General features: G+C 42.0%; 3 protein-coding genes across 7 annotated transcripts; 1 reads left to right on the forward strand and 2 right to left on the reverse strand.

The window, feature by feature from the left end:
- Positions 1-457: 457 nt before the first annotated feature.
- On the forward strand, positions 458-66610 carry LOC145353631 (GMP reductase 1). The gene is made up of 9 exons (XM_080204403.1): positions 458-714; positions 7831-7950; positions 22948-23031; positions 23631-23804; positions 30881-30962; positions 35094-35200; positions 43049-43091; positions 51864-52023; positions 65947-66610. Exons 1-9 carry the CDS (start codon positions 628-630, stop codon positions 66125-66127), a joined length of 1038 nt encoding a protein of 345 aa, XP_080060529.1. The 5' UTR covers positions 458-627; the 3' UTR covers positions 66128-66610.
- Positions 66611-74489: 7879 nt separating this feature from the next.
- On the reverse strand, positions 74490-413012 carry atxn1a (ataxin 1a). Of its 5 annotated transcripts, none has more exons than XM_080204413.1 (6): positions 412767-413012; positions 303362-303501; positions 250682-250755; positions 236117-236226; positions 110245-112194; positions 74490-76401 (listed from the first exon to the last, which is right to left on the reverse strand). In XM_080204413.1, exons 5-6 carry the CDS (start codon positions 112039-112041, stop codon positions 75871-75873), a joined length of 2328 nt encoding a protein of 775 aa, XP_080060539.1. In that variant the 5' UTR covers positions 112042-112194; positions 236117-236226; positions 250682-250755; positions 303362-303501; positions 412767-413012; the 3' UTR covers positions 74490-75870. The 5 variants fall into 5 exon arrangements, with proteins under 5 accessions (XP_080060539.1, XP_080060546.1, XP_080060552.1 ...); XM_080204420.1 differs by lacking the exon at positions 412767-413012 and adding an exon at positions 407099-407147; XM_080204426.1 differs by lacking the exon at positions 412767-413012 and adding an exon at positions 391832-391900.
- Positions 413013-546755: 133743 nt separating this feature from the next.
- Positions 546756-575900, reverse strand: LOC145353687 (uncharacterized). The gene is made up of 6 exons (XM_080204460.1): positions 575614-575900; positions 575343-575467; positions 569574-569802; positions 568515-568649; positions 554793-554890; positions 546756-552621 (listed from the first exon to the last, which is right to left on the reverse strand). Exons 1-6 carry the CDS (start codon positions 575669-575671, stop codon positions 552517-552519), a joined length of 750 nt encoding a protein of 249 aa, XP_080060586.1. The 5' UTR covers positions 575672-575900; the 3' UTR covers positions 546756-552516.
- Between the last annotated feature and the right edge of the window lie 816 nt (positions 575901-576716).

Genomic DNA, 576716 nt, shown 5'->3' on the forward strand with positions numbered 1-576716 from the left:
AATGGGAATTCCCATTGATGGCGGTGGGAACAGAGAATCCCACTGCTAGCAAACAACTCGTCATCTTTCACCGGCGGGAAACACACGGCTGGGAGGCCAGAGAATCTTGGTCCATGGCTCTGATATTCAGCAGAAGGTGGGGAGGATGTCTGGGGTGGGGGGGGGGGGGGGGGGGAATCTGCAACTGTGAGAAGAAAAAGCCAGCAAGAATGTGGATTCCCTGGTCACTTGGACTTCTCATTGATCCCTCTGTGCAGGCCAGCTCCATGTGGGAGCCACAGTCTTTCCCATTTCAGTCTGAAATGCAGATTTGTGCGCCATCCATTAGTGACTTATTGCAATAAGGCAGAGGCATGAGCAGTGGGAGTGTTGCTTTAAATGGCAATGCTGCTCTGTGGTACTGCAATGTCCCAGGATGCACGGAGAGGGTTTCCTCTGCAGTTATTTTTTTCTCTTGTGTGTGTGGAGGGAGAGCGGGCCAAAGGATTTGAGCTATGCAGCAGCTCGGAGAGTGATCTTCCCCGATGGAGTGAGTGGAGCGGGAGGGGCGGGCTATAAGTGCAGCGCGGAGGCAGGCAGCGGGCTTTTGGCTGGAGCTGAGCGGAGGGGGCGGTAGCGGCGCTCAGGATGCCTCGGGTGGACGCCGATCTCAAACTCGACTTCAAGGATGTTCTGGTCCGACCCAAAAGGAGCAGCTTGAAGAGCAGATCCGAGGTGATTAGAGATTAGAAACATGCGCAGTGGAATTCCTGACAAACATTCCCAGAAAAAGGACATTCGTCCACTTCGACACTATTATCTCGAATCTAAATCCAAAATGTTTGAAACACTCAAGAGGGGGGGGAAAAGTTTAACGCGGCGAGTTTATTTCTCCCCCCCCCCCCCGGGCTGAGGAAACTTTTAGCTTGGGGAGGAAACTAGAGGACTTTAGCAGAAGGTCAAGTGGACGAATTGTAACAAAATAACCCTTCATGTCTGACTGGAAACTAAATACCGCGCCTGTGACAGAGTTTGCTGCGTGTGTTTGAGGTGAACCTTTATTTAACACGCTGTGTATCAGTGTTGGGGAGATAGCCCGGCCTCAGAGAGTAGTTTTTGGGAACTGACTGCAGTCCGCACTCACTATCGATCAGTGACCAAATGCGGCTGTTCCCATGGGAACGTGCGGAGGGCGAACCCAACATTGCCAGCAAAATGCGGCATTTTTACCCTCTGCTGGAATCCTGCACCGTCCCGGGAGCTTCTCTCCTCCAGTTTGTTCACCTAAAGGATCCCAATACCTTTATCGTAGTGAAAATGATTTAAATAGAAACACTTCCTTGGAGGAAGCGACAGAATGGGGAAAATTCGCTTCTCTACAGTCTGCCGCTGCTGTGGCAATAAATACATGAGCACAAATCTCTGATGTGTTCAAACTCAACACAGGGCATGTAATTGGACACGTAAGACATTTAATGCCGTAATTGGCAATATAACTGGTTCCTTATAACCAGCCTTTAACTGATCATCTAACTATTTCTATAACTGAGCCTTCAATTGGTCATGCAACAGTTCGACTACTTTCTCTAACTGGTTACATAAGTACGCCTATGCATTTACGTAACAACTTACATGATGGTCTTATAAACTCCGGTAATTGATTTAAGCAAGAAAACAGTGTTACAGCAAGTAATGGCACTAAAAAGAAACTGCCAAATCCCCAGGACCTGTTCGTTTCTAGCCCAAGGCCTTAAAGGAAGTCAGTAACAAAATTGCAGGTGCTTTAGACAGAAGCCTCCAAAGCTCTGTTGACTCAGGAATTGTCTTTTTAGACTGAAAATTGCAAATCTAACTCCATTATTTAAGAAAGGTCAGAGGAAGAACGGAATAGGAATGTGTAGACCTGCAGTGATAACACCTGTTGTAGGGGAAGTTATGGGCGGCACGGTAGCACTGTTTAGAACATAAGAAATAGGAGCAGGAGTAGGCCATCTAGCCCTTCGAGCCTGTTTACATAACAGTTTTTCGAATTGTAAGTATACAGGTCACATAATCAATCTCGTCAGTCAAATAATGATCATATATCAGTTAGAAGTTCTGATAACTGATGACAAGTTCAACTGTTCCCATAACTGGTTCTGTTGCAGAATCTGATTTCATGTTTTAACCAATATATTGTACATTGTCTTCCAAAACCTTAATACCTTTGGTCTACCAATCTCCATTCTAAATTTTAAAATTTGATCTAGCATGTGTTGCCTTTTGCAGAAGACATTCCAAACTTCTGCCACCTTTACATGTTTCCTAATTTCACTCTGAAATACCTAGATCTAAATTTTAGTCTGTGCTCCATATTCTTAGACTTTCTACCTACCCTATATGTTTCCCCTTAATATCTTGAAAACTTTGATCAGATAGCTCCTTAACCTTCTAAATTAATGGGAAACAGTTCAGAGTTATGTAATCCCCCCCTTGCAATTTAATCCTTGAAGTTCATATATCAGTTGTAAATTCTGATGACTAATTAGAATTAGTCATTCAACTCAATTCTATAAATCTAGCTGCATTCTCTCCAGGATCAATATATCCTTCCTAATGTGTGTCAGAATTACTGACTGTATCCCAGGTGTGGTCTAACTAGGGCTTTGTGCAGTGGCAGCGTAAGTTCTACTTGTATTCCCATCTTTTAGGTGATCAAGTCAGTATTCCATTATTGATTATTTTGTGCGCAGTTGTATCAATCACTAGAACAAAGGGCCTTAATAAAACAACATAGATCGTAAAAAAAACTTTGAGAAATATAACCTGCAAACCACTAACTTGATGAGGTAATATTGCAGTTATTTTAGCAAATGATGATGCAATAAAATGACTTGCAGTACTGGAGAAAATACCTAATTTTTGTCAAAAACCCCAAATCTTATGGAGTAACTGGAGAATATATTGAATCCATACTGTGACAGAAATTCAGATAAAAATACAATTAAATTTTAACAGAAATTTATGATTGAATCCAGTTTTGTATCAGTTAAGGATTAATGTTATTTCATTCGTCATGATCTACCAGTCAACTATCTAGACTATAAATCCTCTTAAGTCAGTGGGAAGCAGAACATCCGGATCTGTGACTAGTAGAAATTACAGTTGATTATTGATTCACTGATGGTATTATTTACTCACTCAAAAACTGAACAAAAATCTATTTTTGCAATAATTTTCAGGATGTGCATATTGCATTCAGTGTCCCTCCCTAGTTGCCCTTGCAAAACAGATCATTAGCCATCTCCTTGAATCACTATACTCTGTGTTGAAGGTGACCTACAATGCTATGAGGTGGCGAGTTCCAGAATTTGACTCCGGGACAAAATAGTACCAAGAGCAAATGCATTTTTATATGTAGTGTTTTATTATTGGAATCAGTTTACTGGGACAGTTGTACCAATGAACGGGAAAGCGATACACCAGTCAATGAAAATTATACAGCTAGAATTTTCAGCCCTTAATACCTCTAGATACAAGATGATTCTTCATAAAAGTTGGCATTGTTTTCTTTCATAGAACCTCTGCCTTCGTACTTAAATGTACCATGCTGCAAAGGATCTATTCGTGATCAGAATGCTGATCATGTTAACATGCACCCTATGTACATCTGCAGCATGATCCTACCTCTGTGACTTGATACTGCACATAGTATCAGGTCACCATGTATGATAAATATCAGTGCTCTCTGTGAATGATACTGGCATGCTGTTTGTGCTGGAAGATTTGGTAAATTGATGGAAGAGCTGGCAATTTAAATCATGACTTCATCAGTCATGATAGGGAACTGTCTTGTGATTGGAACGAATCTCGATTGCTATCATCATCAGAAACTGATATGTTACAAATTCTGTAACGAATTTTCAATTTCTGAACTCCATTTGTAGTTCACTGTTCTGCCTGATTTACTATATTTGGAAATTTAAGCACGGCCTTCACACTTCAGAAACTTTTAAAATTTCTTTTCAAATTCAGTGAACAATTGTTAAAGAGAATGCGAAGTATTATTATTGTTGCTTTAATGCTCTATGCTGGACCTGTACTCTCTTTAGCTTTTATCTCTTTGTCCTTTCAATTATACTCATGAACTTAGTGTCAAAATGATTCACTAGTCCCCAGCTGCCTCACTTTCCTCTAGTCTCAGTTTAGTATCAACATCCATCGAACATCCTATTCCTGAACACCATCACCGGCAAGTGTATGGGTACAAGTGAGGACAGTATTCAGTATCCAGGTTTGCATAGAAGGCAACCTGTAGAACCTTAGTGTGATGAGGAGGAGAGGAGTGAAAACTGGAGGAAAAGAAGCTTTCAAATTGGAGGTTTTATATTGTGGTATTTCTGCTAGTTTGTCAGTCAGACTCTCTCTTTTCTGAATCAGCTCAAGATCCACTACTACTGAGTACACTTGGAAGCATGTACAATATCAGATATTGGGCACTGCAGGGACTGGAGTGCCTTATCGATCCCTTTTAATTACATTTTGGTTTAATGTTTTAAATTTCATTTCTGCTTCATTTTTGTTTTGGGTATTCCCTTTTGAAAGACTGCCCTCCTTACTTTCCCTCAGTTTGTTTAATTTAGTAAATTAGTTTGTCAAAGAGAATATTGTTGGGTGAGATTAACCCCTTTCCTATTGATTGCAATGCCTGCAGCACATCAATGTTGTGCTGCCTGCTCATTTTGGTGATATCAGTGCCAGCTGTGCTGTTGATTGGCTGGATGCAACATCAGGGGATTAATATTATGAGTGGCTTGCACCATTTGAAGATAGTTTGTACAGCATAAATGTACTTCACCTCTTGAAAGGGAGGTACATTGTGGTTAGAGTAGTTACTGATAGTCATACAGGAAGTGACTTTGACCAAGAAAATATTGAAGATTGGCACAAAGTAGGGGAGCGTGGGCTCCAGGGTTGCACAGGAGACCTTCTTGGAAGAGAAAGATGACAAGGTGCCCTGTGGCCAGAGGGAGTCAGAAAGCTGTATAGACACATGCTCAGAAGATGGTAGGGGTAGATAGTTATGGAAATTAGTGCCACGATGACCTGAATGTAGTGCCACAGCAAGACTAGTGAACTCATGCAAATGGTCAAGGTCAGTGACAACATGTTGAAATGCCATATCCTACTAAAAGCACCAATAGTCTCAGACACTAGTAAGTTCGCCACGTCACTTAACAATAGTCCCTGTCAATTAGAACTCCTATGTGACATTCATATGCTTCACCAGACCTTCACTCACTTGACATTGCTATAAATCTCAAACCCACATCCTACAGCTTATATACATTGTCATTTGAGCCATATAACCCAAGCAGATTGCACAGCATTCACTGACATACTTCCCTCTCTGTGTGATGCAGTCAGTGGGGGCAGGCATACCTCGATATGTACAGGCATGGAGGAGATGGTGGTGGTCATTGCTGGGTTTGTGGCCTCGTGTGCGTTGGGTGCCATTTTGGAGTTCAAAGGTCATCTGTGGACAAATTCGCCTTCCCAATTTCACATCCATACACTCTCCACTGTAACAATCCTCACTTCCTCACATTCAGGTCTTGAATTTACGTGAGCTTCTTTGAATGACACAAAAGTAATTCAATCATCAGGACATCCAGTATCCTCTATACATTTGTCTGCACCACTACTTTGTGTGGCAGATTTAAGTGTCTGAGACTATTGGTGCTTTTAGTAAGATATGGCATTCCAACATGCTGTCACTGGCCTTGACCACTTGTGTGAGTTCACTAAATTTGTTGTGGCACTACATTCAGATCCTTGTGGCACTGATTTCCACAACTATCTACCCCTACCACCTCTGGCTAATTTAATTGTAGGCACACTTTGGAAAAGAATGATAGCTAAATTTGAATGAACATAGTCCTTCAAAAGCAATCCATTTTTGTTTCTTTTATAGACGCAGCTCTGAGCACCAGACTTGAGGAAGGATGTGAAAGCATTGGAGAGAGTACAGAGAAAATTCACAAGAATGATTCCAGGGATAGCTATGAGAATAGAATGGAGAGATTGGGACTGTTTTCCTTGGAGAAAAGAAGGCTGACAGGAGACTTGGAGACTTGATAGAGGTATTCAAGATCCTGAGGGGTATGGACAGGGAGAAACTGTCTCTTCTTCAGGCAGCATCAAAATAATGGACAGAAGGAGTAGAAGTGATGTGAGGAAATGTTTTTCACCCAGAGGGTGGTTGGAATCTGGAATTAACTTTCTGATAGGGTGGTGGAAGCAGGTTTGAACAAGGTTTCAACAGGGAATTGGGTTGCTATCTGAAAAGAGAATATGCAAGGTTATGGAGATAAAGAAAGGGAATGGGATTAGGTAGGATGCTTTTTCGGAGAGTCAATGCAGACCCACAGCACCAAATACCCTCCTCCTGCATTGCAAAGGCCCTAAAGATGATAGAATGACCTTGATTTCCAGTTCATTCAGCCAAATTAGCAAAGATCTGTTTCTTTTCAATTAATTAAAATGCTTTACAACCAGGTGAGTTCATTTTAACTCCTAATGCCGTGTCTTGAACTGGCAATGATACATTCTATATATGTTCTGATTGTTTTCCTCCATCTGAAATGACTTTTACATATCATTCTGCAAAGTTAAATTTGGGTTACAGCCAAAACAACAAAAGGATGAATGCTTTTTGCCTGATGTTATTTCAGGAACAGATATTATCCTTCTCCTCTGCAACCACGGTGCTTAAATTCATTCCTACATTCCTTGCTGTTAAAGAGGAGGCAACGTCCCTGAACAGAGTAATTGTCATTGATGCCTACTGCAAATGATTCCACCCATCTAAAGAAATTTCCTGAGAATGCATGGGTTTTCTGTGAAACAGACAGACGGCATGTTAGTAAACTGTTGATGAGGGAGGCAGTATTACAAATGGCACAAGAGTAAACATTTGTTTGTTATTACCACCCCAGTGGGATTGGGGGGGGTTTGCGATGGGGGTGAAGCACAGCAGAAACTGTAGACTCTACAATTGCTAAATATTTTTATTTGTTCGCGGGATATGGGTATAACTCACAAGGCCATCATTCCTTGCTCATTCCTTGAGAATAATCACATTGCTGTGGATCTGGAGTTACATTTGGACCAGACCAGGTAAGGATGGCAGATTTCCTTCCCTAGAGAAGATTAGTGCACCAGATGAGTTTTGTGACAGTCAATGACAGTTTCATGGTCACCATTACTGAGGCTGGCTTTTAATTCTATTTTTTTAACTGAATATAAATTCTGCCAGCTATAATGCTGGGATTTGAACCCATGGCCCTAGAACCTAAGCCGCCTGGGTTACTTGTCTGGTGACCTTGCCACTATGCCATTACCATCTCCCAATTTCTTTCTTATCACCCTTGATGGCGGATAAACTGGATAATCATTGCAAATGACAGCAAATGTGACTGTTCAGCTCCTTTAACCAACACAGGTTTAAGGAGTTAGGTTGGGGAGAAAGAAGGAGATGAGAGGAATGGGGAAATTGTACACATCAGGAAAAGGATGAAAGCATTAATAAGTGGGTAAATATTTATTGTGAACAGGACCTCAGGAACAATGAAAAAATACAAGTTTAATTGAGTGGAATGGGCTGACTGCTTCATGGTATAAAAGCAAAATACTGTGGTTGCTGGGCTCTTAGCAAGAGTCAAACAGGTTTATTTGCTAGCAAATGCTCTAAAGAAGAGCCATACAGACTTGAAATGTTAACTCTGTTTCTCTCTCCACAGAGCTGCCAGACCTGAGTATTTCCAGCATTTTCTGTTTATTGTTATGACTGTTTCATTTTCACCTCTCTAGGTGGATCTCAAAAGAACCTTTACGTTCCGAAACTCCAAACACACTTACACTGGAATCCCATTGATAGCAGCCAATATGGATACAGTTGGCACGTTTGAAATGGCTGAAGTTTTAAGTAAGGTGGGTAACTTATTGTTTTGGGATACAATTTTATGAATGAGCATGTGGCTGTGCGACTGGGCACACAAAAGAGCAATGTTGTTTTGACAACCTTCATATCCAGTGATGGTTAAATAATCCATCTGATGATGAATTCTGGCCCCGGGACTTAGAATAAAGCAGCACCTGTTATTTTACTTGTGACCTTTACAGTCTACTCAGAAAGGCTTTGAATTATACTTCCCTTGGTTGCAAAAGGCCAGTCTATTTACTTACTGCAATGTTCCAATGGACCGCACCACCCAGCTCTCTATTAGTTGAGTTGAATTTGAATTCAACTGTTTACATTTACAGGAGAAACCATTAAGTAGAATTTACCATAGCTTTGTTGCTGTACAGAAGTTATTGGTCCATCTTAATGAATGTAAATCCACTTAGATCAATGTTACATGATTACCGGTGTTGTGGAGAGTGTTGTTAGAGAAGAAAACAAAAGCTTGTTCCCTATTGTCACCAATTTGAGTCTCATTTTTACAATAGTATTCTTTTAAATCGTAAAGGATGGCACAAAGAATGGCTGACTGATTAACAGTGAAGTTGAGTGTCTTGGGCTACAAGATAGAATGGTCAAATGAGCAGTTAAATGCCAGATGGAATTTAACCCTGAAAAGTGTGAGGTGATGCATCTTGGAAGGAATAATGCGACAAAGTAGTATTCAAAGAAAGGCATGACACAAGGAAGTTCTGAGGAACAAAGAGATCTTGGCATGTTTGTCCATAGGTCTCTGAATACAGAAGGGTGTGTTAGTAGGGTGGTGAAAAAGGCACATAGGATAATTGCCTTTATCAATCAAGAGATGTGTTACAAAAACAGGGAGGTAATGTTAGAGTTGTATAGAACTTTGGTGAGGCCATAGCTGGGCTACTGTGTGCAGTTCTGGTCACCACATTATAGGAAGGATGTGATTGCATTGGAGAGGGTGCAGAGGAAATTCACCAGTTTGATGGGCTTCGGTTGGAGCATAGAAGACTGAGGGGTGACCTCATCAAGGTGCTCAAGATTGAGGGCATGTACAAGATGGATAGGGAGCCTTTAATTAAAGGGTCAGTCACAAGGGGACACAAGTTCAAGGTGAGGCGCAGGAGGTTTTTGGGGGGATGTGAGCAAAAACATTCTTAACCAGAGGGTGGTGATGGTCTGGAATGTGCTGTCTGGGAGGGTGGTTAAGGTGGATTGCCTCACATCCTTTAAAAAGTACTTGGATGAGCATTCAAGGCCATGGGCCATGTGTTGGTAAATGGGATTAGGTACGTATGGGCTAGAATTCTTCCAAAAAAATTCTAAATGTTGAATTTGTGGGAAAGCTAGATAATTCAGACTTTTTTTCAGAATCTCCCATACTCTGTGCAATGGAGAGGCCACCAGCATGTATATTATTAAATTTCAGTGGGTGGGGCTTTTTCGTGTCCATGAGGCTGAAACCAGCATGTCTCTGCGGCTCTCAGCCTCCCGTTTGCTGGCAAGCTCAATCGCTGGCCAGCCTGGAACCTACGTAGTGTTGCACCACCCACCCACCCACCCACCCACACACACACACACACACACACACACACACACACACACACACACAAACCCCATGGCCCGATCACAGCCCCCTTGACCAATCCCAGGCCAGCTTCGATCAAACCACCCCCCCTCCACCATGTTCCAGACCACCCTGACCTCCAGAACCCCAGACCATTCCTGGGCCAACCTCAACCCACCCCTTCCCCTCCTGCATTCCAGACCGCCCTCATCTCCAGAACACCCCTCCTCCCCCTGCAGTGCCAATCAGCATCCCCCCCGCACTCTGATGCCTGCTGGGCTGCACCAAGGTGCTCCCCTGGGCACGGGCACTTTGTCGCTTGGATAGAGCCAGGGGGCAAAGGCTGGCAACGTCAGGGTGCCCAAGCCTGGGGGCATCACTCTCACATCACCCTACCCCTGGGACGGCCCCGATTGCCCCCCCCTTCACTCCAGCAGGGTCAGGCTGCTAGCTTACCGTTAGCGGGGAGCTACTGTAATCCCTGCTGGAGTGAAATATTCTGGTGGAGTGGGAGATGCTAGCAGGCCTGGAGAATTCAGTCCTGGGCCCACTAATAGCATTTAAGTAGTACGTTTAAAAACTACTGTTTAAATGCTGACTCTGCCTCCCAGCCAGTTTCTGGCACAGCGCAGACGCTGCTGGAAATATGGCCCTGGGAGACGCAAGCCTGGCTCGCAGGAACCCTGCAAATTGGCCAACGTGCCCACTGAGGTAATTTTTTATGGTGTTTGTCATAATTTTTTAGTGGTGTTTCTTATGTATCAGTGCAGATTTGATGGGCCTCTTCTGCACTGTATGATTCCATAAGGAAAAAATTGAATCTGGTCACACTTGTGGTATTCACAAGTGGTGCAAAGCAGGTTTATGATTGGTAAACACACCAACTGTTTATACAAGTGGAGTAGACCTTCTCCAATGAATCTAACATATGCTTCCAAAACCTAAAATCAAAATGGGGAAGAGAAAAAAATAAACATTGCAGTTAAATAGAGCATTCAACTCTCAACTGTTCCTGGTTCAAGGGCAGATCATGCGTATGTTTAGTACATAAGCAAATGCATGATATTATTAGGCAGTGCTGAAAGGTGGACTTGCTTAACATTGCAGAGAGTGCAATACTGAGTGTGTGATTATCACTTTACACGGGAGCAATTTACTCTGTGGCAGGGAGGTTAGTAGCACTGACATTGAAACAAACATTGAACTAAAAGAAGTTGGCAACAGAGATAGTGATACATTGGTTCGGATCTTCTGGATTTCCCAGTTCTAGAATGGTCCTTGTGGATAGGAAAGTAGCAAATGTGACCTCACCATTCAAGAAAGGAGGAAGAGAAAAGAAAGGCTGTAGGGGAAATGCAAAAATCTAATTGTAAAGATGAGATGACACTGTACTTAGAAAGTCATGATGTGACTGAGCAAAGTCAAGACGGATTTATGAAAGTAAAATTCCATTTGACAGATCTGTTCAAGTTCTTTGAAGATGTAATTAACCAGGTTCATAGGGTGGAATTAATGGATGCAGTGTGTTTGGATTTTCAAAAAGCATCCCATAACGTATCACACAAGAGGTTTTTACCTAAAATTAGGGCTTTGGGGATTGGGGCAAGACATTAATGTGAATTGCTTGGTTAATGGACATAAAACATCAGGACTACTCAGGTTGCTTTTTCTGGGTTGGGAAGCTGTAACTATTGGGATACCATAAGGGTCATTGTCTAGGCCTCTGTTATTAACAATCTATACCAGTGATTTGGATGACAGAGGACCGAGTGTAATATATCCAAATTTGCAGCTGATAGAAACATGGGTGGAATTTTAGCTGTGAGGAAATGGTAAAGAGGTTGCAAAAGGTTCTAGACAGGTCAGAGTGATTGGGCAAGGTTATTGCAGATGGAATATAATTGGAGATGTGTGACATTTTCACATTGGTAGTAAAAGTAGGATTTTTTTTATATGAGGAGAGATTGGGAAATGTTGGTCTTTTGAGGGATCTGGATGCATTGTAAATATATCACAGAAGTTAATATGTAGGTACCGCAAGCAATTAAGAAAGCCTTAATGTCATGTTAATCCTTATTAAAAAGGGATAAGATTAATTATAGAGCTTTGGTGAAACTAAGAAAGGACATACTTGCCTTGGAGGGACTGCAACCTAAGTTTACTAAACTAATTCCTGGGATAAGGTGATTATTTTATGAAGAGAAATTGAGTAGACTCGGCCTATTTTATCGGGAGTTCAGAAGAATGATGGGTGATCTATTTGAAACATATCAAAGGTCAAAATCATTGTTTTTATGGAGGCCCTATTTGAGTTTCCCTCAAGTAGAGCCTTTTGTTTTACTTACTTATTAGTCACAAGTAGGCTTAAATTAACATTGCAGTGAAGTTACTGTGAAAATTCCCTTGTCACTGCACTCCAGCGCCTGTTCGGGTACACTGAGGGAGAATATAGCATGGCCGACGCACCTAACTAACACATCTTTCAGACTGGGAGGAAATTGGAACACTTGGAGGAAACCCATGCAAACACAGGGAGAATGTGCTGACTCCACACAGACAAGTGATTTTCAGGGTTTACTTTTTCATTTTCATTATCAGGCAAATAGTCACATAGTAATGTTACTTTCTGAACTTGGGTTGAATTTTTTTCAGAGTTTCCTTCCAATAGATAAGATAATAGAAAACCAAACAGAAAGACTCTCTGGCAGCTCAATGAACTTATCCAAAACGAGGATTAATCAGATCAAAATACTGTGCTAACCATGTGTCAGTGCTAGATTAAAAAGTTATTTTACAAAATAATGCCTTAATTTGGCAACACAGAAGACATGGTTTGTGCAATAGAGCTCCAAACAAAATTGTAACAAAGAAGATAGTTGGTAAATGATTGAAATGAAAGTTTCCATTATAACTGAAAGTAATAAATATTTATAGCATTTCTCTGGTAAATCAGACATTTCATTGCGCTCTGGAAGATGCTTGGGTGTCTTGGTCTAGAATGATGTGAATAAGGTGAAGAAGCTATCGATCTGTCGGGTGAGTACCTGCCTCTATACATCTTTGATGGCAAATTCTAATTGTTGTGCAGTTCTGTATTCCAGTTAGCCATGGCATTTCAGCAGCCAGCTTTTCAAAGCTCTCTGCTCTCCAGTCAATTATGTGGGGTTATAGGGATAGGATGGGATTGTCATCGGTGCAGGCTGGATGGGCCGAATGGCTGCCTCCTGTACTGTAGGGATTCTGCGATTTTCATTTGATGCTGTCTGAATCCGCACCAGAGCTTTTCAGGTTTCTTTTCCACACTGGAATGCCCTACTTTATGGACATTTAAGTTGATGCAGTCCAAGATTCCATTGTTTTTGCATTCTCAACCCCATTTGTGGAAAACCATTGCCTACATAGTTGATGAACAGCAAGGGGCCAATTCTCCCAGCCTGCTGCACTTCTCGAGTAGTGGGCCGAGAGACATCAGTGACTGCCGTTTCACAGGATTCACGCTGGGCATCACGGCCCTTGTATGTCTCCCAAGGTAAAGTTCTTTTGGCGTCATCAGGTCCATGCTGGAAATCGTATGGAAATGTCAATTTGAATGACATTTTCATATGATTAGCAGGCCTGGGATGGGATTTTCCAGGCCCACTAGTGATGTCTCCATACCATTCCCTCCAGCACCCTGTCACTGCTCAAGGGGCAAACTGGCACTGTCTACAGGGTACCTTGGGATGGGGGATACCTAGGGCCTGGCCCGGAGAGGTTCAGGAGGCCAGCCATCGAGGAGTGGGGAGCGGGGCAGCTTAATGAACTTAAGGCCAGCGATCATGGGGGTTGCGGGGCTGGCCAGTGATGGGGAAGGCCAGAGATCAGGAGGTCGGTAATGGTGGTGGGGGCACTGCACATGCGCCCATTTCCGTGCTGACAGATGAGCGTTATGCTGTAGCTTCTCGGGTGGGAATAGAGCCCGCCCCTTACATTACAGTGAATCATGTTGAGGCACTCTGCAATGCTCAGAGTGTCAGAGATTCACGCTGGTAAGTACACTCAAAAACCGGTGGGATTTACTGCCATTTCCCGTGTGTTGGGGACTTCGAATTTTTTTGGGAGAATCCTGGCCCAGCTCTTTACTACTTGTGTCAATGCTGTCATAGAATACAGTTTGCATCTGAGTGTGGCAATACTGACTAATATCTTCAGCTAATAAGCGAATGAAGGTAAGCACTTGTTTCGATTTCTTGTATATCTTTCCAAGATCTACAAGATTGTTTCGCAAGATGCACAAGAGATGGCAAGTAGGTAAATCGGAGCTAACCCTTCACCAGATGGTAAACTATGTCAAAGGCCTTAGCCGTTTTGCCATACATCTTGCCATCTTCCCTTGGAGTATCAGTTCCTTTTGAATGGTTTAATTTATCCATGAATTATGCCTTATGACTTAGGCTCTGGTTGTGTCATAATGCCGAAGATTTCTTTATGTTGGTTGTGCCAGAGATGTAAGGTTCAGAACTGACTGTTCCCTGGACACTCTTCAAGTTAACATATGCTGCTGCATGATGGCGGGCCTTGCAGTGTATTTGCGCCTTGTGTCTTTGGTTCATTGCCTTCCAATCCAGTCCAGCTTGTGGGCATTTACAGTTCTTTCTTTGGAAGTGGATTTCTTCTTCTTGGTACCAGAGATGGTCGAAGGAAATGTCTTCATTTCAGAAGATGAGCTTGAAGACACTTGATATTTTTGTAGTGTCGATTTTTTTTATTCATTCATGGGACATGGACGTCACAGGCTGGCTAGCATTTATTGTCCATCCCTAGTTGCTCTTGTTCAGAGGACAGTTGAAAGTCAACCACATTGCTGTGACTTTGGAGTCACATGTAGGCCAGACCAGGTAAGGATGGCAGATTTCATTCCCTGAAGGACAGATGGATTTTTCCGACAATCGACAATTATTTTGTGGTCATCAGTAGATTCTTAATTCCAGGTATTTTTTATTGATTTTAAATTCCACTGTCTGCTGGGATTCGAAATCAGGTCCCCAGAATATTGATTGAGTTTCTGGATTAATAGTCGAGTGATTATACCAGCAGGCCACTGCCTGGTTTTGGTTGAATCAGAGAGTTCTCTATACCGATTCCAGCATAATTTAAAGTTTGTGTTGCTTTTCACTTTTCCCTTGTTTACCTTCTATTACCACCATGACTCTGGTGGATTAGTGCATTTGCATAAAATCATCAAAGTGTCATCAGAATTTTAACATTTCAGCTTTTCATGCAGTTGATATAGGATAAGTCCATCTTAATACCAAAACCTGACCATGCTTGATCATTTACATAATGTTTTAGTAAAAGGAGTAAGAAGTCTCACAGCAACAAGTTAAAATCCAACAGATGTATTTGGTAGAACAAGCCACTAGCTTTCAGAGCACTGCCCTTTCATCAAGTAAGTGGGAATTCTGTTCACAAATAGGGCATATAAAGACACAAATTTAATTTACAAAATAATGGTTGGAATGCGAGTCTTTACAGGTAATCAAGTCTTAAAGGCACAGACAATGTGAGTGGACAGAGGCTTAAGCACAGGTTAAAGAGATGTGTATTGTCTCCAGCATCAAGTTTCTACAAAGATGCAAGAAAGCAACAAGATACCGAAAGGACTACAGATCACAAACCCACTCAAGTCAACCTATAAAACAGATGACACTGAGAGACTTTGCTGTTGCACCTATCTCACACTCCTCAACCACCTCATGCACCAGCTCTACAGCAAACGCTGCATCCTGGAAACCAGGATAGAGTCCATATTCTCAACTTGCGCTCAGGACGCAGACCAGCTGCGAAACTCTGCCAAGCTGACAAGACAAAGGAACAATGCCACTTACATGCACACCAAGAACAGGAAACTTGAGAAACATGGCATCACCACAACTGCCAATCTCCAGATGCAATTTTACAACTCATCTGCTTCATCCTGAACCACAATGTCTTCACCTTCAACAACCAGTTCTTCATCCAAATACACAGAACAGCCATGGGGACCAAATTTGCATCTCAATATGCCAACATCTTCATCCACAGGTTCGAACAAGATCTCTCCACCGCACAGGACCTTCAACCGATGCTATACACTAGATACTTCAATGACGTTTTCTTCCTTTGGTGAAGGGGCAGTGCTCCGAAAGCTAGTGGCTTTTGCTACCAAATAAACCTGTTGAACTTTAACCTGGTGTTGTGTGACTTCTTTCTGTGTTTACCCCAGTCCAACGCTGACATTTCCACATCATTAGTAAAAGGAGGCAGGGTGCCCCCATCCATGAACCAGATTTCCCACTCTGCCACTTGTTCATCACCTACATAAAATCTCCAATTTGCAATAAACTAAAATCAGCTTGACACAAAAGGTTAGATAAGTTTGTAAGAACATTTTACTAAAACAGCAAACAAATTTGCATGGTTCCCTTTTTTTTTCACTTCTCCATGCCTCTCAGTCCCACTATGAAATTAAAATGAGACTAACTTTCTCTTGGTTTTTTTCCCTGTTCTCAATCCCTGGGGGTCATTTTGGCTTTGGTTTCTGGCCACCTTGACCCTTTCCCTTTCTTTGTTTCTCTCTTGGGGTTTGACTGGGTATGGGAGGGTGTGGAAAGTTTGACTGGAACTGATGGTCCCAGTCCTGGAGAATGTGGAATGTTAAAAAGTCAAACAGGTTATCTAGGATAATTGCAGCAAGTCCTCCAGTGACTGGTTCTCGAGTTTGTGACTTCTCTACTACTCCAATCATAGCTTCTGTTTGCAAAATGGCATGAGTGGGAGGGAGAGAGAGAGAGACTACCATAGAAAGAGCTGGAACAGCAACACTAGAGACAAGATCAGTGGTTGGAGCAGCACCTCTTCACAGAGTCTGCCTCTGAGGCTGGCTCGCTCGCTGCTGCTCCTTCATTTAAACTGAACGTTGTTTGCCCGCTCTCTGGGACTGCTTTACCTTCGGTTTATGCTGGAGGCACCATATTGCATTTGGGGCAGGGGAGACATTCAAGAAAGATAGTCCTTGTATTTACATTTTCCAGCATGACTGCAGGTGTTTCAGGGGTGAATCTGATAGATTTCTGGGTGCTAATGGAATCAGTGAATACTGGGAGAGTGGGGGAAGTTGACATTGAGGTGGAAAATCAACCCTGATTAAGTAGTGGAGCAGGCTCAGAGGGTTTGTGGAATATTGGCACTCCTATTTCTTATTTGTTTTTGTTTAATCAAGTACGGTCAGTGCTGTGGAAAGGCTTAATTCAAGTAGTCAGGCATTGCAAAATATAGGCAATATTTTAGTGCAGTTGGAAGTAATGCATGCTTGACAGTGATCGTAAACATCTGAAGTATAAACCCAAAATTAGGGCTCAAGTTAATATCCTTGGGCAGTGAATGGATTAAAGCTGCATTTACCCTACAGCTCTATTGAATCATGGAAACCTTACAGTACCGTACAGTCCACACTGACCACAATCCTGCCCAGGCCCTACCCCCATATCCCTCTAACCTATGCATCTCAGGACACTAAGGGGCAATTTTAGCATGGCCATAACCTAACCCGCATATCTTTGGGAGGAAACCGGAGCACCTGGGGGAAATCCACGCAGATGTGAGGAGAATGTGCAAACTCCACACAGACAGTGACCCAAGCTGGGAATTGAACCCAGGTCCCTGGAGCTGTGAAGCAGCAGTGCTAACCATTGTGCTACCATGCCAGCCACTGTTAATGGATACATAGCTATGGAGCTATCTGACGTGTGCCTAAATTCCTCATATGTGCATCGTGAGTTTCCATCAGAACTTCAAAGATGTGTAGGTTAGGTAGATTGGCCATGCTAAGTTACCCCTTATGTCCCAGGAAGTGTAGGTTAGGGGGATTAGCAGAGTAAAAACTTGGGATTATGGGGAACATATCTGGGTAGGATTGCCCCTTTGTGTCAGGAGGATTATGTGGGGTTACAAGGATAGGGCCTGAGTGGGATTGTTGTGGGTGCAGACTCGATAGGCCGAATGCTCTCCTTCTTCACTGTAGGGATTCTACAATTCTATGAATTGTGCAGCTGCAAACTCATTGCATCTTGATCTGATCATAGGCTCAAGAACTGATACCAAAGAGGTAAAAGCAGCTGCCCTCAATGTAATTTAGGGCTAAAGAAATAGTGCAAGAACATTACAAATCATTGATTAGGTCTTAGCTAGAGTATTGTGGGCAATTTTGCCACCACACTTCAGGCAAGATGTAAAGCTCTTAATGAGGGAGTTTTACTAGATTTAAACAAGAATGATGGATTTTAAAGTTTATTTATTAGTGTCACAAGTAGGCTTACATTAACACTACAATGACATTATTGTAAAAATCTCCTAATTGCCACATTCTGGCACCTGTTTGGTACACAGAGAGAGAATTTAGCAGGGTCAATGCACCTAACCAGCACATCTTTCAGATTACGGGAGGAAACTGGAACACCCAGAGGAAACCCATGCAGGCACAGGGAGAATGTGCAGACCCCGCACAGACAGTGACCCAAGCAGGCAATCGAACTCATGTCCCTAGCATGGGTAGCAGTGCTAACCTGAAAGGTTGGAAATATTGGGCCTGTCATGAGGAGAGGTTGGAAAGGTTAGGACTGTTGTCCTTTGAACAGAGGAGGTCCAAAGATGATCTAACAATGGTATTTCATATGATGAGAGATTTTGATAGAGTTGACAGGAAAAAAAAATCCATTTGGTCAGTGGCTCAATAATTAGAAATCATTGATTTTAAAATCATTAGCAAAAGATCTAGACCGAAGAGGAGGAAAGTTGTTGAGACCTGAATGTTCTATCTGAAAAGGTGGTGGATATTGAATCTATAAATAAGTTTGAAAGGAAGTTGAACAGATATTTGAAAATGAGAAACTTACAGGATTACAGTCAAAAAGCAGGAGTGGGAGACTAAGTATAATTTCTCCTTCAAAGAGCTGGCACAGGCATGGTGGACTGAATGACCACCACCTGTGCTGTTGAGTTTCTATCATTCAGACATCAAGGTATTTAGCAATGCAGTGGCACTGTGGAACCCCTAGTAAAGCTAAGGCTGGAGGGGAGCAAGGAGAAAACTCCAATAGCTGAACCTGTACCTAGCACACAGGAAAACGTTGGTGGTTGTCAGAGGTCGATAATTGCAATCTCATCATATCCTCATCCCAGCTCTCATAATGATGTATGCACTGCCATAAGGGCAGGATGTATGTTGATGATTCCACAGTATAGAGTTCCATTCACAACAACTCTAATGAAATCACTCATCCCGGGTCACTGCAGGGCTTGGACAATATCTATGCTTGAGCTGCAACATAACAGATTACATTCATGCCACATGAATGCTAGCTAACTTACAAAGAGATACCAGAAATCTGTGGGTATACATATCAAGAAAAGACAGTCTGAATTGTTTTTCTCTTGAAAAATGAAAGCTGAGGGGTGACTGAATAGAGGTCTTCAAAATTTATAACAAGTTTTGATGGAGTCAGTTCAGAGAGAATGTTCCCCCTTGTAGGGAAGAGCATAACATAGTCACCAAGAAATTCATTTGGGAATTCGGAGAAACTTCTTCACCCAAAATAGCGATGAGAATGTGGAACTTGGTATCATGGAGAGTGGTTGATGTGAATAGTATAATTGCATGAGGGGAAGATAGATAATTAATTGAAGTAGAAGGGAATAGAGGATAATAATACTAGTTTAGATGAGGAAAGATAGGAAGAGGCTGAAGTGGAATATATACACTGGTATGGACTGGTTCGGTCAAGTGATTTGTTTCTGTGCTGCATCGCTTATGTAATCCTATATAACTCCTCTTCCTAATGACCTTTGCTTGCACCACCATTGTTAAGTCCTGTACCATCAGAATTGCAGATCCATAATTTAGCATAAGGTACTTACTTGCTCCTCTCACACACCATTAGTTGATTAAGAAATAGTTGTAGTAATCACCACCACATAGACACAAAACCCATCCTCACTAGAATACCAATGACTTGGTTTATCATGACAATCAATAGTGTATAGAGTTTGCTACATTTCAATGGTTATTGCCAGAGTCCCAGCTTATTTGCAACTTTTAGGTGCTGAATATTGTGAATTAATTTTGGAGAATATATGAAAGCGTAGAATGTTTCATAATTCAGTGTATTGCAGCGTGGACCAGTACCTGGGACTTTGATGTTGTGGCCATTTCAGAGACGTGGATAGAGCAGGGTCAGGAATGGATGTTGCAGGTGCCGGGGTACAAGTGCTTTAGTCGGAGTAGAGAAGGAGGTAGAAGGGGGGGTGGAGTAGCATTATTGGTCAAGGACTATATCACAGTGTCAGAGAGGAAGTTTAATGAGGACTTGTCTGTTGAGGTAGTATGGGCAGAAATTAGAAATAGGAGAGGGGAGGTCACCCTGTTGGGAGTCTTTTATAGACCTCCAAAAAGTTCTAGAGAGGTTGAGGAAAGGATTGCAGAGACGATCCTGGTTAGGAGTGAAAGTAATAGGGTAATTGTTATGGGGGATTTTAACTTTACTAACATTGATTGGAATTGCTATAGCTCTAGCTCGTTAGGGGGGTCAGTTTTTGTTCAAAGTGTGCAGGAAGGTTTTTTGACTCAATATGTAGATAGGCCAACTAGAGGTGAGGCTATATTGGACTTGGTGCTGGGAAATGAGCCAGACCAGGTGCTAGACTTGGAAGTTGGTGTGCTTTTTGGTGATAGTGACCACAATTCGGTTACGTTCACCTTAGTGATGGAAAGGGATAGGCATGAACCTCGGGTCAGTAGTTTTAGCTGGGGGAAGGGTAATTATGAGGCCATTAGGAGAGAATTAGGAAGCATTGGTTGGACTAGGAGATTACAGGGACTAGGAACGTCTGAAATGTGGAGTTTTTTCAAGGAGCAGCTACTGTGGGTCTGTGATAGGTATGTCCCTGTCAGGCAAGGAGGAATTGGTAGGGCTAGGGAACCGTGGTGCACAAAAAAAGTTGATGTGTTGGTTAGGAAGAAGAAGGAGGCTTATGTTCGGATGAGGCTTGAGGGCTCGGGTAGTGCAGTAGAAAGCTTTAGATTGGCTAGGAGGGAGTTAAGAAGGGCTAGAAGAGGGCATGAGATGACTTTGGCTGATAGGATTAAGGAGAATCCTAAGGCGTTCTATAGGTATGTCAAGAACAGAAGGTTGGTTAGGGCAAGATTAGGGCCAGTTACAGACAGTAGGGGGAAGTTGTGTGTGGAACCGGAAGAGATTGGAGAGGCATTGAACCATTATTTCTCTTCGGTGTTCACGCAGGACGATATGAATGTAGCTGAGGAGGTCACTGGGGTGAAGGGGTGTAAAATAGAAAGTATTGTAGTTGATACAGAGGATGTGTTGGATATTCTAGATGGGTTGAAAATAGATAAGTCCCCTGGTCCAGACGGGATTTACCCTAGGATTCTATGGGAGGCAAGAGAGGTGATTGCAGAGCCACTGGCTCTGATCTTCAGGTCGTCGTTGGTCTCTGGTATAGTACCGGAAGATTGGAGGACAGCGAATGTTGTCCCATTGTTTAAGAAGGGGAGCAGAGACTTCCCTGGGAATTACAGACCAGTGAGTCTTACTTCTGTAGTGGGCAAGGTTTTAGAAAGAATTATTAGGGATAGGATTTATAGTTATTTGGAGAGTAATGAATTGATTAGAGATAGTCAGCATGGTTTTGTAGCGGGAAGGTCGTGCCTTACTAACCTTATTGAGTTCTTTGAGAAGGTGACCAAAGAGGTGGATAGGGGTAAGGCAGTAGATGTGGTATATATGGATTTTAGTAAGGCGTTTGATAAGGTTCACCATGGTATGCTTCTGCAGAAAATGCAGATGTATGGGATTGGTGGTAATTTAGGTACTTGGATCAGGAATTGGTTAGCAGATAGGAGACAGAGGGTGGTGGTTGATGGTAATTATTCATCATGGAGTTCGGTTACGAGTGGTGTGCCTCAGGGATCTGTTTTGGGGCCACTGCTGTTTGTAATCTTTATTAATGATCTGGATGAGGGTATAGTTGGGTGGATTAGTAAGTTTGCTGATGACACCAAAGTCGGAGGTGTGGTAGATTGTGAGGAAGGGTGTCGAAGTTTGCAGGGTGACTTGGACAGGTTGCAGAGCTGGGCCGCGAGGTGGCGGATGGAGTTTAATGCGGAGAAGTGTGAGGTAATCCATTTCGGTAGGAATAACAGATGTGTTGAGTATAGGGCTAACGGGAGGACTTTGAATAGAGTGGAGGAGCAGAGGGATCTAGGTGTATGTGTACATAGATCCCTGAAAGTTGGGAATCAAGTAGATAAGGTTGTTAAGAAGGCGTACGGTGTCTTGGCGTTTATTGGTAGGGGGATTGAATTTAGGAGTCGCAGCGTCATGTTGCAACTGTACACAACTCTGGTGCGGCCGCACTTGGAGTACTGTGTGCAGTTCTGGTCCCCACATTACAGGAAGGATGTGGAGGCTTTGGAGAGGGTGCAGAGGAGGTTTACCAGGATGTTGCCTGGTATGCAGGGGAGGTCCTATGAGGAGAGACTGAGGGATTTGGGGTTGTTTTCACTGGAAAGAAGGCGGCTAAGAGGGGATCTTATAGAAACATATAAGATGATTAGGGGTTTAGATAGGGTGGATGGTGATAGCCTGTTTCCTCGGATGGAGAAATCTAGCACGAGGGGGCATGGCTTTAAATTAAGGGGGGGTAGTTATAGGACGGATGTCAGGGGCAGGTTCTTTACCCAGAGGGTGGTGAGGGACTGGAATGCCCTGCCTGCTGCAGTTGTAAATGCGCCTAGTTTGGGGGCGTTTAAGAGATTGGTGGATAGGTTTATGGACGAAAAGGGATTGGTTTAGATTAGTGGGTCAATGTTTTTTTTAAAAAATAAGACTGGTCGGCGCAACATTGTGGGCCGAAGGGCCTGTTCCGCGCTGTAATGTTCTATGTTCTATGTTCTATTATTTCAACAACATTTAAAAATGCATATGTTTTTCAACTGAAATCCTTCACTTGAATGCTTTACTTGTCTGACTTGAGGAATGAGCTGTAATAACTGGCTTGAGCCTCCTTCCACTGTCATGAAGCTATAGCAATTTCAGTCAGATACAGGTCAGGATCCATCTGACCTTTACAGGCAAGAGGCTATCTTATTAAACTGAAAGTATTGGTTTACTAATTATTTGGTGATATGCCCTGGCTTGGGTGTAGATTGCAAAAAACCTGTTTGGTTTTGAACAAGATTGAAAAGCATTGTAATTAAAAGTGACTCTATAATGCTTTTCAGTGTGTATGTTGGAGACACTTTGAGTGTTTTCCCAGATTTGGGTACACAAATTGCAATGATTGCTCTTTATCTGTCTGCAGTCCACTTCCTGAAATTCTGCTCTGGTTTCTTTTGCAGTTTGTGATGTTTACTGCCATTCATAAACACTACTCTCTGGAAGATTGGAAGAAGTTTGCAGCATCTCATCCTGAATGTCTTGAGGTATTATTTGAGAATGATGTGGTTTATTATAGGATGAAATTGAGCTCCTAGGTTATCTGTACTGTGGTAAAACACTACCACAACTACTAATCTCATTTACAGTAGGCAATAGTGCCGTGCCTTCTATATTTTGCTTACACTGGTGCTGTCCACCTTTGTTGGGATGGACAGCGCCAGAAAGTTATTTTTTTCCATCAGTGTGGATAGAATGGAAGTCCTGGTTTCCTCATGAGCGGAAGCTTTCTGTTGGAATCCATCCCTAATTGTAATTGGACCTTACACTGCATGACCATAAATTTAAGGAATGTGACTCTTGACACAAATTGTTCCCATTAGTTGGAATTGCAGTTAAAATTTGGGCATAGTGAATTTTTATCAAATAATGTTGAAGGGCTGAAAAAAAAATGAGGCCTTTGGACTCTACACCTAAATTTCTGATCTACGTTTCCAGTGGCAGAGCTAGAGGCTGAGTGAGTGAATTTGTAAAATTACTCATCATACCTCTTAAAGTTTTTGAATATAGTAGAGTTTTGAGAAGTATTCTGAATGATCGTTCTCTAATTATTTCTTTCTGTCCCTTGTTCTCTTTTTGTCTTCAGCATATAGCTGTTAGCTCAGGCACTGGCCAGGCAGATTTGGACAAGCTTTACATGATTCTAGAAACAATCCCAGCCATCAAATACATCTGTCTGGATGTTGCAAATGGCTACTCCGAATACTTTGTGGAATCGGTTAAAACTGTCCGGGCTAAGTTTCCAAAACACACAATTATGGTGAGTATCATACATTTATAAAACAATTGGTGAAACATCTTCTAAAGTATTAAAGTATAATGGTGGGCAGTTACTGGGCAATCCAAGGTGGAGTGCAAATATATGGCCTGTTCTACTTCTGGCGCATGCACGCACGCACACACACACACTCTCCCATCCCGCCATATTACGATGTAGCAAATTACTTGTAGGCCACAGTGGTTCCACAAGAAAGGACTGTAAGCTGTAAGAAAATTTTGATGGAAAGACAAACCTCTAACCTGGTATATGTCATATATGGAAATGTTGAACTGAATAACATTACATCATATATTCCCATCATGGGCAGCAACTGAGGATTAAATAAAGACATTTAACATTAGAATCAGCAGTGGAATGTGTGGAACAGTAAGGAAAGCTAACCAGTTCTTGCTATGTGTGGCCAGACAAGTAGGGCACAAGTTCTTGGAGGTGTTGGCTGTGGCTAAGTGGTAGCATACTCACCTCCTGAGTCAGAAAAATGTGGGTTAAAGTCCCTCACAATATTAACATTGACATTCCACTGCGGTGCTGAGAGAGACAATATTCCACTGTCAGAATCTTTTAGTTGAGATTTTAAACTGAGGTCCTCTTTGCCCTTGCAAAACCATGGGTGCAATTCTCCCAAAAAGATTTTAAGTGTCAAATTTGCATTAAACAGGAATAAATCCTGATTTTGTTTTTCAGCGAGACTTTTAAAATGAATCCCCCAAACTCTGCATCACTGAGTGCACTAGCATGAATCACACTGAAAAGCTGGGGCAGGGCCTATTCCTACTGGTGAGGCTGGCAGCATTGCACTGAGCAGGCCATTGCAACTCAGCAACACTGACCTGTGACTCCACTTTCTTCTCCACCCCCAGATTGCTGACTCCCTGGCATGCCTTGACCCTCTTTCCCCCAACCCCCCTGTCCAGCTCGATTTCCCTGCCCCCGTTTCCCCACCCACCACCCCACCCCCACCCCACCACAACCCCCAGGCTCGATCACTGGCCTCCCTCCCTCTGTCACTGCCTAGCATCCCCCTCTCTATCACCGCCAAGTGTGGAGTGGGAGTATGATCTCCCACTCCCATCAATCTCCTCCCACCAGAGGCCTGACCCCATGGCACTGCCCGATGCCTGGTGAACAGTGCCAAGGTGTCCCTTGGGCATTGCCATTTTGACTCTTGGCAGTGCCAGGGAGGCAGCCCTGATCTCCTGTGGGGGGGGCCTTCATAGTACTCCCTTCACACCAGCAGGGTCGAACCACCAGCTCCCAGCAAGTGGACAGCTGTTGTGGGAGGGGAGACTCTAGGAGGCCTACAGACTCAGTCCTGGGCCCACCAATAAGATGCTGATGATCATTTGCATAAATTATTCCGCTCTGTGCTGATTTCTGGCCCGGAGCTGATAGCGCCGGAAATCTGGCAGCCAGAGACTCGCAGTGGACTGGGAAAATCATTCCCTATATTATTCTCAGCCACCTAATCATTATTTATCCATCAATGAACGTCGCACTTAAAAAAGACTATCTGGTCATCATCATCACATTGCTGTTTGTGGGAGCTTGCTGTGCATAAGGTGGCTGCTCCATTTCCTACAACAGTGACTACACTTAAAAGTACTTTCCTGGTTGCAAAACATTTTTGACATTGAGGATCTGAAAGACATTATATAAATTGAAGTTTTCATTTTATGATAATGGGTTGTATCGTTCGCAGCTCAGATACTGAAGCTGTCCATATGCAGTAAGACCTGGGCAACATTCAGGCTTGGGCTGAAATATGGAAAGTGACTTTTGTGCCACTCAGGTGACAGGCAATAACTATCTCCAACAAACCAAAATCTAAAGTTTAGCCTATTCATTAGTGTCACAAGTAGGCTTACATTAACACTGCAATGAAGTTACTGTGGAAATCCCCTAGTTGCCACTGGTGCTTGTTTGGGTACACTGAGGGAGAATTTAGCATGGCCAATGCACCTTACTGCATGTCTTTCGGACTGTCGGAGGAAACTGGAGCACCTGGATAAAACCCATGCAGACGGGGAGAATGTGTAGATTCCGCACAGCCAGTGACCCAAGCCGGGAATCGAACCAGGGTCCAATCTAACCATATCCCATGATATCCAATGGCATTACCATTGCTGAATCCCACATTTAACTTCCTGAGGGTTACCATTGACCAGAAACTGAACTGGACCAGCCATAGCATAGCTACACAAACAGGCTGGGAATTCCTCAGCAAATAACTAACCTCCTGATTCCCAAAACTATCTACAAGGCACAAGTCCACAGTTTGACGGAATACTGTCCAGCTACTTGCATGAATGCAGCTCCAACAAAACTCAAGACATTCAACACCATCCAGGACATAGCAGCCAAGTGATTGGCACCCCATCCACCACCTTAAACATTCATGCCCACCTCTATCAGCACACAGTGGTAGCAACTATAAGATGCACTGCAACAACTCACCAAGGTTCTTTTAACAGCATCTTTGAAACCCGTGATTTCTACCACCTAGAAAGACAAGGCAGCAGATGCATGGGAACACCATCGCCCGCATGTCATTCACTATCCTGACTTGGAGTTTTATTGCTGTTCCTTCACCATGACTGAGTCAGAATCCTGGAAATGTATACCAACACCACATGGACTACAGCGACTCAAGAAGATGGCTCACCTCTATCTTCCCAAGCATAATTAGGGATGGGCAAGAAACACTGGCTATGCCAGCAATATTCACACTTTCATGACTAGATAAATGGATTTGGCTGGAGCATTGTTTGCAGTTTTGGTTGCTGTACTGCAGCAAAGACATCCAGGCTGATACCAAGCTAAAGACATGGAAACTGTAAGAAGAGATTGAGGGGTTGCTATTTTTGTTCGGGAGAGGTGAAGGACCAGGCAAAACTTTATTTAGTGGGGAAGATGATGGGGGATGGAAAACAAGAATTTAGTCAGGAGTGACAGGAGGTGGGTGAGCTGGTGGTGCAAGGGGATGGGGGGGTGGTGTTTGAGGTGGTGGGGTTGCTGCACGAGGGGTGGGTGTTGTGTTTTTTTCTCCCTTTGCTTACTTAGTAGATCAAGGCACCAACAATAGGCAAGGGGTTAGGTTAACTCAAAAATACACAGATTAGTTTATTAAGGATTTAAGAAGTTGGTAGCATACACAGTTGGAAAACTTGTACACATGTCTGAGTCAGTAGCTTCCTCAGAACAAACTGTGATCAAGTTTGAATCACATGAAACATTGCATAATTTCCCTCTTATAATGTATACAGAACACCGCACCCACTTAAAGGTGTACCACAACATCTACCTATTTTTTTCAAATAAATAACTTCCAGATAAAATAACTTGCAATACATGAAAATGTTCATTGATGCATTTCAGAGTTAAAAGTTAAGAAACTCATAAACTTAAGTCCCAGAAGCAGTCTGCTAATATGCCCTGATTTGGCAACTGGAATGATAAATTGAGGTTGTTGAATTGTCAAGTTTGGATTTTGCCTTGATCTTATATTGGAGACATTGGAATTGTATGGTGGTTAGGGATTTGCTATTTCCCTGATTTTTCTGTTTGGTCTCTCAGTTGTACCATTGGGTGTGATGACCTTGTATGACCTTGGCTTTGGACAAAACCTTATCACTTTGGCTGGTTACCATGGGATGCTGAATTTGAATCTGTTTTCCAATCTTTAGACTTGGCAAGTCTTTGCTGCATTCTTGTCATGCACGTCTTTCATCCTCCCCCATTCACAGAATCTTTACAGTGCAGAAGTAGACCATTTGGCCCATTGAGTCTGCAGTCTCTGTAAAGGAGCATTCTACCTAGTCCCACTTCCCTGCCTTATTCCTGTAACGTTGCACATAGCAATGTTTCTTTTCACGTAGCAAACCAATTCTCTTTTGAACACCTCAATTGAACCTGCCTCCACCACCATCTTCTCAGGAAGTTCATTCCTTTCATCACATCACTTTTACTCCTTTTACAGATTATTTTGAATCTGTACCCTCTAGTTCTTGATTCTTATTATTTTTCCTGTCCATATCCTCAGGATTTTGACTGCCTGAATCAAGTCTCTTTTCAGCCTCCTTTTCTCCAAGGAAAGCTCTTCAGTCTTCATAATTACAGTTGTTTATCCCTTGAATCATTCTTGTGAATCCCCTCTGTACTCTCTTCAATGCCTTCACATTCTTTACTGAACTGGTCTTCAAACATCATTGTATTAGTCTTCTATGTGCCTGGATGCGTTGAGCCTATGTAAACCTTTATTTTTAATGTCTAAACTATTTTTAATCGCTTGCTGTCTAGTTTGCACTGGCCTAAGTTGACAAATCCATGCGTTGTTTAAATAGTTTAAACTCAACCATCTTTCCATTTAAGAAAACTTTGTGGACATTTTTGCAATATTCTTAAGACCTTCCTGCATCTCTTGTGTAAAGAAAAATACCCTTGCTGTTTTACTGATCAGGAGTTGAATACTGTGAAAACTTTAAACTCACTACAGTGTGTCAGTTGCTTGTAGTCCTTCTGTTCCATGTTCTGTTCACGTTCCACTGCTGCTGCTGCACTTGGGATGAATGGTACGGTTGCCACATGTGCGCACGTTTCTGAAGCTCCGCATACAAAGCTGAGTGTGGCAGGAATGCACCACAATGCCCCACAAAATGAATACTGGCACCAGAGACTTTTATGCCTTGCATCAACTTTCACAACCTTACACTGCCTGATTACCGCAATGTCTCTTGGTTCTCCCACATCCACGAAGGATCTCCATAGATTCCATAGGATCTAGCCCGCTCCCATTCTTTTCCGACTGTGCATTGCCTGGCATTAAGCCACTCACCATGCTGTTGAATTCTCAGACTGTGTTCAAACTCCAGTTAGAGATCCCACAATTTGCATTGATTGAATGATTTTAAACTTCAGCTTTTTTTCTACTTACCAGCTTCTTCCAAATGCTACCACCACATGGCATATGTTGCATTTAAAAATGAAAAATTTTCCACTGCTGTTATGTTTCTCATCTTTGTGTTCATGTCAGTAGGTAAACATCAAGGTAGCAATCACATATAATGGATTGATTAACACAATTTAGTAACAATGCGAGAGGTCAGTAGGAGTATTACACAGTTGCAGAAATTGTACACATGTCCGTAGAATTCCTACAGTTTAGAAGGAGGCCATTCAGTCCATTGAGCCTGCACTGATAACATTCCACGCAGGCTCCATAATCCCACATAGGTACCCTGTTAATCCCCCTGACACTAAGGGGTAATTTAACATAGCCACCTAACCCGCTTGTCTTTGGACTATGGGAGGAAACTGGAGCACCCAGAGGAAACCCATGCAAACATGGGGAGAATGTACAAACTCCATGCAGAGTCACCCAAAGCTAGAATTGAACCTAGGTCCCTGGTGCTGTGAGCAGCAATGCTAACCGTTGTGCCACTGTGCCACCCATTGTGCCGTCCAGGGGTAAAACCTTCATCGCCTCCAATAGTTGGTAATTTCCTTGGAAGAAAAACTGCGACTAAGCCTGAATCACATGATATATTGCATCATTTCCCCTCTAGTAATGTATACAGAGAACACCCACTTCAGTATGTACCAAAGCAGATGTGACATGGATGCAGGTGGGGGTGGGTGAGGGTGTGTTGGTGCTAGACTGGGGCTGAGACATGGATGTTAGAGGAGGGTAGATGAAGTGAGAGTACAAGAAGGTGTGCCATGTGCAGTAGGTTGTGTGAGCATGGGTACGGGAGGTTGAGCAGGGTGTGCAGGAAGCTGGATTTAACAGTATTAGGGAACTTGTATGATGGCACTACTGATGTAAAGGGCTGATGGAGCAGACTCTTCATCTATTGTAATAGCTCTAAATAAATCAAGGTAGGAAACTAGGTAAATCCCAGGCAAGCAGCCCATGTATGCCTATTGGTGGGTCTCAGTGGGATCATCAGAGAGCGCTCTCATGGAGGCATTACTGGCGAATCAGAAGTTCAGTGTTTCAGTGTAAGTTGGCACCCTTGAACCTTTGATTCTGATGTGGCTCTGCGTAGTGCCACAACTACTTAGCTAGCTCAGTTGGTAGAGCATGAGAATCTTAATCTCAGGGTTGTGGGATTAAGCCCCACACTGGATGTCATTATTTTTCTGTAGATGGCATGGTGACACAGTGGTTAGCACTACTGTCTCACAGCACCAGGGACCTGGGTTTGATTCCCAGCTTGGGTCACTCTGTGCACTGTCTGCACATTCTCCCTGTGTCTGCATGGGTTTCCTCCCACAGTCCGTAAGACGTGCTGGTTAGGTGCATTGGCCATGCTAAATTCTCTCTGTGTACCCCAACAGGCTCCAGAGTGTGGCGACTAGGGAATTTTCACAGTAACGTCATTGCAATGTTAATGTAAGCCTACTTGGGACCATAAGATCTGGACAGATTAAGTTGTTTCCCATGTTCAATTTTGGAAGTATCATCTGATCCTTCCGAACACTGTAGAGTGTTTCAGTGCTTTCCTCTATTAAATGTTGTGGAAGTCGAAATCCTGAAGCCAATCATCACAAATGCAAAATGGGTTTGGTGAACACAATGTTGTCAGATGTTTCCTGAGCAGTGAAAAGTTTGGATATCGAGGGCCAGATTCAGGTAGATTCATGATATCACCCATTGATAATCATCTGTTTGCTCTCTGGGTTTGCTGATAATAATAACAGATGATGATAAAGCTGTTTTTGCTCATAGTCATAGAGGTTCCCAGCATGAAAATAGGCCTTTTGGCCCAACCTATCCATGCTGCACTTTTTTTAACCACTAAGCTAGCCCCAATTGCCCACATTTGACCCATATCCCTCTATATCCATCTGATCCATTTAACTCTATCTCGGGCTGGATATAGCTTACCATTTTCTGATAGCATTCTCCTGGTGTTAAGTTTTTGCCCAATAGCTCCATTCCTGAATTATTGTTCTTGACACACAATGCTGTGCTTTCTTAAGACCATGTTGCTGCTTTTCCGCTATGAAGTATTTTATTTTGTTTTTTCGGTCACTTTTGTCTTTTCAATCCAAAGGCTGGTAACGTGGTGACAGGGGAGATGGTTGAAGAGCTTATTCTGTCAGGAGCTGATATCATCAAAGTAGGCATTGGACCAGGTAAGTGAATAAGATAGCTGGCAACAAGGAAACAAAATGCTCTAAGTATAACTTGGGCTGGCAGATTTCTGTTTGTTCACTTTCATTGATAAATACATGTACTTCCTTGTTTTCATTTTTGGAAGTTATTAGCATTCTTCAATCAGTACAGTATTTGTCCAGTTATCTTGGTGTCAGCAACATGGACAAACAATTTTGAAACTGATACAATAGCTTCTAAAAAAGCTCAAGTGCTTTTGTGTGCATTTTGGATCAATTTTTTGAACAGTGTCATACTGAGCCATACGTTCCATGATTGCCCAGAGTTTGTAACTAACCTCAACTCCCCAGGCCAAATGTAACCCCTGAGCCCTGACCATCTACCTGCTATTCGATCCTATTTGAGCAGATATTCCTTATTGTTGTTCTTGGTGCTGTTGCATCATTAGTTGGATAGTCCTAAATCAGAACCTCTGGACCCATTAGCAACAGCACTTGAGATGTACATAAATTAATGGGAACATGGCGCTAACAGTTTGATTTGTTCCTATAAGATATAGGGTGAAAAGCTATTTAGGGATGTGCTTAGCTTACCTTCCCTCTCTTTTTCAGGAGTGGGGGACATCTAGCTAGAGTACATGCATTTGTTGCAGCTGTGGGAAATGTAGCCTGCCTTGATTTTTCCATATTTTCCCAATTGGAACCTGGGTGCAAGTTAGATCTCAGGGTTAGTGGAGGAGCTTTAGGGTATCAGGACAAGAAGAAACTCAGCGAATATTGACTGAATGCAGCCATGAGATATCATCAGAAGTCTTTGACCCCAGACTGGTATGTTTTTTCCAGTAGAAGCCAGAAATGCCATATACTGCATGTGACTCCATGGTTACTGCTCATATCTTATGACCAATGGCAGGGGAGACCATCTTCAGGATAGGTAGAAGTTCGACTTCTACCACAGTTGGAAAGTCTAGATCAATGTTTACACTCGAAGGCACCATGATATGCATCAGTGTGGCTCATGAAGATAAAATATTGGATACTGCTGCAGTAATTTACCAGTCGTGTACTAGTTAAAGAATCTCGCTGGGACTGGTACAACTGGACATAGTGCCTGGAGAGGAAAACAACAACCTGATCATTATCCAGCAACGATGGCATGGTGGCATAAAGGTTAGTGCTGCTGCCTCTCAGTGCCAGGGATCCGGGTTCAACTTCAGCCTCAAGTGACTGTCTGTGTGGAGTTTGCACATTCTCCCCTTGTCTGCGTCTCTAGGTGCTCCAGTTTCCTCCCACAGTCCAATGATGTGCAGGTTAGGTGGATTTGCCATGCTAAATTGCCTCTTAGCATCAGGAGATTAGAAGGATAAATACGTAGATTTGCGGGGATAGGGCTTTGGTGGGATTGTGGTCAGTGCAGACTTCATGGCCCGAATGGCCCCCTTCTGCACTGTAGGGGTTCTATGAACCTTCGCTAAAGTGCTCTGTTTGGATGTTGGATGATAGGGATCAGTTGTGAAATGTTCAGTGCATATGGCCCTCTCTCAGAAGTTGCTAGTATATCATTGAGGTAGGATTTTAACTTGTACTTGAATTCTGGACTCACTCCAAAAACTAAAGGCAAACTACAAACAATGAAAAAAACTTGTTGCCAATGTATAAAGTGCAAGCTTTTCAGGTGCCTTGGCAACACAGTACATTAATCTAATTGTAACACATACTGTGGCAGCTGAAAAAATATCCTGGGCCTGTTTTCTCATGAGATCATAGGCATTGTCAGTAGGAGAGAAACCCAAGTGTGTGGGTGTGGGCTGACTGCTTCCCCAGAGGGAATAAAAGAAGGAAAACCGGCTGCTGAATGATTGAAGTCTTTTCTGCCCTCGAGCAGCCTGTCTACTTAAAGCCAGAACCAAGTGGGGATGGAAAGAGCAGAATTTTATTGTCAAATAAAGACATTTTTTCACTTGACTCATTATCTTACTGGATCACATTCTTTGTTGTTACATTAACAGAAAAACAAATTGAACTTTATCTATGTTTTGCTGTGTTGTCTACCCGTGTTTAGACCACATCATCAAATCTTGGGTAATGTGGAGGTTGTGTATTTCTAAAGACAATGAAGTCATTGGTGTCAACATCACTGGCTCAGTGCAGATATTACTCCAAGCATGCTTCATCATGCCCTTTATGTGCACCAATCAACTGTTATCCACCACGTACACACAAGAACGCACACGCAATGACACACATAAGCAAACAAATTTGCATAATAAATGACAATCCTAGAAAGAAAAAATGTGTCTTCGACTTTGCAAGTTAATAACCTATCTCAGCCCATTCATTTTCATGGTGCGACCCCCATTTCAATGCCTCAGACTCTGTGTAATCCTGAGTGAAAAATTGGGAGGTTGTTGAGTGGTGTGGGCAGGGAGAGTTTGTGGCTGAGCAGGGGAGGGAGGAACTTTCATTCTTGATCAGGTGGGGATGGGACAACAGGAATTGACAACAGATTGGAGGGATGGGGCGGGGTATGGTTGGATCATAACCAGAATTATAAAGTTACAGGGCTGTTATGCTGTAACCTTGGATCCTGGTTATTAATGTCATAGAACTCTGATATAACATGATCCACATTATTAATGCAATAGGCCATTGATTCGTGAAGAAGTGTCTGGATTATTAATGTATGTGGAATCTGATTAATGTAATAATATCCTGTTTATTAATCTTATGGAATCATAATTATTTATGCAAATTGCATTAATGTAATAGAATTCTAATTATTGAAACAGTAAGATCGATGATTAAAATAAAGGTGTCCTGATTATTCACTAATAATTCCTTGATTTTTTCAATCAATAGGCTGCTGATTATTAATGCATTAGGAACCTGGTAATTAATGCAATTAGAGGTAAATTAGAAGGAAAGATTGTCAGGCAAAATTGTAATGGAACAATGGGCTCCTTTTTTAAAGATTAAGTTGTTTGTGTACAGTCAAGGAACACACCCACGAGGGGACAACTGAAGGCAAAACTCTGGAAGATGAAAGAGAGAGAAAGTAATATGAAGTGAAGGGAGGGTATAGATGCCAAGATGATACAAGTGAAGACCAGATTGGAGAAAGTTGAGAAGCCATAAGAAAGGAAATAAGCGAGGGTATGAGAAGAGGCTAACAGAAAATGGAATCCAAAATACTTCCGCAGACATATGAATCGTAAAAGGGTGGTAATAGAAGGTGTGGGGCTGATAATATGCTTCAGAGAGGATACAGAAAAGAAGTTTGTGTGGTTCCAGGATTGAGGGACTCCAGTTATGTGGATAGAGTGGAGAAGCTAGGGTTGTTGTCCTGAGAAGGGAGAGGTTGAGAGGAGATTTGATAGCCTACAAAATCAGGAGAGTTCAGATGGAGTAGATCAAAGAAACTGTTGCCATGGGAGAAGGGTCAGGAATTAGAGGGACCTTGATTTATGGTGATTGACAAAAGGACCAATGACAACAGGAGGAAAATAGGTTTTGGATAAGCAGCTGAAGTGAAAACATTTTCAGGGCTATTGGGAAAGGATGGAGAACTGGGACTAGCTGAGTGGTTATTATAGAAAGCCTTTTTGGACACTGGGGGAAAAAATGTGTGCTGTAGCCATTCTCTTATTCTACAGTTTATGCCTGAGCAATAACTGGTGGCCTAATACATCATGCTTCACCTGCTTCTGTCAAATATTGGCTCATTAAGGAGTACTTTCTCCACAAAGTCAGAAGGTTGTATGTTCAAACCCAATTCCAGGCCTAGAAAATACAATCTTCATTGACATTTCTGTGTAGTCATATTGCATCGTTGAAGATATATTTTGTTTAAAATCAGAATCCTTCTACTGAATGATAATGGATGCTAATGATGCCATGGTATTACTATATAAGCATAAGTGATGAATTCTCAGGGTCTTAGCCAACATTCCCATCTCAAGCAAAACCACAAAAACAGATTAAGTGACTTGATATTTATTTGCTATATATGTATCCTTATGTGCAATGGCCTTCTACCTTTGCCCACTTAAGGACAATGACAACACTGGTTGTATTGTACATTGCGATGTTCTGGAAATGTCAGAAGGCAATATATTCTTCCTTGGTTTAAACTATTTTTTTAAACCTCCCTAGGTTCCGTATGCACAACTCGGATTAAAACAGGAGTTGGCTACCCTCAGCTGAGTGCAGTGATTGAATGTGCTGACTCGGCCCATGGCCTTAAAGGACACATCATTTCTGTAAGTGATTCGCTTAATCATTAGTTGCAGCCAATTAATGTGAGGGAAGTAACTTATTCTCTTAATGAACAGAACATTATTCAAATGAATATATGGCATTAATGTTAATGGTATTTTTACATACATTTAAAGCTATTCCCTGTTTGATTCACTTATGAACATTAGTATTTAGAACCTAGATTACATAACTACTCTATCATCTAGAGAGACTGTGATGATTGAACTAAAGACTAGAATGCATTATATTAGCAATAAGATAACTAATAATTACTGTTGATTACACAGAGAGAATATGTGATATGAATTACAAGACCTAATGTAGTGAAGATTATATTATAGACTGCAAGAGGGAAAGATGCGCAGTTTGTCATTATCTAAATCTCTTGATCATATTCCAGGAAAGACAGTAAAAACAGTAGTGTGTCACAAGGAAACATATATGTTGGTGTGATAAGATAATTACATAAATCCCATAGATAAAGCTCCTTTGATGTTTGAGCTGTGTCACTGCCTTGAAGCACATCACCACACATTTGTTATAGCCTTAAAGTATTGTATTATATAGAATACAAACTGGGGAGAACTGGGTGGTGCACTGGCTACTTTTGGACCTGATACGATGATGGTCTCTTCTGTTTGCTGGCTTAAGGATCCGATGTGAAATGGGTTTTGTTTTGACCTTAATTGGCAATGTTGCTCAGAGGGTGCAGATGGATATGGAGAATGGAGAAAGTTGTATTCATTGTAAGATGCACCAAAGATCATGGAGTGGTCAACTAATCGATCTGTGCAATTGTGGATGAAAGGTTGTCTGCTGTCAGCTGTGATGCCGCATGTGGCATCTTTTGAGTTATTGTTAGGCATTAACAAAGGAAAGCTCATGATGCTATTGAGGCCCTGAGTTCCAATCTTATAAATGTCATCTAGGTCAGCTTCAATATACTGGGATATTGTACATAGACAATAATGAGGCACCAAGTTTGTGAATGTACTCTAAAAATGACCAGAATCAGAGCATACGTCTAGTAATTAATCACATGGCTGTGTCTCAAAGTAAGACCATAGACATGGTGGCCCAGAGGTTAGCACTGCTGCCTCACAGCATCAACGACCTGGGTTCAATTCTGGCCTTGGGTGACTGATTGTGTGGAGTTTGCACAGTCTCCCCATGTCTGGTGGGTTTCCTCTGAGTGTTTTGGTTTCCTCCCACGTTCCAAAGACATGCGTGTTAGCCTCTTATTGTGTCAGGCAGGGTACATACGTGGGGTCACAAGGATAGGGCCTGGGTGGGATTGTTGTTGGTGCAGGCATGATGGGCCAAATAGCCTCCTTCTGCACTACAGGAATTCTATGATTCATGCCTAATCCATCACACATCCTTGCACAAGTTGCACCAAAAAGTGAACTGAATCTCACAGCCACAGTAGGATTGGATGTGGTTGCCTTAAGTACGGGGCTATCACAGTGCATGTCAGGAGATAATCTAGAACTAGCTGAATCACTTAGAAGTAGATTGAATGCCATACATTTCAAAGAAAGCACCAGCACAATGGAGACATTCCATGGCAAAGAACACTGACAATAATCACACACAACACAATACATAAAATAACTGTAATTCAGTGCAGTGCATTTATTTAATTGTACAGAATAATGACGATCGTAACAAAAGAACATTGATGATAGTGTCATGGAGTATGCGGAAGGTGGTTTGGGACAGTTTAGTTTGTAGAGAACAACATGATGAGTTTCAGAAATGAAACAGCCAAGACATTAAAATCTTTTCTCAGTGCCTGATAGATTATCCTTCCATACTGTTGCTTTTCATTCTTGCTGTTAGGAATATAGGATTGTTCAGCCCCACCAGCAAGTTTTACCATTCATTGAGATCATGTTGATCTGTATCATAAGCCTATCTACTCGCCTTTGCTCCATGTCCATTAGTACCCTTAACTAGCAAAAATTTTTTTATTCTTTCATGGAATGTGGGCTTCATGGCTAGGCCACTATTTACTGCCCATCCCTAATTGTCCTTGCAAAAGTGGTGGTGAGCTGCCTTCTTCAGCTGTTCCAGTTCATGTGGTGTAGGTACATCCACAGTGCTATTATGGAGGGAGTTCCAGAATTCTGACTCACTGACAGTAAAGGAAATTTGACATAGTTTTAAGTCAGAACGTTGAGTGATTTGGAAGGGAATTTGCAGGTGGTGGTGTTCCTTTGGACCTGCTGCCCTCGTCATTCTTGGGGGAAGGTGCTCTTGAAGGAAGCTTTCTTAGTTGCTACAGTGTAGCCTGTAGATGGCACACAGTGCTGCCACTCTGTGTCAGTGGTGGAGGGAGTTAATGTTGAAGGTGACGGATGGGCTGCCAATCAAGTAAGCTGCTTTGTCCTGGACGGCATCGCGCTTCTTGAGTATTGTTGGAGCTGCGATCATCCAGGCAAATGGAGAGTATTCCATAATACTCCTGACTTGTACCTTGTAGATGGTGGACAGGCAGTGGGAAGTCACAGATGTGTGCAGTTTTCTCCACCTGCTCTGGTAGCTACAGTATGTATATGGCTTGTCCAGTTCAGTTTCTAGTCAATGGTAACCCCTAGGATGTTGGGGATTCAGCACTGATAATGACAGCGAATGTCAAGGGGAGGTGGTTAGATTTTTTTCTTACTGGAGATGGTATTTTCCTGGCACTTGTGTGGTGGGAATGCTACTTACCGCTTATCAGCCCAGGCTTGAATGTTGTCCAGGTCTTGCTGCATATGCACACAGCCTGCTGCAGTACCAGAGGAGTTGTAAATGATGCTGAATATTGTGCAATTATCAAATAACACCCCCACTTCTGAGTTTACAATAGAGGGAAGATCATTGATGAAGCAGTTGAAGGTGGATGGACTTGGGCCCTGGTGATCTTGGGTTAAAAATTATTAATTAAGCTAGCATCCAGTGATTTTTGTGGGAGAGAATTCCACGTTCCTTTGCATGAACAAGTATTATAACTTCCCTCTTGAATGATCTGGCTTTGACTTTATGATTATGTTCCTTTGTCCTAAACTCTGACTAGCAGAAAAAATATTAACATCTGTTCTATCATAGAAATGTATAAAATAGGAAGAGGAGGAGGCCATTCAGTACTTCGAGCCTGCTCCACCATTCATTATAAACATGGTTGATCATCTAACTCAAGAGCTTGATCCTGCTTCCCCCTTATCTCCTTTGATCCACTTCACCTCAAGTGCCATATCTAACTGCTTCTCGAAAACACATAATGTTTTAACCTCAACTACTTTCTGTAGTAGCGAATTCCACAGGCTGACAGCTCTCTGGGTGAAGAAATTTCTCCTCATCTCAGTCCTAAACAGTCTACTCTGTATCCCCAGGCTATGACCCCTGGTTCTGGACATCCCCACCATCGGGAACTTCCTTCTTGCATCCACTCTGTCTTTTTAGAATTTTACAGGTTTCAATGAGATCCCCCCCTCATCATTCTGAACTTCGGCAAATGCAATTCTGACCGACTCAACCTTTTCTCATATGTCGGTTCTGCCATTCCAGGCATCAGTCTGATAAACCTTCTTTGCACCCTCTAAAGCAAGAAACTCCTTCCTGAGATAAGGAGACCATCACTGCACACAATACTCCAGGTGTGGTTTTACCAAGGCGTTACATAATTGCATCAAGACATCCCTGCTCCTATACATGAATCTTCTCACCTTGGAGGCCAGTATGCCATTTGCCTCTTTTACTGTCTGCTACAAATGTATGTTTATCTTAAGGACACCCAGGTATTGTTTCACATTTCCTTCTCCTAAATAATGGCCATTCTGATAGTTATCTGCCTTCCCATTTTTGCTACCGAAGTGGATAACTTCACATTTATCCAAATTAATGTACCTGCCATTCATTTGCCCACTCACTCAGCTTGTCAAAATCACACTGAAGAATCTCTGTATCCTCCTCACAGCTCACCCTCCTACCCAGTTTTGTGTCATCTGCGAATTTGGAGCTATTATGTTTAGTTCCCTCATCTAAATTATTAATATAGATAGTGAATAGCTGGAGTCCCACCACTCCTCCTTGCAGTACCCTACTAGTTTCTGCCTGCATTTGGAAAAAAACTTGTTTATTTCTACTCTTTGTTTGGCCTGCCAACCAGTTTTCTATCCATCTCAATACACTACCCCAATCCCATGTGCTTTAATTTTACATGCTAATTTCTTATATGAGACTTTGTCAAAAACCTTCTGAAAGTCCAGATAAACCACATCCACTGGTTCCCCCTCATCAACTCTATTGGTTACATCCTCAAAGAATTCCAGTAGATTTGTCAAGATTTGTCAATTTCAGTAGATTTATTCCTTTCAAAATCCTAAAATCTCAATCAAATCATCTCTTAACATCCTACGTTCTGGGGATTAGATGCCTAGTTTATGTAATTCTATATCATGACTTAACCTTTGGAACCCTGCTAACATTCTCCACTGCACTCATTGCAAGATCAGTATATTCTTTTGAAGTTCTAGTGCCCAGAACTGTTCAAAGTACTATAAATGTGGTCAACCAGGAATTTGTACAGCAGTAACAAATATCCTTCCATTTACTTTCTCACCCTCTAGTTATAGTGTCTCTTTGATTTTTATTTTGCATCTGTCATTTTAGCGATCTGTATACATGGAACCCTAAAATTCTCTGTGGACCTCCGTTATTCCTAACCTTTCACAATTTAAATAATACTCAAGTTCAATCCCTTTGACTCAAAATAGATTACTTCACGTTTAGCTCTGTTGAATTCTCTCAATGTCTTTTTGTAATTTTATACTCCCATCCACACTAGTTATTGTACCACAACTGCGATTAGAGAGTTAAGGAATTATTTTGGGACTGTTGAGTAACACATGTTTCCCTACTGTTTGCTGTTTGCGCCAAGATGCCACTGAGTGATAGTAGCTTCTGTGCTGTTCATCACTGAAGGTCTGTATAATCCAGTTGGAATTTGCTTTTGCCACAATTAAAACTTCTGGGATGAAAGAAATTTTATTTCACACTTTTCATCAGCACTGGACATTTCTGTGCACAGCAAACCCCCCCCCCCCCCCCCCCCCAAACAGAATGGAATAATCTTTTTCTGTGATGATATTGAGTCATAAATATCGACCAGGGTACTGGGGAGAACTCGTCTCCAAAATAGTAACGTGGAATCTTTTATGCACACCTGAGAGCCTTGGCTTAATGTTTTACCTGAAAGGCAGCTCATCAAAACGTGTAGCATGCCCTCAGTACTGTACTGGAGTCTCAGACTTGACTTGTGTACTCCAAATCCTGGAGTAGGATTTGAAATGATCTCACAATGCATTGTATTCCTAAGACCCCATGTGTTTTTAAAATAGTTACAGGCATTGTTTCAGCACGGGATGCCACTATCTAACCATCCTTTCAGCACATTTTTAATTTCAATCTGTATCTATCCTGTAAGATGGTAACAATAGTGCAGAAATTCCATGGGGGGTGCCACAGATCTCCTGCTGGAGTGCTGGCAGCGAAACTACTGAAACTATCATTTCTGCAGGTTCTCTGAAAGTTCGGGAGAAGACCAGTGGAATTCTTGTAATATTTTAGTCCCAATATCTCACTGTTTACAGCATTGTAACTCTTTCTAACCTTGAAGATCTCCTTGGGGAGATCACTCTAGTGAAAATAACCATAACTTCTCAAAATCTTCTTCATAAATGTAACCACTCATCTCTGGCAACATCCTAGTGAATCTGCACTTTATCTTTCTCATTGCTTTTAAATCCTGATTATACCAGGAACTCAAAAACAATGCACTATACTCCAACTGTGGTCTGTGTTCATGTGCAAGTTCAGCTTTATTTCGGTATTTGTTCTAGTTGTCATTGTTGGGACTTTGTTTACTTTCATTATCACCTTTAGTGATTTTTGTATCCGCACACTCAAGATATCTTGTGGGGCTCCCCTATTCTATTTCAAATCCTACCATTGAAGATGTATTTAAGATTATAAGATGTATATAGTAAACAAGAGCGGATTTGACATTAAATATCGCTCAAAATGTCTTTCCACTCTGAGAAGTTTCCCTTTACCGTACCTTTTGATTTACTGTTTTTCCATCACCCCTTTATCCATATGGTCAGATTTTTCTGAGTTCTATGTGCATTAACTTGGTCATAAACTCTATCTCATCCGAATTCTTCCTCAGCTGAAGATCTGTTGGGCAACACCTCAGTCTCATCAGCCTGAATTTAATGTGCGCATTTTGAAAAGCGATATAAACCACTTGCACTAAATTTCCTGAACCTAACTGTAAACTTGGTCTAGCATGACCTGCCTTTTAGAAATGCATGTCAACTGACTGCATGATTCTCTCATTACATTTCAGTGATCCATAATTTCATCCTGTGTCATCAACTGTGCTAATTACCAACAATTGACCTTACGTTTCCTGACTCATCTGTTACTGCTAAAGAGGAGGAAATGTCATGTTAGCCACTTTTAAATCATCTGGCAAATCTTCCCCTCCTAGAGAAATTTGGAAAATTATTGTCCGAGTGTCCAGTATTTCTTCCTTCAGGATCTGTGCTGAGGAGCTCCCAATCAGGGAATAAAAGAATTATGTGCAAGAAATAAATAGATTGATTGAGTTAAAATCCATTAAAATGAATGGGTGGAAAATGATTTTTGTCTCCAAATCAAGCAAATTTGCCTCTTTCTTGAGGCAATTAGGAAAACAACAAATATTGGCCTAGCCAGTGAGGCCCACATCCTGCAAAGAACTAAAAAATGGCTCCCACTGTGCATTCCCATGTGAGGGAAAGGTAGGACAAGTAAAGCTAGAGCTATCTGCATAACCAGAGATAGAGAGAAAGATAAAGCAGAAAACGAGTGTATATCACAAATGTCAAGGTGATGGGACAAGTGAGGACAAGTATATCACAAATGTCAAGGTTCAGCTTCTCTCCCTCGGTCTTCCCTCTACCCTCCATTGTTTGTCTTCTTCATCCATCTTCTTGCCCTTTTCCCTGCTATCGTGAGCTCCCACCTCCACCTTGCACAGCCCTCCTTCAGTATTGCCTCTATCCTTGTTTTTGACAGGCCTCCCCCACCCTCAGTCCTCATGTTGCTTTCCAACCCCAAAGTTCACATCTTTGTTGTGGTGACTGCTTGATTCCCATAGCACAGTGCTGTCCAGACTTTAGTGTGTGTCAGCAGAGGGGAAAAGAGATTTTTGTACTCCCCAATCCCAGGCACTGAGCTGATTCTATCTCGGTGACACAGGAGGGTCCATGAAGATCAGCTTGGAATGGAGATGGAGGCAGGAACTGGTCAGAGTGGTGACCATCAGGAGCAGTTTAGCAATGTGGCCAAAAGGCTTTGTTGCAATCAGCTTGAAGTCTCTGGCAAACTGAGGACCATCTTGTGCACTACACTCGTTAGCATTTGGGTTTGACACTGACGTGCTTTCCCACTGGTGTGATACAAGATTGGAAGTCCTGACAAGATAATGGCGGACATTCAAATGAATGCGCCACCTGCCAGCAGAATGTTCAACCCTCCAGTAACCTGACATTGGGAGAATTGCAAAGCGATTCTACTCTGACGGGTGTCTGACTTTTTGGCTCCTGTCAGATTTACAGCGCCTGCGGGTGGGCTGGGAGCATTCTGTCCAAGAAGTCTGAACTGAAAGTTCTGGAAAAATATAGTGTGCATTTACACTTATAACAAAAAGCTTCTTTCAGACTTTCCTGTGAGGAGCTAATTATTCTACAAGTTCAGTGATGTTCAGATATTATTGCTCATTCTGACCTGCCTGTTAATGTGCTTCTCCCTCTCTGAAGGATGGTGGCTGCAGTTGTCCAGGTGATGTTGCCAAAGCCTTTGGTAAGTTTTCAAATAAACTTCTCTCATCTTCACAGAGTATTAAGAATTGTTTTGTTTGTTGTATTTTTTTTAAACAGTAAGTGAATAATCAGGAATAACAGGGATCTACTATGCACATTGACATTTTGGCAGGGAGCAATTATCAGTTAATTAGTACCAATAATGGGAAAATAAGACAAGAGTGTTATATAGAATAACAATGTTACAGCAAAAAAAAGTTGAACTGCTCTGTTATTTACCCTTCACACGAGGTACCTCGCATCATGCTTCATTTAACACCATCAGTAGAACTCTATTCCTTCTCCCCTTCACATTATTCTCCTTATTTCTCCTTAAATGTCTATTAAAATGTTTGCTTAGTAGTAGTACAGGGCTTGAATATTGTAGAAAAATGGAAGTTGTTGTTGAATCATTTTGCACTCAGCAGGTCAGATGTAGGCATGCCAAATTTCAAAGGGAGCAACAACTTATACTGCATAAGAAAAGGCTGCTGATTAATCAGTTAAGGCATTGCCATGAGATTACAAAGGGAACTATTGTTCTCTAGACTTTTGTTTAATATTTAGAAAAAGCCTGGATGTGTTCCTCTTGCCTGCAGAGGTGTAAGAATCTATAAAGCTTCTAGTGAGCATTAATGAGCTATATTGCTAGCCCAGCTGATAATTTTAAAATCGGTTGTTAGTGTAATTCTCAGCACACTCAGGATTGTTTAGCAACTGCTGTCCAATCGCTGAATCATCTCTAACCTTAGACATTGTGATCTGAATTTTGTGAGCATGTTTAGTTGTTATTGCAACAGCCAAAGGGATGTGTTCCTTCATACTAGCAGTCATACATTGAGGTGCATTGGCACCAAAATTCATATACCACATTGCACATTTTTTAGCTGGATGACAGCATCCTGTAGCAGCATGAAATGGCTACCTTCGCCTGTAGCTCAAACTTTTGAGATACCTTACCCTTCCAGGGTAATCTGAGGCAGACTGGGCACTTTACTAGCTAAAAGGTACCCTAAACCCATTCAAGTGTTTGCACAATATACAGCGATCAAATGATCTGATCTGATTCATTATCCCACTGAATAGATTTGATGCACCCAGTTTCAGCATCAAACTTGCATGGTGAGCAAATGGCTCTGGCCTTATTTACGAGATAACTGATATTATTGCCCCCGAAACTGTAGGAATCCCAATACATATATTGGCTAATTAATGTAGGCTTGAAGTAGATTGTAATCGAAGACCCATTGGTAAATTTCTCAACCAGCACATTGAGGAAAGGGAGAAAATGTGACTGCTCCATTTCAAAGATGAACTTGAGCATGGAGTGTATTAAGGTGTGTAAGGAAATTCAAATATAGCAAATGTATCATTTAAGTATTGGAAATATGCAAGAAGTAGAAACTTAGGAGTCGTTCTATCATAGACATGTTTCTCGTGTAAACAAAAAAAAGTTAGCAAGAGCTGGGTCTAGAGGGCGTACCATGGTAGCAACGTCTATTTGGGCATACATGGTGTCTTTGAAATTAAAGTCAACTGTAGGAGTTGCTAAGTTCAATTAATACAAATTCAGAGAATGGTGGTTCATCTAGTTTGCCATGATGTGTCACAAATGTCTGTGGCTTCCTTGAGTGGCACGTTAGTGAATAGGCTCACAATGTCAAAGAGCATGTGGAAATGAGATTATCATCAATATGCTGGTAGTGTGTAGTCTTTGCAAAGGAGAAGGAAACCTTCACTATTTATATGCAAAACCTACTCATAACTAATTTTAACAATTCACTGAACCATTTGGCCAATTCATGTTGTGCAGGACCAGTCATTGATAAAATAGGATTTAAAGGGACTTCATTTATGTGTCTTAGGCAGCCTATACATACATGGATGTACTGAACCACGAGGATGAATCCTATTATATATGCCGTAAATGAGCTTATTGTATATGTCTAACAAATGTTTTCTAATTTGCCTTCAAGTCAAAAAAGATATCGTGCCACACAAGTGAATAATGTGGCATATGAAATTCAGTTCCAGTGTGACGTCAGGTATCTAAGCTGTGTTTCCCAATTGCTGGCGGTTGGATCATATCAAATGGCACACCCCTTTGGTTGTTCACAACAGGCAGATTACTGACAGTAGTCACCCAGCTTGTGCTTACAAAACTCAGAATATAATGTCTAACAGTAAGTGTGATTCAGTGATTGTTTAGCAAGTGCTTTCCGATCACAAACGTGCTAAGAAATACACTGACAACCAATATAAGATTATCAGTTAGGCTTGTAATGTGATTCACTTGTGCTTGCTAGAAGTTAAATATATTCATGCGCGGGACCTCCTGTCTTCTGCAGATAAAGGATTATGTCCAGGCATTGTGCTTTTTTTCAAAAAATTAAAAAAAGTGAGGATCAATTGTACCCTGACATATTCTTCATGCCAACACCTCAAGCAATTAGATTGACAAAGTCAATCAATTGCACCCTTTTCTCATGCAGTATAAAATTCAGTATTCTTTCATCTGTCCGGATGAGTGCTTCGATAGTATTAGAAGGCTGTGGTAGTGAGTTTCATATTTCAACTCCATTCTGGATAGATTAGTGCAGTAAAGTCTCACAACACAAGAAGTCCAACAGGTTTATTTGGTTGCAAAAGCCACAACGTTTCAGAGTGCTGCTCCTTCATCAGGTGAGTGGGACTGCTATTCACAAACAGGGCGTATAAAGACACAAACAAAATAATGGGTTGGAATGCAAGTCTTTACAGGTAATCAAGTCATAAAGGTACAGACAGTGAGTGGAGAGAGTGTTAAGCACAGGTTAAAGAGATGTGTATTGTCTCCAGCCAGGACAGTCTGAGATTTTGGAAGCCCAGGCAAGTCGTGGGAGTTACATATACTGTGACACGAACCCAAGTTCCCGGTTGAGGCCGTCCTTATGTGCAGAACTTGGCTATCAGTTCCTCTCAGCGATTCTGCATTGTCGTGTGTCGTGAAGGCCACCTTAGAGAATGCTTACCCGAAGATCAGAGATTGAATGCCCACAACTGCTGAAGTGTTCCGCAACTGAAAGAGAACACTCTTGCCTAATGATTGTCGAGCGGTGTTCATTCATCCGTTATCATAGCATGTATGGTCTCCCCACTGTACCATGCCTCAGGACATCCTTTCCTGCACCATATCAGGTAGACAACGTTGGCTGAGTCACAAGTGTATGTACCATGTACCTGGTAGATGGTGTTCTCATGTGAGATGATGATATCCGTGTTGATGATCTGGCACATCTTGCAGAGGTTACTGTGGCAGGGTTGTGTAGTGTTATGGCCATGTGATCACGTGACCTACACAACAATGTAGAATCGCTGAGCAGAAACTGATAGCCAAGTTCTGCATACATGAGGACGGCCTCAACTGGGATCTTGGGTTCATGTCACAGTATATGTAACCCCCACAATTTACCTGGGCTTGCAAATCTCACAAACTGTCCTGGCTGGATAGTTGTCTGTACTTTTAAGACTTGATTGCCTGTAAAGACTCGCATGCCAACCATTATTTTGTAAATTGAGTTTGTGTCTTTACGTGCCTTGTTTGTGAACAGAACTCCCACGCACCTCATGAAGGAGCAGTGCTCTGAAAGCCTGCGGCTTGTGCTATCAAGTAAACCTGTTGGACTTTAACCTGGTGTTGAGACTTCTTACTGTGCTTACCCCAGTCCAACACTGGCATCTCTACATCATAGACCAGTACAGTCAGGCACTGCTTCCAGCACACAAGGAATCTTTGCCTACATCTACCTTTGTGTGTGCATATTCCAGATAACCAGCTCTTGAATTCCTGACAGCTTATATGTGCAAGTAAGGCTGCTAGCCACAGAACAACATTTTATGTTCAGTACAAGACATAGTGAAAATATTTTCCAGAGTACTTATTTGTCAATCTCCAAGTTCAGAGTCAGGCCTCACTCCCCACAAAAAAAATTAAATGGCGTCTGCCTCATAACCAGGGGAGCACTACCAACCTCTCACCAAAAAGGGCATCCTCTCACCATCATACAGGCACGAGGATCACCCAACCTCCCCCACTCAGCTCCCCTTCCCACTCAGCTCTCCTTTTTCTCCCTCCCATGAAGGCCCCCTTCTCTCTCAGACACCACACTTAGAAACACTACAGTGGAAAAGGAGGCCATTGGGCCCATCAAGGAGGCCATTTGGCCCCACCGGTTCTCTGACAGAGCATCTTACTCAGGCCCCATCCCCGCCCCATGCATTTAGCATAGCTAATCCACCTAACCTGCACATCTTTGTACCATGGGAGGAAACCCATGCAAATACTGGGAGAACATGCAAACCATACACCCAAGGCCGGAATTGAACCCGAGTCCTTGACGCTGAGAGACAGCAGTATGAACCACAGTGCCACCTTACTGCACTTAGACCCCCTTCTCCCCCAGACTTCCAAGAGGCCCTCCTTCCTCCTCAGACACCACAATGACACCTCCCTATACCTCAGACCCTTGAGTCAGGCTCCCCTTTCTCTCTCACTCAGGCTGTGTGCCTTGGCAGTGCCAACAGTGCACTGCCTCCTGGCACTGAAATCCTGGCCTGGTATCTTGAGCCCTGAGCAGGGAAGGGGGGGTATGTCAGGGTAGGTAGGTCCAGTGGCCAATTTGCCTCCTTATCGCAGGCAGGCTGCAGAGAAAGGGTCTCAAGGATCCTGGAGGTTGCTTGGGCTGAGGCTGGGGACAATGGGTTAAACTCACCACTCTCCCCAATGGGATGGGGGTCTAGTGGCCCCTACAGACCAGAAGATTATTCCTGATGTGGTGATTTCAGGCAGCCTGGTGATCAACAACTTGATCAACACCTGCATTCAAAAGAACAAAAACAGCACAGGAAACAGGCCCTTCGGCCCAACAAGCCCATACCACCATTTTAACATTACCAGTCCCTCCCCCTTCACCCATGCCCCTTATCTATTGTTTTTATGGCAATCCACATTGAGGGAAACTAATTTAGGGACAATTTATTACTTCCAATCAGCCTAATAGTACATCTTTGGGGTGTGGGAGGAAACTGGAGCACCTGGAGAAAACCCACGCAAGCATGGGGAGAATGCGCAAACTGCCACAGACACTGGCCCAAATCCATGTTTCTGCACAGCAAACAGTGATAGTCACTGAGCTGTCGTGTTGCCCAGCATCTGGTCCAGTTTAGCGCACACTAACGACATGAAGCACTAGGCTACTCTCGAACATTCAAGAGTAGCCCAAGTACGACCCATCACGTGTATGCCCCTCATTGGACAACAAGGCGGACTGACTTAAAACCTGTGAATGAAAAGAGAAAAAACATTATCATATCACATCCTTTTACATTACCAGGGACATTCCAATGCTAATGAACCTTATTTAAAACAATCTCCTATATCCTCCCATCTCCAACCCACTCATGTGCCTGTCTAAGTTACTCTTAAACAACTCCAGTGTGCCTGCCTCCACCACCTTACTTGGCAGAGCATTCCATACCCCCAATACCCTCTGTGTGAAAAATTTCCCTCTAATATCCATGTTATACCTCTCCCCCCTCACCTTTAAGCCTGTGGCCCCTCATACTGTGTGTCTAACGTAGGAAATAGCTTACCTCTGTTTACTCTATCTATATCCTTCGTAAGCTTATATACCTCTGTTAGATCCCCCCTCAGTCGCCATCTTTCAAGGGAAAACAGCCCCAATTTGTTCACTCTTTCCTCATAACCCAGTTCTTCCATACCAGGCAACATGCTGGTAAACCTCCTCTACACTCTCTCCAGAGTCTCCACGTCCTTCCGGTAGTAAGGCAACCAGAACTGGACGCAGTACTCTAAATGTGGCCTAACCAACGTTCTATACAAGTCCTGTCTATCAGCTGTGCAAGTTCTGAAGTGGCCAGGTCACCTTAATGCCCCTGTCCCCTGGTAGGCTTTTAAAATCACTGCAACACTCTATTCAGCAGCAGATGGAGTTGCGAACTCAATCAATGGTATTGAATACTGGGAGCATCAGAACCAGTTCAGCAACCAGCACAAAACCTGTTTTTTCAGCTGATGCCCAACTCTCTGGGCCATCGCAATGCTTGCTGGGAACTTTCAGGCTCTTAAAATCCCTCAAGTGAAAACTGGCAAGGATGAGCTTGAAATATAGGGTCCATTAATATCTGAAGACTGACAGAACATAAACAGAGGCACAAAGAACAGGGAAAACATTTATATTTTAAAATAAAAAACTGATAATATGGCATATATAAAAGCTTAAGGGTCATGGTGTTAAAGGTAAAATGAGCTTCTGACTACATGTCCAGTCCATCAAAACTGCATACTTATACCTCTGTAACGTTGCCCAACTCGGATCATGGCTCAGCTCATCTACTGCTGACATTGTTATCTCCAGACTTGACTACCAGCTTCAGTTTTGGTCTACTGTGCATAGTTTTGGCTTCCTTATTTAGGGAAGGAAATGCTGTGTTGATGGCTGTACAGTGGAGGTTCACTCAGTTGATCCCTGAGATGAAGGTGCTGCCTATAATGAGATGCTGAGTGCATTGGGCTGTATTCTCTCGAGTTTAGTTGAATGAAAGGTGACCTCCTTGAATCATACAAGATTATGGCATGGTAAACAATGAGATTGTTACTGGTGGCTGGGGAATCGAAAACACAGACATATATTCTCAGGATAATAAACCATTCTTTAGGGCTGAGATGAGAAATTTAGAGTTACAGATTTTAGACTCATAAATGCCTTCTCTAAAAGGATGTGAATGTTTGAAATTTTCTACTTCAGAGGGTTGTGGATGCTCTATCACTGAATACATTTAAAGCTGAGATAGACTTTTGGTCTCTCAAGGAATCAAGGGATGCTATTGAATGATGGAGCAGGCTCAGTGATCTGTATAGTCTACCTCTGCTCCAATACTTTCCTGACTAGCCATTTTCCACCCTATGTAAACATGTGCTTATTCAAAATGCTGCTGCCTGTATCTTAATTGCTCCAAGTCTTGTTCAACAATCACCATTCTATTGACTTACAACAGTTCCCGTCCAATAACAATTCATTTTAACTTTAATCCATCCAGCGTTTCACCCTTCCCTATCTCATGTAGCTTTCTCCAGCCCTACACTTCTCCATGATCTCTGTACTACTCCAAATCTCTTTGCATCTTTGATTTTAATCACTCCACCATTGGTGAATGCGCTTTCAGGTGCTTAGGCCCTAAGCTCTGGAATTCCCTTCCTTAAACCTCGCTCTTCTCCTTAAATCTTTCTCTTTGACTTGCCAAAGCCTGTCCATCATTTACAAGGCACGAGACAGCAGTATGATAGAATACTCGCCATTTGCAGCTCTAATGAAACTCAACACCATCCAGAACAGGACAGCCTGCTTTTTCAGTACTCCATCCTCTTCCCTCCAACACTGACAGAGTGGCCATATTGTGTACCATCTGCAAGATGCACTGTAGCAACTTACCAAGGCTCCTTCGATAGCTTCCAAACTGTAACCTCTACTGCCTCAAAGGGCAGCAGGTGGATGGAAACACCACCATCTGCAAGTTTCTTTCCAACCCATTAAGATACAGCCAGCAGAGTTTTGACACTTCCTTGCCGTTCCTTTACCATTGCTGGATCACAATCCTGGAACTCCCTTCCCCACGTCGCAAAGGGTGTACCTACAACTTATGCTCTGCGGTAGTTCAGGAAGATGGCTCACTACCTTCTAGAGGCAGTTAGGAATGGGTGACAAATGCTGGCTTTGCTAGCGATGCTGACATCCTATATACAAATAGGAAAAAAGACCAAGCTTATGATCATCTGTGCTGATATGTCTTCGGTGTCAATGTTGTAATTGATTTTGCTCTTGTTAAGGGCCTTGGAAGGTTTTGCTTGTTAAAGGAGCTATACATGTTGAAAATCGTAACAGAGACAATGTAAAATGCTGCATTTCAAAAGTCATGTGGGATAAGAATATTGATGTCCAAAACTGATTGGTACAGAGAATTGTAAATATCAAATTTATAGATATTCCATAGAAAGCAAAATTCTTGAATTTGACATTTGAAGGTTGCCACTAGAGTGTGCTGCTGTAAAAAGAAAGAGCATTCAATGTAGCAGCATCATCCACTTTTACAGTAGACCTTGCAAATAAAACAAATCATTCAATTTATAGTATGACTAAGAGCAAGTTGCAAAACAAAACGAGTTAATTGCTTTAAAAAAGTATCCTTAAGCTTAGCAGGCTCACTCACTTCTTTTACATAGAGTGGAAGCGCACAATTTCTGGAGATATACCTGGCTCTGTGAAAGCCAGTGTATCGGTTTGGTGGGGGCAGATGCTGAGGAAACAGAAGTGGGAGGGAAGAAAGACATATGGGATATCAACGTATCTTGAATTATGTCCAGAGACTAAGAAAAATTAATAGATGATTTTTTTTTAGAAAGAACATTTGTTAGGTTTATGAAATGATTGCTGTGGGGATTCAGTTAACAGCCAGGATCCCAGGACACAGACATGTTTAGTTTTGTATACTTTTAACAACACAAGGTTAACAATTTGACTGCTTGGAATCTGCAGAGCCACTTATTTCAATTTACTTTGCTCTCAGTGTGTGGACAGCACTGGCGAAGCCACATTTATTAAATTCTCCTGAGACGTGCAGTCATTATGGTGATGGTGCTTCTACAGTGCTATCAGGTGGAAATTCCAGGGTCTGAACTGGCATTAAAAGCTACAGACTCTCCTGCATTTCATTTCAGGGGCCGGAGCTGACTTTGTGATGCTAGGAGGGATGTTTGCAGGACACGATCAGTGTGCTGGAGAAATCATAGAGAAGAATGGTAAAAAGGTGAAACTCTTCTATGGAATGAGTTCTGATACAGCCATGAAGAAGCATGTTGGAGGTGTGGCAGAATACAGGTAATGGGACTAAGAATATAATTGCAGTGTTTGTAAATCAGTGATGTTCCCTATGATTATTTTAAGTTGTATTTTGTGCAGCACCAGCTCTGTAATTCAGTACAGAATGACTTTGCAGAGAGCCGAGTTCTGAATTACAAAGAAACTATTGGCTTTGTCCTTAACCCTTGACAAATACTGGCCACCTTCGTCTCAGCCAGCACTGTATGAATCATCATCTCTTTTAACATCCCCACTTGCTGGTCACTGAGTTTATAACGATTTGTACTTTTAAAATGCTATTCCTTCTTTCCTTCAAAAGTCTCATTATATTTCATTTTAAAACTTAACTGTCAAACGAGGAGAGTAGACCAGTTTTTACTACATTGCAAATCCAGCTCATTAACGAGATACACGCATGTGCATTTAACACTAATTTTATTGAATAAACTTCCTCAGGGTGGCAATCAGCATTGGACTGGCACTCCACTCTCAGTTTCTTATCTGAAATCTTGTCTTGCCCAACATTCAGACTCGGAGCGTGTGAGATCTAGGTAGTGCAGCGTGTCTCTCACATTGAGTGCAATTCTGTCAAAGGGAGGGAAGCCGCACCTCTTCTTTTTAAATGGTACTAGCTGCTGTAAAGTAGGTAAGTTAAAGCAGATTAGTTAAAGCTCCAGTGGAGTTTAAAGGTCCTTGATCAGGACAAGATAAGTGTTATAAAGGGGAGGTTGATCCCCTCTCTGAGAGCTAACACCTAAACCACACAAAGAGGAATACCTTGCCTCTATAATCTGTTAAAAGTGTGAGAGAAATAGTACAATCTACTCTTCAGCAACTTTTTGCAGTTAAAATAACTACCCGAGACACTCTATAAAATCAACAAGTAACATTTTAATTACCTAACTAATAGTAAACAGGTTAATTAAACTATTAACAAACCAAATAAAACACTATTCTAATAGAACACTGTTTAGATAAATACAATTCCCACTTAATAACAAAAAAATTTAATCAGTCAAAATACAACCAAGTTTTATCTTCTGGAACCTTCTATCTTTCTGGAATGTCTGGCTTCTTTTGGTATCTTTTCTGTTCAGGTGAGGCTTTGAACTAAAAGCCAATAGCTATGACAAAAGAGCAGTTACTGGCTCTCTGTCTGGAACTGAGAGCTGGCTCTTATACCCCTGATAACATACCAACATCTCCACAATAGGATTGCTTCTCAGGTTACCAAAACATCAGATTTACATCTAATAAGCTGCTGTTAGCTAAGTGCCTAGTTTAAACTGATTGGGCAAAATTCAAAAACAGCCTGTTGTCTTGGCAGCACCACTGCCTGGCTCTCGATAAAAACACGTCAGTTTGTGCACTGCATGCATCTGCACCTCTTTTTTTAAGACACTAGAAAAAAAACTAATTTTTAAAGGGACCATGCAATTTCATAACTCTCAGCATTTTACATTTTTTTTGTTTTAATTTACAAACACCAACTTTGCAACAATAAGATAAGTGGGCAAGATTTTGTGATGTGGAGGGGTGGGGAGATCAGAAGGGACGGGTGAGTGCACTGGGGGGAGGTGGGTTAGGGCGCAGGAGGCGGGGGGGGGATGTGCTGGGAGTTAAGTCTCAGGAGAGTGAGGGGTCAGAGGGGATTGATTCTTGGGAGTGTGGGGTGTTAGGTTGGTTAGTGATCTTGTATTTGGGAGGGTGTTAGGGATCAGATATCATGATGGGGGCAATCAAGCCTCTAAAGTTCTGTTAGGGTCAGGGGTTTGTGCCTGAGGTGGGAATGCATTGAGAGCCTTGTTAGGAAAATGATGGAAATAGTCAAGTCTAAAGATATAAAGGGACAGATGAGGGTTTCACCAGCAAATGAGCAGGGGGGAGGATTATAAATGTTTCACAGCCAGTTAAATACTTGTTGAAATGCAGGTCAGTGTTGCAAAATAGGAAACACAGCAGCAATTTGCTGAAAGCAAGATCCTACAAACAGCGATGAGGCAATGACAAGATGCTCTGCTTTTTGGCATTAGTTGAGTGATAAATATTGGTCAGGAAAAACAAACTTGAAATGCTAATACTGGACTTTCTACTAACATCGGAAAAGATATGACACAAGCAGTGTCACTGGTACAAGAGGCAGCCACATTGGGCATTGGGCAAGGTAAAACCCCTTTTAGGTCACTTTGCCTGGTGACAGCAGTTGTTCCAAATAATGTTTCTGTGGAATTTTATCAGCTGGCCAGTAATTACATTGGGAACCTCTGGCATTGAGTTAAACTCTCCGAAGGTGCTAGTTGAAAATCAAAAGTTCCAGGCCTACAACTTTCTCAGTGTTTCATTATCAGAAGCAGTCAAAGGGGGAGCCTGTTTATGATCTTTGCTCTGTTAGAAATCCTGATTTCTATTATTCTTTGTTTCCTGCTTTGTGTTTGTTCAGAAATGTAAAGCAGCTCATTTATTTCTCTTAGTCATAAGGAAACAAGCAGGGAAGAGAGAAATAATTCCTGGAGTAAAGCTGGCACAGCTTTGGAGAACTGAGTGCTGTAACATTCTGATCCAGTTCAATTTCGGGTTTACAGGCAGCAATCACAGGGGAATAGGGTGAACTTGGTGGCACTTTCAAAGAGCTGGCATGGTCACAATTGGTTAAATGGTTCCTGATGTGCTGTGATTTGGACTAAGGATGCACACCATCTGTCTGCTCTCTCCAGATGCTGATTGGGCAACAAGAAAAACCAACAGGTCAAATAACTCTCTAGCATTTAGCCTACATAGAGTGACACTGAATTCAATCATGAAATGCTCACAGCCACAGAACAAATCTTTAAATTTACACACTTGGAAGTGGGTTTTCTATCCTCAAGGGCAGTAAGATTCTCTCGCAACAGAAACATGCTGAGAATGCTGTAAATCTGAAATAAAGAGAAAATGCTGTGATAATTCAGCAGCTCTGACACATCTGTGAAGAGAGAAACTGAGTTAACATTTCAGGTCAGACCTTTCATCAGAACTGGGAAACTTTAGAGATGTAATAGGTTTTCAGCAAGTGAAAGTTTGGGGAAGCAGGAGGCGGTGGTGGTGGCAGGAAAGAGTAAAATGACAAGGAGCCAATTATCAAAGGGAGTGGTAATTGGATGCATAAGGAAACAAAACATATGTCTAGTGGAGGTGTGAATGGCAGGATCATGAATAACTGCTGTCAAAAGGTAAAGAGAAAGAGAGAAACAAGAGGGAATTAAATGAACAAGCAAACCAAAAGGAAGCAAAAGTGAGGCAGAGGTGATGATCTAAAAGTGTTAAACTCTGTTACATTCAGAAGACTGTGAAGTTCCTGATTGAAAGATATGAGGCTGTTTCTGAGGTTTGTGTAAAGCTTTGTAGGAACACTGCAGGAGGCTGAGAACAGAAAAGCCAGCATGGGAGCAAAGTGGAGAATTAAAATAATGGGTGACTGCACTGAGGTGTTCTGCAAAGGATTCACCTGGTCTGTGTTTGGTCTCCCCACTGCATTATCAGCAGTGAAACTGGTATACTAAATTGAAAAGTGTACATGTGAGTCCCTGTTTCCCTTGGAATGACTGAGATTTTGAATGATGAGGAGGAAGGAGGTAAAAGGGAAGATGTTGCATCTCCTGGGTTTTCTTGGATAGGTGCTGTAGGAAAGTGGGGGTGGTGTTAGACCAGTAGGAGTGGTCCCTTCGGAATGTTGAAAGGGGAGGGGAAGATGTGTTTCATGGTGGCATCACATTGCAGGGGATGATATGGCAGAGGATTATCCATTGAATACAAAGGCTGTTGGGTTAAAGATGAGGCTAAGGGGAATTCTACCATGGTTCTTAGAATAGTACCATGCAATTTATGTTCAATAGTGAGAGAAAATTAACATCTCATCCAAAGAGAGGATAACATTTACTCAATCTAGGGAGGAAAAACCAGAATCGAGATAGGAAGAAATAAATTCAGTGAGACAGTAGGCAGGATTTTACAGCCTCACTAGAGCTGAGACTTGAAAATCCCTCCTGAAGTCAATGGACATTTCTGTTGTCCATCCCTCATTCACTCTGATTCTGTGGCAGGTAGGGCAGTAGAGTTCTGGTGAATAGGTTGACCAAGAATCTACTGTCAATCATGGAAATGAGGTGGAAATGAGAGATTGAAGGTCAAGGGATTATGAGGTTGGAGGCCATGAAGAGAAGGTCTCTAAAGGAGGAGATTGATCAATGATGGTGCTGGAAATAATGACCTGATGTTTAATGGTGGGTTCTTGATCTAGAGGAAGTGTAAGAGAGTTGGTGTAGAGCCTCTTGCAGGTAGAGGTCAGATACGTCTTTTGTTTCTTGTCCAATGACCGTTTCCTTTCACATCTGCCCTTTTGCCATTTAATTTCTCCTGCCCTTCATCTTATTACAGACCTTTCCTCCAGTTTCTATCTCTCTCCCAACCTTTCATTCAGTTAACATTTCTCAGACATGATCAAACCTGAAAAACTGTCTCACCATACATGTTGCCTGGCCTCCAGATTATCTCCATCATTGTGTTTTTCTTACGAATTTGTTTTTGGAATTCTGTAAACAATCAGATTCCCAGCATTATTACAGTGCAGAAGGAGGCCATTCAGCCCCATGTGTCTGTGCCAGCCCTCCAAAAGAGCAATTTACTTTGTGCCATTCCCTTGCCTTTCCCATAACTCTGTGCATTCCTCCCTTTTGGATTATAATTCAATTGCCACGTGAATGCTTTGATTGAATCTGCCTCCTCCACATTCTCAGGCAGTGCATTCCAGACCCTAATCACTGGCTGCGTGAAAGGCTTTTCCTCATGTTGCTTTTGCTTCCTGTGCCAGTAATTTCAAATCTGTGCCCTCTCCTCCTTGATCCTTTCACCAATGGGAACAGTTTCTCCCCATTTATTCTGTCCGGATCCCTCGTGATTTTGAATACTTCTATCAAATCTCCACTCCATCTTTTCTCCAAGGAAAATAGACTAACTTCTCCAATCTGTCTTCATAATTGCAGACATCCCTGGAACCATTCTCACGAATCTTATCTCTATTCTTTCTCCAAAATAAAGTCTATTTAATCCTTTTTTTTGATGTGGTGGTTACACATGTGGTAGTGTTCTAACACCCCGACTACCAGAGCCTGTTGGTGCTACAAGAAACTGGCCAACATAGGCAGTGTGGTTGGCTCACATCACAGCCTGTAAAACCCAAACCTGGCATTGCCCAAACACGGCAACCCGATTTCCACTTGTCAACCATGGCACGGCCCCACATCATGGGCTTGATTCTCATTATTAAAGGAAAGTGATGAATCCTGGAAACGTTCAGCAGCATCATCTGTGGAGAAACAAACCACGTTAGTTGGTATTTCAGGCTAGGACCCTCAGTCCCTGAGGTGTGGGCCAACTGACTTTGGTTTCCCACAAATGCTGCCTGCCATGTTGACCTTCAAACGTACAGAATGTTCCAAAAAGCAATGTCCAAAAAACTGGAATCAGCAAAAGGCAAAATACTGCTGATGAAGGGAATCACAAACAAAAACAGACAATGGTGGGAATTTAACAATATCCTGTTTCAGGTAGCTCAGGAGAACCTTCTACACTAAGCATTAGACACCCATCATAATGGCATCTTCAACATAAATGCCCTTTGATGCTAAATTAGTAACAATATTGTGCTCTGTGTTGATAACACTGGCAGCTAGACTGAAGCTGACCGAATTACTTGCTGCTTAAGAGGACGCCTAGGATTTTACCAGCCTCAGCTGATTGTAAACACAGCTTTGACATGTGATTTTTAACCTACTGCACAACTGGCACATTTGGATGTAATGACACTAATAGATGTAAATGGATTTGATTACATGGACAGGATTGCAAGGTGGCCAACGTTGGCAAAGAAATATTTATAGTATAAAACATAACTTGCCTAGCAGGAATAAAGGGTAGCTAATGAGGCTAGTAAGAATAAGAAATATAAAATATTTAGTCTCAGTAGATAAAAAGTGTTAGACAAATTTAAAGGGTTGAAAGCTGACAAGTCCCCAGGCGTTTGATGATCTACATCCTAGGAATCTAAACAAGGTAGCTGCAGAAATTGTGACTATGGCTTTCCAAAATGCTCTAGAATGTTCTGAACAGATTGGAACATAGCAAATGTTATCGTGGCAACTTAAGAAAGGAGGAAGAGAGAAATCAGTAAACCATGGGATAGTTTTCGTTGGAAAAATGTTGTAGTTTATCAGGAAGGTAGTTTTAACAATGCAGTTGGAAAATCATGGTATGATCAGAATGAACATAGTTTTATGAAAGGCAAATTGTGTTTGATAAATTTAATAAAGGTTTGAGGATGTAACTGGAAAGGTAAATAAAGGGGAGTGTGTGGATGTAGTATACTTAATTTCCAAAAGGCACTCAATATGGTATCACACAAGGTTAATATTATAACATATGGGCTTAAGAGGTTGGGAGTTAATATAATAATTTGGATAGACAATTGGTTAACAAACAGGATATTTTCAAGTTTAAAACAAATGAAGTACCTCAAGGATCAGTGTTGGGATTTCAGATACTTTTGATCTTAAGTATTTACAATTTTATACTGATGACTTAGAAGAAACCAAGGTTAATGTAGCCAAAATAAGAACAGAAAACACTGGAAAATTTCAGCAGGTCTGGCAACATCTGTGGAGAGAGGAACAGAGTTAATGTCTCGACGAGAAATGGGATGGATTTCATACTGTTTAAGAGGGGGTGGAGGTGGACAAAAAAAGTCAGGAAAAGATTGCCAGATCTGCTGAGTTTTTCCAGCATTTTCTATTTTTATTTCACTTTTCTAGCAGCTGCAGTATTTTGCTTTTATAGTAATACATCTATGCTTGCTGACAATAAAGAGTTAGTTTGAAAGGTAAGCTTATGAAGGGGACATAGAAAAGCTGCAAAGAGATATAGACAGATTTAAGTCGTGGAAAACTAGTAAAATGTGGGCAAGTGTGAAGCTATTCACTTTGGTTATAAGAATAGAAAAGCAGAATATTTTTGAAATATGTGAAATTTGAAAATATTGATGTTCAGGGGGCTTTGGGTATATTCATACAAGGGACAGAAAGTTAACGTGCAATTAGGAAGGCAAATTGCACGCTGGCCTTTGCAATTGAATTGGAGAATAAGGATAAAGAAGTCTTGCTACAATATACTGGAGTGCAACGGACAGTTTTGGTCATCTTATATACTTGCCCTGGAGGCATTACAGCAAAGATTCACTAGATTTGCTTCCAAGCATGAGAGGGTTATCCTATGATGAGAAGCTGAGTAAATTGGGCCTATGGTCCGAGCTGTCACTGGAACATACAGTATTATGAAAGGGCTTGGCAAGGCTGACTCAGACTGTTTTCTCTGATTGAAAATGCAGAACACAGGGGAAACAGTCTCAGGTAGACGAAAAGGAGAAATTACTTCACTCAGAGGGTTATGAATCTTTAGAGTTCCTATTCTGAGAATTGTGGGTGCTTCATCATTGAGTACATTCAGGGCTAAAATTGATTGATTTAGGGGTCTCAGAATTCAGGAAAATGGAATTGAAGCTCAAAATCAGTCATGATCATATTGAATGGCAGAGCAGGCTTGATGGGCTGTATGGTCTATTTTTGCTCCTAAATGGCATCAGTCTTTTATTTGTGAGCTTTTATATATATTGGTGTCATGTTACGTTAGTGAAATTAGCCAAACTAATGCAAAAAGATCACCAAATTTAAAATATGGGTTACATGCTAAACCACTTTAGCTCATGTTATCAGTGATCTTTTATACGAGTTCAAAAAATAATTTATGATGTTGGCAGACCCCATCCTTACAACTGGCCACAAGCTAACTCAAAATAACCGGAGTTGATGTTCTGCTACCAATATGTCTCTGCTCAGAAGGGATCATAAGTTGTGCTCTGTTGCACCGAAACCAACAGTGCAGTGCATTTAACATTATTCACACATCAGTGCAACAATAGTTAAATCTATTTGCACACTATTCCTCACTCACTACATTAAAACATGCATGAATGAATTAAAACTAGCCCAAATAAATCAGATCACTGTCATTAAACCAACAAATATTGGGCACATGGAGTTAAGAAGTTTGGAGAAAGAGAGAGAAATATGTATTCTTACATTTAAATCTTCAGTGTTTGTAGGGAAAACAAAAGTCATTGGCTTTAACCAGCATCAGTTCAGATACCCTGTTTCTGATCATCACTCTGATTGTCATTAACTCTGCTCTACTCATTCCTAGGAAATATAACACTTGGGACCATGCTCATTATTTTGGGTGGAAAATGGAAGTGCAACTTCAAGAAAGAAAGGAGCAAAATTTCAAGTGTATTTTGCTTCAATTTCCTGATTGTGCCCAAAGCGGAAATGGGACTCCTTTTGTTCCTCACTTCTGCAGGGCCACTGAAATTTTTGCAGAATTCTGCAGTCTCTGGAATATTTTTGAGGGTACCACCCTTCATCTGAGAGATACTTTGAGTTTCTCTCAGCCTCGCCACGAATCGTCACAGAATTGTTTGCTCATTCGTTCAATTTGATACTATCTTGAACTTTAGTTAGCCACAGGTAGTGTGCCCTAACCTGAAGAGATTTTTCTTCTTTCATTGAAGTGCATCTTTGTTGAGTGTTATATTACTCTCCTTAAACATCTACCACTGCATTTTTACTGATCTATCCTTTAACCTAATTTCCTAGTTCACTTTAGTCAGACATAGCTATGTCTTCATACCCTTATAATTGCTCTTACTAAAGTTCAAAACATTAGTCTAAGACTCAGTTTTCTCTCCCTCAAAATTCAATCATGTTAGTAAAGACATTCCTGAGTAGCAATGATCTTATGAGATGATTAATTAATTCTGCCTCTGTACAATACGAGATCTAAAATAGCCTGCTTGTTGGCTTTGGAACATGTTGCTGTAAGAAATTGCCCTGAAAACGCTGAACTCACCTTCCACGTTACTTTTGCCACTTATATATTGATTAAAATTAGCCACGATTACCATACCTTTCTCACAAGCGCAGATTTTTTACTTCTGTCTATCCCATCCTACCGTGTGGTTACTATTAGGGGACCTATAAACTTCTCCCACAACTGACTTCCTACCTTTACAGTTTATCTTTACCCAAATTGATTCTATAGCTTGATCTCCAGAACTCAGGTCATTTCTCTCATCACCCATGAATAATGTAATTATGTGTGTCTCATGTATATTTCCTTACCTAGGAAGAGAGAAGTTCAATTTTAAACAGCCCCATAGTGAAGTCTTTTTACTTTTTAAAAAAAGGATTGGTTTATTTCATATTTTTGTGGCAGTTACTTAAAAGATAAAGATACTAACACATATGCAGAGTTCAGTTACAAATTAGGATAAAATACTTCAAAACAAATCAAGTTTAGTGCAGTTTTGGTGTAGGCCTCATGTTTTGAAGTTGAGGTGTGCTGTTGTCTAAAGTGAAGATCTTGAGGTGTGGTGTTGCCTCTGCAGCTGCAAAGGCTGCCACAATCAAATTACCAAATGTTGCTTGAACAGATGAGTTTAGTAGATGGAATCAGGGTTTACAGTGAGAAGAGAAGGTTTCTTCTAGTTCTGCAGGTGTGACATTTTCAAATTGCCTAGTTACTTACAGCAGAAACTGTGGCTGTTTCTAGATGTCTTTCTCTGTCTCTCCTTGGATTGAATCTTCTTCAAGATGGTTGTGTGTGGTAAAAGTAGGGAACATTCCAAGACGTCCTATAAGTATATCGATGGGAAGAGGATAACGAGGGAAAGAATAGGGACCAAGGGGACAATCACTGGATGGAGCCAGAGGACATTGGTAGAGTGTTGAATGAATACTTCACAAGTGTCTTCATCTAAGAGAACGGTGACATTGAATGGAATTCAGGGCGAGAGATTGAGGTTCATGAGCAAATTGACATTGGGAAGGACAAAGTATTGGAGGTGTTGGCAGCCTTCAAAATGAATAAATCTCCAGGTCCAGATGAATTGTGCCCTACACTGCTGTGGGAGGCAAGGGAGGAGATTGTAGGGGTTCTAACCCAAATTTTCAATTTCTCTCTGGCCAAAGGGGAGGTGTGAGATGACTGGAGAACAGCTAATGTGATTCTGCTATTTAAGCAGGGTTGTAGAAATAAACCAGGAAACTATAGACCAGTGAATCTCATGTCAGTGGTAAGGAAACTATTAGAGAAACTTCTGAAAGAGCATCTATCTCCAGTTCAAGGGGTAAAGCTTGATCAGGGATAGTCAGCATGCTTCATCAGAGGGAGGTCATATCTAACAAACGTGATTGAATTTTTTGAGGTGACCAGGCTTGTAGACAAGGGTAGTGCAGTCAATGTAGATTATGTGTATTTCAGCAAAGCCGTTGCCAAGGTCCCACATGGGAGACTTATAAAGAAGGTAAATTCACGTGGGATGCAGGGTGATTTGATAAAGTGGATTCAAAATTGGCTTAATTGTAGGAGACAGAGGGTGATGACAAAAAGCTGCTTTAGTGACTAGAAGCTAGTGTCCAGTGGTGTACCACAGGGATCTGTGTAGGATCCCCTATTAGTCATTTATATAAATTACATTGATGACTATGTAGGGGGTAGGATTAGCAAGTTTGCAGATGACAAACTTTTTTCAGGATTAAATTCCATCTGCCACTTATCTGTCCATTTGACCATTCGTCTATATCTTGTAGCCCAAGACCCTCTGCCTCACTGGTTAACGGTGGGGCAGAGGGTCTTGGGCTACAAGATATAGCTGAATGGTCAAATGGACAGATAAGTGGCAGATGGAATTTAATCCTGAAAAAACTTTGAGGTGACGCACATTGGAAGGAGTATCTGAAAAGAAAATACTCCATGAATGGTAGGACACTAAGAAATCCTGTGGAACAAAGGGATCTTGGTGTGTTTGTCCACAGATCTCTGAAAGCTGAAGGACATGTTGGTAGGGCGATAATAAAGGCATGTGGAACACTTGCCTTTATCAATTGAGGTATAGATTACAAAAGCAGGGAAGTCATGTTGGAGTTGTATAGAACTTTGGTGAGGCCACAGTGAGCACTTCATGTAGTTCTGGTTTCCACATTATCATAAGGATGTGATTGCATTGGAAGGGGTGCAGAGGAGATTCACCAGGATGGTGCCTGGGATGGAACATTTAAGTTATGCAGAGAGGTTGCATAGGCTTGAGTTGTTTTCGTTGGAGCAGGGAAGACTGCGGGGCGACCTGATCGAGGTGTGCAAGATTATGAGAGACATGGACAAGAGTGGATAAGGAACAGCTGTTCCCCTTAGTTGAAGAGTCAGTCATGAGGGGACATAGGTTCAAGGTTTAGGGGGAATGTGAGAAAAAACTTTTTTAACCAGAGGTTGGTGACTGTCTGGAATGCACTGGCTGGAGGCTAGGAGAGGCAGCCTGCTTCACACATCCTTCAAAAGATATCTGGATGAGTACTTGGCACCTCATGGCATTCAGGGCTATGGGGCAAGTGCTGGCAGATGGGATTAAATGGGAGTTCAGGTCAGTGTGGATTCGATGGGCAGAAGGGCCTTTTCTGCACTGTGATTCTATATAGTAGGTCATTGCCTGTCTTTTTCAATGCTTTTTGTAGGTAAGCTAAGATGGCTGTTTTTATAATGCACTTATTCAAAATGTCATCTCCCAAATAAGAGACCAATACTTCAAACAACTCTTCTCCTACCTGTGGTTCTTAGCTTTTATCTTGACCAGGGCACAATTTACATCCTTACAATGAGGTGTCAATAAAAGGCCTATTTACTGAACAAGACCACAGTGAATCATAATTAAAGAATAGTCTTTTGTTCTCTCAGAATCCACAATTCTGTCCAGTAGCTGGGAGCTATTTTTAAAACACGCTTCAAACTTAGTCCAAGTTTTTTTAAGAACATGTAACCTTTTAAACAGTTTTCTAAAAATGTACATCATAACTGCACACCATAACAATACTAAAGCCACTCAAACAATAGAACATTCAGTTTCCTTCTCCCCTTCTGTTTCCTTCCCTCTGAGGCACTCTGAAGCTACCCCTGAGATGAGTTAACTCATTCATAATTGGCAATCAATCCAGGAATTTCTGGTTTGTATGGGAGAGCTTTATCTACTGGGCTCTTTACATAAATAGTTAACTTGATGAACTTGGATACATTAACTGGTGAGGGAAATGGAGTAAATGGGTGGAATTTAATCTGGCCCATCACAGTGGAAATCATGTCAGCTGGGCCCACTGAATTGTGTGGGAGGTGGCTCATGAGTCTGCCAGTGACAGAAAAACCTCCTTCAACTAAACCGGAGAACAGAATGCACTTAACTTGCCTGTTCATGGTGAAATATCAATTAGACTCATTGATGAGCCATTTACAAGTTATCCCTGAACCCATCAGAATTTAGTAGCGGCGCAGGGATTAAATGTGAGTTGCACAGCTCTCCTGAAGGCCACCAAGTTCTCTTGGAAATTGCTTGATTGCATCTGCAGTGAGGGAAGAGCTTTATGCAATTTTCATGAGACTGATTGCAGATTCTGTTCTATTGCGTTCCCCCACATTAACATTATTAATGGTTGAAAGGGGTAGTGCAGGTAGTTACATTATCTGGTAGATGTGGCAAGGAATTACAGGTCAGACCATTTATCCTCTCCCTTCCTTTCACATGTTGAGAGGTCACACGACACCAGATTATAGTACAACAGCTTTATCTGAAATCACAAGCTTTCAGAGTGCTGCTCCTTCGTCAGGTGAAGTGAGCATGAATTGACAAAGGAGCAATGCTCCAAAGCTTGTGATTTCAAAATAAAGCTGTTGGACTATAACATGATGTCTACCGGAAGGACGTGGAGCCTCTTGGAGAGAGTGCAGAGGAGGTTTACCAGGATGTTGCCTGGTATGGAAGGACTGGGTTATGAGGAAAGATTGAACAAATTGGGGCTGTTTTCCCTTGAAAGACGCCAACTGAGGGGGGATCTAATAGAGGTATACAAGATTATGAAGGGTTATAGATAAACAGAGGTAAGCTATTTCCTATGGTAGAGACACATAGTACGAGGGGGCCATGGGCTTAAGGTGAGGGGGCGAGAGGTATAACAGATATTAGAGGGAGGTTTTTCACACAGAAGGTAGTGGGGGAATGGAATGCTGTGCCAAGTAAGTTGGTGGAGGCCAGCATGCTAGAGTTGTTTAAGAGTAACTTAGACAGGCACATGAGTGGGTTGGAGATGGGTGGATGTAGGAGATTGTTTTAAACAAGGTTCATTAGCATTGGGACGTCCCTGGTAAGATAAATGGATATGGTATGATAATAATGTTTTTTCTCTTTTCATTCACAGGTTTTAAGTCGGTCCGCCTTGTTACCCAACGAGGGGCATACACGCGATGTGTTGTACTTGGTCTGCTCCGGTTGTTCGAGATTGGCCTAGTGCTTCATGTCGTTAGTGTGTGCTTAAACTGGACCCGATGCTGGGCAAGATGACAGCTCAGTGACTGTCAGTTTGCTGTGCAGACACATGGATTTGGGCCAGTGTCTGTGGGAGTTTGCGCATTCTCCCTGTGCTTGTGTGGTTTTTCTCCGGGTGCCATCCCAAAGATGTGCTATTAGGCTGATTGGCAGTAATAAATTGTCCCTAAATTAATTTCCTTCAATGTGGATTGCCATAAAACAATAGATGCGGGTCATAGGTGGAGGCGGGGGGTGGGGGGGTGGAAACTGGTGGTGTTAAAATGGCAGCATGGGCTTGTTGGGGCAAAGGGCCTGTTTCCCAGGCTGTTTTGTTCTTTGTTCTGTTTCTTATGTCATGTGACCTCTCATCTTGCCCCAGTCCAGCACCGACATCTCCGCTTCCTTTCACATGTAAGCTCTTACCTAACAATGTTCATTTGTTTTCCATTCAGGGCTTCGGAAGGTAGAACAGTGGAGGTTCCATACAGAGGAGATGTGGAGAATACAATCCTTGACATTTTAGGGGGATTACGCTCTACTTGCACCTATGTGGGAGCTGCTAAACTAAAGGAACTCAGCAGGAGGACAACATTTATCCGAGTAACACAGCAGTTTAACCAAATGTTTTCTTAGCTTGGGCTCTCATGGCAAATTAAACTGCAGAGTTCCATTTCTGCAGTGATGGCTCATGCAAAAACTTGAGTGTACTTGAATGTAATTTTCATTTTTGCATCATGCAATAATATTTTGCTGATTTTTTTTGAAGCTTTTAAAAAAAATTGGACCCATTGTCTGTAGGATCTTGTGAGGTTTGCAATGTTTTCTTTCTGTACAGTGAAAAATATTCTTTTGCTATGAAGCACTGAAGATAACACCTCAAAATGAAAAACCAATAATTGCTTCAACCAAATTCTTTTCAGGTATTAAAAATATGGGGCATGTCTGCCTAGCATAAAAACCCCTCAATCACTGCTCAGGAGTATACAATTATGAATGTTATAAAACTTTTAATGTAAGTTATTTGAAGTATTTTTAATTATGCAATACTGCTTAAAAAACTGTATATTGTCTGAGGACGTGGAATGAAAAATTAAATACTTAAAACAAATGGTTCATTTGAGCCCCTTCATGTAATAGTGATATAGGAATGGAATTGACCAGATCTATGTGCCAATTTTAATCTTTTTTGAATTGATACTATTTCTTTTTGTATTTCAAGATACATAACATTGCTTAATTTTGTTTTGAAATACGTTTTTAAGCAGTAAATTATGAAAGTAGAAACCAACCATAGTTCATTTCAATTCTTACTATTAACCTTTGGTGATATGGCGAATTCTTTCGCTGAAATTGAGCAAGTAAAACTGACTGGTTTTACCATGCAAGAAATGGGTTAGCCACCTGATTTCCATTTGTAATAGCTAAATTTTGATCTGTTTTTAGCATTATTAATCTGGATTAAGCAGCTAAATATTCAAATCATACAGTGACTACTTAATAAGGTTTGATTATATTTAGCGTTGCAAGCAAATCAACTTGCATAACAAGTGAAAAGTTGTTTTAAAAAATTCCGGAGACTTTGATCATAGACAACTTATAGAAATAGGTGACAAAAATGCTTAAACTTTATGCATTGTTGTATCTCTTTTTAAAAACAGCTTTGAGTCAGCAGGCTCCAGATAATGGCCTAAGTGACCAAAGGAATATAGAAATGTACAGGACAAAAATGATCACTTCCATCTTGTTAACTTGCATGTTGAGCAAATAGATCATTCATACACCACCATTAAATTTTGAACCAAATACTTACCTGTTGTGAATTTTTCAGTACAATCAGGCCCCACATTTTTTTCGACAGTCATTATCTGCATTCACAACTTTCTACTTAGAAATAGAAAATAGATTCATAGAAACCCTACAGTGCAGAAGGAAGCGATTCGGCCCATCGAGTCTGCACTGACCACAATCCCACCCAGGCCTTACCCCCCATATCCCTACATATTTACCTGCTAATCCCTCTAACCTATGCATCTCACGACTCTAAGGGGCAATTTTTTTTTAAGCATGGCCAATCAACCTAACCCGCACATCTTTGGACTGTGGGAGAAAACCGGAGCACCCGGAGGAAACCTACGCAGACACAAGGATAATGTGCAAACTCCACACAGACAGTGACCCATGCTGGGAATCGAACCCAGGTCCCTGGAGCTGTGAAGCAGCAGTGCTAACCATTGTGCTACCATGCCACCCCAAAGCAGATACTTTTCATCCATCTTCATCTAGAATTGTTGACTTTTAAACATGCTGACATTTAGTTGTCTGATAAGTTAACAGTAACCCATACCTAAGTACAGTCAATCCTGAACCTACACTTTGCTTGTGTCAACATTCTCAGCATCTGCAACCTCGTCTCCTAATCTGGGTGCCTGGGCACAATTGGTTGGTATTAAGCCCAGTCATAAATGATCCAGACCAGGTAAATGTATAGAGTAGTTTAAACAATTAACCAGTGTAAACACTGTAGCAACAGTTCCCAAAGTTACACTCAGGTGAGAATTATGGCTCAATTGGTAGCAGTCACATTTAATGAGGCATCGACTGTGGGCTCAAATCACACTTCAGCAGAAACTTTAGTCTTCAGTTCTGAGGAAGCATTGCAATGTAATTTTTTATATTTGCTCTTGGGATGCGAGTGTCATAGATCTTATTGTTTATTGATCTTACCTACTTAGACCCATAGAATCCATACAGTGCAGAAAGAGGTCATTCAGCCCATCGAGTCTACATTGACTGTAAAAGAACATCCCACCATCCCCTCCCCATAACCTTGCACATTGTAGGACTGAGAGAAGAAACTCATGCAAACACAGGGAAAATGTGCAAATTCCACACAGTCATCCAAGGCCTGAATTGAACCCGGCTCCCTGGCACTGTGAGGCAGCAGTGCTAACTACCATGTTGTATTTGAGAAGGTGGTCGTAAATCTTCCTGGATCACAGCTGTCCATGTAGTTTAAGTACATTCACAATGCTTTAATTCTGTGGTAGTTTGATGCAGCTGAATGACTTGCAATGCTGTTTCATAAAACAGAAGTCATATATAAGCCAATAGGGGTCCCTCCCCTCAGGGAAATGGGTTTTTACAACAAATCTAGATTCATAATTATTAATAAGACTAGCATGCTATTCTGATTGCATTAGTTGATTTTAAATTCCACCAACTGCTGTAATGAGATTTGAACATGTTTCTGAAGCATTAGTTCAGAGCTCTGGCTAACTAGTAACCTTACCTTACAATACTATTGTACCAGAAGGTATTATCAGAGATTTCAGATGTGACCTTAAACTAAAGTTTATCTGCCCTCTAGTGGACATAGATCCAAATAGAGCAGAAGAGGTAACAGTCTTTTGGCCAATATTTATCTATCAGTCAATCTGAGAACCTTACATGGTTATCATCATACTGCTGTTTTTGGAACCTCACCATGTGCTCATTGCTGTGTTTCCTTAATTAGTGACCGCACTTCAGAATTTTTAAAAATTATCTGGAAAGCTCTTTGGGATATCCTGAGGTTGTGAAAGGAAATGTGAAGTTGTGAAAAAAATGTTTTTTTTGCTGAGATCACTGCAGAATCAGAATTTTGCCCTTTAAATGCTAAGTTCCCCCATTCATTTCAGTAACATTAGTGCATAAAGCACACCCACATTAACTTTTTCTGTGAACTCCCAAACTGAAACAATTACAGACAGCAACTGCCTATCATGATTCATAATTTCTTGAAGCATTAGCAAGTTGCAGAACATGAAACACATCACATGAATGTCACAGGATTTCTAGGAAGATAGAAACTACAGTAGGAAATAATAGGACATTATTAAAATATATAATAAATTCTGAAGCCAATTCATCATCTTTTTCCTACCGAATTTTAGCATTGGCAAAAGTGGACAACTTTCAGGTCTATAAAGTGCACATCTCTACAGTTTCAGGTCCTCCCTCCACTCTAGTGATCATATTTATTTCCAACACAACAGTTTTTGTGTGGTGGGGACCACACTGAAAATGTGGAAAGTACCACAGTCAGCACTGTCTTAAAATGGTAGTCACTGGAGTAACCTACAAAGTACAAATTTTGTTTTATGGCAATAAGTTGTGGACAAAATGGTTCTTCAGAGAATACAAAGGCATGATTTTACTACCATCAGTGTGTCATAGGGTCATGTGTTTGTAGGAAGAAGCGTGGTCAAAGTGAATTATATTAACATATAGTATCCTATATGCTACAAAACTACTGTATTACAGAATTATCTGCTTGCTGAAAAATAGAATATTAATTGCAAAACTTGTCTTTTTATATACAGCCACTTTTAGCATATAAAACTTGCTCTTAGCTTGCGATTTCTCCACATTTGAGAGTGCAGTCCAAGGGCAATCCTCTTGAGTAACATCTCTTCATTTTAGACAGCCCACGAATTAGATAATTAGCAATGACCTGAGAAGCGCAACAATAGAACTGCAGTGCTTTGCATTCTCATGTCAGCATTCTTCCAAATGCCAGTCAAAACGTTTGTCAATAGAAAAATGAGTCAACACAAAAAAATTTCATATTTTTCATTCATAATAGAAGTTAATCTAACTCCACAAAATGAAATGCCGTTTCAAAGTGAAGCTGATCTATTTCAGTCAATTGCCATTAATTTGGACAGACTGCATTAGTTTTGGCTTTAGTTGAAGCTGAGAATCTACAATGGAGAAAAAGTTCACTTTTGTCTGAGCAAGTTGCAGGATGACATTTCCCCTTCTCCGAATTGTTGCTTAATCACAAGAGTACTAATCTTTCAAATTCTCCACCCCATATGGTTGTGAATGCTTCATCATTGACTATACTTAAGGCTGAAGTAAGAGATCTTTGGACTCACATGGAATCAAGAGAAATGAGGAATGGCGGAAAGTAAGATTGAAGCCCAAGATCAGCCGTAATCATTTTGAATAGTAGAGGCTCAAGTTTGAATTATTTTCTTCACCTGCTTCTATTGCTTATGTTCACACTTTGCGCTAAAGGCTATAAAGTCTCTAACTGATAGCTGGTTTTGACCTTCACTGGAACATCTCAGGAGGCCAAGGACAAAAATGTGAGACCAAAAGAGAAAATGCTGGAAAATCTCAGCGGGTCTGGTAACTCAGCTGGAGTCAAAATATCAGCGCTTTTCTCTCCTTATAGATGCTGTCAGACCTGCTGAGATTCCTCAGCATTTTCTCTTTTGGTTTCAGATTCCAGCATCCGCAGTCATTGGCTTTTATTTTGACAAAACGTGAGCAAGGTGGAGAATTAAAATGGCAAGAAATTAAAACCTCAAAAGCATTTTGCAGACTAAGCAGAGATGTTTCACAGTCACCTAATCTGTGTTTGGTCCCCTCCACTGTAGAGAAGACTACATTACGAGCAGCAAATACAGTAAAATACAGTGACAGAAGTATATTGCTGCTTCACATGGAATGGTTTGGGCAGCAGAGGAGAGACAAGGTAGAAAGGGTAGGTGTTACACCTTCAATAGCATGAGAAGGTGCCAAAGGAAGTGGTAAAGGTGTTGGGGCTAATTGAGTGGATGATGGTGTTGCAGAAGGAATGATTCCTGCGGAATGCTGACAGGAAAAGGGAAGGAAAGATGTGTTTGGTGGTGGCATAAATGGCAGAGGATGATCCTTTGAATGTGGAGGCTGATGGGTGGGAAGTGGGATGACAAAGGGAACCCTATTGGATCACTGGATGGGAAGGAAAAAAGGAAGAGCAGATGTGCAGAAAATGGATTCAATACAGTTGACAGGCTTTCAACAAGTGTGTGTGTGTGTGTGTGTGTGGGTGGGGGGGCGGCGACGGATGAAAGCTTGAGGTACAGCACCTCACCTTCTGATAAACACTTTATAGACTTATAGATTCTGTAATAACCTTGAATTCTGTCCCCCATTTTATTGTCTTTTTGCCATGTGCCAATGTGAATCCTATTTTCCACGGTTTTGCTTTCCTGTTCATTGTTCTGCCATTCACATTCATATCTCGACAAATGCGTTATTACCACTGTTACCACTTGCCTTTTGTGCCGACACTTCTGTCATTTAATTTCTCCTGCCGTCCACCCTACCCCAAATCTTCCTTTCTATTCTCCCCCCCACCCCTGCAATGTCATAAACCCATCAAATTTCTTCTTCCTAATTCAACTCTATTAACCCTCCATACATTCTGCCAAATCTGCCAAGTATTTGCAGCACTTTGAGAGAAGCTTTTTGAAATACAATTTCTGTTACAAGAAACGCAGCAATCAATTTATGCGCAAAGATAATGACCAGTTCTTCTTTAGTGATTTTGGTTGAGGGATCCATATTAGGAAAATTAACTCTTTGATTTGCAAATTTTGTTATACAGACATTGCAATATTAAAAGCACTGTCTACTTTTTAAAACCGGTTTCTTATACAATTCAATTTTTACGCTGTTATTTTGTGACTTGCAGTTTGCAGTTCTTCATTTTATCCATTCCCTCTAAGGATGTGCACATATTACAGAAATTGGATCACAACAAATTGGTATTACCTTCTCCAGTAACACATCAACAATAATGGACCCATTGTGTGCTCCCCAACTAAACCACTTAGCGGTGTGATGGAGGCTATGAAGTTAAGTGACTGATACAAAGTACAGCAAAAAAAAAACAGAACTGGAAGCAAGCAACTAGAGGAAACAGTTGCGGTTGGCACTGTTATTTTATTAGTACGAGTATACTGAAACAATAAACTTGTACTGGTATACAGACAATTTCTTTAAAACAAAATTTGTTCAAAGTCTGGATCAAATATTATCATAATAATGAAATAACTTCTAACTAGAAAACCTGCAAGCACCATCAAAGAAAGGGACCATAAAATTCAACAGACCCGAGTGTATCCTACAAATAGACACACCACGATTAGAAAATAGAATATGAATTCTTCCATTTGTATAATTGTTTAAAAAAAGCTAGTGCAAGTACAATATTGTACACTGGAATTACATAGAATACGCACGTGTACGGAAAACGTCCCCCTTTCACAATGAAAGCTCTTAACTATGTATTTATGCACTGAAAAAACTCTCTCATCATCAGTAAGGTGCAAAACATTTTTCCCGCCCCCATTTTCCTGCATCTACTGGCCATTGCCATTAGGTGACCACAGCTTAGTCAGTCCATGAAGAAAACAAAAAAGACAATTGCCGCCTCTAATTGATTCTCAATGGAAGACTTAAAACTTTCAATAGATACTAACAACCAAAAACATAGCAAACTCAGGAGCAGCAGTTCATATTTAGGAACTATTCACAAACTGGCTGCACGTCTAAAGCCTCTTTGTACAGTACTTCATCCTCGCCACAGCCTGAACAGATCAATCTCCTGGACATTACAAATTAAAATGTACAACTAAATTGAACCTTCAACTTCTTTAATGGTTTTCCCCCCTCAAATATATTACAATTACAAGGTATGAAAGTCAAAGCTAGTTTAAACAGTATGTGAGTCTTTCAAAAACTGAGTAACCTTCCACCAACATTCAAATCTCCATGTGCAATAGGTTCATGTTACCTGTACTAATCGATATGAGTGAGCCTTCACTGTTAAACCTTTCGAAAGCAGTTTGTTTGCAAGGTCCCAACCAGATGCAGTGCTATGATGATCCGATCAGTAAGGTAACAATATTTGAGGCTAGGTCTGTTAAAAAGAAATTAGGCTTCAGAGTTAGTGAAAGTGCTGCTTCCGGTTACATCAGTGTTCCACATGCACACCAGCCCCATCCCTGAGTAAGAGGTGTGAAAGGGTTCTACAGGTCTCTCCAATCATCCTGTCCAGACAAATTAAAAAGGTGTTGTAGTTGGAAATCTCTATTATAGGAACAGTCAGTAAATATGTGTAACTGTCTACATACAGGTGGGAATACCCTGACTACCTTTGTGTGAGTTCTTATTTTGTTTTTGTCCACTACAAACTTTTAAAAAATAGCCTGCTGTCAGTTAACTATTGCAAATCAGACTTTGTAGAGGCACATGGCTGATCTGGCTATACTGTAAATGAAAAAAGCTTTCCTTGCATTCTGATCCAGCTTTGTTTCTTTCTAAAAAAGAGGAGGCCAGGGACTCAGTTTAAAAAAAGGCAGCAGTACAATGATTAGCGAGAAATGCAAATAATATTTCATTTCAAATGTAAGCTAAAAGATGTGAACTATCTGACTAAACTTGGCACTTTTAACAAAAGGTTACTGCACAAGCAAACAAATTCAGAGTAATAGGCGGTTGGATCAAATGATGTGATCAAGCATTTTAATAGAACTGGAATTCTTATTTGTAAATCAATACAAACTAACTGAATTGTTTGCATTGTGCCTGACTATTTCCTGTAGTGTTTCTTAAGCAGAACCAGTCAGTTAAATGAGTCCCTGCTTCCATGCTGGGGAAAAAAAAAATCACCTATGTATAGTGGTACTGATTATTTTACCTAAAATCTTAGAAGTATCTCTAACTCCATTGTTCCACCATTTCAATTACCTCTTACCATCTACCATTAAGAAAAATAAAAGAATGTGACTGCCCTGAGCAAGTTAATGAGAGGGCTGATGTATTTACTGAGCAGAAACTCCATTTTCTCATTACCAAGCAATGTGAATGTGCAATATACTGAAAACCTGCCCAGCTATTTTGGTGCATCGCTGAGAGGTTTAATTACAACAAACTTCTGCGATACTCTAGCTTTTGTTTCATCAACCCCCTGCCGCCCTACCTCCCCATTAAGATCTTGAAACAGCTTTGGAATACAATCTTAAAGATGCAAGTGCCAGCTAAAAGCCAAGAAATTAGAGTTTCCAATGCTAGCTAAACTTCAAGTTACTTGCACAAATTAAAAAAGTCATCACCCCCTGTTCACTTCCAACAGTTTTCAGTTTTGTTTGAGAACCTGTTACGAAACAAAGAAAAGTCATCAAAGGAGGCTTTGTTCATTTTAAATACTGCATGTTCGATGAATGACATTTTAAGTGTTTTTGTGTCGTGCTTCAGAAAAGCACTGTGCATCTCAAACTAAAACATTCTAATTTAAGCTCTACTTGAAGATGACTGAGAACAAAGATTTGAATGAGTAAAATCCTGTACATTTTTTTTTTAAATCATAAGATATCACTGGTGTACACTGACATTCATGTGTAATATATAAGTAGATAAGAAACCTTTTATTACACGATTTGAAACCATCTTCAATTTTGAAAGATCTGCTATTGAGGAGCTTGATATTTTTAAAATGGCAAGTTACTGGAACCAAAGTCCTTTCGAGCTGTCCTAAGAGAGATTAATTTCATTAGATATGACAGACTTTTGAGTCAACCACTCAACTCAATATCCCATGAAACAACACTGTGGGAAGGTCCCAATGCTAAGGCAGGCCAAACAATGATCGCTACATCTTTTTTTAAGTTTCCCCTTTTTCAAAAAAAAAGGGGAGAAAAAAAAACAACAACTGACAGATTCACTGCATGATTGTTGACTCTCGAGGTGTGCAAATTGCCAAATGCTTTAAAAGTACAACAGTTAAACACTGGATAACCCTAGATTTCTCTTCCAGCTTTTGTTTCAACTCTCTAGGATCTTTTCCCCTGTTTTTGAAGCATTACATTTAAAAAGTGCTTTCTGATCAAGCAGTCTTCAATGGACTACTGCTACCATACATAATCATTCACACAAGATTCAAGATAAATGATTCTCATTCGTCCAAACAACTTGAATCGACAACTCGTTCTAGACTCACATCTTCTAGACATCATTCTTCAGTTTCCATTTCCTTTAAAGTTCAGTATCTAGCTCTATATGGATGACAGCGTTTACAAGATAATACTAAACTTGTCATTTTGGTATGACTTTGAGCATTCAGACCAGTTACCCAGTAAATCAATATTACTGAATTGCAAGTGCTTAAAGACCATTCTGCCACTTTGTTGTGTTGCACAACATTCAAGTGAGCATGGGGAAAAAGAAAGTGGCACCAATCATCACTAAATATGAACTGAATTAAAAAAACAGTACCAGAGAAGACAGTAATGGATTCTAATCATGATAGGAATAATCCTGGTGAGAATTTTCATAAGAGCATTCAACAAACAGTGAACAGTCAGAGCTATGTGGAAAGAACATAGTTACCAGTCTCCTCCTTAACACCATTTGAAATTATTACAACATGTTATTAACAAAAAACTAAAATAACAAGCAGATAACATGTAAATACTGGGGTTTTTTTCTAGCTTTAAGTCTACAGTACAGTATTATAGATTGAATTTTTTTTTGAGCTTCCGCCACTTCCCATAGTGCCTTCACTTGCCTACGTTGGACCGTCCTTCAATGCAAATCTTAACCTCCTGAGGAATGAAGGAAGGCTTGGGAAGATTCAACGGCTGCTCGTCATCTGTCTTCTCTACTTTTCGTGTTTCGGGAGCAGACCACCTCCTTTTCCTCTTTGGAGGCCTCCCGACCTCTGTTTTGTTGAGCCATGACCTTGCAGACTGTATTGTAATGGTTTCAGAAAACTTCAGTTTGCCATTTTCTGAGACAACTGGTGCACTTCCCTGAACAATCCCATTCTCTCGCTCCAAGTGCCGGGGCCTGTTCTCAGATATACTATAATTCTTTGGGTGCTTCAATAAGCCACCTGTTGAGTCAATAGCTTGTCCTTTCTTTATAGAGCCATTTTTCAGATTTTTCAGTGTAAGAGATATGCAAACATCACCAACAGAAAGTTTGGAACATGGCAAACCAAAGAGTTGAGAGGTTCTCTCCGGACAACACGATGACCAGCCTTTTCCAAAAACAAAAAAAGGATGTTCCACCAGAACTTCAACACTGACCTGCAAATCAAATTCAACACTGTTAAGTCTTCATCTGTTTAAATGCAACACGCAAAACACGAGCTTTGTTAATTATACAATATTAGTTAAAAAAAAACAAAAATGACAATCACTGGTTACAATTTTAAATTTCAAAATGAAAGTGACGATTTGGAATAAAATGACATCTCACTCAATAAGAATTAAATGAAGCGTGCACTTGGGTTTGGAGCTGTGAGAGGGAATGTCTTCTGAATGGCATTGTAAGGATTTTTAATAATTAACCCATGTTAATCCCACCCTCAATAGCCTTTGTAAGCTTCATGACTGCAAAGCAAGCACAGAGCTTTTAAAAAAGTAAAATCAATTCTGATTAATGGGACAAGAGTACACTAGAAATACACGATCCAAGGGTTCACTTACTTCTTTAAAAGCTGCAGCATTCATTGAAATGATAGTACTAACTTAAAGAAATAAAAACCTTTTTTACCGGGTGAAGAAAAATTTGTACTAAATACATCTGCACATGGCTACGCCAAAATTGATTTACTCTGAAAAGAAATTGACTCAATTAGAGTGTTGTTTGCTTGTAATATTGAAGGGATAATCCACAAATGCTCCAGGTGATTGTAAATTAAGGCACTTTTTAGCACAATTTTAAAAAACTGCCTGAAACATCTTGATCACTCCATCCCTGGTACGACCATGTTCAAAACTTCTACGTCATGTTTATTGTTAGACATTGTTCAACTGCAAGTTTGAACTTTACACCTACAAAGTTTTTGTTCTGCAAGTATCAAAAACACCAATTATGTTTAAATCCAGAGTCCTTATGCTGTTTTCAAGAACTATCAGCAATGAATTTGTTTGACATAACCTACAAACTCAAATATCTTGGTGTTGTTGGCATGCAATCATGATGCACTTAATTCCAACAACTTGTACTTATTTACCAGCTTTAATATGGAAAATATCAGGAGGCACTTTATAGAGAGGTGGAACATATGGGGGCACAGATTTGATAGCATAAGACTAAGACAGGCTAAAAATTCAGTTGGATTAGTTTGGTAAAGATCTTAGAAGTAAGCTGCAAACGGTGAGGGAAGATAGTAAAGCAAGCAGGACTGAAGGAAAGTTCTTTCAATTATGGGTGAAGGATGGAAGTTTGTGATATTCAAGTTGATATTAAAATTCTGTTTTTTAGTCACAAATTTAACATGGCCAATCAACTTAACCCATACATTTTTGAAATGGAGAAGGGGTGGGGGGGGAAGAACTGAAGCACCTAAAGGAAACCCACACAGACATGGGGAGAACGTGCAAACTCCACACACATAGTGACCCGAGGCTGGAATTTGGTATTCCACTTGTATTCATGCCTGCTTTGTGTTGGTGCAAGTCAAGGTCTGCAGTCCTGGTAACTTTACTGGGACCTGGTGTATCCACAGTGAGACAGGTACAGTCCCAGCATTGTGCTGGTCAGCTCCAATTAAAAAGTCTTCACTTCAAGTCAGACTTGGTGACACTGGTCTGAGATCAGTGCATTGTTTGACCTGTTGCTATGTCGGTGGAATGACTGGTTTTAAAAAAAAACTGAAATGTCCAATTTGGAGTTCGTAAATATGTACGGTTAATAAAATTCAGTATGACAAAGTCAGGACCCTGGCACTGAGAGGCTATAGTGTTAACAACTGTACCACTGTGGTAGTGTTACTTGCGACACTACTTTAAAAAAAGCTTCATCTTGTTACAGATAGAATTAATGTGGTCCCTTTAGTCTGTAATCAGGATGTTTACATGCATGTCCTTAACTTCAGAGTGATTTTTCTTAATTTTAAATAAACTAAATAAAGGTTATTTATTATCACTAATTTGCCCCGGATGTTTGAAACTCAACATCTCAATTATCACACTCAGACTATCACTCATGTAATCATTAGATATAAGTGAAATTAAAGCTGAACTGTAAAAATTAAATTTATTGCTTAGCCTTTATTTGATGCAGGCTTTCTGAATTGATACTTCAGTTGATTTGATTTGTCACACGTATTAATATAGTGAAAAGTATTGTTTCTCGCGTGCTATACAAACAAAGCATACCATTCATATAGAAGGAAACAAGAGAGCACAGAATGTAATGTTACAGTCATAGCTAGGGTGTAGAGAAAGATCAACTTAATGCAAGGTAAGTCCATTCAAAAGTCTGACAGCAGCACGGAAGAAGCTGTTCTCGAGTTGGTTGGTACGCGACCTCAGACTTTTGTATCTTTTTCCTGACGGAAGAAGATGGAAGAGAGAATGTCCGAGATGCGTGGGGTATTTAATTATGCTGGCTGCTTTGCCAAGGCAGCGGGAAATGTAGACCAAGTCAATGGGTGGGAGGTTGGTTTGCGTGATAGACTGGGCTACATTCATGACCTTTTGTAGTTCCTTGCAGTCTTGTGCAGAGCAGGAGCCGTACCAAGCTGTGAAACAACCAGAAAGAATACTTTCTGTGGTGCATCTGTAAAAGTTGGAGAGAGTTGTAGCTGACATGCCAAATTTCCTTAGTCTTCTGAGAAAGTAGAGGTGTTGGTGGGCTTTCTTAACTATATTGTCGGCATGGGGGTGCAAGACAGGATCTGGACACCTAAAAACTTGAAGCTCTCTCGACCCTTTCTACTTCATGCCCGTTAATGTAGACAGGGCCATGTTCTCCTTTACACTTCCTGAAGTCGATGACAATCTCCTTCATTTTGTTCACATAGAGGGAGAGATTGTTAGTACACCGGTTCACTGGGTTCCCTCCCTCATTCTTGTACTCTGTCTCGTCATTGTTTAAGATCTGACCCACGACGGTGGTGTCATCAGCAAACTTGAAAATCAAAGTGGAGGGGAATTTGGCCACACAGTCATTGGTCTATTGAGGATAATAGGGGACTGAGAACACAGCTTTGTGGGGCACCAGTGTTGAGGATGATGGTGGAGGAGGTGTTGTTGCCTATCCTTACTAATTGTGGTCTCTGAGTTCGGAAGTTCAGGATCCAGTCACAGAGTGAGGTGCTGAGGGCCAGGCCATGCAGTTTGGATATGAGTTTTGTGGGAATAATGGTGTTGAAGGCTGAGCTGTAGTCAATAAATAGGAATCTGACATAAGTGTCAGACTCCTTCAATCAGTTGGATTGAAGATCTTCTAAACATAAATAGATTCTCATACAGCTACACAGCATTTTTTAGATAAATAGCCAGATTTGTTCTCAGGTGGACTGGAATCTGCAGTTTCAGATGGTTCTTGGGATTTCAGATGTTTCTCTGCTGGATTTTGCTTTGTCCAGAGTATTTTAAACTGCAGTTCCTGAAAGTATGTTTCAGTCACATGACTGCAGGGTCCAATGATAGTCACTCATTTTCATCTCTGTCCCAACCTGAGCTTGTTCAACAAAGACCAACAATCTAATTCCACAAACACTAGCTCATCCTTAAAACAATGAGATCTCTCAACTTTGCAGATGGATTTGAAGGACCTTCATTCAAATCCACATTTAACTAAACACTGTCCAACAGTTTATTGCAACAAAGTTTCCCACCCTGGGATGGTAGGATTGTCCTATTGGGAGAGGTTGAGGAGACTGCACCTGTGGTCCAGAGTTTTGAAGAATGAGGGGTGATTTCATTGAAGCAAAAAATTCTTGGGGGGGGGGGGGGGGAGCGTAAGATTGGGGCAGGTGATGGTGATCTCAAACTAGGGGGTCAATCTTTAGAATTCTTTATCCCAAAGGGCTGTGGAGTTTATCATGTGGTATGTTCATAGATTTCTAGATAGTACAGTCTTCAAGGGATATGGGTAAAATGGCACTGAGATAAATCATAAGCTATGATATAACTGAATGGCAAAGCAAGTTCCAGGGGCCTAATGGCCTACTCTTGCTCCAGTTTTAATATGCAACTATGGGCAATTTAACATGTTACCATGTTTAATTGCCCATAGTCACGTATTAAGTCGCAGTCACCTTAACAGATTATGTGGCCACTTTCACAAAGTATGATCTTATAGTCCGTGATGACTAATATCTTAAGTTCATCCTGAATATGACAATGGAGTAGCAAAAACTGTAACAAGGCTTAGCCTGAAAAATCACTCTCAGTAATGACCTATGTTGAAAATAAATTAAGAAACTAAAAAGTACAACAGACATCTGTTAGGTGCAAGAAAACATCTAAACATCAAAAATAAATCATTGGACGCAAGTTCAACAAATGTTACTTGCATGCATTAGCAGATGTAAATAAATTTGACAGTTTTTTCAGTTCATCACTGAAACCTGCAGTCTTTGCAGTTGGATGAACAGAGGAAAAAGTTTGAACTATTTGTTATCAAAAGGAGACCCATCGTTCATCTTTCACAAGATAGTCTGTGGGTCACCATTCATTAGAATCACAAGCTTTTGTATGACTAAACATTGAGAACAGTAAAAAGTGGCCAGTTCAAGGCATGAGCATGTGAGAAGGAGATGATTAATTTATGAAGATATTTATAACCCACTAGTATAGTAAGCAACATTTTATATGTTGAATTAGACCGTAAAACAGTAGTTCAACTCCTTTCAAATCAACACATCTCCTGTTGAAACATGAGCAAGACTACTCATTGCGTCACCTTTAAATTTATACAGACTGCATTACTCTCAACTTCTTGAATTGTCATTTTCTTTCAAACATCTGGCTTGTAAGGAACTTAAATTAATTTTAAAAGTTCCATGCACAGCACTGAGATATTAGAATGTGTCTTGGTTGATATCCATGACATTCCATATAAAAATCTGTGTCTTTGCTGGGAGAGTAGAGGGAGGTGAATGATGAAAGGGTAAGAAAGGGGGTTTAGAACATTCTGGAATTATGTGGATGCACTCTTTATTAATCACTTTAAACTACAATGACAGGGTTTTACAAGTTGGTTCCTTGCTGGCTCATTTCATCTGAGCATGAGACTCAAGCAAAGGAGATACAGATATGATCCAGCACTGCAGACATGTTGTACAGAGCCACTAGCTTGCACCCCCTGACTGGCTACAAGGCAAGTTCCCAGCACTGGGCATTCCTTTGAGAGACAGAATGAGCAATGACCAAACCTTAAATTAGATCAAAATAAATCTGAGCTTCATTTGTATACCTCAGAGTAATTTACAGAACGTGGGGGCATGATACATCCCTGACCTCTCATATGCAGTACAGCTACCAAGTGCAGACATGATATTTATGGCATGACTTATGAGATAAGTGAAATAGTGCTGAGCACTCTTTTGCACAATTATTTTTAAACATAACTTTTAAAGATACTTTCATGGGCTTGACAAATTTATCAAGTATACGAACCATAATACTTGGAAAGTCTCATTTCTGATGGACAACTGATGCTGAGTGGCAACAATACAATTAGCCCCTCAGCATCTCAGTTATGCTAGAGAAAATAATTTCCTCCCCAAATGTTTTTTTCTGCAATTCTTGCTGGACATGTGCATTTATATTTTGGGGGGGGGGGGGGGGGGGGGGCGGCGTAGGGGGTGGAAGAAACACAATCACTTCTGACACTCCATTATCAAGAATAAGCATGAATAATGGTCACTTGGATGAGAAACGGAATGGTAACTGTCATCTGTGGAACCATATCCTAACTCAGGAGCTGATGGAAGAAAATTGCACAGAAAAAGATGATAAAACAGCAAAAAAGTTATAGTGGCATGCAGCTTACTTTGAAGATCATAAAAACATTCATCGCCTCCCATCTGTATCACTTTGTATTTATCAGCTTATGTGAAGTAACACCCTGAACATTAGAACAGTTGCACAATCTGTGGGCATCACCAAAACTACAATACAATTCATATTTCTCAAACCAGATCAGCCAATGTTTTGCTTGTGAAATTCCAGAAAAAAGTGTATATTTAAACACAGACTCTGTTTGGAGTTTCAAACTACAAACGGAAAATAACAGAAATATAGAAAAACTACAGCACAGTACAGGCCCTTTGGCCCACAAAGTTGTGCTGAACATGTCCCTACCTTAGAAATTACTAGGCTTACCTATAGCTCTCTATCTTGCTAAGTTCCATGTACTTATCTAAAAGTCTCTTGAAGGACCCTATCGCATACACCTCCACCACTGTTGCTGGCAACCCATTCCACGCACCCACCATTCTGGGTGAAAAACTTACCCCTGACATTTTCTCTGTACCTTCTCCCCAGCACCATAAACCTGTGTCCTCTTGTGGCAACCATTTCAGCCCTGGGAAAAAGCCTCTGACCATCCACTTGATCAATACTTCTCGACATCTTATACACCTCTATCAGGTCACCTCTCATCCTTCATCTCTCCAAGGAGAAAAGGCCGAGCTCCCTCAACCTATCCTCATAAGGCATGCTCCCCAATCCAAGCAACATCCTTGTAAATCTCCTCTACACCCTTTCTATGGCTTCCATATCCTTCCTGTATTGAGGCGCCCAGAACTGAGTACAGTACTCCAAGTGGGGTCTGACCAGGGTCCTATATAGCTGCAACATTATCTCCCAACTCCTAAGCTCGATTCCTCGATTGATGAAGGCCATACGCCTTCTTAACCACAGCTTCAACCTGCACAGCTGCTTTGAGCATCCCATGAACTTGGACTCCAAGATTCTTCTGATCTTCCACACTGCCAAGAGTCCTACCACTGATATTATATTCTGCCATCCTATTTGGCTTGCCGAAATGAACCACTTCACACTTATCTGGGTTGAACTCCATCTGCCACTTCTCCACCCAGTCTTACATCCTATCAATGTCTCACTGCAACTTCTGACATCCCTCCACACTATCCACAACACCTCCAATCTTTGTGCCATCAGCAAGTTTGCCAACCCATCCCTCTACTTCCTCATCCAGGTCATTTATAAAAATGACAGAACAGATCCCTGGGGTGCTCCACTGATAACCGACCTCCATGCAGAAAAAGACCCATCTAGAACCTTCTGTGGGCAAGTCGCTTCTGGATCTACAGAGCAACGTCCCTTTGGATCCCTTGCCCCCTCACTTTCTCAATAAGCCTTGCATGGAGCACCTTATCAAGCGTCTTGCTGAAGTCCATATAAACCACATCTACTGCTCTTCCTTCGTCAACATGTTTAGGCACATCCTCAAAAAATTCAGTCAGGCTCGTCAGGCATGATCTGCCCTTGACAAAGCGGTGCTGACTATTCTTGATCATACTATACCTCTCCAAATGTTCATAAATCCTGTCTCTCAGGACCTTCTCCATCAACTTACCAACCACTGAGGTTAGACTCACCGGTCTATAATTTCCTGGGCTATCTCCTCTCTTTCTTGAATAAGGCAACAACATCCGCAATCCTCCGGAACCACTCCTGTCTCCATCGATGACGCAAAGATCACTGACAAAGGCTCAGCAATCCGTTCCCTTGCCTCCCACAGTAACCTGGGGTACATCCCATCAGGTTCCAGCGACTTATCTAACTTGATGCTTTTTAAAAGCTCCAACACATTCTCTTTCTTAATGTCTACATGCCCAAGCTTTTCAGTCAGCTGCAAGTCTGACTGAAAAGCTACAACCACCGAGATCCTTTTCCACTATGAATACTGAAGTAAAGTATTCATTGAGCATCTCTGCAATTTCTACCAGTTCTATACAAACCTTCCCACCGTCACACTTGAAAGGTCCTATTCCTTCACGTCTTATCCTCTTGCTCTTCACAAACTTGTAGAATGCCTTGGGGGTTTTTCTTAATCCTTCCTGCCAAGGCCTTCTCATGACTCCTTCTGGCTCGCCTAATTTCCTTCCTATTAGCCGTATTCTCTTCTAGATCCCTAGCACCACCGAGCTCCCTGAACCTTTTGTAAGCTTTTCTTTTCTTCTTCACAAAATTCATTACAGCTTTCATGCACCACGGTTCCTTTAGCCTATCATAACTTCCCTGTCTCATTGGAACGTTGTTGTACAGAACTCCAGACAAATATTCCTCGAAAAGTTTCCACATTTCTTCCGTACATTTCCCTGAGAAAAGCTCTTTCCAATTTATGCCTCTAATTTCCTGCCTGATAGCCTCATAATTCCCCTTACTCCAATTAGACACTTTCCTAGCTTGACTGATCCTATCCCTCTCCAAAGCCAATGAAAAGGAGATAGAGTTATGATCACTATCCCCAAAATGCTCTCCCACTGAGAGATCAGACACCTGTCCAGTTCATTTCCCAATACCAAATCAAGTACAACCTCTCCTCTTGTAGGCTTATCCACAGCATAACTTGTCTGCATTTAGAAACTTAAAAGCTGAGACAAGAACTTATCCAGCTCTATATTCCGGTGAAGATCAGATAGTGAAAATATATAGACATCTACTGGGATCAGTGGCCTGTCTTTGCACAAGGAAGTCTAGATCTACTGCATTAAAACCCTTATACTTTATTTTATAAAGCCTATTCGCTGCCCTGGTTTTCATGTGCTTGTGCACGTCTTTTTAAAAAGATTATATACTTATGCTTTCAGATATGATTTTGCGTACCTATTTTTGCAAATTGATCTATTATACAACAAAACTTTTTTTTGAACAGTCTAAGTTAATTGAAAGAAACTTGGTGAAAGTCTCTTTTATTCCGAGTCCAACAGTAGCAAAAGTAAATAATTGGCCATTTTGACAAGTGAATTAATCTTTTAACCATACAACTCGAGTAGTAGTGGGACGACATAGTCTGTGTTTTCCTCCCATCCTGGTCACAACACATTTACCCTGAACTGTAACCTCACCATAACCTCTTCTGACCTCTCCACTTTCTCTGGCACTGCTGGTGGTCAAACATCCAGTACTGGGTGAGCAGAATTTTCTTCCAACTGAATAGAGGGAAAGCAGAAGCAGTACACTAACTACATTCCATGCTCCACTTCAGCAACTATCCTGGGCTGAACAATTTGCAACCTTGGTGACCCAGTGATGAGCTTCCTCCCACTTTATTGTGCATCACTAAGATCATCCATGTCCACCTCATTAAAATGATCAACATTGCCCCAGGATCAGCTTATCTGCTGCCGAAACACTCATCCTTGCCTTTGCTACTTTGAAGCTTCACTATTCCAAAGCACAGCTGACCACCTTCCCATCTTCAACCTTCCATGAATTTAACATTAGTAACAACTCACACCAAGTGTCATTTACTTATCACTCCTCCGCACAGTGACCTAGAATGGCTCCTGGTTAAACATTATTTTAAAATCATTGTTCCCATTCCTCCCTATCTCTATACCCTCATCCAGTCTTACAGCCTACTGAGATCTCTTCAATTCTGGCCCTTGAACTTCCCTGATTTTAATCACTGGTGACTATGCATTCAGCTCCAAAATCTGGAAATATCACCCTCATAGAAATCCTACAGTGCAGAAAGAGGCTACTTGTCCCATCGAGTCTGTACCAACCACAATCCCACCTAGGCCATATTCCTACATATTTACCCGCAAATCCCTCTAACCTGTGCATCACTAAGGGGCAATTTTAGCACAGCCAATCAACTAACCCACACATCTGTGGACTCCCTAAACGCCTCCAACTCGGTACCTCTCTTTCCTCCTCTAAGGTACTCCTTAAATCTAACTTTTATCAAGCTTTTAGTCATCTGCCTTGATATCAGCTACATGGCCGACTGAATATTTCTTTGAAAACACTACGAGGTTTAGTTACATTAAAACTGATAGATAAATGCAAAAAATAGTAGTTCGTTCAAAAGTCAATTCTCCTGAAGCAGCCCTGCTCATTAAGCTGGTTATGCTCCCAGGACGACATGAGGATTTTGCTCCTTTGTGTTCTCATCAAATTGCACTCAGAATTTCAGGCACATGGCAACCATGGTCACGTTTAATCATCATTAATGACCTGCAGCTACATAGCCAGCAGTCCACTGAAGCCTCATTCAGGTCTACTTTCTTACTCATGTCACAATTACTTTAAATTCAGTCAATTGACCATAAGACCGATGATCAACAATCAGCTTATCACCGATTACTGAAATTGAAGCAATAACCAATTATTTAAACAAATTTCTAGTTTAAATTAGCTTAAAATTCAGCAATCTTGAATTAGTCCCTAGAAAATTGTCCAGTCAATAATAGATGACAATTGATAATACTGATTGACTGCACTGATTCATGAGATTTCATACATTTGAGTTTAAGGGATGAGTGAAAATAAGAGTGGGCATAATTTCACCTTGACAAAACTTGGTCAATTTCTAGATTGCGCTGTTTGGGGAAGTCCAAGTTCAAGCGTCAATTTTATGTTCCCAGTGGAACAACAAAGATTTATGGTGGATAATAAGAACTTTGAGCACAGCTGGATTATGGACTTTAAAAAAAAACTTTTAGACTTTGCGTTTCATTTCTCCTCTAAAATTTTCATGTGAATTTGCTGTGGTGCCTCTTATATTTGGGCAAACTCTCTTTGGGAGTTTGGATTTATGGGACATGTATGGGGCATCAAACAATTTTAGGAAGGTACAACTGTCCCCTTTGCTATGCAACCAATTCCCAAATAGTGTGGCTCAGCATAAAGTCTGAATATATCCCCCAAATGTTACTACTCCATGATATAGTGCCCTAATTCCATGTCCCATTTCATAAGTACTGCATTCTTCACAGTCTCAATCAACTAGATTTTCTACACAGCTAAACTAAACCAGAGGAACAGTACAACCTGGGAAAAACTTTATACTGATAGGCTGAAGAATTGTTCACTTCAAAAAGAACAACTCTTCAAATTAAGGTGATAATATCTCAATGATTTAGGCTTCAACGTAGGAGGCATGGTTAAGAAGTTTGCAAGCGAGACAGAAATGGCTGTGATTGATAGCAAATAGAGAATTATAAACCGTTGGAAGATACCAATGGACTGATGATGCTGAGCAGAAAAGTGATAACTAGAATTCAAAGTAGAGAAGTATAGGGTAATATATTTGGGGAAGACAAATCATGCAAGGAACACACAATAAATACTAGGATACTAAGAAGTGTATGGACAGAGTGACCTTGAAGTGCGAATTCAGATCCATTGGAAAAGCTAAGCAGCATACAGGTTGCTTTCCCAGGTCACAACACTACAATAAGGCTTTGATTGAATTAGTGAGAATGCAGAGGAGATTTAAGAGGATGTTCCCAGGAATGGGGAATTTTAGCTACGAGGATACAGCAGATGGGCTGTGGCTGTTTTCTTTGGGACAGAAGGTTAAAATTTAATTCAGGTCCATAAAATTGTGAAGCCAAGATGGAGTGGAAACAAAGTATCTATTTTCATCAAAACAGATAGGTCAATAAACAGGTGGCATAAATTTAAAGTAATTGGCAAAAAGATTACAGGGGAGGAAAATGTTTTACACTCAGAGGGTGGTGGGATTCTGAAATTGCCTAAAAAGGTGGTAGAAGCAAAAACCCTTGTCATATTTTTAAAGAATAATGTAGTCTTTAAAATAATGTAGGGCTACAAACCCTTGGCTGGGAAGTGGGATTTGGCTGGGTGGTTCTTTGGTACCACAGATACAGTGAGCCTCATTTCTTGTGCTGTATGTTTTTGTTATAAGCCTCATACTCGTGAGTGCTTGATGATACATATTCTGGTCCAATCAGCTTTTTGAATTGAATTTTAAATATGTACAGAATGATTAGTCTATATATCCAAAACTTGTAAATATAGGCATAGGAATTAATAATTGGAAGATGACGACATAAAATGTCACACCTAGAGGACAGGTCCTGCAGACAGGAAATTCACAGATGTGGATATTTAATAAGATTTAAAAATGCACCACATATTCACTCATTGTGTGCAATGCAATGAGAGCTCCAAAGTAATATACACACTATTAAGAAAGAGATTATTCTTCTACCCCACACATTTCCTGTCAGCATTTTCCATTATGAATTCCAAATTCACCCCTTATAATAGAAACTGCCTACTCAAATGTGTCACATTCTCCCTCCAGAGGGAGCGTGTGAGAGACTGGGAGAAGTCAAGACCAAGTGCAATCAGGTGAAGCAAGATTAGCAGGTAGGAGATACTTGAACCAGTGCATGCAGGCATAATTCATTCTCCATTTTCCACACTCCATACACTCTGTCCAAATATATAATGGTGACTGTATATGTAAACTTTTAAAATACCTTCAACTTCTAATGCATCTTATGTTTTCATAGACAGTTTATAAATATGGACAGAAAGATTTAGAAATTTTTTCTTCATTTACAGAATGTAGGTCATAGAGTCATAGAGGTTTACAGCATGGAAACAGGCCCTTTGGCCCAATTTGTCCATGCCGCCCTTTTTTTTTTAAAAAAACCCCTAAACTAATCCCAATTGCCCACATTTGGCCCAAATCCCTCTATATCCATCGTACCCATGTAACTACCTAAATGTTTTTTTTTGAAAAGTTAAATTGTACCCGCCTCTACTACCACCTCTGGCATCTCGTTCCAGACATTCACCACCCTCTGTGTGAAAGAATTGCCCCTCTGGACACTTTTCTATCTCTTCCCTCTCATCTTAAACCTATGCCCTCTAGTTTTAGACCCCCCCTACCTTTGGGAAAAGATTTGACTATCTACCTTTATTTTATAGACCTCTATATGGTCACCTCTCAGCCTCCTATGCTCCAGAGAAAAAAGTCCCAGTTTACTCAGCCTCTCCTTATAACTCAATCCATCAAATCCCAGTAGCATCCTAATAAATCTTTTCTGCACTCTTTCCAGTTTAATAATATCCTTTCTATAATAGGATGACCAGAATTGCTCACAGTATTCCAAAGTGTGGCCTTACCAATGTCTTGGTAATGTCTTACCAACTTCAACAACTCCTGTATTCAATGTTCTGACCAACGTAACCAAGCACGCCAAATGCCTTCTTCACCGCTTTGTCCACCTATTACTCCGCTTTCAAGGCACTATGAACATGTACCCCTAGATCTCTTTGTTCTGTAACTCTCCCCAATGCCCTACTGTTAACTGAGTAAGTCCTGCCCTGGTTCAATCTACCAAAATGCATCACCTCACATTTGTCTAAATTAAACTCCATCTGTCATTCATTAACCCACTGGCCCAACTGATCAAGATCCCACTGCAATTGGAGATAACTTTCTTCACTGTCCACTATGCCAACACTCCTAGTGTCATCTACAAACTTACTAACCATGCCGCCTATATTCTCATTCAAATCATTAACATAAATGACAAATAACAGTGAGCCTAGCACTGATCCCTGAGGCACACTGCTGGTCATAGGGCCTCCAGTTTGAAAAACAACTCTCTACAACCACCTTTTGGCTTCTATCATGAAGCCAATTTTGTATCCATTTAGATACCCCATCCTGGATCCCGTAAGATTTAACTTTAGGCAACAATCTACCATGCGGAACCTTGTCACAGGCCTTGTCAAAGGGAGTGAGAGTGTGACTAGGAGAAGTCAAGGCCAAGTGCAATCAGGTGAAGCAAGATTAGCAGGTAGGAGATATTTGAACTGGTGCATGCCAGCATAATTCATTATCCATTTTCTTCAGTCCATACTGTCCAATTGCTATGTCCAAATATATAATGGAAACTATATATGTAAACAGTTTGCATGTGGGTGATGCTGTATAGGCCAGTATTTATTACCCATGCCTAGTTGCCCTTCAGAAGGTGGCGAGTTGCCTTCTTTAACCTAAAGAGGGAATCCCAGGATTTTCAGTGACAGTGAAGGAATTGTGATATATTTCCAAGTCAAGATGTGAGTGACTTGGAGGAGAACTTGCAGGTGGTGTTTCCAGGTATGTTCTGCTCGTCCTTCTGGGTGATACAGATTATAGGTTTAGAAGATGCTGTTGAAGGAGCCTTGGTGAGTGGCTGCAGTGCAACTTGTTGATGGTACACAGAGCTGCCAGTGTTTGTCAATGGTGGAGGGATTGAATGTTTGTGGAACAGGAATCAAGTGGGCTGCTTTGTCCTGGATGGTGTCAAGCTTCTTGAATGTTGTTGGGGCTGCATTCATCCAGGCAAGTGGAGAGTATTCCATCATACTCATGACTTGTACCTTGTAGATGGCATTTAGGAGATGAGTTACTCGCCACAAGATTCATAGGCTTTGATCTGCTCTGGCAGTCAAAGTATTTATATGGCTAGTGCAGTTCAATTTCTGACCAATGGTAATACCCAGGGTGTCGATATTGGGGCAAGTCAGTTATAGTAATACCACTGAACATCAAGGGGCGATGGTTAGGTCCTCTCTTGTTAGAGATCGTCATTACCTGGCAGTTGTGTAGTGTGAATGTTACTTGCCTCTTATCAGCCCAAGCCTGGAAATTGTCCAGAACTTGCTGCACTTGAACATGGACTGCTTTATTGCCTGTGGAGTCACAAATCATGCAGTCATCAGCAAACATCCTCACTTCTGACCTTATGATAGATGGAAGGTCATTGGTGATGCAGCTCAAGATGTTTGGACCCAGGACCCTATCCTGAGGAACCCCTGGAATACTATGCCAGAGCTGAGAAGATTGACTTCCAAATCATCGCAACCATTTTCCTTTATGCCAGGTATGGCTCCAACCAATGGAGGGTTTTCCCCAATTTTCATGGACTCCAATGTTGCTAGGTCTCCTTGATGCCATATTTGGTGAAATGCTGCTTTGAACCAAGGCTGTAATGAAGTCAGGAGCTGAGTGACCGTGGCTGAACACAAACTGAGCATCCATGAGCAGCTTATTGCTGACTAAGTGCCATTTGATAGCACTGTTGACAAGTCTTCCATCACTTTATTGATTATCGAATGTAGAATGATAGGATAAATATAACCCAGCCAATTACCGCCCTATCTATTGTGTACAGGACATTCCTAGACAATTTTCCATGTTGCTGGGTAGACGCCAATATTGTAGCTTGGCTAGGGGTGCATTAGGTTCTGGAGCACAAATCTTCAGTACTATTAAGGAAATGTTGTCAGGGCCCATTGTCCTTCAGTCATTTCTTAATATCACATGGAGTGAATTGAATTGGCTGAAAACGGCCATCTGTAATCCTTGCGGCTTCCAGAGGAGGCCGAGACAGATTATACATGCAGAATTTCTAGCTGAAGACTGTTGTGAATGCTTCAGCCTTATCTTCTGCATTAATGTGCAGGATTCCTCCAGCATTGAGGATGGGGATATTCATGGAGCCTTCTCCTCCTCCAGTGAGTTGCTTAATTGTCCATCACCATTGTCATAGGATTGCAGACCTTAGATCTGATCCAATGTTGTGGAATTGCTTAGCACTATTACTTGCTGCTTATGCTTTTTGTTCCACAAGTAATTCTGTGCGTTAGCTTCACCAGGTTGGCACCTCATTTTTGGATAATCCTGATGTAGCTCCTGGCACGCCCTCCTTTACTCCTTGTGGAGCCAGGGTTGAACATCTAGCTTGTGGCAATGGTAGAGTGGGGGCTATGTCAGGCCATGAGGTTATATGTTGTGGTTGAGTGCAATTCCATTGCTACTGATGGCCAACAGCGCCTTATGGATGCCCAATCTTGAGTTGATAAGATGTTAGAAGTCTGTTCCATTTAGCACAGTGGTAGCGTCAGACATGATGGAATATCCCTAAAACAAAGACGGGATTTTGCCTCCACAAAAAAGTCTGTAGTGGTTACTCCTACCGATGCTGTCAGGAACTGATGCATCTGTGGCAGGCAAGTTGATGAGGCTGAGGTCAAGTATGTTCTTCCCTTGTTGGTTCTCTCACCACCTACCACAGTCCCAGTCTAAAAAAAAATGTCCTTTAGGATGGCCAATTCAATCTGTAGTGATATAGTGGTACTGCTGAGCCACTCTTAATGATAGACATTCTGTACCTTTATTACCCTCAGCACTTCCTCCAAGTTCTGTTCAACATGGAGTAGATTCATTAATTGAGGATGGGTAGCATGTGATACTCAGCAGGAATTTTACTTTCCCATGTTTTACCTGGTGCCATAAGACTTCACGGGGTCCAGAGTCAATGTTGAGGACTTCTAAGGCAAATGTCCTCACACAGTGCCACTGTCTCTGCTGGGTTTGTCCTGCCAGTGAGAAGATGACATACCCAAGAATGGTGACGGTGTCTGGGATATTATCTGTAAGGTATGATTCAGTGAGTTTAGGTATGTCAAGCTGTTGCTGTGAAACAGCTATCCTCTCCCAATGTTGGCACAAGGCCCCAGACGTCAATGAGGACGTCTTTGGGTTTGCTGTCGTTGTTTCCAGTGCCTAGGCCAACATCGGGCGGTCCATTTGGTTTCATTCCTTTTAGTTTCCTTTGTAACGGTTAAATACAACTGAGTGACTTGCTAGGCCGTTTAAAAGTCAAATCACATTGCTGTGGGTCTGGAGTCACATGCAAGACATTAGTCAAACGGTTGCGCTTTTTTTTGACAATGGTTTCATGGTCATCATTCAACTTCAATTTGAGTTTAAAGTCCACCATCTGCCATATGACATTCAAACCTGGGTCCCCAGAGCACCACCCTGGGTCTCCAGATAATTAATCCTGTGACAATACCATTGAATCACTGCCTCCCCTACAATGGGGAAGCTTAACTGTTGCACATTACAAGATTTTTGATAGATATAAAACATAAAATGTGTGGTTTTATGTTTCTACTCTACATTTTGCAGGGAAACTTTATGATACAGAGTACAAAGGATTTGTGACTAAGAAATATATCAACATGTACACATACTTGCTCCAAAATTAATTCAAGTGCTGTGCAGCAGAGAGGATCAGAGACGTATGTCTACTTGTTCTACAGCTATTTACATTCATACAAGGCAAAAAAAAATGTGGTAGTTGATTTGCAACAAAGATGAAAGCATATTTATTGCAAATACACACATTTTTACTGACTGAAGGATAACGTGGCAGAAGGAATAAACAACATCTCTAACTACTCCTGCAGTAAGCCGGCTATCACCAGTTACATATTTTAAAACAACTTTCCATCATTCATTCTTGCTATACTTCACTTCAGTTCTGGTATAAAGTAACCCTTTCAACCGTGTGTCCAGTGATTTCTGCCAAAGAAATAAATGACTAAAGTGTCTAGCCTACTGCGGCAGATAAGTGAGTTTGATTTTTCTGCTGACCTCAACTGTGCTGCTTTGGAAAAGGGGATCTGGAAAAGAAAGTCAAATCTTTTGTCCTGGGCACCAAGAACACGTGAGAAGCTAGAGAACACTTTCTCATTGGCAGTAGGTACATGGCCGAGTAGACAGGGTTGAGGAAGAAAAGGTATGCAAAGCCACAATTTTTTCTGATGGGGGCTGACAGGGGAGGAAGAGAGAGAAAGGGAAGAATCCATGACATAACCCAATGTACTGAAGACTACAGTGAAGTTGTGGGTGGTAGGTTGGGAAGTCTGAGAGAGAGCAAGATGAATTATAATGGGCATATTTTAAGGATAATAAAAAAGAGGATACATAAAAGTGTGCACAGAAGTATTTTGTTAAGTTTATCCTCAATTTTTTAAAAAATTATTAAACTGAAAGATATTAATGCTGAGGACACATTTTTCTGTTTTGGGAATCTTGAATGATCAGTTATCCTCTGGTTAGGCAGCACGGGCTGGTTGTAGAGTGAAGCTTTGTCTAGTCTGCACATACTGCTTGAATTCTATGCTGATATGTTAACTAAATTTCTTGCTATCCTGATGGCATTCAAGTGAGTCTGACAAATGAATGCCAGTTTTGAGAAATACTATGGCAATTCAGTTGAGTCTGCTTAACTAGTTTTATCAAAAACCCTTAAAGAGGAACCAAAAAAAATAAACATTGGACTTAATTCAATCCCAATTCATGTACTAGACTTAGATTGTCGGCCCTTAAGGAGCAGCATGGTTTCCTCCCACATTCTGAAAGATGTGCTGGTTAGATGCATTGAACTGAAACAGGCACTGGACTATGGCGACTATAGGAGTTTCAGAGTAACTTCATCGAGTGTTAATATAAGCCTTACTTGTGACTAATAAATAAACTTCAAAAACTTAGTATGCAAGAACAGTGGCAGTCAAAATTGATTCAGTAGAATCATAGAAACACTACAGTACAGAAAGAGGCCATTCGACCCATCAAGTCTGCACCAACCACAATCTCACCCAGGCCCTACCCCCATATCCCCACATATTTACCCACTAATCCCTCTAACATACACATCTCAGGACACTAAGGGCAATTTTCAGCATGGCCAATCAACCTAACCCGCACATCTTTGGAACATGGGAGGAAACCGGAGCACCCGGAGGAAACCCATACAGACATGAGAAGAACGTGCAAACTCCACACAGACAGTGACCTAGGCCAGAATTGAACCCAGGTCCTTGGCATTATGAGGCAGCAGTGCTAACCACTGTGCACCCTGACATATGAATTGCCTTGCTAACAAATCTAATAGAAACACAACCCCAGTTTTGTATGTCAGAAAAACTTGTATTATAAAAACCAGAATTTACCACTGATGGAAATGTATCAGTGAAAAAATATTTCCAGTGATCTATGCTACCAGAATAATAATGTGCCGTTTCAGATAGTTTCCACAGATTTTACTGGGATGGAAAAAAACAACTTTCAGTGAGAGAGTACTGTAAGAATCATAAACAGCATCATAGACAATCTTGGAATGTGACAACTTAGGCGGCTGAAAACCACCTACATGTCACATCGCAGGTTTTCCCACTCCAACAACCCTGTAATAGATAAAATATTGTAATTCTTCCAATGGATTTGTAATAGCTTATCAGACTACTGATCAACAACAAGTCATCCAGAGTTATTTGTATAGTTTCCCTTGTACTTCAGGGTGAGCAGGGAGCCTCTTCTGCTGGAGCAGTCATCATATCAGAGTCTCTGGATAACATTTTGTTGCTCATTAGATAATATTCTAGCAATTAATACTTCCTTCATGCAAGCAATTATTTCTTGAATCATTTGCTTTATACATGAGCAGACTCAAGTTGAATGATTCTAATATCAAACTGCCAGTGAATCATGTATAATGACAAAAGCCAAGAGACCAAGTTCCTGCCTACAACCAAACATTTGCTTTTTTCACAAAGAGCTCAATGCCATTGCGTGTGGTGAGTCAGAGTAAACACTGGAAGTTTCAGAGTGATGGAGGCGGGGTGAGATAGTAAGAAATGCATAGTGGTAGGAGTAGTGATAGTGTTTCTTTCGGTTTAAATTTTGAGCCACCACTGGTAGTGAGAAAGTGCCTTTTGATTGTTCCCTAGGATTCAAGTCATATCAAGATTTTATTTGGCTTGCAAAGTATATGAATTAACAATAAAAAGACTCAAAACATTCATATGCATTATAAAAGGAAGCTTTTTGGTCTATTGTACATATAGGCCCTAATTCCTCAATTCAGGGGGTTGCTACAGCTCAGAGTCAGAAAGTGATTGCAAGAACAGAAAATGCTGGAAAATCTTAGCAGGTCTGGCATCACCTGTGGAGACTATAGCCAATGTTTGGAGTCTGGGTGATCCTTTTTGTCAGAGCTGAAGACAAAGAAAATAGAATGAAATTTATACTGTAAGCATAGGGGAGGAGTGGCAATTGACAAAATATCAGACAAAAAGACAAAGGGAATGGAAATAATGGATCATGGCTGAGAAAATACATTAATAGATTAGAATGTATTAATAGCAGAACAAAGATAAGCAGAGTATCAAAGGACAACCGTGTAACAGATAGCCCTAGTGGGGTGAACAAGATCTAAAGCAAGATTTAAAAGAAAACACTGGAAGAAATGAAGATTAAATGAAAAAATAAACAAGATAAAATGAAAATAAAAGAAGGAAATTGGATAAAGGTGGAAGAAAATGTCCAGAAGGCTGCAAAGTGCCTAATCAGAAGATCAGGTGCTGTTCCTCCAGTCTGCGTTGGGCATCACTGGAACACTGCAACAAGCCAAGGATGGATACGTGGACGAGGCCAAGGTGTTGAAATGGTAAGTGAAAGGAATGGCGGTCTCTGCCATTTCTGCCAACTCCAGCATGATGCCACCACCAAACACATCTTCCCCTCACTCCCATCAGCTGTAGGGAGCTTTCCCTCCAGGAAACCCTAGCCCATTATTCCATCACATCGAACACATCACCTTCCCATATAATCATGGAAGGTACAACACCTGCCCCTTTACCTCCTCCTTGCTTACTATCCAAGGGCCCAAAAACACTTCAAATGAAGCTACGCTTCATGTACACATCCTTTAATCTGGTATATTGCATTCATAGCTCCCAATGCAATTTACTCTACATCAGAGAGACTATGGACAGAGTGACTACTTTGTATAACACCTTTGGTCTTGCTCATGTCCATCCTGGCCTGTTGCAATGTTCCAGTGAAGACACAATTGTGTCGAGCAACCGGTCCTCCGATTCGGCACTTTACAGCCTTCCGGACTTAACATTGAATTCAACAACTTCAAAGCATGAACTCTCTCCTCCACCTTCATTCCATTATCTTATTAAATTTTTATTTTTTTATTATACTTTAAATTTTCATTTCTAAAATCATTTTTAAAAATCAGGCTTCCCATCAGGCTCCCCCTCCCTCCCCGCAAGGGCTATGTGTTACGTGCCTCAGGCTGTCCTTTGACACTCTGCTTAGCCTTGTATGCCATTTACACATTCTGATCTCTTACTGGGCCACGATCATCATCCTTCTGAGCCAATATCATTTACATTCCCATAGTCTTTTTGTCTATATTTTGTCAATTAAACCACTCATTGTATAAGTCTCATCCTATTTTCTTTGTCTTCAGCTCTGACAAAGGGTCATCCAGATTTGAAAAGTTAGCTATATTCTCTCTCCACAGATGCTGTCAGACCAGTTGAGATTTTATAGTATTTTCTTTTTTTTTCCGTTTCAGATTCCAGCATTCACAGTAATTTGCTTTATCAGAAAGTTATTGGTCCAACTCTCTGACCAAAGTCTTGGGTAGAAAACCTTGGCTGATCCAGTGTTGATGTGGAGATGCCAGCGTTGGACTGGGGTAAAAACAGAAAGTCGTCTCACAACACCAGCTTAAAGGTACTCTCACCCACCTGACGAAGGAACAGTGTGTTCCGAAAGCTTGTGGCATTTGCTACAAATAAACCTGTTGGACTTTAAGCTGGTGTTGTGAGTTTTCTTTCTAGTCCTGTGTTAACAGGGGGGCACGTTGGCACAGTGGTGAGCACTGCTGCCTCACAATGTCAGAGACCCAAGTTCGATTCCCAATTTGGATCACTGTCTGTGTGGAGTCTGCACTGTCTCTCCCAGTGTCTGCTTCAGTTTCCTCCCACAGTCCAACAGACATGCTGGTTAGGTGCACTGGCCATGCTAAATTCTCCCTCAATGTATCTGAGCAGGTGCCAGAGACTGATGACTAGGGGACTTGCATCGTAATTTCATTGCAGTGTTAATGTGAGCCTACTTGTGACAATAAGTAAACTTTAAAAAAAAAGTCTTGAGGGAGAGAAAGTGCTGTAATCTTTCATGAAAAAAAAACTTTAAAACTGAGGCCCATCTGCCTTCACAGATAATGCAAGAGATCCCTAGACATGATCTTGCATGGCCGAGATGCTTTCCTGGTCAGAGCCTAGGAGAGAAATCATGGGCTTTAGTGCTTCTTCTGTTTCCAAACACTTCATTCTGCTCCCGCATGACCCACCATCATCTGCAATTCTAATAAAATGAGTCAAATGTGCTTCAAATAATAATAATGGCAAGAAAAATAAGGTAGCTTATTTTTCCACACAAATCTCTACACCAATACTTTATGCTCAGAAAAGGTTGTTACTTTCTCCAACATTCAGGCATTTAATGTAATCAGACAAACTCTGAAATGCTGCCTTTCTTTTATAATAGAGATTAGAAAAAAGCTAGTCTGTTTTAAAGGTGACAGCCTCTCTGCATTTGGTCCAGGTGCTACCAACACATTAATTAAAGCATGGATGGCATAGGGACAGATCCAGTCACTGCAGCCCACCTCCACAGGCACATATGCTGGGAGATGGGGGTGATTTTAGGATTGGACTAGCAGCAAGCAGCAAGTTTAGCAATGAAGGCTAGCACTACAGCCTGAGAGATCATAGCAGCCTATGGAGGGAAGGCAGAGAATCGTTTGGTTCCCCCATCTGAGCATCCTCCACCCTGAACATTTCCATTAAATCCCGCTTAGCTGGCTCTCTTAGTGTGAAGTTTTTCCAAGACTTTCTTCATAACAATAACCTTTAACTTCTTACAACATTCTAATAACTCCTCAGATTACCCTTTCCACAGCTAAGATCCTTCCTATAAAGCGATGCTCAAAACTGAACGTAATAATCCAACTATATAAAAAATATTTAATTGCAGCAATGGAAAAAATATTTCACAAGTTACTTGTGGTTGTGGTGAGTAGATGTTATTACGTTCTCATTACATGAATTATTGACTCGTCAAAAATTAATCACTTGAATATCAATCAAGGAAAATGAATCCAAAAAACTAATCCTTAGTAAAGACAAGGAGTGTGTGGGTGGGGCAGTGAAGAAATGCAGGAGATTTGACAGACCTAAAATAAATAATGGAGAATCTGAGGTGGAAAAGCATGGACTTGGATGTTTCAACCTTGTTGGTTGTTTTAATTTTCAAGTCAAATACAATTGTAAAGGAGTTGTTTTGTAACCAGAGCTCTGCAACTCTGGGTCGTATTTTAAAAAGGTTAGCATTTCAACGGAAATGATGATTCCCTGCATGGGAAAATATGGAATTTTCATCTGTCTTAGTGCCTCAAGAGGTGAAGGAGGGAGTTCAAACAAAAAAAAAGTAAAATAAAGGAAAAATAATTGAACACACAAGCAATACAAAGGTAAAATCACTTCAGAGACTATGACTCTATTGGAGTTACCTTAATAGATGTTACCTGATCGTTTGCATTTTGTTTGCCAAATTATCATGGATAAAAAATAGCAACAAAAATATCAGTAGGTAAAGCCATGGTGACAATGGTAAAGATGACAATGGCCCAAATTCTGAAGCTGTTATGCAAACATTCAGGAGGATGCACATTTCCAAAAATCATGCATTGGGTGTCCTTGAGAACTGCTCTCTGCTGAGAATTTCAGGTAGTGGAATTACCGCAATGGAGTTGTGGAACTGGAGTCAAAGACCAAAGCATAATGAAAGAGTAAAAGTAAATAAAACACATTATGGCTATCAACTTCTTTATTTAACAGCGCCTTCATATTGTATAAACACTGGGCTACCTGCTTATCAGAAATTAGAACATAGAACACTACAGCACAAACAGGCTCTTTGGCCCACGAGTTGCGCCGATCACATCAACACCTACCAATCTATAGACCTATCTATAACCCCCAATCCCATTAAATTCCATATACTCATCCAGAAGTCTTTTAAAAGACCCCAGCGAGTTCGCCTCCACCACCACTGACAGCAGACGATTCCATTCACTCACCACCCTCTGAGTGAAAAACTTACCCCTAACATCACTTCTGTACTTGCCTCCCTGCACCTTCAATCCGTGTCCTCTCGTAGTGACCATTTCAACCTGGGGAAATAGCCTCTGAGAATCCACCCTATCTATTCCTCTCAACATTTTATAAACTTCTATCAGGTCGCCTCTCAACCTTCGTCTCTCCAGGGAAAAGAGTCCCAGCTCCCTCAACCTAACTTCTTAAGGCATGCCTCCCAGTCCAGGCAACATCCTTGTAAATCTCCTCTGTACCCTTTCAATAGCTTCTACATCCTTCCTATAGTGAGGCGACCAGAACTGCGCACAGTACTCCAAATGAGGCCTGACAAGGGTCCTATAAAGTTGCAGCATTACCTCCCGATTCCTAAACTCAATCCCTCGATTAATGAAGGCCAGTACACCAAATGCCTTCTTGACCACATCCTCCACCTGCGAGGCCGAATTAAGAGTCCTGTGGACCCGGACCCCAAGATCCTTCTGCTCTTCAACACTACTAAGACTCCTGCCCTTGATAGCGTACTCGTTCATCCCATTGGTTCTGCCAAAATGGATGACTACAGTTATCTGTGTTGAAGTCCATCTGCCACTTCTCCGCCCAGTCCTGCATCCTATTTATGTCCTGCTGCAACTTTTGACATCCTTCCAGACCATCCACAACACCACCGAATAAATTTTTATTGAATTCTCTTTTGTAAAGAGGAGAGCAATTTCTGTCGTATGATTTATTGCTTGTGTTGGAAGATTTTTAAATCTTCCATTCCATTACCTAGAAGCTAGTGCAATTTTATAAAAATATCACAAAGTCAAAAGGTGTTCCACTAAAAGCGAATGCAATGGGTGCATACGAGAAATGGTGCATTTTTATTTTGTAGCTATGAAAGCAAAGTATTAAATTGTAGGCCTTCAGTTAAAAAGCAACATTTTAAAAAATTACCTTAGAAGGTGAAAATTAGTATATATAATCTGCTTTTGAAATAAAATATTTCTCCACAAAATAATTCTTCTAATTTCTGTATCCCACTGCATCGGGTTCTACTTTAAGCTGGAAGAATTTCGCAACGTCCTTATGTGGGTCTGCAAATTTCAAGTATTTATAACAAATTTCTGCAGATATTCTGAAAGGGAGTGCTATGAAAAATACTTGCATAAACATTACCTTGTATTACTGACTATACCATTAAGAACTCAAAGACAGGTAGAAGTGAAGTACAGGTACTCCATATAGCCTAGGAATGGAGCATGAAAATTTCAGCAGTTACTAGAATATGATAAGACATACACGAAAGCATACAGAGAGTCAGGAACTACTAATGCAAGTAGATCCAGTTTGCATTTTTGTGTTATCTAGTGCTGCATTGGAATTGATTTTGTCTAAACAATATAGTAATATTAATGTGCAAACCTGTCATCAATTTTTAGCAAGGCAAAGAAATGCAGTGAACATTGGAACATAAGAGATAGGAGCAGGAAGGCAAGTAGGCCACGTGGCCCCTGAACTTGCTGAGTCATTCAATAAAATCATGGCTGTTCTGACTCTGGCCAACAAAATGCTTGACTCCCTTATCGTTCAAGAATCTGAATATGATCAAGACTGCTCTCCCTCCGCTAGAGAATGCCAAAGTTTCAGGGCCTCCTGAGAGAAGTAATTCCTCCTTATCTCAGATTTAAATAGGCAAACACTTACTCAAACTATTGTTATGATGGATATAGATCTCTTTATTTTTAAAGGGAACGTTTAAAATTTCAGCTTTATGCTATAGACAAATGGTATGTTTGGAGGGAATGCAGTTCAGATTTTCGGGATGCAAGACAATTGCTCATTTCAGCCTTGCAAGTGCTTATTTTAAGTAGAGCTAATGGACTTGTGTTTAATTAAGTTATTCTGGGATTTCTGATCAAAATGATTGACAGGGTCATGTGATGATATGGTTTATGTGCAGCACTGGGTCTGTAGCAGAGAGAAAAAGCATTTGCAGAAAGCACTTTAGTTTGCAGCTGAAGCCTGGTTGAAATTAGAAGGATTTGACACGGTCGTGGAATTCTCTCTCCGACAGTTACAAGACTGTTAACAAATGTTAAAGTATACCTGGCTTGTTAACTGTATTTATTTGGAAAATGGGATTTGATTTAAGCATGATTTATTTGGAACTGGAAGAGTCATGAACTAGAAAGTAAAGTTGTTTCCTTTCATTTTAAATATTGTTCAACTGTTAACGGTTAAGCTGCTTCATTTGTTAGAGTTATATTTAAACTTTATAAAACAAAGTTCGTTTCACTGTTCAAAAATCCTTCTGTCAATGGAATCATTCCTGGAGGGAATGCCAAATTATACCAAAATAGAAAAATTGTTGGAGTCTAGTCTGGCTTCACAATATACCTTGGGGTTTTGGTCCAGGACCCTAACATTATACACTCTAGTTCTAGATTCCCTAATGAAGGAAAACATGTCAGCAACTATCCTTTCAAGTCTCCCTCTGAATCTTATATGTATCAAATAAGATCCATTTGCCTTCCCAATTACTTGCTGTAGTCGAGTGCTAATTTGTATTTCATGAAAGATCCCTTCATACTATAGCATTCTGTTGTCTCACTCACTTCATTTGAATAATAGCCCATAACTTCCTTTCACTCTGGAACCCATTTGGAACCAGGGGAGGGGGATTGTAAGAGTACAGACCTGGAACTGAGGGGGTTTGGGGTTGGGGGGTATTTGACCAGGAACCTGAAAACTGGACCCAGACCAGGTATTCAAAATCAGACCGTTGGAATGGGGGTGACATGGGGGGTGGGGAAACCAGCCAGGTTTTAAATGGTTAACTATGAGGGCAAAACTGGCTTATTATCCGAAGTTAGTGATTTAAATCACTTTGTTGGATAGTTCCAAGCCCAGCACAAATTGTCCAGGGGACATTAGCCCTTCTGGACAGTTGTCAAGTAAACCCTTATGAAGGAACCTTCTAGAGGGATTCCCAAAACATCATTGGGGTACCCACCAAATCTGACACTGGGAGCCAGGAAATTATGGGCCAACGTTTTGTTAATGTATTCTTCCTACCAAACTGTTAGTAACCTCATTTTCCCACACTTCAATCCATCTGCCAAATCTTTGCACCGCCACTTAACCTATCCATTGCCCTTTACCGACTCCTCAACTTCCTTTCCACCTATCAAATATGACTACAATGCTCTTGATCCCTTCCTCCAAGTCATGCACACAGATCCCTATGGTACTCCACAAGTTACAGTCTGTCAACCTGATCCTTTATCCCAGCTCTGTTTTCTGATTAATAGCTCAATGATGTTCCCATCATGTGCAGTAATCTCCATATGGCACTGTATTTAAGGTTGAGGAACTTCAATTATCTGGAGAAGCTGAGGCTGTCCACATTGGAGAAAGTTGAGAGGAGATCAGATAGAAGTTTTAAAAATCATTAGGAGTTTGGATGGAGCAGAGAGCAAAAAGCGGATGGAGAATCACAGGACATAGATTTAAGGTAAAAGTAGTAACAGAGACAGAATGAAAACCTTTGCACACAGCAAGTGGTTAAGATTTGAAATGCACCATGTGAGATGGAGGTAGATTCAGTCGTGGTCGAAAGGGAATTAGGTAATAAAAATACTTTGCATGGTTATGGGGAAAAGGCAGGGTAATGGGACTAGGAACATCACTCTTCAACTCTGATCCTATTGCCTGGTGCAACTGTTTGTAAGTTTTGTCCCTTCCTATAACACTATGATTATCATGACCTAAATCACTACTCTGCACTACTATTGCTTTGTCCTGTCTCCTTAACTCTCTAAATTTCCCCCCCTCATAAATCTTCTAGCCCACTTTTTAGTTTAAAGCCCTAACTACTCAATTTACTACTCAGTTTCTCAATTTACTAGGACACTGGTTTCAGCATGGTTCAAATGAAACCTGTCCCAAAGATGCAGCTCCCTTTTTCCACTACCAGTGCCCCAGGAATTCTTACTGATTCCTCCCATACCAATCTTTCAGTCACACATTCAACTCTCTGATCTTACTGACGCTATGCCTATTTGCTCATAGTTTTAGTAATCCGGGAATGGTTCTGACTTTTCATTTCGTCTCTAGCTGCTCATACAAAAGCAGAACCTCCTTCTTAGTCCTGCCACTGAAATTGGCCTCTATAGATTACAAAAACTGGATCTTGCCCCTACTTCAAGCTCCTCTCCAGCCCCAAGTAGATGCCCTCAACCCTGCTACTGGTAGGCAACACAGGCTTTGTTATTCTCAATCGCAGCTGTAGAGAATAGTACCTATCCTCTAGCAGTGCTACATTCCATTTGCTCTCTAACTTGAATGCTCCCTTGTATTTGTGATGTGATCAGTTTGCTCATCCTCCCTGCAGCCCTGCTCTCATCTAGACAAGCTGAAAAAAGTCATACCTGTCCAGTAAATGCAATGGCTGAGCCTCCTGCAATGCAAAATTCTGGGTTCCCATACCTGCCTCACTCAGGCATATTTTTCCTTCCCTGACCACAGACCAAATCTGAAGTACCGAACCTAAGGGGGTGTGACTGGAACTAAGTGTCCCAGTAACTTTCTCCATTCCAGACTCATTAGTGGCTGAAGCTCAGACTCCAGCTCATCAACATAGGTATTGAGAGCAGAACTAGGCAAATTCAGCCCTTTGGGCCTGCTCCCCCAACTCAGCCAAGTTCCTAGAGCTATAGATACTAATTGCAGATGTGGGTGTTGTGGATCACATTGGTGTCTATGAGCTATACTTGCTACAGCAGTTACACTTTATATGCCCTGACATCTGTTATATTTCAGTTATCTAAATGGGTTGCCAAATTTAAATATCACAATTGTCTATTTATAGCTTGTACTCCAGATAACAACTTTATTTATTACATTTAGCTTATAGTTTGCATCTTTACTGTAACTCAGCCCACAGTTCCAATTTAACTTTTCAAAATATATATAAATGAAGTATCACTCCTTACATCTCGAATTCCCATACTCACCAAATTTACTTTCACTGGTTAAATTTCCACTCAGGTGAAGCTGCTCTTTGCTAATACTTCTACTATTAATTCACTTAGCGTCTTGCTTGCTCTGGTTGATTTTTAAAAAAATTTCCTGGCTCTTATTTAAGCCAATTCTCTAAAGCAGAGACAGAAAAAGAGAAAACAAAAGAAAAATACCTACCTAAATACCTGTGACGTCATACTGATTATTTTCCCCCATTTCTCAAACTATGTTAAAGCAATCCATCCTCGCCTGTTGCTGTTTCAAATTGCTCAGGCTTGATCTCGAGCCTTCAGGAATTGCAATTTTCCAAATCTCAATTCAACAGTGGTCCATCCACTCCCATTGCTGCTCCAACTTGCTCGGAATGGGCCTTGAGCCTTCAGGAATTGTGATTCACCATTTACTGGTTTGTTGGCCTCATAAAAATGGCATATTGCTCTCAACTTCATATGACTTTTCATGACATTTCTGCATTTGCAACTTAATTGCCTAGTAAATTTGTCAAGACTAATAATTAATAGTCTAAATATCCTTTAATGGTGAGATAACTTTTAGAGTCTTAATCAATTCCTTTCACCCAGAACGTAAACAGCAAGTTTGGAATCTCGTTACTTCAGATTGAGAGATTTTTAAAATGTCAAAATTTTAGATATACTTCTCCTGCTTTTCCTATTTCTCACTCTTTCAATCCTCTGTGAAAAAAGTGCCCCTCCGGACACTTATGTATCTCTTCCCTCTTACCTCGACCTATGCCCTCTAGTTTTAGACTCCCCTACCTTTGGGAAAAGATATTGACAATCTACCTTGTCTCTGCCCCTCATCATTTTATAGACCTCTATAATGTCACTCCGCAGCCTCCTACGATCCAGAGAAAAAAATCCCAGTTTATTCAGCCTTTTCTTATAACTCAACCCATCAAGTCCCGGTAGCACCCTAGTAAATCTTTTCTGCACTCTTTCTAGTTTAATAATATCGTTTCTATAATAGGGTGACCAGAATTGCACACAGTATTCCAAGTGTGGCCTTACCAATGTCTTGTACAACTTCAACAAGATGCCCTAACTCCTATATTCAATGTTCTGAGCGATGAAACCAGGCATGCCAAATGCCTTCTTCACCACTCTGTCCATCTGAGAATCCATTTTCAAAGGAGCTATGAACATGTACCCCTAGATCTCATTGTTCTGTAACTCTCCCCAACGCCCTACCATTAACTGAGTAAGTCCTGCCCTGGTTCAATCTACCAATCTACCTTGCATTTGTCTAAATTAAACTCCATCTGCCATTCATCACCCCACTGGCCCAACTGATCAAGATCCTGTTGCACTTGGAGATAACTTTCTTCACTGTCCACTATGCCACTAATCTTGGTGTCATCTGCAAACTTACTAACCATACTCCCTATATTCTCATCCAAATCATTAATATAAATGACAAATAACAGTGGGCCCAATACTGATCCCTGAGGCACACCGCTGGTCACAGGCCTCCAGTTTGAAAAACACTTTCTACAACCAACCTCTGGCTTCTGTCAAGAAGCCAATTTTGTATCCATTTAGATACACCCTAAATCCTGTGAGATTTAACTTTCTGCAACAACCTATCATGCGGTACCTTGACAAAGGCCTTGTTAAAGTCCATGTAGACAACATCAACTGCACTGCCCTCATCTCCTGTTTTGGTTACCCCTTCAAAAAACTCAATCAAATTTGAGAGACATGATTTTCCATTCACAAAGCCATGATGACTGTACCCAGTCCTTGCAGCTCTAAATGTCTACTGATCCTGTCTCTCAAAATATCTTCCAACAATTTACCCACCACAGATGTGAGGCTCACTGGCCTGTAGTTCCCAGGCTTTTCCCTGCAGCCCTTCTTAAACAAAGGTACAACATATGCCACTCCATCCGTTACTACTGATGATGCAAATATCTCAGCTAGGGAACCCGCAATTTCTTCCCTAGTGTCCCACAAGGTCCTGGGGTATACTTCATCAGTTCGCAGGGATTTATCTACCTTGATGCGCTTTATGACTTCCAGCACCACCTCCTCTGTAATATGCACACTCCTCAAGATGTCACTATTTATTTCCCCATGTTCCCTAACATTCATGCTTTTTGCAACAGTAAATACTGACCAGAAATATTCATTTAGGATCTCACCCATCTTTTGTGGATCTGCACAGACGACCTTGTTGATCCTTAAGAGGCCCAACTCTTTCCCTTGTTACTCTTTTGCCCTTTATTTGTAGGGGTGCTTTGAATTCTCTTTGCCTTACCTGCCAAAACAATCTCATGTCCCCTTTTTGCCCTCCTGATTTCTCTCTTAACTCTACTCCTACATTCTCTATACTCTTCAAGGGATTCACTTGATCCCAGCTGCCTATGCATGTCATATGCCTCTTTCTTCTTCTTGACCAGGGCCTCAATATCTCAAGTCATTCAGGGTTCCCGACTTGTGCCAGCTTTGCCCTTCACTCTCAGAGGACTGTTTACCCCGAACCCTGGCTAACACTTTTGAAAGCATGCCACTTACTAGACATCCCTTTGCCTTCCCACAGACTCCCCAAATTAACTTTTGAAAGTTCCTGCCTTATACCATCAAAATTGGTCTTAAGGGAGCAGAGATATGTGCCAAATCAGGGTCACAATCTGGATGGGAAATGGTAATAAACTTTGGGCAAAAGTGAAAGTGAGCATGGGATTGATAATGATCAATGTAATGGAAACCGAATGGTGCTAAATTTCACAGCTAAGAACACTGATGTCTGAAATGTCAGCACACTTTAACATATCAACAGTATCTATTGTTAAGGAACCAGAGAACCAAACCTTCTTAACTTATGATAATAACAGCCAAACAAAAGGCTGAAACTACTGACTAAATTCAAGTGCTTCATCTTGCACCATTCCCCCATCCACCAAATTGTAATCTCACGGATCCATAACTGCTTTGTGATCCTCTGGACTGCAAACATTCTGAAATCTTCCTGATCTGTAACTAACTTATAATCTTACATGATTTATTATATGTACAGTTCTACCTTCATGATCTTTAAGTTCATCATTTCACACAACCTACAGTCCCCACCCCTTATAGGGTGACCACAGCCTTACAGACGCAGCTATTTGGAACCACAGGTGATAGTTGTGCAGAAAAGAATTGAAAACCATCTGAGGAACATGGCACAGCTGTAACACTGAAAATCAAGATCTTCAATTTAAGAACATAAGAAAGAGGAGCAGGAGTAGGCCATCTAGCCCCTCGAGCCTGCCCCACCATTCAATAAGATCATGGCTGATCTGTCGTGGCTCAGCTCCACATTCCCGCCCTCTCCCCATAACCCTTAATCCCCTTGCCTATCAAAAATCTATCAACCCGCGTCTTAAAAATACTTAGCGAGGCAGCCTCCACCACTTCAACGGGCAGAGAATTCCAGAGATTCACCACCCTTTGAGTGAAGAAGTTCCTCCTCAACTCCGTTCTAAACCGCCCCCCCTTTATCTTGAGACTGTGCCCTCTAGTCCTACTGTCCTTTCTGAGCGGGAAGAGCCTCTCCATCTCTATCCTATCCATCCCATTCATCATCTTATATGTCTCAATGAGATCTCCCCTCATTCTTCTAAACTCTAACGAGTACAAGCCTAGTTTAATTTGGTACTGGGATCCACTGTTCAATCTGTAGAAGCTCATTCTGAGCAACAGGTTTCACAGAATCTACAGAGCAGAAGCACGCCATGTGGCCCATGAGCCTGCACCAACAACAATCCCACCCAGGTTTTATCTCTGTATCCCTACATATTTACCCTCTTAATTTACCCTCCGGCCTCCATGACACTAAGGTACAATTTACCATGGCCAAACATAACCCGCTCATCTTTGGAGTGTGGGAGGAAACCGGAGCAAACCCTCACAGACATGGGGGGAACATGCAAACTCGACACAGACAGACAATGACCCAAGACCAGAATCAAACTCGGGTCCCTGGTGTTGTGAGGCAGCAGTGCTACCCACTGTGCCACCCAAATTACCAGAGTTATGTTATCAGAGTTATCAAAGAACTCATTGCAAAAATAAGCATGATGACAGCCTGTTCTTTTTCCTTCGTATCAAAGGGTCATTGATAGTAGTGAGGTTACACATTATTGAAAACCTGAAATAGCTTTTTATACCAAGCCTACATTTCACATCCAGCATGTTTTCAAAATTGCTTTTCCACTCATGAATCACTTGAACTTTAGTGTTTAGTGTTCAGAATCTTTGAATAATGATGCTGACCAACCTTATTTACTTTCAAATGTATTTACCATTTTTCTCTTCAACATCCCATCACTGCTCCATTTAAAGGCTCAGCAAATAGCCGTGAAACTGTATACGAGTCAAAGAAGCCCAAACTCCAACTCCTACAGATGGATGCCTTCTGCCAGCTCATTTCAATGGCATTAGTAGATGCACTCGCCAAACTTATGGATCAGTTGTTATTGATAACTTAAAAGGCCTGGGTTTTATGTTGCCCAGGGTCTCCCCTGTGCACCTGCACCCCCCACTCCAACTTCCCCCACAAGAGGAAGAAAGGTAGTAGGGAAAACTGAGCTTCAAAAATCCAGGCAAGTCGAGTGAAAAATTTGTTAAAAAATACTGACCATTTCAAAAGCTTGAAAGAAAAATTAACACAACTAAACAACTTGTATTTACACAGTACTCAGACAATGCTCTCAAAAGGGCTCACCATAAGGTGTACATTTAATCCTGAGATTGTACTATTTAGTTTAAAGAAAACTTACTTTTTACTTTGGCCACTGGCCCTTACCTGCCACTGATATTGAACAGTTGGAAATTATATCAGTGGGGAACATTTAAGATCTTATTTCATATAAACAGTGCTATGGTATGTAATTTGTACCAGCCTTTAATTTACAAGCTGCCTTCATGGGATCACTAGTGTAGCAACTGCATTAGCCAACCACTGCTTCTACTCTGTACCCCACTAAGAATGAAAGACTTGACATTTGCATGATAGAAGTACCTAATGATCCAAATTCCCTCAAGAAAAATTCAGGCTTTCCTTCTGAAAATCAAGTTCTGATATGTGCAGTCATCAGATCAATGATGTTAAAAAGGCAAGCATTACAGCAATGTGCAATAACATCACCATGACTATGTACATGCATCTCTGGGCTTGATTTTTGGTAAGAAATGAATGGGAAATTACAAATTTGGATGGCAATTGCTTTTGCCAATTCACCACCCAAAAACATAACTGTGAACCTATCAGTAGAAGAATGACACAATCCTGATATTCAATCTTAATTTTTTGCAAAGAAACATAAAACGCTCCAATTGACCTGGTCAATCATACCTGTGCTCTGTGTTCTCCAACTGCAAACTGCAGGAGAGCAAAGCTGGAGGTGTGACTGCCTTCAACGCGCTCCACAGTACTAGAGTCAATCTTCAGGTCACTACTGATTTCAGCGCTCTGTATGAAGTCCTCCGTTTTTAAATCTTCAACTCTCTTAAGCTCTCCATTAGCTAGCTGTATGATTGATCCTTTCATGAAGTAGGGAGGCAGTTGATTAGAAGCTGCAACAGGAGAGTTCACCGACTGCACTACTGGCAGGTGTACTTGGGCCTGTACGACGGTCGTGTGATAAGTTGGTTGAGTAACAAGCGATTCAGGATGATAGTTCTCGTTCTTGGGACTAGCCGTGCTGACAAATGGATGAGCAAACTGAGGAGATGTTGTAACTATTGTAGACGTTACCCCTGATGCTTCAACTGCTGTACTGCATACAGGAATGAGGAGAGGTTGGGTGGGGATTACTAGATGTTGTTGCAAGTTCCCGGGGTAACTAAGTGCTTGCTGTTGACTTATGTAACCAATAAGTGGCTGCTGAGCACCAGGGTACACAGCGCTAGCAGGTAGTCCTATAGAGAGGTGCTCAGTGGGATTATGGGTAGTTTGGATGACAGAATGTGGAGAAAATGCAGCCTTCCCATGATTTAAGTTAGTCTTATCATATAGTGCCAAAGGAGAGCTGTCCCTGTCTATGGCCTGTTGGACCTCCAGATCTGTAGTAGGCGTGTGACTGTTGGGTATAATCATTACTGAGGCTCTAGGGCCTAAAGTTTCTTGTGCATTATAGTCAGCAGGATTTGAGTGAACAACCTCATGGGTCCCATGCCTTATTTCATAGTGCCGAGAAACGGGTTTGTTTGCTGTTTTTTCCATGTTCATTTCTGTGCTGGGTGAGATGGCGTATCTCCTACTTTTTTCAATTTCACCATTTGATACTTCCCTTCTTGGAACTAAATGTGGCCTGATGTCTTCAACCTTTCTTATGGATTCCCTTGATGCAACATGGTATCCGGCATCTGCATACTGGAGAACCACCTGTGATGGTGTACTGGCTGAGAGGGTATGTGGAATCAGGGATGGGTGAGAGTGCAAATGGAGGGGAACTGTCGCAGGGGAGAGGGGCCTGGTCACATTTGGAGACGAACTTGAAATTTGCACATACTGGTTTTGCACTGTTGGTAGAGGTGACCCAGTTATCATTCTGTGTGGCCTGACCACCTGCTGCTCAACTTTATGCTGGGATGGGCTACCCATACTGGCAAAGATTGTAGAGTAGGGTTCTAGATGGGAATACTGAGATGGAGTGGCAGAGGCATTAGAGGCTGTCGGGGAGATTAATGGGGAAGGAACGAATGCAGCTGGGCTGGAGTATGGTCCGCTGTAAGGTGGCCCAACAAACTGAAAAGTAGCAGGTTGTAGGGGGGCATACTCTACTGGCGATGCAGAAGGTCCTGACTGAGCTAATGCTGAAGATGAATAAACAGCACGAAGATGTGTTACCCCTGGAGCTGCTCTAACATTCCCAGGCGATGAATAGTCCACTGCAGTTGCTAATGGTTTATATATCGGTAAGCCAGTTTCCACTGGGGTTTCTCCTGCTGCTTTGACATGTCCATATCTCATGCCCACATTGCTTTGGCTGCTAGCTACATTGGCGAGCCATGCCAAGTTTTCACTGCGACTGCTCTCACTCACAGTAGCTGCTACCACTGCCTTCTCTGCCAAGGGCAGGGTGCTAACAGGAAACTCCCGCTTTTTGGGTGGTAAACATTCATTGCTGCGTTCCTGGTTCGATTTCATTTTTAAAAACTTGTTTAGTGTCTTTTAGGCTTTGTTTCTAGTTTGATAACCTGGATGTCGCATTTGCTTTCTGGCAGTTCGTCCCAAAATGATCCAAGAACTGCATGAGGCATCATTTCCTCCAGCCAGAATTCTTCACAACTGCTCTGGAATCTGAAATGTAAAGAAAGGTTAAAACCTCACATTTAGCAAACAGGACAACTCAACTTATAGCAAATATAGAAATTAAAAATCATTGCAACATGAACTATTCAAATATCCTCACTATATTTCCACCCCAATCAGATTAGTTTTTTAGATTTAAAGTTGTCTGTGATAAACCAGTTTCTTTCTATTTATTATCTTTCTTTTCCTTCATCCCCTTCCCTCCCTCTCCCAGAAGTGCCACAAACTGTTTTAAAGCAGGTGAATACAACAGACCTGCAGCCAAAGCATCACATCAAATTATGTTTAATCCCCAAGGGAAAGATAGTCCTTACCACTTTTCACAAAAACAAATGCAATCCATATGAATATTAGGTGCTTTGATAACAGACTTAATTCCTTACAAACCAACTCCAAGCAGCTTAGTATGAAGACTGAGCATGCCCAAAAACATTTTGCTATTTTAAATCTCAGTACTATTTCTCTTTCTAAATCACAGCTTGGAAATGGTTGTGCAGTTATGCAAATAATCACTCCTATAAAAAAACTCAATATTTTCATCTTATTTCTAATTAATTTAAATGCAAAGTTTCATTCACAATATTTTCAAAAATCCACAATGTGCATTTGCTCAATACTAAGCAGTAATGTGAGGAACTTATATACTAAACCAATGCAAATTAAAGAAAATATTTTTTGACAATAAATGCTTTTAACTGATGTTGTACAGTTAATAAAGTATTCAGTCATTAATTCAGGCTGGTACTTAAGACATTTTCTTGAGCTATATTTAGCTTTTTAGCTGAGACCAGTGATAGCATAAAAATAAATGCAGGCTGTAAGTATCTGTTGTAAGTATTTATAAAGCCCAGTCCAAGCAGAAGCTAAATTTATCTTTTCAAAGAATAGAGATGCTTTGCTTGCTGGATAGCTCATCAAAATGGAATGTCTTACACTCATTTACAAAGTCCATCTTTTGCAAACATAAATTAGATTTTAAAAAGGAGGTAGAATACTCTGCGAGTGTGGTTTAAGCTACACAGAGAGGAACTAAAAGCCTTCTACAAAGAAGAAGTTGCACTGAAATGTGCATAAACAAAAATTAAAAATACATGGCTAATAGCAGCTTAAACATGCTATTAAAATGAATGCGTGCCAGTTTGGAATGATGCTGATTTCAGAAGGTTGCAGGATAGCAGCATAAACGTCTTCCTGATTTTAAAGATGCAACCTGAAAGATTTCAACTTGAATAATCATGATAAACCACTGAAAATGGCAGCACTGGCCTAACGCAGTTCATGGATAATGCATACACGCAGGTTCCTGTTTGATGCAGCTGAATTTTGTCTTTACGTACTAACGAGCAGCATCAGGATAATTTTCCAACGTTCGTGCTGCCTACTCATGTGTCTTGGAAAAAAAAAACAGGTCCACGTGTTTTCCCAGTCATTTTTTAAATTGCATTATTAGTGGCAAGGCTTTCTGCCAACTGCACAATGACAAAGTGGCCCCTGGAGTGCTCTGTATCAGATACCGATGGTCTAAAGTTGTTCCATGGAGCAGGAGGTGCTGAGGAAACAGCTAATGATGCCCAGAGTCTTTCTTTGATCATTAAATATCGTGGAAGGTATTGAATAGTACCATTTAATTTATTCATTTCAAAATTATTTTGCTGATTAAATACAAGCTCTGGTTATAAAGATTTAATTGCATTTAGAAGTTCAAAATGTGTGCATTTGCTGGGGGGGGCAGTGGGGGAGAGAATAAAGCTCTCAAATTAGGAGGTTTAAAGATAAACAAAGAATACACAAATATGTAGAAATTTAATAACTTGGCATACACAGCACAGCATAAAGAAAGGAGTTAAACCGGTGACACAAAACTTCCTTTGCTGCTCGTCATATTGCCGTTGGGAAAATGCACTGGAGTAAACACATTCCAGGCCAGAAACACTGCACTCTGCATGTAATATCACAGATGCACAATTACATGCTTATGGGATTCATTACTGGGCTGCTAATGCTCAACAGCGCCTTGGGCAGTGCCAACCATCGCTCGTGAAATAATTCTGTTCATATCTAACAAAAATGATTCAAGAGGTAAAAGCTAACACAGCCTGTCTGCCCCACACTAATGTCCTGACTCTTTTATTGTATAGGTTTTTTAACACTCTTTGAATTCTTTCCCCAAAAGCAGCAAACAAGATTTTTAAAAAAATTCTTCCCCGTGTTTTTTTTTTATTTACTCATAGATTGTGGGTGTCATTAGCTAGGCCAGCATTTTCCTCCATCCTCAACTGCTTGAGGTGGTGCTGGGGGAGCCGCCACCTTCACTGACACAATGTGTTACAGGAAAACCCACAGGTTCGGTTAGGACTTGCAGGTGGTGATAGTCCCACATATCTGCTGCCCTTGTTCTTTTAGGTGGTGGAGATAATAGGTGGAATTTTACCAGCACGTCTGCCTGAGGTTCATACGAGATCCTGCCCAAGGCCAACACAGAATGCTGTTCTCCGAGTCTCGCCTGCCCCCCTCCCCAAATTGGGGCAGATGTGCTAGTAAAATTCCAGCCCGTGAGTCTGAAGGGGGCTATCAAAGGAGCCTTAGTGAGTTGCTGTAGTGCATCTTGTAGCTGGTACACAAAACACTGGAGCTGGTACACAAAAGTGGTGGAGGCGATGAGGTTTTATCCTGTGGATGGCATGTCAATCAAGCAGGCTGCTCTGTTTTGGATGGTGTCAAGGTTCTTTAGTGTTGTTGGAGCTGTACACATCAAGGCAAGTGGAGAGTATTTCATCACATTCCTGACTTGTGCCTTGTAAATGGTGAACAGTCTCTCGTGAGTCAGGAGTTGAGTTACTCTCCAAAGGATTCCCAGTCATTGACCTGCTCTGAAAGCCACAGTATTTATATTGCTAGCCCAGTTAAGTTTCTGGTCAATGGTAACCTTTAGGATATTGATGGTAGGGGTTTCAGCAATGGTAATGCCACTGAAATGTCAGGGGAAAATGGTTAAATTATCTTTTGCTGGAGATGGTATGTGTGTAGCATGACTGCTACTTGCCACTTATCAGCCCAAGCCTGAATATTGTCCAGGTCTTGCTGCACTTGGATACAGACTGTTTCAGGACCTGAGTCATAAATGCTGCTGAACATTGCACAATCATCCACGAACATCCCCACTTCTGACTTTATTAGGGAAGGAAGGTCGTTGATGAAAGGTGATGGTTGGGCTACAGCGTGATCCTGACAAACTCCTGCAGTGACATCCAGATTGAGATGATCGACCTCCAACAAACACAGCTATTTTCCTTTGTGCCCAATACGACTCCAATCAGATTCCCATTGATGTGTTTTGCTAGGGCTTCTTAATGCCACACACAATCAAATGCTACTTTGATGTCAAAGACAGTCCCTCTCACCTCATTTTGAGTTCAGCTCTTACTTCAATGTTTGGATCAAGGCTGTAATGAGACCAGAAGCTCGGTACCCTGGTGAAATCCAAACCGAGGAGCCCAAAGGAAAATTCTTAAACTTAAAAGTTCCTTTGAGGAAAGATCATTTTCCTTGAAATTTTACTCTCTGGAAAAGAGAGTGAGGAGAACTTGATAAGAGATATGCAAGATTTCAAAGGAATAGAAACATTAAATGTTATTTTGTTGCCAATAGATTTCAGGAGTATAGTGTTGGGGGGGGCGGGTACAAGGAAGTATGAAATTTATGTAACATTCTTTTCAATAAGAGGCTGCAGGAAGGAATCTGATGGAAGATTTGGAAAGGTCATTAGGTGGACCAGTTGTCTTCTCTTCCTCAAACACAATTACTTCACCATGTCATTTTGATTCTTTAAGTGTAATGTATATAAATCACAAATAAGAACTGATTCACTATTTTGCTTAGGATACTTTGCCAGAATGAGGAAGGAGTATGGAACTTTGAAGTGCACGGTTGTTTCACATTGCACTATGCTAGTACAAACTGATGACAATCTTGAATACACTGAAGACCTGCATTTCTCGATATGCTTTAATAGGAATATGTGAGCTAGGTCAGCATTTATTGCCCATCCCTACTTGCTCTAGAGAAGATGGTTCTTCTTGAACCACTGCAGTCTGTGTGGAGTAGGCACACCCAATGTTGCTGAGTAGGGAGTTCCAGGATTTTGAGCCAGCGATAGTGAAGAAACAGTGATACAGTTCCAAGTCAGGATGGTGTGGGGCTTGAAGAGAAACGTGTAGGTTTCTTTACATCTCCTGCCTTAGTACCCTTAAATGGTTGGCGTTGAGGATTTGGAAGGTATCCAAGATGTTTTGGTGATTTGCTTGTATGTGGTGAACACTGTATTACTGTGCGAGAATGGTAGAGGGCATGATGGTTGATAAAGTGCTGCTAAAGCGATCTTTGTTCTGGATGGTGTTGAGCTTCAGGTGTTGTTGGAGCTGTACTCATCCGGGCAAATGGAGTGTATTCCATCAGATTCCTGTACCATCACGTGCCTTGTTGATGGTGGACTGGCTTTGGGGAGTCAATTTGTGGGTTACTCACTCAGACTTCTCAGCCTTTGAACTGCTCATGTCATGATTATTTGTCTAACTGGCCCAAATTAATTTCTAGTCAATGGTAACCCCAGGGCCTTTATAATAGGGGATTTAAGAACATAAGAAATAGGAGCAGGAGTAGGCCATCTAGCCCTTCAAGCCTGCCCTGCCATTCAACAAGATCATGGCTGATCTGAAGTGGATCAGTTCCACTTTCCCGCTTTCTCCCCATAACCCTCAATTCCCTGTCTATCAGAAATCTATCTACCCATGACTTAAATATATTCAGCGAGGTAGCCCCCACCACTTCAACGGGCAGAAAATTCCAGAGACTCATCACCCTTTGAGTGAAGAAGTTCCTCCTCAACTCCGATCTAAACTGCCCCCGCCCCCCCCCCCCCCACCCCCTTATTTTGAGGCTGTGCTCTCTAGTTCTGCTATCCTTTCTAAGCGGAAAGAATTTCTCTACCTCCTTCATTATCTTGTAAGTGTCTCTAAGATGCCCCCTCAGCCTTCTAAACTCTTACCAGTACAGACCCAGTCTATTCATAGTCCAACCCCCTCATCTCCGGTATCAGCCTGATGAACCTTCTCTGCACTCCTCCAAGGCCAATATATCCTTTCCCAAATGCGGTGACCAAAACTGCATACAGTACTCCAGTTGCGGCCTCACCAGTGTCCTGTACAGTTGCAGCAAGACCTCCCTGTGGAACTGAGCCACAACAGATCAGCCATGATCTTATTGAATGGCGGGGCAGGCTCGAAGGGCTAGATGGCCTACTCCTGCTCCTATTTCTTATGTTCTTATATTCTATCCCCCTCACTATAAAGGCCAACATTCCATTCGCCTCCTTGATCACCTCCAGACTGAGTTTTTGCGATTTGTGCACAAGGACCCCCAGGTCCCTCTGCACTGCAGCATGCTGCAGCTTTTCACCCTTTAAATAATAATCCCTCCTACTATTACTTCTACCAAAGTGGACAACCTCACATTTGCTAACGTCATACTCCATCTGCCAGGTCCTCGTCCACTCACTCAGCCTATCCAGATTTCTCTGCATACTTTCCGTGCCTTCCACACAATTCGATTTTCCACTCATTTTCGTGTCATCAGCAAATTTCGTTACCCTACACTCAGCCCCCTCCTCCAGATCGTTTATGTAAATGGCAAACAGTTGAGGCCCCAGCACCGATCCCTGTGGCACTCCACTAGTCACCAAATGCCAACCAGAGTAGCACCCATTGATACCAACTCTCTGCTTCCTGTTAGATGACCAATCCTCAATCCACGCTAACACCTTACCCCCAACTCCATGCACCCTAACCTTTTGCAGCAACTTTTTGTGAGGCACCTTATCAAGGATTTGGTGATAACATTGTAATTGAATGTCACAGGGAGATGGTTAGATTTTCTTATGCAATTAATTATGCAATTGTCCAATCAGCAAATTGCCCCATGTTATGCTGGAAGGGATTGCATTGATTTGGGGTGGCATGGTGGTGCAGTAGTTAGCACTGCTGCATCACAGCATCAGGGACCGGGTTCAATTCCGGCCTTGGTGACTATTTGCATATTCTCCCTATGTCTGCATGGATTTCAATTTGGGTGTTCCTGCTTTCGACCATAATAAAAAATTCCCCTTTGTGTCTCAAGATGTATAGGTTAGATAAATTAGCCATGGTAAATGTGTGGGGTTGTGGGAATAGGGAGTAATGGGGGTCTGGGTAAGATACTCTGTCAGGAAGTTGATAGGGCAGTCACTCTCACCTCCTCTTGAGCTCAGCTCTTTGTCCATGTTTGGACTTGAGTTGTAATGAAAACCAAAGTCATGGCCCAGGGTGAATCCACATTGAACACAATGTTCATAATGTGATAATGACCAGAGAATCTGCTTTTTGTGATGTTGATTGAAGGATAAGTCAGTAAACTGGAGGTATTTCTCCTGATCTTCTTTGAAATAGCGCTAAAGGATCTTGCATCCACCAGAGCAGGCAGACAGGGTCTTGGTTTCTCATCCAAAAAACAGCACCTCCAATAGTGTAGTACTTCCTCAGTACTAAGTTGGTGTGTGAGGGTTGATTTTGCACTCAGAATCATAGAATCCCTACAGTATAGGAGGTGGCCACTTGACCGTGCACCAACAACAGTCCTCCCAGGCCATATCCCTGTAACCCCACATATGTACCCCTGACACTAAAGGGGCAATTTAGCATCAGCAATTCATCTAACCTGCACATCTTTGGAATGTGGGAGGAAACCAAAGCACCTTGAGGAAACCCATGCAGACATGGAGAAAATGTGCAAACTTCACAGAGTCACCCAAGGCCGCAACTGAACCCAGACCCTTGGTGCTGTGAAGCAACAGTGCTAACCACTGTACCACTCAAGCCATGCCATGGGGCTTGAATACAATGCAATGGCCAATCCAATAACATACATTTTGGAATCAGTTCAAGTTGTTTTTCTTTCCACTAGGGCAAACAAGAGCAGTTCTAATATTTCACTTAGTGAGGTGCAAAGGCTACTGGCTTTAGACAATCCCACAGCTAGCTGCAATTTGACTGTGCACTTGCTAGATCACTGGAGGAAGACATGGTTTAACAGCAATAAGAGCCTAATAGAACATAGAACATTACAGCGCAGTATAGGCCCTTCGGCTCTTGATGTTGCGCTGACCAGCAGAACCAATCTAATGGCCCTCTAACCTAAACTATTCCAATGTTATCCATATGCCTATCCACTGACCATTTGAACGCCCTTAAAGTTGGCAGGCAGGGCATTCCAGGACCTTACTACCCTTTGAGTAAAGAACCTAACTCTGACATCTGTCCTATAATTACCACCCCTTAATTTAAAGCCATGTCCCCTCATGTTAGCCGTCACCATCCAAGGAAAAAGGCTCTCACTATCCACCCTATCTAACCCTCGGATCATTTTGTATGCCTCAATTAGGTTGCCTCGTAACCTTCTTCTCTCTAATGAGAATAACCTCAAGTCCCTCAGCCTTTCCTCATAAGGCCTTCCCACCATACCAGACAACATTCTGGTAAACCTCCTCTGCACCCTTTCCAATGCCTCCACATCTTTCTTATAATGCGGCGACCAGAACTGTACGCAATACTCCAAGCACGGCCGCACCAGAGTTTCGTACAGTTGTAACATGACCTCATGGCTCCGAAATTCAATCCCTCTACCAATAAAAGCTAACACACCGTACGCCTTCTTAACAACCTGGGTGCCAACTTTCAGGGAGCTATGCACATGTACCCGAGATCTCTCTGCTCGTCAACACTACTAAGAGTCCTTCCATTAGCCCTATATTCTGAACTCCTGTTACTCTTACCACAGTGAATCACCTCACACTTTTCCATATTAAACTCCATTTGCCGCCTCTCGGCCCAGCTCTACAGCTTATCTACGTCCCTCTGAAAACTGTAACATCCATCCTCACTGTCTACAACTCCTCCAACTTTGGTGTCGTCAGCAAATTTACTAATCCATCCTTCTACACCCTCATCTAGGTCATTTATAAAAATGACAAACAGCAGTGGCCCCAAAACAGATCCTTGAGGTACACCACTTGTAACTGAACTCCAGGTTGAATATTTCACATCAACTACCACCCTCTGTCTTCTATCAGCTAGCCAATTCCTGATCCAAACTGCTAAATCACCCTCAATCCCATGCATCTGCATTTTCTGCAATAGCCTACCATGGGGAATCTTATCAAACGCTTTGCTAAAATCCATATACACCACGTCAACTGCCTTACCCTTATCCACCTCTTTGATCACCTTTTCAAAAAACTCGATAAGGTTTGTGAGGCATAAGCTACCCTTCACAAAACTGTGTTGACCACCCCTAATCAATTTATTTCCCTCTAGATGACTATAAATCCTATCCCTTATAATTCTTTCCAAAACTTTGCCCACAACAGAAGTAAGGCTCACCGGTCTATAATTCCCAGGGTGGTCTCTACTCCCTTTCTTGAGCAAGGGGACAACATTTGCTAACCTCCAGTCTTCCGGCACTATATCTTAGCCAGTCCAGTAACTGGAACACAAACACATGTGGGCCTCAAAAGTGAAATGTGTAGAACTAAAACCTGGGGGTGGTTCCCAGACAGCCGGATGAGGGACGGCAGGGAAGACATTTGGGCTGGCCTAGAGGGATCCAGGACAGCAGTGATGCAGGGTCATGGGACTGACCAGAAAATGAGCTGGCCAGCAACTGGGAGGCTGAGGCTACTATGCATTCCCTGATCTTGGGCACCGACAGATTAACAGATGCACAGTGGCTGGCTCAGCATTATGCTATGGCCCCTTCAGTAGGAACAGGCCCAATCCCCTAATTTTCAGTGCAAATCTCCGAGGCATTCTGCAGTGCTCAGAGTGTGGGAGATCCATTGTGAAAATTCTGCTAAAATAAAACTGTGGGAGTTACTCCAGTTTTCACATGTATTCAGCACTTAATCTTTTTGGCAGCATCGCCTTCCAGTATGTTAATAAAGTCCACAAATTAGAATCACAAAATGGGGTAATTTGGTCTGACATGGATTGGTCCTTTAGAAAGAGAAATCTAACTAGTCCCATTCGCTTCTTCTTTTCCCAGATACCTGCAAACCTTCCTCCTGCCCGAGTATTCTCTTTGGAAAGTTATTACAGAAGTTGCCTCTTTCATCACCCTCAGGCAGTTCATTCCAAATGATGGTAACTCGCTGAATAAATAGATTTTTCTTATCATTTTTGCCCTTTTCTTAATTACCATGAGACTGTTTTCTTATTACAGAATCTTCAGCTGCTGGAAAACAGCTTTTCTTAATTTATTCTGTTAAAACCTTTTAAAATTTCAAACACCTTTATCAAATCTCCCTTAACCTTTTCCATTCTAAGAGGAGAACAACTCCAGTTTCTCTAGTGTCTCAACATAACAGAAGTCTTTCAGCCTTGGTACCACTCAAATTAACCTCTGGAACCCTATCCAACGGATTGACATTTTCCTTGTGTGTGGTACCCATAATTGAAAACTATACTCCACCTGAAGTCTAGCCAGGATTTCTTTAAGATTTAATAAGCCGTGGATAACGAAGGAGATGAAGGAAAGTGTTAAATTAAAAGCGGAGGAATTTAGAGTAGCTAAGAGCAGTGGGCGAGAAGAGGATTGGGAGAGGTTTAAATGTCAACAAAGATTGACAAAGAAGTTGATAAAGGAGGGTAGGAGAAGCTTTGAAGCTGGGCTAGCACTTAATATAAAAAAGGATAGCAAGAGTTTTTATAAATATATAAAAAGGAAGAGGCTGGCTAGGGTGAACGTTGGTCCTTTAGAGGATGAGAAAGGGGAGCTAGTGGTAGGGGATGGGGATATGGCTAAGGTCTTGAATAACTTTTTTGTTTCTGTCTTCATGGAGGAGGACGTGAATAATTTGCCGGGTGTTAGCAATGGAAAGGTGGTAGGACTGGAGGGTCTTAATGACATTACTGTTACTAGAGAGGTGGTGCTCGACAGACTGGAGGGGCTGATTGTGGACAAGTCGCCAGGACCGGATGGAATGCATCCGAGGGTTCTGAAAGAAATGGCGGAGGTTATAGTGGATGCCTTGGTGGTTATTTTCCAAACGTCGCTGGATTCCGGGGAAGTGCCGGAAGATTGGAAAACGGCTAATGTTACGCCGTTGTTTAAGAAGGGTGCCAGGCAAAAGGCGGGGAATTATAGGCCGGTTAGTTTAACGTCTGTGGTAGGTAAAATGTTGGAATCCGTCATTAAGGAGGAAATTGCGAGGCATCTTGAAGGGAATTGCTTGATAGGGCAGATGCAACACGGTTTCATTAAAGGGAAGTCGTGTCTGACAAATTTACTGGAGTTCTATGAGGATGTGTCTAGGGCAGTGGATAGAGGAGAGCCAGTGGATGTGGTCTTTCTGGATTTTCAGAAGGCGTTTGACAAGGTACCTCACAAGAGGTTATTGCAGAAGGTCAGGGGACATGGAGTTGGGGGTAGGGTGTTAGCGTGGATAGAGGATTGGTTGTCAAATAGGAGGCAGAGAGTGGGGGTCAATGGGTGCTATTCGGATTGGCGGTTGGTGACTAGTGGGGTGCCCCAGGGGTCGGTGCTGGGGCCTCAGCTATTTACCATTTATATAGATGATCTGGAGGAGGGAACCGAGTGTATGGTGTCGAAATTTGCTGATGACACCAAGATTGGGGGAACGGCAAATTGTGCGGAGGGTGTGGAGAGTCTGCAGAAGGATCTAGATAGGCTGGGCGAATGGGCCAGGAAATGGCAAATGGAATTTAATGTTGGCAAGTGTGAGGTGGTCCACTTTGGTAGGAAGAATGGTAGGAAGGACTATTACTTACGTGGCGAAAAACTGCAGCAGGCGACGGTGCAGAGGGACCTCGGGGTCCTTGTGCATGAGTCGCAAAAACCCAGCTTGCTGGTGCAGCAGGTGGTCAGGAAGGCAAATGGGATGCTGGCCTTCATAGCGAGGGGGATTGAATATAAAAGTAGGGAGGTCTTGCTGCAGCTGTATAGGGCATTGGTGAGGCCGCAGCTGGAGTACTGTGTGCAGTTTTGGGCGCCGCACCTGCGCAAGGATATTTTGGCCCTGGAGGGAGTGCAGAGGAGGTTTACTAGGCTGACACCGGAGTTGAGGGGATTGAGCTATGAGGAGAGGCTGAATAAACTAGGCTTGTACTCGTTAGAGTTTAGAAGAATGAGGGGAGATCTCATTGAGACGTATAAGATGATGAATGGGATGGATAGGATAGAGGTGGAGAGACTCTTCCCACTCAAAGAAGACAGTAGGACTAGGGGGCACAGCCTCAAGATAAAGGGGAGGCGGTTTAGAACGGAGTTGAGGAGGAACTTCTTCACTCAAAGGGTGGTGAATCTCTGGAATTCTCTGCCCGTTGAAGTGGTGGAGGCTGCCTCGCTAAATATTTTTAAGAAGCGGGTTGATGGGTTCTTGATAAGAGAGGGGATTAAGGGTTGTGGGGAGAGGGCGGGAAAGTGGAACTGAGCCACGACAGATCAGCCATGATCTTATTGAATGGCGGGGCAGGCTCGAAGGGCTAGATGGCCTACTCCTGCTCATATTTCTTATGTTCTTATGTTCTTAAGATTTAGCATAATTTCATTGCTTTTGTACTCCATGCTGCTACTTACATAACTGCTTTAGAACTCTCTCCACTGTGCATTTAGCCCATAAAATTATATCTAGATTTTTGTTGCCTCTCTTTGCTCTTCCTAGCAAATGAACAACTTCACACTTATCTGCATTAAATATAATCTTTTATGAGCTGAAGCACAGAATACAAGAGAAGGCACATTGTGCTACAAACATATAAACACGAGTTAGACCACAGCTAGAGTACAGGTTTAGTTCGAGTTAACACATCAGAGGGAACGATGCAATTGCATTAGAATTCAGATATGGAGGAGAATGTCATTAGGAATGGAGAATTTTAGCTATGAAGATTAAATTAGATTAGATATTGGAACACAGGAAGTTGAAGGGATATTTAATTGCTGCTGCTTTTGTAGCTACACCTACCAGAAGATATATGTCATGGTACGTTATACACGTCTGTCTTGCGCCATCCTCACACGTCCATTGCAACTTGCCTGCAACTGCTCTGTAATGTCCGTCATCCCAGTACATCTATGCTGACCCATCTTCGTGTTATCCTCCACACTGCCCACTCGAAGAGATCTCTGTAGTTTTTCAGCTCTGATCAAATGGCCAAAATACTGACATTTTCTTTTCCGATGTCACTTTTTTTAAAAAGAGTTATTTTTGCTCTTGCAATTTCAAGCACCTCTTCATTGGTCCTATGGCATGTATGTGGCATTTTAAGCATACAGCTTAGCATCCACATTTTAAAGACTTCTATGTTCTTCCACAGATTTTTATTGGTTTAATTGAAATGTCCAAAATTATGGACAGAATAAAGTGGATAGAAAAGGCATATTTCCATTAGCATAAAGGTCATTAACTAGGGGGCATAGTTTTAAAGTAATCAACATAAGCATTAGAGGGAGCTGATGATAACTTCTTTCACTTAAAAAGGAGGTAGGGTCTGGAACTCACTGCCCATATCCATTTTGGTATCGGGGTGGACGATCCAGCTACCCCAAGCATTCTCGCAATGCCCAGAAGATTATGGTGCAAAGCAGTATTTACATAAACGAAGCCTTCAAAACCGAAGAGGGCACACACTCGCTCCTGAAGATCGAGGGCGTTTATTGTTGTGATGAAATGGAATTTTACTTGGACAAGAAATGTGCTTATGTCCACAAAGCAAAGAACAACACTTTCACTCTTGGCAGTAAGCCAAATATGACTCATATAATTTTGGGTAAAGGGACCCATGTTTGTTGAAACAGTAGCATGACATGCCAAATTCAGTAGTGACCTGCCCGCTCAGATGGGTGCAGGATTTGTGATGCCATACCCATGAAGGAGTTAAAGCTCAACTGTACATAAATTGACAACAAATAGTAAAATGATCTAATAAAAACATAGGGTGACAGAGGCAGAAATCCTCATCACATTAAATCTTGTAAATGCACCTGAAGGACTGCAACCTACAAGTCTAATGATCAAAAGCTGCAAAATGAGGATTACGCTTGAGAGCTCTTTGTAGGTAGTACAGACAGGACAAACCAAATGGTCTCCTCTGTGGCGCAATTACTCTATATGCATATGTTTATAAAATTTTGATTAATTTTGATTCAATTCCAATCAATTGAATATTGCTGATAAAGACTTCTACTCAATCCCTGGACATTTTAACATGCATGGTGCACTGCAGTCAGCCACTCACTGTTAGTCCAGTCGTGACTAAATTGTACTAGGAACAAATACTGAACCCTCATTGCAAACATGGTGCCAAAAGAAAAACAAGAAGAAATCCAGAATCTCAATTAACAGAAAACTGAAACCCGAATGACAAAAGCTGCTGGTGGAATATGCAAAGGAAACCAGTAAGTCATTCAACAGTTACCACGGGAACATCTCATCGTGTTGTATATATAGATTTCTGAAAAACATTTGATTGCTGGTGAATGCCACTAGCTGTAACACAATCTTGGGGTGGGATCTGGTGACTATGTACATAGCCAAAGCTTTGCTTGTAGGATGCAAGATGTCATTAAAAAGCACACCCACCACCACCACCACCACCACCCCCCTTCCCCCCCCAATTCCTAACTGTTGGGAGTGTTGTAATTCACTTCAAACCAGTTGCTGTGCTATAGATAGAATGTTACATATTGTGAGGATACATTAATTACTGAATGGAGGTCATGCGACTGATGGGCATTCACTAATCTACAGCAGTAGAACTCATGACTCATTCACCAACACAGGAATTCTATCGTGTGACTAACACCAGATAAATCAAAGTGGAACTTTATTACTGTGAACTATTGTCAACTTCTCCAACACAAAATGGCCTATGGGAATTGTAGTGCACTACATAATCAGTAATAGTGTGCAAGGCTTTGAGGTGAACCCTTGTTGAGCTACTATATACAAATTTTAAAATATGATTTTCAATAGCAATGTAGGTGGGTTTGTATAAACTTTTACTAAATTTATCAGCATCAAACAAAAAGATGAAAAATGATGACGTCAACAATGATAATTCTATCTTTTCCACTCCTCTGCTGCACAGATATCTTAAAGGCCGCAATCCTCTGGCATCTTACTTCACATACGAGTAGACTTTACAACTGGAGCAATTATCACAGCCAAACTGGATTCTGTCTGTACGCAACAGGTATTTTCCAGTGGGAACGTGGAATTGCATCTCAAGCTGCATTAGGATTTTCTCCTTTCTTAGTCCAAGGGCACTGAGGACAACTGTGGTCCCTTGCACAAGTTTCCCAACTGAGATCAGCTAACATGACGCTGGACGTGAGACCATGTCCTGAAAAACTCCATTATGCCTGGCAGTGAAGTTAACTGAGCAAACAAAAAGAAATAAGGATTAGGAGCTGATTAGGTGAGGGAAGATGATGAAATAGTGATTATGCTCAGTGACTGAATTGGTAAAGTCATCATTGTTAGCCTTCATAAAAGGTAAGAAGGTGTAGCATCAGTTCTGTACTATAGCACATCTCAGCATTCCTTAGTTATGTAAATGACAATCAGGCAGGGTCCCACTCCCGACTGTTATCTTCTAGCAATTACAGAAAAGTACAAGTAGAATGGATATCTGGTGAGGACACAATTAGGCTCGGCAATGATATCTCTTGTGCAAATCATTGCCAACAAGCTTTCAGACAAAGTTTGCAGATGTAGAACAGCCATCAATCTGGGAAAAGATCCAAAAGATTGAGCAAGAGCCAATTGAAAAAATTAAGAGTCAAAATCATTGCAGCACAAGGAGACCATTTAAACTATTAAGTTCATGCAAGCATGTACTAAGACAATCTCCAAATACTGTAAAATTGATCAGAATATTTTCACTGCTTTTTTGCAACCCTATTATCATCGTCACAAAGGATTTCTTCAAGAATCAGATGGTTTCACATGTACTCTTGAGATTGCATATTCCATGGGTATTTAACAAGTTGAAATGTTATGTCTATTGTACAGGTGAGAGGGTTTCTGTTTTTTGCTCTTTAGCATGCATTCTACTTTCAGCCGACTCTGCTGGCTAGGTACCTAAGAACATAAGAAATAGAAGCAGGAGTAGGCCATCTAGCCCTTCGAGCCTGCCCCGCCATTCAATAAGATCATGGCTGATCTGTCGTGGCTCAGTTCCACATTCCTGCCCTCTCCCCATAACCCTTAATCCCCTCTCTTATCAAAAACCCATCAACCCGCGTCTTAAAAATATTTAGCGAGGTAGCCTCCACCACTTCAACGGGCAGAGAATTCCAGAGATTCACCACCCTTTGAGTGAAGAAGTTCTTCCTCAACTCCGTTCTAAACCGCTCCCCCTTTATCTTGAGGCTGTGCCCCCTAGTCCTACTGTCCTTTCTGAGCGGGAAGAGTCTCTCCACCTCTATCCTATCCATCCCATTCATCATCTTATATGTCTCAATTTACAATGCAAGTTGGAACACCAAATTCACAACATATTGTGATACATGGAAACTGGATCCCCCATGACCTCTGGATAAAGCTTCTGAGGAATCCGTAGGCTTCTAGCTGTGTGGATATATCCTAGTGCCCATGAACCAAACTCCCATCTCTAAGCAAATAATTCTATTATCTTGCAGATAACATGTCACAGTTGAAAGGTGACTGGACTTGCTGATAGTGATGAACAGTGTTGGACAATACAGCTGGATATAGATAGGCTGGTAAATTGGGCGGAGAAATGGCAGATGGAATTTAATCCAGATAAATGCAAGGCGATGTATTTTGGAAGAAATAATGTAGGGGGGAGTTATACAATAAATGGTAGGACTATTAAGAGTATAGAAATGCAGAGGGACCTAGGTGTGCAAGTTCACAAGTCCTTGAAGGTGGCAGTACAGGTGGAGAAGGTGGTGAAGAAGGCATATGGTATGCTTGCCTTTATAGGAAGGGGTATAGAGTATAAAAGCTGGCGTCTAATGTTGCAGTTGTATAGAACATTGGTTAGACCACATTTGGAGTACTGCGCCCAGTTCTGGTCACCGCACTACCGGAAGGACGAGGAAACCCTGGAGAGAGTGCAGAGGAGGCTTACCAGGATGCTGCCTGGTATGGAAGGTCTTAGCTATGAGGATAGATTGGGCAAATTGGGGTTGTTCTCCATGGAAAGACAGAGAATGAGGGGAGACCTAATAGAGGTGTATCAGATTATGAAGGGTATAGATAGAGTGAACAGTGGGAAGCTTTTTCCCAGACTGGATACGAAAATCACGAGGGGCCACGGGTTTAACGTTAGAGGGGCAAGGTATAATTCAGATGTTATAGAGGGAGGTTTTTCATAGAACGTAAGAAATAGGAGCAGGAGTAGGCCATCTGGCCCTTCGAGCCTGCCCCGCCATTCAATAAGATCATGGCTGATCTGTCGTGGCTCAGTTCCACATTCCCGCCCTCTCCCCATAACCCTTAATCCCCTCTCTTATCAGAAACCCATCAACCCGCGTCTTAAAAATATTTAGCAAGGCAGCCTCCACCACTTCAACGGGCAGAGAATTCCAGAGATTCACCACCCTTTGAATGAAGAAGTTCTTCCTCAACTCTGTTCTAAACCGCCCCCCCTAGTCCTACTATCCTTTCTGAGCGGGAAGAGTCTCTCCACCTCTATCCTATCCATCCCATTCATCATCTTATACATCTCAATGAGATCTCCCCTCATTCTTCTAAACTCTAACGAGTACAAGCCTAGTTTATTCAGCCTCTCCTCATAGCTCAACCCCCTCAACTCCGGCATCAGCCTAGTAAACCTCCTCTGCACTCCCTCCAAGGCCAAAATATCCTTGCGTAAGTACGGCGCCCAAAACTGCACACAGTACTCCAGCTGCGGCCTCACCAATGCCCTATACAGCTGCAGCAAGACCTCCCTACTTTTATATTCAATCCCCCTCGCTATGAAGGCCAGCATCCCATTCGCCTTCCTGACCACCTGCTGCACCTGCAAGCTGGGTTTTTGCAACTCATGCACAAGGACCCCGAGGTCCCTCTGCACCGTCGCCTGCTGCAGTTTTTCTCCACGTAAGTAATAATCCTTCCAACCATTATTCCTACCAAAGTGGACCACCTCGCACTTGCCAACATTAAATTCCATTTGCCAGTTCCTGGCCCATTCGCCCAGCCTATCTAGATCCTTCTGCAGACTCTCCACACCCTCCGCACAATTTGCCGTTCCTCCAATCTTGGTGTCATCAGCAAATTTCGACACCATACACTCGGTTCCCTCCTCCAGATCATCTATATAAATGGTAAATAGCTGAGGCCCCAGCACCGACCCCTGAGGCACTCCACTAGTCACCATAGAGGGTTGTGGGGGCCTGGAATGCACCTCCAAGTAGGGTGGTGGAGGCAGGCACGCTAGAGTTGTTTAAGGCTTACTTAGATAGGCACACGAGCAGACTAGAGATAGAGGGATACAAACGAATGTTTGGTTAAGAATCAAGAGCCTCAGGACGTTCCTGGGAATCAACAGACTCCTTTGGGCCATCCAACATATTTTATGGCTCATCTGTCTCTTACGTTTGAGCTTCTGGGGATCTTCCGTGAATGTCTGTATAGGCTGCGTATGTTTATTGATGTCTCTTTTTTTTACATCCACAGGTGATTCAGTTTGCCTTGCTGGCCAACAAGGGGCATACACACAGTGGGTTGTGCAAGGGCTGCTCTTGGATATTGCTTCGAGAGTTGCCTAGTGCTTCACGTTGTTAGTGTATGCTTAAACTGGGCCAACTAACAGGCAACACGACAGCTCAGTGACTATCACTGTTTGCTGTTAAGATACAGGGACCCAGGTCAGATCTCCGACTTGGGTCGGTGTCTGTGGGAGTTTGCACATTCTCCCCGTGTTTGCGTGGGTTTTGACCAGGTGCTCTGGTTTCCTCCCACACCCCTTTTAAGCTGATTGGTGTTAACAAATTGTCCCTAAATTAGACCTCCCTTAATCTGGCGTGCATATAATTCTCTAAATTTGCACCCCTTTATTGTGGAGTCCAAGAGGCGTAGACAAAAGTCGTGGGTAGGAGGAGGATTGGAATAAGGCACTCAGTGTTAAAATAGGCGGTGCGGGCTTGTAGGGCCGAAGGGCCTGTTTCCTGTGCTGTGTTGTTCTTTGTTCTTTATAAGAAAGCATTGCTAAAAAATTGGAGTGGAGCCCAAGACAGACTGATACCTATTTCTGTCATCTCTCTGGCAACTCCTCAGCCAAGCCAGCGCCATTCCTATGAAATTCCTCCATATCGCTTTAAATGGGAGACCTCTTATTTTTAAACTGTGCCTCCTAGTTCTAGATTCTCCCACAAAAGGAAACATCCTTCCAATATCCACCTTATCAAGTCCCCTCAGAATCTTGTGCTTCACCTCTCATTTTTTTCAAATTCCGAGTATAGGCTTACCTTTTCCTCAAAAGGCAACCCCTTCATTAGAAGAATCTGTCTAATGAACCTTCTCTGAACTGTTTCCAATTTAAATATATCCCTCCGTAAGGAGAACAAAACTATACATTTAATGCACAGTTATAATAAGACTCCATTATTTTTATCCTCCTTGCCATAATGATCAATATTCAGTCCGCCTTCCTAACTACTTGTGCTAATTTTTTGTGATTCATATTCACTCATCTCTGTGGGATACGAGGCCAGGTATCTAGATGGGTTGAGAACTGGCTTGCTAAGAGGAGACAGAGAGACAGGACTAGAGGGCACAGCCTCAAGATGGGGGTGGGGGGGGTGGAAGGAGAGAGGCGGCGGCAGTTTAGAACAGAGTTGAGGAGGAACGTCTTCACTGAAAGGGTGGTGAATCTCTGGAATTCTCTGCCCGTTGATATGGTAGAGGCTACCTTGCCAAATATATTTAAGACACGGGTGGATAGGTTTTTGGTAGGCAAGGGAATTAAGGGTTATGGGGAGAAAGCGGGAAAGTGGAACTGAGCCACTTCGGATCAGCCATGATCTTATTGAATGGCGGGGCAGGCTCGAAGGGCTAGATGGCCTACTCCTGCTTCTATTTCTTATGTTCTTAGAGAGTAGTAGTGGAGGGGTCCTTTTCTGGCTGGAGGTCTGTCACTAGTGGTGTGCCACAGGGCTCAGTACTGGGACCTCATCTCTTTGTAGTATATATAAATGACTTGGAAGAGGGAGTAAGTGGTGTAATCAGCAAATTTGCTGATGACACCAAGATGGCTGGATTGGCGGGCAGTGAGGAGCAGTGTTTGGCAATACAATGGGATATTGATAGGCTGGTATATTGGGCAGATATATGGCAAATGGAGTTTAATCCGGATAAATGTGAGGTGATGCATTTTGGCCGGGATAATGTAGGGGGGAATTAAATGATAAAGGGTAAGCCCATAAAGAGTATAGAAACGCAGCGAGACCTGGGGGTGCAAGTGCACAAGTCTTTGAAGGTGGCAGTACAAGTGGAGAAGGTTGTGAAGAAAGCCTATGGTATGTTAGCCTTTATAGGAAGGGGTATAGAATATAACAGCTGAAGTCTAATGTTGCCGTTGTATAGACCGTTGGTTAGGCCGCATTTAGAGTACTGAGTCTGGTCGCCTTAGTACCGGAAGGACGTGGAGACTCTGGAGAGAGTGCAGAGGAGGTTTACCAGGATGTTGCCTGGTATGGAAGGACTGGGTTATGAGGAAAGGTTGAAGAAATTGGGGCTCTTTTCCCTTGAAAGACACTGACTGAGGGGGGATCTAATATAGGTATATAAGATTATGAAGGGTATAGATAAACAGAGATAAGCTATTTCCTATGTTAGAGACACACAGTACGAGGGGCTACGGGCTTAAGGTGAGGGGGGAAAGGTATAACACAGATATTAGAGGGAGGTTTTTCACACAGAGGGTAGTGGGGATATGGAATGCTCTGCCAAGTAAGGTGGTGGAGGCAAGCACGCTGGAGTTGTTTAAGAGTAACTTAGACAGGCACATGAGTGGGTTGGAGATGGGAGGATATAGGAGATTGTTTTAAATAAGGTTCATTAGCATTGGAACGTCCCTGGTAATGTAAAAGGATGTGATATGATAATAATTTTTTTTCTCTTTTAATTCGGTCCGCCTTGTTGTCCAAGGGGCATACACACGATGGGTCGTACTTGGGCTGCTCTTGAATGTTCGAGATTGGCCTAGTGCTTCATGTCGTTAGTGTGCGCTTAAACTGGGCCAGATGCTGGGCAACACGATAGCTCAGTGACTATGACTGTTTGCTGTGCAGACACATGGATTTGGGCCAATGTCTGTGGGAGTTTGCGCATTCTCCCCGTGCTTGTGTGGGTTTCCTCCGGGTGCTCCGGTTTCCTCCCACACCCCAAAGATGTGCTATTAGGCTGACTGGAAGTAATAAATTGCCCCTAAATTAGTTTCCCTCAATGTGGATTGCCATAAAACAGTAGATAAGGGTCATGGGTGGAGGGGGGGGGACTGGTAATGTTAAAATGGCAGCACGGGATCGTTGGACCGAAGGGCCTGTTTCCCGGGCTGTTCTTGTTCTTTTGTCCTTTGTACTGCAGTATTCTGCAGTGTGTGTAAATAATCCTCTGCTTTTCTTGTTGTTCCTGCCAAAATGGACAACCTCACATTCTCCCACATAACACTGTCAATTCTTTGCACACATTTAACCCATTTATATCTCTTTGTAACCGCCTCACAACTTGCTTTCCTATTTATCTTTGCATTATCTGCAAATTTGACTACAATACAGTCTGTCCCTTCATCCAAGGAGTAATACAGCAGTAGTAATAGGTTGGATGTTGCTAAAAATAGTCATAATTCACATATTAACATGGTGAAATTAACCTTTGCCTGTAGTGCAAAATAACCTCAGTGATTCAGCAGCTGGTTTTACATTCTGCCCAATTATCTTTTCTTCAGGCTTTAAAAGGAAGAGAATATTGAGCAGTTTCAACAGACAGCTGATCTGCTGTAAGCTTGCTACTGGTGAAAACCAATTTCACATCCAACGTCTCTAAGCAGACACAAAAAATAGTAGCGACGAAAGTTCATATTAAATCCCAAGAGTCTTCAGCATTCACTACTACTGTGAAGATGCTTATGGGCAGCACCACTAAGATGCTTATGGGCAGCTCCTACTGACTTTATCAATGTACAGATACTTGCTTCATGCACTCTTCATACAAATATGAGATTGTTTAATCATTGCATGGAGACATTTTAAATGCTAATCAATCTAAATTTAAAGGTACAGGCTAAATAATCTCTCAGCTGAATTCTACCTATAAAGTGCAAACAGACCTTTGGTGCTTTGATACCAATGTCATAAAAGATTATGCAGTTGATTTAAAAAAACTATTGTTACAAAGGAACATTTGAGGAAGACTATCACAAACATCAGTATCAAAAGGTTCCTCAAATTCAGATTTAAAAGCAAATTGATACGAGGGGCTGTTAGTAGAGAAATTAAAACTGGCAATGTTACATAAATCTGCAGTATTAATAAGTTGTAAGAAATTTCAACAGAACAAAAAAAATTAAACTGCCAGATAGACAGACGAGAGTTAATAGAAACTACCCCTTTGAGATAATAGGATGACAGCTCATTGCCAAAATTATATTGTAGGTAGATTATTGGGGCGAGAGAAGAAAAGCCTTTCTTGCCTGCATGACTAAATTTAGCCTCGTTGGTTTCCATTGTTTGTGTCCATGTTACTTTTGCAGCAATACAATTTAGGAAAAACATGCATATTTTGGAGAAGTTTTTTTTGTTCCACTGAGACACTATGAACTGGAAAATTTCACTACAAACTTAAAATCACAACAAAGCAACAATCAAATCTATTCCCTCTGCACTGGTGCTTTTGAATAGTAAAACGTCTGACAACACCAGGTTTTAGTCCAACCTATTTATTTGATAATATTCTCACAAGCTTTCGAGGGGTTACCCTCTTCGTCAGGTGAATGGAGAGTTCTGGCCTCAGACAGAGCATATAAAGCACAGACAGTTTAGAGATTACTGATTAAAATGCGAATCCTTACACCTAACCTGCTGTTCAAGACCTGAAGTGGCTGACAATGTGAGTGGTAGGAGCACTGATCACAGTTTAAAGAGATGTGTATTGTCTCCAGACAGTACAGTAAGTGAGGTTTTGCAAACCCAGGCAAGTCACGGGGGTTACAGATAGTGTGACATGAACCCAAGATCCCTGTTGAGACCGTCCTCATGTGTGCGGAACTTGGCTATCAGTCTCTGCTCAGCGACTCTGCGCTGTCGTGTGTTGTGAAGGCCGCCTTGGAGAATGCTTACCCGAAGGTCAGAGGCTGAATGCCCGTGACCACTGAAGTGTTCGCCAACAGGAAGGGAACAGTCTTGCCTGGTGACTGTCGAGCGATGTTCATTCATCCGTTGTCGTAGCGTCTGCATGGTCTCCCCAATGTACCATGCTTCGGGACATCCTTTCTTGCAACGTATCAGGTAGACAATGTTGGCCGAGTTGCAAGAGTATTTACCATGTACCTGGTGGATGGTATTCTCACGTGTGATGATGGTATCCATGTCGATGATCCGGCATGTCTTGCAGAGGTTGCTGTGACAGGGTTGTGTGGTATTGTGGTCATAGATCGGCAGTTTCGATGCGCCACAGCGAAAAACCGCACCGATCTCCTCAGAAGACAAACACGGGACACAGTGGACAGAGTTCCCTTCGTCGTCCAGTACTTCCCCGGAGCGGAGAAGCTACGACATCTTCTCCGGAGTCTTCAACATATCATTGATGAAGACGAACATCTCGCCAGGGCCATCCCCACACCCCCACTTCTTGCTTTCAGACAACCACACAACCTCAAACAGACCATTGTTCGCAGCAAACTACCCAGCCTTCAGGAGAACAGTGACCACAATACCACACAACCCTGTCACAGCAACCTCTGCAAGACATGCCGGATCATCGACATGGATACCATCATCACACGTGAGAATACCATCCACCAGGTACATGGTAAATACTCTTGCAACTCGGCCAACATTGTCTACCTGATACGTTGCAAGAAAGGATGTCCCGAAGCATGGTACATTGGGGAGACCATGCAGACGCTACGACAACGGATGAATGAACATCGCTCGACAGTCACCAGGCAAGACTGTTCCCTTCCTGTTGGCGAACACTTCAGTGGTCACGGGCATTCAGCCTCTGACCTTCGGGTAAGCATTCTCCAAGGCGGCCTTCACAACACACGACAGCGCAGAGTCGCTGAGCAGAGACTGATAGCCAAGTTCCGCACACATGAGGACGGTCTCAACAGGGATCTTGGGTTCATGTCGCACTATCTGTAACCCCCGTGACTTGCCTGGGTTTGCAAAACCTCACTTACTGTACTGTCTGGAGACAATACACATCTCTTTAAACTGTGATCAGTGCTCCTACCACTCACATTGTCAGCCACTTCAGGTCTTGAACAGCAGGTTAGGTGTAAGGATTCGCATTTTAATCAGTAATCTCTAAACTGTCTGTGCTTTATATGCTCTGTCTGAGGCCAGAACTCTCCATTCACCTGACGAAGAGGGTAACCCCTCGAAAGCTTGTGAGAATATTATCAAATAAATAGGCTGGACTAAAACCTGGTGTTGTCAGACTTTTTACTGTGTTTACGCCAGTCCAACGCCGGCATACCCACATCATGACTGCTTTTGAATAGAGCAAACTGCACTAATGAAGATAACTCAATAGCTTTCCCCTCCCCTATTCAAATGGCTACTTCAATTTACAGCCAGTGCTTTCACGGAATATTTATCATGGGTTGTTGCTCACCTGAAAAATTATTTTCTTATATTAATTACAAACACACATGCACCGTTATTTTAGCCAGGTTTGTTTTTTTCTTGCCAGTTTTCCCTTCTGTCCTTTGCATAACCTTAGCACAAACCTGAACAAACATAGATGAGGGGGCAGCCCAGCTACCTTAGCTGATACAAAGAAAACGTATAACTTGAAAAGATTTTACATTACAGACCATATGTTAAGTTCAACCTAAATTCTTAAGATTTTCCCTTGCTTGCCATTGTTTTAAGAAATTAGCTGAAACTTTCTGGTTTGACCAAGGTCACTTATCCTTACAGGTCAGTGTCAAGCTCAGTCTGATAAAAATAAAATCTGACCCTGTGAAATGTCATACTAGTAGAAAAACATATATAAATACAAGTAGCTGTTCTTGAAGGTTAGGCAAGTCTTCATACTAAGATTTGGGGGAAAATTGGTGATCCCAGGAATGATGCTGGGACAATTTCCTGTTTGCTAAATAGATCAATAATTTGCGATTCAGAAATTCATCACAAACTAATAATTTTTTTGTGGTGTATTTCCCATGTAGCAAATTCTGAGAGTCAAACTTTACTAGTTTATTTACAACTCCAACAATCTGATGCTCTGATCTAAATCTTGGCAAAAAACAAAATTTAAGATTAATAGCTGGAGCAAATTCAAGTCAGCATATGAGCTGTGCTTTGAAAAACTTGCATCTGTCAAATTAAAAGGCAGAACATCTAAAGTTAATATACAATATCAATATTAATCACAAAATCCAGTCAATCTATCTCTGCTGCTTTATGGGCTCTCTCCTTCTCCGAAATCCCACTACCCTGTTTGAAATCACACTCTATAGATCACCTGATTATTAAGCATCAGGGGGCAGCATGGTAGCACAGCAGTTAGCACTGCTGCCTCACAGCGCCCCGGACCCGGGTTCGATTCCCAGCTTGGTCACTGTGGAGTTTGCATGTTCTTCCCGTGTCTACATGGGTTGCCTTTGGATGCTAGTTTCCTCCCACAGTTCAAAGATGTGCAAGTTAGGTGGATTGGCCATGCTGAATTGCCTTTAGCGTCAGGGGGACTAGCTAGGTTAAATGCTAGAACAGAACAGAACTAGAGGGCACAGCCTCAAAATGGGGGGTGGGGGACAGTTTAGAACAGAGTCGAGCAGGAACTCCTTCACTCAAAGGGTGGTGAATCTCTGGAATTCTCTGCCCATTGAAGTGGTGGAGGCTACCTCTTTGAATATATTTAAGTCATGGGTAGATAGACAAGGGAATTAAGGGTTATGGGGAGAAAGTAGAACTGATCCACTTCAGATCATCCATGATCTTATTGAATGGCGGGGCAGGCTCGAAGGGCTAGATGGCCTACTCCTGCTCCTATTTCTTATGTTCTTATGCATGGGATTACGTGGTTTTGGGGATAGGGCCCCGAGTGGGATTATGGTTGGTGCAGACTCAATGGGCCAAATAGTCTCCTTCTGCACTGTAGTATTCTATCAGTAAGTCCATTTCATGAGCATATATTTAAAATGCACCAGATTTGCTGTTTGCTTCAATCATAGCAACAGCTTCAGGCAACCTTGGGTCAATTCTTGGAAATGAGGCACGTTTGCTCCTGTTTTAAAAAACTGTGAATAAATAGGTGTTTGTTTCTTTGGTGTCAATGAGCAATGAACTGCCCTGATGGCAACAGCACAGCTGATGACATAAAAGCCTGCACACATGCCGTGGCTATCAAACCATGATCGTCAGTCTGTTCATATGTATTAGAGACCAGAGGGGCAGTCGATTTACAGTAGGGCCAGTGGTGCCATCCAGTGGCAAACAAGGCAGTGCAGAGCAGTTGGTGCTCCCCCAAACCTGGGCTACAATAAAAACACATTCTAAATACTAAAAGTCAACGTGTAAACAGCAACTGTAAGACTATCTCAGCAAGTGAGGAAAGGAGGAATGATAAAAACAATTATATTAGAAATAGGCCAGTACCCACAGTCACTGAAGTTCTTTTGAATCATGCAAAATTGTTATCATTTCTTAAATTCAATTTTCATGTAGTCAGTTCTAACCTGAATGTAAAATACACTAAAACCATTCTGTCCAAAAATCCACCAATAGCTCTATCACTTTACTTTCATCTTATAGCAAAACCAAATTTAAAAATTCCACATATATAAATTGATAAATTGTAATTATGTCAGCTAAAGTAGATAACTACAATACAACACATCCCACTCTATAATCACGAGTTCTAAATTTAATTTGTAAAGACATCCAAAACATGTAGTCATCTTTAAAAATTATTTGTCCTTGGAATCTAATCAACGCTTGCTGGTTCCAAAGATTGTGTCATATTTTGAATTTGGAGCTAGTTGTACATAAAAGCCCTAACATAGCAGACAGTAAAGACAAATACTAAACCAGCAGCCAATTTAAAGTTGATTCATACAAGTGAATAAATCGTTATCACTTGCCCGCTTACATTGTAACTAAGCTGATGCTATTAAAGTGAACTTCAGTGATCTGAATTATCATAGAACCATAGAACCCTACAGTGCAGAAGGAGACCCTTTGGCCCATCGAGTCTGCACTGACCACAATCCCACCCAGGCCGTACCCCCATATTATACCCACTAATCCCTCTAACCTACACATCCTGGGACACTAAGGGGCAATTTCTTAGCATGGCCAATCAACCTAACCTGCACATCTTTGGACTGTGGGAGGAAACCGGAGCACCTGGAGGAAACCCATGCAGACACGAGGAGAATGTGAAAACACCACACAGACAGCGACCCAAGCCAGAAATCGAACCCAGGACCCTGGAGCTGTGAAGCAGCAGTGCTAACCACTGTGCTACCGTGCCACCCCACAGTCACAGTTATACCCACAGTCACACAAAATAGAAAAATCGGTTTTTACTCACTGTGCCACCTGCTATCAATGTGGATCTACCACCATTTGTGAAGCAAGTTTTCTATCGAGAATTGTGGGCAAACGGTGTACATTTACTAAGTAAATGATGCACTGCGAATCTACAGTTCATCAACAGAACATTCATGAAAAAACCTCATTGAATTTAATTATGGTGCAATAATACACCAGGGCATAAGCACAGTCCTGTAGTCCCATCTGTGACAATTATAAAAAAACTTCACAAATAATACTCGAATGGGTCAGAATCATTTGGTCAACATTCCCAACATCTCCTTCTTTAGTTCTATGTATAAATGTCTCCTTACACACCCATGAAGTACCCAGAAAGGTTTTGTACATTCAAGGTTCAATATAAATGCCAGTTTCTCTTTGATTTACCTGCAATTGTCTGAACTACATTCCACTTACCACCCCCTCCCCACAGTGAATAACCACCACTATTGTATTCCTTGGCAGCCATTATAGATGCTGGCACTGATTCATCGGAAATTGTAAAGATACCTTTCAATGATCTTCATCTACCGTCAACGTTTCCCTTTAACCTGGAGCCTTTTGTTTACTAAATGAAAAATGTCATTCAGCAATTCACCTGGCATAAAATGCTGACAACGTACAAACTAAGGAAATACAGCAATCATCATGGGGTGATGGGCAGAAGCACTAATTAAGCAGTAACTGTGGATTTTTTCTGTTCCACATGATAAAATGTAACTCAAATCTTGCAGCACATTCACAGGCAACACAGTTGTCATTTTGCACCAATGTCCTTGTGTCACCCCCCCTTACTATAAATTGCTCTCTGACAACAACAGTACTAGAGGCCCCCGCATGGTATAAACAACTTGATTCTGCTTCTATTGAAAGTTGCCAGAAATGGGGTTTCACTCACTACCTCAACTAAATCTAGTACTGGCAAAGCTGAAGAGCTGCAGCCAATGTTTGCCCTCAGATGTCATTATGGGACAGAAAACATCCACAAAATTGCTATTTTGAAATAAAGTCTCTTTGAATCATATATGAACCTCTTAATAAATTGCACTGCCTGTAACCAAATTCAGTCTGGATTCAAGTACCTCTACTGGAACATGTGCAATTATATAAAAGCGCATTCAAGAAACTATCCTGTATAGCAGCCATAGTGACAATGACAGTAAATGGTTAATTACAAGTAAAACACAACTGGGTAAGATTTGTTACTGACACATTCTTATTGTGTTTACCCAATCCAACACCGGCATCTCTGCATTAAGAATTGTTGGTCAGACATAATATCTATTTTGGTGTCCATTTTTCATCTTGTGCTTCTGTGAAGTACTTGGGCCCTTCTAAGGCAAATACCACTAGAAAGATGATGATCTCACTAGTATGATGGTTCAACAGCTATTGGATATGACTGGGTAACAATGGATTTTGAGTATCTGAATTACATGTTTTTGTGTAATGTTAACATGGCTTAGGAATAGCATAATAAACAAGCTACTTTTACAGTGATTGAAATCCGCATTGTGACTCATTTCCAAAAGTATGAATCCAACACAGCAGATAGATGCAGTGTGATAGTTACACAGGGCAATAGCTTTGAGTGTGTAAAACATTAGGACTCAGTAAAACAGTTTTCTGGACCGTCAGACTTGGCAAGTTCCAGCAGTTTTGCACTCTGCTATAGCTGGCAGCTTGAGACATTAACATTGGCACAGCATTGTAAATCTCAGCAGTTTCAATGCATTTAACTTAATTACTTATTTAGAGTAGAGTGCTATATCATATAGGAACATTGCAGTAAAATCAGATTAACCTGGTTTGCGATACATCCTGACCTAATTGCACCAAACAAATTCCGGTTTCTTGCTTATTAAATTATGTTCCTGTCTCTGTGACCACTGCCAGCACTTCAAGACACCAAAAACTCATGCTCCTCTGGCCATTTCTACATCACCAATTTCCTTTGCTCAATGTATTGACAGCTTTGCCTTTAACTGTCTTGCTGCAATTCTGAAATTCTCTCCACAAATCTCTCTGCTTCTTAAAGGTACTCTTTAAAACCTAAGATTTTGACAAAAGTTTTTGATTACCAGTCTTAACTGTCTCAAGTGGTTTGGTGTTATACTTTATCTTTAATGACCCCTACAAAGCATCTTGAGAGTTTATGTTCCACTTTCCTTTACAAATTTTAGGAAAGAAAAGATAGAATGACAATTCCTGTGCTAAATGGAGCTCAACATTCTGGCTTCTGAAAGATCAACAAACTTTAAATTGAGATATACATCAGCTGAAACTATTAATAGTTCTGACCAAATACCAGCATATAGAAAGACATGCATTTATTTATAAGGCGCTTTCCATGGCCACCAGATGTCTCAAAGTACTTTATAGCCAACGTGAAGTACTTCTGAAGTGTAGTCACTGTTCTAATGTAGGAAACCTGGCAGACAATTTGCACACAGTTAATTCCCATAAACAGCAATGTGTTAATGATTAGACACAATCTGTTTTTAAGATGTTGATTGAAAAATAAATATTGGCCAGGATATTGGGGATAAATTTCCCTGCTCCTTGACATAGTAAGAAGTGTCACAACACCAGGTTAGAGTCCAGCAGGTTTATTTGGTAGCAACAGCCACTAGCTTTCAGAACGCTTGCTGCCCCTTCGTCAGATGAGTGGGAGTTCTATTCACAAACAGGATATATAAAGACACAAACTCAATTTACAAAATGATTGGAATGCACGTCTTTACAGGTAATCAAGTCTTAAAAGGTACAGAAAATCTAAGTGGAGAGAGTGTTAAGCACAGGTTAAAGAGATATGTATTGTCTTCAGACAAGACAGTTAGTGAGATTTTGCAAGTCCAGGAAAGTCATGGGGGTTACAGATAGTGTGACATGAACTCAAGATCCTGGTTGAGGCTGTCCTCATGTGTGCAGAACTTGGTTATCAGTCTCTGTTCAGTGACTCTGCACTGTGTGTTGTGAAGGCTGCCTTGGAGAATGCTTACCTGAAGATCAGAGGCCAAATGCCCGTGACCGCTGAAGAGTTCCCCAACAGAAAGAGCACACTCTTGCCTGGCGATTGTCAAGCGGTGTTCATTCATCTGTTGCTGTAGTGTCTGCATGGTACACTGGGGAGATAAAGCAGATGCTACGACAACGCATGAATGAACACCGCTCGACAATCACCAGGCAAAACTGCTCTCTTCCTGTTGGGGAACACTTCAGCAGTCATGGGCATTCGGCCTCTGATCTTCAGGTAAGTGTTCTCCAAGGCGGCCTTCACGACACACGACAGCGCAGAGTTGCTGAGCGGAGACTGATAGCCAAGTTCCACACACGAGGACAGCCTCATCCGGGATCTTGGGTTCATGTCACACTATCTGTAACACCCACAATTTGCCTGGACTTGCAAAATCTCACTAACTGTCCTACCTGGATACAATACACATCTCTTTAACCCATGCTTAACGCTCTCTCTGCGCATATTGTTTGCATGTTTAAGACTTGATTAGTTGTAAAGACTTGCATTCCAATCATTATTTTGTAAATTGAGTTTGTGTCTTTATATATCCTGTTTGTGAATAGAACTCCCACTCACCTGAAGGGGCAGCAAGCGCTCCGAAAGCTAGTGGCTTTTGCTGCCAAATAAACCTATTGGACTTTAACCTGGTGTTGTGAGACTTCTGACTGTGTTTACCCCCTTCCAACGCTGGCATCTCCACACCTTGAAGTAGTGCATGGATCTTTTGCATCTGGCTAAGTAGACAGATGGGACCTTGGTTTAGCACCTCGTCTGAAAAACAACTCCCTCAGTACAGCACTGCCTGCCTTCATTTTTGTACTCAAGCCTGGGAATAGGATTCGAATCCAGTATTCAGTGACACAAAGGTGAGAGTGCTACCAACTGAGCCACAAGTGACTCCTCTAAATAACATGAAGCATATCATACTGGTCTACAGGTTGTAGAAAGTTACAGTTGTTAAAACATGAAAAAGATTATTCTTAGTTCATGTCTAATTGGGTGCAGTCAGAAACACAGATTATCCTGCCACAAAACTACAGTAAAGGACTCCAAGAATTACCCAATCATAATAAAGAAGAAATCTGTAGGCAGATTGCATAATTTATAAAAAAGTTATGTCATGGTATCAACAACATCATGTCTCTGTAAGTAAAATCTTTGACAGTAAGAAACAGCTACAGTTGTTCAAAAATGTAATTCAAATTTCTGAATAGAAGCTCCTTATGTGAATTTGAAAGAGGTGGTGACAAGATGTAGTGCCAATACAGAAACATCATGAACGGTAACACTGGGGCACATGGGAAAACTGGACATTGTCTCTATTGTCTTTAAGGGACTTATCCTTGGAAGGTTCTTCCAGTCATCCCAACAGCAGTTAGGTCAATGCTATTAGAAAGCATTTTTATGTTCTGGGTCTGCCTCATTGTATCATGGAATGATATAGCACCGGAGAGAGCATTTCCTTTTCACTCTTTTATTGGATTTGAGCATTGCTGGTAAGGCCAGCATTTATTGCCCACCCCTAATTGCTGTTAAACTGATTGACTTACTTGGCCATTTCAGAGGGCAGTTAAGAGGCAACCACATTGCTGTGGGTCTGGAGTGCAGACCAAGAAAGAACAGCAGATTTCCTTCCCTGAAGGACATTAGAAAGCCAGATGGGTTTTTTCAACAATTGACGACATAGTTTATGACCAACATTATTGAGACAAGATTGCAACTCCAGGTATGTTAATTAATTGAATGTAAATTCCTCCAGTTGCCACAGTGGAATTTGAACCCATATGCCCTAAATCATTACAGGCAAATTACATTACCATTGCGTCACCATTTCCCCAGCTGTTCCACTGGACTTGCCCATGTTGTAATTTCAAGAGAACAACCCAATTATTCCCCCTCTCCTGCTCTTTCCCATGGCTCTGTAAATGTTTTCCTTTCAAATAATTTATCCAAATCACTTTGGAATGTTACTACTGAAACTACTTCCGTCACTCTTTTTACATAATTGATTCCCAGATGATCTCGCTGAATAAAAAAAGTTTCCTCCTGTTCTTTTTGGCCTGGTTCTTTTGCTAATCATCTCAAATCTGTGACCTCAAGTTGCCAACCATTCTTCACTGGTAATAATTTCATCTTATTTACTCTTCATGGGAGAAGCGTCCATAACGGGATTCAATGGGCTGATAGCTCAGGAAAGAACAGAACCACAGAATTCCTACAGTACAGGAAGTGGTCATTTGGCCTATTGGGTCTGCACCGACTCACTGAGAGCTTATCTTCATTCTTAATATGGCATGATGGCACAGTGGTTAGCACTGCTGCCTCACGGTGCCAAAAACCTGGGTTGAATTCCAGCCTTGAGTCACTGTCTGTATGCAGTTTATACATTCTCCCTATGTCTGCATAAATTTCCTCCGGGCGCTCCAGTTTCTTCCCATACTTCAAAGATATGCAGGTGAAGTTAATTGGCTATGCTAAATTGCCTCAGCATCAGGGGGACTAGCAGGGTAAATAGTGGGGTTAAGGGATCAGGGCCAAGGTGGGATTTTTGTTGGTGCAGGCTCAATGGGCCAAATGGCCTCTTCTGCACTGGAGGAACTCTATAGTTCTATGAATATCAAAATGTGTAATTTCACACATCTGTTCAATTTCACCTGCCATGTGTCTGCTCGTTTCACTAGTCTTTATATCCTCTTGCAGTCTGTTCTATCCTGCTCATTATTTATTTCATTTTCAAGTTTCATTGTCGGCAGTAAACTTTAAATTATACCCTGCATATTGATTTCCAGCCAAATCTTTCTATCTCCCAAAAATGTTTTTTTTTGGTCCCTTCCTTTGGCTATTTATATTTTTATAAAAATACTCTACGGTTCTCTTTTACGTTAGTCAATAATCCATTCTCACATTCTCTTTTTGCCCTTTTTAGATCTGAGAGTGCCGCTATAGACAAAATAAAATGAAAACTTCCAGGCTATTGTTGGAGACAAGGGAAGAGATATCAGGGCACTGGCAGTGATTTTCAAATCCTCTCTGGCCACCTGCAAGATGCCAGGGGACTGCTGACGCAATTCCATTATTAAAAAAGGAGGAAAGTATGGGTCAACTTAGTCTAACCTCAGTGGTGGATAAGTTATAAAGAATTCTCGGACAGAACATATCAGCATTTGGATAGACATGGCCTCCTTCTGTGCTGTAAATGTCTATGAATCTAAAAGATGATGTACTCGAGATATAATGGCCTTTGGGATTTACGCACGTTTCTCATACCACACTGCAGTAACATGAACAATTCCTGTGTTACACCAAATATGTCCATTACAGAAAGCTGTACTCAATTACTAGTAATCAACATCCCTCATAAGCAGTATTAATTTAGGATCTCCGGGACCACAAAAATGCACCATTAACGCGACAGCTTATCTCAAAGTGAAATTCTTTACATCATCTTCTTTGGCACATGATTAAGATTGAAAATAATTTTCAAAACTTAGTCAACACACAATACTTGAATATGAATGTACACATCCATTTGCTGTAACAGACTAACATGGTGTAGTAGGTGGGTAGTTGTGAATAGAGTGCAGGGTGTTTAGCTGGGTGGCACAGCAGCACACAGTGTTTAGCACAGCTGCCTCTCAGCGCCAGGAACCTGGGTTCAATTCCAGACCGTGTTGGAGGTTGCACACTCTCCCCATGTCTGCTTGGGCTCCCTCCAGGTGCTCAGTTTCCTCCCACACTTCAAAGGTGTCTGTGTTAGGTGGATTGGCCATGCTAAATTGACCTTTGGTGCCAGGAGAATTAGCAGGGTAAATATAGGGATTATGGGGATATGACCTGGATGAGGAATGTTGTTGGATAAGCCGAATGGCTTCCTTCTGAACAGTAGGGATTCTATGATTCTAACAGAGCATAAGCAGGAACAAGTTATTTCACACATTTTAAAATATATACTCTTGCAAACAGTATCTAAAATAAATTATAAAACACTCACGTGTTGAGACCTTAACAAGGGAGGATTTTCTCCAGGTTGTGGCCATTTCAGTATAATTACCAGAATTGGCCAAACTTGTGCAAGAGATTGAAGAATTTCAAATGCAGATTACCAGTGTAAACTGAGTTTCTATAATGTTTTAAACTAGTTCAAAAAGCAGTGTTAAAAATCGGCTCCACCCACAAAAATGGTCACATTCCATTAATCACCACTGAATTTCTGCTAATTGTGCCCATTTGTGGGCCTTTGAGAAGATTCTTATAATTTTAAAATTAAGCTCTTTTCTTTAAAGCTCAAGAAAACAGATTTAAAAAAAACGTTCTAAATGTTACTTAAGAAACTGACTACCATTTGTCAATGTAACTCGTAAACGTTTTTGCCATTTTCAGTTATGTTTGATGCTAATGCAGTGTGTTCACAGTTGAGCCGATTTACTCCGTGACTCATTGACAGGGATGGAAACCAAAAGGAAGTCGAACTGACTTTGCAAAGTAAAAAAAAATGCACACATTCAACATACATAAATTTTGAAAGAAAAAACTGACAATAAAAGTTAAATGTGAGCCAGAAACTCAGTTGAATACAACAGGCTTGTCATAGCATTTATGTACACAACCTGCATCAGTCAGAGTTTTTAAAAAAAAGTCTTGTAATTGGGAACGATCAAATTGTTTTACTATCTCTCCTCCCCCTAGATCTCAGAATTTATTTTCAAAGACAAGTTTTGCTATAGTCTCCGGTCAATAATGTAATTAGTTGCTGCACATGTACAGATAGGTGTCAGTGGTCACCTTGCGAAGGTAGAAGACAGCACATTTAAAATAGGATTACTGAGAGGTGATGGATGAGACATTTGGTTAAAAATACTATTTGATGAGACAAATCATTTTCAGCTGTATTAATAAAGCTGCAACAGGTTCCAATCTTCCTTTCTGCTGTTGTGCATTAGTCACAAAAAATTAGTATGCTAGTACAGCATGTATTCAAGACTAATGGAATGCTATCCTTTGTTACAAGAGGAATGGAACATAAAGTACGGATGATCAGTTTTGCAGCGTATTGTTGAAATCACAAATATTGTGTGTAGTTTTGGTCTCCATACTTAAGAAGGGTGTGAATGCATGGAAGTGATTTATTAGGTTGATATCTGGAATGAGGAGGTTGTCTTATGAAGATAGGTTGGACAGTGGGGCTTGTTTCCACCCGAGTTTCAAAGAGTGAGGGTGACTTGGTTGATGTATGTACAAGTTGGACATTTCCTCTTGTGACCAAGTCCAAAACCTACTGGGGAGGGGGGGTACTGTTTTAAAATTAGGCAATTAGGTGTCACCATTATAGGACTGAGATAAGGAGAACTTTTTCTGAGGATTATGCAAGTTTGCAACATTCTGCCTCAGAAATCAGTGGACGTGGGGGTCACTGGATGTTTTTAAGACAGAGATAGATAGATTTTTGTTAGGCAAGGGGACGAGTATTAGATGGGAATTTGGAACTCAAACACAAACAACTCAACCATGAAGTACTGAATGGAAGAGCAGGCTTGTGGGGCCAAATGGCCTACTTCGTATATACGATGTTTAAATACATCAAGGAATCTGTTTTAATACAAAATTACTTTTATTTGAAGTTTTTTTCCGAAACCGTGCCCAATTGCACTGATTCCTGGCTGATTGTTTGGCAATAGGCAAATTTATCAAATTTATCAGCAGAAACCAAGAGTAAAAAAACACTTTTCAAAATTACTACAACTGAATGCATGTATCTAGATTGCCAATTTTGCCCAAAGTAGAAACTCCAGGCTAATATCTATCCTCCTCTAGATTTGTGCAAATAATCTTACTTGATAATCTGCTATAATTTTGGAAATTCTGCACTGTTTGAGAACCATTGCTCAGATAAGACATTAAACCCAAGGATCATCTTGTCTGTTGAGGTGGATGCAAATGATCCATGCCACTGTTTGGACAAAAAAAAAGTATTAACCAGAGTTATTCCCATGTCCTCACCAACATACATCCCTCAATAGTTGCTGTCTGAATTGTGCTGTGAGAAAAATGGCTGCTGTGTTTGCCTACGTAACAACTACTCGAACAGTGATTCATTGGCAGTAAATTGCTTAGGGAAATCTTGACTGAGGCATGCAGTCATGTGGTGGAACAGAAATAAACATAATTTCTCCTACCTAAGTTTCCTTCCTATGACAGAAGAATTAATAACTTATTTTCCACTTTAAACCTCCATTTCAAAAAAAGTTATAACCATTCATGTTCCTCTTTAACTGGAATAACACAGGTTTGTTTCTGGGTTTGTACAGTATCTAATTTGGCTAGGCCTCTGATAATTCAGTTTTACCTGAAAAATATTTATAGGATCAATGTTGCTGCACTATCAAATTCACATCAGAAACAGAATAACAACTTCAACATTAACAATTTAATATTACAAAGCCTAATTCAGGATTACTCCAGCCTCAACTGGATTCAGCTTAACGTACCACATCATTAACTAACTTTTAAGATTTTATCTGCTTAGTCAAAAGTTATTCGTTTACATGCAATAGGTAGCAATCTCAATCTATTTAACGTTATAACATTTCTGTTTAAGTTACTTACAGACACAGTAGTTCAACTGTTTGATTAAAACATTTAGTTCAGGCTTTTGCAGTACATCTCTGATTCATTTGGAGTCCTTTTTGATGGCCACTAGTTTGTCATTGGAAGGCTGCCTCTATCTTTAAGACAGTCTTTGGTCTCTGTGGGAAGATCTTATGTGGTCTGGAAAATTCCAGACGGTGTGTGGAGAGCTTCTTTTATTTGGTTTAACTGACCATCTACTGATGGCAAGGGGATAACCATCACCACCCATCCACCTTGAAGCAGCCTCCTTCCAAACAGGCTGAGGCAGGAACACGCCAACAGACCAACTTTCCAGCCAGAAACTGCCAGTATGTCTACTTCTAGCCCTCACCTCTACGCCTCTATGGAAACTCAGCCCACAAGTGGTCAACTCTTACTGAGATCAGTCCAACTAGGAATGAATAATATTGCAATGGACAATTAAAACAAAAAGCTAAATTTCTTTGCACCAAAGATGAGTACTGATGGGTCAATAAATTCATAAATAACTCCTTTCACTGATTCAGATTGTGCAAAATCAGCCTCTTGTTGGGCCTTTTCGACTGATGAACTTTCACATATTTGTAGTGATTAAATACATTTAAATTTATATTACACATCCTCAGAATGCTCCCAACTAGTAAATTACCCTTTGAAATGTAGTCAGTTACCGTTATGTAGGCAACATTTTTTTTGGCGCACAGCAAATCCCACGCATTGAAAGTGACAGAACTGCCAGTTAACCTGTAAACTCTGGTGTTAACTGAACCATTATCTATGTCTATAAAAACAAAATCACAACATACTAATTAGGAGTAGGCCTCGAGTCTGCTCCACCATTCAGTAACATGACTGCTGTAATTTAACCTCAATTTCACATTCCTGCCTGCCACAATAATCTTTTCACTGCCTTACTTGCCAAGGATTTATCCATCCTGCCTAAAAGATATTCAAAGACTCTGCCTCAACCCCATTTGCAAGAAGACAATTTCAGTCTTTCAACCCTCAGGTTTTTACTCTTCATCTCTGTATTAAATGAGTGACCCATAGTTTTGGATTATGTTTCCATATCTACTACTGAATTGCAAGCTCAAAGAGCTTGTGTTAAGGATTCATCTGTTAAATACTTCTAATATTACATCCAGATTATGTGCTCAAACCATGGACTGCATTTGAACCCTCAACTGCCTGACTCAAAGCAAGATGCTTCCATCTAAACTTAGCTAACACCTGTTACCTTACAATGATATGTCTAAAGAGCTTCTACTAAGGTCTCCCCAGTATTATAAATGCACATTTCAGTAAATCAGCAACTTTCCTTCAACTGTGAGGAAGCAAAATTCAATGTGGGAATTTCTCCTCCCAATTCCCCAACTCCTGGCATAGCAAGCAAACTAAGTCGGAGGACAACCTATGTAGGATGATAGAGAGAAAAGAAAAATGCTGAAAATCCAAAATAAAGACAAAAATGGCTGAAAAAACTCAGCAGGTTCACCAGCACTTAAAGGAAAACAAGACTTAAAATCCCAGGTGGACACTTTAAAGCAGGATCAAGCCAGAACAAGCTGTCTTGTTTCCTGCTCTCACTTGCGTGGTTTCAATTTTGATTGGTAAGTAAGCACCTTCTTTTGCTACAACTTAGTTCTGCATTAGACCAGTAGCCAAATGAAAGTAACCTCTGACAAACACACAATCTATGTTCTTCATCCTATCCTACAATTTCAGCAATTCAGAATACCTTTGTTGACAAGAGCTAGGTCACTGACTTCAAAATCAGAGATTTTCACAATGACTTCAGTGCTTTCATTGAACGTTTGAGTTTCAAAAAGGTACAAACAGATGGACCATCAGGCAGACAATGGAAACCACTTGTAATATATCCTTGGCATAGCCAGATGAGCCTGGTCTAATTACAGAAACAATTTAATTTTTGTTAACGTAAAATGTCCATCTTTTTAATACCAGGATGAAAAAAATCAATTCCTATCTCATTTTCTCCTGATTATACTCAAGGGTATAATGGATCAAGCCTCATTGCTCCCTCTGCCTATGTTCATCAGCTCATCACAAGCTAGCCAATACAACACTCCACTTTAACTCAACTATAGCAAGGGGAAAACAGCTACTTTGGCAAGCCTACAATCTACTAGTGGATTTAATATAGGAAAATAACCTTTTTTTTGACCTATAGAAACTTGGATTAACTTCTGTGCTTTATTTATTGCATTGTTAATTTTGATTGATATAGATTATCCTGTTAAAAGAAGTCATTTTGCAGTACAGGTTGGTCCAGGCTACCAATTTTCATTGCTTCCCTTGTTTTAAATTGCTGTTCTATTATGGAAAAAATGTGCGGCCATTATCACGCTGTGAAGGTTTCTGACCAGTAGCATGCCAAAAGGAAGCTTCACTTTTAATCAGCATTCAACCACATACAACATCAAACTCTCAAAACATGCCTGATCCAACTCTTAAATGTTACTTGCATCAAAGATTTCTACTAATTTTTGCCATAATACAAAGATTCATTGAGTAAAGGAAATTGTGATTAATTCAGCAAAATAAAAAACCACTGGTGTAACCGAAAAGGAAAATTATTTAATCAACGGCCCATAAAGGAATATTTAACTAAGCTCAAAACACAGAACTCCAAAACAGAGGCAGGTAATAAATTAGGATTCATGTCAGTTTTATAAGGGGTGGGTATATTCCTTGTTAGAAGCCAACGCATTATCTCTGTATTTTTCTTCATTGGAAAACAATTGTACTTTGCATCCCATTAAAGTTATTATTTGGGAGTCATTTTCCAGATTCAGGAAAGCCAGAAGACTTCCCAGAGGAAAAATTCTGTCAGTAGGAAATCTCTCAACTGTCAAGTCTGAAGAACTGGAAGACCATAATTTTAATGGAAATTTCATCATGGAGAATTCCCTTTGTTATCATACAAGCTTTAAAAAAAACCACAGCAAACTGGCCAGTAAACTGAAAAGTTACTAAATAGTGCGACAAATCTATGATCAGATGCCATTAAAGTAAGATATTTTAAAGTATTTAGAACAACTTTAGTAATTGCTATTGGTGGCTGAGATGTGTTCCACTAAGTATTGCTTACTAAATACAAAAGTTGCTACATATCTAGAGCTAGTTGCTCTAGATCTAGGTGAAAAATACAGGCTTACGGCTGACTCTAAGTGTAAGGTGAAGGGGAAATAGCAGATTTCTCATGAATGAATTGCTACTCCTGCCTGCTTAGTTCCTGCAGCCTTAGCAAAGCATAATCAAGGACCCCACACATACTCTCTTCCATTGAGAAAAAGATATAGAAGTCTGCAATCACATACCAACTGACCCAAGAACAGCTTCTTCCTTGCTGCCAGACTTCTGAATGGACCTATCTCATACTAAGCTGATCTTTCTCTATACCCTAGATATGAATGTAACACAACATTCTGCATCCTCTCCTTTCCCCTTATGTACTTTGAGCGGTATGCTGTGTCTGTATAGCGTGCAAGAAACAATACGCTGTATACCAATTCATGCAACAATATAAACCAATTCAAATCAAATAGTGCTGTTATATTGTTGCCACAAAAAGACAGGCCATTCTGTTAAACATGCTCCATTCCTCCTGCCCTACTTGATTCAACTCTATCTAAATACCCTATTCTTTTTCTCCCTCATGTTTATCTAGCTTCCCTATGCTACTTGCCTCTACTGCTTCTTGTTATTGCTAATTCCACATTCTTACTATTCTTTGGGGTGAAAGCTTTCTCAAATTTTTAACTGGATGTATTGGAGACTATCATGTTTATGAACTTTAATTTTTAACACCCCCACAAATAGAAACGGTTATATATTTAAATGCTGCAGACTGTTTTGAAAGCTGATCACAATTTGCTAGTGACGTCATAGGGTAGTGCACATGCTGCTGTTTTAGCTTCAGTTCGTACTCCGTACTCCATATAGGCCAGAACTCCAAGAATAAAGCAGTTTGTTCTTAGTTTGAATCTACTGTTGCAAATCATCTTTTGTTTTTGTTTAAAACCCACAACACTTAACATAGTTAAGACATTACAAAGCGAAAATTGGCGACAAGTCATGATTTTGTTTCGTACCTAAGTAGAGGAAAAGAAAATATTGTGGGTCTCCACACTTTGAATATTTGAAGGCTGGGGAAAAGCAGCAACAGGATTCAAAATTAGAGTGCCAGGAAGGCAAAGACCTTAGAAGCTCTCTGTGTGGTTTTAAAAGAGTGTTTGTTTTCTTGATCACAGAAGGGTAAGATTCCAGGCAGTACGAGGCATATTTTTTTAAAAGGGGGTGTCTTTGCTGTATGGTTGGAGCCGTTGGAAAAAAAATAAAGTAAGTCTTCAGGGTAAAAAAGGGGAATACTGGGAAGGCAGCAAAGTGAAAAATATACACGGAGCAGTTTCAACTCAATAGTGCCTGCAAGTGAAATGGTGGGTCAATTAGAATTCATGGGTCCTCTCAATGTCGAAAATGAATTATGGAGTTCTGAATTGTGGAGTTCCTATGCTGAGTGTTTTCAATACTTTATACAAGCAAATAAAATTGCAAACAAGTTGCTCATACCAGCTTTCCTCAATATAAAAAGTAAACCTTCAATTAGCTCTGGAGCTCGATTCATCCAGCAAGCCAGGAAACAAAATTTATGATTTGACAAAGATACTTAAAGACCATTACTCTCCAAAGCGACTAATCATCACGGAATAGTTCAGGTTCCACCAAAGGAATCAAGTGGAAGACGAAGACATTGCTCATATTTGCGGCAATCTCAAAAAGGCTGGCACAACATTAAGAACTTGGTAGTCATTAGAAGATACTCTTCAAAATCGACTCATTTGTGGTCTCCATAATGTGGCTATCCAAAGAACACTGCTTGGCTTTAAAGACAGCAGTAGATCACAGTATCGATGGAACTGGCTGCCGATGAGACTTCACAATTTGGTACAAGAATGAGGATTCACAAGTTGGGGAATGCCTGTAAGAAGTCAAAACAGCAACAAGCATGTCAAGGATGTGTCAAAGGGGCAATTCAGCAAGTGAATGTGGGAACAAGTATAGTCAATGCAAGAATTGTGGCAAATTGATCACAATGCAAAAGCCGAGTTGGACTAGACCAGCTTTGCCTGAGAAGAATATTCAGGAGCACAAGAAAAATCTGGGTAACTTCAAGAAAATGAACAAGTTGCATTCTCCAAAAATACTTCACAACAGGGAATAAAAGAATGGCTATGCAGAAGGGAATGTCCAGAAATATGAAGAAGATTTCCAACTGAATGCCTTATCCATACAGGTTGAATTACATTGATTCTGGGTCATTCTGAAGTTAAGTGAACAACATATTAGGATGAAAGTTGATACTGGTACTGCTGCACATTTAATTCCTGAGGCTGCGTATCAGGGAACTCTGAAGCACCTTTCTTTAAAACCAATTGATGTGATTTTAAGGATATTCACAGAAGAGACTGTGCAATTAAAATGGTTACATCATGGTCAACATAGAGTTGAGTGGACAAACAGCATGTTTCCATGTGGTCTGTGATAATTTCCCAACTCTATTTGGGAGATCATGGTTGGAGAAGATAAAGCATAATTGGAGTGCTCTTAACAGATTGATCGATGCCAAAATAGACCTATTGGATAAATACAAGAATGCATTTGAAGACACAATTGATGCAATGAAGGGAGTTGAAGTGAAACTCAAGATAAAGCCTAATACTCAACCAAAAGTCTCAAAGCAAAAGCAGGGCCAAATGCAGTTCATCCCAAAGTCAAAGAATTAGTACAATTTGTTACATTGAGTGACTGGGTTACCCCCAACAGACTGGTCATGAAACTAGATTTGCGGCGATTTTAAAACAACCATAAATCCAGTGTTGTGTGCTGATCAATATCTGCTTACTTTAATTAAAAATTATTTTGCTGGGTTATCAGGTGGACAGGAATTTAGCAAGATTGATCTTTCACAGGCATACTATAGAAGAATGTAGCCATGGAATTGCAACCATTGCTTACCAATATTACTCAAAGCTCTTTGTTATAAAATATTATCTTTCGGAATAACATCTGCATCAGCCCTATTCCAAACATTCATGGGTCACATTTTTAAATAGTCTCTCTGGTACATATTGCCTGGATGACATTCTAATTACAGGGCTCAACAGACAAGAGCACTTGAATAATTTAGAAACAATAGTCGAACATCTTCAAGCACATGGTCTGTGAATCAAGAAAGGTGTGACTTTGTCAGTCCAGTATTTGGGCCACATTATTGATAATAAAGGCCCATGTAAAGCACCTAAAAAGATGGACACTCTTTTAGAAGTACCAGATCTGACAAATATGACAGAACTGTGGTTCTTCCTTGGATTCGTAAATCATGCCAAATTTGTTCCTAAATTAGCTATAGTAAATTATGCAACAGCTTCAACATGTGTGGAAAAAGTCATGAAACTGGGCAACAAAATGCAAGAACACACATAAGGATGTCAAAGATGTTTTGCAGAAGTCTGAAGTATTGGTTCATTTTAAGCTGAAGCTCCCATTATTAATTGCTTGCGACGCTTTACCTTATGGAGTAAGAGCAGTTGTTTCACATATTTATGCCTTCAGGAGAACAGCCAATAACTTTATGTATTCTGACTCATGCTGAATCTAACTATGCTGAGCTAGAAGCAGCAACATTGGATATAATTTTTAGCGTATAAAGGTTTCATTATTTATAGGGTTGTCATTTACATTATTGACTGATCAACCTTTAACTACTATTTTTAGTCTGTATAAAGGGATACTGTCATTAGCTGCTAGCCAATTGCGATCATCTCTGTACACATCTATGATATAAAAGTATTGTCAATCGGAGGGCCATGCTAATGCATTATCACACTTACCTTTATCTACTGAGCAGTAATCACTAACTAGTTTTGCTAACACTCTTTGTTTTTCACTCGGTCATTTGCCTGTGGCAGCTTCCCAGTTTCGGAGACATATCAGAATTGATCCTATGATGGGGAAGGTGGTAGATATGGTATTGAATGGAACAATAGCTGAATTTATCGTCCAAATCCTGATTTAAAATCATGTGCATCAAGAAAGCTTGGAGTTGACCATCCAAGGTACCTATTGTGGGGAATCCAGGTGAACGTTCCTCCTATTCTGCGTGGGCGTGGAAGAGTTCTTGAACAACTATATGAAAGACATCCTGACATAGTGTGGATGAAGGAGTTAGCACATACTTATTTTTGGTGGCCAGATCGAGAAGCTCAGATTAAAGAAAAAAAATGGGACAGTGTCAATTCTGTGTTCAAATAAAAAATACACCTGTTATTTCCTTTACATCCTTGGGAGTGGCCTAAAATGCCGTGGCACCAATTGCATGTAGATTTTGCTGTTATATTTGAGGGTTATGTTCTTAGTTATGACTGATGCATATAAAGTGGCCGGAAGTAATGAGATCTACTACAAATAAACAAACCCTTGAAAAACTTGAATGAAGTTTTTGCAAGATTGTTAGAAATAATGGTTCATTGTTTATTTCACAAGAACTTGCAGATTATCTCAAGGTAAATGGTTTTCAACAAATGAAATTTACATCCTATCATTCCATCAACCAATGGATTAGCTGAAAGATTCATACAATCCTTGAAACATTTTTTAAAACTTCAAAAGAGCAACCTTTGTTGTCATGTCACAGGAATAGCTTTTTGTCATCTTGTAGAAACATTATTCATGCGACTACCCAAAGTTCACCTGCATTACTGTGGTGGCACAGTGGTTAGTACTGCTGTCTCACAGCGCCAGGGACCCCTGTTCAATTCCCAGCTTGGGTCACTGTCTGCACAGAGTTCGCACATTTGCTCTGTGTCTGTGTGAATTGCCTCCGGGTGCTCCAGTTTTATCCCACAGTCCAAAAGGCATGCTGGCTGTGTGCATTGGCCATACTAAATTCTCCCTTGGTGTACCCAAACTGGAGCCACAGTGTGGCAATTAGGGGAATTTCACAGTAACTTCATTTCAGTGTGAATGTAAGCCTACTTGCGACATTAACAAACTAAACTAAACCTAGAGGTCGAGAACTATGGTTTGTTATTTCCTCCAGAAACTTCAGAGATTGTAAAGCATCAACAACAATCTCAAGTTGCTGGATGGGAAGGGAGGGCAAAACAACGCTCATTTCAACAAGGCTCATTATGTAACAAGTTTCAGCAAAAACAGGTCCAATTTCTGATAGTTCAAATTGAAGATGAACTAGCTTGGTGACACCATGCTGACCAATGGTTGTTGTCTAGATATCATCTCAAGATTATTAACTTCTTGAGCCCCTGGTGTTGTGAATACAACTATGCCCCTGGGTGTTGTGGATATTTTGTTGAATCTGAGTTACATGATTGTGGCTTAGCTGCTATTCCACGTGGGAATGATGCAGAATTATTTGCAAGATAAGTAGTGTCTAATGAAATTTGAAATCATATCAATGGTCAAGGACAGCAAAATTCCAGAATGTCCAAAAAGGATTTAATGTCCTCCTGACTGACTATATGGTGTCTAGAGTATTACTGATCCAAAAATAACAGTAATTTAGGCAGCACGATGGTTAGCACTGCTGCCTCACAGCTCCAGGGACCTGGGTTCGATTCCCAGCTTGGGTTACTGTGTGTTGGAGTTTGCACATTCTCCCCATGTGTGCATGGGTTTCCTCCAGGTGCTCTGGTTTCCTCCCACGCCCAAAGATGTGTGCGTTAGGTGCATTACTATTCCGGAATGCATAGGTTCAAGGGATTAGCGGGGTAAATATGTGGGGTTACGGGTTAAGGCCTGGGTGGAATTGTCGGTGCAGACTCAATGGGCCAAATGGCCTCCATCTGCACTGTAGGATTTCTATGATTTGTCATAATCACAGAAGTAAAGGGCTGTTATATATTCAAGTGGTTGCAGATTGCTTTAACACCTGATCACGTGATTTGCTGGTGATGTCATTTGTGTATTATACAGGTTGCAGTTTGTACTCTTTACAGTGAGAACTCCTAGAATAAATCTATTGTAGATTCAAATTAACAACACGTGCAAGCTACATTGAACATAGTTAGAAATTACAGAAACATTATTTCTATATCTACATGATCAAATCATTTAACAATAACGACCTTATCAAGTCCTGGCTCAATCTCCTATTTTGTAAACAATCCCAACTTGTTTAGCCTGTTCTGACAAGTCTATCCTCCCATTTCTGTTATCATCCTTGTGAATCTATTTTCCATCTTTTCCAACTCCTCCAATATTCTTTTCATAATATGTGGACCAAAACTTAAAGGCACAACAATTCCTACCCTCCAATCGGAGGTGCCTAAAGATTGGAAGATGGCAAATGCTGTGCCTTGGTTTAGGGGCTGCTGGGAACCTTCCTGGGAACTACAGGCCAGTGAGTCTAACATCTGTATAGGTAAGTGGTTAGAAGATTTCTGAGAGATAGGATGTACAGGTATTTAGAGAGGCAAGGACTGATTAGGGACAGTCAGCATGGCTTTGGGAGTGGAAAATCATGTCTCACAAATTTGATTGAGTTTTTTGAAGGGGTAACCAAGATGATAGATGAGGGCAGTGCAGTGGACATTGTCCACATGGACTTTAGCAAGGCCTTTGACAAGGTACTGCATGATAGATTTGTTGCACAACATGTGTTTTAGTTATATTAACCCGAAGACACCAGGGTGTGACGACTACGGGACTTTCACAGTAACTTCGTTGCAGTGTAACGAAATTTATTTCTGGCAGTAACTTCATTACTTGTGATTAATACTTAGAATGTAATTACTTCATTCTAAGGTTAAATCTTATGGGATCCAGGGTGAGGTAGCCAACTGGATACAAAATTGACTTGATGACAGAAGACAGAGGGTGGTTGTAGAGGATTGTTTTTCAAACTGGAGGCCTGTGACCAGCAGTGTGTCTCAGGCATCTGTGCTGGGTCCACCGTTATTTGTCAATTATAATAATGATTTGGATGAGAATTTAGGAGGCATGGTTAGTAAGTTTGAAGATGACACCAAGATTGGTGGCAGAGTGGACAGTGAAGGAGGTTATCAAGGATTGCAACGGGATCTTGAACAATTGGACCAATGGGCCAATGAATGGCAGATGGAGTTTAATGTAGATAAATGTGAGGCGTTGCATTTTGGTAGATTAATTCGGGCAGGTCCTACTCAGTTAATGGTAGGGCATTGGGGGGGGGGGAGTTATAGAACAGAGACACTAGGAGTACTTGTTCATAGTTCACTGAAAGTGGAACCGTAGATGGACAGGGTAATGAAGGAGGTATTCGATATGCTTGGTTTCATTAGTCAGAACATTGAATATAAGAGTTGGGACATCTTGTTGAAATTGAAGACATGGGTAAGGTCACACTTGGAATACTGTGTACAGTTCTGGTTCTATTACAGAAAGGATATTATTAAACTAGATAGATTGCAGAAAAGATTTATCAGGATGCTACCCAGGCTTGATGGTTTGAATTATAAGGCGAGACTGAATAGGTTGGCACTTTTATCCCTGAAGCTTCGGAATCTTACGAATGATCTTAGAGGTCTATAATGTAATGAGGGACATAAGATAGTCAATGTATTTTCCAAAAGATAGGAGAGTCTAAAACTAGAAGGCATAGCTTTAAGGAGAAAGGGGAGAGATGCAAAAGGCTCCGGGGGATCAATTTTTACATACAGAGGGTGGTGTCTAGAACGAACTGCCAGAGGCAACAGAGGCGGGTACAACTTTATCTTTTAAAAAGCATTTAGACAGTTACATGGGTAAGATGGGTATAGAGGGATTTGGGCCAAATGCAGGAAATTGGGACTTAGTGGTAAAAACTGGGCAGCATGGACAAGTTAGGCCATGCTTTCCATGCTGTAAACCTCTAGGACTATGAATAAAACTGCACAGTACTCCAAATATGGTCTAACCAGATTTTAACTAACTACTTAATTATTTTCTTCTAAGGATGAATCCTCGTCTAGTTTTGCGACTACTTCGTAATTTGTGCAGCTGTACCCCTAGGTTCCTTTTCCCCTCTACCCCATTTATAGTTTATAATACATTACCTATTTATTCTTTTAATCAAATACATTAGCTCAAAATCAAACTAATTTTCCAATTACATATTTATGCTGCACATTTATTAAATGTTTTCCTGATGCTTTTAACATCTGTTCCAATTTTCAGATAAACATGAATCTTGGCAGCCGGAGATCCAGGCAGAAACAGGTGGAAGGCTCAAATTACTTAAAACCTAGCGCCATCTTTATCAATCATTACCTAACCAACACCAGTTCCTGCACCTGCACATCCAGCTTCACTGGTTATTGGTAGGCAGTCATTTGGAGCAATGCTTAAAAAGTGAACTTCAACTGCTTTTCAGTCAAAATGTATTTTTGGAGGCATTTTGCTTTTTTTTTGTACCAACAAATTCAGTTGTTGCTATAGTTTCTGAACTCTTTCAGTCTGCTGCACTAATGTGTAGCTTCCTCCTCTGAGGAAAAATACACTGCGCCTCATGCACTTGATAAGTGACCACGGTCCTACCCATTCCCCTGCACCATATTCCCACTCCACCCAATTTGATTAGCGGTGTATTTTATGCCAGTGGTTCATGCATGCTTGCATGGTAACAAGTTTTCTTCTCTCCATTCTCAGTTGGGAAGAGGAGGTCTGACTGAGTTAGAGTGCGTAATTGCAGACCGTCATACAAGCAAATATATTATCATGTGGCCCAGCACCTCAGTCTTGGGAGGAAGGTTGAAGCAGGCCCCCAGGTGAGAAAAAAGGCAAGGAAAAACACAGAAAAGAGACAAATAACAAAAGAAGATTTACTTAGGATAAAGACAGAGATTTGGCGAGAAACAGAACTGCTAAAGTGTGCATGGGTAAACAGACAAAGAAAGGAGGAAACAAAGTTTGAGAGATAGAAAAAAAGACGACAAGGAGAAGGAGGATAGTTACAGAAATGAAGAACTACCGAAAAATTTTCCATTAGCAACGTCACAAGAAGAACTAACTATAATTGCTCATTAGTGCTTTACTAGATGATTGAAATCTTACTATATTATAATATTAACAAGGCTCTGCCCTGCCATTATTCAGTATCTGCTTGGAACTTGCATCTGCATATGTAGAAGTCACATTATATCTAGTTTTTGTCAGAGGTGATCATAACAAGTGCATTCAGACTCCATGGGAAAAAAGGAGTCTTGCAAATTGTACAAGTTTTGTCAGGCTTGTACAAGCTTGTGATTCACTATGGAGTGAATTTAAGATGATGTTACAAACACGGGTAAGACACGCACATACCCAGTGCTCAAGTGTTACACTCTCAATTTTAACTGCTTGGCCGCATGCAGATCTTCCTTGATGTTGGGGAAGGTTTACAAAGGCTAACATCGTTTAAAAATACAAAGCTGCAAATTGTAAATTGACGCAGGATAAAACTGCAGCCAATTTCATTTGTGGGAGATGCCCATTTGCCTCTAGAGCAGGGGAAAAAAACTATTGCACGACATGGTTTTCACGTTGCCTTGTTTAATTTTATAGCAGGATTCTGGATGCAGAGATAACAAACATAGAATTACAAAAGGTCATGAATTTAGTCCAATCCATCATGCAAACCAGCCTCCCATCCATCGACACTTTCCACTGCTTCAGTAAAACAGCAAGCTCTGGACCCCACGCATCCTGGACATTCTCTCTTCCACTTTCTTCTTTCGGGAAAAAGATACAGAAGTCTGAGGTCACGTACCAACTGCTTCTTCCCTGCTGCTATCAGACTTTTGAATGGACTTACCTTGCATTAAGTTGATCGTTCTCCACACCATAGATATGACTGTAACGCTACATTCTGCGCTCTCCTGTTCCCCTCTCTATGAATGATACGTTTTGTCTGTATAGCGTGCAAGAAACAATACTTTTCACTGTATACTAATACACGTAACAATAATAAATCAAATCGAAGCTTAGAGACAGTGTCCAATCACAGCTGTAAAATACCACAATTTCAAAGGACATGCTTGAATTCAGATTCCAGGGGTTCATGAGATAGCTCCCTGTGCATACAATGCTAAATTTGGGATCTTTCATCCTGGCAGAATCGTAGGACCATTAAGAACTGAGTTTGTCACTTGGATTAGACAGCCAGATTTATATGTGCAGGAGCACATATAAATCTAATTAAAATAGAAGCAACACTTAATAAGATTGTGAGGGCAAGATATTATTAAACTACGTCTGTCTTGGCAGTCATAAATACTGAACAAATATGAATTACCCAATACGACATCCACACAACTGCTACAAATTCAACATAGATAGCTAATACAACACATTCCTGAATGGCAGCATAATCTGATAAAGCTTTGAAGTCATGTTCATAAATCCCCTTTCTATTTTTAAATGATCTGAAAGAACTGCTCCAGACAACAGCACACAATTTCTTGAAGCGATCTAGGCTGTTACTTTATTTATACTATTTCAAACGTGCACACAAAAACATACGCACCTAAGTGCATGCGCCATATTCTCTGCAAGAAATTCAACTGTTCTAATATGTTAGGATATTCTATCAACCAAATATTGAAGGGCATGTCAAGGGAACAGTTTTTCCAGCAGATAGAGTATTTATGAATATCAGATAGAAAGGCTAACAGCTTTATTTGCATATTCAGTGTTTGGTGTTCCTACAACAGTGGGGTCCCTAATTTTAAACTTCAGTCCTGACAGACATTCACACAGACTTGTCTTGCAGGTCAATGTCATCACCTCCATGCAAGATTGAGAGGGGAAATCATCCTCTGACATGTCTGTTGCTTTTCTGCTTATTGGTTGGCGCCAGAAACCAAGGTAAATAGATACAAATATCCTAGATCAGATTTTTGTGGATGTGAGGAGAATATTCTGGTTAAAAAAAACTGCATCAGCACATTAAGTTTCATTACAGTAAAGTTCTGAGAGATGGCGCCAGCAATCGAAAACAACTGGCTCCAGACTTTTTAAACTTGCTCTATAAAACTAACTTCAATATAATGCATCAGGTTATGATGATCTGGAATGCACAGCCTGAAATAGTGGTGGAAGCAGATACAATAACAGCTTTCTAACGGGAAATGGAAAAGGAAAAATAAATTGTAGGGCCATGGGGAAAAAGAGTAGAACTAATCAGAAAGTTCTTTCAAAGAGCCAGCACAGACCTGCTGGGTCAAATGGTTTCCTTTCCATGCTACAAGATACCACAAAAAAATTACTTAATCCAAGTGGACTCATTACAGGGGCCTCACAAACAAGTTTTTCTTTATTTGTAAGCTTATATCATAGTAGTACAGCACATATTACCTTGGCACGAAGCAATGATTCTAATAAGCAGAACACAACACAAGTTTGGGAAGTGCAGACTTGTTTGTGATGCCTGATTCTGGCTTGAGGCAATTTAATTATACATCATCAACACTTACAGCAAGTAAGAAAAAAATTAAGCCTTTATCCTATACCTGTAATCTTAGCCTTTGTAACAAAAACCTGCAGCCCTAACGTTTTAAGTCAGCACACCACACATTTACTGTCTTGGACAGGCTTAAGTGTATTCATCAATTTAAACATTGCTAACACTTTTTAAATGATAGATGCTCATCTTTTATCCAACACTGTGTTGGCCAGGCCAATCATTGTTTTTTCTGATTTTTCCTCAACCAAGGGTTCCCACACTGCATGGATGAGAGGGCTCTGTGTCTAATTCATTTCACATATCTCTATTCTTCATCTGCCTCTTTTCCTTCCCTCCAGGGCATTGTCCTCACCTTTCACCCCACCAGCTGACATATTCAACAGGCCTTCCTCTATCATTTCTACTGGTAGAAATGATAGAGGAAGATCTGTTGAATATGTGTGATGCAACCACCAAACACACTACCCTCCCCTTTTAATATTCCGACAAGCCTGCTGCTTTTACATCACCCTGTTTAATCCTCAGTTATCCCTAACACTCCCTTCTCTGTGGCACATTTCTGCACAATTATAGGAAATGCAACAGGAGCCCTTTCACCTTTACCCTTTTCAATTGTCCAAGGCCCAAAACAATCCACCTCTCAATTTAGTACACTGCATTTGCTACTCAACTGATTTCCTCTACATTGAGGTGACCAAATGTAAACTGGGTAGCTGCTTTGAGGAACACCTCTATTCAGTTCGCAAACACAATCCCATGCTTCCAGTTGTAGCTCATTTTAATTCTAATTTAATTTTAATTTAATTGCACTCATGCTGATCTTGCTGCCCGCGGCCTGCTAGTGTTCTAGTGAAGTTCAATGCAAGCTCAAGGAACTGCACTGTGTATTTCAACCCTACATTCCACAGCTTTCTGGTCTCAACAGGGAGTTTAAAAAATTTAGGCCATAACCTCTGCCTCCATCTTATTGTGTTTTTATTGTTTTACTAGGTTAGCCTTTGTCACACTTCTTTTATCCTTTTATGTTGCATGCAGATAGTTTTTATGTAACCATTCATGTCCCATTATGACACAACCTTTGTTCCTTTACTATATCAATACCACTCTCTGACTGTTGCACCATAAAATATTTGGTTATTTAATCCCTCTTGCTCTCCACCCAATCACAGACCTTCTCTGTTGTGCATCCTGCCTCTCCCCTTTCCACAGGCTTAAAATATTTCCATTTGTATCTCTCTTTTCTGACGAAAGGTCATTGATCGAAACGTTAACTGTTTCTCACCATAGATGCTGACTAACCTAAGGTTTTTTTTTGTTATTTCTGATTTACAACATCTTCAGTGTTTTGCTTTTTATGAGAAACTCAATATCAATACAATAACAAATAAGAGCAACAATGATGAAAGCATCAGTAACCATGACCTAGTAAAGGAGCTAGGTTACAATTTGTATAATGAAAATAAACTCATGCACTTCATCCATTCTTGAACAATAAGTTGTTGTGAAAGCAGAGATTCTGCATATAACAAACCAGTAGCAGAAAAGTTCCATGAAAGAACAGAAGGATTGTAAAATATTTACAAAAGCAAGATCATATTTAATACACTCTGCATGTTTCCACAAAGCCAGGTGATGGGTAGCAATTCACGTATTCTGCATTTTTAACATATGCATTTGGCTGAAAATGACTCAATGTTAGTGCCTTGTTGGCCAAGAGTTGAGTTTCAAATCCTAATTTCCATTCTACCTCTACAACAACGTGGGGAGGTGATATATGCTATAGTCACTAGGCCAGTAATCCAGAATCACAGGGTAACATGATTTGAATCCCATCACAGCAGATGGTGAAATTTGAATCCAATAAAAATCTGGAATTAAAAAATTTATTATTGCCGATTATAAAAACCCATCTGATTTACGAATGTCCATTTGAGAAGTAAATCTGCTGTCCTTACCTGATCTGGCCTACATGTAACTCCAGATCTACCGCAATATGGTTGACTCTTAAATGGCCTATCAAGCCACTCAGCTCAAAGACAATAAGGGATAGGCGATAAATGCTGGCCAGCCATGAATGGATAAAATAACGTCTGTCTCGTTAACCCTAACCTTTGCCAAAATTCTTATCCATATGGTTGTTGACTTTAGATTCAATCGTTCTTGATGCTCCCACAGTTAGTTCCCATTTCTGTGTGGAGTTTGCACATTCTCCTTGTGTCTGCGTGGGTTTCCTCCGGGTACTCCGGTTTCCTCCCACAGTCCAAAGATGTGCGGGTTAGGTTGATTGGCTATGCTAAAAAATTGCCCCTTAGTGTCCAGGGATGCGTAGGTTAGAGGGATTAGTGGGTATAATGTGTAGGGATATGGGGGTAGGGCCTGAGTGGGATTGTGTTCGGTGCAGACTCGATGGGCCAAAGGGCCTCTTTCTGCACTGTAAGGTTCTATGATTTCATGCAATTCCCAAATTAATTAACATTCAACAAACTTCTGAACAGTTTCGTTATTCATCTCTCATACATTAATATAATTGACTTAAGTACAAGAACTGTCAGATGTTCAGATGCGATAGAAGAACAAAGATAATTTTAAAGGGATTTATATTTGGATTGGTAAACATTAGAAATAATGCATAGTCTTAAGTGTGTTTAATTTAATGTTTGTGTATCTGGAAGGATAAAACATACAGTTAGATTCATGCTGGACAAAGGGACTTATATGTAGGGGGGATTGTTAAATTCCAATTGTGTTTCTATTGTGCTTAGAGCAGGTTACAGCATGAAGAATAAATAGTCCAGCAGAGGTATGCGGGTATTGCTTAGCAACTGGAGGCCCTTTAAGAGTAGAAAAGCTTTTCAGTTTTAGCTGTTGGAGACAGGTCAATAAGATGTGAACATCTCTCAATCTGCCAGAAGACAGACTAGACAAACCAAGAGCTGTAATGCCACAGGCTTCCTACCGTACAAGTTACTGTCCAACTAGTCAGGGAATTGGGACAGAAGACAACTGAAGTGAAGTGAACAGGGACCCAAGCATTGCTCAGAAGAATTCAAGGCAAGAGTTAACAAAGTGTTCTGAGTTAAATAAACAATTGCAATAACTAGACTTCAGAGATAACTCAAAAGTTTGATGGCATTTTAATAGGAGTCTGGGAATCAATGAGTTATAGCAATCACGAGGAGTTTGTACAAGCCAAGATAAATAAATCATAAAGGGTTGCTGTGCAATCCTGGACTGAATTTGCTATTAAAAGCGGCACATAAACTTTAAATTGTCATGTCGAAAACCTGGATTGGATTTTGGATTGAAAACTGTTAAGGAAAAGAATTGAGAGAGATGATTTTGAAGCGTGTTTTTTGAGAGTGGAGTTTGAAAATTCTCGTGAGACGAACATCTGGGGGGATTCTGAAGAGAAATCCATTGACACTAACTTGGGTTCAGAGTGGTGTGTGTATGTATGTGGCCACAGCCAATCTGCATATTTAAAAGGGACCACTGTACCTTAAGGCATACTTTATAATTTGTGTTAATTTTAAAATCTGAGTGTATTTAAGAGGGGAGTAAAGGAGTATTGTAAAGTAATCCAACATGTTTAATAAGTATTTTTCCATGTTAAAAATAATTAGTATGACGTTGTTCCTCCAAATTTTTATATTAAGCTAGGGTTCCATTCTGGATCTTTCCATCCAGTTATATCGACTGGAATTGCAACAGATGGATATATTACATGTATCCGTTATTATAATTCTTACTCCCCTCAGTCCCCAGCAGGGATGGATCTGTCTATAACATTAAACTTTCAAGATGGCAGGCAAAATCATCTGGACTCAGAACAATAAACATTAATACCAGGGAATTATCTTTACCTATCTTTAAACTTATCTACATTAAAACTATGATTCAGCTGAAAGTTCTTTTATTCTGTTTCAATGCTAGATGGCGAGAAGTTGCACACCAAAATTTATCATTGGACTGCAGTGTGTTTACCCTGTAGTGGGAAAAAAAATCACAAAGGTGGCTACCTGGCACATAAAAAAGTTACCTGGGAGAGAGACATTAAGCAGGAGCTGACTTTTAGCTCAGACAGCTACTTGAAATTAAAAACATGCAAGACTGACAGTTACTTAAAGTTCAACATGCAGGAATCAGATACTGCAGGAAGCCAGTAGAGAGCTTGAGGCACTTTTAAGGACAGACATAGGACAATAAGGAGATTAGCCATAAATGGGAACAGGAATACATAAATGCAGGAAAACCAATTAATGTATAGACCAAAACTAAGTCATTGATAGTCACTGATAGAAGAAATGTATCCATTCTATGAAACAATGTAATGTTAAATGCCAATGTCTGTATATGTCTGGCTGTAACGATGTGTTGAACTATTGATCCTACTCAACTATAATGATGTGTTAAGTAGCTAATGTCTGGACTATCCATTGTCTGAAAAAGGTATAAAAATAAACCATTCCTACTGTATTGAGAGAAGGTAGCTGCCCAGTACTGCGGAGTGCCAGTGCCTTTTCTCCATAAAGCTCTGTTAAATAAAACTGTATTGTTGTATCCCCAGTCTGACTCCAAAGTGGTAATTTCCCGCAAGAACCCCAAGTCACAGAATGAATATGCATTAATCGGAGACCAGCTGAATGAAATGTCACTCAGCTACAAGTGGGCCAGACTTACCAAGGAAATGGCAGGTACATTTTTAGATGCATAGGATTTAAATAGGCCAGAGCGCCATTAAATTGGCCATAATTTGGGTTTGTTCAGATTCAAGATCAATTTAAATACCTGGAATCATAGGATCAGATTTTGTTCTCCAAATAGTGAAGAGGCTGATTATTTACTGAACTACTGTTCCTGATGCACAAATGGTACAGTGTTTTCAGAAAAGGGATAAGTACACATTTCAACTCAAACATCTAAAAGGTTTGACGACAGATTGCACTACTCTATTTACTATTAGCTTCTGGAAAATGGAATTGTACTGTTTGCCATATCATTGAAATGCATCGAATGATGCAAAATTACTGTATTAATGTAATATACATGAACTAAAGTTATGCCTAAGCCCAAATCAGCATCAGAAAGAACGTGCCATTTTCACTAAAAGCATTTTGAAGAATTTGTATTTATATGGTGCCTTTAATACATGATTACAATGTCCCAAATCATTTAACGTTGCATTTATGTCCAAATCCAATGAACCACTTTTGAAGTCTGTTGCAAAGGACCAATGCATATGATGACATGAATTATACCAATCACAAGGATAGAGCATAAAATCAACCAGTTTTAGGTGTGACAGAGGAGGGTTGAAGAGAGGTGGAGGTGTGGCACTGTTAGTAAAGGAGAACATCACAGTAGTGCAGAGGGAGGACAATATGGAAGAGACAGGGGTTGAGTCACTGTGGGTGGAGTTGAGGAATAAAAAGAGAGAGATTACGATGATAGGGGTGTACTATAGGCCATCCAACAGCCCGAGGTCAGTGGAGGAAGGCATTTGCAGGGGCATTTTGGATAGGTGCGGGAAGAATAGGGTGGTTGTAGTGGGTGACTTTAATCTTCCTGGAGTGGATTGGAGGGGGCCTAGAGCTGGGGGTACGGAGGGAGAGGAATTTGTAAAATGTGTTTTGGAAGGGTCTCTAGAGCAGTATGTAACTAGCCGGACTAGGGAAGGGGCTATACTGGATTTAGTGTTGGGTAATGAGCCGGGGCAGGTGGTTGAGGTAGAGGTAGGCGAACATGTGGCTAACAGTGACCACAAGTCCATCTACTTTAGGATAAAAATGGAAAGGGATGAGTGCCAGCCAAACGGGAGGGTGCTGAACTGGGGAAAAGCGCGCTATAGCCGGATTAGGAGGGAGCTGCAGGACACTGATTGGGAGGGACTGTTAGCTGGCAAGTCCACGGTTGGCAAGTGGGAGGCTTTTAAGGGCAAGATGAAAATGTTGCAGGAGAGGTATGTTCCGGTTAAGCGGAAGGATGGGAAAGGTAGGATTAGAGAGCCGTGGATTACAGGGGGTATTGAAGACTTGGTCAGGAAGAAGAGGGAGGCGTATGTTAGGTCGAAACAACTGGGTACGGAGAGTGCGCTGGAGGAATATAGAGAGAGAGTAGGAGGGAGCTAAAAAGGGGAATTAGAAGGGCAAAGAGAGGGCATGAAATGGCTTTGGCTGGTAGGATTAAGGAAAATCCAAAGGCATTTTATTCCTATATTAGGAGCAAGAGAGTAGTTAGAGGGAAAACTGGTCCTCTTAGAGACAAAAGTGGGGAGTTATGTATTGAGTTGGAGGGAATGGGGGAGCTCCTGAATGAATACTTTGCGTCGGTATTCACGAAGGAGAGGGGTTCAGTGTCGTGCGGTGTCTTGGAGGGAGCTGTGGATCAGTGGCAGGAAATATCTATTACGAGGGAGGAAGTGCTAGGGCTTTTAGGTAGCGTAAGGACGGATAAAGCTCCGGGGCCTGATGGCATTTATCCCAGGCTGCTTAGGGAGGTGAAAGATGAAATTGCTGGGCCTCTGGCGCAAATCTTTGTCTCTTCTTTGGACACAGGTGAGGTCCCAGAAGACTGGAGGGTAGCAAATGTGGTACCGCTGTTTAAAAAAGGTAGTAGGGATAACCCTGGAAATTATAGACCGGTGAGTTTGACATCGGTGGTAGGGAAATTAATGGAAAAAATACTTAGGGGTAGGATGTATGAGCATTTGGAGCGTTGCGATCTGATTAGGGATATGCAACATGGCTTTGTTAGAGGGAGGTCTTGCCTTACGAATCTGGTAGAATTCTTTGAGGAGGTGACAAAAACGGTTGACGATGGGAGAGCCGTTGATGTCATCTATATGGATTTCAGTAAGGCGTTTGACAAAGTCCCTCATGGTAGGCTGGAAGAAAAGGTTAAGGCGCATGGGATACGAGGTCAGGTAGCTAGGTGGATTGAGAACTGGCTGGGCAATAGGAGACAGAGGGTAGTTGTTGAGGGGACCTTTTCGGGCTGGAGGTCAGTGACCAGTGGTGTGCCGCAGGGCTCAGTACTGGGACCTCGCCTCTTTGTAGTATACACAAACGACTTGGAAGAGAGTGTAAGTGGTGTGATCAGCAAGTTTGCAGATGACACCAAGATGGCAGGGTTGGCGGATGCTGAAGTGGAATGTCAGGTGATACAACAGGATATAGATAGGTTGGTACTTTGGGCAGATAGGTGGCAGATGGAATTCAATCCTGACAAATGAGAGGTGATGCATTTTGGAAGGAATAATGCAGAGAGGAGCTACGTGATAAAAGGTAGACCGATTAGGAGTATAGAAATACAGAGGGACCTGGGAGTGCAGGTTCACAAGTCTATGAAGGTTGCGACACAAGTGAAGAAGGTTGTGAGGAAAGCTTATGGAATGCTAGCCTTTATAGGAAGGGGTATAGAGTATAAGAGCTGCCGTCTAATGCTTCAGTTGTACAGAACGTTGGTTAGACCGCATTTGGAGTACTGCGTCCAGTTCTGGTTGCCTTACTACCGGAAGGACGTGGAGACTCTGGAGAGGGTGCAGAGGAGGTTTACCAGGATGTTGCCTGGCATGAAGGGACTGAGTTACAAGCAAAGGTTGGAGAAACTGGAACTTTTCTCCTTGGAAAGACGGAGATTGAAGGGGGACATGATAGAACTTAGAACATAGAACATTACAGGGCAGAACAGGCAAGATACTGAAGGGAATAGATAGAGTCAATTGTGAGAGACTGCTCCCTAGACTGGGTACAATTACGAGAGGTCATGATCTAAGGGTGAGGGGGGAGAGGTATAATTTGGATGCGAGAGGAAGGTTCTTCACGCAGAGGGTCATGGGGGTATGGAACGCGCTACCGAGTAGAGTGGTGGAGGCAGGAACGTTGGAGTCATTTAAGGTTCACTTAGACAGACACATGAGCGAAACGAGGATGGAGGGTTATAGTAGGGGGTATTAAATAAGGTCAGAGCCTCGGGAGACACCGGAAATGCAGTCTTGTATGTTAACGTTTTTGTCTTTTTATTCCGCAGGTGGAGGTCCACCTTGTTGTCAAACGAGGGGCATACACACGGTGGGTCGTGCGTGGGCTGCTCTTGGAGGTTTCGGGAGTGGCCTAGTACTTCGTGTTGGTGTGTGTGCTTGATCCTGGACCGGTAGACGGGCGCCGCAACAGCTCAGTGACTAGCACTGCTAGCTGTGCAGATACATGGATTTGGGCCTGTGTCTGTGGGAGTTTGCGCATTCTCCCTGTGGTTGCGTGGGTTTCCTCCGGGCGCGCCGGTTTCCTCCCACACCCCAAAGATGTGCTCTTAGGCTGACTGGTTTACTAAACTGACACTATTCTCCCCTGAATCTGGCTAAGTTAGGGGTTCCATTCGTAGACAAGCAGGGTAGAATAGGTGTAGGATGATGCGGCGGCGCGGGCTCGTTGGGCCGAAGGGCCTGTTTCCTGTGCTGGGTTGTTCTTTGTTCTATACAATGTTAATATTGCTAAGGCAGATCATCAATAGGAAAAGTAACATGAGAAGACTGGGGAGGGGAGAGCTTGCATTTAATGACTATTTACTTATTTACTGGAGTATTGGGCTCCTGAGCAATACAATTTCTGGTCTACAGCAATAGCTCACAATAACGGCAACCTCATATTCCTGCCTACCGATAACCTTTCACACTCTCGTTAACCAAGAATCTATCTAGCTTTGCCTTAAAATTATTCAAAGACTCTGCCTCCACTGTCTGTTGAGAAAGAGATCCTGAGACTCATTTCTCACTAATCAATTTGTAAATATAATCCTAACTGGCTCAATTGCTCCCCATATGTCTGTCTCATGGTCCCAGGAATCAGTCTGGCAAACTTTCAGTGCACTTTCTCCATAGCAAGAGCATCCTTCTCAGATAAGCAGACCAAAACACAAGAATTGCAAACATACCTGGGCACAAAAATCACGTTTTATAAGCTTTTCTTTGAGATGGAGCATTATATGGGAAAACGTGAGGGCTTGATTTTCAGAGGGTTCTGGAGTCCTTGTACACAAATATGAAGTTAATATGCAGGTACAGCAAGCAGTTAGGAAGAACAATGAATGCTATGTTATTTAAGGGATTTGTGAGGCGGTGCTACAATTATTCAGGGCTTCGGTGAGATCACAACCGGAAAACTGTAAAGTTTTGGCCTCTGGTCAAGGGTTCCAGTACCATTCAAGAAGGGAAGGAGAAAGAAAACTGAGCTACTAGCCAATTCACCTAACATTAGCTGTTAGGAAAATGTTGGCATCTTATTAAGAAATCTTAATGCACTTAAAGTTGAGTATGATTTTGGAAAATGCTGGACTTTACTTTCAAGGAAATCATAATACATTTATAAAAGCAGAGTATGATTAGAAACAGTTAACATGGTTTACTAAAGGGAAATCCTGCTTGACAAATTTATTAGAGTTTTGAGGTTGTAACTAGTAAGGTGAATAAAGGGGTACCAGTAGATGTAGTATACCTGGGAGGCATTTAATAAAAGGTGCCACACGAAAACTTGAAAGACTAGATAAACATCCATGGAGTTGGGGGTAATATTTTAGCATGGATAGAAGGCAGAGTGGATATAAATGGTTCCTTTTCAAGCCTGTAGGCTGTGAAATGCTGCAAGGATCCAATGTATATTATTGCCCCATTCCCCCCATATCCTTTGATCCCTTTAGCCAAAGAGCTATGTCTAACTCCTTTTTGAAAACATACAATGTTTTGGCCCCTACTGCATTCTGTAATAGAGAATTCCTCAGGCTCACCACACTCTGAAGAAGTCTCTCCTCATCTCAATCCTGAATGTATTCCCCTATATCCTTAGGCCATAACTTCTAGTTCTGGGCTCTCCCTGCCGTTGAGAGCATCTTTCCTGCATCGACCCCTATTTAGACTCCTATTTATTGACTATAGCTCAGCCTTCAACACTATTATTCCCAGAAAACTCATCTTCAAACTCTGTGGCCTGGGCCTCGGTACCTCCCTCTGCGACTGGATCCTGAACTTCCTAACTCTCAGACCACAAATCAGTAAGGATAGGCAACAATACCTCCTCCACGATCATCCTCAACACCGGTGCCCCACAAGGCTGTTTCTCTGCCCCATACTGTATTCTTTACACACCTATGACTGTGTGGCCAAATTCCCCTCTAACTTGATTTTTAAGTTTGTGACGACACTACTGTAGTGGGTCATATCTCAAACAATGATGAGACAGAGTACAGGAATGAGAGAATCTGGTGAAGTGGTGTGGCAACAATAATTGCTCCCTCAGTGTCAACAAAACAAAGGAAATTGTCATCAACTTCAAGAAGCATAAAAGAGAACGTGCCCCTGTCTACATCAATGGTGACGAAGTAGAAAGGGTCAAGAGCTTCAGGTTTTTAGGTGTCCAGATCACCAACAATCTGTCTTGATTGTTGTCAGTGCAAGTTCAATGGGCTGAATGGCCTCCTTCTGCAAGGTAGAGATTAAATGACTTACATTCTATAAGAATTCCAGTAAATTGGACAAGCACGATTTCTCTTTTGTAAATGCATGCTGACTCTGTCCGATCTTACCACTGTTTTCCAAGTGCACTGCTATTAAATCTTTTATAATGAACTCTAGCACTTCTCCCACTACTAACTGGGCTGTTTTCTCTCTACTTTCCTTTTTAAATAGTGCAGTTACATTAACTACCCCCCAATCCATAGGAACTGTTCCAGGGTCTAAAGAATCTAGTATGATGATCACCAATGCATCACCATTTCTAGGGCCACTTCCTTAAGTGCTCTGGAATGTAAATTATCAGGCCCTGGTGATTCAATAGCGTTCAATCCCATTAGTCTCCCCAACACCACTGAAACAGAGACATAGAGCAATGTATCAAAGTTTGCTGATGATACCAAGGTAGGTGAGAAAGTAAGCTATGGGGAGGACACAGAAGCTGCAAACAGAAACAGGTTAAGTGAATGAGCAACAAGGTAGCAAGTGGAGTATAATGTGAGGAAGTACAATATTATTCATTTTGGTCATAAGAGTAGAAAAGCAGAATAATTTTAAAATTGTGAAACTTGTAAAACTTGATGTCCAAATAGCCACAAAGTTAGCATGCAATACAAAAAAATTAGGAAGGCAAATGGCATATTCGGCATACAAGCAAAAATGAAGCGTTGCTGTGATTGTAAAGGGTTTCCTAAGACCACATCTGGAATACTGTGTTTTGATCTCAACATTTAAGAAAGGACATACTTACATTGGAGGCCTGGAATGAGGCATCAGCATAGGCACAATGACCCAAACAGCCTCACTCTGTGTTGTAATTATTCTATGTTCACATTGGTTCTACAGTTATAATATCTTTAACTTTATTTTTCTCTCATGGTGTTATCAAGGAGAAAAGACAAAAATCAAGAAAAAGCAGAAACAGGCCCCTTCAAGAAAATTAGCAGCCAAATATAAAAACAGCTATTGCATGAGCTACTAATTAGTGCATAATTTTTTGAAGGCGCATGCTTTTATCTTGTGCCTTGAGTGTATGCCTCAGTCAATGCCAGACTGCAACCATGATTATTGAAGGCAAGTATTGAATAACAAACCTCCTTGCTGATTTTATGGAGCTTAGAAAAACCATTACAGCAGTAGGTTAATGTTAACCAGATTTATTCCTGAATACATAGTACTTCAATTTCTCACTTATTTAGATGTCACCAGATAGTGTTGGACTGTAGGCATGAAATATAGTAATCTGGAGTTTAAAAAAAAATTATAACAACGAGTTAAATGTAGAATTCCCTTCCACAACTCTTGTTCCAACGTTTTCTGGGTTTTGAGACGCAGACCCAAGTTCTGCTTCTTTGGAATTAACCTGGTGACAGATCTAACCATTTATAAATTTAAATAATTGAAACGGTGTTCCCAGAATGAAATAAAAAATTATAGATAATGCAAAGAATATTGGCAAGACGGCAAGGGGGAGATTTTTTGGAAGTCTCCAGTTAGAATTAATGACATGCTGGATTGCTTTTTCTGAATGGTACACTATAGCACTGTAGTTAGCTGGTGCTCTACAGATCCAAGTAGACACTGAAAACTAGAGACCCATTTACCAGTTTCTTTTCCTGTTTCATTATGTTCACATGATTCCAATGTTTAGCTATTTTACAAAAGCGCTCCAAAGCAGCACTGATGAATAAACGTTTGGAACTCATTATGGGGAGGAAAAGAAACATGTACAGAGACAAGGAAGAGTGATTTTATAAGTTGAAAAATCTGTTTTTGCACAATCCAACTAGAGAAAGTCACTGGTCTGACAACTTACATCTTGAGGATCAGAAACAACTTCCATCTTCAACGTCTGCCAATCCAATTTTGGTTTTAAAACCAGTGACCAACAACTTGCTTTCTCTCATGCCTGTTCTGTCTGCAGTTTGCGCTCACAAATAGCAGGATAAAACTTCAGCCCAGTATTGCTCATTTTTATTTGGTCTGCAAAACCAAGGCAACAGAAGCTAGACTGTAGCACACAGTGACTGCAGAGCATTTTGCAGATTGTGATTGACAGGAAAAGCAAAAACCACAAACCCTTTGATCACTTATTAAAAACGGCTCACAGATCATGACTGATTTAGATCAAATATATAATAGAACAATTTAACCAAAACAGAAGGCAAATCTTGGAAATTAACTGATCTTATAAAGAATTAAAGGGGAAGTTTAAAAAAAAACTATGCTCAGAGCTGTTACAATATGCCAGTCTCTGACAAAAATCACAAAAAAAATCCATAATTTTCCTTCAAAAACAAGTTATAAAAAGAGGAATGTCAATGGATAATGGTGAGAGAGGGTGATGGAAAAGAGGTGTGTAAGGGGTCAGGGAAATTAGATTTAATGAGGTATCTCAGCGAAATACAAGCTCAGGTCAGACAGCCCACCTCTGATTCTATTAGTCATTTCAGTTAAAAAATATGTATTCCAAAGTGGTTTCTTTGTGTGATAACTCTAATCAAACTCCCATTGAGCTTTTTTTATTGCTGCTGAGCAGAAGTGGATTCTGGGAGACACATTTGCACCAGATGGCTGCCATACTTAAAATAATTTAGTTTGTCTTCTTTATCCTGGTGGCAGAATTGTAGCTATAGGTTTGCAAACACCTTACATACAGTACATAGGGCAAGATTTTCCTGGAAAAAGTTGCATGATGGGCAGTATTAAGCCCACTGATGGCAATGACGGCTTTTCCCGCCATTTAGTGTGGCAGTTAGTGCCAAATATTTTCACGCACAGGTTCCATGCCGTAACCACTAGTCTCTGAATCACCCACTCCCCAATCACAAGGGGCCACCTTTAAAGGCAGTCCCAGCATTGCCAGCCACATTTCGTAGGTTGCTGGGAAGTGATAGCTCCAAGAAATCTGCCCAATTGTTTGCATGTCTCCCTGGAGGGACATTTAGATGTAATGACCCCCAACTACGTACAGGAAAGAAAGCTACTAGCAAAATCAGGAATGTGGTGGTAGCATTTTTGAATACAACTGCCCTGTATTAGAAGAGTCATCCAGTGCAAGAAGAGGATGAATGATCTCCTCTGTTCTGTCATGGTAAGTTACTCTTCTTATCAGTCTCAACACATAAACCCATCACACATCCACTGGGATCATTGCCAGCTCATGAGATACACCACTCATTCTCCTATACACATCTTTATCTCCCCTGCAGGTCATTTCCTCATCACCTGGCTGGTCCCATTCACCATCCACACATGCCAGGCATCCTTATCTGTTTTCATGCAGGGAAGGTTGGCTCAACACAATGGAGAGATATCACAGATGAGTTGAGGGATACCAGAGCTGAATGACTGCTGGACAGCCTTTGGACTTGGTCATTCCTTAGTTTACAGAAGATACAAGGCAAACTTGGGAGAGGACAGGAATCTAGGAATTAGGAGCAGAAGCAAGCAATTTAGCCCTTCGAACCTGCTCCATCATTCAATCAGGTCATGGCCGATTGCAGCAAGCTTTTGTATCAACATGACTTTTCCATGGTATTTTCCATTCCTGTCACCGAATCCACTTAATAGGAGTGGAAATCCCGGCTAGTGTCTTTAACACAGGGAAAAGAGCCCAAGGATCAAAATCAGACAGGTCTATGGTTCTGCCAAGAATTGAATAGTGGAAATGCCAGGGGGCAATCTTCTGCAATCTGAATGAGTAGCAACATATGCCTCACTATTTTTGGAAAACCGCTTTCACACTGAGCCTGAGGTGCGAGAGCCACTGCACCCTAAGGTAAGAGTCTCAGGCAGGTGGCAACAACTCTTGAATAAACCAGTTAGACTGATCCTCAGACTGCCAAATTTGGTTAAAAATGTGACTCTGACACATAATTAACCACAGTTTTAATATTTACTTTAGTACTAACTTAGCAAGAGAGCAAACCCATAAGGTTGCCATTCACATTTCAAATAGCTTTTTAACTAGTACAGACAAATTACAGACATCGTTCTGGTGCTTGGAATTCTTCACTGTGAAGATTTTTTTCCAAAGTTTAAGACTTGGATTTTTCTTTCCCCTTCTGTACTTTCATTCTCATCCTGTCATTTTTGGGCTGTCTAAGATTGCGACATGCAAATATAAAGTGACTCCAATCATTACGATCTCAGTGCAACGGATTATTCTGGGCAGCATGCTTAAGAACACAGGGCCAGGAGTAGGCCATTCAATCCCTCAAGCTTGGTAATGATCTATATCATAACTCTCATCAACTTGCCATGGTCCCTCCAATCCTGTGTCATTGATGGATTTTTGTTAGGCGATTTCAGTTTTGAAAATATTTTATCCACTTAATAGCTTTTTGGAAGGGTGTTTCCCAGATTTCAACTACCCTTTGTAAGGAGGAGTGTCATCCAACATCAACTGTGAACAGCCTAGCTCCAATTTGAAAGTTATATCCTTCGTTTCTAGACTCTACCTGAGGGAATAGTTTCTCCACCTAGTAAGTTCTGCAATCATCTTAAAACATCTTCCTTAAAAGGGACTACCTTTAGTAGTGGGGAAGAGGTCAGGAAAACAAGATTTAGTAAGGCACCTGCCCTCATTCTTCCTTTTTAATGTTGGTATTATTTCAGTGAATCTGCACCACAGTCCAAGGTCAACATCATTCCTGAGGTGTGGTGTCCAAAACTGAACACGGTACTCTAGACAGTATATATTCAGAGTTTTGTGCAACTGAAACATAACTTCCACCTCAAGTACTCCATCTTGTCCTCTCAAGAAAATGCAAACATTCCATGAGCCTCTTGAGGTATTTCGTGCCTGTCCACTAGCTTTTACTGACTACTGGAATGCCTGAATCACACTGCTCATCCACGCTTCTTAGCATTTAGAAAATACTCTGATTTAGCTTATGTTTAAACTATTGAACTCCATTTGTATTTTTCCCTACTCACAATCAATGTTCTTCTACAAGTTTCGCCTCTCATCTACACTGTCTATTGCATCAACTAAGTTGGTGTCATCAGCAAACATAGATATTTGATTCTGTATTCCTTCATCGAACTCAGGTACAGTACTAGATACATTTGGCCAATTTGAATTTGGTGCCTACTTTGTCACCTACTTCCTAATCCATTCTTTTTCTCAAGCCAACAGGGCCACTTCCGAGTTCAAGCTCTCACATTTTTGTTATCAATTTATGTTGTGGAATCTAGCATTCTAGAGGTCCATGTAAATAATACTGAATCATAGAGTGATACAGCACAGAAGCCAATCGTGCCTGTGCCGGCTTTGTGGTAGGTAGAGCTATTTAACAAATCTCTTTCCTCTTTCCCATAGCCCTACATTTCTCCTCACCTTTTAGAGTTTATCCAATTCATTTCTGAATGTTACTATTGAATCAAGGGATTTTGGAAAGGGCCGGAGGGAGAGAAACCAAGATGCACTAAACCAATGAACTATGGGAGGTCATTCATCTTGTCTGCATTTTGCATGAGTAATCCAAACCAACCTCAGCCACAGCCCTGCGTAATCACCATCTTGCTCTAAATAGTTATATAACTTTTCCTTAAAATTCATAGTGTAATCACGTGGTGGAAGCAGAGACCAATGAAATCCAACTCTGAAAACACGAATCCTAACCTTTCTCCCCAATTTCAAATGACAACCTCTCCACCCCTATCAATGTCTTTGGCCATTTGGCCAAACAATTCAGAAGTTCAACTGAAAAACAAAAACTTCACTGAGCTCTGCTGGAAACAGGCCCAGCATCTCAGGTCTCTTCCCAATTATGAATTTTCATCCCTGGTCTGAGAGAATCAGTAAGTACATTGTAAGGTCTCTAAGGATTTAATGTGGTTTCTTTAATAGGATACCCAAGACTGTAGACATCAAAAAAAAACTTTGTTCTTCTACTTTATGCTTCTGAATTGAAAATTCAAGATGTCCCCAACTGATGTTGACAAATGATAGATTTTTCAGCGTTGAAGACCACAGTAATTTTTCTCTTCCCCAACCTAAGAAAATGGAAGCTAGTTGTAGTAATTGCATGCACCACATTTCCAACCCCTGACCTCTTCCAATTAAAATTAGAAAATTCACAAGAAAACAAATTTTAACATATGTGGCTCACTACCACATCTGTGTAATTACCTAGCAACAAAAGGAAAGTGTAAGGTCACTTCTGAGTGCAAAATGTATACAGAATAGTAGTTATGGCACCATATCAGCAAACCAAAAACAGAGCGCTAAGCTGCAAAATTGGGCTTAAATGAATCTGGTAATTTTGGGGCTAGCATTAGGGGAGAGTGGAACTACTGGTTCACTAATGGCTTTCAGAATCCAGTTTGATCTGCATGCAACTCTTGCTCACACTACATGATTGACCAACACTGCGCACCGACATGGCCTGGAAAGTAATTCAGTCAATCACAATTTAAAAAAAGGGGTATTAAAATGCATCATTTCTTGTGTTGCCTACAAGCCAAACAAAACATAAAAAAATTGTAAATCTGATGCAAAAGTCATGTTGTTTTCTTTTTAACCTATAATCCTGAGAGATGGAAGCTATGGGTAAGCAGCATACACTGGATGGATTTTACAGCAGTTTTGGAAAGATCATTAAAACACAAATTATAGTTGTAGAATTAGATTTAATATTATAAGCACTTGCTCAAGGAGCCTGGGAAAAATGTGAAGAATTCCAGCTAAGAATGCACTTTCCCAGTAGAAATAATAAAATGCAGATTTAAAATAATTGTGGAATTCTGTTAGCTTTGGATAACAAATATCAAATCCAGTAGTGCTATGCTTATTTCCTTTTCATTAATGCTGTCACACAATTGGAAAGGACAGAAGCCAAACTGAGATCCCGTACTTTGCCAATTTACAAATTATTGGCATATCAGGCTATGAAATATTCTATGGGGTACATTTTATTTTGTCTGTCAGGTTATTACTTGGTCTGAAATATCATGAATGTATGATTTTCTATTAAATATAAAAAGGAAGCATTTACATAAATCAGAGATTTCTAGTCTCTGGGTTGACCCATGTTAACTGACACAGAGGCCTGACAACGCAAGTCTTGAAGTCCAGTAACTGATTCCACTTGGGCTATTTCTGTACACGCCTGTTTGAATTCTGTGGGGGCCTGGAGCTTTGGATAATGCTGTTAGGCACCCTATTGTTAGAGAATAAATCTTAAAAGTCAGGTGACAAAGTTAAGTTTTATTTATTAGTCACATTAGGCTTACATTAAGACTGCAATGAAGTTACTGTGAAATTCCCCTAGTCGCCACACTCCAGCAACACTTCAGGTCAATGCACCTAACCAGCACGTCTTTCAGAATATGGGAGGAAGCTGGCGTGCTCAGGGGAAACCCATGCTGACACAGGGAGAATGTGCAAACTCTATGCAGACAGTGACCAAAGCCAGGAATCAAACCCGGGTCACTGGCGCTGTGAGGCAGCAGTGCCAACCATTGTGCCACCCAAAGATGTGTCAACATCAATGATTTGAAACATCTAAAAATTCACAGGAACGCAGATTTAAACCTTATATACGATATGCATCTGTGTCCACAGGATGGGGTGGGAGGGAAGGCTTGGACACCCCAGCGACAGAGCTTTTTGTTTTGAACTAGACAGATATGATTTCTTATGTAATGAAACACTGCATTCTTTTCTGAAAAGCTCACTCGGTAAATATTTGGTCATTTGTTGAACATTTTTGTGGGTTTTCTTCCTCTGAAAAGCTGCTCCAATTTGCACTGTGTAACAGCAGAAAATAAGAAAATTTGAACTCAAGGGCAACACAGCCTTTTTTGTTGATTATAGGGGGAAATCACATCCTATGATCATCTTGATTATGCATGATAGTATTCCCTTGAGGATGGATATTTACTTCCTCCTCTTTAAGTCATAAGGTACTCTATACAGGTTTTCAGTCACAGAGTATCTATTTACAGGATTAGAAATTGGCAGAAAGAGATTATCAAACATTTTTCAACAACATTATTTGATATTGACATTCTGCTCCAAAATTCCAGATATCTTGGCTGCAGTTAACCTGAAGTGAATCTGCCTCGGAAATAAACCAACACTAAAAAAAGCATTAAAATTAACACCATGGATACAGTAAGGAATTAGTGTAGATCTCTCTTACTCATCTGTTAAGTACATAATAAATCTACATGCGGTGCCAGAGGAATTAAACTTTCTGGAGCCCAAACACACAATGTCATGGCATTTCCTTTGCATTTAATATACTAACCAATCTTCTGTTATCTATATCCAGATTTGTCAGTCAGATTCTGTGTTATAATGATCTGTGCAATGGTGATTGCTCACACCCTGCAAACATTTGTGCCTGCATAAAGTGGACTCTCACTAGCTCCTTCCTTTAAATGGATCTCTATTTAGATACAACTTCTACTTCCTGTTCTGTTGACCTTATTCCTGCTAACTCAACCATCCAACTTCCCTCTTGGTCTCATGAGTGCCAATGACCGTTCTTTATCTCTTCAAATGTTAGTTTTCTCTCCTATAAGTCTGCTGTCATTACCTCTCTACCAAACATCCATTTCCTCTACAGGTCCTTTGAGATGTTGATGTCTCCCAAATCTGTGCCGTTTTCCCCTGGAGAAACCTGGTTGGAGAACCCCTCCAACCAGGTTTCCAACTCCTGCCATAGCATTGAAATGGCTCTCAAAGTCAAGAATGGCAACCTCTGTGACTGTGATAAAGGTAAACACTTCCTTTTCATCCTTCTCAACCATCTGCAGCCTGAAACAAGGTGAACTACATCATCCTCCTCCAATGCCACACAGTTGGGTAGGACTGTTCTTCCCTGGTTCAATTCTCATGTATCTAATCATAATCAGATAATTATGTGCAATGCTGCACTGCTCATATTCTCCAATGGCTTATCCTAGGTTCACTCCTATTTCTCATCAACATGCTGCCCCGCAGCAGTGATATCATCCAAAAGCAGGGAGTTAGTTTTCACATGTATGCTGATAACACCCAGCTCTACCTTACCACCACCCTTCTAGGCTCCTTCACTGTTGCTACATTATCAGACTGTTCATCCAACATCCAGTACTGAATGAGCAGAAATTTTGTTTAATTAAACATTGGGAAGACTCAAACGATTGTTTTCTGTTTCCTTTCAAGTCCAGCCCAATCTGAGATATCAAAATTAGTTTGTTCACAACCTTGGGATTACATTTGACCCCAAGGTGAGCTTCTGACCGCATATTTGCCAATCACGAAGACCATTTGTGGATCATGCCTAAATTTGCTCTGTCTTAGCTCATCTGGCACTGAAACTCTCATTTCTGCCCTCATTACTTCTATACTTGACTAGGTAGACCTGGATGGTCTACCACATTCTACTCTACATAAACTTTAAGTCATCCAAAGAAGCAGCTCATTAATTAACCTCACCAAGTCTCATTCAGCTGTCATTCTTTTGTTCACTACCTGCATTGGCTCCCAATCAAGCAATGTCAGATTTTAATATTCCCACTTTTGTTTTTACCATGGCCTATTCCTCCCTCCCTCTGGAATCTCATCCAGTTCCAAAGTCCGCCAAGATGTGTGCACTCACCTAATTCTGGCTTCCTGAGCATCCCAATTTTAACTGTTCCATCATAGAATGCAACATCTTCATATACGTGGGCTCTGGGCTCTGGAACACCCTCCCCACACCTCTCCACTTATTTACATCACTTTCCTCCTTTGACATTTCTTAAAACTCTATCCCTGACCCAAATGTTTGACCATCTGACCTAATATCTCCTTATGTAGCTTGGTATCATACATTGTTTCATAGTGCTCTTTATGCGAGGGGCAATATAGAAATACAAGCTGTTGAATTTCAGGTAGATGAACATGTATCAATATACTCTGCAGATGTTTCTAATACATATATTTGGACACAATCCCTCACCACAATGGGTGCACGCAGAGTTAAACGCTTGACCCCATTTGATTATTGCCAGATGTCCAGCAAGTGACTTTCTTTAAAACGTACAACAGAGTGAAGACAGTTGTGATGCCATTCATGACATAATGCAATGCGATATTCTCACTTCCCAATCAAACAGGAAACATGGCCACTTGGGTGAAGGACCATTGGATTGCAAAACACCTTAGACAGAACACCATTATCTTCTCAAAGCAACATACAATGTAAACCAGATATGGTATCATTCCCATCTTCACAGCCTGAAAGTAAATATTTAAAAAAAAATAAATGCCCTCAGGAGAAAAGGGGAGAAAAAAAGTAAGTGGAATAATAAATTTCCATATTGTTCTTTCCTGCAGGATAATAATCAAAATATTTCCATGGCCTATTTCTCTTGTTGTGTTCCCTATGACATTCAGCTGCAACTGACACAACTTCTAAAGCTTTGCCAATACCACTGAAGCCTTACACTAAGTGATGTGCAAATGTGCCATTGTATCTCAATGTCTTCTCTCCCTGTTCACTGTATATCCTCATAGTAACCCACCTTGAAATGTGAAATGCAGAGGAATAAAAATTCATGACAAAGACACTAACACCACAAAGCAAATGCTCCCTGCTGTGTGTTCAATAGCATTACATGTGTTCAAGCAGTTATGAACATGACATAACTAATATAATGACCCCAAGATTGTGTAAAAGTCCATAGGAGTTAAGAAAAACGACTTGCATTTAAATTTTGGGGCAACACAATGGCACAGAGATTAGCACAGCTGTCTCAACGCCAGGGTCAATTCCAGCCTCAGGTATCTGCCTGTGTGGAGTTTGCAAGTTCTCCGTGTCTGCCAGGTGTTCAGTTTCCTCCCATACTCCAAAGATGTGCAGGTTAGGCGGACTGGCCATGCCAAAGTGACCTTTTGCGCCAGCGTGATTAGCAGCGTAAATATTGGGGTGGTGATCACAGGGATAAGGTATACTGAAATACTGTGGATACGTCAACAGGCACAGCTATTATTTTCAAATTCAAATGTCAAAATGTTCTCAATTTGTAGTTTACAAGCTATTAAAAGCATCAGCAACACGCTGATTCAAAAGGAAAATACTGCAGATACTAAAAATCTGGATTTCCAGCAACACGCTGAATTGGAATGTGATAATGTCACATTCTCGATTCATAAATAACAATGTCTGGCAGAAAAGGTACCCCAATCACATTTACAGAATCTGAACCATATTTTACTGTGCCTTTATGCAAAGGCAGGTCAACTCTGGTTCTGAACTACGTAGTTTCAATGAGACCAAGCCATATTACTGTGCCTGGGAAGCCAAGCTTCAGGTTCCCATTTCTGGAATTGGTCTCACTGAGAAAACCATTTTCAGATATTTATAATAAGCTAAAGGCATTTAAAATTGATTTTTGTTTATGAATTTCTTAATATGTATTTTTGTTTTAAACAAAGGGAAATTGCATGATGACTGCATAAATCACGTGCTTGATTTGTTGCCTTTTTGGCAGCCTCACAATTGGTTGCTTTTGTATTTCTTCAGTAGTTTATTTCATAGTTTCTGATTTTGCATATTCCCTAATTCTCAATTGTTGTTTTTTGACTTAGATGCAATAAAGGAACTGTGGTCTCAGAAGGTATTCACAAATGTACTGATTTTTTTATAATACATGTCTACACATCTAGCCTTGTACATTTAGGCTTGTTTGCTGATTAATAACTAGTGAAGCACTAGACATTTTATGTTTGTCAGTAGTTCCTGTCTAAATAGTGATTAAAGTCCTATTTTAATTAAGTGATAATATTCTTGATTTTACTTTTACAATGGTTAATATTGAACCATAAAGATCAAGAGGGCACATGCCAAGTTAGTTAACCTCAGTCAGCGTGGCAATGGCAATTCTAAAATTAGATTCTGTGGGCTCGATTGCATTCAATGGAAATAAAAATAAAGATATGAAACAGACTGCTAATTCTCTAACACCTGTTTTACCCTTTTACACAAAGTCAAAATTACTTTGTGTGCATACATGCAGAGCTGATTGCCAACATACTGCAAATGCAGGCTGGCAAATAGAGCAAATTCCACTATGAAAGACCCCAAAATTGCACCGCCTACTGAAATACTTATTCAGATAGATGGAGTACCAGAAACTAGTCACTGCCAAAAGAATTATACTCAGGAAAAGAACCAGCACTTTCAAGCTAATGACTGGCAAAATCAACACTTGCAATGTTAGCTTCCATATCTGTTAAAGTTAGTCATTTAGGACAAAATCTACATTCCTGCTTGGAATTGTTTTCAGAAATCCAACATCATTACCAACTCTAAAACAATACTAGCTGGTAACTCAACCACATCAAACCCATAATAGCAGGGTTTCATTCCACCGGACCCCACAATGACAGTTCTCAGGCTGGAAAGCACAGACATAATTTTTCCTTTACTTATTCATGCCCTGTGGCAGCAACACAAAAATGTCTGAATTTTTTTATTCATTCATGGGACATGGGTATCACTGGCTGGCCAGCATTTATTATCCATCCCTAATTGCCCTTGAGAAGATAAAGAGCACATTGATGTTTTATGTTAGAATAACTACAGAATTGGCATTGATAGGAAAACCAATGCAATTCTGTCACTTGTGTACTGAGGAGATTTAAGTTCGTGACTTGGCGATTATGCAGGTGCTTTTTTTTTTAAAAAGAAAGCATAAATTATGCCTTGCATCCAAAAGTTTATTGGAAAGCAGAATTCTGATAATCTTTCTAAAATGTAGGATTTATTTAAAATATGGCAGCACATGTGCAATTTCAATCCAATGTTGCCCGATTTTCAATTCCTGCAATGGCATTTTGGGAAGGGTGGCATCACATGTTCTACAGCTTTTTACAGCATTAAAATATTCTCATGACATCTAACTCAAAAAGATAAACCTGTACTAGATTTGCTTTTTTGCAAAAATTCTTTGTAAAGTTCAATTGAAGAAAAACCTGACAATTCAGGTGTGATTCACCTGCGCGTGTGATGGTGAATCAGTGGAGGAATAAGGTGAGATGCCAATTAGATTAATTGCAAACCTTTCCTCACTTTTTCACCTTCTACACTATCCTCAGAAAACATAGCGATGGTTTCCAAAAACGTCATAGTGCAGAACATTTGTTGCTTCTCGAGATGAAACTCAGGCTTTGTCAAAGGGACTGAAAATGGGACAGAACATGTTTCTACTGGCATTATGTTCCTCCCTTGGTCTCATGGAAGGAAACCACATTGGCATTTTTTCCATCCATCATACTCCTATAACTTGATTCACATTTGGGGTTGGCTGGCCAAATTCCAAAGTCCACACCCTCAGAAATCTTACAAAGTAAATGTTAAATACATTTGCATGGCTTGCTTATCATACAGGACCTCAAGCAAAAATGCTAAATTGATTGCAGGCCTCGCCAATAAGTAGCTTGGCGCTGTGATAATCCACAAAGCCAGCACCCCAATAACATCTATACTGCCATGGGGATGTGTGTTTAATGAGCAAAATAGCCACATCCTGTAGATCTTTGCAAGAACAGACAAGCAAGCCAGTGCTCTACACCATTACACTAAGAAAAGTGTGTCTGGGTTTTTTTTAGTTTGGAAAAGTATAATGTATACAACTTTATCAAAAAAATACAATTCAGCACAAATAACCAAGTTGAAAAGTTTTCTGAAGTTTTTATTTCACACCACACTTTTCACTGACCCCCAATTAAGGGAAAAAGACCAACGCAACAGTGGAAATGGACATCGTCTTTGGACACTACTTCAATCACCAAGCCCAATGCTTTGCTGTTACCAGGAAAAGAGTAACAGCTTTAAAAAGGTTCCCCACAGAAGTCCATATGACTTATTATTAGCAACAGTGCAACATCACAGACAACGTGCAAGTTACATTTAATTTACAAGTGGCATCATGAATTCTGCTCAGTTGAGTTCTGCAGTGAAAATTTGATAACTTGCTGTTAATTAGACAGGACCATTGGTCCAGAAGTCTCAAACTATGACCAGGTAAGCAAATCGTGGGAACATACAGGAAGACTGCAGGGATTGTTTACCTTAAACTAAAAGATATATAGGCACAAAAAATTATACGAGTTGAACAACTGAATTGAAAGATCTTCTTTTCACTGTTTATATAAAAGTGAAAAGTTTGGCAAAGATTACAAAATCAGGGCCAACAGACCTAGTCCTGGACAACTCTCGCATTTTGAAAGATATATACTGAATAAATATGCAGCAAACTAATATTTATCCACATGTCTGCCTGTCCAAAATATGTTTGTATCTTCCAAAATTTAACTCTGAAGTTGTTCACGGTTATCCAAACGAGTATCTCACGATTTTGCAGAAAATTCTGTGCACTGTTTAGTACTGGATAAGGGAATCCAACCTTGTGTTTTCATTGCCATTAAGGTTTGTACCATGCAGTCTTGGGGGGTATCGTTTGAGGCTCAAATTCAGTTTCCAATATCTGCTGACATCTGAAACTAACACATCTTGGACTCTGATCCAGGATTTATTCACCAGTGACATTGAAGCACCTTTTCAATCGTTCAAACAGGACAAACCAAGCAAATAAATGTAATCGTAAACAGGATGGAGTTGGCTGAGCTGTAAGGGATGGATTGCCAGGGCCTCAAGCCACATAGAGATTAGATGCAGCATTTGAAAACTTTTTCCTAAGTCTACACCAGTACTTGAAAAAAAGCATAGAGCAAATAATCCTCTGCTGGCCATTACATCTTGGCATTGTATCGCAAATAGCTTGAAATCATAATAACTGTTACACCATTAAAGTTTACTTAAGGAGAAAAGAATCTGTCAACATGTTTGGCTACAAGAGCAAAAGGGAATAATGGCAACATTACTTTTGATGTCAAACCTAAACGTACTTGCACTTCATACTTAACTTTTCTTCATCCTCTCGCTTTATTATTTTGGTCATAAAAGCCTTAAGTGACCTACAAGTACTGATCACTGAAACTGCCAGTTAAGCAAGTTACCAGAGAGCAGCCAACATCCATGGAATTACATCCCACCACATCAGCACCTTCAGGGTACAAAAATTGGAAGGGGAAAATTGAAACAGCAACATCTCACAAACTGCAAAGTAATGAGTTTCTTCACTCATAGAATCCTATAGCACAGAAGGCAGCCATTGGCCAATCAAGTCTGCACTGACCACAATCCTGCCCAGGCCCTATCCCCATAACCACATGCATTTACCCTGCAAGTACCCCTGACACTAAGAGGCAATTTAGCACGGCCAAACCATGTAACCCGCACATCTTTGGAATGTGAAAAGAAACCAGAGCACAGGAAAGATACTCACACTGACTTGGGGAGAATGTACAAACTCCGCACAGACAGCAAGCCAAGCCAGGAATCCAACCCAGATGGGTCCCTGGTGCTGTGAGGCAACAGTGCTAACCACTATGCCACCATGCTGCCCAATTGGTATTGGCTGTGAAAAAATTGTTGGACAGGAGGGACCCTGTCCTTGTTTGAAGAGTGCCATATGATCTGCTATATCATTTAACTAAGGAGACTGGGCTTTAACAATACTTTATTGGAAGCAACTTGAGATATACACTGAAGTGTCAGCCTAGCTTATACGCTCAAGTCCATGTGAACAGCTGTAAACAACAATCTTCTAACTTAAAAACAAATGTATTATGAAAATGAGCCACAATTACATGATAGTGCTTTGGTTCACGATCACAATAATTATTATATTCCATGCTGCTGCTGCTAGCAGAATGCACAACTGTTGTTAGCTCGGACTGTACCAATAAAATGAGATCATTGTCAACCTGTCTTCACTTGAATTATATGCTATATTTTACTTGCCAGTTAGTTGTTGGGAGAAATATTGTGCATGAAGACAATTCTAAAAATTTCATCTAAAAAAAATTGATGAATCAATTCTCCTCAGGCAACTCAGGAGGCATAACCAAAAATTCTTTAATCCACATGTCTTGGCCCTTGAAGGCTACAACTTTAACGCTGAATTACTTTCTCAGCTCTGGTTTATAGCCATGAAGACATTTACGGCACAATGTACCCTTTTTCATATAACTAAGCTGTACTCATCCTAGAACGAGGCTAAGTTTAAGCAGTGGAATGAGGGAGACTTTCCCAAATGAGAAATTAGCTACATCTGGGATTTTTTGACCATCATTCAACATGTGGGTGTCTGTTGTTACAATAAATTCACAAAAGAATCATAAGACAACCACATCAGCTGGTGGGTGATAGGTATATATTTTAACTCCTTTGCCTAGTCTCTGCTTACCTTTGACAACATTGCAGTCGAAAGATCAGACGTCACTTTGCTAACACCACTCTTGTTTCATCTGCTTCATAGATGCATGAGTAGGCACCAGGTTATCTCACTAAAGTTCTTACTCTCCACCATTCCTCTACATTCATGCTAAGTTAGAAAACTAACAAAAATTGAGGAACAATTTCTTAAACAGCCCTAAACATCAAGATTCACCACAGTTAGGTTGCACATTCAGTGAACCACTGGTTTGTCATAAACTGTGGATAGACCAAATAGTAATTTAGTTGGTTGGATATTATGCTGACCAGTGCAGGACTTTCCCTCGTCTCTCAAGAGAAATTCAGAGGTGTTGTAGATATGTACCAATACACTTTGCTGTTACATCATAAAGTGATAAATATATAGCAATATTACATCAACGAGACAGAGGTCTACTTCTTTTCCCAGCTGTCCCAAGCTCCTCTCTGCTGCCATTGGCACTCTCCTCCTCAACTCTCTCTAGTACTCTTCCACCACTCACCTGTCCCCCAGTTCATCTCATAACTCATTATTCTCAGCTCATGTATGCAACAGCTTCCTCATTCAAATTTCATATGTTCAAAGCTGCACCTTTCTCCTCTTTTCCTTCATCTCCAACTCCCCCATTTCATGTCAACACAACCCTCACCGCCCCCAAAGTTCACACACTGATACTGCTCCCCACCATTCCCTCACCACAGGAGACTGACGTAGTTTGATTTGCTAATGGATTTCCCCCTCTCTTTTTAATTCGCACATCTAGGGAGATGCTATATGAAAGAGCTCTGTTGATTACATTACTGCTGCTTCCGACTTTGACTTGATTATGTTCTACAGGGATAGAGCTGTGGAGTAGGCCGGAATTCCTGATCTCAAAACTATCCTGAAAATTCCACCCACAGCATTCCATGGAGCAGCAAATTTGTAAATAGCACTGATTTGCATTCGCAAATAGAGGACAATGGCTTCAAAATACTGACTGACTATTATCAGTTAGCATGTAATCCTTTCAGATTTGCATTTCCTGCTAAAAGCAAGGATTAAGACTTATTGGTCGCATACTGGCACTGTGGTTAGCACTGCTGCTTCAGTGCCAGGAACCCAGGTTCAATTCCAGCCTTGGATGATTATGTGGAGTTTGCACATTCTTCCCTTGTTGATGTGGGTTTCCTCTGGTTTCCTTCCAGTCCAAAGATGTGCAGGTTAGGTAAATTAGCCATGCATTATCTGATGGCATTGATTTGTATACAGTGAAAAGTATTATTTCTTGCACGCTACACAAGACAAAGCATATCGCTCAGAGAAGGAGAGAGCACCGAATGCGGTGTTCCAGTCATAGCTAGGGTGCAGAAAAAGCTCAATGTGAGGTAGGTCCATTCAAAAGTCTGATAGCAGCAGGAAGAAACTGTTCGAGTCAGTTGGTACACGTCCTCAGACTTTTGTATGGTGGAAGAGAGTCTGTCCAGGATGCGTGGGGTCCTTGATTACGCTGGTTGCTTTTCTGAGGCAATGCAAAGTGCAGACAGTGTCAATGGATGGATGGGAGGTTGGTTTGAGTGATGGACTGGGCTTTGTTCACAACCCAGTGTCATTTCTCGCCGTCTTGGACAGAGCAAGAGCTGTACCAAGTTGTGATACAACCAGAAAGAATGATTTCTACGCTGCGTCTGTTAGTAAGATCTGTAGCAGATATGCCAAATTTCTTTAGTCTAAGTAGAGGTGTTGGTGGGTTTTCATAACTATAGTGTCAGCATGAAGGGGGCCAGGACAGGTTGTGGGTAATCTGGATAACTAAAAACTTAATGCTCTCAACCATTTCTACTTTGTCTCCATTAACATAGATTGGGCATGCCCTCCACTACGCTTCCTGAAGTCAATGACTATCTCCTTTGTTTTGTTGACATTTTATTGCCATCACACCAGTTCATCAGATTCTCCCTCTTTCCTGTACTCCGTCTCATCATTGTTAGAGATCCGACCCACTAAGGCAGTGTTATCGGCAGACTTGAAGATCGAGTTGGAGGGGAATTTGGCCAATCGTAGCCGTATAAGGAGTAAGGATACTGAGGATACAGCCTAGTGGGGCACCAGTGTTGAAGGTGATCGTGGAGGAGGTGCTGTTACCTATCCTTACTGATTGCAGTCTGTGCGTCAGGATCCAGTCGCAGAGGGAGGAGCTGAGCCCCACGCCACGGAGTTTGGAGATGAGTTTCATAGGAATAATGGTGTTAAAGGCTGAGCTGCTTGTTGGCTTGGACTGTACCAATAAAATGAGATCATTGTCAACCTGTCTTCACTTGAATTATATGCTATATTTTACTTGCCAGTTAGTTGTTAGGAGAAATATTGTGCATGAAGACAATTCTAAAAATTGCATCTTAAAAAAAATTGATGAATCAATTCTCCTCAGGCAACTTAGAGGCATAACCAAAAATTCTTTAATCCACGTGTCTTGGCCCTTGAAGGCTACAACTTCAACGCTGAATTACTTTCTCAGCTCTGGTTTATAGCCATAAAGACATTTACAGCACAATGTACCCTTTTTCATATAAAAAAGTTGTACTCATCCTAGAACGAGGCTAAGTTTAAGCAGTGGAATGAGGGAGACTTTCCCAGATGAGAAATTAGCTACATCCAGGATTTTTTGACCATCGTTCAACATGTGGATAAACAGTCGATAAATAGGAGTCTGACATAGATATCTTTGTTACCTAGGTGTTACAAGGTTGAGTGCAGAACTGCAGAGAAGGCATCTGCTGTGGACCTTTTGCGGTGGTAAACAAATTGCAGCGGATGTCGGCAATTTGGGAGGCCGGAATTGATTCGTACCATGACTAACCTTTCAAAGCACTTCATAATGATGGATGTCAAAGCCACTGGATAAGAGTCATTAAGGAATATTGCCTGGCTTTTTGATACCGGGATAATGGTCGTCTTCTTGAAACAGATAGGGACCTCAGATTGCCGTAAAGAGAGGTTGAAGATGTCTGAATACCCCTGCCAACTGCTCCGCGCAGGATCTGAATGCTCATTCAGGTACCCATCTAGGCCAATCACTTTCCGTAGGTTGACGTTCGAGAAGGCTGCTCTGACACCTGCAATGGTGACCTCGGATAGGGGTTTGTCTGAGGCCTCCAGGGCAGAGGGCGTGCTCTCACTGATCTCTTGCTTAAAATGGTCACAGAGTGCATTATGAGCTCATCGGGAAGGGGTGCATTGGTGCCAGCAATTTTACATGCCTTCATCTTGTAAACAGGCTTTTGAAACAAAATTGCATGACAGAGTCTCAGAGTAAACTCAGAAGGCAGGGGAGATTTTTTTTAAAGTCAGAAAAGTAGCCACTAACATGGGGAAATGGGGCTTAATCTGCTTCTGGTGAAACTCGAAAAAAAATTTAAAAGACATATCCAAATCACTTAAATATGCCACCACAATGTCCTTGGGTTATACCGTTGTACAAGGGGGTATCACGTACAGGACAAATTAATTCCCAATTATAAAAAGTACCTAGAGTAAGGTTACCAAATCCGAGAAAGTAATTTAGTTGAAACGTTTAGCAAGACTTCAACTTCAACTCCAACATGTTGCACCTCCTCAAATGGCACACAAAACTCAGCAAAAATCCAAAACATCTCCAACCATCCTGGCTTGAAGGTCAGGTGGCCTATCACACTCCTATTTAAATGAATACTGAAAATATAACTTTTTTACACTCACGACATTTTCATGATATTATGCAGGCCTCTAATTCGATAGTGAAGGAGAATGTTGCAAGTGTGGTCAATGTTTTTACAGATACTAAAAGCAATTAACTTTGTAAGCAACTTTAAGATGGTTAAGTTTGCAAGATTTGAGAGAAAAATGAAGCTTTTGAACCTGTAGTAAATTGTATTATTTTGTTTCTTCTTGCTGCCCACATTATATATAGGGTTGTTAGATAGACTGGGCTTTCAACACACATTTGGCTGATAGACAGAGAAAAGCAGAAATGTAAATTGCAAAAACAATTGGATTATTCAAACACAATCGGGTAGGGCAGATTAATTTACTTACATAAGAACATAAGAAATAGGAGCAAGAGTAGGCCATCTAGCCCTTTGAGCCTGCCCCGCCATTCAATAAGATCATGGCTGATCTGTCGCTGCTCAGTTCCACTTTCCCGCCCTCTCCCCATAACCCTTAATCCCCTCTCTTATCAAAAACCCATCAACCCGCATCTTAAAAATATTTAGCGAGGCAGCCTCCACCACTTCAACGGGCAGAGAATTCCAGAGATTCACCACCCTTTGAGTGAAGAAGTTCCTCCTCAACTCCGTTCTAAACCGCCCCCCTTTTATCTTGAGGCTGTGCCCCCTAGTCCTACTGTCTTTTTTGAGCGGGAAGAGTCTCTCCACCTCTATCCTATCCATCCCATTCATCATCTTATACGTCTCAATGAGATCTCCCCTCATTCTTCTAAACTCTAACGAGTACAAGCCTAGTTTATTCAGCCTCTCCTCATAGCTCAACCCCCTCAACTCCGGTATCAGCCTAGTAAACCTCCTCTGCACTCCCTCCAAGGCCAAAATATCTTTGCGCAGGTGCGGCGCCCAAAACTGCACACAGTACTCCAGCTGCGGCCTCACCAATGCCCTATACAGCTGCAGCAAGACCTCCCTACTTTTATATTCAATCCCCCTCGCTATGAAGGCCAGCATCCCATTCGCCTTCCTGACCACATGCTGCACCTGCAAGCTGGGTTTTTGCGACTCATGCACAAGGACCCCGAGGTCCCTCTGCACCGTCGCCTGCTGCAGTTTTTCGCCACGTAAGTAATAGTCCTTCCTACCATTCTTCCTACCAAAGTGGACCACCTCACACTTGCCAACATTAAATTCCATTTGCCATTTCCTGGCCCATTCGCCCAGCCTATCTAGATCCTTCTGCAGACTCTCCACACCCTCCGCACAATTTGCCGTTCCCCCAATCTTGGTGTCATCAGCAAATTTCGACACCCTGCACTCGGTTCCCTCCTCCAGATCATCTATATAAATGGTAAAAAGCTGAGGCCCCAGCACCGACCCCTAGGGCACTCCACTAGTCACCATCCGCCAATCCGAATAGCACCCATTGGCCCCCACTCTCTGCCTCCTATTTGACAACCAATCCTCTATCCACGCTAACACCCTACCCCCAACTCCATGTCCCTTGACCTTCTGCAATAACCTCTTGTGAGGTACTTTGTCAAACGCCTTCTGAAAATCTAGAAAGACCACATCCACCGGCTCTCCTCTATCCACCGCCCTAGACACATCCTCATAGAACTCCAGTAAATTTGTCAGACACGACTTCCCTTTAATGAAACCGTGCTGCGTCTGCTCTATCAAGCAATTCCCTTCAAGATGCCTCGCAATTTCCTCCTTAATGACAGATTCTAACATTTTACCTACCACTGACGTTAAACTAACCGGCCTATAATTCCCCGCCTTTTGCCTGGCACCCTTCTTAAACAACGGCGTAACATTAGCCGTTTTCCAATCATCTGGCACTTCCCCAGAATCCAGCGACGTCTGAAAAATAACCAAGGCATCCACTATCACCTCCGCCATTTCTTTAAAACACACATATGCTGTGGGTCTTTTGACTGTTATTTGTTCAATTACCAGCTCTGAACTGGATAGAGATTTCTAATTTTATTTCTGCCCACATTCAAAGAATTGCAGGCTAGATTTTCCAAATTGACAATCATGCTGAGGCCATTTAAGCGAGCAGAGATCTCAGCCTCCATGGTACAACAGCACTGAAATCATCACGCAAAGATTAAATAGGGATTTTGCTGCAAGCCTGGTTTACATTGCATTAGCACAGGAAAAATGATTGCTGTTTTTATATCCCAAGAACGAACAGCGAAGTAGGTAATTAGTTTGTTCTTACTGATTTATCTGCTCATGATTGAATAATTCAGGCTAGTAGTTTACAGCCTGAGCTTTGGTCTGATAGATTGTTTGTACTTCTGCTTTCTGAAGTCAAGGAAACCACATGTAAACATGCCAATATATCTATCAGGTCAAATGCAGTGAAAAAAGTTTTCCATTCAACCCATGGGCTGATTGTAATTACCTGGCTTTGGACAAGGTTGAGAGCAAAGGTTTGCTTATGGGAATGGTTGGCGATAAGCTAAACCTACTTGGAAGAAAAATCCAAACATGAAACCAATATTAAAAAATAATTTGAATAATTTCACTCCAAACATTTCCCTCCCAATGATTCATAACAGACTTATTGCCACATTTCTCATCTATTCTACCTTGCATCTACATCTATTCTGCTACAGAAATGATAGTAGTTCACTTTAAGAGGACAAGACTTTTTTTTTACAAAGGATGAAAATAGTAAACAAGGAGGCTAAATTGATTAGGAACAATTGATTAGGCATCAAGTTTCTGCTTTGAAAGTTTAACAATACTGCTAGAAGTCCCTTTTTACATAAACAACTTCAATAGGTAACACTTTATTGCATACATAATATGCATACCATCTTTATACATACAAGGACAATTTACTAAATGGGTAAAAAGTATCACTTTTGATTAATTAATACGTTGTATAATAATGGGCTGTAATTTCCTGGCTTCCCACCATTCAAATTGGTCTTCTCCCAAAAATAAACTGGGGAATCCCTCATAGTACTCATGTCCCATCCAAACCCCTGTTACCCTGCGTCTCACCCGAACCCTTACCCCCCAACCCCGCATCTGACGCAAACCCCTACCCACTCAACCCCATGTCACATCCCAAACCCCCACTCCCCCATATCTGACCTCACCTCATCCCTGTCTACTCAAAGGCCCAGTTAAAAATATCAACATCTCGCCTCGGCTTTTTGAAGTGGCTGAGGCCTTCAAATGAAAAAGTATCAATGACAGTTTTTAAATAAACAGAAGATAATTTGATGAGTTATGAAAATTTAAATTTCTCTCTAAAGATCTCTTCCGAATTCTGCTGCCTTGGTATTTTTCTTGCTGTTTAAGAGCCTCTGTAAATATTTTTCAGCAGTAGCTATTTTGCGGACACTTCTATCACTGCTTAGTATCTACATCTCTTCAGATAATTTTTATGCCAGAAGTGCTATATCAGTGTGATTGAATGACTTAAAAGTAAAATTTCTGCTTTTTAAATTTGAATATCTTGTAGATAGCCTGCCAATGGGTTGCAGCAAATTGTAGATAAAATCTTACACCTTTCTGCGCACACAAGTTGTGAAGTCAGCATTTGTAGTTCACTTCAAGCACTGTAATGGAATTTATAAAGAAGGGAAGTTCCAGACTAAGACTACTAAATATAATTTATTCCAGAAAAGAGAAAAGAATGATCTGCATTAATGACCTTAATATATCCCAAAGTGCTTTACAGCTAATGAAGTACTTGAGTGGTCGCTAGCAGCCAATTCATGCACAGCAAGTTCCATAAACCGCAATTTAATAATAACCAACTGATTTGTTTCAGCAACCACCCCCCACACACACAACTTGACTAATTGTTTGCTGGAATACTAGGAAAAACCTTCCCTGTTCTTTTTCAAAAAAAAAGTGACGTGGGATCAACTTCAGAAGGTGGATGGGACTACAGTTTAATGCCACATCGATTAGACAGTACCTTCAAAAATTCAGCATCCCCTCACCATTGCTTAGGAGGAATGGGGTATATTGCTTCTCAAATGTCTGCTGTGGATCTTGAACCCATAAACATCTGACTCATATCAACGAGTACTACTGAATCACAGCTAACACAAAAGGCAAATTGTTTCAATGTAGGTGTAAATGTAAAATTTGATTGAAAGAAGTAAAAATGAATCTTTTAATACTCTTGGCGCCTTTTTAAATAAATAATTAAAATCCCTTATTTGGCATTTTGTGTTCTTAAAAATTATTTGCTGGTATCAATTTTGGTTGCACTTTTTCTATCAGCATTTGCCTGTTCAGTTTAGCAACGATCACATTATAGTTAAGACCACCTGATGGCTCTGTGGAGCAGGTTTCTGAAGTGTTTCTTCATTGCAGTCAACATACATTAAAAGAAAGTCACATATTTGTCAACTGATCTTTCAGCAACACCTCATACAAAATACTGGTATATTGTTAAAATTGTTTAATTGGTCAGTAACAAAGCAACAGGTGGTGTACTATCTATCACAAGTCTTTGCCTTCCATCTTGAAAATGCTGACAGCAGTGCATAAGAATCATATAATTCCTACAGTGTAGGAGGAAGCCATTCGGCCAAATGAGTCTGCACTGACCACAATTCCTCCCAGGCCCTGATCCCATAAACTAAACATATTTACCCAGTCAATCCCCCGGCACTACTAGGGTCAATCTAGCATGGCCAATCCACCCAATCCATATACATCTTTGGAGTGTGGGAGGAAACCAGAGCACCCAGAGGAAACCCATGCAAACACGGGAAGAATGTGCAAATTCCACATAGTCAGTGATCCGAGGTCAGAAATGAGCCCAGGTCCCTGGCACTGTGAAGCAGCAGTGATAGCCACTGTGCCATCCTGCTGTTGGTCAAGGTGCCGTTTAAAATTATCAGTTCTGCAACAAAGTGCACTTGAATAATTTTTATCCTGGATTGCCAAGAAAGGCAATGCTTGACTCTGGATATGGTCAAATTAGGATTTCCATAAGATGAAGCTAATAATAGCTAACACACAGATCTCAGCACCAAAAGACCATTTGCTCAGCATTTCACCCGGAATAAAAATAGAAAACACTTAAATGTTACTATTTGGTAGAAAATCGACTGCCATTCTCAAATATGTTGCTGCCTGGAGACAAAAGTCAATAAAGAGAAAGTCTACATTAAATGACAAAAATCACTTGGGTGCAGATCAGTGGATTAAAGGATCAAAATATTACAACAGCCCTCTCTTGGGCATTCATCAGAATAAAATCCTGTACGAAATCAAGCTTGCAAGTTAAAAAAAGGCTGTCACTTGCTGGCTGGCCTCCTTATCAGGGTCATGCCTTAGCTCCATTTTGAAACTAGACACTTACACAGTGTGCACTCTCTCCCAGGCCTGACTCCCACCACCCCCACTGCCCATGGCTTTCAGCCAATATAAAGATATGTCAGAGTTCCACGTCTAGCCTCAGAATGGCTACAGATCTGGCAGCTCAAGTGAAAAGCCCGGCCAACTTGTATTACATTTCAGAAACCATTGACATTCTTTTTTTTAATATTCCGCATGGTTGTCTTTGCCATACAAATACACATGGTAAAAAAAGTCCCAGTGGTTTGTTAGCAGATAATATATACCACTTCATTTACATACTCAATATGTTTTGCTCAAGTAATAATAAAAATATTGGAGGCTATAATTAAGATTTTTTAAAAAAAACACTGCATCAGTGTGGGCCACATGCTGCCTATCTTGGTTGCAAGTGCAAGTCAAAACATTTTGTTGACCATTGCCCATGCACACGGCTGCCACATTCTCTGATTTCCGTCCACGTACTTTTCTTCCTACCGGATTGACTGAAGTGATACACACATGAGAGCAAGTGAAGTACATGCTGATTGCTCACAGCATTGGCTGTGAGAGCCATGCACTCCCTCTACGTTCAAAGTGTAAAGTTTAAAGTTTATTAGTGTCACAAGTAGGTTTACATTTACAGCGCAATGAAGTTACTGTAAAAATCCCACACACTCTGGTGCCTGCTCATGGCAGATGAAATTAATGCAAATGTGAAGTGATTCATTTTGGTAGGAAGAATGAATGAGGGAAGGCAATAGCAAATAAAGGATACATTTCCAAAATGGGTGCAAGAACCAAGCCTAGGGGTATACGTGCACACACATTTAGCATGGCCAATTAACCTAGCCAAAACATCTTTCAGACTGTGGGATGAAACCCATGCAGACACAGGGTGAACTTGCACACTCTGCACTTACAGTGACTCAAGTTGGGAATTGAACCTGGGTCCCTGGTGCAGTGAGGTAGCAGTCTAACCACTAAGCCACCATGCTGTCTATATATAAGCCTATATATAACTTGCCTGTTAATACGTAAGTGATTAGGTGTTTTCTATAACTTATGAAATATTCAGCATATGTTAAATGTATTCAATCTTACTCATGTGGTCACACTTAATGAACAATTTTAATCCTGGTTTTAATCTTGCAGCCCACTGAGATGAAGATGGCCACATGCGGCCACTCACTAGCCTAGGTTGCCCATCACTGTCTTATATCAAACAGAAGAGGGCCTGGGAGCGATGCATTTTCAAGACAGCATAGATTTGATACGCTGAATGGCCTCTTTCTGCACTGAAGAGATTCTATGGTAAAAAGACCAAAGGGTGGTCTCTTCTATCCTTTCATTCAGGCTTGATAGGTACTTGCAGAATTTACTATTTCTGCAACAAACTTGCTGAGTGACAGGGAATAAAGTGGTGGTAAATGGCTGCTTTTCAGACTCTAGGACTGTACATGGTTGTGTTCCTGAGGGGTCAGTATTTGGAATCCTGCTTCTCTCAATATAGGTTAAATTACCTAAGCTTTGGTGTGCTGGGGACAATTTTAAAATTTGTAGATGAGACCAAAAAAAGCAAGTGTGGTGAATTATGTACGAGGAAGGTAGTGACAGAGTTCAAGAAGGCATTGACAGACTGGTGAAACTAGCAGACATGTGGTAGATGAGATTTAATACGAATGTGAAGTGATTTATTTTGGTAGGAAGAATGAATGAAGGAAGACAATAGAAAATAAAAGGATACAATTCCAAAATGGGTGCAAGTAGTAAGAAGCCTAGGGGTATACATGTACAAATTACTGAAGGTGGCAGGGCAGGTTGAGAAAATAGTTAATATGGCTGCTGTTCAAAAAAAATGGAATACAGGTTATGATCTTAATTGTTGAACTCAATGTCCAAAAGAAGTGGCCAGTTGAAAAATGAAGTGTTACTCCTGAGCTTGCACTGAGCTTCATTGTAACTGTACATAAAAGGACTGAAAGATCAGAGTGGGGCAGAGAATTAAAATAAGGAAGCTCAGGGTCAAGTTTGTATTAAGTTTTCTGTAAAGTGATTGCCTAATCTGTATTTGGTCACCATAATCCATAACATATTATTGCTCATTTGCTCACGTGGAATCTTGACAAGTGGTTGCAGAATTTGCCTAACAATATTATTAAACGTGGTTTTTATAAAGTACTTCAAGATGTCCCAAGAAGGCAATATAGTACAAATATGTTTGGAATATTTCATAAGGAGATACAGTACAAACATGCACTGTTTCATTCTCTTTGGAAGAGGTAGAGGGGGAGGCAGGACTCTAATTCCTCATTGTCACCTCTTATGAAAAGTTTGATGGATATATGTTGGGGGAGGCAGAACCTAGCTTGGCTGTGAAGCTTCTCATGCAACACTGATCTGCCAACACTCACTGTCTAGACTTGCTTTTTTTTTTGTTTTTCTTTCAATTCAATCAAATCAAATCCAATTCAGAGTCTCAACAAGTTGACACGTTCCCAATCCAAGCTGACAAGACAGTGCTCTCACCTCCTGTCTTGGGCTTGATCTACATGGTCCAAGCTGATTGGAGTAGGCATAGCTCCTCCTCCAAGGCTTGATCTTATTTGCATCTTAGCCAAAAGGCTGAGATGCCGCTTTTAAAAATTGCTTCAAATGAAGCTAAAATGTAACCTAATGACTTCAACCAAGTGCAGCATGTCAATACTACACTTGATCTTAGCCAAAAGGCACGCTTGATCTTAGCCTGAACAACAGCAACTTTGTCAATGGTAAAAAGTCACCAAGTATCTGTAACCATACCCCAGTAACTGCAACTGCCTACTGAACAAGTGGACAAAATGAGAGAATCCAGCTAATTTTCCAATTAATTGCTATTAGAAAAACAAACTCTAATTTCAGTGCCAATCATGCATTGTGTCAAACTTTTAATTCTTCGTCAACATGATCTTAATAGAAAAAAACCTGCTGCATTTGACAAAGAACAAACTGCTGAGTGTTATGGCAGTAATTAAATCCCTTGGGTGTGTTTACATTTATAAACTAGTCAAGCTTTGTTCTCATTGTTAGATGTTATCTGTAGCATTTGAATGAATAACACAGGCTTCCCTATGCACGTGACATGTTGCAGTATAAAAAACTAACAGACACAATAAACACAACAAGAAAATGCCAGAATGACATCTAAAGTGTGTTTTCAACACCATAGCATGACAGTCATTGAAAAGTAATGACAACTGAATGACTGTTCCACTACAGTGCAACCTCATTAGAAGTGCACCTTGCTGTACAGCTGGAACTTCCTTTTCAAGCCTGATGGTCACTGCAGTGAGCAATTCAGATCTGCATGACTCAAAGACAGCAGGAATCCTGAGTTGTCATTTTGACTGCGGGGATTAGAGATGGGCAAAGTGGAGAACCCTGAAAATTTCAAAGGGAGAGCTCTGAAAAGCAGTTAGAGCAATAAAGTATCTGTAGATGCAGAAAATGCAGATAGTACATTGGGACAAGTACATAACTTTCTATCCTCCACACATTTAAAAGCTGCATTCTATCACTTCTAAATTCTACTTTTCTGCCTCCTACCCTTTTTGATTCCGCCTCCTGATCTGTCTCTGGTTTTTTGGCTTCACTCCCCAATTTTGTTTTCTGATCTACTCCTGGGTCCAGCCCCAACTTCAACTTTGATCCTGGGCCCAACCTCAACCCCTGCAACCTTCAGCAGCAATGTTAAGCCCTGCCCTTCTATTAGTCCTGACCCTTGCCATTGCTGCAATATTTGTAGATCATCAGGTAGATAGATAAGAGGAACATGAGCAATCATATCAAACTGTATATCACAATAGATATTCAGCAAAGGAGTATATTTTCACAATAATTGCTTTCTTGACCAAGCAAATTAAGAACTAAGATGTTTATTAACATAGAGATAATAAAACAGTGCTCTCCTCACCAACTTCTACAAAAATAATCAAGACAATATTTCTAGAAGACAGTTTTCCCCCAAATGACAGAAGCATGTGCTAGGCTCTTTATTAGTGAATTCTGTGGACAGAAGGCCAACTACAATAATGATTACAGCAACAACTACAATAACAATGACAATATTAGCTATTAGAGCAATTGTAACAATGAGAGTCAAGCACGTTGGGAATTTTGGTCAAGTTATAATTAAGCACAGATGTTAAAAGGCTGCGGTGAGTTGTGACCTGTGATCTGACACTTCTTATGTTGACCACATATGGATAGTTATTTGGACTATGCGAGATGTATCGGAGCCATTGTGACTACATATGATAAGGCTATGCAATTTATGTGCAGCTTGATATAAACATTTGGGAGTTGTTTGCGAATAATTCCATTAGCCATGATCGAACATTGCGATTTTTGGTGATGTCATTGGCTGAATGCCAGAGAACTTTCTTGAAGACTGGGCAAGTTTGAGGATGAAGAGATGACTCGAGACCAACCATCATAAATATGCTCTGAAGGAACATCTACAGAGAAGGCAATAGCCCACCTGAAGGCATTTACACTGGAAGCAGTTTGGCCAGCTTGCTCAAGAAACTGATAATAGAACATTACAGCGCAGAACAGGCCCTTCGGCCCACGATGTTGCGCCAACCAGCTTTTAAAAAAACAACACTAACCCACTAATCTAAACCAATCCCATTTCGTCCATAATATTCATTTCAGTTAAAGGGTTAGAGTTTTAGTTAAGAGTTAATGTTAAAGCTAGAGTTAATGTTCAGTAAGAGTTATCCAAGTGTTACAACTGCTGTAAGTTTAGAGTTTTGGTACCTCAAAGGGTTAATTTTACAAGAGTTTGTTTATATGAATTTGAGCCGACTCCTTTGGCTTGTTATACTGCACTGAGTACCTGGAAAGAGGTTTAAGCTGCATAACAATTGTTAAAAGAAACCTATTTTCAATAAATTATAAACAGAAAAGCTGCATAGAATAAAGGATTAATTGATAATATTTCCATCTTTTTCTTGAAACATGATTCATATTGTGGTTTGGCTCAGGTTGATCAGCAGTGGATATTCATGTGGAGTGGGAACGCTGACACCTCCAACACTGATCCAGTGAGATTAATAATGGTATTGGGCTAGGGACTGCAGTCAACACCTTTTAAATAGACTCGGCTACATTATACTTTTCCTGACCCTATAGAGCAGACAGGGCAGCAGCTTGATCCCGAACACGAAAGGCAAAATAAACATTTTATTTATCATGCTCCACAACCAAATAACACTGGATTGAAAAATGTTGCTATCTGGGATTAATGGTCTAAAGTGAAATAAGGCTTAATGAGAAAATATCAGTCCATATTAGTGGTGCTTGTGTCGCTTGGAAATCTTTCAGCAAGAGTCCGGAAAAACCACAAACAAACAACTGCCACCTGGCCAAGAATCCATAATAGTTCATTGATCTGAAACATTAACTCCATTTCTCTCTGCAGATGCTGCTTAACCCACTGAATATTTCAAGCATTTAATTTTTATTTCACTTCTCCAGCATCTGCAGTATTTTGGTCAAGAAACTTTAATACCTCCATATCAAGTAGATTGCTATAAAAAAGGTGCTGAAACCTGGGCTACAAACCAGAAGCAAGAATGCAGATTGAATTCACTTCATGAGGAAGATCCTTGGGATTCACTGGAAGTATAGAATCCCCAAAAATAGCTTAACTCAATGACAGTAATGCTCAAGTGAATCAACTATGACAATAAAGTAACATTGATAGAATAGACAATGGTCACCCATCAAAAGATGCATTCTATGGAGACAGCTTGATAATGTCAATAGATGTACTGGGTGACCAAAACAAAAGTACAATAATTCATTTAACTAAGGCACCAATTCATGCTAAATTGACTTCAAGAACTGGAAACAATCTGCATGTGACCAAAGTACTTGGCACTAAAGTCTCCATAATGGAGCACAGAAATCTGAAGAACCATGTCTCATGACAAGAGTGTATGCTGCAGCGGTCCCTTACCCTACTGCAACCAACAATGATCTGGTCAAACTAGACTGTACTCTCATTTGATGACGCTAACAGTTGAGCAGATGTGAATCACCAGGAACTACGTAAAGCCAAAAGGAAAAACTTCAAAGCTTATAAAATGAATATCAAACTTACAACAAAAATATACAAGAAAATGATTAATATTTGAGAGTGATGGAAATACTTGAGTCTAAAACATACATTTTCTCTCCATTTAGAAGCAACAATACTGAGAAGTGATTCTAAATGCTGCAACTTCAAGTCAAAACAAAATGATCCACTCAGATGATGTTTGAGTGGGATTCTCAGGCAGCTCTCATTATGCTAAGTGAGAATCAGTGTGCTTCCTGCTCACTCACGCTGAGCGCGCTGCTTCACTGCAACATTTCAGTTTCAGTCAGGTCTGCAGCTTGTCTAACATAGAGCACATTCTAATAATAAATTAAAACAGCTGAAGAAATATTACAGCCAGATCAGACAGATAAGTTTTCGCTGCAAGACAATTAAAGTAACTTAGCATTGAATAAAATTTACTTCTACACAGTCCCATTCAGAAATATGCTTGTGTCCATCTTGAAGCACTGATTTACTATCTTCAATGCAGTCTGCCTCATTCATAGACTGCACTTCAAACTTAAATTTAGCTTGCAACAGCTTAATCGCCTCACAGTGGACTGGGAAATAAACAATTCTGATCCTGTTAAAATCACAAGCAAATGGCCTTCGTACTGTTAAAGTTTTGCAATCAATATGTCAATCGTTCCTTCCCCAAATACACAGGCTAAACATAACTTAGATGGATGGAGAATAATTTTCTCAAATAAACTGCTAGTATCAAATCATAGTAGTAGTGGAGTAGGAGAGCAAGCGTTAGGCTAATAATTAAGCTTCATGTATTTCCAAGATTAGGCTCAAGCAAAGCAGCCAATTTATGATTTGCTGCTCACGTGTTTTAAATACTGATAGGCCAAGTAGTATTTTTCCCAAAAGTATAATCTAAACATTAGTATTTGGTAAAGGGTTCTAACCCTGTCCAAAACAGGGTTAGAACCACTTTTGCCAAAACAGCTCTCAGCCTTTTAAGTGGTAGCATCATAAACCAGCACTCATTTCCTGATGCATTGCTTAGAAGTTTGCCATCCAAGGTCTTAATTAGTGAAGAATTTCCTGCTGCAGATCACTTCAATATCTCTGTTCATTGGGAGGAAACCAATCTGAATTGTCAGGTAGACTTAAACGACTAATCAGAGCTCAGCACTAGCTGTTCCAAGGCTCTTTACTTTCTTACACAAAAGTAGATTGCCAAAACTAACACCAGTGCCTTTGCTATCAACTTCTTCAGAGCTTGTGCTATCAGGAGGGAATTCACAAAGCTATATTCCTTTCTTACAGGATAAGAGATGTGCTTCTTGATAAAGATTTCCATTCACGTTGCACGTTCATGCGAAACGCCCCAATCGTTCTTCCCAGTATGGTAGAAAACTCATTTTTATGTAAATACATTCCAGAGAAATAGATGAGTTGCATAGACAAGCAATGTTGCTGATACAGATTCAAGCTTCTAACTAAGGACTTCAAATATTCTTAATAAAACTCAATTCTATGTATTTTTATATTATGGTTAATGAGCAACACTATTGATACATAACACACAGAATGAAGCCCGGAATGCATACATTCAACATGATATTTAATCCAACGCATAACCCAGGTAACAATAAATGCCAAATCATGAAGGGAATTATTAGGGAAACACCAAGTGTAATATTTTGGGTGATTTCTGCTAATTATTCTACAACTTTTGATTCAGCAATAACTGCTCCAGAAGCAAAAAGTTTAGATTGGAAAAAAGCTAGTGAATAAACACTGCAGATGAAAGCATTCAAAACCTGTGGAGCTTGTAGCCCTGCTCATCCATTAAACATCTGCTGTTACATTCTGCCACGTCAGGGACAGCATGGCCTCGAGACTGTAGTTTAATCTACACACTGATCTCACAGATAAATAGTACACCTAATGACTGTGACTTGCACAAGTTTGGACGTGTTTACGCCATAGCCAACACAATTAATAAACAAAGAACAAATAACAGTACAGCATGCAAACAGGCCCTTCAGCCCAACAAGTCTGTGCTGACACAGATGCCTCTCTAATCTAATATTTTCTTGCCTCTACTTGGTCCATATCCCTCTACAAAGAGCTACAAAGAACAACCCAGCACGGGAAACAGGCCCTTCGGCCCAACGAGCCCGCGCCGCCACATCGCCCTACACCTATTCTACCCTGCATGTCTACGAATGGGACCCTACTCAGTCAGATTCAGGGAAGAAATTCCCTGCCTATTCATGTATCTATCCAGATGCCTCTTGAATGTTATAGAATCTGCTCCCACCATACCTCCTGCAGCATATTCTAGGCATTCACCACCTTCTGGGAGCAAAAACTTTCTCCTTACATCCCTTTTAAACATTCCCCCTCTCACTTTCAACGTGTGCCTCCGACTAATTGACCCTTTGATCCTGGAGAATAAAAGGCTGATTGTCCACTCTATCCAAGCCTATCATAACCTTGTAAATCTGTCAGGTCACTCCAATGAAAACACTTCACATAATTTCCAACACAAAGAGTTGGACTGAAATGCCAGAAGTTTAAAGTTTTAAACTTCATTTCTTAGTGTCACAAGTTGTCTGCAGAGGGATCTGGATAGGCTGAGCGAGTGGGCGAGGACCTGGCAGATGGAGTACAATGTTAGCAAGTGTGAGGTTATCCACTTTGGCAGAAATAATAGTAGAAGGGATTACTATTTAAAGGGAGAAAAGCTGCAGCATGCTACGGTGCAGAGGGACCTCGGGGTCCTTGTGCATGAGTCGCAAAAACCCAGTCTGCAGGTGCAGCAGGTGATCAAGAAGGCAAATGGGATGCTGGCCTTTATAGCGAGGGGGATAGAATATAAAAGCAGGGAGGTCTTGCTGCAACTGTACAGGGCACTGGTGAGGCCGCAGCTGGAGTACTGTGTGCAGTTCTGGTCGCCACACTTGCGCAAGGATATTTTGGCCTTGGAGGGAGTGCAGAGGAGGTTCACTAGGCTGATACCGGAGATGAGGGGGTTAGACTATGAAGAGAGACTGAATAGGCCGGGTCTGTACTCGGAGTTTAGAAGGATGAGGGGGGATCTTATAGAGACATAAGATAATGAAAGGGATGGATAGGGTAGAGGTGGAGAGGTTCTTCCCGCTCAGAAAGGACATCAGGACTAGAGGGCACAGCCTCAAGATAAGCGGGGCAGTTTAGAACGGAGTTGAGGAGGAACTTCTTCACTCAAAGGGTGGTGAATCTCTGGAATTCTCCGCCCGTTGAAGTGGTGGAGGCTACCTCGCTAAACATATTTAAGTCACGGGTAGATAGGTTTTTGACAGACAAGGGAATTAAGGGTTCTGGGGAGAAAGCGGGAAAGTGGAACTGATCCACTTCAGGTCAGCCATGATCTTATTGAATGGCAGGGCAGGCTCTAAGGGCTAGATGGCCTACTCCTGCTCTTATTTCTTATGTTCTTACGTACATCAACACTGCAATGAAGTTACTATGAAAATTCTTGAGTTTCACAACAGTGCCTGTTCGAGTACACAGAGGGGAAATTTATTATGGCCAACGCACCTAACCAGCACATCTTTCAGAATGTGGGAGGAAACCGGAACACCTGGAGGAAACCCACACAAACATGGGGAGAATGTGCAACTCTGCACAGACAGTGACCCAAGACTGGAATCGAACCCAGGTCCCTGGCGCTGTGAGACAGCAGTGTTAACCACTGTGCCACCCTTAAAGTTTATCATCCAAGGTCTTAATCAGTGAAGCATCTCCTGATCACCAAGAATGGCAATGCTTTCACTTTCTTCATACACTGCAAAAACACAAACTGACATGAAAATAAATTAGATTTGATTTATTGTCACATATATCAGTATACAATGAAAAGTATTGTTTCTTGCATACTATACAGACAAAGCATACCACACAGAAGGAGAAGGTGGAGAATGTAGTGTTATAGTCATAGCTAGGGTGTAGAGAAAGACCAACTTAATACAAACTAGGTCCATTCAGAAATCTGATGGCAGCAGGGAAGGACTTGTTCTTGAGTCAGTTGATACACATCGTCAGACTTTTATATCTTTTTCCCAATGGATGAAGGTGGAAAACAATATGTCTGAGTTCTGTGGGGTCCTTGATTATGCTGGCTGCTTTTCCGAGGCAGTGGGAAGTATAGACATCGAGTCAATGCGTGGGAGGCTGGTTTGAGAGATGACTGGGCTTCGTTTACGACCTTTTGTAGTTTCTTGCGGTCTTGGACAGAGCAGGAGAAATATCAAGCTATGATACAACCAGAAAGATGCTTTCTATGATGCATCTGTAAACATTGGTGAGAGTCATAGCATACATGCCAAATTTCCTTCACCTCCTGAGGAAGTAGAGGCTTTGTTGGGCTTGGTGGGGCCAGGACAGGTTGGTGGTGATCTGGACACCAAAAATACCATTTCTACTTCAACCCCATTGATGTGGACAGAGGCACGTCCTCCAGTACACCTCCTTTGTTTTGTCGATATTGAGGGAGAGATTATTGTTGTCACACAGTTCACCAGATTTTCTCTCTTTCCTGTACTCCATCTAGTCATTATTTGAGATCCAACCCACTACAGTGGTGTCATCAATAAGAACATAAGAAATAGGAGCAGGAGCAGGAGTAGGCCATTTAGCCCTTCGAGCCTGCCCTGCCATTCAATAAGATCATGGCTGATCTGTCATGGCTCAGTTCCACTTTCCCGCCCTCTCCCCATAACCCTTAATCCCCTTGCCTATAAACCTGCGTCTTAAATATATTTAGCGAGGCAGCCTCCACCACTTCAACAGGCAGAGAATTCCAGAGATTCACCACCCTTTGAGTGAAGAAGTTCCTCCTCAACTCCGTTCTAAACCGCCCCCCTTTTATCTTGAGGCTGTGCCCTCTAGTCCTACTGTCCTTTCTGAGCAGGAAGAGTCTATCCTATCCATCCCATTCATCATCTTATATGTCTCAATGAGATCTCCCCTCATTCTTCTAAACTCTAACGAGTACAAGCCTAGTTTATTCAGCCTCTCCTCATAGTTCAACCCCCTCAACTCCAGTATCAGCCTAGTAAACCTCCTCTGCACTCCCTCCAAGGCCAAAATATCCTTGCGCAAGTGCGGCGACCAAAACTGCACACAGTACTCCAGCTGCAGCCTCACCAGTGCCCTGTACAGTTGCAGCAAGACCTTCCTACTTTTATATTCAAAAAAGTCTGTTCAAGTCTTAAAAAGTCTTTTAGCCACTTTAAGACTTGAACAGCAGGTTAGGTGTAAAGATTTGCATTCTAATCAGTAATCTGTAAACTGTCTCTGCTTTGTATGCTCTGTCTGAGGCCAGAACTCTCCATTCACCTGATGAAGGGGGTAACCTCAAAAGCTAGTGAGTTTACTATCAAATAAAATCGGTTGGACTTAAACCTGAGGATGATTGTGGAAGTGGATTATCCTTACTGATTGCAGTCTGTGGGTTAAAAAGTTCAGGATCCAGTCGCAGAGGGAGGAGCTGAGCCCCAGAGTTTAGAGATGATTTTTTGAGGAATAACTGAGCTGTAGTCGATAAATAGGAGTCTTGACATTAGCACCTTTGTTGTCCAGATGTTCCAAGGTTGAGTGCAGGGCCAGGGAGATGGCGACTGCTGAGAACTTGTTGCAGTAGTAGGCGAACTGTAGTGGATCCAGGCATTCTGGAGGCTGGCACTGATTCGTGCCATGACTAACCTTTCAAAGCACTTCATAATGATGGATGTCAAAGCCACCAGACAATAGTCATTTGAGGAACGCTACTTGGCCTTTCTTTGATACCGGGATGATGGTTGTCTTCTTGAAACAGATAGGGATGTCAGATTGTTGTAAAGAGAGGTTGAAGATGTCTACAAATAACCCCGCCAGCTGGTCTGTGCAAGACCTGACTGCTCGTCAGGATATCCCATTTGGGCCAGTCGCTTTCTGTGGGTTAACCTTCAAGAAAGCTGCTCCAACATCTGCAATGACGACCTCAGATAGCAGTTTGAGGTTTCTAGGGTACGAGGCGTGCTCTTGTTGACCTTTGCTCAAAATGTGCTGGGGTGCATTGGTGCCAGCGAATTTACATGCCTTCATCTTGTAGCCAGTTATGTCTTGCAAGCCTTGCCACAGTCGGCAGTAGGTGACTAGCCTGGGACTCTAGCTTTCTCTGGTGCTGACTTTTGCCATCTTTGATGGATCTCTGTAGATCTTATCTGGCTTTAAATAATTATTCATACTATAAATTTCAGACTCAAACCCGTCACAAGTGTGATTCAAGGAAAAGTGCAGTCCTTCCACCCGAGTGCAAGAACAACTGACACAACAATGACACATTCATACAACATGCACGGCTAAATGGGGACATGGAAGCAGGGACCGAGTGAAATGGAGAATTTATCAATCCATGGACAAACTAGCTGACTGCACGTGAAATTCTAGGTTCACATCCATAGTTTAGATGCCATTTCATAAGAACATAAGAACATAAGAAATAGGAGCAGGAGTAGGCCATCTGGCCCTTCGAGCCTGCCCCGCCATTCAATAAGATCATGGCTGATCTGTCGTGGCTCAGTTCCACTTTCCCGCCCTCTCCCCATAACCCTTAATTCCCCTCTCTTATCAAAAACCCATCAACCCGCATCTTAAAAATATTTAGCGAGGTAGCCTCCACCACTTCAACGGGCAGAGAATTCCAGATATTCACCACCCTTTGAGTGAAGAAGTTCCTCCTCAACTCCGTTCTAAACCGCCCCCCCCCTTTATCTTGAGGCTGTGCCCCCTAGTCCTACTGTCTTTTTTGAGCGGGAAGAGTCTCTCCACCTCTATCCTATCCATCCCATTCATCATCTTATACGTCTCAATGAGATCTCCCCTCATTCTTCTAAACTCTAACGAGTACAAGCCTAGTTTATTCAGCCTCTCCTCATAGCTCAACCCCCTCAACTCCGGTATCAGCCTAGTAAACCTCCTCTGCACTCCCTCCAAGGCCAAAATATCCTTGCGCAGGTGCGGCGCCCAAAACTGCACACAGTACTCCAGCTGCGGCCTCACCAATGCCCTATACAGCACAACTGGGTCACTTGCCTATGTGGGTAAAGCTAATTTCCATTTTGGTGGGTCCTTGGTTATCTAGGAAGAATAGCAAACATTTCTGAAATCTAATTTTTTTTTTACAGCTGGTTTTGGCAATGCAGATAGTTGACAGATTGCTTATAACAGAATCATTCCCCATCCAAGAGACCCCTGGAAAATGCTGACTGTCCAGTGTTGCTAAGTGTGTAAACGTGATAAACAGGTTGCATGACATGAGAATCTATCACTACCACCAGGCAGGTGTATTATGCATCTGCTCCCAAGAGTCTTCCCCATCTTCCATGGCCCAATGTATACAAACCATCTCCCCAACCCTAGGAATTTAAGGCTTTTATTCTGATTCCGGAACCAGTCCTACTTTGCATGACCTGTACAAGGCCATAAGAATCATTAGACTCATTCTCCTACTTCGTGCCACAGAGTACAACAATTAAGATTCACTCACCATACAAATGCTGTTCAAAAAAATGAATCCTTTATTGTCACAGTACTGAGAACACAACAACTAGAAATGGAAGATAACAAGCTAAAGCACGTTGTCCAAAATTCTTTGGGATGTTTGGCCTGTACTGAACTTGTAGTTAACTCTTTGTGGAGAATCATCAGACTAATAAATGAGAAAAAACTGAGAAAATTTAACCAGAGAGACCGATGCTATTTAAAATATAATAAAAATGAAATAAATATGCAATTGTTTTACTAAATTTATTGTTAACACACAATTCTGGGCTGGTGACAAGTGGAAATTCCATTAGGTATTTTTACGGTGACTTGGGGAATATGTGCCTCTGTGGTACCAAAATTGAAAACCATTTTTTATCTGATTGGATAAAAGTATTATTTGTCTTTGGCAACAAGGACCTGATCTGAAGTAGGTTTTGACACATTCAATCCAATCCTTAACATGCATGGACTTGCCACAAAATATCTATCCTCAACTGACAATGTAATTCAGGGTAGGAAATTGGGAAATGCACCACCTACACTGAGAATAGAATTAGTGAGTTTTGCTGGATTTGTTTGAAATTTACACTCGGCCCCTGAAATGGCAATAGTTCAAATCTCAAGCATGATATCTGACTTAAAGGGAAGGGAAGGGAAGGGGAGGGGAGGGGAACAAGCAGAGACTATACATAGTCAAAACCTTAATGTTTACAGGGTACGTATTGGTAAATGTTTGGGAGTAGACGATCATCTCAATTGTTCCCCAATATTCTTAATAATTTGAAGGATGGATGGTTGGGTGCAGGGAATGGCAGCATTTAAATAAAAATAAACACATTAGAATGCACAAACAATTCAGGTTTCATACTTTCTATTTCACAGCTGATGCATCTGTTATGCATTTCCAGAAAATTCAGATTTTGTTCTTACATAATAACGGTGACTACACTCCAGAAGGGCTTAATTGCTTTGGGATAGATTGTAATAGGTGAGATTTATTTTTCTAGTACATTCTTTCCGCAATGGAATTTGCAGAAAGCATTTGGTAGGAACAATCACCATGAATAATCTATAATAATTTTTTTTTGCAATCTGTCTGGATTGTTTGAATTAGTCAGTGGATTGATTGTGGGCAGAGCCTGGCATACATTGAGACATACAGGCCACATGGAGAACTAGAGCATGTGATACACATGTGGCTGCCAATGGTTGGTGATGGAGGTAACAAAAGAAAAAAAAAAAGAGGGCAAGGATGTGACATGAAATACTACCAGCAGACCAATTTAATAATATCTTGTATATAGTCATAAAACCAAAAGTATTTGAGTGTTACATAGAATCATGGAATCCATACAGTACAGAAGGAGGTCATTCAGCTCATCGAGTCTGTACCAACCTGCACATCTTTGGACTGTGGGAGTAAACCCAAGCAGATACAGGGAGAATGTGCAAACTCTGCATAGACAGTGACCCGAAGCCAGAATTGAACCTGGAACTCTGGTGCTGAGAGGCAGCAGTGCTAACCACTGTGCCACATGTTAAATTATTCCCACTACTGTTTAAGTGAGATCGGCCACCTGTTTCTCCAGATTTAACTCTTGGCTGGTAGGGAAAAAAAACCTATTAAAAAAATTGTACTACTAGCTTTCACTACTCAAGTAAATAAACTTTTACATTTCTACATAAGAACATAAGAAATAGGAGCCGGAGTAGGCCATCTAGCCCTTCGAGCCTGCCCCGCCATTCAATAAGATCATGGCTGATCTGAAGTGGATCAGTTCCACTTTCCCGCTCTCTCCCCATAACCCTTAATTCCCCTGTCTATCAGAAACCTATCTACCCGTGACTTAAATATATTTAGCGAGGTGGCCTCCACCACTTCAACAGGCAGAGAATTCCAGAGACTCACCACCCTTTGAGTGAAGAAGTTCCTCCTCAACTCTGATCTAAACTGCATCCCCCCCCTTATCTTGAGGCTGTGCCCTCCAGTCCTGCTGTCCTTTCTAAGCGGGAAGAATCTCTCTACCTCTACCCTATCCATCCCCTTCATTATCTTATGTCTCTATGAGATCCCCCCTCAGCCTTCTAAACTCCAACGAGTACAGACCCAGTCTATTCAGTTTCTCTTCATAAGCTAGCCCCCTCATCTCCAGTATCAGCCTAGTGAACCTTCTCTGCACTCCCTCAAAGCCAATATATCCTTCCGCAAGTGCAGCAACCAAAACTGCACATAGTACTCCAGCTGCGGCCTCACCAGTGCCCTGTACAGTTGCAGCAAGACCTCCCTGCTTTTATATTCTATCCCCCTCGCTATAAAGGCCAACATTCCATTTGCCTTCTTGATCACCTGCTGCACCTGCGACTCGTGCACAAGGACCCTCAGGTCCCTCTGCACTGTAGCATGCTGCAGCTTTTTGCCTTTTAAATAATAATCCCTCCTACTATTATTTCTACCAAAGTGGATAACCTTGCACTTGCTAACATTATACACCATCTGCCAGGTTGTCGCCCACTCTATCCAGATCGCTCTGCTTACTTTCCACACCCTCCACACAATTTGCTTTTCCACTCATCTTCGTGTCATCAGCAAATTTCGTCACCCTACACTGCTCCAGATCATCTATATAAATGGTAAATAGCTGAGGCCCCAGCACCGATCCCTGCGGCACTCCACTGGTCACCAGCTGCCAACCAGAACAGCACCCATTGATTCCAACTCTCTGCTTCCTATTAGACAGCCAATCCTCTATCCATGCTAACACCTTACCCCCAACTCCATGCACCCTAACCTTCTGCAGCAACCTTTTGTGAGGCACCTTATCAAACGCCTTTTGGAAATCTAAAAACACCACATCCACCAGTTCCCCCCTGTCTACAGCACTAATCACATCCTCATAGAAATCCAATAAATTTGTTAAACACAACTTCCCCTTAACGAATCTGTGCTGCATCTGCTCGATCAAACCATTCTTTTCTAGGATTCTAGGTGGGATTTCTACTGCCTATGTTGAAACCCCAATGACAAACATTTGTGTGAAATTTTATAGTTATTATGAGCTTCAGTTTGCAATAACTCTGCCTTTCTTTGAAGGATGAAATGGGAGTAATGGTGGGATGAAGTGCACATGGAGGCATGGAGTGGCTAGGAGACTGGAGCAATAGCGCACATAGGGTTGTCAAGCATTCTTGTAATAGAGAATACCAATTTCACTGCTAGAGTTTTGCGAATCTCTATCATCCAAAATAATTCTAGATTCTAAAACTAGATCTTCACTAAAACATCAAACTTTCATACATGTTTCTCAGTTTAAATTAAAATTAAATCATCTCACATTTTCTATGAAATATTAAAACATAGAAAATAGATACAGATCATTCAGCCCTCGAGCCTTCTTTGCGATTCAACGTCATGGCTGATCCTCTAGCTCAATGCCATGTTCCTATTCTCTCCCTATATATATATCCCTTGATGTCTTTCATCTAAAAATTAATTCCCTGGTCATAGACACTAAAGGAGTCAAAGGATATGGGGAGCGCACAGGAGTATGGTGTTGAGATGGAGGATCAGACATGATCTTATTGATGGTGGAGGAAGGTTGAGTAGTTGAATTGCCTAGCCATGCTCCAGTTTTCTGTGTTTCCATAAAACAGCATACACCAGAAAAAGTTACTAAATATACAGTACCACCTTGCTACCAAATTATTTAAAATACATCTCCTCTTAAAAGTATATCCATCAGCTCCACTGAAGATGTCTGCTATTATAATCATGTTTGGTGGTGGTGGTGGGTGGGTAACTTCTTGACAACCCCAAAATTTCTTCAACTAGTTTTCTTGCATACAAAAATACAATTCGGATGCCAACAGCTGAACCTTGAGAGACTGAAACAAGTCATTCAGTACCAATTTTTTCCCATCTAGTAGATTGCCAGTTACATTTATTGGCTGCTATTCAAAAGTGTCAAACTTCTTGGCCTCCAGGTTGCCAGTCAGTCAAACAATCCGATCAGTACTTAGGGTGTATGGTTTATTTTTGTTAAACAAACTTAGTTTTCTGAGACTGCTGTTATAACGGCTACTTTCTATAAAGCAAACATGCAAGGTGAGGGCACATATTCCTGTTACGTTTTACAACCTCAACTAATTTTACAATCCATGGCTTTATAAACTGCAATTTACACAGGAAAAACTGAAAACCAAAAAATAATCCTGGGGTCTCACAAAGTTTGATCTAGAGGCATGAATTTTGTGTGCAGCAAACTACAAGTTTAGGGAATCATTTAATTGTATGCAAGCGATATTGTGCATTTCTTTCAAAATATCAATATTTGTTATGCTTTGTAACAGTCCCAGTAAGAGTCTAGAAAGTCATGAAAAACATCTAGAGGGAGAAATGTGTCCACTTGGCATTACTTCTGATGGCACAACACAGACTTGAGCCATGCTCAAGATAATAGATAATGCCATGCATTGCTACCAGCTGCAAAAGCCATACTGCTAGAAGCCCACAGCACTGAACACAAATTTAATGTTCCTAAAGCGTCACTTTTTCAAATACAAGCAGACATCCAATTACAACTGAAGGACAAGAACAGACATGAAAAAATACAGGGATATTTAACTCCAGAGCTGATGGGGAAGTTCGGTGTACACAGTCAACTCAAAATAAATTTCACCATCCATGTCCCTAGCAAGCGTTTATACTATATTAAAAAGTCTTAAATGTAGTACTTACTTCCTGTGACGAAAACACACATATTTCTCAACACTTCAAACATGGCAGTTCAGTACGTCCTGATTTACAAGTAACGCCATCTTAGCAACATGCATATGCTTGTGTGTAAGCACTGCCCAGAATGACTTCATGAATTTCCTGTACTTATACTGATTATAGGAACATATCTCAAAAAAAACTACAATTTTCAAAGCTATCAGCTATACAGGAGCAATATTAAACCACAACATTCAAGCAAAACGTTACATGTATTCAAATGGAATTGGTGTAGCTGGCTAACAAAGCATTACTAAACAAAGCAATACATTTGAACAAAATGAATTAAACTGCAAATGGAGAAAGAAAAGCTAGACGCTGGAATCAAAGTAATCATTGCAGACTAATCCTGCATATTACCTTACTTCATGCATTTGCTGGCAAAATGCTAAGATTAAAATAACTGTTTTGTGATTTTTGTGGTTGCTTTACACATTCAGTGGTGCAAGGTGCAAAGTTTGCATCAGATATTTAGGAAAGGTTCTTTCAAAGATCAGCACAAGGCAGTCTTGAAATGTACGTCAACGTTGGAGTTCAGGGACAGAGTTGCAACTGGCTACTGTGATCAATTAGTGGTCCATCTTTATTAGAAAATAGAAGATACACAAAACACTTGAATAATAGGCGTAAAGCAAGGTGAAGAGTGAGCAAATATAGGTGGAATACATTTAATTTACAATTAAAGGTATCAATGCAACACTGATCAAATGAATGGTAAGTCAGGAAACAGGGCATAGGTCATCTGACAGCGCTGAATACATGTGCCTAGGACAACAATGTATAGGGCAGCAATCGCAAACAAAACCACAGCATCATGGATAAGGCAGTTGCCAAAGAGTGACAAACTGGTGCAGAAATCTAGCAGAATTAAGCAATTCCAATTGGGGGATTTGTCAGATTCGTCTCAAATGATGTGCTGCCCTCCAAATGCCAGGGTAACATAACACTGGGCACATGCAAATGATTTGAGTGTGGCAATAAGCACCCAGTCTTAGCTCATTTCGGAACCAATGTCGTAGGAAGAAAAGGAATTAGAGTTCTGCAAACCAAGTTTCAACACATAACAGCTAGTGTAGGGCTACTGAAAAGGTTGGTAAATTTTCTTCTCCAATTAGCAAGATTCTTAATCCTCAGGCCACATATTTCAGGGAAAAAAAGAGCTCCTAAACTAAGAATAGTCATGGGAACTGTCATTAAAAGGGAACACAAGACTAACAGTGCAACTAGGGATGGGCAATGAATGCAAACCCACATTCCTTGAATAAGAACACATCCAACTTTGTGCATTTCAAGTAATCTTTTTCACCAAGTCCAAAAACGATCAACATCACTCCTTTCCACAAGCTATCAATTGGAGTTAGTAAAAAACAAAATCAAACAACAGTTTGAATCAGATTTTCAAGGTAACCAGGAACCATCAATGCTGCTAAGTGACTGTTTAAATACTTTCCCATATTACTGCTTACAGCAAGTCACAGCTAGATCGGAACATCACTTTAATTTGGTCCATCATACTTCAATGTTTGTCTTTAACTCTCAGTTCACCATGCTAATTTGCCTGCATGTTCACAAAATATCATAACCAAATTGGAATGACAAACCAGTAAAACCAATTAGATCACTCAAATAATTTCTTCAAAATGCTGTTACCATTTTTTCCCCCCCTCAGTTTAATTTGCAAAAATACATTTAGTAATTATTTCTTTATGTACTCAAAGTGAGTGATTTAATTTAAAAACACCTCAAGCAAGCTTTTTCCACAAACAGGTATGGTTCCTGTATGGACCTTTGGGATTTGGGATACGAGTCCTGCTTCAGTTGTAGAGCTCATGGGCTAAGCAGCTCCAGCACAATGTTATTAAACTGTTTAAGATGTGCATCATGAGAATTACATATGCCTACCATCATGGAAACAACATGGTTAGATCATCAAGAAATACTGCAAGTTCACCATGGGAGTTAAAGGGGAGGAAACACACTTTAATTAAGTTATGTAAAGTGAAGGTGAACACAAACATTGTGTTAAGATATTTCTGCATCAGAATGGTATGTTTAATTTTTCTGTCATATCAGTCACTTGAAACAATTGTTTCAGTAAATCTGGTAGATCGCACTCATGGGAAGCCACAAATGTTCTGCTGGCATAAAACCATTTGGACCATCAGAAAATGCACTTCAGATTTCAGAGACAAGTACTGCCACTGAGATAAACCAGACCCTGAGGGTCATGGATTCAAATTTCCATCCAGGACAAAGAACCCAGGCTTGGTGCTTCACTGTTGTAAATCCTCTCCTTTGGATGAGAAATTCAGCAGAGAGCTCATCAAACATTCAGGTGCATTTAAAAGATTCCATGGCGTTATTCAAAAAAAAAACAGGGAGGCCCTCCCAGGTCTGGGCCAACAACAGAGCTTTCAACATTGTGGAACATCACAATGCACTTTGCAGGTGCATTAACAAAATTTGACGAAGTCTACCACTATATAGGGCCAGGATGGTAAGATGAGATGGATAAAAATCTCACAGCTCTAGTAAATGGATGCCCAAGTTCACCAGGATACCAACGTAACAAGCAAAAGTTTGCTACAATGCTCACTCACAGATACTCCTCCGGCCCAGCTCCCTGCATCAACTAGGGTGCTTAACATATGCAGCAGGATTTCCAAGCACTAAAGGTGAGCCCCCATGAGGAAACTGCCTTCTCGGCTGACAGGATTGCCACCATCAACATGATAAATCACATAACAGGATTAATGCATAGATCACAGAATTCTACAGTGCAGAAGGTCGTCATTCAGTCCATTGAGTCTGCACCAATCACCCATCCCCATAATCCCGTGCATTTACCTTAGCTAGTCCTCTTGACACTAAGGAGTAATTTGGCATGGCCAATCCACCTAACCCGCACATTTTTGGACTGTGAAAAGAAACGGGAGCAAACCCATGCAGGCACTGGGAGAATGTGCACAGCAAACTCCTATGCCAACATCATGAAAATAATGAAATCTTCTGTTTTGTGATGTTGATTGAGAGGTAAGTAATAGCCAGGCCACCATGGATAACTTCTTGGAATCTTCTATATCAACTAAAGTGGCAGATAACAAATCAGAAAAATGGCAACTCCAACAGTGCAGCATTCCCCAGCACTGAATATCAACCTCGAATGTATATGCTCACGTCTTAACATGGAACTTGAACCTGGTGGAACTTAGTGATTCAGAGGCGTGTGCTACCAACTAAGCCATGGCTGATGCACGAAAAGGTTTCATTGAAATGCTAATGCTTACTATTATGAGAGACTCTTGATAACAGAATTGTATTATATACTTGCTAAGCAGATGTCTTCTGCTTGTGAAATCTAGCCTAGTGGTGGATGATGCTATTAATACATGAAATGAATTAGCTTTGTCTTCTTTTATCAGTAGAACAAACAATATATGAGTGCTTTTGCACTGAAAATTTCTTTCCATAAGTGTAACTACCTTGAGAGGTAGTTGTGGAGCTATAAATGGCCACTTCTTGGAACACGATATATATTTGATGGGTGGCTTGGAATCCACGAGTTTAAATATTTTTGGTCTTCAACTTATTTGGGTTCCTGTTTTGACTGATGAAAATGCGATGGATGGGGTCACATGACATAAGCGCTGGAGCAGCACAGCTCATCTTTTAATTCTTTCTAACCCTGATGCACAAATCATAATTATTTGATCTGATGTGTGTAATCCATGCTATGTTCCTGGAAGATCCCAGCTAAAGTTTGGTGGGGAGCCAAGTTAAATCAAGAAAATCTTTGAGGTGGTGGGAGATGGCAGGATGGGGTCCAGTTCACAGTGGTGGTTTCATGGTGAGCAGGCATATATTTTGGCAGTACTGCAGATAGAGATGATGGCTGCCATTGAGACTGAAGTTGTGGATGATAGTCTCGACTCCAGGCACTGATTATTAATGCTTACATTGATGAGCTGCAAGATATCCTAAAAAGAACGGATGATGCGGAGAAGAGAATCCTGTCAGTTGAGGGCAGTTTTCTTGTGGGGATCACCTTCAGTCCTTGAAAATCCTGCTGTATGGTATGTTGAACATCTTGGTTCATGCGGGGAGTTGGGGCTGGAGGAGTATCCCCAAAACCAATCTCTAGAAAGGAGCTGAAGATGAATTCGCAGTTGAATTTGAGACCTGACTGCCATGCTTTCACAATCTCTATTTTTGAAGGCTGGGCATTTTAAATTTGATGGAGCACATAGTATCTGGTCTTGAGGCTTGGGGTCAGTTGAAGACTCTGACCACTAGTCATATGTTGTATTGTCCTCTGTTCATTATCTTGTTCTCAGTGTTCGTCAAGAAGAGTTGGTGGTAGCCAGATGAGGTAGGTCTTCTCCACCTGCTGAAGCCTTGGTTTCTCTCTTCCTGGGCTTCGGCACAGCAAAATGTCAGTGTGCAAAGACTTTGATGGAACTCTGGATGGATCCTAGATGATCCTGTCTTGGCTTTGGCCTTTTCAAGCTCTGTGGATGGTTATATTATCCTATCATTAATCTTGAACTTACTTTGTGTGATTAAAGTACTTAGTGTATGATATATGAGCACGGAGGCGTTCGTCACCTGTTAATGTGCTGCACTGCAAAAATCAGGATTCTTTAATGCTGGACTGCATTTATATCCTTGTGATGATGCAGTGCTTTCCTTGTTTAATATCGATGGGGGCAAACCTGAAACTGAGGCAAATTTCACCAATTTATCCTGTTTAAGTTGTCTTTGTTAATCCTTGAACGTATCCCCTGTAATTTCATCTCTTAATTATACTTCACAGCACCAGACACCTGGGTTCAATTCCCGACTTAGGTCAGTGTGTCTGTCTGGAGTTTGCACATTCTCCCAGTGTCTGCGTGGGTTTGCTCCAGTTTCTTCCCACAGTCCAAAAATGTGCAGGTTAGGTGGATTGGCCATGCCAAATTACCCTTTAGTGTCAGGAGGACTAGCTAAGGTAACTACATGGGATTATGGGGAAAGGACCGGGGCGAGACTGTGATCAATGTAGACTCTATGGACCAAATGACAACCTTCTGCGCTGTAGGATTCTATGATCTATGAATTGATCCTGTTACGTGATTTATCACATTGATGGTGGCAATCCTGTCAGCCGAGAAGGCAGTTTCCTCATGGGGGCTCACCTTTAGCGCTTGGAAATCCTGCTGCATGATATGTCAAGCACCCTGGTTGATGCAGGGAGATGGGCCAGAGAAGGAGTATCTGTGTGCCTGGTCTGAGAGTGAGCATAGTAGCAAATTTTTGCTTGTTACATTGGTATCCTGGTGAACTCAGGCATCCACTTAATAGAGCTGAGAGATTTTTATCCATCTTCTCATCTTACCATCCTGGCCCTATATAGTGGTGGACTTTGTCAAAGATTTTCTTGATTTAATGCTCCTGCAAAGTGCATTGTGATGTTCCACAATGTTGAAAGCTCTGTTGTTGTTGGCCCAGACCTGGGAGGGCCTCCCTGTTTTTTGAATAATGCCTTGGAATCTTTTAAATGCACCTGAATGTTTGATGAGCTCGCTGCTGAATTTCTCATCCAAAGGAGAGGATTTACAACAGTGAATCATTAAAGGCGAATACATCCAGATCTATGCTAATAACAGCAAATCAAAAAGTGGGTAGGTGGGGGATTGTGCTGAGTTTTTAGTGTTTTGATTTAAAAGATACATGCAGGAAATACCATTGATTGCACTTACTAAAAGATGCTTAATTCACCCTTTATGCTACTAATCCTCATTGTGTGCCATGAATTAAAATAAACTGTCAGTACCCAGCTTCAGTACTGTATTTATTGGCTTAAAATGGAGTCATATGCAATAATTAGAAACAGTAATGCCATAATTAGAACCAGTTCCACAGTAAACCAATTTGAATTCTTGACTGTCTAAATAGTCATGTTAAAGGATTTCATTATAAACAGAACAATTTTCATCCAATTGCTTGCCAAGAGAGTCAGGTCAGCAGTAATTTCAAGAGAAATTCCACGGATTTGGTTTCATACCTCAATAGCCAGTTGGTTAATAATTAATTAAAAAAAGATGGGCAGAGTTCTCAATGAAAAAAAACAAATCAAATCAACAGGCTGCCACAGATTGCCAACATATAACTGTTCTCCTGATGAGCTTACCAAATGATGAAAGCCATCAAACTCCTGTGTGGTGCCAAAGCTCCAGAAGCCAATGCTATCCAAGGCAAGGGCGACAAGGGTGGAACTCACTGCCCAGTCAAGAAATTCACTGAACTCTTTCAGGCTATGTGGGAACAAGGAACTATGCACAAGAACACAAAAAAGCCTCCACTGTCTACCTGTACAAGCAGAAAAGGAACTCGCAAATCTTGTGACAGAGGAATTGCACTCCTCGCCATCACTGGTAAAATCTTTGCCCAAATCTAATACAACATCTCAATCAGGATCTGTTGCTACAGTCAATGTAGTCTCTGAAAAGGTTGAGGAACCACTAATAGTGTTTGCAATTAGATAATTCCAAGAGAAATGCTAAGAACAGAACATGGGCCTCTACACCACGTTTGTTGACTTAACCAAGGTCTTTGGCAGAGCGTCTTTAGAAGATAGAGAAATTTGGCCGCCCTGAAAAATTCATCACCATGATTTGACAGCTCCATGACAGCATGCTCTCACATGTCCTAGATCATGATGAGTCTTCTGATGGTGTCTCAGTTACTAATGGCAGTTAAACAGGATTGTGTGTTAGCTCCAAATCCTCCATGCTTTCCTTGCCTAGCTCTTCCAATGCCTTTCATGATGATGATCCTGGCATCAAAATCAGATATCGCTTGGATGGGAAGCTACTCAATCTTAGACAACTCCGGTCAAAGACTAAGGTCTCCAAGGATTTTGTGATTTCTCCTTTGCCGATGACTGTGAACTAGCCACTGATTCACACCTGGACATGCAACTTAGCATGAAGCTGTTCTCTAACATATGCAACAGTATTAGCCTTACAGTCAGCATGAAGAAAGCTGAAGTGATGTACCAGTCAGTGAAGACCAAAGCCTGTCAACTGCGGAGAAATTCACATCGCAGCAACGTACTTACTCACTCAATCTGTTTATACTGATAACACAACACATGTAAGAATTGCCAAAGCAGGTGTAGCCTTCAGCCAACTTTGAACATCAGTCTGGGAACAAAGATGAGTAAACCTGCCTACCAAACTGGAAGTCGATAGAGTGATAGCCCTGCTCACTCTGCTCCACACATGGACTGTAAAACTCAACCATAAGAGTGATTATCAGAATTCCAGGAGATTGGACGACAGGACAAAATATCAAACACTGGAGGTGCTCACCTGAGCCGACATGCCAAGTTTCCACACCATACTGAGATAATCACAGTCAGGCTGGTTTGGTCATGCCTAACACTCTAACCAAAACCAATCTTTTATGAAAAGCTTGAGTCTGGGGTGCACTCTCAAGACGGTCAAAGGAAATGCTCCAAGGACACTCTGGAGGCTTCATTTTGGACTCTGATTCAGCTTCAAGTCCTGGGAGAAGCTCATCAACATTACTGTGCCTGACACAATCAAATAAAATAGGCCTCTGCTGAACACAAATATATATTGGAAGAATGGAAACATAAAAGGAGAAAGTCCTGAGCCAATAACCCGCTTGTGATATTCTGCAATTGAGGCAGAACCTTCCAGGCAGATTAGCCTACCAGTCATCTAAATATCCACTAGATCCCTTTCAAATACGTCAGGTGATGAACATGATCATTTCTGCCTCAGTTAATGATCACAGTTAATTATCCCATACCATGATTTGTAAGCATGCCTACATATTGGAAGTTCTGCATCATCCCATTAATTTATTTAGGTTTAATCATGCCCAAGTTAAGATGCAACCAAGATAACTCATTTTAATGTGATCTGCCACTACCCATAAACTCACACCAGCAGAGTAATAATCTCTGTTCAGAAACCCACTGGTGTGAAGTTTAGATTATAATTCAGTATTTAAACATTTTATTGATTCTTTTAATAACAGCTAAGTACTAATGCAGTATCCCAGAAGATAACTTTCCATCCATCATTCATTGCACTTTTTGATTCTAAACCAAGGATGAATTAAACATTCCCTATAGGGAGGAATGGAAAACAAGAGGAAAAGGCAATCTGCATTATTCTCATACAACCAGTTGCACAAAAACAGGATCTCAGAGCCAAGGATTGGTGGCGAGACAAAATCAAAACTAAACAAAGATAAATAAGTTACTAAAGTTAAAGGAGTGGTAATAAAAAAGGATCAAAACATAGCTAGGTTCAGGAAACAATAACAAATTATTTCAGGCACCGCAATCCACATTTGCAAATTGTACAAAAACTTGAGGCTACCTGTTTACTAAAGGAAGATAAGAATTTCAGGAAGAATTCCATTACAAATAAAACTGCTATATAATTGAGAGTAGCAAATAGATGTGTTGGACTTTAACCTGGTGTTGTCAGACTTCTTACTGTTTCCACTTAGTCCAACACCAACATTTCCACAACATGATTTTGAGATGGGGGCCAAACATAAACATTCAACTATACAATACTTCATTTAAATTGAACTTTTTCCTCAAATACTTATCTTTCCCTAGCAAACTGGTAAAGTTAGCTTGCATATCTTCAATGGATCAACAAAAATCTCAGCGTAATAGACACACAAACATTTGTGACTGAGCTTTCCCTTGAACCTTTCTACAATGAGTGAATACAAATAGTTACAGCATAATTTTCTTTTGATTTTGCAATAGTAGAATATTTGCTCTTATCCTGGCAGTGGGATGTTTGTACCATTTGTTCATTAGGCACTTTGTGTCTTCTAGAAGCCAGATTTGGTGGATGCAGCAGTGTCATATCTCAGGAATAATGGCACAAACAGCTCACAAACATCAAGATAAAAGGAGAAGCATGATATTCAGGCAGCAATTGATGTTTGAGCCTCTCAGCTGCTGTCCAGTAAAGAAAACACAAGTCTTGCTTCTTCATAAACTCCCTTTATTTTCTGATTCAACTCCACATACACATCCAACACCCAGTGCCACCTGTAACCTCTTTAAAAATCTCAACGATTTCTATTAAATAAGTCCTAAATTGGTTGTTAAGTGAAAGATAACTTAACCCATTCTTAACAATTGGAGTGTGGTAAACCTCATAAATTGGTCTTTATAATTTTTAACCAGGCTAATCAGATCAAAAATGGGAACTTAGTGTTTTGTTCAATTATTAATACACACATTTTCTAGAAACTCTTGGATTGTGTTTTGGTCAAGAGTAATTCCATACCCCTAACTGGAACTCCCCCTTGAAAAGTCCCTGGCTCACCTTCACTGCAGCTGAATTTTAAAATTGTTCCATGCATTGCCAGCACCAAAGAGCTTATAATCACATGCACTGTTTGTAGCAAGAGGAGATGCCCCACTGTCATTTGAAATTTCACAGCAAGGCTCTGCACATGTTTGAACTTGCAAAAATCTCTCTACTTCACCATTTTCTGCACCACTCACCCAAAACAAAAAAAGATGAAAGCAGGAATTTTAACTGCAACTGTCTGTTAACATTGTTAAAATGTACATTATTGAAAGGGTGAGCAAGTTTTTTTCTTTTGTGGTGAGCACTGTTACTGTTTTTTTATAACATTTATGCATATGTCCCACTAACTCGCATACATCAACATGGTTGATATAGCCAGATTTTGGTGAGACTGAGAATTTGCCTACCTAACTTGAAACAGCCCATACCAAACTCTCAAAATTCAAACAGGACAAACCAGCAAATAAGGTAATGCAAACAGGAGTTGCTGCTAGTTGTTGCAGACTGGAATCCCTAACTGTATCGCTCACAACTTGAACACCAGTAAACTAAAAATATGCTGTCAACCCCAGTAAACAAATACCTTGTTTGACATTCCATTTGAAACATCGCTGTTGTGGCACATTCATGTTATGATCATAACAGTCAGTCTTGGGCTGTATAGATTTACATGCACATTATGTCGTACATACACATTCATTTGTGTGTGCTATGCCTGAAGGCAGATCCTTTCTTGGCGCATTACTGCTCCTTTATCCCGAGTCATTTTCATGGAGTGAGATTGCCAGCTTAATAACATTGCCCAGTTATTAAAGTTCTGTTGTGGATTCACTCAGAACAATTTTAAGACTGCCCAATTTTATTTCAGCTGGTGTCATTGCATTTTCATCAGTTTCTGTCAGTGGTGATTTGCCAATGCCTTTCATTCTCAAGAAACCAGGTGCTCACAACACCAGGTTCAAGTCCAACAGGTTTATCTGGCAGCAAAAGCCACTAGCTTTCGGAGCGCTGCCCCTTTGTCAGGTGAGTGGGAGTTCTATTCACAAACAGGGCATATAAAGACACAAGCTCAATTTACAGAATAATGATTGGAATGCGAGTCTTTACAGGTAATCAATGGGCAGCGCTCCAAATACTAGTGGCTTTTGTTACTAAATAAACCTGTTGGACTTCAACCTGCTGTTGAGACTTTTTGCTGTTTACCCCAGTCCAATGCCGGCATTTCCACATCATGACTTCCATTCTCAGGGACAGGTCCTTTCAAGAATGAGAATCAAATCTGTGCGACTGCTGTAACTCTGAGCAACATGTTAGCTATATAGTTAACCAGCCCTCCAAAACACACAAACTTGCACTGAAAATTATTTTGTGTGCAAAGTACACACCTGGTTGATTAAGGAAGGAAACAAGGAAAGTAAGAAGAAACTCAGCAACAGTAAATCATCACAGCACAATGACCTTTTATTTCAGCTGAAAGCTAAAGGCTGGTGAGATGAAAATGCAATGACACCAGCTGAAATAAAATTGGGCAGTCTTAAAATTGTTCTGAGTGAATCCACAACAGAACTTTAATAACTGGACAATGTTATTAAGCTGGCAATCTCACTCTGTGAAGCAAGGCTAGGCCAAGCAAATTTGCACTGCTGTAGGATGGGAGGTGGTTTAGAGGTTAGGAGAGCAAAGGGAAACTCGATAAAGTTTTGTTCAAGGCCATACTCAGGAGATCCTAGCTTAAAAGAACTGCCAGTGCTTTTATTTTAAGAGCTTTTTTTTTAAAATATCACCCTCATACTGGAGATTCTGAACTTTATCTACATGCAGAGCAAGTCTGAAGGCCACATGAGAAGCCAGTTGCTTTAGAGAATACCACTGGAACAGAGTGAAAAGTTAACACTCCACATTTGGCACTGTTAGACTGAAGACTGGGAGGTCTGGATGCCAGCAATGGGTGCCCAAAAAAGGTAAAGGCTTCCATTTCCCAGCACTAACATGCCTCAAGCTTGACGAATACAAAAAAAATCTGTTGTGTCTTCACAAATATTTCTAAGGCACAACAGTCTCATGTTTGGAGAACCTACCACTTGCTGCAAGCTGCTGAGAAGACTGGACAAACAAGAGGCTGTCATACAGAATAAGTATGTTCTGTTCCACCTCCAATGCCAATCAGGATTGTAATGGGATTGACACATTGATTTAATATCAAGAGAGTAGAATCAACTGTTTGAATTGGCACCGTAATTAACCAATGATGCTTCAAGAATGTTTACTTCCAAAGACAGAATGTATCATTAAATGACAATTAGCTTTGAATTCATATTTGATGCAAATAAATAATTAGGTTACCTAATGCTTTACAATTCCACAGCCCTCAACTCCGATCCCTGTTTTCCCTATTGCAAGCTGTATTATAACCAATATCTGGTGTAGCAATACTTCATGTTGAATCCAAAGAGTGTTTTTAAATCCCCATTGATTTTTAGCTCATTAATCTCATTACATCTTACATTATGCAGGTTAATATTATTGATCTCAGCTTTTTAACTGTCTTGACAGAAACTCAGTACAGCCTCTGATGTACTTCTGAGCCACTATTGTAAATGTTTCAAATTTGGTTAGCTTTTCACACTTCCCACGGCTCAGGAGTTAACAATGCAGGAACAAAAACTCTGAACTTGGTTGCTATGTTTCCTGACATTAGTTGGGGAAACAGTTAACCCTGCGCAGCGTGGATGGGGGAATAAATCAGAGTTCTCCTGAATTACCGACAGGGAGACAAGGAAGATCAGGACTGGATTTGACGTCCTCCATGGGTGAATTTCTTTCCAAATCGGGGATTGAATATAAAAGTAAGGAGGCCTTGCTGCGGCTGTATAGGGCATTGGTGAGGCCGCAGCTGGAGTACTGTGTGCAGTTTTGGGCGCCGTACTTACGCAAGGATATTTTGGCCTTGGAGGGAGTGCAGAGGAGGTTTACTAGGCTGATGCCGGAGTTGAGGGGGTTGAGCTATGAGGAGAGGCTGAATAAATTAGGCTTGTACTCGTTAGAGTTTAGAAGAATGAGGGGAGATCTCATTGAGACATATAAGATGATGAATGGGATGGTTAGGATAGAGGTGGAGAGACTCTTCCCACTCAGAAAGGATAGTAGGACTAGGGGGCACAGGCTCAAGATAAGGGGGGGCGCGGTTTAGAACGGAGTTGAGGAGGAACTTCTTCACTCAAAGGGTGGTGAATCTCTGGAATTCTCTGCCCGTTGAAGTGGTGGAGGCTACCTCATTAAATATTTTTAAGACGCGGGTTGATGGGTTTTTGATAAGAGAGGGGATTAAGGGTTATGGGGAGAGGGCGGGAATGTGGAACTGTGCCACGACAGATCAGCCATGATCTTATTGAATGGCGGGGCAGGCTCGAAGGGCTAGATGGCCTACTCCTGCTCCTATTTCTTATGTTATTATTATGTTCTTACCATTTGGCTTCTACAGGAAGAACAGCCACTTGGATGAGGTAATAGATACTGGCTATGGTCAGCACCCTAGCAAGTGCCAACATCTTCAGAAAGGGAAAAAACTATCTGCAAAAATGCATGAATAAAGTTAAAGTTTACAAATCACAAGTAAGGCTACATTAACACCACAATGAAGTTACTGTGAAATTCCCCTAGTCGCCACAATCCAGCACCTGTTCGGGTCAATTCACCAAACTGGTACATCTTTCAGAATGTGGGAAGGAACCGGAGCATCCGGAGGGAACCCACACAGACAGGGGGAGAACGTGCAAAATCCACGAAGACAGTGACCCAAGTGGGAATCAAACTGAGGTCCATGATGCTGTGAAGCAGCAGTGCTAACTACTGTGCTAACTATTGTGCTGTCCTCTTGCTCATCCCCAATTTTATTTGCTGCCCCATAGATGTAACATAGGACGCCCCATAAAACAACATTCATCAATAAAGTTGGCAACCCATTTTCAGCAGCAGCAGTTTTAGCTTTCAACATCTGGTTTACATTCTAACAAGATTTTATCAAAATGATGCCGACTTGATGAGACTTCAAGTTCTGTAACTCCAGCACAAGTTGCAAGGCTTACATATTTTATTGCATGTACAGCTCTAACTAGCGATAGTCTCTATAACAGATACTTCTTACACAGCATGACATCTGACCGCATCAATCCGAACCAATCTCTAAATCCCTGTCGATCTCACTATCCACCAATTTTTTTTGTATGAGACAGGAATAAGCTACGAAATCTCTCCTTTTTGCATACACAACCCCTCCCTCTTCCCTTACGATCATAGAATCATAGAACCCTTCAGTGCAGAAAGAGGCCCTTTGGCCCATCGAGTCTGCACCGTACACAATCCCACCCTGGCCCTACCCCAATATCCCTACATATTTTACCCACTAACACCAGGACATTAAAGGGGCAATTTTAGCATGGCCAATCAACCAAACCTGCACGTCTTTGGACTGTGGGAGGAAACCCATGCAGACATGAGGAGAATGTGCAAACTCCACACATAGTGACCCAAGCCAGGAATCGAACCCAGATCCCTGGAGCTGTGAAACAGCAGTGCTAACCATTGTGCTACCGTGCCGCTGTCTTTTCTCCTCACATACCAAAAGCCACTAATGGGGCAATTCATTCTTCATCAATGTTGGACTCTAAATTGGTAGAGAAGAATCTCTCACTTGCCAAGGCACTTCTCCTACATTAAGCATGGTTCCATAACACTATTTTAATAATTAGGCTAATTCTGATGAGTTGGAGGGTACTTGTTATCATGCCCAAAAGTCTCTTTCCAGTGATGCTTCAGTTTTTCCTCCCTTTCTCTATAACCGCCTTCAATACCTCAATCCTCCACTTTCAACAATCCTCTAATTCTGTCCTCTTGCTCATCCCCAATTTTCTTTGTTCCAACATTGTTAGCTGTGCCTTCATCTGCCTAAGCCTCAAATTCTGGAATTCCTTCCCTAAACCTTTCCACTTCTCCACCTCTCACTTCTCCTTTATGATGCTCCTTAAAAGTTACCTATTTGACAAAGCTTTTGGTCACCTGTCCTACTATTTCATGTTGTTAGATGTCAAATTTTGTTGGTCAAGGTTACAATGAAGAAGCACCTATTGGTGGTTTGCTGTATTAATGATGCCACACAATTGCAAAGATATGATTGTTATTATTCATAATGTTATCAGAGATTGTGATATTGGTTTGCACCTGCAACCTCCACACTTCTGGCTTCTTTCTTAGGACAAAAGATTATTGTCAAGCAAGAATTAAATTCCTAAAGGGTAAATGGGAAAACTGAGTAAGACATCAAGTACATTCTCTTTTGGTCAAATTTAGAATGTTATCCAAAGAGGGCTGGTACAGTAAGCAAGGGCTTGGCTTTGATTTGGAATGCATATTTGCAGGAGCCATTCAAGATTCGTTTGTTGATTTGATATTATCACATGTATTAATATAGTGAAAAGTATTGTTTGTTGCGTGCTATACAGACAAAACAGAGAAGGAAAACAGGAGCGGGTAGAATGTAGTATTACAGTCATAGCTAGGGTGTAGAAAAAGATCAACTTAATGCAAGATGGATCCATTCAGAAGTCTGATGGCAGCAGGGAAGAAGTTGTTCTTGAGTCGGTTGGTACGTGACCTCAGACTATTGTATCTTTTTCCTGATGGAAGGGAGAACGTCCAGGGTCCTTAATCATGTTGGCTGCTTTGCTGAGGCAGCAGGAAGTGCAGACAGAGTCAGCAGAAGGAAGGCTGGTTTGTCAAGAATTGTTAAGACAATTACAGTTTCCCCCTCCATCTCCAAAGTTAACTGTGGCTTCTTTGTATACGAAGGCACGTGTTTGCTGACAGATTACAAACCTCTAATAAAATCACACAGAAATCTTACCCATTAACATTTCAGTTAATAGTTCAGGATGCTACTTAAACTGGTTTTATATAGCTTTTGTCACTCAGCTGTCATGCTAAGTGATCTGTATTTATCCTTCTATGTTAATAAGGCTAAGAGGAAGAATAGACAGATTACAGAACACAGTGGAACCAGCAATCTGAAGAAGTGTATTTGTTTTAACAAGTATGACATGTATGGCAGATGAACTTAAAATCTGGATTAGTAAATATAACTATGATGTTGAAACTAATACAGAGACTAGGCTGAGAGAGGAACAAAACTGGCAGCTAAAAGTACCAGGAGTTCGATGTTTCAGGTGTGATAGAGAGATATAAAGGAGGTGGGAACTTGCATCACTGATTAGGGAGAATATCAAGCTGTACTGAGGGAAGACACTTGGAGGGCTCATTGAGCAAGGCCATATGGGTAGTGCTCAGGAATAGGAAGGGTGCAATCACTTTGATGGGCTTGTACTTCACGTCTTCCAACATCCAGCAGGAGATAGAGGAACACGTGTGAACAGATTATGGGAAAATGTAAAAACAACAGGGTTGTTGTGGTGGATATAGACAAATATAGATAAATAGCCAGAGTAAGTGGGCACAGTCCTTAATGAATACTTGGCATTCACAAAGGAGAAGGAGCCTAGAGAGGCATGTTGATATTCTAGAGCATGTCAATTTAAAAAAGGTGTTGGGTGTTTTGAAAAGCATTAAGGTAGAAAGGTCCCTGGGATCTGATGGGATCTTTCCACTGAGGAAGGCGAAGGAGGAAGTTGCTGGTGCCTTGCACAAAATCTCTGTATCCTCTTTAGTCGCAGGAGAGGTCCTAGGGTTCTGGGGAAAAACCAATGTTGTTCCTTTGCTTACGTAGGGCAACAGGTTAATCTGGGAAATTACAGGGTGATGAGCTTTACGTCAATGGTAAGGAAGTTACTGGGGAAGATTCTTAGGGCTAGGATTTACTCACATTTGGAACAATATGGAATTATTAGTGATAGGCAACACGGTTTTGTGCAGGGGAAAATCATATCTCCCAAACTTGATTGAGTTTTTTGAGGAAGCGACAAAGACAATTGACGAGGGCATGGTGAAGAACGTCGTCTACATGGACTTGAGCAAGGCCTTTGAGAAGGTCCCTCATGGCAGGCTGAATGTGCTTTTGCAAAGAAGGGCTGAAGAGAAGCAGTGGAGTATTTGTCAAGGTTCATCCCGAGCAGCTCAGTGACGCAGGACTCGTGTTCTATGGGCTGTTTTCAGGGATGCACACCTGCTGGAGGCTCATCAACTTGGTGAAAGGCACCCTTTGGCCTGCCTGAAATTTATTGACCTTCCAGTGCAAAGAATTGTCCTCAGCCAGTGTTGCAGACTGGCATATTCTAAGGCCCAGGACTACGTGCTGCAGGGTACACAAGCTTGGGGCAACTGCTGCCAAGGCTCAGTGGGGAAGCCACTATGTAAGGCCTTTCAGTTAGTGTAGGCAGAGGACTCGCAACCAGGTAAAACCCCTCAGACTGCATGTATAATTTTCATTGTGTGCAACTTCATTGAAGAATGCAACATGACCAAATGTGTATAGTTCGTAACAAATGTTGCTCTGCATTATAAATATTAAAATATGTAATGTTCTCATTACTGAAGTACCACAGTGTGAATCTTGAACTCAGGAGAAAATGTAAATATCAAACTTTTCATGTGTCTCTCAAATTATATTTTTGCAAAAAATGTTTAGATTAACAAAAATCTATACATTTCTAATTGATCTAGCAGCCATTTTGGAAAGAATTTCAAACTTTTCACACTTTTTCATATTTCCTAATTTCACTCAAAAGGTAATATATTATTAAATATATACCCCAAGAGAAATATCTTAACTTTAAACTCAAGTGATGATAATGAAACTTTTATGTGTAGGCTGTTATATGGAATATCAACATTAAACAGATAACACCAAACAGTTTTTAACTATATCCCTGTACTTATTGAAGTTGTTTGCCACACAGTTGCATGGAATGACTAATCACTCAGCATGACTAGAAAGTATGACTAACGAATGACGTTGAACCACGAGAAGATCGGCATTGGGGAATGTGTACTCCCATCTCACTAAGTAACCATTCTTCTGTGTGTAATAACAATTTCCTCCATTTAAGATAAAAAGAGGGACAAAATGCAGATTATTCTGCTTTCAACTGAAAGTAATTCCCTGCAGTAATGTTCTCCATTTTTAGTCCAGGCTGATGCCAGTTTATATGGTCATCTGCAAGCCTCAAATATCTCAGCCAAGTGAATAATTTCAGTGCGCCTCAACAATGGTGAAATAGCCTGCTAAAACTCACCGAGTGAGATAAGCTCTGAAGACACTACCATGCATGAGTACTTCCGCAAGGTCAACAGGAACCCAATCAATTTTTACTCTCCCTAGCTTAAGGACACAGACAACAGAAATAAAAGTACACCTTTCCACTAAGAAAAGCTGATTTGAAAGACAAAGATTGCCTGCTGCAAGAGATTCACTTCCTGGTCTGTAAGCAACTCCAAATGATTGGCTTTGTCCACTGCCTGGGATCAGATTTAATTGTTTCCAACATGTGAAGAGACCATAACTCTTCCTGCACTTACTACAGGATAATAAAGCTTCTTCTGTCAGTTCAGTCTTCACTGCATCTCTTTTCAAGTAGGATTAAAGTTATAAAAAAAATTCTATTAACAGCGCTATGGGTTACACAAGATGAGAATCTGGGTTCAGAGGGCACACAAATGGTCAGACCATTTCCACTCAGCAGTGCACAAATTAACAACCACCAAAAAGCACACATTTCACAAATCCATCAAAATAGATCTTGTTTCAAAGGGGTTCCCAATCTTTGCCAAGATCATAAGACAACACGAAACTCAAGAATTAAAACCAAACTAGAGACAAGGTGCATTGAAAAAAAACTATTCCAAGCTTGCCATGAATTTTTAACCTGACAAACTCATCTTATTCTGTACAAATTGTGGGAAACAGTGCACCATGTATGAGGAAAGAGCCAAAGACATGAAATGGTAATCTAACGATTGTCCTTTCTCATAGCTGATGCCTGTGCTGCTGACATAATCCAAAAACACTGGAAACAGTAGCAGCACCTGCAATATTTTGTTTTTTATCTTCCATGCATGGTAAGGACAAATCCACATTGCTGCAGTTTTCAGGTGACAATTAAAGGCTCCAAATACAGAGCTTTCTCCATATCCTAAGGCTGTTAACATGTTACTCAGGAAGTAAAGGATGCTCTGGTTCCAGCACAACGCATTGACTTTATATAGTTTACAAAAACAAACATACCTTTTGCAAGCCAAAAACAATTGCTGTTTCTTAGCAATTGAACAATGGGGCACTGGTAAATAATCTCACATTAAATGAGGATTACAGTCTGAAGAAAATACAACATACCACATGAAATGCAGATCTTCAGTCAGCATCCATCAGAATCCACCCATCATCTCTGGGGTATCCATTACATCACAGATCTTCAGTTTGTCTTAAGTATGAATGGTAAATGTCTGGAAACCAGGGACAAAAAAAAAATTATCAGATGACAATGCAAAATTAATGACAATAAGTTACATTTCACTTAAGATTGTACCATCTGTGCATGGAGAAGATGCCAACATCAGAGTGGCCAATATAGTGTACAATAATTTACATTTGTATAGGATCTTTAACATAATAAATAAGCTTAATTCAAGTAATTTAGAAAAAAATTAGAGATGACGATTGAAGAGGCATGTATGGAGAAGGTTTCTGAAGGAAAGGAGAGAAGCAGCAAGACAGAAAGGGTGAATCCCTGATGACATGGATGCAGAGAGCTCTGAATTAGTTGGGAGTTTGTGGAGCTTGTAACGTTAACAAGGACAGTGTTGAAACATCAAGCTGCAAGTTAATAAAAGTATAGACAAGGGTTTCAGTAAACCTCGGGGTGTTGTAGAAATAAAAGTGGATGATCTTTCCATAGAAATAGACCTTTCCAGTGATAAAATGTGTGTGGTTGGCGATCCAAACCAAGTATGAGTACTAGTTTAATCCTGACTGCGTGTAAGCGGAAGAAACATAGAATCCCTACAGTGCAGAAAGAGGCCATTCAGACCGCCAAAACTGCATCAACACTCTGAAAGAGCACCCTTCCCAGGCTGTCTCTGTAATGGGCAGCCACTCACACCTCTAGAATTTAGTTTTTTCAACCATGTTTTTACAGAGGCTAAAACAAGAAGGAGGCAATCTCTGCATTACCATGCATAATTCAACAAAATGATAATGTAGGAAAATGGCCTAGAGTGCTTCATGAAAAAAATTACACCAGATCAAAGGAGCATATACTAGAAGAGGAGACTGAAAATTTGGTCAGAGGGATACACTTCAAGAGAGTTAGGCGTTAAAAAGGAGAGCAGAGAAACGGAGGTTTTGGAAGAAGCTAAGAGTGGCAGGAAAGAAAGGAGAAGAGTCCAAAATAGGAGCTGCAGGTGGTCACACAGAAATGGAGGTGACAAACAGTAGAGACTAAACTGAAGCAATAAAAGGAAAATCATTACTGCTTGGAATGAGAAAGGACATAACCAAGATAAAATGGAACCCAAGACTGACAGGATGACCTTTGGTGATCTCTCAGGAGGAGATGCTTGGAGGTACAGGCTAGGTAAGTTGCAACAAGAATGAAGGTCAGGGAACTAAAAGCATGGCTCCATGGTTGACGAGGGAGAAAGTGGTGGTGGGGGGCGGGGCATGTCTAGATTTAGATCTAGTCTAGATTTTCAACATTCAATGATTTTGCATTGACTCTTCTTGCATTGCATTCCTGGATCAAACACTTTGTGCACATTTCCCTATCTCTTAATATCATAAACAAAAATATTCCAATTATCTATTTTCAAGAGCTCAGCAAAGCTATTCAACACATTAATTATATCTGCTCTGTTGCTCGATCCCATCTTTTGAGTCATGGACATTTAACAATATTGAAGGCAGTCATCTGGTCCAAAGAATGGCCTTCGCGGGGAGCAATGAGTACTTTATTTCCCCAACTCCTCACACCCACCATCCTACAGTTTCACTGATATTGCCAATCAACGATTGCCTGGAGCAAATTTATGTTGTAGGCTTGCCCACTACAAATTGAATTTATCTGTGCCGATCCTTGCAGCCAACTTTAATCCCTAAATTGACCAAATCTTTGTACATCATCCTGACAAACCCAGAACCGAGCTGTTAATATTCCTTTACTTAGATGAGGCAATGTACTACAGGTAACTGGAAGCCAGTTCATGCTTAACTCAACAACTTAATAATAGGTTTCAATATATATTACAAAGAAAAATTTAGATATCTTTCAAACATAATAAATGAGGCCAAGACATATAGTAAACATATACTATCTTCATTGATGTTAGTGTATGTTTTGAATGACAAATAGATTGAGAAAAACTTTTGAAGAGGTTTGTGTAAAACTGCATTAGTTGTGCTTGCCAAAAAAAGGGAAATATGATACATTCCAGCATTTGCTACAGCATACAGTTTTAACTCCATCCCCATTACTGCACAGTGCTATGGAGCCAAGAATTGTGTATTAGGCATGAATATTCTGTGGATGGTCTTTGATGCAATTTAAGCTGGGAGAAGTCAAGAGTTGTATTCTTATAAAAGACATGGTATTAGAATTGTCATGTTTATGTTGTGGGTGGAGTATCATTTTCATCTGTAAATGCCTACTAGCCTCATGTAACCAATTTTAAATCTAAAAGTGATTAAGGCATTTACACTTTAACCATCCCTACATTTTTAAATACAGGAAATCATCTACTGACAAGATAAAGGGTGCAAAGACAGAACTCAACTGATTCTATGCTATGCATCAGATGTTTTTAATATAAAAGAGAGCTAGATTTGGAATCAACTTGTACTTAACTAGTTTTAAAATGGTTTCAAATCAAATCAAGGACTGTTTGCTGAGATGTCAAAAATAGATCCTAGATTTATCAAATATGCTGTTCAAAACCCCAGTCTTTTTACTATTACATTGATTACTTTTTAGAAATTACAGTGAATGTCTCACAGACTACATGTTTTGCACAGAATGAAAGATAATATTTATTCCTCAGATTTCAGTGAGCATGCAGCATGGACAGTCCTAAAGAATAACAAACACACCTGAATATAGTACAGGCCAATTCATGATGAAAAGCATTTGTCAAAAAACCATTAATATAATGCAAACATGAGTGGTTTTCTCTCAGGTCCATGTAAAACAAAATACAAACTGACTACGCTGCAGTTCCTTGCTCTGTTTATTTTCACATGGCAATAATTAGCTCAGCAACATTTATAAATCTTGAACAACCAAGAGTTTAACACAATCCACTGTGACATTTCAGAATTGGGAACACTGCCTAATAATCTCTCATTTTTGAACTTCTCAATTTTTTGCCTGAGCTTTATTATAGTAATTCTAGGATGTTTCTAATGTACTTTGGTGCTCATTATTTAAACCTACAATCCTGCCAACATTTGTGTGGCTGTTACCATTAGGTCAGAGTGCCTAATTGGGCAATGACACTATATTTAAATATTAGAACTCATTCCAAAAACACAATGACAAAAAAATTCTCTCCTCCTCTCCTTGCATTCCTGCAAAAGCATGCATTAGTGTCTACTGAAATAAATTTAACAATTTTTTTTCTACTTAAGGTGGGTGGACCAAACAATTCTAATTTAAAATACTACTGCTCCTTTCCAGAGTTTGACCTGTAAACCATCTAGATCTGACCTTAAGAGACCAGCCAAAGCTGAGAACTGAGCCTGCTCACCTAGGTCTGTAACTACAAGCAACAGGCCTGGTCATGCAACCCTAACATACACAGTAGGTGTTTGAGACACAATTTCCTCAAAAGGACACCTTAGAATATCGTTCAACTTTCTCAAGATAATCTCAAACAGCAAACTCTATCTGAATATACAAGTTGCAGCACTATTTTCTCCTGTTTCCTAAACTACAATATAATTTCTCCAAGCAAGCAGTCAAGTCACAAAGCTAATCTTAGAAGTAGCAGAAATATTCTCCAGTCCCTACATTAATCGAATACTTGAAGCTGGCTGACAGGCTTCTTCAGTTTCACAATTTAGGTTTTATAAAATCACATATTTGCAATAGCTAATTCTAATTTGTAATTTTGAACAACTGACGTTATACTCAAGGAACTGCAAATTAAAGATGTGTAAAAAAAAAATCCAATTATCAGATTGAATAAAATTGTTCCATTTTATTCATCTTTACCAGATTGTGACCAGACTTTGCCTATAAGTGGAGGTATGGAAATACTATGTGAAGTCTAGAAAAAATAATACACCACGTTTTTTTAAAATGGTACACTCTTTCAGGTGCATATAAAACTGATATTTATTATGTGATAACACTCCCCCATCTCGATTTACTTCTCTTTTTAGTCTCTGTACTGCCATTTCACTTTGTTGAAACACAATTCCCTCCCCCACAATGAGTCATAATGCATACTGCTATCTCTAAATGACATTAAGATGTGTAGGCTGAACGATACATTAGATTAAAAGATACTTTACAACATTGTATTTTCTTTTTACCATTTTTGCTTCCTTTTCCTAACTTTTTTACATCTCCCCTTCTCTCCCTCGTTTAAATCTGTCAGCACCTTAGTCTTTTCATTAGAGTCCAAGATGAGAAAGTGCACTATAAATAACTGCATGAAAACTGCAGTCTCACCAGTTCCTCAGATGCTTAACGTTTTAATCCACTCAAACGTTCAAATACCTCATTAAAAAGCAAACAGCATGCATGTGCTTATAACAAAACACAACTAAAAATGTTATGTTCAACAATATTTATCATATTTATGATATATTTTCTCTGATTTTCCTCCCTATTACATGCCATTCATTTGTGTTACTATATCAGAGTAGTATAGATCTTTCTTGGAATGCATAACTCACTTTCCTACACAATTTGGTATCATCTACAAATTTAGATATTATAGTTTTGAGTTGATTATAAGGTATGATAACTTACAAAACATGGATCACAGCTTTGTCTGCTTCCATCCCGGTTTCCTTTGGTATCGTGTTATATTAAACCATTTCAGTTTCATAATGAACAGCTTTGGTTTATTAAGTCCAACTTAAACGCCTCCCCCTAGATTTTAAATTAGAAATACTAGTTTTATACTGAAAAATCAAGAACAAATCAAAGATCATCCATACTGCTTGCCTCACTATCCAACTTGTAGAGCAGCATTTTCCAGGTCGTGCTCGCCCCAAAAGCAGAAAATCCTACCCTAGGTCAACAGACCTTTACACGATTCCTCTCTCTCTGCCCCTGCTCCCCTTACAATTCTTGTAGGCAGGATGGGAAAAATTCCCCTCTTATTTATGTTCTTGAATCTTTTACCTACCAGTGCCTATTACGAATTAAGTTTCTGCAATTAAAAGATTTCCATTTCTTGGCAATGAGACATCTTATCTAGCATTTTTAAAAGGAGTCTGGCCTTCACCTCACTACAGATTGACCTTCATTTGTGCATGTACTGCAGGGAAGGAGGATAATAATTAGGTCAATACCCAAGAGCTTAAATAAAAGTCTCTGGGATCTCAGAAACTGTAATCAAGTGGATGTAAAGTTCATGGGGCATACTTTCTTATCTGATTAAGAAGTGTTGCACATTTTAAACAATCTAACCAAAAATCTGCCACACCCATCACTGAAACAGTACTTTAATGTTCACAATTTGAAAACTTTAAAAGGGGCATGTGTGGACAAGAAAAATAGCTTTTAGTATAACAAGGGTAACCTCAAGATTCAAAAAGTGATATAAAAGGTCTGTGTTCTCTAGGATTGACAAGCATCATTTTCCACAGGAGACAAATGGAATGCGAGACGGTTCAAGGAATTTACCTCTGCAGTATTCCCCAGCCACCACCAATCCCTCCGCCCTCTCCAAAAATAAGGGCAGAATTTTTTTTTGGTTTCCGATTTGTGGAGTTGGAGATAACAGAATCAGGTTTGCTCTAAGAGATAGTTTACACTTGTGGCATAGAAAGTTCTAATCGCTGTAAGGAAAAAAAAACACACAAAAGGGAAACTAGAAACAAATTGAAGTAATTTACACTAAATGTCCACTCTGGCACTTTGATGGTTCTGTAATAATTTTTTATTGAGTATAATTTACTAAGTGCTATTCAATTATCTGTGGCATTGTTGATGGCCACATAATGAATAGGCTTTTTGAAAACACAGTAACAGAATGAGAGACAGAGACGCACACATCACAAGTGAGAAAGTAAGCTGACATTAGCTCAATGTTAATTGCCAGAATAGTACAATTGGCAAATTTGGAAATGTCTACAAACCCTTCTTGAAGTCTAGAACTACATAACACCATAAAATTGAATGGGAATTTTTTCTTGCGTGCAAATTTTCTGCCTCATTTCCCCATATTGTAACAGTGACTACACTTCAAAAACTCAAGGCTGACAGTGAAAAACTTTGGGATGTGCCAAAGACATGAAATACACAACTAACCGCAAGTTCTTTTCTTACTTTAGAAAGCATAGCTTTATAAAATGAGGGTATCTGCTGAAGACACCAGCATGAACTGCACACATTTTGTTCAAAATTAGGGACCATAAGTATAAAATAGTTTTTACTAAACATTAGGAGAAACTTATTTGTTTAGATATGAAAATGTGGAAAAGCTACCACATGAAATAGTTGAGGCAAATTGCAGAGATGCAATTAGGGAAAGGTAGACAAATGCAAGAAGAAAAATAGAAAAACTTGCATTTATGTAGAGCTTTTCATGACCACAAGTCATCTCAAAGTGCTTTATAGCCAATGCAATACTTTTTGTGTAGTCAATGCTATAAGGTAAGAATTGTGGCAGCTAATTTGCATTCAGCAAACTCTCACAAACTGCACTGTGATAATGACCAGATAATTTATTTTTTGTGACATTGCCAGGACACTGGGGATAATTTCCCTACTCTTGTAGGAATAGTGTTGTGGGATCTTTTACATCAAACAAGCTGATAAGGCCTCAGAATATGTTTCTTTTGAAAAATGGCACCTACAACAGTGAAATGTCCCCTCAATACTGCACGATAGTGTCAGACTTGATTGGAGAGAGGGACAGAAGATTATATTGAGGGGCAAAACAAAGTGGGAGGTTTTCTATCTGGAAACTAAACACCAACACAGATAACTTTGGGCAAATTAACTGAATTATTTACAAGTTGCAACACAGAAACAAAGATACAGCTTCTTTAGAAGAGCACCTTTTTCATCATGTATATATAAAAATCTTGAGATGTAAAACTCTTATCTAGTTTTGACAGTTCCAAGAGATCAGGCAACATTCCATGTGGACAAATTAGAGAAACCAAGCTGACATTACTCAATTTTAATTGCCAGAAAAGTACTATTGGCAAATTCTGGAAAATGCGGAGGTTAAAGTTGAAGTGGGTAGACAAAGTGATCAAAACCACATGTCAGATGGTGAAGGGCCAAATGATAGCCTCCCATCTGAGGTGGAATGATCATGACATTTAAGTTTGACAAAGCCAAAACAATGCACTTATTACAAAACTGGGATGAAAAATTGATCATGAATTATTTAAAAGGCAAACAAAATAAGTAAGTTGGGGTATATATTTAGATTACATTAATAAAAAATGACAAGTGAAATACTGGTGTTGCATTGACAACATAGAATGCAATTTCTACAACAAATGCATCTATTCTTCTATTCCTTTAAAGTATTTTGTAGGTTTCAATGAGATCACCTCAAGAATACAGGCCTCATTTGCCTAATCTTTCTTCATAAGAGTGTCCTGCCATCCCTGGAACCTTCGTTACACTCCCTCTGTGGCAATAATATCCTGAGCTACGGGGACCAAAACTGCACACAGTACTCTAGATGTGGTCTAACTAAGCTCCTATAGAATTGAAGCAAGGCCCACTACTCCTGTACTTAAATCCTTGTGATAAAGGCTAACATTCCATTAGCCTTCCTAATAACTTGCTGCACCTGCACGCTAGCCTTTAGTGACCAATGGACAAGGACGGCCAGGTTCCTTTGTACATCTACACTTTAATTTCTTACCATTTAGGAAACACTCTGCACATCTGTTCCTTCTCCTAAAATGGATCACCTCATTTCTCCATCTTATATATTCCCTCTGCCATGTTTTTGCACATTCACTCTGTCCAAACCCTCCTTTAGCTGCTTTACATCTTCCTCACAACACATTCCGGCCTAACTTTCATTTGATCACCATATCCAAATCATTTATACTGTGAACAGCTGAGGCCCCAAGTACTGTTCCTTGCCGTAGTATCAAACTAGCCTGCATACAAGAGAATGACCTGTTAATTCTTACTGTTTTCTGCTCGTTAGCTCCTCAGTCCATGACAATATATGTTGCCTCTATCCCTTGTGCTGTTATTTTGCTAATTAACCTCATGTGGGGGACTTTATCAAAAGCATTCTGAAAGTCCAAATCTGCTGTCCATCAACGCACTTCTATCAACTTTGTTAGTAACAGCTTCAAAAAACTCAAATAATTTCAAATATGATTTCCCATTTGAAAGTCCATGCTGACAATGCCCAACCAGATCACAATTGTCCAAGTAACTATTTATCACATCTTTTATAATAGATTACAGCATTTTCCCTACCACTGATGTAAGGCTACCAAGTCTGTAATCCTGCCTTTTCTCTCCCTCCATTCTTAAATAATGGGGTGATATTGGCTACCTTCCAACCTTCAGGAATCATGCCAGAATCTATAAAAATGTTGGAATGATTCCTGAAGGTTGGAAGGTAGCCAACTGCATCCGTTATCTCTCTAGCGATCTTTTCCAAAACTCTGGGATGCATAATATGAGGTCAACGTTTGATCCCATTAATTATCCAATACAGTCTTCCTACTTACACTAATTTAACGCCATATTTTCCCTTATATCTTTACATCCAGGAGATTTCATAGAATCCCTACAGTGCAGAGGAAGCTACTTAATCCAGCAGGTCTGCACCAACTCTCTGATGGAATATCTTATTCAAGCACTCTCCCCCAGTCCTGTCTCTCTGTAATTCCACATATTTGCCATGGCTAATCTACCCAACCTACACATTCCAGGACATCAAGGGGCAATTTAGTATGGTCGATCAGCTTAACTTACACATCTCTGAATTGTGGAAACTGCAGCATCTGGAGGAAACTCAGACACGGGGAGAATGTGAAAACTCCACATAGTCACCCAGGCAGTGACTGATGGGGTATGCAGGGTTCTGTGCTAGGACCCCAACTGTTCACATTATTTATTAATGATTTGCAAGAGGGAACAAGATGCATTATCTCCAAATTTGCAGATGATACAAAGTTGGATGGGAGGGTAAGCTGTGAGGAGGATGCAAAGATGCTTCACCATGATTTGGTCAGGCTGAATTTGTGTGTATATGCATGGCAATGCAATATAATGTGGATAAATGTGAGGTTATCCACTTTGGTAGCAGTAATAGGAAGACAGATCATTACTTGAATGGGTGCAAATTGAGAGGCAGATACTAAGTGAGATCTTGATGTTCCTGTGCATCTGTCGCTAAAAGTGTGCAGGTACAGCGGGCAGTGAAGGTGGAAAGTAGTTTGTTGGTCTTCATAGCAATAGGATTTGAGTATAGGAATGGGGTGTTATACTACAATTGTGTAGGACACTGATGGAGTATTGTTTGCAGTTTTGATGTCCTTATCTGAGAAAGGATGTCCTTGTTGTAGAAGGAGTACAGTGAAAGTTTATCAAGCTGATTCCTGAGATGGCAGGTCTGTCATACAAGGAGAGATTAAGTCGGTTAGGATTATACTCATTGGTGTTTAGAAGATGAGATGGGATCTCAGAGAATTTTATAAGTTTCTATCAGGGTTAGACAGGGCAGATTCAAAAAGAATGTTCCCAATGGTGGGGGAGTAGAGAGCTTGAGTGGGTCAGTTTGAGGATAAGGGGTTTAGGATTTTTAGGACTGAGGTAAGGAGAAATATCGTCACTCAGTGTGGCGATTGTGTGGAATTCACTACCCAGAACGTGGTTGAGACCAAAACATTTTCTCATTTACAGAAATTAGATATAGCTTGTGTGGTTAAAGGGATCAAGGGATATTGAGGGGGGCTGGTGGTTTGGATAATCAGCCATGATCATAATGAATGGTGGAGCAGGCTTGAAGCACCAAATGGCTTACTCCTGCTTCTAGTTTCTGTGCTCTTATGAACCCAGGTCCCTGGTGCCATTTTGCAGCAGTGCCAAATACTGTGCCACCATACCACCCTGAAAAGCACCATCAGGGTGGAGACTTGAAGCTTGAACCTTCTTATTAAACATCCGATGCTCTACTGACAAAGCTAACCAGACTCTGCATCTTCCTTAATGAAATCAGACACAAAGTAATCAATTAGCTTCGTCACCATTTCTCTGTTCCCCATTATGAATTTGTCTGATTTTGATTGGAACGTATTCACATTTGTCTTAGCCAAGCACTTCCTTTTTACATACCTATAGAAGATTTTACAGTCTTTTCTTTGCAGGATTGCTTTTATGTTCTATTCTCCCTTTATCAGTTTCTTGGCCTTCCTTAAAAAAACTCTCAATCCTCAGGTTTACTACTATTTCTGGCAAATTTTTAATCTTATACAATCCTAACTTCTTTCGTCAGCTACTGTTGACTGGCTTTTGCACCCTGAAGCAATGTATAGGTGCTGCATGCTATGTAATGGTTTTTTGAAAACTACCCATTGCCTATGCAATGTTATACCTTTTAATGTATTTTCCCAGTCCACCTCAGCCAATTTATCCCTCGTGCTTTCATAATTTCCTTTCTTCAACATAAATGTAAAATACTTCCATACTGTGGTCACTCATCCTTAAAGGTTCTTTCACTCCACCTCCATTGGCTTTCCCACCCACTGAAAGCAGGGGTGGAAAATCCTGGCTCTTATCTCAGCTTTCTCATCACCTTAGCTGTACCAATTTGTTGTCTCTAATTCCGGTGTGCTCTCTTTTTACTCAGCAATCTCATTATAGAACCTTACCAATACTTTATAGAAATCCACAGAACCCCTCTTATCTAACACAATAGTATCTCCTCAAAAAAAATTAAATGAGATTGGTGACATATGATTTACCATTCACAAATCCATGCTGGTCCTCTCAGATCAGTTCATATGTCCAAGTGTTCAGTCACACTGCCCCCAATAACAGACTAACTTCCACAAAACTGACATCTTTCTTACAGTACAGAATAATGTCATTTAGCCAACTGGGCCCATATCACTGATTTTTAACTATAATCTTTTAAGTTCTTCATCCTTTAAGTGCCTAACAACTCCCTTTTAAAACTTCTAACAGTGTCAGTGTCCATCATTTTCTCAGGTCCTGACAACTTAATGAATGAGACAACTCTCCCATCCCTTCTCTCACTCTATTGCAAATGATTTTAAACTTATGATCTCTGGTTATTCATTTACCAGGCAGAATATTTTCTCCTTTATTAAAACCTGTCATTATGAAACTTCTGTAATCTCCAAAACATAGACATAACTTTCAATTTCTTATTTTATCTCGAATACTTCCTTCAGTATTATAGTAACATTGGCTGTCTGCACTCAACCCTTATGTATTTAATACAGTAAATATGGAAATGTTTAAAACCAATTAAAATGAACAAATAAGATTCCTTAATATGTTTATGATAACGTGTTTCAATGGTTCAACACATTCTCAACTTCGCAAAGCCATTAACCACTTTTACTGATACATCAGATTCTGTATTTTAAAATATTGTAATTAAGAATTGCCCAAAACTGAGATTCAATGATGGATACAGAAACTGAACCAAGTTAGTTGACTTAACCAGCTAAACTAAACGTTGTGCTTCATGGAACTATTTGTTGAAATTCATTCCACTTTTTCTAAGACCTGTCTCTACTTTCTCAAGAAAGTAAGGAAATTTGGCATATCCACTACACACTCACCAATTTTTATAGGTGCACCATAAAAGGCATCCTTTCCAGACCTATCACAGCTTGGTACAGCTCCTTCTCTGATCACAATCCCAAGAAACTACAAAGCCCATTCCAACACACAAACTACCCTCCCACTTATTTACTCCATCTACACTTCCCGCTGCCTTGGAAAGGCAGCCAGCATAATCAAAGACCCCGTGCACTATGGACATACTCTCTTTCACCCTCTTCCATCGAGCAAAAGATACAGAAGTCTGAGATCATGCATGAACTGACACTAGAACAGCTTCTTTCCTGCTGCTGTCAGACTTTTGATTTGACCTACCTTACATTAAGCTGATCTTTCTGTACACCTTAGCTATGGCTAACACTACATTCTGCACCCTGTCCTTTCCTTCTCCCCTACATACTCTACGAATGGTGTGTTTTGCCGGTATAGTGCACAAGCAGCAATATTTTCCATTGTCTGCCAATATAGGTGACAATAATAAGTCAGATCTTCATAGCTGAAGTACAATTTGAGCTCAAATACAACTATATATTAAAAAAATCCAAACTGAAAACAGATCAGAGGGCTAGCAAAATCAGAACATCAGACAATTAACCAAAATATGCTGGGCATGAAATTAACAGATGGACTGAAAATTGAAATGACAAGTGCACATTGCAAGCAAAACAAAATGCCAAATATACACAAACGTTTTTTCTATGTACAAATTGCTTTCTTGTTGTCCTGCACAGCATGGCTACATAGTAGATAGGGATTTTTAAAAATCCCTATTCCTCCACCACCTTAATATTGCTTTATTAGAGTGCATAGATTTATAGTAAAACCTATATTGATGTCTAACTTTTCATCAAGAAAATTATATAATTTGTCAAAACTGAAATATGAATTGCTTTTAGAGATTCTGAAAATGCACATAAATGAACCATTGAGTAAATAAATTGAGTGTTCAAGAAAGAATGACAACTAATCACATCTGTAAATTGTGAAAATAGTCTAAGAGTTACAGAAAAGAAAAAAACAAGTACTTTAAGGTTCGTAACTGAAGAGAGAAATTGTGGATTCAAACTGCACTTGAGACTTGAGCAATCTAGGATAGCACTCCAGTGCAGAATTTAGTTTCTCAAACGAGAAGGTAAATTGAGTATTCCTTTGGCATCCTAGGTGGATACAAAATACCTCATAGCAATATTTTTTAAAAAAGGAGAGTTGTCCCACAGTCAATATTTTTCCTGTCAATATCAAAATAGATTATGTGGTCATTACCACATTGCATATGTAAAGTCTTGCTCTTTGCAAATTAGCTGATATGTTCCCTACAATACAACCACGACCGTAGTTCAATTGTACTTAATTGGTTGTAAAACACTGAGCCATCCTGAGCCTATTAAAAGGTGTTATATAAATGCCCGTTCTTCTAAGGTTATTTTCTGGGCCATGTAATTTGACTTACTTGCACAAACAACAGTACTTAAACAGTGTGATCAAATTTATATAGAGGAATATAAAGATTTGTTCATTTCAGATTTTTTTAATGCTTCATTGAAGCAAACTGACCTCAAAAAAATGAATGCATCTTCCTGTGGACTTTAGTACATCAGAGTCATTTAACTAGCAGTAATGATGCATTCTGAAATGGTGCCCACATGATACAAGTACAGAAACCTGTGCAACTGTACTTAAAATTTATCAACTTCCTTATCTGCATTAGCAAATATTTGAATCATATCAAAAATTGGGAAGAAAGCATCAATACATTAGCACCAACTGCTTGCAAAAATCAAGTACATTCTACAAACTAACCTTGTGGAATTGCAGTGCTATTTGAAAACAAATATTTCATTTGATCAGTAAACACTAGATCCTTGATGATATATTGCCACATTTTCTGCCAGTTACACAATAACACAAAATCTGTACTCCTATTTAAATAATGAAAGTGCTGAGAAAAATCAGCACATCACATTTTAAATGTTTTGACTCCATTAAATTAATTTAAGTGAGGATATCTGCCTTAATGAGGAGAGGGGACAAGCTGGGCACCTTTGTTTTGGCAAGCCACTTGGAGTCACTATTACTCCAGTTGCCTAGCTATTTTCATCACTAGTTAATGCGTTTAAGAAGCTGTAAATATGGCTCTTTAGATCATGGGAGCTTTACAATTGAACAGGAGGTTTTTGCTTGCTACTGGAGCATTATTTGTAGAAGAGGAAAACTGTCATGATGCATAGGCAGTACGTTAATATATTAAGAAGCAAGCTTAGGCAAACCAAAAAGACTGCAGCACGTTTCAGATTTCCTGCAGCTTGACCTATTTTTCAGATATTTAGTCCATCTGAAATAGACAGAGTACCAGACTAAAAGGAATTACAAACATTTTACAATGGCATACTGCACATGAAGGATATTTAACTCATTTTTAAAAAATCTTATTTCCAAAAGGTAGCCATTTCAATAACAGTGGTTTCACTTATTGTAATTGTTGACCTTGCTCAAAAAATATTATCTATACGGTTTTACATAGGCAGTAGATAAGATTAGAAAATAATGTACTTGAAATACGTCTCAGTGTAACATTACAAATGTCATCTAGTGTGAATATAATGAAATAGGCAATAGCTAATTAACTGTTGAATAACTTGAGCACGATAGAAACGTAAACATTTTTGCATATGGCAAAGCCGCAGCATAAATGAATGCAAACTCAAAAGAAAGTTAGATGCAACCAAAGAAATTAAAACGTCACTATCGTCGCGAACCTAAAAAGGTTTTATGCTCATTTTGACAGTCTTCCACATTGCAAGTCGCATTAACATTCCAATGTAGGACTATAACTCAATCCCTTGGAACCGTTATAAATTGTAAACCCCCACACAGGCACATATGCAGTGTGCATAAATACTAACAACCTAGATTTCTCTTACCAGTCGCGGCTCACTGCACTTGTCGGACATTTGAACACTTTGTTTCTTGAAAAAAAGCAGATCTTTTTGGGAACCTGCGAACACAAGGCAGATAAATGAGGAAAGGCAAACGAAATGCTACTACGACCTCCCGGTAAAGCTCCTGTGCTCCGGTTGTAATCTCCTCGGGGCTGGGCTGGCCTGGCCTGGCCTCTCCTCCCGGGGGTGGGTGGAGGGACGGGGGTGGTGGCGGATGGAGCGGGCCAAGCAAGCTCGGGTGAGCGGGCAATCCAAAGCCATGGTTACCGGCAACTGACAGCGGCACCCGCTCTTGCGTGTGTCTGAGACAGGGGCCAGTGCCGGTCTGACTGACTGACTGTCTGTCTCTCTGTCCGTCACTCAGCTCTTCCTTCTATTAAAAGGGGGCACCTGACGGGGATTGGGGGGGGGGGGGGGGAAGAGAGTCAACCCAAATAAAACCCGTTAAACAAACACACTGGGTGCGCAGTGGTTTAAGATGCGGGATTTATTTACATCACTGAGCCAACGACCTGCTTTTTATCTTGTGGAGGGCGGGAGTAAAAAAAAAAGTGACAGGTTGATAAGAATGGGACGGGGTGGGGGAGGAATTAGAAAGTTAGAAACCTGGTATTTCTTCCCCTCGTCCCTTGGCCGCTGCTTCCTGCTTCCCTGAGGGCCACCATCTTCCTGTGTGCGCCGGTCAATCCCGTCCGGGCGGAATCGGGGGAGTGGGAAGATGGCGGCCCGGGCCGGAGCAGAGCGGACCGCCAAGGGCCACTGGGAGGAGAGGAGCCTCCGGCTCCAGGGCTCAACCCAACCCAAAACCAGGATAAAACCTGACCCAATGTACAACATAACCTGACCCAAAAAAAACCCCAAAAACAAATGGAATAGAATTCAAGGAGTCACAGCTATAGAACAAGAGAAGAATCTACAATGACATCATGCAAAAAATAGTGATAAAATAAACATGGAACCTGACAGGAGAAGCCACAAACACCTCAGTGCAGAATAGAACATGACCAGGTACTGAAAAATATCATAACGGAAGAAATCTAAACAACGTAAATCAAACCCTTTTTTTTCATTCGGATAGGATAGAATGTACAGTGGAAGGTAAATAGGAGCAGGAGTAAACCATCGCCAAAAATCTCCGTCCTCATCCGCGGCCAGGATTCTGTGGTGTTGTTGAAAATGAGTGGAGTTTTGGCTGGAACGCCAAATTCTCCATTCTCACTTGCAACAGGGTGGCTACAGACGATATGGAAGAATCCTACCCCATATCTAGAGCCTGCATGCTCTGCCATTCAGTACAATTATGGCTAATATACTGCATCAACTCCACTTTCCTGCCGGTTCCCCATATTACTTTATACCCTCAGGGAGCAAATACCTGTCTATCTCAGCCTTAAGTGATAGGAATTCGAAACGTTCACAACCTTTTGCGTTAAAAAGTTTCTCATCAACCCAATCCTAAATGTTGATCTTATCCTGAGATTGTGTTCACATGCCTTAGATTTCCCAGCCAGCTAAAACAACTTCTCAGTTCTAAGAATCATGTATGTTTCAATGAGATCACCTCATCTGTCAAAACTCCAAAGAAGATAGAGATATCCAATTTACTCAGCCTCTCATCATAGGAAACAATATAGTAAACCTTTGCTGTATTGCCTCCAATTAAGTGCATTCTTAATATGGAGACCAATTAAATAAACAGTACTCAAGATATAGTCTCAAAGTCCTGTAAAACTGTGAGCAAGACAATTATTCTTGTACTCCAATTCCACTTCAATAAAAGGTCAACATGCTATCTGTCTTTCTAATTGCTTGCCGTCATTGCATTCTGTATGAGTAAACCTAGGTGTCACATCAACATTGCAAGTTTCTTGTCTTTTAAGAAATATTCTGCTTTCATTTCCTTACTATCAAAGTCAATAACTCTCACTTGCGTCATTATACTTCACCTGCCACCTTGTTGCCTTTGCAGCCACTTTGTGTCCTCCTCACAGATTGTATTTCCACCTAGCTTCTCACCGTGTCTGCATGGTTTTCCTCCCACAGTCTAAAGATGTGCAGGTTAGGTTGATTGGCCATGGTAAATTGTCCCTTAGTGTCCCAGGCTGCGTAGGGAAATACGTGGGATTATGGGGCAAGGCCTGGGTAAGATGCTTCGATGGAGAGCTGGTGCATACTCAATAGGCTAAATGGCCTCCTTCTGAACTGTAGGGATTCTATGATTCTTTACATCATCAGCAAACTTGGTTTCTCTGTACAAGTCATTATATAAATTGCAAGTAGCTGAAGTGCCAGCACTGATACTTCTACTATTTACTATATACGAACTTGAAACTATACTATTTATCCCTTCTCTTTGCTTCCCGTCCATTAACCAATCCTCTATCCATCTAAATTTAAATATATAAAATTCTGACACAGCTGGACAGACTAGATGCAGGGATGTTGTTTCCTCTGGCTGGAAGTTTAAGAACAAAGGGTAACAGTCTCAGGACATGGAGTAGGCTAATTAGGACTAAGTTGAGGAGAAATGGCTTCACTCAGGTGAACCTGTAGAATTCTTGAACACAGAAGGCTAAATTACTGAATATATTTAAAAAGGAAATAAATAAATTTCTAGACTCTAAAGGTGCCAAGGAATATTGGGAGAGTGCTGGAGTGTGGCGTTAAGATAGAGGATCAGCTGTAATCATGTTGAATTGCGGAGCAGGCTTGAAGAGTCGACTTCTGCTACAATTGCCTATGTTTCTCTAACTGTATTGAAAGAATTTACAGATTGACAAATCTATTGGCCATTTATGAATGTGCCTTCAATGGCCATGAAGTCATGACATGTGAGCATGGGAGCAAGATCATGTGTTAAAATGCCAAGCAACCAGAAGGTCAGGGTCCTGATTGCTGAGCATCTTTGGTCTGTGTGCAAAGCAATCACCCAGTCTACACTTGGTCTCTCTTCTCTCTGATATAGAGGAGACCACATTGGGAACAGCAAATGCAATACACCAAATTGAAAGAGGTGCAAGTGAAACACTGCTTAACCTGGAATGAATGATCGTACACACTCTAGAAATTGGTGTTGCAATCTAAAGATGTGGAGGTTAGATGGATTAACAGTGGTAAATGTGTGAGGTTATGGGGATAAGGTAGAGAGGAGAACGTGGATGGGATGCTCTTTCAGAGTCGATGCAGACTCAATGGACTAAATGGCCTCTTTCTACACTGCAGGTGTTCTATTTGTTTCTATGGTTCTATTGTTGCTAACTTAATTTGCCCAAGTTATATGTAGATTAAAGTCACCCATGATTACGATAGAACCCTTGCTACATGCATTTCAAATTTCTTGTTCAATGCCATCTACTACTGTTTGGAGGCCTATAGACAACTTCCCCAAATGTCTTTCACCCCTTGCTGCTACTTAGCTCCACTCAGACTGATTCTACATGTATATTTTCTGAGCCAATATCCTCTCACTCTATTGCAGTGATTTTCATCCTGAGCTAATATCAACCCCACCTCCCTTCCCTGTCCTTTCTAGATATTGAACAGCCTTGAATATTCAGTATCCAGTTTTAATCACCCTGCAGCCACGTGCCTACAATTGCAATATCATATCCAAGTATACCAATGTGCACTGTTACTTCAGCTACTTCATTGTGAATATTTGGTGCATTCAGAAACAGTGCCTTTCGACTAGATTTTTTTAAACTTTTCACGCAATTTTTTTGTTCTATGGCCTTATTTGCTGCTAGCTCATGCTTACTCTGCCTTTTACTTTTGCTTTCTACTTTTCTGTCTTTCATTTCTGTCGGTTCCTTTTCTCACGTCTTCCTGCTCAGGTTTCCATTCCCCCCTCCATTCTAGTTTAAACTCATCCCAACACAACTAGCAAATACCCCATCAGGATATTGGTCCTGGTCTTGCTAGGGTGCAACCTGTCCAACTTGTATAGGTCCCTTCGTCCCCAGAATTGGTTCTAATTCCTCAAGAATTCAAATCTCTCCATCCTATACTTCTCTAGCCATGCATTCACGGTGTATTCTTATTCCTGCTTTTGCTAGTATATGGAACTGGGAGTAACCCTGAATTCCTACTTTGTATTTATTGCCTAGCTCCCTACATTTGACTTTTAGGACCTCATCCCTCTTTCCCACATCATTAGCACCAAAATGGACCACTGCCTCTGGCTATTCACCCTGCCCTTCAGAATGTCCTTCAGCCAGTGACATCCTTGGGAGGTTATTTATCATTCATATTAAAGATTTGGATGAGAATATAGTTAGTAAGTTTGGTTGGCAAGTTTGCAGATGACACCAAGATTGGTGGCATTGTGGACAGTGAAGGTGGTTGTCTAGGATTGCAGTTGGATCTTGATCAATTGGGCCAGTGGACTGACAAACAGCAGATGGAGTTTAATTTAGATAAATGTGAGGTAATGCATTTTGGTAGATTGAACCAGGGCAGGACTTACTCAGTTAATGGTAGGGCGTTGGGGAGAGTTACAGAACAAAGAGATCTAGGGGTACATGTTCATAGCTCATTGAAAGTGGAATCACAGGTGACAAGAGTGGTGAAGAAAGCATTCGGCATGCTTGGTTTCATCGGTTAGAATATTGAATACAGGAGTTGGGACATATTGTTGAAGTTGTACAAGACATTGGTAAGGCCACACTTTAAATACTGTGTACAGTTCTGGTCACCCTATTATAGAAAGGATATTATTAAACTAGAAAGAGTGCAGAAAAAATTTACTAGGATGCTACCAGGACTTGATGGTTTGAGATACAAGGAGAGGCTGGATAGACTAGGACTTTTTTTTCCCTGGAGCATAGGAAGCTGAGGGGTGATTTTATAGAGGTCTATAAAATTATGAGGGGTATAGATCAGTTAGATAGTCAATATCTTTTTTCGAAGTTGGGGAGTCTAAAACTAGAGGGCATAGGTTTAAGGTGAGAGGGGAGAGATACAAAGGGATCCAGAGGGGCAATTTTTTGAGTGTTGTGAGTGTCTGGAACAAACTGCCAGAGGTAGTAGTAGAAGCAGGTACAATTTTGTCTTTTAAAAAGCATTTAGACAGTTACTTGGGTAAGATGGGTATGGAGGGATATGGGCCAAACGTGGGTAACTGGGACTAGCTTAGAGATTTAAAAACAAGAAGTGTGGCATGGGCAAGTTGGGCTAAGGAGCCTGTTTCCATGCTGTAAAATTCTGACTATAACAAACAAACCCACGTCATGGCTACAATGTCCATCTTTTACCCTTACAAAAGAATCCCTTATCACTATTGCTCTTCTGCCACCCCTCAATGCTTGTGGCTTGTCACGTGTGGCGCACAGAATTGGCTCCTGCTGCATTCTCCTGAGAAACCACCGCCTCCAGCAATATTCAAAACAGAAAACCTGATACTTAGGAAGATGGACCCATTACAGGTGGTAAAAATGGGAGAGTTTCTGGTCAGTCTTGCTTGATGTGGAGTGGCATCCCTCAAGCTATAGCCTCTAGCAGCAGGCTAGCAACCTGCCCCAGGGAAATCAAGATACAGATGCGAGTTTCACGTAGCTCTGGGTATAGGATGAGAATCAAGCAGGTGATATGTCAGGCTAACACATCTGCAATTCCCTGGTTTCTTTTTCTCTCCTTTCTTAAATCGGTTTGTTACATTTACTCATTTCTAATCCACTGGGACTATTTTAGAATCTATATATTGTCTATTTACCTAATTGACCATAGCCAGTTCCTCTCTCATATCTATCTAACTGGCATTGTTTAAATTCAAGATTGTTTGGGACTGGATTATGTCGCTTTCACATTTAATATGGAATTCAATTGTATTAAGACCATTATTCCCAGAGTATCTCTTACTTTAAGATTACTAATTAAACTTGTTTCATTGTACAAAATTATATCAAAAATAGTTTTATCCCTGGTTCATTCCACAACATATTGTTACAAAACACTCAAAGGCATTCTACAAAATCACCTTCCAGACCACCTTTACCAATTTGATTTGTCTAGTCTAGATGGAAATTAAAGTCCCTCACAATGCTTACATTGTCTTTGTTAGTAGTTCCAATTATTTCTTGTTTAATACTCTGTCCTGCAGAACAAGTACAGTTGCACAGCCTATTAATTACTCTCATCAGCATTTTCTAACTCTCTTTATTCCTAACCTCCATCTGTTCTGGTTTTCCTTCCTGATTTCTGAATTAAGATCCTTTCCCACTACTACCCTTCTGTTATCTTTTACTATGAGGGAAACTCCTCCTCCTTTTAATAAGGAGCCTTATAATAATAAATTTGTCATTCAAGTGACACAAGAGGAAATTAAGGCAGCTGGTCAAAAGCTTGGTAAAGATGTAGGAAAGTCTTAAAGAAGGATAGAAAGGTGGAGAGGTTTAGGAAGGGAATTCAACAGCATAGTTCCTAGACAACCAATGATACAGCCACCAATAGTGGAGCAATTAAAATCCTCAAGACGTCAGAAGTAGATGAGCGCAGATCTGTTGGAATGTTGTGGGATTAGACAAGATTACAGTGATATGGAGGGACAAGGCCATGGAGGGATATGAAAACAAGGATGAGAATTTTAAAACTGCATTGTCACTCGACTGGGAAATAAAATCAGTCAGCGAGCACAGGAGTGATAGATGGACTGGACTTGATATGAGTAAGGGCACAAAGTTTTGGACGACTTGTTTACAAAGGGGAGAAAAGGGGGAGGCAAACCAAGAGTAGTCAAGTCTCAAAGCCACAAAAGCATAGATGATGGTTTCAGTAGCGACTGAGCTGAGATGGGGGATTGGGGGAGGTGGAGGTGGCAGAGTCAGGCAATGTTATGAAGCTTGAAAAAAGGTGGTCTTAGTGATGGCATGAACATTTAGTCAAAAACCTCATCTCAAAATCAAATATGATAACAGAATTGTGACAGACTGGTTCATTCTCAGACTATTGCCAAGGAGAGGGATAAAGTTAGTAGTCACAGAACTGAGTTTGTAGGGGAGACTGAAGACAATCGTTTCAGACTTCAAGGTGTTTAACTGGAGGAATTTTTTGCTTATCCAGTACTGGATGCTGGACAAGCAGTCAGATAATTTATCAACACTATAGGAGGCGAGACATGTGAGGTAGAGCTGAGTGTCGTTAGTGTGCATGTGAAGACGACACATTACTTTTGAATGATGTTGCCAAGGGGTTGCATGTCAATGAGAAATTGGAAGAAGTCAATTTGATTTGATTTATTACTGTCACATGTATTAACATACTGAGAAAAGTATTATTTCTTGCACACTATCCAGACAAAACATACTGTTCATAAAGAAGGAAACTGAGTGCAGAATGTAGTGTTACATTCATAGCTAGGGTGTGGAGAAAGATCAGTGCAAGATTAATGAAAGATTAATGCAAGCTAAGTCCATTCAAAAGTCTGACAGTAGCAGGGAAAAAACTGTTCTTGAGTCGGTTGGAACGTGACCTCAGACTTTTGTATCTTTTTCCTCGAAGGAAGAAGGCGGAAGAGAAAATGTCCAGGGTTTGTGGAGTCCTTAATTATGCTGGCTACTTTGTTAAGGCAATGGGAAGTGTAGACAGAGTCAATGGATATGAGGCTGGTTTGCGTGATGGATTGGGCTACATTCACACTAGTTTCTTGCGGCCTTGGGCAGAGCAAGAGCCATACCAAACTGTGACACAACCAGAAAGAATGCTTTCTATGGTGCATCTGTAAAAGCTGGTGTAAAAGTTGATAGAGGCCTAGGGGACACTAGAGGTAGCAACTGGCAGAATGCAGAATGACTCTGACGAAGGGTCATCCTGTCTCAAAACATTGGCTGTATTCTCCTTCCACAGATGCTGTCAGACCTGCTGAGTTTTTTTGTTTTTGTTTTTGTTTCAGATTCCAGTTTCCACAGTGTTTTGTTTTAGCAGAATAGGTTCCAATAGGCTGCAGAATACACATCAATAAAAAAGTGAATAAAATCTGACACCACAGAACTGACCTTGATAGAATTTAGAACAGAAGCTGCCAGTGTCTAACATAAGAGTGAGAGTAAGAAAACAAACCCAAGTATAAAGAAGAACAAAGAACAACACAGCACAGGAAACAGGCCCTTCGGCCCAACAAGACCACGCTGCCATTTTAACATTGTGAGTGCCCTCTTCTACCTATGACCTTTGTCTACACCTACTGGACTCCACAATAAAGGAATTATAATCAGATTGAGGGACGACTAATTGAGGGACAATTTGTTAACACCAATCAGCCTAACAGCACATTTTTGGGGTGTGGGAGGAAACCGGACCACCCCGAGAAAACCCATGCAAGGACTGGGAGAATGTGCAAACTCCCACAGACACTGGCCCAAATCCACATATCTGCACAGCAAACAGTGATAGTCACTGAGCTGTCATGTTGCCCGTCAGTTGGTCCAGTTTAAGCGCACACTAATGACGTGAAGCACTAGGCAACTCTCGAAGCAACATCCAAGAGCAGCCTTCGCACGACCCACCACGTGTATGCCCCTTGTTGGGCAACAAGGCGGACCGATATAATAATATTATTGTCTTATGTTATCTATTATTATATTACCGATATATAATAATAGCAATCTTTATAAAATAATACTAATCAATGATAGTGCCCAATAAAATGCAGAATAAACCCGATTTAATGCAGAATTGAACTTCATAAAACCAGACAGTAGAGTCCAATTGAATACACTACAGATTCTGATATAATGTAAAACAGAGTCTGATTGAATACAGAATTAGACTTAGAACAAAAAAAAGATGACAGCATTAAAAATGCACTTGATATTATACAATGCAGGAGAGCAGAGCTAGCCTGAGAGCAGAATAAGAAAATAGGGCAAGAGACCAAATCCTGGCAGCACAAGTGACAGTTGCCTTATAGGATGCAATATAAATTCTAATAAAATGAAAGAGAACGAGGGACCTAAGATGCAGAATTAGATGATAAGCACACTGGAGAATGGAAGAACAACACAATTAGCATAATAGATGGAAACACCTTATTAATGGTAAAATGTACATTTCTGTTTCTGTAGAACAGTTGAAACCCACACTGATCCATGTGGCATCCCACAGCCTGCCAACCTGAAAATGATCCATCTATCCCTACTCTTTCCTATTGGGTAACAATTGTGTAGTTAATTTGGTGGTTGTTAAAATTAACTTGCTTACATGCAAGTATTAGTGGAACCAGTCAGAGAAATCCAATCTGATCAAGATTCAGTTCACTTTTGAAGTTGTTTATGGTTGTGAATGGTCTATATACACAATGAAGTTTTTCGGTTGTACTGCCATTGAAAGTTTGAACCTTGTATATTTCACTACTAATAAGTTGGCATTCCTAGTAACAGCATTGGCGAGTGGTCCCTAGATTCTTCAGATTCTGGAAAAGTCCCAGTGAATTGGAAAATCAGAAACAGAACACCTCTTCAAGAAAGGTCAGGCAGAGTCAATGGCCAGGAGACAACAGCAAAAACGCCAATCATGAGTCTCTGAGGTCTTTTTTGTAGCATAATCAGCTCCGTGCCGGAAATTGGTGCGGATCTGATAATTGCATAGAAATTACAATTTCAGTATGATTGGTGGCCCCAGGATGGTATTCTCCTGGCCTGCTATGATCTAACTCCTGCCTCCCCGGCCAGGAGTAGTTTCCATCAACGGGGTTTACACTGCTCCCCAGTAATAGGGAACAAGCATCCTCACCCCATTGAGGCCCTCAAGAGGTCAGGGGCAAGGAGGTGCCCCTTGAGCAGTGCCAGCCTGACACCCTGGCACTGCCCACAGGAGTTGAGACTACAATCAAATCAGCCATGACATTAGATGATGCATCAGTCTTGATGGGCAAAATGGCCTTTTCTGTTCCTAACTAGTATGTATATAGGCACATGCTAGTTTGTGTGTGAGAGAGAGAGCTAGCTAATCTTTAAAAGCTCAAGAGCTACAAGAAAATTAGACCAATGACATTGCAAATTTTAAGCGTAACAAATCATTGTCCACGGTGCTGTCAATGGTCACTCAATGAACAAAACTCTTAATATGGTCGCTATGTTGAACTCATACAAACTAGACCTCAGCTGGAATATTGTGTACAGTTCTGGGCAGCGCATTAGCAGAAGGATGTGAATGTTTTGGAGAGTGTGCAGAAGATGTTTACAAGAATAATTCCAGGGATGAGAAACTTCAGTCATGAGGATAGATTGGGGGTGGGATAGTCTTCCTCATTCCAAGGAAAACAAAGAGGAGATTTGAGAGAGCTATTCAAAATCATGAAGAGGTTGGACAGAGTAGATAGGGAGAAACTGTTCCCACTCATAAAAGGATCAAGAATGAGAGGGCACAGAATCAAAGTGATTTGCAAAAGAAGCAAATGTAATATGAGAAAAATCTTCTTCACTTAGCTCTGCTCTTATCCAATGATTCTTGCTGGAAAGTGTTATTTGGTTAAGTCAGCAAGGGTTGTGAGTTTTGATGTCCTCATTCACTGATCAAATTTTCATATGAAGAATGGCTACATCAGTGAGGTTTCAGAAGGCAACGAGCAAATATGTGACCACAAACCAAAAGATATCAGGGAGGGCTAGGCGAAGAAAGGGATTAATTAAAATCTGAAATGTCAGAATTATATTCCCATAAGTGTATCTATGTGCATTTAAATTGTATTCCACTGAATTTGACATGAAAATATAGACAAACAAGTGAATTAATGTGTTATTGTGGAAATGTTCCTTATCTCTGGAAACCTACCTCCTCATGGTGTGATATAGGTAATTTATAGATATCAAGTGGTAGGTAAAGTTACTGTTGCTAACACTAGGTACTAAGTACCATTTTGCTACAATTTTAAGGAATGTCTGAGATTTTGGAGCCAATTTGTGAACAGTACCAGATTTCAGTGTGGAAATGATCAGTACCAGATCCTGAGGGCACAGTGACAAGGATGAGCTTTTGCCCAGCTTGCTGAAGGGTGCTGGAGTAAGAATTCAGCTGGGATAGTCTCTACAGGCAGTGGTGGCCCATCTTACAGTCAGCATAGGACTTCTTCCATTTTAGCAGCTCAGGGCCTCTAGCAGTTGCACCTACTGCACAACAGAAATGTCACCTCTACAAAGCTCTGCATCTTATCTGAAAAATAGCACCCTTGACAATTTAGCACTCCTCTGTACAGCATTGAACCGTCAACCTCAAGTGTTGTGCTCACATCCTGGGAGTTGGTTTTAACACATTACCTAATAAGGTGTTAAAATCACTGGCATTGGTTTTCTCAGACTGGAATGGATAGCACAGATATCAAAGCAAAACTGTTAAGTTCATCCAGTAACAGATTTTTACAATTGTAATGTTAACTTGTTATTAATGTGACAGTCCCTTTCTGAAATGGATAGTCAATGACATTTAAATTGACACCCCACGTACAAAACATGCACTGTGGAGATCTCTAACTAGATCTCATAATGTTAAGTGCATGAGAAATAACTGTACATTACTGTAGATTACTCAGGACCAAGGGGAAACATGGAAACCTTAAAAGTAACTCCACACCTAGAGTGAAACACTAAGTGCACAGAAATTGAATATTAATGAATTAGGGCTAAAATGTTGCTGTGCTAAGTCTCTCTCTCTCTGCACCCCCCCCCCCCCCCCCCAAAGAGTGTAGCTCCTCACTGGCAGCTCGGGATTCCCATTCCTGTTTACAGTTGGACATTATACCAGATAATAGATGTAAATGAATTCACCACAAGCAATACTACAAGGATATTTTTTATTGGTCCCTTAGTTCGGATTCTGGGAACTTCATACCGTGGGAACACTCTTGACATTCGTTACTTTAAATCAATTTTATATCAACTAGCAGCAAGCTTGCAGACACAGGTACAGCATGATATACAAGTCTGTAGCTGTAGCCAGTATACAGCCACTTAATAAATGTGAGAAAATTGCAACCAGATGGTAGGCTCCCAGAATCCAAATTTAGAGGTACAAAAACAGGATTAATTTGAGGTGAAAAGCTTCCCTTCAATTATATTTATTTCAGAGACTCCTTTTTTAAAACCAAATATGACTTATAGTTCAGTTATGCGCAGTACTTTAAAGGGATTTCTATTCTTTATGAATGAATATTAATGATGATGCTAAAAAAACTCAAGTGATCTCAAATCTCAAGTGGCGGGGGTCGGGGGGGGGGGGGAGGTGGGGAGATCACCTCCCCAAACTGACCCCTCACCAAAGAGGGGGAAGATGCCCCTCTTTGGTGAGGGGTCAATTGGAGGGGGTGTGATTGAGCACCATTTAATTTTCTTGTGGGGGGGGGGAAGGTGGGGAGAGGAGAAGAGGCTGTCAGAGATCAGGAGTACCCTTTGAAAATAGAGCCCCAGTCTCCGAACAGCAAGCTTGATTGGCAGCTTGCTCGAAATGAACTTTTTCACATCTTTCAGGTGGGTGAGTCTCATCTACAAGACTCTGCCAACGCCAGCAGGAAACACCCCCATTTTCCCGCCGGCATGGGCATTAGTCCCAGTTCAGGAAAATTGCGACGAGTGTTTGTTCAATGACCCAGAAGCAGTAAGGGCAATTATACCTCCACCACTGAGATCAGTTGAGTACAGTACAAATGGAGTTGATATGGTTTAGTGTTACACCAGGTGGCGCATTTATCCCGCCAGTATTTAAAGAAGTTTAAACAGATTATAAATGCAAGGAAATTCTAGCATATTTTCTAGTGTATCTCCACACACACATTTTTTTCCCTTTGGTGAGAGAGTGGGGGGCGGGGGGGAGGTGTTGGAAGGATTTCCGAGCTGATTATCAGCCCGTTGAACCGCGTTACGAATATGCATGGCTAACAAGTCCTGGCATTGGCACTGGACTCGGACCTAGACCTTCTGGTCCAGAGGTAGCAGTGCTACCACTGTGCCACAAAACTTCCTTTTTGAGCATTATGGTGTTGGGTACATGTCATGAAGATACAAAATATTTCACTAAATTTTATATGTTAACTTTTGCGCCAACTAAAATTAAAATCTGAAGATGCACTTCAGGACAGCAGAGTATGTAAATGGGAGGCTCATGTTTTAACTAGGCTAACAGTAATAATTGTGATAAATAATAGGAAAATGACAATTGTAATGAAGCATTTACAAAGACAAACCTCACAAATTAATGGGATTGTACAGTGTATTGATTTTCAGTATACAACAACATGACACCTAACAACCATTTCATCAAAAGAGCCTTCACTGCCATTAACTACTAATTTTCTCAGAAAGGCAAGTCATCTGCATTATTAGTTGTCCAAAACATCAGCTCCATTCATCAGCTTAACAATTACAACGTTCCACAGGTCTTACAGCACTTTGAATATTTTGTCAGAATGTGGGCTTGCCATGGAATTTATAAAAAAATCAGATACAAATTACATCAATAATAACCATGTTCCAGCCTTTAACCCTATGATGTAATTAGCTGAAACTAGTACTGACAACCAATGAACAGGAAAATCTGGCCCAAATAAAAACATGTTGCGAAATAAAAGACAGCATATATTCTAGAAACCAAACTAATACCATGAAATTATTTTAAAGATTGAGATGAGGTAATTAACTGCTCAAGATTCACTTGCAGTTTTTGAAGTTGTTTATACTCCTGGATGAGATTACCATTTTGTAACGACTCCCAGGTGTCTATTGTTCTCGATGTAGAATTATAATTCTACACCAAATAATGACGGCTCGAGTGAGCATCATCATAAAACAAGACGGCAACAGCTAATAACAGTTCCTGCAAATAATTACAAGTAAATACAACAATACTACCTGGCAGTTACTGGTTGTATCCAACAGCCACATATTAGTTCTTTTTTAATTTGTTCACAGAATATGGTTATTGCTGGCAATGTCAGCATTTGTTGTACTTCCCTATTAGGTACTGAATCATTTCATCTTTGTGATGTAGGTACACATTCAAAGTGCTATTCGGCACGGAGTTCCAGGATTTTGACTAAGCAACACTGAAGAAGCAGCAATAAAATTCTAATTAGGATGGTGTGTGACTGGAGGGGAACTTGGAGGTGGTAGCTTTCTTATGTACCTACTGCCCTAATCCTTCTTGGCATTGGAGGTAGGAATTTGCAGAGGTGTTTGGTTAGTAGTTGGAATGCATCTTGTAGATGGCACATACTGCTGCCACTGTTTCAGGGTGGAGAGAGTGAATGTTTAAGGTTCTGGACAAGATTGAAACTAAGTCAACTGCTTTGTTCTGGATGGTGCTGAGTATCTTGAATGTTATTGGAGGTGCACTCATCCAGGCAAATGGAGTGCATTCACCACATTTCTGACATGTGCCTTGTAGATCTTTTTATCTTACCATTTATCAGCTGCGGCACGGTAGCAGAGTGGTTGGCACGATAGCACAGTGGTTAGCATTGCTGCTTTACAGCACCAAGGACCTGAGTTCGATTCCCAGCTTGGGTTTCTATCTTTGTGGAGTTTGTACATTCTCCCAGTATCTGTGTGGGTTTCCTGCCACATTCTGAAAGACATGCTGGTTTGGTGCATGGACCTGAACAGGTGCAAGACTGTGGCAACAAGGGGAATTTCACAGCAACCTCGTTGCAGTGTTAGTGTAAGCCTTACTTCTGACTAATAAATTAACTTTAGCTAACACCTGAATATTGTCCAGATCTTTTTGCATGATGCACAGATCGGGTGAAGTTTAATCCAGCCTGTCACGGTGAGAACCACTTAACCACAGAAGATACCATATGTCAGTCTGCCAGTGGAGGGAAAATCTCCCATGATTATGTCCCAGGTGGGATGGGGCCAATGCAAGGAACTCGCCTGCTTGTTGAGGAATGTAAATTAGACTCATTAATGAGCCAATTTACACCAGTTATCATTGAGCTCAAAAGAACTTAGGTGATGGGTCAGAGAAAATTGGAGTTGCGTGGCTTTTCATTGCCTCCAGAAGGCGAGTTCCGAATGCCATCATCCACATTAAATCCCGGTAATTAAAAAGGAGTTACAAATATAATTGAACACTGCACAATCGTCAGCAAACATCCCACTCCTGACTTTAGGATGGAGGGAAGGTGATTGATAAATCAATTCCAACAACTAAAATATATTCCAGAGAGGTAGAAAGCTTGTAGGAGGGGGAAAATGCATCCGTAGCTAAGCAAGAAGGTTAATTATAACAAAGGCAAAAACTAACATATACCATTTTGCAAAGGTCAGTAGCAGGCTCGAGGATTTTAAAGACCAGAGGGCCACTAAAAATGTAATAAAAAAGCAGCAGTAAATAATGGAAGAAATCTAGCACAAAATATAGAAAAAGATAGCAAAAAAAAACTAAGTATAGAAAAGGGAAGACGGTAACTAAAGTCAACATTGGTCCCTTAGAGGACAAGACTGGGGAGTTAATAATAAGGAACACAGAACGGCAGGGACACTAAATCAATATTTTGCCTCAGTTCCCATGGTGGAGGACACAAGAGCCATCCCAACAGTAACAAATAACGCAGAGTTTGTTGGAAAGGAGGGACTTAAAAACAATTGCCATCACAAAGGGAAAAAGTACTGAGCAATCTACTGGGAATAAAGACAGATATGTCCACAGGGCCTGATGGCCTATATCCCAGAATCTTTAAAGGAAGTGACAACAGAGCTACTGGAGGCATTGGTTATAATATTCCAAACTTTCCTAGATTCTGGAAAGGTTCCAGTGAATTGGGAAAAGGTTACTGTAACATCTCCATTCAAAAAGAGAAAGGCAGAAGGTAGGAAACTATAGACCAGTTAGTTTAACGCCTGTTGTGAAGAAATTGTTGGAATCTATTATTAAGGAAGTAATAATGGGAGAGTTGGAAAGTCAGAAAGCAATTCATTAGAATCAGCATGTTATAAAGGGCAAATCATGTTTCACTAGTTTGGAGTTCTTCAAAGATGTAACAAGCAAAGTGGATAATGGGGGTCTGTAGATTCAATGCATCTGGGCTTCCAAAAGGCATTTAACAAGGTGCTGCACAAAAGTTTAATTCACAAGGTAAAGATCCCATTGGGTTTGGGGTAAGATATTAGCTTGGATAGAGAATTGGCTAACCAACAGAAAACAGACATTGGGGATAAATCGGTCTTTTTCTGGTTGACAAACTGAAACTAGCGGTATGCCACAGGGTTTAGTCCTGAGGCCTCAACTATTTACAATTTATATTAATGACTTGGATACAAGGATAGAATGTACTGTAGCCAAATTTGCAGACAACACTAAAATAGGTCTGAAAGCATGTTGCAACGAGGAAATAAGGAATTTACAAATGGACATGGATAGGTTAGGTGAGTGGACCAAAATATGGCAGATGGAATTTAACGTGGGTAAGTGTGAGGTTACCTATTTTGGTCGGAGGAATAAGAAGACAACTTATTGCCTAACAGTAGAGAAACGTCAAAATGCTTCACAGCAAAGGGACCTGGGTGTTCTAGTGCATGAATTTCAGAAAGTTAGTTTGCAGGTACAACAGATAATAAGGAAGCAAATGGAATTTTGGCATTCATTGCTAAAAGAATAGAATATAAAAGTAGGGAAGTATTGTTGCAACTCTGTAGGGCATTGGTGAGATTGCATCTGGAGTACTGCGCACAGTTTTGGTCCCTTTACTTGAGGAAGGATGTAAATGCATTGGCGGCATGGTTCAGAGAATCGCTACATTGATTACAGGGATGAAGGACTTATAAAGAGATTGAGCAGCTTAGATCTATACTCACTGGAATTTAAAAGTATGAAAGGAGATCTAATTGAGGTATATAAGATGTTAAAGAGGATTGACAGGTTTGACATAGAGTGGTTGTTTTCCCTTGTTGGACATTCTAGAATGAGAGGCCATAGTTTTAGGCCAAGGCGTGGCTTACGTAGAACATATAACAGTACAGCACAGTACAGGCCCTTTGGCCCTCGATGTTGTACCGAGCTCTGTCCAAACCCAAGATCAAGCTGTCCCACTCCCTATCATTCTGGTGTGCTCCTTGTGCCTACCAATAACTTGAAAGTTCCTAAAGTGTCCGACTCCACTATCACAGCAGGCAGTGCATTCCACATCCCAACTACTCTCTGAGTAAAGAATCTACCTTGGACATCTCTCCTAAATCTCCCACCATGAACCTTATAATTATGCCACCCAAGGAAATAGTCTCTAAACATCCACTCTATCCCCCCCATCATCTTATACCTTTATTAAGTCGCCTCTCATCCTCCTCTGCTCTAAAGAGAAAGGCCCCAGCTCCCTCAACCTTTCCTCATAAGACCTACCCTCCAAACCAGGCAGCATCCTGGTAAATCTCCTCTGCACTCTCTCCAATGCTTCCACATCCACATGAGGCGACTAGAACTGTACACAATATTCCAAATGTCGTCTCACCAAGGTCCAGTCTAGTTGCAGCATAACCCCACGGCTCTTAAACTCAAACCCCCTGTTAATAAAACGCTAACACACTATAAGCCTTCTTCACGGCTCTATCCACTTGAGAGGCAACCTTCAGAAATCTCTCTGCTCCTCCACTTTCTTCAGAATCCTTATTTGAAACAGAAATGAAGAGAAATTACTTTACTCAAAAATCAACCTGTGAAATTCCCCACCTCAAGAGTACAGTGCTGGAACACCAAACACAATTAAAGAGGAGATGGGTTGTGAGATGAATGGTTATGGGGAGCAGGTAAGACGATAGCGATGAGGCTGAGATGAGATCAGCTGTGATTGTAGTGAATAGTGGAGCAGGCTGAAGGGCTGAATTGACTACTCCTGCTCGTAGTTCTTATGTTCTTATAAAACAGCTAAAGATAGATGGGCATAGGAACTCCTGCAGCTGAGATGTTTGCCCCCACCCCCCGCCCCAAACAAATCCTATGCTGATTCTTTAATACTGTGGGAGTGCTGCATTGTCACATTAAAAAGTCTGACAACACCAGGTTTCAGTCCAACCGATTTATTTGACAGTAAATTCACTAGCTTTCGGGTTAGCCCCTTCGTCAGGTGAACGGAGAGTTCTGGCCTCAGACAGAGCATATAAAGCACAGACAGTTTACAGATTACTGATTAGAATGCAAATCTTTACACCTAACCTGCTGTTCAAGTCTTAAAGTGGCTAACAATGTGTGTGGAAGGAGCACTGATCACAGGTTACAGAGATGTGTATTGTCTCCAGACAGTAGTGAGTGAGGTTTTGCAAACCCAGGCAAGTCACGGGGGTTACAGATAGTGCGACGTGAACCCAAGATCCCTGTTGAGACCGTCCTCATGTGTGCGGAACTTGGCTATCAGTCTCTGCTCAGCAACTCTGCACTGTCATATGTCGTGAAGGCCACCTTGGAGAATGCTTACCCGAAGGTCAGAGGCTGAATGCCCATGACCACTGAAGTGTTTGCCAACAGGAAGGGAACAGTCTTGCCTGGTGATTGTCGAGCGATGTTCGTTCATCCGTTGTCGTAGCGTCTGCATGGTCTCTCCGTAAGTACCATGCCTTGGGACATCCTTTCTTGCAACGTATCAGGTAGGCAATGTTGGCCGACTTGCAAGAGTATTTACTGTGTACCTGGTGGATGGTATTCTCACGTGTGATGATGGCATCCATGTCGATGATCCGGCATCTCTTGCAGAGGTTGCTGTGGCAGGGTTGTGTGGTATTGTGGTCACTATTCTCCTGAAGGCTGGGTACTTTGCTGCGAACAATGGTCCGTTTGAGGTTGCGTGGTTGTCTGAAAGCAAGAAGTGGGGGTGTGGGGATGGCCCTGGCGAGATGTTCGTCTTCATCAATGATATGTTGAAGACTCCGGAGAAGATGTCGTAGCTTCTCCGCTCCGGGGAAGTACTGGACGACGTCACATTAGCCATCTTTTGTTTGAGATGTTATATCAAGGCCTTGTATGCTTATTTAGTTAAATGTAAAATATTAATTGTTTGAAGATGACCAGGAAATTCTTCTTAAAAATAAGATCATGATATTATATGAATTCAACTTCTTTTTTCCTTTGTTAATTATTTAATATTGAGCTAGACCGCTTCTTATCTTGCCATGTTCATGTGATATGTACTCTTGGGTTTATTTTAAATGAACATTTTTACTTCAAAAATGTAAGCTGGGCACTGTGCTTTCAAGATGGAATGGAGTTGAGAGATCAGATGACTTTTTTTGTCAACATATATGGAACCACTTAAGGTCCTGAATGCCACCCTTTCTGCCTGGACTAGACATTGAAATGCAAACAACCTATGGGAATATTTAATTGAAATGAAATGAACTTTTCCTGTGGATTAATGGCTGTCACTATCCAAATAGTACAGCAACTCTTTCACGATGGATTTGCAGACTTATTGACTTGAGTGAAATCGCAAGAATGGGTGTGAGAAGAATCCCATTTTTTTCAAAATGATATTTAATTGGTGAAACTCAAAGAGTATTATTTGTCAATGGAGAAGCCATCAGATAATGTTTGTGAGGACAATGAAAAAAAGATGTGGTCAGATGACAGAAACCAGGTTTCTGATAAAGAATGTTTATCAAGACACATTTTGGGAGCACAGGCAGAGAGAAGGAAGAGGAGTTCCAGGCTAGTGAAGGAAAAGGATTCTGCCTAAAATCTCAGGCAGAAAATTCTGACTGACCTTTATTTATCTAAGGAACCAAACCAGATTTTTGCTGTAGGGGTTTTGACTGCATGTTGACTAGAGTCAAATCAGAGAAACCAACTATTGTAAGCAGTGAGCCGTAGCAAATCCATTTTCATAAACCTGCAACTCTAATTCTACAGTTTATGAAAAAACAGAATCTCAGGTTTGCAACATTTGAAGACTTCATCTCAAGTGTGACAGTATTTTGAACTTAAGACCCAAGTGCATGCTGCTTCTTTCGTAATTACCCTTTCTTGTGTGTGGCACACGCGTGATAACGTGTCATTTCTCTGTTCTTGTGAGTTACAGCACTCGGTGTTAAAACACTTTTCTTTTACAACACATCTATCTTTGGTCACTTGCCTACCATCTGTCTCTTGTCCATGACAATCGCTAGATGAACCGAGTAGATGTGGGTCTTTAAGAACTTACTAAAGCTTAATTATTCTCTTTTTTTTCTTCTTTGAAGCCTTAACTCCCTGAGCAGGTGAATGGTCCAGCAATCGGCAGCAAACAGTTTTCAGTGCCTGCTGTGATTAGGTTACAGAGATGTTATAGGTTGACCCGCCTCCTTTTCCTCTGGGGAACTGGAATCACCTCAATAAATCACTTCCTTCTTTATACCCCTTTCAACTGACCTCAAACTCTCCATATTTGAAATAGCAGCATTAAACCAGCGCTTTACTTATTGGCACAGTTTATTTCTTTTTTACCCCCACATACAAATCTTCCAATCTTTGCTATTATACTTACTCCTTCTTAAAATGTTCACAGAGTATTGAACATAGTAGATATCCTCACATTGAGTATTAGGGAAAACCTTTCACAATTTAGTCCTGTCATTTAAATTAATATTCTACATTATTTTGCTCATTGGGGCATAAAAGTAGGGAGGTCTTGCTGCAGCTGTATAGGGCATTGGTGAGGCCGCAGCTGGAGTACTGTGTGCAGTTTTGGGCGCCGCACCTGCGCAAGGATATTTTGGCCCTGGAGGGAGTGCAGAGGAGGTTTACTAGGCTGATACCGGAGTTGAGGGGATTGAGCTATGAGGAGAGGCTGAATAAACTAGGCTTGTACTCGTTAGAGTTTAGAAGAATGAGGGGAGATCTCATTGAGACGTATAAGATGATGAATGGGATGGATAGGATAGAGGTGGAGAGACTCTTCCCGCTCAAAAAAGACAGTAGGACTAGGGGGCACAGCTTCAAGATAAAGGGGAGGCGGTTTAGAACGGAGTTGAGGAGGAACTTCTTCACTCAAAGGGTGGTGAATCTCTGGAATTCTCTGCCCGTTGAAGTGGTGGAGGCTGCCTCGCTAAATATGTTTAAGAAGCGGGTTGATGGGTTCTTGATAAGAGAGGGGATTAAGGGTTATGGGGAGAGGGCGGGAAAGTGGAACTGAGCCACAACAGATCAGCCATGATCTTATTGAATGGCGGGGCAGGCTCGAAGGGCTAGATGGCCTACTCCTGCTCCTATTTCTTATGTTCTTATGTTATGATTAAAATGACATCAATCAAAATCTAGCTTGCGATGTAATGTTTGAAAAGTTGTAAAAGGTTAATTCTTCCATTGTAACATTATAACCTTGGCTTGATTCTCACAGGGCGCCAAAGAACCATGGCTGGAAGCAGGTGTGAAACCCGCTTTTGGCAAGATCGCATCGTGCATGTAATATTATGCTGGGTGGTCAAATAAGGTCCGCCCAACATGAGACACGACTGATAGTATTTTTTAGCATTTGTAGGAGTGCAAATATATTGGGTGGAGGTCCAATGGGGACTTGAGAGAGGGTTTAAAAATTTCAGAGGCAGCTCCCTGAAGGCTCGGAGTTGTTGGGGAGGGTGAGAGAAGTATTTGGAAGTTTTGCAATAACTGTCCCTGGTGGTCATGAAAAGTGAGAGGGATCAGATGGGCACTCTGGAAGTCACTGCAGCACCTCATCTCTCCGCTCATTACCCTTTCATCAGTGGTGAGCAGGGAGATTCAAACGCACATCACGGTGGCAGATGGCTGTCTGTCATCTCAATGGGTTCTCCAGATGCAGACACCAGCACTGCTGCCTGTTTTCCAGTGGGATGACTGAGGAGTGCCCTGCCTTGGAGCTGGATGCAATCTCTCAGGCAGAGCCAACTCAGGTTCTGACAGCATCTATGGAGAGAAAATAGAGCTAATATTGAGTCTAGATGACCCCTTGTGATGAAGAATCATCCAAACTCGAAACGTTGGCTCTATTCTCTCTCCATAGATGCTGTCAGACCTGCTGAGATTTTCCAGCATTTTCTGTTTTTGTTTCAGATTCCAGCATCTGCAGTAACTTGCTTACATCTCAGGCTCTGCAAGCCAGAGGAAAACCAAGACCATCATGGCCACTAGGAGAGTAAAATCAGCAGGTTACGTCCAATGCCTCTGCCAGCGAGGAGGGGACCAAGAAGCAGCACCCACAGATAGAAGTTGAATATATCACCAACACAACAGAGATGTGTCACAGGTGAAATTATTTACATTCATTATTTTGAAATGTTAGGGATAGCAACTTTGTATGTTCTTCATTCATTATAGTTACAATAACATGAACATTTATTTTGCGTTAATAGGCCAAGGAGGCTGGATGCCAAATGCAGCACAGGCTTCTAAGTGTGTAACATTGTAATGTTGCTGGCATTTTGGGCTGGGCTGTCATTTAATTGTTTGCAAAGGAGACAGTGCCATTGCTTGAGGCAGCATCAGTGCCTTGGATGCCTAGCTACAGGTTCACAGAATGAAAGCCTCCCTGGTGTCCCTGCCTCTCTAAAGGTTCCTGTTGTCTTGACATCCTCGCCCTGCATGTCCCCAGGATCTTTCTCAGACCCATCACTGGAGTCATTCTCAATGGACTGTGGAGCTGTCTCACTTTCCTCAGTCTCCACTGGGTCCCCCCTTGCCATAGCCAGAATGTGTAAGGTTCAGCATGCCATGACTATGAGGGAACACACTCCTGAGGAAACGACAATGCTCCCCCTGATTGATCCTGGCACCTGAAGTGTAACTTCAGCAACATGATGGCCCTCCCTACCATCACCCTTGTGGAAGTGTGACTCCTATTGTCTCTCTCTTTGGTTCTTGGGTGACAGAGAGACAGAGTGAGATCATCAGCCACATTTTCAAGGGATAGTCCCTATCACCCAGGAGCCATCAATCCAATCTTACAGGAACCATGAACAGCCTTGATATCTGCGAGTGTCGCAAGATGTAAGCATTGTGTGAGCTGCCAGGATAACGGGCACAGACCGTATCCTGTGATCACAGGCAATCTAAGCATTCATTACGTGGAAGCCCTTTCTGTCCATGAAAGCTCCTGGCCTGATGACTACATGAATGAATTTGTTACATCCTGAATTAAGGGAACCCAGCCATAACTGCAAAGCTTTCTCCGTTGCGCAGATACTTCACTCCCTTGAGAAAGAACTAGATGTGTAGAAGTAGAGGGCCGTTGTGACCTTCAAAGCCATCTGAATATCTGCCCAAGAATTTGGAGACAATTCCTGGACCAATCACGTAACATATTGCTGTCACTGTGTCCCGAAAGAGGTTGAGCTTCCTACGACATTGGACCTCGGACATTTAGAGGTAGTTGAAGCGCTGTCTGTACACAATAGCTGCTCTGTCAGAGTGTCTCTGGCAGACCCTCCCACTTTGACCTCCTTGCTGACCCTGCATCAACAGAATCTGTGCCTCTCCCCAAACTGCCCATGCTCCTCTTGCCTTCTCTCCCTCCTGCCTCTTTCTTCGTCTTCAGAAGAGGTCTCACTATCCCTAGATGAAATACAGAGAACTAGTGCCTTGCAAATAAGCGATTATTGTGCTGCAGTCCTCGGGTAAATGTCCCAGGGAAGATGAGGTCCTGAAATGCAGAAAGGCATGCTTGAAATGTTACTGAAATTGAAAGAAACTCTGGGATATTCTGGATAACACTGTGCTCACACAGCAGCAAACTTGCAATGACAAAGTGCTGCAGCTCTGGGGACCTCAGATGAGGAAATAACGTATTTTTCGCCCACCCGTTTCACCCATGAGATAAGTTGAAAATGGAACATGCAGTGCAAAATTGCTGTCTATTGGCTTGTTAACTGGCCCTTTAATTGTCAATGGGCACATATCCGATTCACCCTCAAGAGAACCTCAAATTGCCCCCGTATACGTTGATGTACACCCAACATCATTTGATGTTATTTACGTCTGGTTACATCGAGCACATGTTAACCTCCGAACATAAAATTCTGGCCTATGAATAGAAGTATATTACTGAGATAAGGATGGCGACACTTTAAAATAAAATTGCACAATAATCCACAAGTACAAACAATGGAAGTACAGTACAAATACTGAAACATACGTTGCAATTGGCAAATGACCATTGGTTTTAAAGTGGCATCAATTTATAAAATAAGAACTTTTTGAACAGAATTTCAAATGTTAAGACACAATCATTTTCTACAAAACATTTTACAGTTAAATGGGCAGCCCTTCAAAATACTAATATTTCTCATGCTGACTAAGCATTGATAGTTAACATTCATTAAACCTAGCTGAAGGACAGCAGAGTTTAAATTATTACATCATGACATCATGTCTGCATAATTGTCAATGACAGTGGAAAATGTGAAAACACTGCCAATAAATGGAGCTGTCAAAACTTCCATAACAGCCAAAGATTGAAGACTGCAAAGATAGCCCTCGATCCCAGAACTATGGAACTAATTATGACTCTGTTGTCAATTTGTGACCGTGTTGGATGCCACTGCTTATTCAGAAATCTCTTCTAAAAGCTTATCCATTTTCTGTTAACAAGGTAAGGTTAATTTCTTTCTGCAAGTGGAACCATGGCTTCTCTTTGTAATCTTGTCTCAAAGAATGCATATTGCTCTTCTGCAAAAGATAGCTTTCACAAGGTGCAGCTATATCAGGATTCGTATCAGTACACCACACACAAGTATTTCCTTACCCATTACAAAGGATGTCCTTATGGACCTCAGAGGTCAGGAGTCTCGGCATTGCCAAACTTTGTGCAGGTGACACTGATTGTGGGTTATGCAATGATTCTCATATTCTCTGGGATGTCACTTTTCATTTTAAGCAAATCCAAATCAGACTTGTATTCAAAAACACAGCCTGTGCTATCAGCATTAAAGTAAAATGCAGAACAAGGCCCAGCTGCTCACCTTGCAATTATTTTTAAAGAACGTGCACCCCAGTGTGCAGGACAGTCACACACACAGCACCATGCCCTTACATATCTTAAAAGCATACGGGTCAAATACACATGTTAATATGACGCTGGCAAGTTTCACGGGCTTAGTTGATGGTTACAGGTTAGAAAGAAACCAAGGATATAGGTGAAAAGGAGCTCATTGCTGTATGACAGTGCAACATGGTCAGGGTCCTTACTGAATCTCTGATTCTGCATCATGAAAAACCATCATTGAAATGGAGGATAAAAGCCAAATACTGCAGATCCTGGAAATCGAACAAAAACAGAAAACGCTGGAAAAACTCAGCAGGTCTGACAGTATCCGCGGAGGAAAGAAACAGTTTAAGATCATACGGATTCAAAACGTAAAGTTGAATTTACACAGATGTAGTTACTTTGCAACTGATCTATGGCACGGACTGTGCGAGAATGCTTGTTACTGGTAATTTTACTCATGATATCAAAAGCAAAAAATATTGATTCCGTATGATTCTTCTTGAAATGAAGGAACGTTCATGGCACTGAATTGAAAGCTTAGAGAGGAAAATTGTTTCAGCGGGATAGGTCACAATTTATTATTAGCTCAGGCCCAGTCCAGTTGAGGCAATCAGCTCATGAACTTTGTGTTGTCTCCAGATGCACTGCTGAATGGCTGTGCTGTCAAAGGGATCAAGCAGCACAGCTTGCAGCCAATCCGCATGCCTTCAAGTCAGCCTGCCCCTATTAAACTGGAGTTGCACTCATATAAACACACTACTGAGTGTCTGCACTCATAGCGGTCAGGAGGAGAGGCAGACCAAATGAAGCAAAATGAAACAGCAGAGAGGAGGCCCCAGGTTTTCCAGCACAGTGTCAGAGAAAAACTAAAACAGAAAATGCTGGAAAATCTCACTAAGTCTGACAGCATCTGTGGAGAGAGAAGAGCTAACATTTCAAGTCAGGATGATCCGTTGGAGATGTTGTCAGTCTTGCTGAGATTTTCCAGCATTTCCTGTTTTTGTTTTAGATTCCTGCATCTGCATTATTTTGCCTTTATCATAGTGCTAAAGGCATTGGTATAGAAAGATGCAAAGCAGAAGAGAAGCAACGCAGGTACAAGCTGAAAAGGGAACAGGCAGACAGAGAGGTCAATTCCCAAAGCCTGTTGCACCCAGTGTCAGCCAGGACATTCAGAACAATGTTATGTTCCTGTCTTAAACTTTTGCAGCACCTATTAACTTTTCCTTGGGTATTTCTGGGATTCATTTGGCAATTATTGTTCCAGTTTTTGTCTTCTGGTGTAATAGTCACATCTGCTACGGTGCTTTGATCCTTTCTCTCACTGTTTATATTCCTTACATTGTATTGACACTTGTATCCAGTATCTGGTAATCACTGAGTCATCTATCTTTTACATCATTATGGGATGTCTCATTTATTCCATTAAGAAAAGATACTGTTTCCCCAGGAATGTTTTCAATGCAGCAGACATCTGATCCAATAGCATCTGTCTGTCCGAGAACTGAGTACCAGTTGGGACCCATTGCCTGTTCGTATGTGACACCTTTACAAACCAGTAATTTAAACGTTTATATCAACTCAGGGATCCCCAAATTCAATTTCATCAATCTTTTTTACATTCTATTAAGTTCCATGATATAATCTTCCATGGAATCACTATCTGTTTTTCAGAAATGTACCCAATTTTGGCCATGCTTGATAAACATTTAACAGATAATCTTTCTTATAGATTTCATCCGAGAACTCTAATAAAAAGGTTCAAATATTCATTACCATCAAACTAATTACAAAATATTCTTACTTCTGAAAAGAATCAATAATCCTATAATACCTTGTCTTTGATAAGACTTTGGTAAGACCTGTGTCCATATATAATTTTATCCTTCCACTGGTTATGCTGATAAGACTTGAACATTGAGGATAGTCATACCACAACAATTAATACTTGCTTTCTGCTACTTTCCACAATAGCAATGCCTCTTCCTTCACGTACTATGTCCTAAGAGGGTTTGAACTTCCATTGGATTGGCCCATGATTCTGCTTGAGCAAGTATGCTCGTGGTTTGCTGTTGACATCTGCAGTAGGGTTGACCAGGAAACTCTCCATCTCTTACCGCCTGTCATCAGGCATATTGGAAGGATATACAGGCAGATAATCAATCTATTTGGCAGCATAATGAACACATCTTCCATGGCCATCAAATCCTCTCGAGAGGCAATTGAACCTGTGCTTCTGGCCCCGAGATAGGAATGCTACCCACTGCACCCCAAGACCTCTTCAACTCCCATTAGGCTTTCTAATTCCTGAGTTTACTAAAGGGTTAGCTGTGTCTACTCTCCTTGGGTAATATTATTGCTAGGAGTCTGCACCTTCTTATTGCTAGACTGAGAAAGCAATCTAGCTATAGAATTCCTGCAGAGAGCAGAATTTGGAACACCGCTTTAAAATAAAACTGAACAGATCTTCAACAAAGGAACACACGGTAAGGTAACAGTACTGTTTGGTTAAATCTAGGTTGCAGCACCAGTTTCAAAACCGATGACAAGGAAATTTCCTCATTTGTGGATAACAGCAATTTAGGGGAAATAAATCAGTACTGAGGAGCATTGCAAAAATTACAGTGGAATAATAATAAACTTTAAGAATAATTAGCATGAAGTTCAACACTAATAGAGTGGCACTTTCACATTCTCCCTGCGTCTGCATGGGTTTCCCTCTACAGTCCAAAGGTGTGCAGAGTAGGTGGGTTGGCCATGGTAAATTGATCCTCAGTGTCCCAAGTTAGGTGGAAAGTGGATTGACCATGGTAAGTGCAAGGGATTACAGGAAATTGGGGGGGGGGTGGGGAGGTAATGGAATGGGCCTGAGTAAAGATGCTCTTTCAAAGAATCGATGCAGACTCAATGGGCTGAATGGTCTCCTTCTACACTGTTGGGATTCTATAAAATGTAAATATGAGGTCATACATTTTGTACTTATTGGTTAGAAGGTGCAAGTGAGGGTGGGATAGAGGAATACAGGGATCCTGTAGTACAAATGCACCTCTCACTCAAGGTTGTGTTACAAGAGAATAAGGCCGTTAAAAAAAACAAAACAAACACCAAGCTTTATTTCTCGAGTGATAGAACTGAAAAGTGGGGAAGTTATGGTAAACCTGCATCAAACCTTCGTTCGAATGCACCAGACTTGTGTGTATTGTTTTAGCTGTCATATTATAAAAAAGATCTAAAGAGACTGGAGGAGGATGCAGAGAAAAGATTTGCAATGACGATACCAAACATACATGGAATTACAGATCAGGTGTAGGATTAATAAGCTGGGTCTCTTATCTTGAAAAAAAAAGAGGCTGAAGGATGACCTTAATTAAGGTCTTTAAAGTTATGAAAGGATTTGATGGAGTGGATGGACAATGTTTTCCCCTTGTAAGGGATTCATAACGAGAGATTATAAGATGGTCACCAAAAAATCCAATAGGAAAGTCAGAAGGAACTTCTTTACCCAGGAAGTGGTGAATGTGGGACTTGCCATCATAGTGAAGGTTGAAGTATATAGTACAGATGTATTTAAGGGGAAGCTAGACAAGCAGGAAGAAGGGAATAAGTTTAGATAAGGAAAGTTGGGAAGGGTTTCAAGTGGAATATAAATGCCAGTGGTCTTGTTCCTGTGCCATATATTCAATGGAATATGTACATCTGTTTATTTTTGACCTATGTAAATCACATGCACATTTTCCTATTTATTTCTTTGCACTGCAATATTTATGAAATAAGCTCTTAAGAGACTATCACTGGTAAAACATGCACCCATAAAAATGGGTTAAAGAACTGTTCATTGAAATTAGATATGGTTTTGATTATTGTAATAGAGATTCTGATTTTCAAAGGGGTTCTGATCTGTGAATTGAATACACTATATTTGTCTGTTCTCCGTAACTGTTAGAGTTCTGAGGGAGTAAAATAGCAGATTTCCTCTTAGGTAACTAAAATTACTAGTAATGCATAATTCTATATCCTTGAACTATCCCCTTGAATGTAATTGGACTAAATGCTATCGCATGACAGAAATAGTTATTGTTAATTGCTGACTCACAGTTGCAGAAGTGACATCATTGACACAAGGTAGGGATTTTTGATTTCTTATGAAGAACAGGATTTCCTGAGTTATTGGCACGTAATTCAAACCAAACATGAAAACTCTGATAGAACATTGCAGTCAGGATTGGTTTGATGTAATCAAAAATTGCCAATGGATCTCATAGCGAGCTTGTGATCTTGCAGTTAACAATCTCACCCTTCAGATTCATGCACTGCAGCATAGTTAACTGTAATCCTCAGAGTTACATCCTGGAATAAAGACACTAAATGAAGTTTGCATTTAGTATGCAGCAGTGTATATAAGCTGCAGTATTCAGACTGCACATGCTGGAAGGTTGTACAATCTGTTGCCAGCAAGATGAGGTCACTAACTGCAGCTACCAATCATGGATTCTATACATTTGCTGAACGATGTGCATGTTCACAATGTAAAATATTTAAACAATAACACTAGCTTTACTGTACTGGAGTATGTGCCACCGCGAATGCTTTTTAAAGCCAGAATTCTGCTTGTTCCCCTATCCCTATCCATTGATTCTGCTCAATTCAATGGATCTTAATAAGTTGCTGTCATTTTAGTTCACATCATTGTTTATTTCCTAGATTTCTGACCATTCAAATTAACATATCTGCCACAAAATTGCAGCTGGCTTTGGGAAGGATTAGACAGGGGAAAGTACAAATAATTAAGTAATTATTCACAGTAGAATTAACTGGTCACAGGAACACGAGTAATTCAGATATTCACTGGCAGAAGCAATTAGAAGGGAGCATTTGATATAATGCAAAATCAACCCTCCCCTGTCTCAAGTGGAGTTTCAACCAAATACTTTTTGACTTTTCCAGTTGATCTCCTGCAATTATCCTCATTCACACACCAAAGAAATAGACGCATTACAGTGTTCTCAGACCCCATTCAGCTTTGCACAACAGTGAATAATCATGGACATTTCCCCATGTCCCCGAAAAAGAAAATCAGTATTCTGCTTTCTCATTTTAATCAGGAATGGAGATTTGTGTCAGTTTGTTAGCATTCATGTTTTTGAGTTACAAGGTTTCGGGTTCGAGTTACACGCCAAATCTTGAACACATGAAATCAAGCTCACTACCCTGTGCAACACTGGAGGATTGCCACATTGTCAGAGGTGCTAACCATCTGGTGACACAGATATTAAACAACTAAAAAGCCTTATCTACTTGTTGCTCTATTTAGAGCGGACATTAAAAATCCTACTCAGAACTGCAGGTTTTCTCTCTGTGCTCTGGTCAACATTCTTCATAGAAATCATAGAATCCCTACAGTGCAGAAGGAAGTCATTCAGCCCATCGAGCCTGCACTGACTACAGTCCCACCCAGACCCTATCCCTGTAACTCCACATATTTACCTCACTAATCCCTCTAACCTACGCATCCCGGGACACTAAGGGGTAATTTATCAGGGCCAATCACCTAACCTGCACATCTTTGAGCATGGGAGGAAGCCAACGCAGACATGGGCAGAACATGCAAACTCCACACAGTGACCCTAGCCAGGAATTGAACCCAGATACCTGGAGCTGTGAGGCAGCAGTACTAACCACTGCCACCATGCCACCTTTCTTCCTTTGAACCAAAACCAGAAGAAGCAGCAGATTAACTGGCCATTTGTTTTATCTCATGACTATTTCCGGGACCTTACTGTGCACAAAATGGCTGCCACATTAAAATGAATATGGAGGAGAATGGTGAGTAGCTTGCACCTGATTTTGATAAGGTCTTTGCCCAATCAAACTCTTATTTCATTAGGTAGAATGAAAATCTCCCCCCTCCTACAGCCACTCCACAACATGACTATTTTTTGTGTTTTAGGTGTGTAATGAATTCATGTTCTGACAAAATGCATTAAAAAGGGAAAGGGAAGCCTGAACATGAAGATTTTGCATTATAAAACTGCAATATTAGATAGTTTCTCACTGAGAGTAATGTCCAATCTGTTGCGTCAACACAGATGGCAAGTTAAAGCTGCATACACATGCTCGAGCAGATTTGCTGACTGATGTTAATCACTGAGGGAAAAAATTCAAGAGAAAAAAATTAAAGAATATAAAGTACTTACAAAAATTATTTCAAATGCACCATGGACAAAAACAATAGCTGTGATCTAGCGGCCTTGATGGCCATGGGTGCAAATCCTGTAATAGCCGCTGAATTTTGCGAGCAGCCTCAAATGGAATTTGTGCCATCTAGAGCAGCGTGAACCTGATTTTAATACTTTAACATAATTTTACAGTTATTACTAAATAGCTTGATCCCATAGTGTCTAATCACAGCATACCCTCCCCCAACCCCAGCAGAGTGAATCACCACTGGTTTCAAAAGTGAAAAATAGTCATAATGAGGGCATGAAGGTGCCTATAGGCGCCAGGGCTTGAGGGACAAACTGGGCGTGTGTATGAAGAGGGTGCCTGTGAGCGGCGGTGCCCTGATATTGGCATTGTGGTCAGGGTGCACTGATGTCGGTGTTGTGATGGGGTGGGGTCCCGATCCCCGTTGGAGGAGCCGTCCCTCAAACTTTGGGATTAGGGCGTTCTTTAAAACAGAACCACAATCTCAGAATCCTAGCTTTGCTATGAGCTCAGATCCCATCCTTCCAGCTGGCTGTGTGATCCTCATCTGCACTGTGAAATTGCACAAAGTACCATTAAATCAGGCAAGTTAAAAGGCTTCTGTGAAACCGTCAAGTGTCATACAGCTTTTCTCATCTGATCCAACACACTGCAATTTTGGAAAATTCTACCCTCTGTTTCAAGTAACAGAAGAGGAGGCTTTGAGAAGCAAAAAAAAAACAAAAAGCATGTAAATCTGAAGGAAGATTTTGTGAAGTGAAAGATGAATAATATTTTGAATACGTACAATTTAACTCTGGGCAGACTTTGTCCAAGTGGAGCTAGAAACTCAACAAATGCTCCAGGTTCTCATTTAAATCCCATCTGCTGACTTCCTGCCCATTCTGGGTAAAAGGTGGCAGAAAATAGCACAAACTGCTGACATATGGTAGCTGTAGGCATCAGTTCCAGGGACTGTCATGTATATGGCCAGAACACTGATTTGAGTTGGCTCAAACAAATGTGCCAATAAAGGTGTCACCATCCCTCCTCCAGGTATTTTCTGGTCCCTCCTACCAGGCACATTCATTCCCCTTGCCTCATTGGAGGAATGGATCTGTTCTTTTTGTGTGAATTTGGCCCAGAGATCACAAAGTTGTGCTTAAATCTGAAACCTCTTAACTCTGGAGCACATTAACTAGGCTTACACTGGTTTGCTGAGTAAGGGAGTGCTACACTGTTAGAGGTACTGGGCAATCTTCCCATAAATCATAGAATCCCTACAGTGCTGAAGGAGCCCATTCATATTTCATACCCCTCATATTTTACCATGCTAATCCCCCGACACTAAGGTTAATTTAGCATGGTCAATCAACCTAACTTGCACATCTTTGAAATGTGGAAAGAAACCAGAGCACCCAGAGGAAACCGACACAAATAGTGACCTGTGGCTGGATTTGAACCTGGGTCTCTGATGCTGTGAGGCAGCAGTGCTAACCACTGTGCCACCATGTCGCCCCCTCGTGACATTGGAGGGTGCTGTTCCTGGAATCTTGGTGACTTGCCGTAGTGCAAGGCACACACTGCCACCACTGTGCACAAGTGGTACAGAGACTGATTGTAGAGGGTGATAGATGGGGTAACAATCAAGGGGACTACTTTGTCCTGGATAGTGTCCAATTTCCTGAGTGTTCTGGGAGCTGCATTCAGCCATAAATTCAGCCATTACTCCAATGAGGCAAGGGGAATGAATGTGCCTGGTAGGAGGGGCCAAGAAATACCTGCAGGAGGGATGGTGACACCTTTATTGGCACATTTGTTTGAGCCAACTCAATTCAGTGTTCTGGCCATATACACGATAGTCCCTGGTACTGATGCCTACAGCTACCATATGTCAACAGTTTGTGCTATTTTCTGCCACCTTTTACCCAGAATGGGCAGGGAGCCATAAGGTGGGATAAGAAATTCAGAGTAAATCCAGCTTCCATCATGTGCTCCCTGCTTATTAGTTATGCATGTGTACATTCCACATCGAGTTTTGTGACAGAGCAGGCAATAAATCCGGTGTCCTACCATCATGTCCAGGAGCCATATTTAAAAGGCACCTGGACAGCCCTTCATTAAGGGAAAGGAGGGAAAGTTGTAGAGGAGAAGGTAGCACGCCATGGCTCCCTGCTTCAGCAACACACTCCTGGAGCATCTTCTGGAGGCAGTGCAAGTCCTCTTCTCCAGGGATTGCTGCAGGAGACTATCCCAGCTGACCACAGTGACCTGGAAGGAGGTAGTCAGGGTGGTCAGTGCTTGCGGGATGCACAAGATGACTACCCTGCAGTTCAGGAAAAGGGTTAAATAATTTCACCCACACCTCTAGGTGATCCTTTTATCCTTCCAACCCACTAACCTCTCCACATCTGTTTGGTCATGGGATCTGGGTGTCACTGACAAGGCCAGTATTTCATTATCCATTCCTAAATGGCCTTTACAAATGGTGAGGCTGTGGCCTTATTGAACTCCTGTAGTCCGTGCATTGTGCTATTTGTGAGGAAACTGCAGGATTTTCACCCAGCCACAGCGAAGGCACAGTAGGCAACCACAGACACTGCCGCTCACCCGGTCCTGGTTGAACTCTTGAGGTTGGAGGTTCCAGGAACCTTGGTGACCTGCTGCAATGCAAGGTACATATTGCTACCACTGTGCACAAGTGATACTGGGACTGATTGTAGAGGATGATAGATGGGGTATCAAGGGGACTACTTTGTTCTGTATGATGTCCAATTTCCTGAGTGTTCTGAGAGCTGCATTCAACCAAGCAATGGAGACTATTCCATCACACTCCTGACTTACACACAGTGGTGGGTTTGGAGAGTCACGAGTTGAGTTATTAACCACAGAATTAGGAGCCTGCGACCTATTCTTTCATTATACATGCTCACAATCCATCTTTTATGCAGGAGAAGGCTGCCCACAACTGGAGGGAGAGAAAAAAAAGGGAGGTCTGAGCTCCAGCCCATCACACAACATGAGCAGCAAGCTGCTGACCTGTGGTGGGAGGAACAATTACCATGCCTATGCCGACAGTGAGGTCAGCCTCCCCCAAACATTAGTAAGGAAACATACATAATCCAGACTACATTGGAAAATCAAGGTGATTGATGAGTGCCATATTTGAGCCAGATTACACAATCATTCATTCTCTCCATTCTAGATGTTAACAGGAGCAGGGGAGGCCAACCCAGGCAATAGAATTAAGCTCCAGCCCCAGGATACCTAGGAGGAGGGCGAGAACAAATTTCACCTATTCAGCTATCAGAACATTCACCTGCACCCTCCAGCAAGCAGAGGCAGTGACAGCCAAGCTCTCTGACACCTCAAGAGCTGTTCTTTGGCGAACAGGCCTCTGATAAATCTAAGTTAGACGATGAGCCACTGGGAGCAGCCATGGAGGGGATGCTGAAGCATCACCGAGATACCGGGAAACATCAGCAGAGGTGTTAGAGGCCCTTAACATAATGATATAAGAGGCAGAGGAATTCATCTGTGTGCTCCCTAATGTGGTGGCTCTGATATAGAAGTGAATCGAAGACTCCATTGGGAAGATGTTGGATGCCATGGACAACCTGATCCAGCAGAACAAACTGTTTCTGCCAGAGACGTGTTCAGACTTACACTTCACATTGCATCCATGGATGAGCTTTCACCGTGGCTAAACAAGAGGGAACAGGGGCATCTTTCCTCTCTTTATGTGCCCCTTCTCCACAGGGAAGGGGTCCTTGGGCATCCAAAAGGAGGAAGGGCATCAGGCAGACATCATGAGGACATTGATTCAGGAATTTCCAAGGACATCTAGGTGCTTCAAATCCTCTATGTCTGTGACCACATCAGCTCCAACTGTACAGGACAAAGAGGAGACCTAAAGTATGCCTGGGCCCACCAGGCCTGGGCTCTCCAGAGGATGCTCATTGAAGTCATCATAGACAACAGAGCACAATACTCATTAGCAGTTAGCAGGCTGCCTCCACCTCTGCTGTGGATGTCAGGGAAGCATCTAGACCTTGTGAAAATTAAAAAGTATTGAATGAGTACTAGTGGCACAGGTGTTTAATCATTGTAATAGCTTCTTCACTCCCAATTATTTATGTTGTGTTGCACTATTTGGAAGTCTCCTGGCTTCATACTTGCTGCTAGTAATTTTAATGGTCACGCTCACTCTACGCTCTCTGGGGAGCCCAAGGATGGGTCTTCCTCCTCCAATACGTGGCTGCACATGGTAACATCACTCGTTTAAAAGGGTTAATGACTGCCATATGCCCAAGGCCTCCCACTCACGTTATTCTGTTTTCCTCCACTGCCCTCTAGAAAGGCTTTGTTGAACTTACCTCAAAATCTCAAGCAAACTGCGCACGCCATCCTTTAACAATCGGTTTGACACTGACATGACTTCCAGTTGCCATGATGCAAGATTGAAAGGCCTAACAGGATGCCGACGGGCAGCTGTTTTGATGAGCAGAAATGAGATGCAACTGAAAGCAAATAGCATTCTTACCACTTGCCAGCAGGAAGACCGACCTGCTGCTCTTGGGAGAATTGCAACATAAATTTATGCTGGCAGGTTTCCAGCATTTCGGCTTCTGCCAGGTTCTCCGTGCCTACCCTCACCAAGGTGGGCAGGTTGGGAGATTTCCAGCCATTCTCTCTCCAAAGACACTACCAGAAATATTGAATTTTTTTTAGCATTTTCTCCTTTTTCAGAAGTACTTAATTGGCTTAAAGTGCTTTGGGAAGTTCTGAGGTCATGAAACGTGCTAGGAATATAAAATGCCATTTATATATTTGATCTGCCAGTTTCTTCACAATGGCATCACCCAGAGCACAATGTCAATTCCAGAATGTGATTACATTTTTTAAAGCTTTCTGCATAGATATCACTAATTTCAGTAATGCTATTTCAACACTTCAACTTCTCGGAATGTAAACACTTGTATTTTTTTTCCATTATCATGCCTGCATAATGTTTAAAATGTTTAAGCAGAAAAACTCAAGTGGTTTGTACGTTGTCATTAGACAGGTATTCTTGCTGCTGGTTTCTGACACAATCTTGCACAACCAACAGCAACCCAAATGTAACCTTCCGACATTTTCCAAGGCCAAACGTCAGTTAGACCTGTGTTTTTTTGCTGCTTCTTGGAAGTGACACAGTGATATGGCAGCAAGATGCCTCTTAAAATACTGCACAGTGGAACCAAAAGCCATCAAGGCAGTGCTTTGTTGAGTAATATTGGTTTCTAAAGGATTGAGCTGATTTAGCTTGAATTCAAGATGAAATAGTTAGCTGCTAATGAGGTCGCCCCAAAATATGCCCTTCATATGCTAACCAAGTTAGACCCCGTGGCCCAAGTGTGCTGTTTGTGCTGACACTGCAGTACGCACTTCCCCATCCTGTCCTGTATAGTGTGGCACTGAATATTTCACATAAGGCAGAGAATGAACGTGGCCATGCAGAAAATGCTGAAGGCTCATGTATTATAAAATGGACAAAACAAGTCAATTTTTATAGCAAGATGCATCACTGGCCGCAACGGAATGCTGAGATAATGCTAGTTAGGTGACTGGGTGACCAACTACATCAGATAAAATGTGACAGCAACCTCAGACAAATCAGCCTGTTAGTTGACAGAATGGCTACATTAAGGGAAGGAGCATTCACATCTGTATGATGAAGAGATACCATGCTGAATCTCAGGAATGTAAGCTAAAATAGCCTGGGCACCATGATACTGCTTTCTTTAATGAGGTTGTTTTACAATGTTATGGTTCAGATCCTTTTATCGTTCACTGTAAATATTGCAGAAGCATATTGACTGAAAGGATTTTTTTTTGCACGCTAAGCTTCACCTCAGCCATTAATAAAAAGCTGATGAGGAAACAATTCAGAAGCTCTGTTAGGCTTGTCCCAGAGTTTTGGATCTGATTAGATTGGGTCTATTTAGGGCAATACATGCATTATTATTCACTGTTATCCAACTTTCTACAGAAATTCTAGTGTAGATTTTCAAACTAAAACTGAAATCCATGTGAATAAATGCCCCTAAACAACTGAGTTTTTATTGGCAATCATAATCCTTGAGCATGTCAAGAGTTTGCCTCTCAACAATGCAATTTTGAATAGGAATCTCAATTCTAAATATTTAACCTTTCAGTAATTTAGATCCATTTACTATCATTGTGGTAATTCCATTAATAAGCAGAATAATTAGCGGCTTTCGGTGCAAATTGGTCTCCTGCTGTTTAAAAAAAAGCAAGCCAATTTGCATATTGATTGTAAACCCCCATCTACCCCTCCATAGATGGCCTCTGATGAAAATGGTTCTGATTACCAAACAGTAGTTTAGTAGTCAGAGCCATTTAGTTGTGGAGGAATGTGGCCACCCAAGCTGAAATGCATATTTAGTTGACCACACTGGCCTGTGCTTATGGATAAAGTAGGTTTTTGAGTCCTGGGTGACAATCAAGCCCCGCTGACTTCATGTTTGGGTGGGGATGACACAATGGCCAGAAATTTTATCGTCCCACCCGCCACAGGGGTTGGCCTTGGGCAGGATTTTATGGTTTTGGGACAAGCAAGGCCATAAAATCCCACTCTATATAATCAATGCTGTGTCTCAAAAAATCTTCAGAAGAATACCAAGGCATGTAATTTCAATTGAAGCTGTACTTTATTGCAAGATATTATTTCTAAGCCAATGGAAAGAAAAGGGGCGGGGGGGGGAAGCAAGTATTTCAGAGGCGTCCAATTGGTCACTGCTCCCAGAAAAGTCGCATTTCACCTCCAGTGGGATTATATTTGACCCACAAGGAAGATGCCTTCCTTTTCTCAAAAGTCCTGGCAGCTATTGCCAAAGTACAAGTGGAAGAATCAATCATTGCCCTCAGAATATTTCAAGTAAGCCAGCGCTGCAATTCAGTTAAAAGACACAGCAATGACTTGCTAATGTTATTGGCTGCCCGGCAGTAATGTTTTGTCCACTGCACCTGTATACCTGAGGCCCTCTTCATTCTTGTGAAGGCTGCAGATCAGTGATGTCCAGCATACTGATGACTTTGTATTGTGACATTATATAACATGCACCACACCATAATTATCTTGGATATTTCTCTCAGGTATATTCTCAAATTCTCAAGTGATCCAGACAGTAGAATAATTTCCAAAGCTCCATAAACTAATCAATGAACACACTGATTTTTGCATGAGCCTTACTGTACACCTCACTGGTTATCACAACAATTGGTGTCATCAGTCAACTCAAAGAAACTAGCCTGAATCTACTCAGTCAGCCATTGACATGGAACATAAATGATGTGGATATGCCAGCATTGGACTGGGGTAAACACAGTAAAAAGTCTGACAACACCAGGTTTAAGTCCAACCAATTTGATAGTAAGCTCACTAGCTTTCGAGGTTACCCCCTTCGTCAGGTGAATGGTCTCCTGGCCCCCCACCCGCACTCCATTTAGCAGGCTAATCTATTTAACCTACACATCTTGGGACACTAAGGGGCAATTTACTGGAGCTAATCGACCTAACCTGCACATCTTTGGACTGTAAGAGGAAACTGGAGCACTCAGAGGAAATCCATGTATATTGGTGCAGTGTATATAGGTGCAGTGGACAAAACATTACTGCTGGGCAGCCAATAACATTAGCAAGTCATTGCTGTGTCTTTTAACTGAATTGCAGTGCTGGCGGGTGGGGGTCAGGTATTCATGGTCTCCATTCACCTGACGAAGGGGGTAACCTCGAAAGCTAGTGAGTTTACTATCAAATAAATCGGTTGGACTTAAACCTGGCGTTGTCAGACTTTTTACTATGGAACATAAAGTCATAGAGTCAGAGGTTTACAGCATGGAAACAGGCTCTTCAACCCAACTTGTTCATGCTGCCCTTTTATTTGAAAGCCCTAAACTAATCCAAGTTGCCCACATTTGGCCCATATCCCTCTATACCCATCTTACCCATGTAACTGTCTAAATGCTTTTTAAAAAATAAAATTGTACCTGCCTCTACTACTACTTCTGGCAGCTTGTTCCAGACACTCATCATCCTCTGAAAAAATTGCCCCTCTGGACTATTTTGTATCTCTCCCCTCTCATCTTAAACCTATGCCCTCTAGTTTTAGATTTCTCTACCTTTGGGAAAAGATATTGACTATCTAGCTGATCTATGCCCATTATTTTATAGACCTCAATAAGATCACTCTTCAGCCTTCTGCAATCCAGAGGAAAAAAGCCCCAGTCCATCCAGCCTCTCCTTATAATTGAAACTATCAAGTCCCGGTAGCATCCTAATAAATAGCAAATCTTGCATATTGAATGTTGTCCAATTTATGAGTCACTGCAGCTCAAAGGATACTGGCATTAATGCGGCAGAAGTGCAGGTTGATGTGCCACACTCTCTGCACACTAACTAAATAACATCTTTACAGGTTTTTTATAGGAACAATTATGTCTGATAGACATAAATGCATGCCACTGTTGAAGCCCTGGGAAACTGTCAAGTAAGTTGTGGTTCTTCATCCCTGATGAGTCAAACTGTACATATTGTGGTGAGTATCTTAACCAAGCCTTTGCAATATTGTGCACCCATCAATACATCATGAAAGCCTTACACTCATCACAGACTCCACTGCAGCTTGAAAGCATGTTAAAGTCAGTAATCCAAGCTTATTGTTACAGTCCCAGCTGATGTTATTACTGGACAAGTTAGATTCCAGGGTGGATTGTAAGACCTTAACTTTTATTTTTTTGTTTAGAAATGTGGAGGGCAGCTACTGAACAGAGTCAGCTGATGAACTTTTAACAAAAGAATAAAGCATTTATTAAACAAGAAAAGATGAACTACATCCCAATTATACCTTTTCAGATATATACAGATTCGTAGGGAATACACAAGTTACAAAATCTATTTTATATTCTAAGAGTGGCACAGTAGCAGTGTGGTTAGCTCTGCCGCCTTAGCGCTAGGGAGCTGGGTTTAATTTCCGGTTCGGGTTACTAACTGTGCAGAGTCTGCACATTTTCCCCATGGGTTTCTTCTGGATGCTCCGATTTCCTCCCACAGTCCGAAAGACATGCTGGCTAAGTGCACTGGCCATGCTAAATTTTCCCCTAGTGTACCTCAACAGGTGCTGGAATGTGGCAAATAGGGGATTTTCACAGTAACTTCACTGCAGTGTTAATCTTATGGCACTAATAAACAAACTTTATGGGCGGGGTTTTCTGGTCACACTTGCCCCAAAATTGGAAAATTGTGCCCGAGGTCAATGGGCCTTTGCATGGTCCGGCCCCTGCCCATTACGAAACCTGGAAAATACCCCCCTAGTGTTCCAAAGAACTTCACAGTAGCATTTATCAAGTAATATTTGAAACTGAATCAAGTTTAGTATTAAGAAGTGACCGACTGCTTGGACAAATAACTAGGTTTGAAGAACTCTCTTAAATTATGCAATATAGATAGAGGGGCTGGAGAGAATTCTAGAGGCATGGGCTTAGGCATCTCAAGGCACAGTTGCGAGTGGTGGAACTATGAAAATGGTGGTGTGCGCAAGGTCAGAATTGGAGGAGCAAAGAGACCTTGGAGGTCAGTAGGTGCTTATTAAAATAGGCGGAGTGAGGCTATGATGAGAATCTGAAACCCAAGGATGAGAATTTTAAGAAATTGAGTCAATTTCAAACTAGAAAGAAAGGCAGATCACAGGGGTGATGAGAGACTAGGACTTCGTGGCAGTCGATGTTTGAATGAATAAATATAAACACTGGAAATATTATTCATATATAAACTATGTTTGTTGCATTACCTTTATCTTAAGTCCGGTTCAAAATAACAAAAGTCAATGGCCACAAATGTTTAAACCGATCTCAGAATTACCACTTACAATGGCACAGTCTGATCATTCTGAGCACAGATCATTCCTCTCTTTACATCTTTATGAAATCCAGAGGGAACAATAATACAACAAGGGTTGAGTTAGGTTCAACAAGCTGGTTAAAAAAATCCCAGTCTAGACAGTCCCAGTTTGGAGATAACAGCATGTACATCACTCTACAAAATTCAGAAAAGTTGACATTGCTCCAGAAAAGATAAGAACTCTCAAAAAAAAACACATGCAACAGAAAAACACCACTATAAAAAGCTCTTATCACCAACAAAATAAGTTAAATTTTTCTCATATTAAATTCCAGGATTTTTAGTGCTTTGGTGTCACGTTCCACAATTCAGATGGTTTTCCTGTGAAAACTGAAATGCAAAGGTCTGGCATATCGCATGTAAAAATACAGTTAGAATGGGAGTGCAGTGGAGGATGATACAGAAATACAACTAACCAGGTCTGGCAGCATCTGTAGGGAATGAGAAACACAGTTAATGTTTCAAATCCATGTGACTTTTCCACAGAGCTGAAGTGAGGGAGAAATGTATTGGATTATATGTTTTATAAGAGGGGGCAGAACAGTTGGTGGACAAAGGAACATTGGTTAAGGAAAAATGCAGACACGTCAGAAGTACCATTTTTGAAGGTGGCATCATCAGAACAGATGTGTCGGAGGTGGAGAAACTGGGAGAATGGGATGGTGCCCTCACAGGAAATGGGGGTCTGACAAGCTGTGGTTGAGGGAACCGACAGAACTCCAACTGAACCCAGTACTCCTTCGACCAGTTATATTCAAAGAAAAAGACCTTAAGTATATAAAAGTGTAGATCTTGCAGCGATGAATTCAGGCACGTATAAATGAACATTTTTTTTCCTGGGGCTGGGGAGGAGGAAGAGGAAGCAGTCAAGAGTTTGCTCTCAGGAATATTTCACTTGTGATACTTTTTGGCACAGTTTCCAGCATTTTGAAGTCTACTATGATTTTTTTCTCTGAGTTTTCTGTTCTTGTGCTCTGCTTTCTGTTTTCCACTTCTGATATTCGTCATATTGTTAAAATTCAATCCAATTGCATATTTTCTGCCACCTTGTGTTTGCGTAAATCTATTATTTCAACTGTGACCTATGCCTTGGGGGTTGCTACTTCAAAACAAACAAACAAACAAACATTATCTTTCAGAAAAGTTCTGCATGATAAATAATTGCACGAGTTACTGTAAGTCAGTAAGATGTAACCGACTGACAGTAATGCATTACAGCATAAACCAGAATCTCAAGGGGAGGAGAAATCAAGACTGAGAAAGAAAATAAAGCTGAGACTGTACAAGCAAGGGATCTAAAAAAAAACAGGATCTCCTCATCAAGTGATTAATACCCAATTGTGACAATTATGCAGTCTGAGAATTCTAAATAAGCCACTCTAAGAGACTCAGAGGGAGAAAATTTTGAAAAATAGATACATAGCAATCTTGTGAACAGCTAAATCCCATAAATAGTGGTATTTACACCTATTATTCATAACACTAACATCAGCAGTCAGACTCGACGTCAGTATAGCAGCCCTAAGTGAGGTCCATTTGTTGGAGCAAGGCAGCTTTACAGAACACAACAACAATGGTGGACAACCTGACGTTTGAATGCCAAATGCAGCCCATTTGACCTCTGAGTGCAGCCCACAAGACATTTTGTTAACTGTTGCCCAGGTACAGAGTTGCCAATATTCCATTGATTTCCGTCCGCATAATTTTCTTCCTACTAGTGCGACTGAAGTGATGCGCATGTAAAGCAGGGGCAAGTGAGTGCATGCTGATGACATGCAAAGTTGACTGTGAGATACATGCACTCCCTCTGTGTCTAAAGTGTAAACATTTCTTTTGTTTTATCATTTGAAGTTGATGATAGCTCTTTTAATATGTAAAGTTCTATTTATAAACAATTAAGCACTTTCTATAAGTCGCTCTGCAATAATATTCAGGGTGCATGATATATATTTAATCATATTCATGGGGTCATGGTTAGTAAATAAGCCTGTTTTCAATCTTGCGGCCCACTATGATGAAAAAGGGCCACTCATGCAGCCCACTCACTAGCCTAGGTTGTCTATCACTGGGCTACACCCTCTATTAGTCAGGTACACCTCAAAGTAAATAATGTCTGTTTGGTGTTGGCTTCATGGTGTTGGTTTCAAGATGAAGGAATCTATTGCCACTAAACTCAAGCCTGCCTATTGGTCATTCCAAGCAAATCATTTCCCTGGGTCTCCCCCTCCAAGACCAGCAACGTGCATCTCTCATCAGTTTTTAAGCTGCAATCCTGAAGGTTAACCCAGCTGTATGTTTACCCATGTGTTGCAGCATTGTGGGAGGATGCAGTTTCCAGCATTGCAACACAGGGACATTTATTGCTTGACCTTCACCAGTGAATTTTGTGTAAAAGTCCAGATCACAGTGGTTTGCACTGTCGCCTCACAGCGCCAGGGACCTGGATTCAGTTCCAATTTTGGGTAATCATCTGTGTGGATTTGCATGTTCTCCCTGTGTCTGCGTGGATTTCCTCTGGGTGCTCCAGTTTCCCTCTTACAGTCCAAAGATGTGCAGGTTAGGTCGATTAGCTCCAGTAAATTGCCCCTTAGTATCCCAAGGTGTAGGTTAAATAGATTAGCCTGCTAAATGGAGTGCAGGTGGGGGGCCTGGGTAAGATATTCTATCAAAGAGTCAGGGTTGACTTGATAGGTTAAATGGCGTCTTTGGCATTGTAGGGATTCCATGGTTACGTACAAGTGTAACACTTGAGAAAGCATTCTTAGGATATAGTGATCGACCATAGAGTGCTGAATTTTATCTGTCATATGTTTTTTCCCCACAGGGTGTTGATTCAGAAGACTTGTTGTTTTTGATAAAGGGCATGAAGCCCTCAATTGCTTTTCCAAATTATTTTCCCTTCAAATACATTTTTGCAGTCTGGCCAGTGATAATCTAAGAAACCACTGGGAGTATAAAAATGTTTTCATGGCACATCTGAATTATGTAGGTTTCTATTATGATTTGGAGCCTTTGCCAACATGTTTTATCTTTGCTCAACAAAATAGGTAGCTTGCAGGAACAGGCCCATAATTGCTACAAACTAACATTTAATCTTATGTGTGCAGTGAAAGGAAATATTTCAAATGAATGCTGAGTGTTAGGAGCACTGTTCAGGTGTTCCAGTACATCAAGGTCCACATGCTGTTTCATTTATACAGTACCTATTATATGCATTCCATAATATTGGGAACTTTGCCTCAACTTAAATAAAATTCAGAGATGTACTCAGACTGATGCCTAACTAATTAAACATAATAGGTATACTCAAAATACTGGTATGTGTATATAGACAGAGTTGATGTGACAGTACGTAGATCTCAATGCCTGACAACACTAATGTCTGATGTATAGCAGCTTTCAAGTTCTATATTATCAATCCCAAAGGGTCCTTCTTCAGACACTGTTTAACTATGTCATATTGTTCTTCGACATGGGCACATAAAGCTGCACGGAGTTCTCTTCTACCAGAATAATCTGAACATATGGTTCAAACAAATGAACAAGAATTCATAGCATTGGCAGGGTTTCATGCCTTTTGTCCGAGGGGTGTTAATTTTGAGCCAACAATTGCCTTCATATAGGTTAGCCCCAACAGATCAACTATTAAAAGCTAACGGCCCTGTCTCTTCCTCTGTAAGAAACTTGCAAAAATTAGCAAAGGAACAAAGGAAATAGCATGGTCACCAATATCTTTAGTTCAAATATTCTAGTTGTAAGATGCTTGGGTATGATTTTTCAAATGGTTCAGTAGTTTAATACTCAAAATGAACGTTGCAGGATATTAATCTAGTTCTGAATCATTATTTTGTTGCTTTTCTTGGTGTTTATGTAGCTGTACCATATAACAATTTAAAAATGTCATTGCAGTGCTTGTGATGTGAGCAATTGGTATGTGGGGTCATTGAAAATGAGCAAGCATTGAAAGTTTGCTGGATTTGTGTTCTGTCTTTTTGCCCTAGGTAGACAAAATATCTTAAAAATGTAAACAACAGCTTAAGGAAAACATTTCATGCTGCAACTATGCGATAGTTACAGGAATGATATTTTCCACTAACAGGTTGCTGCCATCAATCCAAAAAGGTGTTCTGTCTGCTGCACAATTGAGTAATGTGTTGTTTGAATTTCATTGCCAGTGTGAGGCCAGGTACGTAGGCAAGACGGCCCAATGATTGTCTGATCGAATCAAATAGTATGTTCCTTTGGTCATCTGTTATACACAAACGCCAAACCCAAAACAAAAAGTCTGTTCTTAGTTGTGAATCTGCAGTTGAGCAGCACTTGTTGAACAATCCTGAATGTGCTAATAACCATTAGCAACCAAAATAAAATAATCTCTTGAGCCGTAACATGGCTCATTTATGCTGACTGGAAGTGGCATCCATTCATATACAGACCCATTTTTTTGCAAACAATAGGAATTGTTTCCCTTTATTCTTCAGTGGGATGTAGGTATTGCTGGTGAGGCCACTGAGAACTGAGTGTCGACTGGACCATTTCAGAGGACAGTTAAGAAACAACCACATTATTATTGGTCTGTAGTCACACGTAGGCCAGATGAGGTAAGAATGGCAGATTTCCTCCTTTAAAGAACATTAGTGAACCAGATGGGTTTTTACAACAATTGATGGTAGTTTCATGATCGTCATTACTGCGAATAGTATTGGGACTTTATGGCCTTGATCATCTTGAAATCATAAAATCCCACTCCAATTCCTGTGGCAGGCAGGTCAGTAAAATTCCAACCTATCAATTTTTTAAATTGAATTTAAATACCACCAATTGCTCTGCCCCGAGGGCCTGGGCCTCTGGATTACCTGTCCAGTGGCACTACCACTATGACATTGTCTCCCCTGAAGCCATGCATCCTTTTGAATTACCCAGAATTTGGGGAGCCGATCCTTTCCTATTGCTTTCTGCATAACAGTGCTTTGGCCAAAGTCAACTTGCTAATCAATCAGCACCTTTTTCTCCACTGGTTTAAATTATTTGCAATTGTTTGAAATTTGGCATTCTTGCATTTGTCCTGATAAGTGCAAAACAGAAAGTTTTGTCAGCATGTCTCTCTTTTCAGCAAGATTCAAGTTCTGTTTTAGTTTGTTGTGGAACATACATTTTCCATGGCTGTGTGGCGTACTACAGCTGTAACCGTTTGAGGCTCAAAGATGCTTCAGAAGAGGAAGTTGCCTGGGATACAGTTGTGCACACTTACCAATAGTGATGCAGACTTGCAGCTGTGTAATTCATTTGACACTGGCCCACAGTACAATAAAGCAGTTGCCTCACTTGTTATTTCCATCACAGAAATGAATTTCAAGAGAAATAACTAACAACCATGTGATGTGCTAGATTATATAAGATATGCAAGGTATATATGAGCTGTTTCCTGGAATCATAATAAAGCTGATGGAATCCTCCACCCACAGAAACGAGGACTGATGCAGAAGAACATGTTAGAGAAGGAACATAACTGCTGAATTTGTTGAAAAAGTTGAATTGCCTCTCTTTTGTTCAATGCACTGAATGTGTTTCCTGCTGATGATTTATTAATTTGTAAACACTGACACTTCTTTACTCACTCCCCCAGATGAACGTTCTTCACATCTGAGTACCCACTGATTACTCAGCCATTTTGAGTACATGTCTAAGATCAAAACTCTCATTGACGCTGAGCACTCAGAAGCCTAGCTGATATTCTCCTCTGTAGCCTCTGGAGATGCAATCTAAAGTGGCATCCTTATTGTCACTCCAGCTAGGACCAATTAACATGATGCACTTTAGACTTGTGACAATGATAAATAAACTTTAAAACTTTTGGTCCTGGTACTTTCTGAACTAAATAGATTTGGTCCCATATCAGGAAATGAATCTATTCAAAATCACAATGTTTAGTCCCACTAAAGTGGAAAAAGATGGATTGCGGTTACAACAACAACTTATATTTAGACATAGGCATCAGTATTTCTTTGAATCAGTTGAAGTTTTTTTAGACACAGAGGGCGATGTCCACACGTATGCAATCTCTCACCATATTTCTTGGTTCTTTCTTACTAAAGTGGCATTCATTGTATCCTGGATTTTCTTAAACTCTACTTTAATGGCCTTCTCTGTAACTAATTACTCAACTCTATTAATCTTTGCGGGAAAAGCAAGTCTTATTTCACTTCTCTCACTTCCCAATTTCTAAATAACTTGTGTCGCCCAATATTTCAAATATTGCCAAAATGCTGCATGAAGAAATGATATTGATTGGTTGCCCAGTCAGCTTTGACTAGCCATGGTGTTGCCATGGCAAATGCATCAGGGCACAATTGTTCGTCATGTTTTTGTTTAATTTGAAAAGGCGACATGCCTGGACATGTTCCTTTTGTCTGCACAGGACAGTTCCCTGCATATGAATAGATGTAGCTCATAGCCTAAGTGAGTCACATTATGAACTGATAATCTAAAGTTAGTTATCTGTGCAATTCTTGGTACCCTTGCATAATGAACCAATCAGCATCCTTTTCTCATGCAGTACAAGCTGCTGCCTCCTTTGAAATTTGGTATTCTTGCGTCTGTCCTGATGAGTGCAAGGTGAAAAACTTCAATAGCATATCTCCCTTTACAGCAACACTCAAGTTCTGTAATTCTAAGCAACATTTAAAATATTCATAGGAAACATAGTAATTAGGAGCAGAAGTAGGCAATTCAGATCTTCGAGCCTGCTCCACCACTCACTCAGTCAGATCATGGTTAATCTCTTCCTGGTCTCAAATCCACTTCACCTGTTCCCCGTATCCATTGAACCCATTTTTTATTATTATTATTATTATTAGAAATATGTCTCCTTGAAACCATTTAATGATTCAGACTCCACCACGCTATGGGGCAGCGAGTTCCACAAATTCAACACCCTCTGTGAGAAGTAGTTCCTCCTCATCTCAGTTTTAAATCTACCATTTCTCAACCTATACCTGTGATCTCTTGTTTAAGGTTGCCCATTCATAATGGTGAACAACTTACTTGAATCAATTTTGAATCGAGTTTTTAAATCATATTTAAAATAAATGTATATACTGCAAAGTCTCCTTCTTTCTGAAGAAAGTATGTTGAACTATAAAAAGTGGAACTGAGCCACAACAGATCAGCCATGATCTTATTGAATGGCGGGGCAGGCTCGAAGGGCTAGATGGCCTACTCCTGCTCCTATTTCTTATGTTCTTATGTTCTTATAACCTTTTCTGTAGCTTAAAATCTTGCTTGTTTCCGTACCTTGAGGGCAAATTTGCATTCAGCAAAGTCTCATAAATAGCATTGTAACCGTAACCTGATTATCTGTTTCTGTGATGTTAGTGGAGGGAAAAGATGTTTTCCAGGAGAGATTTTCCTTGCTCTCCTAGTAATAGTAATACAAGTGCAGACAGCATCTTGATTTAACATTTCATCACCACCAACAGTGCTGTATTCCTTCAGTACTGCATTGAAGTGTCATCCTAGATTACACAAGATAATGATATGAAGGTTGGTGGTGTTGTGGATGGTCTGGAGGGATGTCAGAAGTTGCAGCGTGACATAGATAGGATGCAAGACTGGGCAAAGTGGCAGATGGATTTCAACGCGGATAAATGTGTAGTGGTCCATTTTGGCAGGACCAATGGGATGAAGGAGTACAATATCAAGGGTAGGAGTCTTAGCTGTGTTGAAGAGCAAAAGGATCTTGGGGTCCGGGTCCATAGGACTCTTGAATCGGCCTTGCAAGTGGAGGATGTGGTCAAGAAGACGTATGGTGTACTGGCCTTCATTAATTGAGGGATTGTGTTTAGGAGTCGGGAGGTAATGCTGCAACTTTAAGACCCTTGTCTGACCCCACTTGGAGTACTGTGCACAGTTCTGGTCGCCTCACTACAGGAAGGATGTGGAAACTATTGAGAGGGTGCAGAGGAGATTTACAAGGATGTTGCCTGGATTGGGAGGCATGCCTTATGAAGATACATTGAGGGAGCTAGGTCTCTTCTCCCTGGAGGGACGAAGGTTGAGAGTCAACCTGATAGAGGTTTATAAAATGTTGAGAGGAATAGCTAGGGTGGATTCTCGGAGGCTATTTCCCAGGGCTGAAATGGTCGCTACGAGAGGACACAGGTTTAAGGTGCTGGGAAGCAAGTACAGAGGAGATGTTAGGGGTAAGTTTTTCACTCAGAGGGCGGTGAGTGAGTGGAATCGGCTGCCGTCAGTGGTGGTAGAGGCGAACTCGCTGGGGTCTTTTAAAAGACTTCTGGATGAGTATATGGGATCTAATGGGATTGGGAGTTGCAGATTAGTTCCATGGCTTGGTAGGCATAGATGTGATCGGCGTGACTTGTGGGCCGAAGGGCCTGTTTGTGCTGTAGTGTTCTATGTTCTAAGATCTCCAGAGTGGAGACAGAATGTTCTTGAGGCATTTGGGGTCTCATCTGCCTCTTTTCTGGAAGGCCCACTGAACCACAAGCCAATCAGACAGTGGTGAGTCCAATGGCAAGCCTTCCTCTGGAATCATGTCCCCATGAGTGGATGTCTTGCCAATCCAGAACTGCCAGCCAGTCAAAGACCAACAACTCGTGTTTAGCAGCACCACAGGGGAGGCCATGGTTGCTGCCAGAAGGGTAGGTACAAGCAGAGGTGGATTTGCAACACACCACGCCTAGGCACAGAACCCCGACCAGTGTCCTGACCCATGTCATTTTTGGCCTACTCTTGAACCTCACACTCTTCCCCATCTCAACATGGCCACAGAATCGACAGTTAGCTCTAGCATCCAATCGGAGGCTGATTACTCTGCATATCAGTAGCAGAGCAAACTCAGACTCTGGATGAATCCGAAAGAGTGAGAAAAGTAATGGTTGTTGACAGCAACAACACACGGGCAAGATTACAAGGTGAGAGAGAGATGCAGCAGTCGGCCACGGTGGGGGAAGCTGAACTTTGCACTGGCAAGGCGGATGCCCCTCCCACGTCAGCAAAGCAATGCCCCAAAAACACGCCATGAGAAGCCGAGCAGGTTAGTGCCGGGTGCCAGCAGCAAAGCGGATCCAGGCCAGAAACAAGTGCACAACAAGGAGGCAAAGGAGAGGTGCGGCAGTCATGATGAAGACACAGAACAGGTGAGGCAGTTTGCCTTGAAGACTCTAGACAAGGGAGGTGAGAATGAGAAAGTATGGGGGTGGAGGAAAGAGTGTGAATGTGCAAGAGGATGGAGAATGTGTGAAGGGGTTGGGCTGCAGACTTACAGGGAGTGTGGTTTGCATAATTGGGGGACGGAGAGTTTGAGATGAGGTTGAGTGTGTGAGAGTTTGTGCAGGGAATGGGCAGGAAGAGAGTAGAGCAAGTGTTGTTTGAAATCCATGATCAGAATCACAGTTTCATAGTTAAAAGATTAATACAATTTTTGCAGAGCTTGAGTCTGATAAAAACATGGGACTGACTTTGCAAACACCTGCTCTTCCAGGCACTTTATTTGCTGCTTAAAATCAAGATCAATTTCTTTAGCAGTATGAAGTGATACTATCAATCAGGCCATCAAAAACACAGAAAATTGAAGGTGAGGCAAGAGGGCGAAGGTGGGCATTTTACTTTAAAAAGTTTAAAATACTGAACATTGCACATTCACTCTCATTTTGTGGCTTCAGTCTTTGCATGTGGGGAGAAGGTGGATGGGGAAGGGTGTGAGAGATTGGGGAGTGGCCCAGAAATGAAAGTGAGCAGAGGCTCCCATTAACTGTACATATGCCTCTGGGTACAGGAGTCCTAGGACTGCTGAGTGACTCACGCCACAGGTAAAGTAACGGGGGGGGTCAGCAAGGGGGATTTGCAGGTTGGGGATCATGTGGAGAAGGGTGCAGGGAGGTCAGTAGTAAGTGCAGGGGTTTGGCTCTCAGAAGCCCTCCTGCCCTCCCATCTCCTTGATGTCTAGTCCCTAAATAAGGGACCTCTGATCAAGCCCGCAGCCCAGCAGCAGATAACCTGTGTGGTTTTAACCACTGTGTATGCCGCATGTCAACACGCCCACCCATCACAGGATTAAAACCAAAGGCAAGGTCAAACTTGGCTCTTCCCATCCAGAACTTAATATTGATAGAGGTGGAATGATGGCGGGATTCTGGTACACCACAACGGCACCTAATTAAATGCCCTCCCTACCTCCAGATTTGCCGCTAGAGAAAGCGGAAGGTTCTATCCTGGGACTTGAACCCAAAATCCACTGAATCAGAGGTAAGAATGATATCACTGAGTCATCACAAAATGTAAGTTTCAATCCAGATTCACAGAGCAGAGAAAAGTCACTTCCCCAGAGGGAAAGGGCAAAAAAATTGAAAATGACTAAGCATCATGCTTATGAAAATAGATTTGTTTCATGTAGTGATGATATTTCTGCATAGACTATTGTTAATAAAGAATTGAGTTGATGTGCAAGGAAATATCACTGTATGCTCTTGCAGGCATCAAGAGTTGCACAATCTCCTCTTTTCTGATCACCGTGCTTTGCTTCATTTAACCTACAATTCTCCCTTTTTTGCTCCTTTCCACACAGATTTTCTTCTAGTTATTAAGAACATAAGAAATAGGAGCAGGAGTAAGCCATCTAGCCCTTCGAGCCTGCCCCGCCACTCAATAAGATCAGGGTTGATCTGAAATGGATCAGTTCCACTTTCCCACTTTCTCCCCATAACTCTTAATTCCCTTGTCTATCAGAAATCTATCCAACCGTGACTTAAACATATTCAATGAGGTAGCCTCCACCACTTCAATGGGCAGAGAATTCCAGAGATTCACCACCCTCTGAATGAATAAGTTCCTCCTCAACTCTGTTCTAAACTGCCCACCCCTTATTTTGAGGCGGTGCCCTCTAGTTTTGGTTTCCTTTCTAAGCAGAAAGAATCTCTCCACCTCTACCCTATCTAGCACCTTCATTTATTCCGATTGAAATGCATCTGCAATTCATTGACCCAATTTTTAAACAACCACCTTCAAAGATAAAACAGGAAAAGGTCCCAAAGCATTTCAAAGGAAGCGAATACAACAATAACCTAGCTAAATTATTTTTGAATTTGGTGACAACGGGTGGGATTTTCTGCCCCCTCTGTAGCATGTTTTGCAGTGGCAGCCTGCCATTGGCCAGTGGTGGAATCTTCTGGTCCTGCCGCTGTCAGTGGGTTTTCCCATTGTTCAAACCCTCTGGGTTACTGCCAGTGGGTCTGGAAGATCCTGCCAGTGGGAACAGCCAGAAAATTTGGCCCATTTTCAGCCTGCAAGCTTGAAGATGATTGCGCTACTCTTCAAACCAATACAATGCAAATGTAGCAGGTCATGCATTACATTGGTACATTAAATCTATCCAGGGAAAAAAAAACAACAATGGTCATGCTTTTTTGTTTGACTCTTCAATTAAAGAATGTAACCATAATGGAATTGCTGAAAAGGTCAAATGGGAAAGATTCCACAGAAAAGCAATCAATTTGAACTAATTACATTGCTTGTTGCTGATTTTGAGCCCTGGAGAATATGTAGTATAACAAGAGAAATATCTAAAGAGCAAAATAGTTGATGCAAAAATCATTACACTCACCCATAAAATTAATCACTTCATGTTAGAAATTCCTGAAAGAAATTTCTTGTCCCTCTTTCTGTGGCATTGGTTCAAGTTCTGCTACTGTTGCAACTACAAATTTCACTTTAGTCTTGGATATTGAGGCCTTTGGACATGTTCTGTATTTAAGATAGAGAAAATAACACGTTATGAAAGTTGTTGTGGAACTATAATGCCCTTAGTGCACTGTGGTACACTCTTGTCACGTGACAACATAGAAGTAATTGATTCTTCATGATCAGTTTTTGTGGGCAGATTTGGTGAGAGAAAAAGAGAGCTGCATCATGGGAATTTCTATTTTCACTGTGCTCGTGTGGATCTACACTAGCCAAGAGTTCATCAGTGACAATCTGTGTCACAGTAGAATAAATATTTTTGTAACTTAAAAAGGGATGATCATACCAAATAAATTCTAAGTGCCGAACAAGTGTGAAAACAGGAAAGAATTGTACCCATTTTTTCAGTGGCCCTTTAGTGCAAAAAAAAGGCAAAGTGTGATTTACACCCTTATGGGGAAGTGGATGGAAGTCTATTCTCACCTAAGAGCCAGCTGATCACACTAGAGGGCACTATCATGCATGTGCAGATCTCTCAGGCATCCACAGTATTTTACTGTTATGTAGAAAGATCTGTCAGTCCCCTGGCTATTACCCCCACACTCCAATCTCTGGTCTCCCCTGTCGATTGTCCCCCCCACGCCACTGGATATCCCCCTGATACCCCACCCAACCCCGGCTGATCGCCGCCCCAGTACTGGCCCATCGCCGCCCTTCCCTCCCTCACCCCCGACCGAGCACCCCCTCTACCCAGGCCCTCACCCCCAACTGATCACCCCTCCCACCCTCCCCTGGTTCAGTCGATAGTCGCCTTGGCCATTCCCCAATTGCAGAGTGCATAGCTATCCCCGCCTCCCCTTGGCTTCATCTCATCATGGGCCCATTCTATTATGGCAGTGCCAAGGGGTGGGGCCTAGTGCCTGATGGGCAGCACCAGGTTAATCAGGTGTACAGTGCCTGAATGCCAGGCTGACACTGCCCAAGGGGCCCTGACCCCCTGGGGGCCTCAATGGCCTCCAGTCCCACCAGTGAGGCCACCATGTCAGGTTCCCATAGATGTGGATCATACATGATCTCCGCCAGTGAGGACCTCCACCAGTGAGACTGTTGAGACCCTAGCCCAGACAATTCCATTCCAGGCTCACTAATAATATTTAAATTCTGATTTAAATATTCAAATAGTGTTAAAACTTAAATAAGTCTCACACTCTTCCTGGGCATGAGGCTGATCACAATGGCAATCCAGAGCCGATAAGATTACAAGAGGCAAGAAGCTGAGCGCATTCCAAGTTTTTTGCCTCACTTGCAATCTCACAGGCTCGCCATGCTGATCAACTGGCATAACAAGCCAGTAAGATCATCAGAAAGTGATCAAAGAAATGGAAAAAGTATTTTCTCCTGTCATGCTTGCATTTCAGGAGAATCCAGGACATTGCTGAAGAACTGGAAACCGTGGCGAGGGGCGGGCAGAGGAAGAGGAAGAGGAGGAGAAGGAGAGAGAGAGAGAGAGACACACACACACACACACACACACAGTCAGTAAGATGGGAAGCCTGAGGTATTATGCAAGAGCTAAAGGTCGACTGTAGGAGGTAAAGGGGAAATAGCTGATAGCTATTTAAACAACTATGAGAAAGGAAACAAAGATTTTTGTATTGTATGCAGTTTTCCAAAAATGGTAGGTAATTAGCATTACAAATATTCTGTTTAAGGTCTATATCTTTCATCATGAATAAGACACATGATTCCATCTCAATTTGAAAATATTACATTACTAAACTTGTTGATTACACTGGTGAGCAAACTGCTGTTTTGTTTATACTGTTGTCAGATTCTGATAAACATTGGAAAAAAGGCTGATGGTCCCAAACTACATGTGACTAGTGCCACTGGAGATCAACTATAATCATTAGCAATTTACAAAAACAAAACAATCCAAGATTAATCCTTGTGTTAAAGAATTGTGGAGACTCCATGCCTTAGCCAAAATGGCACCAGTACCTTTGATCTGCAAGTCCCAACAGAATCTACTTTCACTGGGATGGGTTGGTGGGAGGTGGCAGGATGTGATTCACACACGGTGACAGGCAAATCCACACGGCCTCCTGAACTGTGTGCAGTGTTCAAATATACTCCATTTTTGCTGGGCAAGGTCTGTTTCCCATACAGCGTGAGACTTATGATTTTTAAGAGTAGACATGAACATGCATAAAACGTGGATAAGGTCTGTGGAACTGTCAAGTTGTGAAGCTTGTTACATCCCCCGTTCTTTCAATTTTTGGATGGAAATGTCTGCTGTCTCTGAGTTGAAAAATATTAGTGCTTGCAATTCAAATATTCAAATGCTGTGTATTGGCATAATCCAAGGGCTATCATTATAACATTATTACTGCTTGACTGTTTCACAACCTATCTTCTTAGAAGAAAGACTTAGAATTTCTACAGTACAGAAAGAGGCCATTTGGCCCATCGAGTCTGCACTGACCACAATGCCACCCAGGCCCTGCCCCCATATCCCTACATATTTACCCACTAATCCCTTTAACCTATGCATCTCAGGACAGTAAGGGCAATTTTTTAGCATGGCCAATCAACCTAACCTGCACATCTTTGGACTGTGGGAGGAAACCCATGCAGACACAAAGAGAATGTGCAAACTCCACACAGACAGTGGAGAATCGAACCCAAGTCCCTGAAGCTGTGAAGCAGCAGTGCTAACCACTGTGCTATTGTGCCACCATGTCATCACAGTGTGGGGGTCTGTAAGTGCAGTTTGACTGACAGTTCCAAAACAGATTATTAAGGGATTAGCTGTCTTTGATGTGGGCCTATGAATACAAATGTTTATTTTTATAAGGGATTAAGATTGGTTGTGCCAAATTAGCATAGGGGCTTTAAGGGACCATGGGAGTAGATAGAGGAGCATGGGTTGGCATGGAGGATATGAAGAATTATAGGAGATGGCTGGGAGAATGAGACAGCATGGATGGAGCATGGAGATTTGTGGGATGGGGGCATTGACAATTAGAGGGCTGTTTTTCTTTTTACTGTCTTTGTTACAATTGGAAGGATGTCCCAGAGCACCAAGGTGGACCTTTTAAACACCTCTCCTCAGCACTCTTTCTGTGAATGGCAGGCTCAAATCTCACACACACTCATCCAGAGCAAAAAGCCAGTCATTCATTTCCCAACTCTGAGCGCCCATTACCACCCACTGCAAAAAAAACCCACAGTTGACCCCTCTCTCCTTGCAAACTAGTTTCTCATCTTCAATCTCCTATTTCTCTCCCAAAGTCTTTGAAAGTGTTGTCACCATTCAAATCTTTGTCCCTCTTCACACATTCCATGAGCAGGACTTTCTATCCCTCCACTGCACATTTTGCAGTGGCAGAGATTGCCTGCCATTGGCGAGATCTTCCAGTCCCACCAACGTCAACAGGTTTTTCCTGTTGTTCGCACCCCCTTCACCTTCTGGAAACTGATGGCGAGTGGTCACCATCAGTGGGACATTTTACTTCATTAAATGCAATGTTGTGTGCCACCAGAAATCAAAGTATTTTTCCAGAGGTTGTGAAAATGGAAATGGGAACAAGAGGAAGGGAAACAAGTGGTAGCAGTCCTGTACATCATCTTGTGCTTGCTTACAGAGCTGTACATATGAAGTCAGGGAATTATTTGCCTGTCCACCCCTTTAGACAGAAACTTCTGTAACATGTAAAATATTTTCCACCGTGTAGACTCAATGATTACAGTTTTGAGATTCCATATTGCCACCTCAGTCTTGATCGGACTGCCCTGCTTTATTGTCACTTTTGCACCACTTGTCACACAATGCATGCTACTGCACTTTGGATGCAAGTGTTTGCAATGCCATCTAAAATCAACCACTGCAACCTTATTACCTTTTACATGTGAGGAATTATTTCAACATCCAAATGAAGCCTACTTGTAGAAGGAGCTGAGGACAAGATAGTTGCCCAGTATATACTAGAAGATCAATGTATGCGCAGATAGGGGTTCCCAACCTGCCCAGTTAGAAGGTTAACCCTCTGACTGATGTGATAAGCCCCTAGGGTTTGTTTAAAATCTTTAAAACTGTTGAGGTCCTGTGTCAGTGTTTATGGACAGTTGGTTGCAAACATAGAACATAGAACATAGAACATTACAGCGCGGAACAGGCCCTTCGGCCCACAATGTTGCGCCGACCAGTCTTATTTTTAAAAAAAAACATTGACCCACTAATCTAAACCACTCCTTTTTCGTCCATAAACCTATCCACCAATCTCTTAAACGCCCCCAAACTAGGCGCATTTACAACTGCAGCAGGCAGGGCATTCCAGTCCCTCACCACCCTCTGGGTAAAGAACCTGCCCCTGACATCCGTCCTATAACTACCCCCCCTTAATTTAAAGCCATGCCCCCTCGTGCTAGATTTCTCCATCCGAGGAAACAGGCTATCACCATCCACCCTATCTAAACCTCTAATCATCTTATATGTTTCTATAAGATCCCCTCTTAGCCGCCTTCTTTCCAGTGAAAACAACCCCAAATCCCTCAGTCTCTCCTCATAGGACCTCCCCTGCATACCAGGCAACATCCTGGTAAACCTCCTCTGCACCCTCTCCAAAGCCTCCACATCCTTCCTGTAATGTGGGGACCAGAACTGCACACAGTACTCCAAGTGCGGCCGCACCAGAGTTGTGTACAGTTGCAACATGACGCTGCGACTCCTAAATTCAATCCCCCTACCAATAAACGCCAAGACACCGTATGCCTTCTTAACAACCTTATCTACTTGATTCCCAACTTTCAGGGATCTATGAACACATACACCTAGATCCCTCTGCTCCTCCACTCTATTCAAAGTCCTCCCGTTAGCCCTATACTCAACACATCTGTTATTCCTACCGAAATGGATTACCTCACACTTCTCCGCATTAAACTCCATCCGCCACCTCGCGGCCCAGCTCTGCAACCTGTCCAAGTCACCCTGCAAACTTCGACACCCTTCCTCACAATCTACCATACCTCCGACTTTGGTGTCATCAGCAAACTTACTAATCCACCCAACTATACCCTCATCCAGATCATTAATAAAGATTACGAACAGCAGTGGCCCCAAAACAGATCCCTGAGGCACACCACTCGTAACCGAACTCCATGATGAATAATTACCATCAACCACCACCCTCTGTCTCCTATCTGCTAACCAATTCCTGATCCAAGTACCTAAATTACCACCAATCCCATACATCTGCATTTTCTGCAGAAGCATACCATGGTGAACCTTATCAAACGCCTTACTAAAATCCATATATACCACATCTACTGCCTTACCCCTATCCACCTCTTTGGTCACCTTCTCAAAGAACTCAATAAGGTTAGTAAGGCACGTCCTTCCCGCTACAAAACCATGCTGACTATCTCTAATCAATTCATTACTCTCCAAATAACTATAAATCCTATCCCTAATAATTCTTTCTAAAACCTTGCCCACTACAGAAGTAAGACTCACTGGTCTATAATTCCCAGGGAAGTCTCTGCTCCCCTTCTTAAACAATGGGACAACATTCGCTGTCCTCCAATCATCCGGTACTATACCAGAGACCAACGACGACCTGAAGATCAGAGCCAGTGGCTCTGCAATCACCTCTCTTGCCTCCCATAGAATCCTAGGGTAAATCCTAGGGTAAAACATGTCAATTCATACCCAGTGATCAAGAGAAAGAAGTCACTTCATGCTGAATTTTATCATTATAATGCCGCTGTTAGAGTTGGCCCCCAACCACAGCCTTGCATTACCAAGGGGAAGGTGCTGTTTCTCCAGTAATAGCAAATTTGCAGCTCTTTGTTTATTTGAGTCCGACAGCTGCAGGGCATCTTTGGTTTCTGGCCACAGTCAACCTCGAGTTTGGTTTGTGAATTGTTGGCCTGAATGGACTTTGCCCACACAAGGCAGCGAGAAAATGGGTCACAAGCCTGACTTTCAAAGAAGTGTGTATGAACAGCTATTTTTGTTTTTGATAGGGCCCAATGCACAATGACCATGAACATGCTGGGAAGATAACAGGCTGTTAAATGTGCACACCCTTATTAATGTAAAAAAGGTGAGAAAGCAATCACGGAGTTGCAAATAGAACATAGAACATTACAGCGCAGAACAGGCCCTTCGGCCCACGATGTTGCGCTGACCAGTTAAAAAACAATGACCCTCTAACCTAAACCAATCCCTTTTCATCCATAAACCTATCCACAGATCTCTTAAACACCCCCAAACTAGGCGCATTTACAACTGCAGCAGGCAGGGCATTCCAATCCCTCACCACCCTCTGGGTAAAGAACCTACCCCTGACATCCGTCCTATAACTACCTCCCCTTAATTTAAAGCCATGTCCCCTCGTGCTAGATTTCTCCATCCGAGGAAAAAGGCTATCACTATCCACCCTATCTAAATCTCTAATCATCTTATATGTTTCAATAAGATCCCCTCTTAGCTGCCTTCTTTCTAGCGAAAACAACCCCAAATCCCTCAGTCTCTCCTCATAGGACCTCCCCTCCATACCAGGCAACATCCTGGTAAACCTCCTCTGCACCCTCTCCAAAGCCTCCACATCCTTCCTGTAATGTGGGGACCAGAACTGCACACAATACTCCAAGTGCGGCCGCACCAGAGTTGTGTACAGTTGCAACATGACGCTGCGACTCCTAAATTCAATCCCCCTACCAATAAACGCCAAGACACCGTATGCCTTCTTAACAACCTTATCTACCTGATTCCCAACTTTCAGGGATCTATGTACACATACACCTAGATCCCTCTGTTCATCCACACTATTCAGAGTCCTCCCGTTAGCCCTATACTTGACACATCTGTTATTCCTACCAAAGTGAATTACCTCACACTTCTCCGCATTAAACTCCATCCGCCACCTCTCGGCCCAGCTCTGCAACCTGTCTAAGTCTCCCTGCAAACTATGACACCCTTCCTCACAATCTACCACACCTCCGACTTTGGTGTCATCAGCAAATTTACTAATCCACCCAACTATACCCTCATCCAGATCATTAATAAAAATTACAAACAGCAGTGGCCCCAAAACAGATCCCTGAGGCACACCACTCGTAACTAAACTCCATGACAAATATTTACCATCAACCACCACCCTCTGTCTCCTATCTGCTAGCCAATTCCTGATCCCATTTCCTAGATTACCCTCAATCCCATACATCTGCATTTTCTGCAGAAGCCTACCATGGTGAACCATGGTGAACCTTATCAAACTCCTCAAATTGTTGAGCGATTTGTGACAATCCATTATTATTCACCTTTAAGTTTCAGATATTGCTGCATTTGCACAGTTAAAACTAATTATTGCCAGAGAAAGGCCTGCTTTTGTAAGGAAAATCTTAATTGTGAGTTTCTGCTCTTGCAACACCACTCAAACATGGAGGCTCAGAAAGGGAACCACAAACTGTGGAGTCTCATTCCTACATATTTTAAATGTTGATTTTACAATTTCAGACCTCTTTTCTAATTCTTCTTTCTCCTTTTTTCCATTATTTCCTTTTCCATCCATCCTCTGACTAAGGAGGATAGGTTAAGGGGATCGACAATCCTGCTGCTCACAAAAGGTCCCAGATTCCCCATTCCTCTTTTGGCACCCATATCAACTTCACACTTCAACAACTTGAGACTGAGAAAAAAATTGAGCTGACAATTATATGGGGCAATTTATTCCAGTGAATTTTAGTCCATTATACAACGAGGCTGATTCTAGAACACCAGGCACTGAAATTCGTACATACCACTTCAAGCAAAAACTTTGAGATATAAATGTAGCCACAGTCTCTTTTGCCAATATACTCTCCTAACCTGACAGCAGTCTGCTGAATTCAGAAATGTTCATGACAGCAAGCCAACAGCTGTGTCTGGTGAAAGTACACATATGCCAAAGCACCCAAGGTTGCATTTTCTTTTTCATTCTTGCAAGTGGCCATCGCTTGACGAGGCCAGCATTTATTGCCCATACCCGAGTGGTGTTGTGGGCCACTTCAGAGGGCAGCTGCTATGTGTGACTAAGGCCAGACTGGGTAAGGATGATTGACCCCATTCCCAGAACTGCATTAACGGACCCGTTGGGTTTTTACGGCAAACCGACAGCTTTCACAGTCACTTTTACTGATACCAACATTTTTATTTCCAGACATTTAACGAAAAACTGGTAAGGTAAGATTTGAACACACACTCTCTAGATGATTAATTCAAGTCACTGGATCACTAATTTAGTTATGTAGCCACTACACAAAGAAATTCACCTCAACTGCACGCCCAGTGTGAAATACAATGATTGCAACAAGCAGTCTAAAACTAAGAAAAGAGTTTTTAATAAGACATACAAGGAGTGACTCTTCAATGATGGCAGCACTAATTTCCCAGAACAGACTGCTACAAGGGAGGTAACAGCAAGCACAATCAATGATTTCAGAAGAAAGTTGGGTAGGAACTTGAAGGAAATAGATTTGCATGGCTAGGGGGGAATAGAGTGGGAAAATAGGACTGACTGGATTTTCCTACACAGAGGACGCAATGGGCCAAATAGGCCCTGCATCTATGCCAGAATGGTTCTGTGACTAACTATAATAAATGGAAAAATTACAGCTGCGTACTAATGATTTCCCAAGATATCCTTCCTGTAGGCTCTGTGATCCATTGGGAGATTACAGAATCTCCTCAATGGAATTTCTCCAGTTCAGCTACTGAAAAGTTCTCTGTTTGGATATGGCGAAAAACTGCAGCAGGCGACGGTGCAGAGGGACCTCGGGGTCCTTGTGCATGAGTCGCAAAAACCCAGCCTGCAGGTGCAGCAGGTGGTCAGGAAGGCTAATGGGATGCTGGCCTTCATAGCGAGGGGGATTGAATATAAAAGTAGGGAGGTCTTGCTGCAGCTATATAGGGCATTGGTGAGGCCGCAGCTGGAGTACTGTGTGCAGTTTTGGGCGCCGCACTTATGCAAGGATATTTTGGCCTTGGAGGGAGTGCAGAGGAGGTTTACCAGGCTGATACCGGAGTTGAGGGGGTTGAGCTATGAGGAGAGGCTGAATAAACTACGCTTGTACTCGTTAGAGTTTAGAAGAATGAGGGGAGATCTCATTGAGACATATAAGATGATGAATGGGATGGATAGGATAGAGGTGGAGAGGCTCTTCCCGCTCAGAAAGGACAGTAGGACTAGGGGGCACAGCCTCAAGATAAAGGGGGGGGGCGGTTTAGAACAGAGTTGAGGAGGAACTTCTTCACTCAAAGGGTGGTGAATCTCTGGAATTCTCTGCCCGTTGAAGTGGTGGAGGCTGCTTCGCTAAATATTTTTAAGACGCGGGTTGATGGGTTTTTGATAAGCGAGGGGATTAAGGGTTATGGGGAGAGGGCGGGAATGTGGAACTGAGCCACGACAGATCAGCCATGATCTTATTGAATGGCGGGGCAGGCTCGAAGGGCGAGATGGCCTACTCCTGCTCCTATTTCTTATGTTCTTATGTTTTATCTCTCCGAATTTGATCCAATTATTTTTCTTCCAAAAGTCATCACAATGTTTTTTTTTACTCTCTCTAGCTTGGGGTGAATCCTTCTCCCTGAGGTGCCTGAATGTGTAGGGGGTCGCAGATTAGTTGAATCTCAAGTTGTGAAACAAACCAGAACTTGTTAGTAAAGCAATGCTCAGTTTTCTCTCTTTAAACCTGTAACTAGTTTGTTCCATTACATAAAATCTGACAATGGAAATATAGGCCATCATGCCATGCTATTCTTGCTACATCGCTCAAATCAGTTTCTACTGTGTAGTGGAAGATCTTTGCGTTATACATGTGTTACAAATGCCCAATAGGGTCAGCAAGGATAGTGTAATCTGCCCCTGGGGCCCAAAGAATCATAGCTGTTTTAAATGCATTGCAATAACAGGTATCAAATTGGTGAATACTTTAATTCTCTTTTAAATAAACAAGGGAAACGTAGATAACATTTTTAACATTATCATCTTCCTAATTTTTTTGCTTCAATTTACTTTTTTCACTGTTAACTCTTTTTACTGAACTGGACTTGGAACCGTTAGCATTTATAAAGCAGCTTTAACATAGTAAAATGTCCAAAAGCACATCACAGGAGTAAATCAGACAAAAACAGAACCTGAGCTGAAAAAAGGTGCAATTAGGACAGGCAGCCAAAGGTTTGAACAGATAGGTTTTAGGAAATGTCTGAAAGAGAGGATCAGGGAATTAAGCACCTAAGCAGCTGAAGACATAGTTCCCAATGGTGGAGCAAAGGAAGTTCGAATTCACAAGATGCCAGAGTTGAAGCAACAGAATTGTGGAGCTGGAGAAGTTTAGAGAAAGGATCAGTCCTGAACATCAATGACTTAACATCTAGGTGATTTGGTTTTACATTTACACACACAGCTGCATTATTAAAGTGTAGTGGATTTAGACTGTGAGGTAAGGTCAACGTGTAACAGAGATTGAGGTCAGAGGCATGCACACTTGAACTGCTGCAATGAACCTCTCCAGCAGTGTCTCTGCATGACACCGTGATACCCTGGTCCACTCCTCAGTCACCACCAAACTCTTTCCCCTTCCCACACATTTTCACATGCAAACATAGAGAATATAACACATGCCCTTTTACCACATTACTCCTCACCATCCAAGGACCAAACACTCCTCACAAGTGAATTGGTAATTTACGTGAAACCTCATTCAATTTAGTATTAACTGCTCACAGTGTGGTCTTCTCTATAATGGGGAGACCAAACAGAGATTGGGTGACCATTTTGTAATTACCTCTGCTCAGTCCCTAAGGATGACTTCCATTTCACACTGGCCTGCTATAATGTTCCAGTGAAGCTCAACATGAGCTTGAGGAATAGCGCTTAACCTTTCAATTAGACATTTCACAGCCTTCTGAGTTCAACAATTTCAGATCATAATCTCTGCCACCTTTTGTTTCCTTTTCTTTGGATGTTTCAGTTTTTCCCTTTTTTCTTGCAGTCAGCTGCTGTATGCAAATCTCTCATTTGTTTCTTTTCTTGCCTCATTGCTACTTCCTTTGATCCAATAAGACTCAAGTCTTCTGCCACATATTCTTTCTTATCACAGACCTTCCTTTCGCCCTGTCCCATCCATCTCTTGCATAATACCTATTTCATCCGCAACTTTTCCCAGTTCTGATAAAAAGGTCACAGACCTGAAACACTGGGGTAAATACTCTGGTCCCACATGCCATGGGAATCATCACAGGTGGGACAGACATTTGATGGACCATTGATCTTGCGCAGTAATCTCTAGCATCATGGCAGTTTGCAGTGCAAAATCTCACTCACTAACTCTGTTTCTCGCTTCACAAATAGTGCCTGATCTACTATTTCTGGAATTTTCTGTTTCAATTTCGCTGCAATTAGCCTTTGGTAGCCCAAGTTTGAACCCCTAAGTGGACAAAGGACGCAATTCAAGATATATCTAGGTTAACTGTGCTGATAAATGTAACAATCACAAGCATGCATTGCAACATCATTGCACTCACATCATTATACAATAAGCAACCAAGAGGCAGGAGATAAGATTGTGACGGAGTACAGGAAAGAGATAGAGAATCTGGTGAATTGGTGCGATGACAACTATCTCTCCCTCAATGTCAGTGAAATGAAGGAAATAGTCATTGACTTCAGGAAAAGTACTGGAGGTCATGCCATCATCTACATCAATGGTGGCGCAGTGGGAATGGTCAAGAGCTTCACGTTTCTACAGCTCGTCGTCACCATCGCCATCAACCTGTCCTGGTCCCTGCATACTGATACTATCATTAAGAAAGCCCACCTCTACTTTTTCAGAAGGCTAAGGAAATTCTGGATGTCCTCTACGACTCTCACCAAATTTTACAGATGCACCCTAGAAAGCATCCTTTCCAGTTGTATCACAGCTTAGGTATGGCTCCTGCTCTGCCCAAACTGCAAGAAACTACAAAGGGTTGTGAACGAAACCCAGTCCAACATACAAATCAGCCTTCCATCCACTGAGCCAGTCTACCCCTCCTGCTGCCTCGGAAAAGCTGCCAGCATAATCAAGAATCCCTCATACCCCAAACATACTCTCTTTCACCTTCTTCCGTCAAGTAAAAAGGTGCAAAAGTCTGAAGACATGTATTAAATTGACTCAAGAGCAGCTTCTTCCCTGCTGCCATCAGATGTTTGAATGGACCTACCCTATATTAAGTTGATCTTTTGCTATATCATAACTATGGCAGTAGCACTACCTTCTGCACCCTCTCCTTTCCTTCTCTATAAAAAGTATGCTTTGACAATATAGCGCACAAGAAACAATACTTCTCCCTGTATACAATACATATGACAATAATAAATAAAACCAAATCAAAAAATTTAGGGGAATTCCCTACGAGTCAGCTTTTCTAACCCTGAACCGGAACAATTCAAGCGTGTCTAATGTAGTATAAATGCAGCTTTAGATTTTCATTGATCTGTTGATTAGATGTGTTCTCTTCTGGGTAGCTAAAAAAAAGCCACTTCAAGCCCTGTTGCACACATTGTCAGGTGCAATGCAACATCAGTTTAATATACCTCTGGTGAATTATTTATTCAAGATATCTTTGATTCTTTTATTCAAGACACCTGTGAAAATTGTCAGATATTTTCAACAGGAAAATTAGAATCAATGGAAAGCAATTGGCATTGGCAACATCTCGCAGTATCACTCACACCAATTTCCACTGAGAAGGGACGCTGAATTAGGCTGTGATTGAACAGTTGTTGCAAAATGCTGGCATGGTATTTTTTTTGAGTTGAATGGCCTGTGTGTTGTATGATTCTACTTAGTAATGGAGGACTCTTATGAAAATTTTAAAAATGCATGAATTTTACAATCAATGTATTTTAAATTAGAAGCAAATGTAACCATGCATGTTCCACCAGTTAATGCAAAAAATTTCTTAATATTTGCAGACAAATTTGAGCGTTGACAAAACTAACTGAACAGATTCTTCAGCGACCAAATCATATCTTCTACATCATTTATCATTTAACTCAATTCTTTGCTTCTACATACATTGAACTATGTTTAAGCACTGCTTTCAAAAGGTACTGCTCTCTTCCTGGGGATAATGTTAGATTTTAGAAGCATTGGGAATTTGGGATTACAGGTCAGCACACCTCAAAATAAAATCCAAATGACGGGAACTCCTGTAGTTTCTGCTGACTTCCACATACAAGCTTTCAAAACGTATCCTGAACATTGAAAGCTGTCCTGTCCTTATGGTCCAATATACATGTACAAACACAACATATCTAGTTTTGGCAGCATTCATATGAAGAACATTAGTGAAAACTGTTTCAAATTTCCACTATCACCCCTTGCCTTCACATGACCCATTTCCCACTCTTCCCCTCTTCTTCATCTCTAGCTCCATTTCTGGAGACAGACTGACAACCAATACTTATTTATAGGCTCACTGCCTCCCACAGCTTCCACAACTACACTTCCTCACATCCCAAACACCATGAACTCATCTCTCTAGATTCTTAAAATTACCCCTTGATTACTATTTCAGTAAAATAACCACCATCCTACTCTACTCCTTGTTATCAGAGGTTAGTCAATGCTTTATAAACCAGTCTCTCATGCAGGAAACAAATAGCTAATAGTATCATGAAGCAGAATTGTCACTGTGCGCAATTGGAAAATGGCACCTAAAAGGCATTTGAAGCTGCACCAGTTAAATGATGCTGCAAACTTCAGTTAAAATTTGTTTGGCAAATCCCAAACAACAAATTTTCTGCATTCAATTTCCTGGGTGATGTAAAAGCTTGCAATTGTTTCTCTATTTTTTCTGTCCATTAAACACATCTTCCTGTGATGTATTTAACACTGACAATGTGGTGCAGTTTTATTAAAAAGCTGCAAGTAGATTTATCACCAAATAAGATTTTTAATAAGAAAGATCAGTTCCCCCATCTGTGGGCAACCTGAATTTAAGGGCTGAATTTCCACAGGTATTTAAAAGTGAGTCAGAACCTGGATTTGAAAGTCCTGCCCCCATGCCCAGCGGATCCCATTTCACTGTTAGGAGAAATTAGATGGGCGGGGTGAAGCACACAGACACCAAGTATGAATCAGCTCGGCCATTCAAACTCCATGCACAGTTCAGGCAGATCTGATTTTTGCTCTGCCAACAGCCTCAACCTGCACTGCGTGACTTTATGTTGAAAAGTAAATACCCTTGAAGAGCAGATAAAATATCAGTCAAGTTATTTCAATCTCCTGCCCTTAAGTTTGAAAAACAAACTTTCTGGTTGTGTTTGGAAGAGTAAAGAAATCTGGTCTATCACTTCAATAGCTGTTGACAACTGTAGGTGCTATCATTAGAGCACTATTACTGCTTGACAGATTCCACAATCTGTCATTATCACAATGGGAAGGCTGTAAATTGATTTGATTGACATCTCAAAGATGATATTAAAGGATTACATGATAAGGGATTATGAAGATAACTATGTTTTATATGGGATTAAATGCTTGAAGTGATTCAAAAGCATTGAATGGACTTTCATCATTAAGTTTTTTTCACATAGTAAAGTCTGAAATATATATTTAGAACTTTACTTTAATTCCTCTCAGCCTAGCTCCTGAGGTCTTCTCATGGTGGATAGGAGCCAAGTTAGCATGGAGGGTGTAAGGGAAGAGGATGGTGAGTGGGGATACACATGTTGGCACAAGTTGGCACCAAGTTAGCATAGAGGCATTGGGATGCATAGGTGTAATGGCATGAGGGAAAATGGAAGGTATATGAGGATAATGGGGTCAGATAAAGGTCAGGATTTGGGATAAATTGACACTCATGGGTCACAGGAGTAGGTAGACAGGTGAAGGAGTGTGAAGGCTAAGGGCAAAACAGCATAATATTCAACAAAACAAATGCGATGAAGGCCCATGAGAAATGAGGCAGGTCTTTTAACTAACCCATCTTGGCCCTCAGACTCTGTGGCCACATCCAAGCTGTGTCCGGGGCAACAGGCCCATCTTTCTGCACCTGCTCCACCAAGAATGAAAAATCACACCATTCTAGCACTTGTTCAAAAGGTGGCTGAACTGAGTGGGAAATTTCCCAACTCAAGCTACCCACCTAGATGGTGAAAATCCAACTCTACATTATAGAAAATAAATTGAGATGAATTTGAAATATTAAATAATTTAATTGATGTACACAAGTCACTTCTTCATAAATTGAGTATTCCTTGATTGAATAAACCTTTAAAATATGTCTGTTGTGCATGAAAATAATTTGAAGAGCCTTCCTGAAAGTTGCAATTTTGACCAGGCAACACTATTGTATGGATGAGGCCTGAATCTGGCTAAAAACAGCAATATAAATGGTTTTGCTGTCACCCAGCTACATTGTAAATTCCCCGGAACTTTTCTATTGAAATCTAGGTGCAGAGTTTGTGGAACTACCCAAGACAGTGTATAATTACCAAACTAAATTCTTTATAAGAAAAAAAAATGTAGAATTGAACTTTAACATTGCATGAAAGTTGTCATATAACATGATTCTTATCCAATCACAGAACAGACACGATTTTCTGACCCGAGATATTTTCAGACGAAGGTATTTTGTGTTAGGGATGAAACTCATTAATGCTGGGTATTAGAATGTTTCCCATTTCAGGCATCCATTGTCAACATCAAACACTTCCATGTAGAACACAACACAGCCAGATACCAAATAAAGCCACCTCTCCTCTACCCCAACAACATACCTCAGTCCAACTCTCTCAGCATCATCTTGAAGCCTCCCCAACTAAGACTGCTGAGTGGGATAGTTTCTTTGTTGTGGGTCCATATTTATTAGGAACTTTTTCACCAGCAGATAGATGAGACTTAAATCCCTTTAATCTTGACCTAATTAAAACTCAGAGGCTGGATTTTCATTGAGGTTGGGAACCTGACGTTCAGATGAATTACGGATCCTAACCTCATTGCCAATCTGCATCATGCTCACAATACAATTTAAAATTCAAATCACTTAACTGACCAGGTGGTGAGCTTGGCATCCAGTTAGAGATGTCAGGTGCATCCAGAGTTGCCTATTTGTTACCAGCAGTAAAAAGACAAGCGACAACCATGGTGAGGCTGCTGCTTCCTTGACAATTAGACCAGCCAACTCTTTGGAAAATCAGGAGGTTGTTCAAAGAGAATATTAGGCTTCTACAACAAGATAAGGGCTGGAACTCATGCCAGTGCTAAATCGCCCACAGGTTCCTTTCAAAGCCACAGCCAGAGAAGTTTATTTGGGCCCCACAGTGAAACCAACAGCTGTGCACTGACACATTCAAGACTACACAGGCTCACCAGCTAATACATTAAAAATGTCCTTTCTCTTATACAGGACCTTGAGGAACTGAAGGGGTCATCAATTGGAGGAGAGAACATGTCTTTTCCCACTCCTTCCCCATTGCTGGTCCATTGAAAATTCAAAACTGTCCTAAAGGTATCAGGATGCTGACATGAGGTCTGAGCCCAACCCACTACAACTCCCTTTGCTGACCATTTCATCATATGAAAAGCATTGTAAATAATTTGTTGTGACAATTCAGATCTTAACCACCTTCAAGTTCTACAAATAAGCTTGGGCTTTTGTGTTGTATTGTGGATAGAAGTCCAAATCCAAGTACTGGAGTATAAAATCTAAGCTGGGAGTCCAGTGCAGTAGAGGGAGTGCTGCTATGTTTGAGGTCCCATCCTTTGGATGAAATGTTAAAATGTGGCCCAGTTTACCCTCTGGTATCAGGACCAGATTTTGAAATCTCCCCATGGGCTGGATAAAGTAATGCAATGGCTGGACCCGGCCCCTGAGCCAGGGATTCCCTATCCTTGATTTAAAAGTTACCACAACATTATTGTCCTGGCACCTTAAAACAAATAAGACAAGGACAATAGTTAAACAAATCATAGGGAAGAATTATTGCATTACTATTCTGAGGGACAGCATGAATGTCAGGAAGTAAGCCTCCGAAATGAGGCTGTTTTACTATCTTTACAGGGGCTGCCAGTAAATTAGTTAGCAGAGACCGACATGGATATTTAGCTAACTAAGTTTTCCATTTCAAAGTAACAACCAAAACTGTCAAACAGAGCAAGTCTTGTCTACTTTGGTGCTGTCCTCTTTTATATTTATTGAGCATGGAGAGGGATGGCCTAGTGATATTATCACTAGACTATAAACCCTGAAACTAGGCTAACATTCGGGACCTAGTTTTGAATCCCACCATGGTCAGAAGGTAGAATTTGAATTCAATAAGAATATCTGGAATTAAAATTCTACTGATGACCACAAAACCACTGTTGATTGTCAGAAAAACCCATCTGATTCATTGAGGGAAGGAAATCTGCTGTCCTTACTAGGTCTGGCCAACATACGACTCCAGAGAAACAGCAATGTGGTTGACTCTGAACTGGCCTCTGAAATGGCCAGTATAAGGGCAACTAGGGGTGGGCAATAAATGCTATGATGCGGAGATGCTGGTGTTGGACTGGGGTAAACACAGTAAGGAGTCTCAACACCAGGTTAAAGTCCAACAGGTTTATTTGTAGCAAACGCCACTAGATTTTGCAACTGGCTGTTCCTTCATCAGGTGGTTGAGAGTTCTGTGACACCATCTGTAACCCCCACAACTTGCCTGGACTTGCAAAATCTCACCAACTTTCTTGTCTGAAAACAATTCACATCTATCAAGATAGATAAGTCGCTGGGACCAGATGGGATGTACCCCAGGATACTGTGGGAGGCGAGGGAAGTGATTGCAGAGCCCCTGGTGATGATCTTTGCGTCGTCAATGGAGACGGGAGAGGTTCCGGAAGATTGGAGGATTGCAGATGTAGTCCCTATTTTCAAGAAAGGGAACAGAGATAGCCCGGGAAATTACCGACCGGTGAGTCTGACCTCAGTGGTTGGTAAGCTGATGGAGAGGCTTCTGAGGGACAAGATTTATGAGTATTTGGAGAGGTTTGACATGATCAGGAATAGTCAGCATGGATTTGTCAAGGGCAGGTCGTGCCTTACGAGCCTAGTTGAGTTCTTCGATAATGTGACTGAACACATTGACGAAGGAAGTGCCGTGGACGTGGTGTACATGGACTTCAGCAAGGCGTTTGATAAGGTCCCCCATGCAAGACTTCTTGAGAAGGTGAGAGGGCATGGGATCCAAGGGCCTTTGGCCTTGTGGATCCAGAACTGGCTTGCCTGCAGAAGGCAGAGAGTGGTTGTGGATGGGTCTTTTTCTGAATGGAGGTCAGTCACCAGTGGAGTGCCCCAGGGATCTGTTCTAGGACCCTTGCTGTTTCTCATTTTCGTAAATGACCTGGATGAGGAAGTGGAGGGATGGGTAAGTAAGTTCACTGATGACACGAAGGTCAGTGGTGTTGTGGATGGTCTGGAAGGATGTCAAAAGTTGCAGCAGGACATAAATAGGATGCAGGACTGGGCGGAGAAGTGGCAGATGGACTTCAACGCGGATAAATGCGTAGTCGTCCATTTTGGCAGAACCAACGGGATGAACGAGTACACTATCAAGGGCAGGAGTCTTAGTAGTGTTGAAGAGCAGAAGGATCTTGGGGTCCGGGTCCACAGGACTCTTAAATCGGCCTCGCAGGTGGAAGAGGTGGTCAAGAAGGCGTATGGTGTACTGGCCTTCATTAATCGAGGGATTGAATTTAGGAGTCGGGAGGTAATGCTGCAACTTTATAAGACCCTTGTCAGGCCTCATTTGGAGTACTGTGCGCAGTTCTGGTCGCCTCACTATAGGAAAGACGTAGAAGCTATTGAAAGGGTGCAGAGGAGATTTACAAGGATGTTGCCTGGACTGGGAGGCATGCCTTATGAAGTTAGGTTGAGGGAGCTGGGTCTCTTTTCCCTGGAGAGACGAAGGTTGAGAGGCGACCTGATAGAAGTTTATAAAATGTTGAGAGGAATAGATAGGGTGGATTCTCAGAGGCTATTTCCCCGGGTTGAAATGGTCGCTACGAGAGGACACAGATTTAAGGTGCGGGGAGGAAAGTACAGAAGTGATGTTAGGGGTAAGTTTTTCACTCAGAGGGTGGTGAGTGAATGGAATCGGCTGCCGTCAGTGGTGGTGGAGGCGAACTCGCTGGGGTCTTTTAAAAGACTTCTGGATGAGTATATGGGGTTTTATGGGATTGGGGGTTATAGATAGGTCTATAGATTGGTAGGTGTTGATGTGATCGGCGCAACTCGTGGGCCTAAGGGCCTGTTTGTGCTGTAGTGTTCTATGTTCTATCTTTTTAACCTGTGCTTAATGCTCTCTCTACTCACGTTGTCTATACCTTCAAGACTTAATTAGCTGTAAAGACTCACATTACAATCATTATTCATGTAAATTGAGTTTGTGCCTTTACATGCCCTGTTTGTGATCAGAACTCCCACCCACCTGACGAAGGAACAGCCAGTTCCAAAAGCTCGTGGCGTTTGCTACGAATAAACCTGTTGGACTTTAACCTGGTGTTGTGAGACTCCTTACAATAAATGCTAGCCAGCCAGCAACATCCATGTCCCATAAATGAATTTTAAAAAATGCTCTTTTTTGACATTATATTGAACGTTAGCAGGGCTCTGTTATAATGATTTGTGCAGCACCGTATTTCTTTACTTTCTCTTTCATAGAGTGTGGGCATCGCTGGCAAGACAGGGTTTGGTTGCATGTGCCGAATTGCCCTTCAACTGAGTGGCTTGCTAGACCAGTTAAGAGTCAAGAGATATCCTTCCCGAAAGCTCATTGGTGAACCAGATGGATCTTTATGACAATCGATGCTAGTTTTATTGTTACTGGGACTAGTTTTCACAGATTTTTTAAAATAGAATTTAATATCTGCCATGATGATATTTGAAACCATCTCCTCAGAAAATTAGTTTGGATTACAAGACAAGTGATTTATCACAACACCACCATAACGCAGATTTCTCTCAGGCAGAAGATGGTTTCAGTCTGAGAGCATAAAATCGAGAGGAGGGTATTCCTGTAAAGTCTCTGGTTGTAACTTTGGAACTCCAGATTCATGCCTATTCTCCAGTTCCCAGGAGATGCTCACAAATAAACTCAGACAGAACACATTGAAATGAAAACCAGTGAAACAATGCAAGAGAAAAAAATGCAAACAATAGAAAATTTGCTAAAGTAGATTCTGCATGCAATTATTTTCCTATTGTTCCCCTCAGTATGATTAGAACCATAGAATTTAGCCCATCGTATAAGCACTGACTCTCCAAGAGCATTCTACCGAAGCCCACCCACTACCCCTTCCCCTATCCCTGTAACCGCACACATTTACTATGGCTAAACCACTTAACCTACACACTTTTGGACACTAAGGGGCAATTTACCATGGCCAATCCACCTAACTGCACGTCTTTGGACTGAGGGGGGAAACCGGGGCATGCAGAAGAAAGCCATGCCGATACAAGGAAAATGTGCAAACTCCACACAGACAGTTACCCAAAGCTCGACTTGAAGCCAGGTTTCTGGCACTGTGAAGCAGCAATGCTAACCACTGTGCCAATGTGCTACCCATAGAATTACTTTGCACATAGCTTGTTCATCATTGATTCCTGCTTGTTCAAATACACTCTTGACAAACTAAATTATAGAAAAAAAAGACTCAGAGTTCATTAAATAACTAATAATAAAGAACTGCAAACATGTTTACTATTAGTTTTATTTGTGTATACCTATCTTGAATATATCAGCTCGATGCCCTGAGACACCATTAAATGGATAAAAACTGGAGGGTTTAATACTGAGATTTTAAGGACTTTGTACCATGTTTTCTCATCAAATCAAAAATGGCAAGGCAGTTTGAACAAGTGCTTAATAAAGCATATGGCATTCTGAGCTTTAAAAACCGAGACCTAGAATGCAAAAGCAAGGAAATGATGATAATCTTCCAAACCTGTGACCTGTACCATCCAGAAGAATAAAGGAACACCAGCACTTGCAAGTTCCCCTCCAATCCACTCACCATCCTGACTTGGAACTATATCACCATTATTTCACTGTCATTGAGTCAAAGCCATGGAACTCCTTCATGGCATTGTGGGTGTACCTACACCACATGGACTGCAGTGGTTAAAAAAGGCAGCCCATCACCACCTTCTCAAGGGTAATTAGAGACGGACAACAAAATTGCTGTTTTAGCCAGCAATGTCCACATTCCCTGAAAGAATTTTAAAAACTGTCATAAAAAGCTGGTTTGGTCTCAGCATTCAACTTTGGGCACTTGAAGAGGGATGTGAAGGTATCAGAGGCAATGCAAAAAAAAGGGTTAGGAAAACGAAGTTCCCCATGTTTAGAACTAGTTACACTGATAGCTTGCAGAAGCCGGGACCGTTTTCCTTAGAAAAGAGAAGATTGAGAGGAGATTTAGTAGAGGTGCTCAAAATCCTGAGAAGGCAAGATAGAGTACATCAGAAAATACTGTTGCCATTGCAGGAACCTGATTACAAGTTTGAGGGCTTTTCTGAGCCTTTAAGTGCCCTCACCACTATAGGTGTAGATGTTTCCTTTGTTGTATTATATAGTTCCACTAGAAAGAGGTTGAAGCAAAAACTAAGCCATGATTTCAAAAACAGGCAAGAGTGGAAACAGAACAGGCAAAAGAGGAGTACAGGTGAACTTTCAGACTGAAAGCTGGATGGAAACATTCAAAAGGATGGGACTTAAGAAAGGGGTGGGCCAAAAGTATGGTGTTTGGTAATCATACGAGAACCAGTAGCAACAGGCAATCATGTGAATTTAAGTTTTCTGATCAGTATTTCTTTAATATCTATGTCAATAGATTACCACTAGCATTAAGCTAACACCAAGCTAGACTATGATTTCACGTACACGATGATAGAAGATAGATGGACAAGTGGTTTCTTATCAATTCAACTTTTAAATTTGTATATACCCTGGAATTGTTACAGTTCAGACCATTTGGCCCATCGTGTATGCACTAGCTCGCTGAATGCGCAACTCAAGTTCAATTCCATTGCATTCTCCCCGTAATCCTGCATATTCTTCTTTTTCAGGTAACAGTTTAATTCCCTTTGAATCCTTCAATTGAACCTGGTTCCAAACCCTAACTACACGCTGCGTTTGCATTCCAAACCCTAACTATATTCTCCTCACACCATATCTAGTTGCATCCAGCTGACATCAAAAGGCAGACAATATTATTGAAGAACTGAATTAGCACACAGCTGAAAAAGCACAGTCATTGACGTGGTCAACAGTTAATGACTATCAGATGGTTGTTTTCCTTGATTATCCAGTTTCTTACTCTCACAGTCACTCTGGAATCCCAATATTAAGCTCTCCAGCCTGATGGGAACACTGAAGGTTTGGGTCATGTGTCCTTTTACCCTCCATGGGTCCATCCTACAGGAAGAGTGTAAAATAGGTGTTTGACCCCATCTAGCTTGGCAGGGGTTAGCTGAGAATCTCTCAAACAAAAACTTGAAATACTTTGTAACTTTTCCATTCTGCAAACAGGCCAAATTTGTGATATTTCCTTTTAAATAGAGTTTGACAGGGGCATAGATTTGCAGATGTTTGTGCTCACTATCGATTCACTGATTACAACAGCAAGATCCAGGCATCCTGGCAAGCAGAACACGTGGTAAGAAGAGTTTATGATTTGACCCACTTGCATTCATTTCAAATGTCTTCACTACCATTATAACCATATCAGCTACAAGATAATGTACTCGCCAAGGATCTGTACTAACTACTCACTGGCAAGCACCTCAACAACAACGCCAGCCTGTTAGCTTACTATCACACTGCGAAGTTCAGCTGGTTTTAGTAAACCTTATTTGAATATCACTCACCCACAGAAGTGTTGTTTGAGTCAATACCTGCCTCACAGAATTCAAAGAGTAATTTTCATTTCTGAACTTACTCAGAAGAGATAAAATCAAAACATAGAATGTCAGTCCAAAGTAAGTGGTTGGGGATTGGCTTTGGGGAAATCCCTGATCTTGCAAAACGCCTGTTTTTAAACCGGAGATGTTCTTAGCAGGATGTGAACCAAAACAGCAGCACTAATATGATGCCCACAGAACTATAGTAAGTTACATGCCTCAGCCTCACTTCCTCACTTCATGTACTTAATAAAATAATTGTTATAACTAGCAAGAAAGGGCAAGCTCAGGAGCTGTTGGAGGACCTGGGAGAAAGATCAAATTATCCACTTTCCTCTTACCGGTTGAGTCAGTTTGTTTTTGATTTATTGTTCATAATTTGAATATTAAATATCTTAAAAGGCCTCTCATCAAATTAGTCATCCTCCCTCAGACAATCAAGGAAGGTCACCACATTCCTAATCAGCTTGCCACGATTTCTGAACACTATTAATTTAAGTTTATGTTGCAACTATCTGGCATGGGGGTCCTGAATCTTGAAATGAGGATGACATTACTGCTTATCAGTTTCAAAACTTGGACTGGTTACATAGTAGTATTGTCATTATCAAGAGTATACAGATGTTAATTTATGTAATGCTCCAAAACTGGTGGCTTTCTGTAAGTCCATAAGACATAGGATCAGAATTAGGCCATTCAGCCCATTATATCTGCTCTGCCATTCAATCATGGCTGATAGGATTGAGAAACCCATTCTCGTCTGTTTTCCTCATAATCTTTCATCCCCTTACCAATCAATCACAGTCTTTAAATACACTCAATGACTTAGCCTCCACAGTCTTCTGTGGGAATGAATTCCACAGTTTCACCAACAGAACACAGAGCTATTTGGCAGGCACCTCCCACCACCACTCCCACCCCCACTCCTCTCCCTGATCACTGGCTTTCCTGGCTGATTGCTGCATCCCCACCCCAGGGTCAGTCAATCGCCACCCTCCCCAGCCCTACCGATCCCTGTTGGAGCTTGCGCAGCTTCCTCTCACGGCCAATACCCATTGCAGAGTGCACAGCTTCCCCCCCGCCCGCCAAACACCACAAAAACCGCAAATCCTGTTACAGAGTGTACAGCATCCCTCAAGTCCCACCCCATCATGGCCCTGCCCCTTTGACACTGTCCAGTGGGCAGTGCCAGGGTCCGAGTTGTCAGTGCTAGGCTGGCACTACTCCCCAACTCCCTGCCCCCAAACACTCGGGGTTGCCTCAATGGCTTCCAGTCCTCCCACGAGGCCACCACGTCAAGTTCACGTTGATGGTGACCATATGTGATCCTTACCAGTGGACGGCCTTCACCAGCGAGGCTGCTAAGGCAAAGGATTATGAACAATTGCATCCCAGGCTCACTAATTATATGGAAATTTGATTTTATAGAGAGATTTAAATATTGGGATCAGCCTCACACTTGATATCCGGAGCTGGTAACAATCACAAGAGACGAGAAATCAATTTGATTTATTATTGTCACACGTATTAGCAGACAGTAAAAAGTATTGTTTCTTGCGTGCTATACAAAGCATACCATTCATAGAGAAGGAAACGAGAGGGTGTAAAATGTAGTGTTACAGCTATAGCTAGGATGTAGAGAAAGATCAACTTAACGTAAGGTAGATTGATTCAAAAGTCTGATGGCAGCAGGGGAAAAAAAAAAAATCGGGCACAAAACCAATTTTTGGCTTCTCTTAAGATCATACTGGCTGGCCCTGTCCATCCAACAGTGGGATGAAAGGTACGATTCTCTGTCTTTCAAAATCAAGAGCACCCTCTACTAAGGAGAAAGACGTGCCTAAAACTGACAATCTACAGAGCAGATGAAATTGCTGATGAGAACTATAGCAGTATATTTTGAAATGAATATCAGAGCTAAGGAAGTTAATGACTGAATACTATATCATCCTGCTAACTAATGCTTCTTTACACTGGGGAATAAATCTCAGCCCCTTTTAGACAAAGTCAAGGATGAAATTAAAAAGTTGGAGCAACAAGGGGTTATCTTACCCATCGCCATGTCAATAACCATGTTAACAACTGGTGTTCAGGAATGCTTACATTCCCAAAGGCAAATCACTCTAAGAACGTGTGTGGATTTAACTTAACCAAACAAATTATTGGAACTGAGATCCACCCGATGGCCTCAATGGATGAGAATCTTGCTAAATTTGCCATCAGGATTTGATTTATTATCACTTGTATTAGTATACAGTGAAAAGTATTGTTTCTTGCGCACTATACAGACAAAACATACCATTCATAGAAGAAAATGACAGAGTGCAGAATGTAGTCATATCTAGGATGTAGAGAAAGATCAACTTTATACAAGGTAGGTCCATTCAAAAGTCTGATGGCAGCAGGGAAGAAGCTTTTCTCGTGTCGTTTGGTACGTGACCTCAGACTTTTGTATCTTTTTCCCAATGGAAGAAGGCAGAAGGGATTAAGTCCAGGGTACGTGGAATCCTTAATTATGTTGGGTGCTTTGCCGAGGCAGCAGGAAGTGTAGACAGAGTCAATGGATGGAAGGCTGGTTTGCGTGACGGATTAGGCTACATTCATGATCTTTTTTGATTCCTTGCGGTCTTGGGCAGAGCAGGAGTCATACCAAGCTGTGATACAACCAGAAAGAATGCTTTCTATGGTTCATCTGTAAAAAGGTTGGTGAGAGTCACAGCAGACATGCCAAATTTTCCTGGTCTTCTAAGTAGAGGTGTTGATGGACTTTCCCCAACTAAAAAGTGTTGGACTGGGGGGACTAAGAACATAAGAACATAAGAACATAAGAACATAAGAAATAGGAGCAGAAGTAGGCCATCTGGCCCTTCGAGCCTGCCCCGCCATTCAATAAGATCATGGCTGATCTGTCGTGGCTCAGTTCCACTTTCCCGCCCTCTCCCCATAACCCTTAATCCCTTCTCTTATCAAAAACCCATCAACCCGCTTCTTAAAAATATTTAGCGAGGCAGCCTCCACCACTTCAACGGGCAGAGAATTCCAGAGATTCACCACCCTTTGAGTGAAGAAGTTCCTCCTCAACTCCATTCTGAACCGCCCCCCCTTTATCTTGAGGCTGTGCCCCCTAGTCCTACTGTCTTTTTTGAGCGGGAAGAGTCTTTCCACCTCTATCCTATCCATCCCATTCATCATCTTATACGTCTCAATGAGATCTCCCCTCATTCTTCTAAACTCTAACGAGTACAAGCCTAGTTTATTCAGCCTCTCCTCATAGCTCAACCCCCTCAACTCCGGTATCAGCCTAGTAAACCTCCTCTGCACTCCCTCCAAGGCCAAAATATCCTTGCGCAGGTGCGGCGCCCAAAACTGCACACAGTACTCCAGCTAGGACAAAGTTGTGGTGATCTGGACACCTAAAACTTAAAGCTCTGAATCATTTCTACTTTGTCTCCATTAATGTAGACAGAGGCATGCCTTCCATTATGCTTCTTGTAGTCAATGAGAATCTCCTTCGTTTTTTTGACATTGAAGGAAAGATTATTGTTGTCGCACCAGTTCTCCAGATTCTCTATCTCTGTCCTCTACTGTGTCATCATTGTTTGAGCTCCAACCCACTATGGTGGTGTCATCAGCAAACTTGAAAATCGAGGTGGAGGGGAATTTGGCCACATAGTCATAGGTGTATAAGGAGTACAGTGAGGGGCTGAGGACACAGCCTTGTGGGCCACTAGGATTGAGGATGATCGTGGAGGAGGTGTTGTTGCCTATCCTTACTAATTGTGGTCTGTGGGTTAGGAAGTTCAGGATCTAGTCACAGAGAGAGGAGCCAAGACCCAGACCACGAAGTTTGGAGTTGAGTTTCATAGAACTAATGGTATTGAAGGCTGAGCTGTAGTCAATCAATAGGAGTCTGACAGAGGTGTCTGTGTTATCTAGGTGTTCCAGAGTTGAGTGCAGGGTCAGAGAGATGGCATCTGCCATGGACCTGTTGTGGCGGTGGGTGAACTATAATGGATCCAGGCAATCCGGGAGGCTGGAATTGATTCATGCCATTACTAACTTTTTGAAGCACTTCATAATGATAAATGTCAGATCCACCAGATGACAATCATTAAGGTACACTGCTTGGCTTTTCTTTGGTGCCAGGATGATTATCATCTTCTTGAAGCAGTTAGGGACCCCAGATTGTTGTAAAGAGAGGTTGAAAATGTCAGCAAATACCCCCCGCCAACTGATCCGTGTAGGATCTAAGTGCTCATTGGGGTACCCCAACTGCGCCAGTCACCTTCCGTGGGTTGACCTCCGAGAAGGCTGCTCTGACATCCACGATCATGATCTCAGATACAGGTCCATCCAAGACTTTGGGTGGAGGGCGTGGTGTCATTGCCCTCTTGCTCAAAACAGGCATAAAATGAATTGAGTTCATCAGGGAGGGGCACGTTGGAGCCAGCGATTTTACATGCCTTCATCTTGTAGCCTGTTATGTCTTGCAGACCTTACCATAGTTTGCAGGGGTCTGTGCCTAGCCTGGGACTCCAGCTTGGTCCAATAGTGTCTTTTGGCATCTTTGATGGATCTCCATAGATTATATCTGGCTTTCTCGTATAGGACAGGGTCGCCTGGCTTGAACGCCTCAGACCTAGACTTCAGCAAATAGTGGATATCCCTGTACATCCGTGGTTGCCGGTTTGGAAACACACAGATTTGCTTACAAACAGTGGATTTTGGGACAGTTACCTCTGAAGAAATCATCCAGATTGCTGACTGCATTTATAATCATGATGTGGAGATGCCAGCATTGGACTCAGGTAAGCACAGTAAGAAGTCTTACAACACCAGGTTAAAGTCCAACAGGTTTATTTGGTCAAATTATATTTTGGCTCAAATAAGCTTACTGGACTTTAACCTGGTGTTGAGAGACTTCTTGCTGTGCATTTATAGCGCCACTGACTCATTATTGTTTCAATAGTTTTCCCATTGTAATAGCATCTGGTCCAGAAATTTTCCAGAGACCGATATCTCATACTTTAGAAGGCAGGGAAAGAGAAACATGCCACATGAGGGACGTGACTTCAAGAGGAAAGAGCACAATCACAAAGTCAGAGCAGCCCTGAGATTCTTACAGAATAAGAATAAACATTGAATAAAAAAATGTGAATTTGCCAAAGCTATGATCAAGTTTCTAGGTCATGTAGTACAAGACACTAGAATCATCGTTGATCTACAAAAAAAATGAAAGCCATCAGGGAATTTTCACAACCCAGGAACATAATCAAGCTTCAAAGAATTCTTGAACTGGTCAACCAAGTAGACCAGTTCCTATCAAATTGAGAGACAGTTGTTGAGACAGCATCAACAGTGGTGCTGGAATGTGAACCAGCAAAATGCTTTCAAAAATATTAAACAACTTTTAATCTCTTCTGAAATCTTGGCACATTATGACCCACAATTACCAACAATACTAGCAGCAGGTGCCTTTTCCACTGATCGGGAGAGACAGCAAGCTTCTCGGTCACTTACAGAAACAGAACGGTGATGCACCACGATAGGAAAAGAAGCATCAGTAGCAAAAAATGAATGTGCAAAAAATTTTTATTCTATTTTATTGGATTGCATTTCTGAATTAAAACAGACCATAAGTCAATAGTCACCCTTCTGGAACGTGAAAGAAATTGCAAAGATATCACCCACGATCCAGCAGTTCAGATTAATATTGATGAGATATAACTCCACAGAGTACATGCAAAGGAAGTATCAAATATTAGCAGGCACATTGTTACAAATGCCATCAGAAGGAACTAAGCAAGAAGATTTACGCTTCAAAGAGGTTAAAACATATACATCCTTAATCATTCAGTATTTGTCAATTACTGCAAAAGTTGTGGGAAGTAATGCAAGCCCAGCAACAAGATGAAGATTGTCTTCAAATCCAAGAATATTGTTGGATGTATGGCCAGACTGTATCCTCACTAATCCAATAATATGGCAGTACTTTGAACAGCACAAGCTCCCCACAGTCAGTGATGAGTTATTAGTCTTCAACAAGAGAATTTCATATCGAGAGTACTTTTGTTTGACACTCTTCAAAAAACTTCACCAAAATGCCATGTGAGAGCCTGTCAGTCAATCTAGTGGCCAGGTATTAACTTATTCTATAGAAGAAATGATTACCAACTGTCATGCTTGTGCCATTAACAGCCAAGAACAAAAGTAACTACTATTAACTTCTACTTTTCCACTAAGGCTGTGGGAACATCTGGGAATGGATATATTTTGAATTTGGGGGGAATATTTTCCTTATTGTCATTTCTTTCTGCTCATGGTGGACTGAAATAAACAGATTGCAGAGTATTACAGCAGAAGCAGTTATCCAATCCCTCAAAAGAGAATTTATGCAATGCATGGCATCTGGAATATCCTAGTCTGACAATGGACTGCAATTTGCGAATGAGCTAATTCCATAATTTCGAAGGAGTGGCTTTATTCATGTAACCAGTTAACCTCGCTATCCTCAAGTGAATGGAGAAGCTGAGAGAAGGATATAAACTGTCAAAGATTTATTGAAAAAAAAAGATCATGGTCTAACTCTGTTTGAGTTACTGAAACTCACCACTGCAAAATGGTTTCTCACCAACAGAGTTACTCATGGGTAGAGGATTGCCTGCCTCTCTAGAACAAAAATTGAAACCCAATATCACCTCAAATGACCACAGGAGAATAAAACATGAAGAAAAACAGAGAAGCAACCAGGTTTAGAACTTTAATCACAGACATAGAGCACGTGAACTACAAGCCAGGAAGAGATTGTGTGTTGAAGACCAACAGAAGAAATGTGCAATCATTGAAAAAACTCCACAACCAAGATTGTACAGGATTGACAGACCAGGTACCAAAGGGAGAAATCACAGTGCCTTAATGTCCTTGGTGAGAAAGCCAATAGAAACTTCAGCTTACCACTCAAATCCTGATGAGAAAGACAAGTTCTACAGCCATCCAGGAGAAGAACACTCACATTGACAGAGAGGAGAGTATGGAATATCCTCTAACTCAAAAGGAGATCAAACTGAGAACAGAGAGATTGGTCAAGACACCTCAGAGTCCAACACTTTGAAGTCTAAGAGTTTGAGAAGAGATGTAGAAAGCTGTAAGTACAATAGGGATAAAGACTTGGAGCAGGTAGAGATGCTAAGTACAGGATTAATATCAGAAGTATACATGATGCTGATATAATAATAATAATAAATAATAATAACAACAACAACTGATCACACGACCGAGAAGTACAAGGACAAGCAGCTCCAATCTTGTGCAGAGATCCAAATGTGTAAATACTTGCTTGAAATACAAATTTTAAGTAATTACACACTCAAGAAGTGTACTTTGGGAGAATAGACAATCCCAATACCCCCATCCACATAAACCGCAATGTAATGAAACAACCAATCCCTCCTCCACCCGGCCTCCACTATTATGACGGACACAGTGTGCTTGGCTGAGATGATGTTCCGTCACCTGCAAAATGTCAGCAAGGCCACAAAATCAGACCCAATTGGGTCCCTAAATGTCTTAATTGGCTGCCTGCCTCCAATTGCAGTCCCTGCCAGCCCATCAGAAACTTCCCTGATAGTTCTCATAACCTGTCTCCAAGCCTGCCATCGTGGGACTAGGACAATTTAGGCTCACATGCTGTTTTCCCAGAACAAGAACTGATCTAAAGTGCGAGTGTGTGAGATTCCAAAATACACAACCAGAAGTTTGACAGGCACAGTTTCTGGTCATTAATCTTTTCAATTAATTTTTTGTGGTGGTGGTAGGGTGATGGGGTGGTGGGGAGTGGGGTGGTCAGGTGGTGTCACTGACAAGAAATTTGGCTGGTTTTCTTTTCCCTTTGATGCAGGGACAGTGAGGCCATTGTTGGCCTTTCAACATTGTCCTGGCTGACAGCAGCAAACTCAAAGACATGACTGAACCACCAGCCTTCAGGTTACCAAACAATTTATCAAAACCAAAAACATTAATTGTTCCCATTGGGTTTGAAGGGAGTAGATTAATTGATATCATGGCTATCAAATTTCTGTGGATTTTAGCCACTGTTCCAAATGAAAATCTTAACGAAATCTGGAAATTTAACAATTACTAGCCATATATTTTTATTTTTAGGTTTTTTTTGTTGCAAATATGCTGGCCTCAGATCAGAGCTGTCACACAAACCACATCATCAAATGTCAGGAACCAAGAATATTGACTACTACAACAATGCTGAGGCCAGAGTTCAACTAAAAAGGCTGCAAGAATTTTCCTTTACCCACACACACACACACTTCATACAAGATTATTAAAATATGCATCATATAATATGATGCATAGTTAATAAACAAAACTTTGGACATCAATCAGCATGTAGCAAAACTAGGGGATTAACGTTAAACTTCATGAATGCTAAACTGTCCACAATAACCTGGGAGGAGTCCATGTAGCTGGATATCGGATCTGATTTAGCCACTATGATTATTGCTTTGTGAAGGGATATGATCACAAACTTAAAAAAACATATTTACTCATTACTACCCTTATCAGCAGAACACATCTTACAATGGAAGCTGGTTGTCAGTGTTCTGCCCAAGTAATACAATACACCCACATAAGAGGTTAACCATAAAATATGCTTGCACACAGCTCAAATATATATTTGAACCAGTCCTCTTACCCAAGTACCTTTTCTCTTATTTATTTGCCAATGAATTCAAAGTCCACAGGCTTACCACTGAAACTGGTTTTGATTTTCAGTTTGGTTCTCTGCCTGCTCCAGCCGCAATTTTAGGGCCCCATTCTCTTTTGGGTTCGGCAGATAAGTTGCAGAGTCCATGCGGAGTTCGAATGCTGGAAGGAGCAATCCAGGAGTAACAGCTTCTGGATTTCTCCTTGGGGCAAAATGGGGCAAGTCCAGGAGTACAATCATGAGGGAATGGGTAACTGAAGGTACAGCCAACACTGGGGAGAGCTAGCCAAGTACTCACTATTGTGGGAGAATGAAGCCAGTCAACATGCAACCAGTGAGATGCTAGAACCTGTCATAAAGTCAACTTTGGCTTTTAACATTGATCCAAGGCTCTGTGGTCAGGATGATAAAGCATGCTGCATTTCTGCAAACAAAATTTCAACATTGTCTTTGCTGAAATTTCCATGCCAGCCTCCCACAAGCATCGGAAAATGTATCAAGTTGGTTGGCCTTATCCTGCTTCTCCTCATTCTCAACATCTTGTGCAGTCATAACATGCCTTGAACCCAGAGTAATGAAAGCAGTTAGCAATTGTGGCTTCCATCACCATCTTCCATGTCATGAACATATCCTCAAGAACAGTTGGATTGTACTTCTGCTTTGTACCAATGGCCTCGATAACCTAAGATCAGCTGCCATCAGTAGTGAGTTTCCAAGTTCCTAATCATCCCCGATCCATTAGCTGGAGCTTGGCCAGAATGTTGGGAGGCAAGAGTATCAGCTTGCTGTAAAAAAACTGCAACTTCTCTCCAATTGTCAATATTTTGAACTTTCTCAGAGTTAGCCATACTCACAACTTTGCTTTCACAAGGAGATCTCTACTTCAAATGATGGCTTGTTTAGAGCTCCATTGTTTTGCATGATGCAACTCCATGCTGACTGGTCAGCAAAGTCAAAAGACAAGCTTCAACAAGCTTGGCTAATCTGGAGTTACCAGTGTGGAAATCTGGTTCATCACGGCCATCGTTCTACCGGACTTGCTATTCTGCCAGCAGAACTATTTGACAACTTTGACGTAACAGATTTTTGTGTTGTCAGAGACTGACCCATCACTGGTCACTGTAGTGTATTTGTGAAAGTTGCACCTTTCAGTGTTGTTAATAAGGCAGGCAATATTTTTTAATCTTGTGTCAATTGTGATCTTCTATTCAGTTTGCTGTATTACACAGTATTGGGATAACCATTGCCTTATCCAGGCCAATGCAGAAAGATTTAACCAAAATATTACACAGATAGCTTATAATGACGACTCAATTTAAAAATTTTGAGCTGATACATTGGACATATAATATTAAAAAGTGCACAAATAAGAAATTGTTCAGAGAGTTTCTTATCTGAATGTTCAAGTCGTAATGTATTGGAATGACTTAGAGAAAATCAGAGCCTGGCAGAGTTGGGACCATTGGCACTCCCAGGTGCAGAACTACCCATGAGTAACGTCATAGCAAGTATGTAATAAGAAGTAATTTTTGCAAGGTGGGACGGCTGGCACAAAGGCTCTTTGATGGTGAACATGAATTGAAGAATTGGGCATATAATAAATACTACAGACTTACCTATGACCCACACGATTGTGGGAAGCAACACCCGTGCCAATGTAGATAAGAGATAGGCCTAAAATGCTACAGCCCAATTCTCCAACCCACACACTACCCTAATGAACTTCCATAACTGATAGTAAAGTTTCTCAAAATCATCATTTACAATTCTGGATCCTCAGTGGTGGCAAACTGTAGTAGTATTTCTGAGAGTGGACATTAGTCTTATTGTATGTGACTGCTCGTGTACAGGGCAATGGGGGAAAAGCTGGCAGAGAAACACGATTGAACATTTATAATGGTTCACCCATCAAGGCGGGTGACCACATGTAAAATTTAATTCATTGCAAATGATTCTAAGTTTTCTTTAACAAGTTTATTGAAAAAGTAGAGAGAAAATAGAGTTAGTAGTATGTGTGGACAGGTAAAGTGATCACAGGCAAAGTTTCCCGGGCTGATTTTGTTCTTTATAATCCTTGAGTACTGTCAATACCAGTTGAAAAGAACTAGATTTTTAATTATAGTGACAAATTCTTCAATTATTTGCTGTATGAACTGATTATTATTCAGTGTGCAAAATCTTGACTGTTGAGCGAAAACACTGAAATAAATAGATGACCTCCTGTTCTCACAAACAAAACTAAAATCAAAGTGATAGATCTTCCTCGTGAAATGTGTAGGATTGTACTGAACAAAGCAAAGCATAACTCATGACAGTTTGTTGTGCAAAATGTTCATCGGGCTAATTAAAGTTTTGGAAAACATCAGCAATTACTCAACTGTCATCAGAACATCAGCACAAGTTTTCTTACCTAATTAACATATAAACTTTTGATCAAACGATTTCTAAACATGTTTTTCTGACACCCGAAAAGCTAATCTTTAAATCTGAAATGTGTTGTTTCCAGATGCTTTAGTTGTCAATTTCAGGTCAAACGTATGCTTCTCTCTCAGATGGGACCAAAAGCCAGTCTACAAGAACAATTTGCATTTACATGGCACCTTTGACCTGGTAAAATCCCCCAAACACGTCCCAGAAGCATGAAATTGATCAAAGAGGTAAGTTTCAAGGGATGTCTCAAAAGGAAAAAGACAGAGAAGTTTAGACAGTGAATCCAAAGTTTAGGACCTTGGCAGCTATGGGCACAACCACCAATGTTGAAGTGATCAAGATCAGGGATGCTGAAGAGGCCAGATCTGTAGGAGTACAAATATCTCAAGCAGAAAAATGTTTTTTTTTACATAATGAGCAGTTTGGGTCTGGAATGCTCTGGAAGTGTACTGGAGGCTGGTTCAAATCAAGGAACTCGAGGATATTAGATAATTACTTGAATAAAAGCAATATGCAAGGATCCAGGGAAAAGGCAGGGGAATGTCATTAAGTCATGATGCACATTTGAAGAGCCAGTGTAGACATGGATAAATGGCTGAATCCTGTGCAGTAACAATTCTGTGATGCTGGGTTGTATTGCTGGAGGAGATTACAAAAGATAGAGAGGGATAATGCCATGGTAAGATTTGAAAAGGTCTTGCCTGTAGCAAAATCTGAAGACAACAACTTTTGTCTTTCCAATTTTTAATTGGGGAAATATTTGCTCACTCAGCACTGGATGTCCGACAGATTATATTATATATTTAATTATATTATAAATATAATTATATTGTTCTATGTTCTAAATATATAAAAAGGAAGAGGCTGGCTAGGGTGAACGTTGGACCCTTAGAGGATGAGAAGGGGGACTTAGTGGTAGGGGATGGGGAAATGGCTGAGGTCTTGAATAACTTTTTTGTTTCGGTCTTCACGGAGGAGGACGTGAATAATTTGCCGGGTGTTAGAGATGGAAAGGTGGTAGGACTGGAGGGTCTCAATGACATTATTGTTACTAGAGAGGCGGTGCTCGACAGACTGGAGGGGCTGATTGTGGACAAGTCCCCAGGACCAGATGGAATGCATCCGAGGGTTCTGAAAGAAATGGCGGATGTGATAGTGGATGCCTTGGTGGTTATTTTCCAGACGTTGCTGGATTCCAGGGAAGTGCCAGAAGATTGGAAAGCGGCTAATGTTACGCCGTTGTTTAAGAAGGGTGCCAGGCAAAAGGCAGGGAATTATAGGCCGGTTAGAACATAAGAACATAAGAAATAGGAGCAGGAGTAGGCCATCCAGCCCTTCGAGCCTGCCCCACCATTCAATAAGATCATGGCTGATCTGTCGCTGCTCAGTTCCACTTTCCCGCCCTCTCCCCATAACCCTTAATCCCCTCTCCTATCAAAAACCCATCAACCCGCGTCTTAAAAATATTTAGCGAGGCAGCCTCCACCACTTCAACGGGCAGAGAATTCCAGAGATTCACCACCCTTTGAGTGAAGAAGTTCCTCCTCAACTCCGTTCTAAACCGCCCCCCTTTTATCTTGAGGCTGTGCCCCCTAGTCCTATTGTCTTTTTTGAGCGGGAAGAGTCTTTCCACCTCTATCCTATCCATCCCATTCATCATCTTATACGTCTCAATGAGATCTCCTCTCATTCTTCTAAACTCTAACGAGTACAAGCCCAGTTTATTCAGCCTCTCCTCATAGCTCAACCCCCTCAACTCCGGTATCAGCCTAGTAAACCTCCTCTGCACTCCCTCCAAGGCCAAAATATCTTTGCGCAGGTGCGGCGCCCAAAAATGCACACAGTACTCCAGTTGCGGCCTCACCAATGCCCTATACAACTGCAGCAAGACCTCCCTACTTTTATATTCAATCCCCTTCGCTATGAAGGCCAGCATCCCATTCGCCTTCCTGACCACCTGCTGCACCTGCAAGCTGGGTTTTTGCGACTCATGCACAAGGACCCCGAGGTCCCTCTGCACCGTCGCCTGCTGCAGTTTTTCGCCTCGTAAGTAATAGTCCTTCCTACCATTTTTCCTACCAAAGTGGACCACCTCACACTTGCCAACATTAAATTCCATTTGCCATTTCCTGGCCCATTCGCCCAGCCTATCTAGATCCTTCTGCAGACTCTCCACACCCTCCGCACAATTTGCCGTTCCCCCAATCTTGGTGTCATCAGCAAATTTCGACACTCTACACTCGGTTCCCTCCTCCAGATCATCTATATAAATGGTAAAAAGCTGAGGTCCCAGCACCGACCCCTGTGGCACTCCACTAGTCACCATCCGCCAATCCGAATAGCACCCATTGATCCCCACTCTCTGCCTCCTATTTGACAACCAATCCTCTATCCACGCTAACACCCTACCCCCAACTCCATGTCCCTCGACCTTCTGCAATAACCTCTTGTGAGGCACTTTGTCAAACGCTTTCTGAAAATCTAGAAAGACCACATCCACCGGCTCTCCTCTATCCACCGCCCTAGACACATCCTCATAGAACTCCAGTAAATTTGTCAGACACGACTTCCCTTTAATGAAACCGTGCTGCGTCTGCTCTATCAAGCAATTCCCTTCAAGATGCCTCGCAATTTCCTCCTTAATGACGGATTCTAACATTTTACCTACCACAGATGTTAAACTAACCGGCCTATAATTCCCCGCCTTTTGCCTGGCACCCTTCTTAAACAACGGCGTAACATTAGCCGTTTTCCAATCATCTGGCACTTCCCCGGAATCCAGCGACGTTTGGAAAATAACCACCAAGGCATCCACTATCACCTCCGCCATTTCTTTCAGAACCCTCGGATGCATTCCATCCGGTCCTGGGGACTTGTCCACAATCAGCCCCTCCAGTCTGTCTAGCACCGCCTTTCTAGTAACAGTAATGTCATTAAGACCCTCCAGTCCTACCACCTTTCTATCGCTAACACCCGGCAAATTATTCACGTCCTCCTCCGTGAAGACAGAAACAAAAAAGTTATTCAATACCTTAGCCATATCCCCATCCCCTACCACTAGGTCCCCTTTCTCATCCTCTAAAGGACCAACATTCACCCTAGCCAGCCTCTTCCTTTTTATATATTTATAAAAACTCTTGCTATCCTTTTTTATATTAAGCGCTAGCCCAGCTTCATAGTTTCTCCTACCCTTCCTTATCAACTTCTTTGTCAATCTTTGTTGACATTTAAACCTCTCCCAATCCTCTTCTCGCCCACTACTCTTAGCTACTCTAAATTCCTCCGCTTTTAGTTTAACACTTTCCTTCACCTCCTTCGTTATCCACGGCTTATTACCTCTCCTCTTACTATCCTTTTTGACCATCGGAATAAATTTCCGTTGAGCACCAAGAAAGATCTCCTTAAAGATCCTCCACTGCTCCTCAACAGACCCTCCCTCCAACGCGCTCTCCCAGTCCACATTCGCCAATTCTTCTCTCATCCTACCGTATTTCCCTCTATTCAAACAAAGGACACGTGTCCGGGAACCCACTTTCTCCTCCTCCATCTGCACCAGAAACTCCACCATACAATGATCACTCTCCCCAAGAGGATCCTTCACCACAAGGTCCCTAATTCTACCCGCTTCATTACATAGCACCAGATCCAAGATAGCTCGCTCCCTCGTCGGCTCCAACACACACTGTTCAAGGAAACTATCCCGGCAGCATTCCAAGAACTCTTCCTCGAGCCCCCCACGTCCAACATGGGTCGACCAATCAACATGCAGATTGAAATCCCCCATAACTACGGCCGTCCCATTCCTGCACGCCGCACTTATTTGCGCGTTAACAGCCCGCCCCATCTCCAGATCATTATTCGGGGGCCTATAGACGACACCCACCAGCGTCTTCCTCCCTTTGCTGTTCCTAATCTCCACCCACAACGATTCCACCCTCTGCTCCTTGGCTCCAATATCATCCCTTGCTACCACTGTGATGCTATCCTTAATCAGCAGAGCTACGCCCCCCCCTTTTCCCTCCTGTCTATCCTTCCTAAACACTTGATAGCCCTGTACATTCAGCTCCCAGTCCCTGTCACCCTGCAGCCACGTCTCTGTAATGGCCACCAGATCGTATCCATTTGTGTCGATCTGCGCCATCAGCTCATCCACTTTATTCCGAATGCTTCGTGCATTCAGATAAAGTGCTTTCATCCCAGCCTTCACCTGGACCCTATTTGCCGCAACGCCACCAACTATACTCACGCCCCCTACTCCCTCTATTATTGGGACATCCTCGGCCTCTTCCCTTACATGTACACTCTCCTTAACTTTAGACCTTGTAAGGTCACCTACCCTCACACCCTCCCCCCCCATAATTAGTTTAAAGCCCTGTCTACAGTCCTCTTTACTCGATTCGCCAGCACTCTGGTCCCAGCACGGTTCAGACCAACCCCATCCCTCCCGAACAGGTCCCACCTACCCCAATACTGGTGCCAATGTCCCATAAATTCAAACCCATTCCTCCCACACCAATCCCTGAGCCACCCATTCACTTCCTTAATCCTGTCAACCCTACGCCCATCTGCACACGGTTCAGGCAGTAGCCCAGAGATAACCACCTTGTCGGTTCTACTTTTTAATTCCATTCCAAGCTTTTCATACTCCCTCCCCAGATCCTCAGTCTGCATTTTGCTTACGTCGCCGGCACCCACATGTACCACAACGACCGGATTCTCACCCTCCCACTCCAGGTTCCTCTGCAGCCCAGCTGCGACATCCCGTACCCGAGCACCAGGCAGACAACACACCCTTCTGTGCACTTTGTCATTGTGACAAAGGACAGTGTCAATACCCTTCACCCCACTATCCCCAATCACTACTACGTTCCTTTTCCTTTTCTCTTTGCCTATGTCCTGCTGCAGCACTGTACCGTGTGCAGCTTGCTCACCAACCTCACCTGCCTCGTTCTCGTCCAACTTGGAAGCAAGAACCTCAAACCTGTTATGCAGATTAAGAGGCTGAGGCCTCCGCTCCTCACCCCCCTTCCTCTTCCCAGCAGCCCCCTCTTGTCCCTGACCCTTAGAGTTAGCCAGTCTAGGGGGGGTGGATGTCACTTGCACCCCATTGACAATTGCACCCTCTCTCCCCTTGATGAGCCTCAGTGTCTGTAGCTCAGAGGCCAGCTCATTTACCCTGAGCTGGAGCTCCTCCAGCAACCTGCACTTACTGCAGACACGGTCACTGGGATGAACCCTAGGGTCCACCAGTTCCCACATCATACAGAAACCACACATCACATGCCCCTCCATTATTTACTGTAGTAGTTTTGAAAAAAATTTTTTTTTTTTTGTTTTTTTTGTTTTTTTTTGTTTTTCAAACGTTAGTTTAACGTCTGTTGTAGGTAAAGTGTTAGAATCCGTCATCAAGGAGGAAATAGCGAGGCATCTTGAGGGGAATTGCTTGATAGAGCAGACGCAGCACGGTTTCGTTAAGGGGAAGTTGTGTCTGACAAATTTACTGGAGTTCTATGAGGATGTGTCTAGGGCGGTGGATAGAGGAGAGCCAGTGGATGTGGTCTTCCTTGATTTTCAGAAGGCGTTTGACAAGGTACCTCACAAGAGGTTACTGCAGAAGGTTAGGGGACATGGAGTTGGGGGTAGGGTGTTAGCGTGGATAGAGGATTGGTTGTCAAATAGGAGGCAGAAAGTGGGGGTCAATGGGTGCTATTCGGATTGGCAGCTGGTGACTAGTGGAGTGCCCCAGGGGTCGGTGCTGGGGCCTCAGCTATTTACCATTTGTATAGATGATCTGGAGGAGGGAACCGAGTGTATGGTGTCGAAATTTGCTGATGACACCAAGATTGGTGGAATGGCAAATTGCGCGGAGGGTGTGGAGAGTCTGCAGAAGGATCTAGATAGGCTGGGCGAATGGGCCAGGAACTGGCAAATGGAATTTAATGTTGGCAAGTGCGAGGTGGTCCACTTTGGTAGGAATAATGGTAGGAAGGACTATTACTTACTTGGCGAAAAACTGCAGCAGGCGACGGTGCAGAGGGACCTCGGGGTCCTTGTGCATGAGTCGCAAAAACCCAGCTTGCAGGTGCAGCAGGTGGTCAGGAAGGCAAATGGGATGCTGGCCTTCATAGCGAGGGGGATTGAATATAAAAGTAGGGAGGTCTTGCTGCGGCTATATAGGGCATTGGTGAGGCCGCAGCTGGAGTACTGTGTGCAGTTTTGGGCGCCGTACTTACGCAAGGATATTTTGGCCTTGGAGGGAGTGCAAAGGAGGTTTACTAGGCTGATGCCGGAGTTGAGGGGGTTGAGCTATGAGGAGAGGCTGAATAAACTAGGCTTGTACTCGTTAGAGTTTAGAAGAATGAGGGGAGATCTCATTGAGACATATAAGATGATGAATGGGATGGAAAGGATAGAGGTGGAGAGACTCTTCCCGCTCAGAAAGGACAGTAGGAATAGGGGGCACAGCCTCAAGATAAAGGGGGGGGGGGGGCGGTTTAGAACGGAGTTGAGGAAGAACTTCTTCACTCAAAGGGTGGTGAATCTCTGGAATTCTCTGCCCGTTGAAGTGGTGGAGGCTACCTCGCTAAATATTTTTAAGATGCGGGTTGATGGGTTTTTGATAAGAGAGGGGATTAAGGGTTATGGGGAGAGGGCGGGAATGTGGAACTGAGCCACGACTGATCAGCCATGATCTTATTGAATGGCGGGGCAGGCTCAAAGGGCTAGATGGCCTACTCCTGCTCCTATTTCTTATGTTCTTATGTTCTTAGATTGTCAAACAATTTTGAAAAAGTGAGGGGATCAAGAGAGATAGTGCTGAGGTAGCATTGGATGTTATCAGCATACATGTAGAAACTAATAGTACAGCCCAGATTTTTGAGGCAATCTTTATAAACAATGAGGATGACTTGGATACAGACTTTCCACTCCTAATTCTGACAGATCCCATTTTTGCTGGTAGGGTAAAGTGGGTGGGGCATGACTCACACAAGCTGGAAACCTGAACCCAAAAGGACCATTTGAACTTAGTGCTGAGTTCAAAAATACCCTATTTTAGCTGTCGCAAAAACCTACAACCACAATCCCTGTTTAACGTACTTTTGCAGTACTCATAAAAACTCAAAGGGCGGAGAATGCTTGTAGAATGGTAAAACCATAAAGTTAATTAAAATTTTAACCATTCTAAAAAAACAGTCGAGGAGTAAAGAAAAAACTCAAGTTATTTAAATCCCCAGTCTCTTAATTTAAAAAAGGGCACATGAATCAGAGTTAAAACATTTCAAGCTGTCAACTTTATAAAAAAAACTTTAATTAAAAAAATTGGCTGCCTGCGTCAATGAAAGTTGAAAAAAATCTGATCTAGCAGTCACAAAAGCTGTCTGTTGATGTTACCTTAAGGACTAGCAGTATCTTCCACAGCCTATCATTATCTCAGCAGAGGATCCTAGGTTCACAGTTTGATTGATAACTCTAATAGGTTATCATGGGATCAACTGTCTTCGATATGGGGTTATAAATACAAGTCTTTTTCACATAAGGGATTTAGTAATTAATGGGATTTAAATGTTTTGAATGGGTTTTCATGATTTTTTAAATTTTCTATAGTAAGGGTTGTAATAGATATTTAGACCTTCGTTTTATTTCATCTCAACCTGACTCCTGTGGTCTTCCCCAGATGGATACTGGATAAGTTGTTATGGAGGATGTATGGGCAAAGAAGGGTGAGTTGGGACATGGAGTGACAATGGAGGTAGAATGGTAATTAAGTGGAATTGAGGAGTTGTGAGGGGTGAGGGATAGAGAGCCTAAAATTTAACAAAACAACTGGGACTAACTAGAGAACTAAGGCAGACCTTTTAAACTGCCGGTTTTGGCACACAGCTATCCCTGTGGTCATATACTATCATTGAGATGGGCCCAATTCCATCCTGCACCTGCATTTCCCCCCAGAATGAAGGACCTACTGTTTGGGGAGTTTCTGCTGAATTAGTGTGGTGGGAAATTTTACTACCCACCTCAGGTATATATCAGCCATAAGCATAAGCTCAGACATCATTGAGGGGCAGCATATATTTGCAAAAGTGGAGGAGCAAAGGATAGATCCTTGGGGTCATAGAGTCAGAAGTTTACAGCATGGAAACAGGCCCTTTGGCCCAACTTGTCCATGCACTCAGTTTTTAACCATTAAGCCAGTCCCAGTTGCCCATGTTTGGCCCATATCCCTCTATACAAATCTTACCCATTTAACTGTCTAAATGCTTTTTAAAAGACAAGATTGTACCCGCCTCTACTAATACCTCTGGCAGCTCATTTCAGACATTCAGTACCCTCTGTATGAAAAAACTGCCTCTCTGGACCCTTTTGTATCTCTCCCCTCTCACCTTAAACCTATGCCCTCTAGTTTTAGATTCCCCTACCTTTGAGAAAAGATATTAACTATCTACCTCATCAACGCCCGTCATTATTTTATAGACCTCTAAGATAATCCCTACACATCAGGGGAAAAAAGTCCCAGAAAGGTCTCACCCTTCACCAATTCACTGCTACAACATATGACAAAAGTTACCATTTTTGTAGAAGATTTAGCATGACTTCAATTTCCTTAATTCTGTCAGAATACACAAAGGGCTGCCTTTTGTTGGTGAGGGAGGCCGCTTGCCCCCAATAGGAAGCCGACTTGCCCCATGCCATGCAACAACTCCACAGCCATAGTCTGCTGGGGGCAGGCTAAAGTGGTGGAGAGTAGGACTATCACCACATGGATATAAAATCTTCCAGCACTGCACCTGCTCCTCACCTTTGCATCAAAATTTGGACAAACCTGACAATTGCTTTAACACAAAATGGAGTTCATGGATAAATATTGCATCAGCCTCATTCATCAGGAATGTGCATCAGATCATCCGGTGTAGAGATCAGAATGTACAAGTCACTGCTCTCTTAGCTTTAATGATTGATAGCAGAGTGGCAGGTTCTCCAATCCACACTCCCAATATATGGCAAATTTTGCAATCATTTAAATTTAGAGCTAATATGGGGCCTCCAGTACTGAAAAAATGGCTGGTTAAAAAGGACAACTTAATATTTTCCATTACACAGATTAAAACCTAGCATTGAATCTAACAAACTCAGGGAGGAAATCAAATTTTACTCTTGCTAACCAAAAAGTCCATGTTATCCCTCTGTACTCTACACAGGCTTTGAGCCAGATAGGTTGGCAGTGGAACATGTGCAATATCTGTGGCCTTATGAAGTACATCTTCTCATGTTTTTGACGTGGAAACATTTGGGCTCAAACATTCAGACGTCTCCATGTTTGGGTACACGGAATATCATAGAAATAGGGCTGAAACAGTCAGATGTTTCTATGTTTGGGTACATGGAGTAGGTAAAATACATTCCCTGCAACTGAAGGGTGAGCCCTAAGGCTCCCCAGTTTCATTGAATCCTGCTTTTCCTAACTCCACAGTAGGGCAAGTGACTTCATTTCTTGTTTGGGCATAGCAGTCAATCCTTTACCCTGGGATTTCTTAGCATCTCAAGGCAATCAACTCCTGCACAGTGCCTCATCCTTATTTCAGGTGTGGACAAAGGCTTATAATTTTGGTCCTAACTTAATTCAGTGGGCAGTGCTGTTCCAGCCAGAAATGGTTTCGTGCTTTCCTGCCGCCACCACCACCACCACCCCACCCCTCCCCCCCACATCCTTGCTTTAGTAATCCAAGGAATGCCTGAAAAACAGGTGCTTCACAGACCATTTACTGGGCTCAAACAATTTTACTCCCAGCTCAGCACATGAAAGATTGTCAATTTATTTGCATCCAAAAATACAAAGAAAGAAGCATTGGGTTTATTTAGTTTAAAGAAGAATATCAGCTTTAATACCTTGACTGCTGTATAGCGCCAAAATATTGAACTGTCCTCATCAACAGTGCACTGGAGACCAAATATTAACTCTAATTTTCCAGTGTAACAGGCTTAACTTAAACAGCAGAACGGAAGATTGGTGCTGACATTCCAGGAAGTAGAACGTAGAAACATATTTCACATTTGTAGTTTTAAAATCTAGGATGTAAACACAGCTTCTCTAGAATACACTGCAGGACTATTTTGATCGACAAAGTTAAATGAACCATTTTAATGTTTTAAATGGCATACTGAATGAGATGAGAGGAGGATGAAGTGTATCACAAATCGATAAGTCTACTGATAAGGAACTAATAGTCTGTTACTTAGATGCTAACATTTGTTACGTACTGGAAATGGAAAGAACATATGAAAGCTCCCTACAAAAATGTGAATTAACGTTTGACAAAGTCTGTAGGGTCGATATTACCAAAAAAACTCTAAATGCGAATGAGCATGAAAACGACAGTGTTTCAGATCTGCTTTTTCAGCAAGGCCACAAACGAAATCTTATGTCACTTGATGATGCACAATCTGATTCCCACTAGTAGAGGGAGGGGGCAGGGCCTAATTTGCCAAAAACATGGCTGCATTCACAGCACAATCACACACCTGCAGATCTCTGTTCTGTGCTGTTACGTCAGTCACCTCTTCCAGCGGATAACGGCCGTTTCCATACATACCCCCTCCCCCCCAGATCGGTGACCTCCATCCCCTTACAACCCCCCTTTCACCCCCAGCCCAGACAATGCCTCCCCTTCCCCTGCCTGATCACCCCTCACCTGCAGCCCAGTCAGTCACTGCCCCACCGGCCCGACTGATACCAGCTGCGGGTGCACAGCTCCCCCCACATAACCTCCCCTTAGGCCCCACCTTCTCTCAGGCCCTGCCCTGACTGGCACTGTCCAAGGGGCACTGCCCAGTCCTACCCCCGACTATTTAGGGGGGTTGCAATGTCCTCTGGTCCTTCCAGCAAGGCCACCAAATCAAGTCGGGCACGAGGCTGATCTCGCCTGGTAAGACTGAGAGGGGTGAGAAATTGGGCACAATCTCGATTTTATGCCTCTTGCACAATCTTATCGGCTTACCTTACCCATTGACCAGCGTGATGAGTCAATAAGATTGCCCCTATGTTTCTTGTTGCTTTAGCCAATTACATTGAAGTAAATACAAATGCATCATACATTCCACTTATCCATAAATCAATACAAAAAAAACTGATAAATTACGCATTTATTTTGATGTCACACCCATTTGTCAGTGTACTTCTTAGTGACTGAATTAGTGGTGTGAATTGAGGTTTCATTTTGTTGTCCAAAATTTTAGTATACATGAATCTGAACGTGATTGAAAGTGTACCAGGTCATACGTTCCTATACATACGAGTTGCCAACACTTGAATTCTTGGTCCTACCAAACAAAAGCAAATTAATTGTAGAATTAATTTGTTAGGCATCAGGGCTTAGTAATTTTAAAAGCCAAAATTCTGCTATCTGGGAATAAGACCTGTGGCAAGGCCAGGAACCGGGAATGTTTCCCACTGTAAAGGTTGATGGGACAACACATCATATCTTCCTGCTCTACTTCATTAATTATACTCCTGGATGTTTCACACCATATTGCACTGCAGGGCAGGCCTAATGGCACCATCCTATCTGGGAGTCATATTGAAAAATCACTGACGCACCATTGAAGGAGGAAGGTGGACTTCCTGAGAAAGAAGATGCATCTCTAGGATATCCTGAGGCTGGAAAATGGGCCCCCTCCAGGACATGGAATCTGGAAGATCCAACTGCATTTGCTCCCCTCCACCCCCTGCTGTGGTATTCCAGGGTCCAAGGTTGTTATCAGCTTCCATCCAGAACTCCTGACATGTTCAGATGATTCTCAACATCTGCACGCCATATTGTTATGGACTTGTTCCCTGCCAGCATCATAGAGAATCAGGCATGGGTGGTGGAACCTTCATCTGCATCCCATTCACAGGATGTAAATCTGTTTCATGCCAGCTTCCAGTGGGTTTCCTGATCCACCAAGGCAGGCACCAGTGGAAGTTCCTGCTGAAAATTAATACCAGTGTCAAACTGATTTTGGGGCCTCTCACTGAAGTCTCTTCCATAAGTCCCGCAGCATAATGCTGCCAGATCAACACAGCTCGGTGGCACTGGGCAAGGAGACCCTGTACTCCCCAGCCCCAGGCACTATGCTGATCCAAGACAGTGACACAGGGCAGTCTGTGGGTCCAGCAGAGTGTTGTCCAAGAAGACCAGCTCAACATGGAGATGGAGGGCAGGAATCAGTCTGTCCTGGCAGAGTGGTGTACAGCACATTAGGAGCAGCACACAGGTAGAAAGTTGTTGCACTCAACCCAAAGCCTCTGGCAAACTGAGGTCTGTATTGTCCTTGCTACTCTTTAGCAATTGGGTTTGATGCTGAAATAAATTCCAGCTGTTGTGACACTAGATTGAGAGGTCTGACAGGATGCCAGTAGGCAGCTGTTGTCATGAGCATTCATGGGGTGCAAATGAATACAAATGGCATTCACGCCACCTGCCAACAGAATGACTGACCCACCATTAGCTCACCATTGGGAGAGCTGTAAAGTGATTTTACTCTAACAGGTTCCTGACCCTCCAGGTTCACCACGCTCACCCGTCACCAAACCCACCGCTGGCTGAATGGGGAAATTCAGGGAAGTTTTTTTAAGAAGTTGATGCATCTTTTTTGTGAGCCAATGTAATCCTTGTAATGCTGGGCCTCCTGTGCTGGTTTTAAAGGAGCACCAATCCCATAAGGACTCTGGTGGTCCAGCTAGTGGCTCCACCACCACCACCACCTCCTCAAGGGCAACCTGAGATGGGCATTAAACGCTGGCCAGCCAGCGATGCCATGTCCAACAACTGAATTTAAAAAAAAACAGGCATTGGCAATAACTACAGGCTTTTCAGTATCACCCACATCCTGAGGTTCCATTACTTTTAAAATGACAAGAATATTATAGATATTATAATGACTAAATGCTACAAACACTATTGAAATAAAAATAGTTGCAGCTCTTAATCCAACCAAATTTTAGATGCTCCATACACTCCAATATATCACTGAGTTTTTCACTTTCAATGGCACAAAGTATCATTATTAACTAAACTATGACTGACCAAAACCATGTCAGAAATAGCCACAGTATATTTCTGTCTGTTAGCAAACCTAAACTCGAATAAAAATGACACATTCTACAGCATTGTCTGCACTGGGAGGTACAGTTAAATGCATACTAAATTAGGTGATTCCCCATGCTTTATTCTGAGCTTGTAAGCTTGCACCTCATGATTTGCAGACCAGTATCACAGCAGCACAGAGTTCCCCGATCTACCACCCAAGTTGCATTCCCTATACATGCAAACATTTCCGTCATTTCACAAATTCCACACAGAATTAGTCATGAACTTAAAATGTTGCACTGTGTTTTGACAGGAAAGATGGTAATTTTGAATTAGGGTGATGGTGTAATATGGAATGTGACACTCATGTCCGTTTAAGATTTTTCTTCTTTAAATCATATTCTCTGCAGTTGTAAGAAGGCCTTTTGGTTTCATTGTTGCTGAGCTGTCTGTTTTAATGGTTTAAATGGACTTTTAATCTGGGCTTCAGATATTTTCTGGAAAATTTGTTCCCTGCATTAGAGGGAAGACAGAGTTTTGGACAGTTTTCTTTTCTTCATAGTGAATTCAAGGTTTCACTTCTAGTTTGGCTGCTAGCTGCTGTTTTAGTTTAGGAGGGGGAGTGGACATCAGACTGAAAAGCAGTTTTTCCCTGTCTCCCTCTCTCTGATATTGGAAATTCTGCTGGCTAACTGGAAACAAGGCTTCTTGCCTTCCTGGAGTGAAAATTCTGCTGTTGGTGGTCTTGCTAGCCAGTCTATCTCTCTCCCCCTCGTGTTTTGGGAAGCTGTTCTGAATTCAACTTTGTCTGTGTATGTCTCAAGAGAATTGCAGCATCCAAAGAACTAAGGTCCCAGCATCATGTATTTTCTGTGCTAAATCTGTGGCAAGAGTTTTGTTTAAGGAAGTTTTTTTGGTTGGAACATTTTATATATTTATTAAGGTTTATATAATATCATCATTTTTTTTTCTTGTTTGTAATTGATAAAAATTATTGCTAATTTTCTTTCTATACACGTTAACTGTATTCTGAAATAAACTTTATTTGATAAAAGCTCCCTAATGGGTCAGTTGAATCATACCTGAAGCAAAGCATCTCATGCTCACCCTAGCCAAGGACAAATTGCAAAATTTATGATCCAGACAGGCTTCATAAGCACTTTGGAGTTTCTGACCTGAATTATAACAGGGAGAATATTGATTCAGCCACCAATTTTCGTTTCCATTACTATTTGAGACTCTCGAGCAAGCCTGAAATTTTTGCAGAAACATCATGGAACTTTTGCTGCTTCATAAATTTGCAAACAGTCCTTCATGAATCTGCAGGTCTGCAAATAAAAAAGTCAGAAAAAAGTGACCCCACATTGGATTGCAGCATCCAGGCCATGATGATTGACATTCTCCAGGTTTTCAGGATCTGATAGATATCATTAGACCAACCATGTTGCTGGCCCAACAACATGACAAAGGCTGGAATCCATATTAGAATCCCTAGAGTAGAAAGGATGCCAGTTAGGCCCATTGTGTCTGCACGACTCTCCAATAGAGCATCTTACCCAGGCTCTATCCCCATAACCCCACATATTTACTCTGCTAATCCCCCTAACCAAAACATCCAGGGACACTAAGGAGCAAGGTACCATGGGCAATCCACCTAACCTGCACATCTTTGGACTGAGGGAGGAAACTAGAGCACCTTGTAGAAACCTATGCAGATACAGGGAGAATGTCTGTGCAACGTCTGCACAGTTAACCAAGGCACTGAGAGGCAGCAGTGCTAACCACTGTGCCACTTTCCTATCTATCCTCGTACCATCAGCAAATTTAGTTACTATGCATCTCATCACTTCATCCAATTATTGATATAGATGGTAAATAGATGAGGTCCTGGCACTGCTTCCTGTGGCACTAGTTATAGTTTGCCAACCAAAAAGTGGCCCATTTATCACTACTCGCTGCTTCCTGTTAGCTCATTAATCTTACATTCACACTGATATGATAGATTCAATTCACGCTAAAATTACTTTGGTCTGGGGGCCCACTTTTAAAGTTTTACTTGTAGGTCATACTTAAACTGAGCTTTAAAAGGGCAAACCCAGCAATGATGCACATTGCGGGTGCTCCTGCCTGCTCCCATTGATTCACAAGGAATACTATCATCGAATGAATTCTCAGACCTGCTCCCATTGATTCAAGGAGGTACCAAGGCTAACCTTCCTGGATAACCTGGGAATGTTCTAGGCTGAGGTAAAAATCTGCTAGCAGTGTGACAGGACTTTGCCCTTAAGGGAGACTTGGAAATGGGAGAGACAAGGAGTCTTGACAATGGGGAGCGAGGGAGACTGGACAAATTAGGTGAGGAAAGAGACTTGGAGTAAGGGGAAGACTCAACAACAGCTTCTCGACAGCTTCTTCCCTGCTGTCAGACTTTTGAATGGACCTACCTTGCATTAAGTTGACCTTTCTCTACACCCTAGCCATCCATGACGGTTAGACCACATTCTGCACTCTCTCCTTTTCTTCTCCATGAACGGTATGCTTTCTGTGTACAGTGAGCAAGAAACAATACTAATACATGCGACAATAATAATTCAAATCAAATACTTTGTTGAGGGAAATGGGTGGAGTGGGATGAATAGTCTCCTCTTACCCTGTGATCTCTGCTATTTTCAGCCTCTTATGAATAGCCCAGATATTCCAAATTCACTAAATCATTAGACATTTACTGATTTGTTAGGAGATAGTAATAAGAAAGGAATCTAAAGTTACACTCAGCAGCAGCCAGAAGCAGATATTGGGGAATTGTGGATAGATTTTGTAAAATAATCCCTTGCATAAAAGGAAAAACCTCTTCTCAATTTTGTAAAGTGAGTATTGAAGTATGGATGCCCTAAGGTCAACCAGTTAACTTCGCTGATGTCAAGCTGTAAGATTAATAGAGAAACACACACACGTGATGAAGTGTGGGAAGAAGTCAGCAATGCTGTTCTTGGAGGGACTGAGGGTCAGAGAATCAATGTTACAGTATTTTTATTTCTATTTCCAACCTGTGTTCACAATATGTATTTTTAAATATATAAATTGCACTGGAAATAGGGGAAGTGCATGGAGAACTTAAATAGAATAGCCACACCACTGTGTAAAAATGTTAAATTTCTTTCACTCAAAATGCTGAAGTTTCCCTTTCTGCTTCTCTATCTATCTTCCTCTCTTTGCAGTATTATCTAATTTGACAATACTCCAGCATAATGCTTTTGGACATTTTATTATGTTGTATGGGCACGACATAAAATACGTTGTTGCTATCGTTCGTATCGAGCTGTACTTAAGGGCCTTATCCCACTCAGCCTCAACTTTCACTCAAACCCTTGCCATCAGGCCATAGCCTCTAGATTACCTCAAAGAATTTGCTGATATCAGTCCAAATTTATTTTCACTGGTTTGAATCTGTGGCATCGTACCCTTCTCATAGCATATAGTTTAAAATAATTTTACTGGATTTATCTATCGAAATCATTTAACTATCACATATCCCAAATATCCCTTTACATTTGGAGGCCCAGGTTCTTCCAGTCACTTGTTCAAAGACTTTTGCCCAATGAAATACAGACTGGAATTCTATCAAGTGGTAAGTTGTCCCGCTGCTGGGTCCAAAAGTGGTAACTGTTCTCCACAGGCAGTTGCCGGGACACTGAGCGGATATTTACTAGTGATGGCTAATTCAAAGGCTGCTGCTGGGCGGCACGGAAGCACAGTGGTTGGCACTGCTGCTTCACAGCTCCAGGGACCTGAGTTCGATTCCCAGTTCGGGTCACTGTGTGGAGCTTGCACATTCTCCTCGTGTCTGCGTGGGTTTCCTCCGGGTGCTCTGGTTTCCTCCCACAGTCCAAAGATGTGCAAGTTAGGTTGATTGGCCATGCTAAAATTGCCTTTAGTGTCCTGAGATGTGTAGGTTAGATTGGTGGGTAACTATGTAGGGATATGGGGCAAAAGGCCTGGGTGGGATTGTGGTCAGTGCAGACTCGATGGGCCGAATGGCCTCTCTCTGTACTGTAGGGATTCTATGATTTATTCTATGATTCTATGCTGGTACTAGCATTGAGTTGGGGATAGCAGCCTCCTGTCCAGAGCTGGCAGCCCAAAGAGTAGGCTAGCACCTTGACAACCTCAGCACCATCACTGACAGCGGTGGCTACTGCAGATTCTGTAGAAAGGAGAGGGTCCCTCCAAGCTGAGGCCCCATGAAGTTGAGTTTTTTTATGTAGGCCCTAGGGATCAGAGGCAGAGACTGGTTACACACTCCACTGGCAGGGCCATTGCCCCATAGCAACTGTCATCAGGGTTTGTTCTATGGGGCATGGAGCAGCCATTAAGGAAAGCCTTCCTGCCAGGTTGCCAGGGTTTACCAAGTGGCCTCCCCACATGGCAGTGGCAATTTCTGACCCCAGTAAAATATTAGCTGGGGCGGGAAGTGGCTTTAATTTGGGCAGCCACCGCACTCAGGTTCTAGCTGCTGATATTATCCCATAGGGCAGCTGCTAGGTTCTCCTCTTAGTGCTACTATTTTCTCAGCCTTCCCACCATGTCTCCAGAGGACTGGTAACACCCAACCCACGGTTTCACTGCAATTTACGAATTGAGAAAATTTGCAAAGATAAGGCAATATAGCTTCAACAGCTAGATATAAATACCAAGGTCAACCCATCCTCCTACCTCACTGAAAACATTTTTCAATGCAAACAACATGAGATGTTCTTGCAGGCAAAAAAATAACTAAGCACTTTTAATGACATACCAAGACACTCAAATATCAAACAGGCAAAGAAATAACTGCTTTTTTGATGAAGCACCAAGACACTCAAATATCAAACAAGTAACTATATTGGAAGCAGAGTCATTCTAGAATAATATGCAAAAGTCAGCCTCATTCATGCTACTTTATGCCATCAGTCCTTCAGAACTTGCTGAAGGTGATCAGTACTGAAATGAGACGAGCGTGACATTTGCTGACACTTGCGGATCGCACCCACATGAGTCAGCAGTGGTAGATAAAGATCAAAGATAAGAAGAAAATAGAATGAACTCCCTCAAGCTGAGAGAATTTGTCCAATAACTGATTCTTACCCTTTACAGATTGTGGTTGCATTTTGGCGGTATTTGGAAAATATCATTACACTTCAAAATGCTATGGGGTCCCCACTGCCCTGTATTAACAAAGATACATATTGTATTAACTTATTTGCTTTTCTTAATATATTTACAGTGAGATATTTCAAAAAAATCATTATGGGCATTGCTGGCTGAGCCAGTATTAATTGTCAATCCATAACTGCCTTTGAACGGAGTGGTATTTAAGAGTCAACCATATTGCTGTGGATCTAGAGTCTTATGTAGGCCAGACCAAGTAAGGACAGTAGATTTCCTTCCCTAAATGACATTAAAGTTAAAGTTTATTTATTAGTCACAAGTAAGGCTTACGTTAACAGTGCAATGAAGTTATTATGAAATTCTCCTAGTCGCCACACTCTGGCACCTGTTCAGGTCAATGCACCTAACCAGCACATCTTTCAGACTGTGGGAGGAAACCGGAGCACCCGGAGAAAACCCACACGCACACACGGGGAGAACGTGCAAACTCCACTCGGACAGTGACCCAAGCCAGGAATCGCACTCGGATCCCTGGCGCTGTGAAGCAGCAGTGCTAACCATTGTGCCACCCCTATTATTGAACCAGGTGGGGTTTTACAACAACTGAATGGTCACTGACTTTCTAATTCCAAATTTTTCATTGAATTCAAATTTTGCCATCTGCCCTGATCCAGGCCTCCACAGCATTACCCTGAGTCTCTGGGCTACGAGAAAATGATTAAAATTGTCATAATTTTAGAAGGAAAATGCTACTTTAGGGCAATCACAATGCAAGCTTCTTTGCTTTTCTGCACAGTATTTCAAAATTTCCACTACCATTTTTCAAACTTCACCTGAACACTGCAGTATATAGGTAAGGGGTTCAGGGTAGTTATTGAAACTGGTGGAAGAGGTGTACCATAGGGATTGATGCTGTGACTACTATTGTTCATCATGTAATGGGGAGGCTGCTACATAATAGTAACGTGACTGGACTTGCAATGCAGAGGCCCAGGACTATGCTCTGAGGAAATGGGTCAAAATCCTACCACAGAAGCTGATGGAATTTAAATTCAACTAATAAACCTGAAATTGAACGCAAGTCTTAGAAATAGTTACCACAAAATGGATCATCATAAAAACACGTCAGGTTCACTAATGGATTTAGTGAAGGAAATCTGCCATTCCTATCCAACCTGTTGACTCCAGGCCCACAACAAATACAATTGACCTTGCCCCTAATTATTTAGCTGTGGCAAACTGGACCAGCCATATAAATACTGTGACTACAAAAGGAGGTCAGAATCTGGGAATTCTGCAGCAAGTAACTCATCTCCTGTCCTCCATCAACAAGGCATAAGTCAACAGTGTGATGGAATACTCTCAACTTTCCTGGATGGGTGCAGCTCCAAAAACAAGCTCGACACCATCTGCTATAAAGCAGACTGCTTGATCAACACCTGATCCACCATTTCAAACATTCACTCCATCCACACAGTGTCAGCACGGTGTACCATGTATAAGATTAAATGTAGGAACTCATAAAGGCTTCTTTGACGTCCAAACCCACAACCCCTACCAAGAAGGTCAAGGGCAGAAGACACATGGGAACACCATAACCTGGAACTTCCCCATAAAACTACATTCCACCCTCACTTAGAAACATATCACCATACTTCACTGTCACTGGATCAAAATCCTGGATCTTCTTTCCAAACAACATTTATTGCTGTTTCAGAGGTCATTTTGACAGCCAACCACATTGGTGTAGATCTGGAGTCACATAGGCCAGACCAGTTAAAAGATGGCAGATTTCCTTCGCTAAAGGACATTAATGATTCATCATCATTAGGCTTTTAATTTCAGATTTTACTGAATTCAAATTTCATCATCTGCCGTGGCAGGATTTGAACCCTGATCCTAATCTTGCCCTGAGTCTCTGGATTACCAGTCCAGTGACAATACCACTGTGCCATCACTTCCTCTTAATAGACAGGGTATGCCTTGTAATCTCCTCCAGGAATGTGTACTGCTATTGCAGACATTTATAACTATAGTCATGACTTGTCTACATATAAAAAGGGACAAAGTAACACAGGAGAAAGCACAAAAAGAGAATTAGAACACAAGCACCAGACAGGGAAAACAGAAGATTGAGAGATGGACAGTTGGGTGTCTTCACGTTTATGAAAGGGTTTGATAGGTAGACATAAACAAACTGTAGTGAAGAGTCCAAAACTAGGCCATCATGAATATAAGATGGTTGCTAATAAATGCTACAACACACTTAGGAAATATTTCTTTACTCAGAAGAGGTGAGATTATGGTATTCGCTATCTCAAATGAGGCAATTAGCATAGATGCATTTAAAGAAAACATAGGTAAGTACATGCAGGAGAAAGGTATAGAAAGATAGGGCCGGGATTCTCCAATCTTATTTCACCCTGCCAACGAAAATGCAGAATTTGGCACTCAACAAAAATTCCATTCATTGCAGTGGGATCAGAGGATCCCAGCCACGAACGAGGTCAGAGAATTCCAGCCATTGACAGTGAGATGAAATGTGGAAGGAGGTTGGTATGGAGTAGGTCAGCTGTATGGTCTGTGTTATAAAATTCTATGCAATTACAGATAGTTGCCAGTGGGTAAGAATTCACACAGTTCTGAAAAGGCCAAGCTGCAAACGTACAGCTTGGGCCATTTATGAATGTTCACACAGCTCCAAGATAGAACTTAGAAATAACAGCTTGGCTCCTCTGGGAACAGATTCATCTCTGAATTAGAACAAGCTCCCATTCCAAAATTTGATTTCATAATCTTGGCTGACACTTTGATTATCATTTCGTCAATGACCCTAGCAGTATTCCCTTGAGCCCTGCAACAGAGACCCTGTCTATTTATTTAGGTGACAATAAATGACTGGAATATTCAAAAGAAGAGTTTGCATGGTGCCGTGGCCAACTGACCCTCTCCTACCACCAAACAAAAACTACATTAACTTGTCACGGACTTCCTTTGCCTTTTATGGAAATATGCAGTGCCTGTTGCACTTGCCCATATTAGCATTAGTGACAGCACTACAATTTCATTCATTGTAAATCAACTCAGGACACACTGTGGTCAGAGTAAGGTAAATGTTTTTTTTCTTATATCTCACTGCCAGCAGTTTAATATTCTTTTTAGCCTTTAACAAATAAGACTTTTTTCTTTACTGTAATCAGATGCATGAGCTTGGTGGAAGGTATATAATGTGGGCAAAGGTGGCTGCGATGTACAATTTTAAGGCATAAGGATCGCACGACACTGTGTACACTTGATTTCTTTCTCAAAGGGATGCTAGGGACAGCCTTAATGTTATTAAATCATGTTACTTTATGGGGTGTATTTCATGAATTAGCACTTTTGGCCACAACGATCAGATATCAGATATAGGTGGGGCATGGTGGCACAGTGGTTAGCACTGCAGCAGGGACCCAGGTTCCTGACTTGGATCACTGTGTGGAGTCTGCACCTTCTCCATGTCTGGCACTGGCCATGCTAAATTCTTCCTCAGTGCGTCCGAATACGTGCTGAAGTTTGGAGGCTAAAGGATTTTCACAGTAACTTCATTGCAGTAAGCCTAATTATGACACTAATAAATAAGCTAAAAAAATTGGTAGGGAATATCACAAATTTGGGGATGGAGGTCAGTCTGCCCAATTTTTTGTCCTTTAACAACAAAACTATCCAAGCTACAAATTAGGCACACTGCATTCTGAGAACACATCCAAATCACAAGGCATGTCACGAGCTTTGTTGACCTTGCTGCAACATTATGCCCATTCAAACCCTTGAGGCCAATAAGCATCAAGAAACATTTCACATGTTCCGCCAGAAGGTCTTATAAAAATCAACTCATACCAGCAACACTGGGGTCATTTTTCAGGCTTTACCCGCCAGGCAACAATGTGATCGAGTAGATCAGCCTTCCTTTATAAAACCCACCTGATTTTTATTCCATCAATCACAATGGAATAAAAATTGGATGCGCTCAGTCATTGGCAAGCCACTAAAGTACCGTAAAGCTACTAAAGTCAAGACAGGAAGTTAAATCCCATCACTTCTTTGCCAAGTTCAGACAAAGGCTCCAGGAAATGATCACCCGATTTTGTTTGTCTAACATCGTCCCACCAGCATATTTTTGAAATACATTCCTTAATTATAGTGTCGGAAGTACTTCCAGATGGTCAACATCTTGCATTACACACACAGAAGTGCTGGTTATATTTGGACATGTGGAGGGGGCACGGTGAAAGGCGCCACACTCTTTTCAGCTTGTCAGCCACATGCCAAGATACACTTTCTAATTCTGTTAGAGATTTGAACTTTCACATGTTCTTCAGCACGCTAGGTCAAGGGCACTGCAGAGATCCCTCAAAAGATGTTAAACATCAAAATCTCATGTACCTGCAAACAGTCACAGGAAACATTACTGTCTGTGTAGGCTGAAAAACCTGCACAGACTGCTAATTTCTGCAGCAGGGTCTGATGAGAGACAAGAAATTGGACAAAAACACATTGACACGGAACAATTTTAAATAAATGTTGCAAAGTTGTTTCAGCAGCAGAGCCTTTTCATTTGACATGAACCACCACCAGCAGTCTCTCTATACTGCTCTTCCCTGACCCTTCTACCTTCACCTTCATTAATAAATGAAGAAGACTTGTGGGTTCTTTGTCAGAGGTTTACTTGTAATTCTTCCATGGGGTATGAACATTACTGGCTAGGTCAGCATTTCATGCCCACTGCTAATTGTTTGCGAGAAGATGGTGGTGGCAGGTTCCTTCTTGAATTGCTGCAGTCCATCTGGTATAGGTATGCCCACAGTACTCTTAAGATGGGAGTACCAAGTTTGGACCCAACAGTGAAGGAACAAGTCATTTCCACGTCAGGATGGTGTGTGGCTTGGAAGGGAACTTGCAGGTGGTGGTGCTGTCAAGCGTCTACTACCCTTGGGCATCTATGTGATAGAGATCATGTGCTTTAAAGGTGCCATCAAAGAAGGCTTAGTGAGTTGCTGCAGTACTTCTTGTAGATTATACATATTGTTGTCACTGTATATTAGTAGTGGAGGGAGTGAATGTTTAAGGTGGTGGGTGGGGTGTTGATCAAGCAGACTTTTTTCTCCTGGATGGTGTTGAGGAGTTTCTTCAATGTGCACTCAACCAGGAAAAAGTACAATATTCCATCGCATTCCTGGCTTGTGGCTTGTAGATGGTGGAAAGACTTGAGTGACAGGAGGTGAATTACTTGCTGGATAATTCAAGTCTCTGACCTGCTCTTGTGCACATAGTATTTATATGGCTAGTCCAGTTCAGTTTGGACTGAATGGTAATACCAGGTTGCTGATAGTGGGGGATTCAGCAATAGTATTGTTAAGGTGAGATGGTTAGATTCTGTCTCTTGGTGAATACAGATATTTTCTGGCACTCGTGTTGCGAGTGTCACTTGCTTCTAATCAGCCCAAGCCTGAATGTTGAGAAGCCAGGGACTGCTTCAATACCTGAAAGTCACAAATGGCACTGAACGTTATGTCACCATCACCAAACATCCCACCTCACCAGTGGCCACTGAATGAGACTTTGGGCCTAAACTTCCTGCCAGGCATTTGGGATCCACCTGGCCCACTCTGCTGGTCTCTCATTATAATTTTTTTTAGTGGGCTGGACAGCCCAGTGGGCTCCCACTATTCACTCATCACCACAGTGGGAACGGAACCAGGTGGGCTTTGGTGTTAGACATGACCAATGTGGCCCTGACATGTTGGATCCTGAAGGGGGTCAAGGAGATACGTCCAGTGCCCGCACACCCCTCTGCGCTGCAAGGCTGCAAAGATAGGGACCACCAAGGTGGTTGGGTGGGCTTGGGCTGTGTGCAAAGGGTTTATCCCTCCACTCTCCCCCAGGATGGGGGTCTAGTGGCTTAATTGTCCCTGCTAGCCCTGGGAAAGGTGTTGTTCAGTTTCAGGATGGTGAATTCAGACACCATCTGGGGTAGGATATTCATTATTGTCAATGTGCTCTAAAACCTTTGAAGTTCGCAGGCCACCTTAATCTCCATGTCTCCTGAAGAGCTGGAAGGCTTTCAACTCATTGCATTCAGCAAAATAAATTCCCCTATCTGAGGCAGCAGGTGGGAAAAGATCTCTTTCAATTCCTTCAATTGAAAGTCAGTCACTTTCACTAGGGAGAAAATTCCCTTCTCTACAAGCTGTGCACTTAAACACAGCATTTATTCCAAGTCTCTGAGCCTTCATAGAAAGCTAAGAGCCTTTGAAATACCTTCCAACTCTTTGATAACCTTTGTTTCCATTCAATTCCAGTCCAATCCTTTTAACTCTAATTTGATTGACAGATTAGTGGTTTTTACTCTGCAGGCAGTCAGATGTGTTATTTTACAAGCCTTCTTGCTTGAGATGCATCTCAAGTATCCCCATTGTTCCTAACTGCATTGTTTAGAGAAATTGAAAAGCACTTAGCTGCTTTGAAGTTGCCTACAGCTGCTTGTGGTCATCATTTCTGTTTTGGGGGGGGGGGCGTTGGTGGTGGTGGTGGGTAACACTGGAAAATCTCAGCAGGTCTGGCAGCATCTGTAAGAAAAAAAAACACTGACGTTTCAAGTCCAGATGATCCTTTGTCAGAACTTTGACAAATGGTCATCTGGACTCGAAACGTCAACTCTTTTTTCTCCTTACGGATGTTGCCAAACCTGCTGAGATTTTCCAGTGTTTTCTATTTTGGTCCCATCTGTCAGGAGTTGCCAGCACCAGCAGGAAACATTCCTGATTTCTCATTGGTGTGGGCATTTAGAATATGCAGAATCGTGCCCATTGTGTTCAATCCTATTATGTTAGAAAGGATGTCAAGGCCACAAAGAGGGTGCAGAGGGTATCTCTGAGTACCCTAGCATGTGGAGCTGAAGTTGTTCTATTTGGGGCAAAAGACTTGAGAGGCAATTTGATTGGGGTATTCAAAGTCATGAACAGTTTTGATTGAGTAAACAAGAAGAAACTGTTTGCAATGCCAAAAAAAGTTGGCAGCCCAGAAGTTTGGCAAAAGAACCAGTTACAACATGAGGTAATTTTATCTAGTAAAGTGAGTTTCGTGATCTGGATTGCATCGCCTGAAAGAGTTGGGGAAGCAGATGCAACGCTAACATTCAAGAGAATGGGGTAAATACTTGGAAGGGAAAAAGTTTACAGAGCTAAGTAAGAGTGAAACAGCAGGAGTGTAAAATGAATTGGATAGCTATAAAAGACAAAATGGGTTGAATGGCCTCCTCTGTGCTGTATGATTTTATAATGGAAGAAGAGATGTTGCCCGAACAAAAATGAGTCCACCATTTCCAGCAGTGTGAATTGAAGACAACAACATAACAGCTCTGAATGGACATTTCTGACAGTAATTGTGCTGTAAATGCTGAAATCCATGGGATAGGTTTCAAACCACAGTAGATTTGGAAACAGGACAATGGAAAATTGTTAGGAATCTCCAAGTCACAGTCCAGAAAGAAACAGCAGTGTGTGTGCACTTAATTGGTATCCAATGCTGGTGTAATTGGCTCCACGTACACTCATCCTATTTCCCTTTCCTTTTATATTTTCCCCTTTCAAACAATTTGTGCTGTACATGTCACTTTTCTGTCATTGCATCAGCAGATTTTATAATTTAAAAAAAATATAGAAATCAGGTGGTTTAACTGAAGCAATATTAAGTTGCAGTCCCCCATTATAGCAAGCAGTCTGAAGGAGGAGTTTAATATCTGTGTATCCTTTCCTTATGTTGGATGTTCTAGCATTCACAGGATTTGAACAGTCTTTTCCCACGTTCACACAGATTGCTGCCAAATAAATATATTCTGTAAACAGCCACAGAGTATGTTCACAATTCAGTTGATTGGTTTGACCCCATAAAGCAGCTCCAAACATTTTGAATAATATGTTAGACAAATTCCCATTCAAGGATAATGGCAGCTTTTATCCCATGCATAAAGGTTTCCTGAACTACACATTGCATACAATATCCAAACTGGGAATATACTTTTTCTGCAACCTTCAAAAACAACTAACTGTAACTGATTCAAACCTGCACGTGCTGTGATCAGCAAGACAGAAGCCAATAAAAAAACTCAAAGACAGAAATGTTTCATTTGTATCATATTGTAGTAACATCTCATATCATTAACTATCCAAAATTGCCTGGAAATTGGCTGTAAAATGTGTGTTCTTGTGCCAGTTGGGAAATGGATGTTAAATTGCACTTGACCAAATCATAGGAGCAGTGAGAGATTGAGTTGGTTAGGACTATATTTTTTGGAGTTTGAGGAGGGGGGGTGCAGAAATCACATAGAAACTTATCAAATTCTAATAGGATTAGACAGGGTACATGTATAAAGGAAGTTCCCAACAGTGGGGGAAGAGTCCAGAACCAGGGATCATAGTCCAAGGATGTGGAGTAGACCATTTAGGACTGAGATGAGGAGTAATTTCTGCACCCAGAGAGTGGTAAGTCTGTGGAATTCTCTGTGACAGAAAGCGGTTGAGGTCAAAACATTGTATGTTTTCAAGACGGAGTTCAATATTGGGGCAAAAAGGGATCGAGGGATATAGGGGAAGGCAGGATCAGGCTATGGAGTTCAATGATCAATCGTGGTCATAATGAATGACAAAGCAGGCTCAAAGGGCAGAATGGCCTGCTTCTATTTTCTATGATAATTATTTAGCTAAAATTATTGTTGTATATAAACGGGGTACAATAACAGTAGGTAGTACTAACATTCCTTTATCGTGTTCATGTTGGTTCTGAAATTGTACCTATTTAAAAAATGAGTCCAGAAAGAAAGGCCTTGAACTTATAGAATCATACAGCACAGAAGGAGACCATTTGACCCATCATACCTCCCTGCAGCTTTCCATTTTGTCTCACTCTTCCCTGCTCTTTCTGAGCAGCTTTGTAAATTTTTATTTTACGAATTATTCAATTTGCTTTTGAAAGTTACTACTGAACTTTTCGCACTACCCTTTCAGATAGTGTGTGCATTCTGGATAACAATAACCAGCTAAGTCAACATACTTACTTCTCCTCATCCTCCCCCTGGATCTTTTACCAATCATCTTTCATATAGCTATGTCCTCTGATTACCAACTTTGTTCCCAGTTAGAAACAGTTTCTTGCAATGTACTACATGAAACAAGGACATCTTATGGCACACTGGTTAGTGTCTGTGAACCAAAAGTTTCAAGTCCTCCTCCAGGAGTCATTGACCACATAAGGTGCATTCATAATGTGACCAAACAAGTTGATATCAACCTGCAAATACTTCCAGTAGGCTAATGGTGGGTGGTAAGAGAGGGAGTGTCTCCTGGCCAGCCATGCTCGGCGTGGAGTGGTGCCCCTCAAGCTATAGCTTCTGGTGATAGTCTTGCAACCTGTTCCAGGAAAAACTAGCTACAGAAACAAACAATGTAAGCAAATGTTTTATCTGCCTCATAGGCCCCACATAATTGTAGTCCCTCATCCACTGCACCCTCTCCAAGGCTTTAACATCCCTTGTAAATTGTAGTGCCCAGAATTGCACACAATACTCCAGCTGAGGTCTAACCAGTGATTTATAAAGATTTGGTCAAACTCCTTTGGTTTATGCCTCTTTTTGTTTAAAGCCAAGGATCCCATAAACTTTTAAACAACTTTTGCATATTGCCCAGCTACTTTCAAAGATTCATGTAGGTAAATTCCACTCACGTTATTCCTGGCCCCCATTTAAAAATGTACCATTTCATTTATATTACTTCACTTGTTCTTATTTCCCAAATGCATGACTTCAAATTTCTCTGTATTAATTTTTCTCAGCTATGTTCCAACTTTTTATTTATGTCCTTGTGAAGACTATTATCTTCTTCTTCACTAGCAACTACAATTCTGAATTTCACATCATCTTCATGTTTGAGGGCATGTCCTGTCTATCCAAGTCCAGATTACTAAATTCTATCAAAAAGGTCCTAATACTGACCTCTGGGGAGGTACCACTTTATGTTTTCTTTCAATCTAAAAACACTAAAATCCCAGAACAGACCGGCCTGTGTGCGCAGCATGAGTCAACATCAGCACAAATATCAATAATGTCATTTTATAAGCAAAATTATATCACTGTTACAACATACAAAATATCCATAAACAAATCTTACAAGACTAACATATTTTAAAAGTTAGAAAATTTATAATTGCATATTGTTTCTAAGTTGTATCAGAAGGTTGTATTTTTAACTGGGTCCTGACTGCCTGTAGTGAAAGTCAGATCAATAAATTATATATATTTTGGATCAAATTTCCAACACTTGAGGCTGAAAACAAAGAGGAGTAATTGGCTGAACATGGAGTCCAAGATGAGAATGAAGCTTTTCAGCTTGGAACCAGGCATCACTTCATTGGTGTCTCATAAAAAGTTGCACCATTCTTTTCATTCGTTCTGATGGGTTTTGTGGTGGCAAGTGAAAGCAGGTTGACTAGAACAGGCAAATGGTCCACGATGTCTTTTAGTCTACCTCAGAGGTCCTTGGATGAAAATGTCCAGGAACCACTGACTTAGACAATTTTATGTCTGACTACCACCACCCCTTTAATCCCATGGTTTAAATATTGCTTATAAATCAATTATGTGATACATTATCAATGTCTTTTCAAAGGCCAGATATACAATATCAGCTGCATTACACACCCCCCAACCTCATCGTTACCATTACTTCATCAAATAACTAATTAAAGTTGGTCAGGCACAATTTACCTTTAACAAACTTGTGCTGCCTTCATTTATCAACCCATGGGCAGAATTTTCTGGCTGTGCTTGCCCCAAAACTGGAAAATCCTGCCCACGGTCAACAGACCTTTGATTCCCATGCTGGGTGAGACAAAATCCAAGTGACAATTCATTTTTTCCAGGATTACTCTCTAAAGGTTTCCCATCACCAATGCTGGGCTAACTGACCTATAGCTACTTTCGTCCCCCTCCAATTTTTGAACAAGGTGTAATATTTGCAACATTCAATTCTCTGGCTCCACTCCCATATTGAAGGAGGCCTAAATGATTGTGGCCGGACTCCCCTCAATTTCCACTTTTACAACTCTGAGACCTAGGATTTGGAAGAGGTGAACTTCACTACTTCAAGAACTGTCAATCTTTTAAGTCCCTGCTCTGCTGCTTGTTTTATTGTGGCATCGGCAGCACAAAAGTATTCATTTAGTATCTCAGTCACGTGGTCTGCCTCCACAAGATTATCTCCTTTAAACGTGTTAATTGAAATTAACTCTCTTTCAATTTAGTATCTTTGCATTTGGTTGTTCCTTGTCCCTTTCCATAACTACCATAAACTTAATGATAGTGATTTCCTGTTTCCCAACGGCTTGCTCCCCCACTGACATGCTCCACCTCATTCCCTCAAACTAGATCCAGTGCCAGTTCCTTCCTCATTGCATTGGAGATACACCGGTCAAGAAATTTCTCCCCTTATACCTTCCCTCACATTGTTTTGTCCGAGACTAGATTAAGGTAACGGAACATCCCACAGTCATGTCTCTATTGTTTTAGAATTTTCTGAAAACTGCTTTCAGATTTGCTTCTCCATTTCATTTCTACCATTTGGTGATCTATACGTTATCTATCCAACACCATGAGAAATCTCATTCCCCAGTTCCTTAACACAAGCCAAACAGATAGTCTTTAATTCCCCAAGCACTTCATCCTTTACCAAAGTTATCCCAATATCCTTAATCAATTCTCTTCATCCAGCACATTAGGAGTGTGAGACAGGGGAGGGCATAACACTTTCAGGTACCAATCTCCACGCTGATTTTCCCAGTATTCTCATATAGCAATCCTGTGGACAACCTACCTCCACTCGTTCCTCACTCTACATGCCCCTTATTTCCTTACTGAGCAGCCTAAACCTTCATGCATCCTCATCCTATTGCTCTCTTGCACCCTTGCTGCATAGTCCCCCTCCATAAATGATGTCCTTCCCACCTCTGTGCACCCTTGAATGTTGCTGGGTCAAAACCAGGAACTCTGTCCCTAATAGAACTGTGGGTGTACCTACACCACATGGACTGCAGTGGTCAGCTCACCACCACCTTCTCAATGACAATTTGGGATGGGCAATAATTGCTGGCCTAGCTAGCGAAGCCCCCAACTTAATTTTTAGAAATCCTGTTCCAAAGTTTTATTATTCCCAGGGCCCTGGCGTGATTCTTCACAAGCTTCCCAGATACAAAAAGCCTTACCAGTCTGGAAATCTGGATGACATACTCTATTCAGTATGAAGTCCCAAACACATTTGCCACTATCCATGCCAGCTTGCATTGGCTTCCTCTCTGCTGCTACCCAAAAATAATTTGCTCACTTCCAAACTCTTCCCTGGGTCCCTGGATCGCATCTTTGCCATGTTCTCTAACCCTATGCCCAAGACAAATACTCGCTCTTCTAAACACCTTTTCTTGTTGAAGTTATAAACTCTGAAATTTGCCTCTGAATCTCTTGCCCAGTCTGCCTCTATTTCTCTCTTTCCTTCTTTCAGATGTTCCTTAAAATCTCCCTCTTTGGCCAAGCTTTTGGTCATCTGGTTTAATAGCTCCTTATGTGGCTCAGTGTCAAATGCTGTTTGTTAATGTTTGAATGTTTTATTATGATAAAGGCGCTGTAGCATGTTTGTTGTTTTGTGGGCAATCAATCCCCCCCTTTCCATTGGCAGTCAGAAACTTCACTGGCTTCCTTCTATCTACGGGAAATGACGGGATTGCAGCCTCAGGACTTTGGTGTGGTCAGATGTGATTATTTGCTTTTGATGGCTGATCCTGAAAGATCTTGGGATTTCACGCATCTTATGACAGCAACCTTTCGTCTTAGCTTTGGATATCCTGCCAGTCTCGGCTACCTCCTCGTATAGCATACCTTGAGGATATGGCCACCTTCCAGCCTCTGCACATGCCAAGCCAGTGAAGCCTTTTATTCTTGATTAATTCTAGCATGCTTGGCATGTTTGCCCTGGAAAAGGATTGCTTCATTGGTGACTTACAGCAGGATTCCTGGGCCTGCCAGCAGTGGACATTGTTGTGGGAGGGACAGAAACATTTGGAGTAGCCAAAGGTCAATTGGCTTTTAGCCATTCTCCAAATTTTCCATCCCCCACCCATGATGACGCATGTTGGTGGTTGGATGGGAATATCCTGGCTCTTTCTCTTTCCATGAGATGCCAAAGGATATGTTGTCAACTTCAGAAATGGATGCTATTGAACCTTTGTTCTTGGTTGGTTCAAGTTAGTCACAGAACAACTATACTGCTTCATTCTAGAACTTTCTTCCAAAGAACCTCCACATCTCCATGTTCAAATGTTTTCTTTTGGACCAATTCTTGAAGCATTTGCACTAACTATATTTCTTCTTCCTATTCTAGCATTGTACAACTGTAACGGACCCAAATGTAATAAGCATAAGACATAGGAACAGAATTAGGCCATTTGGCCCATCAAGCCTGTTCCACCATTCAATCATGGCTGATATTTTTCTCATCCCCTTTCTCCTCCCTTTTCCTCAGAACCCCTTATTAATTAATGACGCATCTAGCTCTGTCTTAAAGACACTCAATGAATTCAACAGATTCCCCACTCTGGCTGAAGAAATTCCCCCTCATCTCTGTTTTAAAGGATCGTCTCTTTAGCCTGAGGTTGTGCCCTCTGGTTCGAGTTTTTCTAACTAAGGGAAACATCCTCTCCACATCCACTCTATCCAGGCCTCATAGTCAATAAGATTCCCCCCCTATACACACACACACACACACACACACACACACACACACACAATCCTTCTGAACTCCAACTTGCACAGATCCAGAGTCCTTAATTGTTCCTCATACAACAAGCTCTTCATTTCAGGGATCATTCTTGTGAACCTCCTCTGGACCCTTTCCAAGGCCAGCACATCCTTCCTTAGATATTGGGGCCAAAATTGCTCATCATACTCCAAATGGGATCTGACCAGAGCCTTATACAGCCTCAGAAGTACACCCCTGCTCTTGTATTCTAGCCCTCTTGACATGGATGCTAACATTGCATTTGCCTTCCTGACTGCCAACTGAACTTGCACATAAACCTTAAGAGAATCTTAAGCAAGGACTCCCAAGCCCCTTGTGCTTCTGATTTCCTAAGCATTTTCCCATTTAGAAAATAGTCTATGCCTCCATTCCTCCTTTCAAAGTGAATAACCTCACACTTTTCCACATTGCATTCCATTTGCCACTTCTTTGTCCACTCTCCTAACCTGTCCAAGTCCTTCTGCAGCCTCCCTTACTTCCTCAGTACTACCTCTGTCTCTACATATCATCTGCAGGAAGCCTGACTGGGAAAGAACGATATTTGTTAAACAAAATTAAGCCACTGATCTGTGGCATATATACACAAGTCCCATCCATGACAATTGTTCTGCAGACCCTTCCCAGTGTTTGCCTTATAAAGATGATGAATTCCAGAAGGGCAGGCCTGATACCAAGGGAACTTATCTTTAACGAGCTCCACAGGGAGATCAATTAGATCTCATGGGGGTTATCACATGGGAGGATGTATCTCTGATCATAAAATCTGTGTGTTATATATTTTAACAGCATTTGTAATTAAATGCTATGATAGTTCAAAAACTGGTTGCATGGCGATAGCTTTCTGAGAGCTTTATGTTGTCTGTTGTCAGTGAATACAAAACACTGTTTGGCATTTAACTGGGAAAAATGTTAGTCTTCCTTATGTTAATGTCTTTGTCTGCAAATAGACCCTCCTCTGGTACAAATTGGTTTGCTAGATACTTCAGGCTTAGGATGTGTTCACGTTGTAAGGTTACCTCTGCTGGAGGAGATACTGTCATTTGTCCTAATGGCTGAACCATCAATAAAAACAAGCTTAGTTTTTCAAACGCCAGCTAGCTGCAGAATATACTACAGTTCCTCATTCCAGATCAAAGTTGATGCATGATGCTATTGCCAGTCAGCACAGTACTTGAGCTACCCCCTGCCTTCGTGTCTTTGTTCTGATTGTTGATTCACAGCTCTTTGCCCAGAAACTGTTTGAATCCGGGACTACAAATGGCAAGTTTTCCCAGTTTTGAAGTTAAATTCATGCAGTTTCATTGTACCCAGTGGTCACTATGGTGAGGCAGAATTCCAAGAGAACAATGAGAACACTTCTTCACAAATCACGTAAACAGGTTTTTGTTATTTTGAATGTTAGGTTTTAAAGCAAATCAACATAATTGCAAACTGCTAATTTACTAATCCTTCTGTACAATTGTACTTGCAACTATATATTACTTAGCAGATGTTAACCTGAATTATGTTATCTGTCAGCACGGTGTTTCCTATCAATTCAGGACGATGTGGAAAATCCATGTGGACAAGCCAATCTCTGTCTCATGCTTTCCCCAGTGCTAGAAATGAGGCAAAACCATCCCAAATATTTTCCACATCAAATCAAGTGCTCATTTTAATTTGATGGGAAGCTGACAGCAACAGATAACAACGCATTGCAGAAAGACATAAAATACTTGCTCTTAAATGGGGCTTTTCAAAACCTTTACATCAAATGAGGTACTTTTGAAGTTAGTCACTGTTGTAACGTTGGAATTTGGGCATAACAAGCTCCCACAAATCTGGTAATGATCTGTGAGATGTTGCCTGGATGACAAATATTGGTACTAGTGATAACTCCCCTGCTCTTCTTCGAAATAGCATTTTGGCATCTTTTACATCCAGCCAAGCAAGCAGTTTAATATGAGACACAGCACTTCCGGCAGTGCAGCACACCGTCTGGAATATTGGCCTAAATTTTTGTGCTCAAGTCCTGGAAGGGGACTTGAACACTAAATCTTCTGTCTTGAAGGCAAGAGTACTTACTATCAATTAAATAGTGTTACCACGTATCACTTATTGAAGACTTGAACATGCAAATCTTCAAGCCCTCATGTGAATGTTGTTGATCATCCCAGCAGAAAGCAGCAACTGGCCAGCAGAGTGAGATGACAATCAGGTGACTGAAAAAAAATGTCAGCTGCCAGTTAAGTTGGGGGATGGGAGGCAGAAAGGCATTGTGTGGCTTTCATGACTGGAAATGAGGGAGCCTCGGGCAGCCAAGGGCTAGAACATCCTTCAGGTGCTCAGTGGTACTCCTGGCTCTATTAAGCCAGTGTCTTAAGCTTTCTTAGACAGCCTCACCTGCTCAAACTAGGGCCTGCTCCCAAGTTGGATCTCATGTAATACTGGTGGGCCCCAATTTGAATTTACTGATGAGCCTCCCAGTTGAGACTCAAAGACTTGTCCACCACCATAACCAATATTAAATGGGGAATGGGCATGAATAGAATAAAAAGCAGAGCTAGTCCATTTTAACTACTCCCCCTTTCCTTTCACAGGAGTCAAGAGAATTGAAATTGCCCTTTAAGATCATGAGGTTGCCAATGGAGACTGACTTTAACAATGACTATAAGCATTGGGACATACCAAAATGTTAACATTGCCCATCAAAAAAGTGTTTGGTGAAATTTATCACATGGGAGGCACTATACAAGTGTAAATAGTTGTTGCTCATATGGGTCGCAATTCTCCCAAACACTGCCGCCAGTGGGAACTGCTTCACTTTTCCCGCTGGTGTTGGCAGCTCTACTGAGGTGGAGCTCAATGTCTTGAAATCTGAAAAAATTGCCCTCACATGAATCACACCAGGCCAAATGTGTCAGGCAATGTGAGATTCCTGAATTGGGAGCTGACAACTGTTCAACTGACATTCAAACACTTCCTGCTGTTCATTCTCTCAACTGAAGTTGGTACAGTGGTTAGCACTGCTGCCTCACAATGCCAGGGATAACTGGGTTCAATTCCCAGGGTGGGTCATGTGTGCGGAGTCTGCATGTTGTCCCCGCATCTACATGAGTTTCCTCCAGGTGCTCCGGTTTCCTCCCACAGTCCAAAGATATGCTGGTTAGGTGCACTGGCCATGCTAAATCACTCCTTGGTGTCAGGGGGATTAGGAGGTTAAATACATTGGGTTATGGGGATAGGGCTGGGTGGGATTGTTGACGGTACAGACTCGAAGGGCCAAATGGCCTCCCTCTGTACAGTAGGAATTCTATAATTCTAAAAATAACTCAATTTCACATTAACACAGGACACATTTCATGTTATATCTCTTAAAACCAATCTTTTAGAGTTATAAATGGATTTCTATCTGACAGGCTCAACTGCAAGAACAACCCAGGAAAAGAAAATCATTGAAGGCTATAACTGAACTGCTCCCCAAAAATGAATTCAATCACAAGACTTCCATACACTGCCCATTTAAAATGTGATATACCTGAATCAAACCTGCAGATTTCCCCATGACAACTGCATCTTTCACACTTACTTATGATAATAGAACGAGATGTAGTTCTGAAATTGTAGCTAGTGCAGGAGCATCAGGACGATTTGATTTATTGTTGTCACATATTAGTATATAGCAGAAAATATTGTTTCTTGTGCGCTATACAAAGCGTACCGTACAAAGAGAAGGAAAGAAGAAGGTGCAGAATGTAATGTTACAGTCATAGCTAGGGTGTAGAGAAAGACACAGTACACTGGGGTTTTGAGCTTGTTTATAACAAAACCAGAGTAGTATATATCACGTCTCACTAGTTTTCAATCTCATCTAATCTTTGGAAGGCAAACACTCCTCACTGAGGGAGGGGAGTGTTACCCCAATACCAGACCTTGCATACTTTCTGGTGACAGCTGCCCACAATCTCACTCGTAGATGCTAAAGATGTGAAAAACCATCATAAAAAGACTTGAAGTCTTACAAAGCACCTGATCATGTCCTCACGGTGTCCCAGGGTGCCAAGAAATTGCACTGAAATTTTAGCAACAGTTTTTAAGAACGTGAAAATTGATGAGAAGAAAGCAAAATCATGTAGGAAGTCTGGTGCTTTAATTAACAGACTTCACATGTAGGATCTGGCATGTTTGTTAAGTGTGGTATTGTCATAACGCAAAGGTCATGTTCAAATCCAAGGACAGCCACAATGAAAGTCAGACTTGTGAAACTCCTAAGAACCAATGTAATACCAAATGAGCCAATGTTCATACGGACAAGATTCTGCATCCTCCTCATATGTCAATGGAGTCTGAACTGATTGTACCAACAATAAAGGGTTTGATCTGTCCTGAAGCAGTCAGAAAAGCTTTTGACTGCTAATGGATCATCAGCTCCTTGTGTAAACAAATCCAGCTAATCCCCTTTTTGATCTGCTCTGGAGCTGTCAAAGCAGCTCTAAGAGTTTTCAAAGCTGCTGGGGTTCATTCAAGGTAGAAAGCTGGATCTCCCTCGTGAAATTGAATGCTTCTGTCAATCAAAGCAGTAGTATTAGGTTCACGAGCAGATGGGGCTTATGAGAGAAAGCAAGGGGATCTCCCGAGTGAAACTGACAGCTCCTGTCATTCAAAGCATTTTAAAGAGGTCCGGTAACACTTGGGACTTCTGTAATCAACCAAGGGCAATACCTACTGTAGAATGGAGTGCTGATGTGATTTTAAAGGTGTCCATGTGTTCAGTAAGCATGGATATTAATATGACCAGGCCACTTCAAAAGATTATACAGAACACAAAATAAAGATTTGTTTAGCAGAAAGGTGCCTGAAATCACCATCCAACTAGTGATTACCACATTTTCCAGGGCAACAAGGAGGTGTCCAACCATGAGATCCCTATCCCAAGGGACAGCCCTGAGGTCAACCCCTTTCCCCCAGTCTGAGGCCCCCCAACCATCCGGTTTCGTAAGGATACCCTTCTCTGCAGCCTGGCAGTGGTAGAAGAACCTATGGGTGCAGTTACCTCCTTGCCCCCATCCCCCCACCCTCAGAGTCCATAGTGCATGGACGCCCCCCCCCCCCCCCCCCACCCCCCACCCCCCCCAATCATCAGGACTTGGGCTAATTGGTGCCTGGGTCGATGCTGGCAGGTGGGGGAGCATCCCAGAAGGTTGTTGAATCAGGCTTCCAGCCCAATAATTTGGATGTATTTAAATTTGTTCTAATCAGGTTCTTGCCCGCTCTGGCCAGGTGCAGTGGGCCAAGAGATACGCAATGGGTTTGAGACCCAACGAGAATCTCGATTTAGCTCACATGCCTGATCGAATGGGCTTTTGGGAATCCCGCCTGGGACTAATGGTCCGGGAGAATCTGTCCCATGATGACTGTTCCTGTTCAGACACATCTTGAATATCACTCAATTCTCCTTGTTATGTAAAAACAGCATATGTGAAATGAATAGTAAATGGCCTATTTATTGATTAGTGCACTATACTGTTATCATGCGCAAAGTTATGTATTGTGCATAGAGACACCAGCCTAATACATTAGGCAAATCACTGATATATGATGCAGAGTCTATTTTTAATCCACCACTCCAACCTCCTCAACCCAACCCCTTTGAGAGTCTCACTCCTGAGCAAATCAATTAATATATTCTCTGTTTCTTTCACAACTCTGTTCCACTCCATATCCTCCTACTAGTCTGGACTAGAACCATGAAAGCCCTACAGAGATAGGAAGGGAACTGAAAATCCTCATCCTGCTGCTAGTAGAATTGTCTGGAGTCAGGACAGGCCAGAGGAAAGCAAGCAGAAAAGAGGTTTAGGGAAGGTAAACCACTTTGCTGCATAATTGGCCTCTGTACAAAGGGAGTCAACAATGGTCATTCATTGGGTGCTTCGATGGCAGGGTTGAGGCCAGGATCCAATCCTGCTGGCCCTGGATGGGTTAATTGCACCCCTTAAATGAGCTGTATATTGGGTTCATTCTGATGTCTAGGCCCCTGGGTGGAAGAGGGGCAAGGAAATTTTCAGCATTAAGTTCAAGCTCAATATTTGAAAGTTAGCAGTGGCGGAAGTGGTGGGCCACCCTTAGGTTAATTGAGGCCTTCAAGAGGCCAATTAATAGTTGCTTAAGGGCCTGTTCTCAGCATCTCGGGTATCTCAGATAATTTACCAGTGGTGATGGGGAGACTTTGCCAGAGAGACTAGCCAATTAAGGGGTCAGATGTGAGGGAGTTGAGTCTATTCACCTGATCAAGTATCTATGTCCTGTGGAAGGCTCTCCCAGCAGCTTAGGCCACTGAACGATTACCCGAATGATATAAAATAGTATTGTGGCTTGCAGGGCCAATAGAGATGGGTTCACTCCCAACCTTATGGCCAGTGTGTTAGACCACTGCCTCTGCATTGAATTCTGGCCAGATCTCAAATCACACAACACCTTCTCCAAGCTCTGCGGCACTCCCAGAGAAATTAAGTCAGAAATGCATCTCTGGCCAGGACGATTTTAGTCCCTGGAAGTCCCTCCCAGCAACATTCACTTTGCCATCATTTCACGTGGCATGTAAATGTCTGTTATTTTCCTTTGTACTTGTCTGGTTATATTTCTTGGTCTTTTATTCATATCTCTATAATAACTAGGATTCTCCTACACATTAGGTGAAGTATTGTGCTAATGTGTGAATACTGGTGCCTTACCTTTCTGATTTTTCAAATTACGCAGCTTAAGGCTTCCAAACTCTTCACCAACTTCTCCAGGAAATGGACACCAATGAAGAGCAATTAGTTTTCACGGGTAAAATGATTGGTGCACTAGGAACACAGGGGAGGAATCAAATGGATTCCTGTGCCTCAGCTGAGTGGAGCAGGCAGGAGAACTGCCATTGCTACCCTCAGTAATGAGGGACAGAAAATCCAACATCCCTGAAACTATTTCAAAGCAGCTCACATATGTTAATGGGACTGTGCATTTTGGTTATAGTCAACTGGAATTCCAGGTTTCTGAAAACGACAAGCAAGAGAGAAGCAGCAAGGGCCACTTTTCCTTTGGACGGTATCCTAGAGATATTGGTGCTGATTAATTTCAATGTCAATGTGTGAGGGATTGTTTCAATATTTGTATTTATGGAAAGAGGAGGGATCCTCTTTCTACCCAGCAAGAGAAAGATCTCAAGGTAAGCGGTCACACATGCAGTTAGTGTGGGTGAATGCCAAAAGCACTGCACCAAGGAGACAGCTGAAGTACAGAAAAAATATTTGATGGGAGGACAAGGCTTGCACTCTATTAGCTCCACAGGACAGGTAGCTTCAACACTCCCAACCTTCCTTTGCCCAATTCCCATCATTCTCCTCCAATCATTTCAGCACAATTCACTCCACCTCCTCAGTTACTGAAGTAACAGCTATTGACCTTACAATCACTTTCTTCACCACTGGGGAGAGATGGGATTCTTCAAAAGAATCTCCACAATAATTTGCTGCTATAGAACTGTGTAAGTTTGGGAAACTGTGGTGCCTTACTCCTTTTCTGCACCCTCCTCTTTCTTGTTCTGTTTGTGGTTCTCCTTTAGTTCTTCCTCCTTTGGATCACTAAGTTATACAGCATATTATAAATGACTATGAATCTTGAGACTTGCTCCAATCTGCAATGAAGGAATCCCTTGGACTCACTGAACAATGCAATTTTTACTTTAAAACATCAATCGCTGGTCATAAGAGATCTTTGCTTCTTAAGTGGCATCTACAATATCAAAGCTTAGCACCTATCTCCAGGTTCCTGACATGAGGTAAACAACCACTATTTAACCTCAAGCAGCCAGGCTACCACCCAACAGTCTGGGTGGAAGGGACATGGCTCCAAAGAGTTGACTTTGGATGAAAATCATATGACAGTTGCTAGGAAACCATGCAAAGTGTTGGCATGCTTCTATCTACGCAAGATAGGAAACCAGGCACAGATGTGTATGATTTTGTAAGCTTGAAGGCTTAGGCAATTTGGACATTTAAGCAATGGCAACCTTTCCTGTTGTCAAGCAATTCTGGTTCTTTTTGAGGACCATGCAGGGCTACATGGGGGCAATTTACAATGCCCTGCGCCTATGGAATTCGAGCAACCCTGCAAATCGTAGAATCATAGAATCCCTACCGTGCAATGACCACAATCCCACCTAGGCTCTATCCCTGTAATCCCACATATTTAGCCTGCTAAGCCCCCTGATATTACAGGCAACTTAGCATGGCTAATCAACCTAACTCACACATCTTTGGAATGTGGGAGAGAGCCAGAGCGCCTGGAGGAAACCCACGCAGACACAGGGATGTGGAATATGGTGGCTGAACATCAGATGTGCACTTTTTCAATTGCCAAGTTGATTGCTGTAAATTGGAAAAAAGCTTCTTTAATATGCTTAATATTTGGTAACAAATATATACATTTGCAGACTCTGCACAGACAAGCCAGGAATCGAATCTGGGTCCCTGGTGGTGTGAGATAGCAGTGCTAACAACTGTGTCACCATGCCACCACTCTTCAAATCGCCCAGCAGCTTTCTGTTCTTGACAGCATCAAGGGGAAAAGTGATGAATTTCTGGAGCATTGCAAAGAGTGCATCCATCACCTGACTGATGTAAATGTGCACTGAGTGAAATCAAGCCAAACCTTGCTGCAAAAATAATAATGTGAATGACGCATGCTGTTATTTATGTGTAAATCAGCCAGCAAATTTAGGGCATTAAAGGATATGTCATGAATTGCAAAACTTCAGAACTTGTAGGCTGATTTACATAACTGACATCTCACTCTCAGCCTCCACTATTTTAAGCCAAAAGAGAAAATGCTGGAAAATCTCAGCAGATCTGGCAGCATCTGTAAGGGAGACAAGAACTGACCCTCCGTCAAAGCTCAGTAGTAATCTGCAGTAATTTGCTTTTATCCACTGTTTTAAGGACTTGTTGGATTTTCACATCAATTTCCCACGACGTTCACAGAAGAAAGCTAGGATTGGTGATTATCATTCTAACCTGTTAATGCATTGCCAATCACATTTCTGCCCTGAAGGAGACCTATTTAAACTGTTCGATTTGATTCTTGTATGTAATATATTCTTAGAAATTGAAACTCATTTCAACTTTTAAGCTTTGTTTTTTCAACAATATTCTGTACTACCGGGGTATTATTTATCTACCTGAATTAGTGGTTCAACAAACAGCCAACATAATCCAACTCAACTTACTTGTTGTCTGTCTGTTGAACTTCTCAGAGTGTGTTAAACCCAGGTTGTAAACACAGTAAGAAGTCTCTCAACACCAGGTTAAAGTCCAACCAGTTTATTTGATAGTAAACCTACAAGCTTTCGGAAACGCTGTTCCTTCGTCAGGTGTGTGGAAGGTTCTGTCTGGAAGAACCTTCCACACACCTGACGAAGGAACATCGTTTCCGAAAGCTTGTGGGTTTACTATCAAATAAACTGGTTGGACTTTAACCTGGTGTTGAGAGACTTCTTACTGTATTTACCCCAGTCCAATGCCGGCACCTCCACATCATGAAACCCAGGTTATGCCAGTCTTCATTTTCAAGTGTATTGGTAATGCTACAGTGAGACAGGGTCCCAGAAATCAAGCAGCCTTCATGCAGGGTGAGATTAAACATTGATTGGATACCGTGACCCAAACTGCAGTTGGTCTGAGGTGTGTAATTTTCTTCCATTTTAAATTTTTTCTTACCTTTCCATCTCCTACTTTTCTTTCTCTTAATTCAGTCTTTCTTCCTTCTTTTCCTTTCTCTTTGAGACTACTTTCTTCTCAGCCATTGCTCCGTTTCTTTCTCTGTCCTTACATTTCATTGCCTGCAGAGATACATCATTGATCTTGCCACTCATTAAGGCCCCTTTGTTTGCTGTTGTCAGCTTGCTCGTTGCACTACAAACGTTTTGAGCTGAAGGCTGCAGGAATAGATCTAGCCAGTGGCATACACCAGGAGACCCAGTCAGATTTGAACTATCATTTACATCCCTTAGCATGAGCCAGAGGCATCAAAGCCACTGTGACCATGAAAGCCACCAGCAGTACTTATCCTGGTGCTGGGCTCCAATTGTCAGTTCAACAGGTTTAGAACCTAGTCATGGTCTTCCTGCTGAAGTGATGCCACGGACACACTACTACTCTTGGATTCAGGTGCGATATTCAGTTTCTGAAATCCAACATGTTGTATGGCCTCCTGAGCTCTCTCCTCTTTTGCCATCTTCCAGTAACATCTGTAGTTCTAGGCTGCCTTCCTTCTTGTTACTCTTCCTGATCATCTGATAATCTTAAGGGAAAAGCCCATTAGCCTTCCCAAATTCTCCTAGACCAATGCCAGCAAAAAAACTGTAGCATCATCTGAAACACTTCCAAAACTGAAGAACTTCCAAACACTAGCCAGAATAGTCAATACATTAGCCCAAAAGCATACCTGCAGCCTATAAAGTAAACCAGAAATTTTGACCTAATGGGAGGTTGAAGATCCCATTAAATGTGGTTGGCATTGTACGATTGTGAATTGTTCCCACCAGGATTTGCTCAGTGGGGTGACAAACTACACATGGACAATTTCTCATACAGCTCCCAATTCATACAAACGGCCCTCACTTCCATATTGTAAGAGGCCTACATTTGTTTTCGGTGGCTGCACAGGCATGCCTAATGACTATCTGACCCAATAGGTCATTGGGTAAATCTACAACGCTCATCATAGGATTTGTCATTTATGCACCCGACTTGGGCCTGAGAAACAGGTGACACAGAGTCCAATTCCTCCTCCACAATTTGCTGAGCTCAGTTACACTCTTTCACTAATAGAATGACCTTCCCTCTGCCATAGAGTCAGACGCAGAGGTGTTCACTGATGATTCAATTTTCAGTTTCATTCATAACTCCTTTGATGTTGAAGCAGTCACAGACAACTAACAGCAGCAGCAATGTCATGGAAATGCTAACACCATCACATTTCCCTGCAAGTTGCACACACTTTCTGACTTGGATAGAAATCATGAAGTATGTTTAATTATCACTTGACCGTTTTGCTGGCATTCCCTACCTAACACCATTGTGAAAGCATCATCGCCATAAATACAATAATAGTCCAAGAAGGAAAATATCACTACCTTGGCAAGATAGCTAGAGCTGGGCAATAATTTTGTGCAGGCCTGTAATGCTGACATCCTCAGATTGAAAAAATGGTATTGCTCAAAATTTGCATACTCTTGCTATTTTTTATTATAAATCATAAATAACAAAAGAAGTTTATTAACCAAAGGGAATATGTAGCTTTGCATTTCAATTAGTGCCAGTAACTCAGAGGCCATGGGCAGAAACCTACCACCTTAATCCCTGGCACAATAGACCGTTTTAGAACATAGAACATAGAACATAGAATACTACAGCACAAACAGGCCCTTCGGCCCACTAGTTGCGCCGATCACTTGTATACCTACTAAGCCATAGACCTTTCTATCTATAACCTTCAATCCCATTAGATCCCATATACTCATCCAGAAGTCTTTTAAAAGACCCCAGCGAGTTCGCCTCCACCACCACCGACAGCAGCCGATTCCATTCACTCACCACCCTCAGTGAAAAAAAACTTACCCCTAACATCTCCTCTGTACTTGCTTCCCTGCACCTTAAATCTGTGTCCTCTCGTAGCGACCATTTCAGCCCTGGGAAATACCTCCGAGAATCCACCCTATCTATTCCTCTCAACATCTTATAAACTTCTATCAGGTCGCCTCTCAACCTTCGTCTCTCCAGGGAGAAGAGACCCAGCTCCCTCAACCTAACTTCATAAGGCATGCCTCCCAGTCCAGGCAACATCCTTGTAAATCTCCTCTGCACCCTTTCAATAGCTTCTACGTCTTTCCTATAGTGAGGCGACCAGAACTGCGCACAGTACTCCAAGTGGGGTCTGACAAGGGTCCTATAAAGTTGCAGCATTACCTCCCGACTCCTAAATTCAATCCCTCGATTAATGAAGGCCAGTACACCATACGCCTTCTTGACCACATCCTCCACCTGCGAGGCCGATTTAAGAGTCCTATGGACCCGGACCCCAAGATCCCTCTGCTCTTCAACACAGCAGAGACTCCTACCCTTGATATTGTATTCCTTCATCCCATTGGTCCTGCCAAAATGGACCACTACACATTTATCTGCGTTGAAGTCCATCTGCCACTTCTCCACCCAGTCTTGCATCCTACCTATGTCCCGCTGCAACTTCTGACATCCCTCCAGACCATCCACAACACCACCAACCTTCGTATCGTCTGCGAACTTGCTAACCCATCCCCCCACTTCCTCATCCAGGTCATTTATGAAAATGACAAACAGCAAGGGTCCTAGAACAGATCCCTGGGGCACTTCACTGGGGGTTGGAACTCTCTGCACTGTGTACCCAGCAATTACTCTTTGCCACAGCACATCCTGCCTCTGAACCAACTTGGGGAGGATGTCTGGATGATACATCCATTGTGTTAAAGGGAGCATTCAAACCATGTGTCAGGGATGCTCATCAGCGCTTGAATCTTTCCACACTGTAGCGAGCACAGGAATATAGACACCAAGGAAGGCCGATCTGCAGGTTTCTCACTTTTATCTGGAGATCCTGCTGCAGAATCTGAAGGGCTACATCAAAAAGGTGAGTCACACACAGACCAGAGGAAAAGGCAACCTCCCCAATCAAACAGCCGTGGATGGAAACGGCCAAGGAAATTAACAGTGGTCTCTCTAGCCTGCAGTCAATGCATCAGAAGGATCCAGTTCCAAAAACAAGTGTAGGCCTCATTACAGTATGGAAATGAGGGCCATTTATATGAATTGGGAGCTGTACAAGAATTGTCATCTGTGCACAGGCAACACGCAGCATGTCATGATGGGAACAATTCACAGTCATACAATGGCAAAGACATAATGGGATCTTCAACCTCCATATTTCTAGTTTGGTTTTATAAGCTGCATGGATGCTTGTGCGCTAATGTTTTGGCTGGTGTTTTCATATTCTTCAGTTTTAGAGGTGTTTTAGGTGATGCTACAGTTTTAGCTGGCATTGGTCTAGGAAAATTTGGGACATGTGATTGGCAGACTATTTGCAGGTGCCAAAGCTAATACTCTGACTTTCCCAGCATTCCCCTCACCGCACTTTGCAGGTCAACACATCTTGCAGTTCCATTTGTTCCTCTCTCTTCTGGCATCTGACATCACCATCTGACCAGCCAACACTCACCCTCAGCCTCATGCCCTCTCATATCCATGCCTCACAGTTACCCCAGTCCTTCCTTCCTCTTTACACAAGCCATTATAAGCACCCACAAGTCCCTGCTTTCCATCCTTGCAGAAAAGGAGCAGACAGTTTGGGAAACAGAGACCCTAGAATCATGAAGAAACTCTTCCTGTTGTGCACTCACCTTGGTGACCCTGGCAAAATGCTGACAGCTCTGGGTAGAGTTTCCATGGCTGGGAATTCCAAGACTTGGGGCAATAAGCAATTTATAATTGGTTTCTTCACAACTTCAACAGCAGTTTAAATACAGGTCCAATGTTATCCAGGAAAAACCTGGTGTTGAGACTTCTTACTGTGTTTACCCAGGAAAAAGCCAGAAGATCACACCATGATATTGAATCAATGTCGTTTTTTTTCCAATCCTGCCATATCTGAACCCACCTCCAACGGGCTGCCAATATTTTGCCACGTGAATCAGTGCTTCTCAAACTTGGTTGAAGGATCACTTTTCAAATGGACTGGTAATCTACATTATAATACGATAAATTCCTTTATTCCTGAATATAAAGACCATTGGTGCCCTGTTAAAAAGATTTGCGTGACATTTTGTTGGGACCATTTGATAGGATGAGAATGGATGCAGTTGCTCATGTGAAAAACTTCATCTTCCCTCCAGCTGTAAGGTAATCCTACAGGTTCAGCAATATGTCTGAATGTTTCACAATACCTCACTGCTCTTCTTAAGCTTGGCGGCATCTGTTGAGACACACAGTCCCAGCTCTGTCAATCTATTCCTGGTGTCTCTGAAGCCTCTCGTCTCCTCAGAGATGATTCTCAGCCACAGGCCCCACAGATACGCTTCTAGTACCACAGTCGCCCAAGTCCCAGTGCCCACCTGGTGATCGCTCACTGGTATCTCCACTTTCTCAGTACTGCACTGAAGGCCAGCTCAAGATCTCAATGTGGGGTTTGGGGCCAGTCTTTGACAGCACTATTGCATGACTACGCAGACACTAGAATCAGTGAGGCTTAAAACTGATCAGTAACAAAAGACTAGAGAAAGATATAAAAGGGCTTCTTCTGCCTGGAATAAGATGATATTGTCCTCTTCTCCAGGATGTATGTTGTTTATTCCCCTCAGCTCAATCGTCAGACAGATAAACTAACTCCTTAGCTGAGTCTAATTTGATAAGTATTACCTGATTATGAATCTCTTTTCATGTTAACTAGAAAACACCCACAAAACATTTGCAGTCAAATTAGTATATTTACTGCAATGGTGTTTCTATAAATGCAGGATTTCTGGTTTCTCTTTCACCAAATACTTTAAAATGTCTCATGCTGGAAAAAACCCCACGTAAAGCTGAACATGTGTACAAACAGCCCTAGGAATATAAATAGTAATTTTCTTAACAGTCTTGCCTTATAGCTTGTTTATAGTCATGGAATATGAAAGCCTAATTAGGAACTGTTTCCTCCACCACCACCCCCCCAGTTTGAATCACTGAATTCCTGCCAACAGTGCAGGAGGCCATTTGGCCCATCAAGTCTGCACAATTCTCTGATAGAGTACCTTAACCAGACCCTCGCCTCTGCCTTATCCCCATGACCCCACGCATTCACCATGACCAATCCACCTAACCCACACATCTTTGGACAGTGGGAGGAAACTGGAGCACCCAGAGAAAACCCCCTAGGCTCAGGGAAAATGTCCGTGTGGTGTTTGCACAGTCACCGAAGGCCAGAATTGAACTCGGGTCACTGGCGCGGTGAGGCAGCAGTGCTAACCACTAGACTGTCCATCAGATGGAACCTTTCACTTAGGCCTTTGACAAGATACTGCATGGTAGGTTGTTGCACAAGGTTAAAATCTCAGGGGATCCAGGGTGAGGTGTCTAAATGGATACAAAATTGGCTTCTTCACAGAAGCCAGAGGGTGGTTGTAGAGAACTGCTTTTTCAAACTGGAGGCCTGTGACCAACGGTGTGCCTCAGGGATCAGTGCTGGATCCACTGTTATTTGTCATTTATATTAAATGATTTGGATGAGAATATAGGAAGCATGGTTAGTCAGTTTGCAGATGACACAGATTGGTGGCATAGTGGACAGTGAAGAAAGTTATCTCCAATTGCAACAGGATCTTGATCAATTGGGCCAGTGAGCTGACGAATGGCAGATGAAGTTTAATTCAGACAAATGCGAGGTGATGCATTTTGGTAGACTGAACCAGGGCAGGAGTTACTCAGTTAATGGTAGGGCATTGGGGAGAGTTACAGAACAAAGATCTAGGGGTACATGTTCATAGCTCCTTGAAAGTGGAGTCACAGGTGGACAGAGTGGTGAAGAAGGCACTGGCATGCTTGGTTTCATCAGTCAGAACATTGAATGCAGGAGTTGGGACGTCTTGAAGTTGTACAACATATTGGTATGGCCACACTTGGAATACTGCGTGCAATTCTGGTGACCCTATTGTACTAGGATCTTATACGAAGATTTACTAGGATGTTATCGGGTACTTGATGGATTGAGTTATAAGGAGAGGCTGAATAGACTGGGACTTTTTTCCTCTGCAGCGTAAGAGGTTGAGAGGTGACCTTATAGAGGTCTATAAAATAATGAGGGGCACAGATCTCCTAGATAGTCAATATCTTTCCCCAAAGATAGGGGAGTCTAAAACTAGAGGGCATTAGGTTTAAGGTGAGAGAGAGGAGAGATACAAAAAGTGTCCAGAGGAGCAAATTTTTCACAGCGTGGAGAGTGTCTGGAACAAGCTGCCAGAGGTAGTAGCAGAGGCAGGTACAATTTTGTCTTTTCAAAAGCATTTAGATAGCTACATGGGTAAGATGGGTACAAAGAGATATGGGCCAAATGCAAGCAATTGGGAAGTAGCTTAGGGGTTTTAAAAAAAAAGGCGGCATGGACAAAGTGGCTGAACAGCCTGTTTCCATGCTGTAAACCTCAATGATTCTATGACTCTATGATGGGCTCAGTATTATTTAATATATTATTCTATTTATGGCATTATTAAATTTTATACTCAATTTCCTTGGAAAATTTCAGCACCTTTCATTGAAGAAAACAGCTTCCTAATTTGTTCCACGACGAAATTCTTGTTGTAGATTCACATTTCACAGCAACATTATACCTTCCTTTCTTCAATCTAAGTTTGTGTGGTGGCATGTCCATTTTAGACTTCGTGGAAACTCTACCAGTTATAGATGGTTGCTGCCTTATAGAATCAATGGTAATGTATTATCTTGAGCCATCTGAAGGTTTTCTAAAACATTTCCATTCAAACAAGAGGAATTTTCATTTTTTTTTAAATCAAGAATAGCTTTCAAATAACAGGTTGCATCAAGTAAATGTCTCCACCATTTTGCCATACTTACCCAATGTCATCATCTCATTCATCCCTTCCACACCACCCCCAATCTCACTCCTTCCATCCCTCCTGGAAACACTCTCTCCAGATAGTGTAATTTTGTTGTTGGTTTCCCTTTAATGTCTGTTGTTTTTGTTCTCCATCAACCCCACCACCCACTAAACAAACCCACTAACAGATGCAAACTAAACTGACCAACCAAAACTGTCTGAGCAGATGAAAATGTTATTACTACGGATGTCAGCTTGAGCGTGACAGCTGCCATCAACCTGGATTTATATCTCTGCTTCTAGAAATGCCACCTGCTCCCTCTTTGTATCATTCACCATTGATATGCCAGTCACACCAAGATGGTACTTGCAAGATGGCATAGGTTAGATACCTCTATTGGTTAATATCCTGAGTTTCAAATAATACAAACCCAAGCACACACAACAATCCTTAAATTGACACCAATCTGGCATTTTTTTTCCCCCCCCCCCCCAAGAGAAAAGGGAAGTCTCAAACTGCTGGAGTGGAAATGTTCTGTTATTGAGACTGGGAGAAGGGTGATTGTTTTGAAAAGTACAGGAATCTTTACAGTCTGTCGAACAATCACGCATCAGTCACAGGATGTGTTTGATGCTGATTCTGGGGGTGAAATTTCATGGGCCTTGCATGCAGCAGGTATGTTTTGGGAATACTGCAGATGCATAGGATTGGTGGAATCATAGACTGCAAGCAGTGCAGCTGTGATCTTACATTGGTGTGCAGACCTCGCAGCTGACATGAGGGGGAGGAATGTTCTTGGGAACATTTCTTCCTGGATGGCCAAAAGAGAATGTGTTTAATTCCTTGACAGTAACATTCTCTCACCTAGATTCAATTTTTAAAAATGGTATCACATCTGGCAAATATTTTTTAAAAAATCACAATCTGTTAACCTCATTTAAATACAAGTTGAAGATGTGTATGGTTTTCATCACCCTTATCCTCCAGCACAACGTACATAATCTTTTTAACACACAATCTGTACTGACGGGCACCCCTTTAACACTTTGTACACACTACTGTTGCTGTTATCACCCTTTCACACTGTCAATCAGTTTGTACTTCACAGCAACGCATTCTGTGAGCCATCTGTTTGCGCCTACATTCAACTCGCTTCCTCCCACCCCCTATTTGTGTTGAGTTTCAAGGCATTTTTGATGCTTCAACAAGACCCTTCATGCAGTGTGCATAACCCCTAACTCCAGTAATTGTCTACAGACTTTGTTGCAGTGTGGATGTACATGGCCTGCTTGATACCCATGTGTGAAGTAAGCCTGATGTGTGGCTCTGCAGCAGGTAAGTCCCATTTAGAAATACTTACATGATTCCCTACAGAATTATGGATTTTAAAAAGACCACCAGCCCCTCTAGAGAAAAATCTAAAGCTCTCCTCCAAATTGCAGCAATTATTGAATTTGCCTTGACTACCTGAGAGTCCATTCCATTTATTGATCACTCTGAATAAAAAAACTTCCTGGTCTAATAGATAAATTAGCCATTAGTGTGAACTTGAGTCTCCCTGCCATTTACATTAATCGAAAGATCCAACTTTGTATTTTCAATCTTTCAACTGTCTTTTAAGCCTCCATAAGATCACTGTCTGCTGTATGGGAAAGATGATAGCTTTCCGAGGAAGAAAGTAATAAAGAATTTGCTGTGGCAAACAATCACATTGTAAGCTACTGGTTTAAACAGCGACACTGATTGGAAGTGGAGTCTCACAATCGAGTGCTGATTGAGAGGCTTGTTGTGTGACTTGCTTCCTGGTGAATTAGGCAGTGAAGTCAGATCTCATCAGATATATCCAGGTATCCATGGCATGGGCTGTGAAGACGTGGAGATGCCGGCATTGGACTGGGGTAAACACAGTAAGAAGTCTTACAACACCAGGTTAAAGTCCAACAGGTTTATTTGGTGGTAAATGCCACTAGCTTTCGGAACGCTATTCCTTCGTCAGGTGAACGGAGAGTTCTGATCACAAACAGGGCATATAAAGGCACACACTCAGTTTACAGAATACTGATTACAATGCGAGTCTTTACAGCTAATCAAATCTTAAAAGGTGCAGACTGTGTGAGTGGAAACAGCATTAAGAATAGGTTAAAGAGATGTGTATTGTCTCCAGACAGGACAGTAAGTGAGATATTGCAAGTTCAGGCAAGTCATGGGGGTTATAGATAGTGTGACATGAACCCAAGATCCCGGTTGAGGCCGTCCTCATGTGTGCGGAACTTGGCTATCAGCTTCTGCTCAGCGACTCTGCGCTGTCATATGTCCTGAAAGCCGCCTTGGAGAACGTTTACCCAAAGATCAGAGGCCAAATGCCCGTGACCGCTGAAGTGTTCGCCAACAGGAAGGGAACAGTCTTGCCTGGTGATTGTCAAGCGGTGTTCATTTATCTGGGATGTCCCAAGGCATGATACACTGGGGAGACCATGCAGACGCTACAACAACGGATGAATGAACACCGCTCGACAATTACCAGGCAAGACTGTTCCCTTCCTGATGTCCCAAGGCACGGTACATGCTAAAATTAATTTATTAGTCACAAGTAAGGCTTACACTAACACTGCAATGAAGTTACTGTGAAATTTCCCTCATCGTCACAGTCTGGTGCCTGTTCGGGTCAATGCGCCTAACCAACACATCTTTCAGACTATGGGAGAAAACAGGAGCACCTGGAGGAAACCCCCGCAGACATGGAGACAACATGAAAACTCCGCACAGATAGTGACCTGAGGCCAGAATCGAATCCGGGTCCCTGGCGCAGTGAAGCAGCAGTGCTAACCACCGTACTACCATGCTGCCTGGATATCCTCAGCAGAGGCAGCAGGAAAGGAGAGAGAAAGCTCCCCCTTGACAATGATACGGATACACAGTCACCTGATGTAACACCAGCAATCACCAGTATAAATATTGGCGCTGCAAGGAGCTTGGAGGCTAGCACAGAAGCTCTGCCACAGAACATGGCACTAAACCCCTCAGTACATAAATAGTGAGGCTGAGACCAGACATAGTCCCAGATGGGAGAATTCCACCGCAAGTCCCAAGAGTGCAGGTCCAGTTAAGTGTGGGGGATCTCAGGGTGGGAAGCAGAGGTTAGGCCTAGGGGGTGGGCAGAGTGTAAGGTGGGGTGTTGGTGGAGGGGCTGATGAGTTAGAGAGCAGCCGCAGGGGCTAGCTGATGTAGAAAGGAGGCTGTTGATGCCTTCCTTTCCTTCCAAAGATCTCTTTCCGGCTTCACCCCTGTCCTGAACCCTTTAATGAGTATGAAAATTGAGGCTGGATGGGAAACGGCCCTCAAGTATTCATTAATTGGCCACTGAAGGACTAGGACAACAATGGCCCAGATGACTTAGCCTTCATCTATCCCACTGTAAAAGTTACAGATAGATTGGGACAAGCGGGAGGCTAGTGGGAAGAATCATAGAATCCCTACAGTGCAGAAGGAGGCCATCAGGCCCATCAAGCCTGCATCAATAATACACACAGGTCCTATCCCCATAACCCCATGCATTTACTGTTCTAATTCCCCCTGACATTAAGGGGCAATTTAGCATGGCCAATCCACCAAACCTCACACCTTTGGACTATGGGAGAAAACCAGAAGAAACCTATGCAGACATGGGAAGAACTCCACACAGGCAGTCACTGAAGCAGGAACTGAACCTAGATCCCTGGCACTGTGAGGCAGCAGTGCTATTGTGCCACTGTGCCACACCACAGAAGGTCATCTGAAAAATTTTATAGGCCTTCCCAACTAGCAGGGGAATATAAAATTCTGGCCATAGATTTAAAAGGAGCATCTTAAAGTGCAAAGATCCTGAGGGAGAATATTTCCAAACTTAAGACCAGGACAGCTGAAGACACGGCCACCAACGTTGGAGCAATTGAAATTAGGGATGCTCAAAAGGCCAGAATTAGAGAAGACCAAGAATCTAAAAGGGTTATGGGGCTGACAGAGATGACAGAGATTGGGAGAGCAAGGTCATGGAGGGATTTGTGAACAAGGATGAGAATTTTAAAATTGGGTGGAAGGGACTTGATGAGAGTTGTGACAAGGCCAGAGTTTTGGATGACCCCAATGTGGGAGGCCAGACAGGAGCGCATTGCAATGATTAAATCTAGAGGTAACAAAAGGCACAAATGAGCGTTTCAGCAGCAGAAAAGCTCGGTGGTGTTAGGGAGGTGGAAATAAGTGGTCACGGCATTGGTGCAGATACATCGTTGAAAGCTTATTTCAACACCAAACATGACATAAAGGTTGTGAATAGTCTGGCTCAGTCTCCATGACCAGGAAAAAGGTTGGAATCAACGGTCAAGAAATGAAGTTTTTGGCAGGGATTTGGCAGAGAACAATGGGTTCAGTCTGCTCAATATTTAACTGGAGGAAAATTTTGCCCATCCAGTATTGGAAGTCAGATAAACGATCTGACTGTTTGGAGACAGTGGAGGGGTTTGTAAAGTGGGGGTGAGGTAGAGCTGTACATCGGTGCGCTTGTGGAAACTGGCATGTCTTCAGATATCTTTGGATCAACCTGTTCCAGTGCATGCAAGGAACACAGCTGTACGAACCTCCTTCTGTCTTTATGTTAAACTGATCATGCAAAGAATATCCAGTTGTCAGTGCAACAGTCCTGGTGTACTGAGGCAGATGTGTGTCCTACACAGGATACAGTGCAGCAATTTGTGAAAACTTTACCAGCACTTCCCAAAACCATGACCCCTACAACCTAGGGGTACAAGGGCTACAGGTATTTAGGAACACCACTCCCTCAAAACTCTCCTCCAACTAACACGCCATCCTGATTTGGGCATATATTTCTGTTCCTTTAACATCACTGGAACTCCCTATCTAACAGTACTGTGGGAGTTACCTTCAGCACATCAACATGGCAGCTTTCTACCTATCACCTTCTCAATGAATATACTTGGGCAATAAATACTGGACTTGGCTGCATCCCAAGAATGGAATGTATTAAAAATGTAATTTTTGGATGATTTTTTAATAACGTAAGAATATTCTGTTGTGGTCTAACAGTAAACTGATGCATTATTTACCAGACTCTCAAATTCTAACGTTTTTCTGGTCAGTTACCATCTTCCACTCTGTGAATTGGAGCTCATCCAAAACTGTGTGGCATATTTCTTACCTCACCTCAGGTCTTTGTTAACCCATCACCCGTGCTCGCTGAGCCACATGGGTTCATGGTCGACTAGCATCATGATTTTAAAACTTTCCTTCTCATGTTGAAATCCCTCAATGGCCTCACCTCTTGCTATCTGAACTCTGCAGTCTGTGCACCGTGCTTGCTAACTCTGCCGTGCGTTCTCCAGACTCAGTGTGAATATCTTGTGTGTTCTTCAGCCGTAAATGCTCTGTTCTGAAAACAACAGTATTAACACTGTACCTTCTCTGAACTCTGCCTGCCTGCCAGTGACTAGATCAAGCTACACATTACAAAGGTCTTGAATTACTGTACAGCAGACAGCATCAGATTATACATACCAGAGTGTGTGTCCTGTCCACCAAGGGAGCCAATCAGAAATCTGCCATCCACACACCTGGTGTAAACACACAGCCAAAAAAAACTTGAACAAATACCAAACCATCAATGAATTCTGTGGAAAAGAAAGCACACACAAAAAACAATAAATTCACAAACAAGTAATGCAGTAAGCAAGTCTCTGGCACTAATGCAAAGGCTGCCATGCCATTGTTCAGTGAGGGAAGTAGCGTTTAAAGCCAAAATGTGTGCATCTGCCAATGACCTGAGACTGCTTCATAAAAAGCATAACCAATAAGAAGTGTTGTTTTGTGATAAGAACGGACACGCTGCCTGATTAGTAGCTGCTGTACTGCACACTTTGGACTCTTAAGTTTTCTCCAATGTAAGCCAACATTATCTAATCTTGTGACCTCTAGAGAACATTCAGACATCAAGGTGCAACTGCATTTAATAACACTTCAACAACCCACACAACCACTGCAGTCAGCATCAAAAATGTTTTTTTGCACCTCCACAATTCAGTGACTCACCAAGCCAAAGGCACAAGCAGGACCTCCAATGATCCATGTGGCTTCCTACAATGGAGGCCCAATTAGTAAAGCGATGGGTATTACAGCTTGGGTAATTTCTCCAATATCCTGTCTTTATAATTTGTTGGTATTTTAAATCAAAAACTTACAAAGCAGTGAAGGTTGCGAAGTATGAGTCAACCAAACTCAAGCCCAATAATGCCAATGACTTGCTGGAGAACATACGGGATGTCCACCACATTTTCAAGTTACAACAGAAAGGCAAAAACCATCATGTTCACCTAGCAGTGGCTTAGACTAGTAGTCCAGAGAGCATGAGTTCAATCTCTACCATGAGAGTTTGATTCATGTCAAAACTTTAAGAAGAAATAATTTGGCAAAAGTGACTATGATGCTGTTAGACTGTCATTAAATCACAACTAGTTTGCTGCTATCCTTTATGGAAGGGAACCTGCCATCTTATCCAGTGTGATGTATATCAAATTCCACACTAATATGATCAGTGCTGTCTGATGTCCAGAGGAGGTTCACAAGAATGATCCCTGGAATTCAGGTCTTGTCATATGTGAGGAATGGTTGAGGACACTGGGTCTGTACTCGTTGGCATTTAGAAGGATGAGGGGGAACCTTATTGAAACTTACAGGCTACAGCAAGGCCTGGATAGAGTGGACATGGGGCAGATGTTTCCACTGGGAGGAAAAACTAGAACCAGAGGGCACAAACCCAGCCGAAAGGGACGATCCTTTAAAACAGAGATGAGGAGGGAATTTCTTCCGCCAGAGAGTGGTCAGATAGATAGGATCTTGATTAATAAAGGGATCAGGGGTTATGGGGAAAAAGACAGAAGAATGGGGGATGAGAAAAATATCAGCCATGATTGAATGGTGGAGCAGACTCGATGGGTCCAGTGGCCTAATTCTGCTCCTTTGTCTTATGTGACCTGACAAGCCTCTCAGTTCAAAGCAACAAGAAATGTGCAATAAATGCTGGTCTTGCCAGTGCAACTCACAGTCTCAGAATGAAACTTTTTAAAAAGATTTAAACCAGTGGGATCAAGTAAAAACTGCTCTAGACTAGTTACGTATGAAATAATATGAAGATGAGCGTGGAATGAATAATTACTTGTGTGTGTCAAACTGCAAACATTAAACAGCAAGTGGCATTTACTACACTTACACTGTGGTGCACTTTTACTATGGCCACAATAATTAGTTTAATGAGTTCAATGCACATCTTCAGCACAATAGCATGCCACATCCTCTAAACACTAATTTGGACGTGCGAATTACTATATAAGTGAGAATCATGCATTGCTCCATACTCCTGACATGAGGTCTTGTGACCCACAAATAACACCAACATTCTAATGGCAACAACAATTTATAAGTCTATCACCGCAAACTCCAAACATCTGTTTGGCATTACATTTTTCTTCCTTTTAGAATTCATGTAATTTATGTCGATAATGACTCCATTCTTTGCCTATGTCACCCTCAAGTATTCTGGGTCGGCTATCACATGATTAAGGTTCTGGGGCAAAGGTATAACTCCACTCGACTTCGCCCCAACTGAAAAACGCTCCCTATATTTTGATTCCCTAAACCAATCACCCTTAACATCACTTGGTAAGAGTGTGTCAGTCTAAGACTGAATCCTTTTTGATCTGATTTATTCTTACCATATGGACACAGAACATAGAAAAACTACAGCACAAACAGGTCCTTCGGCCCATAAGTTGCGCCGATCATATCTCTACCTACAACCCTCAATCCTATTAAATCCCATGTACTCATCCAGAAGTCTCTTAAAAGACCCCATCAAATTTGCCTCCACCACCAACAGCAGCCGATTCCATGCACCCACCACCCTCTGAGTGAAAAACTTACCCCTGACATCTCCTCTGTACCTACTCCCCAGCACCCTACACCTGTGTCCTCTTGTGGCAGCCATTTCAGCCCTGGGAAAAAACCTGAGAATCCACTCGATCAATACCTCTCAACATTTTATACACCTCTATCAGGTCACCCCTCATTCTTTGTGTCTCCAAGGAGAAAAGACCAAGCTCTCTCAACCTATTATATATTAATATACAGTGAATATGTTTACGTATATGTATAATACTGCATATGTATCAATATATAGTGAAAAGTATTGTTTCTTGCGTGCTATACAGGCAAAGCATACCATTCATAGAGAAGGAGAGGATTTGGTGTTACAGGCATAGCCAGGCTGGAGAGAAAGATCAGTTTAGTATAAGATAGGTCCATTCGAAAGTCTGATGGCAGTAGGGAAAAAGTTGTTCTCGAGTCAGTCAGTACGTGAACCACAGACATTTGTATCTTTTTCCTGATGGAAGAAGGTAGAAAAGAGAATGTCTGGGGTGCGTGAGGTCCTTGATTATGCTCGGTGCTTTTCCAATGCAGCGGGAAGTGCAGGCAGAATCAATGGATGGGAGGCTGGTTTGTGTGATGGAATGGGCTTTGTTCTCGACCTTTTGTAGTTTCTTCCAGTCTTCGACAGAGCAGGAGCCATACCAAGCTGTGATACAACCAGAAAAGATGCTTTCTATGGTGCATCTGTAAAAGTTGGTCAGAGTTGTAACGGATATGCCAAACTTAGAGTAGAATTTTTGGTCTAAAAACCTAAGATGTAGGAACTAAGCCACAAGTACCAAACCCATGGATTCATGCAGCCAAGCTTTCATCTGTCCATTCGGGACTGGAATTCTGAAGAGGCAAAAAGCCTATCTAGTGAGAACAGGAGCTGAGAAGAATGGTAATCCTCTCCTTTAATGCATATTGCAATTGCTCTAATGAGATGCTCGGCAAACATGCACGAATCACAATGCCTGCAGAAAAGTTTAATTCTCCTTATAAAACACTGCCCACACATTTTAAATTTTTAAATCAATTTATGCACATTGAATTTATTCTATTTGGCATACAATTTTATTCACGTCTATACTCCCTCTTCAATAAATAAAAGCTGAGGAACAGTGGGGCTTCAAGTGTACTGGGAGAGTCATTTTCATGTTTCTATGGAAAACTTATCTAATTTTATACTCTTCACTGTGTGAAACATCATTCCTGCAGCAGCCCTCTGTAATTTAATTTCTAGCATTGCCATCACTGTTCCATAGACACCTGCAGTGCGATTAAAAAAGGAATCATTGAGCTGGCGTCATCCTTTCCATTAATCCTACAAATTACATGCAATTTAAAGTTTGGGTGTTCATAGCAACAGAAATGAAAAAAATTCAACCTTTTTTCACTGACAAGAAAATTTGCCTAAAGGAAAGAAACGAACAACTAGTAAATTTCGAATTGGAGAATCAATGAAGGCCAGTTTCCATTGTCACCTCTGAGTCAGAAAGACATGCACTAGGATTCTCTGCCATCCCCGTGACATTTTTCTCAGTCGCAGAATGCAGCTTGCTGTTGGGCAGTGGCAGAATCTCCTGGTTTTCCCAATGATTCCACCCCACGCTGCCAGGAAACAAGTGGTAGAGGTGTGCAGTTGATGGGACTGGGAGATCCCACCAGCATGAAGATCCAGAGGATCAGGTGCCAAGATTCAAATCTCATTCCAGAGAACTGAGTACAAAAGCCAGGCTGACAGTCCAATTCAATACAATGAAGTGCTGCACTGCCATGTTTCCTATCAGATACTAAACCAAGGCCCCATCGGTCCTTTCAGCTAATGTAGAAGATCCCATGGCACGAATTTGAAAATGAGCAAGAAATTCTCCCTGACCAAAATTGATTAAACAGTCAACAGATTATTTATTTCACTGCTGTCCATGAGCTCTCAGCACATTTTGTTAGAAGAGGAAGTGGAGTGGAATGGGTTTCAAGCTACAGCTTGCTGAGAGAAAAGAAGCCAGGGATTATCTTTGCTTTCTTGGATCATCCTGAAATAGGAGCAATTTTGGGAAGTGAGAATAGGATCCAATCGTGTAACCAGATCTGGCAGTGGTCAAACCAGCTGCCTGCCATAAACTTTCCAGTCTTAGCCCTTTCACTGAATGGGAGGGGAGATGATTGACACACCAGTGGAATGGCCAGATTAAGAAAGAGCAGTGACTTTAATAGTGGCAACAGCAAAGGTAGATCATCTGCTGTAGAAATCCTGTGGTGAATACATTGCCAAAGGATGGACAGTAGGGAAATTGGACTTGCCGTAAGTGATTTGGGCTAGGCCTATTTTACTGAAAAACTCTAATGGTTGTAATGACTTTCACCAATCACTCTGGAATGAATTCAAAAAGTAGGCTCAGTGCTGAATTTGCCTACTTAATTTCTATGTTCCTAACCTGATCACTGTGGTACAGATTTTACAACCTTCTGCTACAACCAACACCCTAGGCATGCAAACACTGAATGGAAATTAGTTCTAAGTGGTGCGGGCAGTGACAGGTAGGTGTGGCTGCTTGCAGCACTGTTAATTATAACTTCTTTTCCTCCACTGTGGTAGACTGGGTCCTCAACCATGTCTGACTTATTTCCTGCACTTTTGCCCTCATTCCTTCCTAGAACCATGACAGGATTTTTATTATTCTCACTTGCCACATCCACAGCCTCCACATTCATAGGATCATCCTCTGCTATTTGCCCCACCTTCAATATAATACCACCAAAGAGATCTTCTCTTACCTTCCCTGTCAGCATTTGTAGAGACCATTCCCTCTGCGATATCATGGTTCACTCCTCTATCACTGCCAGCACCTGCCTCTTTACCTCCTCTTTCCGCACTCTCTAAAAAGGTCCCAAACATTCCTCTCAGGTGAAGCAGTGAGTTACTTGTACTTATTCAGTCCACTGTACTCTCACTTATGATGCAGTCTCTTCTACATTGGGGAGATCAAACTAAAGACCAGGAGACTGCTTTGCAGAACATTTTTGCACAATCCACAAGCAGGACCCTGCTCGTCATTTCAATTCACCATATAGCTCTCATGTTCAAATTTCTATCGTCGGCCTGTTACAACGTGAAGAGCAATCAAGCTAATGGAACAGAACTGTACCTTCCAATTAGATACATTACAGACTTCTGGACTCATTGACTTCAATGACTATAGACCATGGACACTGTCCTCCATTTTGTTATTTGAGGTGGAGGGAAAAGAAAATTCAGTCACGTATTTTGTTCTTGCTTTCAGCCAGAGCCAACCTTTATTCTGCTATTAACACCCACTCTGGACCGACGAATTATTTCTCAAACTGGAACCATTACCACTCCCTTTGCTTTTCATTCCATGACATCTTTGATACTTAATCTCTCTCCCCCTCAAACCCTGACCTTCCCTTGACCCCTTCCCCTCATCATTTTCTCAACAGCATAAAACTCACCACATCGCTACCTCTCCAGTTCTGAAGAAATGTCTGAACTCCACTTACCTGCCTGCTCACCATAATCGTTAATTCCTTTACTGTTCAAACATCCATCTTTGTCTTAAAAGCATTCGATGAGGTCGCCTCAACTGCTTCACTGGGCAGGGAATACCACACATTCACAACCTGTTGCGTGAAGAAGTTCCTCCTCAGTTCAGTCCTAAATCTGCTCCCCCTTATTTTGAGGCTATGCCCCCTAGTTCTAGTTTCACCCACCAGTGGAAGCAACCTTCCTGCTTCTATCTTTTCTATTCACATTCATAATTTTATAGGAAGTCCATTTAAAAATTATGTATTGCACTGAATATCTCACTGAAACCACAGTGGTACAAGTAAAGATAAGAACTTCACTTCTGGCAGTGGTGATAAAACTCAAGACAGTGAGAGCAAACCTTAAAAATAATGGGACACAGTTTGTTCCTCTCAGTCAGTAAATGTGTTCCTCATATCAGCTGCATTGTTGTGGGGAGGGGACTACGCAGAAGTCAAATGCCTCCAGTGGGAAAATGAACAGAAATCAGTCACCTCTGGGCATCTCACATACAGTAAAAAGTCTGACAACACCAGGTTTTAGTCCAACCTATTTATTTGATAATATTCTCACTAGCTTTCGAGGGGACAGCCTCTTCGTCAGGGCTGTCCCCTCGAAAGCTAGTGAGAATATTATCAAATAAATAGGTTGGACTAAAACCTGGTGTTGTCAGACTTTTTACTGTGTTTACGCCAGTCCAACGCCGGCATACCCACATCATCTCACATACATCAGTGTGACCAGTACTGGTGGAAGTCCACAGTGAACTCACCAGCCTGGAGCAGTCACAGTCAGTGCAAGGCCCAAGGGAGAGCAGCATGGGGTAACAGTGGGAATAATCAGAATATATCCCCCTCTTCAGGGAAGGTGCCATAGGTGCGAATAGCAGAGGGCAAGTGAGAATATCATCAGAGCACTCAGCCCCTTTCAAGATCTTAAGGGCAGATGTAAATTAATTTTTAAAGTTGCCTTTTTAAAAATTTTCAACAGTGCTAAGCTATGATGCATTTATCAATATGTATCATTTCAAAACACTTCAACCAAGAGCAAGCTTAGTCAAGGAAACAAAGAGAAGATGTGCACTTCTGCCTCACAGCGCCAGAGACCCAGATTCGATTCCCAGCTTGGGCGTCTGTCTGAGCGGAGTCTGCAGTATGCTCTGGTTTCCTCCACAGTCCGAAAGACGTGCTGGTTAGGTGCATTGGCCATGCTAAATTCTCTCTGTGTACCCAACAGGCACCGAGTGTGGCGACTAGGGGATTTTCACAGTAACTTCATTGCAGTGTTAGTGTGAGCCTACTTATGACATTAACATGTAATGTTTTTTTACTGTGCAGCTCAAAAGCAGTTTGAAGCTAATGAAAGTAATTTTAAAAGGATAACCATTATAATGTTGGGAACATGGCAGCAATACTGCCACAAACTGTAATGAGCTAATGTCCAAATAACTTGTTTCAGGGATAAATATTGGTTAGGACTTCTGGAAAAACTTGCCTTTCTTCAGTTTAGTGCTATGAGGGAGGGAGGGAGGAAACAGACATTGGGGGATTCACATTTTGTCCACAATAAGGCACCTCTGACAGTGCAAGTACTCTTTCCAAAACTACAGTGACCATGAACTGAGATTTACGCACTCAAGCCACGAGAGGTGGCACGCGGCACAGCGGTTAGCTCTGCTGCCTCACAACATCAGGGAGCCAGATTCAATTCCAGCCTCGGGTCACTGTGTGTGAAGTTTGCACGTCCTCCCCCTGTCTGCGTGAGTTTCCTCCAGGTGCTCCGGTTTCCCCTCTCAGTCCAACGATATTCAGGACAGGTAGATTGGCCATGCCAAATTGACCCTAGTGTCAAGGGATTAGCAGGATGAACATGTGGGAATAGGGTCTGGGTGGGATTGTGATTGGTGCAGACTCAATGGGCCGAATGGCCTCCTTCCGCACTGTAGAGATTCTATAAGATTGAGATTTGAACCCCGAGAAGCCAGAATTCGATGGCTGACACCTGCTTCAACTCTATTTTGATGTACAATATCCACCGAGCCCAAGCCGCTCTTGTGAAATGCACTGTGCACATTTTTCTGGAACTCTGCTGCATGCAATGTTGTGATAAAAAGGCATGAACCAGATTCGTAGAGCTATCATTCGCAACTGATCTGTTGAAAAACATTGGACAGATACAGTTTTGATTAATCAATGATCCCTTCTTTTGTCTTCAGTTACTGCGTTGTATTTGAACAAAGTATGCTACTCTGATAAGGAGTCATCCAGATTTTAAACACTGGGCTGGATATTCTGGCCGATCTCGCCCCAAATCTGGGAAATTCCACTTGAGGTCAATGGACTTTTTCCATGGTCCATATGTTGCCTGCTACAATTTCCATGGCGGGCAAGATAGCAAAATTCCAGCCATTGACTTGTTTTTCTTTCTGCCACAGATGTTGTCAGACCTGCTGAGATTTTCCAGCATTTTCTGTTTCTCATATGTATACAAAAAGTATCATTGTTCAGTCAAATGTGTGGATCAAATTTCACCCTTAAATTTAACTTCATGTAAGAGATAAAAGAAATGATTTCTGGTGAATGAACATAAACAATGTAAAGATGGAACAGAGTAAAGGCATTCAAGTTACCGGGTTTATCCACTCCTTATGCCATATATTGGACCTGCATTGATCACTTTCATCAAAAAGGATACTAACAGAAATATCTACTCCATTTGATATGGAATCCGTTTAGTACCTTTTCAAATTCTTCTAACAAGCCTGCACCTCCTAAATGTTAATGGACTATTTCTCACCTTTTCCCAATTGACATACACCTTATCAATTCCCTCCATGCTGTTCATCCTTTTTTTTCGCCAATGGAAATAAATTGAGCTTTCATCACTTTGATTGCTCAACTATTGAACACCCTGAAAGGTCCATACTCTTTGCTGTTTTCTAACACCCTTTCCAAAGTCTGTTGGACCCAGTTAGGTGTGAAGTGAAATCTTAGGAACACAGTCAATAAAAACAAGCTGTAGCAGTGGAAAAGCATAGGTACTTAAGGCACAGTTTGTGCCCAATAACCAGATATTAACTTATCCCTTTGAAACAACTGGACAAAAATTTGGTACTGACAACATTATCACAATTTATAAAATGTAAAATTTCTTGTGTCTACAGAAGCAACACAACTGCCAATAAAAAGAATAAAATCAACCCTCTAACATAGAATGAAAAGGGCGAGCGTTGAGAGTCCTTGCCCAAGATAAAGTGCCCTACCAATATCAGTGCAGATCCAAAATTTGTGTGGGTCACAGGGAAGGTACCTTGCCACAGATGACGAATTGGAGAATGTGCCTTGAAGTACCTGAACAGTCTTCATCTTTAAGGCCGACAATAATGATGCAGTGAACAAAATACACTGATACATCTATGGGAAATAGCAACTGACATCAGAATAACTTGATAAAGGCAAAATACTGCAGATGCTGGAATCTGAAACAAAAATAGAAATGCTGGAAAATCTCAGCAGGTCTGACAGCATCTGTGGAGACAGAATGGAGCCAACATTGAGTCTAGATGACCCTTCGTCAGAGCTCTCAGAATATATGGGTGGATTCTATAAGTGTTCTCAACAGAGTATCAACCATCAGTAATGGTATTGTAAGGACTCTGTCCACTGTTTCACTAAATGATCAATTCTTGAGCAGCATGCAATTTCCCAATATGCAGAGGTGATCACTGTTGGTAATAAATATTAGATAAATTTATCAATTGTGCTGACCTGAAACAATATCCCACCTTTTCATAAGAACATAAGAACATAAGAAATAGGAGCAGGAGTAGGCCATCTAGCCCTTCGAGCCTGCCCCGCCATTCAATAAGATCGTGGCTGATCTGTTGTGGCTCAGTTCCACTTTCCCGCCCTCTCCCCATAACCCTTAATCCCCTCTCTTATCAAGAACCCATCAACCCGCTTCTTAAAAATATTTAGCGAGGCAGCCTCCACCACTTCAACGGGCAGAGAATTCCAGAGATTCACCACCCTTTGAGTGAAGAAGTTCCTCCTCAACTCCGTTCTAAACCGCCTCCCCTTTATCTTGAGGCTGTGCCCCCTAGTCCTACTGTCTTTTTTGAGCGGGAAGAGTCTCTCCATCTCTATCCTATCCATCCCATTCATCATCTTATACGTCTCAATGAGATCTCCCCTCATTCTTCTAAACTCTAACGAGTACAAGCCTAGTTTATTCAGCCTCTCCTCATAGCTCAATCCCCTCAACTCCGGTATCAGCCTAGTAAACTAATAAGACTTGTTCCTTATTTATGCCACTGTATGTTATTAAGCCAGGACTCTATGATAATGCACTTTAATTTCTAGGTTATACTTCATTTTCCCACCATATACAGGCTTCTTGTTGAAATGTCACTTTGTTGCCCATAAATCAGCAACAGACAAGTGTCAGTGAGTGTTTTAGAGCTCAACACACACAAACAAATGTTTATAGAGTTCGTAATGGTGTAAAGACATGACAGTGCTGTTACAACGTGTAGGAATAAAAAATGAACAAAGTGAAGGGGAAGAACAGATTAGTGGAATTATTGGATGCAAATTGAGAAAAACTTTTCCAAATGGGAAGTGGGCAGGGGATCAGAGAGATGTCCGGGAATGAAAATACGTCGGGTAAAAGAATGGTCATCAAATGGTGGATTCAGGAGGACTTAAATATGGAATACATCAGAGGATCAAGAGCTGTGCATGGGAATATGGGGCACCATCTGTTCCACCTACTCTCAATTTCAGCAGTTGGGAGAGATAACTCTTTGCTGCTCTCACACACTTAGTAATTGCTTTGAATTATTTGATAATACTTGTGTCTGCTGTAACCAAACAAATCAAGTCCACCAAATATGGAGCAGCAGAATGTATGGTCAGCAGACAGTTGGAAACTGGTCAAGGTATAGCTTTCCTAATTTTACTTTCTAGTGATGTACAACTGGCAGCTGAATAAATACCATTCAATGTACACATCATCCAAAATTATTCACCTTTTATAATTACACCATTTCTATACTTTATCGTTTCACCATTTCCAGTCAGTCAGTGAGAACAATAATCCAATAACAAGAAGTGATGATAACGTTCGATATGTAGTTATTACAATCAATAATTAGCTAAATTTGACATGGAAAAGCTGTGGTACTGTGGAACTGACCTGGCAATCATATGGATACGGATGGTATACCAAATCCCCAGTGACATTTAATGGGGGTAATTTTACTAATTCTCATACCTAACATGGAACTTTACCCACCAGGAGCACATATACAAAATTCAGTTTCAAAAGAACAGCAACATCTGTAGCATTTCAATGCCTGGAAATTTCTGCTCAGCCCAAATTCCCAATGCACATTGGTCATGGACTGTACACTAGGAAGTGACTATTATGTTTTCCAAATTGTTTATTCTTATCAAAACCTCTCAAAATTAACAGAAGCTATTTTATTGGCAGGAAGACCAGCAACCAGAAGATGATTGGCAAAAGAACCAGGTGCAAGATGAAGAGAATTTTGTTTTTAAACGCAGTGAGATGTTGTTATCTGGGAAGCACTGCCTAAAAGGAGTAGTGGAAACAGATTCAATAATAGCTTTCAAAAGGGAATTGGATAAACACTGGGAAGGGGAACAGTTTGCAAAGTTATGAGGAAAGAGTAGGACTAATTGGATAGCCTTTTCAAAGAGTTAGCATTGGCACAGAGAGCCAATTTGTTTCCTTAATTCCAATTATAATCTCAGGATTTTGCATTGCAGCAAACTATCAGAGGATGGTAGCAAGGTACACAGGAGACAAATCCAAACAAATCTAAGTCAGCATCAAATTCATGGAGCAGTCAACCAGATACACCCAGCAGATTTTCATTGCACAAAAATTAAAGCTGACAATGCAAAAGACATATGAGCTATAATGTAAAACAAGCCATGACTTCTCCCATTTTCTTTTGTTAAACAGATTATTTTGGATCAGTCAAACACAATATTGAGCAAGTTCAGACATGCAAGCAGTTCTGCCTGATTTCCCTTTAAGAAGTGCTCCACCCTCAGTCAACTTTCTTATGCAGATTGCACTGGCAAAGTCTCAACTTAATGATGTCACATTCATTTTACAAGAAGCCTAATTCATACACACATCTCATAACCTCGACTTCCCTGGTTGTACATATTAACTTCACCCTCCAACAGAACAAGTCCAATTAGGATAATGTTAGATACTGGATTAGGCTTTGATCTATTTATGACTTAAATTTTCACTTAAAGATTCAAGCAGCAATAGCTAGCTACCCAGAAATTCCATGGTCTGGCAATATGATCACAGTTGAAAAAAGGCCATTAGGGGTGGGGGGCACATTGCAGGCCTCTGAACCATGTTAAGTTGCTGCTGCCAGCACACTAATGACTCAGATGTGCAGACGGTATTGTACTCTGCATATGTACTCACTTGGGGGTGGAGCGGAGAAGAGTTTGCAGAAGTTGTGTGCCTACGCCACTTAAGAGTAGTCAGCACCTCTCAAAGAGGAAACACGTTCTGTCTGTAGATAGTTGTGAGGAGAGGAATTGCTGCAAGGCCTCCTTATAGTACCCAAACCAGATTCTCCAATGCTGTTTAATTTGGAACCCTGGTCCAAGTTGTGGAACAGGAGGAATTCCACTCCATTCTCTCCCTCCCCCCTCCAATTCGTCAGGCAAAAAGCCCTTCTAGATAGGACCTCTGCCACCAGTAGGAAGTGGTTGCAGTGGAGGTCAATGCCAGAAGCTAATCTCCCAAAACATGTCTGCAACAAGCAGAAATAATATACCACTCTTCATTCTTAACTTGTGAACGTTGCCAGCAGAGCCACCATTTATTCTCAATCTTAGTTGCCCATGAGCTTTTTTGTTGCACTGCTGCAATCTACTTCCCACAGTGCAATAAATAGGAAGTTCCAGAATTTTGACCCAGCAACGGTGAAGGAATATCCCCAAGTCAGGGCAGTGTGTTACTTAAAAGTGGTATTGTTCTCATGCACCTGCTATTCTTGTCCTTTCCAAGGAAAGTCAATGGCCGGAATTTCCTGGCTGTACACATCGACAGGATCTTATGGTCCTGCCAATGGCACAGCCCTGCTCCAGGTTTTCTAGTGGAATGAGGTGCAGTCAATGGGAGCAGAAGATCCTACCCAACACAGATCCCTTTATTAGGTCCTCTAACTCGTTATAAATAACTTTACCATGCACATAATGCAAATACTAAATTCCTTCAATATATCTCAATTCATACACTGAAGATAAATACTACAGACCAATAAAGTTAATGGTATTGATGGAAAAATGGCTAGAAAATCATTAGGACAAAGAAAGTGAATGCTTAGGAAAGTGTAAGCTAATTAGAGAAATCAGTGCAATGTAGTGAAAGATAGGTCGTGCCTAACTAACTAATAGAACTCTTAGACAGATTCACTGAGATGGTAAATAGAGGATGATCAATGAATGTCAAAAACTTGGATATTTAGAATATAATTGTCAGCTAAAATTGAGAATGTATTTGGTGGCAAATTGGTGACACTGGTAGAAAATTGTTCAGGACACAGAAGACAAAGTGAAACATTTTTAAAGAAATAAGGACATTACATTAAAGCAGATGCAATTATGTGTAACAAATGAGAGTCAATACACTTTAGACTGTTATCATCCCCATAAGGAAACCTCAAACCAAAAATAGCCAAGTTTACTGAATGACCTCCAATTACCAACATAGTTCCATAACGTGTAGCTTTTGCTTTAACAGAAAATCAGAACCAACACAAAAAATATATTAACAATTTATGCTTCAAACAAAAAAGTACATTTCATGAGATAGTTGATACAAAAGGTACACCATACACAACCATTCTCAGCATTTCCCAAGAAATTGGGCCATTATGTAATTACACAGTTCCATAAAATGTTGTTCTCTATTCACACAGGATCGGTCAAGAGTCCTGTCCAACATCCAAATATAGCTGCCACCTTTGAGTTTCAAGGGTATAATTACCAAAATGGCACATTTCTATGATTCCTCTCTCCTGTGAGTCACAATAGCCCTGATGGTATAGCTTTTCAGCGTTTCTCTTTAACTAATCAATCAGTAACATCCCCATTCATGATTTGGCCAATGCTGGGAAAACACTTCCATATTCACACAGTCTTTCAGGATTTAGAACTTTTTAGCCAGCTCACACAGTGCCTCTAAGAGTCATGTCGCTTTTTCTGCCAAATAGAAAAGTTTACCTCTTCCTGAAAGGGATTTGCTTCATCTCCTTCAAAGAATGTGATGTACTCCTCTTTCTATTTGTGTCTGCATCTGTGCTCTCATCACCATCATCCTCCAGCTCCTCTGCTTATAGCTTTCCTTTGCCTACAGTTACCCTTTATGTCTCCCAACCACAAAGCCTCTGACCACCCATCCTGTTGGTTCTGCTTCCAGGTCAAGGGTCACCACATCACAGTATTTCTTATAACCCAAAAAAATTACAATTGATCCCTTCACAACTGATGCAAACTTTTAAAAGTCTTTTTCAAACATTTTTTTCAAAAATTACAGATTTCACAGGCTTTTTAACAAAATCACAAATTTTCCTTGCTGTACTGTTTCCAGGACAAAGGTTGCCATAGGACAAGGAAAGGTTGATTGAAATATGTTAGGAAACACCAGGAAGATAGATGAGTTTTAAAAGTCCGTAAGTCATTAAAATCTATAGCTGTCCATATAAATGGCAATTGAAAAATACTAATGAGATAATGGATTCATCATCAAAGTATTTAGAATTTAAAGAAAGGAACTGCAGTTATACAGAATGCTGGTCAAGCCTTTGACTATTGGGACTAATTCTACACTTGCAGGAAACACGATTATTCTGAAAAGCATGGACTGTGCACCCACAACTTCCCATAATCTCCTTGAACGTAAATACTTGGTAAACCGTGGGGGGAGGAAATTGTTCAATATCATGTCTCATTGAGACCCAGTTCTGTACCATTATCCAGGCTATCTGTGCCTGGGGTACAAGATTCCCTATATTGATAAAGGCAGCTCGCCCACCGATGGCACCTATGCATTGAGACCCTGGAAATGCAAATCAGGACTTCACCCTTAGACCTTTTGTTGGTATTAGTCAAAAGCCATGCATCATGCAAGCTCAGGCTAGATTTTTCAGTTTTACATCAGCCTGAGTGCTCTTAAAAGACCACCAATGTTTAGGTGGTTCAAGACCACCCCCCCCCCGCCAAAAAATAAGTCGAAAAGCTTATTTTACTTACGTTTCTGTGGACCCAAGAGAGCATGGACACTCCTCCCTGCTCAACATCACTACTGCGGGCAACTACCAGCCATTGCTCAGGACTGCCTCCCTCCCAGGACCTTGTTCAGGTCACTGCCAACAGGACAGCTGGCACACACAGGGTCGCTGGGCAACCAACAAACTGCCTAAAAAGATAGAACAGACGGCTGCAGGGAACCAATAATATTACAACGAGGTTCAAAGTCTAATTCATTCTGAGCTTCAGGTCTCCTGAATCTGGCACACACTGAAACACATCATCAGTTATGCACCTCAACTAATTTCTAGCCTGGTTTTTGAATGCCTATCCTTAAGAAGGCTAAATGGGACTTGGAGCTATTCCAGTCATAATTTCCCAAAGATCTGGAATGAAGGGAATAAGCTGAGAGAATGGACAAAGCTAGACACATTCCCTAAGAATGGCAAAATCAAGGAATGATTTCATTGAGGTATGTAAAATAATGAAACGAACTAACAGGGGTATGTAAGGAATGATTTTTCCCTTCAACAGATAAGTCAGAGAAGGGAAGCATTATTTTTAAATGTGTGCTGAGCCATTTAAAAATTAATCTAGAAGGAAAATCTTAACCACAACAAAGGGTTGTAAGAATGTGGAATGCATTGTCCCAAAGGCCCACGGACATTGAATCAGTTCATATTCAAATAAACTGTAAATACTTACTCAGAGGTTAAGCATTTAAAGTGATATGGAGATAGGACAGGGAATTGGAATGAAAATATGAGTAACCAACATCTTAAAAAATAGATTAACTGTTCATTCATTTCACTGCTATTTTATTATACACAAAATGGCTGCCACATTTGTCTACTTGGTCATAATAATAGAATTTCATAGTTAATAGCATGAAGTAATTCTGAGAGGTGTAATGAAGTGCTACATAACTGCAAGTCTTTTATTTGCTTCATATGCTGCTCCCCTGTGGAAGTTGGTATAAACAGGTTAGCCAATCTGGTCTTTGGAGTGTGCACAGTGACATACAGGATAATAAGATCCAAAAAGTTCAACACTCAAGAGAATCAGGGACATTGCTGTGCTTTTCAGTAATGATACGCTTGGAGAGCATAGGCAGCCATTTCATACCCATGTAGACACCAGTCCTCTGCAATCACATAGCTCTAAGGAAGTAGCTTCAGGTGTAGTATCCAAAAGCATTTGTTTCACAGTTATGCAAACAAAGGGTATTTCTGGCATAAATGCAGATACATTGCAGGATGCTGCAGATATAACAGGTTGCTCTTCTTCATTCAAAGTTGCTTTCTTTAAAATGTTGGTTATTTACATTGCTGTGTTCAAGTTATCAGATGATTTAATTTTTGTTGCAAAAGTAATTTTGAATTATTAGTAGACTATTAATGGGACTTGTACATCTCCTAAAACTTACTAGTTGTATGAGCAACCTTCACCATTGCACCTCCCTCAGCTAAGGAACACATCAGGTAGACCATTCATGGATGAGAGATGAACAACGTCACAGCTCAAAATGCAAAAAAAATGTGAGATTGGAGCACATACACATAAACAGCACTCTGTAACCTTAAATACCTTGAAATCTGGCATTCTTTAAAGAAAACATCATTTTCTCAAAGTCAACTATACAGCCAGTCCTCTGCAAACACACACACACACACACACACACACACACACACAATCTGAATGACAAGTAGCGTCTCCTAATATGCCCTCCACTGTCCTGGGCCACTCGCTCCCACTGCATTATGAGATAGCTGGCAATAGCTGCGGCACCATTCTGCAGTGTCCATTTCAATCAGTGTTGTGCTGACACTTCTGAATCTTTGTCCTTAGTTTCAACACTCCAATTGCAGGAGTGAGAAATGGCAACATCACCCAGCATAAGCTTCCACTTCTGAAACACTCTTTGCATCAGGAAATGTTCCATAACACAAGATAAGGCTGGAAAGAGTGCTCAACACAGACTGGGTTTATGGGGTTGGACAAGGTGTAATTGTAGTACAGGAGCTGTGTGGTTAGAGTAGCTGGAGCAGACAGTGACACCACGCAAGTCTCCTTATTGCCAAACTTCAAGGTATTTTAAGGCTGCAGAATGCTGTTTATGTGTATGTGTTCCATTTCACATTTTTTTTGCATTTTGAGCTGTGAAGTTGTTCATCTCTCATCCATGAATGGTTTACCTGACGTGTTCCTTAGCTGAGGGAGATGCAGTGGTGAGGGTTGCTCATACAATTAGTAAGTTAACAAGTCCCACTGCAATCTACTAATAAGGTGCAATAATAGTGAAAGTCCAATCAGATAGAAGGGGTTTTCTACATTGGGAGGGGCTGAAGGACTAGGAGATTCTCAGAGAATTCCAAAGGACTGAAAGAACAACCAATGTTAAACAGACATGAGACAGAGTGAAAGAATGAAATGGCTAATCAGATTGAAGGTGGAAATGAAAGTGAAAGGTCAAAGAGCCACATTTATGCCATTGGTGATTTTGACCATGCTGGTCTCAGAATCAAAGGCTTGGGAAAGATATTAAACAGCCTTGGACAGAAAAATGTGGGAGAGGCAATTGTGTAGTTAAAGAGAAAGAATGGTTCAAAATAATTAACCCTTTAATGTGTGTATTAGTTTCTGTAAGTATTGGCACCATTCTATCTGAGTTACATTATAGTCTAAGAAAGTGACATTTCCATGGTAATACAAATGAAAATGCCAGCTTCAGATGTTTTTAAAACTCAGGATGTACTCTTTATTGTGAATCCCTGTTCTAAATCAAAAATTAGCAGTCACTCTTCACTGACTTCTCTTTTTCTTAAACTCGGCCTTTAACAAGGCTTTTAACCAGTGCTACTTTTGTTTCCTCAAAGTTTCAAGGCCTGAGCAAGACTTAGCACAACTATAATGGTAATAAGAGTTGAAAGCAGTTTTCAAATGATCTTTCACACATTTCATTTTTGTCCAAATCAACGGTGAGAGGAAAACTGAAGGCCTGAAATTCCTCCCACTGTTCGACCTGGGCACAAGTCAAATGGAGTTCACCCAAAGTGCACGCCATCTGCCCAGCTTTGAGTTCAGGCCACTTGTGTGGGCAGAATGTTATTCCCCACTTCCAGGCTCACCCCTTAGTTAGAGCCTGCCCACCAGAGCTGGGGATTAATAATCCAATCATTGGGTTTGGCCACCATCTTTATGGCCTTTTGGTTGCTGGCAGACACATTGGGGCTGGGAGGGGAAGGAGCACCAAAGCACCAGCAGCTTCTTCTGGTGTTCCTGTATGTGGGAACCTGGTCAGCTGCTGTTCAGCTCATTAAAGGCACCCCCATCTCATTAGCAATGTGTTCCCAAAAATGCCGAGCGTTCCCTCACTCATAGAAAAGGAATATTGAGACTTATTCCCTTTTAAGTGGGTACCTGCTCCTTTATAATTCCCCAAGTACACATATGGGTTAATCTTTCAAGCATGTGTCAGCAGCACAAGTCTCACCTACTTCCAGGTGGACACCAAATCACAGCCATTTTTCAATGTGTACTGCTGGTCGGCAAGGTTTCTCACAACCAAATGTAGCTGCTAGATTCATTTAAATACCTCCATGGAGACTCAATATGGATATTATCATGCATAAAAACATACTCTTTAAATATATCAGTAATGCAAGAAAACAGAATATTACGAGGTGGTTGCCACATTCCCTTACATGCGGCTCCATCATTTAATAGATATGAGCTCACCTTTATATGTTCCCAGCACAATAAATAATATACATCCTATTAACTTTACAGACACAAAATGCAAATTTGTAGACACCCAAGTTTTTTATTCAACCGTGCATAACTACTATGTGTGTACACATACAAAATCTAAACATCTTCCATCCAGTGTACAGCATCACATTCCAGACACTACGTCACACTATGCTACTGGATACAAAATAAAGAGAATGAAAGCCAGTCACTGATCCAGAACCTAAAACTTAGTTACAATTGCCCTTTGCTTGACCCCAACAGTTTGTAAGCACTTACAATTATCCAGATTTACCCTATGGGTGGTGCATCTTAAAGAACTGCTCACAATAGCACCTTGACATCGCAAAGCCTAGCTTAGACATGAGCTAGTATATATTATTTATGATGATTTTCTTATGATTGTATAACACACACACAATTGTAAAGATAAAGCATCCATACTGTCCATCCAGGTCACAGTACAAGGCAGTATACCTTGAAATAATTGGGGGAAATACAGTTATTTTTCACTTAAAAAAACTGGATTCAACCTAGTGAAAATGATTGATAAGAAGATTTGACCAGCCCACACTTACAGTACGCCGAAGGCCACCAGCTCTTTCACAAGATACACACCTCAATGAGCAGATAAATAACGTCTGTTACCAGGGCAACCTGATCTAATTACATGATTGATCAGGTCCAGGGCTAGTGCAGTGAAATCCGACACCAACATCTATCTATGTGCAGTGCTTAGCCAGGAACTTCACACATGGAAATCATTTCTGAGACTTTCATTATTCAGTGCAGCGAACATGTTAACACGCAGCTAATTTAATATATTAAAAAAAACACTGCTCATTGTCAGCATTGATGCAATGGCTTGGAAATAATTATAGTATTCCCACTCTCATTCATGATCTTTTTTACCCAGCAGCTCAGCCTCAGAGAGAGTAACTGACTCACCAGTGAATAATGTCCACATTTTTAGTATCTGTTTACTGCACTACTGCCTTGAATTTCTACATTGAAGTGACGGGAAGGAGGGGTCAAGGTGTCAAACAGTGTGAGTGGGCAAGCCTGATTCTGCCAGCCTTTGTTGCTCTCTCCCTCTCAAAAATGTGATCGTTTTGGTCACCAAATCCTGATTTGTCCGTGGGAAATTTCTGTTGACAGTCAATCCGCCTCTAGACAAATGTGCTGAGATTTATTAAGTTCCACGGTCTTATATCTTGACCTGGCGTTCAAGGATCCATTTTAAGAATTGCACATTAAAACCAACACCCAGCATAATGGTGTACAAAAAAAATGCAGATGCAGGAATCAAAGATTTGCAGATGAGTCACAGCGAGATAGTAACAATAAAGGAGTCTTGCGTGGTGTCACTGTCTGCTGTAGCTACTCTGACCGCAGAGCTCCCGTACTACAATGTACCGGCAGTGTTGTAAACAAGATAAAAATGTTGCCTTCTGCAGACCAGCCCTATCTATCCCGATTACGCAACGCTCTGGCGAGCCTGTCTCCTGGATGACCCGATTAAACAAGCTGTCAGCTCACTGACGAGCTCCCGTTTCCCCGGAGTTCTGCCCTACACACTCAGTTGCGCCCCTCACCCTATCACCCCCTCCAACTCAGACAGCATCACCTCCCCCCCCCCCCCCCAACACACTCATCCCTGGCAACAACGGCTACCCCTTCCCCAGGTAAACAAGCTGGGAGAAAAATCCTCGCAGTATATAGTCAGGGCAGTACTTTGTATTCACACACAAATACACACACAGTTTTCTCAATCAAATGTCTGAGCAAGGCAGTGTTTGTACTACAGGAGGGAGCCTAGCCATTTCACAACAACCCACATACACAAGGAAATGACAGTAAATGGCCAACGCTGTAGGTAGCTGGAGGATCTGAAGATACACATATTTTAAAAAGGACTTACAGACACAAAAAGGTAGCGAGTCTTTAGAAGGTGCTCCTCGGTGAAGCCGAGCCGGTAGTTAATGTAGTAATGTCTGTCTTGCAGACAGCTCTCTCTGCCTCTCTCCTCTGGCGCTCCCTCTCACTCTGTAACTGCGTGTGTAACATAAACCAAATATGGAGCAGTTGGCTGCGTCTGCTGATAGCTTAAGGATTCTACTATATGCAAAGGATTCAAGACAACACACATACTGGCGGGTTGCCAGCAGATCCAGAGATTAATGCGAACACATTGCTAGAGAGAGGGCAGGATTAGAAGAGAATAAAATATGTAAATGAACCTTTCGAAACAGAGTACGGTTCACCACATTGGAGCATGTTATGCTTGGACATAGTATATATCCACTCAGCGCTGGGTGCCATAGATTTCGAAATTAAAGCTAAATTTGTAAAAGTCACGTGCACAGTACAACCAAGGAGACTTTTAAAAGGCAGTTGAGTAGAAGTTGCATCGGGTAGTACAGTTGAATGTGTTTGTTACGATAGTGCAGATTGTAAAGCTGCTAACTTATTTAACCCATCCATTACCAGAACCGGTTAGCGCTGAAATGGAAGAAGTTGCCGGATTGAATACAAATAATACGCTTGCAAGTTTAATATTAACACTTGCCGTGGTCATATTGTGTTCTAAATATTTTTTCCAGGTTTGGACCACTTGTCATTTTTTTTTAGTTTATTTATTAGTGTCACAAGTAGGCTTACATTAACACTGCAGTAAAGTATTTTTAGGTACGGATGTGCGTGGATTTTGTTCAATGTTCAAGTTACAAATGCTTCATTTTACAGTGTGTAATGTCTCCCTATGCCATTCCCTGTACACCAACCAATGACACCGACGTCATTTTCAATTCTAACCCATTCAATACTTCAAAGTGACCCCCCCCCCCTTATCAACGTCTCGAAGATTTCTCTTCCCCATCCTAGACTAGGAGACCCCACCTCCTCCATTTCCTTTTTCCAGTGTCAGCATTAGACATTTCCCCGATGTGATCCTTGCTTTTTAAACGCGCCGTGTCTGTGCCAGGCTCCGCTGTTTGGAATGTTCCTTTAAAAGGAAGATGGCTACTGAAGCGACTTCGGAATATTCCTTTAAACAGGAACAAGCTGCTGGAATATCCCGCCTAGCAGAAGGGTTGTGCTCCCTCTTTCCTGAGAATAACATAAACAGCTGGAACCTCTTTCAGTCACTCCCCATTGGTCAGGGATGATGTCATGTTCCAATGCAGTACAAGCTTCACACACTGGGGCTGCTGCAGTGTGTTTGTCCTTTACAACACCAAGTGCACTTAGTACTGCTATTTCCCAAGAGGAAATGTAAGTGGGTCCTCTTCCAACATTTTACTTTGTAAATGGATGAAATTAATCCTTATTGTTTTCCACAAATGACAGTATTTCAATATAATTCGCCAGATACGGTTGCTGCCTCTATCTTATGCTCAATGTTCCAGTTATGCTATAATAATTTTCAATGTAACATTTCAATTTCTGGAGTTTTTTTTGTAAGTCTGTATATACCAAAGTCACAGGCTTTGAACAGTACTAAAGAATAATCCTGATGATTGCATATGAAAAACGAAGACAACTGGAAAAATAAATGCCTATTCATTGTATAATTAGGGATGTTGCCAATTTAAACAAGGTTCATATACAGTGATGCATAGTATTTTTAATAAGTTGGGGAACGTTGAACTAGGCACAACTGTAATAGTTCCCATGTAACCATTTGTTACAGCATTTAAAAACACATCTTTAACCATCTAACACATGGAACCCTACAAGGTTACTAACTGTACTATTCATTCCTGACGTCATTCTCAAATGCCAGCTGGTTTATGAACCGATACAGAGCAAGGAATTAGCTTAGTCATGGCTTACTGTGACTGTACAGCTCTCTACAATGGGAGCATATGGGATTTAGCTTTAGACTAACTCTCTGTGTTAGCTACTAGCATTTCCAGAGCACATTCCATATATTTTAAAGATATTATTTTAAATGGGGATGAGAATCAAACCTGCCGATCACTCTGCAACATGAGGCCGAGGGGACTTTAACTCCCTTGATTCACCCATGTGTACCTGGCCATTCCCTCACACTCAAAGCCAGCAGGATGTAACAGTTGGCTGTTGGAGAGGGTGCTGGTGATGAGAGTGTGAGGTGGTGGGAGTTTGGGAAATGTTAAAGAATGATGGAAAGTCCCTGGTAAATTGAACAGGGTTGGGGAGCAGGGGGTAGAGGTTGATAACAACCTCAATCAAGGGAGGTTTAAACTTTGATTGTTGGATCTGGAAGAGCTTTCCCCTCTGTTCCAAAATTATTTTATTCATAAAAGTAATTGTAAAGGTACATTATAATATAATTCAATGTACATAGTAGCTTATGTATCAGAGGTGACTCACTCCACTAACCATGCAGGTTGCGTCGATATTTATATTGTACATGGCGTGAATTTCCACCAATTAACCACTGGCAGGACTGGAGTCAGTCCTGGCTAAAAATTCAATTTCCTGGTCGCTGACTTGTTTGAATCTGAACCAAACTTTGGTGTCGTATGATGAGTTTCTGACCACATATCTGTTTCAGCATTAAGACCACCTATTCCCACCTTCAGAGTATTAACCCTAATATAACTCCATATCTGCTACTGGATACTTCATCCTTGCTTTTGTTACTTCCAGGCTTGACCATTTCAATGCTCTCCTAGCAAATTTCATAAGAGCTAGGAGTAAGAGTAGGCTATCTGCCCCCATGAGCCTGCACCGCCATTCAATAAAATCATGGCTGATCTTTTTGTGGGCTCAGCTCCAGTTACCTGCCCCTATTTCCTTCACTGTTCAAAAATGTATCTACCCGTGCCTTAAAAACATTAAATGAGGTAGTCTCAACTGCTTCATAGGACAGGGAATTCCACAGATTCACAACCCTTTGTATGAAGTTCCTCCTCAACTCAGTCCTAAATCTGCTCCCCCTTATTTTGAGGCCATGCTCCCTAGTTCTAGTTTCACCTCCCAGTGGGAACAACTTCCCTGCTTCTATCTTATCTATTCCCTTCATAATCTTATATGTTTCTATAAGATTTCCCCCATTCTTCTGAATTCCAGTGAGTATAGCCCCAGTCTACTCAGTCTCTCCTCATAAGCCAACCTTCTCAATTCTGGAATCAACCTAGTGAATCTTCTTTGCATCCCCTCCAGTGCCAGTATATCCTATCTCAAGTAAGGAGACCAAAACTGTACACAGCACTCCACATGTGGCCTCCCCAGCACCTTATACAGTTGCACTATAACCTCGCAGTTTTTAATTTCCATTCCTCTAGCAATAAAGGACAAAATTCCATTTGCCTTCCTAATTACCTGCTGCACCTGCAAAGCAACTCCTTGAGATTCCTGCACAAGGGCATCCAGGCCCCTCTGCACAGCAGCATACTGTAATTGTTTACCATTTAAATAATAGTTCATTTTGCTGTTATTCCTACCAAAAAAATGGGTCACTTCATGTTTACCAACATTGTACTCCATATGCCAGACCCTCGCCCACTCACTTAGACTATCTATATCCCTTTGCAGATTGTCAGCGACTTCTGCATACTTTGCTCTGCCACCCATCTTAGTCTCATCTGCAAATTTTGACACACTACACTTGGACTCCAACTCCAAATCATCTACGTAAATCGTAAACTATTTCCCATCCATGAACGTGAAACCATCTAAAATTCTGCTGCTTGTGTCTTTACATGACCGAGTCCTGTTCACCCATCACTCTCTGCTTGCTGACCTACATTGGCTCCCAGTTAAGCAATGCCTTGATTTCAAAATTCTTGCTTTCAAATTCCACCATGGTCTTGACTTCTCTATCTCTATAATCTCCTCCAGCCCCACAACCCTTCAGCATACCTAGACTCATCTAACTCTGGCCTCTTAAACATTTCCCATTTTAATTGCTCCAGATTTTGTATTCGTGCTTTCAACCGGCAAGGGCCTAAACTCGGGGATTTTTTTTTCCCTCTCTTATACTTTAAAACTCTCCTTAAAACCTATATCTTCGACCAAAATGCCTGAGCAACTGTTTAGGTGACCGAGTGCCAAATTTTGCTTTATAAAACTACTGTGAAACTCCTTGGGATGTTTTGTTACATTAAAAGTGCTATATTTATTAGACATAATATATTTCTAATAAATGTGAGGCTTTAGAGTGGGTTTAGAAAATGATTCCAGAGATGAGGGACTTCAGTACATGGATAAATTGGAGAAGCTGGGACTGTTCTGCTTTGAGGGGAGGAGGTTGGAAAGGGGATTTGATAGAGGTGTTCAAAATCATGAAGGGTATAGTCAGAATAGATGAGGAGAAACTACTCCATCGGCAGAAGGGTTAAGTAGCAGAGGACACCAATTTAAAGTGAATGGCAATGGTACCATGAGGAAACTCCTCATTATATAGCAAATGATTAGGACCTGGAATGTATAATCTGAGAGTCTGGTGGAGGCAGACCCAATCATGGATTTCAAAAGGGAATTGTCTCTGCATGAAGATGAAAACTGTGAGGTAATGGGGAATGGACACAGACATGAGACTAGCTGAATTGGTCTTGCTGTGTGTTGGCAAGAGTTCAACTGCCTCCTTTTGTGTGGAAATTTTATATTTGTTGCATTTAATCAACTTCTGATGCATATCTACATCCTGAAGGATCTTACACTGGTTCTAGCCTCTCCATGTTCAGCGGTGGGAGGGCCCTAAGCTGTGGCATTTCCCCATTGAGCTTTTGCAGTAGCTGCACTCAGCTCAAAGGTGTCCCTCAAAAGATAGTCCTGGAGCTTTGGAATTTATCACTCTGCAACAATTGCTTATGTACAGCCCCTTGCACTGGGAGGCCAGCAAGTTTCAGGGAAAGCAAAGAGCGCTTTTCGCTGAGTTGATGACCTTCTGTCAGCAGTTGTTGTTTGTCTTGGTATCTATCCCTGGGAACAACGAAGAGAACAGAGTCCCATGTTACAGAGTTGTTCAGGATGAACTTCAGCAAAAATCACCACATCACTTTCCACAGATCTCAGGCACATTTAGATCCAGGAGGCGATCGGTGATGATTCCTTCCCCAACTCAGTCACCTCATGCACAGCGTGCATACAGGAATGCTCTTTGCACCACTTACCAAGCTGGTAGGTGGTGCAGTGCTTTTTGAAAGTTTTGGCTCAGGAACCATCATCTCCTTTTCCACAGAGCTTTGAAGATGTAACACACAGTCTATAGGCTGCTCTCCCCTTGGAGGGGAAGTTTAACCTAAGGATCACCACACCTCAAACAAGGTTCAGAAGATAGGGTCTCCATAAAGAACCTCACTTATACAGGAATTGAACCCGTGCTGTTGGTGTTGCTCTGCATCAGTGATCAGCTGTCCAATCAACTGAGCTAAACCGACCCTCACACACAGGCCAGTGCCTGATTAATTTGTGATCTAAGATTTTCTTTTGTATAAACCTTCCTATGCAATGAACTTCAACTGAATGGAGCATTCTGCATCAATGTGACCAGACCAGAAACAGATAGAACCCAAGTTCACAGTGATACCTAGTGTTTGTACACAGGTTCTATGCACAGCTTTTTACAGCCACACACAGAGATGGCCATCAGAACAAGGGTGACATTGGATGTGTTTTTTCCGTTTACCTGCAGACTTGTACATTGTGTCCCTGCAGACACAATTCATCTTTAACCTCAAGATGAATTGATGCCAAGGAAATTGATAAAAATGATGCTACGCAAATTAATTTCTCATCCAGGCCTCTCAGAGAAGGGTTGTTCTGGGGTAATACTGGGGGTGACTGCCCCAGTTAATGCTGCCTCTTCACTCTGTTTTTCATCTATGGTCTAGCAGTTCCCATCACCTGGAAGCTGTTGCTTACTCTTTATATTTCCGGTATCCAGGAGCTCAGGTGTGCTTGGCACAACACTGCCAAGTGATCTGAATCTGTGGTGGGGGGCTGGGGAAGGATTGGGGGTGGTGGGAGGGAGATGGCACTGGAAGGGGACAGATTTCTGCACCACTATTGTCTTTGGCCTTTTGCTGTTTAGTTTAGTGATAGTAGTGGCTTGTGTATTTTACCATTCATCTTGGTACAGGGGCAGCTCCCCTTGGCCACCTGCCAATCTTTCAGTTGTTCCTCTTCCACGGACTGGGTCTACTGGGAAAGGGGCTTTGGATTGAGTGCTGGGATTTGGCAGTTTGTTACAACATCCTTTTCCAGCTCCTTGTTCCTCTCTGTGGTCACCTTCCTCATGATTTTTTCACAAGGTTTTTTGGTGGGTGGAGGAGATTGTCAGTCTCATTTGAGACAGCATGATTCACTATTTCTTCCCTTTTGCATTTTTGATACTACTTGTCTGTGTTTTTGATAGGCCTTGAAGAGATGGAAGGCCAGGTTGCAGCAGTACATTCACACATATATTTACACTTGTATGTATACTTTCACAGGCAGCTTATGTATTTAATATACATATATAATTGTATGTATATGATATCATCATCAGATCCTATGAAACATGATTCATTCATTCTGCCTTGCAGAATTATATGAGGAAAATGAAAAGCATGTTAAGGGTTAAGCAATAGCTAGTATTGACTTGCTCAGAAACACAGCTGCGCAGTACACTGCGCAGTATCGTCCAGCTCTAGAACTCTTGGTTTACAAAGGCAAGTGTCGACATATCTGAATGCAGAAAAATAACGAGTTGTTATGATCCTGTTTTGGAATGTTGTTCCAAAATGAAACAAAGACTGCCTCCCAAGCTGGTTTTAACACTGTAGCACTCAGGTGTATTCACAACTTTGCTATATTTTGTTCCGAGATAAGGGCTGCCCCTGTGGCCTGCTGCCAAAAACAGATTCACAGCCTCCCACAATTCCCTGTCATAAATCAACTTTTCATTGAATTTCCCTGTCAGATTGCAGCAGTACGTGGTGCTAGATAGCTCTGTGACATAAACAGAAACATACTCTCAAAACATCAGAAAGCTTCCATTCATATCTCATGTTGTGATTCACAACACTATACAATATTGTTAAATTTGTTTTACATTGTGAAAACACACAACCGCACTGTTGGAGAAAGACCACGTTCGCTATTATGACATTCAGCACGGAATGGATTTTATTTAATGAGAATTGCAGCAAAACTGAATTTCTGTTGCCACCGTGCAAATGTGTGCACATTGTATCCTCTTTTGATTGCAGTTGCGTATTTCCTGTAATAGGCAAAATGTTAGGCAACACAGTGGTTGATATACTTGCACTGGCCTGTGAGAATGCGGTAGCGCATGAGTCAGTTGGGAATCTGGCAGTGTGAAGGCCCCGGGGGCGGTTTGAAACAAGATTTAAATTTGAAGAAGATGATAAGCCAAGAAAATGATCAGGTCTTAATATAGAGGTGAAGTACCTATAATTCTAACTCGTTAAAAGTTATAAGCTTTAGGTGGTGCATTGACTTTTTTTTATGAGGTTATACTGCTCTGAAATTTAAAGGCTTGAATAACAAGAGACTCTGCCCTATTTCAGGAGAAGGCTTTTAAAATAGTTGAGCAGCTCAAGAGAAACCTGTGAGGTGATAAATTTTCCCTGGTCTTCCTAGTTCCACCCTGGATAAATTCCAAATGTTCAAAACTCCATTGCCTGTTTCCTGTCTCACTTCAAATCAGAGAATAGGACAGCACAGTGGCACAGCAGCCCAATTTATGGGTCTCCACCCACGGGTAACCCATTAAAATTCAGCCCATAGTCTCATTACTGTAGTGAAATCTTCAACAATGATTCACAGAGGAGAAACAACAGAATTGCTGAGAAGTAATTTTAGGATGACCAGGAAACATGGTTGAAAAGAAAGACCTAGAAAAAGCTTTCAAAGGTTAGGAGAGAAGCAGCTAGTTGGAAGAGTGCAATGAGCAAAATCCAGAGGAGAGGATGAAGATGAAAGAACCTGGCAATGATAGTGAACCAGAGAGTGGGTGGAATACACAGAAAAGCCAGCATTTATAGCGGTACAAAGGATACACATGGATTTTTGCAGTTTGCAGAGGTGAGGAAATGCCATGAAGGAGGGTATAGTTAGAGAAGCTTTGGGAGAAGTGAGGGTAAAAGCAGGAAAATTGCTGAAGTTAAATTAGGTGGCTTGGTGATAAATAGAATATAGGATTTGCTCAAAAAGGAGATCAAGGCTACATGTCATTGATGTGGAGATGACGCCATTGGACTGGATTTGGCACAGTAAAAAGTCTCAACTTTAACCTGGTGTTGTGAGTCTTACTGTACATGCCATTGAGTTCAGAACAAGTTGAGAAATGGGAATATAGATCAAATTGATGACAATGATACAGACATTTTGGGTGGGAGTTGAATAAGATTTACTTTAGTGTTCCAATGCTCAAGCGAAACAATCAGTTATCCATTGAGCCTGGACAACACCTGTGAACAACTGCAAGTCAGTTTTAACAATAGGAGTATGTCACAGAGCCCATAGAAGTTTGCCATGTCTGGCTGCATAATGGATGTGGAGCCTTTTCTTTTCAAAAAAATGGTTAGGACAGCAAACTCCTGATAGACTGTTTGAATACCTAGCTAAGGAGAATATTGGATGCTTCCTCAGAATTATGTCAATCACAGGAACTGTTTGAGGGAAACTGAAAGGAAGCATTCCAGCATGTTCAGGAGGCAGCAAAACCTTATTGGCCACAATCACCAAAACACTACAAACAAAGAGCCTGTCAGAGCAATGGCTGTGTGAACCATCTTTTCAGTGGTTTGGTCTGTAGATAGAAAATTAGAAAACGTAGAGCTCAGAAGGAACTGTATCTGTGTTTCTGAAAAGAATTGTTTAGCATAAACTCACTTTGCAACTCTTGATCCATAGCCCTGTAGGTAACAACTATTTAAGTGCATACCCAAGCAGTTTTAAAACACAGTGAGGGATTTCTCTGCCACTCTTTCAGACTGTGAGTTCCAAATCTCCACCACCCTTTGCGTGAAAGGATTTCTCCTTAACTCCCTTCATCCCCTCTATCTACCACTTTTAAATCTATGACTTCTGGTTATTAACTTCTCCGCTAAGGGATATAGATCTTTCCTATCCAATCTATCTAGGGCCCTCAATTTTATACATCTCAGTTCAATCTTTTCTCAGCCCCCTTTGTTCCAAAGAAAACAACCAGGGCCTACCCAGATTTTCCTCAGCTAAAACTCTCAATTCTTGGCAACATCCTCTTTAATCTCCTCTATACTCTATCAAGTGTGATCACATCCTTCCTGTAATGTGGTAACCAGAACTGTATACGCTATTGTAGCCACAGTTTAACTAATATTTTATACACTTCTCTCATAACCACCCAGCTTGTATATTCCATGTCTTGGCTAATAAAGGAAAGTACCCTGTTTGATTCCTGAACCACCTTATCTACTTACCCTGCCACCTTCATGGATCTGAGGAAGTACATGCTCAGGCCAGTCTGTACCTCTACATTTCTTAGTATCTAACCATTTATGTATGTACCCTCGCTGTATTTGTCTTTTCCAAATGTATCACTTTACACATTTCTCCAAAGTAAATTCCTTTTCATATTTAAGATAAAAGCAAAATGCCGCAGATGTTAGAATCTGAAACAAAAACAGCAAATGCTGGAAAATCTCAGCAGGTCTGACAGCATTTGTGGAGAGAGAATAGAGCCAAAATTTCTGGATGACCCTTTGTCAGAGCTCAGAGCAAAGAGAATCAGGAGAGATTTACACTATGAGGATGGGAGTGGGGAGAGGGAAGGGCAGTAGTTGGACATGGAAATGTAAATGAAGATGAAGAAGGCTGATAAAAGGTGCTAAAAGTGTCAGTTAAGTGATCAGAATGCGCGAATGGCAGAGCAGAGGCACAGATTGTTAAGGAACTGCCTGAAGAATATGGCAGTTGCCCTGAAAGGGGTGAGGGGTGGCAGGGTGGTGGGGGTGATATGGAGTTGGGGGCAAGAGGGAGAGTGAGAATGGAAAAGTGGAAAAATAGTAGTGAGAATGAAGTGTGATGAAAATGGACGAACGCAAAGAAAAGAAGAAACAAAATAAATGGAGAAAGGTGATGGTGGGGGAGAGGATTCATGCTCTGAAGTCGTTAAACTCAATGTTCAATGACCCCACCACTGAACATCAAGCCACTGTTTTCAGGGCTGTCAATGACCTCATCTCCTTCAGAGATCTTCCCTCCACAGTTTCCAAGTCATAGTTTCCCGACCCTGGGCAGCCCGCTTCCACCTCATTACCAAAATCCATAAACAGGACTGCCCCAGTAGGCCCTCCATGTTAGCCTGCTCCTGCCCCACCAAACTCATTTCTTCCTAGCTTGACTCCATTCTGTGTCCTCTTGTCCAGACCTTTCCCACCTACATCTGCGATTCCTCCGATGTCCTCTGTGCCATATCAACAACTTTCAGTTCCCCAGCCCAAACCACCTCCTCTCCAGCATGGATATCCAATCTTTCTACACATCTATTCCCCACCAGGATGGCCTCAACACTCTTAGCTACTTCCTTGAACAGAGGTCTGAACAATTCCCATCTTCCATCACTGTCCTCCGTCTGGCTGGACTGTTTCTCTCACTCAACAATTTCTCCTTCAACTCGTCTCACTTGTCCAAATAAAAGTTGTGGCTATGGCACCCATATGGTTCCCAGTTATACCTGTTCCTTTATGGGTTATGTGGAGCATTGCAGTCCAAACGTGGAAAAGCAAATTGTGCGGAGGGTGTGGAAAGTCTGCAGAGGGATCTGGATAGGCTGAGCAAGTGGGCAAGGACCTGGCAGATGGAGTATAATGTTAGCAGTGTGAGGTTATCCACTTTGGCAGGAGTAATAGTAGGAGGGATTACTATTTAAAGGGCAAAAAGCTGCAGCATGCTACGGTGCAGCGGGACCTGGGGGTCCTTGTGCACGAGTCGCAAAAACCCAGTCTGCAGGTGCAGCAGGTGATCAAGAAGGCGAATGGGATGCTGGCCTTTATAGCGAGGGGGATAGAATATAAAAGCAGGGAGGTCTTGCTGCACCGTACAGGGCACTGGTGAGGCCGCAGCTGGAGTACTATGTGCAGTTTTGGTCGCCGCACTTGCGCAAGGATATTTTGGCCTTGGAGGGAGTGCAGAGGAGGTTCACTAGGCTGATACCAGAGATGAGGGGGTTGGACTATGAAGAGAGACTGAATAGACTGGGTCTGTACTCGTTGGAGTTTAGAAGGATGAGGGGGAATCTTTTAGAGATGTATAAGATAATGAAGGGGATGGATAGGGTAGAGGTAGAGAGATTCTTCCCGCTCAGAAAGGACAACAGGACTAGAGGGCACAGCCTCAAGATAAAGGGGGGGCGGTTTAGAACAGAGTTGAGGAGGAACTTCTTCACTCAAAGGGTGGTGAATCTCTGGAATTCTCTGCCCGTTGAAGTGGTGGAGGCTGCCTCGCTAAATATATTTAAGTCACGGGTAGATAGGTTTTTGACAGACAGGGGAATTAAGGGTTATGGGGAGAAAGCGGGAAAGTGGAACTGATCCACTTCAGATCAGCCATGATCTTATTGAATGGCGGGGCAGGCTCGAAGGGCTAGATGGCCTACTCCTGCTCCTATTTCTTATGTTCTTATGTTTCTATGTAGCCCCCTTCCCAACCCCTTTATTGGTACATCAACAACTATTTCAGTGCCGGTTTATGCTCACATCTGGCCCTGAAAAAATTCATCAATTTTGCTTCCAATTTCCACCCCTCTATCACCATCAATGGTCCATCTCTGACACTTCCCTTCCTTGACTTCTCAGTCTTCATTTCCAGTGATAAGCTATCCATCAGTATCTATTACAAGCCCGCTGACTCCCACAACTATCATGACCACAGCGTTTCACACCCAGATCCTGTAAGGACTCCATCCCATTCACTCAGTTCCTTCACCTCTGCCACATCTGTTCTGATGATGCCACTTTCCAAAATAGTGCTGCCGATATGTCTTCTTTCTTCCTCAATTGTGGTTTTCCACCTACAAGTGGTTGACAGGGCTCTCAGCCAGGTCTGACCCATCCCCCAGGCACTCCTCTCACTCCCTCCCTCCCTCCCAGAACCAAATTGGGTCCCCCTTTTCCACCCCACCACAGTCTCTGCATTTGAAGGATCATCCTCTGCCATTTCCACCAACTCCAGCACGATGCCACCACTCAACACATCTTCCTCTCACCCACCCTGTCAGCATTCTGCTGGAATTGCTCTCTCCAGGACACCCTGGTCCACTCCTCCATCACACGCAACACCTCACCACCCTGCTCTTCCCCATGCAATTGTAGGAGTGCAACACCTGCCCCTTTACCTCCTCCCTGCTCACTGTCCCAGAGCCTAGACACTCCTTTCAGGTGAAGCAGTGCTTCACATGCATCTGCTTCAGTCTGGTCTAATGCATTCGCTGCTCCCAATGCGGTCTACTCTACATCGGAGAAACCAAATGCAGACTGGGTGACTGCTTTGCTGAACACCTTAGCCCACCCACAAGCGAGACTCGGACCTTCCTGTTTCTTCCCACTTCAACATACCACCCTGCTCTCCACATGTCCGTCCTTGGCCTTTTGCAATGTTCTAGAGAACCCCAACACAAACTGGAGGAACAGCACCTCATCTTCCAACTGGGCACTTCACAGCCTTCTGGACTGAACACTGAGTTCAACAATTTCAGAGCATGAAATTTCCCCTCCACCTTCACCCCATTTTCATTTATTTTACTTAATTCTTATTCATCATTGAATATCATCCTTCATTCTCACTTCCATTTTTCCACTTCTTTATTCTCGCTCTTGCCCCCAATCCACACCCCCTGCCCTACACCATTCAGGTCAACTCCACATTCCTCAGGCAATCTCTTAACAGTCTGTATCTCTGTTCTGCCATTCACATATTCTGAACACTTAATGGATACTTTTAGAACCTTTCTCAGCTTTCTTCATCATCATTTACATTCCTTTTATCCAATTACGGCCCCCAACCCCATTGTGTAAATCTTGTCTGATTTTCTTTGCTCTTAGCTCCGAAAAAAGGTTATCCAGACTTGAAACATTGGCTCTATTCACTCTCCACAGATGCTGTCAGACCTGCTGAGTTTCTCCAATGTTTTATTTTCTTGCCCACCTAACTGGTTCATTGATAACTTCCCACAATCAATGAATTTTTCATTGAGTGTGTGGATGGCCCAACCAGAGAGGGGACAAAACATGACCTCCTCTTGGGAAATAAGGAAGGGCAGGTGACAGAAGTGTTAGTGAGGGATCACTTTGGGACCAGTGACCATAATTCTATTAGTTTTAAAATAGCTATGGAGAATGATAGATCAGGCCCAAAAGTTAATATTCTAAATTGGGCCAAGGCCAATTTTGATGGTATCAGGCAGGAATTTTCAAAAGTTAATTGGGGGAGCCTGTGGGAAGGCAAAGGGATGTCTGATAAGTGGCAGGCTTTCAAAAGTATGTTAACCAGGGATCAGGGTAAGCACGTTCCTCTTAGAGTGAAGGGCAAGGCTGGCAGAAGTAGGGAACCCTGGATGACTCGGGATACTGAGGCTTTGGTAAAGAAGAAGAAAGAGGCATGTGATGTGCATAGGCAGCTAGGATCAAATGAATCTCCTGAAGAGTATAGAGGGAGTAGGAGTAGAGTTAAGAGAGATATCAGGAGGGCAAAAAGGGGACACAAAATGTTTTGACAGATAAGGCAAAGGAGATTCCAAAGAGCTTCTACAAATACATAAAGGACAAAAGAGTAACAAGGGAGAGAGTAAGGCCTCTTAAGGATCAACAAGGTCATCTATGTGCAGATCCACAAGAGATGGGTGAGATCCTAAATGAATATTTCTTATCAGTATTTACTGTTGGGAAAAGCATGGCTGTTAGGGAACGTGGGGAAATACATAGTGATGTCTTCAGGAGTGTACGTATTACAGAGAAGGAGGTGCTATGGAAATCTTAAAGCACATCAAGGCAGATAAATCTGCAGGACCTGATGAAGTATATCCCAGGACATTGTGGGAGGCTAGAGAGGAAATTGCAGGTCCCCTAGCCGAGATATTTGAATCATCGATAGTCACAGGTGAGATGACTGAAGATTGGAGAGTGGCAAATGTTGTGCCTTTGTTTAAAATGGCCTGCAGGGAAAAGCCTGGAAACTGCAGGCCAGTTAGTCTCACATCTGTGGTGGGTAAATTGTTGGAAGGTATTTTGAGCGACAGGATCTATAGGCATTTAGAGATGCAAGGACTTATTGGGCACAGTTAGCATAGCCTTGTGAGTGGAAAATCATGTGTCATAAATTTAATAGAGTTTTTGAAGGGCTAACCAAGAAGGTAGATGAGGGCAGTGCAGTTGATGTTGTCTGCATGGACTTTAGCAAGACCTTTGACAAGGTACTGCATGGTAGGTTGTTGCACAAAGTTAAATCTCATTAGATCCAGGGTAAGGTATTGAAGTGGATACAAAATTGGCTTCTTGGCAGAATAAACACAGTAAGAAGTCTCACAATACCAGTTTAAAGGTTTATTTGGTAATTTGAGAGACTTCTTACTGTGTTTACTCCAGTCCAACGCCGGCATCTCCACTTCTTGACAGAAGCCAGAGGGTGGTTGTAGAGAGTTGTTTTTCAAACTGGAGGCCTGTGACCAGCAGTGTGCCTCAGGGATCAGTGCTGGGCCCACTGTTATTTGTCATTTATATTAATGATTTGGATGAGAATATATGGGGCATGGTTAATAAGTTTGCAGATGACACTGAGATTGGTGGCATGGTGGACAGTGAGGAAAGTTATCTCCAATTGCAACGGGATTTTGATCAATTGGGCCAGTGGGCTGATGAATGGCAGATGGAGTTTAATTTAGACAAATGCGAGGTGATGCGTTTTGGTAGATTGGACAGGACTTACTCAGTTAATGGTAGGGCACTGGGGAGAGTTACAGAATAAAGAAATCTAGGGATACATGTTCATAACTCCTTCAAAGTGGAGTCACAGGTGGACAGAGTGGTGAAGAAGGCATTCAGCATGCTTGGTTTCATTGGTCAGAAGATTGAATACAGGAGTTGGGATGTCTTGTTAAAGTTGTACAAGACATTGGTAAGGTCACACTTGGAATACTGTTTACAATACTAGTCACCCTATTATAGAAAGGATATTATTGAACTAGAAAGAGAGCAGAAAAATTGACTAGGATGCTACCGGGACTTGATGGATTGAGTTATAAGGAGAGGCTGAATAGACTGGGATTTTTTTCTCTGGAGCATAGGAGGGTGAGGGGTGATTTTATAGAGATCTATAAAACAGTGAGGAGCATAGACAAGGTAGATAGTCAATATCTTTTCCCAAAGGTAGGGGAGTCTAAAACAAAAGGTCATAGGTTTAAGGTGAGAGGGGAGAGATACAAAAGTGTCCAGAGGGGCAATTTTTTCACACAGAAGGTGGTGAGTGTCTGGAACAAGCTGTCAGAAGTGGTAGTAGAGGCAGGTACAATTTTATCTTTTAAAAGGCATTTAGATAGTTACATGGGTACAGAGGATATGGGCCAAATGCAGGCAATTGGGATTAGCTTGGGGGTTTTAAATAAAAGGGTGGCATGGACAAGTTGGGCCGAAGGGCCTGTTTCCATGCTGCAAACCTCTATGACTCTATGGCTGGAACTTTCTGGCCATTCACACCAGTGGAATCTTCTAGTCACACCAACGGTGCTCTCCCACCACAGGTTTCCCGAAGGCGAGGAATGGATTCAATGGGAAACCCCATTGACGTTGGCGGGACCAGCAGATCCCACCACTGACCAGTGGTGGGGGGGGTCACCTCCCACTGCCACGAAACATATGGCAGGTTGCTTGGTGAAGTCTGTCCAGTATCTTTCTTCTTCAATTATTGATCTCATGGCCAAATTTTATATCATCTGCAAACTTCTTAATCTCGTGCTCTACATTTAAAGCTGGGATGCAGAATGGATAACAGAATGACAGAATGTTATGAAAATTTGGCAATGTGTCAGTTCTGGCTAGTTTTTGCTTACTTGGCCCTTTAACTGCAAAAGAAAGAGTAGGTGTGATTTGCAGGGTCACTCTAGTGAGGTGGGGGCTCTTAGAGCTGGGATCTGAGGCATTCTAATCACAAACAAATATAACTCCCCCCCTCCCCCCTCCCCCCACCCACCATGGAGGTATGTGTCTTCCCCTGCTCACCCTCGCACCCCCCACTATCCCCTCAACCCCACCTTCCATTCCCTGCCCCCAATTACCCCTGGCATCCCCCCTTCTCCCCGCCATCATCTCCAGCATCAAACCCAGCATCCCTCCCTTCACCCCACATCATCTCTGACATCACTCCCTCCCCTCCCTCTCTCTTCCCCTCCTTTCTCCCCATCAGTGATGGTATCACCCGCAACCCCTTGTCCCCACGATGATCTCCAACATACCCCCACACCCTGCTTTTCCACCACCCCGCCCCCCCCAATCATCCCTGGCATCCTCATCCCTCTGTCTGGCCCCCACCCCAAATAAATGAGTCCCCGCATATGAAGCTTCATCCAGGATCTCCCCTGGCATAGGTTAGCACTACTATGTTGGACTTGCCCATGACATTGTCAACCTGGTAATGCCAACCTGTGCCAGGGGACATTGTCAGGGCACTGCTTGGCCATGTTCCCTTTCCCCCAGGGATTCTACTGACCTCTGCACCCCTGGCAGTATCCCCTTGACTGGTTCACATCTGTGTGAACCTGTCGCGATGACAACGTATGAAAATCCCATGAGGGGCAAAACCTATCAAGAGGGTGTTTAATTATATTTAAATTTATTAAAATATATTGAAATCAGGTACACCTATTGAAATTTGTGATTTCTGGGTTTTGCTGGATCTTGAGCCCCTGTGATCTTGTGGATGGAGAGTGCAGGCCCCAGATCCTTCCCTAAGCCTGCAGGCAGATGTTTGCACCAAATGTTCCATTTCTTACTTTTCTGCCCTTTTTGCTTTGCTAGATAATTTTAATGGTTGAGATGCCTTTTCAGTCTCTGAATATGTTGTCAGAATTTTTTCTCTCTTCTGTTGTGACTCCCCCTCAAATTGACCTCATCCTTTTAAATCTAATTTTTATGCAATTTCTACTTCCATCACTTATGCACTCCCTACAACTATTCATTTTTACACTTGAAACTGTGAATTATGTAAATATACTCATGCTGGATAATTGAACGCTATTAACACTTTCCCATTCCAATAGGATGGGATCTACTCTTAATCATTCAAACCATATTGACAACTGGAGGTTCCGGACAGAGAATAATTTATGATTAAAGGTGAGTTTTTCAGGTGTAGTCACTGATTTGGAAAACTGTATAGATGTGACAACTTGCCTGCACATGTGGCTCACATAGAACTCTACAAAACAGAGCAAGTATCGGGTTATAGTTGGCGCACAGTGATTGGCTGATTGGTGAGATCTATCCTAACTGTGAATCAATGTTTTCTGGGCAATTTATTTCAATTGATTGCTAATTCTCCTTAGACATTTGTTTCCTAGCCTTCAGCAGTGGGTGCTTGTTAAAAACTCTCACTCTGCTAAGCAATGTGCCATCGCTTGCACATGAGGGGTTAAAATGAAACACTGAACAGGAGCAGATGTTTAATGTTTTCAGAAAATGAAGACTAGAAATATAGTGTTGCCAACACCTTTATAGAGAGGACAAAGTTAGTTAAGCCTGTTTTATGCACTTACAGCTGCCTCTCCTTTGGGTGTACTTAACTCAGCAAGGTATGACCTATTCCCATTCTTGTGTCAGTGCTAGCCTGTAACTGCTTCTTGCAATGGCTCATTGTGATTCTCCATTTTTAACACTCATACATGGCTGAATCATATTTCCTATTTCTCCATGCGCAGTGCTTCAAAAGTCGCAAGCCTCATTCAGTCATTACAATGCCTGCAGGTGGCCCAGAGGAGGCTATTGTAACATTTGACACATACAATCAATTGTGCAAATAAGGAAACAAAAGCTGTTAGACCCTAAGGTGCCATAATTTACCATGGCAGGGCATCCAAATGCATTTAGGTTTTAAAATATTTTGTGTTGCAAGTTGCTGAAAGCGCGAGCTGGTAGCATCACAGTGAGAGGAACAAGTAACCTGGGAGCAATAGGGCATGCTACTGTAATATCTCCTTAGCCAATCAGTTTAAGAATTGAGAAATAAATAGCAGAAGGATTGAGAAGGAGGTATATATTAAAAGTAGGTGAATTCAATGTCAGATCAGATAGATAAAAAAATACAGAGAGGGAAAGATGGATTGGATTAAGAGAAAGAAAAAGGAAACTTTTTTTAGAAAAAAGTACATTTTACATATTTTCTAATGTCCAATAATTAATACCCAAAAGGAATGAAACTCTAAATTTGTACTATTTCATTTACAATTACATAGAGGTTGTTGACAGTTAATGATACTTTTTGCATTGTTAAATGGGTACTTAAAGCAAAATGTATTTAACATGCTGTTTAGGTTCCATTTATCAAATAAATTAGCAATGTCATGTCATTGTCTGCCTCATCCCTGAAATGCACTAAATGAGATAATTGCCGAGCAGTGAAACTCAGCCAGCAACTTTGGATGCAAAGTTAGTGTGCCACTTACAAATAATGGTGAGTACCATGAACTTCACTGTTATTTTGGCAGCAGATTCTTGCTTGAAGGCTGAAGGTAGTACGAAACATTCCAGAATGCACTGCTGGACTATTGAGTAAATATATTCACCCACAATATCCCTATTACGTGAAACAAACATGCATTGAGATAACCAGAATGCAAATCTTTTCAAAGTCAGAATCTGATTAACATTTATTAACTATGCAGTAGCTAACTAATCCTGCCCCATTCTCTCAGTCATATTCCCCAATTTACCATTTCATTTTGGTATTAACTCACTTCTTTTAGAGATTTTTGAGAAATCATTCATGGGATGACGGTGTCACTGACTAGGCCAGAATGTTTTGTTGATTCCTAATTGTCCTTGAGAAGTGGTGATAAGCTCCCTTCTTGAATCACTGCGGACCGTGTGGTGTAGATACACCCACAATTATGGAGGAAATTCCAGGATTTTGACCCAGCAACAGTGAATAAATGTCAATATAGTTCCGAGTTGGGATGGAGAGAGACTTAAGAGGAACTTCCGGGTGGTGAATATGTGTTAGGGAGTCAGAAGGTGAGTTACTTGCCGCATGATTCTCAGGCTCTGATCTGCTCTTTAGCCACAGTATTTTTATGGCTGGTCCAGTTCAGTTTCTGGTCAATGACAACCCCCGGAATGTTGGTAGTAGGGGATTCAGTGATGATACTCAATGGTGTAACCAAGGGACAATGGTTAGATCCTCTCTCTCATTGGAGATGGTCATTCCCTGACACTTGTGTGACGAGAAGTTACTCACCACTTGTTAGTCCAAGCTTGGATATTGTCCAGATCTTGCTGCATTTGGACAAGCACTGCTTCAGACTCTGAGGAGCCATGGATGGTGCTGAACATAATGCAATCATTAGTGGACATCCCCATATCTGACCTTATGATGGAAGGAAGGTCATTGATGAGGCAACTGAAGGTGTTTAGACCTAGGCCTAACCTGAGTAACACCTGCAGTGATGTCCTGGAACTGAGATGATTGATCTTCAACACAGCCATCTTCTTTTGTACCAGGTATGACTCCAAACAGTAGAGAGTTTTCCCCCTGATTCCCACTGACTCCAGTTTTGCTAGGACTCTTTGATGCCATATTTGGTAAAATGCAGCCTTGATATCAAGGGCAGTCTCTCCTCATCTTATATGTCTGATGTAACATATTTATAGTAGTCAGTGCTTTTGCAGAGATATTCCATGTCCTATTGTTCTCATCAGGGAACACAGAAAGGAAACCATGACCACCTAGCTTCTGCTCTTAATAAATGGAAACTGCTGGGCTGCTTGGCTACAGTTTCCTAATGTGCCTTCCCTTTTACCAAACTCCCTGCTGGGAATATGGAATCACCTGCTAAAATACCTACCTAATTTGCTATCTGGTGACAATCTATTTAACTCATTAGCTGCCTTTTCTAAAAATGCTTAACATGTTTTGGACATATTGCTTCTTATTTCAAGTCGATTCTATAAAGGGCTGTCAAAGTGACTTGCATGATAAATTAACCATCTTTCCTCTTTTAGACATTAATTGATTCCTAATATGTTTCTAGTATTTTCTGCTGGAATTATACACATGATATGCCTGCAATTAATTAGCATTAAACATGTCCAGTCATCTTAACAATTTAAAAAAAAAACCACGATAGATATGGGAAGTGACAAAAAAAACTCCAAATTATAAATTATCAAATTGTAATTACTCTTTTGTTTAAAAGACTCATTGTTGGATGTATGAATTAATCATTCCTGGTTCTGCATGAAAAGCTCCCAATTAAGTTGGAGCTGTGGGAATCCAGAATAGCATGGGGAGTAGAAACTAGAATCGGGAGTAGGCCATTAAGCCCTTTGAGCCTGCTCCACCATTCAGCATGATCATGGCTGATCATCAAATTCAATATCCTGATTTCCCCCCTTCCCTCCATATCCTTTGATTTCTTTAGCCCCAAGAGCTATATCTAATTTCTTCTTGAAATCAGACAACGTTTTGGCCAGCCGATTCTTGGAAAGTGAGGGTGTATATTTTGTCAGATAGTTGGCTAGTGTTTAGCCATATTTCCCAGGGGTCAGTGCTGTATTGTTGTCATGTTTGAGGGCGAATTGTAACACCCGACATTCTTGTGAGGTATTTGGAATATTCATCTGAATGGATAGATGGCATGAGAGATTTAATGCTGAGAAATAGCAAGAGTCGTCGATTAAACAAAACAAGATGCAATTTAAGTACAAGATAAATTAAGTGGAATTTGTATAACTCTAAATTCCTTCATTTCTGGCCACTTGTGCATCCCCAGATTGTAGTCACACCTTCAAAACATCTACACACGAAACTCTAGATTTCCCTCCATAAGCCTCTCTGCTTGTCCACTTCTTTCTTCCATTAGGACATTTCTTAAACCTACCTCTTAACCAGAGCTATTTACTCATCTACTCTAACAAATCCTTATGTGTCTGAATGACCAGCTTTTGTCTGAAAATCCTCCTGCGAAGTGCTATATACCTACTTTGCAAGTGCTATATAGCTGCAAGCTATTGTCTACACAGCACAAACATCTCGTATTATATAACATCTTTGGCCACTGGCTGTCTAAACGTATTTTACAACAAATGAATTATTTTTTAAAGTGTAGTCATTGTTGTAATGTAAGAAACTGAACAGCCAACCTGTGCACTAAAAGCTCCCACAACAATGGGATAATGATCAAATAATCTATTTCTGTGATATTGATTGAGATATAACTATGGGATAGACATTGGGAATAACTCACCTGACCTTCTTCTAAACAGTGCCAGGGGATCTTTTCCATCTAGCATAATAGGAAGCATTCTTTCTGGTTGTATCACAGCTTGGCATGGCTCCTGCTCTGCCCAAGACTGCAAGAAACTGCAGAAGATCATGAATGTAGCCCAACCCATCACGTAAACCAACCTCTCATCCATTGACTCTATCTACATGTCCTGCTGCCTTGGCAAAGCAGCCAGCATAATTAAGGACATATACTCTCCCACCTTCAGGAAAAAGACACAAAAGTCTGAGGTCACGTATCAACCAACTCAAGAACAGCTTCTTCCCTACTGCCAGAGTTTTGAATGGATCTATCTTGCATTAAGTTGATCTTTCTCTACACCCTAGTTATGACTGTAACACTACATTCTGCACACTCTCATTTCCTTCTCTATGAATGGTATGCTTTGTCTGTATAGTGTGCAAGAAATAATACATCTCACTGTGTACTAATACATGTAATAATAAATCAAATCAAATCTAACAGGGTAGAAGAAACATGCCATTCAGCCCACCAGCCTATGCCAGCTACTTGTAATTCCATCAGCCTAAGTCTCTATTCCTTTTATCTAGCTTAATTGAATATATATTAGTTGCCCCAACTGCTCCAGCATTCCCTATTTAATTTCCTGGTGTTGCTCTTTCACATGTCTCTATACCAACTCTATCAAAAGCCTCCTCGGTATTATCAGCACTGCTGCTTCACAGCGCCAAGGACCTAGGTTTGATTCCTAGCTCGGATCACTGTCTGTGTGGAGTCTGCACGTTCTCCTGTGACCATGTGAGTTTCCTCTGGATGCTCCAGTTTCCTCCCACAGTCCAAAAGGTGTGCTGGTTAGGTGCATTGCCCATGCTAAATTCTTCCTCAATGTACGTGAACAGGATCCGGAGTCTGGCGACTAGGGGATTTTCACAGTAACTTCATTGCAGTGTTAATGTAAGCCTATTTGTGACACAAATAAATAAACTTAAAACTTTGCTATCCTTGTGAACCATTTTTGTACCGTCCTTCAACTTCTAAATAATTCATTTAAAAAGGCGATCGGAATTGTAAACAGTAAGTGGGGCAACCAAAGTTGCATACAAGTTTAGAGTAACTTTTTTTTTACTTTTCAATTCTTTTCTGTTCTGGTGCAAAGCACTTAATGATTGATCCAAGGAAATGAAATTTTTCCAATGAAATCAGAAATCCAAGGATTGCTAAGGACTAGTTATTGGAGACATGCTTCGGGGTATTGATGATAGAACATTTGGAGCCATACATTTTCTTTTCATACATGATTAGTTCTTTAATCATTCTCCCTGAGTTGACAAAACTACTTGAACTGTAATGCTGTGAGATCTGTGCTTTGAAGCTGAGCTGACAGCTGCAGTTTGCAACAGAACCAATATCACAGGAAAGTCAGCGTGAGCAATCAGGAGCAGAGTTTCTACTTTGGGCGCAATCAGTAACGCTGGACAAATTGTGCTTAAGCTTGTCTTTCTAGATAGAAATGGTCGTGGGTTTGGAGGGTGCTATCCAAAGAGGCTTGCTGAGTTGCTGCAGTTCATCTTGTACCCTACTGCTGCTCTGCATCAGATTTGGAGGGAGTGAATGTTTGTGGATGTGGTGCTTTGCCCTGGATGATATTAAGCTTCTTGAGTGTTGTTGGAACTACACTCATCCAGGCAAGTGGAGAGCATTCTATCACACTCCTGACTTACACTTTGTAGATGGCGGATAGGCTGTGGGGCTCAGGAGGTGAATTACTCACTGTGGGATTCCTCGTCTCTGACCTAGTCTTGTAGCCATGGTATTCATATGGCTACTTCAGTTTCTGGTTTCTGATTGTGGGGGATTTAGCAATGGTAATGCCATTCAGTATCAAGGGGATGGTTAGAGTCTCTCTTGTTGGAGATGGTCATTGCATGGCACTTGTGTAGCATAAATTTGATTTACTATTTTCTAGCCCAAGCTGGATATTGTGCAGGTCTTTCTGCATTTGGACATTTGCTTCAATATCTGAGGAGTTATGAATGGTGCTGAACATTGTGCAAACATCCCCCCTTCTGACTATATGATGGCAGGAAGGTTATTGATGAAGCAGCAGAAGATGGTTGGTCCTAGGACACTATTGTAGAATCATAGAAACCCCACAGTGTAGAAGGAAGCCATTCTGCCCATCAAGCCTGCCCCAACAACAATCCCACCCAGGCCCTATCCCCATAATCCCACATATTTACCCTGCCAATCCTCTAACCTAGGCATCCCAGGATACTAAGGGGCAATTTAGCATGGCCAATGCACCTAACCTGCAAGTCTTTGGACTGTGGGAAGAAACCAGAGCACCCCGAGGAAACCCACCCAGACACGGAGAATGTGCAATCTCCACACAGACAGTGACCCAAGCCAGGAATTGAACCCAGGACCCTGGAGCTGTGAGGGAGCAGTGCTAACCACTGTGCTACCATGCCGCCCCTGAGGGACTCCTGTAGTGATGTCCTGGAATTGAGATGATTGACTTCCAACAAGCACAACTATCTTCCATTGTGCAGGTATGACTAACCAGCAGAGAGTTTTCCTCCTAATTCCCATTGACTTGGGGTGGCACAGTGGTTAGCACTGCTGCTTCACAGCTCCAGGGACCTGGGTTCAATTCCCGGCTTGGGTCACTGTCTGTATGGAGTTTGCACATTCTCCTTGTGTCTGCATGGGTTTCTTCTGGGTGTTCCAGTTTCCTCCCACAGTCCAAAGATGTGCAGGTTAGGTTGATTGGCCATGCTAAAATTGTCTCTTAGTGTCCTGAGATGTGTAGGTTAGAGGGATTAGTGGGTAAAATATATAGGGATATGGATGCAGGCAATGGGTGGGATTGTGGTTGGAGCAGACTCGATGGGCCAAATAGCCTCTTTCTGCACTGTAGGATTTCTATGACTTCTATTTCTATGACTCAGAGATGGCCTGTCATGGGCTTTCCAAAGGAAAATGTAGCAATTACTGCTACTTACACACGTCGTAATGAAGGAACACACTCAAAGTTAAGGGAGGGAAAGCTTCACAAGACTCTGCCATGTGAATGGCATCTGCTTATTGGATGAGTGTAATGCCTCAGCTTGATTAATAGACCCCTATGTTTGAAATGACTGAACTTCTGTGGCACGTGCTGAAACTTTTTAAAATCTCCAGATGGATACCTGGCCCCTCCAAAGTTAGATGAAGAACAATCTCCACCCATGCTGCACCATATCTGAACTTTTGGGCAGATGACAAAACTATCACTGAGAATTGGCAAAAACTTTACTTCGATATCACACTATTTTGAAACAGGAATCTTGAGACCACACACACAATTTCCTGAGGATGTTATTGGGACTGTTCTGTGCCTTGAATTCACTTGTGTAAAAACAGTCTTTGAGCACATTCAGTCTGGCTTGACAGGAAGTCATGATGTGGAGATGCCAGCGTTGGACTGAGGTAAACACAGTAAGAAGTCTCACAACACCAGGTTAAAGTAAAACAGGTTTATTTGGTGGCAAAAGCCACTAGCTTTCAGAGCACTTGCTGCCCCTTTGTCAGGTGAGTGGGAGTTCTATTCACAAACATGGCATATAAAGACACAAACTCGATTTACAAAGTAGTAATTGGAATGCAAGTCTTTATAGGTAATCAAGTCTTAAAGGTATAGACAATGTGAGTGGACAGACCGTTAAGAACTGGATAAAGAGATGTGTACCGTCTTCAGACAGTTTGTGAGGTTTTGCAAGTTGTGGGGGGGTTACAGATAGTGTGACATGAACCCAAGATCCCAGTTGAGGCCATCCTCGTGTGCAGAACTTGGCTATCAGTCTCTGCTCAGCACCTCTGCGCTGTCATGTTATGAAGGCCACCTTGGAGAACGCTTACCCGATGATCAGAGGCTGAATGCCCGTGACCGCTGAAGTGCTCCCCAACAGGAAGAGAACACTCTTGCCTGGAGATTGTCGAGCGGTGTTCATTCATCCATTATCATAGTATGTGCATGGTCTTCCCAATGTACGATGCCTCGGGACATCCTTTCCCTGCAGCGTATCAGGTAGATAACATTGGCCGAGTTGCAAGTGTATGTACCGTGTACCTGGTGGTTGGTGTTCTCATGTGAGATGATGGCATTCATGCCAATGCCTTGCAGAAGTTGTTGTGACAGGTTTGTGTGGTGTTGTGGTCACTGTTCTCCTGAAGGCTGGGTAGTTTGCTGCGGACAATGTTCTGTTTGAGGTTGTGCAGTTATTTGAAGGCAAGAAGTGGGGATGTGTGGAGAAGGCCTTAGTGAGATGTTCATCTTTATCAATGACTTGTTGAAGCTACATACCGAGGCATGGTACACTGGGGAGACCTTGCAGATTCTACGACAACGGATGAATGAATACCACTCGACAATCACCAGGGAAGAGTGTTCTCTTCCTGTTAGGGAACACTTCAGCGGTCACGGGCATTCGGCCTCTGATCTTCGGGTAAGCGTTCTCCAAGGTGGCCTTCACGACATATGACAGTGCAGAGTCGCTGAGCAGAGACTGATAGCCAAGTTCTGCACATGAGGATGGCCTCAACCGGGATCTTGAGTTCATGTCACACTATCTGTAACCCCCACGACTTGCCAGGACTTGCAAAATCTCACTAACTGTTCTGGCTGGAGACAATACAAATCTCTTTAGCCTGTGCTTAATGCTCTCTCCGCTCACGTTGTCTGTACCTTTAAGACTTGATTACCTGTAAAGACTTGCATTCCAATCATTATTTTGTAAATTGAGTTTGTGACTTTATATATCCTGTTTGTGAATAGAACTCCCACTCACCGGACAAAGGGGCAGCAAGTGCTCCAAAAGCTTGTGGCTTGTGCTACCAAATAAACTTGTTGGACTTTAACCTGGTATTGTGAGACTTCTTACTATGTTGACAGGAAGTCAGCATTTGAAGGGGGAGTATACTTCTGTGAGTGCAACTTAAGTTATGATAATAGGGCGGATTGTGGTAGTGAACCCTAGTATTAGATATAATATAATACAATACAGTCTGTACTTCAAGGGGTCGTCTGACCTGAGTGAGGGGGGAGGAGGGTCAAAAGTCAGATAGCATGTTAGAGAGAGCATGCAAAGGCCTTGCAACTGTGTGTTCATGTTCTGAAAATGTGTTATTAGTACAGTTGGTTTACAGAAATGATGTCAGTCATCCTGCAACATAAAAACAAGACACCTTTAAATTTAGATTGGAGCTGAAATGTCTGATTATTTCTGCAAGTTTCTTGATGGAGTTTCATCTCTTCTTGTGCACTCTGGAGTGTGAAGAGGATGAAAAGGGGAATGCAAAATAGATCCCAATGCATTAGAACTGGGATGCCCTTACCTGTCATTGTCAACAAAGATAGATCAATAGTAGTGGTGAGCAACCTGCATCCCGGGAGCCACATGTGGTCCTTTTGTGTTCTGTGTGGGGCCCACAATGCATTTTGTTGATAATTACCCATACACAATGTTGCCGTATTCCGTTGATTTCTGTCTGCGTAGCTTTTTTCTGAATGACTGAAGTGATATGCACGTGAAGCGAGGTGCATGCTGCTTGCACAAAACGTTGACTGTGAGAGGCATGTACTCATTTTGAGTCCAAAGTATAAATATTTACTTTGCTTACAACTTGAAGTCAATGATCGTTTTATAAATTAGGCACGTTCTATAACTTGTTATGAAATATTTGGCATGGATTAAATGTATTCAATCTTACTCATGGAGTCATGTTTAATGAACAATTCAATCTTTCAGCCCACTGAAGGATGGCCACTCATGTAGCCCACTCACTAGCCTAGGTTGCCCATCACTGCTCTATAGGAATAGGAACACGCACCTTAAAACATCAGAGGAAAACTGCCTTTGCAACCCCAGTTCCTTTGCTGATGACCAAACTTCAGCTATCTCAGACTTAAGCTCTTGAATTCTTTCCCTAAAGCTTAGCCTCCCACCACCAACCCCAACCCCATGAAAAACCTATTTCTTTAATCAAGTTTTTTGATTCCTGTCCTAACTTTTTACAGTTATAATCTCACATTTGATCCTGTCAAGTGCCTTTGGATGTTTTACTGCATTCAAGGTGTTATAGAATGCAGGTTGTCGTTTGCAGGCTCTGGTTCATTGGGTAAGCAGGGAGAGGATAGTGCTGACCCCAGAGAACTGACGATTTCCACTCAGGAATAACTCTGTTGGTGGAAGCCAACATTGGCAGAGTCCTACGTATTTACCCATTAATCTCATTCCAAGCTGCTACTAGGAACATCAACAATATAAATTAATCTGCAATTCAGAAATGTATCAAGCAGGCAGCTATTAACCTGGAAAACAATTTCATAATTTTCCCCAGGGCAATCTTCGCTGTCATTGGGCCAAAATCCGGGAACTCCCTCCCTAGCAGCACTGTGGGTGTACCAACTCCGCATGAGCTGCAGGCATTCAAGAGGATTGTACACCACCACCAAGGGCAATGAGGCATGGACCTAGCCAATGACACCCACATTCCATTAAGTTATTTCAAAAAAAGTCTGCAGCAGAATGAAAGGGTTTAACAATCTGTTTTTGCATGGTTGATTCCTCTGAAATACAGGGCACCATTCTTTGTTCATACAGCTTTGACTGACAAGGGAGTCAGAATACAGGATGTAAAGGATAGACAGAGAAGTAAGGGCCACAATCCGATCAGCCATTATCTTATCAAAGGCCAAGTACACTCGAGGGGCTGAATAGCCTATTCCTGCTCCTAGTTTATATGTGTTTATTGCTGTTACCCAATGGAATCTGATGCTTTTCATGAACCATACAATCCCTCCAGTGCAGAAAGAGTCCATTTGGCCCAGTGAGTCCGCACCGATCGTCCGAAAGAACATCCCACGATGGCCCTCCCCTCCGCCCTATCCCTGTAACTCTGTACATTCACCATAGCTAATTCACCTAACGTGCATATCTTTGGAAGGTGGGAGGAAACCAGAGCACCCGGAGGAAACCCTCGCAGACAAGGGGGGAACGTGCAGACTCCACACACACAGTGATCCCATTCTCAAATTGAACCTGGGTCCCTGGCGCTGTGAGACAATAATGCTAACCACTGTGCTGCCCAAGAGTTTGCAGTCACTGAACATGAAGCTCATCTGTGGCTGTCAAAATAAGATTATAAATACCCACTTCCCACGTTGCAGATTTATTTTAAGGCAATGTCAGAATTATTTGAAGAAAAAGACAGAATCCAAGGATGGTTTCTAGGAAACAGTTACTCCTCTTCAGTCCCCAGTCAAAGCTCCATTGAGATAGCCGAGAAAAGCAATTTGAAAAACTGCTGATTAGCCCCTGCATCAACCAGGTTCATTGACACATTATTGGGACCTTGAAACAATGGAGTCAATTTTATTCTAAATTGCCGAGCACAGCATTGGTTATAATTTTGGCTTTTACACCCCACTAAATATGGTCCTCAACTCCCCCCTCAATATTTCAAATACTTGGCTTTGTAAAACTGTTGTAATGTGCTGCATGACCTGTAATTTTCACACACCAGAAGGCATTAGCATTGTAGAGGGTGAAGTGGAAATCCACTACAGCCAAGAGCAGGGATAGAGATGGGGAGTCTGCTGGACTATTTTTTTCAAGAAAAACAATTGATACAATTGCAGTTCCCCATCATCTACACTATGATGAAAGGAATTGTCAGTAATGTCATTAAATAGCACATTCTAATGAATAAAATGCTTCCCAGAACTAAGTTCAAGTTGAACCAAACTACTGAAATTCTGACCACATTGACTCAGACATGGATACAAGAACTAAGTGGAAAGAAGAAGTGAGAGTACTGCCCTCAACTCACAGCAACATTTGGACAAGTGTGGCACTAAAAATTCCAGCAAATGATAACTGGAGGTCAAGGGGACAACTGTTCAGTGATTGGAGTCTTACCTGACACATGACAAGATTGGCGAATGCCAGCTATCAGTCTTAGGCCACTGCTGCAGGTGTTCCTCAAGCCTGTTGGCCCCACAACCCTCAACTACCTCATTAATAACCATCTATCCACCATGATGTCAAGAGCAGAGCTTCTCACTGGTTTGTCAGCTCCATTCACAATTCCTCCACTGATAACACCGCATATGCCAACCTACAACAGGATGTAGAAAACAGCTTGGCTTGGACTGAAGAATGACAGCTAACATTCACACCACAAAAATTCCAATTAATAATTACTTTCGACAAGAGAAAGCCCAACTACCTACTTCTGACCAATTTTTCCTCTAAAATTTAGTTGCATGTGGCCAGTCTTTCAGTTGGGATCCCTTTAAATATTTATGCACAGATATGCATTAATTATCATAAAATAAGACCTGATATCTTCGAAGCTGCTATACAGCCATGTACCCCTGCTCCAGATCATCATCACATCCCTATTGCTGAGTTTTGGTCAGTGACATGACCAACCATGTTAACACCATGGCTACTGAAGTGGCTCATATCTTGACTACTCAAAGCTGCTGTATCATCTGAAAGGCTTTAGCCAGGATTGAGATGGAATAACACTACTATCTTGGATGGCTGCAGCTGTAAACAACATTTAAGAAGCTCAGTTACATGGGGGTTAAAGCAATTCACTTGATCAGCATTCCTGCCACTGGACTCTATGGCTGTAGTATGTAATATCTACCAGCTGCACAGCAAGAGCATACTTTCCAGTCCTATTAACCAACAACAAGAGTAGTGATATTACAGGAACAGCATCAGCTCCAAATTTTCTTCTGCAACATAGCATTCTGACTGCTCAAAGCAATTAGGTATCGGCAAACAATGTTGGCCCTACTCGTGTCACCCATATCCCACTAAGAAATTGAAGAAAGCACAAAGAGCCATGCATGAGGCTGTCAATGTAAAATCTTCACTTAACTTCCCTACCCATTCAACGCACAAAGTGTTCTTTCCAAATCTGCACATTGCACTTGCCAAATACATTCTCTTTACATTGAGCTTGACATTAACTGAAATGCCATGGATCCCATTTCTTTCATCTATTATTACCTCTGGATATTTGAAATAAAGTAAAACCAATAAGTAATTTGCACATATGCTTAGGATTTCTTACCCTGGTACTTCTGTATGGTGACAGTACATGCAGTGAATGTTCGATATAAGTACTTCTCTAGTGTAAAATGAAGTTAATGACTATTGATTATCAGTGGGGACATTTTTGGCCTGAGGGGCCCTCTGCCTTCTTGTGCTGAGCCAAGACTTGGTGTAATAATGGATCATAGCCCAAATCACGTATGGACATATGAACTTTCAATTAAAACATGTGTTTTAATAGGACCATACAAGTCAAAGATAGCTGAGAATATAAATTCTGAGAATGTAATCCAGTGACTGTCTGAAAAGTTCCTGTGTGGATTATAGTCAGTCCTGAGAGACAACTGAATATCACACCCTTTTTCAGGCAGAGACATTTCAAAGGAAGCAGCGATGCAGAAACTGACTAATCTCCTGTGGAGATGGAAACTGATTATCATCTCAGCAGGAATCATACTGTGTAAGTTGTATCAGAGACCTGTTTCTGGTTTTCCCCATCCAGGAATACACCAACTGCAACTGGGTCCTCTGTGTGTTAGTAAGTAGTTCTAGTTCCACTGTGCTAGTGCGTGTTGTGAGGACCACAGCTGGAGGACATTAACTGAGTCACCCTTATATTGGCTAGAAAGGTCTTGCTCTCGCGGATTGCTGGAAGCAAGTCAAGTCAGCAAAGCCATGGTTAAAAGGAAAGCAGGACCACTCCTCCCAGCTGGACTGCAGGACCAGAGATCTCAAAAACAACTCATCAACTGCTGAAGTCAGAGCCCCCAAATCCACGCAACTTAATAGCCACAGTATTTGACCATTTACTCCTCATGGACATGTCAAAAGCTGATTTGTAGATTTTTTTTAACTTTTAATTTTGGACTCGTTTCTCATTTTCTAACTTGTGTGTACCTATGTGCATGTATTTTTATTATACTTTTCCTGTTTTAATAACTAAAAAAATCACTTAACTCAAAAATAGCATAGTTAAATTGGCTCCTTTTTAAACACAAATACATTTGGGCTGAGAAAAGATACCACGAGGGAAGAGATCCCTTCCAAGTTAACTTTATTGTGACCAACTGAGGGAGTTGAATAAAGATGTGGAGTCAGTTCATCTCTCCTCAAATCGGGAGTAGAACCTGATTGTATCATGATCAGAATCATAACAAACTGGGGCCTGTTCCAAGAAGGATCTCACAGTAGAGCCAGAGAGCAACAAATCTGGAGGCCATATTAGGAAGTAGATCCCCTCAATCTGCTGCTGTGATGGCTGCTTGGTGCTGATACATCTAATGTATTTTGAGAAGGTTGAATAGAATTGCTGTAATGTCTCCAATGGATAGCAGCATACTATCACGAGAAGGGAAGTATGTCATGTGATCCAGTCTCAGTTTCACTTTTATCTGTGAGCAGAACACAGCTCAGCTCTGATCTTCAAGCTTCCTCCATTTGTATAAATGTTCTTGCGTTCCGAGTCTAAGTAACTAAATCCACAATGTGTCCACACAATTCCTTATGAGTGATTGATGCCATTATAGCACAAAGACACAACATGGTGTTCAGTGGTGGTCAGTGTGGCAGCAAGATTAAGTACAGGTACAACATAGTGAACTATGGACCTTGGATCATGCTACTTCGTACAGAACAACCCTTGATGTTCTGGTCAGATCACAATGAGTTCACAATGTCAGAGGGTGTTGAAATTGCAGTGTGGTGACTGCACAGAAATGACAGTGCTGAGATGATGCTCAAGTACACTCAAGTCAATGGTGCAGAATCATAGAGTCCCTACAGTGCAGCAGGAGGCCATTCAGCCCACCAAGCCTTCACTGAGCACAATCCTACCCAGGCCCAATTCCCATAATCCCACATATTTACCCTGCTACTCCCCTGACACTAAGTAAATTTAGCATGTCAAATCAACCTAACACACACTTTGGACAGTGGGAGGAAACCCACAACAGACACGGGGAGAAAGTGCAAACTCCACAGACAATGATCCGAGGCCGGAATTGAACCTGGGTCCCTGGTGCTGTGAGGCAGCAGTGCTAGCCATTGAGCCACCTCCACTGGGCCTTGAGCAGCACCAAGAGGTAAGGCCAGAGGAGGCAGGGCCTATTGGGGAAGAACAGTCGGTGGGGCTGGGGGTCCTGCTGCCACCCTGCACTGGGATCATTGGCAGAGGGAGGGAGGATGGCGATTGGGGCTGGCCATCGGGTTGGGGGGGTTAAGGCTGGTCATTGGAGGGGGGGAGAGCGGGTCTCTCGGGGGAACCAGTGGGCGGGCCTGGATTGTCGGGGGGGGGGGGCTACTGGGAGATCAGGGCTGGCTGAGGTGTGGGGGGGACACATAGGGACTGGCCTGGGGTGGTCCAGGAGGCCAGCGATCAGAAGGTGGAGGGGGGGTTGGCGGAAGGCCAGCATTGGGAGGTTGCGGTAAATGCCAACACTCAGGCTGATCAGTGATTTTGAGGACAGTAATGTAGGGTTACTGCACATGTGCCGATCTCCACTCTGACAGATTGGTGCATATGCAGTGGCCCGCTCAGCGCTATGCTGTTGGCCTCTTGAGTGGGAATAGACCTTGCTCCCAGATTTCCAGAATGAATGACACTAGGGTACTCTATGAAGCATTATATGCTGTATACTTGCAAGAAAATGCAAGTCAGAGATTCATTCTGGAAATCATGCTCAAAAAAGCAGGATTTACTCCTACTAGTTTTTTTGGGAGAATCCCAGCCATGAACTAGACTGGAAGACTATGTAGAATCAAGTTAAATTTCTGGATTCATTGAATAGAGTTGATGTCAGTTTGACATAGTAAGCTTGTTAAAGCCATGGACTACTTTGTCAGCAGTACAGTGATTTTTCAAATTCAAAAAAATAGACAGAATTTATGAGTTGGTGATCACATCCTCTCCCATGGATGCATTCCAGAAAGATCTGCTATACAAGTACAAATGGAAAGTATTGAAGAGCTACTCAAGGACAGCGGTAAGTACAAAGAGATCCTCACAGGTCATCGAAGCTTATAGATCCTAAGCACAGCTCCATTACGACACCCAGACCTAGGAAGGCATGCGGAAGATGTGGCCTTCTTCATGTGCCAAGGAAATGTCCAGCTTTTCACCAATTCTACAAAGCATGTGACAGAAAGGACCATTGGCAGTGACAGTGCACGAGAGACAAGGCTGGTGCAGCTACAAAGAGCTATGCACTGATGCAAACAGACCATACACACTGGGTACCTTCAGGCAATAAGAATGACCATCCTGTATCTCATCGGAAACATGCACAAGGAATGAGTGATAAAACAGGAAATGGTGATGATGTGTATGATGAGAAGAAGAGCGGTGAACACATGTTTCACACCGACAATTTCATAGAAAAATTAGAAGCTGTCATACTCAGCAAAGCGGTTTACCGAGATCCAGGTAACCCACCTGAACATTTGGTAACTATTTATTATTAACTAAGATTGATACAGAGGCAGGTGCTAAAATATTACTACCATGGATTTTAAAAGATATCTATCCACAAACATGGATGGTCAAATATGGCGAAACCTTCTACTATGTGACTTTCAGAGTACAACGATTCACTTGTTGCACATTATTGTCCATAGTCCTGGAGTGTAAATACAATCAATGCTCCTGGATGTCAGAGATGTTCTACATCATGGAGACTGAAGCCCAGTGATTGTAGGTCTACTGCCATGCTATGACCTCTTTCAATGGAATCAGTCAGATCTTACGTGGCAGAATAACCACAGAAACAACTATCACCTCAGTTCACAACCTAACATCAAAATATATAACATCAAACTATATAACAACATTGGCAGTTTCAAGGGAGCTATATACTTGCAAGAGAATGCAAGTCAGTCAACATCAATTTGCAAGACAAATTAAAGGTCAATCTAAACAAAAGAGAAATATGGAATCATTGGAAGAACACAACAGCACACAGACTGATGCAGCTCAATACCATACAAAAAAGAATGGATTATTGAGAGTACAACCACAATCCATGATGTTCAACCACAGCTTTGAAACATTGTCCTTACAAAATATTCACATTAAAAGAGTTAAATCCAAGATTTTCAGGCGCAAAATTCTTCTTGAAGATTAATGCCAAACATGGCTACCAGTCAGTATGTCCTGCAGAGAAGTCCCAACGTTTCTTACTCCATTCATATGATACCTTCCTGTTAGCCAGGATCTCTTTCAAGTTCAGATGGATCGCAATACATGCACTGTACCAAGATGCATCTATATTACAATTTACATAGCTGTTAAGTGTAGAATGAAGCAAGAACGTGACCATAATATCTATTTATCAATGCAAATGACATTTAATGAAAGATTGGTGTTCAAAAATCTGAAAAGATCCATTGATGTGCAGCAGATCAATTTCTTCAGTTCTATTTATTCTGGTGCTAGAATATGTCACGATCCAAGTAAATTACTAAAACCATGCCAACTCCTCCAGATAAGAACAATCTTTGAAAATGTCTTTAATTTCTTGCCTCCAACAACTTCATCACTCACACATGGCATAGATTGAATGAGAAGACCCACAAGAGTGATGGCCTATTGGCCAGGTATGAAAGATGACATTGGAGTTGTCAACATGAAGTTGACATGAGGCATGTCAAGAGCGTTTGCCAAGTCAATCCAAATAACCATTGATTCCATATGAGGTTTGTTTCCAACCTTGGTCCAAAATCAAATTCCAACTCTTGCATGTCCGTGGCACTGACTTCATTGTCATTGTCAACAACTTTATCAAAGACCCAAAAGGCAACAATTGCACAATACGTCAAGTACAATTGTTGCACATATGCTTGTGTGCTATTTCAGCTTAGTGGTGTGCCCAGAGCGATCATTCTGGATAATAATCTGCAATATATTGTTACGGTTCAGGTCAGAAACTCCAAAGTATTTTATGCAGCCCACCTGGATCATAAATTTTACATCTTGAAGTTGGCTAGGACAAGCATGCTGTGTTTCACTTCAAGTAAGATTCAAATAACCCACTAGGGAGCTTTTGTCAAACAAAGTTTATTTAAGAATATAGTTAACATGTAAGAACTTTTATCAATTACAAACAAGAAACCAAAACAACCATTTACTATATATGACCCTTAATAAATATATCTAATGTGTTCCAATCAAAACCAAAACCTTCCATAGACAAAACCTTTTTAAATAAGTTCTACACAGCAAAGACTAGTGCTCGTGTGATACTGGAAATTGAGTCCTTTAGTTTAAGTCTGCAATCTCTGGATAGACTCAGAACAGTTTGAAATCATAACTGCTTCCCAGACCAGGGAGACTTTCTGGTCAAGCCACCAACAGCAGATTTTCGACTTCAGGAAGGCTTTCAGCTGAACAGCAGAATTTCCCAAAACCAAGGAGAGAGACAGAGAGCTTATACAGGTCAATAAAATGAATGAAGGACATAGATAAGGTAAATAGATAGTCAACACCTTTTCCCAAAGGTAGGGGAGTCTAAAACTAGAGGGTCCAGAGGGGCAATTTTTTCACACACAGGATGGTGAGGCTTAGGGGTGATCTTATAGAGACCTATAAGATAATGTTTTCAGTCTAATGTCCATTCCCTTCTAAACTAAAACACTGCTGCCTGCCAAAAACTGAAAATGAAACCTTGAATTCTCTAGGAAGGAAGAAAACCAGACTAGAACTCATGTTCTTCCTCCTAATAATGCAGGGCCATAAAATCAATCTCAGAGTAAACATAAACAAACCCCATTTAAGCAACTGAAGTAGCAATAAAAGGACATCGTTAGTTAAGCTGGTAACAAATGACATCAGCTGTGGCTGTGAGCTACGAAAACACAAACTGTGAGAGCTGCAGAGATCATGATTTAAAAAAAACTTTCTTAAAGTTCACGAATATCACAGTATTGATGAGCAAATTCAGGATATGTGGAAGAAGTGGAAAATCAATAACGCCAATTATTCTCCTCTTTACCCTAGATTTAATGACTTAGTGGAATAAACGATTAGAGTAATTGAGGTTTACAGCATGGAAATAGGCCCTTCGGCCTGACTTTCCATGCCACCTAGTTTTTAACCATTTAGCTATTCCTAATTGCCTGTGTTTGGCCCATATCCCTCTATACCCATCTTACACATGTAACTGTCTAATACTTTTTAAAAGACAAAATTGTACCTGCCTCTCCTACTACCTCTGGCAGCTTGTTCCAGATACTCAGCATCCTCTATGTGAAAAAACTGCCCCTCTGGATACTTCTGTATCTCCCTCTTCTAACCTTAAACCTATGCCCTCTAGTTTTAGACTTCCCTACTTTTGGGAAAAAATATTGACTAGCTGATCTATGGCCCTCATTATTTTATAGACCTCTATAAGATCTCAGCCTCCTACACCCCAGAGAAAGAAAGTCCCAGTCTATCCAGCCTCTCTTTTATAACTCAAACCATCAAATCCTGGTAGCATCCTAGTAAATCTTTTCTGCACTCTTTCTAGATTAATAATATCCTTTGTATAATAGGGTGACCAGAACTGCACACGGTATTTCCAAGTGTGGCCTTACCAATGTCTTGGATAACTTCAACAAGACGTCCCAACTCCTGTATTCAGTGTTCTAACCAATGAAACCAAACATGCCGAATGTCTTCTTCACCACTCTGTCCACCTCTGACTCCACTTTCAAGGAGCTGTGAATCTGTATCCCGAGATCTCTTTGTTCTGTAACTTTCCCCCATGCCCTACCATTAACAGACTAAATCCTACCCTGGTTCAATCTACCAAAATGCATCACCTCATACTTATCGAAATTAAACTCCATCTGCCATTCATCAGATGGCCCAGTTGATTAAGATCCTGTTGCAGTCCAAGATAATCTTTCTCACTGCCCACTATGACACCAATCTTGGTGTCATCTGAACTTACTAACCATATGTCCTATATTCTCATCCAAGTCATTAATATAAATGACAAATAACAGTGGACCCAGTACCGATCCCTGTGGCACACCCCTTGTCACAAGTCTCCAGTTTGAAAAGCAACTCTCTACAACCATCCTCTGGCTTCTGTCATCAAGCCAGTCTTGTATCCATTTAGCTACCTCACCCTGGATCCCATGAGATTTAGCCTTATGCAACAACCTACCATGTCAAAAGCCTTGCTGAAGTTTGTGTAGACAACATCAACTGCACTGTCCTCATCTTTCGAAGGGTTACCCCTTCAAAAAACTCAATCAAATTTGTGAGACATGACCTCCACTCACAAAGTCATGTTGACTGTCCCTAATCAGTTCTTGCATCTCTAAATGCCTGTAGATTCTGGGTCTCAAAATACTTTCGAACAACTTACCCATCATAGATGTGAGACTCACTGGTCTGTGGTTCCCAGGCTTTTCCCTGCAGCCCTTCTTAAACAAAGGTACAACGTTTGCCACCCCCCAATCTTCAGGCACCTCAACGGTGACTATTGATGATTCAAATATCTCTGCTTGGGGACCCGCAATTTCCTCTCTAGTTTGCAAGCAAACACAACAGCGTCTGCCTTTTTGGGCTTCCTGTCTGCAACTAGTAATGATTGAGGCCATTAAATAGGCATTCATTTCCCACTTAGTAGCCTCAATTGGTGGGCTAGATAGGCTGTTCATGAGCTTTCCCACCCAGACTTAATTGGAGCAGAGGCAGGAATGCGGTGAGGATGGCTATCCAACACACTCCTACCCAATTAAGTGTCCCTCACCTCCAAGTTCTCCTGGGGAAGCATTCAATTAACCTCATGTTAATCCTTCCAGCTATCACTGTGGTGTATCCATTTCAGTAGAAACTGAGTTCAAATCAAATGATTAAGATATTTTCAACTTGGCACACCACAGTCACCAATTTAGCCTGCAACACCCATCTGTCATTCATGTCATATTTGGAACCTGGACAAAATTATGATTAGGAATGTAAAAGTGTCAGTTTGGTTCAGTCCTCAAAATCATAAAATGCTACAAGACAGGAGGTCAGTCAGCATTTTTACCTGTGCTGATCTCAATGATTGGTGGGTGAGGGGCTCAGGGGTTCATGACCCACATCCACAAGCTCGGGACAGAACACTGAACGTAAGCACACAGAGACAAAAGAGGAACAGGGTCAGGTCAGATTATAATGCTGCCTCTGGGGCCACACGATATCCACTTCTTGTCACATTTTTATAATGATACAAAGGCACCAATCATTTATAAGAGATTGTGAAAATATGTTTCTGCCTGCCCACTTTGGTAACCTGCATGCTCAGTTGATCAGATCCCAGGGATTGAGTTAGTCTGAGGGTCAGGAGAGTAGGTGTTTTAAAGGGCCTTGGACTCTTTAGGGAATTCTGGTTCAGTGTCTGATTCAGGTGCTAGCACACCTGGAGAGTTCCAGCTTGTATTGCTAGATGCTTTGGGTTGGCATGGCAACATGCTCCTGAATTTGGGCCAGACTTTCAGGGCTTGAATAATAGGAAGGTAGCAGGTTGGATCCAAAACCGGCTCAATGACAGGAAGCAAGGTAATTGTCGATAGATGATTTTGCAAATGGAAAATGGTTTCCAGTGGCGTTCCACAGGGCACAGTCTTGGGGCCCTTGCTGTTTGTTGTGTATGTTAATGATTTAGACTTAAATGTTGAGGGTATGATTGGGAAGTTTGCAGATGACATAAGAGTTGATAGTGAAGAGGATAGATGTTGTCTTCAGAAAGATATCAGTGGCTTGGCTAAGTGGGCAGAGAAGTGGACAACGGAATTCAACCTAGAAAAGTATGAAGTAGTGCAGTTGAGAAGTGCAACCAAAGCAAGAGAATATTCAATAAATCAGAAGAGATTGCAAGGATTTGAGGAAATGAAAGACCTTGGAAAGCATGTCCACGGTCATTAAAAGTTGCTGAAATGGCAGGGAAGATGGCCAAGAAACCATAAGGAATGCTTCCCTTTATTGAATGAGGTATTGAATAAAAAAGAAGAGACGTGATTTTGAAACTTTTATTTAAAACGCTGGTAAGGCCACAGCTGGAATTTTGTTTTCAATTCTGTTCACCATGTTACAGGAAAGATATAATTGCTCTAAAGAGAGTGCAGAGGAGGTTTACAAGAATGTTGCCAGGGCTTGAAAGTTGGTGCTATGAGAAGAGATTGGATAGGCAAGAGTTGTTTTCCTTAGAACTGAGGAGATTGAGGGGTGACCTAATTGAGGTATACAAATTTATGAAGGGCCCAGACAGGGTAGACAGAAAAGACCTGTTTCCCCCTAGCTAGGGGGTCAATTACCAGAGGGCATTGAATTAAGGTGATTGGTAGAAAGATTGGAGGGGACATGAGGAAAACTATTTTCATCCAGAGGATGGTGGGAGTCTGGAATTCACGGCTAAGTTGGTTGTTGAGGCTGAAAAGCTCAACTCATGTAAAAGATACTTGGATCTACATCTAGAGTGCAGTAATCTGCAAGTCTATGGGCCAGGTGTGGAAAGTAGGATTAATATGAGTGGCTTTTTCTTTTGTTTTCTTTTTGGCCAGTGCAGACACAACTGGCTGAAAGTCCTCATTCTGCACCCTAACTTTTTTATGGTTCTATTGAAGATGGCCTTCTGGCAAGGGCCTTTCAAGCATCCATACCGGGTATGATTACAGTGCTGTAGTCTGGTGGAAACTTGTAGATCAGTTTAAATAGGATAGGTTAACAATGTCCTGTCACTTTGTGGATGAACGTGGGGTCCAATCTGGTTGGGGTCTCCCTGGTGATTGGCTGTGAGGTAGCTTTTGTGTCTTTTGGGATATCACTGCCTCTGGCACATGTTGTACCTCCGATGGCTATTCAACCAGGCAAGGCATCATACTCGCCCTTTTTGGGCCAATTTGGGAACTTGTCTGGTCCATATTTAAACCTACCATAAAGCTACTGACTAGGCTGAACAATGGCTTCCAACCTGGGGCCCTAATTGGGAATGTGCACTCTCTAGAATCATAGAATCATAGAACCCTACAGTGGAGAAAGAGGCCCTTAGGCTCATCGAGTCTGCACCGACCATAATCCCACTCAAGCCCTACCCCCATATCCCTACATATTATACCCATTAATCCCTCTAACCTACGCATCCGTAGACACTAAGGGGCAATTTCTTAGCATGTCCAATCAACCTAATCCGCATATCTTTGGACTGTGGAAGGAAACTGGAGGAAACCCACATAGACACGAGGAAAATGTGCAAACTCTACACAGACAGTGACCTGAGCCAGGAATCGAACCCAAGACCCTGGAGCTGTGAAGCAGCAATGCTCTAGGTTGTTCCAATTCACTTGGAACCTTTCTGCCCTCAAATGGAGGTATAGTTTCAGCTACACCCCATTCTGGCTTTTCATCTGGGAGAGGCATCACACTCCGTATCTGCTGCCTGCCCATTGGTTTTAGAATGCCTTTTATCCGTATTTAATGGCAAAAAGATGTTCATTTGGTACACTTTAGGCATGCACTTACTCTTTTCCTTTCTGGGTTTAATAATCTGCCTTCCTCCAGACTCTTTGGCTATGTGGGGCATCTCATCATTATTAACTTCCCTGCTTTTGGACTTCTCTGGTTCCTATTTAACTCGGTGATTTCAAATTCTAGGTGTTTTCTCTGAACTGCTTTTAATTTTACCTTTGGCTTTGGCTTTGGCTTTGACACCTTGGAGCTGTTCTCACTCAAGGTCTGTGGTATCATGGCCCTTTTAAGTGGCGATCCCTGAGGGCCACATGATCAGGCCAGACCCTATGGAATGTCGAGGTGGGAAACCGAGCCAATCTGGTGCACAGGGACATTTCCTAGATCAGGGAGGGTCCATAATTGAAGCTAGGAAGGAGTGAAGTTAGTGCCTTCAGACCCTTGTTTGTAAATAATTATACATCAATGGTAATAAAGCCTTTTATACTTTGAGCCATTTTGAGTCGCCCTCAATTTATTGCACTGGCGACAAGGAAAATCTTTCAATAGTCATCAGGATTCAGGATATGCAGTTAGGGGGTGGAGACATGAGTGTCGATATTACAAAGAAGCAAGGTACATACGCTCATTAAAATGCCTTTGTTTAGCAAGATTGAACCATTTGATCAGAAGTGGAAAACTGGGGACAGTATATCAAAAGGCTGTGTTGCTTCTTTGCACAGTAAGAAGTCTCACAACACCAGGTTAAAGTCCAACAGGTTTATTTGGTAGCCATGGTTGCTAGCTTTTGGGGCTTTGCCCCTTTGTCAGGTGAGTAGGGAGATCTGATCGCAAACAGAGCATATAAAGGCACACACTTACTTTACAGAATACTGATTAGAATGTGAGTCTTTACAGCTAATCAAGTCTTAAAGGTGCAGACAATGTGAATGGAGATAGCATTAAGCATAGGTTAAAGAGATGTGTAGTGTCTCCAGACAGGACAGTAAGTGAGATGTTGCAAGCCCAGGCAAGTCATGGGGGTTACAGATAGTGTGACATGAACCCAAGATCCCTGTTGAGGCCGTCCTCATGTGTGCAGAACTTGGCTATCAGTTTCTGTTCAGCGACTCTGCACTGTCATATGTCGTGAAGGCCGCCTTGGAGAATGTTTACCTGAAGATCAGAGGCTGAATCACCCGGCAAGACTGTACTCTCCCTGTTGGCGAACACTGCAGCGGTCACAGGAACTTGGCCTCTGATCTTCAGGTAAACGTTCTCCAAGGCGGCCTTCATGACATGTGACAGCGCAGAATTGCTGAGCAGAAACTGATAGCCAAGTTCCGCACACATGAGGACGGCCACAACAGGGATCTTGGGCTCATGTCACACTATTTGTAACCCCCATGACTCACCTGGGCTTGCAACATCTCACTTACTGTCCTGTCTGGGGACAATACACATCTCTTTAACCTATGCTTAATGCTATCTCCAGTCACATTGTCTGACCTTTAAGACTTGATTAGTTGTAAAAACTTGCATTCTAATCAATATTCTGTAAACTGAGTATGTGCCTTTATATGCTCTGTTTGTGATCAGAACTCCCCACTCACCTGACAAAGGGGCAAAGCCCTGAAAGCTAGTGGCTTTTGCTACCAAATAAACCTGTTGGTCTTTAACCTGGTGTTGTGAGACTTCTTACTGTGTAATCTCCACATCATTACTTCTTTGTAGCCAAAGAAATTACAGGAGAGGAAAAGTGAAAGGTTATTCTGCTCAGTCTGTGGTCCACAGACTTATAGCTTAGTGAGAAGTTTAACATCACTTGATACTCCAGACACAAAGGCTGGAATTCTCTGGCTGTTCATAACTCACCACCACTGCCAGCCAGAATGGTGAATTTGTCACTAAGCCAAATCTCCGTTCACTGCAGCAAGGCAGGAGAGTCCCAGCTGTGGGTGAGGTCGGTGAATTCGCCCCAAACTTCTTTGACCAGTTGAATTGGTGAGGAAATGAGAGTCCTTTGCGCCGGTCTTTTTGGTGAACCTTGCACTGAAATTTTACGGCACTCGGTCACTTGTCTTGACAATGGGAGTTTTGCACTGATACAGGGGAGGGGAGGGCATTGTCACCCCCCCCCACATGACATGGGTTGCCAGTATCAGGGCATCAGGACCCTCCTGATGGGTCGGCTGCCCAACTTGCCCTGCCCCCCCAACACCATCTGTGACCCAACCCTGCCTGCTCATCCCCCCCCCCTCCCCCCCCCACCTCCCGCATGACCAGCCCCCTACATAGTTTACAGTTTCCCTCTAACATTAAGACATTAAGGATTGAGTGGCCTGCGTTTTGGAACATTACCATGGACATGTTCACATTTCAGTGTGGGTAGGAGGAATCTGTTCTTCACAGGGCAAAACTCCAGAAACTCTCCGCATGTTTGTCTGGCTTAAACATGCATGGCACCGTGCCCTCCAAAGACTAAGTTTCTGCAGCGAGAGTCATTCCTGCTCTGCTGCGCTACACATTGTGGCATTCCTTGGGGGAGTAGTCATGTGTAGCCTTGCTAGACTAACTGTCTTACCACCCAATCCCCAGCATTCAGATCTGGAATGGCCAATATGCTGCAATGAGAATACATCAGCCTCTGTGAGTTTTCCTTACAGGCTGCGGGGGTGGGGGGGCCTCAGCACCCTTTTCTCATGTTTTCTTTTCTGAGTTGGTAGCTAGTTGTTATCATGCCAAGATACATGTTCCATCTTTGGTTACAATTACGTAAGTTATGAATTTGTGAGTCTTAGAAGTGTAAAGGTAATCTGCTGATACACCTAGGTGTTCTGTTGGTAACCTTGGCTGGAGATTTCTTTAACTGCTCAGTGTAATTTGTGGGATTGTCCTTCCTGGTTGGTTGCATTTGGGATCTTGTCCAAGATGCAATAGGACCGCATGGTGATTGAGGAGTCAATGGATTGGATTCATTCTCAGTTATGTCTCACTATGCTGATATGTGTACCTTGGTTCTGAACAAATTGCTGTCTGCTCCCTTGACTGCCACATCAGTTTTGTGGAATCCTGGGTGCAAATTTGTCCCCACTTAAAATTAAACAATTCTATACCTGAATTCTTATTATGCACATTGTTCATCTTCTCTTGCAACTTCAGAAGTTACTTTCTAGTGTCTAATAGAATGGGTAAGAGTGGGTAGATTGGTGCGCACTAATCTGCCAAGTATCTATTAGTAGTGGTGTAATTGAACTTAAAAATGTAGCTCTCAGATGTAATATTGCAACATATATGTGGCACGGGAGTTCGCACTGCTGCCTCACAATACCAGGGAGCCCCGTTCAATGCTAGCCTTGGTGGTGAACCTTTTAGAACTGAGGTGAGGAGAAATTTCTTCACGCAGAGTGTGGTGAATGTGTGGAATTCATTACTACAACTTAGTTGAGGCCAAAACATTGTCTGATTTCAGAAAGAAATTAGATATAGCTCTTGGGGCTAAAGGGATCAAGGGATGTGGGAGGAAGGGGGGATCAGGATATTGAATTTAATGACCATCCATGATCAAAATGAATGGCGGAGCAAGCACCAAGGGCCAAATGGTCTACTCCCGCTTCTAGTTTCTATCTTCCTACGTTTATGTTTCTATGACTATCTATGTGGAGTTTGCCAATTCTCCCCAAGTCTTCTTGGGTTTCCTCCACGTGCTCTAGTTTTCTCCCACACTCTAAAGGTTTGCAGCTAGGTGGATTAGCCATGGTGAATGCATGGGTTTATGATGATGGAACAGGAGGAGGGGGGAGCAGAATATGAGCCAATTGCTGGCAATTGAGACTAGCTTAGGGATTTTAAAAAAAGGACGCATGAATAAGTTGGGCTGAAGGGCCTGTTTCCATGCTGTAAATCTCTGACTCTAATCTGGGTGAGGAGTGGGGGAGGGGAAGGATGGGGTGTCCCTCATTCTAAGATATTGGGTGTCTGGTGCCTGCAGTATCAAGGTCGAACATTTACGTAACAATTTACTCTTATCAACTTCCAGAACCTGCCAGGTATTAACCGTGATTCAGTGGATATACATTCAGCTTTGAGTTATAAGATTAATGGTACAAATTCCACTTCAGTCACTTGACCACAAAATCTAACTGGTGCTCCAATGCAGTACTGAGGGAGCTCCACACTTCTTAAGGTGCTATCTTCCATTTGCAGTGTTACTTTGAGATCTGCCCTCTGAGGTGAGTGTGAGTGATCCCTTGGAACTATTCGAGGAATAGAATAGGAGTTCTCTATGATGTCCCGGCCCAGTATCACTAAAATAGATTAATATGGTCATTATCACATTGTACTTTGTGGGAGCTTGCCAAGCGCAAATTAGCTGCTGCGGTTCCTACATTATAACCTATTGGCTGTAAGGCACTTTGGGATGTCCTGAGGTCATGGAAGGTGTCAGCTAAATTAAAATATTTTTTATTACACAATATGACAATGAAATTGTTAATGTAATTACTCAAAATAGTACGGGTTCATTCTGTAAAAAAAGAATCTACTTTGAGGGCTAGGAGCCTTTTTTCCTCCTTAGATAAAGTCTTATCATAAAAAATTATCACTATATAAATATCAATTCTGTCATCAAATGCTTAGCACTGACATTGACTTGTGATATCAGTTCTACTATAGGTTGCAGCTGTCAGCTCAGCTTTTAACCACAGATTCCTCATTATTACAACTTCAGCTGTTTTGCCAATGCAAGGACATGTTGGCCAGGGCTCTGATTGGTCAGGCTCAGAGCAAACCAGCATTGCAAATCAATATGCTGTACTTCACTGCACAAAGATAAATTGCACAATTGACACCAGGAACAAGAAAAGGCAAAGTCCCAGTGATTTAATGCAGTCAAAGCCGTTTTATTCGACAGAAGCCTTGCAGGTCGGGCATGATTTTACAATTCACTCTTTGGCTTGGTTCCAGGGGTAATTTTCGTATCGCGGTTCATAGTGTTTTAAGTAGGTCACACACAGCTTAGTCAGGAATACACTGTCAGCAACAGGCACTGCAAGGAGTCTCGCAGGAGCAGCCAATCACAAGGCCTAGGGAAATGAAGAGTGGAGTGTCAGGATGCTGCGTTCTGCAAACAAGCTGCGCTGAAGTCCCCTGTTTTGTTCCAACAGCTGACAAACAAGCTTGGGCATAATCAAGCTCTTACTCAGCCATTTTGTAACAGTACAAGGGCTAATCTTACTGACAGACACGTTGCTGGCAATGCTTAAACATTTAGCTGAATGAACATAATGTGAAAAATTGTGATTCTGCCTCACGATGTAAAGTGGATCTTTTGAAGTTCTTTCCTTATTGAAATGACAGATCTTGCAAGACAACATACCAGGGTCACCTGATGAGGCCCCATTATGCAGCAAGAATGAAGGTGTACTAAATTGTGATGATGTATTCTCATTGTCATTTTACAATGCTGGCCACTTTTTTGTTTTGTAATGAAAATACTTCGTCAGTAAAAATTGTTTAGAGAAAGGGAAACTATTTTTGGAGTCCGCAGCAAAGACATACAATCTTACAAATGCTTGGTGAGTTCTTGGCCCCGTGATTCCTGCCGAAAGTCAAAGGACCTTTGGCTGGTCTGTCAAATTTTACATCCTGTCTGCGACGGTTCCCCACGAGGGCAGGACTGGAAAATGCTGACCAGCAGGTCTGATAGCTTTTGTGGAGAACCAGAATTAATGGATGGAATTCTCCCATGCGATATGTTGGTGGGTTCAATGGTGGCCAGGGTGGAAAAATTCAGAGCGAGGTCCAAAAATTATTTTTCCGCTGTGGCATTTCCCATGGGATCTTCCACTGATGCCTGCCATGGCAAATCAGGAAACCTTCTGGAGGCTGGCGTGAAACCGATTGGTACCCTGCTGATAGAGTACAAGTGAAGACCCGGGCAGAATCTTGAACCTGCCCCCCTCGATTCTCCACAATGCCTTTGGGAAAACATGTCAGCCTGGAACATGTTGAGCAATAGTTGGGAATTACCTTTAGGGCCTTGCTTACATCACGGACATTGAGGAGAATTCGATACTGGAGCTACCAGACCCTGAAGGAGCACATCACCTCGAATGCTGGGTGGATCCTTATTTCAACGGCTGTGGAAATTCAGGGCCTTCACCTTGGGCGTTGTGGGGATAGGGATGGGGGGGGGGAGTGGTTGGTGGGGAGGAAGTTTGGGTATGGATGGGAGAGGAAGGCCTAACAGAGAGCGGATGAAAATGTGAGGAGAGGATGAAGGTGTCAGGGGTGGGGGTGTGGGGCAGTGAACCTGAGGGGGAATGAAGGTGACAGGGGGTGAAGCTGGGAGGAGGAAATGAAGGTGATGGTGTGAAGCTGGAGGGGTGGAATATGAAGGTGACAAAGGGTGAAGCTGCTGTGGAGGGTGGGGAGTGAAGCTGGAATGGGAGAGGGGGTGGAATCTCGAGGCATGTCCAGTGGGAGGAAGGGATGACAAAGGAGAAGGATGTAAGTGGGCATGTAGGCATCATGGGGGTAGAAGGGAGTAAGGGGGAAGGATGGAATAAGGCAGGAGGGGAACGTCCAGATGAACATGCAAGGAAGGGGTTTGTGCAGTCATTGACTGCCTCCTAACTGAGGGTGGATGTGGAAGGAATGGTGAGCGTGAGGGGGCAGAGGGAGACAGAGTGAGGATATGGCAGTACTGGGTAAACAGTTGGAGAGGGTGAATGGTGGGAACTTGGAGGCAGACATAGACCCTGGGAGTAAGATATTGGGGATGTCAGTGTGGATGGAGTATGGTGTTCAGGGAGGTAGGGATTGTACATGCTCACCAGAAGGTTTCCTGATTTGTCATTGTCAATGGAGAAGAGTTGGGTTGAAGGGTTACTGAGGGGAGGTGATGCCAAGATGGTTGTAATGGTGATGGGGGAAGGGGGGAGGGGAAAGGGGGGGGACATGAACAAAGCACACGACCATCATTGTTACAAATCAAAAGTGAACAGAACTTTGTGTTGGCTGGACACAGGGGCTGCATGAGAGTTCAGTCAGTGGGTGGGTGGAGACATTGGTCACTGGGAAAGGACAACTGAAAGAGGAGCCCAGCATATAACATTGACTGTGCCAAGCTTTTCAATAAGTATTGATGGCTGGAGGGCCTGTGTGTGCGGGGGATTGACACTGTGAAAGATCTTGTCTTAGATACTTCGCCCTCCAGAATCAGTCTTGTTGGGGCCTCGTACAGCTGAACTGTGAGTGTTGGGAGTTGAGGGGGAAGGATGGCGGGGAGTGATGGAGGACAGGTGCGAAATGGGAGCGGAAGGTCTCGGAAAGCCGATATAATGATGCTGAAAGACAACATTAGATATATTATTCACTGACGGTGAATATATTTACATACAATACAGTAACAGTATTCACCTGTGCAACTACCTGTGCTCAGAATGTCTTTATTTTCCTCAGTCTGTGACTTCTTCTGGGTGTTGCTGGGACATCCACAGCAGGGATGAAGGCAGCCTGTAGAGATGTTGGCCCTGTTGACTTCAATGACTTCAGTGGTTGTCCTCTGGAGACCTGAGGGCCTGGAGCCTTGAGACTTTGGCTGACCTGCTGTGGGCCAGCTGCTCTGTCTATGTTGACAGAGCTGAGGCTGAAGTAAGCACAGGCCAAGGGGATTTGGAGGAAGCAGAGTCCTGAATAAATGATCCAGGGATGTCCAGCTACTGCTTCTCCTCCCTTCAGGTATCCAAGGGCCCCAGCCTGATTCCTTGAGGGGAAGGGGTGGATTCCAAGATATCCCATTCCCTTCTTGTGTTGTCACTGCATAAATTCACCCATGGTGATGGAGTGCAGGTCAACACGCATCTCTGACAGAAACTGGGTATTCTGCTGGACCTGGACCTCTATCATCATCATCATCATCACCACCATCCCCATGGAGATCTTGAAGCATGTAAATGTGTACACCTAGAGCAGGCAGACAGACTCCTCCAACACGTTTGATTTTGAATTGGTTTGATTTATTATTGGCACATGTATTAATAAACAGTGAAAAGTATTGTTTCTTGCGCGCTATACAGACAAATCATACCGTTCAAAGAGAAGGAAACAAGAGGGTGCAGAATATAGTGTTACAGTCATAGCTAGGGTGTAGAGAAAGATCAACTTAATGCAAGGTAAGCCCATTCAAAAGTCTAATGGCAGCAGGGAAGAAGCTGTTCATGAGTTGGTTGGTACGTGACATCTAACTATCCTTTTCCTGAAGGTAGAAGGTGAATAAGAGAATGTCTGGGGTGCATGGGGTCCTTAATCAAGCTGGCTATTTTGCCAAGGCAGCGGGAAGTGTAGACAAAGTCAATGGTTGGGAGGCTGGTTTGTGTGATGAATAGGGCTACCTTTTGTAGTTCCTTGCAGTCTTGGGCAGAGCAGGAGCCATACCAAGCTGTGATACAACCAGAAAGAATGCTTTCTATGGTGCATCTGTAAAAGTTGGTGAGAGTCATAGTTGACATGCCAAATTTCCTTAGTCCTCTGAGAAAGTAGAGGCATTGGTGGGCTTTCTTAACTATAGTGTCAGCATGAGGGGACCAGGACAGGTTGTTGGTGATCTGGACACCTAAAAACTTGAAGCTCTCAATTCCTTCTACTTCATCCCTGTTGATGTAGACAGGGGCATGTTCTCCTTTATGCTTCCTGAAGTCGATGACAATCTCTTTCGTTTTGTTGACATTGAGGGAGAGATTATTGTTGCCTCTCTGTTGTGGGTTTCATACAACTCGGTCTGGTGTTGGCCCACCTGAGGAACTTTCAAATCCCATTCTTAACTCTAAAAGGGCATCATCAGCTAAGAGATGCAATCCTTGTAATGACAAAGCTTTAAAACAACAAAGAGATATTTATAAATGTCCCAGTCAGGACATATGACTTGGAAAACAGCTTGGAGATGATGATGACATTGGTGCTCTTGTTCTTCTGGGGAATTGAGGTCAGAGGGGTGTGAGGTGCTGCGAGTAACCTTGGTGAGTGGCTGTGGTGCATTCTGTAGATAGTGCTGAGTGCAGCATAGTGCTGGAGGGGTGGACATTGAGTTTAACAGCAAGGATGTTGATCAAACACCTTGCTCAGTGCTGTAAGTTGTTATGACTGCACATAACCAGAGGAGTGATGAGTATTCCATCGCATTCCTGATATGAGGTTTGAGGGTGATGGAGGGGACCAGAGTTAAGCTATTCTAAGGTTCATCAAATATTGGAAATCAGAAATAAAAACAGAAAATGATAGAAATACTCAGCAGGACAGGCAGCATCTGTGGAGAGAAATAGGGTTAATCTTCAAGTCGATGATCTTTCATCAAAACAAGAGGTTGGATTTGATTTGATTTATTATTGTCATGTATTGAGATACAGTGAAAAGTATTGTTTCTTGCGCACTATAGAGACACAGCATATAATTCATAGACTATGTAGGGGAGACGAAAAGGAGAGAGTGCAGAAAATCGTGTTACAGTCATAGCTAGGGTGTAGAGAAAGATCAAATTAATATGAAGTAGGTCCATTCAAAAGTCTGATGGCAGCAGGGAAGAAACTGTTCTTGAGTCGGCTGGTATGTGACCTCAATCTTTTAGGTCATTGACTGATACGTTATCCCTGTTTCCCTCATCAATACTGCCTGACCTGCTAAGCCAGCATTTTATGGTTTTTATCTCACTAATAAAATGCTTGTTCACCCAATTCACTCAGTCATGTTACAGAAATAAAGGACACACAATGGCTGTGAAAGGCAGGGAGCCAAAGAGTGCAAACAGACAATATAATGCTGACTCCTGTGGGGAACAGTCATGTAGCTAACAGGAGGCATTCTCTTTTAGCTGTGGAAATGTTAGGACAAATGGGTTAGTGCAAACAGCAGGTTAAAGGATGCAAACCTAGGCTTCACTGTAGAGTCACAGAGTTTTACAGCACACAAAGAGGCCTTTCGGCCCATCGTGTCTGCACCAGCCATCAAACCCTTAGCTATTCTAATCCTATTTTGCATCACTTGGTCCATAGCCTTGTATGCTGTGATTTCAAGCGTTCATCTAAATGTTTCTTAAATGTTTTGAGGTTCTCCCCTCTATCACACTTTCAGGTAGAGTCCCAGATTCCCATCATCCTCTAGGTAAAAAGGTTTTTTCTCAAATCCCCTCTCAATCACTTATGCCTTAATTAAGTCTATACCACCTGGTTATTGACCCCTCTACTAAGGGTAAAAGTTTCTTCTTATTTACTCCATCAATGTCCCTCATAATTTTGTGCATCACGTTCAAGACCCCTTTGGCCTTTTTTGCTCGAAACAGAACAGTCCCATCCTAATCAGTCACTCTTCGTAGCTGAAATTCTCCAGCCCAGGCAACATGCTGGTGAATCTCCTCTCCTCAGCACAATCACATCCCTCTGATAGTGTGGAGTTTTATACGGCTCCATTGTCACCTCCCTGCTCTTATATTCTGTTCCTCAGCTAATAAAGCTAGTATCCCACATTCCTTTTTAACGGTCTTATCTACCTGTCCTGCTGCCTTCAGGGACCTATGGACGTGCATCCCAAGGTTTCTCTGGTCCTCTTTATTTCCTAATGTCCTACATTGAGCATTTTGATGCCTTGTTAGCCCCCTCAAAATTTATCACCTCACATTTTTCTGGATTAAATTCCATTTGCCACTGTTCTGCCCATCTGACCAGCCTGTCTACATCACCATGCAATCTAAGGCTTTCCTCTCTCTATTTCCAAAACCACCAATTTTTGTGTCATCTGCAAACTCACTGATCAAACCCCCATATTCCCATCTAGGTCTTTAATGTACTCAGAAGGGATCTAGCACTGACTCCTACGGTACACCGCTGGACACAGTCTTCTATTCACAAAAACTTTTGACCATAACCCATTGTTCCAGCCACTAATCCAATTTTGAATTCAGTTTGCCAAAATGTCCTGGATCCCATGGGCTCGTATCTTCTTGATCAATCTCCTATGCGGGATCTTGTCAAAGCCTTACTGAAGTCCATGTAGACCTCATGAACTGCACTGCCCTCATCTATACACCTGGTCATCTCCTCAAAAAATTCAATCAAATTTGTTAAATGTGACCTCCCCTTGACAAAGCCATGTTGACTATCTTTGATTAATCTTTGCCTCTCCAAATGCAGCTTAATTCTGTCCTTCAGAATAATTTCCCTATCATTGATGTTAGACTCACCATATGAACATCTGTTTAGGAGTAGGCTGCTTAGATCCCTGAGCCAATAAGACAATGGCTGATCTAACTGTAACCTCAACTTCACATTACTGCCTAATAATAGTCCCAATAATCTTTCATCCTCTAGTTAATCAAGAATCTATCTACCTTTGCCTTAAAAAATATTCAAAGAATCTGCTTCCACTTTCATTTGAGGAAGAGAATTCCAAATTCTTATGAACCTTTGAGTGAAAAACCAGAGAAATGATATACCAGGTAGAAGCTTCTTTACCATTCAGTATTTCCATCACTCCAAAGGTGAATCTTCATTTATACTCAGAGTTCTACAGATCAGGGCAAGGAGATTCACATAGATAAGGGGAAGATTTTTCACAGTGTTATTGTAAGCGTACTTGTGACATTAATAAATAAACTTTAAAAAAGGAAGAATGATGATTATGACAATTGAAAGGAGAAGAAGAAACAGGAAAGAACATTCTCTCAATTGTTGAATCATAAAATTCCTACAGTGCCGAAGGAGTCCATTTGGCCCATTAAGTCTGCATCGACTCAACATCTTACCACCACCCGCCCGATCCGCGTAATCCCTAATCCACTTTACCTACACAACTGGGACACTAAGGGCCAATCCACCTAACCTGCACATCTTTAGTCTGTGGGAGGAAACCAGAACACTGGAGGAAACTCACACAGACACTGGGAGAATGTGCAAGCTTCACATAGACAATTACCGAAGGCTGGAATTGAATCCGGGTCCTTGGTGCTGTGAGGCAGCAGTGCTAATGAATATGCAACTTCAAGTGCTCATTAACAATCATGGTGGTAATGAAGATGGAGAGGAGAATGAAGATTGTCAGATAAAAATCAGTAGGCCAGATCACAGCCTGTATTACTCTACCTCAAATTGTCTACATTGCTTGCTTTTTCGCTGCCAGGCATCAGATGAGAAACTTCCACAAGGGTTGGGGGAATGGGACAGGGGAATGTGGAACAAGGACAGACAGTGTCAACGTATACATGGCACTACGTAATTCACAGAGTATGAAGAAGCAATGGGAGTGGGGATTAGCCCTGGGTGTACTGCCGTCAATGTGGAGACAGATGACAAGACTGCTATTTACTTAAGAGTGAAAAGAAAATGATGTTTGAGAAACATCTCACTGATCTGCAGGCTCTGCCATCAATCCAAACAACTGTGATCCAGGAGGGTGTATCCCTCATTTGTGTGAATATGCTGTGAGGTTTCTTGTCGATGCTGACAGAAATGTAGCCTATGGCAGAATCAGTGGAATCAGCAGCAGTCCCCCATTTCAAAAGCCAATGTGTGCCTTCTCCTCCATCACACCATAGATTGGATCCTAGGTAGCTGCATAGGGCAGATTAGACGTAGTCCTGTATCCTGGCTTCCAGGCCTTAGGGCTAAAATCTCTTCCAGATCTTTCCCAATTGGTCCAACAATGTTCAGCATCAAACACATTCAGGGAGCCAAAAGAAGGGCCACTTCAGCCCAGTGAACCCCTTTGTAGAGTCGTAGAAGTTTACAGCATGGAAACAGGCCCTTCGACTCAACTTGTCCATGTTGCCCATTTTTTTAAACCCCAAAGCTAACCCCAATTGCCCGCATTTGGCCCATAGCCCTCGATAACCATCTTACCCATGTAACTGTCTAAATGCTTTTAAAAAGATAAAATTGTACCTGCCTCTACTACTACCTCTGGCAGCTTGTTCTAAGCACTCACCACCCTCTATTATGAAAAAATTGCCCCTCTGGACACATGTATCTCTCCCCTCTCACCTTAACCCTATGCTCTCTAGTTTTAGATTCCCCTAACTTTGGGAAAAGATATTGACTTTCTAGCTGATCTATGCCCCATATTATTTTATAAATCGGTGTAAGATCACCCTCAGCCTCCTATGCTCCAGAGAAAAAAATCCCAGTCCATCCTGCCTCTCCTTATAACTCAAACCATCAAGTCCCGATAGCATCCTAGTAAATCTTTCCTGCACTTTTTCTAGTTTAATAATATCCTTTCTATAATAGGGTGACAGGAACTGTACATATTATTCCAAGTGTGGCCTTACCCATGTCTTGTACAACTTCAACAAGACATCCCAACTCCTGTATTCAACGTTCTGACCAACAAAACCAAACGTACTGAATGCCTTCTTCATCACTCTGTCCATCTTAAGGACAACCAACCATTTCTCATGAAACTGGTCCACAGGTTACACCCAAGGAGAATATTAGGAAAGATCAGAAAAGGCTTGTTTAGTAATATGAGAGAAGATGCACTTATTTCATTTTCAGGTATTTATGGAGATGTCTGCTTACAAGAAAGGGATCACTTATCCTGTACAAATGAATTCACAGACATTAAATTATTGCAATGTGAAGTAGCAGAAAAGAGGTCTGAGGTACTCAATTGTCTCCTGCACCATTGCAGAACTAAGTATATATCTCTGTTAGAGAGCTGGGGTAGATGCAATGGCTGCATGGCCCCTCTGCTAACTACTATATCAGAATTGCTATATGTGACAAAGAGTTCATTAAAGCTTAACATACTAAGAAATGTGAATGACAACAACCAATCTATTGGTACAAAGTATTTCAAGTTAAACATCCCATTGCATTAAGTCAATAAAAGCTGTCACTTGGATTTGAAACCGAAAATCAACAAAGGATTAAGTGCTTCGTTTCTGCCATATTTACTCTTCATCCATTGGTTGGCTGACCCTTCAGCTCAAAACTAAGCTACTAAAAAAGTCAGGCAAGTAGCTGTTGTGTTTGCCCAACAACCATCGTAAGGGCACAACCTCATAAAAGGCTCAGGCCCAAGGGTCTCCAATGTGTGTGTGAGAGCACTGTTGGTTTTAACTGGCTAAACTGCACCTTACAGCACAGAGAATTACTGTTGGTGCCACTTAACTCATTGGCTTGAAGGATGACATGGAACTCCATGGAAACAATTATAAGTTTCAATTGTTACCCACCCAGAATCTCTCAATGATTCAGTTGACTGGTTAATCATCAATAGGAACCTGGTGTGCTATAAGTTTGGCTTATCAGCATTAGGTTACCAAGTGTTATGTCTTCTACTTGCCAGAAGTTAGATCTAATCACACTTTAGATTCAAAATGCTGGATCTTCGTTGAGTGCATTCCTTTCTGAACTTCCTCAGGCAGTTCCACATTCTTTGGCCTATGGATCTAAAGCGGAAGGGGCGACAGGAAGAGGGGATCTAGCAGGGGCAAACACTCACCTGAGTAGATGGCCCCAGGGTGTGCACCTGCTGATCCTCCATCGTATGGGTGCCTGAGAACCCCTGATTGCCTCCTTGAGAAAGAGGGGCAGCTGGAGTGAGTTTGAGTAGCCTCCTCCCCACCTCACCTCTGGCTTTAACACTAATGGGTACCAGCTAATGCTTCAGCAATGGAGTGTAGCTCCCACAGCAGTATAGAACCAATGTCCTGGACTAAGTTCTCCACAATGTCTGCCACCCTACCAGAGTTGACCTCGGTGTGTTAGCTTTTTGGCACTATCATTTCGGACTGAAGATGGGAAGACTCCTCCGTTGTGTCTCGCAACCTGAGTGCAGCAGACATCCCTTCCCCATGTTACTGAGCTTGTCATTGCAGATCCAGCGGCTGAGGCATAAGGCTCTTGATCAAACTGGGACTCAGCAACTTCCTGGTCTCCAGCAATCCATCAGTGCCAGTACCCCCTGGCATCCCTTCCTCCATCTGCTGTGGGCCATGAGTTCCATCATCCCTCACCTATGTGGAATTTTTTTCCTCTTGTTGTGAGTGAGTTTATCCTGAATGAGGACAGATGGAGAGAGTGTGAGCAGGATGTATGCCAGGGCAGATGATAAGGATATCTGGCATGTGTGAATGGTGAGTGGGAACAGTGAGGTGATGAGGAGATAACCCACAGCAGGGATGAGCATATATCTGGATGAGCGAGAGGTGGTGTCCATTGAGTGGCAGTGGGTGAGATCCCTGTGGATGTGTGATGGGCTTGTGACTGTGTGAGTTGACAATGATGAGAAGAGTGACTTACCCCGGCAGAACAGAGGAGATCATTCAACCTCTTTGGCACTGGATGCCTGGAGGGATTTGGCACTGACCACCACCTGCCATGTTGCATTGGTGTCCTTACTTGGTGATGTTCACCTAGAGCAGAGGTAGAGAACATTGTGGCAGCCTCCACTGCATCCAATAAATGCTCGAGGGAGGTGTCACTGAATGGTCCAGTCTTTTAATACTAGTAAATGAATGGATGAATGTATGAGTGGGTGAGTGAGTGAATGGGTAGGCGGATGAGTGGGTAATCGGGTCGAGAGAACAGTTTAATTGAGTTGCGGGGGTTATTAGGTTAGGTCATGGGTAGTCAGATGGGTGGGGGAGTGGGATCTAGTCGGGTGGTGATGGTTTTGGATCGGGGAGCGGTTGGGTGGTTGGAGAAGGACAGGAGGTAGTCAGAGATGTGGGGGGGCATTTAATCAGGTGGTTGGGGAGATAGTGGGTGTTGCTGGGAGTTAGTTGGGGTTGTGGGGAGGGAGGGGGGTGGTCATTTGTGTAGCTACCCAAGTGATAGGACATGTTTTAATCTGTCTAACATTTCTGAAATAACCATACAGGTAAGAACCACAGAATTGTCCACAGTCTCTGATTCTAGCTTAGGACTTCCACAGGGTCCTGTATGCATCTTCAATTATGTGTATTAGCACAGATAGAAGATTGGCTAGCTAACAGGAAACAGAGAAGAGGCATAAATGGGTCATTTTCTAATTGGCAGGATGTGACGAGTGGTGTACTACAGGGATCTGTACTGGGGCCTCAACTGTTTGCAATTTTATATAAATGATTTGGTTGAGAACACCAATAGTATGTTTGTTGAATTTACTGATGACACAAAGATAGATGGGAAAATAAGCTGTGAAAAGGACATAAGGAGGCTACAAAAATAGATAGGTTAGATGAGTCGGCAAAGATCTGGTAAATGGAGAACAATATGGAAAATCTGAAATTGTCCATTTAGCAGGAGGAATAATAAAAACAATCTGATCTAATTATTGCGACATTGCTGAACTCTGAGGTGCAGAGGGACCTGGGTGTCCTATTGCATGAATCGCAAAAGGTTAGTATACAGGTGCAGCAAGTAATTAACAAAGAGTGTTATCATCTATAGCAAAGAGAATTGAACTCCTAAGTAGGAAGGTTATGCTTCAGGGCATTGGTGAGATCCCATCTGGAGTAATGTGGTACAGTATTGGTCTCTGTAAGGATGAATGTAAATACATTGGAAGAAGCTAATACTTGGAATGGGTGGATTATCTTTTGAGGAAAGGTTGGACAAGCTAGGCTTGCACCCACTGGAATTTAGAAGAGTAACAGGCAACTTGATTGAAACAACTAATCCTGAGGGGTCTTGACAGTGAATACAGGAAGGATGTTTTCTCTTGTAGGAGAATCTAGAACTAGGGGCCATTGTTGAAAAATAAGGGGTTGCACATTTAAGACAGATGAGAAAAAAGTTTTCTCTCAGAAGTTTGTGTGACTTTGGAACTCTCTTTCTTAAAAGGTGGTGGAAACAGAGTATTTGACTACATTTAAGGCAGAAGTAGATAGATTCCTGATAAGCAAGGGGGTTTACAGGGATAAGCAGAAATGTGGAATTGAGTTAAAATTAGATCAACAATGATCTCAATGCATGGTGGAGCAGGTCTGGGTGCACAGTGATCTACTCCTGCTGTTAATTTATGTTTGCTCATAAGTAGATTTGTATGCATGTTTTTACGTATGTTCATATGTATGTTCATATATATTTTTGAATATGTTTTTATGTATGTCTGAATGTATGCCTGTATTAATGTCTTAATGTGTGTTCAAATGTGTGTATGTATGTATGTTCATCTATATGTCCAAATGCATGTTTGTATATATGTTCGTATGTATGTCTGTATGTTCTTATCTTTATGTTCATATGTGTGTCCGTATGTTCATATGTATCTTATATGTATGTCTGCATGTATGTTTATATGTATGTTTATACATACATTTATATAGTCATATGCATGCACAATAATATTCATATGTATGGTAACTTCATATGGTATGTATGTTCACATGCGTGTTCATATGTATGTTCCTATGCATGTTCATATGTATCTACATCCAGCCTCCAATGATTGTGACCAGAAGATTCAGCCCAATATCATATTCCCATTTCTTTAAAAAAAATTATTTGAGCCTCAATATCAATACAACTATTCCAATCATTAACTGTTTTAAAATTAAAGATGATAATTTACTTTTATAAATAAACTGAAAAACCTGAAGAGTCTTTTATAGCTTGTTTTCTTTTTTCAGAAAAACATCATTCACAATATTACTTAAGTGCTAGAATGTTGAGCCTCCGCTTGTGGTTTTGGCATCTACCCCTGTCAGTATGGAGTTGGCAGGCTGCACAGGCGATGTTATGAGTACTGCTCCTGGTGTTGCAGGAGTCGTGCCTGATGTTGCTAACATTATGTCACTTGCTGCTGACGTTAATGTTGCACAGCTTGTTGGTGGTGCTCTTGATGTTGTCTCACTGGTTAATAATGTTGCTGATGTTGTTAATGATCTTTTCCAGTGTTGAAACTTACCCAATCTGTAATTTCTGTGATTCTAGTAATCACCTTCTTTTCTTCCATCTCTTGGAATTCTCCTTCAAGCTTTCCTTTTAATTCTATTTACTTTACGTGGGAGGTTTTGAATCACTGGTTTCATCGCTGGATCAATTGTGATGTGATATTCAAAATCTTCAAAGTCTCTTTAAAAGGCTCTGGACATTTGTACCAGATCTTTCTAGCTTTTGAGAGGAGGACACTTTTCAATCAGTGAAACCCTCAGTGTTGCTCCCTTCATCTCATGGTTTACTGAGGCAAGCTGCAGATCTTGACAACTGCTCTGGACTTTCTGTTTCAATGACATGGAACATACAGTTGACATATTTCCTTTTGTGCATCCCTTTGATTTGGGCTGTTCCTAGCTGTCAAAACTCAATTTGGCTGTATGCTGTTAAGCATGACGTTGCTAAGTTTCTGATCACCTTTATTTGGGTAAGCATTTTCTTCTGGTACAGTCTGAGCGGAAGGATGTTACTCCGGTAGGCAACAGCCGAGTGATATTATCACTAGACTATTAATCCAGAGATTCAGCTAATGTTCTGGGGATCGAATCCCACCACTGAAGTTGGTGGAATTTGAATTCAGTCAAAAAAAATCTGGAATTAAGAATCTACTAATGACTATGAAACCATCATCGATTGTTGGAAAAGCCCATTTGGTTCACTAATCTCCTTTAGGGAAAGAAGTCTACTGTCTTTACCTGGTCTGGCCTACATGTGACTCCAGCACCACAGCAATGTGGCTGACTCAACTGAGCAATAATGGATGGGCAGTAAATGCTATGGTAAGAAGTCTCACAACACCAGGTTAAAGTCCAACAGGTTTATTTGGTAATAACCGCCACTAGCTTTCGGAACACTGTTCCTTTTGTCAGACGAGTGAGGAGATCTGATCACTAACAGGGCTTATATAAAGGCACACACAGTTTACAGAATACTGATTAGAATGTGAGTCTTTATAGCTACTCAGCTAATCGAGCTGATTCTAATCAGTATTCTGTAAACTGTGTGTGCCTTTATATGCCCTGTTTGTGATCAGATCTCCCACTCATCTGACAAAGGAACAGCGTTCTGAAAGCTACTGGCGTTTACTACCAAATAAACCTGTTGGACGTTAACCTGATATTGTGAGACTTCTTACTGAGTTTGCTGCAATCCAACGCTGGCATCTCCACACAATAAATGCTAGCCAACCAGTGGCATCCAGGTCCCTCAAATAAATAAAAAAAACTCTCAATAACTTCAGATTAATGGTTTGTACGTTTATTTCTCACCCTGTTCCTGATCTGAATGATTCTATGGGTACTGTTGCCTCCAGCCATTTAAACAGTTGTATGTCTGTTGTGTTTTCAGACTATGCTGGCCTCCCGGGCATAATTAAGCCCTGCCTCTCCCATCACTGTGAATTCCCTGGAAGACTCTGTGAAGTACAGAGTGCTGCAAATTCATCCCGCTAAGTACACTGGGCACTTAGTTCCTTTATGGGAAAATTGCCCCTGTTACGATTTCTAGTTCCCATAAATTAGAAATAAAGACACTTTGGACTCAAAATGCTGGAGCTTCATGAAGTATATACCTTCCTCCTCTCCATGTAGCTGATAGATTGATGAACTGATACATTGATACTCAACATGTAACTACATTGCCACGGTGAATTTGACACCCCAGGATAAATATTCACACAACAATTAGTTTCTAGATATTTACAAATAATATAACAATATAATACTGAGAGTTCTACAGACTTGAACATATATCTGTAACTCTATGTGCTCCTTACACTGCAACATCTTCAGATGTCTTTGTTAGAATGTAACCAATCATAACATTGGATCTGTTGTAGTGACCAATAGTAACAGGCTGTAAGGGTCAACTGACCCAGTAAACTATGTAACCAATGGTAAAATGATGTGGTGGTCAGCTGATTCAGCATAAATAAGAAGCTGCTAGGGTTTGTGGGAGCTTGGAATGGCCTAGGGTGAGGCTTCAATTGTTGGAGTATTGATGTTTCTTTATTAAACTTTTGCTTTGATTTATAAGTTGGAATAAGTTTTGTTTCACTTTATTGCCTGTAATTGAAGAATTCCTTTTGCTGGATCAACTGTTTTCTCCAGTTACAGCAAAAGATGGCGCCCAATAAAAGGGAATAGGCCCAAATTGGAGATTACCAATCTCTGATATTATTTGAGGAAACTACCCTGATATTTTTGGCTGTAGACTCAACCTTTTGATTTAGAGGCAAGTGTGTTACCAACTGAGCCACAGTTGATGCAGGCTGACATTGAGAGCATTGTAGTCCCAGCTGGTATCACCATTTGGGAAGCAACAGGGGCAAGGTTTTAACTCTCCCAGATCCACTTCCTGTGAGCGCTGTTCTTTCCTGTGATGACAGAACTATCCTGTTATGGCCTTTTTCTGAGCAAGTTATTGTCTGTATAACAGGCCCATTATTAATTCTACACTGCTTTTTATAATGGTTAACAGTAACTGAGACACATTCCCACTCATTTTAAATTGCCTCCTCCCTTCAATAAACTTAAAATTTACTATTCACTTCATTATGGAAACTAAGTTCTTGTTTTTTAAAAACTTTTATAAATTATCTAGTCATTGTGTGAGTCTCTCCTTAATATTTTACCACATGGCTAATTAACATGAGGATACTGCACTGGTGAGCTTCTCATCATTAGTTCGCACTCTTCATGCCTGAGAATTCCAAGCTTCCCAAGAAACAGGTTCAGTTACTCTTCACATTGTCACACCTCATCCTGACTTGCATGCCAGCCATGATATGTCAAGACACGGGATTATAGGCCACATTATGTTCTATACTTCACACCCATGAGCAACAACAAGTGCTGCCACCCACAAAGACATCTATCCAAGGTTCCAGCTAAACTCTACTCATTCTGGCAGAGTGCAAAAGGGTCTTTGACCCTTTTCCTGCATTGGATTCAGGTTCTGTGAACAATATCATACCTGCACAGTGGCACATTGGTAAGCAGAGAACCGGGTTCAATTCTGGTCTGTGTGGAGTTTGCACTTTCTCCCTGTGTCTGCGTGGCTTTCCTCTGGGTGCTCCAGTTTCCTCCCACACTCCAAAGATGTGTGGGTTAGGTTGATTGGCCATGCTCAATTGCCTCTTGGCATCAGGGGGGTTAGCAGGATAAATATGTGAGATTAAGGGGAAAGTGCTTGTTTGGGATTGTTATCGGTACAGGTTCGATGGGCTAAATGGCTTCTTTCTGCATAGTAGGTCCTATGATTTTATGTTGACCAAGCCTGTTGGTTTTGCCCAGGCCCCCTTTGTCATGTGAGGTGGCCTCCCCCTCCTCCTCCTTACATCCTGCTGCAGCTGGATGTCACATTGGTCACTAACTGCCTTCAGCAGTACACTCTTCAGAAAAGCTGAGGGGTGGAAGCAATATTTCCATCCTGCCTGGCATGGGATCTGTGTACAAATAGCGTTCTGGAGACAGTAACAGCACTATAACTAAAGTGATTGCCCAAAAACTTGACTTTTGAAGTAGCACTCCGAGGCTCTTGAATACAAACTTTCAAACTTAGAGTGGCACGGTGGCACAGTGGTTAGCACTGTTGCCTCAAAGTGCCAGGTACCCGGGTTTGATTCCTGGCTTGGGTCACTGTCTGTGTGGAGTCTGCATGTTCTCGCCATGTCTGCATGGGTTTCCTCCGGGTGTTCCGGTTTCTTTCCACAGTCCGAAAGACGTGCATTGGCCATGCTAAATTCGTTCTCAGTGTACCCAAACAAGCGCTGGAGTGTGGTGACTAGGGGATTTCCACAGTAACTTCATTGCAGTGTTAGTGTAAGTTTACTTGTGACACTAATAAATAAACTTTAACATTTAAACACCCACTGTCTGCATCCTCACAGGTTCCAGCACCCACTTTCTTCCTGCTCCAGTGCTGAACCTGTCTCAGCCCATGCTTCACTCTGACTGGCTGTTAATTGGCCAGTGACCACAAAATTCATGCTGGGATCTGATTGTTTACAGTTCTATTGATCACACTCATGCATGAGATATTTGAGTCATCGATAGTCACGGGTGAGTTGCCTGAAAATTGGAGAGTGGGTAATGTTGTGCCTTTGTTTAGAAAGGGTTGCAGGGAAAAGCCTGGGAACTACATAGCTTCACATCTGTGGTGGGTACGTTGTTGGAAGGTATTTTGAGAGACACGATCTACAGCCATTTAGAGATGCAAGGACTGATTAGGGACAATCAGCATGGCTTAGTGGGTGGAAAATCACGCCTCACAAATTTGATTGAGTTTTTTGAAGGGTTAACCAAGAAAGTAGATGAGGGCAGTGCAGTTGATGTTGCCTACATGGACTTTAGCAAGGCCTTTGACAAGTACTGCATGGTAGGTTGTTGCATTAGGTTAAATCTCTCGGGATCCAGGGTAAGGTACCCAAATGGATACAAAATTAGCTTTTTGACAGAAGCCAGAGGATATTTTTAGAGGGTTGTTTTTCAAACTGGAGGCCTGTGACCAGTGGTGTGCCTTAGGGATCAGTGCTGGGCCCACTGTTATTTGTTGTTTATATTAATGATTTAGATGAGAATATAGGAGGCATGGTTAGTAAGTTTGCAGGTAACACCAAGAAAGTTATCTCCAATTGCAACAGGATATTGATCAATTGGGCTAGTGGGCTGACGAATGGCAGATGGAGTTTAATTTAGACAGATGTGAGGTGATGCATTTTGGTAGATTGAACCAGGGTAGGATTTATTCAGTTAATGATAGGGCATTGGGGAGAGTTACAAAACAAAGAGATCTAGGGATACATGTTCATAGCTTCTTGAAAATGGAGTCACAGGTGGACAGAGTGGTGAAGAAGGCATTCGGCATGCTTAGTTTCATCAGTCAGAACATTAAATACAGGAGTTGGGACGTCTTGTTGAAGTTGAAGTTGTAGAAGACATTGGTAAGGCCACACTTGGAATACTGTGTGCAGTTCTGGTAACCGTATAGAAAGGATATTATTAAACTAGAAAGAGTGCAGAAAAGAATTACTAGGATGCTACTGGGACTTGATGGATTGAGTTATGAGAGGCTGGATAGACTGGGACATTTTTCTCTGGAGTGTAGGAGGTTGAGGGGGTGACCTATAAAATAATGAGGGCCATAGATCAGCAAGATAGTCAATATCTTTTCCTGAAGGTAGGGGAGTCTAAGAGGGCATAGGTTTAAAGTGAGAGGGGAGAGAATTTTTTCTCACAGAGGGTGATAAGTGGAACAAGCTGGCAGAGGTTGTAGTAGGGGCAGTTACAATTTTGTCTTTTAGAAAGCATTTAGATAGTTACATGGATGAGTATAGAGGGATATGGACCAAATGCAGGCAATTGGGATTAACTTAGGGGTTTAAAAATAAGGACGACATGGACAAGTTGGGCCGAAAGGCCTGTTTCCATGCTGTAAACCTCAATGACTCTATAACCAACTAAAAATTTGGGCCCAATGGTTAGATTGTCATAAAAGCCAAACTTGTTCACCAAAGCACTCTGGGGGAGGAAACCATCTATTGTAGCACATCAATACATTTGACTCTTAACTGCCCTTGTAGTTACCTACCAAGTCTTTCAGTTGTAGAATGTGACTACCATTACTTTCTGACAGAAATTAAGGATGAGCAATTAATGCCAGCCTTTCCCACTCCATCCACATTTAGAGAATAACAAAACAGGAAAACATTTCCTGCAACATGTTTTTGTGATAATTATTGATTTATTTTTTGCAACAGATTTTATGCAAATTTTGTTACAAGAAAACAAAACTGAGAAGGAGACAGTGAATTTCACAGAATTACATTGCCAACTGTACGTGTAATAGCTATGTTTATCAGAGCACTAACTGCAAATATTGAATTACTAGCATCTGAAGTGAAGGTTCAACTTTTCCAACTTTAAATCCTTTCTTTCAATAGGAGGAAATATTGTTCACCAATCTTTCCTCTTTCTGTCCTGATATATTCTAAGAAAGAACAGGTAATTTGTAGCCATATATTCCTGTTGCAAAACATCAAAAGGCCTCGAGGGGGAAAAAGAAATTGTTTCGTTGGAGTCGAAGGTTGGCAAGAGAAAGGGTAATTGAGCTATGGGCTACCTTCAAAACAGAAAGGGCTTGGGCACAGTCAAGGTGTATTTCCCTGAAAGAGAAAGGGAGAGTGAGCAAATCCAGAGTTCCCTGCATGGTGAGAGAGATGGAAGTTAAGATAAAGAAGATAACGTGCGTGAATAGATGTCAGGTGGAACATGCAATTGACTACCAGGCTGAATATAGAAGGTTCAGAATGGAGGTGAAAAAGTGAAACAAAAAAATGAGCATGAAGAGACTGGCAGCCATTGTAAACAGGAATCCCTAGAACTTCGCTAGACCAATAGTAAAAAGATGGTAAAAAGAGGAATGGGGCCAATTAGGGACCAATAAGGAGGTTTACACATGGAGGCAGGAGGCATAACTGAGTACGATATGAATGAATCCTTATGAAGGAGGTAGCTGCTACCGAAGGACATGGTAAAAGAGGAGATAATTCAGACACTAGAAGGATTTACAATTGAAGAAGGAGGGAGTATTGAATAAGCTATCGGTACTTAAAGTTGACACAGGTTAATAAAAGAAAGCCAGCTTAGATTTCTGATGGGAAAACCATGTTAAACTTACTTGCTGAATTTTTTAAAGAGATAACAGAGAGGGTTATAGAGCCATAGAGGTTTAGAGTATGGAAACAGGCCCTTTGGCCCAACTTGTCCATGCTGTCCTTTTTTTTGAAACCCCTAAGCTAATCCAATTGCTTGCATTTGCCCATATCCCTCTATACCCATTGTACCCATGTAACTATATAAATGCTTTTTAAAAGACAAAATTGTATCCATCTCTACTACTATCTCTGGCAGCTTGTTCCAGATACTCACCACCTTCTGTGTGAAAAAATTGTCCTTCTGTACACTTTTGTATCTCTCCCCACTCACCTTAAACGTATGCCCTCTAGTTTTAGACTCCCTTAACTTTGGGAAAAGATATTGACTATCTAGCTGATCTATGACCCTCATTATTTTATAGACCTCTATAAGATCAGCCATCAACCTCCTACGCTCCAGAGAAAAAAGTCCCAGTCTATCCAGCCTCTCCTTATAACTCAATCCATCAAGTCCTAGTAGCATCCTAGTAAATCTTTTCTGCACTCTTTCTAGTTTGATGATATCCTTTCTAAAATAGGGTGACCAGAATTGCACACAGTATTCCAAGTGTGGTCTGACCAATGTCTTGTACAACTTCAACAAGGCATTCCAACTCCTGTATTCAATGTTCTGACCGATGAAACCAAGCATGCCAAATGCCTTCTTCACCACTCTGTCCACCTGTGACTCCACTTTCAAGGAGATATAAGCATGTACCCCAAGATCTCTTTGTAACTCTCCCAATGCCCTACTATTAACTGAGTAAGTCCTGCCCTGGTTCAATCCACCAAAACGCATCACCTCGCATTTGTCTAAATTAAACTCCATCTGCCATTCGTCAGCCCACTAGCTCAATTGATCAAGATCCCGTTGCAGTTGAAGATAACTTTCACTGTCCACTATGCCACCAATCTTGATGTTATCTGCAAACTTACTAACCATGCCCCCATATTTTCATCCAAATCATTAATATAAATGACAAATGACAATCAACCCAGCACTGATCCCTAAGGGCACACTGCTGATCACAGGCTTACAGTTTGAAAAACAACTCTCTACGACCATACTCTGGCTTCTGTCAAGAACTCTCACAACACCAGGTTAAAGTCCAACAGGTTTATTTGATAGTAAACACCACAAGCTTTCGGAACGCTGTTCCTTCATCTTCTTGACCAGGGCCTCAATATCCTGAGTCTTCCAGAGTTCCCTACTTCTGCCAGCCTTGCCCTTCACTCTAAGAGGAATGTGTTTACTCTGAACCCTGGTTAATACACTTTTGAAAGTGTGCCACTTACCAGACGTCCCTTTGCCTTCCCACAAACTCCCACAATTAACTTTTGAAAGTTCCTACCTGATACCATCAAAATTGGCCTTGGCCCAATTTAGAATTTTAACTTTTGGGCCTGATCTATCATTCTCCACAGCTATCTTAAAACCAGTAGAATTATGATCACTGGTCCCAAAGTGATCCCTCACTAACACTTCTGTCACCTGCCCTTCCTTATTTCCCAAGAGGAGGTCATGTTTTGCCCCCTCTCTGGTTGGGCCATCCACATACTGAATGAAAAATTCCTCCCGAATACACTCAATAAATTTCTCTCCATCCAACCCTCTAATACTATGGCTGTCCCAGTCAAGGTTAGTTAAAATTGTTCAATGAAGGTAATGCTGTTAACATGATGTACATGAACTTCCAAAATCATCTGATACAGTGCCACATGCCAGACTTAAGAGCAAAATTTTAGCTCCTGAATAGAAGGGACAATAGCAACACGGGGAAACAGAGTGTAATTGTTAGTGGATTTTTTTAGGGCTGGAGGAAGGCTTGTAGTGGGGTTCCCCAGCGGTCAGTGTTGGGACCCCTGCTTTTTCTATATGATTTTGGTCATGGTGTGTGGGGCACAGTTTCAAAGTTTACAAACGAAACAAAATTTGAAGGCAACTGTGAGGAACGCAATGTGGAACTTCCAAGGGGTATAGACAAGTTGGTGGAGTGGATGGACAGGTAGCAGATGAAGTTCAGTGTGGAGAGATGCCAGGTGATTCATGTTGGTAGGAAGAACATGAGGAGACAATGGACCATAACTTCCTGGTTCCCCACCGTCACATTTAACTTTACCCCCCCTTCCCCCTTACACTCCCTTCCCCTCCCCCTCCCCCCACGGTCCCCTCCTCCTCACACTCCCTTCCCCTCCTCCCCATGCTCCCTTCCCCTCCCCTCCCCTCCCCCCGACGCTCCCTTCCCCTCACCCCTGTCAGCCCCACACTCACACATCCCTGTTGATATCCGGACAGCCTCCCATCAAGTCCCAGGGATTTATCTACCTTGGACATAACCCCTGGCCAATGTCTGGGTCCCAGACACTCCCATCTCATCCCGTTCACTTACTTTAGGAATACAGGTCCCTTTAAACTCGCCTGCTTTACGGCATCTAGTGCTTCTTCACTCCACTCCTTTTGCATTTTATTATTGAAGCCAATGTCTTTGCTTCTTCTGTCTCATCCTGCCTGAGTTGGAAAGATTAGATGGGACAGCTTTGGAAATCAAGCACAGGTAAGTCTCTACAGAGGGTCACATTGCCGCTGACTGTCACTCTGAGGAAGTTACAGGCCAAATATAAAGTACAGGAGTAGAGGGAGATGTGTATTTCTGTGCATAGGTCATTGAAAGTGGCAGGACAGGTTGAGAAAGTGGTAAATAAAGTGCACAGTATCTTCATTAATAGAAGCTGGGAGTTGAACCTGGGCTCCTGGCACTGAGGCAGCAGTGCTAACTGTGCCACTCTTAGGCAAGGCACAGAGGGCAGTGAAGTTGGACCTGCTCCTCGGCTGTATCTACACACAGGCTGCAGTGAGGAGACACTTCACATCTTTACCAGGGGTCTGGTAATCTGATGGAATGGATCATCTGTCAGCTTCAGAACTGCTTTGATTTTCTTCCCTTGATTTTTATTTTTATAGGACAGTTTCTTTGCAAATTACTGTCAGCCTGAGATACATCTGCTTTGCTGTTTGATGTTGGCAATGGTAAGCATGAAAACAACCAAGCTACATATTCCACAGAAATGTTTCTTTGATATTATGATTTAGTACCTTAGCAATCTGCATGATTTTTTTTCAATCAACATTTGTAGACAACCTGACTCGAAGAATTTAAAGATGTAAAGCACAAAAACTGCGGTGCAGTGGCTGATATGTGTTCAAATCTATTAGATGAGTGGCTTATGTAGTACAGCAGGAAACAACATCAAGTCAACAGCTTTCCAGAAGGAACTTCAATTGTGCACTAGTGTGATATTTTTCACATTATTTTTCACTTCTGGAATTTCCAACTGTGACTTTTTGAGACCTGCAATTTTAGTTACAGCAAGCAAAATTCTGCTGGTGGAAGTTCCTTTGGGGTTCCCTCTCTTCCTGCTTATTTTAGTGGGAATTCAAGGAGGATGTGAGTGTAAGCAAGACTGTTTTCACTGTAGTCTGGTGGTCTGCATCTCAACCAGGTAGCACTGGAGACCTAGAATATCGAACTACGTTGATTCGTCTTTGTCAGCTACACATCAGGAGGGATAGCAGGCATGAATGATGGTATCTTCTGCTGTTTGGCCTTTGGATAAGATCAACATTGGGCTGGTGATAGCTCAGGAGGTGACCACAATCTCAAACACTTATTCAGTCACATTGTTTGCAAGCTACCTTAGCTGGTATATGCCACATTGCCCATCTGCATACTGGTGAAGAGGTCTGGTTCGCCAAGTTAATTCTTTCACCACTTTCCCAATAGGAAGCCCTCATCAGAAAGGGAAGACACAGCAATTTTATCAGGTTTGTCAGATTTCTTTAAAGTACTGGGTGGCACAGTGGTTAGCACTGCTGTCTCACAGCACCAGGGACCTGGCTTCAGTTCCAGCCTTGGGTGACTGTCGGTGTGGAGTTTGCACATTCTCCCCCTGACTCTGTGGGTTTCCTCCAGGTGCTCCAGTTTCCTCTCACTCTCCAAAAGACGTGGGGGTTAGGTTGATTGGCCATGCTAAATTGCTCCTTAGTGTCAGGGATATTAGCAAGATAAATACATGGGGTTACAAGGATAGGGCCTGGGTGGGATTATTTTCAGTGTAAGTCTGATGGACCCAATGGCATCTTTCTGCACTATAGGGATTCTATGATTTTATTCTATCATATTGGCGTTAATAATGCATCTGGTTACCTGGGCCTCTCGCATACACCATATTGCAGAACATATCCACTTCACTAATGTGGAAGTTGTTATTCACAGTAAAGTTGTTATTATCATGGATAAACTTAAGCCTACCATTACTGAGGGGCTAACAATGATAATGAGAGACATGCTCACCAGGATTGGCAGATAATGCCATCTGCATGTTTAAACAGAGGTTTGATTAATTCTGCTATTACAGAATTAATTATATTTTTGAATGAAACCTGTGAGATATTTACATTTGAATTGAATAGCTCAACTTCTTGCTTGGACACCTGCTAAGACAAAATAGGTTATTCTTGCATTGCTGTATCAGAATATACTTGGGTATGTTTCACTGGCCTAATTACTTTTAAAAGAGAAAAAAAACCACTCTAGCAGCACCAAACCAACTTTGTTTATTTTCTGGGAGAAGCAATGCCACTGGCCATTACCTGCACAGCCATGTGGGTTTCGTCTTTGACATTATTGAAGAAATAGATGTGGGCAAAGAAGGTAATGGTCCCTAATCCTTCCTGCCCCCGAGAATCATAGAATCACATTACACAAAGAAACATTTTCCAATTAACCGTCTATTTCTGACAAACGTACCTCAACGACCAGTGATATCAACATTCTCTTTTGATTCTTCTTATTCCACATTAAAGTTAAATAAAACACATCCAATTTATCACCCTAAAAATAAATTCAAAAAAGTGAAAATAACGTTTCTTATGCAGTTCTGTGAAATGTGTACTGTACTCCAAAAATGTTGGTGTTGGTGACTCTGCAGTCACAATGAAGTCTTGCATATTGCCTGTCACACTTAAACTGCTAGCATCCTGGTAAATCTCCTCTGCACTCTCTTCAATGCTTCCACATCCTTCTTATAGTGAGGTGACCAGAACTGCACACAATATTCCAAACATGGTCTCACCAAGGTCCTGTATAGTTGCAGCATAACCTCACACCTCTTAAACTCAAACCCCCTGTTAATAAACACTAACACACTATAAGCCGCCTTCACAGCACTATCCACTTGAGTGGCAACCTTCAAAGATCTGTGGGAATGAACCCCAAGATCTCTCTGTTCCTCCACATTCCTCAGAATGTTTCCTCAGAGCCTTTGACCCTGTAATCCTCATTCAAGTTTGTCCTACCACAATGAATCTCGCCAGGCCAGTCTCCCATCACCAACAGCCTTTATTTACAAAGTAAATAAAGCATCGCCTCTGCGGCTACAGCACACAGGTCAAGCCTAGGAGTGCTATGATTCCGGCCTGTATAGAGGCTGCTGCTTTTCAACTCTCACTGCTCCTTTCCTATTGGGCAAGCCTCCACTTGCTTAATAGGGAAGCTTGTACTCAGTACACAGTACACTGGGAGATCATGAGACGCGCCATCAATAGGTCCAGGCAGCGGTGATTGATGGGGCCGTCCATCCCGACTGCCTGCCCCTCTACCGCGGCTACGTTCACGGCCAGGTGTCCCTGGAGAGGGAGCATGCGGTGTCCACAAGCGCAGTTGACGCCTTCCACACCTCTTGGGTACTGCAGGGGCTGGTGTGTGTTATAGACCCTTACAATCACATTTTGATTTAATGTTTTAACTTTCCTTTGGACTTTGGTTTCTGTTTGGGCCATCCCCCTGTCCTTTTCGGGGGGCTACCCCTCTTAATTTGTCCCTAAGTTAATTTGAGTTTGTTTTACTTGTTGGGTACATGAAAGAACTACACTGGGAGATCAGGGTGCTTACACAATGACACCCTGGAGCTCAGCGGCCTGCGTCACTGGCATGCTGAGACTCCACCCCCCGTGCTGGCAAGATTTGCTTGATGGTCACTATATTGCAGAGTACTGTAAATTACCATTAGTTATCTTGCTGGGAAAGCGGCGAAGAAAAACTTCCGTTTTCCCTGCCTATTTTACACTTAGAATTTTTTTGAGAAAATTCCATCCCATTTTTCCCTTCACAGATGCTGCCAGGTCTGCTGTTTTCGTTTCAAATTTTCAGCATCTGCAGTAATTTATATTTGTATCTTTATCATGTCCACTGCCTGAGCTGATGCTGAATTGTCAGCCCAGTCTTAGAACTTTTTATAGCAATTTAATACAACTGTGTGGCATCCTAGGCAGTTAAGCATCAACCATATTGCTGTGGGTCTGAAGTCAATTATAAGCCAGGTTGGGTAAGGAATGTTTCATTCCTTTATTATCCTTTTATTATTTATTATCTTTTGATTCCGTTGTTAAAGAATATTAGCAACCAGCTGTCTTTTTATGGATAATCTGGTAATTTCATTGCTGACATCAACTTTTAAAATCCAGGTTTATTTAATTAACTGAATTCAAAATTCCCCAGTTGCTCTGTTGGGATTTGGACATATAGGGTTGAATTTTCTCAATAGCAGGTGGGAAAAGCGGCAATGAAACCGCCAACATTAAAGGTGGCTTTCTCTGCAGTATGGTGAAAAACTGAATGGGGCAGGATGGCCTCTGAGTCACCCGCCCCGCCAGCAACTTAGTCTCTTGATGATCCGATGCAAAGTTCACCTGGAACCCGTGCTCCACACTCCTCTGATACTGTCCCTGGCACTGCCAATGCACTACCCCTAACACTGACTCCCAACACTGCACTTACCCCGCCCCCTGTTACCACCTAGTGGCACTGGCCCCGGCACAACTCTCAACCCACTGAGTGATGCACTCACCCAAAGGTGGCCTCCTGCTTGCCGGGTGCATGCCTTGGGAGACCAGTCGTGATTCACGCTGTTTTGCCTTTACATGGATGATTTTTCTGACAGGTTTGTTTCGGGTGTAGAGCCCTGACGATTAAATTCTATTGCATTCAAATGATGATCATAGGGAAAGCGCCCTGACATTTACAGGAGGAGGGGACAATCATATTAGACATTTACACAGGCGTGAAGCATTATTTCGGAGTGTTTGAGAGATGTTTCACTCCTGGAGCCGAATCCATGCGATGCGATCAGGAGCGGAAAATCCCGGTCATAATTCCGGATCAGTAAATCCAAGCCTCTCGATTGCGAGTCCCTTAACATAACCACTGTGTTACCATATTCATCAAATTAATTTACAAATTAATAATAAAACATACTAGATTCTTCAATCTATATTCCCATTTAGGTTTTAATTCTAAGTAAAGATTTAATTTGTTAGTTACTCAAAACCCGAGAGCTGATGCATTGTTTATGGTGCAATATGCCCCTTACATACACTCAGGATTTCCTAGTGTACAAAACCGCAGTACAGTTAGACCACCACACAGCTTTAGTGCAGAAATCCAGCCTGCAAGCTCCCTCCGCAAATTTGACATCCTCCAGCCCCAGTAGCTGAGTGGTGTTTTGTTGCTATTGGTAACATTGCTGACAAGTCTAGAGCTGCGTACTTATTTAGAAAATAATCACCGAAGAAATGGTAGGATGAGAGAAGAATTGGCGAATGTGGACTGGGGGAGCACGTTGGAAGGTAGGTCTGCTGAGGAGCAGTGGAGGATCTTTAAGGAGATCTTTCTTGGTGCTCAGCAGAAATTTATTCCGATGGTCAGAAAGGACCGTAGGAGGAGAGGTAATAAGCCGTGGATAACGAAGGAGGTGAAGTAAAGTGTTAAATTAAAAGCGGAGGCGTTTAGAGTAGCTAAGAGTAGTGGGCGAGAAGAGGATTGGGAGAGGTTTAAATGTCAACAAAGATTGACAAAGAATTTGATAAAGAAGGGCAGGAGAAACTATGAAGCTGGGCTAGCGCTTAATATAAGAAAGGATAGCAAGAGTTTTTATAAATATATAAAAAGGAAGAGGCTGGCTAGGGTGAACGTTGGACCCTTAGAGGATGAGAAGGGGGACTTAGTGGTAGGGGATGGGGAAATGGCTGAGGTCTTGAATAACTTTTTTGTTTCGGTCTTCACGGAGGAGGATGTGAATAATTTGCCGGGTGTTAGAGATGGAAAGGTGGTAAGACTGGAGGGTCTCAATGACAGTATTGTTACTAGAGAGGCGGTGCTCGACAGACTGGAGGGACTGATTGTGGACAAGTCCCCAGGACCAGATGGAATGCATCCGAGGGTTCTGAAAGAAATGGCGGAGGTGATAGTGGATGCCTTGGTGGTTATTTTCCAAACATCGCTGGATTCCGGGGAAGTGCCGGAAGATTGGAAAACGGCTAATGTTACGCCGTTGTTTAAGAAGGGTGCCAGGCAAAAGGCAGGGAATTATAGGCCGGTTAGTTTAACGTCTGTTGTAGGTAAAATGTTAGAATCCGTCATCAAGGAGGAAATAGCGAGGCATCTTAAGGGGAATTGCTTGATAGAGCAGACGCAGCACGGTTTCGTTAAGGGGAAGTCGTGTCTGACAAATTTACTGGAGTTTTATGAGGATGTGTCTAGGGCAGTGGATAGAGGAGAGCCGGTGGATGTGGTCTTTCTTGATTTTCAGAAGGCGTTTGACAAGGTACCTCACAAGAGGTTATTGCAGAAGGTCAGGGGACATGGAGTTGGGGGGAGGGTGTTAGCGTGGATAGAGGATTGGTTGTCAAATGGGAGGCAGAGAGTGCTATTTGGATTGGTGGTTGGTGACTAGTGGAGTGCCCCAGGGGTCGGTGCTGGGGCCTCAGCTATTTACCATTTATATAGATGATCTGGAGGAGGGAACCGAGTGTAGGGTGTTGAAATTTGCTGATGACACCAAGATTGGTGGAATGGCAAATTGCGCGGAGGGTGTGGAGAGTCTACAGAAGGATCTAGATAGGCTGGGCGAATGGGCCAGGAACTGGCAAATGGAATTTAATGTTGGCAAGTGCAAGGTGGTCCACTTTGGTAGGAATAATGGTAGGAAGGATTATTACTTACGTGGCGGAAAACTGCAGCAGGCGACGGTGCAGAGGGACCTCGGGGTCTTTGTGCATGAGTCGCAAAAACCCAGCTTGCAGGTGCAGCAGGTGGTCAGGAAGGCTAAGGGGATGCTGGCCTTCATAGCGAGGGGGATTGAATATATAAGTAGGGAGGTCTTGCTGCAGCTGTATAGGGCATTGGTGAGGCCGCAGCTGGAGTACTGTGTGCAGTTTTGGTCGCCGCACTTACGCAAGGATATTTTGGCCTTGGAGGGAGTGCAGAGGAGGTTTACTAGACTGATGCCGGAGTTGAAGGGGTTCAGCTATGAGGAGAGGCTGAATAAACTAGGCTTGTACTTGTTAGAGTTTAGAAGAATGAGGGGAGATCTCATTGAGACGTATAAGATGATGAATGGGATGGATAGGATAGAGGTGGAGAGACTCTTCCCGCTCAGAAAGGACAGTAGAACTAGGGGGCACAGCCTCAAGATAAAGGGGGGCGGTTTAGAACGGAGTTGAGGAGGAACTTCTTCACTCAAAGGGTGGTGAATCTCTGGAATTCTCTGCCCGTTGAGGTGGTGGAGGCTGCCTCGCTAAATATTTTTAAGACGCGGGTGGATGGGTTTTTGATAAGAGAGGGGATTAAGGGTTATGGGGAGAGGGCGGGAATGTGGAACTGAGCCACGACAGATCAGCCATGATCTTATTGAATGGCGGGGCAGGCTCGAAGGGCTAGATGGCCTACTCCTGCTCCTATTTCTTATGTTGTTATAACTTTGAACTGGATCCATACGTGGTATACGTGGCCCAGGGAACCAGCATTCGGATTCTGATGGGCCCCTGGCTGATGATGTGCCCATGGGTCCGGTCAGAGCTGATGGAATTTTACCCGATCAAGCTTAGAGCATTTCAAGAGGGCAACACTGCACCTGTGCACCAAAGGCCAAGGGGCTGTCGAAATCCTGACAGCTTACCCACCTGGGGTGAAACATACAGTGCAGTTAGACATAAACACAATCCTCATCTACATAGAGCACCAATTTGTCAAACACAATTCCCAGCCACACAGAGCAGAGTGAGAAAAAAAACACAATCTCCATCCACACACAATGCACAGTGAGAATCAAAGGCAACACCCATCCACACATTGCACAGAGCCACAAGCACAATACTCATCCTCACTGTGCATAATGTACAAACACAATCCCCATCCACACACAATGCACAGTGAGAATCAAAGGCAATCCCCAGCCACACAGTGCAGACTGAGAAAAAAAACACAATCCCCATCCACACACAGTGCACAGTGAGAATCAAACACAATCCCCATCCACACACACTGCACAGTGAGAATCAAACACAATCCCCATCCACACACAGTGCACAGTGAGAATCAAACACAATCCCCATCCACACAGAGCAGAGTGAAAAGAAAACACAATCCCCATCCACACACAGTGCACAGTGAGAATCAAACACAATCCCCATCCACACACAGTGCACAGTGAGAATCAAACACAATCCCCATCCACACACAGTGCACAGTGAGAATCAAACACAATCCCCATCCACACACAGTGCACAGTGAGAATCAAACACAATCCCATCCACACAGAGCAGAGTGAAAAAAAACACAATCCCCATCCACACACAATGCACAGTGAGAATCAAACACAATCCCCATCCACACAGAGCAGAGTGAAAAAAAACACAATCCCCATCCACACACAGTGCACAGTGAGAATCAAACACAATCCCCATCCACACAGAGCAGAGTGAAAAAAAACACAATCCCCATCCACACACAATGCACAGTGAGAATCAAACACAATCTCCATCCACACAGAGCAGAGTGAAAAAAAACACAATCCCCATCCACACACAGTGCACAGTGAGAATCAAACACAATCCCCATCCACACAGAGCAGAGTGAAAAAAAACACAATCCCCATCCACACACAGTGCACAGTGAGAATCAAACACAATCCCCATCCACACACAGTGCACAGTGAGAATCAAACACAATCCCATCCACACAAAGCAGAGTGAAAAAAAAACACAATGAGCATCGCTCGACAATCACCAGGCAAGACTGTTCCCTTCCTGTTGGCAAACACTTCAGCGGTCACGGGCATTCGGCCTCTGACCTTCGGTAAGCATTCTCCAAGGCGGCTTTCATGACATACGACAGCGCAGAGTCGCTGAGCAGAGACTGATAGCCAAGTTCCGCACACATGAGGACAGTCTCAACAGGGATCTTGGGTTCATGTCGCACTATCTGTAACCCCCATGACTTGCCTGGGTTTGCAAAACCTCACTTACTGTCCTGTCTGGAGACGATACACATCTCTTTAATTTATGCCTAATGCCCTTTCCATTCACATTGTCTGCATCTATAAGACTTGAGCAGCAGGTTAGGTGTAAAGATTCACATTCTAATCAGTAATCTGTAAACTGTGTGTGCTATTATATGGTCTGTCTGAGGCCAGAACTCTTCATTCACCTGACGAAGGGGCAAACCCTGAAAGCTTGTGAGTTTACTATCAAATAAATTGGTTGGACTTTAACCTGGTGTTGTGAGACTTCTTACTATAGATATAAACATACACTACTACTCTGGCTTGGTCTACTAGCTCTAAACCCATAGCTTGTAACTTAAAGCAATTTGACTTATAAATTTGTGTTTGCTATAGATACATCATTGGATTCAGAGTTGTCATACTCTGCAGCAAGCAAATTCCACATCACTCTCATGCTAACATTGATCAATGTTCTACCTACACATAACAATGCCTCTCCTTGACAATGCATCTTTTTACATATCCTGCCATGCACAACTTCAATGTTTTGAAGGCTATCTGAGAAAACACTCTTGAAAAGTAGTAGCACTTGTTAAATTACGCGAATCATAGAATCATAGACCCTACAGTGCAGAAAGAGGCCCTTCGGCCCATCGAGTCTGCACTGAACACAATCGCACCCAGGCCCTATCCCCATATCCCTACATATTATACCCCACTAATCCCTCTAACCTATGCTACCCTGGACACTAAGGGGCAATTTCTTAGCATGGCCAATCAACCTAACCCACACATCTTTGGACTGTGGGAGGAAACCGGAGCACCCAGAGGAAACCCACGCAGACATGGGGAGAATGTACAAACTCCACACAGACAGCGACCTGAGCTGGGAATTGAACCTAGGACCATGGAGCTGTGAAGCAGCAGTGCTAACCACTGTGCTACCATGCTTGCCGTTGTCCTTCTTGTGAGCAACGCCACCCCCCCACCAACCTCCCCCCACCCCGACCCCCCGACCACCGCCCCCCCCCCAGCCAAATAGTCATGGAGCTAATGAATCCAGAAATAATTTGTGAAATAGCGTGGAAATAAAACGTGAAAACCTCGTATTTAAAAAAATAAGCAACCTTAAGAGTAATGGTAAGGAACTAATCTTCATGGTGCATTTCACATGTGATGTAACATGACAGCAGTAACCTTCATTTTCCTTTAATGTAGTTAGCTTCAGAGATTTAGAACAGGGTAAAACTTCTTCCTGTGGCACAGGACATGAATGCTTGACTCTGTGATGTGACATAATTATCAAGTTACTTATCATAATTGTCAAGATGCATGGTATTAGCCAGCTCCACATATGATCAAACTATCCCGGAAAATCTGAAGCCTCCCTCACGTACCTACACTGGGATAATTTGCTTGGTATGGGGAGCTGGCTGCTTCTTTCAGAGGAAATTAGTCCAAAGATGTGCAGGTAAGGTTGATTTGCCATATTAAATTGCCCCTCAGTGTAGGTTATGGGGATTAGTGGGGGTAAACACATGGGGTTTCAGAGATGGGGCCTGGATACGATACTCTGTTGCAGACTCAATGGGCTGAATGGCTCCTTCTGCACTGTAGGGCTTCTATGATTCTATGCAGCAGTTGAGTATTTTAAAAAATGAATAGCTTTGTGGGCCAAAGCTTACCAAAAAATGCCAGTGTGTTGTTCCCATCGACAAAACTGACGTGTTTCTCTCCAGATAAACCGATAGGTTTTTTTCTCCAAATCTTATGGCATTTTGCCAAAATAGTTAAGGGGCTGTATTTCATGCCGCCATGCATGGGGCCTCAACATGCAGGCAAAACCTGGCTGCAAAGATCAAGGCGCCATCTTTAAAGGTGCCCTGATCAGAACCTGAGTAAATCGCCTCCCCCCTCTGGCCCACTACTGATGCCTCAGGGGCCCCCCTCCCATCCCTAGTCAGAGCTGACATTTCTCCACCCCCTCCCTTTGATCATCAGCCTTTCTACTCCCTTGAACCTCAAACCCTCTATTCCCTTGAACGTCAACCTGTTCCCCTCAATCAATCATCTACCCTCCTCCCCCCGCCCTGCCCTAATCATCAGCAACTTCCCTTGTGGGCATGATGCCAATGTAACAGTGCTGACCTGTGCCAAGAGGCAGTGCCAGGACATCACCAAGCCACTGTTTGGCTATGTCTCTCTCCCAGAGGGCTATACTCACCTTTTACACCCTTGAGGGGGACTCTCACGGCAGGTTCACAACTAGGCGAACCTGTTGTAAACCGTGCTAACGTGACGTCACATCAATGTGGTGTTAATATACGGTGGGGAGTCAATATCTGCTGAGAGGGGGTTAATAACATTTAAACACATTCAAGTTCATGTAAAGCAGATTCATGCCTGTGATGGGTGCGAACCTGATGATGACGCTGGAGAGGGGTGGGGTCGATCCACATATGTCTGCATAGGAACAGCATGATACGCCTTGCTTAACCTGCTGTTCAGGTTTTTGAAATACTTTGCCTTTCCAGGGTAATTTGAAGTATAACCAGGTACTTTCCAGGTCCAAATGTAATGGTCTTTGACCCATTTACGAGTTTGAATGGTACACAGCAAGCAATGATCTGATCAGGATAGCCATTAGAGGCAGAGAATGGGGGTCAGAGGCAGAGAGTGGGGGTCAATGGGTGCTATTCGGATTGGCGGTTGGTGACTAGTGGAGTGCCCCAGGGGTCGGTGCTGGGGCCTCAGCTATTTACCATTTATATAGATGATCTGGAGGAGGGAACCGAGTGTAGGGTGTCGAAATTTGCTGATGACACCAAGATTGGTGGAACGGCAAATTGCGCGGAGGGTGTGGAGAGTCTGCAGAAGGATCTAGATAGGCTGGGAGAATGGGCCAGGAACTGGCAAATGGAATTTAATGTTGGCAAATGTGAGGTTGTCCACTTTGGTAGGAATAATGGTAGGAAGGACTATTACTTACATGGCAAAAAACTGCAGCAGGCGATGGTGCAGAGGGACCTCGGGGTCCTTGTGCATGAGTCGCAAAAACCCAGCTTGCAGGTGCAGCAGGTGGTCAGGAAGGCTAAGGGGATGCTGGCCTTCATAGCGAGGGGGATTGAATATATAAGTAGGGAGGTCTTGCTGCAGCTGTACAGGGCATTGGTGAGGCCGCAGCTGGAGTGCTGTGTGCAGTTTTGGTCGCCGCACTTACGCAAGGATATTTTGGCCTTGGAGGGAGTGCAGAGGAGGTTTACTAGGCTGATGCTGGAGTTGGGGGGGTTGAGCTATGAGGAGAGGCTGAATAAACTAGGCTTGTACTTGTTAGAGTTTAGAAGAATGAGGGGAGATCTCATTGAGACATATAAGATGAATGGAATGGATAGGATAGAGGTGGAGAGACTCTTCCCGCTCAGAAAGGACAGTAGGACTAGGGGGCATAGCCTCAAGATAAAGGGGGGGGGCGGTTTAGAATGGAGTTGAGGAGGAACTTCTTCACTCAAAGGGTGGTGAATCTCTGGAATTCTCTGCCCGTTGAAGTGGTGGAGGCTACCTCGCTCAATATTTTTAAGACGCGGGTTGATAGGTTTTTGATAAGCAAGGGGATTAAGGGTTATGGGGAGAGGGCGGGAATGTGGAACTGAGCCACGACAGATCAGCCATGATCTTATTGGATGGCGGGGCAGGCTCAAAGGGCTAGATGGCCTGCTCCTGCTCCTATTTCTTATGTTCTTATGTTATGTTCTTATGTATTGTCCTGCAGGATAATTTTGATCTGCTGTATTTCCATGTTAAATGTGCAAGGTGAGCTAGGGCCCTATTTGTGAGATTGCTGATAAACTAATCTTACAGCATGTGAGCTATACAAATCCCAACACATAACTGACTGGTGAATATAGGCTTGAGGTAGGCAGTAATAGGAAACCCATCAGTGGGTTTCTCAACCAGCTCATTGGGGGAAGGGAGCACATCTTCCTTTATGGGGCCTGTATTTTTCTGTTGTTTTCTCCATAGCAACGCCTCAGCCAATCAGAATTGATTTGCCAACCAATCAGCATCTTTGATGCCTGAGGCACCAGCTGTTGTGATTGTTTGAAATTCTTGCATTAGCCCTGATGAGTGCAAGATGAAAGGTTTCAGCAGCATGTCTCTCTTTTCAGCAAGATTCAAAAATACAACCCTTTGGCTTATTCAGGATGTTAAGGTTGGTGTTAGATTAAAAGAAAAGGCTTATGAGGTTGCAAGGAACAATTGCAAGTCTGGGGATTGAGAATGTTTTAGAAACCAACAAAGGGCCATCAAAAAATTGATACAAAGGGAAAAATGTAGAATGAGAGCAAGGAATATAAGACCAAACTGTAAGAACTTGTATAAATACGCTATATAAAAAGGAAGAGAGGCTCAAAAGTAAATGTTGGTCCTTTGGAAGAATGTTCAGGTGAAGTTATCATGAGGAATTAGGAAATGGGAGGGACATTGAACAAATATTTTGGCCATGATCCTACCATTTGGCCCTGCCAGCCAATGGGATGGGGTGAGCCAATAAGATTGTGAGCAAGCCAAGAAATCAGGTTTGCTCCTGCTTTCTCGTCTCTTGCGATCTTACTGGCACCGGATATCTGGTAAGATCAACCTGGCACCCCAAAAGGGCGCAAGGCTGCTGTAATACTTCAATTCTATTCAAAGTAGAATTTAAATATTGCAAATGAGGCTAGTACATAATTGTCTAGGTGCAACAAAGTCCAAAGATCTGCAGGTTTAACCAGTAAACACATTGGGTTACGAGAATAGGGGCTGGGTGGGATTATTGTTGGTGTAGGCTCGATGGGCCAAATGGCCTCCTTCTGCAGTGTAGGAATTTTATGATTCTGTGATTTTCACTTGGTTCTGCAGCCTTTCCAATGAAAGTTCCCAGAAGTGAGGATCAGATAAGGCCAACAGGGACCTGTCATGATGTCTCCACCAGTGTGACTGGAGGCCATCGAGGCCAGCCCAGGAAGTTGATGGCGGGGAGGGTGCCCCTTGGGCAGTGCCATCCTGGCACCCTCACAGCACCCACTGGGCACCGGGCAGTTCCAAGGAGACAGGTCCTGAGGGGAGCGGGGCCAACTTGGAGAGGCAGGCCGATTGGGGTGAACGCTGCGTGCTCTGCAACCACAATCGGGAGTGGGGGAGGGGGGCTGAAGCAGCATAACTGCAATCAGGGGACAACATACTCTGCAACTGATGATTGGCTGGTCCGTGTGTGGGTGGGGGTGGTAATGCCAGCCTCGGAGCCCTGCAATAGGCACGGGGGGAGTGTAGGAGTTGGGGAATCGGATGGCCTGTGCAGGAGGTGGCGACTGGTCCAGGCCAGAGTTGGGGGGAGATGGTCTTGTGGGGGCTGAGGATGATGGGCCACAAAGGCTAGTGAAAGCTGGGGGAGGCAGTGCAGGACATGTCACAGAACACTGACATCCGAGCATGCGCAATGGCGCACTCTGCTGCTATCTGCTGGCTTTTGATGATCTTAGGCCTTCCCCTCTTCCTGCTCGGTGGAAACAGATCTTGCATGATTTTCTTTTTCACTGAGTGAGTTAAGACTTGATTTTCTCCTCACCCAAAAGAAATCAGTATGATTCTTTCCTGTTTTTACACTCGTTTGGCACTGAGAATTGTTTTGGTAAAATTGCCCCCTCTATGCCTCTCTTTAGTCAGAAATTGACATCAGAAATAGGTATTTGATGGATTGAATTATAAGGATAGACTGGGACTTTTTTCTCTGGAACATAAGAACATAAGAAATAGGAGCAGGAGTAGGCCATCTAGCCCTTCGAGCCTGCCCCGCCATTCAACAAGATCATGGCTGATCTGAAGTGGATCAGTTCCACTTTCCCGCTTTCTCCCCACAACTCTTAATTCCCTTGTCTATCAGAAACCTATCTACCCCTGACTCTTAGGGATGATCTTGTAGACGTCTATAAAATAATGAGGGCCATAGATCAGATAGATAACCAGTATCTTTTCCTAAAATTAGGGGAGTCTAAATCTACAGGGCATAAGTTTAAGGTGAGAGGGGAGTGGTACAAAAGGGTTCAGAGGGGCAATTTTTTCACACACAGGGTGTGAATGTCTGGAACAAGCTGCCAGAGGTACTAGTAGAGGTAGGTACAATTTTGTCTTTTAAAAAGTGTTTAGGCATGAGTAAGGTGGCTATCGAGAGATAAGGGCCAAACGCGGGCAATTGGGATTAGCTTAGTCGTTAAAAAAAAGGGTGGCAGACAAGCTGAGTCGAAGAGCCTGTTTTCATGCTGTAAACTCTATGACTCCACTCATAGAGCCGTGCTGACTGTCCCTAATCAGTCCTTGCCTCTCTAAATGCCTGTAGATTCTGTCTCTTAGAATACCTTCTAATAACTTCCCACTACAGATGTGAGGCTCACCAGCATGTAGTTCCCAGGCTTTTTCCTGCAGCCCTTACTCAATAAAGGCACAGCATTTTCCATCCTCCAATCTTCAGACACCTCATCTGTGGCTATCAATGATTCAAATATCTCTGCTAGGCCACCTGCAATTTCATCCCTAGCCTCCCACAATGTCCTGGGATACACTTCATCAGGTCCTGGGGATTTATCTACCTTGATGCGCTTTCAGACTTCCAACACCTCCTTCTCGATTGTATGTACTTGATCCCAACACTCTGTGCATTTTTGGGAAGATTGCACCCAAGAAATATGAGAGCAGACAGGAGTTGAAGCCCAAGATCAGCCATGATTATACTGAAGGTAAAGAACGAGCTGCATAGTCTACTGCTCCTATTCCTTGTGTTCTTTGAAGGAAACATACTGGTTTATATAGTGGTATCAGGTCTAATCTTCAGCTGTTCACACAAGATAAAGTATAAACATAAAGGACCAGGCTCTTGATATGCAGCCTCAGCAGCTGGCAGTACACATCATCATCACTTTCCAACTACCACTGGCGTTAAGTAACATCAGCCATTGTCACTGTGTTGTAGGAAGTCGCTGAGTGCAGATGTCCCTTTTTTGACACTTAGTGAAAGGTGGGGGGGAATGGTTTGGCACCATCAGGTTTGCTGCTGTCAGTCTGTATTCGGGTAAAAATTGATTGTTAGAAATTTTTGGTAGCTTGCTGTTGCAAGTTGATAGCTTTGTTTCCTGTATTACAACAATGACCACGTTGCAAAAGTATTTCAGTGGTTATAAAGTGCTTTGGATCTCTTGAGGACATGAAAGGTGCTATATACATGCAAGCTCTCTCTTGCTTATAAGCATTATTTTGTAAATGTACCTTAGCTACAATATGAAGTGAAATACTGCTAATATTGACTCCCTTGCATTCTATAATAACATACTGATTAGTAGTGGCAGGGTAAGCCCAACATTAAAGATAATCTCTGCTATGGTGGTGATATGCAGTTCATTTCATAAAATTGTAAACCAGTTTCATTCAGAGAATTCATAGCTTAAATTGAAACTTTTAAATGTCAGTGAATAACTCATGAAGCATGTGTCAGAAGTTATACCCTGTTACATGGTTAGCTCAGTTGCAAGCATTATATATTATCAGTAGTTGTGGATTTTAAGTTTCACTCCTAGACTATAGTGACATTTTAATTCATCACTGCCTGCTGTTTCTCTGGGACTTACTGTCCCTGCTCTCTGGTTCCTCTTCGACTAATTCACCTTTGCTTTGGTTCCTAACCCCCTGCCAAACTAATTTAAATCCTCCCATGTGACACTAGCAAACCTCCTGGCCAGAATATTTGCGCCCTTCCAGTTTAGATGCAACCCGTCCTCCTTGTACAGGTCCTTTCTGCCCCGGAAGAGACCCCAGTGGTCCAGAAATCTGAAACCCTCCCTCCTACACCAGCTGTTTAGTCATGTGTTGAACTGCACTATCTTCCTATTCCTAACCTCACCAGCACATGGCACAGGGAGTAATCCTGAGATTACAACCCTAGACGTCCTGCTTTTTAACTTTCTGCCTAACTCCCTAAACTGCTGCTGCAGGACCTCATCACTCTTCCTGCTTATGTCGGTAGTACCAATATGTACCACAACCTCTGGCTGTTCACCCTCTCCCTTCAGAATGCTTTCTGTCCATTCAGAGACATCCTGGACCCTAGCACCAGGAAGACAACATCCTGGAGTCTCTTTCACATCCACAGAAATGCCTATCTGTACCCCTAACTATAGAGTCCTCTATAACTATTGCTCTAGTCCTCTTTAGAACACAGAACATAGAATGCTGCAGTGCAGAAAGAGGCCCTTTGGCCCATCGAGCCTTTAGTGACCACAATCCCACCCAGGCACTAACCCCATATCCTTACACATTTTACCTCTAATCCCTCTAATTCACACATCCCAGGACACTAAGGGACAATTTTAGCATGGCCAATCAACCTAACCTGCACATCTTTGGACTGTGGGAGGAAACCGGAGCACCTGGGAGAAACCCACGCAGACACGAGGAGAATGTGCAAACTCCACACAGACAGTGACCCGAGCCGGGAATCAAACCCAGGTCCCTGGAGTTGTGAAGCACAGTGCTAACCACTGTGCTACCGTGTCCCTCCCTGCTTAACAACAGAATCAGCCATGGTACCACTGCTTTGGCGGCTGCTGCTGCTGGTATCCTCTGATAGCCCATCTCCCCCGACAGTATCCAAAACAGTAGCCTTGTTAGAGAGGGGGAATGACCACAGGGGATTCCTGCACTGACTGCCTGACCCTTCTGGTGGTCACTCATCTATCAGCCTGCACCTTCAGTGTGACCACGTCTCTAAAGCTTCTATTTATGACACTTTCTGCCTCCGTCATGCTCCTAAGTGCATCCAACTGCTGCTGCAACCGTGCCTTCTGTAGGGAGCTGCAACTGGGTGCATTTCCTGCAGACATAGTCGTCGGAGACCCTGGAAGCATCATGGATCTCCCACATCTCACAAGTGCAGCATTTAACCCCTGACTGACATTTCGAGCACCAATTAAACTATTTGAAAAAATGTATAAAACTTTTACCTTCACTTTTACCTTCTCACTGCGGCCTTTTTTTTTGGTTAGAGGAGGAGGGAGGGCTCTAACTCCTGTTCCACTTCTTGGTAAATGTTGCTGGTCTGACTCCTTCCAGAATGCACCAGTGAAGTCCCTCAGCTGCCTCTACTCAAGAGCCAAGCAGAGATATAATAGGAGTCATGTCTCCACAAGGGCAATGGTGGCATGGACCATCAAGCTGCTGAAGACGTGCTTCAGGTGCTTAGACCAATAAGGGGGAGCATTGCTCTATCCTTCACTGGAGTTGGCTGGGCATTCCTCAGGGACCATGGTATCAACAGATGCAGCAGCTCTGGAAGAGGGGCAGAGGAATTCATGCCCTCATCCAGAGTGCCTTGAGAAGAGCCCACTGAAAGGCACTTGTCCACCAGCGTGAGGTACATTGGGATCTCACCAGAGAGACTGGTGCCTTGTTTATCTGTCACACTGGCAGTGACTTCCTGAATCACAACCAGCATTCTGGATTGCAGGTCCAACGGAGTCCAACCCCGGAACCTCTGAACCTCTCCATGAGAATCACCACGCTCTATATGGAGATGGCTGTATGTTCTTAGCTCTAGGTCAATGCAGTGCTTATATTCTGCGTGGACGCCTCCAACACTGTGATACTGTTACACTCAGACCCTCAGGGATTTCCACACACGTCCTGCTGGACATCCAGCAACTGCTGCCTGGTGCACAACTCCAGAGGATCATCATCTGCTTCAGGCTCAGCATCACCCTGCAATGCACTGAGGTCAATTGTGCTGACATCCCAGCCTTGGCAGGGCACGCTGTAGTGCCAATTAACACACACTTTTACACCCCTGAGTGTCCTGAAGAACCGGCAGCCTACCTCACAGGTTCATGCCACCTCTGCACTTACCCAAAGATTATTGAACATTTTGTGGCACTGAGGCCACATGCTGTGTACCACATCATGCCTACTGACTTGGGTAGCATCCTCTGTCCAGGAGGAGTAAGAAGTCTCACAACACCAGGTTAAAGTCCAATTGGTTTATTTGGAATCATGAACTTTTGGAGCACTGTTCCTTCATTACCCACCTGAGGAAGGAGCAGTACTCCAAAAACTCACGATTCCAAATAAATCTGTTGGACTTTAACCTGGTGTTGTGAGATTTTTTACTGAGTCCAATCCAACTCCAGCATCTCCACATTAAGTCCTTTTAGTCAGATGGGTGAAATAAGTCAGCAGAGTCAAGTGGCAGTCATGTTTCATCCTGGGCAGGCCTTAATTGGCCAATGTGATCTTGGCCAGGAGCAGATCTGCTCCCAGCCATGCCAACTTTGAGCACATCCCAAGGGTAAAATTCAAGCCCAAGTCTGTTATGGAGGGTCGGCTCAATTCCAACCTTCCATTACTTAGCCACTTGAGTCAAATGGATTGTTTCCACTCTGTACATCTATATAATTAACTCTAGGCCCTCTGCTTTAGCAAACCATACAATATTCCACTCAAAGCTCCCTCAAAGAACTCCATTAAAAAGAATATAGACATTCTGTCCTTAGCTGGTGCCAGCTCCTTCAGCATGGGTGGTCCTCACCTTCCAAGGCTGACATTTCAATGCCAGCTTCTTTTCCATGGTCTTCTGAATGCTAGGAAAATGGAACCGTTCACCCCTTTCAACTGCTCTGTAGCTACATCACAGACCATGTAGGTTGGAGAGAATTCCACAGATGACTCATTGGCCACGAATTTAACCACCCCAAGACCAGTGAGAATAGTGCGTGGGGAAGGTGTGGGGGCGTTAAAATTTAAAAACGGTAACTCCCAGCTGCTATCTATCCCACTGTTGACATTTGTACTACCCAAATCTGGTCATCAACAAGGCTCCTACAAAGGGTAGCTGGGGGCCTGGTGAACATTGAAAAGTCACAGATTGATGACGTAATCAGCACTGTGCCATGGAGTAGATTGACCATAGGGAGAGTTTGGTGCCTTGGGCTATCCAGCAGCAGATCCATCTGGCCAAGATAAGAAACTACTCCTTTTAAAACACCTTGTGTACCAGTGGGAGGTTTCCCCCCAGATCCCTCAAACAGTCTTTGAGCTTTCCTATAATTTTGCTGCTTTTCTCACCCACTACCTGGTGCTCCTGTACCCTAATTCCCATTAATATTAGGGCTATTGTTTATTCTGCACCCCAACTACAAGTAAATCTACATCCTGCTGTGAAAACTGTGGCAAGAGTTTAGTAACTGCATGTCAAGTACAAGAGCCACCTTTTATCTGTTTAAGCTAGTTTAAGTTAGTATTGGTCTGTCTTCAATAATGTATTTAGGAATTACTGGTATATAACCATTGCTGATGGACTGCTGCTCCTTTTATTTGTGGCATTTAATTTGTACAATGACTCAACTTCTACCCATGTGGTGACAATACAAATGTCAACACCAATTGGAGCTGCCCCACAAAATGGAGGGAGGACCTTACAAAACTGACAAGCAGGAAATGACCAGTTGGCCCATCTAGCCAGCTCCAAACTCATGATGGCCAGGACATCACTTCCACATTCACTTTTGTCCTAATCTCTCACTGTCATGGAATCTTCTTGGACAGGTGAAATAAAATAAAAAGAGCCCTGTAAAATTCCGCCCCAGCCCCTTTGGATGAGTAAATCCACATGATCCAGGAATAACATGGTCCAACTGTTATCCATCAACCTTCAATCTGACATGATCTTTACCTCAGACAGATAAAAATCCAGTTTTCTCTTGAAGATGTACAAGAGAGTCAACACTCTCCACATTAGCTGGCAAAGCATTACAGAGGATCACTATATTTCAGGGAAATAGAACTACCTCATATCCAATCTACTCTTAATGTGGGGTAAATTCAGCTCCCCGGTCCTTCCCAATCTGTTGAATTGGAATAATCTGTCAATAGGATACTGTCCAGTTTTAGAATTATTTTATAGATCACTATAGGTCAGTTTTATGTCTATGCTACTTTGGAATAAATAAATCAAAGTCTTTGGTAACTGAGTTTAAGCCAGAAATCATTATTGTTGCTCTCCTTAGGGCCTTTCAAAGGCCTTGATATTATCCAACAAGGAGGTCTTGTGATCCGCTGAGCAGCATCCCTGCCGCTGAGACAGAAACTGGGAGTGCGAGACCCACCCAGAGACTTAGCGGCCAAGAAAGGTCAGCAAGGACATAACATGGCCAAACAAGTTGATTATCAACCAAATCATCCCAACACCACAAAGGCAGGCACCAAGAGTAGGAAAGACTCTTGGTCAGCCATGTGATTGAAAGGAAGTTGGAGCCTCTACCATCACTATCTATAGCTCCAGATTACAAAAGGCATGTAAAAATCCCTGTTGCCACAGCACCTCAGACCCTTGAGTGATCTGTAAGACACCACACTGCAATATCATCCATCATGTGGGTGAACTGGGGTATGGTTAGGAGAGGAGGGAGTCAGGAATCGATGGGATAAGCATTGGAAATTTTTAGGGGAAATCAAGAATCAGAGTGGAAGCTCAGAAACAGACCAAGACTGGGGTCCCTGAGGGAGACCGGAGACCGGGGTCCCCGAGGGAGACTGGAGACCGGAGACCGGGGGTCCCCGAGGGAGACCGGGAGACCGAGGGTCCCCGAGGGAGACCGGGGGCCCCGAGGGTCCCCGAGGGAGACCGGGGGCCCCGAGGGTCCCCGAGGGAGACCGGGGGCCCCGAGGGTCCCCGAGGGAGACCGGGGGCCCCGAGGGAGACCGGGGGCCCCGAGGGTCCCCGAGGGAGACCGGGGGCCCCGAGGGAGACCGGGGGCCCCGAGGGAGACCGGAGGCCGGGGTCCCAGATGGAGATGGAGACCGGGGGCCCAGAGGGAGATGGAGACCGCACCATGTCTTCAAACATAGATGTCATGAGGTGAGCCATGGTATGGACGTCTCCTGCCATGGAGTGCACATCCTGTGCCAAGCTCTCGACTGTAGATGCCACCCTCGCAATGTTGGCCTCATTGAACTTGAGTAATGACACCATCTCCTCAAACAGAGAGTGATATGACTTCTCCAGTTGGCCTAGCAGTCCGAGGAGGGATGCTGTCATCCCTTCCTGACGTCTGTGACTCTACCTTTGCAGCTTCTTCCACTCTAGAACAACCGGACCCAGGAGCACATCACTGGCCAGGGTCTCACAGAGTCCTGGCCTCTGGCATCCCTGTGAGTGCCAGTTCCCTGGGACATCCACTTGCTGTGAGGTGCTCACCAGTGAGTGACCCAGAAGCCTACTTAGTAATCCCACCGAGGTGTATCTCTGCTGATTCTGGGTATGGGTGACATCTGTGATGCCTCTTTAATGGTGGGGGTCTGAAAAGTCCCCCTCAGAACTGCTTGTATCCATTCAGTCCAGGCGGCATGTGAATGGTCTAGGTTGCTCGTCTGCTTTGCAAGTAAGAGAAGGGAGATGGCATTAGTGCATCACAAGGGATGAAGGAGGGAACAGTGATTACTCACTTGAGAGTTGAGAAATGACTGGGTGTCTTGAGGGTTCTCTCACTTGTCTGCTGCCCCCACTTCCCCAGCAGCACAGACACAGTCTTCCTCCTCCCCAGTCTGCTCGAGGGCCATCTCCTTAAATTGCGTGAGAGTTCTGAGCTTTGACATTACTCTGGCTGTCTGTGGTTGAGTTTGTCCTGCACTGACACAGATAGGGAGAGTGTAGGCGGGGGTGTTGACATTTAAGATGGTGATGAAGTGTAGCAGGCATGGGGCTTGAGTGGAAGTTGGAGTGTGAGAAGCATATCAGCTACTGGGGGAACATGGTGATTTGGCGAGGGGGTAGCTTTTGTAGGAGCAGTGGTTTCTTCTGTGGACTTGAGCACGAACAGTTCAGCTTATTATACAGGGAGTGTTGCATAATTGGAGTTGGCACCTTCCATAGAGGGTGATTAGAATGGTATGCTTGTATGGAGGATGTGCTGACACAGATCGAAGGGCCTGTTTCAGTATTGTATACGTATTATTCACGATCCTCTCTGAACCAACGCTACAAAAACCATACTATGTAGAACACTGGCATATGAATATGGAATAATATTCAACCAATCCAATTTTGGATATATAATACTCATCCTCACAGAAGTTCAAATTTGACCCATTATTCGATAATTAATTAATTTGCTCTATGCTTTCAATTTTTGTGTGATTTTCATATTTTGAAATTGTGACCTTTACGCCAAGGTTTAGGTCATTACTATACATCAATAAGTGCAGGGTTTTAACACTGACTCCAAGAGAATTCTACTCCAGTCAGGAATACAACTTCACTACGACTCTTTGTTTCCTATTACTCTGCCAATTTTGTATCCATGTTGCTACTATTCCATTAACTTTGTTCACAAATCTGTTTTGAGGCACTTTGTCAAACACTATTTGAAAGTCCATGTACACCATATCAACAGCATTACCCTCATTGACCCCCCCCCCCCCTTTTACCTCATTAAAAACCTCCAGCAAGTCGTTTAACATGATTTGCACTTAACAAATCTGTACAGGTTTCCTTAGTCAGCATCCCAAACGATCATTTCTACAAGAGCTTAAACTGACTGGCCTGTCATTGGGCTTATCCTTACACCTTTTTTTGAATGAAGGTGTAAGATGTGCAATTCTCCAATGCTCTGGCACCACACCTGAGTCTAAGGAAGACTGGAAAATTAAGCCCAATGCCTCCAGAATTTGAACTTCTGAATTCTTCTTGAATTTATTAGTTAATAACTTATATTTATGATCCCTAGTTTTGCGTTCCACCAGAAAAAGCCATCTAATCACAAAACCATTTAATAGTTGTTTATAGATGATTTTTTAACAATTTTATTACGACTTTGAAAATATGAACTTAATCAACACTAATTTCATCAATATCTGTTTTTTCCTTCTATGTACGCAAATTATTTTTGACAGTTTAGTAAATAAAAACATAATAATATAACTGCAGGGATACTGATACTTATGTTGAATTCTTTAGAGCTCCTTCTGCCTCTTTACACTTTCAAGACTATTTGTGTCCAATCTGGGTAGTATGGAACATGAAGCAATGACAGGGGGATGGGAGGTGGGTGTTGATGAAGCAGCTAGAGGTGGTTGGGCCTAGGATGCTACCCTGAGGAACTCCTGCAGTGATGTTCTGGAGCTGAGATGATTGACCTACAACCATCTTCCTTTGTGCTAAGTATGACTCCAACCAGATTTTCCCCCTGATTCCCTTTGACTCCAGTTTTGCTTGGGCTGCTTTGGTGCCACACTTAGTCAAAGGCTGCCTTGATATCAAAGGCAGTCACTCTCGCCTCACCTCTGTACTTCAGCTTGTTGATCCATGTTTGAACCAAGGCTACAATGAGGTCAGCAGCTAAGTGACCCTGGCAAAACCCAAACTGAGTGTCAGTGAGCAGGTTAAGTGCCACTTGATAGCACTGTTCATGACCCATTCCATCACTTTATTGATGATCGAGAGTTGACTGATGGGGCAGTAATTGGCCAGACTGTTTTTGTCCTGTTTTTTGAGTACAAGACATATCTGGGGAATTTTCCACCTGGTCGGGTAGATGCTAGTATTGTAACTGTACTAGAACAGCTTGGTTAGGGGCATGGCAAGCTCTGGAGCTCAGTATTATTGGCATTGTCAGGGCCTATTGCCTTTGCAGTATCCAATGCCCTCAGCTGTTTCTTGATATCACGTAGAATGAATAAAATTGATTGATATCTGTGATGTTGGGGGATCTCCAAAGGAGGCCAAGATAGATCATCCACTCGCCACTTCTGGCTGAAGTTTGTTGTGAATACTTCAACCTTTACTTATACATTGATGTGTTGGGCTTTGCCATCGTTGATGATGGGGATACTTATGGAGCCTTCTCCTCCACTGAGTTTTTAATTGTCCACCACCATTTAAGACTGGATGTGGCAGAAGTGCAGAGCTTAGGTCTGACCTGTTTAGTTATGGGCTATCTGTCTGTCACTTGATGCTTATACTTTTTGGCATGCATGTAGGACTATGCTGTAGTTTCACCAGGTTGACACCTCATTTAGGGTATGCCTGGTACTGCCCCTAGCTTGCCCTCCTGCACTCTTCATTGAACATGCATAGAACATCTGTTCCAGATATGATGACCTGTACCAGTTTCATGATGAGTGACAGGGAGAAAATTAGCTGCATTTTTAACCCCTTCATGTTCCCGTAGCTCCAAAGATGCCAAGGATCCCGAATTTAGAGGGAAGTTAGTGTAATATTTCACTGCATGTCACCTATGGAGCTGTGGCTTCTACTCATTTAAAAAATCATTACACAAATGTATCATATAACAACAGATTAACTTATCCAAATGGAGACAACTGGCACATGTCCTCAATGACTGAGGGAATTTATCATGCAGTGCCCATGATTGCTGATCATTTACCCAAATTTTTTTTCAGAATTTGAAACTAGTCTATCATTTTGAATGTGGCTACATTCTTCAACTTGCATCTGTTGCTGCAATGTAATTACATGCATCAGGCTGACACAGAAGCACAGTTAGTCTGTGAAGGCAGAACTGAAAGACCCTTGGAAAAGTTTGAATATTGGAATATTGACAAAGCCACACAAGAATGCTATGTAGGTTCACTATTTTGTTTACGCGGGTTTGAAAATTATTCAGTAGGAGTAGCTGAAGATTTTTCACATTTTGCAGCAATTCATCAGCAGTTGTAGGTAAGAAGCACACTGCTGAGTAGCTGGAAAACTGGAAATGTGACCTCGTGAGCCAGGATATGAGCTGCCCCTGTCTGTATGTTTGAGACGTGCAGTATGGGCCAAAAATCACTGGGGAAGTGAAGGGCTGAGAATGAAGTGACTGCATTCTACTTCACAGATTTATTGTTCACTTTGTAACTCTTGATAATAATCAGAGACAGAATCCATAGCCTGTTTTCCCTAACATGAGGCCATTTGTCACACCCCTACAACCATCTCAGTTGACTCAGTGCAGATTGATACGGAGATGCTGACGGGTGGGCGCAGATGCAGATTAACAATGCAGATTGACAACTATTCATGAGAAGATATCTTTATTTATGATGGACAGCATGGTGGCACAGTGGTTAGCATTGCTACCTCACAGTACCGGGGACCTGGGTTTGATTCCCGGTTTGGGTGACTGACTGTGTGGAGTTTGCATGTTCTCCCCATGTTTGCGTAAGTTTTCTCTGGATGCTCCGGTCTCCTCCTACAGTCCAAGGATGTGCAAGTTAGGTGGATTGGCTATGCTAATTGCCTTTATGTGCCAAGATATGTAGGTTAGGGGGAATCAGTGAAGTAAATGCACAGGGTTATGAGGATGTCAGAGAGTTAGTGCAGACTTGAATGGCTACCTTCTGCACTTCTTCAATTCTATTTATTTACTTTCAAACACTCTTGATTGTTCAACTTTCTATTCTAGCCTGCTTCATTTTATTCTTTCCCCACATTCACCAGCGAAGCCAGGGAGTTACTGTCTGTGGTCATCCCCCCAATAACGTTGTTAAATTAACAATTACTGTGAGGTGAGTAGATCAGAGAATATTGTTGACGTTACTAGCATTTGGTGAAAACACAGCAATGAGAAAAGATAATCTCTTCAGCATGTCCCCACAATCCATTTTAGGAGGCAAAAGAAGTAAGCAGTCTCAGAACACCAGGTTAAAGTCCAACAGGTTTATTTGGTAGCAAAAGCTTTTGGGCCTCTGACCCTTTGTCATGTAAATAGAGAGTTCTGATCACAAACTGCAGATGTAAAGACACACACTCAGTTTACAGAATACTGATTAGAATGCGACTTTTTACAGCTAATCAACTCCTAAAGGTGCAGACAATGTGAGTAGAGATAATTTGTAGTCCTTTTGGTACCTTGTCTGCTTTCTTACATCTTTGTAGAAACTTGATATCCATGTTGATGTGCATGATCTTCTTGGTGCTGCGAGACTTCTTACTGTGTTTACCCTAGTCCAACACCAGCATCTCCACATCAGGAGGCAAATGAAATGGAAAGATAAACCTGGATGCAATCTCAAATTAAACCACAGAAAGTGCAAGGGGCAATAGGTACAAACTGGCAACATAAATCAAAATAAGACAACCAGTATGTTGAATGATGGAGTGGGCTCCCAACAAATGCAGTGAAAGTAAAACTACTTGAATCACTTAAATAATAGTTAATTGTCACAATAACAGGACTGCTTGGGTAATGAGCTCAGGTGGGTGAAATAGTTTATTTCATTTGCATTTATCTTATGACTTGGAATTAAGAGTGGATGTAAGCATGGACTAACAGGCATTGTGAAAGAAAAGGTCACCGGAGAATTAATTAAAAAGCTCTATTAAGATTATCTAGGATTGCATCCATACTTAACTACTTGACGATTCTGCATTTGTATCAGCTATTTTTGATTTTCATACAGTAGCATCTCATTGCACTGAAATCTGAAATAAAAGCCTTTCAAGACCAGAAGTCATTCCCATGCAAACATTGCTGTATATTTTTTATGACTTGCTGCACAAAGTTTTATCAAGTGTTATCAGTTGTCACACTCTGTCGATTTTCTCAAAGTGGAACAGTTATAGGGAACACACAAATCACTAGCAAAGGAAGTGGTGAAGAATTTTCAATGAGTAATGCCAAGTACCTATGGACACAAGTCTAGTCCATTACATGGCATAAATTGTGGTTAGACAACAATACCAACCACTGTAAGCATTGCCATGGGAGATTTCCCCATGCATATTTTCTTTTCCAGATTTATGATACTTTGCCCCTCTTAGTAATTCCATTCTTTACATAACACTGGGGATTGTGCCCTGCTATACACCACAGCTTTAAATGAAAATATGATTTTAGTTTTAAATAAACCAAAGTCTTCAAATAATGTAACAGCAAATAATGACAATGTACAATGAAAGTTACAGGAAGGTCCCTATTGTTTTCAATGGCATGTGATGTTAAACCTCACCATATCTTCAATGGCATTGTTCACATGTTGCTCAGGATCTTATGTGCAGCTAATGTTGCCTATAGCAACCCCACTGCATTCTGACAATTATCTTTCTATGACCTTTCATCAGAACTGGAAAAAGTTTGAAATGTGGCCAGCGCAGAAGCAGGGAGGGGAGAAGAAAAGTGCAAATGGATAGTTTCTGTGATAGAGTGGAAAACAGGAGAGGTTAAATGGCAAAAGAGATGATGATGCAAAGTGAAAGTAATTGTAATGCAACAAGTATAGACACAACAGATCTGTCTAGAGGATGTATAAATGGGAATAACAATCATTTTCAACAGCTACTATCTGAAAAAATGTAAGTGGTGGTTGCGATCTGAAATTATTGAGCTCAGTGATGAATCTAGAAGCCTGTAAAGTGCCTTATTGAAATACATGATGGTGTTGCTCAAGTTTCATGCAGGAGGCCGAGGAGAGAGAGATTTTGGTGCAGGAAATTAAAATAATAGATCTTTAGAAGCTCAGGGTCACACTTGTGGACTAAACAAAAATGTTCTGTAAAGCAATTCCTCACGTGCAGAGGAGAACAGTTCTTTATAGCGAATATAGTGTTCTAAACTGAAAACTGTACAAGTTATTCACTGTTTCATCTGAAAGCAGTGTTTGAAGCCCTGTGTGTTGAAAGGAAGGAGATAAAAGGGCAGATATTAATTGATTAAGAGAACATATGGACGTAAGAAATAGGAGCAGGAGTAGGCCATCTAGCCCTTCGAGCCTGCCCCGCCATTCAATAAGATCATGGCTGATCTGAAGTGGATAAGTTCCACTTTCCTGCCTGCTCCCCATAACCCTTAATTCCCTTGTCTATCAGAAATCTATCTACCCATGACTTAAATATATTCAACGAGGTAGCCTCCACCACTTCAATGAGCAGAGAATTCCAGAGATTCACCACCCTTTGAGTGAAGAAGTTCCTCCTCAACTCTGTTCTAACCTGCACCCCCCCCCCCCCCCCCAATTATTTTGAGGCTGTGCCCTCTAGTTCTGGTTTCCTTTCTAAGCGGAAAGAATCTCTCTACCTCTACCCTATCTAGCCCCTTCATTATCTTGTAAGTCTCTATAAGGTGCCCCCTCAGCCTTCTGAACTCCAATGAGTACAGGCCAGTCTATTTAATCTCTCGTCTTAAGCTAACCCCCTCATCTCCGGTATCAGCCTGGTGAACCTTCTCTGTACTCCCTCCAAGGTCAATATATCCTTTCGCAAATAAGGGGAGCAAACTGCACACAGTACTCCAGTTGCGGCCTCACCAGTGCCCTGTACAGTTGCAGCAAGACCTCCCTGTTTTTATATTCTATCCCCCTCGCTGTAAAGGCCAACATTCCATTTGCCTTCTTGATCACCTGCTGCACCTGCAGACTGGGTTTTTGCGATTCGTGCACAAGGACCCCCCAGGTCTCTCTGCACAGTAGCATGCTGCAACTTTTCACCATTTAAATAATAATCCTTCCTACTATTATTTCTACCAAAGTGGATAACCTCACATTTGCCAACATTGTAGTCCATCTGCCAGGTCCTTGCCCACTCACTCAGCCTATCCAGATCTCTCTGCAGATTTTCTGTGTCCTCCATGTAATTCGCTTTTCCACTCATCTTTGTGTCATCAGCAAATTTTGTTACCCTACACTCAGCCCCCTCCTCCTGATCATCTGTGTATATGGTAAACAGTTGAGGCTCCAGCACCGATTCCTGCGGTACACCACTAGTCACCAACTGCCAACCAGAAAAGCATCCATTGATTTCAACTCTCCGTTTCCTGTTAGATAGCCAATCCTCAATCCACGCTAACACTTTACCCCCAAACTCTGTGTACCCTAACCTTCTGCAGCAACCTTTTATGAGGCACCTTATCAAACGCCTTCTGGAAATCTACAAACACCACATCCACCGGTTCTCCTCTGTCTACCACACTAGTCACATCTTCATAAAAATCCAGTAAATTCATTAAACACGACTTCCCCTTCATGAATCCATGCTGTGTCTCTTTGATCAAACTGTTCTTTTCTAGGTATCCTGCCATTTCTTCTTTAATGATGGATTCTAGCATTTTTCCAACTACGGACGTTAAGCTAATTGGCCTGTAGCTACCCGCCATTTGTCTGCTACCTTTTTTAAACAGCATGGGATAGTGCCAAAAAGAGAAAATGTTTGGGGTGATTGAAAAGTGAACCAGGGTTAGAAGATCAGCTGTTCCATTCAGAATGTTGAAAGAGGTGTTGGGCAAGATGGGAATGATGAAGGGAAAATGTATTAAGTGATGGTGGAAATGGCAGAGGATGATCCATTGAATGTGGGGGCTGGTGTGTTAGGGGAGGACAAGTGAAACTAAAGTTCTGGAAGAGAGAAGTAGAGCCGAGAGCTTAAGTGAAGGGAATGAGACAGACACAATTAAGGACCCCATTAACTAGGGAAAGGAAGATCTATCAGAAGCACTGGGATTGCAAGTTGCAAGTTGTATTGTTGGATCAGATGTGATGACGTCAAACTGGGAAAATGGAATAGAGTTCTTATAGGAAGTGGGTTAGGAGGTCGTTGTGAGAGTCAGTAGGCTTGCAGTAGATAGTGGAAGCAAGAATATTCCCAGAAATGTAGATAAAGAAGTTGAGGAAGGGAGAATAGGAGATAGGTTATGTGAAGTCAAGGGAAAGGTTTAAATTGGAAGTTGATTAAATTTTCCATACAGGTGGCTACAGTATCTGCCCTTTTATCTCCTTCCTTTCACCAAACAGGGCTTTAAACACTGCTTTCAGGTGGAAGTGCATGGAGGAATTATTAAATTTAAGAACAAGTCAGCCATGTGGAAGAGTGGGGAGGTGACTGGGCAATCATTGGATCCTCATTCAAGGAAGAAGTTCAAGGTCTCTCTGGTGGGCATAGAGGTGTAGAGAGATTGAACATCTACAATGAAAAAGAGACAGAGACTGGAAATTTGTAAACTGTAAAATTGGTGGAAGATATCAGAAGAGTCATTGGAACGAGACTGGACAAGGTGAGAAAAAATAGAATTAAGATGGGAGAAATCCATTCAGTTGGGCAAGAGCAGGCTAAATGATATCTTGCATCCATTAGGGTAGTCTTGGGAAAGATACTGTAGGACATGAAATCTCATAGTGTAGAAGGGAACATACTGGCAAGGGTAGAAAATTGGCTAGCTATAAGTAAACAGAGAGTAGGCATAAATGGGTTATTTTCTGGTTGGCTAGATATAACAATTGGTGTGCCACGGGAATCAGTGCTGGGACCCCAACTTTTTACAATTTATGTAAATGACTTGAATGAACAGACCAAATTATGGTTGCTAAATTTGCAGATGACACGAAGATAGATAGGAAAATAAGTTACAAAGAGGCTATAAGGAGGTGACAAAGAGATATAGATAGGTTAATTGAGTGGAAAAAGGATGTGGCAAATGGAGCATAAAGCGGGAAAATGTGAAATTGTTCATTTTGGCAGGATGAATAAAAAAAAGCATTTTATTTAAATGGTGAAATATTGTAGCGCTTTGAGATGCAGAGGGATCTGGATATCCTCATGTGTGAATTGTGAAAGGTAAATGTGTAAGTAAAGCAAATAATTATGAAAAATGATAGAATGTTATAATTTATTGTGAGGGGAATTGAATACAAAAGTAGCAAGGTTATTCTTAAATTATACAGGGTATAGGGCAGACTATATCTGGAGTACTACTTAGATAACCAGTTTTATTTAAAGAAGGATGTAAGTGTGTTCAAGAGAGCTTAAAGAACCAGACTAATGCATGGAATGGGTAGTTCGTCTTATGAGGAACGGTTAGATAGGCTGGGCATGTATTCGCTGAAGTTTAGAAAAGTAAGAGGCAACTTTATTGAAGCATATAAGATCATGAGGGATCTTGACAGGGTAGATGTAGGAAAGGATGTTTCCTCTTGTGGGAGAGTCTAGAACTAGAGGTTACTGTTTAAAAGTAACGGGCTGTCCATTTAATATAGGGATGAGGAGAATTTTTTGCTGAGATCTTTGGAACTCAATTCCTCAAAAGACACTGGAAACAGTCTTTGAATATTTTTAAGGCAGAAATAGTTAGATTCTTGACAAGCAAGGGGGTGAAATGTTATCAGGAACGTGGAGTTGAGATTACAACCAGATCAGCCATGATCTTAGTGAATAGCAGAGCAGGCTTGAGGGGCAGAGTGGGCCCTCATTCTCCTATTCCTGCTCCTAATTAGCATTCATGTGTAGGTGGAAGCAGGAAGTAGATCTACTGCAAGACTGGTGGGCTATGAGGATAGAGGCAATTCAGGAAATGAGGCCAGTGACAATCTGGGAACCATGATTTGCTAATTTGTAGGCGGTTGATGATCCAGGAGGAGTCAGGGGAAGGTGTCATCTTGTAGGTTGACCAAAGAACAAGAATGTCACTTCTGTCAGCAGGTTTAATAACGATGTTATGGTTGGACCTTGAGAGAACAGAATGCTGCAGGTTCGGCCAGGGGAATGCGGAGTGGGGAGGCAGGTGACACTGAGTGAACTGAGTACAAACATTGAGATGGCTGATATCAAGCCAACTGCTCTCAATTAAAAATTTAGAGAGCAATAGGTGTGTGTGTGCGTGTGTCTTGTCTGCAGAGGCTAGCACAGAACGGCAAGGCAAGAGCAGAAGAGCTCAGCGTTGTGCCGAGTTCAAAATTCATTACCTGTTCTAAGTATTGATTGAGCGATAAATGCTAGCAAGAGAAATCCCTGCTTCTCTTCAAATAGGAACAGAGAAACTAGGAGCAGGAGTAGGCCATTTGGCCCTTTGAGCTTATGCCACCCTTCAATATGATCATGGCTGATCCTCTATCTCTTTTCCGTGTTCCTGCTTTTTCATAACACCCTGTGATGCCATTAAAATCTAAAAATGTATCTACCTGTTTCTTAAGTATATTCAGTGACTTGGCCTCCACAGCTTTGTGTGGTAGAGAATTCCACATACCACCACACTTTACGTGATGAAAGATTTCCTCAGCTCAGTCCTAAATGATCTATCCCATATCCTGAAACTGTATCCCCTGGTTCTAGTGCCTGTTACCCTAGTCCAAGCCAGTTAGTACAATCAAAACTAAGATAGAGGGGGCGATCTTGGCTTCTCGTCCTGGCGGCTGATGGGCAGGGTGAGCCAGTAAGATCACAAGATAGGTGAAAAATCAGGTTCACGCCCAATTTCTCACCTCTCACGATCTTACTGGGCCCGCATTTCTGGCAAGCTCTGCCTGGTGCCTGGGAAGATTGATCTCAATACATAAATTCATTTAAATGGATATCAAGCTGACTGCTGTCAATTAAAGACTAAAGAGCAAGTGTGTGTGTGTCTGTGTGTGTGTGTGTCTATGTGCCCTGTCTAAGACTGTTGGCACAGAACGAAATGGCAAGGTCAGAGGGACTCAGCGTTGTGCTGGGTTCCAAATTAGTTACCTGTTCTAAGTATTGATTAAGTGATGAATGCTGACATGAGAACTCCCTGCTCCTCTTCAAATGGGACCAAGGAAACATTAAATATTATTAGTGAGCTCAGGACATCATTGTCCAGGCTCACTTGCCTTAGCGGCCTCCCTGGTGGAGGTCCTCACTGGCCAGGATCATGTATGGTCCCCATCAACGGGGATCTGTCATGATGGCTTCACCGGTAGGGCCAGAGGCCATTGAGGCCTCTTCAGGGGGCAGGGCCCCTTGACCAGTGCCAGCCTAGCACACTGGTAGTGCCCACTGGACAGTGGGCTGTGCCAAGAGGTGGGGCCTGAGGGGACTGGGCCTAAGGAGAGGGGCAGGTCCTGGATGGGGTGGGGCCTATGGGGACACTCTGCAATTGCCAATTGACCAGATGGGAGGGGGAACAATCTAACAGGCTGTGTGGAGATAGGCGTTCCACCAGACTGGGCCGGGGGGTGGGGGGGATGAGGGGGGGCAATGACCTGGGAGGGGCTAATCAGCTGTTGGGGCCAGTGATCGTGGGGGTGGGGGTGGTGGCAGGCAGGCCGTATCCAGGGGTGTGGAGGTGACTGACAGATCTCTGTTTTGTTGCACAGAACAGAGAGATCTGTACGTGCGGACTTCTGCCTCTACTGTCAGCTGGTGGCTTACCGGTGAGCTTAGGCCCCACCCTCACCCCTACAGGTGGGAAACAGATCGTGCATTATCTTTTGCACAGAGTGGTGTATGATTGGACTTGTGTCATTACCAGAAAGACAGATCTGAAATGCTCCCGTTTTCACACTCATTTGGGATTTAGAATATTTTTGGTAAGGTCGCCCCCACCGAGCCTTTCTTTGCATACTAAATTTATTGATTTAGTACAGAGTCAACAGCTGTCCACCCAGCAATGTTTTTGCTATCTCCATTTCTATTCTTTTGGATAAAGCAAATTAACAAATAATATCCTCATTTATAGGTGTCCAAATTACCATTGCCTGTTTAGCAATGTAATGTCCATTAAACTTTAACAATATAATTGTCAAGAATATTGGCAATGCTGTGGGATCTTTTACACACATCAGAGGAGGCAGACATTTCTTCCAAAAAGTAGCACTTCCGACATAGCCCACAGAGTTGTTTAGATTATGTGCTCAACTCTTTGGAGTCTTGAGGCTGGAATGCTACCATTGACAGGAACCAGATCTCTTAATCTACTTGAAGGTTCCAAATTCTGTGAACAGAAGGAATGGATGCCTGTCTTCACAGAGGGGAAGAAAACACAATTTGGAAGCATTTTAGGAAAATGTACCTGCGTATGAATTTATGGGTAAATTGGTTTTCTCCCCATGTTATTATTAAAATATGTTATAAATATAATTTTGAATCTAATATGTTGGCATAAACAAGAAAACAACATAGTCATTAACAAACCTGAAGAGTGATTTGATTGGCTAGTATTATGTCAATTTTTCGTTCCCAAATTAAAGCTATTAGTGAATGAAAACAAACTTTTGTTATTTTGCAAAAAAGTTGATGGGATAATTGAGCTGATTAGACCATAACACCATAAGACATCGGAGCAGAAATAGACCATTGGGCCCATTGAGTCTGTTCCACCATTCAATGAGATCATAACTGATGTGATGATCCTCAACTCCACTTTGCTGCCTTATCCCCATAACCCTTGATTCCCTTACTGATTAAATATCTGTCTCAGTCTTGAACATACTTAATGACCCAGCCTCTACAGTCCCTTGTGGTAAAGAATTGCATAGATTCACTACCCTCTGAGAGAAGAAATTCCTCCTCATCTTTGTCTTAAATGGGCGACCTTCACTCTGAGATTATGTTCTCTGGTCCTGGATTCTCCCACAAGGGGAAACAATCTGTCAGCATCTCCTCTCTCAAGCCCTCTGTGAATCCTATGGGCAGGATCTTGAACCCATACTCGCCGTCCTGATTGCTGGTGAGGGCTCAAAATGGGTGGGTTGGGGAGAGATTTATTATTGATCTAAGCAGGGCACCGTTTAAACATGGTGCCCTGATCTCAGTGTAGCTGGGCTGTGCCAGCACATTTAGGCCCCACCGGACTTGAAATTCAGCCAGCTGTTTTACTTTTGACTGAGTGGTAAGATCTGGAGAGAAACACACTATGTTACTTGCTAGAACCAACACTCTGCCAAATTCCTGTAAGATTCCACCCCCCCACTGCCCCACCCCACTATATGTCGTAATAAGTTTCCCTCTCATTCTTCTAAACTCCAAAGAGATTACATTGTTAACTGACAGAACATTGATTATTTCAGCAAACAGTGACTTTATAAGCATGTGCATGATGTAAGAATATTATTGTTACAGATTATATCCTCATGATTCAACTTGGCAATGTACAAGTCTTTGTAGTTACCAAGTACATCTTCCAGTGTGATTTTTCCATTCATCCTGACCTATTGCACATATCAGAATTAAATTGGAATTTCAAGATGTGAGTTGTCTTTTTTTAAGAAAAGGTCTGATAACCTCATTAGTTTAGTCCTCTTCAATTCAAATTTTTACAAGTCAAATGATTGTTTCTCTGCAAATTGTGAATTCCTCTAATTATAACAAGAACTTTTCTTTGATCTGTAGTTTTTCTCAAGGCTTGTTATGTTTGAACCTGCGTTCACTAGTTCCACACTCACAGTCCAAATTAAATAGGTTATTTATGTAGGGGTGGCGATGGCCTAGAGGTATTGCTGGACTATTAACCCATTAGCTGATTTTCTGGGGCTCAAATCTCACTACGGCAGATGGTGGAATTTGAATTCAATAAAATATATCTGAACTTAAGAATCGAGTGATGACCATGAAATCATTGTTGATTGTTGGGAAAACCTGTCTGGTTCTTTAATGTCCTTTAGGGAAGGAAATCTGCCATCCTTACCTGGTCTGGCCTACACATGACTCCAGATCCACAGTAATGTGGTTGACTCTCAACCACCCTCTGAAATGGCTAGCAAACCTTTCAGTTATATCAGTCAAGGACAACTAGGGATGGGCAATAAATGTTGGCCAGCCAGCAACCCATGTCCCATGAATTAATTTTAAAAAATCATATGAACATATGAATTATGAACAGGAACAGGCCACTTGGCTCTTCGAGCCAGCCTGGCCAATCATTAAGATCATGGCTGAAAATTACCCAAAAAGGTGCCGGAGTGTGCAGACTAGGGGATTTTCACAGTAACTTCATTGCAGTGTTAATGTAAGCTGCTAGTCCCACTAATACAAAAAAAATTTTGAACCAAAAATTCCATACACATTTTTAATCGTATTCTCAACTTGTCCTGCACCTTCAAAAGTATGTGCATGTATACCCCCAGCTATCACTGTTCCTGCACCCCCTTTGAAACTGCACCATTTAGTTCATATTGCCTTTCCTCATTCCTTCTGCTAGGATGTGCCTTGCAGAGTTTTAAATGATTTGGGTTTTACAGATAGTGGATGTCAGGAAACCAGCAACAAAGTCAGCTAGGAAGCTTGTAAGGATGGTACTGCAATAATCAGGGGCGATCTCAACCGTCATACAGATTGAAAGCATAGAAAACATTGGAAAAGTTGTGGTACAGAAAGAGGCCATTCTGCCCATTATGTCTGGCCTGACTGAAAAAAATCTAGCCGCCTGTTCTGGTCACACCAACTAGCATTTGGTCTGTAGCATCGCAGTACTTCAGGTACAGATCCAAGTACATTTTAAATGAGTTGAGTGCTTCTGCTTTCCATCTGAATAAACATCCATCAATCCCTTTGTTTCCTGTTACTGAGCCAATTTACGATCCGACACACCGCCTTCCCCTGTATCTTTTCTGAAGTCTGCCATGTGAGACTTTGTTAAATGCCTCACCAAAATCAATGCAGAAAACATCTACTGCCCTACCCTCATCAATCCTCCTTGTTATTTCAAAGTTCAATTAAGTTAGTAAAACATGGCTTTTCCTTAACAAAACAATGCTAACTATCCCTGATTAATCCATACCTTTCTAGGTGACAGTTTATCCTGGCTCTCAGAATTGCTTCTAATAACCTATCTATTGTCACAATCAGACTGACCAGCCTATAATTATTTGCCTATATCTTGCAAACCTTTTAATTAATTGTACATTCCTAGACCTCCAATCCTCTGGTACCTTGTCTGTATAAAGTGAGGATTGAAAATTATCCTTACAGCATTCACTATTTCATAGCTCATAGAATCCTACCGTGCAGAAGGAGGCCATTCGGCCCATCGAGTCTGCACCAACCACAATCCTACCCAGGCCTTATCTCCGTAACCCTAGCTAATCCCCCTGACACTAAGGGGCAATTTAGCATAGCCAATCAACCTAACCAGCACATCTTTGGAGTGTGGAAGGAAACGGGAGCACCCGAAGGAAACCCACACAAACACAGGGAGAATGTGCAAACTCCACATAGACAGTTACCCAAGTTGGGAATTGAACCTGGGTCCCTGTGCTGTGAGACAACAGTATTAACCACTGTGCCACCATGCTGCCTTCCTGCCTAGTTTCTTTTAACAGCCTGGGATACAATTCATCTGCCTCTGGTGATTTATCCAATTTCAATGATGTCAATCCCTCTCTCAAGTATCAAATATTTCCTATTCTTCATTAACTAGAATGTCTGCATCATCCCTCTCCTTGGTGAACACAGCGTACTCATTAAGAATCCTGCTCATATCTTCAGCACCAACATACAAATTACCTTGTACATATCTGTTAGGCCTGAGCCTTTCCTTGGTTATCCTTTCACCCTATGTACTGGTAAAATGTCTTTGGGTTTTCTTTGATTTTACTTGCCAGTATTTTTTAGTACCTTCTCTTTGCCTTCCTAATTTCCTTTTTTACTTTACCCCTATATTTTCTATACTATTATAAGCTTACTAAGGTGTTCATTTTTTTGTGGCTGTTATAAGCTTTCTTTTATTACTTTATCTTACGCTGTATGCTCCTAGATAACCAGGAGGCTCTAGGTTTGGCAGTACTGCCCTTTCTCTTTGTGGGGACATGTCTACACTGTGCCCACGGTGTCTCACTTTTGAATGCCTCCCACTGTCTCTCATTGATACCCTTTCATGTGACTGTATCCAATCCACTCTCGCCAACTCATCTCTCAGCTTTGTAAAATGTGTCCTTCCCCAATTTAGAACTCTTACTCCTGTTCTATCTTTACCCTTTCCATAATGATGCTGAATCTAACTGTATCACGGTCACTATCTCCAAAATAGTCACCCACTGCTACTTCATCCGCTTAACCAGGCTTCATTTCCTAGGACTAAATGTAGAATTGCGCTCCTTCACATTGGGCTTGTTACGTGTTGGCGAAAGAATTTCTCTTGAATGTGATTCAAGAATTTTGTGCCCTCTGTGCTTTTCATACTGTTCATATGCCAGTTGATATTAGGGTAGATGAAGTCCCCAACTATTACTAACTGCTCTGTTGGTTTTGGACTCAGAAATTCGCCTACATATTTGCTCTTCCATCTCCCCTCACTATTTAGGGGTCCAAAGAACATTCCCAGTACTCTGGCTGTCCCTCTATTTCTGAGTTCAACCCATATGGCCTCGTTTGATGATTCATTTAGTTATCATCCCTCCACACAGCTGTAATTGATTTTTAACCAATAATGCTACCCTCTATCTTTTCTATCCCCTCTCCCTATTCTGTCCGGAAACTCTATATCCAGGAAATGTTGAGCTGCCATTTTGCCCTTCTTTAAGCCAAGTTTCTGTTGTACTGATGATATCATGCTATCATGTGTCTGTCATGCTCTCAGCTTAACCGCTTTGTTTGCTTTACGCATTACATTTCAATATACACCTTATAACATTTCCAAATTCCTGTGTTGTACATTTTTTAACTTGTGCTTCTTTTGCCTTTCAGTACTTGCTAATTATCCCACTCACTGGGAGTGATTCTCTCACCCTGCCGCACTAGTTTACTAGCAGAGCAAGGTGGGAGAATCTCACGCACTTCCCAACACTGGATTTCCAGCAGCATCTGATTCTCACTGGAAACCGACAGGAACACTTAGGAGTACTTTACATCTTATTTTAATGTTACTTTCATGTGATTAGCAGGCCCGGGACCAAATTCTCTGGGCCCGCTAGCATCTCCCACCCCGCCAGGAGTATTTCACATCAGTGGGGTTCAGACTAGCTCCCCACTTTCAGGGAGCTAGTGACTTGACCCCACTGGAGTGAAATGGGGAGCAACCAGGGCATCCCATGGGGTCAGGTGACAAGGGGGTGGTACCCCCCTGGGCATGGGCAACCTGGCAGTGCCAGCTCATGCCCTCTCGCACTGCTCAACAGTCAAAATGCCCATGCCCAGGGGCACCTTGGTACTATCCACTAGGCATTAGGCCAATGGGGTGGGGCCTAAAGGGGCAGGGCCGGGCAGGGGCTGGAGTTAGGGGTATCAGTGGGGGTGGGGGAGACAAGCTGCCAGAGGTAATGGTAGAGACGGGTACAATTTTGTTGTGTTGTGCGACTCTTTACTCTGTATGTGGATCAATGGAGGCAGAAGAGAGGCCAATGATTGGGACAGGATGCAGTGGGGTTGGGACTGCGGGGGGGATGGGAACCTGTTTTGGGGGGGCCTGGAGATCGGGACGGGCGGGAGGGTGCCTGCCATGGTGGTTGTCACTGCTTAGGCGTAGGGTGGGAGGATGGGGGGGAGGGATGATAATGCTGGAATTTGAGGCCATCCAAAACAGGGGTAGGAGTGTTGAGGCCGGCCTGGGAATGGTCAGAAGGAGCCGTGATCAGACCAAGGGGGTGGGGAGGGTGGGGCGGGGAGGTGGTGGTGGTTCTGCTCGCTAACCTCTTTCTTAACTGCCTAACTCTGCCTGCAGGGCATCATCCCTTCTTCTACCTATATCGTTGGTCCCAATGTAGGCTGAATCCTCCAGTTAGAGTCATAGAGGTTTATAGCAGTAGGTGTCACTGAGGAGGAGAAAGGAACTTCACTTATGGTTGGCCATTTCTAGTGGTTTTGCCATGTTACCTCTGGAGTGAAGGGGCTTTAAAACAAGCCAGGCAGCTCCTTGAAAGCTGCCTGGAGTTGTGGAGGAGAAAAGTAGAGCTATAGAGGAGAAATGTTACAGTCTTGCAATGTCACAATGTCACAAGTGATGGCCTCAGCATCTGTTGGGCATAGCAGGCAAGAGAACAATGCCACTCTGCCCCAAGATTCTCTGATGACTGCCTGCACGTTCTGGAGGAGGCAGTGAGTATCCAGTGTAAAATACTAATACTATGGGGTGGCAAGAGGAGGCCACCTCACCAGAGGAAGAAGACCCAGGTGCAGATAGCTGCTGCAGGTGTGTGGGCATGACATGGTGTGCTGTAAATGGCTCCTATGCCAGAAACCGTTCAATGATATTCTGCACTCCATAAAAATGGGTACATACTTAGCATGGAGCTGTGTATAAATGTCCTGGAGGGTGGGATCAGGGGTCAGAGATGGATAATACCAAGGATGGAAGATTTGGTTGTTCACCTTGTGTGTATGGAAGGTTGAGGAGTCCCAGACTGATTACCACTTGAAGCTGGCTCTTCTGGTGAGACACTTGCAAGGTTGGAATGGTGTAATAGGTAAAGGCTGGCTAATGATTGCACTTGTCAATGTTCAGGCGAAGAGAAGACATAACATGGTGAAGCGCACACGAATGGCTGGTGAGGTGCCCAAGTACTGATTTTATCCATGTCTGTGATGGATGCCCTGAACTTGGAAGGCAAATGAAGAGAAAAGGTCCTCAGGTGGCAGAGAGGCAGGTGGGTGGTAAGAGTTCAGTGGGTAGTTGAGAGAATGGGGGAATGTGAAGTAAGGGTTGGATTGTGGCATCTCCGGTGAGAAGGACAAATCCAGGGTTCCCATAGATTGGCCACCCTTTTTCTGTGAGGCAAGTGTCTGTTCAGACAAGCTATCATCTTGCTTGCACCGATATTTTGTGAGGATGTTCTTAGTGGCACAATCTGCTTCTCCCTTAGAAGCAGCATCTTTAGGATGTGCTGCTGACCCCGAGAAGCCAAATTAAAAATAGAGTCACCTTTTGCCCCTTCATCTGCTAGTTCCTTCTCTATTGATTTGTTCTGCTGAGGTGAAGGACATTGTTACTGTTTGGCAGTTTGCTGCTATGCCCTTTTCCTCCTCCTTTGTCCCATTCTTCTCACTGGAGGTTTGGTGGGTGGAGGGTTACAGCTCTCCTCCATTCACCATCCCTTCTACATGCCCCTCCTTGAATCTCACCTCTTGTGTATAACTGAGGCAACATTTTGACCAGGTCTTGTCAAAGTGACCTCACAGGTTGTGGCACCTAGTAAATATGCAGTGCTTTGTCTGATGGCCTTCCTATTTGCAAATCTTACAGATGACAGTGTTACAGCTGGCCAAAATGTGACCAGATTTTTTTATAGGTGTGACAAATTCTAAGCTGCCCAGCATAAACAAGGTAGTCCCAGATTCCCCCATAGCAAAGCCAGACGGTAGGTGGAGGATTTCTCCCTTCCTATCCAAAGGAGATGCAGTCTGTGTCCTTTCCTGATAAAGATAGCCTCACAGATCTGATATTATTCTCTTTTTGTACCTTCTTCAGCATATCCTTTGTATAATATGGTGATTAGGACAATGCAGCGTACAATGGTCTCACCAAGGTTCAATACAAATTTAACATGACTTTTCTACCTTTCATTTTAAACCTTCTAGAAATAAACCCTAATGTATGGATTGTATTTTTATTATTTTATTAATCTGTGTCATTATTGCCAATGATTTTTAGATTTGTATTCCCAGATCCCTTTGTTTCTCGACGTCGTTTCAATTCTATTTTTTAAGTAAAATATGATCTCCTTATTTTTCTCAACAAAATCAAATGCTTCACACTTATCTATGTTGCAATGTATTTGTCAAGTATATGTCCATTTTTCATTTTGTTAACATCTTCTTGTATTTTATTTATTCTTGGCATTGAATTTCCCTCCCAGTTGAGTGCAGTCCACAAACTTGTGTTTTTATTCCAAAGTGTAAATCATGAAAGTAAGTTATGATCTAAAGTGGTCCCAGCATTGATCTATCCATGTAAGATGTCACATCTCACTTTTTACCCCTCTGAATAGCGAGCCTTTATCTACTCTCTGCTTTCTGTCTTGCAGCCAGAAATGATTCATTTCCCTTCCTTCACAGGCATAAAGTCAGCTGAACATGGTTTAAAAAGCAACTTTCATTTGCCACTGAAGCTTCATTGATTTAATCACATTACGACAATGGAACAAAAACACTGATCTATTGGGCAGAATGTGAGTTTTTAATATTGAAAATGAATAGCCCAAAGTGCAAGATGATGTATAAGCTAAATGCTTTCACTAACGTTGTTGAATAGGAATTATTGGCCTTAAAAAAGCTCCCGTTGATGCACCGGGGAATGAGCTATGTACTCTTTCATTTAGTGATGTTTTCATGATGGAATTAGGAATTCCCAGCTTTTCTCTGCAGCTCTGGGCTTTGTGTTCTCTTTCAGACACTTGTGAGTGAAACAGACTCAACTCATGACATTACAAAATAAAATAAACAAGTCTATGTTTTCACTGCCAAGTTTTATTTTCCCAAAGCTCCCTCCAACTCCACTTCTCTCTCCGCCTTTAAGAACATAAGAACCATTTGGCCCCTCGAGCCTGCTCTGCCATTCAATAAAATCATGGCTGATCTTTTTGTAGACTCAGTTCCACTTACCCACCCACTCACCATAATCCTTAATTCCTTTACTGTTCAAAAATTTATCTATCCTTGCCTTAAAAACATTCAATGAGACAGCCTCAACTGCTTCACTGGGCAGGGAATTCCACAGATTCACAACCCTTTATGTGAAGAAGTTCCTCCTCAACTCAGTCCTAAATCTGCTTCCACTTATTTTGAGGCCATGCCCTTTAGTTCTAGTTTCACCTGCCAGTGGAAACAACTTACCTGCTTCTATCTTATCTAATATCTTCATAATCTTATATGTTTCTATAAGATCTCCCCTCATGCTTCTGAATTCCAATGAGCATAGCCCCAGTCTACTCATAAGCCAACCTTCTCAACACCGGAATCAACGTAGTGAATCTCCTCTGCACCCATTCCAGTGCCAGTATATCCTTTCTCAAGTAAGACCAAAACTGTACACAGTACTCCAGGTGTGGCCTCACCAGCACCTTGTACAGCTGCAACATAACCTCGCAGTTTTTAAACTCCATCCCTCCAGCAATGAAGGACAAAATTCCATTTGCCTTCTTAATTACCTGTTGCATCTGCAAACCAACTCCTTGTGATTCTTGCAGAAGGACACCCAGATCTCTCTGCACAGCCGCATGCTGCAATTTTTTACCATTTAAATAATAGTCCGTTTGGCTGTTATTCCTACCAAAATGGATGATGCCACATTTACCAACATTGTACTCCATTTGCCAAACCCTCGCGCACTTGCTTAGACTATCTATATCCCTTTGCAGACTTTCAGCGTCCTTTGCGCACTTTGCTCTGCCATGCATCTTAGTGTCATTTGCGAGTTTTGACACACTACACTTGGTTCCCAACTCCAAATCATCTATGTAAACCATAAACAGTTACAGTCCCAACATGATCCCTGAAGCACACCACTAGTCACTGATCACCAACCAGAAAAACATCTAAATACCCCCCTTAGTTAACCAATCCTCTATTCATGCTAATGCATTGCCCGTAACACTGTCACTTTTATCTTATATAGCAGTCTTTGGTGCTTGTCAAATGCCTTCTGGAAATCCAGATACACCACATCCACACGTTCCCCATTTTCCACTGCACATGTAATTCCACCAAGTAAGTCAAACATGACCTTCCCTCCATGAACCCATGCTGCGTCTTACCAATGGGATAATTTATATCCAGATGTCTTGCTATTTCTTCCTTAATGATGGATTCAAGCATTTTCCCTACTACAGAAGTTAAGCTAACTGGCCTATAGTTACCCTTTTGTCTACTTTTTTTAAACAATGGCATCACATTTGCTGTTTTCCAATCTGTGGGAACCACTTCAAAGTCCAGCAAATTTTGGTAAATTAACGCTAGTGCATTTGCTATTTTCTCCGCCATCTCTTTAGTACCCTGGGATGCATTCTATCAGGACCAGGAGACTTGTCTACCTTTAGCCCCCCCCCCCCCCCCCCCCATTAACTTGCCCAACACTACCTCTTTCCAGATAATAGTTTCTATGCCCTGACCTGATATAGCCTTCCTTTCATCAATTTTTGCATGTTATTTGTGTCTTCCACTGTGAAGACCAACACAAATTACCTGTTCAATGTTTCAGCCATTTTCTCATTTCCAGTTATTACATCCCCTTTCTCATCCTTTAAAGGACCAACGTTTACTTTAGCCACTCTTTTTCGTTTTATGTATTTGTAGAAACTTTTGCTATCTGTTTTTTATATTCCGAGCTAGTTTACTCTCATAATCCATCTTACTTTTCTTTATACCCTTTTTCATGGCTTTCTGTTGACCTTTAAAGATTTTCCAAGCCTCTAGTTTCCCACTAATCTTTGTCACTTTGTATGCATTTTCTTTCAGTTTGATACCCTCCTATATTTCCTTAGATATTCATGGCTGATTATCTCTTTTTCTACAGTCCTTCCTTATCACTGGTATATAAGTTTGTTGAGCACTGTGAAAGATCGCTTTGAAAGTCCTCCACTGTTTGTCACTTGCCCCACCATAAAGTTTTTGCTCCCATTGTAGCCTCCCTTGTTTAAGCACAAGACACTGGTATTGGATTTTACCTTCTCACGCTCCATCTGTATTTTAAATTCAACCATACTGTGATCACTTCTTCCGAGAGGATCCCTAACTGCAAGATTATTAATTATTCCTGTCTCATTACACAGAACCAGATCTAGAATAGCTTGTTCCCTCGTGAGTTCCATTACATACTGTTCAAGGAAGCTATCATGGATACATACTAAGAACTCCTCCTCAATGCTGCCTTGACTGACCTGGTTTGACCAATTGGTATGTAGATTAAAATCCCCCATGATAATTGCTGTACCATTTGTACATGCATCAGTTATTTCTTTGTTTATTTCTCACCCCACCATGATGTCATTATTTTGTGGCCTATAGACTATGCCTATCAGTGACTTTTTCTCCTTACTATTTCTAATTTCCACCCAAATGGATTTAACACTTTTTCCATAGAACCTATATCATCTCTCACTACCCAACTAATGTCATCCTTAAATATCAGAGCTACACCTTGCCTTCCTGTCAGCCCTTCCAAACAGTCTGATACCTCTGGATATTTAACTCCCAGTCGTGACCATCCTGCAATCATATCCCTCTAATGGCCACCAAATCATATTTGTTCGCAGTGGTTTGTACTATCATTTCTCTTGTTTCAAATGTTACAAGCATTCAGATAAAGTGCTAGTTTTTGTATTCTAAGACTTCTAACAATAACATCTCCTGAGTTCTTCCTTTTAACTTTGTTCCTGATTTTTGATGTAGTTGGAACATTCTCCCCACATTTTGTCCTTGCTCCCTCCTTCTCGGACTCCTTACATAGGTTCCCATCTGCCTGGTATATTAGTTTAAACCCTCCCCAACTGCTCCAGCAAACATTCCCCCGAGGACATCAGTCCCAGTCCTGCCCAGGTGTAACCAGTCCAATTTGTACAGGTCCCACCTCCCCTAGAACCAATCCCAATGCCCCAGGAATCTGAAACCCTCCCCCCACACCATCTCTTCAGCCACGTATTTGTCTGATATATCCTGTTATTTCTACTCTGACTAGCATGTGGCACCAGTAGTAATCCTTATGTACTACCACTTTACAGCAAGGCTTTGGTTGCCGATCCTAATATCTCTTTATGTAGCTTGGTGCCAAATGTTGCCTGATAATACTTCTGTGAAGTGCCTTTGGATGTTTTACTCTGTTAAAAGCATATATGAATGAAAGTTTTTTATCACACAGTCAACATCTGAGAAGGGACTCTTCAACAGAATGGTTGCCTCCAGATGTTACACAGATTTTTTTCTTAATTTTTGATGTAGTTGGAACACTGCTCCACAGTGTCAGTATCAAAGCTTTAAACAGACACAACCCAATGTTGCTGTGCTGGGAGTGTCTGCAGCTTAGTATGGTATTAACATCTGAGACATGACTTCCATTGGCCAATTCTATTTTAATGCTTTCTGTTATTTGTTTGCACTTAAACTATACAAAGAGCTTTTCTGAGATTGAAGTTGAATAGTAATCCTAAATAAACATTAATTACAGAGCACAAGGCCAAAGAGTTGTACTACATGTTTAATCATTGGTGTGTACAGTAATGGAGACAATTTAACCTGTGTATTATACAATAACCCAGGGTGATTTCTGTCAATACATAGGGGTGTGTTTCTAAACCACCATAAAAAAGAAACAGTGGCACATCCATTTTAATCTACTGTACCTTAGGGATCTTAAAATCACACTCACCTTTTATAGAACTATAAATCTTTACTGGCAGCCATTTAAAAAAAACCTGCACTTCCACAGAATAAAGAACAGTATCAGAGGAAATGAATGGATAGATATACCTTATTAAATGGTAAGTCGCTTTATTAATTATAATTCTATTCCAACAGGCCACCATTCTCCTGTTCAGAAACTAAGTGCTGCTCCTAATGGGACAGTGGGAATGTTTCTTGCTGGTGTTGGCAGCATTGACCAAGTGGGATTCAATTACTCATGGGTGGCAAAAGAATCCCCAAGGGAAACATGCCGGCAAGCAACACCCCACCCCGCCCCCTCCATCCCCACAAACATTGAAACCCCCACATAGACGAGGGGAGCACCTCCAAACCTTCACCACAGAAGGGCAACCTCACCCTACCACCACTAAAAGTTCAGGTCCCCCTGCCCCACACAGGCGTGAGGGTGTCCCGACCACCCCCCTCAGTCAGAGGCCTCACCCCCCGTCAGAGGTCTCAGTCCCAGAACCCCCCACTTCCCAATCAGAGGCCTCACCCTCACCCTCCCAACCCCCATCACCAGTCAGCAGCCTCACCGCCACCCTGTCGCCACCCCCCCAGGCAGAGGCTTCAACACATTCTGCCCCCTCTTGCCTCCCCCACGAGAGACTCACTGCCATATGGAGGCAGCAAAGGCCCTGCACCCCTCAGACCCCTGCACCTGGCGGTGTCAACCTGGCATTGACCCCTAAATTCTGCCAATGCTGGCAATGACACCCTGGTAGGGTACTGTCTAGTCACGTACCTGACCACCAAAGGGCTCCTAAGGTCTCCTAGTCTCCCAGGTTGGTCAGAACTTCTATCAAGAGAAATAAAGAGTGGTCTTGGAAGATCCTCCTTGAGAAGCCCTTGGGGGATGACCTCAAAGTTGGACAGCTTCTTCATTGGCTGAAAACAACCTCCAGTGCAGACTGTGCGCTTGGTCTTTCTAGGAAGGTCTGCAGATGAAAGAGAAAGCCTGCTTAAAGAAATGGCAGTTAGAACCTGCAGCAACTTGAAAGAGGAAGTACTTCAGGTTTATTGGAGCATGAAATGATTGTATCAGCAATGAAGTCTTTCATCTGCTATGGAGCTATCCATCAAAGCAGTTCAAAGAGCTCAGGCACATCTACGGCTCATTCAGGCTAGGAGGGTTTTCCCCGTAGTGAAACTGGCATCTTATGTCCATCGAAATATTTCAAAGAGGTCTGATAACACATGGGGCTTCTGAAATCAGAAAAGAGGAGCCCCTACTGTAGAACGGAGTGCTGCTGTGAATTTGAAGGATGCTAAATGTTTGGGAGGCATGGATTTAAAATTAACTATACCACTTCAAACGTTTTACAGAATACTAACGATAATAAAGTCTTTAATCAGAAATTGCCTGAAATCACCATCCCGAGAATGAATTCCACGTTTCCTGGGGAAGGAGGGGGAAGTGCAGCCATGAGACCACCATCCAGAGGGAAAGCCCCAAGGATAACTGCTTCGCCCAGCTTGAGACTCCCAATCCCTCAGGGACTCCTCCCCCCAACCCACCCCTCCGACGTCTGGCAGTGGCAGAGGGGCACATGAGAACAGTACTTAGAAGGTGGAGATTGGCGCCCGTTGGGGCAGGGGGAGCACAGGAACACACTAGGAGGCCAGAGCGTTTGGCCTCAAACCCAATAATTACATTTAAAGTGATCAGGTTCCTGCCCTGTCTGGGGCAGGCACAGCGGGCTGTGAGACACGCGAGAATCTTGATTTGCCCCTCATTCAGCAGGCCTGCAGATAGTGGCACCTGAGAATCACCCCCACTGACTGGTCTGGGATGTGTTTCTGGAATTTTCTGCTATTGTAGCCCAGTAATTGGGGTGAGGACATCCTTTTCCACACTTCAATCCTACCTCCTTCTGTACCTGCCCCTTGGAGGGGGAGGATCTATCTCTCAATTCATTTGAAGCTACACTTCAAAATCCCAACTTGTGATCACCCTCCATTTGCCACATTTCTGCATTTACTCAACAACTGATTTACTCAAGCACATTCTCATCTCCACCTTCCTGTCCTCACCCTCAACAAAACCATTGCTCTCTTTTATGCTGGCCATATTCCCCTCATCTCTGTTACCTTAAGATCAAGGAGTCAGAAACAATGCAATAAAATTAGAAGTGAGAGTACCAGTGTGATTGTGCAAGTTTTTATTCATGTCTTTCTTTTGACTTTCTTTTTCCCACCTTATGTCCTCCACTCCTTCAACATTCCTTCCCAATTTCCTAGGATGAATGCTCTAAATCATGGAGGCGGCGCATCATTTTTGCACATTTATCAGTTCTAAATCCTTTTACATAATGCTGGTCAGAAATGATTTCAGTGACATAGCAGTTGGCACTGCTGCCTCACAGCGCCAGGGACTTGGATTCAGTTCTGACCTCGGGTCACATTGTCTATGTGGAGTTTCTACATTTTCTGTGTGTCTGCATAGGTTTCCTCTGGATTTCCTCCCACAATCCAAAGATGTGTGGGTTAGGTTGATTGGCCATGCTAAATTGACCCTAGTGTCAGGGGATTAGCAGGGTGCACTGTAAGGATTCTGTGATCTATGATCTCCAAACTCCTTGTCCTCCTAGATCTGTGCCCATTTTTCCTAGAATGGTCAGTTTGCTCCAATCAGACATTCCCAGCCACAGTATTGAAACAGCTCTTGTCAAAGTCAAAGTGATATTCTTTATGACTGTGACAAAGGTAAGTGTTTCTTCCTCATCTTTCTTGACCTGTCTGCAGTCTTTGACATGATTGATCACACCATCCTCCTCTAGTGTCTTTTCACTATTGTCTAACTGAATGGGATAGTACTCACCCAGTTCCATTATTGTATATCTAATTATAACACAAGTACTTGTCACTGAAGCTTTGTTGATGAGGGCAGCAGAGCAGCGAAGCTGATTATCTGTTGCAGGGAAGATTTGCATCGGCACAGTCACCGTGACCAGAAAGTGGTTTGTGGAGGAGCTGTTGTAAAAGGACAGCTAAACCCCAAACACTACTTCATTGGTTCCCCCCCCGACCTCCTCCTCTTTGGCCTTTTGGCTAAGGTTAAGTGTAGTATCAACATGCTGTACTTGGTTGAAGTCATTGGGTTACGTTTTAGCTTCATTTGAAGCAATTTTTTAAAGCAGCATCTTGGCCTTTTGGCTAAGATGCAACTGAGATGAAGCCTTGGAGGAGGAGCTATACCCACTCCAATCAGCTTGGACCATGTAGATCAAGCCCAAGACAGGAGGTGAGAGCCCTGTCTTGTCAGCTTGGATCGGGAATGTCTCAACTTGTTGGGACTCTGAATTGGATTTGATTTGATTGGATTGAATTGGAATAAAAAAAGAGATGTTGGGAAGGCCAGAAGCAAGGGAAAGGTGAATTGAGATTCTTTTATGTTTTTACCTGGATAAGGGCAGTAGGGTATTTTGGGCAATGGTATGCTCCTCCTGCCAGATGTGGGAAATTAGGGAGCAGTCTAGTCTCCCTGGCAACTTTATCTGCAGAAATGTGTCGAGTTGTAGCTCCTCACAGACTGCATTGTTCAGTTGGAGCAGCAGGTGGATGCACTGCGGAGTATACAGGAAACAGAGAGTGTAATAGACACTAGTTACTGGGAGGTTGTCATACCACAGATTCAGTCAGGTAGATGGGTGACAATCAGGAAAGGCAGGCAAGTAGTACAGGAGTCTCCTGTGTCTATTCCCCTTTCGAACATGTATACTGTCTTGGATACTGTTGAGGGGGATAGCCTATCAGGGGAAGATACCAGCAGCAGCCAGGCCTGTGGCACCACACCTGGTTCTGCTGTACAGCAGGGTCGGCCAAAGAGCAAGTGAGCTGTAGTAACTCGTGAGGTGACTCATTAGTTAGAGGGATAGACAGGCATTTCTGTGGCCGCAATTGAGACTCCAGGATGGTGTGTTGCCTCCCTGGTGCCAGAGTCAAGGATGTCTCTGAGTAGTTGCAGAACATTCTTAAAGGGGAGGATGAGCAGCCAGAGGTCATTGTACAAATTGGTACCAATGACATAGGTAGGAAAAGGAATGAGGTCCTGAAGAGTGAATATAAAGAGCTAGGCAGAAGGCTCAAGTGCAGGACCTCGAAGGTAGTAATTTCTGGACTACTACTGGTACCACATGCTAGTGAGAGTAGGAATAGGTGAATGCATGGCTTGAGAGCTGGTGCAGGGGGCAGGGATTTGGATTTTTGGATCATTGAGGTCTCTTCTGGGGAAGGGGTGACCTGTTCAAGAAGGACGGGTTATACTTGAACTGGAGGGGGACTAATATCCTGGTGGGAGATTTGCTATAGCCACTCAGGAGGGTTTAAACTAGTTTGGCAAGAGGGTGAGACCCAAAGCAGTAGAGAGACAATAGAGAAGGTTGAAGACAGCACAGAAGTTAAAGAGAGCACTTTAAGTAGTAAAGGTAGTGTCAGTAATCCTAGCGCCAGACAGATCAGGCTAAAGCAGTACAGAGAGCAAGGGAAGTCCAATTTAAACTGCATTTATTTGAATGGAAGAGGCTTGACGGGCAAGGCAGATGAACTCAGGGCATTGATGGGTAAGTGGGACTAGGATATTATTAACAATTACTCAAACACGGCTAAGGGAGGGACAGGACCAGCAGCTTAATGTTCCAGGGGTACAGATGCTATAGAAAAGATAGAACAGGAGGTAAGACAGAAAGGGGAGTTGCATTTTTGATTAGGGAGAGCATCATGGCAGTACTGAGAGGGGATATATCCAAGGGTTCAGCCACTGAGTCTATATGGGTAGAACTGAGAAATAAGAAGGGGGAAATCACTTTGATAGGGTTGCACTATAGACCCCCAAATAGTTAATGGGAAATTGAGGAGCAAACATGTAAGGAGATTACAGATAGCTCCAAGAAAAATAGGGTGGTAATAGTCAAATTTTAATTTTCCCAACATTGACTGGGACAGCCATAATATTAGAGGATTGGATGGAGAGAAATTTGTATTCAGGAGGAATTTCTCATTTAGTATGTGGATGGCCCAACTAGAGAGGGGCAAAACTTGACCTCCTCTTGGGAAATAAGGAAGAGCAAGTGACAGAAGTGTTAGTGAGGGATCACTTTGGGATCAGTGAGCATAATTCTATTCATTTTAAGATAGTTACAGGGAATGATAGGTCTGGCCCAAAAGTTAAAATTCTAAATTGCGGCAAGGCCAATTTTGATGGTATCAGGCAGGAACTGTCAAAAGTTAATTGGGGGAATCTGTGGGAAGGCAAAGGTACATCTGGTAAATGGGAGGCTTTCAAAAGCGTGTTAACCAGGGTTCAGGGTAAGCACATTCCTTCTATAGTGAAGGGCAAGGCTGGTAGAAGTAGGGGACCCTGGATGACTCAGGATATTGAGGCCCTGGTCAAGAAGAAGAAAGAGGCACATGACATGCATAGGCAGCTGGGATCAAGTGAATCCTTTGAAGAGTATAGGGGGTGTAGGAGTCGAGTTAAGAGAGAAATCAGGAGGGCAAAAAGGGAACACGAAATTGCTTTGGCAGACAAGGCAAAGCGGAATCCAAAGAGCTTCTACAAATACATAAAGGGCAAAAGGGTAACAAGGGAGAGAGTAGGGCCTCTTAAGGATCAACAAGGTCTTCTATGAGTGGCTCCACAAGAGATGGGTGAGATCCTAAATGAAGATTTCTCATCAGTATTTACTGTTGGGAAAAGCATGGATGTTAGGGAACTTGGAGACATAAATAGTGATGTCTTGAGGAGTGTACATATTACAGAGGAGGAGATGCTAGCAGTCTTAAAGCACATCAAGGTAGATAAATCCCCAGGACCTGATGAAGTGTATCCCAGGACATTGTGGGAGGCTAGGGAGGAAATTGCATGTCCTCTAGCAGAAATATTTGAATCATCGATCATGACAGGTGAGATGCCTGAAGATTGGAGGGTGGCAAATGTTGCGCCTTTGTTTAGAAAGACTGCAGGGAAAAGCCTGGGAGCTACAGGCCGTTGAGCCTCACATCTGTGGTGGGTAAGTTGTTGGAAGGTATTTTGAGAGATAGGATCTACAAGCATTTAGAGATGCAAGGACTGATTAGGGACAGTCAGCATTGCTTTGTGAGTGCCAAATCATGTCTCACAAATTTAATTGAGTTTTTTGAAGGGGTAGCCAAGATGGTAGATGAGGACAATGCAGTTGATATTGTCTACATGGATTTTAGCAAGGCCTTTGACAAGGTACTGCATGGTAGGTTATTGCACAAGGTTAAATTTCACGGGATCCAGGTGAGGTAGCTAAAAGGATACAAAACTAACTTGATGACAGAAGCCGGAGTGTGGTTGTAGAGGTTTGCTTTTCAAACTGGAGACCTGTGTGCCTTAGGGATCGATGCTGAGTCCACTGTTATTTGTCATTTATATTCATGATTTGGATGAGAATATAGGGGGCATGGTTAGTAAGTTTGCAGATGACACCAAGATTGGTGGCGTAGTGGACAGTGAAGAAAGTTATCTCGGATTGTAATGGGATCTTGATCAATTCGGCCAGTGGGCTGATGAATGGCAGTTGGAGTTTAATTTAGATAAATGCGAGGTGACGCATTTTGGTAGATTGAACCAGGGCAGAACTTACTCAGTTAATGGTAGGGTGTTGGGAAGAGTTACAGAACAAAGAGATTTAGGGATACAGGTTCATAGCTCCTTCAAAGTGGAGTCACAGGTGGACAGAGTGTTCAGCATGCTTGGTTTCATTGGTCAGAATACAGGAATTGGGATGTCTTGTTGAAGTTGTACATGACAGTGATAAGACCACACTTGGAATACTATATACAGTATGCAGTCTACAGTTCTGGTCACCCTATTATAGAAAGGATGTTATTAAACTAGAAAGAGTGCAGAAGAGATTTACTAGGATGCTACCTGGGCTTGACGATTTGAGTTATAAGGAGAAGCTTGATAGACGGTGACTTTTTTCTCTGAAGCGTAGAAGGCTGAGGGGTGATCTTATAGAGGTCCCGACCCTCCCCTCTCCGCACCGGGTGTCCATAGATCAGGAGCATGGGACTGAAGTGCAAACAAAACATCAATAAAAGGTGTTTGAGAGAATCAAAAAGGGCGTGCGATCTATTACATGAAACGTAGACGTGGTCCACGGACTCTATAAGGCCACAGAAAGGCAGTGTTGGGAGCCCGGTGAACCGGAAAAACCTACGGTTGTACGGCACCGCTGCATGCAGCAGCCTCCACCCCAGGTCCCCGATGTAGTTGGGGGAGATCCTTCCATAGAGTGACCTCCATTGGGGACCTCTGTTGCCCGGCGGCAACAAGGCCCGCCAAGGTGTATCCGGGCGATGGGTGAGGACGCGGTAGTGGAAGGTCTCCTATTTCTTATCTATCTGCACTCCACAACAAACACAATGTAAATTTTCACAATAACTGTAATAACATCCAACTCTGCCCCAACCCCACCTCTCTCAATTGTTGTGGAATTATCAGACTGGCCATCTGACAGCCAATATAGAAGAGCAGAGACTTCTTCAGAATAAATATTGGGGAAACTGAAGCCATTTTTTTTTGTCAGTTCCTGCTCCAAATTCTATTCCCATAGCTACTGACTCCATTCTCTCCCTGGCAAACTGCATGAATCTAAACCAGATGGTTCACAACCTTGTCATAGTTGAGTTTCTGACCACATTTTCCCAACATTGCCTAATTTCATCTCTGTAATATTGCCCAACTTCACCCTGCCCCAGCTCGTCTGCTGTTAAAACCCTCATGCATGCCTTTGTTATTCTAGACGTGACTATTCTAACGCACTCCTAGTCAATCTCCTGCATTCTACCCTGTGTAAACTTGGGATCATTCAAAACTCTGTTGCTCATGTCTGAACTTGTACTAAGTTCATTGACCCTTTGCTTGCTTGCTTACTTACATTGGCTCCCGTAATGTTTTGATTTTAACAATCTCCTTGTTTTCAATTTTCACTGATTACTATCTCTGTAATCTCTCCCAGCCTCAAAAGCCCCTGGGATCTCTAAACCTGTCCTCTACTATTGATGGCCATGTCGCCTGTTGTTTAGGCCTCAACCTCTGGAATACATTCCTTACACTTCACCTTCCTGTATTGCGATGACCAGAATTGAATGCAATACTCAGTGCAGCATAACCAAACTTTTATAAAGCTGCAACATGACATCCTGACCATTACCTCCTTTACCACCCTGTCTACTTGTGTGGCCATTTTCAGGGAGCTATGGACTTGAACCCCAAGATCCCTCTGTACACCAATATTGTTCAGGATCCTGCCATTAACTATTCCCACTTTGGGACACTCCTCCAAATCTACCTCTGACCAACCTCATCATTCAGGCAGCAGAGGGCCCGATTCTAATCAGTTCATGGAAGCAGTTTTGGAGAAGGGATGGTAGGAATCTGTTGAAATGTGCATGTTGGGTCTTCTGCCCAAAGATCTAAGTGATCTTTTTGAAAGTGTGGTGAGACTGGAACCTGCCTGGCAGCAACTAGAAGCTAATAAGAAGCAATTACGTGCCCATTTAAGGGTATATTGATGTTGCCACTGGGATCTTACTGGCAGTGAGCAGATGGACCCTGTCTAAGGCCAAAGTCTGGCAGGTTCCTGCAGGGGTCCTCTACAAGCGAAAGGTCAGAGGGCCAATGAGGCATTCAAAGAACAAAGAACAACACAGTGTGGAAAACAGGCCCTTTGGCCCAACAAGCCCGCGCCGCCATTTTAACATTGTTGAGTGCCCTCTTCTACCTATGACCTGTATCTAGGCCTATTGGACTCCACAATAAAGGAACTATAACCAGATTTAGGGACGACTAATTTAGGGACAATTTGTTAACACCAAATTCCTTAATGAGGATAATAAATAATAAACTCCATCCAAGGTGAGCAGCAGGAGTGTGCATGCAGTGATGAAAAAGATTTAATTACCTCAGAAAATCTTAGCTGGCAGCCATCACTCTGTCACCTCCTGGATGTCACCTGCACTGCACTCCTCTGACTGACACACCTTGCTGTCACACACATTCCCTTCTATCCAGCCTCCTCCTCAAGTCTCCACCCCTTAAGGCAATATTCAAACTCACCCTCATTCTTCTTGTGCCTATTTCTAATGGTCACCCTCTGCAACTATTCACCCCCCATCATCAGAACTCATTTCACTTCTTTCACTCTAAACTCTGTCTTTTCTCACTGAAGAAGAGATCCCACAACTCCAGGGAGAGGCAGAGAGCCAGAGGCGGACATGCAGCCGTTGCCAACCTAACTGCATTGGAGGAGGAAGCACTTGAGATCAGCAAGTTTCTGATGGAACAATCAGGATGGCCTGGAGATCTGCTGAGAACATTAAAATGAAGCACAGTCACTTGGCACTGAACTATCCGTCATGTTGAATTAATGTGCCAACGGTTTAAATGCTAAATCAGAATCCAATTCACCTACTTTCAGCACTAACTGCTTTAACAGCAGGAGGTGGTACTGTGGTAATGTTACTGGCCTAGTATCCAAGGGCCCAGGCTCATATTGGGGGAAACAGATCCAAATCCCAGTATGGCAGCTGGTGGAAGTAAAGGTGCAATTAATTCTCTGAGAGCAAAAATCTGTCCATTTGAACCGTAAATATATTCAAGGATGGAGCATCCACAAAGCTCTGGACTGGAGAATTCCAAAGATTCACAACCCTGTGAGTGGAGTAATTTCACTTTGTCTCATTTCTAAAAATTGTCCCCTTATCCTGAGACTGTGGCGCAATGTTACAGATTTTCCGACCAGCGAAAACAATCTCTCAGTTTTATCCTGTCTAATCCCTTCAGAATCTTGAATGTTTCAATGAAATCACCAAACAGTAGTTCAAGAGATGGCTCCACGTCATCTTCTCAAAGTAGTTGGGGATGGACAATAAATGCTGATCTTATCAGTGACACCCACATCCTATGAAATAATAAAAAATAATTAATTTTCTTTCATTTCTCACAGTTCCTCCATGGGGACCAATAGAAGGGTTGAGGGATGTGTCCGACAAGTCCTCAGAGGAGAACAAGTACTATTTGGATACACTGTCACTAAGATCACTTTCCACCAGTGCAGATGAACACACCTTGCAAGGTTCAGATTCTCAGCTAGACGGAGTGGCAGATGGTGAGGAGCACATCACATCCGAGGAGGAGCAGGTAACGGAGACAAGAATAGCACTGGACGGTCCCCATCGGAGGACACATGACACAGCTCTGCTTGGCTGGGTCCAACGCCGGCATACCCACATCATGGGTACAGATGGACAGGGAAGCAACAAAAAGGGAAATGTATGTGCTACTGTCACCAGGGGAAGTGCATGAGCTTGTGCATAAAATGGAGGATCCATCTCTAGTAAGTGCGATGATGTCTCAAGGATTTAAATTGATTATTATCTCCATTGATAATTTGGTTGACCTCAGGGAGAGCCTGATGTCACCAGGTGCATGATGAGCCACACAAATAGCCTGAACACCTTTGGCTAAAACACTTGATAGGTGTTTGATCAAAGCATTGTCTTGGTGGCTGAATGCCAACTGCTTTACAGCCAAGCCCTCGCCAGCTGTCCCCTTGCAGGGGAGTGCAAGTTGGTCAAGAGAAAGAGGGTGGAGAAAGAGCAGATGGCAGTGGAGACTCTTCTCCGGGTGCTCTCACTTCTCATCCTTTGCCTTTCCACTCCCCTCAGTCACTTTGGCAGGGCCTTGATGCCTTCAGAGAAGTTTCCTGCTTTTCTCCACCCCCACCCACTCCTGTTAAATATGGAGACTGGGAATATGTCAGGCTCCCACATCCTGTCATTTCTCAGGACATTAACTCCACACTACCATCCCTGCATGCACCTGAAGCTTTTCCCCTTGGCAGATAAATTTTATCCAAGAATTGTAATTTTAAAATCATAGATAGCATTGTTTAACTGGGAGCCAATGTATGTCAGCAAGTACAGAAGTGATGGATGAATGGGCTGTGCTGCAAGTTAGGGCATGGGCAGAACTGGTCCCTCTAAGCTCTGCTAGTGTGCAGAAATCTGAAGTATAAATTGCAGGGAACAAGCTGGCCATACCCAATCAATGTTCCCTTTAAGATAAGCGCCAATCTTAAGGGACGGCACACTGCAACAAACAGGTTGTGCCGAGTAAAGAGAAATTTGAAAGAATATTGAAAGGAAACAGAGATTGTGAGGAGTTTGTGTTCAGGCAGGGTAGAAGGTGAGAGCAGGAGTGTACTGGGACAATCAATTGTTGAGATCACAAAGGGCTGGGTGAGAACTTCAGCAGTAGATGAGCTGAGGCAGGGCCAGAGGTGAGTGATGTTATGGAGGTGGAAATAAGCTGTCTTTGTGCCATTGTGGATGTGTGATTGGGAGCTGGCCACAGTATCAAACCTGACACCAAAGTCACAAGCAGTTGGGTCAGTTTCAGACAGGGAGGGGGATGGAGCTGAAGCTGGGGAACAGAGTTTATGGTGGGAACTGAAAACGATAACAAATTCCTCCCTTTCCTGGTGCTCCTACCTTCCTGATGCACCAATCTACTGAATGGTATCCTATAGTCAACATTATTAGAAAGGAGAGCTGATATGGTGGTCAGTTCACAGGATTCGCACAGTAAGGTACAGATAGACAGCAGAATAGTCCATAGTGTTTCAAAAGAGAATTGGGTAGATAATTGAAGTGGAAAGATTTCCAGGACAATGGGAAATGAGTAGAGGAGAACAGATTGCACAATCCTATCAAATAGCACAGGCACCAAGGCTGGATGCTCACTTTCAATGCTGTATTGTTCTATGGTTCAATGATTTTTGAGTTCTTCCAATGTTCTTACTAGAAATTTAATCTTTAACTCACCCTTATCTAATGCTAGTAGTGCGTAACGGCGGTTTTTTTTTCAATGGAAACTAAGGTTGGGCGGTGTGTGTAACAGGTGGCTGATCTGTTTAAACCACTGTGCCCAAAATGAGAATGTCCCTATTGTCTTGGCTTTCATTTATTGGCTTTTTAGGAAAATGGAACAGAAATTGCAACTGAAACTATTGCACCTATTCCTGGAAATACTCAGCACATCAGGCTGTACCTGTGGAGAAACAGAAGCCGAAAACAACTTTTCAGTTTGTGTTTAGAATTCCCGGCATCAGCTGTATTTGGCTTTTTGTTTCTATTCTTGCACATTTTCCTCACAGTATTCAGGTTGACTAAAAACACAGCAAGGATAGGACCAATATTATTAATATCTGTATTTGAGAAGCAGATGCCTTCAGTTTGTCACATATTTACTGCAATTATTTACAGTGGAAATGCTGACGGAGAACAAATCAAATCAAAATTGAGGTATTCCCTTAGCCTTGTGTTCCCAGAGTCATAGCACCAGTTGGAGATTGTGTGGAACGAATTACATTCTCTGGGAGAATGAGAGGTGATTTCATAGAAGAGCGCAATAGATTTTCAGGACTTGACAGGGTAGATACTGAAAGGTTGCTTCTCTTGGTTGCAAGAGTCTAGAGATATGACTGGTATTTTACAGGCTGGCGATGGCCCCTCCTGGGCAGCTGGAAAGTTGATGCAACATTGCCTCCGCTGGCCCTGAAAGTCAGCAGTGTATTTTGTGTTGAGTCAACAGTTCATTACCTCCATCTCCCTCAGCAAGATGCCACACCCCCAAGAGCTGTCAGCCAATCACAGGGCCAGCAGCTCTTCAGTTGCAGCACCATCACTCACCAGGAGCGGCGGGCACTGCTGGAACTGCAGGAGGCCCTGGTGCAGCTGACACTGAGGAGGCCTAGGGCTCGCCCTGGTAGGAGAGAGGAGAGAGAGAAGGGACTAGACGGGACTTTTCCGGCAGGGATAGCTTCTTCTGCTGCTGTGTAGTGTATGCGGGGGGATGGACAGTGGGCCAGCCTCCCTCACCTGAGTCTGCGGGGAGAGCTCCAGGTTAGTGCTCATCTGCCACTGGTATTTTATCATCAGTGGTGGGGGAAAGGCCCTTATGAAGCTGTTAGTTGTCCACTTGCCCCAGTTAGCTTTAGTGGGCAGGTGAGGGGTGCTGGCTGCCTGCCACTGGTGAAACCTCAGTGGTGACAGGAAAACAACAGGCACAGCAAACTGCCCACTCCCACCCAATTTTACACCCTCCCCCTCCACCTGTAAGCCATGCAGCTCCCAGGGGGTGCATGAAGCCCTGGCCTACAGACTGTAGTTTCAAAATAAGCATATTAATGTCAGAAACGAGGAGAATTCCACCCAGAGGGTTGTGAATTTCTGGAATTCTCAACTTTGAGGGCTGTGGATGCTCAGTCAATTGGCATATTCAAGATTGAGATGGAACGATGTTTAGACACTAAGGGTGTTTGGGTGTTTGGCCGGCAAAGTGAAATGGAGATGGAAGGTCAGACACAATCTTAGTGAATGGCAGAGCAGGTTCCAGAGCCTTTCCTGCCCCCATTTCTTATGTTTTTACATAGGAACCTTGATCCTATGAGTCCACATCCCTGGGAGCGCAGGATTAGGAGTGACTGCAGTTACTGGAATTTTATTAATTAAAGCACTGGTGATGAAATATAAGAAAATTGTTTTTTTCTGAAACCAGTACTTCACAAATAACTGGAGCAAAACAGCATGAAGAACTTTTATCTTTTTCTGCAACAGATTCCACTGGCACCCCACAGAGTGAAGTTAAAAAGCATCAATCTCTCGCCACCTTATGGTGACTGTGAGTTACCACATGTCAGTAGCATATCCCTCAGTAAGGACATTGAAGTATTGTAACACACCCTACCAATTCTCTACTTTCCCCGATTAGCAGGTTAACTGAACATGTACTATGAGCCTCATTTTACACATAAACATACAAATTAGGAGCAGGGCTAGGCCACTTGGCCCCTTAAGCCTGCTGCACCTTTCGATGAGATCATAGCTGATCTTGATAGTAAGCTCAAATCTACATTCTACCCCCTCCCAATAACCTTTCACTCTCTTGCTCACTAAAAATCTATCTACCTCTGCCTTAAGTTATTCAAAGACTCTGCTTCCACAATCTTTCCAGGAAGAGAGTTCTAAAAACTCATGACCCTCTGAGTGAAAACATTTTGCCTCGTTCCCATTTCAAATGAGGATTCAACCCCTTATTTTTAAACAATGACCCCTAATTCTAGGGGTGGGGAGTAGGTGTGTGTAGTGCAGAGGCCTTACCTTCCCTGCATATCAGGTGGCCCCTTACTCTGAGGGGATGTGCTGGCTGCCAAGCAGACATCACTTCCTAGTTCTTCCGTGTTTGGGTTCGTGTTCAAACAGTAGCTGAGTGGGTGCCCTTCCTTGTTGGGATCTGGATGGGAGGCAGTTACAACTGAGGCAACTATGAGGTCCTGGGATCCTGCTTTGTGAGAGGACAGGTTGCAAGGGCAGTGTGAGGGTGTCAGTGATGGGGAGCCACCCTGCCCTCATGAGGCATTAAGACCCTCACACTAAGGGGAGGGCAAATGCAGTGAAACCTACAACCCTCACTCTGCAATGATGTGGGACCAGCAGGTTTATTGGACAGTAAGGGGTCCTGACCAGACCTCTTGATGGAGTGCAACAGTTTGTGCATTGATTGCTCTCATGCATATCTGCTTAACTGCACAGCATTGAAGATCCTGAAGAATGAAGCTGCCCTCTAAGGAATTGCTTCAAAAGTTAATTGCTCACCTCTCAGGATTCAGCCGTGTCTTTTCCAGATGATTGTTCTTGCCAGAGCAACTAGCTGATGAATCTTGGAGGAGTCCAGCATGCCAGTTTAATATCCAGAGCTAGATCTAGTTGCACAGTCTGGAGACAAGAAGTAATGCTCTGGAACGCACTGCCTCAAGAACGTAGATACATCTTTCAATTCAAGCTTCAACAGTACACAGCTCGCACTGTGGAGAACCTCCTGACAAGGTAGGATGGTGATAGCTGGCACCCCTTCCCCTGTTCAATATCATGTTTGGCACCATTTTTGATGTGCCCCATCAGGATGCAGACCTTGTTGTCATGCATTCGCTTTAATACTTTAGCGCCATGCAAGGTTGGGACTTACGTTCTTTGGTTGGGGTGGTGGACTTGTGGAATGGATGGGTCAGATGCCAAGAGATAATAGAGGCTCAGTACTATTCATCTTGCTGGAGTACAGAGGAGATTCTGTGGGGATGTGGCTGTAGTGTCAGAGGGGAATGGTCTGAGAGACAACAGAAATTCACACAGGCAACAGGAAGCACTGGGATGGAAATCACAGATGCGTAGAGTGATAGGGGTCAGGGCTCTGTTAGAACCCCTCAGCACTCACTGTGGTGTTCTCACTCTTTCAGTGCATGATTCATCAGAATTATGGAATCTGTTGAGTTGGCCTTTCTAATGATCGGGATTGACCAGCAGCAGAGACAATGAATGATATACTGCTGCCTGTGGCCAGGACCAATGCCCCACAGTTGTTCAGGGAGCAGAACTACATACAGAGGGACAATGTCAGAGACAGTGGCAGCCAAGCATTTTCTGGGGGTTGGTGTTCCTACCTTCAGTTGTCCAGCTGCAGCGCCAGAGAAGCTTGCATCTGTCCCAGGGGGACAATGGACCATCTCTGACACATACTGCACAAGCTGGCATTCCATGGAACTCGAGGACGCCCAATGCCTGCGGCAAGTTGGGACTTGTGGTTGGGGGAAGAAGAGAAGAGGGCCTCTTTACAGGTATTGGCAAAGGCCAAAGTGGCTGGATGAGAGATGAAGGTGCAGGTGGGAGAGGTATGTGAGGGGGTCCAGAAAAAGACTGTTTAAGGTTCACTTACCCTGGCAGGAAATCACTCACCTTCTTGCGGCACTGCTACCCCGTCCTCCTCTTCAGGAAGCTGTCACTCACCATTGTTTCACAGGCATGGGTGGTAACCTTGGGAGGTGGTCTTCTCCTGGTGCAGGGTTAGAGTCCTTCTCACCTCTGCTGCACTCCATCAAGAAGTCTGGTGACGGTCCCTTCCGAGGACCATGATGCAGGCGTACTGGTTGCCGTCCTATGAGGTTTCTATGGAACAAATGTTGTGGAAGCAATTAAATGGAGCTTCCAGTGATTGGCATGATCAAGTGAAGCCATGGTGGGTGAATCAGAGGGAGGCCACTGTGGGTACAGTGTGGTTCTCATGGCAATTAAACTTTTCTTCCACGAGGCTCAATATCTGGTCCGAAATTAGTTGGAGCCATTCGGTGGGATTTAATTTTTCTCACCAGAACCAATACCTTACCAAATTCTGGTAAAATCATCCCTATACTTCGTATTCATTTTCATTACTGAAGATGATACAGTGGTGGGTACAAGTGCTTTAGTTACTGGCTTCTTAAATGTAAATGCATAAATGGCCTTAGCTTGGTTTGAATATTGACCAGGTTGCTAGATCTAATAACAATGCTGCAGAAAATTGGAGCCATTAGTTTAGCTGACTAATCGTTCTTTGAGATCTGGATTAGTTCAAGTTGACTGGAAAAAGAGTTGATGCGTAAGTGGCACATATGTGCCAAGCCCCATTCCTTGATATGTAAATGTTTTTAATAGACTTGAATTGAATAAATAAACTGTTGCATTATGAAGTTCTAGCTATGCTAAAGACTAAAGACATGGTTAGAAATAAAATGCCCACCGACACTAACATTTTTCACTTAAAAAGCATTGTTTTACTGACATTTGGGCACTCAAATAATTAATACATAGCAAAACAACATAAAAGGAGATGTAGAAATTAAATGGCCGACACATTTTCTTAGAATCCCTGCACCTCAAAGTTTGGCATTACACCACGGAACTCACCTCCTCACTCCCCAAAGACTGTGCACCACTTATAATCATCAGGAGTGTAATGAATTACTCTCCACTTGCCTTGATGAGTGCAGCTCCAACAACACTCAAGAAGCTTGACACCATCCAGAACAATGTAGCGTGCTTTATTACTATCCCTTCCACAAGCATTCAATCCCAGCACCACTGATGCACCATGTCAGCTGTGTGTGCCATCTGCAAGGTGCACTGCAGGACTTCGCCAAACCTACAACCACTGTCATCTTGCAGGGGAAGGGCAGCAGACATATGGGAACACCACCGCTTGGAGGTTCACCACCAAGTCACTTGCCACCCTGACTTGGAACATTACGTTCCTTCACTGCCGCAGGGTCAAAATCCTGAAGCTCCCTCTCTAACAATGCTATGGGTGTGCCTACACTATAGGGACCACAGCGGTTCAAGAAGACAGCTCACCATCAACTTCTCAAGGGCAATTAGAGATGGGCGATAATGCTGGCCTAGTCAGCAATGGCTACATCCCGTAAATGAATAAAATAAATCTAGACAATTTAGCTATTTCTTGATGTCACGTGGAATTAATTGAATTGGCTGAAGATTGATATTTTGGGTGCTAAGAACCACAAGAGAAGCCAAAATAGATCAAACCTAACCAAATGTTCACACCATTTGTTCTCAGCCCAATTCTGATTTTTAGATGTGTTTTTTCTATTTTTAATTCAAAACAGGGGATTTCACTTGATACTTTATGTGCTAAAGGGCCACTGATGTGACCCAGGTGGGATGTTGAGCTGCAGCATCCATTTGGTCCACATTTAGTGCATGTCACCCTCTTGGTAAAAGAATTGGGTTCTCAGAACAGTCAGCCAGGAGTTTCTTAAAGGGTTGGTGCAGACTCAGTGGGCCAAATGGCCTCCTTCTGCACTGCAGGGACTCAATGGGTTCTATAGTTTCTTACCCTTTAATCTACCTGATAGTGCTTATTAAAGTAGCTGTATGGCACAGTGGTGGCTAGAGCGTGAACTAATGCCCGCTTGAATAGGGGGGAAACAACTCATTGCTAAGAACTTTGAGTTCTATTAAAAAGCGATGTTCAGTTTTCATTGTTTAGTTACTATTGAAGGTTTGAAGAGGATTTTTGAAACATCCAAAGATTTTTTTGTGTCAGTTTGTCAAAACTTTACGAACAGCTGCTCAATGTTAGTTTTGAAAATGCTCTGAAAACTTCACCTAAACTGACTGCAGTGTTGCTCTACCTTTTTGGACACCCTATAGGGGGCACCAGGAGAAAGGGAGTAGACATCTTTGCTGGGTTCCCTTTGGCCTGGGTGGGGGTTGGGGAAGAGGAATAAGACAAAGACATGGAGGCTACACAGAACAGCACTCGTCGCTGCAGGAGAAAAGGAGCGGGGGAATGAAGTGAACTGCTTCCTGCCAGTGGGTGCAAGACAACCTTCCTTCTCTAAGTCTCCTCTATTATGACCTCCAACACCATGTCTGAGAACCTGTGCTGCCTCTTCCCTTGCTCCCTGATCTTGTTGCTGTGTATCAATCAACATCCTCTTAATTGCTGCATGAAAATTGCTTCTAATCAGCACTTCAGAACAAAACTGCCTGTTTTAGTATGTCAAGGCAAATACAAATGATGCTAATTAGTAATTATGTGAAAAATTGTAGGTTAAACCCAGACTTTCAAACAAACATGTCTTCATAGGATAGATTTGAATAGCTTTGGGTTGTTTTCTTTGGAGCAGAGATGCATCTTGACTGAGATGTACAAGATTATGAGGGGGCTGAACAGGATGGAGAGGGAGCAGCTGTTCCCCTTAGTTGAAGGGTTAGTCATGAGGGGACACAAGTTCAAGATAAAGGGCAGGAGGTCAGTGGGAAATGTGTGGAAAAATGTTTTTATCCAGAAGATAGTGGTGGTCCAGAATGCGCTGCCAGTGAGTGTGGTGGAGGTACCTTAATGAGCACTTGGCATGTCATAACATTTAAGGCTATAGGCCAAGTGTTGGTAAATGGGATTAGGTAGGTAGGTTAGGTGTTTCTCAAATGCTGATGCCGATTTGATGGGTCAAAGGACCTCTTCTGCACTGTGAGATTTTGTGATTTTGTGACCTAGATACAATGCTGGAAAAAGTTCAATGGCCTCACATGAATGGCCAAGATCAGTAAGTGCATCTTTAAATGTAATTTCCTACCAACAATGCCATCACCATCACAAGCAACACAATCACTTTCTTCACATACCCATCAGCAATCTTTAGCAATTATGGCTATGCCAAATATTCATATATTGCATCTCACCCTTTTCACTTATTGTTAAAAGCGTCATACCTCCAACTATACAATTGTAGCAGGCACATCAGCCAAAAACATTGCAACAGATTTACAAATCTCTTCTTTCTCTCTTGCAAAACAAATTGACTCACAACAGGAGGTGTCAGTACTGTACAGATAGGAGGAATCAGTGTTTCATCTCTCACGTTTAAGAACAGAAGTCTTTCATCAATACTTCTTTATTGAACTGATCAGAAACGACAGTGAACAACGAGCTTGCTTCATGGCAAAGTCATGTGACTTGGGCAAGTCAGATGTGACAACAGACTGATTACAACCCAAAACATTCCCCCTTTCAATCTCGAGTATGAGATGCAAACATCCTCTTTTCTTAGTGAACAAAAGGCACATTTGCATGCATGATCCTGTATAATCTTGTACATCCACCGTTCTCATGTTTGTTTGTTCTACTAGGCAGTCACTGCACGTGTTGCAAGCATAGCCTTTAAATCACGCTAATCGTTTATTAGTATGCTTGCATATTGACATTGATTGTTCATCTGGGTGATATTCCTTGTCTGGAGCCTGTTGTGATGTGTGTATGCCCTTGTTGTGTATTCATGTTTGTTCTCAGTTGGAACAAATTCACTTTAAGAGTCCAATCACATGCCATATTGATGCATCAGCCGTTTGCGCAGGCAAGCGGTCAGCCTATCCTAACAGCCTATAAACAGCTTTTCAATGAAGCTCTTGTTTGTTTGCATTTTTGTAGTCTGCAGGCCTATTCTTTAAAAATACCACAAAGAAAGCGAGGAGGTCAGAACTATGCTGGCAGACTCCTGAGAAATAAAAAAACAGAAAAATTATTGATCTGTGCTGCAAACATCCAAAAAAGGATTAAAAAGATAAAAACATCGCTACACCAAAGCAATTAAGGGGTGCCAAATATTGGCATTCGGCCTCTGATCTTTGGGCAAGCATTCTCCAAGGCGGTCTTCACGACACACGACAGCGCAGAGTCGCTGAGCAGAGACTAATAGCTAAATTCCGCACACATGAGGACGGCCTCAACCGGGATCTTGGGTTCATGTCACACTATCTGTAACCCCCATGACTTGCCTGGGCTTGCAAAATCTCACTAACTGTCCTGTCTGGACACAATACACATCTCTTTAACCTGTGCTTAATGCTCTCTCCACTCACATTGTCTGTACCCTTAAGACTTGATTACCTGTAAAGACTTGCATTCCAATCATTATTTTGTAAATTGAGTTTATGTCTTTATGTGCCCTATTTGTGAATAGAACTCCCACTTACCTGATGAAGGAGCAGCAAGAGATCCAAAACCTACTGGCTTTTGCTACCAAATAAACCTGTTGGACTTTAACCTGAGACTTCTTATTCTATCAGAGAATCCAGGGGCTGCCTCTCTGGCCTGCTGTGCTGTTACTCTGGTTTCTTCCTGCTCTTAAAGTGTTAGCCAGTCAGTGGTCTGAACTGCTGCAATCAGAATGCACCTCTCCTTCAAGAAATGTAGTCTAGCTTTAACTGATGTAAGGTTCGCATGCTCTGCTGAATGGACACTCAGCACTGGATTTAGCCTTCATGTCACTATCATGGAAATAAGCAGGAGGCACAAATATTTTCAACAGATGTGCGTTAATCACATTGCAATTCTCATGCTTGTTAACATGCTTCAGATGTTTTGTCCTTTTTTTTGCACTAAGTTGCTCCTAGTATGATTTTTTAGTGTGTTAACTTTTGTGTAAGTCAATTATATTTTATTTGGTCTGCAATTTTTACTTCAGAATTCAACAACAACAAAGAACAACAAAGCACAGGAAACAGGGCCTTCGGCCCAATGAGCCCACACTGCCATTTTAACATTCCAACTAAGAATTTGATGTTAAGTGGATGAATTATGAAAAATCTGTTGTATGAACGATAAGGTCAACATTAGATAAAAAGTACATCCTGCATCAGAAGTAGCCACCCTGTGGGTCAATGCTGTTTGACAACATTTCTAAGGTTGCTGTTTGAAATCAACTATTGTTAAAGATAAAAAGCAAACAATATGCTCTTTCTGAAACATCTTTCTTGTTGGTTAACCCAACCATCCTGAACTGCACTCCTTTATGTATACAATAAATCTATGAATTAACTCACATTTAGAATCATAACAACAGTTTACATTTATATAACACCCATAATGTAGAAACATTTCCCGAAGCTCTTCACAAATATTGAAGTTAAAATGAGGAAGAAAATGAGGTGTTCTCCATTTTTTAATGTGGTTTATCTTTCACACGTTATTGCTTCATCCTCTTTTCAAACTGTTTCCTGTTTGCACTTGCTTAATTTAGAAATTTACTTTCTTAACTACATGTGATCATAGCCATTGCAATGCATTGTCTTTGTAGAGCAGAATTAGGAAGAAACCGGAGCACCTGGACGAAATCCACACAGACATGAAGTGAATGCGCAAACTCCATATAGACAGTCAGCTGAGGCTGAAATCCAACCCAAGCCCTTGGTGCTGTGAGGCAGTAATGCTCACCACTGTACCACCGTGATACCCGAAGATAAATGAAAATGAAAATTAAGTTCCCTATTACAGCCAGACATGCCACCTAGTTTGAAGATAATCCTGCATGTACCTCATTCATCCTGTCCTACCCCACTTTTCAATTTAAATTGAGTATCAATCAGAGAAAAACAATTGATTGGCTTTGGAAGTTGAATGATGTATGAATGGTAGATGATCACATGAAGAGTAAAAAACTAATGTGTGCAATGTTGTTAAAATAACATGTAAATTTTCATTAAGAAAATAATACTGCAGATGCTGAAAATCTGAAATCAAAACAGAAAATGCTGTATATAACTCAGCAGGTCTGGCAGCATTTGTGCAGAGAGAAACAGAGTTAATGTTTTGGATCTAAATGTTTCTTCTACAGATGCTGCCAGACCTGCTGAGTTTATCCAACATTTTCTGTTTTTATAGGGTACATTTTCATTTAACTATTTAAGGCTGGATTTTTTCATAAACTCCAAACAAAGAATTCAGTTGACAGTTCTAACAGTGAATCATTTAAAATTTTCTTTGGGTTTTACCCTGGTGTTTGACATGACAATGCCAAAAAAATTACTGATGTGTCCCCTCCCCCACACTCTATTGGCCCAGTTGAGAAAATAACCTGGATTGGATTCCAGCAAGAAGTTTGCAGAGAAATATGTGAACCAAATAGAATGGTGTGAACATTATAAAACTTTTTTGATGATAGGATGAAGACAGGCACTTAGTGGAGGTTTTAAGAGAGGTCATTAACCTGAGCATCAACTTTTGTTTTCCTCTCTCTTCACAGTCAGGTTTCTGGGGCTGAATTTTCCAGTGCTGTCATGGTGGGGGAGAGGCTAGAAAATGTGGTGAGTCGTTCAACTGTCCATTGACTTCTGCAGAATTGGAAAATCCCACTGGTGGGAGGGGCTGGAAAATTCTACCCATTGACTGTTGACAGCATTTTCTGTCATAACTTGAAAATTTCCAGAAAAATGAGGGGAAGATGTGAGAATTGACAAGGTTGGCGAAATGCCATCCAGCTGCTGCCAGAGAAAGTGGATGAACAGATTCTGCAGTGGAAGTCCCAATAACTAACACTCTGCTTTCCTCAAAATCTCGAGGATTTCACTGAAAATAACAATGCTACACAACACCAAAAACCTTTGCACAATTTACCAAATGCTCCTCTACTGTGGAAAGGAGGAAAAAAAAACTGAAGTGAAATGTGCAAGCCTGTTTCTTGATCTTTGTACTGGTGCCCTTTGAACATAGCACTTAGCAACTGCCACATCGCTGGGAAATTCAGAGTCAATTTTCAGTGAAGATTGAGTGAAGTTAAAATAACCCCAACCTGACTTTATCTAAAGGTTCACACAGACTGGAGTCTGTAATCTGGCTGACTTTGCAGTGCAGGACTGAGGGAGCACTGCGTTGTCAGAGGTTCCATCTTTTGTCAGCCTTCTCAGTGGAGTCTGAGAGTGCTATTCAAATTATCTTATGGGAGTTCTCCCTGGTGGCCCGACCAATATTTATCCCTCAACCAACATCACCAGAAAAAAATTACCCGGTTGCTGTTTGTGGGATCTTGCTGTGTAAAAAAATTAACAGTCATGTTTCCTACATTACAACAGTGACTCTGCTTCAAGAAGTAACCATTGGCTGTAAAGCACTTAGGGATGTAAGCCTACTTGAGACACTAATGATAAAATAAACTCAGTGGATTCTGTTAATAAGGGTGGCACAGTGGCACAATTGTTAGCAATGCTGCCTCACAGGCCCAGAGACCCAAGTTCAATTCTGGCCTCGGGTCACTGTCTGTGTGGAGTTTGCACATTCTCCCCATGTCTGGATGCTCCGATTTCCTCCCGCAGTCCAAAGATGTGCGGGTTAGGTTGATTGGTTATGCTAAATTGATCCTAGTATCGGGGGATTAGCAGAGTAAACATGTGGGGTTACAGGATTAGGGGCTGGGTGGGAGTTTATGCAGACTTGACGGATCAGATGGCCTCCTTCTGCATTGTAGTGATTCTCTTCGTAAGTTAAATGTTCCATCCCAGGCAATATCCTATTGAATCTCTTCTACATCCTTCCAGCTTGGCCTCACCAAAATCCTATAAAACTCCAACATGAACTTCCTGTTTTTGTAATCTATGCCTCGATTGATAAAGGCAAGTGTCCAATATGTCTTTTTCCCCATCCCACTAACATGATCTGCCGTTTCCAAAGATCTATGGACAAACATGCCCAGATCCTTTTGTTTTTCAGAATTTCCTAGTGTCATGACTGAATATTTCCTTGTCAAATTACTCCTTCGAGTGTATCAGCTCACAATTTTCATGGTTAAATTCCACCTGCCACTTATCCGCCCATTTGACTGTTTCATCTCTATCTACCCAAGACACTCAACCTCACTGTTAACCACCCAGCCAATCTTAGTGTCATCTGCAAACTTACTAATACTATCCCCCACTTTGTCATTTATATAAATGAAACAGAGGACTTTGTCATTTATATAAATGAAACAGATGACAGAAAAGGGTGTCAGGCTGCACTAAAAAAAATCATAAAATGTTCTTCAATCATATTAATGATAAAAAAAATTAGTGAAAGATAGAGTGGGGCCCATAAGGGACAAGCAGGGAAAACTGTTCACTGAAGCAGAGGGTATATCAGAAACACTAAATGAGTACTTTGCTTCTGTCTTTACAAATTAGAAGCTGGAGACCATTGCCCAGTTGAAAGTGTAAGTGTTGAGCAACAGAGTAGTATAGTGATAGATAAAGAGATAGTAAAAGGCTGGCAGCACTACAGGTAGAGAAGTCACCAGGCCTGGATGGGATGCATCCTAGATTGCTAAGAGAACTAACGGAGTGGACAAAATCTGAATCATCATGGTGTACACCCATTAACAACTGTATTGCCTGACCTCATTTCAACTCTACTTTTCTCAGTGGGCACAGCGAAGAAGCCCTTCAGTCCATCGGTCTATGACAGCTCCAAGTTCCGGTCCTATGCCATTTAGTGCTGTTCACACTACAACTTTCACAAGGCTACAGGCTTCCCTGCAAGCAGTCTTAAATACTGCTATATAAAAGTTGTCTGTCCCCAAATGATTGTGAGTAGTTCGTAATTTTCTCGCACTTCTGTTTTGCAAAAGTCTTCATTGTTGTGGAATGTCTCTAAAAGCAAGAACAAAAAAAGCACAATTAAGTCAATATTATCAATACTTATTTTAAAATTCAGCTCCATTCCAAAATTATAATACAAAGAACAAAACAGCACGGGAAACAGGCCCTTCGGCCCAACGAGCCCGCACCGCCATCTTAACAATGTGTTTTTCCTCCTCCACCCTGACTGAGGGTTAACTGTTTCTCTTCACTTTTAGCAGGTTTGAATCTGGTTTTAAATTTGTATCTGATCCCCTAACCACCAGGGAATGCCAGCAAGGACAGCAGTTCTGCAAGTTTCTATATACCTTCACTATTAACGCTGTCCCAGTCAATTAGCTCAATTGGCTAGAGTGTGTTGCAGAATAATGCAATGGGTTTAATCTCCATACTAGCTGTGGTAGTTCATGGAAGCCTGCTTTGTCCCATGCTTGATGTGTGTGGTGTACCTGAAGCAATATAACAAATGATCTCTTTCTAATGGTCAGAGATGTCAATGGACCTTTGTGCACTACAGCTAGTTACCATTACCCAGAGACCTGAGTTTTCTTTATTCATTTATGAGATGTGGGCATCACAGACTAGGCCAGCATTTATTGCCCAACTATAATTGCCCTTGAGAAGGTGATGGTGGTGAGCTGCCTTGAACTGCTGCAATCCCGGTAGTGTAGGTACACACACAGTGAGGGAAATGGCAACATACTTCCAAGTCAGGACAGTGAGTGGCTTGGACAGAACCTCCAGATGGAGGTGTTCTGGTATCTGCTGCCTTTGTCCTTCTAGACGATAGTGGTCATGAGTTTGAAAGCTGCTGCCTAAGGAACCTTGGTGAGTTCCTGCAGTGCATCTTCTAGATTGTGTACACTGCTACAACTCATCAGTGGTAGAGGAAGAGAATGTTTGAGGATGGGATGCCAATCAAGTGGTCTGCTTTGTCCAAATAGCGAGATAGTGTCGAACTTCCTGAATGTTGTTGAAACTGCACTCATCCATCAAGTGGAGTGCATTCCATCACACTCCTGACTAATGCCTGGTGGTGGACAGGCTTTGATTGGGGAATCACGAGGTGAGTTGCTCACCACAGGATTCCTAGCCTCTGAACTGCTCCCATAGCCACAGTATTTATATGGTTAGGCCAGTTCAGTTTCTGGTCAATGGTAAACATCCCCCAAATCCCCCAGGACATTGATACCGAAGGATTCAGCGATGCTACTGGATATCAAGGGGTGATGGTTAGATTCTCTTGTTGGAGATGGTCATTGCCTGACACTTGTATGGTATCAATGTTACTTGCCAATTGTCAGCCTAAGCCTAGATATTGTCCAGGTCTTGCTGCATTTGGAAATTGACTATTTCAGTATCTGAGGAGTTGCAAATGGTGCTGAACATATCAGCGAACATCCCCACTTCTGACCTGATCATTGAAGAAGCAGCTGAAGATGGTTGGGCCTAGGACACTACCCTGAGAAACTTCTGCAGAGATGTCCTGGAGCAAACAACAACCATCTTCCTTTGTGCTAAGTATAACCCCAACCAATAGAGAGTTTTCCCAGATCCCCATTGACTCAAGTCTTGCCAGGGCTCCTTGATGTTACACTTGTCGAAATGCTGCCTTGATATCAGGGACTCTCATCTCATCTCTGGCATTCAGATCTTTTGTCCATGTTTGAACCAACGCTATGATGACATCAGGAGCTGAGTGACCCTGGTGGAACCCCCAACTGAGCATCCATGAACAGGTTATTGCTGAGTAAGTACCACTCGATAGCACTGTTGATGACCCCTTCCATCACTTTACTGATGATCGAGAGTGAACTCACTATGGGATGGTAATTGGCTGGGTTGGATTTGTCCTGCTTTTTGTGTAAAGGACATTCCTGGGCAGTTATCGACATTATCATAGAATCTCTACAGCATAAAAGGAGGCCATACAGCCCATCAAATCTGCACCAACTCTCCGACAGAGCATCTTACCCACACTGACCCCCCTGCCCTATTCCTCAAACCCCACGTATTTACCCTGTTAATCCCCCTAACCTACACATCTTGGGACACTAAGGGGCAATTTAGCATGGCCAATCCACCCAACTTGCATATCTTTGGAATGTGGGTGGATGCCAGTTTGTAGCTGGGTAACGACAGCGGCCTCACCTTTCATTAAAAACAAATAAAAAGTAACTTACCCTGTACACAAGGTACATCAACAAAATGAGAGCCACACACAACGTCGTTACGAAAGATGCCAGCAGAATTGAGGTTTTTCTTTCAGAATTGAAATCAACTGTATAAAAAAAAAGACATTTCTATAACTAAGACACGTAGCATATTTATGTTTATATCTTCACGTACAGATATTTTTTCAATAGTTTAGCGAATATAGGCCTCAAGATTCCTACTAACTTGGAAACCATGTCTCTAAGTGGGCTTGAACCCATAATGTTCTGACTCAAAGATGTGACATTACCAAGAGTGGACATCAGGTGAGGCAGAATTGACTATGACTTATTTGCCACCCCAGCCATTGGTCGAACTATGCGGCCACATTTACTGTTAAATGTCCCAAAGCTTTGTAAGTGGGGTGCCGTGGGATCATTATATGGTTACCGCACAGAAAAATACCGTTCGCCCAATGGTGTCTCGATCAGTTCTCTGCACAAGTAATCTAGCTAGTCTTATTCCCCAATACCCCCCCGACCTTTCCCCATAACCAAACGGGATTTACTAAGACCAGAAAATCCTGGCCAAAGTCAATGGATTTTTGAATGGTCTGTGTCTCGCCCGCTACAACGTCCATGGCAGGCAGGATGGGAAAATTCCCCTGATTAAATCTGCCTCATCACACTCTGCATCACATTCCCCCAACCAGACAACGATCTGGCCTCACTCCCCTCCTCCCCCATGAATCGGAACCGTGCCGTAATGGACCTGCTGAATAACAGTCTGAATCAGGTGCTCCAGCTGCTGAAGAGCGTGTTCTGACCTGTCTGATTCCATGTACTGGTATCATATTTGGTCCCTAACTAGCTTCATGATTAGATTTATACCATTTATTTACCCTCTATTGTCGTTGCACCAGTTTTGAGCGCAAATTGAATCGCTGCCATTGCCGGGTTTCGATAAAGTGGCAATCTGCACAAGATGTGGGCGCAGATCGCGTTAATGGCCTCACACCCGACTTTACCACGTTTACGCGCCCGTAAAATCAGGCCTTTGTGTTATGTTATCTTTCCTTTCCTTACACTTCCCATGACCTTGTATTACTTCACACTGCTCTTCATTAAATTTCAACTGCCACATGTCTGCCAATTCCACCAGCCTATCTTCTCTTGAAGTCCACCTCTAACTTCCTAACCATTCCCAATATTTCTGAGTTTTGTGGTATCTGGCACATTTGAAATTCTGCCCTGTCCATCCAAGATGTTGTCATTAATATGTATCAACATAAGGAGTGGCCCTCATATCAATGCCTGAGTGATACCACTGTATATCCTCCTCCAGTCCAAACAGCCACCGTTCATCAATATTCTCTGTTTCCTGTCACTCAACCAAATTCTTTTCTATGCTGTCACTATCCATTTTATTCTATCAACTTCCACATTGATGGCAAGCCTATTGTGTGGCACTTTATCAGATGTCTTTTGGAAGTGCTTTATCAACCACAATACCCTCATTAATCCTCTGTTACTTCATTAAAAGAGCCAATTGAGTTCAATAAACACAGTCTTCCCCTAACAACTCCATACTGGCTTTCCTTAATTAATCCATATTGTCCAAGTGACTGGTAATGTTGACTTGAACTATCATTTCTAAAAGCTTTTCTGTCACAAATGTTGAACTTACTGGCTTACTATAGTCACTGGATTTATCTTTACATCTAGCTTTGATTTGCAATAGTCTAGACCTCCCTCAGTTTTCTAAGATACATCCCATCCAGTCCTGGTGACATCAATTTTAAGAACAGTCTATCTTTCTAATATCTCCTCTTTAACAATTTTTAGCCCAGCATCTTAACTATCTCTTCTTTCACTATGACTTCACATCCATTCATATCAAGAAAGATGCTGTCAAAGTACTCATCTCATCCATGCTGTCTGCATCCATGTGCTGGTATCATATTTGGTCCCAAACTAGCCTCATGATTAGATTTATACCATTTATGTGCGGACTGAAGAATTTTTGATCCACTTTTGTATTGGCTGCCAGTCCCTTGCAATCTCTTTCAGTTTCTTTTTTTCCTGAATTCCTTTTTTCTTCTGTGCCTCTCTGAAACTTGTGTAGCCATCCTAGTTCTCATTTGAATTATCAACCAGACATATATCCTATACACTTCATTTTCTTCTTAGTTTTGTCATCCAGGGAGCTCAGCCTGTGATTGCTCTACTGTTGGAACATGCCTCGAGTCTATCCAAACTATTTCATCTTTAATGATAGAGATCTGCCTGCCAATCATCCATTCCAATTTACCTTGGCCAGATTTGTTTTCATCCCACTAACATTGGCCCTCCTATACAATTATGTAATTTTTACTCTGGGTTGTTCTTTGTCCTTTTCCATAGCTAAACCAAACATAATGAGCTGTATGGTCACTGTTCCTAAATGGCCTCCATGCTTGACACTTCATCTCCCTCATTCCCAGAACAAGAGGATGAAGGGCATGAAGCGAATTCAAAGACAATAGAAGATGAAGCTAAGAACAAAATTAGAGAAGGAAACAAAGATACCAGAAAAAAAGGGAATGCAAAATTATTTATCTGAACCTAAATTAAACAGCTGAGTGCTCATCCTTACAGTTGAATACCAACTGTAACCATGGCAACACTCTCATCACAGCTAGTCTCAAGCTTACTGGAATGTATAGCAATACAAAAAGATGGGGGAAAATCCTCACTGGATCTGGGATAACTCAAATATCTTGACAGGGGTCATAGAAATCTGTACTCGAGTAGAACAGAATGAAACAAAGCTCCCACCAAGGCCACATCCCAACGATCAGACACTGCGGTATTTACAGCAGCCACAGCCAACTGATGTTACCAGTGACCATTTCTCCCAAGGCACAACAACTTGTATCTTTAAGTATTTCTCTTAGCAAAGTGCTTCCAAGATAGGCTGGCTAGGGCAAGAGGGGGGTGGTTGGAAAATAAAATCAGGCCAACCCTAGGGTGTGAAACTTTTAATTGTTCATGTAGAGGGAGAATTAGGTATACTCGTATAAGCAGCTATGTACAATAAGTTAGGAAGGTAAATGGCATGTTGGCCTTTATTGCTTTGGATTTAAAGTTTAAGCATAAAGAAGTCTTGCTCTAATTGTATAGGGTTTGGGCAGAACTACATCTAGAATGCTGTGCATGTTTTGGTCCCTAGATTTAAAGGTCCCTTGCTTTGAAGGCAGTACGGTGAAGGTTCACTAGAAAGAGAGGGTTGTCCTACGATGAGAGGCTGAGTAAAGTGTGTCTTTACAAGAATGAGAGTGAAATCACTGAAATATACAAGATTCTGAAAGGCTTGGCAGGGTAGACTATTAGCTGGGGAATCCGGAACACAGGGCTCAGTAGTAGGGCTGATCATTTTGGACCAAGACAAGGAAAATTGTTTTTATTTGAAGGGTTGTGGATTTTTGGTTGTTCCTTGGATTTGCCCACCTGGATGCTCCTGTATCGAGGATGTTTAAGATTAAGAACAGTGGATTTTAATCTCTAAGAATCAGGGGATGGGGTGGAGAAAGGAAAGCAAAACTGAAGTAGAAGGTCATCAATGATCAGACTGAATGGTGTAGCAAGAGGCGATCTCCCCATGGTCCAATTCTTATGTTCTAAATGCTGAAAGCCGAATGTGAAATCTGCAGTATCAGACTTTTTCACACAAAGTCAATTGCAGTTTACAAGAGCAAGTTGAGTAATTTTTTTTAAAAAAGGTGAGGAACATGAAGCAAAAGTGGAAAATAGAGTTCAAGTGTAGATCAAGCCATGATCAAATTAAATGGTAGTATAGGTTTGAGGGGCTGAATGGGCTATTCATGTTCAATAAGATCACCTCTCAAATACCACCTTTCAAGGAAGAAAAGTGGTTTCTCCAGTCTAAGCAATAGAAAGCAGAGATTGCTAGCAGTGGGCGGAATTTTCTCATCCTGCCCACCCCAGGAATCGTAGCAGGCAGGACAGAAAATTTGGCAGACCATGCAAAGGTCCATTGACCTCAGGCCCAAATTTCTGGCCTTAGGGTGAGCACAGCTGGAAAATCCCAACCTTTGCTTTTGCTATTACCAATTCACTTCTGTTAGCCATTTTGTATAAACATAGACTCATCTGGAAATTTACTATCACTTCTTAGACAGACCATTTCCACCCCCCTCCTCAGCACAGCACTACAGAATGGTTGCACAACTGAAAATAGCGGCTGGATGTGTTGAAACAGACTACAATTGTGTTGTAAAGTTCTGAGCAAACATACAAACCAAATTTAGTTGAATTTTTCCCTAATTCTGCATATACACACAGCCAGTTTTTGAATCTTAGCCAAATTCTAAATTGGATCAGTAGAGTGACGCATAATGGTGCACTGTTGTACTTCAAGTCTCCATGTTGCTATGGTGTTTTTTGTTGTTGCTATGGTACCTTTTGAAGCTCAGTTGCTGTGTTGTACTCAGTGGCAATAGCTGCAGACACTGTTTTCGATAAATTATTGGTTCTTTTGACAGCAACAGGTGTAAAGTCAAAAGGATGGTGACCTTTTCCAATCAAAAGATTAGAGAAAGGTGGTGAAGTAGTTAAATCAACACTTGCCAAAATCACACTGCGATAACTAGATGAGATTTCGCCGTGGTCAAGCCCTAGTTTGGGCAGCACGGTAGCACAGTGGTTAGCGCTGCTTCTTCACAGCGCCAAAGACCCAGGTTCGATTCCCAGCTTGGGTGACTGTCTGTGTTGAGTTTGCACCTTCTCCCTGTGTCTGTGTGGGTTTTCTCTAGGTCTCCAGTTTCCTCCCACATTCTGAAAGACACGCTGGTTCGGTGCTTTGACCCAACCAGGTGCCAGACTGTGGTGAACCAGGGGAATTTCACAGGAACTTCACTGCAGTGCTAATGTAAACCTTACTTGTGACTAATAAACTTTAATTACTATACTGACTCATGTTGGGATCATCACTGGGAGTTCCCTACAGTTCATGGCATGGTCCGGGATGGAAAATTAACAGAATCAGCTTCCAGAGAATAGTTGCCAAAATTTAAAGGGAGAAGGAAGAAAAATCTTGCAATGTTTACTGGGAATTGCACTAATTTACTAATATACCCTCTCAGTACACAACACTTTCTTACAGTGTACACTGTACATACTATGGTGGCTGAGGAACTGGTAACAAAGGAGTCATACATTTAAAAGACAAACATTCCCCTCCTAGAAATCCATAATGTGTTGAAATTAATATCTACCTCAGTCATATAGAGACAATATCATTCCAAAATTGTTTGATTGGAGCTTTGTTTATAACATGAGGCGATCAGGGCAGCGGCTGTAGTATCTCAAAGAGGTTATACAATCAACTTTGATCTTATGGGAGTACTGTCCAGTAGCTTTATCTTCAGTGTCTGCCCATGGGTCCCAGTGGTATGTCTGACCACCAGTGACACCAAGAGGGGATCTCTGAAGAGTGTAAATGAGGCTAGCAGTCTGTCACTGATGGCAAAGTCTTCAACAGGCTCATCCATAGCAGAAAGTTCTCCGGTTGACTAGCTAATTGACATGTGGTGTTACTGATCCCTTCTCCTCTGAAGCTCCCTGGTCAAATAAGCCGATATTCATAGAACATAGAACATTACAGCGCAGAACAGGCCCTTCGGCCCACGATGTTGCGCCGACCAGTTACAAAAACAATGACCCACTAGCCTATACCAATCCCTTTTCGTCCATAAACCTATCCAGAGATCTCTTAAACGCCCCCAAACTAGACGCATTTACAACTGCAGCAGGCAGGGCATTCCAATCCCTCACCACCCGCTGGGTAAAGAACCTACCCCTGACATCCGTCCTGTAGCTACCCCCCCTTAATTTAAAGCCATGCCCCCTCGTGCTAGCTTTCTCCATCCGAGGAAAAAGGCTATCACTATCCACCCTATCTAAACCTCTAATCATCTTATATGTTTCAATAAGATCCCCTCTTAGCCGCCTTCTTTCCAACGAAAACAACCCTAGATCCCTCAGTCTCTCCTCATAGGACCTCCCCACCATACCAGGCAACATCCTAGTAAACCTCCTCTGCACCCTCTCCAACGCCTCCACATCCTTCTTGTAATGCGGGGACCAGAACTGCACACAGTACTCCAAGTGCGGCTGCACTAGAGTAGTGTACAGTTGCAACATTACACTGCGACTCCTAAATTCAATCCCCCTACCAATAAACGCCAAGACACCAGGCTTTCACTAAGGAAAGTATTAGACACAGGAGGAAATTGTATGCATGAAGTACACACACTTACAATATCACACCAATTAGCTAAAACAGCCACCCTCACATTTTTACCCACTAGTTGAATTTTCTTTAGTGTGAAGACTGGTGTAAGTACTGGATAACAGAGTTGAGAAGTCAATGCGTGAGCTCAAATATTCACTTCACTACCATCCAGACTCACTGCCCTTATTATTTAGGACAGGTAATGGTTCTGCTGTTACCATTTGCAGTAGCTCTAGGTCCACCTTTGATTATTTACCCCATTACCACCCATGTCATTTAATCACTCCAGACTATCACAGACTTTCCCCTTCTTCGCACCAGGCCTCCACCATCCCATTTCCCCTTCAGTCAATCAGACAGCCAGCATCTTAGCAGTACCACCAATATAGGTGGTCACTGCTGAAAATGCAGGATGAAGGAAAGGGTGTCTTTGTGGCAACGTGCCAATGAAAAAAAGGTCATTTTGTTTTTAATCAAGCTAGGGCTGGGCAGGTCAAGGCATTTGGAGGTCTGCACTGTCCAGTGGTGGCATTGCCATGGGGGTGGTCATTATCACTGGGGATTACTATCTATATGGCACACAGCAGCCATACCAGATGTTCTGCTGTATATGTTTATGTGGTAGTCTCCTTAAGTGGCAGCAGTTTCACCCAGGCCATTAAAATGTCAGCAGTGATGGGAGGCAGCCCTTTATTTTAAAGATTAAAGATACACCTTGATCAGCAAAGGCAATGGAGGGGCAGAACAGTGAAAAACAGCACAGATATCAGCAAGTTGAGGACATAAATTCAGCTCCTCTTACCACTTGTATTAAATTGGAAGTCTCAGAATAGTCTCTTTCACTTTGGTAATAGCTTGAAGAGCTTCCATCCACTCTGATTCCAACACGGTCCTGGAGGGTATCATTCAGCAAGGCAGTAAACATCATGTTGAACAGTGTGGGTGCGAGCACACAGCCCTGTTGTTTGATGCTACTGGTGACTGGGAATGCCTCAGAGGATTCTCCGCCATCCAGTACTCTGGCCATCATGGAACTGGCATACCACCGGAATGAATTTGTGGGGGCAGCCGAACTTTGACATAAATCCTCCACAGGCCTTGTCGGCTTACATGTCGAAGGCTTTCGTGAGATCAAAGGTTTAGAGCTCGCGATTCTGCTCCTGCCACTTCTCCTGAAGTTGGCATGCAGCAAAAATCATGTCAATAGCCCCACAACTTTTGCAGAAGCCACACTGTGACTCTGGAAGCAGGCTCAGCTCCAGATGAGTGACTAGACGATTTAGCAGGACTCTTGCAAGGGTTTTTCCTGTGATGAAGAGCAGCGAGGTTCCTTGGTGGTTGGTGCATACTTGCCAATTGCCCTTCCTCTTGTAGAGGTGTACAATGGAAGCATCTTCAAGTTCCTGAGGAATGGATCCTTACTTCCAAAAAAAGGACTGGAACAACTTGGTGAGCTTTGATAAGTACAGGACTAGAAGCTTTATAGATCTCTGTGGGCATCTGCCCCTGGGGCTTTGCCACTGGATAGCTGGCTGACAGCTTTCATGACTTCAGCTACAACTGGTGGGTCATCCATGGCGCTGTTGATATCAACCTGGGGAATCCTGTCTATTGTCTCATCGATAATAGGTGACGGTCAGTTGAGGACGGCTTCAAGTGTTCAGTCCATCTCTGCGGGATCTGAGCCTTCTCTGCAATGAGTTGCACCATCTGTACTCAGGAGGGATAAGCTCCCGAGAGATTGAGGTCCAGAGTGTTGACGGCTTCATAGAACCATTTCAAGTCGTTTCTATCAACGTATCCCTGTATGTCATCTGTCTTGGCACTCAGCCAGGCATCCTGCATTTTATGCAGTTTATTCTGGACTGTCCTGCAAACACTGGTAAAAGCATTTTTCTTGGCAGCTGAAGATAGGTTGTTCTGACAGGCCCGAAGGAGACAGTGCTTTTCAACAAGCCAATCACGCTGCTTGCGGGTGGAGGGCCTGAGCATCTTCAGCGCAGATGTATGGATAGCATCCCTGAAGTGTTCCCAGTCATCCTCAGCGCTGCCTACAAGGCGTAGGTTAGCAAGCGCTGAAGCGATGCTGGGGTTCTTTAGCTTGGCTGCATTGACTCTTTTCATAACCTTGCTTTCTTATGGTCGCCTCTTGGGTCTGATGCGGAGCCTCAGTTTAGGAGGTAGAGGTAGAGGCAATGAGCCTGTGATCTGTCCAGCAGTCAACAACACACATGGCCTTGGGCACTCTGACATCCTGCCTGTCTTTTCTCCTGACAATGACAAAGTCGATAAGATGCCAATGCTTAGAGCGGGGGTGCATTCAGGAGGTCTTGTTACAGGTAGGCAGATGGAAGATGTGCTACACAGGTCTTCAGTTAGAGTAGGCTGTTACTGTTACACTTGTCCACTCCATACCTCCCAATGACTCCCTGCCAGATTGCAGAGTCAGACCCTACTCTTGCATTAAAATTGCCAAGCCAGATCAGCTTGTCAGTACTGCTCACTGCTGATAGTAGGGTGACCAGTTCTTCGTAGAACTTGTCTTTCATCTCGTCCGGGTTGTTCATTGTGGGGGCATGGGTGCTGTTCAGGGTGGCTTGACTTCTATTCTGTAGCTGAAGCTGTAATGTCATAAGCTGGTCGTTCACAGCCTTGGGTAGACTATCAAGTTTCCGAACAAGGAAACTCCTGATGGCGAATCCAAGACCAGCATCACGATGCTCATCGCTGCCGCAACCGCTCCAGAAAAAAAAAGTATATCCACCTCCAGTTTCAATCAACCGACCTACATTAGCAAGATGAGTTTCGCTCAGGGCTGCAATGTCAATGTTGTATCTTGCAAGCTCTCTGGCAACTAAGGCTGTTCTTCTCTCTGCTGTAGGGTTGTTCAAAAGCGTGTGCACATTCCAAGTGCCAGTGGTGAGTGGTGTCACCTTGTGTTTTATTTTGTTTGTTCGACTGCAAGATGGGATCCCTGCCAGCTGTGGTAAACTGGCCAGGGTGTAGTGAAGCAGGCAATGTTTAGGGCACCTTTTCTAGCCCCTTCCTCATTCTATGGAAGTGAGCAGTGCATTTCTGAAGAGGACTGCTCAGTCACCCAGGTAGACCCCAAGTTCCACTGCTGCTTCAGTCAGCAGAAAACAACCATTAGACCTGAACCACCTGCGTGCAAGTCCATGACTACTGCTCCTAGTGAATCCACGCCTGCTGCTTCATCGCTCGCCCATTGCCACAGGACTTCAAGGGTTGAACAGGACACTGATGATGTAAGTACTTAAGTCGACTATGAGTGCTTAAGGTTGCTGGTACCCAGGATCTCTGACAGTGCCCCTCCAAACAAGATATTTTCTCAACTATTATTAACTGACCAAGGATGAAAAGGTACACACACTATAAAACTTGGTCACTACTGATGGAGCACCAGGTATAAGACAGTTTTGTTACTCAGTTGCAAAAAAAAAACACTGGATCACAATAGGATATGAATTTAATGCATAAAATTCACCAAGCACTCTGTCCCCAAAACATTTCCTCCTGAATTCACCAAAGTAAAGATTCATCCTCTCAGTATAAATACCCTTTGTCACACCATTTTTGCCCTTTAACTAATCATTTATGGAGCATGGGCATTGCCAGCATTTATTGCCCATCCCTAGCTGCCCTTGTTCAGAGGGCATTTGAGAGTCAAGCACATTGCTGTGGCTCTGGAATCAAGTAATGTCCAAAGGTGTGTGGGTTAGGTGGATTGGCCATGCTACATTGCCCCTTTGTCTCATGGGACCAGCTAGGATAAATGCATGGGATTATAGTTGGTGCAGACTCGATGGATCAAATGGCCTCCTTCTGCACTGTAGGATCAGGAAATGATTGACACTTCACAAGTCATGTTATGTTGTTCTGTATGTTTGCTCCCTCATTTCCCCCTATTATTCTCCTTCTTCAGTTATTTGTGTTATCTTGCAATTCCTTTTATGGGTGAAATGTCAACGGATTCATATTCTGGTCAGATACGACTTGGCCTGTTGACAGCCTCCAGCATTTTTATGTTAATCTCCTCAACGTCAATTTGTTGATATAGACTGTCTCAAATCTCTGATCTCTTATGAGCGTTTCTTAGTCATGTCTGAGGCAGCCACTGTTTTAGGAGTAGCAACAAAGCAGTCTCTTGTGTGGAACTCCCACATTACAACATGATGCTGTATCTCATTCCTGTACTCGACTCATTGTTTGAGATCCAATCCACTACACTGGTGTCATCCGCAATCAAATTGGAGGAAAATAGCTGTATAAGGAATATAGTAGGGGGGCTGAGAACACAGCCTTGTGGGGCACCAGTGTTAAAGATGATCGTGGAGGAGGTATTGTTGCCTATCCTTACTGATTGTGGTCCGAGTTAGGAAGTTCAGGATCCAGTTGCAGAGGGAGGTGCCGAGGCCCAGGCCATGGAGTTTGGAGATGAGTTTCATGGGAATCGTGTTGTTGAAGACTGAGCTGTAGTCAACAAATAGGATTCTGACATAGGTGTTCTTGTTAGCTAGGTATTCCAGGATTGAGCGCAGGGCCAGAGAGATGGCATTTGCTGTGGACCTTTTGTAGCGATAGGCAAACTGTAGTGAATCCAAGTAGTCCAGGAGGCTGGAATTGATATGTGCCATGACTAACCTTTCGAAGCACATCATAAATGATGGATGTCAGAGCCACTGGCCAATAGTCATCAAAGCATGCTGCTTGGTTTTCCTTAGGTACCAGGATGATGGTCATCTTCTTGAAAGAGATTAGGGACCTCTGATTGTTGTAAAGAGAGGCTGAAGATGTCTGAATACCTCCTCCAGCTGATCCACGCAGGATCTGAGTGCACATCCAGGTACTCTATCCTGGCCAGTTGCTTTCGTGAGTTGACCTTCAAGAAAGCTGCTCTGACATCTGCAATGGTGACCCCAGATACAGGTTCATCCAGAGCTTCCAGGGTGGAGGGCATGCTCTCACTGACCTCTTGCTCAAAATGGGCGTAGGATGCATTGAGCTCATCAGGGAGGGGTGCGTTGGAGCTGGCAATTTTACATGCCTTCATCTTGTAGCCAGTTATGTCTTGCAGACCTTGTCACAGTTGGTGGGGGTTGGTGTAGCTAGCCTGGGACTCCAGCTTGGTCCAGTCTTCTGGCATCTTTGATCTCCTTAGATTGTATCTGGCTTTCTCATACAGGTCAATGTTGCCTGACTTGAATGCCTCAGACCTAGACTTCAGCAAGCAGTGGATATCCCTGTTCATCCATGGTGTCTGGTTGGGGAACACACGGATTTGCTTCTTTGGCACACAGATGTCTACACACTTAGTAATGAAGTCAGTTACTATAGTGGCGTACTCCTTCAGGCTGGTCGCAGACTTTTTAAATACTGACCAGTCCACTGACTCCAAGCAGCCCTGAAGGGGATCAGCTGATTCCTCAGACCAACATTGTACAAATTTCTTCGATGGATTCTCCTGCTTCAGTTTTTGCTTGTAAGCTGGGAGCAGGAGCACAGCTTTGTGGTCTGGTTTGCAGCACAGCCTTGTGGTCTGATTTGTGGTCTCGATTTGGTTTGATAGAGAGTCTGGTGAACTGGTGCAGCAACAATAATCTCCCCCTCGATGTCAACAACACAAAGGAGAATGTCATCAACTTCAGGAAGTGTAAAGGAGAACATGCCCCTGTATACATCAATGGGAATGAAGTAGAAAGGGTAAGAGCTTCAAGTTTTTAGGTGTCCAGATCACCAACAACCTGTCCTGGTCCCCTCATGCTGACACTATAGTTAAGAAAGCCCACCAATGCCTCTACTTTCCTCAGAAGACTAAGGAAATTTGACATGTCAGCTATGACTCTCACCAACTTTTACAGATACACCATAGAAAGCATTCTTTGTTGTATCACAGCTTGGTATGGCTCCTGCTCTGCCCAAGACCGCAAGGAACTACTAAAGGTCATGAATGTAGCCCTATCAATCACGCAAACCAGCCTCCCATTCTTTGATTCTGTCTACACTTCCCCCTTCCTCAGCAAAGCAGCCAGCATAATTAAGGACACCACGTGCCCCGAACATTCTTTCTTCCACCGTCTTCTGCTGGGGAAAAGATACAAAAGTCTAAGATCACGTACCAACAACTCAAGAACAGCATTTTTTCCTACTGCTGTCAGACTTTTGAATGGACTTACCTTGCATTATGATCTTTCACTACACCCTAGCTATGACTAACACAATATTCTGCACTCTCTTGTTTCCTTCTCGATGGATGGTATGCTTTACTTGTATAGCACACAAGAAATATTTTTCACTGTATGTTAAAACATTTGACAGTAATAAATCAAGTCAAATGATGGTATTTTATTCTGATTATATCATGATACGGAATAGTCAACTCCAGGTATCACTACCCACACATGATTTCATTGGAGTTCTAGGTGTGGAGTATAATTGCTTCAAAGCATGGATTGTTGACTCTAAGTTAGTTTCCTAGACAGAGACAGCTTTGCTAGCTGTTACCTGTGTGATCTGTATAAGCTTCCTCATTGACAAAGGAACCCATGCAGGTTTTAAACTATTAAATATAATTTAAACAATTTCTCTAGCAACATAAGGAGTAAAAAAATCAGCTTGAGCAGCAATAGAATGGGTGATACTAAACAGGCAGCTTGATGTTCTGAAAATAATTTTCAGTGGATGTAAAAGTTTGTATATCCATTTTCATCCATTTGCTCTACCCTTCAAACTATGAAGGTGATTGAAACATTCTCCAATAATTCTTTGAATGGGTCAACTGTACAACACAACTAGGGCAACATGGTGGCACAGCGGCTAGCATTACTGTAGCAGCGCCAGGGACCTCAGTTCAATTCTGGCCTTGGATGGCTGTCTGTGTGGGGTTTGCACGTTCTCCTCTGTGTGGGTTTCCTCCAGATGCTCCAGTTTCCTCCCACACTCCAAAGATGTGCAGGTTAGGTGGATCGGCCATGGTAAATTACCCTCTAGTGTTAAAGGATTTGTAGGTTAGGTGGTTTGGCCATGGTAGGTGTGCAGTGTAACAGGGATAGGGCAGAGAAATGGACCTGGGTAAGATACTCTTTCAGAGAGCTGATGCAAACTCAAGAGACCAAATGGCCTCCTTCTGCACTATAGGGATTCTATTCTGCGATTCTTTACCAATGAGGATTGCCCATGGTATCATTCCCTTCTTTAAAATTCCCACTGGATCAAAATTTCTAGCCCTAACTGGCCAAATTTGTTTGAACCACAGATCACACACAAGTCATATTATCTTCCAAAGCACTCCTTGAGTGAGTTGGAATGCTGAGAACACAACAATATACTGGTCAGTATTGGGAAATTCCTGTCCGCCATTAACCTTCCCTGTCAATGATCAGTAAGCTATCAACAAGACAAATATAGAAATAGCAACAAAATGTTTCAATATCACATACAGTATGAAGATGTATCCCAACACACAAAGTATATTGGGAATTCAGAAGTGTTGGGGTAGATGGTCATTGTGGAGACAACTCCAGTACTTGACTGTTGGGGACTGGATGTGTAACTAAGAGCATCCATCATGGTTTCTGTAACAGAAACAAATCAGACATTCATGGGTTACAATATTGACATGCAAGTACACCAAAAGGACATCTGTCATCAAAATCCTCTGACTTGTGTCAGAATGAAATAAGCAATAATAATACTGGAAAATTGACTCAGAGGTATTGCACTCCTAAAATTTTTAGCCTAGTGATAAAAGTCTCTAATTACTAAGGGTGATCAAGTTCAGTTCAACTTTGATTCATTGTCACCAAGTTGAGGAGGAATTTCTTCAGCCAGAGAGTGGAGAATCTATGGAACTCTTTGCCACAGGCTGTGGATGCCAGGGTCATTGAATGTCTTTAAGACAGAGCTAAATAGGTTCCTGATTAAAAAGAGGACCAGAGGTTTTGTGGCCGGGGGGCGGGGGGGGGGGGGGTTATGGGGATTAAATGGCCGAGCAGCCTAATTCTCTCCTATGTCTTATGGCCTTATACTTTGCACAGATCGTGGCTGGTGGCATTGTCTGTTCTGAGGAACCACTTTGAAGTGTTGCTAGGCGATCACATTTTTAGTACAACATAGAAACAATAAATGTTGGAAATACTCCAGAGGTCAGGCACCGCGTGTGGGAATTAACAGGAACAAATTCTTAGCACTTTAGCTTTCGGCTGCTGTAGAGCTAACAGTGCATATATAAAAAGGTAGGCTAGATGAATTAGCACTTCCTGAACATGGTTTCATGTTATGGGAGAGCATAAAAGATTTGCAATATAGAAATAAATATATGCCTTATAATTTTCCATCCAAAGACAAAATTTCTCACCAGTTCTTGGGTTTGCATTTCATTGATGCAAAGCTCTGTACCCAACTGCTAATTCAAAACTCTATCCTATGATTTTGATTTGATAAACAAGGAACAGGTCAAAGAGGTTACAGTACAACATAATAACTTTTAACTTACTGACCCACTTTGAGCAGCCTCACATCTGCATGCTTGTTTAGCTCTCCAAGCGGTGCCCAAACGGAACACCGGTACGTTCCCAAATCTTTACTGGAGATATTGTGAATGGTCAAGAAATAGGGACTGGTAGAAGACACCTCAACTGATCCGCTGAAACCCAGATACTTCCTGGAAACGTTTTCCTTGAAATCCCTTCGTACAATTCCTGATAGACCGAATCCATCATCAGCTAACTAGAAAGAGATTAAAAATGTATGTAAATTACACAATTAAACAGAGCTGTTTTTCCACACAGTGCATTTGTAACCTAGAGTACAGGAAGTTTACTTTGCTTAACATTGTAGATGCATTCCTGAAACATGTAACTTTAAACAAATCAGACTTTTAAAAATTACACATAAACACTACAGTTAGGTTCTGTAGGACAAATCTCAGGAAAAAATGTATTCTGTGAGTTGAATTACTTTTAACTGCTTAATTCATAAATGAAATAACTTTTTTTTGTCAATGCATCCCTTTTTGTATGTTAATTCTTTCTGTGTGCCTCCCATCCTTCTCACCAAACCTCCCATTCCACAATCCTTGTCCCTGTCACATCCTGATCGCACTCAGAACCTCCTGCATACTTGCTTCCCATGTCACTGCCAACCCCTCTACCACTCCTTGCTGCTGCCTCTCCCATTCACTGCTTCCCTGTCCCAAACCTGGCGGTGGACACAAGGGGGAATAGTCACTCCAAATTGGTGTAGATCAAGTCATGTGACTCTACCACTGAGAAACAAGGTTGAGCAAACTCCCAATGTTAAATGAAAACATAAAGCTCATGAACTAACCAACATTGGGTGGCACGGTAGCACAGTGCTTGGCACTGCTGCTTCACTGCTCCAGGGTCCGATTCCCGGCTCGGGTCACTGTCTGTGTGGAGTTTGCACATTCTCCTTGTGTCTGCATGAGTTTCCTCCCACAGTCCAAAAATGTGCGGGTTAGGTTGATTGGCCATGCTAAGATATTGCCCCTTAGTGTCCAGGGATGTGTAGGTCAGAGGGATTAGTGGGTATAATATGTAGGGATATGGGGGGTAGGGCCTGGATGGGATTGTGTTCAGTGCAGACTCGATGGGCCAAAGGGCCTCCTTCTGCACTGTAGGGTTTCTAGGATTTCTACTGAACTGAAATGACAAACTTGGGAACATATAGTGAAGGATTACTGCATGTACTTGAGCCTGAGACCATTTAGATGGAAAAAAATCAAATAAAATTTGATGCAGAGAAAGGCACGGGAGAGGAAGGAAGACTGGAATTAGATTTGGATTGATCTTGCAAAGAGCCAGCATAGATAATGTAGCTTTGTGAGCTCCATATGTGCTGGAAACCTTAACCTTTTCAGCTGCACTTCTAAGGCAGCCTTTTTAAAATTTGTTTTATTGTCAAATTCAGAACTTCTGATTTTATTTAGCAAATAATTAGCCCTAGTCCATAAGCAAGCATTGGCATCACTCTCCATCAGAGATAGACAACTGGTTAAGTATAGCTTGAGAGGCAAACCCAAAAGGCAGGCCTCCATAAACTACCAGATTAAACTCTCAGGTTTTAACAATTATGAAAATGAGCTAGAATAAATTCTATCAAAATGACAATCAGGAAGACATTAAGATATTGATGAATGGATATATTGCAATGCAAATACAGCCAACAATTTACATCAAAGCATAGCGTATAAATATACACAGAAATTTTAGACTGTTTATTCAGTTACATCATCTAAATATTTATACCATAATAGAATTTAGAATTTAATACAGTTGGATGAATTATTCAAATTCTTGTTCACCATGGTCAATTTATGGAGATTCAGAATTAAATGAAAAAAAATGTAAAAGTTCCCAGGACTCAGATGCAACAGTAAAATACCCTTAATCCAGTTTTATAGCCCGGATTTTCTAGTTGTTGTTATTTAGTCCACAGAAAAAAAACCAAATGAATGGAAAATTATTTTATTTGTAATATTATGGGCGGGATTCTCCAGTCTTGTTTGTGATGGGACCCTTTGTGAGGGAGAACAGAAAATTTGGCGTTCCAACCAAAACTCCATTAACCTTCCACAGCACTAGAAAATCCCAGCTGTGAACAGGAATGGAATATTTTGTCTGTTACTTGAGAAACAAAGTTGGCCACTACTTCAAAAAGATGTCTAGAGGGTTTTTCTATCCATAAGGACAAGCAAGTGATGGGCAACATACCAGCCAATCCTGCATTTCCTCAGTATTGCATGCAAGCCTACATAGAATAGTCAGGCTGGCTGACTATCAAACAACGATCTATTCTCAGCACAGTGGTATAGTAGTTAGCACTGCTATCCTCACACTGCCATGGATCCAGGTTCAATTTCCAGCTTTGGGTCACTGTCTGTGTGAAGTTTGCACATTCTCCCCATGTCTGCATGGTTTTCTTTCAGGTGCTCTGGTTTCCTCCCACACTCCTAAGATGTATTGGTTAGGTGCACTGGCTGTGCTAAGTTCTCCCTCGGTGTACCTGAACAGGGGCATCGAGGGGATTTTTCACAGTAACTTCACTGCGGTGTTAATGTAAGCCTATTTGTGACATTAATAAATAAACTTTATTCTAATCCCATTTTCCAGCACTTGGTCCATGACCTTGTATCTATGGCATTTCTAGTATTCATCTAAATGCTTCTTAAAATGGTGTGGAGGGTTCTCACCCCAATCACCCTTTCAGGCAGCGAGTTCCAGATTCCCACCATTCTGGGTGAAAAAGATTTTCCTCAAATCCCCTGCCCCTTATCTTAAAGGGCATCTAGGCTAGCTGACACATACAGAAATTGAAAGGTGCTATAGTTAACAAGCGAAGAAAATATTAAAAATCCCCTTCGCTTTTCAATGTAAATGATTCAAGCAATAATTTCTATGACTCAGCCTGACACTTGGCAAGGAGACAGATCATGATGGTACTTATTCCTTGGTAGTTTTGACTCATAACCCCCATCCAGTCAACCACATCTTAATTTAAGATCATAAGTAGGCTTACAATAAAGTTACTGTGAAAATCCCCTTCCCTGCTCTATCAAAGTATTGGATCTTCAACACTTCCTGATGCATTTCCCTTTGGGAAGTTTACTTCATGATGGTACATTTCTTCCTTCTTTATGGTGATGGGGGCAATCTATGGACCTGAGGTGACTGTAACCAGAATGGTAAAGATTGTGGGAAAATGGGACTGCTGACTATGTTAACGGATCCTCATTAAAGTTGCCTGGGTTTCAGAAGTGACGGCCTCCTTCTCTCGCAGCTGCTATATGAGCCCATCTGATGTTGTAGCAAGCAATGACAAATCTCAGGAGTATACATAGAACATAGAACCCTACAGTGCAGAAAGAGGCCCTTCGAGTCTGCACCGAACACAATCCCACCCAGGCCTGACCCCCATATTCCTACATATTGTACCAACTAATCCCTCTAACCTACGCATCCCTGGATACTAAGGGGCAATTTCTTAGCCTGGCCAATCAGCCTAACCCGCACATCTTTGGACTGTGGGACAAACCTGGAAGAAACCCACACAGACACGAGGAGAATGTGCAAACTCCACACAGACAGTGACCCGAGCCAGGAATTGAACCCAGGACCCTGGAGCTATGAAGCTGCAGTGCTAACCACTGTGCTACTGTGCCACCCACAAAGCTCCACCAGAACAGTCCAGATATAGAATCATAAACCAAAAAGAGAAAATGCTGGAAAATTTCAGCAGGTCTGGCAGCATCTGTAAGGAGAGAAAAGAGCTGACGTTTCAAGTCCAGATGATACTTTATCATAGCTAAAAGGCATAGAAAGTGGGAGATATTTATACAGCAGGATGAAGAAATGAAAGATGAATCATAGCCACAGAAACCAGGGTAAAGGGCTGCTAATGGCAGTCCGTAGAGAGAATAAAGGGTGTGAATGGCCAAACGACAGAAGCTGAAATCAAAGGGTAAGTGTGACGATGAAGATGTGGGGGGAGCGAATGGCTAGGAAAGAGGTAAAAAATAGAAAAACAGGGGAAGGGGAAGCAAACCAGGAGAAAAGGTAAGGAAAGGGGGATCAAATAGGGGAAAGAAAAATAAAAGAAAGACAATAAAGAAATAAAAAAAGGTTGAGAACAGTAAAAATAAATAAAATGAAAACAAAGGAGTAGAGGTGGGGTGGAGCTAATTATCTAAAGTTATTGAACTCGATATTGAGACCAGAAGGCTGTAAAGTGCCCAGTTGGAAGATGCAATGCTGTTCCTCCAGTTTGCATTGAGCTTCACCAGAACTTTGCAGCAAGCCAAGGACAGACATGGGCATGGGAGCAGGATCGTGTGTTATAACAGCAAGCAACCGGAAGGTCAGGGTCCTGATCGTACACAGGCTGAAGGTACTCAGCAAAGTGATCACCCGACCCATGCTTGGTCTCTCCAATACAGGGAGACCACATTGGGAGCAGTGAATGCAATACACTAAATTGAAAGAGGTGCAAGTGAAATGCTGCTTAACCTGGAATGAGGGTTTTGGACCTTGGATGATAAGCGTGGAAGAGGTAAAGGGGCAAGTGTTACATCTTATATGTTTGTATGGGAAGGTGTCATTTTAACACACGATCCTGGTTTCTGTGGCTATGTCTCATCTTTCATTCCCTCACCGTGCAGTATAAATATCTCCCACTTTCTGTGCCTTTTAGCTTTGACAAACAGTCATCTGCACACGAAACATTAGCTCTTTTCTCTCCTTACAGATGCTGCCAGCCCTGCTGAGATTGCCAGTGTTTTCTCTTTTGGTTTCAGTTTCCAGCATCCGCAGTAATTTGCTTTCATAAAGCATCATAACTGTGACCTTTCTGACAAGTGGCATGGTACTGGGGGGGTGGGCAGCTCTATGTTCAGAGCTCGAGCTATCTCCATGGATGAACACAGTAAGAAGTCTCACAACACTAGGTTTATTTGCAATCATGAGCTTTCAGAGCACTGCTCCTTCATCAGGTGAGTGGATAGTTGGCTTCACAAGCACAGCATATATAGACAGAGACACAATTGCAAGATGATGGTTGGAATGCCAGACTTTTTCCAGGTAAAAAAGTCTTTGCAGAATCGCTGAGCAGAAACTGATAGCCAAGTTCCACAAACGTGACAGCCTCAACTGGGATCTTGAGTTCATGTCACACTATCTGTAACCCCACCATTTGGCCTGGGCTTGCAAAATCTCACTAACTATCTTGGCTTGAAACAATTCACACCTCTTTAACCTGTGATTATCCTCTCTCTACTTGCACTGTTTGTGCCTGTAAAAATTTGATTACTTGAAAAAGACTCACATTCCAACCATTATCTTGTAATTGTGTCTTTGCCTATATATATGCCATGTTTGTGAAACTTACCTGTCCACTCAACTGATGGAGGAGCAGTGCTCTAAAAGCTCATGATTCCAAATAAACCTGTTGGACTTTATCCTGGTGTTGAGAGACTTCTTACTGTGCCCACCCCAGTCCAACACCAGCATCCATGGATGAAGTAAGGGCAACATCCTTTATCCCTTCAGACACAGGGATCAGACTGAGGGCTTTTGGGATAGTGTACTCATGTGTATGACACTTGACCTCAAATTTGCACATTTTGTACAACAATCATATGTCACATGTCTGTGTGCGAGAAGGCCATCCTCAGACCATATTGCGACTGATTTCACAAGTTATATAAAGTATAGTCTAAATCTGCCTTAAATAGAACAGTAAAACTCTTTTACCTTATACCAGCTGACTGCTCGGTACACAACTTCAGGCGCATATGCGACATTACAGGGCAGCTTTGCAAATTCACCCATCCTTACAAAAACTTCACTGACAGCTTCTGCCCCCAGACAGAAGAGCACTGCGAAAACAAGGCAAGTAAACAGGGTCAATCCGAAGCACACGCCCTGCCTCCAAACATCAGCGAGCTGAAATCTACTGAAAAAAAACAAAATCTGCCATAGACTTCGAGCAAAGAGATGAATTACACAACATTCTTAAAACTACCTGGCTGTAACATGACAAATAGAGATCGCTGCAGTCTGCAGCCGCACACAAACTCCATCTTCAGGTCTCCGCAGACAGCCAGCAAATACCAACTGCGTTGGAGTCTGAGCTGAAGAAACGAAACTGAAAGTTAGCGAGCTCCGATTTCACGGAATATGAAACTCATGCCGAGAAGACAAAACAGGCGTTTTTCTCATGGATCACTATGATCTGAGTATTAAATACACAACCCAGCCGATTTCCAATTAAAACAAAATTCACCACAGCCCCATTTTGTTTATTTTTGAATCAGAAACGCCCACGGAATTAAAGGCAAATTACTGACGTGGCTGGAAAATTGGTTAAGTGGCCGGAAGTCGCGACAACGACTTGGATTATGGTGTGGAAAGTCATATATCCAAATTTAGAACATAGAACATAGAACATAGAACATTACAGCGCAGAACAGGCCCTTCGGCCCACAATGTTGCACCGACCAGTTACAAAAACAATGACCCACTAGCCTATACCAATCCCTTTTCGTCCATAAACCTATCCATAGATCTCTTAAACGCCCCCAAACTAGGCGCATTTACAACTGCAGCAGGCAGGGCATTCCAATCCCTCACCATCCGCTGAGTAAAGAACCTACCCCTGACATCCGTCCTGTAGCTACCCCCCCTTAATTTAAAGCCATGCCCCCTCGTGCTAGCTTTCTCCATCCGAGGAAAAAGGCTATCACTATCCACCCTATCTAAACCTCTAATCATCTTATATATTTCAATAAGATCCCCTCTTAGCCGCCTTCTTTCCAACGAAAACAACCCTAAATCCCTCAGTCTCTCCTCATAGGACCTCCCCACCATACCAGGCAACATCCTAGTAAACCTCCTCTGCACCCTCTCCAAAGCCTCCACATCCTTCTTGTAATGTGGGGACCAGAACTGCACACAGTACTCCAAGTGCGGCCGCACCAGAGTTGTGTACAGTTGCAACATGACGCTGCGACTCCTAAATTCAATCCCCCTACCAATAAATGCCAAGACACCGTACGCCTTCTTGACAACCTTATCTACTTGATTCCCAACTTTCAAGGATCTATGTACACATACACCTAGATCCCT

The sequence above is a fragment of the Carcharhinus amblyrhynchos genome, chromosome 2 (genome assembly GCF_965287045.1).
Source record: "Carcharhinus amblyrhynchos chromosome 2, sCarAmb.v2.hapA, whole genome shotgun sequence".
NCBI classification, from domain to species: domain Eukaryota; kingdom Metazoa; phylum Chordata; class Chondrichthyes; order Carcharhiniformes; family Carcharhinidae; genus Carcharhinus; species Carcharhinus amblyrhynchos.

Coding starts and splice junctions, on each gene's coding strand:
- LOC145353687 (XM_080204460.1), bottom strand. CDS start 575,671: ATGGAGTTTGTGTGCGGCTGCAGACTGCAGCGATCTCTATTTGTCATG. Junction 575,468..575,613: donor ATTTGTCATGTTACAGCCAG/GTAGTTTTAAGA, acceptor TTGTTTTCGCAG/TGCTCTTCTGTCTGGGGGCA. Junction 554,891..568,514: donor TTGGGATACATCTTCATACT/GTATGTGATATT, acceptor TTTTTTATACAG/TTGATTTCAATTCTGAAAGA.
- LOC145353631 (XM_080204403.1), top strand. CDS start 628: ATGCCTCGGGTGGACGCCGATCTCAAACTCGACTTCAAGGATGTTCTG. Junction 23,805..30,880: donor TTCCAAAACACACAATTATG/GTGAGTATCATA, acceptor TTCAATCCAAAG/GCTGGTAACGTGGTGACAGG. Junction 30,963..35,093: donor CAAAGTAGGCATTGGACCAG/GTAAGTGAATAA, acceptor AAACCTCCCTAG/GTTCCGTATGCACAACTCGG.
- atxn1a (XM_080204441.1), bottom strand. CDS start 112,041: ATGAAATCGAACCAGGAACGCAGCAATGAATGTTTACCACCCAAAAAG. Junction 76,402..110,244: donor TTGGAGAACACAGAGCACAG/GTATGATTGACC, acceptor TTTGATTTGCAG/GTCAGTGTTGAAGTTCTGGT.